The 462,633-nt window shown below is 51.0% G+C and overlaps 1 protein-coding gene and 1 long non-coding RNA gene across 3 annotated transcripts in view; one reads left to right on the top strand and one right to left on the bottom strand.

Moving 5' to 3' along the window:
- Positions 1–109,775: 109,775 nt before the first annotated feature.
- LOC138526594 (uncharacterized) lies at positions 109,776–387,928 on the bottom strand. 2 transcript variants are annotated; one of them, XR_011283645.1, is made up of 4 exons: positions 387,589–387,928; positions 238,736–238,838; positions 222,889–222,990; positions 109,776–110,050 (listed from the first exon to the last, which is right to left on the bottom strand). It is a non-coding gene; the product is annotated as an uncharacterized lncRNA (long non-coding RNA). The 2 variants fall into 2 exon arrangements; XR_011283644.1 differs by lacking the exon at positions 238,736–238,838.
- Positions 387,929–394,011: 6,083 nt separating this feature from the next.
- NYX (nyctalopin) overlaps positions 394,012–462,633 on the top strand; it is a 290,234-nt gene continuing 221,612 nt past the window's right edge. Inside the window, exon 1 of the mRNA XM_069636519.1 lies at positions 394,012–394,433. Within this exon, the coding sequence (XP_069492620.1) occupies positions 394,298–394,433 (136 nt within the window). The 5' untranslated portion in view covers positions 394,012–394,297. The remainder of the gene's footprint in view (positions 394,434–462,633) is intronic.

Raw genomic sequence — 462,633 nt, 5'->3', positions numbered from 1 at the left:
GACTGGGAAGGTTTCGGACCTGAGGAACGTACATGGGAAGACGAGGTGAATGTGCATGCACCACAATTAGTCTCAAAATTTCATAGAAAGTATCCTTCTAAAATTGGCCCTGGGACAGGGCATTAAGGGGGGGGTACTGTCAGGTTTCGTGGGATTTGGTTGAATGTGGTAGAATGAGGATATGATTAACATAAAGTATGGTTTGGGCCTTAACTTTCTGTGCAGAGTGTGGAGAGCTTCCCAAGTCAAAATGGAGACTTCCAAAAGGATCAGTGATTGGTCAGAAGTAACAGAAAGGCATTGTTGGAACATTCTAAACCGCCTTTCATTGTCAGAAGCCCAGCTGGAAGGTCCTATGTTTGAAGCTCTTAAGATTTAGAAAACTTTAGTTAGGCCCTTGTGCCTAAAATTAGTTATTTTGGTTCTGGAAAGTGTTGGAGATTTAAGAAGAAACTTAGAAAACGTTCCGGTGAAAGAAAGAAGCAAGCTAAGTGAATTCATTATCTTTTATGGATCTTTGTGATTTTCAAGCAGGAGTTAAATATTAATTCCATTAATTAACTTGTTCCTGTTTTTATTAGTTTTTGTTAAAATAGTAGTTCATTTCGTTCTTTCATGAATCTATTTTTGAACTTCTAGAACTGTATTTAAATTTACTGAACTGCGTCACATTTTTTGCAATTGGCTAGTTGGAGTGTGGAGGTCTGTTTATCATTTTAGCGTCGTGTGTTTTTTCGGCCGTATAAAATATTGAGTATTGTACCCTTTTTTGGTAACAGTGCTTTTATTAGCGTCGGACTAGCGTTAGAAATCTTACACTGTCTGCGCAAGTGACAGTGTGGTAGCCATGCGACTCTGAAGCGTTATGTTTAATTTACTAACATTCTAACCTGGCGCGTGATCATCACTGGGCTGCCTCTTCAAGGATTAGTGTCCGGAACTGAGGACTTTCTCCTTCCTGTTTGAACACTTCATATTAAGAAGAGTGGTATACTATTCATTTACGCATGCGCCCATGCCAGTTTCATTTTTGAACTCTTTTCCTTGTTTTTGTGCGCTTCCATTTTAGAAGGAGTAAACAATATCTTCACGCATGCGCATATTCTGGTTAAAAGAACGCTTCTTTTATGAGCGATCATCTTTGCCAGCAAAAGATCCAATTAATGAACACTTTTATATATTCAGGAAACAAACCATTTTGACTTGAATAGCCAGAGTGTCATTTTTGGAATTGGTATTGAAGCAGCGAGAAATCATCAATACAAACTACATGTATAATATTTCCAGCGGGTTGTTTGGGTAAATGACATTGGAACTGCTTGAAGATTAACTCATTAAACTGAGAGAGATTAGCAGCTTTTTCACAACCGAATTGAAGAAATTAGTAAGAGCATCTGAGACTCTATTTTTCTGTTTTCTTCATTTGAATTTACACGTCCTCTAAGTTATTCACAGAGGATAATCAGGTATGGTGGCGTGTTTATTTACTTAATATTATAACGAGAAGTCAGAGCCAAGGAATTCAAAGGTTAGTGACTAAAGTGAATTTGTTGTTATTTTCACCAACAGGTTGACAGATAAAGAAGCCGAGCAAAACCTGAAGTTTATTATTTTGTCCCATTTTCCCCCTTTCCCTTGGGGGTGCTCTCAACTGAACTGTTTGATACCAGTTAAGAGGTTAGCATCCAAAGGGGACTGCGGGGGTTCAGCAGCTTCCGGGGACAACATCAGATTTGAGAAAGCCTGACAGCTATGATCGTGAGATGTGGCATCAGCTAGCGCCTCTGTTGGTACATCTGCCGGAGGAACACCATAAAGCCGCCATGCATTTGGTACGCGAAGGGGAGGAGGCGTCCAATCATAGTAACATTCCTGGTGACTTGGTGGAGTCTGGTTTTAAACACATTAACAGCGTTGTGCTGCGTCGGGAAGCCTGGCATAAGTGCAGACGTTTGCCCAGAGGTGCATTATAAGATTCTCGGCATGCCCTGTGAGGGGGAGCAGTTGTTTGAGAAAATTGAGGCCCTCAAGTGTATGAAAGAGGACTGAGACTGCTAAATCGTTGGGAGCTTTGCAGAGTGGGTGCTCCTTTTGTCTGTTCCGTAGGGAGTCAGGAATTTCCCAATAATCCTACGTCCCCTCCCCTTTCCTCCATACTTATGGGGACATTCCTCCGTCCTGTGGGTTGGACGGGAGCACTTTGTAAAAAGCATCATATTTTTCAAAAATGTGTCCTTCCTCTTTTTATGCAGGGTACTGCACGGCGTAATCCCGCCCTTCTTAGCTCAGCCCAGCGCATTGCCCATCAGTCCTTTACTCCGCTTGCTTGGGACTGGACGCACTTGGATCTTCGGAAGATTTATTTTTTTTTCCTTCCAGTTCCTCCTCTCTTGCTCTGGTTTAGCGGTCGTGAGTCGGTCTATGCCGTTTCAGCTAGACTTTCCTAATTGTTGTTGTCGGCTACGCTTCGCTAGGGCGGATCCCCATCCTCTGTGCTTAGTGTTTGGGTCTGGACCACCAGTGGGACTCGTGCTTTTATTGCGACTCCCTTTCGGTCCAGGCGCTTCAACGTAGGTTAAAGCAGTGCGAGGAGGTGTTTCAACATACTCCCCCGGTGCATTTTCAAACTTTCATTGAGGGAAAAAAAACACCCGGTGAGTTCTTTACTTTTTAGGGTACCCCGCCGGGGGACTCCGTCCCGGAGTCTTCCCGGTCCGAGAGGAGAATCAAAAGCGCCATTACTGAGGCTAGCCCTGAGGTGCCTTACAGGCCTGAAAATTCTACCCGAGTTTTCTCCGAGGGCATCTGTAAGGGGCCTATTGATGCCGATTACATTCCGAAGCCCCTCCTGTGGGGGCTGTTTGTGTGCCCAGTTCGACTGAGGCATCGGGTACCAGAGCTTGCTTCGAGGTCTCCTTACTTGGAGCTTCCTGTAAAATCACTGGTGTATGCCCTGAGACTTCAGTTGAGGTTGTTGACACCAAACGAAAGTTCGAGGCCCCTCGTGAGGGGGGTTTTCACTGGACTCTGGTCCGAGGCCTGTCATTTAGAGGCTAAGGTGACCAACAGTTCTGAGAGACCGGTTAAGGTCTTACAGGTGAGGTTCCTCATCGTTCCCACTCTTGCGGAGACCCCAGTTCTGTTGAGGGGGCACAGAGTGAGGTCTTAAACCGTAATCCCTCCGTTACCAGCAGTGTAACGGTCCTTCCTTTGAAGGCTAGTTTGGCTGTTCTGTTAAATGTTAAAGGTATTTGTACGTGCACCGTCACCAACGGAATTGGTCCCCAGGTGCTCTGGCGGATCTGCAAACTATAAGGTGGGATGGGTTAGTAAGGTGAAGAGGGAGTAGCATAGTGAGAGGAGGGGGGTTCTGTTGGCAGCTTCAAATCTGTATACACCGGGTGCTGAGCTTTGGTGCAGGTATTTGATCTGTGTCAGTGCACGTGTGCTGTTGCTCCGGTTTAAGTGTTGCAGTGTTGTGAAGTGCGTACGGCTTGTGGTGCAAGAGATGGTTGTGAGTTTTTGGGTGAGATGGGTATGTCACAAACATTCTCCAGCATGGGGTCTGGCATGGATTCACATGCTCATGAATATTCCCTGTCAGGCCGGGAATCCTCGGTATAGAAAAAATCAGTATCGGTTTTGTTTCTGATCTGTCTTTCTCAGTAGTAACCAATCACTGGTCTCTGGGTCATACTGCCCTCTCTCTAAGCCCCGCCCCTGGCAGCCATCCTCAGATTTTTACCACACGTTCAAGTGTTGGAGTCCTCATGCTGTAGCTCTCGAGCTTTTGCTGCGTTTTCGTGGTTTTTTTCAGGAGATTTTCTCTATTTTTCGGTTAAATAGAGCCTCAAGCTCCGCCGTTTCTACATCCGATCAACAGGGATCCGTTTCGGAGTTTCGACGCCCCTCAAGGGTGAAGATTTCGTCGAGTTACGCTTTTGGAGGATTCCAGAAGTTCCGAGGCCTACCCCGGACATGGCCCAGGAGAAAGGGAGCTCGACGCCCGGGAAGCTGTTCAGGACCTGCCCTGGATGCCAGCTTCAGAACGTTTTCAAGGAGGACGAGCATTCGTTATGCCTCTGTCTCCATGAGGACAAGACTCACAAGGAAAAGGATTGCTCATTTTGTGGGAACATGTCGGAGCGGACCATGAAGGATCGCCACCTCCGTCTCGCCAACTGGCTGGAAGGTAAGAGCCCGCCAGGCGAGAAGAAAAAGTCAGAGCGGTCGTCTAAGTCCTGTGAGGGTGCCCCGGCGACGGAGGCCCAACAAAAGGCTAAGCACCGTGAGTCCGCGGGCACCAGGAGTGCCGAACGGTCGGGTTCCTTGGCTGCCAGGCAGGGCGCATCCTCCCCGGCGCCATCAACCACGAGCCAACGCTCTGGTTCGGGGAAGAGGAAATCTGAGAACCCGGGTAAGCTTCTGGAGAGGCCCCGGTCGATCTCTAAGATTCCGGCAGAGGGGGAGCGAGGCTCGGACCCTCCCCCCAAGGTGAAGGCCCCAGGCGTACAGAAGGTGACGTTGGCCTTAATTCACCCTGCTAAGACCTCGATTGAGGATGTCGCCGCGGCCCTGGCTCAGCCTGTGGAGGCTACACCAGTGGAGCCACCCTCAGGTACCAGTCTCCCTGCCACCGCAGAGGGGGGAGTCTTTCAGGCCCATCGACAAGGCCCCCACGAAGTCCTCGTTGGAAAGGGTGGGGGAGGGGCTGGTGGCCATCGTGGATACGGACACGACCTCTGAAGAGGAGCTCATCCAAGTCGTGGAGGAGGCCCAGCCCATCGGGAAGGATCCCGACGAGGGCGACGACGAGAGCGACTGTCGCAGACAAGGCTCCTCAAGATCCCTCGCTCCCGTCGTTTCCGGCGCCGCAGGACACCTCGGCGGCCATTTTATCAGCCATCCAGTCCTTATGCTCTGAGATGAGGACTAGATTGCCCCTTCCCCCGACGGAGGTACCTGAGCCAGACCCGACGGGGGAACCGGAGCCAGGACCTTCGGAGAGCCCACCACTTAAGCGGACGCATCCTAGGCATCCTCTCCCGCCTCTGCGGCCTTCTCTGCCTTCCCCGGTCCACTACCCACGGGGATGATACAGGCATGGACACGACTATGATGGGTATGGATGACTACGATGGGACGTGTCGCCCCCTGCCCGGGCGTCCCCGCCCGACGAGATTGGATCCTTCCATGCTATGATTTCCAGGGCATCCGAGCTCTTCCAGCTCTGCCCCGAAGAAAAGAAGGAAGGGTTCCTTTACCAACGGCGCGAGGCTAAAAGGAAGACGGTCCTCGCCGTACTGCTTCTTGATGACATCTGGGATGAGGGGCTCGCCCTCAAGAACCCTGCCACGGCTCCTGCGAAGAGGGACCGGTACGAGAAGTACCGGGTCCCCGATGCTGCCCCCTTGTGCCTTAGGGCGCAACCTACCCCGGATTCGGTCGTTACGCGGCGGCCAAGAAGAAAGCGGGGGGGGGCATCGGCCTCGACTTCAACCCCCCCGCCGGACGGCGAGGGTAGGAAGCTGGATGCGATGGGACGGATCATCTCATCTGCAGCGATGACCATCAAGGCGGCCAACGCCCTGGCCATCGTAGCCCGCTACGACGGAGTTGTGGTTCAAGATCGCCCCTCTGTTGGACTTCCTTCCGGACACCAAGAGGGCTGAGGCCCTGGAAATCTTACAGGAAGGTGAGATTGCCTCGGACCATGCCATTACGGTGGCTACGGACATCGCCGACACTGGTTTCTGTCAGTTGGGCAACGGCGTTTGCCTGAGACAACGAGGATGGCTCAAGGCGACGGATTTCCGCCAGGGCTTACAGACCAAGGTTTTGGACATGCCCTTCGATGGGAACAACCTTTTTGGCAAGGCGGTTGATGAGTCCCTTCAGGGGATCAAGATGGACACGGAGACGGCCCGTGCACTGGGTGTGCTCCAACAGCGACGGCAGACAGGGTGCCTCCAAGGGAGCCGGCAGCAACTCCTCTACGTACCGTCAAGCGGCAAGATCTTTGTCGCAGGAGGCCTACAGGGGACGTGGCAAGTCAGATTGTTCCCGCGGTCGTTGCAAAGGTGGTCAGGGAGGCAAAGTGGCCTCCAAGCAAGATTGAACCGACCGTCGGGTCGGGCCCCCGCCGAAGCATCCCGGTGGGAGGCCGGCTGACGAAGTTCATCGGCGTGCGGGAGTCCATCTCCACCGACCGTTGGGTGCTGGACGCCCTGTCCCTGGGGCACGCCCTCAAGTTTCAGAAGAAGTGCCCCCGCATTCCTCCCATGGCCAGGAAGGAAAATCACATCCCTCAACTGCTGTTGGAAGTAAGGGCGATGCTCAGGAAAGGTGCCATTGAGCTTGTTCAAAAGAGACTTCGGGGCTCCGGAGTTTACTCAAGATACTTCTTCGTAAAGAAGACAGGAGGATGGCGTCCCATCCTGGACCTGCGCCGACCGAACAAATACAGCAAGGCACAGAAGGTCCAGATGGTCACCCTCCAGCACGTGCTGGGACAGCTGGAGGAGGGCGATTTCCTGTCGTCGTTGGACTTGGAGGATGCATACTTCCACATCCCTATTCTAAAGAGACACCGAAAGTTCCTCAGGTTCGTGGTCAAAGGGCGCACTACCGTTCGGATTAAAATCGGCGCCCAGGGTGTTCATAAAGTGCCTAGCACCGGCGTGGCTGCGCCTGCAGGGGATCCACGTCTAACCCTACCTGGACGACTGGCTCATACGGGCAAGGACAAGGGAGCTCGCCGTGGAACACTGCGAAGACCGTCCAGCTGCTCACGGACCTGGGGTTCTCCATCAACTTTCCAAAATCCCACCTGATCCTGTCGCAAGTCGCCCTGTTTCTGGGAGCACAGCTCGACACAGTGGCACGGCGGGCCTCACCGTCGGAGGAAAGGATAAGGACCATCTTGGGAAAGGTGTGAAGGGAAGCGCCCCCAATTCAGCACGATCCTCCCCGCAATGAGAGACAATAAGGGACTCTCCCGTAGTGGGAATAAGGCCAAGACAGAGTGCGGGTGAGCGTAAGTGGGAGTTTATCCAAAAATAAGGCATGCAAAGAACTCTGCAACCTACGAGAGCGCTCTGCCTGACAATAGCAAAGACAGGCGTATTTCTAATACAAAAAACGTCATCAACACCTAAACACTATAGGGGGCACAAGTCAATTGGGATTGGGTGGCGTCGACTAACTATAGGTGTTGCTGCAGCGGGGTTGGTCTTGGCGTGACGACGTCACTGGTCAGCCTCGTGGGTTGGGTTGGGCCTGGCAGGCCGGCTTGAGGTCATCCGTGCGGTGTTGATGTGCTGGGGCAGCCTGTGACAATGACGAATACCTTTCCTGTCTCATTTGCCCTAGGCCATGCACACTGCAGTTATTCAGAAAATGACATTGAAGTTCATTAATAAATCGCTTCAGCAGCTTATCTTATAAAATAAACACAACACATGAGGAATGCACCTCGTGAGAGGTCTGGTGGTTGTCGGTTGGGGTGAGATTTACCTGTGTCCTATTGACCGGTATTTTAGGTCGCGGGACGGGGCTCTGGGGCCTGGGCCGAATGATACATGTCTGTCTGCTGCGTTAGAAGTTATTATATAGATGGGTCTCTGTGTCTTGTCCCAATGATGGGGGTCGTCCTTACACGGGGTCAGGATTCTTGGGGGGTTCGTGGGATTTATGAGAGGGTGCTGGTAGATCAGTGGGTTCATCCGTGGGTTTATTACCGTGCTGTAAATAACACAGGTGGCGGGCTGTGGCCTTGGTTGCGGCGCCGGGGCCTCTGACTCTCTGAAGTAACGCCAGCTTGGTTGGGGGAGGTGAGGGAGCGCGGCACAAGTCTTAGCTTTTTTATCTGGCAGGCTTGGTGGGGTGGGAGAGGGAATGGCCTTGCATATATCCACAAAGGTATTTTCCTCGTGCGTTGCTGATCAGTGAATGCAGAAGTTCTATACTGTTCTGCCTTATTTTGACGTTATTTAGACACATATATATATACTTCAATTTCGTTACACATTTCTTTAATACAGTCGGTTCCAGTACCTTTTCATTACCTAACATTATATTCACTACATTGTGTGCGTATTGTATGTACATTAGACGTTATACGAGGGATATCTAGGTTATGGCCTACAGAGATTGATGCTCGCCGCTTTGGGTGATTCAAAAACATATATGAGTTCAAGTTTCTACATACTATTGAAAAACACTTTTACAGATAGAGGTTACACGTTTGGTCAACATCTTTCTCCGTGGTTATAGCAGCATTAGTCCAGACCTGGAGGGATATCATATAACGTTACATTTTTATGGCTTATTCACATTTTAAACAGAGGTAGTTCATTAATACCAATACTTGAATTGTTTTCTACCTTCTTCAGATAGTGATGCTTCAGCTTTTTTCCTCGCTACCCCGGCCTTGCGGTCCGGGTCATACGGGGTGCAATATCACATTGTTACTAATATAATGTTGCCGTGTTGGCATCTCGGGTTTAGCTCATCTCCGACTTTCTCATGGGAACGTACTCGCAGCGGATCTGTCAGGGCTGCTGAGGCGACAGAGATGCATGAAAGGCCCTCCAAAGGTGGGGGCCTCGTTACAGTGTGCTGAACTCACACCATGTTTGCTAGGCAAGATGGCGTCTAGGCCTAACTTAATTTTTGGTAAATGCAAAGACAGGGTGCGTGTGGGCAATGTCGTCGGCGGGTGAATCCTCCTCCACCTGGGCCCGGGTGGCATGAGGGGGCGCCCACCGAGTCATGGTCCTCGCCTGGGGAGGAAGCTGTAGGTGAGGAGGGCCTCGTGGCCATTGCTCCCCTACATTTCCCCCCTTTCGTTACTTAAAGTAACGAATTCTTTAGCTCTTCCAATCTTCTACATTCTTGTTCCTCTATCACTGCGTCATCCCATGCAGGGGTTCCTTTTATAGGCATCCATGCTCTGCACACCCCCCTTAAACTCTCACCTCTCCTAGCATACTCGTCTGGTGTACATGTTAAATATATACAGTCGCCAGTTTCTTCCAGATCTACCCAGACCTCCTCATACCATTCCAGTTCTACGTCTCGTGGTTCTTTGATAGTGGTGTGCCATAGTTTATCTACTATGTACTTATCACGGCACATAGGCACTAACTGGTACCTGGGGGTGTTATCTGCTCCTGTCTGCACATGTACTTCTTGTGTTGCTTTAATTGTACCACCGGAGTTGCCCATTGTCACCATCATCATTGCACCGTTAGGAACTGCGTTAGCACAACATCGGAGGCCCACCTGGCACAGGCAGAACATCACAAGGATGATCACCACTATTGGTATCAGGAACTTCATTGTCACTCCAAGCCATGAGGGAACCCAAGAGAAGATATTGTCGAACCACGAGCTATCCTCAGCTCCACCTTCCATTTTCATCTTCTCGCCCAGGTTATGTACTGCTTCAATAACGTGGGACAGGGACCCATTTTCTGCGTCTTCGGAAGGTACGAACGTGCAGCACGCACTTCCTATTTTTCGGCAAACACCTCCATCGATTGCTGTTAACAGGTCTAGAACATACCTGTTCTGCATGGTCATTAATCGCAGAGCTCGTAGTTCCACCTTTATTATGTTAAACCCTTCTTCAGTGTCATTGGCCAACTGGATCAGTTCCCACCGTGTGATCTGGAGCCATTTTGCATTTGCTCTTGCTTGGACACTTGATACTAGCGAAGCAAAGAATGTTTCCACGGAGCTGAACAGGCGATACCTGTCTGGGATCTGTGCCAATAAATCAGATGATGCTTGTGATATGTAGTTCGAGGCTCGCTTGTTCCTTGAGAGCTCTTCTCCTTTCCCTCCGGAGGACAGGACATAAAGGTGCGCTTGTGTAGTTGGAGAAGCTGCATTCTGGTTCAAGCCTCCTTTCATCATGTTACTTCTGTCAATATGGCTTTCTGGAATCACCATTAGTGTTGAATGCAAAGTGGCCATTGAGCAGCTACCACTCCATGATTGGGGAAGGTGCAGGTACGCCTTGTTTCCGCATACCCAGTAGGTGTCCATTAGTGCTGCTGTTCCTTTTTTCATATCTGGGATGGTGAGAGTTTTGTTACAGTTCTTGTTCGTTCCCATTGCCATTTTTCCTTCTCCCTTGAAACATAGTTCGTTTTGTATTTCACTTTGTAGCTTGAAGGGTTTCTCCATCGCTGTTACCCATGTTAGTTTAGGGATGTGTTCTTTCCATATTGGCAAGCACGTTCTTTCCATCCACCGCAACTTGTCCGGTTGGACACCTTTCAGTGCTTCTGCCTTGCACAGCACTTCTTCGTCTTTCCATTTGTTTTCGGAAAACAGTGTCCCTTGTATTGCAAAGAAAGGTTCTTTAAGACAGATCACTCCAGACGCTTGCGAATAGCACGTTTTGTTGTTCTGTAGCATTCTGAAAGAGACATCGTGTGCTTGGAAAGTGTTCTTTATTCTACACAGCGTGAGATGAAGGAGACATTGGGCATCCACAATGGGCAATTCTCGTGGCAACAATACTTTAGGTGTGCCTGATGCATGGGGGATAAGTGAGCAGACATAACAGCTCTCATTGGTTGTCTGTTTGGCTGTTGTGCTCATATCTGCATACCATTTATTTGCTTGGTGAGGGTGTCGTGGGTCTTCCATTTTGTCTAACCCTAGCCCATAATACTCATCATACCCTTTTCCACCAGTCTCTCTTCTCCGCCTACTTTTCTCCCTTCTTCTGTACCTTCTCGTTATAGTAGGTGAAGAACCAGGCCCCCCTTCCTCCCTCCCACCCCCCTTTTCTAATTCTTCATATAGGGACTTGTGTTCTGTCATCATAATCACTTTTCCATCCTCCTTAATAAACAAGAGATCGTTGTTTGAAATTGGGGCGGGAGGGATCGTGCGGTTGTTGTATGTTCCAGGTTGGGACATTGTGTCATTATTTACATTTTTGGTTCTCGATTGTGACAGGACAGCAGTGGGTGGTGTAGTATAGTATCCCCACACAAAGTGTGATCCATCCCAGATCAAGAAATCACCTTCTTTTATACCTACAGTCGGAATTGTTTTCGTTCCAGGGGCAAGGGTGGTGTTGTTCCCCCCTCCCCCCTCGTTCATCTCGGTAGAGATGAACGCTATAACCCAGTGTAATACTAGACAAAACATTGAGATGAAAAACACAATAGCACACATTGATAAACCACATTCAAATGAATATGTCAATCTAGCCACTAACATTTCTCTAAATCTAACATATCTATTAGTTGCAGGCTGCCCATTCGATGCCATGATAAATCCTGTTTGAGACACAACAGTTCATTAAGTACAAACATGTAAACATTTCCACTTTGTAACGTTTCGTTGATAAAATACATGATTGGGTGAGGGAGGGGGTGTGTTGACAGACAAGGTGGCCTTTCAATCATCAGTATTCGTACCTTACTTAATATATATATAGATAATAAAAACATGACAGTTAGACAACAACAACACCAAAAAAAAACATCTTAAAGAGCACAGGAGAGGAAAAAAAGAACCCCACGCAAAACTTTCAAAAATTGTAATAAAAAGAAAATTTGCATACACATATGTACATGTTTTAGTCCAGGACATTTGTTGCGCGCTAATTGTGTTCACTGTTCATCTTATAATGCACACAAAATTCCAATCATTCATTCTGCACAACTTCATCGTCCGCTGTTGCCTGTGCCTCGTCCTGCACCTCACTCTCCGCAGCGCTGTAAGCTTTACGTACGTCTGTCAAATGCACCCAATATCGCAGGCCCTTCACCTTTACTGCTGTAGGCGTGCAAAACACTACCTCATAGGGGCCATGGAAACGTGGTGCGTTCCACCTCCGCACAAAACTTCTAACATATATAAGGTCACCAGGCATTAGCTGTAGTGGTTTTTCAGGCAACCTGTTTGGTTCAGTCGCGTTCCCCTCCTCTCTTGTCGAGGGGGGGGCTAGTTGCTTTGCAATTACGCGCGCTGCCCGTGTCAGTTTTCGCAGATATTCTGTGAACTCCTCCCCCAATATAGCTGCGCTTCTGTGTGCATCAGAACGCTCACGGAGAGGCGAATGCGCTGTATGCATTCTTCTTCCCGTGACGATCTCGTGCGGGGACAAATGGTGATCCTTACTTGGCTGGTTTCGTAGTTCAAACAAGGCCAAAGGCAGGCAGTACATCCAAGTCTTTTTAAGGGAAAAACAAAGTTTTGATAATCTGCTTTTTAACAGGCCATTTATCTTTTCCACGACGCCATTACTTTGAGGATGATAAATCGAACATAATTTGTGCTTTATTCCCAATAATGTAGTCACTTCTTTAAATAATTCATTAACGAAATGCGTCCCGTTATCTGAGCGAATAACGTCGCAAATTCCCCAGCGCGGAAACACTTCCCGCACTAGGAACTTCGCGGCGCCCCTCGCGTCAGGGCGGGCACATGGACCTGCCTCCACCCACCTCGAAAATGGACATACAACCACAATCATGTATCGAGCCCCGTTACACCTTTCTCCCATGTCTACATAATCAATGTGGAGCTCTCTGAATGGGCCACTTGGTTTTGGTATCGTACCCCTTAGTGTACGCAATGTCATACCTGAGTTGTAAATTTGACATGTCGTGCATTCTAGGGCTAACCTTGTGACGTGTTCCTGGAGGCAAGGTGCAAACCAATCTTCTTGTATCTCTGCCATTATGTGTTTCTTTGTGTTGTGTGCGGGAAAGTGTAGTTGTTGAAATGCTATTTCTAACAGCGTAATTGGCATTACCACTTTTCCTGAACTCTCTTGTCGCCACAATAAATCAGTCGGTGATTTGCTGCATCCTCTCTTAGTCCACAGCAATTTTTCCTCTGCACTAGCTCCCTCTTGCAGCTCTATTATCTCCTGTGTGGACATCATGTTGTATCCTGTGGGGACCTCTTGGCTTGCTGTGTGGTGCAACATGTACTCTCCTATTTCACCTTTTTGTAGATATGAAGCTGCTTTGGCAGCGGCGTCTGCTGCCGCGTTCCCCAAAGATACAAAATCTGTATTGGTGGTATGAGCTTGACATTTTACGATGGCCACTGCCGTGGGGTCTTGCAGGGCCTCAATCAGTTCTTTCAATAATTCTGCATGCTGGACTGGCGTTCCGTCTGCTCGTCGGAACCCTCTCCGCCCCCACCGGGCCAACCCACCGTGAACTGTTGTTGTCATGTATGCTGAGTCTGTATATATGGTCACTGCGCACCCCTTGGCGGCATGCAATGCTTCTATTAGCGCTATTAGTTCTGCTGCTTGCGCTGAATAGTGTGATGGGAGGCGGTGTTGTACTAGTATCTCATATTCATCTTCCTCTAATCGTACCACTGCCATACCCACATGCTTTTCTCCTGTCTCCATGTCGATTGATGCTGACCCGTCCACAAAATACACCTCACCCTCGGTCAGGGCATTTTCAAAAATCACTTGATCCTTACTTTCGTCACCTGTGTACGTGGCGCAGTTGTGGTTTTGCATGTCCTCTACGGTGCATGCCTCTGTGATGAATGTGGCTGGGTTCACTGTTTTACATCTTACTATATGGATGTTAGCGCTGGACAGTATTATCTCATATGCTGTGGCGCGTTGTGTTGTCAATGTGCTCTTTGTTCGCTCTAATATTGCAAAAAGTGAGTGTTCCACAAACAGTGTCACCGGGCAGCCCATCACTATCGTGGCACTTTTTTCAATTGCGAACGCGGCTGCAGCTAGGGATTGCTCGCACGCGAAATGACCTTGCATTACTGCGTCTAGGGTGCCGCTATAGTAAGCGAGTGGTTTGTGCCCTAAAGATGTTTTCTGTGTCAGTACTGCTGTCATCAGTGTTCCTTTGCAGTGTGAAAATAAGAAGAATTCGCGCCCATAATCTGGGTTTGCTAGTACTGGAGCGCTTGATATCAGCTCTTTTAGTGAGTTAAATGCTGTGTTCATCACCTCTGTCCATTCTATGTGTTTGTGTTCTTGTTGTGCTTCTTTCAGTGCCTGTAGCAAGGGCCTTGTGTACGCCGCATAGTCCAATATCCATGCTCGGCAATAGTTACACATACCCAGAAATTTCTGCATCTCTTTTACTGTTTTGGGCTCCCCAATTGTTCTAATCGCCTGTGCCCTGTCTGGTATAATTCGCTTGCCATCCTTTGATATCAACTGACCCAAGTATAGGACCTCTGTCAGACAGTATTGTAACTTCCCCTTGTCCACCTTGTACCCCTTATTGGCCAATAATGTCAAGAGTGTTATCGAGTCCTGTCTGCACTCTTCCTCAGCCTGTGCACAAACCAATAAATCATCAACGTACTGAATCACTGTGCTTTCTACAGACAAATTCCCCAGATCTTCATGTAGTACCCTGTTAAATATGCTTGGGCTCTCGCAATATCCTTGTGGTAGTCTGCAGTGTTCGAACCTCCTTCCTCCCAATGTAAATGCTGTCAAGTACCTGCTCTCTTCTGCTAAGGGAATCGAAAAGAATGCATTTTTTAAGTCAATTACTGTGAAGTGTGATGCTACTTTTGGAATGTTGCACAGTATTGTCGCCGGGTTCGGGACTAAAGGGAACTCCTTCATTACCACATCGTTCAGTGGGCGTAAATCTTGTATCATCCTCCATGAACCCCCCTTCGCTTTTTTGATTGGGTAAATGCATGTGTTGCATGGGGAGTTTGAGGGCACGATTATACCCTGTGCTAGCAGTGCTTCTATTGTCTCTCTGATCCCTTCTTCTGCTTCTCGCGACAGTGGATATTGTTTCACCCGGGGTAGTATTGCTCCCTGTTTTACTTTTATCACCACAGGCTGAACTTCATGCAGCAACCCTACATCGTGGGGGCCATTAGTCCATAAGTTAGTGGGTACTGAACTCATGTCTTCATCAAAAAATGTGTGCGGTGCTCCTACTACCGCCATTAGTTCAACCTTAGTTTGTCTGGCTGTAACTACAATGTCGCAGGGCATTGCCAGTTCCATCACTACTTCACCATCTCCCTCAGTGTCAGAAAATAGCTCCTCGTCCGAGAGCTCTCTCAGCGGGATATTTGCATTTGTACACAATACTGTCCGCCACTCACACCCTTCCATGTCAATACCAATCACACATATTCTGTTTGTTGATACATGTATTGCATGCAAATCCAACGATAGTACTGCCCCAAGAGCAGTGTCAGGGCTTGCTATGGGACGAAAAAGGAATTCTGCTGGGATCCTCCACTCCACCCTTTTTAGTTCTGGTACTATGAGAGCCAATGTTCTCATACCTTCAACAAACATCTCCTCATTTCTTGGTACCCCTCTGATCTCTTTCATGATTGTGTGGCCGTGTATTACTGCTAATATACGGAGGGGGCATATGCCTGGCGTTGAACATACGATGCCGCTCCCTGTGAATGATATTGTCATGTTTAGTTTGCTCGAGATCTCTCCCCAGTAAGTTGATGGGAGAGTTTTCATAGTACAGTAAGGGTGCTTTCACTGTTTTACCCCCCACTGTCACATCCAATACCTCTGTGTAAGGAACTTCAATTACAGCCCCAGAGAACCCCTGCGTCTCTAACGTTCTATTAGATAACGGGAACCGGCCCTCTCTAATGCATGATTTCTCCGCTCCCGAATCCACCATGAAAATGAATTGCTTGTCTCCTATCTGCGCTCCTATCAATGGTTCCTCTGATGCATTGTGGGTCGTAGACAGTACTGGACACGCAAGTGCTCTCTGTGGGCTGTCCTATGCGGGGTGTCTCATTGCCCCCCCTTGATCGAAAATGTTCCCCGAAACTACTGACACTCCACTGTAAGGTGCGGGGGCGGGTGCCCCATTAGCTACTGTGGCGAAAGTGTTACCAGGCGTGTAGTGCACATTGTCATTATTCTGTGGGCTGGTTTGTGTTCGGTACTGATGTCCGTGTAGTTGTGCGTTACTCCTTTGTACTACATTGTCTGGTTGCTGGTATTGTCCCATGGGGAGGCCGTAGGGGCTTCCTGGATGGGGGTGTCCGTACTGTTCTATCTCTTGGAAACCGTTGTTTTGTCTGCTCCTACATTCTCTTGAGTAATGCCCCCATCTCCCACAATTCCAACAGCTCCCCTGTGGACCTCTGGGACCCTGCCACCCATTTCCTCCCATTCCTCCATACCCTTGTCCTCCTCTTCGACCCCTGTACCCACCTCTTCCTCCTCTTGGGGCCCACTCTTGCCACGTTGGACCTCCGTTCTGCTCCTGCTCTGTCCACTGTCGTTGCCCTTGTCCTGCCCAATTCGCTGCTATTCTTCCTTGTATTGCTATTTGCCCCTCCTCTCCTTCCTCTCCCTCCCGTATGAGTGGGAGTCCCGCTACCGCTGCTGCGACCTTCACCAATTTTGATTGCACCAACTTCGCCTCATCCGCCAACCTTTTCTGTGCTACTTCCCTCTCTCTTTCTTTGATCCGTTTACAATGGTGTACTATTATGCTTTGGATCTCCGGCCAGCCTTTTGCCTCAACACCTGCTATTTTATCTAGTGCCTTTTGCACTTCCTTTGGGAGCCCTCTCTTAATGATGAAGTAAAATAGAGACGTGGATTGGTGCCAGGGCGTACCCGTTTCCGCTCTCCACATCTCCTGCACCCGGAGAATGTAATCCATAGCGTCCTCCCCGTCATTCATGGTACATTGCATTACTGACTGCAAATCAGGGGTATCTGGGAAGGTTTCCCGCAGTGCGTCCCACACCCTTGCTCGCACGGTGTTAAAAGAAGCCCCATCATGGCGATCACACTCTAAAGTTACAGCTGGAAAACCCGCTTTAGCCCATACTCTGTCTGCCTGATCCCCTACTGCGGACACTAGTAGGCTTTTCACATCCCCTACTGCCAGCGGTATACCAGCGGTATGTTTCTCAAATGCATATATCCACTTGCTTGCCCCTCCTGACAGCTGTGGTAGTAATTTCATTAAATTAGCCTTGTCCATCTGAGCCCACGGTATATAGTTTGGCCTCCCGCCCCCCCTGTGGAGTAATGGGAGTTGTAATTTCCCTTTTGCCGTTGCAGCTTCCTTTTCCTTAGTCACTGCTGACTCTAATGACGCCATCTTCCCCACCCTATTTCTTAGTCGTCCCATCCATTCATCTTCTATAGTCCCCAGTGAACATGCACCATCTAGCTCCTCGCCTTCTCCTCCTACTGCCATGCTCAATCTATCACTCTCATCCCCCCCCTCCTCTGACATCACATAACAAATCCTCTCTGATCCCTCTCTCTCGCGAGACGTCACCAATGCTTCCTTCTGCTGTCCCTACTTCTATTATCCTGGTCGGTTCTTCCTCAATTCTGAACAGTATTTCCCCCTTTTTCCATCCCTCCTCAATTTGTCTACTTTCGCTCGACGCTCTAGACGTGCGTCCAGATTGTGTGGGGGCGCATGCTGTGCGTTCACATATGTCTTTTATTCTTGAGAGTTCATCTCTTGCCACTGTAAGCCTCGACTCTAAGTCACTCGTTAACTTCTCTATGTCCACCCTCTGTGTGCCTCCCTGGGCGCGCTCTCTGGTGTTTTCGTATGGTGGGGGTGCAGTTGGTCTTTGTGGCGTGCTGGTCGAAGGGGGAGGCACATAAATAGGGTCGCTATATCCTGCTGCAGGGGCTGGTTTAGGTAATATTGGGTACAACATAACCACTTCCGCAGGTTGTTCTGTACTTAACTGTTCCTTTTCCTCTCGCGGGATCATTAGTGGATTGTCTGTGGTGGAAGGTAAATCAATATTTGGAGCTGGAGCTTTGGGTGGGGGTACTTCCTCAAACAATCTCCAAAGATCTAATATCTCCTTCCTATTCTGCCATTGTTTTCCCTTATACTTGAGGCGAATACATGTACATACCATATCAAGAACGCTTTTGTCAAAAGACCCTCCTTCTGGCCAAATCTGGGGCAACCCCTCCCCTTTCAATTCTGTTAACCATTGATCATGATATTTATTTATGCGTTCAGCATATCCCGGCAAGCTCTTACAAATGTGTGACAAGGGAGTTTCAGCCCCCATCCTCTAAATCGCTAGCGCTACCGCGTTCGCCTTCGTTACTTTTGATTAGGTGTAGATATGCGTATGTATACCTTTATGGCACAGACAAGAGCGGACCTCTCAAAATTATCACCTACTGTTATTCACTGCACAAATCTCTTCTCACTCACCATATCTCATCTCCTTCCCATTCCCAGGCACTCTTATGTGATCTCACTTGTAATTGATCAAGTACTGGTTATGGCCACACTCTCTGACACCACCTCGCGGCCACCCGTTCGTCTCTAACACTCGTACGGTGCGCGCACCCTTCACAATGCTTTCCACTCACACTTTTGTCTTTTTCCTCCCTTTCCTCCCTAGCCAGCTGTCCCTGTTTTCCTGCTAAGGTTACTGTGTTCACGTCTGTACGTGCCACTACTGAGTCCCCACTTTTTAAGATGTTCTAACTTCTTTATACCCTTCTCATTTTCGCCCCCTACCCCGTGGAAATGGAAAAAGAAGAAATAGAGAGAGAGAGCACAATCACTAAAAAATATTCCCGGTGTCTCCTTTTGCTAGACACCAATAACTTATTTCTCACTTCTTCATATATTCCCAGTACTAGTCTAGATAGCACTATGCGGCGCCGCCTTCCACCCCCTCTCGGAGCTAGGTTTCCGTCACTTCTACCACGTCACTTATTTCTTACTCCTAATGGCCATATGCAAAAGAAAGAATAAAGAAAGTTTCAAGACCCGTCTGTAGTAGACCCCCGATATTCTTCTCCTCTACCTGTCCCCGTTCTTTTATTCCCAATTCCCCTTCTTTTCCCCTTGACGATCACTCGCACTCGGTACTCACGTGCCCGTCTTGAACCGATACTCTCCGAAACTGGGTCCGTCCAGGCGGCGTCACCGGTAACTCAACGGTCAGCCCCTGGCTCCGGCGAGCGGCACTCAAAGGGGATTTTTTTCCAATCGGGATCCCGTACCCTTTCTCATTGAGTGCGCACTTCTTATTGTGCCGGTCGCCGTTGGCGGGCGGCCTCCCGGAGACGGCTCACCGTGCGTATCCCTTCTCGACCGGAGATTCTCGTGCCACAAGGGGGTCGTTAAGAAGGAGTTAGGAAAAATAGTTTGGAGATATCACGCTATCGGGGTCACCACTGAAGGGAAGCGCCCCCAATTCAGCACGATCCTCCCCGCAATGAGAGACAATAAGGGACTCTCCCGTAGTGGGAATAAGGCCAAGACAGAGTGCGGGTGAGCGTAAGTGGGAGTTTATCCAAAAATAAGGCATGCAAAGAACTCTGCAACCTACGAGAGCGCTCTGCCTGACAATAGCAAAGACAGGCGTATTTCTAATACAAAAAACGTCATCAACACCTAAACACTATAGGGGGCACAAGTCAATTGGGATTGGGTGGCGTCGACTAACTATAGGTGTTGCTGCAGCGGGGTTGGTCTTGGCGTGACGACGTCACTGGTCAGCCTCGTGGGTTGGGTTGGGCCTGGCAGGCCGGCTTGAGGTCATCCGTGCGGTGTTGATGTGCTGGGGCAGCCTGTGACAATGACGAATACCTTTCCTGTCTCATTTGCCCTAGGCCATGCACACTGCAGTTATTCAGAAAATGACATTTAAGTTCATTAATAAATCGCTTCAGCAGCTTATCTTATAAAATAAACACAACACATGAGGAATGCACCTCGTGAGAGGTCTGGTGGTTGTCGGTTGGGGTGAGATTTACCTGTGTCCTATTGACCGGTATTTTAGGTCGCGGGACGGGGCTCTGGGGCCTGGGCCGAATGATACATGTCTGTCTGCTGCGTTAGAAGTTATTATATAGATGGGTCTCTGTGTCTTGTCCCAATGATGGGGGTCGTCCTTACACGGGGTCAGGATTCTTGGGGGGTTCGTGGGATTTATGAGAGGGTGCTGGTAGATCAGTGGGTTCATCCGTGGGTTTATTACCGTGCTGTAAATAACACAGGTGGCGGGCTGTGGCCTTGGTTGCGGCGCCGGGGCCTCTGACTCTCTGAAGTAACGCCAGCTTGGTTGGGGGAGGTGAGGGAGCGCGGCACAAGTCTTAGCTTTTTTATCTGGCAGGCTTGGTGGGGTGGGAGAGGGAATGGCCTTGCATATATCCACAAAGGTATTTTCCTCGTGCGTTGCTGATCAGTGAATGCAGAAGTTCTATACTGTTCTGCCTTATTTTGACGTTATTTAGACACATATATATATACTTCAATTTCGTTACACATTTCTTTAATACAGTCGGTTCCAGTACCTTTTCATTACCTAACATTATATTCACTACATTGTGTGCGTATTGTATGTACATTAGACGTTATACGAGGGATATCTAGGTTATGGCCTACAGAGATTGATGCTCGCCGCTTTGGGTGATTCAAAAACATATATGAGTTCAAGTTTCTACATACTATTGAAAAACACTTTTACAGATAGAGGTTACACGTTTGGTCAACATCTTTCTCCGTGGTTATAGCAGCATTAGTCCAGACCTGGAGGGATATCATATAACGTTACATTTTTATGGCTTATTCACATTTTAAACAGAGGTAGTTCATTAATACCAATACTTGAATTGTTTTCTACCTTCTTCAGATAGTGATGCTTCAGCTTTTTTCCTCGCTACCCCGGCCTTGCGGTCCGGGTCATACGGGGTGCAATATCACATTGTTACTAATATAATGTTGCCGTGTTGGCATCTCGGGTTTAGCTCATCTCCGACTTTCTCATGGGAACGCACTCGCAGCGGATCTGTCAGGGCTGCTGAGGCGACAGAGATGCATGAAAGGCCCTCCAAAGGTGGGGGCCTCGTTACAGTGTGCTGAACTCACACCATGTTTGCTAGGCAAGATGGCGTCTAGGCCTAACTTAATTTTTGGTAAATGCAAAGACAGGGTGCGTGTGGGCAATGTCGTCGGCGGGTGAATCCTCCTCCACCTGGGCCCGGGTGGCATGAGGGGGCGCCCACCGAGTCATGGTCCTCGCCTGGGGAGGAAGCTGTAGGTGAGGAGGGCCTCGTGGCCATTGCTCCCCTACAGGTGCAACGTCTGCTAGCCACGGACGTGGCCAGAGTGAGGTCTATCAAGTCCCTCCTCGGCATGATGTCGTCCTGCATTTATCTGGTGCGCCACTGCAGACTTCGGATGCGGCCCTTGCAAGAATTCCTCTATGCCCACTGGATCCAGACGGGCAGCTTCGAGGACAGGATCCCGCTCGAAGCGTTCCGTCAGGCGATACGATGGTGGTGTCCGCGCTCATCTGACGGCGGGAACAGGTTTCCTAGCCCCGGCCCACCAGGTGACGGTAACGACGGATGCCTCCCTGGAAGGATGGGGAGCGCACACCGGGGGACTCCACGCAAGAGGCCTTTGCACGGAGCTCCAAGATGTTGATGTGGAGAGTCTTCTCCTCCGGGAGCCAGTGTTCTGGGCCCTCAGGTCCTTCCTTCCGTCCCTCAAGGGCAAGGCGGTGAGGATCTTCACCAACACCACCACCACCACGATGTTTTACATTCGGAAGCAGGGCGGAACCAGATCCCCTGCCCTATCCAAGGAAGCCCAGGATCTGTCGCATTGGGCCGTCGCCCAAGGGATGTTTCTGGTACCCTTTCATCTGGCAGGGCAAAAAAACACCATCGCTGACTCACTCAGCAGAGAGCTGCGCTCGTGCCACGAGTGGGAACTGCGCCAGGATCAAGTGGCCCGACTCTTCCGACGATGGGGCGAACCCCAGATCAATCTCTTCACGGCAGCGGCGAACTCCAAGTGCCAGAGGTTCGCCAGCAGGTTTCCCCAACCGAGGAGCATGGGAGATGCTTTCTCGTTCCCCTGGGATGGCCTGTTCCTTTATGCGTTCCCGCCGTTGCTACTCCGGCTCGTCAACCAGCTCAAGAGGTCCCGGTGCAGGATGATCCTCGTCGCACCGGCGTGGCCGAGGCAGATCTGGTTCCCGGACCTTCTGGACTTGTCAGCGTCCACACCAGTCAAGCTGCCGATGGACGCGGATCTTCTCTCCAGAGAAGGAGGCGCCATTCTTCATCACGAACCAGAGTCGCTGAACTTGCAGGCCTGGCTCCTGCAGCACTAGAGTTTGCAGGATACGACATCCCGGCCGACTGCAGAGCGGTTCTTGCGAAGGCCAGGGCATCCTCAACTCTCGTGCTACGGACACAAATGGAAGAGGTTCTCTGGTGCCGTGCACAGAAGATTAACCCTCTGCGGATTACGGCCCCTCAAGTATTGCCGTACCTATTGTCTTTGGCCAAGGCTGGCCTATCTCACGCTTCCATCAAGGTACATCTGGCTGCCGTCTCACGTTACACCAGAACTACAGGACGGGCGTCCTTGTCGTCTCATCGACTGGTGAAGGAATTTATGAAAGGACTGTTCCGATTGTTCCCGCCGGTGAAGGCCCCTGCCCTGGGAGCTCAACGTGGTGCTGACTAGGCTCATGGGGGGCCCCATTCGAGCCTATGCATTCAGTGCCGTTGAAGTTTCTGTCGTGGAAGACAGCATTCCTCGTGGCCATCACCTCTGCACGATGAGTGGGAGAGATCCAGGCCCTGTCTTGCAAGCCTCCATACTTGACTTTTCACGACACGAGGGTGGTGCTGAGGACGCACCCCTCCTTCATGCCCAAGGTGCCGTCGGACTTCCACCTCAACGAGCCCTTGGTGTTGCCGGTTTTCTTCCCGTCGCCTTCGTTGCTGGCTGAGAGGACTCTGCACTCGCTGGATGTAGCTAGAGCGCTGAAGTTCTACGTGGACCGCACAAAGAGTTTTCAGAAGACATCACAGCTGTTTGTGAACTTTGGACCTGTGAATCAAGGGAAGGCTCTCTCGAAGACTTCCATTTCCAGATCGCTCTCCGGCTGCATCATGCACTGTCACCGGTTGGCAAACCGACCGTTGCCAGGTCGTCCGAGGGCCCATTCGACCAGAGCGATCGCTGCTACTACGGCGTTCCTGTCTGGTTTTCCCCATGCTCGACATCTGCAGGGCTGCTACGTGGAGGTCGACGCACACCTTCACGAGATTCTACTGCGTCGACCAGGATTCCAGGGAGGAGTCCAGAGTCGGCCAGGCAGTGCTGCGCAACCTGTTCGCCTAAGGTGAGCCTGGTGAGGAGGTAAGAGTTGCTTAATGTTGAGTTTGATATTGAGCCTTTTGCCACCTCCCGTGGTTGTGCATGTGTCTACTGCTATGTATTCTTATATTCATGAGCATGTGAATCCATGCCAGACCCCATGCTGGAGAAGGCACAAGTTACTTACCTGTAACTGTTGTTCTCCAGGATGGGTCTGGCATGGATTCACATGCGAACCCTACCCCTCTGCGGCTCTTCACTTGATCATACTGCCACTTCACGTGCTACCAAATCTGAGGATAGCTGCCAGGGGTGGGGCTTAGGGAGAGGGCAGTCATTGGCTGGGGGCAGTATGACCCAGAGACCAGTGATTGGTTACTACTGAGAAAGACAGATCAGAAACAAAACTGATACTGATTTTTTTTTTTCTATACCGAGGATTCCCGGCCTGACGGGGAATATTCATGAGCCTGTGAATCCATGCCAGACCCATGCTGGAGAACAGTTACAAGTAAGTAACTTGTTCCTTCTATGCCACACAGTACCGGCTCGGCCGAGGTTGCTTGTGTTAAGGCTAAAATGAAGACTCCTGACCCACATTGGGGACCCTTGCTTCACTTCCACACGTGTCGCAGTTCTCCTCAGATGGCGACCGTTCCCGCCAAGGCCACGGTAGCCATTTTGGATACAACCCTTACAACTACGCCATCGGCCCTTGGTGTAGGGGGTATTTTTTCAGGTGAACATCGGTTTCCTTGTGCACATCCATTTCGTCCAGTTTATGACTGGAACGCTCGGATGCCTCTACTGCACAATGTCTCGCTGCCGGCGGCATCGGCGCCCTTGATTTATGTAAACAAGTGGGGAAGTGCCTTCTTGGCAACCCCCTCACTTACCCCCCTGGAATTACTCCCCTCAGAGGCCTCCTCCCGTCATGCCAAAGTCATCTTTTTTTCGGCAAGTTTCAAAAACTGATGCGTACCGACCCCATGGAGTACTTTCGAGGCTTGTTCAGGGAGATATTCCCGCCTGCGCTGACTATCCTGGCTGCGGTTCCTGTGCCTCCATTGGCTCTGCCTTTACCGGCTGGGCCTCTCCCTACTCTTCCACCCCTGCCTCCGTTGTCCCCAGTGGACAAGGCTGTTGTGGTGCCTGATGTCACTCAACCAGATCCGGACCTGTCAGACGATCTACAGGGAGATCAGGACAGTGTAGACCAGCCCTGCTCTGTTAGAGCTCTTCGTGACTGGGTGCTGGACATGTCTGTCTGTTCCGGTACCTGAGGCACCCGCTCCGTAGGAGGGTGTGCTTTTGTGGCGTTCACCTTCTCTCCTTCGGAGCATACTGGCTTGTTCTTGTAGAGGGACATTTTGGCTGAGGTCCATAAAGTTTGGGAGAAGCCACACTCTGGACTGTTTGTAAACAAAGATTGACGCGCGCTACAGGCTCCATTCTTCAGAAGAGCCCTTGGCGTCGTGTCCGCCCCCCCTCCTCCACGTTAGTGGCGGCAGCCACTTTGCAATCCAGACCTGCATCATCCTCCTTCGATAGCTACACAGGTTCTGGCCAAGGAAGATGAGCTTCTTGATTCCCTTGGGAGGAAGATATTCGCTAACTCGGCTCTGCAGCTGCGTCAAGCCAATGCAGAACTGGTTTTAGCAGGGGCGAATATGAAAATGTGGGAAGGTCTGTCGAGTTTGAGGAGTTTATTCCTGCTGAAAAGTTGGAATATTTCAAAGCGGGGTTGTCAGATGCCAGTCTTGGCGCAGGATCTCCTGGAGGCTGCGGCTCACCATGTCGACCCCTCGGCCTGAGGCCTTATGCTTGGTGTGCATACCTCTCGTCAAGCTTGGTTGCGTGCCACCAAGTTCTCGAAGGAGGTGCAGGATAAGGTTTTGTACCTGCCTTTCGATGGCAAGGAGCTTCTGCACTCAACAGACGTGGAGCTGACCAATACTAAGATCTGCACTCACCGCCAAGTCCTTGTCTGTCCTGGTTAAACCTCCTCCTTTCAGGACAGAGGTTGTCAAACCCTCGGCCTCCCTCTGGTTTTAGAGGTTTTTTAGATCGGGAATCCCACAGGGTTGACACTGCTTTGGGAAACTCCCACCGAAGGCAGCAGCGGTGTCGGTTTTTCTCCCGCTCCTCAGCCTCCTCCTCAGTTGGTGCTGCCACCGACAAACCAGCAAAATGAGGGTTTTCTGCACTCGCACAAGACCCCAGTGGGAGGACGCATTGCATCTCATTGGGAGGCATAGCAGACCATCACTGAGGACCGGTGGGTCTGGTCAGTCGCTTGGCGGGTTTCCGCTTACCCATACCCCACCCTTCAATCTTCCCTTCCAGCAGTCGGGACCGCCCTCCCTCAGCGGTGATTCAGAAGTTGCTGGATCTCAAGGCGGTGGAACCCGTTCCTCTAGGGAAGCGAGGGGAGGGCTTCTATTCCCGACTGTTTACGGTGCCCAAACCCAACCAGGCTGGCCTGTGCACCATCCTAGACCTTTCCCAGTTCAATCTCTCTCTACCCCAAGAGAAGTTCAAGATGATCACGCCTAGTCAGATAAAGTCGTCTTTACAGAAGGACGATTGGCTCAGCGTGGTAGACCTCCAGGATGCGTATATGCATATCCTGATCTGGAATCCGCATCGGAGATACCTACGGTTTTCTTTGGGGGAGCAGCACTTCCAGTTCCGAGTGCTCCCTTTTGGCCTCAGCTCGGCACTGCGTGTCTTTATGAAGATGTCTGTTATCGCAGCTAATATTCGGCTACAGGGTATACATGTGTATCCGTATTTGGACGATTGGCTGCTGCGCAGTCCTTGTCCGCTGAAAGCCTCGGGCAATCTTCAGTCTCTCCTCCAGTTTGTTTCGCCTTGGGCTGTCGGTGAACTGGCGGAAATCTTCCATGATGGTCTCGCAGGACCTGACTTTCCTGGGTTTTCGTTGGAACACGATTGACTGCAGAGTTTACCTGACCGGGGACAGAATGGGGGATCTGTTGGCCACGTGTCCGATGTTTGCGCAGTCGGCGAGCATGTCGGCCTGGTGGTTCCAGAGGCTTTTGGGCCTCATGGCCTCGTGTATTGGCTCTTCCCCTTGCTCGACTCAAGATGAGGCGGACGCAAATGGCGCTTCGGAGTTCTTGGCGTCAGGCTGTGGATCAGGACTCCAAGATAATATCTATTCTGGTTTTCATCAGAGCGGACCTGGTGTGCTGGTCGTCTCTCAGCAACCTATCAGCGGGGGCGGGTTTCCAGGACCCTGCTCCGATGTTGCCGATTACGACAGACTCCTCCCTTTTGGGGTGGGGTGTGACGTTGGATCTTCAGATCTCAGACTTCTGGTCGCCACAAGACAAGTTCCTTCATATAAATCTGGAGCTTCTGGTGATTTTTCTGGCACTCCAGGCCTTCAGGCCAGTCATTGCCAACAAAGTGGTTCGTGTCCGCACGGACAATGTGGTGTCCATGTTTTACATCAACAAGCGGGGGGGCACCAAGTCTCCTCTTGTGGATCTGGCCATTCAAATTTTGGAATGGGCAGTTCAGCATGGTGTCTGGCTGGTGGCAGTGCACATCCCGGGCCAGCTGAACGTCACGGCAGATGCCCTCAGCCGACAAACAATGGTCAGCTATGAGTGGGAATTGAAAGCGGAGGTCCTCTTGCAGATATTCCTGTGTTGGGGCACTCCGCAAGTGGACCTCTTCGCGACATCGGCAAACTTCCTCTGTATGCCTCCAGAAACGGGCTGGGAGCTTCCTCTCTGGGAGATGCTTTCGAGATTCCATGGCACAACATGAGGGCCTATGCTTTCCCGTCTCTGCCTCCTATTCGTCGGACGATTTGCAAGCTGAAGAACACAATGAATTCTCTTCTGCTCATACCTCTGTGGTGGCCGGCCAGGTTCTGGTTTTCAGAGCGTCAACATCTGTCGGTGTGTGCACCAATCAGGCTTCCGCTTGTTCCTGATCTGCTTCACCAGAGATAGACAGCTGTGGCACCCCTCCCACATTCGTTTAGCTTGGCGGCATTGGTGCCAGAGTTCACATCTCTAGGACCTCTCAACCTGTCAGCTGACAACATGCGCATTATCCAGGCAGCCAGGAAGCCTTCGATGTCCCAGTATAAGAGCATGTGGCTTCGGTTCTGTCACTGGTGCTTAGCCAAACAGCTGGACCCCAGAGTGGCTACGATTGACAGCTTTGTCCTTCGTCTCTCCTTGCAGAGTCTGGCATTCATGTTCTGTAATGCAGAACTTCTTTCGGCTGTGGCCGCCTACCTATCCACAGACCAGTGCTCTTTCTCACTGGCAAACCCAGTGATTAAACAGCACTTTGCGGGTCTTGTGCCTCTTTTTCCTCCTGTTCGCAAACCGCATCCGACTGATCTGTATGTGGTTCTTACGGCCTTGTGCCACAAGCCTTTTGAACCAATGGCTACGGTAGATCTTGAGTACCTTTTAATGGAAGGTGGCTCTTTTGGTCGCTGTGACCTTAGCAAGGCGAATGAGAGCTCCAAGCTTTGTCAGAACATCCTTTCTTGGTTTTCCACAAGGATTGTCCTTAGGACAAATCCGTCTTCTGGTTTCTGATTTCCATCTAAATCAGCCAATCTCGCTGCCTTTCTTCTTTCCAAACCCGGCTTCGGATGCTGAGATGGTTTTGCATTGCCTGGATGTTAGAAGAGCTCTTAAGTTCGATCTAGACAGAACCTCTGAACTTGAGAGTTCCTCTCAACTTTTGGTAACCCGCAGGGCAAGCAGGCCTCCAAAGCTTCCAATCTACAGATGGATTGCTGCCTGTATTACGGAGTCTTACACTGTACAAGGTCTACAGCCTCCTAAATGGATTCATGCTCATCTGGTGCGGGGCAAGGCAGCTGCTGTTGCCTTTCAAAAGTATGTCCCCTGGGAGACCATTGCGAAAGCGGCTACTTGGGCCTCCCCATCTACTTTTTATAAACATTACTGCTTGGACTTGAGCTCTAGATCTGTTGCTCAATTTGGGCAGGCTGTGCTGAAAAACCTTTTTTCAGTAAGGGGGTTTCCATCCATCCGTAGTTCCTGTTAGGAGTGCTTGGGAATCTCCAGAAGTATGGAGGAAAGGGGACGGGACATAGGAGTATTACCAGGTTACTCACCGTAGTGACCACCTTACTCCTAGTCCATAGTACCCTTTCCTCCATATGCCTCTCACTGTCCCCTCTAATAAGGTTCCTCTATTATTGCTTAAAGGTCTCTGACCTGGCGATGGAAAAGGACTGATGAGCAATGCGCTGGGCAGAGCTAAGAAGGGTGGGGTTACGGCCGCGTGCGGTACCACACGTAAAAAGAGGAAGGACACGTTTTTGAAAAATGTGATGCTTTTTACAAAGTCCCACAGGAGCAATGTCCCAATAATATGGAGGAAAGGGGACTATGGACTAGGAGTAAGGTGGTCACTACGGTGAGTAACCTGGTAATTTACTTCCTCCAGAGACCGGGGTTACGGTGGGCCTGGTTACTCCTCGCAGGGTTATAGGTGGTCAGCGCAGAATATTCAGGGCTTTCAGGCCTCCACAGAAAGGTGTACAACCTGAACTGCATATTGCTAAGCAGTAAGCCTAAATGCACTCCTAAAGAACCTCTGTTCAAAACCTCTATTTTTGCCACATTGGCAGATTATGTATCTTTACAAGTTTCTATTCATCATTCTCATTTGGAGAGATTTACATACTCAGATTATGTTGGTTCAACAAACAACTTCAATCAATCATTCCATGAAAAGCAATCACTGAAAAGCAACTGTTTCAATAGACCAAACAGAACAGGCAGCATTTACCACAGTGTTCAGGGGTATGGTTCTTTTTAATTAACCTGCCCCATTGATTTTCAAAGTTAAATAACAAAACTAAATTACAATTTCCTGGTAAGGTTATACAAATCAACAATATAAAGAGCATAAAGAAACATTAAAGTACATCCTAGATTACACGACATAAGTTTCCACATGGCATAGATATTCATCAAATCTTACTCATGTTACAGTATTGCATATTAATCAACAGATATCAATTTGTCATGTGAAGATCAGCTCCCTCTAGGGAGACTATTTATTGGAAGTTTATACTAGGTAATAGCTCCATCCAGGGAAGCCCTTTTAATAGATATTGCAAGTGACCAACGCGTTTCGGATCTATTGATCCATCTTCAGGGTGGGGGCTTCGCTGTTCCTGTATGTAAAGGGTAATCCATGATAGTTTCTCAAAGGCTTTTCCTGTAGGAAATTCAAAGGGACAGGTATTATAATCTAGGCTAATTAGTGAGGCTGAATAACTTGGACTAGAACATAAGAGAGGTTATGGGTACTGACCTCTCCCTGTGGATAGCGGTATTCAAATTCTGACCTATCAAGAAGAAATAACAAAGTAACTCTAATAAGTACCTTCCCTTAAGGCGGGCAATCTGTTCAAAATGCGATAGTAAAGTGGTACTAGATCAAACCACTCACCCAGTCTTCAATTAGACACCACTGGAGACTGGGAAGCGTCAGAGTGCGGCTGGCGAAGTCCTATAAAAAATTATTGTAGTAATTGCAATTGGGCAAAGAGCCCCATGTCAGACCGATTAAGGGACGGGCATGTGCTATGCCAGTTATTAGACTGGTTGTACTATTAGTAATTAATACGTAAATAAAGTAAAGATTGTCCCGTATATAAAATCGGAAGTGAGTAAAGGGATTGTAACCAAAATAACTACGTTCACATTCTTCCCAGCAAAATCCATACACCTACCTAATGTACAGAGCTTCTCTGAGTGAGCCGACTGCTGTAAGGACAGCGGCTCGACTGAGAAGCTTCTTGTGTAGTCCCGGCAACCCTGCGCATGAGGCCGCACGGGAGTCAGCCATGTTGGTGTGGGCATTAGGGCAGTGTTACTGTAGCTATGGGAATGCCGCCTGCCAATGGTGTAACTCGAATGGAGTCGATCTCCATTTTGTTGTGCGATTGCCATGGTCCTCATATCGCTGCAGAGGGCTGTGCCTGATCATGTGGCAATGTAAGGTTAGTTCGGATTGTGCATGCCATAGTTGGTGTCCAGGGATCCCTGTAGCCTTCCAGATGGTCTGTTATATGGATACCTGATGCGAGTAGGGGCACAACTGCATCTCCAATGGATCTGCGGGGTGCCCCATCTCGCATCCATTAAGGGAGCGGACTTCATGGGGAGCCATATCTGTTGCTAAGGTCAGTGGTAAAAGATCTAGCATTCCGAGTCAGTTGAACAGGGTCATTTAAATCGAAAAACAGATCAGAACTTGCAGCTAAAATACAGTGTACAAACATTGATTACCTACATCATATGAAGCATATCACAGGTTGCAACCACAGCAAGTTATTCTGTGCAGTAAAATTAAATGGAGTGTAGAGAGCAACCGTGTCATCATATTGGAAGATGGTCAAATCGACAATATAGAGAACCAACAGTTTGGTTATACAATATTTTCAACTTGCTGTTGAACCTGGTTATACAAACGGAAGCAAGTTTCCTATGTGGATTAAAAGTCTCAAAGTAAATGTCTCTGTAGAGGTAAAATTACAGAAAACACATTAAGTCAAACTCAGCATTCATACCATGTCGGTGTAGTGAGTCCAAAAGATCGATCCATAGAATTTACAGTGGTGCTAACTTCCGTTGTACATCACCCCCTCTACTGCCTGGTGTGACATGTTCTAGAATAACACACTTTAGCTGTGCTACTGTGTCGTGCCTCTGCAAAATGTAGTGCCACAGGGGATTTCCCATTCTTGGTGCGTATATTGGACTTGTGCTCAGTCCATCTCGTTTTTGCTTTCCTAGTAGTCATTCCTACGTAGTAAAGCCCACATGGGCATTTCAGTGCGTATACTACATTCTGAGCGTCACAAGTGCAGGAGTCTTAGCTGTGTTTCCCCGAGTGGGAGTGTGCAATGTAGTTGCCCTTTTATAATATTGCCACAATGCTGGCAATTGTAGCATGGTGTTGTTCCTTTGTATTGGGGTAATCTACTCGGAGCAGAAATCTCGGCTTTCACTAGGCTCTTTCGTAGGGATGTGCTGTTCCTGTAGGCAAATGTTGGAAGATCAGGAAATAGATGTTGTAGCTGCAGGTCCAGTTGCAGCATAGGCCAGTTCTTTTTTTATAACTCTTGATTCTTGTACTCTGTACCGAGTAGGTAGGGACATAAACCAATGGTTCTCTGGATTTTGTTGGTTCGGGTACCAACCAGGTGTCTCGATTTATATTTGACATGTCTCGCTACATCAGTGTAGGGTCGTATCCTCTTGCTGTAAATTTATTTTCAAGTACTGTCGCTTGACGTTCATACTGTTTTCTGAGATGTTTCTTCTGTAACGTAAAAATTGGCTGAGTGGTACGCTGTCAATGGTTTGTCTTGGATGGAAACTTGTGGTGAGTAGTAGGCTGTTCCTGTCGGTTTGTTTAGTGTAGACCCTGGTCTCAAGTTTGGCATCAGCTACATAGATTTCTACATCAAGGAAATGAATGGTCGTCCTGCTTATCTCAGTTGTGAACTTGATATGTGGTTTCATCTCATTTATCATTACGAAGAATTGTTCCAATTCATCATGGGGGCCTGTCCATATGCCGAAGATATCGTCAATGTATCTTACGTACAAAGATAGATGTCTCATCCATCTTGGTGGTGATAAAACATTTTCATGTTCGAAATAATACATGAAAGCATTAGCGTAGCATGGTGACATATCTGCACCCATGCTAGTGCCTGATGTTTGGATGAAGAATCAGTCCGGAAACTTGAAGAAATTGTTGCTAAGTAACATCTTCAAAAGGGGGAGAACAATGTCACCTTGGCAATTGTCTGATCTTAATATAAGCCATTCTATTTCTTCAAGTCCAGCTTTGTGGGCAATATTCGTATATAGGAACGTGACGTCCATGGTAAACAGTGTCCTTCATTTACAAATTGTGTTCTTCTATAGTTGCAGAAAATGCATCGTATCCTTAACATATGTAGGCGTCTCCTGGACCAGGGGTTGGAGGATTTTGTCCAAATTTTGTGCGAGAGGTTCAAGAATGCTGTTAGTCGCTGCTATGATTGGGCGTCCTGGAGGAAACATTGTTTTCTTAGAGATTACGTCATTCTCTTCAGCCTCATCAAGGACTCTTTTAATCAGGGCCCGTACTGTTTCTGTAGGGTTCATGGGGACCTCGATAAGTTTCATCATCCCTTAATTGGCGTTCGATCTCCTCAATATACTCCTGTTTGTCCATCAAGACCAGGGCTCCTCCCTTGGTTTAAAGATAATGCTCTGGTTGTCCAGGAGGTTTTTCAATGTATGGCGTTCTATTTTGGTGAAATTGCCTTGAGCAGCAGTTTTGAAACGTATCTTCAAGTCCTCGGACGGTCTTTTCAAAGGTAGATAGTATGTGATTCTGTATTGGAGGGTAAAAAGTACTTTTTGGGCTAAGCTCTAGGAATTTGTGTGGTTCCTTCTCGGTACTGTCATCCTCCAAAGAATTAAAGAAGACTTTAAGCTTTAATTCTCGCACCAATTTAAAGAAGTCGCTTTTTTTTCACGCAATAGGGTGCTTTTAATCTTGGGAACAAAGGATAAACCGTTCATAAGTACTTGTGTCCATCTTTGAGAGGCGATAAGAAGAGATGTTCACAATCAGGGTTTCTTCATCCCCTTCTTTCTCTGTGGATTTTTTCTTTTTTCCTCTTCGAATAGGCTTTTTTCTATGTCGTTTGTTGGATCACTGGCTGAAGGACCTGATGCTGCTTCTGCGGTCTGTCCCGATGTTGCGTCTAATTCCGTGCTTGAAGCGTCGGAGGAGGTGTTTCCACTAGTTGGTTGTCCTGTTTTCCGTGGGTTATTTGAATTCGGTTTATTTGGATAGTGGCCGTAATAGGCCTGCCAGCTATAGACTATATTGAGCTTAGTCTTGCGTGTCTCGTCTAAATTTTCTTAGCTTCCAGCTCTTGTTTGTAGCTTGCTAGTTTTTGATTGGTCTCAAGGATTTGTTTGAGTTGGTCTACCGTGTAGGCTTTACTCAATGAGGATTTCAATCCCTCAATGTCTTCATTCAACGTTGTCAAGGAACGTGCCAATTCTTCAATCGTTAAAATGATCAAGTCAAGCGAGCACTTATTGAGAATTAAATGCCAACATTTAACAAATTCTGGATTTTCCTTGCATAATGTGGGTTCAAGATTTACTCATAGCCCTCTTGGTATCCTTTTTGTAGTGTAATACTGAGCCAAAGTGGATGTATGTAACTTGAGATTAATCTCCCTTCGAGTCTTCCATTCCAATTGTCGAATAAAGGCTTCTGGTTTGTCTGTAGCTGCAAGTTCGGTTCCCGCTGCTTTGATTAGCCCCAGTATTCTCGTGGCTTCTTCACTAAAAGCGAGAGTCTCGGCTCTCATTGGTGGTCTGGTCTATTTTAGAAAAGGACATATTCAATCTCACTAATCGATTGGCTATTAGGGTTCAAATTATCAAAGGGTGCGTGCTACCCCCTTGATAGGTCAGAATTTGAATACCGCTATCCACGGGGAGAGCTCAGTACCCATAACCTCTTATGTTCTAGTCCAAGTTATTCAGCCTCACCAATTAGCCTAGATTATAATACCTGTCCTTTTGAATTTCCTACAGGAAAAGCCTTTGCGAAACTATCATTGATTACCCTTTACATACAGGAACAGAGAAGCCCCCACCCTGAAGATGGATCAATAGATCCGAAATGCGTTGGTCACTTGCAATATCTATTAAAAGGGCTTCCCTGGATGGGCTTACCTAGTATAAACTTCCAATAGATAGTCTCCCTAGAGGTTACTGATCTTCACATGACAAATTGATATCTGTTGATTGATATGCAATACGGTAACATGAGTAAGATTTGATGAATATCTATGCCATGTGGAAACTTATGTTGTGTACTCTAGGATGTACTTTAATGTTTCTTTATGCTCTTTATATTGTTGATTTGTATAACCTTATCAGGAAATTGTAATTTAGTTTTGTTATTTAACTTTGAAAATCAATGGGGACAGGTTAATTAAAAAGAACCATACCCCTGAACACTGTGGTAAATGCTACCTTTTATGTTTGGTCTATTGAAACAGTTGCTTTTCATTGATTGCTTTTCATTGAATGATTAATTGAAGTTGTTGAACCAACATAATCGGAGTATGCAAATCTCTCCAAATGAGAATGATGAATAGAAACTTGTAAAGATACATTTCTCCAGCATGGGGTCTGGTATGGATTCACATGCTCATGAATATTCCCCAACAGGCTGGGAATCCTCGGTAAAGAAAAAAATCAGTATCAGTTTCTGATCTGTCTTTCTTAGTAGTAACAAATCACTGATCTCTGGGTCATACTGCCCCCAGCCAATGACTGCCCTCTCCCTAAGCCCCTCCCCTGGCAGCTATCCTCAGATTTCTACCGCACGTTCAAGTGTTGGGAATCCTTGTGTTTTAGCTCTCGAGCTTTTACTGCGTTTTTGTGCTTTTTCAGGAGATTTTCTAATTTTTTCAGTTTAATCGAGCCTCAAGCTCCACCGTTTCCACTTCCGATAACGGGGACCCGTTTCAGAATTCTTCTACGCCCCTCAAGGGTGAAGTTTTCGTCGAGTTACACTTCTTGGAGGTTCCAGAAGATCTGAGGCCTACCTCAATGGACATGGCCCAGGACAAGGGAAGCTCGACTCCCAGATCCAAGCTGTTCAGGAGTTGCCCGGGATGCGGATTGCAAAATGTTTTCGAGGACGAGCATTCGAGATGTCTCTACTGCCTTCATGAGGACAAGACGCACTTGGAAAAGGACTGTGCGTTCTGCAAGAACCTGTCGGAACGGACCAAGCAAGATCGTCGTTCCCACCTCGCCGCCTGGCTGGAGAAGGGCACAGCAGGTGAGAAGGCGAAGAAAAAGTCTGAGCAGTCTTCGAAGTCGTGTGAGGGCACCGGGCGACGGGGGCCCAACAGAAGGCCAAGTCCGCGGACACTGGGAGCGCCGAAATGTCAGGCTCTTCGGATGCCAAGCAGGGCGCAATTTCCCTTGGCACAAGCAACTGCGAGCCAGCGCTCTGGTTCGGGGGAGGGGAAGTCCAAGAACCCGGGTAAGCTTCTGGAGAGGCCCCGGTCGATCTCGAAGGGAGCCGGGGGGGAGCGAGGCGATGACCCCTCCCCCAAAGCGAAGGCCTGGGACGCACCTAAGGTGGTGAGGGCCTTGATCCACCCGGCAAAGGCCTCTATCGAGGTTGTCGCAGCGGCCCTGGCGAAGCCGGCAGAGGCTACGCCAGTGGAGGCGGCCTCGGGGCCCAGAGTTTCCCTGCCACCGCGGAGGAATCCTCTTTCCAGCCTGTCAAGACCCCTGTGGAAAAAGAGGGTGGGGGAGGTGGTGGTGGCCATTACGGACTCTGATTCAGCCTCCGAGGAGGATCTGGTGGTAACCGTGAAAGGCCTCAACGAGAGGTTGGAGAAGGTTCGATCCCAGGGGAAGGATCCTGCTGATGTGATCGAGGGCCCAGTGGAGCAGCCATCCCGCCCGTCGCAGCCATTGCCTGAGCCCCAGGATAGCTCGGCGGCCATTTTGTTGGCGATCCAATCCTTATGTACTGAGATGGACGAGGTTACCACGGACCCCGATGGAGGATCCAGAACCTGGACCGTCGGGAAGCCCTCCGAACAAGTGGAGGAGAGTCCACCCCGCACTGCCCTTTGTGCCCACAAGGCCTGTGGACCTCTCATCCCCCTCGTCGGACCCTCGGGATGATACGGCGACGGATATGGGGACGGACGACAACGGTGGCGATGATACAACTGACATTCCTTCATCACCCCTCAACCCCCTCGGGCCCCTCCGCCCGATGAAATTGGCTCTTTCCATGCCATGATAGCCAGGGCATCCAAGCTCTTCCAGCTCTGCCCTGAGGAACAGAATGGAAGGCTTTCTTTACCAACGACGGGAGGCCAAGAGAGACTGTCTTCACAGTACCGTTGCTCGACGACATCTGGGACGAAGGGCTGGCTATCCTGAAGAACCCTTCCACGACACCTGCCAAAAGGGACAGGTACGAGAAGTAGTACCGGGTCCCTGATGCCGCCCCCTTGTGCCTCAGGGCCCAGCCTACGCCGGATTTGGTCGTCTCGGCAGCGGCCAAGAAGAAGGCGGCAGGTGCGGCGGCTTCAACTTCCACTTCCCCACCGGACAGCGAGGGCAAGAAGTTGGACTCCATGGGACGACGAGCCTTGTCGACGGTGACGACGATTAAGGCGGCCAATGCCTTGGCGATTGTGGCCCGTTACGACAGGGAGCTCTGGTTCAAGATAGCTCCCCTGCTAGACTTCCTACCGGACGACAAGAGGGCGGAGGCCCTACAGATTCTGCAGGAAGGTGAGGTGGCGTTGGATCACGCCATAACGGTGGCAACTGACATTGCCGATACTGGATTTCACCAGCTGGGCAACGGGGTTTGCCTTCGACTAGGATGGCTTGGGGCTACGGACTTTCACCAGGACGTCCAGACCAGAGTGTCGGATATGCCGTTCGACGACAACAACCTGTTTGGGAAGACGGTGGATGAGTCCCTCCAGGCCATCAAGACCGGCACAGACAGCCCGAGCCCTAGGAGTCCTTCAGCAACGGCGGCCCTTTCGGAGCTCCGGAGGCAGACGGGGAGCCTCCAAGGGATCCAGCGGTGGCTCTTCTACGTACCACCAGGCGGCCTGTTCCTCGTCCCAGGAGGCCTACAGAGGTCGCGGCAAGCAAGGAGGGTCTCGCCGACGTCAAGGAGGCCAAGGTGGCAAGGCCTCTTCCAAGCAGGACTGAACCGGCCGTAGCGTCGGGCCCCCACCGAAGCACCCCAGTGGGAGGCCGGCTGACTAAGTTCGTCAGCATGTGGGAGTCCATCTCCACCGACCGTTGGGTGCTGGACACCCTGGCCCGCAGACGCTCGCTAGAATTTCAAAAGAAGTTTCCTCGCATTCCTCCCGTGGCCACGAAGGAGAATCGCGTCCCTCAACTGCTGTTGGAGGTAAGGGCGATGCTCAAAGGTGCCATCGAGCTCGTCCCCAAGAGGCTCCGGGGCTCCGGAGTATACTCAAGGTACTTCCTCGTCAGAAAGAAGACAGGCGGTTGGCGCCCCATCCTGGACCTGCGTCGGTTAAACAAGTACATCAAGGCACAGAAATTCAGGATGGTCACCCTCCAGCACGTCCTGGGACAGCTGGAGGAGGGTGACTTCCTATTGTTGTTGGACCTGGAGGTTGCTTACTTCCACATCCCCATTCTAAAAGGACAGCGTTCCTCAGATTCGTAGTCCAGGGGCGTCCCTACCAATTCAGAGCCCTGCCGTTTGGATTGAAGTCGGCACCCAGAGTGCTCACCAAGTGCCTCGCACCAGTTGCGGCGCGGCTGCGCCTGCAGGGGATCCACATCTACCCCTACCTGGACGACTGGCTAATCCGTGCAAGGTCAAGAGAACTCGCCGTCGAACATACAGCGAGGACTGTCCACCTGCTCACGGAACTGGGTTTCGCCATCAACTACTCCAAATCCCACATGGTTCTGTCGCAGGTAGCACTGTTTCTGGGAGCGAAGCTCGATACAGTGGAGCGATTGGCATCTCCGTCGGAAGAAAGGACGAAGGCCGTTTTGGGCAAGGTGCAGCGCCTGTTAGCCACGGATGTGGCCAGGGTGAGGTCCATCAAATCCCTCCTCGGGATGATGTCCTCATGCATATACCTTGTGCCCCTTTGCAGACTTCGGATGCGTCCGCTATAAGAGTTCCTCGACGCCCGCTGTATTCAAGCGGTGGGCAGCTTCGAAGACAGGATCCCGCTCGACAAGGAGTCCTGTCGGGCGATTCTATGGTGGGGTACATGTGTGCACCTCACGGCAGGCACGGACTTTCAGACCCTGGCGTATCAAGAGACGGTGACGACTGACGCCTCCCTGGAGGGATTGGGGGGGGTCCCACACCAGAGATCTCCACGCAAGAGACCTCTGGCTCCCGGACGAGGGGTCTCTCCACATCAACATCCTGGAGCTACGAGCTGTGTTCTGGGCGCTCACATCGTTCCTTCCGTCCCTCAAGGACAAAGTGGTGAGGATCTTCACCAACAATACCACCACGATGTTCTACATCCGGAAGCAGGGAGGCACCAGATCCCCAGCCTTATCCAAGGAGGCCCAGGATCTGTGGCACTGGGCCGTCGCCCAGGAGATGTTTCTGGTTCCCTTCCACTTGGCAGGAATATAAAACACCATCTCAGACTCACTCAGCAGGGAGCTGCGCTCGTGCCACGAGTGGGAACTACGCCAGGACCAGGTGGATCGGCTCTTTCAACGATGGGGCAAACCCCAGATCGACCTGTTTGCGGTGGCGACGAACTCAAAGTGCCAGAGGTTCGCCACCAGGTTCACACAGCCGAGGAGCATGGGTGCAGGCTTGGCTCCTGCAGCACTAGTTTGGAGGATACGATATCCCGGCTGACTGCAGAGAGGTTCTTGCAAAAGCCAGGGCGTCCTCAACTCTCGTGCTATGGACATAAGTGGAAGAGGTGCTCTGTCTGGTGCCATGCACAGAAGATGAACCCTCTGCGGATTACGGCCCCTCAAGTATTGCTGTACTTACTGTTGCTGGCCAAAGCTGGACTGGCTCACGCCTCCATCAAAGTACATCTGGCTGCCATCTCCTGATACACCAGAACTACAGGACGGGCGTCCTTGTGATCTCATCGCCTGGTGAAGAAATTTATGAAGGGACTTTTCCGATCGTTCCCGCCGGTGAAGGCCCCTCTCCCGGCGTGGGAGCTCAACGTGGTGCTGACCAGGCGCATGGGGGGGGTGAGGGGGGGGGCAGGCAGGCATTCGAGCCTATGCATTCGGCGCCATTGAAGTTCCTGTCGTGGAAGACAGCTTTTCTCGTGGCCATCACCTCCGCACGACGCATGGGAGAGAGCCAGGCCCTATCTTGCAAGCCCCCATACTTGACTTTTCACGACACGAGGGTGGTGCTAAGGGCGCACCCCTCCTTTATGCCCGAGGTGCCGTCGGACTTCCACCTCAACGAGCCCTTGGTATTACCAGTTTTTTCTTCCTGTCGCCTTCGTCGCAGGCCGAGAGGACACTGCACTCGCTGGGTGTAGCTAGAGCGCTGAAGTTCTACGTGGACCCCACAAAGAGTTTTCAGAAGACTTCACAGCTGTTTGAACTTTGGACCTGTGAATCAAGGGAAGCCTCTCTCTCGAAGGCTTCCATTAACAGATGGCTCTCCGGCTGCATCGTGCACTGTCACCGGTTGGCAAACCGACCGCTGCCCTGCCGTCCGAGCTCATTCGAACAGAGCGATCGCTACTACCACTGCGTTCCTGTCTGGTGTGCCCCTGCTGGACATCTGCAGGGCTGCTATGTGGAGGTCGACGCACACCTTCACAAGATTCTACTGCGTCGATCAGGACTCCAATTAGGAGTCCAGGGTCGGCCAAGCAGTGCTGCGCAACATGTTCGCTTAAGGTGAGCCTGGTGAGGAGATGAGAGATGCTTAATGTTGAGTTGTTGTATTGCTTAATGTTGAGCCTGTTGCCACCTCCCGTGGTTGTGCATGTGTATACTGCTATGTATTCTTATATTCATGAGCATGTGAATCCATGCCAGACCCCATGCTGGAGAAGGAACAAGTTACTTACCTGTAACTGTTGTTCTCAGCATGGGTCTGGCATGGATTCACATGCGAACCCTCCCTCCTTCCCCTCTGTGGCTCTTCACTTGGTCATACTGTCACTTTACGTGCTACCAAATCTGAGGATGGCTGCCAGGGGAGGGGCTTAGGGAGAGGGCAGTCATTGGCTGGTGGCAGTATGACTCAGTGATTGGTTACTACTAAGAAAGACAGATCAGAAACGAAACTGATACTGATTTTTTTCCTTTACCGAGGATTCCCAGCCTAACGGGGAATATTCATGAGCATGTGGTTCCATGCCAGACCCATGCTGGAGAACAGTTACAGGTAAGTAACTTTTGCCAATGTGACAGAAATAGAGGTTTTGAACTGAGGTTCTTTAGGAGTGCATTTGGGCTTACTGCTTAGCAATATGCAGTTCAGGTTGTATACTAATTTTCTGTCCCAAGTGGTCTTGTGACGACAGCCCGCCTGCACCTAAAATTATATGTGAATTCTATTACTACTCTAGCTATTTCATGCTTTTTAGTTTATGTACCTTGCTGTGCACCCCCACAATTCTCCATGTAAAGGTGCCCAGGCCTCCTCCAAGAGGAGACGGGCTAAGCCACAGCAATGACTGTCTTCAGGGAAATCTGCTGGGGGGCAGGGTAGCGCTGCACGTGGACGAGTGGTGCAAGATTACGTCGGACCGTTGGGTATTGGACACAGTGCGTCTGGGCCACTCGCTAGAGTTAGTGTTCCCCGTTTCCCATTCCTCCAGCCAGTGTATTCCGTGCAACCTCACCTTCACATCCTGTGGCAGGAGGTTGTACTTATGCTACATAAAGGGGCTATAGAATTGGTTGCGGTAGCTGAGAAAGGCCAAGTGGTTTATTCCCGTTACTTTGTGGTGATGAATCCCAATGGCAAGTGGCGACCCGTTCTGGATCTTCAGGCGTTGAAAACAAGACTCTCTAACGCCTGAAGTTTAAGATGCTCACGCTTCAGGAAGTCATTTGGTCTGTACAGCCGGACAAGTTTCTGGCCTGGTTGGATTTGCAGGATGCATATTTCCACATTGCCATGCGTAGAAGGCACTGCGTTTCTGCGGTTTGTCGTAGATTACCAGGTCCGGGTGCTCCCATTCGGTTTAGTCTCCCAGGACGTTTACAAAATGTTCTGCGGTGTGGCTCCGACTGGAGGGTCATCACGTCTACCCATACCTGGACGACTGGCTGGTACGCGGTTTGTCTCTGGGGGAGGTGCAGGGAAGTCTCGGCGCTACCATGCAGCTGTTGCAATAGCTGGGCTTCGCCGTGAACTTCGAGAAGTCCTTTCTGTCGTGTTTCTGGGGGGTAGAGTTTCAGACTCATCTGGGACTTGTGAAGCCCTCGGGCGATGGGGTTCTGAAGCTCCGGCAAAGGGTGGCAGAGTGGAAGATCGGTACAAGGGTGTCTGTCCAGACCTGCATGTCACTGCTGGGGGCCATGGCGTCCTGCATCCAGCTGTTGAAAAACTCTCTTCATGAGGCCGGTGCAGGAGTTACTCACCAACGAGTGGGCTCAGTCACGGCTCTTGGTCCGACAAGATGGTAATCAGCGGTCTGGTGGAAGCTCTTCGATGGTGGCAGTGCTTAGGCGATCTGGTTTGGGACATGCCTTTGCTGGAACCGGAGTCCCAATTTACAATTGTAGCAGATGCCTCTCAGACAGGATGGGGGGGGGTGCATCTTGAGGGCTTGCAGGTTCATGGCCTGTGGTCTCTGGTGGAGTCGCGGTGCCACATCAATGTGCTTGAGTTGAGAGCAGTGTTGAGGGTGTTGACGGGCAATACCACCACGCTGTTTTATCTCAGGAAGCAGGGGGGGGCATGCATTACAGGTTGCTGTCAAAAGAAGCACAAGAACTTTGGCATTGGGCTCTGTTGCACAACATTGGCATTGTGGCATGTCATCAGCTGGGAGTGTTAAAAGTGCAAGCAGACGGGCTCAACAGGGATGTAGGCCAGCTCCACGAATGGCAGCTGAAGGAGCAACAGGTGTCCATGATCTTCCAGAAATGGGGCCGTCCTCAGTTGGATCTCTTCGCAACAAGGGAGAACAAACAGTGCAAGGAGTTTGCCAGCAGGTGGGCTCACCCCGAGTCTCTAGGGATGCGTTCCTGTGGACAGGCCGGTTCTCTTATGCATTTCCTGTTTCCGCTCATTCGACGGACCCTCCAGTGGATTCGGAGATAGGCATGCCGTGTGATTCTGGTGGCTCTGTTCTGGGCCAGGCAGCCCTAGTTCTCGGATCTCCATCTATCTGTAGCGGAGCCGATTTGGTTGGAAGTGAGGCCGGACCTTCTGTCTCGGGACGAGGGCGCTGTCTGGCACCACGATCCGGGATCTCTCTGCCTGACGGCTTGGCTCCTAACTTCTCTGAGTTTGGCCTGCTAAAGCTTTCCAGTGACTGCGCATTTTGGAGGCGGAAAGGGCTCTGTCCATGAATGTCTCCTATACATGTAAATGGAAAAGATTTTGTGTGGTGTAAGGGCCCGCCTGGGGTGGACCCTTTGAACATTTCACCGGAGCAAGTTCTTCCCTACTTGTTGCAGTTGGTGGAAAAGGGACTGGCGTTATCCTCCATAAAGGTACACTTGGCAGCAATTTCTAGATTTACTTGGAAGTGGCATGCAGCGCCTCTGTTTAGTGATGGTCTCATCAAGCAGTTCTTGAAGGGGTTGTTTCGTACTCTTCCTCCTGTCAAGAAGTTTCCGCCAGTGTGGAGCCTTAATGTGGTTCTGTGAGGTCTGATGAGACCGCCGTTTGAACCGATGTCGTCTACTCGTTTGCAGTTTTTGTCTTGGAAGGTGGCTTTTCTGGTGGCCATTACTTCGGCCAGAAGGATGTCCGAGTTGCAGGCTTTGGTTGTGGACCCTCCATACTTGAGGTTCTTCAAGGACAAGATGGTGTTGGCTACTAATCGGCACTTTATCACAAAAGTACCAACATTTCATAAACTCTTCTATTGTGTTGCCCTTGTTCTTTGCTTCAGCCTCCACGCCTGCTGGATGTGAAGAGGGTGTTGAAGTTTTATTTGAATCATACTCGGTTCAGACTTTCTAAACAGCTGTTTGTGGCTTATGGACCACCCATCAAGGGACGGGCAATCTCCAAGCAAAGACTTTCTCGTTGGGTGTCATCTGCTATCTCATTCTGCCACACTAAAGCTGGGATTCCTCTGAAGAGGAATCCGAGGGCACACTTGACGAGGTCTACGGCTTTGTTGCCATTATGGTCAGGGATTCCGCTGGTGGACATTTGCCAGGCGGCCTCCTGGGCAGTGCTGCATACCTTTACTCTACATTACTGTCTGGAGCAGCAGCCTCATGAGGATGTGCAGGTGGGACCGGCAGTCCTGCAATGCCTGTTTCAATAAGGTAAGCTCCGCAGCTTCGGGGTATTTGAACTTGATCACTGGATGGGTTTCTTTGTTCATGTATGTGATTCTGGTTCTATGTTGGTTTGCATTTACACTATGATATGCATGATGGCTACTGCTATGTAATGGATTCACAGCATGAGAAGGGAGTAGTTTCTTACCTTTAACTCCATTTCTCCAGCATTGGCATCTTTCATGGATTCACATGCGCCCACCGGCCGCCCCTGCAAGCAAACCTGGTTGAGGTTGTCTCTACTTTGGAGGTTAAAATCTGAAGGGAAGCCGCTGGGGTGGGGCTACTTATACCGTACGCCCTATTGGTGGCTAAAGCACCCAAAAGGGACGTTGATAAGACACTGAAGTGTCGAAGTTTTCCATAGGAAAACGCTAAGTTAAAATGACCGAGGTTCCCAGCCTGACGACTGGTAATATTCACAGCATGTCAATCCATGAAAGATGCCAATGCTGGAGAAATGGAGTTACAGGTAAGCAACTACTCCCTTATGATGCACCCTCTTTGGATTGGGTCCAACTAAGCTAAAAGAATCGCAATGACAGTTATTGTTGGTTGGTTTTGTTTGTTGGTAACTGGTAAATTGGAGTTGTGTAAACCTGGATGCTCTGTAATTCATTGACTTAAAACAAATACATAAATGCCAATAACATTTTAAAATAAAGAGGTTAATGTGAGCTGTAGAAGTGCAACATAAAATTTAACAGTCCGCCGATCCACCAGGGGGCGCTGAGATGTGTTGAAGCATCTCCGCTCGTCTCCCCAACAGGGCGCTGATCGAGGGACCTGAGCCCCCCCGACACCCCCGGAGCGAGACAGCGACTCACCCCCCCCCCCCCCCTCCCCTGTGTGCAGGTGCCGGGCACCCCCGGCCCAAATTTGAAATCCGAGTGTGGAACAGAGCCGGAGCTCGGAGCCAGCGAACTTCGAGGGCGCGAGGCCCCTGCGGCCCTGCGGCTCCACGGAAAGCAGCGTTGAGCCCGGGCCCAGAGAAGACTTCCAAAGGCCCAGGCGACCGAGGCCGAGGGCTCCTGCCTCGACCAGACGGCCGTTTGTGACGGCGAAACGGCCCAGGAGGTGGACCAAGGAGCGGGAGAAGGAGGCACCGCAACAGGTCAAGGAACCCCCCCAGTGGGGAGACGGCAACGGAACAGCACCCCACGAGCGGCGGGGGAGTGGCCCCCCCGAGGTAAGGAGACCCACCCCGGGGCTGGGCACCCACCGGGGGAAACCAAACCCAAAAGGGGGAAGGAGGAGAGAAGCCAGGGAAAGCCCACACAAGCCCCGGAAGCACCCTGAGCCTGAGAGGGGCACGGGGCTCAATCGAGGGCACCTACCCCCCGCAAACGCCGCAAAAGGACAGACTGCAAAAACACAACAGTTCACGGCCCCCAACTACGGGGATAAAAAAGCGGGGAAAATCGGAGAAAGGGAAACCCCCGCCCACGACAGGGGAATTGCCTGGGGCTCCAGCCCCCCCACAACCGTGTCCCCACCCTCGGCCGCATAGCTACCAGGGGCCCCCGCTCCCTCCAGGACGCAAAGGGGACGAGCAGGCCCCGTTGGCCACAATCACTCGGTGGCAGACACCGGGGAGCAAGAGCGCCCAGGGAAGGCCTATGACCTGGAGGGAAACACTGCAGAGGTTTCGGCGCCCGTCCCTTGAGCCCCCTACAGCCCCTGAAATGGCCGCCCAAACGCAACAAGAAGCGACAGATGCAAACTCGGTCTCCAGGGGTATGGCGGCCCTGCTGGATGAAATTAGAGGATTCCGCGCAGATATCACCCTTAGGCTGGACACCCTAGACAAAAAGGTGGACAATATAGAAGACAGGGTGCAGGCACTGGAGAACAATACAACCTTGAGTGACATTTTCGAGACACAATTTGACATGCGCCTGTCGGAGCTTGAGAGAAGAGAAGAGAAATGCTCATTAAAAATGGATGATTTGGAAAACAGGGAAAGGCGCTGCAACCTACGTTTCCTAGGCTTCCCGGAACAAGATGGTGAAACTCAGGCAGACATTGTCAAGGCAGTCAACGCGGTGGTGAGAGTCCTTTTCGACGGAGCTAATACTAACGAACCCACTATTAACAGGGCCCATAGAGCAGGGGCAGCCTCCAGAGGCCCCAGATCCGTCCTAGTCCGCTTCCACTACTTCTCTGAGAAAAGCAGGATCCTCGAACTGGCTCGCAAGAAGGGCCCGGTGGAATGGGAGGGGGCCCGGATTTCGGTATACCAGGATTTGTCGGCCTTCACTCTGGCAAGACGCCGCCTGTGTTCCCCTCTGACGAAAATGCTCCAAGCCAAGGGAGTCCGATACAGGTGGGGGTATCCTTTTTCACTTTCTTTCGAGTTCGAGGGATATAAGTATACCCTGATCACCGAAGATGACATCGAAAGAGTGACGGGCGAACTCCTAGATAGTTCGGGTCTGGAACCGGGAGACCGCGATCGGGAGCGCACCCCGATGGGCCCAAAAAAGAACAACGCTCCAAAGGAGAGGCGCAGAGTACGAGGCCAAAGGAAATTCAGGAGAGTGGCACCAGCGTCGCCGGACCCTCAGAACGGCTGAATCAAACTACTGGAATCCGATGAAAATTTTATCCACTTGACGATGCAAAGGGGGGGATGTTGCTATATTTTACATTCTTGCATTCATCCCGAAGAGGGGGGGGTCTCGATTGGGTGTTTATAATGAGGTAACGAGTCCGGAGGGGGGAGACATGGTTGGCCGGTTGTGTGTCCTTGGGACGATGCCTCAACACAACCAGGCGATCTGGGGGGAGGGGGTGGGGGGGGGAGAAGAGGGGAAGTTGGGTTGTTGGGGGATTTGTTGTGTTACGCCAAAGTTTGGGGATTTGATCACACCCTGGGGGTTGTTACTAGCCCCCTGCGAGGTGCTGAAACATCTAGGGAGTAACGTCACTTGCATCCTTGAAATTGGAGTTATGTGCTTCAAAACGCGTCCTAATGGATGACTCCCTCCAATCCTTGTCAGTGGGGTCTCTAAATGTTCGGGGGCTCAACTCACCCACCAAGAGGTCGCTGATCATGCGGGAATTTACGAGGATGAAACTACAGTTCCTCTTTGTGCAAGAGACCCACTGGGTTCGGGGGAAGGAGCCCAAGCTCAAGGCTAAGAACATAGATCAGGTATTCTCAGCCTCTACCCAGTCCAAGAAGAGGGGAGTAGCTCTGCTGGTGTCCCCCGGGGCTCACTTTGGGTTCAAGGTGGCACAGACTGACCCGGAGGGTCGGTATCTCATGGTAAAAGGGGATGTGCAGGGACGTTTGTTCACCTTGGTCTGCATATACGCCCCAAATGAGTCGCAGGACGTCTTCTGGGAAAGCATGAAGGGGACAATAATGGCATTCGCGGAGGGTACCCTCCTGGTGGGAGGGGACTTTAATATGGTGCTGTGTCCCGAGAAGGATGGAAAATCTGTGAACCCTTGCCCCAACATCCGTCTCCACAAAAAATTGGCATCAACCTTCCAGGAAGTGAATGGGGAATTGGGATTGTGTGACACGAGTATACCCAAGAAAGGTCTGAACCCCGACTACACTTTTTACTCTAAGCCTCATGATTCTCGCGTATAGACTACATTCTGGTAGACTCAACTATGCAAGGAGAGGTCTCCAGCGCGGGGGTGGAAACCGTCCCCTGGACGGACCATGACATGGTTAAGATTAGGATTGGCCTCCCCCCTACTCCTGCAGCCAGCTCCCGCTGGAGTTGTAACAACCTCCTTCTACATGACAAGGAGACGCGCCAAACTCTTCTGACAGCCATAGAAGATTATTTCTCCCTGAACGACAACGGGGAGGTAGGCACTATGGGAGTATGGGAGGCGTTTAAGGCAACTATTAGAGGTACCCTGATTGGCATAGGGGCAGGGAAAAAAAGGGAGAGGGACCGGGAAGAGAAAGATCTGAAATCCAAGATAGGGGCCATACAACCGGGTGGTAAGCTGAAAACACAGATGTTCCCCGGGCAGTGGGAGGAATTGCAGAAGCTGCGCACTAGACTGGCTCACCTTCAAGTAGGGCAAATGGAAAGGAAGCTCTTTTCTGAAACAAAAATATATGGAAAAAGGGGAAAAGGCCGACAAGATACTGGCCTGGAGACTTCGCGAACTTAGGAACAGCAGAAGAGTGAATTCAATCCGCTCTGCGGACGGTAACTCGACTGCAAGGGACTCCAAGATAGCGGAACAATTCAGGCTATATTATGAAAAATTATACCGCTCAGAATACAAGGGGGATGGGATAGACGTTGATAGGTTCCTGGATTCCCTCCCTGTCCCGGGCCTGCTACCAGACAAAGCAGACACTCTGGAAATCCCCATTTCCCCGGAAGAAGTAATCGACACTATCTCCTCCTTAAAAAGTGGTACGGCCCCGGGGGACGACGGCTTCTCAGTCAAATTCTATAAGACCTATAGATCCACACTCGCCCCCTTTCTGGCCAAGCTGTTCAACAGTGCACTTAGCCAAGGGTCCCTCCCACCCACAATGATGTCAGCCCTAATAGTGGTCTTACCTAAAGAGGGTAAGGACCCAACCTTATGCCAGTCATATCGCCCCATATCGCTTCTAAACACCGACGTCAAAATACTGGCGAAACTTCTGGCAAACAGATTGGCAAATTTCCTCCCTACCCTGGTTCATGGAGATCAAGTGGGCTTTATCCCGGGGCGCCAGGGGTCAGATAACATCAGAAAAACCCTCGACCTTATGCATGAGGCAACCAAGCAGGGAGTGGAGGGGTACCTCCTTTCACTCGACTCGGAGAAAGCCTTCGACCGGGTCGAATGGCCTTACATGATCAAGGTTCTTAGGAAAATGGGATTGGGAGTTAACTTTTGCAGGTGGGTCGCAGCACTATACAACTCGCCCTCGGCGAGAGTATTAGTTAATGGGGGTACATCTGAGCCCTTTTCCCTTTCCCGAGGCACCCGGGAAGGTTGTCCCCTTTCACCTCTCCCATATGCCCTTGCCATGGAACCCCTGGCTATAGCGGTTAGGAACGACCCGGAAATTATGGGTATACGATGCGGTGAGTGCGAGTTTAAGCTCTCCCTATTCGCAGATGATATACTAGGCTACCTGACCAGCATTCCAAAATCCCTACCGAGGCTGTTTGATCGCATACACTTTTTTGGCTCCTTTTCGGGGCTGAGAATAAACACATCCAAATCAAGCATCATGCCAATGGGCCCAGGGGAACAAGATATTGAGAATAAAATCGACATTCAGGGGGTTAGAATCGAACGAGAATCCACAAGATATCTGGGCACCATCATCCCCAGAGACCTGTCGCAACTATACCAATGGAATTTCCCTGCAATCCTTGCCCGGGTCAGTAGCGATCTCAAAAGATGGGCCCCCCTCACGCTTTCCTTGCTTGGACGCATGGTTTCGGTTAAGATGAATGTTCTACCTCGCCTTCTCTATCTCTTCTCAGCTCTCCCCGTCGTGATACCTGAGGCCTTTTTCGAGGCGCTCCAGTCCCGAGTCCTCCACTTCATTTGGAATGGCAAAAGGCCCAGGGTTAAAACTTCCACTCTGACCCTCCCTAAATCCCATGTTGGCTTTGGACTCCCCGATTTTCGGCTTTACTATAAAGCAGCTCAGCTCCGGGTGATGTTGGAGCACATGCGGGACGATATGCGTACATTCTGGACGTATGTAGAAGACACCCACGCACATCCGAGGAAGGTCAGGGACTATCTCTGGGCCTCCCCAGGTCAATCCCCCCACAACTCAAGACACATCCTACCTTAGCAGTCCTGTGGACGCTGTGGAAACCCAGCAAAGCCAACAATTTGATATCTACATGGCCTTCTCCTCTGTCATCACTCTGGGGCCCGCCCATCGATCTGGACATGAGGGGCTTTCGGGACACTCAGGCATGGTCTGACATGGGACTGGAAAGAGTCTTCCAGCTTACACAAGAGGAGAGCTTTATTGAATACGACAGTTTGACAGAGGCTCTGGTGGATAGGCCCCCCACGATTTTTGAATTCCTGCGTCTGAAAGGGATACTCACCCAACCAAGGTGGTCCGAGCAGCTTAGTCGCCCCCTCACCCCATTTGAACTTATTCTGGCCAAAAGTAGATCCCGCAAAGGTTCGCTATCTAAGCTCTATAGTGTGCTGATTACAGCGGACCTAGAAGGCAGACAACCCTTTAAGCGCATATGGGAAGAGAGGATGGGAATGTCAATAGATGATCACACCTGGAGGGCGGTTTTCAAGTGCATCTTCACGGGCTCCCTATACACAGCAGCTATGGAACATAGCTTTAAAATCCTTCATTCATGGCACCGCCCCCCCGGCTCAGTTGTCTAGAATGTACCGGGATGTTTCCCCCCTCTGCCCCAGAGGATGTCACCAACGGGGGAACCTGGTTTCATATGTGGTGGAGCTGCCCGTCCATACAGGTATACTGGACGGAGCTTCTTAGCTGGATCAAGGATGTCGAGGGTTATGGTCCATCGCTGCACCCGCTGGAAATCCTACTGGGCTCCCCCATGCCTGAGTCAGAGGTGAATGCCTTCCCCAAGGTCATCTGCGCCATGCTGCGGGCAGGGAGATTGGCGCTTGCGCAAAAATGGAAGAGTGTCCTGGCCCCCTCCAAAGAGGAATGGCTCTGCAAGCTCAGGGTGATTTTCAGCTACGAAAAACTCTCGGCAATAGCAAACGATACCATGTCTGATTTTGTCCAAGAATGGACAGCAGTGCTGCTGCATGATGACTGTATTACTATGCGATTGTAGAGGGGCGATTGAACAAATGTGTAAAATATTGGTTGCAAGGCGCGGGTCCCCACACTCCTCAGAGGGTTGGTCTTGCCCTGGCCCAATCGCCTCATGGTCTTACCCCACTGTCTCAAGGATCACTTTTATCTGTCGAGTGCTATGCAAGTGTTCTTCCCTATGCTTAATGTAGTTGCATCTTCCCCAAAGCTGGCGTGACAATTGTTTGGGGGGAGGGACCGGGAGGGGGGAATAGGGGTCGGTAGTTAATCAGAAAATGTTCCTGACAATGTGATTTCTTTTGCATTTATTGTTGATGGGATGGGCCAGTTGGCCCACCCTGTTGTGTATATTGTCAATAAAAACAAATTTAAAAAAAAAAAAATTAACAGTCCGTTTTAAAATAAGCCTTATTTAGAAAGGGGAATATGCAACAATAAAATACACTTCAAAAATATACTCCTTCAGTTAAGTAGATGCCCTTTTGGGATGTCACACACACACTGCTACACCCCAAGGTGACTTCAATAGCTAGAGCAATCTGGACATTGATAGATCACTAACACTCGATGCAATGCTGGAGGTAATGGCTAAAGTAAAAGGTTAGTGAAGGAAACCAAGATTAACAAGTTCTCTGAACAGGTAAGTACTTTACAATCTCCCAATGAAGTATAGGTTAACACTTTCCCAGCTCTACAAGTAACTTAAGTATGACTTTTTGGGAGGGGCAATAAACGGAGGGTAAAATTAGTTTGCAGGGAGCCAGGACAGCCAATGTCAATTGAGCAAAATCTAGTGGAGCTCAGGCCCTTCATGTTATATAGTTTGTTGAAAAGAATCACTGATGGGCCACAAGCTGAGGCTTGTGAAAAGCAAAGAAGCAAGCATCTCTGCAAAGGGCAGCAAATGCAAGTCTCCAGTGAGAGCAGAAAAAAAGCTACACACACTAGGGTAAGTACCCCTAGTTAGACAGTACCTTAGGTCTGAAGAAAAGGGTCCAGATGGCTTCTGGTCCTGTTGTAGTCCTGCAGATCCTGTGTTCCTGTGCCCCAGTCGTGGGGACAAGAGGAGGATGGCTAGGAACTCCTGCACTACGAAGGTTTCTGGTTTGAAGGTGGGCAGCAGCAATGGGCTCACTCCAGATCAGCGGCACTTCAAGCGCGGTTTCAGCTACCGGTCAATAGCACCACAGCGGTTCTTGGGCACCTTGTGGGCTTCCCTTGCTTCTGGGGTCCAGCACTCTGTTCAGGTGGCTCGGGCTTGGGTTGTCCTGCTTCGATGAAGTCCTTAGGATCGTCCTGGAGCACGGGTCGGGCTTAAAGACGATGCACTTGTTCCTGTCCCCTGGCACTCGGTTCGAGCAGCAGCAAAGAAGTACAGCCAGCAGGGAGAGGGATTCCAGTCAAGTTTGTCTTGGGGTCAGTTGGTCCCATCAACCCAAGTAAAGTAGTCTGTTCTGGGCTTCTCTAGTCAATACGAAAATTGGAGCTTCAGCACTGCAGCAGGGCTTCACTGGGCAAATAGTCCAGGAGGGTCAGCAAGCTTCTCGTCCAGGTTCCTTCTTCAGTTCCTTTGTCCAGTGGTCGACTCTGCCTTCCTTGCAAAAGACCTCCTTTTATGCAGGTTTCTCCCTTTCATTCGCAGCCTAGCTGTCACACAGCAGTGTGGCTGCCCTCCAAGGACAGCCAGCCGGCCAGTCACCTTTGGGTGCATTACTGTAACCAAGGAGACTAAGCACAGAGTTTCGGGAACCACTCTTGCTTCCTGCCCTGCTAGACACGCTTGAGCCAGAGGCGGGCTTCACCAGTGTATCCCGTCAAAGACAAACCAAGCAAATGGACCAAACCTGGTTTGACGCGTAAAACAGACCTCACAATCGATGGCAAAAAAAGATCTGGGCCATTTTGACAAAATGGGCACCCAAGAGTGCAGTACTACAGCTGAGGATGCAGCCTGCGGTAAAAAGGCACAATGGTGGGAAAATTAAACCACTGCCACCAGCCATTAATTGTAGTGAGGGTAACAAAATTGTTACATGAGAAAGTAGACGAAGGGGATACTAAGTAACGCCCCAGCGCTCCACATAAGATGGTGTACTGGGTCTGCAAAGGGAAAAGGTAAGTAAAGTCAATTTCACTTTTACTACTACTCTTGGAAACAGTAGTTTATCCAAGAGAAGGTATTTAAACCTTTAAGAGAAATCCAAAGGACTTGTGACACCGCATGGAGGGTGCTGTCACAATACGAAAGATGCCTATGGAGTTTGTCAGACTCCAAAACCAAAAGAAACTGAGTCCAAGTCAGGTAAATACTTGAAGGAGTGAGACAAAGGTCTCCCTCCAGGATAAAAATTAATTCGGAAAGTCAATGCAAAAAGAGCTGGGGGTCTCTAAGGTAGAAGTGAATTGGCACAGAAATGAGAATACTCCTACGTCCCGCCCCCTTTCCTCCATACTTATGGGACATCTCTCCGTCCTGTGGGACGGGACCGGAGCACTTTGTAAAAAGCATCCAATTTTTTTTCAAAAATGTGTCCCACCGCCCCCTCTTTCCTGCGCGGGGCCCGGCACGCAGCTGTAACCCCACCCACCTTGGCTCCGCATCGCCCATCAGTCCTTTTCTCTGCACGATCGGGGCCAGACGCACTTGCATCCTCGGAAGACTTTCTTCCCTTTTTCCCTCTGGCCCTCGCTAGCGTTAGTTTACTAGTCTGTCTTTTAAACTAGATTTTCCAGACTGTTCATCGTGTCACTGTCGCTTCGCGAGGGCGAATCCGCATCCTCTTTGTTTAGAGTTTGGGTCCGGAACACCGTTGGGACTCCTGTTTTTATTGTGACTCCCTTTCGGTCTGGGCACTTCAATGTCGGTTGGAGCAGTGGGAGGAGGTGTTCCGGCGGACTCCTCCTATGCATTTTCAGGCGTTCATCGACGAGAAGAAAAAACACCTAAGTTCTTTACTTTTCAGAGCACCCCGGCCGGGGGGGGGATACCTTCCCGGGTTCCTCGAGTCGGGAAGGGTGTTGATCACTCTGTTACCGGGGTTCGCCCTGAGGTGCCTGTCGGGCCTAATAATTCTACCAGAGTTTTGTCCGAGGGTCTCCGTAAGGGGCCTGTGTCCACCGGAGTACGCTCCGAGGCCCCTCCTGTGGGGGCTGTTTGTAGACCCAGTTCTACCGAGTCGTGGGGTACCGGAGCCTGCTCTGAGGCCACTCTTTCAGCTTCCCTCAAAAACAAAACCGGGGTGCGCCCCAAGGTCTTGGCTGGGCTTGAGGTTACCGAATGGATGTTCAAGGCCCATGTTGATAAGGCTTCTACCGGGCCTAGGTCAGAGGTCCCTTGTAAAGAGGCTAAGGATACCAACAGTTCTGAGGGGCCGGGCAAGGCCCTGTCGGTGAAAGCGCACCGTTCCCGCTCTTGTGGTGACGCCAGATCTGTTAAGGGGGCAAAGAAGAAAGTTTCTTCTTTTACCGGCAGTGCCGAGGCCCTTCCTTCGAAGGCTCAGTTGGCGGTTGGTATGTCGCAGAAACATTCCAGGCCTCATAGTACCAGCTCTGCCGAGGTTCCTTACGTTAAGGCTAAAATTAAGACCCCTGACCCATCGACGGGGACCGCTGCCTCACTTCCTCACGTGCTGGAGTTATCCTCAGATGAGGACAAAATGGCGGCTGTTACTGCCACGACCACGGTGGCCATTTTAGGTACTACCCCCTACAACTACGTCATCGGCCCCTGGTGTAGGGTTCGGCCCTTCGGGTGAAACGAAGGTCCCTTGTGCGCATCCTTACCAGCCGGTTTATGATTGGAACGGCTGGATGCCTCTTCCGCACAATGGTTCGTTGCCTGCGGGGGCGGCTCACTTGATTTATGTGGATTTGTCGGTGTGGCACCCTTCCCCGTTACGTCCCTGGATTTGTCCACCTCATGAGAGGCCTCCTCAGGTTCCGAAACAATCTCCTGAGGATGCTTTTTTCGGTAAATTTCAAGCGCTTATGCGCACCGACCCCATGAGGAAATATTTCAAAGGGCTTTTCAAGGAGATATGTCCACCCGCGCCTCTGGCTCCACCTGTCCCGACGGTGCCTCCCTTGCCCGTGGTGCCTCCCCCTGCGCTTCCGCCTGTGCCACCATTGTCCCCAGTGGACAAGGCAGTGCCTGACACGGCTCAGCAGGATCCTGACCCTCAAGGCAATCGGGACAACAAGGACCTTCCCCGCTCTATCAGCTTTCCATGACCGGGTGCTGGACATGTTTCTTGGATGTTCCGGTGCCTGAGGCACCTGCTCCGCAGGAGGGCGTGCTTTCTGGGGCGTTCACCTTATCTCCTTTGGAGCGTACCGGCCTGTTCTTGCAGAAGGACGTTCTGGCCAAGGTCCGAAGAGTTGGGAAAAGCCACACTCTGGACTTTTTGTCAATAAAAAGATTGACGCGAGGTACAGGCTGCATTTTTCGGAAGAAGTGGCCTTGTCTTGTCCGCCTCCCTCCTCCACAGTGGTGGCTGCAGCTATGTTGCAATCCAGGCCTGCAGAATCCTCCACTGCGACGGCTACTCAGGTCCTGGGAAAGGAGGACAAGCTCCTGGACTCCTTAGGGCGAAAATCTATGCCAATTCGGCCTTACAGCTCAGGCAGGCCAATGCAGAATTGATTTTGGCGGGAGCTAACATGCGGATGTGGAGAGGTCTGTTGGAATTTGAGGAGCACATTCCGGTCGAGAAGTTGGAGGATTTCAGTGGAGGCCTTTCCGATGCCAGGGTCTTGGCCCAGGATGATCTGGAGGCGGCGGCTCATCACGTAGACACCTCGGCTCGGGGTCTGATGCTTGGGGTTGATACCTCGCGGCAAGCGTGGCTGCATGCCACTAAGTTCTCGAAGGAGGTGCAAGACAAGGTTCTGGACCTTCCTTTTGATAAGGAGCTTTTTCACTCTTCTACTGATGTAGAGCTCACCAAAACCAAAGGTAGCACTCAGACGGCTAAATCATTGTCTTTTCTGGTTAAAGCTCCCTTCAAGTCTCAAAGGCCGTTGTCGCAAGGTCGACCTTCCTCTGGTTTTAGGGGCTTCCTCGACCGCAAATCTCGCAGAGTGGATACTCCTGTGGGGAATAACCGCTGTAGACAACAGCGTACGTGGTATTTCTCCAGCATTGGATCTTTCATGGATTCACATGCTTAGAATATTCCCCCGTCGTCACACTGGGTCCCCTCGGTACACATATAGCCTTTTCCAATAGGAAAACTTCCGACACTTTTGTGTCCTATCTACGTCCTTTTAGGACCCGCCTACGCATGCTCCGTAGGCCGTCCCCGTATAAGAGGCCCGCCCCCGCGGTTCCCCTTCAGATTTCAACCGTCTCCAAAGTAGTGGGATCTCCTCGCGTTGTCTTACTATCTTGTACAAGGTTGCATTACTGGAATTTGAGTACAGAAAATGTCCTCCGTGTCAGGAAAAGCGCTGTTCCGCCCATGCGCGACGTGCGGCTTGAAAAAAGTTTACGAGGGGGACGGACATATGGATTGTATATATTGCCTCCACCCTCATTCAGCGGATAACTGCGAAATATGCAAAGGGTTTTCTCAAAAAACCCTCAAAGACCGCAGTCGACGACTGGTGGCATGGCTGAATGATGGAGCGGGGGCATACCCCCCTTCGGAGGTAGGCTCCACACAATCGGCGAAAACATCACGCCGCGCTACCTCGTCGGAACCACTGGCGAAGAAATCTCGACCGACGGAAAAAGAATCGTCTGGAAGTCACTCAACTAGACTCCTCGTCAAAGAAATCATCTTCATCAAAAAAGCATGAAAAGGAAAAGAAATCCTCCTCGGGCGATCATCGTAGATCGACCACGAGTCGAGTAAAAGCAAGCCAAGTGTGGAAAAGGCGGGACCGCCAAAACCACCTCCTAAGTCACCGTCGTCGACGGCAGCCCAGTCATCGGCCCCCACCCTGCCACTTACGCAGGTGGCATCCACCGTCACAACAACGTCGACGATGGCCTCGTCGACGGGGGTTCTACAGGAGGCCTGGAGGCCTGAAGTTTTTGATCCGATCCCCCCGGATACTTTACTACAGGAACAGGCTGTGTTGCTGTCCTCGGAGGACGAGAATGAGAGAATAGCTGGCCCAGCAGACCTAGGGCTACGAGTGGCTGACAAGTCGTCGACGAGGGGATCCGTTATACCGGTATCTGCCCCTCTCCTCAATCTGTTTTGTCGTTGGAAATTCTGTCCACGCTTCAGTCGTTAGTCGTTGGACCAGAGACTACCTCAGGCAAACCTGCCACAGTCACCCGTCGACGAGCCGGGCCCGTCCCGTCAACCGACGCCCCTACGCACGCCAATCTCAGCACTGGCACAAGAGGAAGGTGAGCTGCCAGATTCGGAGTCTGACAGGGGAGCCATGTCGGATATCTCATCATCCCCCTCCAGGGATCCAACCTGGGAGTCCGAGGTGGAGTTGGAAACCCCTAGAAGCCCAGCTCACCCGTCCCCTCCGGACGACATTGCGTCATTCCATTCTATGATGGAGAAGGCATGCAAAGAATTTGGTTTGTCCCAGGAAGAACAGAAAAAGGACTGTTTTTTGTTCGACCACATGGTTAAGAGAAGGAGGTCTGTGTTCTCGATACCAATACTAGACCATGTATGGAAGGAGGGGTTGCAGACAATGCGTCACCCGTTTTCAGAGCCGGCAGTGAAAGGACGCCTGGAAAAGAAGTTTAAGGCTCCAGAGTCTACCCCCAAGTTTTTATCCTCCCAACCAACGCCAGACTCGGTGTCGGCGGCAGCGGCGAGGAAGGCGAAGGCCCAGCACAAGTGCACGACGCCTCCTGAGAACGAAGCGAGACGCCAAGATGCCTTTGGCAAAAAAGTGCTATCCGTAGGAGCGACCACAGTAAAGGCCGCAAACTCTCTGGCAATTGTTGCCAGATACGATAGGGAGATGTGGCACAGGCTAGCTCTGTTGCTTGATCATCTTCCAGAAGAGCATAGGAAGGCAGCGATGTTACTCGTCCGAGAAGGTGAGGAAGCCTCAAATCACGCAATAAACATCGCGGTGGACCTCGCTGAGTCAGGCTTCAAGCAAGTCAATAATGGGGTCGTATTACGTCGACAGTCATGGCTTAAGTGTACCTACTTCAGGCCAGAAGTACAATACAAAGTTTTAGATATGCCCTTTGAGGGAGACCTTCTTTTCGGTGAGAAGGTGGACGAAGCCCTAAAGGGAATGAAAGAGGACTCGGACACGGCACGTTCATTGGGTGACCTCCAGAGTGGCAGAAACTACAAGTCTTTTCGTCCCTTTAGAGGGGCTTCAGGTAATTCAAGATTCTCTGCATCTGGAGACGGATCCTTTGGCAGATCAGCTTACCCCTCCCAGGGATACAGACGTGCCTCCCAAACGACAAACCGTCGCCGGAACTTCCAGACTTCCAGGAAAAGACCATCATATCCGTCGTCGAGAGACAAGCAAAATAAAGATCAGCAGTGGGGGGGGAAGAGTTTCAGCATATGTCGACGAATGGGAACGAATAACGACGGATCAATGGGTGCTGGATACTATAAGAAACGGACACTCTCTACAATTCAAACACAGCCCTCTGCAAATTCCACGTGCGTTCACCGCTCATTCCCATCTGAAGATACTGCAACAAGAGGTAACCCTCATGTTAGCAAAGGGCGTGATAGAATTAGTTCCAACATCACAGAGAGGTCAAGGAGTCTACTCAAGATATTTCGTTGTAAAAAAGCCGAACGGCAAATGGCGTCCCATTTTAGACTTACGCGATCTCAACAAGTTTTTAAAGAGCCTAAAATTCAAGATGCTCACTCTGCAGGAAGTGATCCGCGCCGTTCAAGAGGGGGATTTTCTAGCGTCCCTGGATTTACAGGACGTGTATTTCCATATTCCAATGTGTCGGAAACACAGGAAATTCCTAAGATTTGTAATCGGGCGGACTCACTACCAATTCACGGTTCTTCCTTTTGGGCTCAAGACCTCCCCCAGAACGTTCACGAAATGCCTGGCTCCAGTAGCGGCCTGGCTAAGGAAGCAAGGCCACCATGTATACCCATACCTCGACGACTGGCTGGTAAGGGGATCCTCCCCAGCGTCGACCAACACAAGTTTACAAGCCGCCATGCAGCGTCTACAACAGCTGGGATTCGCCATAAACTTCGAAAAATCCTCTCTGCAGCCATCGAGATCGCTGGTATTCCTGGGGGCACAGTTCGAGACCCAGTCAGGGCTAGTGAAACCTTCTCTCGACAGAACCTCAAGACTCAATCAACAAGCATGCCGACTACGGCGAAACACCAAGATCTCAGTGAGCAAATACGTTTCGGTCCTAGGGGCCATGGCATCCTGCATCCATCTGGTGGAAAACTGTCGCCTATTCATGAGGCCAGTCCAGGAATTCCTCGCGGACCGATGGACGCAGGCTCAAGGATCGTGGTCAGACAAGATAACCATCGACGACGACAAGCTGCTTCGGACCCAATCTGAACAACGGCGTACCCCTACAGGAGCCGGAGTTTCAGCGAACCATAGTCACGGATGCGTCCCTAACTGGATGGGGAGCTCACATGGGTGCTCTCCAAACGCAAGGTCGCTGGTCTCCAACGGAGTCACTCCTACACATAAACGTGTTAGAGCTCAGAGCAGTACGATGGGCCTTGAAGGCATTCCTACCACACATCAAGGGCTCGCGAGTACGAATACTGACCGACGATACAACGGCCATGTTTTATCTGAGGAAACAAGGAGGGACGCGATCAAGAACTCTTTCCATAGAAGCCCAGAAAACATGGCATTGGGCATTAAAGCACGAAATCTCCGTCGTGGCTCATCACCTTCCAGGAGTGAGGAACTCCCAAGCAGACTCCCTCAGCAGAAGCATGGCCCAGATACACGAGTGGGAAATGGACACAGTTCACCTGATGAAAGTGTTCGAGAAATGGGGTCACCCCCCTCTGGACGCCTTCGCGACCAAAGACGACAAGAAATGTGAGCAATTCGCAAACAGATGGCCTCAAGAGGGCTCCAGGGGGGAGGCATTCTCCTTCCCATGGACGGACATGTTCCTCTATGCTTTTCCCCCCGTTCCCCCTCATACGGAGGACAATACAGTGGATACGCAGATACAATTGCCGGGTAATTCTAGTGACACCATACTGGCCAAGGCAACCGTGGTTCTCCGACCTGCTTCACTTGTCGCTGGAACATCCCATAGGGTTTCCCAAAGCCCTGAACCTACTATCCCGGGAAAAAGGCACGGTGTGGCATCACGACCCGGACAGTCTCAACCTTACAGCCTGGCTCCTGACTTTTCGGAGTTCGGTGCTTTAGACGTTTCGGAGGATTGTCAAAAAATTCTGCAAGCGTCTAGAGCCCCTTCTACAAACAAATCCTACTCCTATAAGTGGCAGAGGTTCTGTGAATGTTGTAGGGGACAACAGGGCCTACAACGGTTGTCGGTGACGCCGGAACAAGTTCTACCTTACCTGCTCCTCTTAGCGGAGAGGGGACTATCCTTCACATCGATAAAGGTGCACCTGGCGGCCATCTCGAGGTTCACAAGGAAAAGGCAGTCGTCTCCTCTATTTAGCGACAGACTTGTAAAACACTTCATGAGGGGTTTATTTCGAGCTTTTGCCCCGGAAAAACGTTTCCCCCACGACTTGGAGTCTCAACACAAGTGTTGGCAGGCTTAATGAAACCGCCTTTTGAGCCTATGGCCAAGTCTGACATAAAATTCATTTCGTGGAAGTTGGCATTCTTGATTGCTATCACATCAGCTAGAAGAATCTCGGAACTGCAAGCGCTGGTCGTAGACCCGCCATACCTAAGATTCTTTAAGGACAAAGTAGTCCTGGCAACTAATCCTATGTTCGTCCCAAAAGTTCCGACAGTGTATCACAAACACTCGTCCATTGTTCTCCCTACTTTCTTCGCCACACCATCATCGGCAGCAGAAAAAGCTCTTCATACCCTGGACGTTAAGAGGGCTCTGAAATTTTACCTACATCGTACACAGGAATTCAGGTCTACTAGACAACTGCTCGTCGCGTATGGTCCGTCGACGAGAGGAAAAGCAATCTCTAAACAAGGATTGGCTCGATGGGTCTCATCGACGATTGCGTTTTGTCACTCTAAGGCCGGAAGGCCACTGCAAGGACATCCTAGAGCCCATTCTACAAGATCGATGTCCTCAACAGCTTTGTGGGCAGGAATTCCGTTGACTGACATATGCCAAGCTGCGGCATGGTCAGTGCCCCACACGTTTACCCGCCACTACTGCCTTGCCAGGCAGCATGCGGACGAGGTGCAGATGGGAAGAGCTGTCCTGCGCCATCTGTTTCAGTAAGGTAAGCTCCACGCTGTGGAGAATCTGTTGTCTACCTTTTTAATGAGTTTATTTTATGTGGGTAAGGTTATATGAGGTAACTTATTCCTACTGTACATATGCATTGTGTAGTATGTTGAGGGTACATTACATTCTCACCACCGTCTCAAGTGTTACTGCTATACAATCTATTCTAAGCATGTGAATCCATGAAAGATCCAATGCTGGAGAAGGGAATAGTTTCTTACCTGTAACTCCATTTCCCCAGCATTGGTATCTTTCATGGATTCACATGCGCCCGCCAACCTCCCCGGAATGTAATGTATTTAATGGATAAATTTAACCCTTCCTACTTTGGAGGGGCCGAAATCTGAAGGGGAACCGCGGGGACGGGCCTCTTATACGGGGACGGCCTACGGAGCATGCGTAGGCGGGTCCTAAAAGGACGTAGATAGGACACAAAAGTGTCGGACGTTTTCCTTTTGGAAAAGGCTATATATGTGTACCGAGGGGTCCCAGTCTGACGACGGGGAATATTCTAAGCATGTGAATCCATGAAAGATGCCAACGCTGGAGAAATGGAGTTACAGGTAAGAAACTATTCCCTTCCCCCGCTCCTCAGCAGGTTCAGGTGGCACCGCCATCGATACGCCTGCCAAATGAGGGTTTTCCGTGCTCGGACAAGACCCCGGTGGGAGGACGCATTGCATCTCATTGGGAGGCGTGGCAGGCCATCACAGAAGACAGATGGTTCTTGTCAGTTGCTCGAGCGGGCTTACGCTTACCTTTACCCCCTACCTCAACCCTCCTTTTCAGCTGTCGGGCTCACCCTTCCTCAAGGCCGAGGTTCAGAAACTTCTGCACCTCCAGAGCTGTGGAACCTGTTCCCCTTGGGGAGCAAGGGGGGAGGGCTTCTACTCCCGGCTGTTTACGGTGCCCAAACCCCAACCAGGCTGGCCTGCACAACATCCTAGACCTTTCCCAGTTCAATCTTTTCCTACCCCAAGAGAAATTCAAGATAATGCACGGCCAGATTCGCTCCTCTTTGCAGATGGGTGATTGGCTCAGCGTGGTGGATCTTCAGGATGTGTACATATATATCCTGATTTGGAATCCACACAGGAGATACCTCTGCTTCTCTTTGGGAGAGGAGCACTTCCAGTTTCGGGTGCTTCCTTTTGGCCTCAGTTTGGCGCCGCGTGTCTTCATGAAGATGTCGGTGATTGCGCCCTATCTTCGTCTCCAGGGTATCCATGTGTATCCCTATTTGGACGACTGGCTCCTATGCAGCCCTTGTCCGTTGGCAGCAGCGGACAACCTCCAGTCTCTCCTTCAGCTCCTGTTCCATCTTGGGCTGGCGGTGAACTGGTGGAAATTCTCTGTGACGGTCTCACAGGACCTGACTTTCCTGGGTTTTCGTTGGAACACGATCAACTGCCGAGTGTATCTGACCGGGGACAAAATGGCAGATCTGTTGGCCACGTGTCAGATGTTTGCGCAGTCGGAGAGCATGTCGGCCTGGTGGTTCCAGAGGCTTCTGGGCCTCATGGCCTAGTGTGTACTGGCTCTTCCTCTTGCTTGTCTCAAAATGAGACGGACCAGATGGCTCTTCGGAGTTCCTGGCTTCAGGCTGTGGACCCGGATTCCAAGCGGATAATGATTCCGGATTCCATGAGTGGACCTGGACATCTCTCAGCAAACTGTCAGCGGGCGCGGGGTTCCAGGACCCAGCCCCCATGGTGACGATCACTACAGACTCCTCCCTTTTGGGGTGGGGTGCGACGTTAGATCTTCTTCAGGTCTCGGACCTCTGGTCGCCTCAGGACAAGCTCCTGCACATAAATCATTTGGAGCTTCTGGCGATTTGTTTGTGTTTTTTTTTTTTTTTTTTTTTTTTTTCCCTGGCGCTCAAGGTGTTCAGACCTCTCATTGTCAACAAGGTGGTCTGCATAAGAACGGACAATGTGGCATCAATGTATTACATAAACAAGCAAGGGGGAACAAAGTCTTCCCCCCCCTCTCGTGGACCTGTCCATCCAGATTTGGTAGTGGGCCCTGCTTCGTGTGGTCTGGCTGCTTGCAGTGCACATCCCAGGCCAGTTGAATGTCACTGCGGATGCCCTCAGCCAGCGGACAGTGGTCAGCTACGAGTGGGAGTTGAAGGCGGAGATCCTCTCATGGATTTTCTCGCGTTGGGGCACATCGGAGGTGGACCTCTTCGCCACGGCGGTAAACAAGAAGCTTCTTCAGTATGCCTCCAGAGGGGGGCTGGTAGCCTCCTCTCTGGGGGACGTACTCGAGATCACATGGCACAACATGAGAGCTTATGCCTTCCCGCCTCTTCCCCTAGTTCATTGAGCAATTGGGAAGTTGAAGAGCTCTGTCAACTGTTCTCTTCTACTGATGGCTCCGTGGTGGCCGGCCAGGTTTTGGTTCTCAGAACTTCAGCACCTGTCGGTGTGTCTGCCGATCAGGTTACCAGTAACTCCCTATCTTCTTCACCAAGGGGAACAGCAGATGTGGCACCCCTCCCCACAATCGCTCAACTTGGCGGCATGGTGCCGGAGTTCACGTCTCTAGAGCATTTGGGTTTGTCTGCGGATAACATGCGCATTATCCAGGCAGCCAGGAAACCCTCGACCAGATCCCAAAACGAGAGTAAATGGCTCAGGTACTGTCATTAGTGTTTGGAGAAAGAATTGGACCCGAGGGTGGCAACGATTGACATGGTGCTGTCCTTCGTTTCCTCCCTAGCAGAGTCAGGGGTTCATATTCTGTCTTGCAGGACTTATCTCTCAGCGATTTCCGCTTGCCTCTCTACAGACCGGTGTTCTTATTCTTTAACTAACCTGGTGGTGAAGAGACATTTTGCTGGCTTGACACGTATCTACCCTTCGGTTCGTAGTCTGCACCCGCCTTGGGACCTAAATGTAGTCCTGACTTCGCTGTGCCATAAACCCTTTGAACCAATGGCTACGGTTGACCTCAAGTACGTCTCCTGGAAAGTGTCCTTTCTGGTAGCTGTTACGTCAGTGAGGAGTGAGTGAGCTCCAGGCATTGTCAGTGGAGCGTCCTTTCTTGTTCTTTCACAAGGACAAGGTAGTCCTTCGGACAAACCCAGCTTTCCTACCAAAGGTAGTGACTGAATTCCATCTGAATCAGTCGATTTCGCTTCCAGGCTTTTTTCCGAACCCTACCTCGGAGGCGGAAAGGGTTCTACACTGCCTGGATGTCCGAAGAGCTCTTAAGTTCTACCTGGACAGGACTTCGGAGCGCTTCCCAACTGTTTGTGACCTTCGGTAAGCCTTAGGGCAGGCCGGCGTCTAAGGCATCCATTTCCAGATGGATTACCGCCTGTATCATGGAATCTTTCACCGTCCAAAAGCTGAAACCTCCTAAAGGTATCCATGCACACCAGGTACGAGGCAAGGCAGACGCTTTTCAGAGCGATGTTCCCTGGGAGTCCATCGCTAAAGCGGCTACTTGGGCCTCCCCATCCGCTTTCTGTAAGCATTACTGCCTCGATATGAGCTCTAGAGCTGACGCTCCGTTCGGCCAGGCTGTGCTGAAGAACCTGTTTCAGTAAGGGGTATTTCCATCCACCCATCGTTCCTGTAAGGAGTGCTTGGAAATCTCCCATAAGTATGGAGCATGGGGACGGGACGTAGGAGTATTACCAGGTTACTCACCGTAGTGACCACCTTACTCCTAGTCCATAGTCCCCTTTCCTCCATACGCCCGCCCGCCGTCCCCTCTAATAAGGTTCCTCTGTTATTGCTAATGGGTCTTTGACCCTGCGATAGAAAAGGACTGATGGGCGATGCATGGGGTGGAGCCAAGGTGGGCAGGGTTACGACCACATGCTGGGCCCCACGCAGGAAAGAGGAGGGACACATTTTCAAAAAAAATTTGGATGCTTTTTACAAAGTGCTCCGGTCCCGTCCCACTGGACGGAGAGATGTCCCATAAGTATGGAGGAAAGGGGACTATGGACTAGGAGTAAGGTGGTCACTATGGTGAGTAACCTGGTAATTCTCCCCAACAATCCCTTGCGAGGCTATTATACTCATGTGCGCGCATTCACCCAAACTCAGTCATGGGGTTCCAACACTGGCTTGCACTGCTCCTTGGGGCCGCACCCTGTTCCAAAGAGCAAACATGATTCTGCAAAGACTGCTCCTGTACGGCCACTCAAGGATACGTATTTTTGGGCCTGGTCGCTGTAGGTAGGCGCAGCCCTTCCAGAGATGCTACCTGGATACCTCTGCTGGTATGTGAGGGCACGGGATCGCCAAATGAAGGTATGCCACTTGAACGCTCACGCCAGGAAAAAAAACCTGCTAGGGAAACGAGACCAAGAGATTTCTTGCAAGGATAACCAGTTTTAATATCACAAAGGATGCAAGCAAAGTTCTGCTGAAAATTAGTACAAGCAGAAGGCGATAGGGCAGCACATAGTCATCACATACAGTAAAAACCCACATGGCTGGTTGGCAAGACCCTATAAATGGGCCTGCTCCATTGGGGATGCCATGTTGGGATTGGTCACAAATTCCAATGAAAATCACACATTTAATATAGGGCAGCAATCACCAGTGTGGTGGTAATTACAATGTGAAATGATAGAACACACTTGGTTTGACCTTTTAACATCAGATTTATTTGCATTTGTCAAGCGCACTTGCAGCCCATAAGGCATTGAGGTGCTGTTACAGAAGATGAACGGACTTATGATTTACAGGCAGGTGCCCAAGGGTTTCATGGTTACACAGTAACAAGCACAGGTGCAGGAAATTACTATTACAGATTCATAATGAAGGAAGAGGCGATTCAGACAAAGAGCCTGATTTTGATAGCCTTGCGAAAGGCTAGGTGTGACTCAATAAGTCGATGCACAATTGAATAAAGGCAAGATTACTTTTTGGGAGGTTTTTCTGATAGCACCAGTTGGTATTTCCCCCTGCAACTTTCCCTCAAACCCCGGTTAACTGAATTTTGTGTGGGTAGAAAGGAATAGCAAGGAGTCTGGTACACTAGGCACCAAACAGAATGGAAATCTGACCTTCCCCCTCTGAATGGGCGGCAAAATCGGATTGAAAAACCCTTGAAATTGATCAAAATAGCCCTCTGAATTGCTAAATACTTGTTTTACATGTGTGGTTGAATGACTGACTGAGGTAGAAATGAGTATAGCAGTATCAAAAATGTAAGCCCACTAACCAACTACAAGGTAATGTACTAACAGGCATGCAGTTCAGAAAATTGACTTTGGAAGGAAAAACAGTGCAACCAAATCACACGTGGAAAAATTGCATTTGCTTAGAGGTTCAAAAATAGAAAAAAGGCTTGGAAAATAGGTTAAACAGACAAAATCAGAATGCGGTTTTGATGCTAAGGGACAAAGGCACATCACAGGTATAATATGAAAGTGTACTCTGGATGACAGGATGAGACTCTTAACGGGATAGGAAACTTTTAAACATGAATAATTTCATGGTTTAATTGTTTTGTTAAAGTGATTTCTTTTACTGAAACTTTATTTTAGGGACTAGGTTGTCACAAAGAGACTCTGCCTGTGAAAAGGGTTAAGCTGTAGTTTTCACCCCCTCACACTGTCTCTGTGAATGAATTTAACTTAAAAGTACTAATGACTTGCAGAACAGACTAAAAGGATTGGAAAGAACTGCACTAACACATGGAGATCAATACAGGATTTACCTAAGAACAAGGTACACAGAGGATTCTGACACTTAAGGATTTTGCTAGGGCAGTTATAGGATATCTACGGGATTGGACCTAATACAAGGTAACAAAGCAAGGGATGCAGTTTGTGGTTGCTGGGGAAGGGGAACACAACAAGCACTTGAATGGGGTAGCTTGGACAGCGGACCGGGTTTATGGACAGTGAATCAATATCTGGTCACTGCCAACAGCGGTGGGCTCTCCTAGAAGGGGACCGCGTGCATCAGCTGGGCTCTCATTGAATTATTGGGTTTTTTCTGGGGTTTTTCCTGTATCAGTGGTTCTGCCTGGATAGGGTCAGCTATCTCTTGCCTGGCAATCTTGCAGGGTGAATCTGGAATGTCTGGATCTCTGGATGCACGGGAGCTGGAAAAGTCAGAGTCCAGAGCGCCCTATCCCTCACCTTTTTATCAGGAGCATGACATCACAGGATTTTACTATGGGGCCGACTGAAGTTGGACACCTTAATGACTAGTGCTGCTCCAAATCCCAAAATGGTGAGATGCTGTTTAGTCAATCTAGCAATCTTTCACCATTTCCATGGAAAATATTTCACCTAAAATTCTACAATTCTATATATGTATACATATCACTGGTCATGTTCTCCTTTAATTTTCAAAGTTGTACCATGTATGTTTTCCCCAGAAATGCCATTTTCCTGGTGTCTGTGTCCCCAACATGCTAAGAAAATCTAGGTCTTATTTTAATGGTGCAAACATGACATTTTGAATGGTCGTTTCGCATTAATCTGTCTTTTGATTACTGAAATTAATTACATAAACTTAATAGTCTCTGAAATCAACTGGGCTGGCTTTGTTTTCCAAATATGGGCATTCCTTTCCAACCCACAGCCAAATATCAGGCTCTGGCCAGTTTAGCTGAGTGCTTCCATGGATTTGCCTTTTGAAGTCCTTCAGTTTGAGTTGAGGGAAGGTGTCGCCAGGAATTCACACCTATGTGCCTTGGCAGTCCATTGTCTCATGCTGGGGCAGTGCCGCTCTGTCTGAATAGGGTGCTAGATTCTCCCCCTTGGCCCATTCATAGTTTCCAGTGAGCTGGTCCACTTGAGGGGGCGGGGGTGATTCTGTTCATAGGAAAGGCATGGCCCTTTGAAGCCAGGGCCTGCCAAACCTGTTCTGCTGGCCTCAGTCATTTATTTCTTTATTTTTCTTTCTCTTAACCAAAAAGCAAGTCTTTTGGGAATAAATATGAGATATATTTTAAAGCAAACCCCCATCACATTTCTATGCAAGCACAAAGCCTTAGTTTAACATTTCACTTTTAAAAGGACATTTTCTTGTTTGGCAAAAGCACCATTTTACATGTGGGTTAGTGTTCTTTGGATGTCACTTTACAAAACGTGTTTTTTTTCCTCATCTGTATTATGAGAGTTTCCATTGCCTTATTCAATTTCTACTGCACAGGAATCTGTTCAATGCAAGGGTCCTTTGAAAATAACATAAGCTAAGAGAGAGGGCTTCTTGTGTAGGGTTTGCCTGTTAATTTGTTGCAAAAAGTAAAGTGTTTGCCATACGGCTTGGAGTGAAATTCTCTATTTCGCAGATTTTGCCTGACACAACATGTCATTCAGTGAGGAATGCCCTCATTTGCTGGTGTACACCCTGAATATGGGTGTACATGAATGTCTTACTGGAACCAAACCGGGTAATGTTGAAAAGAAATGATATGGCATTTATGATGCGCCTATACACAAGTGTATCAAGGCGCGACGAGGCAAGGGAGAGGGGGGAAGACTGACAACGATTCTACTAGGCCAGGTGTCATTCAGATCGCGCAAATACAGGAAAAGGGGGAAAGTGCGGGGGGAACAGTGCAGTACATGGGGATAATAGATGAAAAGCGCATCAGTGTGCAGTCATTTTAAATGCAGAACATTTTCTTTTTCAGTGTGAAGGTTTGAGCTGGCAGCATAGCAGCGCTGTCTTTTGAATGCCTTTTTTTTGGTGCACATGAAGAAAACACTGGCAGCCATTCTGTGTTCCATCTAGCCCCATGTACTTAGCGCCGCCATTCTTTTTGTAACTTCAAAACGCAGTTTTAATGCAAGGGAATATCGCTCAGCAGAGCCAGCGCAGCCATTCTGCTTGTAACTGCTGGAATGCAGTTTGGTGTAGGAGTTCTGCTGGGCGGGTAAATGTACCCCACAGATGCCCCCCCCACCGCTTCCCCGAGACTTCTTGTTGAGGGAGAGTAGGGCAAAGTGGGGTTCATCGGGCAGAGTTCTTCCATCAGGGAGCAGTACGCCGCAAACCTCCCTTCGTCTTTTGTTGGAGAGTGTGGAGCCACACTATCTTTCCTTTGTTCCCTTTCCGGGTCCCCATGGAGGTCCTCATGAGGTCTACGATGGAATTGGTACTAATTGGAGATATATAAACAGGTTTTAGAATCTTGCACTGACAAGTTTTCCTGGAAGTTTTGAAGAGTGAAACAAAACATACATTTTACATTCATCAGGGTACTTATTTATTAACATTTTTATAGCGCACAGCAGCCCTGAGGCATCTTAGCGCTGTTACAAGAAAATATGTTACAGGTAACAGAAAAATCATGCAAAAGCTGTTACAGGCAGGAATCGTGATATGCAGGTACAGTAACAGTCTATGCATACTTAGTTACAGTTGTCAATGTCGGGGAATACAGCTTGAAACATGAGAGGTCACTTAAACAGGGTTGCTTTGAGGCCCTTGCGGAATGTGGTGAGGGACGTTTCAGCTCTAAGGACGTTGGGCAGGGCATTCCAAAGTTTGGGACCTAGGTAGGGGAAGCCTATACCTCCTGCTTTGACCCTTTTGATGGGGGCTAGGGGGTATGCGTAGTTGGTTAGTGTGCGGTCCTTCTGGGGCGTGTTAGTTATCTCTGTTAATGGTTTTGGAGAGGTAGGAGAGGGCGGAGAGGGTGAGGCATTTGTGGGTTAAGGTGAGAGTCTTAGGTTATTCTTTCCTTAACCGGGAGCCAGTGGGCATCTCTCCTGGGTGATGTGATCTCTCTTGGGGATGTTGAGGGCTGCTCTGAGTGCATCGTTTTGTACCGTCTGAAGCCAGTTTAGATTTTTAGCAGAGGTGCCTGTTAGAACGTTACAATCTAGCTTGGCACTGATGGTGGCTCTGGCGATGGTGAGGCAGTTTTGGTTGGTCAGGAATGGTTTGACAGCATTTATAAGTTTGGTTGTGTGGGCAGAGGCAATGGCACTGACCTATCTGTTCATGGATAAGGTAGCATCAAGATATACACCTAGGGTCTTTACTGATGGGAAGACGGGGATGGTGGTAATTTCAATGATGAAGTTATCGTATTTGGGGTTAAGTTTGTTCAGTATTTCTTTAGGGCCTATGATGATCTCGGTTTTGTCTCCATTGAGGCATAATTTGTTGGTTGACATCCATGCCTGGATGGTTGAGTAGATTTGGAGAAGGGCTGTCAAGTCCTGGTCGTAAGAGCCTGTGAGGGGGAGGAGGACTCGAGTGTCGTCGGCATAGTTTGTGTAAGCTATGCCGAAGGAGTCAAGTTTGTCAAAAGGGGCTTGGTAAACAGGTTGTAGAGTGTGGGGCAGTGCACGAGCCCTGTGGCACACCGCAACGAAGGGTGGTGGGAGCAGCGTTGGCTAGGTCCGAGAAGATTTTCATTGCTCTGCCTTCTAAGAAGGATGTGATCCAGGATATGGCAGGGTTGGAGAAGTGGGCTGCACTAGTAAGGTGGGAGGTGAGTTTTGTGATCTACAATGTCAAAGGCGGCTGATAAATCCAGTAGTAGTAAGAGGATTTGTTTTCCTGTGTCCATTATTTTACTTATTTGGTTCTTTAAGTCCAGGAGGGCAGTTTCCATGCCATGGCCTTTGCGGAATCCTTATTGTCTTTTGCCTAGGATGGAGTGGGTTTCAAGGAAGTGCTGGATCTAATTATGGGCAGCCTTGTCTAGAATTCTAAGGAGGAATGGGATGGGAGTTGATTGGGGGGGGGGGGAATTGAAGGGTCTAGGGATGGTTTCTTGAGAAGGGGGCTGACCCAGGCTTCTTTGAGGCTGGTCGGGACGATGCCTGAGAAGGATGCATTAATGAAAGCTGTGATAAGTGGGGCCAGGGTGGCAAAGCTGTCATTGATGATGTTAGGTGGGCAGATATCACCTTTACATGTGGATGGTTTGATGTGTTGGATGAGCGCGATAACTTCGGTTTCAGAAACTTCTCTGAATGCGAAGAGAGGAAGGGGAGGCTTCTGTTTGGGGGGGTGGGGTGGGTGGTGAGGCAAGGGTGTCCGGTTTGGGTAAGAGTGTACTTAGTTTGTATTTTACCTTGGAGAGGCGATTTTATTTAGAAGTGCATCTTGAATACTGGTGCACCGGGGTTTATCTTTGGTTATCTCATCGGGTCTAGCGGGGGCTGAGGGGGTGAGATCTTTGAAGATGGAGAATAGTTCCCTGAACTTGGAATTCGTCTTGGAGATAGGAGAGTTGATGTTGGATTTAGCAGGGAATACTTGAACATCAGCAAACAATTTACTTTAACAATACAAAGACAGGACATTTTTACACCACGTTTTCATTACATATTTTTTCCAATAACAGTGAAGAAAAGTACTCCGTTAGATATACCTATGGACCTACCTATTCCCTTCTGCTTTTTCTTGGTTCTTATTCTCCAGGGGTCTCCTCTGACTTTCCTTGAACTCAATAGGCTGCAAAGTGTGCCTGAGGTGACCACTCTTTAACTGATTAATGTGGACCCCTTTCTCTTCTGACAGCTCTCCTTTGGGGATGCGGATTCTGTAGGTGACAGGTGACCTTTTATCTACAATTTCAAAAGGACCGCGCCAGGAAGGGAGAACTTTCCGCTCCTTAGTCTGGTTCCTTTTGAAAATTGTACAAGTAGACCCCGTCTCCTACTTGGTATTCCTTTTTGGTTGTTTTTTAATCATATTGAGTTTTCACCCCACTGCTGATTTTTCCAGATTCCACTGAGCGTACGCCAGCTTCTTTTCCTTTGCAGATGGGGAGCAGGTACAAGTGGATCTAGGTCACCAGGCCTAAGCCCCGCCCACCTGGTACCTTCCTGCCTGCCGTTCTTTTTCACCACTTAGCAAGCCCCGCCCAACTGGTGCCTTCCTGCTTCCCGCTCTTTTTCACCACTTAGCAAGCCACACCCACCTGGTGCCTTCCTGCTTGCCACTGTTTCCCTACTTAAGGAGCCCTCCAGCTTCCTTTCCTTTGCAGATGGGGGGGCAGGTGCAAGTGGATCTAGGTCACCTGGCCTAAGCCCCACCCACCTGGTGCCTTCCTGCCTGCTGCTCTTTTTCACCACTTAGCAAGCCCCGCCCACCTGGTGCCTTCCTGCTTCCTGCTCTTTTTCACCACTTAGCAAGCCCCGCCCACCTGGTGCCTTCCTGCTTCCTGCTCTTTCACCACTTAGCAAGCCCCGCCCACCTGGTGCCTTCCTGCTTCCCGCTCTTTTTCACCACTTGGCAAACCACGCCCACCTGGTGCCTTCCTGCTTGCCGCTCTGTTTCCCTACTTAAGGAGCCCTCCAGCTTCTTTTCCTTTGCAGATTGGGAGCAGGTGCAAGTGGATCTAGGTCACCTGGCCTAAGCCCCGCCCACCTGTTACCTTCCTGCCTGCTGCTCTTTTTCACCACTTAGCAAGCCCTGCCAACCTGGTGCCTTCCTTCACCATCACTGTCTTGTGGCCAATGCTGGATTTGACTTATATGTACTTCATTCACGGTACATCACTCTTTCTCAACTCTCATGCTGGACTTCCTTTGCATCTTGTACTCATGGTGGCCCTGAATCATCCTGTGCCCATCATGTATCCTTGCTTGCAACATTGTGTTACTAATGACTTCTACAATTGTATTCGCTCTCCACTCTTGCATCTCCACTCTTTTTGACTGCTTACTCTTTTCTCTCCTCCTTTCCCTTCTCCCTTTTCCTCCCCTTACTTTCTTCTATGCACTTACTCTATCAGAATTGTCCCTGGACCTAATATGATAGCAACCTCGTCTGTTTCCTCCACCCTCCCATTACTGTTTTTTTTTCCTCCCCACCACGCCTCAGCACTATCTGAAATGTCGTCAGACCTAGTATGATAGTCGCTTGTTTTGTTCCTCCTCTCCCTGTCTGCACCCATCTCCCTCACCTTTTGTTTTTCTCCGGCTCTACCAGAAATGTCGTCAGGCCTATTATGGTAGTCGCTTTCTGTTTCCATTTCCTTCCCACTCTCCCTCTCCCTTCTCTGTCTTAGCTCTTGCACTATCTGAAATGTCGTCAGGCCGAGTACGATAGTTAATTTCAAATCCTTACTGTTCATGGCCTGTAAAAATGTGGTTGTATTTTCCCTTGTTCCCCTCCCTTGCCTTGAAGCGCTTTGAAACACATTGTGTATAGGCGCTATATAAATAAACGATCATATCATATAAAGCATGCTGAAGGTGTTTTCTTAGATTCTCAACATATTCATGAGTCGGGGGCGCTGTTGCACACAACTAAAATGGCCGCCTGATTGGAGTGCTCCGATCCCGAGGACATCCTTATCATAAATTAATCCTGTTTGGGGCCGCGAAGATAGGAAGCGACTACATCTGCTGTTGCCGGCACTCCTACTGCACGTTGTTTGCAAATCCTGTGTGAAACCGCGGAGGCGCGGCTGAGTTCAGAGCTTCGTTTCGCAGGACGGCCCGCCCGCCCGCCCGGCTGACTGCAAGCCGCCCCTGAGATCCGGAAGAGTCACACGCCAGACCGAGGCTCTGCAAACGCCGGAGGGCCGTGTGGAGGAGGGGCGCTGATCCCGGCGGCGCTTCTTTGATACGCGGGCCTACGGGCAGACCATGTGTGTTGGTGCCGAGGTCCCTGCAAGACGAAGATTGACTGCTGCTACTGCCCACCTCCCGAACGACGGTTGGGTCGACGCGAGGTCTCCCACGCAGGGCCCCAGCTAGCTTTGTGGGTCTGCCGCCGATCGGGTTCCGACTGGCGCTACGAAAGCAGGTGACGGGCTTGAAAGTGCACAGACCCAGCTGCATCGAAGCGTATATACAGCGTTAATATCCTTCTTGCAGCGCCCGTCAATCGGAGACGCTGGTTAACGTGGGGGAGCACAATACATCCGTAGAGGGGACTTTGCACTATATTATACCGGCAAAACTTCTGTGCTGTTAACTTGAGGGTGCTGCTCCTTGTTTTGTCGCTGGGAGGAGGCCTGTACATTTCTACTGATCCTTTAGTGGACCTGCACCATTGGGAAAAGTGTGTGATCCGTGGCAATTTGGCTCCCTCACACAGCTGGCCAGACTGCGCCACAAGTGGCTGGACATCAGTTGCCATGGATGAGCACTAATGGCGACCCGACACACTACCAGCAATCCATTGGGTCGTGAAGAGGCTGGCTGCTGGCGTGAGTGGTGGTAGTCCTCCATATATAAGGACCGGTGTGATCAGAGGTGCTGCTGCTGCGCTGCAGCTCAGCCCCAGACCCACTGTGATACTTTGGTTGGCAGCTCCTATAACGGGCATAACCCCTACCTGTAACTTCTTCAATCTGCAATATCACCGCATGCTAGATCAGCCCGGAACCCAGGCAACGACTCCTTTGGGTTTTGAGAGTCGATATACCGGCACTCATCGTGTAATGTAACAGAACCAACTGCACGAACGATACTATACCAGCGTGTGAGTCTGGCCTGACCCACGTCATCTATCCTTGTTCTGTAAAGACGGCTCATGGGCCAAAACGAGAAGAAAAGCGCAGGGGGGGAAAAAAACTGGCCCAATGGACTCCTTTGCCAGCTCCCAACCTCAGGGGACGCTGGCAGCCACAACCATGGAAAATGACATACTTCCTGAGACGGGGCATGACGCCAGAGAAGACCGTTTTATGACCATGGTGCAGAACGGCTTCCTAGCTGTGAATGTCAAGTTAGACAATATTGTTTCGACCATCAGCTCCCTCAAGGCTAGAGTGGACAAGGAAAGCTCTCGCATTACAGAGGCCGAAAGCAGAATCAGTACTAACGAAGATGCGATAACACAGCATGGCCGGGAGATAGCACAGCTTAAAGGTGAACTGCGCAACACTCAAGCAAAATGCGAGTACCTTGAATCTAGATCCAGGAGAAACAATATCCGTGTTGTCGGCATTCCAGAATCCTTTTGCAAGGGCCTGATGGAGAGACAAGTAGAGGCCCTGTTGAAAACCCTTCTGGGAATGGAATCCTTCTCGGACCACTTTCTGGTTGAGAGGGCTCATCGTACACTTGCGCCACCGCCCAAGCCTGGGGCACCACCGCGCACGATCATCGTCTGTCTCCTCAATTACAGAGACCGACACGGTGCTCAGGCTGTCCAGGGAAAAGGGCTCTCTTCAGTACGAAGGCAACAAAGTCCACATATATCCTGATTTTTCGACAAGCTTCCAGATGCAGCGCAGATCCTACGAACAGGCCAAAAAGCTCTTGAGATTACGCCATGTCCCGTACGCCCTCATCTTCCCAGCGAAATTGCGGATCCAACATGAAGGCAGATCGCATTTCTTTGAGAACCCGGCGGATGCCATTTCGTATATTGAGTCGTCCATCCCCATGCCTCTGGAAGATTATCCACGAGATCGAAATAGGCCCCCACGACGGGGGGGATGACATCCCGGACTCAGCAGACTGAATTGAGATTATGGAAACATCCTGTTTAAGTCATGTGGCTGACCCTCTTGGGTATAACTGCCCCAGTTATTGTTTTGGAAAAGTTGGGATTGTGAGCCTCTACTGATGGAGGCCTGGCGACTGCGACTAGCGACCCTCGGGAACGTTCCACAGGTTATGGGGGAAGGGATACCCGACCTGGACCTCTGATACGCGCATGTTATTGGATACCCCCATAACACTCGATGAAATTACGGAGGCAATAAAAGCGTTAACCTCTGGTAAGGCCCCTGGTCCTGAGGGACCGGCCCGAAATTTACAAAGAATATCACGACATACTCGCCCCCCCCTTTTTACTGACAGTGTGGGAAGAAGCAATGCAATGTGGTATACTAGCAGACACCATGCGAGAGGCAGTCATAACTGTTCTGCTTAAACCTTGTAGACACCCTCAGGACATGGGGTCATATAGACCCCTTTTGCTTATTAACACAGATGCAAAGATTTTCGCCAAAATCCTGGCCACCAGACTGCTGCCATATATGCCCATACTTGTGGATCCCGACTAGGTGGGCTTTGTACCAACGAGGTCTACAGCTCTCAATCTGCGCAGACTCTTCAGAGTTATGGCACATATAGATCCGGCGGCAGACGCGGTGGCGGCCTCCCTTGACGCCGAGAAGGCGTTTGATTCCGTCTCCTAGGTCTATCTGTTTCAGGTCCGTGAGAGATTTGGGTTGGGAAGCTACTTTGTCAACTGTGTTAAGCTATTGTACACCTCCCCGGGAGCGAAAATACTAACTAATCAAACCATGTCGTCCCTGTTTCGTCTGGGTAGAGGCACAAGACAGGGCTGCCCCTTTTCCCCAATCCTTTTTGCGCTTACCATAGAACTCATGGCTGAATATGTCCGACAAAACCATGCATGTAGAGGCCTTCGCATGACTGGGAAACCGCACATCATCTCCCTATATGCGGACGATACCCTATTATACATTAGGAACCCGGAAGTAAACCTAGGGCCAATCATGTTGGAGGTTGAGACGGTCTCCGAATACTCGGGATACAAGATCAACGTATTCAAGTCGGAACTGTTCCCGCTCACGCCCAGTACTAGAGAAATGTCAGATACACACGGATTTAAATGGTCACCTATACATATCCGCTATTTGGGGATCATGGTTTCAAAAGACTGGAGCACACTGTACACGGAAAATCACGGTGAACTTTTACAATCCCTTACAGCTAAACTACAATCCTGGAATAGGCTCCCTTTATCCCTATATGGGCGAATATCCTTACTTAAGATGACTGTGTTACCCAAACTCCTATATCTCTTTTGCAATATACCGATCTGGCCGGGCAGAGCCTTCTTTAATAAACTCAACACTCTAATCACCACTTTTGTATGGGGAGGGAAGACGCCTAGGTTGAAATGGTCCAAAATGATAGAACCCTTTGAAAAGGGTGGGATTGCAGCCCCAGACTTTGAACTTTATTACTTAACATCTCAGGCACACTTTGTGAGACACTGGTTTGACCCGGAAGACACTGCTCCACACATTCCCCTGGAAAGATTTGTGGCTTCCCCTATAGAACTACGAGTGGTCATGTTTGATCTTAAACGAAAAGAGCCATGCAAATATGACCCTGTCAACGCCACTGTACGCGCATGGTCTATGATATACAATAGGCTCACCATTACAACCCTGTATGACCCAGAAGTGCCACTATGGAACTTCCCAGGCATAAGCCCCACGTTTGATAGGGCCCTCCAGGGTGCTTGGGACCCACAAAAGCAATTTTGAATGCGAGATATGTTTCCGGAAGGGAAATACTGTGCTCTTGATGATTTTATTGGGCCGGTGGGTGGAGATCACCTTAACCGATTTCAGTTTCATAGAATGAGGGCTTCCTTTGCCGCTAAATGGCCCTCATTCCCAGAGGATCCGGCCACACATGAATGTATTGCAGCCATGACGGAACCGGGTGGACATAGTAAAAGTCTTTCTGCGCTCTATAGCCTTGTTCAAACACACTCCAAGTCAAGCAATGATATTAAAGGGAGCTGGGAACGGGACCTGGGGGTGGAACTGGGTGAAGACACATGGTTGAGATACTGCCAGTTGACCAAACATGTATCCATAAACTCAGGGCTTCGGCTCATTCAGTTTAAGGTTCTTAACCAGCTACACTATACCCCAGATAAGTTAGCTGAATTTGTACATGGTCACACAGGAAAATGCCCTAAATGTGATGCCTCTGATGCAGACTCTTATCATATGTACTGGGCCTGTCCACCGGTCACTGCATTCTGGAGGGAGGTGGCGGAGATCCTGGAAGACATCACGGCGATACCTGCCACACCTTCCCCACTGAAATATCTCTTTGGGGATATCGGTAAAGCCGTTACCACCACTAGACGATTATTTAACTTGGCATGTGTGGTTGCAAAACGTAATATACTGAAATGTTGGAAATCAGTACATCCTCCAAGGCGGCTGGACTTTTTGAAAGACTTGTCAATGATTAACGAACTGGAGGAACAATTTATTATAACATTACCATCGAGATGCTGTCCCAAAGATATATGGGCACTGTTCAGGCTATATTTATGTAATATGATATCTGATGAAGAAGATAATACGACGTCGCTGCTCTAGTACTGTTATGCAATGTGAAAACGTGCAATCTATACGGTTAATGTGTCTATGTTGTTGTGATCGATGTGCTTCACCAACTGCCAACCAGTTTAGTACTGTTGTAACTCTCTGAGCAAAAATAAAAATTTTTAAAAAAAACGCATTCATGAGTTGTGGAGGAGTATCAGTGTCTGCTCTTGTGTTCTATAGATCAGATGCTGAGGTAACGCCATTTGGTCACAGAAGATGGTGTAGATCTGATGGCCATCAGGACAAGCGGTAATCAGATGTCCTAACTTGTCCCTGTTAGGCAGAAACCTGTGCAGTTCCCTTGGGGAACACTGCAAAAGATTTAAGACTACAGGTATAGCAGTAAACCCACTTGGTAGCAGTCTGCACCACCCAGATTTACTTGGTAGCTGTGGCTGAGCAGTCAGACTTCCCTCAAGAAGAGTTAGGCAGTATGTAAAGTATACACCATAGGTACTCAAATACAATAGCACAAGCAAACACTGACCAGAGCTTGGTTTCAAAAGTATATAGTTATTTATTTATTAAACACACAAGTTGAAATCACTCTAGCAAAAATATAGTAAAAACACTTCAAACACAGTTATAATGAAAGCAGTTTCAACCCTTACTCCTATCTAGACAACTCTAGGTTAACACCACATAATTCGAACAGAGGTGAGTGCTTAACGTTAGATGACACTCTAGTAGGTTCAAGAAAGGGATAAAAGAAACAGAAATAGGTTAAACACACCACTCTAAGGTCCAGAACACTTGCAATAGGCTCAAAGAAGTACAAAGTCACAGGTGAGCAAAAGTCACTAGGCAGGGCCCACTCTTAGAGTAGCCGGAGCGAAAATGTGCCCAAGATCACACTGTTAGTAGGGATTCAAAGTCTTGCAGAGAGTTAGAAAAGAGTTTAGAGTGGCTTAGAAAGTTTAGCCAGGGTGTCCCAGGCACTCCCAGGTTCGAAAGCCGGGGGCTAAATCTACCCCGTACAGTCGGTGGCAAGGGAAGCCAGGCGGAACACGGTACCTTAAGCGGAAAGGATCCTCCAGCGGTGGCAGTTGTTCCAGGCAGTGGCAGCAAGGCTCGACGTCGGTCAGGGGAGAAGAAGTTCTCGCTGAAGAGCAGAAGAAGAAGGTCGTTGCACTGCCCGGGAAGAAACCAGCCGCGGAGTCCTCCGGTTAAAGGGTTGTACCGACTTTCGCGGTTAGGGGTAAAAGTGTGGTATTCCGGTTGCCGGGGTGCTTGGCACGGGCAAGGCGGCCACGAGATACCTCGAGAAGCGGAAAGAAGGTGAAAACTGGTTGTCCCCACCAGTCAAGGGAAGGAGCCACTCCGTTAAGAGTTCTCCTCGGTCGTCGGGAAAGGTGGTGAGACGGTTCAGCAGGGCTCCACCGGGTGGTGTCGTCGAAGCAGGTCGGCTCAGCTCTTCCCTCGTCGGATTCTTGGTCCTGTGGCGACTTCTGAAGTTCCAGTCCCCAAAGCCCTGCTTTTATGCAGTAAACCCCCATTCACCCAGCCTAGCTGTCACTCAAACATGCTAAGTGGTGAGCCGGCCGGCTCACCACTTGGGCCAATCAGGACGGAGTGCCTAAATCCCCCTCCACCCCTCCTAAGTACCCCAGACAGAGTGGCACCACTTTGGAGGGCTTCTGTGGAGAAGCCCGCCAAAAGTGGAACAAAGGGCTCCACTTTGGGTCAGAGTTACAGAGGCGAACGCCAACGCCATTTTAGAATCAAGTTTTGGCAAAAAGTCCCAACCGGATTTATAATAATAAATATATACCGGCGGTATGTTTAAGGCTACCGTAAATAAATAATTAAATGTGTTAGCCTAAAACAATGGGAAATCCCATAGGGAAATATTCGCGGTCGAATATAAAAAGTAGTTTCCACTGCCACCAGCCAAAACTCTATCAGGGGGGACGGAGACGTGCCCCCTCGACTAACAGACCCTGGGGCAATCGAATTGCCCCAGCCAGTACGTCCACAATATGATGGTTTGTACTGGTTCTGTTCAGGATTCAAGACTAGCAAAGTCTTTGGTGACTTTACATGCCCTGGGAGACAGTAGTCAGTCCCAGGGTATGGAGTCTATGTTGGGGAGTCCCTAGGACACCCCTGGGTCACGGCACAGAGGGTGCTGTGTAACCCACATCACAAAAATACATGAGGCCCTATGGAGTAAAAGACCCCATAGCCCATTCAACACAAGGTTTAACCAAGAAAACACACTTCAACAGGTCCAAGGGTGAGGGTAAAAGAGTCTCACTCTTGGCAGGAGAAAAAAAGAAACCCCAGAAATCCAGCAAAGCTGCTGGGGGACTCACTAGGTAGGGAAATTCAGCCCAAACAGAGAATTCTCCCTAACAGTCCCAGAATCTGACACAAACCTTTTTAGAATGCTCACAATGGTTTTATTGTACCTCTCAACTGCCCCACTAGAGGGCTGGCGGTATGCAATATGAAGTTTCCTTTTTACCTCAAGTATCTCCCACATCTTTGTCATCACTTTGCTGGTGAAGTGACGACTTCGGTCTGACTCGATCCTTTGGGGGTAGGCCAAAACGCGAGATGTGGTTGATCATCAGGGCAGCTGCTGTTTCTGCCTTGCAATTTGGGGCCGGGAGACATTCCACCGATTTGGTAAATAAGCATTTTACTGTTAGCATGTACTTGTTCCCTCTAGAGGAATGAATCACGGACCCGATGAAATCTACTTGTAAATCTGACCAAGGCAGTGTCATCCCCCTCTTCTGGAGGGGAGCTCGGTCTGAGTGAACGTGGCTGAAATTGTGCACACAAGACACCCCTTCAAATATTGGTCGAGGACCTGCCCCATGTGTGGCCAGTATGCAACCTCCCGCAAGATTTTTAGAGTAGTATGAAACCCCTGATGACAGGCTTTGGCCGCGTCATGGGCGTGACTTTGCATCAGGCTTTGGAATGAGGTAGGTACCACCCACTGGTCCCAACCAGAGATGGATCTCCTTACCAACAAACCGTCTTGGATTCAGAACATTTCGGGGCACTTCATCAACACCCTCAGGTCCTCTTTCTCAATGTAATCGGTTTCCGTCATAGGAAAGTTCTCGGTCCTCAGTGTTAACATTTCCCAATAAATGGATGCCCTTTTTGTGTCGTAATTAAATCAGCTTCTGGGGTCTCCTTACTCCACTGGGCAGTTGAGAGTTCATTGTGATCATTTGTATGGGACCTGCTGACAGCAGTGACCTGGATTTTCCCCAAGAGGGGCTCTATCTCTAGATGGTCCTCCTGGAGGGCTCCGGTTTTGGCCAGCTGATCAGCCAGGTAGTTTCCAGCTTTGTCTGGCCCCTCTATTCTGGACTGACCCTTAATCTTTTTCCAATAAATGGTCATCCCATTAGAGGTGACCAGATCATCAATATTTTGTATTAGCTTGCCATGTTTAAGTGGTTTGTTATTGGCACACGGCATGCCTCTGGTTTTCCAATTGACCAGGTGCTCCACGAACACGTTCGACATAATCTGAATCGGTGATTATGACCAGTTTGTGGAGTTTGTGTTGGATGGCAGTGAGGATGGCCCGATGAACTGCCATCAATTCCACCACCTGATTACTGCGGGGACCAATTTTGTACCAAGCGGAGGGTTCTGGGGCATCATTCACCCAGGCATTCCCAACGCCGGCCACCAGTTCCTTTTCCCAGTTAGTATCACCATTTCATTCAATATTCAATTCATTCACAAATTACTGTTTTAACAATTTACTTTTCATCACACTTTAAGAAATACAAAACATGGTTAGTTTCATGTTTCTGTATTAATCACATACATCTCATAACTTTCACTTTAAGCCAAGGATTTAATTTCAATCTGATTTGAAATTGTAAAGAAATGTAAACAAAATATCAAAGATTTTTAACAACAAAAACAATTGAACAAACCATTTTAAGAAATTCCAAAATACCAAAATATTCTGATTTTAAAAAAAAAGAGCTCAACGCGTTTCGAGATTTAGTCCCTCTTCTTCAGGAGCAATCAATTCATGTGTCCTTCATTGGAAAAGTTTCCTATTCATAGTAATGTCCAAAAAACTCATGCATACATCTGCTTTCCTTAGATGTGGTACTTTAATTCAACCTCCCTCTTTGGTTAACATACGATCACCATGTGGAATGATGGTTACTGTAATCTCTGGTATTGGGCTGTCCCCTGCAAATGTAAATAACATTAACTTAGAATGGGAATTGTCCCCTAATGTCACTAAGTCAGAGTGAATACTAAGTTGTATCCTGTTACCTGCAACGTGTGTTTAAATTCTCTTCAAAGTAAATGAGCTTGCACTTTCAGGTGGTGGTAGCCATTATTTACAGGTGGAGTAACCTTACAGGAACATTCAATCTCCTCTCTCGTAATCTCATGTTGAATTACATATGAAATTGTCAGTCTCTCTTGAACTGTGATCAAGATAGTGGGATCTTCTTTCGGTCATCTAAAGGACAAAACAGTACCTTACTGCTAAACTGAACTCTTTTGCAAACTTGGCTACATAATAGTTTCTGAAAATACTTAGACGAATTCTCTAAGCAGGCGAGCAAGGAGTTCTGTCTACCGTAGCCATTGCAAACAGTGCAATCATTGTTAAGCGACCACAGGGCTTTATACAGCGTGCTCAGTCGGAAGATGATCACGTTCTCTGAGATTATTACTGTAATTTGTAGTGCATGCGCTGAATGACTACAACTATGTTTGTGCAGTGTCTCTCAATAATAATGAGTGTTCATAAATAGTGAATGTCCAAGTCTTGACTCGTTTGTGTTGCCTACCGATGCAATTAGTTCTCTGCACGTGGTAATGCATATTGTCCACGTGTCCTATTGAGTGGAGAACATTCATGACATCACTGTTTGTGCCCCCAGCCCAGGATGATGTATAGATGATGACGTGCTATAATTAGGTTCAATTGTGCCCATAACTCCACATGGGTATACAAGCATTAAAGATAATGTTTTTACAGTTCCAAAAGATTATTACATTTCCACAAAATTTCGGCACAAGACATGGCAATTGAAACTGTATTCCATAAAATCACTTGATATTCTCACTTGGCGTTGGTGATAATGTTATGTGCATTAACTTGATTGTGTACTAGCAAATTAAATAAAGTTATTCAGAAAAAGTGAATGTAGAGAAATTAGTCATAGTTCGTAGCACTTTTCACTATAAGGTCCCACAGTCTCGAAGTCTACATCTTGCTCCTATTTAACTCAGATGTTGAGACCTGCGAAAACCTTAGCATTTACAGAGGAAGAAGCAACCCGAATCTTGGGGCTAATTAAAAGCACAGGCAAATACACGGTTACTCCGGAGAACCCAGAAAGCATAATCAATTTAGAAAAACTGGTTAGAAAAGAAATTTTACCTGAAGGTGCAAGCTCATTTTCTTTGAATTTAAACGCACGTTGCAGGTAACACAATACAACTTGGTATTCACTCTAAGTGACATTCGATGACACAATTCCCGTTCTAACTTAATGTTATTTACATTATTTGCAGGGGACAGCCCATTACCAGAGAATAATGACAGTAACCATCATTCCACATGGTGATCGTATGTTAACCAAAGAGGGAGGTTGAATTAAATTGCCACATCTAAAGAAAGCAAATGTATGCATGAGTTTTTTGGACATTACTTCATTGGAATAGTTTCCTATTCATAGGACACACATGAATTGATTGCTCCTGAAGAATAGGGACTAACTCTCGAAACGCGTTGAGCTCCTTTTTAAAAAAATCTTTTAATTGTTTGGTATTTTGGAATTTCTTAACGATTTGTTCAATTGTTTTTAAATCTTTGATATTTTGTTAATTTCTTTACAATTTCAAATCAGATTGAAATGAAATCCTTGGCTTAAAGTCAAAGTTATGAGATGTATGTGATTAATACAGAAATATATGAAACCAACCATTATGTTTAGTATTTCTTAAAGTGTGATGAAAAGTAAATTGTTAAAACAGTAATTTGTGAATGCATTGAATATTGAATCTATTGAATGAAATGATGATACTAATATTGACTGGATGTTATTGCCAGTAGTTATAGGTGTGCAGGGGATGGGGGCCCCCATATTTAATGGGTTTTCCATCTACCTAACTATTCACTTGACTTTTGGTACCAGTCACTTCTCTCCACCGCACCCTTGATTTGTACCTACTACCAGTGAGCCTTTGTAGCTCCAATTACCATAACACTGTACACTTTAAATTTGTTTAAACATATGGTGTGCTTGTGCTCTCCTCTGTTGAGTAGGGTCATTTTTCAATGCCCACACCGTTGCCAGGAATGCCTTCTCACAATAGTTGAATTTTTCCTTCAGAGGATAGTCTTGCTTGCATAGGAGATTACTTTATTGACCTTGTCATGGTTTTGGTATAACTGCTGTCAAGCATGTATTCGAGAACCCAGTTTCCAAGAAGAACTCCTTGTTTTTGACAGGGTACTCTAGACAGGGCGCTTGTGAAAGGCTTCTTTTGAGTTGTTTTACTGCCTCTGCTTGTTCTGGACCCCACTCCTGCTTCCCCCCCCACCTCCTTTCAACAGATGGACCAGGGGTCTTGTGACCTCTGCGTAATCCTCAATGAACTTCCTATTGTAATTAGTCAGCCCAAGGAGGACAACCCTCAACTGGGTCAGAACATAACTGATTTCCGCTATGTGGTGTTCCTGTTTTTTGATCAGGACATCCTCCACATAGGCCAGGTTACCCTTTTCACCCAAGTAGGGCATGGCCTTGTGTAGGAAGATGTTGAATTTGTTTCTGGAGTTTATGTATCCGAAGGAAGTCCGGGTCCATGTGTACTGCTGCCCCTCTCCCCCCCCCCCCCCTGCCCGGAAGGTAAAGGCCAGCTTGTATTGGGCCTCCCTACTGACAGGCACTGTCCAGTATCCATTTGTCAGGTCAATAGCAGCCATTTGCCTGAAGCCTGGAAAGACTTTGGGGTTTTGCAATCTCAGCGGCCTCCTCCAGCTGGGTGGAGAGGTCTCTGGTTAAAGTGTTGACCTGGAAAGAGGGTTTCAGGTATGCGAGGCAGTCATTGTGGACCTGGAAGGTACCCTCTTCCTCCCCGAAAGGGCAGGAAGACTACACCTGGAAATTCCCCCTTTGCCGGGTGAAGATCCTGTCTGGTGGTATGTCATTGTCAAAGCAGTCATTGGTGATTGGTCCTATTAGTTCATTTCCTAGATCCATGGAAAAATACTAGTCATCAACCGCCATTCCAATAATGGTGCCTGCGCCCAGAGTGATACTTCTGGGGTCGCTGTTATCCATCACTATTGGAATGGTGGTGTGTTCTACATTGACTAATGGTGTTGAGTTTAACCCCTGCTGTTGGAGATGGCATTGAGGTGTACATGGGCGTCAGGATTTTGTAGATTGTCCTCCTTTTATTTTTTAAGTCCAGTGGGAATTGTCTGGTCTGTCCTAGGATGGTGACCTTCTCCAATTTGAACTTCAACTACATACGGCAGCAATTGGGTTGACCAAAATGAAGCCCATGGGATTGCCCCCTAGTCGGGACAAGGCCTTGTAATTTATAAGGTCCAAATTAATTGCAAACTGAGAATTTCACTGCCTAAATGGAATGCAGCAGGGACATCTCGCACGACCCAACAAGTATGCTGTATGCTTTTGTCGCCAAATAGATCTTGAGCATACACCTGCTAGGCAGGAGATGTTTGGAATTGGGAGTTTCCTGGCCCATTTCCCACTTATCAATCACTTTAAATGTGGGAATGGTTGGATCTTTTGGGAGTTTTCTGAACATGACTTCACTTATGAAGCGCTTTCCGCTGTTCAGTAACACTCGGGCGAGATCAGACCCCTTCCCCTCATTTAACTGAATAGCTGAGAATTGTGAATTGTAACGTCCTGCTGCTATGTTGTTTGCTGGACTTCTGTGAGTGCTACTGGGCATCCTTTGAACGCAGCACTGCAAGTTTCCTGCTTTTGCTGCTTGTATGGAGGCGGATCATCGGGTGATCCCGTGACGGGGTCACATGACTTTGAGAGGAAGTTAAAATTGTCACACGGTTGCCCTTAAGCCCTGGAGCTGTAAGGGCTGGAGGCGCTGTTTGGCTGTGACCTGTGCCACTGTCCCCTGGGACAATTCACTAACTTGCCAGCCGGCTGGCTATTGCCCAGAAGTTATTTTGTGAGTACCACAAGACATTGCGCAATCTCAAGACTGTTTTTTGGTCGTCCTTACTATAAATCTACAGGGTGAGGGAGGAGAGTCTGACAGCTCCTCAAGCTGTCGAGTGTTCCTTACCCTGTGACTTTGGACAACATAGCTTTTTTTTTTTAGAATATCTGCTGCTGTCTAGGAAATCTGGTGCCTAAATTTGCTTAATGTCAGCATTTATCTTATATCTAGACATAGCACTCTTATCTCTCATTTTTAGATATATGTGGATGTTTTAGTATTTATGTTGTAGCCATACCTCCTTATTTAGTGACTCAACTTAGCTTTTACTCCTACGTGCATTTTATTGGAAATAACTTTTCTATTTTTAACCTTATTGTTCATGAACCTTGTGATTTGTACATCCTGGTGATATATTACCCCTGTTGGTCTGAGAACTGTTTCTTTATCTCTTGTTTGCATTTTTGGTTCTCCAGTTCTGTGTGGATCTTTATTTGGATGACACGTCTCAGGAGTCAATCAGTGTGGAAGCTACCCGTGACTCTTTGAAATCTGGTGAGCCTCTTTCTCCAGATTCCAAAGAAGGTACTCTCCCTCAATCTTTTGCTACTGTCCTCCCAGGCAAACAGGACACTATCTAGGTTGAACTCCATAGCATTCAAATTCCTGGTCCATTAGGTACTATCGCACTGAAAAGTATTGTACATGCCCAAATCCATCCTCAGGATAGGAATTAGGTTTTTAATAATATGGGCATTGTTCCGCGTATTTTGTGACAATAGCTGTTTTTTTTGTGGAAACCACAACATTTCTATTGATGCTCAGGAAGAGCAACTAGCGGCTACTCTAGCCCTGAATTTGGGTGATGGGCGGGGACAATATTGATGAAGTAAATAATGAAATGGTGAATGCTACCCAAATGATTCCAATTCCTCCGCAGTTAAATACATCCCCATCTGCCCCTCAGTTGGCTGTCCTTGGTCCAAATTGTACAAACATTTCTGCTGTTACTACTGTCCCCATTGTTTTACAATCTTCTCAATTGGAGGGCAATATTAATCATATAACCTCTCCTAAGTTTTCTGGGAGGTGTCCTCTCCAGGTGGGGTGGTATATCACACACATGAATCTTTCTGCCTGCACTGCTGGGAACCCTGACAGCTCTATTTTGAAAGTTCTGGTTTTTAAAACTCCCTTAAGGAAACAATGCTTAAAAACAAAATCTAAGCTAGGCTCGCTGGGGGAACCCATTCCGGGGGAAAAAGAATTCAAACTATTTTGTGAAAAGAACAGTTACTAGCACACTAAACCTCCCCCTTCGGCCCTTTCAGTGGTCACTCTAGATCACCTGCATTTGGCAGAAGTAGTGGAAAGATTGGATACTGAGGAGGCTTCACACAATGATGGTATTGATGACATTAGCATCATCGAATGTACAGACAAAGCAATTGCCGAGAGTGGGCTAGAACTTAGACCGATTGATACTAACAGTAACCTAACAGACTTGCGATGCTTCATTTATGGGTTCGCCATCTGAACTCTCAAACTTTCTTGATGAGTACACTGAAAAGCAAATTTGGTTGAGAGAGAGGGGTCTTCTCCTAGAGCCGATAAAGGAACATCCCAGTGACTCTATGCTGCATCACACTCTCAAGGAGGCTGATTAAAGTAGAAGGCTTACCCAACCCTACAGTCTCTGCCTAAATATGGTGCTGAGCTCTTTTGTTTGTACGATATTTGGGCAGAGTTCAGATCCCATTCTCTCCTACTCTCGGAAATCTGTCAGGCTAGAGGGGCTCGATGGGTTTGAAGAGTTGGTGAAGATTATTAGGGACGATAATCCCACAATAACTAAATGTTCCGCCTCAGTTAAATTCTGAGGGGGGGGACCTATTTCAAGGGCCTTGGGCTCGGCAACAGTTGGTGCCCCTGGGGAAGATCTATATAAGCTACCTCTCCTTACTGCCCTCTCCTCAGGGAGGGTTGGACCTGCTCAAGTTCCATCGATATCTTTGCAGAATGAGGGAGATGTTATCGCTTATGTCTCAGGGGTAAAAGTACTGCAAAACCTTGAAGGTCGTTGCTATTATAGATCTTACTAAATTGGCTATTGTGCCTGAGGAAGCTTTAGACAGGTTGATTCTTCAAACTCCTTGCTTATCTGCACCTGCAGATGCATGTGACTCTAATACATCTGAAGGTCCTAAATGAGATAAGCGAGCTGCTATTATCTCTACTCCAGGTTTAAAAGTTTTGCAAAATCTGGAGAATGCTCCTGCTTTTATAGATTAGACGAAACATCTTTCCTCAAGTCCTTGCCCCAGCAGGTAAAAAACGTATACAACAAATTAAGAAAACAAAAAATCAGAAATATTTAAAAATGAATTTGACAAATTCTTTAAACTTGGTTTTACCTACGCTTTCTTTTCCCCCAGGCTCGACTGTGCCTCCTAAGGGGGTCTTGCCCACTGGGGTAGCAGGGGTTCCTAACTCCATTGCCAGTATTTTGGCTAGTGGGGTCAATCTACTCTTTGAAAACAGCCATAGGTATTCAGACAGATCTTCTCGTAAATATCCCTGCTCCTGATGGCAACTGCCCTATGGTCTCGGGCATTGCTATCTCGGCACAGGGTATCACTGCTTTCCCTATTTATAATTGCAACCCAGCTGTTTTGGACCCCGCAAAGTGTGGCCTGGGTACTTCTAATCCTCAAAAAGAACATCCTACTGACACTTTTTCTCCTGTGAATCTGCCATGTATTTCGATTCCTATGGACTCTTTGATTCCATAGCTATTGATCCCCCCTGACTTTCGTCAACATTGGTGCAGCAAAACGACTTCTTCGAATGGATTGTGTCCTCCAATGTATTCCTCATCTTGGATGTATTCCTTCCAGCTTTAGCTGCTTCGAAAATGCGTCTATGTCGAGTAGATGGTCCCTTGAAGGCCTCCATCGAGGGTGACTTCATCGGGTATATAAGTAGCGAGCGCGGCGCTGTTGGCTTCAGTTCTGTTTTTCCACAGTACGTGTTGCTTTCGGAGACTCGGTGCGCCTCGTAGTTCTGTGACGCAGTAAATACTGAAAAAGATATTCGATATGTCCTCGTCATCGACTCTGACTACGACCCCGCGATCGAGATTCAAAAAGTGTAAATCCTGCAGTTCTAAAATGCCCATCGTGGACCCGCACCGGGAATGTGTCTGGTGTCTCAGGGAAGGCCACGACATACAGGCCTGTACGAAGTGTCAGGCGATGACGGGGAAGGCCTTGTGAGAGAGGAAGGGAAAACTGCAGGTAGTTCGTAAACCCGACCGAAAAGCCTCTAGCATAGAGTCTAGATCCCGTGCAGAGAGAAATCTCGACATGAAAGGCATCTGTTTAGGTCCCGAAGCGATTCTCGCCGCTCTTCATCTTCGACGAAAAAGTCCAAGAAAAGACGCCACCAGTCCTCTTCCACCTCGTACTCGGACGAATCCCCAAAAAGGATGAAATGCCCCACAAAAAATTCTTACAAAGAGTGGGAAGCATTCAGGGTGAAAATGATGTAGGTGTTTGAAAAAGCTAAGCCTCGGTCCGCACCTTCTTTGGAAGCCTGCCGGGAGCTTTATCGTTCCGACACTCGCGCACCCTCGAGCCCGGTTGATCGAAGGAGGAAGGATCGGGAACCTTCCAGAATGCTGAGCGTAAAAGACTGCTTGAGACGACCATTTGAGGTCACCGGTGCCGTCTGAAACCGGACGCACCTCAAAGGGCAAGTCTTCGAAGAGCGCCTTGACACCCTCAAAGCCGGCTCCGTCACCGACCACTATTTCATCGACGCCTTTGTTGACGTCGACCCAGAAGCACTCGGCGTCAAATGTTCCAAAGGCTCCAGTTCAGCCAACTCAGCCAGAAGCTGTAAAAGAGAAGGCTTCAAAGGCTGTAATGCCTTCAGGTTCCACTGATACACCTCTCCCACCTCTCCCAGAAAAGGTTTTTAAACCTCTTCCAAGGAAATAATTTTTCAAATCCTTGACTTCAATATTTAAATAACAGGAGAGATCTGATGAAGATAATGTTCCTTTGGGGTACCATAGTCCAGTCCAAAATGTCCCAGAATGCCTGATTTCTGAGGAAAGCAGGATGAGGGACCTAATGGAAACCTTACATAATGCAAGTGGCATTGATACTTCGCCTGAAACAGATTTTTGCAGGCCAGAACCAGGGGAACAGGTCAGTCCCTCATTCCGTCAACTAATGACAAAGGTGGTCGATTATTTAGGATGGGCTAGACCACCAACTCCATTCATCCAGTATGATCTGACCAATATATTAGATCATGGGCCCACCGAAGATCCAATTCTACCCTTCCATATAGCCTTGCAAAATAGGGTGGCCAAAAATTGGGAGACTCGGGATTCTATTTCTCCGGTGAAGAAATCCCTTACTTCAAAATAACGCCGTTCCAGTAGCGACCCCAGCTATCTGTCTAAACGCTCTGCTCCCGAGCGTCTGGTGGTCCAGGCAGCCACAGCTTCAAATAAGGTGGCGTACCCTTCTATCCCTCTGGAGAGGGACGACAAGCGTGTGGATGGTTGGGCACGCAAGGTATTTTCAGCTGGGAATATGGTGTTAAAATCAGCCAACTGCACATGTGCCTTGGCAACATTTTCGTGCGTTCTGTGGGAGTGCATTGCAATGGCGGTGGAGCACATACCAGAAGGGGATGAAAGGGAAGGATTCCTAGCCATTGTTAAAGATGGAAAGGAGGCCATACAGGAATCCCTTCAATCTGGATTGGACACTGCAGATAGTGTGAGCAGGTCCATGGGCACTAGCACAGTAATGCGCAGATTTGTGTGGTTACCGAAGTCTGCTTTCGCACCAGGCGTGCAAAACCGTCTTCTGAACATGCCTTTTGATGGGTCTCACCTTTTTGGCAACAAGGCTGGCGAGAGCCTTGAGAGGTTGCAGACCTCAAAAGCAGCTGACCAGTCTTTACGAGCTGCTATTAGACAACCTCAGCCTTTTTGTGCGTCAGCACAATCTTAGTGGGGACGATCCTATTGTTACTACTCATATGGAAAGGCTAGAGGAATGGCCAGTCAAAGGGACCAGAGAAGGGCCACTTGCGGTGGACGAGGAAAACGTGCTAAGCCTGCTCCAAAAAGGATGGAGGACTGAGACCCATCTTGGGCTTGAGAGGCTTGAACAAGCTCCTCAGGAAGGACACGTTCAAGATAGTTACTCTTTCTCAGATCCTTCAGGCCCTGCAACTTCAGGATTGGTTGGTGTCATTGGACCTCCAGGATGCTTATTTTCATGTGCCAATTCATCTCAAGCACAGAAAATACCCGAGGTTCGTAATTGGCGACTCACACTATCAGTTTCGAGTCCTGCCATTCAGATGGACCTCTGCCTGAGGATCTTCACCAAGTTAATGGTACTGGTAGCAGCGCACCTCAGGAGAGGGGATTCACGTCTACCCCTACCTGGACGATTGGTTGATCAGGGCACGTTCTGCCAAACAACCACTGGATCATCTGAAAGTCACCTGTTGCTTCCTCCACAGACTGGGCTTCTCCGTCAATTTCAAGAAGTCACAAATGACACCTTATCAACAGCTCCAGTACATAGGGGCTGTATTAGACTCTGCTAGGGAGAATTCTTATTCAATGGCTAATTTCCCTTACTTAGTGAGTCCCTCAGCAGCTTTGCTGGATTTCTGGAGTATTTATTTTCACTTGGTAAGTGTGAGCTTTTTCCCCACTCTTACCAATGTTTTGCCATGTGTATTTCATCTGCTTTTGTGATTGTGGACTCTGGAGTAAACCACTTCAGTAGCCCCCTTCTTTTTGCGTTACATCGCACCTTCAGCTTCAGTGCAGTGACACAGGGTTGTCTTTTAGACTTCCCACTGACTCCATTTCTGGGGCTGACTACTGTCCCCCCGAAAAGGGGTAAAGTTGCCATTAACTTTACTTAGTCATTTAACCAGAGATCCAGTACACCCCATCTTACATGGAATACTGGAAAGGGTTAATCCTTAGCGCTTTTTATCTGTACCTCCTAGAGCATTGTTTCGCTCTTAACATTTACACTTGGCTGGTGGCAATGGTATCTACCCTAACTTTTCTACTGCGATTATACTATATAAATGTGGTATTGTTTTAGGCTATTTTATTAGCCTCGAACTTAAACCTGCTTGACCAAATGCTTTTTCTTTTGGCTCCGGTCCGGTTTATTCGCCATATCTTTGTTAGTCCTTGTGTTTTACTTTGCTCGGCAAACCAGGTTTGCCTTCTTTGTTCACTGTTTTGGCGGGCTTCTGCCAGAAGCCCTCCTAGGCGCCTGGGTGTCTAGGTGGGCTGAATGTGAGGGATGGGTGTAGTCACCCCCCCCCTGCACAGGGTATCCTTGGAAACATAAGTCACACTTTGCCATGATTGGCTGAGGTGGTTGTCCCGGCTGGACAAACCCCCCCTGCTGCGTGATTGACAGCCAGGCTGTGTGAATGGGGGATTTTCGCATAAAAGGCAGGTCTCTTGGGCTAGAAGTCAGAGTCGCCACTGGAACTACATGGAACCGAAGAGAAGCGGAGAAGACAGCTGCTGCAACTACCCCGTCCCGGTGAAGCCCTGATGCAGTCCTGAGCTATCTACCCTTCGACGACCAGAGAAGTTCCAGTCCGGAGTAGTCTTCCCTTGAGCCTGGTGGGGATAACCAGCTCACCTTCTACAGCCAGAGGATCCTCTTCTTGGTTGAAATCGCTGCACATGGCTGTAGTGGTCCGGATGGCCATCTGAAGAGCTTCTCCTGTTTTTAACGAGTGCACCTTTTTTTCACTGTCGCTGCTGCCGGCTTCATCCCTGTGTGGTGCAGACCCCTCCAGACGTCGTCCTTCGTCCCGAAGCGCCAGGAACCATGGGTCTGCAGGAAACTACCAGGAACAACTGCTGTGGCACCAGCCTCTTCATGGAAAAAGGTACTGTGTTCTGCTTGAGGGAATTAGGGTGAATCCTTTTTCTTCATCTCCAAGGCTTGCCCTTGTCTTCCCTCCTAACTTTTGCTTCCTCTGTTGACAATATTCAAATACTCCTGGCTACGTTGAATCGTGAACTGTCCGACTGTGTGATCCTCAACCACAGGAACCCGGTTCCACTTGACACTGGCTCCGGCCTATTGACTCTTGAATTTCTGTCAGTGTTCTCTGATTCTGTCTGCCTTGACAAAAGTATTGCCTATAATTTTTGCCCCCAACACACACTAGTTAACTCAGGTGGTAAGTGTGTTTTTGCCCCAGTAAAATGTCTTGCCGCGGATACGCGTTTCTTTAGTAAGACCGAACTGTCATTACTGTCAAAAAGTGATCACAAGTGTATTCCCGGTAACGTGTTTTGTTTCACACCGGTCCGTTAAAACATAGGGTACTTACCTGAGGTAGTGTACCACAGTGAATTGGTTGTTTGTAGTGTGATTTTGAATTAATAGAAATTTTGTGTTTATAACAAACGGTTTTAAAATAAATGTACTTATATTTTTTTACCTGAAACCTTAAGTCGGTGTTTGCTTGAGTCACAGTAATTGTGGTCCCTTTGTGTAATATCTGCTACTGATCATATAATCTTGAGATAAGCGTGGCTGCTCCTCTACTGCTACCACTTTAACATAGTAGTACAGGCTTGTACCAAAGGTAAAACTTGTATTGCCACCTGTAGTCTTAATTGTGTGTAGTGGTCCCTAAGGGCACTGCACAGGATTCTGCCTAACAGACACATCCTTGGGAAAGAGCTCGCCTCCCAAGTTGAGGGCTCAAGACATTCTTCAGATGGTTTCCAAATTCCAAAATGCCCAAAACCTCATGGCATCCTGCATCTTCATAGTGCCAGAGGCACGCCTGAGGATGAGATCCCTTCAATGGGCTCTAAAGACTCAATGGTCCCAGTTCTCAGGTCAAATGATGGATTTTCTTCAGATTCCAAACAAGGTTCGGCAGGATCTTCTGTGGTGGACTTGCACTGAGAATATCCTAAAAGGAGAACCGTTTGGCAACCATGGCCAGAGATCACAGTAGTGACAGACTCCTCACTCATGGGGTGGAGCGCTCATGCCAACGATGTGACAATCAGTTGTCTGTCTCCATCGGAGTCCAAACTACACATCAACCTTTTAGAGCTGAGAGCAACTAACGCTGAAGGCCTTTCTGACATCTGTCAGAGGAAAAAAATGTCCTGATAATGGACAACACAGTGGCCATGTCTTATCTGAACAAGAGGTTTAGGGTCACTACCTCTGTGCAGAGAGACAATGTGGCTCTGATTGGGCAATTCAAGAAGGAATCTCCTTAACGACAGTTCATCTAGCCGGGGAGGAGAATGACGGCGGACGCTCTGAGCAGGCAGAGGACAGTGTCCCACGAGTGGGAACTGGCTCAGGAAGTCATTCAAGAGATCTTTGCCCTTTGGGGAACCCCTCAAGTAGACCTATTTGCGACCGGAATCAACCGGAAGTGCGAAAGGTATTGCTCAAGGGTATTTCCCCCGAGGGGATGCTTTCGTGGTGGAGTGGAACTTCCCACTATAATATGCGTTCCCTCCGATTCCCGTCATTCCTCAGGTCATCAGGAGATTGAGACGGTTCGGAAACCGCGTCATCCTAATTGCCCCGGATTGGACCAGGAGAACGTGGTACCCCGACCTTCTAGACATGTCCATCTGTCCTCCGTTACGTCTTCCTCAGAGAGAGGACCTTCTCTCACAAATGGAGGGCCAGGTTCTCCATCAAGAGGTCAAGATTCTCAACCTTCATGCTTAGTATCTGAAAGGCTGAGATATAAGGATTGGGACCTTCCAGATGACGTCATGGAGGTGTTGCATTCGGCAAGAAGGCCAGCAACAAAATCTCTATACCGTTGCCGTTGGAAAAAGTTTTGCAACTGGTGCAGAGAAAAGAATGTGTATCCTTTTCTGTGTTCCATTCCGGAAGTGTTGTCCTTCCTCTTGTCCCTAGCACGTAGAGGTCTAAATGTTGGGACCCTTAAAGGTTATCTTGCAGCGCTTTCCATTTTCAAGTACTTGTCGGAAGAATGCTCCTATTTCAAAATTCCTTTAATAGTACAATTCTTAAAAGGACTCGCCAATGTGTTTCCTCACCCTTTCCAAGTACCAATTTGGGATCTTAATATGGTTTTAAAATTCTTAATGTGTGCCCCTTTTGAACCCCTGCACACTTGTCCATTAAGATTACCAACATGGAAAACTGCTTTCCTAGTTGCTTTAACATCTGCAAGAAGAGTGAGCGAATTGCAGGCACTGTCTTCTGGGCTACCCTATACTGTGTTCCATAGGGACAGTGATATTAAGGGTTAAACCCTCATTTTTACGTAAAGTTGTCTGATTTTTCATTTAAATCAGAAAATTGTTCTACCCACATTCTACCCTTCACCTCATCCTAGTAAGGAGGAGGAAAGATTGCACAGGTTGGACCCGAGAAGAGCTCGAAGCTTTTACATTTCTAGGCTTTCCAAGCTCAGAGTGGATAATCAACTTTTCATTGGCTACACCGTAAGGAAATTGGGTCAATCGGTGTCCAAACAAACCATATCACTTTGGATTGTGCTTTGCATTTCAGAATGCTACACATTGGTGGAAAAAGACCCACCAGAAGGCTTAAGGGCCCATTCCACCAGAGTCATTGCCTCTTCGACAGCCCTTCAAAGAGGTGTTCCTATAAAATCCATTTGGGAAGCAGCAACTTGGTCATCGCTGCACACTTTTTCAAAATTCTATAATCTGGATGCTTCCCAGTCTAAGGAGCTGAATTTTGGTAAAGCAGTTTTATACTCCGCCGTATAATGGTATAAAAAATCTACTCCTCCCAGAGAATTTTCTATACTGCTTTGGGAGTCTATCTAAGATGAGGAATACGTTGGAAGACACAATCCATTCGAAGAACAAGTTACTTACCAACTGGTAACGTTCTTTCGATTGGATGTTCCCCCAACGTATTCCTCATCGCCCTCCCATCCTACGCCTCTAGATTTTCCGGGTTATTGCCACTTCAACTCACGCAAGGCTAATACCTGACTACCGGCACAATCTACACAGAGTAAGAGGGGGAAAACAGAACTGAGGCCAACGGGCACCACGCGCGCTACTTGTATACCCGATTACGTCACCCTCGATGGAGGCCTTCGACAGACCATCGACTCGACGACATCGGCGCCCTCTGCCGAGAAATTTCCAAAGCACTAAAGCTGGAAGGAACACATCTAAGATGAGGAATACATTGGCGAAACATCCAATGTAAAGAACATTACCAGTTGGTAAGTAACTGGTTCTTCTGGATCTTTATAGAGTGAAGTTCACCTCTTTGGTGGACGTCAACTCTACCTCGGGTTTAGACCGGGCCAATGTTGACCCTTGCTCTCTCCATATAGCTGGTCAATCAACTCTTCCTCTAGATGTCCATATGAGCCTGCTCCAATTGGTTTTGGGGGACCGTATGGTGGGATTCAGAGTAGTGGGGAATCTCGATGTCCCTAGGATTTCAGATTCCACCCAATTAAAGCCTACTAATTTAAGCTCCTTTGGTAGCCAGGAAAGATTCCCGATGGGTCCCCACTTCGTACAGAAAGGGACAATATTATGGGGTACCGGGGGCCCTGAAACCCAAGATGCTCCATTAAATCAATTTAGTGAGGATATCTTGGATTCCCTGCCTCAACCTCTGGGAAATAAAGAACCCCTAGAGATCCTACAACTTTTGTCTCTGGGGTAGAGACATGCCTATATGTCTTAACCGAGGGAATATCCTGAGAATTTTACATCAAATTCCTACACTGTCCTTGCTCTCTAGCTATGATCTAGAAAGGATCTACTTTAAAAAAAAAAAAAAGAATTATTAATATAGTGTTATAATTACAAAAAAACTTTTCACACTTAGAAATTAAAATTCGAAATCAGTTACATCATTTAGATAGTGTATCTAAACTTCTTGTCAACAAAATATATAAAACAGCTCACACATACACAACAATAATATATAACATGACCACATAAAATACAAACATTAAAAATTGCCTAATTCTTACATTGAATTATCTTAATTTATGGAAAAGAGACTGACACCAAAAATCCTCTGTAATTAGCAGATAAAGGACCTGTTCTAAACCTCTTAATGACAAACAAAGAAATACTTTGACCGCCCTAGATGTTCAACTTGTGTCAATATCAGAGTTGTTCATTTTTCGAAGAAGTTGATCTTCAATTTTAACTAATAATCTGACGAGGGCACACACAAAAGCAATGTGAGGGTTACTCATACATTTTCGCCACAACATCCTCTTAAGGATCGTGCAGACCTTAGCAATATTGTCCTGAAATCAAGAGTGGTGTTGGATCTGATAATAGGAGAGAAAGAGGGTTTTATGGAGCTGAGTATAGGGGAAATCTGTCTATGGTTTACCACCCAGAAAGGTTCTCTCAACCTCAACGGAGGCATTTCTCGGCCAGGAATCATGGAGACACTTGAAATTATGCCCAGGTTGCCTCTGGCCTGTGGAACTGACCTATATAATATAAGCCCAGGCCTTGCAATAAATAAAACGGTTTCTAATAAATTGGATTTTATGTCATGGAATACTAGGGGAAATGTACATCTCCTGACAGCTACTAATACAGTAGCTATGATTAATGGTGCTGACTGTTTCGATCTGCAGGAAACCAGGTTGCTCTCGTCTCCCTATATTGATGGCTATGAAATCTACTCTCAAAATGCCAAACCTAGTTTGGGAGGGAGAGCCTCAGGGGGCCTACTTATTGTGTTATGGTCCTCTCTTGGCTTCCGGAGTATGATTATCTCCAATACGCCATTTGCGATTCTGGCAGTGGAGACTGCATCTAGAGAGGGATCGGTTCATATTCTCTTGATTAACATCTATTGATATCAAGGCCTAGCCGTCCTCGAGTCCTTCTTGGAAAGCGTAATGGAATTGATTCTAGCCTGGAGTTCTGTGAATATTAGGGGGAAAGTGATTTTAGCAGGTGATTTGAATTCTGATTGTTCTACGTCCTCCATCGATTATGGCGACCTGGGACAAGATTTGGAGGAGTCTGATCGGAGGGGCCAGAAATGTTTGGGGTAGACTCAGGAATCTCTTTGGAATCGATGGGTTTGATTTGTCTGAATGGTACCTTTGACTCTACCTACCCTCTCCTCCCTACTTTGCAGAGAGGTCCCTCTATTTCTACTATAGATTATTTCTTTGTAGACCATGCCATGCTACCTCTTTCCACTGAAGTCCAAGTACTCCTTAACCCCTGGAGTGATCATGGGTCGGTTTCCTTCTCTCTTCCCTCCAAAAAGCTGCCCCAGGGGGTCCTCGAAATGTAAAAACTGTGGGACAAGGTAGGGGGTTACGCTGGTCGCCTGGAAATAACAGTCTTTTCAATGTCCAACTCCTTTCTTCTTTGAACCATACTTTTCTTCTGTGGCAACAAGTTGTCTTTAATACTCAACATTTTGATAGATTTTGTAATGTTCTCCATAGTAGTGTTTATGATGCACTGAGAAAGGGACATTTTAAAAGAGACCTGCCCACAGGTTTGATGAGGAGCTTGCTAGAGAAAAGACCTATGTACGTAAACTCCTCAGAGAAACCAGATATCTCGATATTGACCAGCTCGCTAAAAGCGCCAAGATCAAATATATACGTCAAATATAAAAACTATTGTGTAGCAAAAAAATCCAGTTTGCTGAAGAATGATGCATAGCTCATCTCGGGGCTTTTTGGGCTCTTTTCACCCCAAGTCTGTCTCTGCTACTGACCAACTGAATCCCATCTCGGAGGTCTAATGGGTAGATTTCTATACTGAGCTTTTCGGCCAAGGGGAAGAGGGTCTTCAAGAAGTTGCAACTGGGGAGGCTGTACTGAACACCCCGTGGGAGCCTGCAAATGATTATGACACAGTATTTGGGCTAATTGTTAAAGCTCAGAACTCTAGGGCACCAGGCCCTAATGGTTTGACGAATAACACACAAAGCCCTACTGGAAATATGGGCTAACTTACTCTGCATGCTTTTCCAAGACATAGTGAGAACTGGCACTATACCAACTAGTTGGCAGACTGCCCATATTGTTCACATCTTTGAGAGGTCAGCGGACTCTTATTAAGAACTACAGATCGATCTCCCTTATTGATGCGGATTGCAAGCTGTTCGCCTGCTACTTTCTCATGTCAATGTCTGAATTAAAGAGAATCCTATCCTAGAGAAATACCAAACGGGGTTCAGGGCTGGTCATTCAACCAACTTAAATGGTTTTATTTTAACTGCTCTACAAGGCTCAGCATGGAGCAAATTTGGTGGTACTTTATATGTTGCATAGATCGATTTGTCAAATGCTTTTGATTTAGTGATTAGGTCCCGTCTCTGGCCAAACTCTCTAATTGGGGGCTACTGGCAGGCCTACTTAATTTGATTATGGCCATATACGATAATTCGAGGGTCCATATAAGGATCAATTTAGAAAGGACCCTCTCCAGAAGTATAAAGACACGTATAGGGGTGAGACAAGGTTGCTCTCTGGCTCCCTGCCCGTTTATCCTATATCTGGCCGATGTGGGGGAATTCCTTAGGGATGCAGGACTGGTGAGCGCAAAATTGGGGCATCTCTGGTTCTCGTGGTTGGCATATGTTGACGATTTTCTCCTTTTTGATCTGACCAAAGTCGGCTTACAAAGACTAATATGTAAGTTCGAAGAATATGCCGTAATAAATGGGTTAAAAATCAACCCTAGTAAAACCCGTACAATGGTCTTTTCGAAAGGAAAAAGGGTGACCAAGTGTGGAAAATTGGTGTGGAACCAATTGTTGGAGCACAAAAAATTGTTTATTTGGGATTCCTCATTTTGGCTCAACCCTCAGTTGGTGAACTTAGACTATCTATTAGGTATAAAGTGGTTACCCCTTATCTCAGGCTATTAGGTTGGATAAGAAGTATGGTAGGTTTTCCTTTAAGTCAGCGGTAGACTTTTTGTTCTGAAATTAATATGGCATGGAACTCCACTACTTGGATATCAATACTTTTTGGGATTCCCTGGAGGGTATCTTTTGGAGAAAGGTTATGAAACTTCCCAACAGTGGCCATAAGGTTTGAATTGGGTCTGGTGTCTTTACAAGCCAAAACCCTTTGGAGAGTTCTGGTGCTTTTTCGTTCTCTGCTTTGTCCTAAAGAGGATTCGCTTTGTCTATTTGGGCAAAATTCTTTTCTCACAGGGATGCTTGGATCGTAATTTATATCTCTTGAAATTTAGAGACCTCTGTGATATGACTGTATTAGATTTGTCTACGGACAGGGACACTCTGACCAATCCGGACAAAGTGGAAAAAAAACTCCTTTATTCCCATGATTAGAATAGTACAATGGAAAAATTCCATTCATATCCTTCTGTGCGATTTAAAATTTGAATATAAGAGGTACTATGTCCTTTATCTTGACACAATTTCCTAATCGCTATTATCGCTCCCTCCTTATTATACTTGGGTGGAATATTCTTCCTACTAAGGAAGTTCTACACAGAAGGAAAGCAATTAAAGACTCAAATGTCCTCTGTCGTTTCTGCCATGCGACAGGGATTATTGAAACTGTTCACCATCTGTTTCTAGATTGTGCAGCGCTAAAAGGTTTAAGGGCATTTCATCTGGGTAAATTCAATACTTTGGGACTTTTGGGGGCAGAAATGTTCATCTGGTCAAGATGTCTCAATTTCTAATGTTATGGAGGGCCTTGCGGTTGCAGGCTTTATAAAATCTTTAGATCTCTATGTATCCCTGATTTGAGTCTCCTGCTTAATGCGTTTACCTCTACACTCCCTCTATTTCTGATCAATGTCTGTACTATCGGAGCAATATCTGTTAACTATGAGTGTTAAGTCCTGCCTTGTATGTAATAGGAAGCCATATTGAACTTTCACAAATGTTCGATTTTTATATTCTTTTGCGCAGAGTTCGTGGCAGAGTTCAGTCTGCTTACTGCTTGTAGACTATTGTGAAGGAGCTGCAGCGATGCTGTATTCGCGGTGTACCTGCACCTTTAATCCTAAGGACAGCCTACATAAGTGAACTCCCAGCGCGGAGCGTGGCACAGAGTTCATGGCAGAGTTCAGTCTGCTTCAGTCCATGTCAGGAAGCGGCCAGGAAGCGGCCTCACTCCTCACTATGAAGCGTACTGTCAGGAGGCCTGCATTGTTCGCAGGGTCCTCAAACACGCCATAAACTTCTGCAACAACGGCGAAGACTCGAAAACCAAAACGATTTAACGCTGGAGGTAAGCATACATTTGTCTAACAATAATATTGACACTGACAAGGCACAGAGAAACCCTGTCAATAACGACAGTCTGGTTCCCTCGTTAGGCTCCTTAGCGTCATCAATTTTGTAACAGCGTGAAGGAAGGCGTAGTCACTGTTCCAGCAAGCCGCGCTACAAGCGTGTTAAGTGATCAGACAAACTGCGCTGTGAACAGCGTTGTCTTGTCTGTTGACACGCGAACCCCTCAAGGCCCTCCTCAGCCTACGTCAATGCACAGGAAACACCCTTTGATTTCGATATTACGGATATTACTGATAGAGATCTGTTGGAACTGCGCTTGCCGTTTGAGGCGGCATCACCATTCAGCGTACCCTGCGACCCTTGTGTGCGTCTTGTCTCTGAGAAACCAGTCCATGAAATTGCACTGAATGAGAGCAATGCCAAGGAGTTAACTAATAACCATCACATTGCAGAAGTCGGACACTCGACCCCGATGCAATGCAAACCACATCGCTTGAATGCAGTTAATGAGAATTAACACTGGATTAAATGCCTTACCGAACACTGGAGGAGCGCGGGAGAGGGAGAGCGAGTACAGTCGTAGCTCATTTGAGCACCGAAGTCCAAACTTACAAAATGTTCTCCCAAACAATAACGCAAAGGACATAGAGCTCACAGGGTTACACGAAACAACCAATAGTACAACGAAGCGATTTACAAGTGGAAATAATGCAGCTACAGTGCTCTCTACAAAACTTTATCTTCACATTTGAAAAGTAAAGCAGCAATTGACGTAGTTGCACGTGAAGCACGACTGACTGAGCGGCTAGAAGCCGATTTCTTATCCATGCATGAACGTCTAGAAGCCAGCTACACTCTGAAATATGCCAATACTCCACGGACCAAAGAGAAAACAGCTATACTAAATTGTCCACCCTTGAGAGAAATTATGGTCCAATGTCCAGTTGGAGAGCAACCGCAAGGGCAAATCTTGGCAAATACAAACCTCCAGACCACAAGCAACAAAACTACAAGTAGACTCTGAAGTTGAAACAAAGCAAAGCCCTTTAAATACGACATCAGAAGTTCACGTGAATGGAAACACATCAGCAATACATCAAACATTGTCATCGTCAAGCCAAATGGAAAAAGGGGCAAATATAAAGGGAAACTTGTCAACAGCTGCGAGTGTGCAGATTCACAACGTACTTGCAGCAACCTCAATTGCCTTACTACCGTTCATGAAGCTTTATGAGACAATAAATGACTCAATTCAAGATCAAAGCTCACTTCTAGTAACGATCAATAACAAGCTGTTGACTTTAGAAAAGCTCTCTGAAAACATCACACACAGACTGGATTATGAAACCGAAAAATCCAGACAATGGCAATCTCGCATACACGAGTTAACAAAGCGTGAAGCCTGTGAAAAGACAGACTTAATTGAAGCAGTGATCAAATGCACGAAGTGGCTCAGACACCATGTACCCACACGACTAGCATGCAACTCTTACGCATGCAATTGTCAAAGAGGTGGTGAAAACTAACTTGCCACAGAATGATACGCCTTCTTTGGCTAATAGGATGGCAGCAAAATCTTGCTAGACGCTATCGATGATAATACCAACGATGCCGGCAATACCAATTGAAGAAAATGAAGTCCCGCTGAACTCGCATGTCACGGAGGAACACGCAAGTGTGATTGGTGGAATTTTCGCCCCAGCATGCTGCAGCTGGCACCGATTCAATCAAGACGAAGCCAAGCAACGACGTCCAGAAAACAGCCATTTCGGTTGGAAATGAAAACGTCAAACTCGGCACGTTGAACCAAGAAAATCAGATTACCTCAAAGCTTCATTTGGAATCTTTACTGGCACTACTCTATCGATAGCGAAGCCAGCTGGTCCAAAATCTTTTGCAAAAGCAAAATAGTGAGCCACCCCAAAACATTTACCGAAAACCAGCGCCAAAAAAAGAGCGCGAACAAGTAATGCTAAAAAGTTCATAAGGAATCTCACAACTCTGCCGAAGATTGGGCTATTTGATCGCAACGACAATGCAAGAAAAATTACCACTAAGCTGGCTCAATTACAAACGGAGCCACTCGTGTCCCAAGTGATCCCAAACCCCAATAAAAGACCGACTCGAAGTTGAAGATTTGGAAGCCTCAAATTCCGACGCCTTGATTGACTTATGTGAATTTTCAACTTGCCCCATTGAAGAAGATCCAGAAACTGTGGCAGAAAAAGAAAATTCAACAGGCAACAAACAAGCCCCACAGGAAACACGGTCTGATTGTTTGAAATTTCAAAAAACATGACCAAAAACACGCTCAATAGAGGTGGAATCAAACCTGAGAGATTGAATGCCGAAGCAGAAATCTTGGAGAGCAGACATGGCGAAAAGGAAGTTCATCCACCAAGAATAGATGTCGGGCATATGAGCCCCAGATATCCTCTAAACTAAGTCCAAGACAAACAAAAGGACAATTGTTAAAAGAAAGATACACAGCAAAAAAAGTCAGTGACCAGACAAACATCAAATTCCAAAAATGGAATCTGGAAAATATAACTGGAGTATATTTTAGAAGAAAAGAATGAGGTGAACTTAAACGGAAACAATATAATTAAGCTGCTGTACAGTATTCCAGCGCTCTGGACCATAAGATCGGATGATAACGCGATCGTAGAATATAAAACTGAATGTCGCTCAGATTCGATGATCCTGCACATGAGATCCAAGTTTGTTGCAAAATCCATAATTGAAGCCAAGGAAGACTTGATGTTCTTTGGTTTCGATGTTGAACTGTATGCTGACCCTGCTGAAGCACAAGTAGCTAATCAGCGATTGCACCCCATACACACTTTACAAGAACAACGACGACAAGAACTGTGGAACCGATTCAATGAGCCCCAGGTTCGATGGAAAAACAGCCCCACAAACAGTCAAATTCTCAATCCGCTTGACATAAAGAACATCAGTCATAATTAGCATAAAAAGGATTGCCTGCAAGAGACATGACTGCAAACAACTCCAACACGTGACGGCTATTCAATATACCAAAATGCTACAGGAAAAAATCTATTCGGGCGACCATACTCTGGCTTAATTACCATGATCAAGCACAAAAATAACTGGAAAATGATCAGTTCCTCTAATCCAAACTTATTTACACAAGTTACTATATTAGAACAAAGTAATTATCAAATCCAAAACAGTTAATAATTATAAACCTGAACTGGAACCCAGCAATGATTTCACAAAACTAATTTATTTCAACAGTAAATAATCAAATTGATAATGGATTATTGGTCTTTGAGGGTCCATTTATCATAATTTGTGGCGACCTAAACTTCTCATGGTTCAACAAAGTAAATGAATTGATCACTGTAAGAGCTCACCATCAGTCATCAGTCAGAGAATCGGACAAACCGTGGACAATGTTGGTCAGAAGAGATGGCATTATGACAATGCGAAATTCTGAATGGTTGTATCAGAGGAGACATCCCAGCAGCAAAAAATATGGCACAGAGGCACTATTACTAAGACAATTGATTACATCTGGGACTCAAGAAATTTGCTAAGCAATATTGTCAAACTAACAGCAAAAACAATGAAAAGTGATCACGACCCCCTACTGCTATCCTGGTGGTGGCCTAATGAAGACAATCTTGTAAGGTACAACCCTACCCTGGCCATCAACGGAAATAACAGACTTCGAATAAATGCAAACCAAGCAACACATTTGACATCTAAAATGGCTTGCAGTAACGACAACGGTTTTGAAGTGAATTATTAACCTTTATTGCATCAATTCAAAATGAGAACTACTGGCAACAAAATGGAGATGCTGGCACCAAAATACCCCCACAGTACGACTGTAGCAGAAGCAAAAAAAGAACTAGCTAGTGATCTCTGAATTTTAAGAATCAAAAACCATTAGAGAATTGGCAAAAAAACGACGCCAGCGATATCGAAACTGGCTCAAATCGTTCAATATGATTTGGGACCAAGATCAAGCCGAAAAAATGCTACGATTGATTATATCAAAGGACAGTCGACATATATCGGAAATATTAAACACCGGGCATCTAAAGCAAACTTTCTCCATGTCAAACGGAGTAAACGCAGCAAACTGGGTTAAACACTTTTCGACTGTTTTTGTGTCCAAAACACCCTTAGAAATGCCATCTTGCCATCAGACAACTGTTAGGCAGAAACCTGTGCAGTTCCCTTAGGGACCACTGCAAAAGATTTAGGACTACAGGTGGTTGGCAGTAAACCCAATTGGTAGCAGTCTGTACCACCCAGATTTACCTGGTAGCTGTGGCTGAGCAGTCGACTTCTCTCAAGATGAGTTAGGCAGTATATAGAGTATACACAATAGGTACAGAGATACAGTAGCACAAGCAAACGCTGACCAGAGCTTTGGTGTAAAAGTATATAATTATTTATTTAAAGAGACACTTGTTAATTACACTAGCAGAAAGAGGTAAGTAAATTCAACACAGTCACTATTATGTATATACAACCCTAATTACTTATTAGACAAGTCTTAATGAGAAACACCACTTATTTTCAGACAGAGGTGAGCGCTTAACATAAGATGGCACTCTAATAAGTTATTAAAAAGGGAGGGAAAAAGGAGGGAAAAAGGCAGAGTTAAGGAAGCACACAAATGTCAATACTTTTCAAAGAACCACAGTGAGGCAGGTTAGGCAAAGTCTACTGGAGAGCAAGGAAGTTCAAATGCCAGGCCCACCCTTAGAGAGAGCAAGCGAAATCTGTCCAGGATCACACAGTGGGGTTATGCCCAAAGAGTCTTCGTAGAAAGTTCACAAAAGATTGAGATCTAGTCAGGAAAAATAAGTTAACAGGTCCCAGGCTAACCCAGGTTAGAAAGTCGAGGATTTACTGTCACCCCGAACGATCTGTCGCAAGGGAAGCCAGGCGGGACACAGTACCTGAAAGTGGGAAGAACGCTCCAGCGGGTGCAAGTCGGTGTTTCGTCCAGAGGAAGAGGTCTCGATGTGGAGGAAAGCTGAAGGTCGTGCATTGCCAGGGAAGAAACCAGCTGCGGAGTTTCCCGGTTACAAGGTACCACCCTTTTCTTCTCGGTAGTGGTAAACCGTGGTATTACGGTTGCCGGGGTGCTTGGCACGGGCAAGGCGGCCACGAGATGGTCCAGGAAGGCGAAAAGACGGGCAAACTGGTTATCCCCACCAGTCAAAGGAAGAAGACTCTCCGGACTGGAGATCTCCTCTGTCGTCGGGAAAAGTGGTGAGACGGTTCCGCAGGGCTCCACCGGTGTCGTCGTTGCAGGTCAGCTCGGCTTCTCCCTCCTCGAATTCTTTAGGTCCTGTGGCGACTTCTGAAGTTCGAGTCCCCAAAGCCCTGCTTATATGCAGAAACCCCCCCCATTCATTCAGCCTAGCTGTCACTCAAACATGCTAAGTGGTGAGCCGGGCGGCTCACCACTTGGGCCAATCACACAAGAGTGCGACTTGAGTTGCCGAGGCAACTCAGTCCAGGGTGCCTAAACCCCCTCTCACACCTCCTGGGGTACCCAGACAGAGTGGCACCACTTTTGGAGGCTTCTGTGGAGAAGCCTGACAAAAAGTGGAACAAAGGGCTCGACTTGGGTTGGAGTCACAGAAGCGAACACAAACGCCATTTTAGAACCAAGTTTCGGCAAAAAATACCAACCGGTGAATTTATATTAATTTAATAAACCAGTGGTATATTCGGGGCTATTTTAAAAAGTGGTAGCCTCGAACAATGGGAAAATCCCATACGAATATAAAAAGTAGTATCCACTGCCACCAGCCAAAACTCGGTCGGGGGGGACTGGACAGTGCCCCCTCGAACAACAGACCTCGGGGCAATCGAATTGCCGCGACCAGTACGTCCACAATAGGATGGTTTGTACTGGTTCTGTTCACAATTTGAGACTAGTAAAGCCAATGGTGACTTTTGCATCCCTGGGAGACAGTAGTCAGTCCCAGGGTATGGAGTCTATGTTTGGGGTTCGCTACAACACCCCTGGGTTAGGGCACGGAGGGTGCTGTGTAACCCGTATACCAAAAACACATGAAGCCCTATGGGGTAAAGGACCCCATAGCCCATAAAACGCATACAAAGTCAAAGGAACACCTCAAATCATGTCTAAGAGTGGGAGGAAAAGAGTCTCACTCTTAGCAGGAGAAAAAAAAGAAACCCCAAAAATCCAGCAAAGCTGCTGGGGGACTCACTAGGTTTGGGAAATTAGTCTTTACAGAGAATTCTCCCTAACAACATCGAGTTGGGCCGTAATAGAAGCACGAGACACCATAGAAAGGGCCATCCAAAAATTAAACTCAAGAGCTCCAGGCCCTGATGGAATTTCAAACATGAAACTGAAACAAAATAAACTTCAATGGGCTTCTTTCATCAAGGTATTGTTTGATCAGATCGTGAGGTCCAAACCACTCCGAGTCATGGAAAAAAGCGGTTATTGTACCAATATTCAAGAAGGGCGATTGAGACGTCCTGAAAACTACCGTCTGATTGCCCTTCTTAATGCAATGGGGAAAGTGTTTGCAACATTTTTGCAAGACAAACTGGCAAGATGGGCAGAAGTCACAGCTGTGACAGATAACCAGCAAACCGGATTCACCAAAGGAGTAGGAGTTGAGCTAAACTTGACGCTGCTCAACATAACCAAACTTGAAGCCCTGAAAAACAGCAAGCAACTATTTCTTGAGTTTATCGACCTAAAACAGGCCTTTGATTGTATTAATAGGCAGACCTTATGGAAGAAATTGAAGGCCTGGGGATGTCCGGATAACATACTGCAGCCGATAATGGCACTATATTCAAACACCTCGATAAGAGTAAGGCTAAGTAAACAAGGAGACCTTAATGAAGAACTCCTGTTTAAACTCTTCATTTCAGATTTACCTAAGGGCTTAACGCAACCTAGGACCTTTCCTCCAAAAGTCAATGGTGAGCAAATTAGTTGGATGATATGATCTACGCCGACATCGTGCTTCTAGACCTAACACAATTAGGCCTACAAAGATTACTCACTGCCCTACAATGCTACCTGTTGGCAAACTATCTAGAAATAAACATACAAAAATCAAAGATAATATCTTTTGGTCGAAAATCACAACCGCGATCCAAGAATTTAATCTGGAAGGTAAATGACCCCCTGCAACAAACTGACAGAATAGGTTACGGAGGAGTCATCTTTAATACCTCAATACAGGAATGGAGCTGGTAGCAAGACCTGCTGTCAAGAATGCAGATGTTTGCTCTACAAGGAGCCAATCGTCACGCCAAGTTTGGGAAATTCACACTGTCTCCAGTAGTAACATTCTATCTGCAAAAAGTGGTCCCCGCAATAACATTCGGCAGTGAAGCGGGTTTGGAATATCAATGCACAATTCTGGGACCTATTGGAAGAAAACATTTGGGGGAAAGTTTTGAAGCTCCCTCAAAATGTATCAATAATTGCCATCCGTCATTAGTTGATTCATTCATTGATTCATTATACGGCACAGTCCTTTTGGAAATCTATAATGATTCTGCCTAAGATGCAAATTAAGCCCACAGTGAAACCTTGTGAGATTCTAAGAGTGAAACCAATGCACATCTCACATTATCTCTTTAGAATCTGGGAAAGCAAGGTATTAAAGATACTAAAGGAAGCAGAGATACCTTTAGAACAAGTGTTACACATGCCACAAATTGCTAAAAAACGGATTCTTCAATGAAATTGGATTGTGAACGAAGAGAAACGTACACAAATGAAGACTGATGTTATTTTGGCCTTGCACGAAATCAGTGTCCTTCCAAAATATCTGTGTAGATTTCCTTCCCGTTACCATTGAGATCAGTTCATTAGACTGCGATTGAACCTCTATATAACCAAAGAGATATTGATTCTGAAGCGAGACAGCAGTACAACAGATAATCTATGCCGCTTTTGCAATCACGCGGTGGAGTCTGTGAAACATCTGGTGATTAGCTGTACAGCAATCTATCTTACGCACGTTACACATTGGTCAACATGCGCCCGAGAACGACAATATGGAGGAGTGGTGGAGTTGCTTGGTTTCAGGTGTAAATCAGCAACTGACATGCAGAGTCATACATTTTATGGACAGTTATGTTAGACTCCACCGAATCATAGACTTCCAGTCCATAACATCATGCTGTATGTCGGAGTGTTAATTAGAAGTCTAGACAGTAATATGTTAATTGTGTTAACTGCAAGTTGTGACAAAACGTTTGTTTTCTTTCTCAAAACTAAGTTACAAAATAAAAAAATAAAATAATATTCTTTTGCACTGATTTTGTATGCTGTGTATACATATTAAGAGTTTAGGGCTTTGTTGTATTGATTGTCAGATGTATTTTTCTTTTCATCTTTTTTTCTATGAAATGTAATTGTAAAGTTTCTTATGTAAACCATATACAAATATTTTTTTCAAACAGCTTAGGAACAGCTATTCTCTAATTTTCTGACTATCAGTTAAACTTTGAGCTGGTTTTCAAACTAGAGTCTGGATTTTCAGATTGTGAATTGGTATACAATTTTGAAGTATTTCCTTCTAATGTGGAATGCCACTTGAAACAAAGTTGTCCTACAGCAATTACTGTAATGTGAGGTGTTTGATTATTTTGGAAACGAAACTCATATGATCAGATTTTTGTTCAACCATGTGGCATGTGCATTTAAACTTCTCTTTAACCAAAAGAAGGGACACATACATTATCACTAACAAGACATGTTACCCTCAGAACTCAGAAACATTAATACAGCCACTTAACAAATATGGGCTGTATGTGATATGATTAATAACATGTACACATTAATTGCTAAAATGTCATCTTTTTTATTCATTTACCTATTCATTGCACAAGTATCAAAAAAGCATTAAACACATATACACCACATAAAAGTGTACAATGTTAAAAGTAGTGTTTTCACCACACAATCAAGTTTACAGATGCTTGATACACTCCGCAGTAGCAACTTAATTACTCTTGCTTCCTACTATGGAAAAAAAGCCCAACTTATATAAGTTTCTGTCCTTGGTGTTCTCAATAACGACATTCTTCAGGGGCAGAAATTTGTCTTGTGCTTTCTGTAGTCTTCTCTATTCTTTCCTCTATGGTTCCAGTTCCTATAACTGAGGGTACATACAAACATCAACACATTACTAACGGGGCATTGTTGGTTAGTTTATTAAACCTAGCCACCCCTAATCACCAATAGGGTTCTTTTTTTTTTTTGTTTATTTATTTGTTTTGGTAGCAAAATTGAATTTACACCTTTACAAATTATAGATAACATATATAAAACATATAAAATCTCATAAAACAATACACTAACACGAATGATTGCACAACCAAACAATACTAAAGTCATTGGCACGTTAAAAACGTTTCCTGATACGTCAGCGAGGATCCTTAAAGTCACCGACTCACAAAGTGGCAAGATCACATAAACATAGCCTCGCCGATTCACAGAGTCACAAAATCACATTATCACAGTAACATGAATCACAGAATGAATCACAAAAACACAGCTAAGGTCGATGATGCCAAATCTCTAACCCAAGCTAACCTAACCTACCCAATATGATAGTGCTAGTGGGGCTTCGCAAGCCTCCTCCAACATGGGTCTTATCACATACAACCGGCAAAGACCACTAGTCGTTGAATATGCAAAGTCTCAGAGATTTAAGAGTTTACCCTCTCCAGGAGGTCCTATTGAGTGACAACAGATGTTCTTCGATTATTGCAACAAGTCTAACGGTTGCTAGTATGATGGAGTTGGAATTTCCCTGCATACATCGCAACCATACTAGATGGCGTTCAAACAGCGAGAACGACGTAAGGTATGGGGCCAAACAACGTTGTCTCTGCCTGGAAAAGAAGTTACAGTGTATAAAGAGGTGAGTCAGAGTTTCGGGCTCAGTTGTAGTTAAACAAAATCTACATCCCTCCCATTTTGCCAGAGACCTATAACCGTTCCAATTTCTGATGCGGGCACCCGTCTGGATAAGATCCATGCGGAAGCGCATATAATGCCTTCTTGCTCCTCTGTCTGGAAAAGATAGAATATAAGGCAGCCGAGGTGCGACTGCATGTCTAAAGGAGGCATATGAAGAAAAGGAAGAGTAGCGTCCTATCCGATCACAGTTTTGAGCCCATGAATTTTTGAAAAAACACCTTTTGACTTTGGCGGGGTTATTTACCAACTCATCCTGCGTCATATTCAAGGAAGTTAGGACCGCTTGTATTTTAACTTTCACGCTGGTGATCGAGCTGGGACACTTTCCGGCTACCATTTCCTGGAAGTCCTCATAGAGTGAGTTTGGGGGGGGGGAGATCATCTTGGAGAAAGCAGATACCATCCGCCAAGTAAGTCTGTCTTCTAATGGATATAGACCCAGTTCATGGATAATTATGGCGTTCGGTAGGTATCTGGGAAGCCCCAAAGTGGTCTTCCAAAGTTTGCCCTGTAAGATATTTAGGAGGGGCCCCAAATTCAAAAGACAAATGTCTACTGCATAGAGGAGGATGGGCTCTATCTTCATGGTGTAATATTGTATCAAAGGCAGAAGAGAATAACGGCAATATTTGGTAAAGATGATTCTCATTTGAGCCAAGAGGGGATTAAACTTTGCAATCAATACTGAGTGCCACATATTAACTGACATTCCATTCGAGAGATGATAGCCCAAATACCTTATCTCCTCTTTTCTCAAAATCACCTGAGCATTTATTTTAAAGTTGTATCTCGGAAGCTTTTTTTTAGCAGTGAAAACCAATATGTGCGATTTAAGTGAATTAATGGTCATGTTGTTAAGCTTGCAATATTCTCCAAACAGATTTAGTTTGTTTTGGAGTCCAAATGGCACTCTGTCAAATAATATGATGTCATCGGCAAAAGCTAGCCAATGCAACCGCATAGAACCCAGTATAACCGGGAAGGAATTGGATCCTAGCCAGATCTCATCAATATCGGCAAGGTAGAGATTAAACAGGACTGCTGCCAAATTGCAGCCCTGTTTGACACCGATGTACGTGGGTATGTTGTCAGACAGTAGCCCTTCCGCATTAATGCGGACTCGGTAAGAAGTCTTCTGGTGTAGTGCTGCGATTAATGCGACTAGTGGAGAAGGAATACCATATGCCAACATCTTCTGCCAGAGCCGGGTACGGAGTACGTTATCAAAGGCAGCCGAAAGGTCTAGGGCTGCCATGTATATGGTTCCATTTGATTCGGTGTGTGCATTCCGGAGCAGATGGGCTAAGATCGTAGCATTTAGTTGGGTGCCCATTGCTTTGCGGAAACCGACCTGTGCACTGGAAAGAATTGTTAGCTCATGTATGCAGCGTTCCAAGTCCAATAGAAGCAGACGTGCAAAAATCTTCGCAGCGGTGTCTATAAGGGCAATGGGCCTGAAGTTTAAGGGGTTATTTAACACACCCTTTTTATGTATAGGAATGATTATGGCAGTCAACCATGATTCCGGGATCTTACCAGTTAAGTAGATCCGCTGGTAACAGGGAAGCAGGTAACTAGCCCAAAAATGGGGGTCATCTTTTATAACGCAAGGAGGAATCCCATCGGGACCGGCTGCTTTGGAAAACTTCAATTGGGAGATCGCCCATATGATGTCTTTTTTGACCCAAGGACAAACTCGCGGCATGGGCAAACACATATCTAAACTCTCAGTAGAGGCATAAGCAGTAGGCAAAGCATATTTTAGAGAGAAATAGTTCTCCCATTCCAAGCCCGAAATAATCGCCACAGCTCGAGAATCCACCTTACCTGAGGGGTTTCTCAGGATTGCCCATATCTCTCGAGTTTTTTTTTTACAAAGCAAACTGATCATATGTTGATTCGCGAGAGTAGAGGCAGCCTGAGAAAGAGACTTTATGTGGTGCTTAAAGCGCCCAATGATGTGGTTTTTTTCACGATGATAGGAGAGAGGGCTGAGGGTCTTTTTTCTTAAAGTCGCCAGTTCCCGATTTTTTTCCTTTTTTAATGTTGCTATCTGATTCAGGAGCGGGTTGACATCCGATAGGCTGCCTTTAACCAAAGCGTCCTTCGCTAGGGAAAGTAAGTGAAGCTGAATCATGTTGATGTTTCTATCGTTGATTTTTTTAATATGCCCCTGCGACATAAATTCATCCTGGTTTGATATAAGATCTCTATTCACCAGAAACACCAATTTCCTACACACGGCCGGATTCCAGTTGACAGAGATGGTATTTCTGTCAGGAACCGCTAGAGAGACCGAGGGTGAAGCGCTAAAGACCTCGCATTTCATATAGAGTGTGGAACACAGCATGTGGTGGTCGCTCAGACCCAAGTCTAAAATTAAGACTGGGTCAAGCAACCCGGAACACACTTTAGACGCTAGGATGTAGTCAATAAGGGATGAAAGGTTGCCTCGTGACCATGAGATATGAGAGGAATTAGGTGCAAAGCGAATTGGGTAGATACCCCAATTTTCAAAGAATCTTAGTAAGTGGTCCCCTCTATAAGCAGCCTGTTGGGCGTAGGAAGAAAGGGAAGAAAGAGATCCTGGTGAATGAAAGTATTGAAGGTATGAGTTTAAATCGCCTCCAATCACAATTTCGTGGTTGGGGCACGAAACTGAAGCATGACCCAATATCCTGTCAAGGTCATCCACGAGCAGGGAAAAGGAAACGGACTTGGGATTCCAATACAGCGACATTAGGAGCAAAGGGACAACCTCAATGGATTCAAACAACAGCTCCACTAGAATGCAAGATTTCGAAATGTCAAGGATAGAGGCCACTGCTTTTAGACCATTTTTAATAAGGATAGCAGTGCCGCCAGAAGGGCGGCCTATAAGAGTGCGACTGGCTGGAACCGAGAAACTGGAGTATCCATCGAGAAAGAGCTCCGATAGGCTCATCGTCTCCTGCAAAAATAAGATGTCAGGTTTCGAAGCAGGGGCAGCCCGCTTGTGCCATGCGACCAAGTTGGTGAGGCCACAACAATTCCAAGATGCAATAGACAGGCTTGACTGTTATGAGCCTAAAGGGGGCCCTTTGATGGCTGCAGCTGTTTTTATCAAGGGTTCCAGCCAAGCTAGCCCACTCAATGCTTGGGTTAGCGATGCTAGTTGGAGGGCTAATTGCGTAACCTGGGAGTCAGATGAATCTATGGCCTGCCCCAGCGGACATTCTGGCAAAGGGGGAGCTACCCAATCAAGATAGGCCCATGCACTGTCCATGTCCGGAAATAGGCATGGTGTCAGACCAATCGAATGGAAGTCCTCAGCAAAGTCCAACAGCATTTTAGTAATAATCTGCGATTGGACTCTGCACAGGGCTCTATGATTGTTGTGGGTTGCCAGTTTAACCCAGTCTAGATCTTTAGATGAGAGGTTCCTAAGGGCTGGAATTTGGAAGAATGAATTCATCAAAAATGACCTGTTTATGCGAGCGGGACCATTTGTATCTGGGTTACTCGTCCAGCCAAGGATTAATTTCATGTCCTTTGGTGTGTGCGAAAAGGACAAGACGGCTGGTAGAGATGATCCTGCCACTGAAGGCTGGAAATGCATACCCTCCACATTAGGAGACACAGAGACCCCGGGTACTTCTAAAGGAGGCGGAGAACGACCAAGATCTGCTCTTACCGCACCTTGGGGGGCTAAGGGAATGGAAACAACATCCGACCCAGCCAAGATGGGATCCAACTGAGGGGGCACACAACTTGGACTCAGAACCGGTGTAATTGAGGCCTCAGCTGGCATTGTCGTGGTCGCCTTTCTGTGTTGGATGCTGGGAAAAAAGGAATGTAACTGTGATTGGAGCTTGACCGTGGAAGTGCCATGGAGGCCACGAGGGGCGATGTGTGTGTTCCCAGATTTCAAAGCTGGAATCTGAAGATGTGTTCTACTTTCTTCGTCAAGGTCACAGAGAGTTATGCCAAAACCATCGTGGTTGGACCCCGTACCCAAGGTTACTATAGGGTCGGGGATCGTCGTAGCATGAACTGAAGGTGGTATATGAGTGGTAGCTTTCTTTAGGCCTGCCTTGGTGAGATTTAAACGTTTTTGTGCTCGTAGGAAGGACTTTCTCGCTTTACGTGAGACAAAGTGTCTTCCATCATGCACCACGGGTCCTTCCTCCAGGTCCGAGCCCAAGTCTACTGCCAACAGTGCGGGACTGGACGGAGCCTCAATGATGTCAGTCAGGGCGGAGGGACTATCCGAGGAAGTAGCAAGACCTTGCGTAACATTAGAACCCTCTCTCGAGGGGGCCACTGGATCCAAAAGCTGTTTAGTGTCAGCTAGCTTGTAAAGAAGCTGTTCCACCTGTAATAGACGTTCGTGTTGAAGTTTGAGAACCTCCACCAAATCGATGGCCTCCAAGGTAGCATGTGACGTCGTCAATGGATTAGCCCCTGACACTGCCTGAGAGTAGGACATCTGTGGGACAGCTATAGAGCCCATTCCCGGCTCGGTCTGAGAGCCCTGAGTGTAAGTCATAATAGCGGTTGAGGGTGGGGAGGCTCTGAGGGAGACACTCTCCAACAATTTTTCAAAATGGGCCAGATAGAAGGATCTAGAATGCTCTTCAGCTAGAATAAAGCCCTCAAGTCTGGCCATCTTGTCTTTCATAAGAGAGAATGAAGATTGCATCTCCCTCAGAGTACAATGTGTCAGCTCGTGTCCCTTATCCAATAAATTGAGGATGCGTGAAATAACAGGAAAATTGAAGGGTTCATTTAGCTGCGAATGTGAGCAATAATCCTCTGGAGTAGAAGCCGATCTAACCTCACCCTTTGGAGGAGTGACGGCAGCCTCTTCATTCACCAGGGAAAGGGGAACCGCACCTCCTATGAACAAAGACTCTGCTGCCGTCTCAGTGCCAAACGATATATTGTCATAAGGAGTGGCAACACCCCCTTCCAAGGCCTTGTGTTGAGAAGTCAATGGAGCCGTCCCATGGTCACCATTTAGTTCGCTATTAGATAGTGGGGGGATGTAAAAGTGTACTTGTTCACGAAGTGGAAAAGCGGATGACGCAGGAGACGAGGGGCCCAAGGAGAGCCGCACTCTTTTACTTAGTTCACTGACAATCGTGGGTGCCAGGATAGACGTGTCTGTGAGACAAGGAGGGCAACGAAGGCCCTGTGGAGAGGGGCAGTCAACAACAAGCCCATGGTTGAACAGCTCACCCTCATCACCAACGTAGTCATTGGCGTCTTGGACTGAAAAGGTTGCCATCGCCAATGCCAAAGACGGACCATGCAGTGGAGGGGAGTTGGCCAAAGATAGAGCAGCTGGAATGGCAGGGTCCATGTGTCCCACCCGACCCCGTCCCACCCCTCTCTCTGTGGGGAGGCTAGTCGTAGCTGGAAAGGGGGCAGTGGCTGCCGAGCACTGAAGAGAGGGAGGCGATGGCGTGTTGGTAGTGGCCTCTGGGGCGAGGTCCTGCAAGGGAGAGCCGGTTTTACAGCCACTTCTTAAAATCGGACTCATATTCAGGATCGATACACACCCCAAAACCAAGCCGTAAGGCTCGCCCCTTTTTAGCCAAGATAAGGAATGCGGACAGGTAACAGTAAACCAAGCGGTATAGAGGCACAACACCACCCTTCAAGCTGAAGCCACTATGGGTTTACCTAAGAAATTGCAGAGAGGTATGCATGGCCTCTAAGCACATGAAAATAGCATCTTAGAAAATTGACAATAGTGTTTCCCTTTTGTTTAAATTATGGACACAGTGATTGTGGCACCCTATACGGAGCATCACACAATAAGCCCTCCCAGACAGGGGGCGTCCCCGACTCCTGAAGTAGATGGGGCACAGTACCCAAAAATATATCGAAAATATCAAAATGAGTTGAAATGAACTATGAACGATAAGTGACCAACCACTTGTGCCTCTAGATCATTCCGGACGCTGCTAGGAGCCTACAGTCCTCCTCCGCGCTACCGCGAACCGCGAACAGCCAACAGTACTTAGGATGTACTTGGCAGGTGCGCGGGTGCGCGAGGAGGTTGCTATTAACAAGGCTTCCTGGGCGTCACTCGACAAAAGGGGGCGGGGCCTAAGAAAGCAAAACACAAAACAAAATAAACGTTAACCACACCTCCGAAGCAATGCAAGGCGGGAAATACAATTTAAACAATGTGAAGACAGGTGCTAACATAACAGAGAAAGGCCCTTGCCCAGAGAGGAGATCAGTTATAGGCAGTTCAATGGGCAGTTCAGTTCAATGGGCAGGGACAATTTAGGGCGTAGCAAACAGTCACCTCCTTTCCGCAAACGAGGGCCAGGCAAACTGTGTGTGTCCCAAAAGGACGTCCTCCAGGCGTTTGCAAAGCTCCGAGTACACCCGGCGTCCAAAGGCAGGGAGTAGACCTGCGGAAAACAAAGGCGGCGCTGCAGGGGAAGTCCGGAGAGTAGCGCGGTCAGTCCAGCCACAGCCAACAGTACTTAGGATGTACTTGGCAGGTGCGCGGCGCGGGTGCGCGAGGAGGTTGCTATTAACAAGGCTTCCTGGGCGTCACTCGACAAAAGGGGGCGGGGCCTCCTTTCCGCAAACGAGGGCCAGGCAAACTGTGTGTGTCCCAAAAGGACGTCCTCCAGGCGTTTGCAAAGCTCCGAGTACACCCGGCGTCCAAAGGCAGGGAGTAGACCTGCGGAAAACAAAGGCGGCGCTGCAGGGGAAGTCCGGAGAGTAGCGCGGTCAGTCCAGCCACAGCCAACAGTACTTAGGATGTACTTGGCAGGTGCGCGGCCAGTACTTAGGGTTCCACAAGTATACAATTCTTGATATACCTGTACCAAAAAACACTTGTAATCCTACATTTTTACAAGTTCCTTAACAATTACAATTCTTGTTAATCACCTTTTAAGTGGTAGGGAGAGTTTGCCTATATCTGAACACAGCACCTAGGTCATTTCTAAGTATATCATACCCAGACAAACAACCAATCGTAATCACTTCCCTCTAAACCTATTGAGAGAAACCATATCATAGGTATAGGATAATATCCTCACCTCGGTCACAGAGACTGGTATTCTCACTCTTGAGGAGGATTGTAGTTTCTTACTTAAAATCCCACCATGTACCATGGCCAACGCGGGTCATTTGTTCAATAGCTTTAATGGAAAAATGAAACCTCTGAGTTTTTAAATTGCAATTTTAGAACTGCCTAAACTACCAAAAACTTTTCAAAATATACCAAGGCCCTTACCTTCATACAGGCTGTCTGTATATTTCTAGCGGGTCCTTGGTTTAACCCATCACGTTCAATGTCAAGGGGTTACTTTCACCTTAACTGGGTAAATAGGATTCCAACACCTCCCTGTAGTGAAAACAGACCCATAGTGGATAGTATATCAAGTCCCTATCTTCACTGTCAAAACATCACAGCCCACTACGGTCTATAACTTACCTCTAACTCTTGGGGACAGCGTGCCCACCGTGTTCATCCAGTCTGCAGATCTGCACACTGGAAACACCTGGGATTGAGCCGCTAAATACTCGCAGGACGTTCATCTCGTCGCGGTTTCGCACGGGATGACGTCATCGCATACAAACGTACCGCGTTGGCGTCGCGTCACTCGAGGGAGAGAACCAACTAATGGTGTATAATTATAAGGATGTAAATAAGGCTCCTAAGTCCCTTATCCTGTGGAGGGTCTTACAAAACAGCAACCCCAATCCTGTTCTCTTACCCTTCAACGTCAAGTAAATCTCGCTCTTAGTGCCTGGACTCTAAGCCGAATACTCCGGGTAATGACGTCTTCACGTCCTCTGCAACATGGAGACGTATTGTCATGACGTGACTCAGTCTTACTATAGTCATAGCAACATGTGCAGGATCTAAGTGTCTAAAGTCCCCAGACGAGTTCTATTGCCAAAAAACTGCCACACTAGTCTTACTGACATCCTCTGAATGTATGGACTAACCCACAGGTAATTCTATCACCACAAAAGCACCTCTTCTTCATGTTGGTTGATACAGCCTGTATATCTAGGGGGTCCCTCTTTTCTGATTTTTATTCCACTATTGATTGAACAAACTACAATTCCCTTTAGGTTTTCATCAGGGCCCCACAACTACCAGGGATAGACTGAGTAACTCTGTCACATACATCTATTACCAAATAACCAGGTAGGATGAAACATTATTTCTTGCAAACATCACAAATTGATACCCCAATTGCTTTACAATATATTCTTCATTTATATTCTACTGGTTGCAATACAATATACACCCTGGGGCAGCATGGACTATGACAATGTTATTGCACTACATAAATAGTAGGAAGGACCAATTGCAACTTAGCCTCTGATCGTATTTAGGAAATTACAGCAGTATGGACTACCACAATGTTCTTAAAATACATATTTAGTCGCCCCAACTAGTTGTGACATGCCTCCAGGTAATCATTAGGGAATACCAACAGAAATGTAAGACTCTGTACCAACTGGTAGTTTATTGAGTAGTTCCTATTTTATATTATGCCACTCAATATTCTCATTCAGCCCTGCCACATGGCTATTAGTTAGAAAAATTAGTTTCTGTTCCAGATTGATTAATTTTGTATTGATTTCCTCCTGATTTTTCCCTCCTAATCTTCTTCAAAATGCACCACTCAAATTCCATTAAGGAATGACCCTTCTCATAATGTAACTAGTGGGACTTTATTGGTGTGATTCTTGAGGCAGCTCTTATGTTCGATCATACGTGTCTTACACTTCCTGTTGGTTTTTCCTATGTACAGCAATGCACAAGGACACCTAATCATGTAAATTACATTATCTGTTTGACAATTCATATGTTCTTTCATTGTCCACTCTGAATTCAAACCTCGATTGACAGAGATCATCTTATGTGTTAACGGACACATGATGCAGTCACCACAAGGGTGGTGTCCCACTACCCTCGGTAACCCCCAGAGTGTACTGTCTCCCTTCTGGGTTGCCTATTTTCTGAATATCATTTTTCATGACTAGTTTACGAATATTAGTACTTTTTTTGAAGGCCACTAATGGTTGGGGAATGGTCATAATCTTTCTCCAATTCCTGCGAATGATGTTTTTACTTTATAGGACAATTTGCTGAAGGTATTCACAAACACAAGAGGACTCTCTTGTTTACCTTTATCTTTCTTTTCAAAAAGAGCCTCTCGATGGTTATTAAAAGTTCGCTTGGCTGATTGCTTGATTATTTTGGCTGGATACCCTCTGTCTGTCAGTTTGTCAATCAATATATTGGCACCTTCTTCATAGGCCATCTTAGTACTGCTATTGCGTTTCAGGCGCAGAAATTGCCCATATGGTAAATTGTCCCATACATGTTTAGCATGATGACTTCTGTAATGGAGCAAGGCATTTCTGTCGGTCGTTTTCACGAATGGTTTCACCAGAAGTTGATTGTCTTTATGGTAAATTGTCAGGTCCAAGTAGTTTATCTCAATGGAACTCATTGACACTGTGAATTTGAGATATCTATTTTGATTATTCAGCCACACAAGAAAGTTGTTTGCTTCTTCCATCGAACCATGCCATACCACAAAGACGTCGTCGATATATCTTAACCATTGTGTTATGAATGATCTGAAGGGATTGACCCCAGAGTAGATAACCGTTTGTTCCACCATGTCAACGTACAAATTGGCTAAATTCGGCGCCATTGCTGTCCCCATGGCCGTCCCTTCCACCTGTACATAAAATTGCCCCAGAAATTGAAAAAGGTTGTTGGTCTGGGCTGTTTCGGCACACCATACAATGAAAGCATTGCTCACAGGATGATTATCTTCTCGTTGTAGCAGTTTCTTTCACCACTTCCAAAGTGGCTCTTTTTGCGGGATGTTGGTATATAAGGATTGAATATCCAAACAGATCAGAACATCTCTGATTGGATCAAAAGGCAACCCCTCGATTTTTACAATGGCATCCCTGGTGTCTTGTATATAACTTCTCATTTTCTTGACAAAAGGACGTAGATAAGTCTACGTATTCATCTTTGAGGAGGCCACCAGGGGTAGCACAGGCAGTGGCTGCCTGATTGCAGAGCTCCGCCAAAGCCAGGACGGCAAAGGAGATTGAGCCCCCCCCTGATATCCCCCAGGTGGACAGAATCAGCCAATCCGGCTGGTGCCCCCCCAGGGCTACCCCCGCTCGAAAGAGCGACGTTTGGGGACCCCTGTGGGGCTGAGATTGAGCGCCGCGGCCTGCAAGGGGGGAAAGGGCTGGAGAGCTGCACGGCCGTGATGCCACTAGTGGAGCCGCGGCCCGCTGGAGCCCGTGGAGCGTGCGGGGGAAGACGGGCCCCTCTCCCCCCTCAGCCAGCTCACCGCACACGTCGGAGGGGGCCCGGCGAGCAGTCAACAGCACCAGTGAGCCCGGAGCGGGCCCCCCGAACGGGACGCAGGCCCCCTCCTGCCCTCCTCCCCCCACCCGAGCGGGAGAAAGTTTTCCTGGGAGCACGGGCCTCCCTAGGCATTGAAACAGTGGGAGCTGGGTAACATCGCCCCTCGGCTCCCGTGACGGACGCGGGTCGGCGACTTCGCTGGCCCGGAGGCAGAAGCTGGCGGTGATGGGCCTCGGCGAGGCCCAGGGAGGCCGCCGTCCCCGCCCCAGGCAGCCCTGATCCTGCCCCGGTGCTCCCCCCCACAAGAAGATCACGCGGACCATTGGGGGCCCCGCGGAGTGGATGGCTCCCCTCCACGGAGTCTGACTGGGAGGGTGTGCCTCCCCCGAAAGGCCCAGGAGAACACCGGGCCTGCATAAACTATACAGACAGAAGGGCAGTGGCATATTACCCGGAAAAGTAGGTGGTGGCCCCTGGGTTCACTCCCAGGGCGTGTGCCCGCCTATAGTCAACCAGGAGTCAGCGGCAGGTGGGGATTCGCCTAAAACGACAATATTATTGCTATCCCGAACCACCCGTCGCCATTGGCACAGCGGAGGGCGTTGGTTACCGCCGGGTTCACTGCACTGTGAAATAGTGTATTGGGGAGAGTAGCACACATTGCCGGCACACTCTGCACCGCGGGTGGGATGACACCCACTAAGAATCACTGTCAATCTGCGTCATCTGCTTGCATTGACATATAGTAAGTGCACTCAAACAATTGTGCATTGCAGGCAGTATGCAGGTTTAACAGGCAGCTCGAACCGAATGGCATACAGTGATAGCATCACGGCCTAACAATTTATTACAAGGCACTGGCGAGTGATGGTTAAGGTCTGCTGGTGGAGGAAATGCTAACAGTCGCACTGATGTTCTTGGTGCCGAATTCTGAGACTGGAATATTTCGGGAGATTCCATGAATATTTTCACGTGCACAGGGATGGCCTGAAGCTGAGACAGAAGGCCATCATGAGACCCACATCAAGTGGGAGTTGTTCGCTCATCCACGATAATAAGCCTGGTTAACCTCCTGCTGCAAAGACACAGCTAGGGCAACACAAGAAATAAAACTTGCCGAGGCAAGGTACACAACGGCGGAGGGCAAGTTCTGTGTTCTAGATATGTGGGAGGACACAGCCCACAACAGGACCCCGATCGAACACCCGTGAGCAATGGGTCTGAGGATGTGCCCGATGCATGGCAGAGCCCCCTGCCTGGAGAAGTGAGGAGCCCACCCCAGGCGGTGGATTGGGCCCGAGAACTGTGACAGCCTGCGACGGACATACAATAGCCGATTACTCGGGCCAAACCTAAAAGCATTGGCAACGATAGCAACATATACTCCACACTGGGAATAAAGCTTGCCGACAGTGGTCAGAGCAACTCAGATGCCGGGCGCCAGTTCCAAAGCGGGCCCAACCAGAGCAAAAACCCCAGTGAGACCCCAGGAAGGGCAAATTGAGAAGTGCTGGCGGCAAAAGCGACAAACGCACGCAGAATTACCATCCCCTCCACCGGGGCCGACTCCTGCAGCAAAGGATCTCCCAACTAGCATAATGGCAACAGACAAAGCTGAACTCTTAAACTGCTTGAAAGGAATGGAGGCCAGAGCTTTCCAGAGTCAAATGGAACAATTAAGGGAGGACCTGAAATCATCCCTCCAGGAGGTCAATAAAGAAATGGCAGAGATTGGTGAAAGAGTGGACATAGTCGAAAGGGGCCTCTCGAATGTCATGGAAGAAACAAACCAAAATAGCCTGCTACTGGACCAGTTGGCGATCGCAACAAACAATCTAGAACTCCAGGCGGAGGATCTGGAAAATCGCTCAAGGAGATCCAATATCAGGGTCAAGGGCCTGGTGCAATCGGTGCAGGACAAGGATCTAAAAGATACCATGCAACTCTGCTTCAGCAGCCTGCTAGCAGATGTCCAACCAGAGACGATCGGCTTTGACAGGATACACCGCTTGGCCCAATACGCAAAGAACCGGGGTCGAGACCTAGAGATGTCCTGATAGCAATTACATCTTATGGTCTGAAAGAGGAGGTGCTACGCGCGGCAAGAACAAACGGAGACCTTACGATTAATGGGTCCCATATACAGTTGTACCAGGACCTTGCCCTGATTACTCTCCACAAAAGAAGGCTAATGCAACCTGTTATGAAGGCCCTTCAAACACAGCAAATCCGATATAGATGGACGTACCCGTTTGGCCTGTCGTTTACATGGGAAGGAAAACGGAGGAGAATCGGGAACTGCGCAGAGGGCCTGGCTTTGCTGCACCTGGAGGTTGAGCAACCATGCCCAAACATGAATGGCCCGTCTAGCAAACCATGGGAATGGTCAACGGAGAGAAAGCAAAGACGAGGGAGGAAAGGAAGACCCGGAAGCTCACAGCCGGCTCATGACCGGGAACGGAGAGGCCCAACAGATCCGAACTCGGCCCATCACACGGATAACGAGTGAAGTGCTAACCAAATGTGAGGAAACGGCATGGCTGAATGGAACCACCTGGATGGAGGTAGGAGGTCATAAATCTTGGAAGCAGGGTCAGGTAATACAATTCCTGACTATTGTGAACTGGGGAAGGGTTGGAGTCGGTGACCAGCGGGGGGCACCTTGGGGGCCCAGGTCTCATGCACCCCTGGGATTGGGGAAGAGGTGGGGGGTGGATAAGGGAGGGAACTGGAATGAAGGACAGGAAAGCAGGGAACCAAAAGACCAGGAAGAAAGGGGAGCCAGCTCCACGATTGTGTGAAACGGAAGCAAGAACAGGCAGAGTAAGCTATTGCGAACGAGAACATAGGGACCCATAGGCAGACAATCTTCACCTAGGGAGTAATGGAGGAAGTGAACACTGTCTCGATTAATGTCCCGGGACTACACTCCCCCGCCAAAAGGCGTTCGATTTTAGGTAGACTGGAAGCTATGCAATCAAAGATAGTGATCCTACAGCTGACGCATCTGCACCAGAAAGATGAAAAAAGGATGCGGAGCAGAACATACCCTCTTCAGTTTTTCGCCTCAAGCCAAACAAAAACAAAAGGGGTGGCAATCCTATGTAGCAGAGCCTTAGACTTTCGCAAACAACAAACACTGAAGGATCAGGAAGGTAGATACCTGGGGGTAAAGGGTACTGTTTATGGCCAATTGTATACAATACTAGCACCCTACGCCCCCAATGAAAAACAAGACCAGTACATCCCTAAATTACTCCAGAAGGTGGGAGGATGGTGCGAAGGCCGAGTGATAATAGGAGGGAATTTTAATTGTGTAATGGACCCGCAATTAGATAAAACCCTCAGCACCCCTCCACCCCCCCTAACCGCAGCAGATCAGCAAAACAGACAGGCCCTCTGAAAGCTTTTCAGAGATTTGGATGTGATAGAAACGTGGTGATTTTTCCACCCAGACACCCGAGAATATACACACTACTCAGCAGTAGACAGGGGTTACTCTAGAATAGACATGATTCTGGTGTCCTCTACATTGATCCCCTATGTCAAAAAAATAGAAATCGGTGTCCAATACCTCTCTGATCACGCCCCTGTCTTGACCTGCATAGAACTGCAAGGGACAATAAATAGACCCCGACCACAATGAAGGCTAAATGAAATAATCCTGAGGGATATTGCACTTAGGGCACATATGGAAGAAGCCATAGGGAACTATTTCCTTGAAAATGACAATGGGGAGGTGGACTGGAGGGTGGTGTGGGATGCGGGGAAAGCAGTAATTTGAGGAGAATTCATAGCACAAGCAACGCAATACTATAGGGAGAGAGCCCTTATAACGCGCAAATAAGAAGAAGAGGTTAGAAATGCTGAAAAGCTCCATAAGACCCATCAGATGCCCAGAGCCTGGCGAGACCTTAAAAAGGCCAGAGCCAAACTAGAAAACCATACCGCAGATAGAACGGCGCAAACACTGCTAAACACGAAACAATCATATTACATCCAAGGGGGGGAAAGCGAGCAAATTCTTGGCAGCTAAACTACGCAAACAGAAGGCGCGTAATCATATCAACCGACTAAGAAATAGTACAGGGGAACTGCAAACGGGAGATGAGGAAAAACTAGAAACGATGGTCCACTTTCACAAAAACTGCTGATTAGCGAGAACCTGAATGCAGCAGAACAAGTGTCTTATTTGTCAGCCGTAAAACTGCCACAGATATCGGAGCAACAAAAAGAAAAATTGGGGGACCCCATCACAATACAGGAAGTGTGTGATGTGATAGCAGCGCTACCCAGGGGAAAGGCACCAGGCCCAGACGGCCTAGGGAATGGGTTTTACAAAATGTTCCAGATACAATTGGCAACCCCCCTCACTCGCCTTTTCAATCTAATCAGGGATAGGGGAGCAGTTTCAAAGGATACGGGACACTCGACCACGATATTACCCCTAAAACCTGGGAAAGACCCAGTAGAATGCACCAGTTACCGCCTCATAGCTCTCCTCAACACAGATGCAAAATTGTATGCAAAAATACTGGCGAATCGATTGGCAGCAGTACTGCCGAGATAATACACAAAGACCAGGCAGGCTTCGTAAGGGGGAGACACACTCAGGATAATGTCTGGCGCGTAATTGACATAATAGACTGGGGGGGCAGAGGGGGCCCAAAAATTCTCGATCGCCGCATTAGATGCCACACGAGCATTCCACAGCATAGATTGGAGGTACCTAAAATTGATATTGGAGGGTTTTGGCTGTGGACCGATATTCACCAAGATGGTTCTGGCAAATTACCAGCATCCATCTACGCAACTAATGGTGAATGGCTACACCATCAATATCCGGAGGGGTATTCGGCAGGGGTGCCCTCTATCCCCGCTCATATTTGCCAGTGCAATGGAACCATTTGCCTGCAGAATAAGGGAAGACCCGGGAATTAGAGGGGTGCGCATCGGGGAGACCCAAAACAAGATAGCCCTCTACGCAGATATCATGCTCTATATGGCAGACTCAAGACACACATTACCCAGAATAATCCGAGAACTGCAGAAGTTCGAAAAGATATCAGGGTTCCGAATAAACTATTCAAAATCTAAAGCGTTGAATATAACCGAAGGTAGTGGGGACATAGCCTTCCTGAAGGAACATTATCCCCTGAAATGGGAAAAACAGTCCCTTGAATACTTAGGAATCCATATCACTAGAACTGTCAAGAATCTGTTCAAGGCAAACATTACGCCTCTATGGAAGCGCCTGCGGGAAGATTTGCAGAGATGGGATGCCCAGGAATTTCCCTGGTTTGCTACAATAGCGGCGATAAAAATGACCTTGCTACCCAAATTACTGTATGTAGTAAGCTCAACCCCAGTGGACATCCCCCCCAAAACAGATCCAAGAACTCCAAAAGGCTGTTTAAATTTATCTGGGGAAATAAGCCGAGGATCCAAAAAAGGATCCTGATGCGGCCCACACTTCTTGGGGGGGGGGGCTGGGAGTCACTGATATGGGGAGATACATGTTAGCAGCTCAACTGGCACCAGCATTGAAATGGGCGGGTAAAGACCCCCTTCCAGGTTGGGGGAAAATAGAACAGACTGCGACAGATATCCCATTGGGTAAGCTACCATTCCTAAAAACAAAAGCAAGAGATACGGGAGGTATCCTATTAGCGGCCACTAAAACGACCCTACACAACTGGGATAAGGCTGTCCGTAGCAGGGGGGTCAAACTAGGTGTGGGCCCACTATCCCCTATCACGTATAATCCATATTTCTCACCTGGCCTTCACAAAAGTTTCTGGGAAGGCTGGAACGAAGCAGACCCATTGTCCCTACAAGATATGTATCAGGATGATGCCCCACTTACCTTCGAAGAATGCAAACATAGATTCGGTCTCTGTGAAAAGCATAAATTTAAATATATTCAATTGCGTCACTGGATCTCACACCCAGAGGTAAAAAGTGCAGAGTTACGACCTCCCGGTAGGCCTAGAACTAACAATACGGGAGGGGACACATGAAAAAGGGATTACTAGACTATACAAGCTACTGGATAAGGCGCAAACAGACAACTCCCTCCAGTACATGAAGGACTGGGAGCGGGACATAGGAGAGGAGATTACACAGGAAGAATGGAGTCAAATCTGGAGGAGGGCGCACAAATTATCCAAATCCACGGCAATTAAAGAATCGGCATACAAACTGTTATCGCTGTTATCGCCTCCAAGTAGAATACACAGAATGATCCCCACGTACCCCCCAGAATGTTAGCGTCAGTGTGGAGAAAGAGGAGACATATTCCATATGTGGTTGTCGTGCCCAAAGATAAAAATATACTGGAAAGAAATACTGAGCCTGATGAGGGACATAACGGGCGCAGACCTACCATGGTCCCCGAAAGTCATTCTGCTGGGGGCAGTGGCAGAAGGGAAATATGCAGCCTCGGGAAACAGAGCGGCCCTCATAACCCACCTACTGGCTGCAGCAAGGATGACAGTGGTCCAACGATGGAAGACAGTGGAGGGCCCTACAACTCCATGGTGGTGGGTGAAAGTGTGGGGAGTCATGGCAATGGAGAACCTCTGCGCCACAAAATCAGGGACATATCTGAAATTCTTGGCCATATGGGATCCACTCCAGGACTATGTGGAGGAGCGGGAGAATCAATACTTTAAACCCCGGGCTCTTAGAAACATCCATATCAGATAAACGCAGCAGAAGATATGGCGAGGGGTTGCCGCTTGGAACTGTTCTGGTTACAACCATGGTTTTGATTGGTTCGATTAATAAAAGGAAGGGGGGGGTATGAAGACAATACTAGACTCTACAAGAAAGTTCAAGGGTGTGGAATAAGAGGTTCTTGTTGATAACAATGTTCTTAACACTTGTTGTAATGAAAGCTCAACTATTGTCTTAAGTAAAAAAAACAAAATGAAAGTAAAGTTGGTTAAAAAAATAAGTCTACGTATTTAGACAAGGGCTCCAAAATGGAATTCACACCAGATACTATGGGTCTGCCAGGTGGTTTCTCCTTGTTTTTATGTAGTTTCGGTAAGATGTAGAAAATGGGGATTCTCGCTGTTTCCCTAATGAGGCAGTCCCCTTCCTGTTTGCTAATTAATTGTACATCTACTGCTTTAGCCACCTTTTCCCTTATTTTGAGGGTAAGGCCAGGACTCGGATCTTGATCTATTTTCTGATAGCTGTTGTTATCTGCTAATAATCTGTGGCACTCATCGATATAATCTTTTTTGTTTAAAATGACAATGTCACCACCCTTGTCCACCTGCCGAATAACAATCTTGTCATTTTTACCCAAACTACGTAACATCGTAACTTCTGATTGGCTCAAAATGGAATTTTTAGACATACCTTGCCTTTCAAGTTTTTCAACATCTCGTAAGACCTTCTTTTCAAAGACCAATGATTCAGGCGAGTGAGTATGATACGGGGGACAAAAAGTCGATGGATTTCTAAGGCCACTAAAATTGGTATGGATACTGGCTGGTCGGTCTTCAAAAAATTCTTTCAGATGTACTTTCCGCATAAATGCATTGAATTCCAATCTGAATTCGAAAGGATTGTGAAACATTGACACCACGAAATTTAGACCTTTATTCAAGCAGTGTTGTTCTTCCTTGGAGAGAGTCTCACTGGATAGGTTGACTACCAACCCCGGAAGCTGCGTGTCTGCATTTGATCTGTCGTCCATTCTTGCCTGCTGTTGCCTCTGCCTAAAAAAAGGTGGGCGTCTGGACCCATTTCTTGCACCTTGATTTCCTCTTGAATTACGACCCCTTTATACTGGGGCATTCGTATTCCTTCCTCTCTGGCCCCCTGCATTGGTGTCTTCATTCTCATTAGATGTTCCTCCTTCGTCACTCGAACTATAGGACGTATTCCTAAATCTCACTCTGCGATTCGGTCTCTGTCCTCCAGTAAGTGCCCCATAGTTGTAGTCCTTAGTCGCGTATTGGAAAGCTTTATCATATCCCAAACTTGCTAGATCTTTTTTAAGTCTTTTTATTCATTCTGTACTTGAATCAACCTTAAATGCTTGCATTTCTTTCATATGGGCTTCTAATTTAGTTTTGAAGATTTCGATGTCAAAGTTCTTTTCATATCTTCTTCTAATGCACTTAAATCTACCAAGATTTTTTTTGTGGTTTCCTGAGCTGTTTCTATGATTAATACCAGCCAATCTCTCCCACACTTGCTGGCTACATAGCTCCATTTTAATCTAAACTCTGCATTATCTAAAAAGAGCCTGGGTTCATTGTGTATGAAGAGGTGCTTTTGTGGTGCTAGAATTACCTGTGGGTTAGTCCATACATTCAGAGGATGTCAGTAAGACTAGTGGCAGTTTTTTGGCAATAGAACTCGTCTGGGGACTTTAGACACTTAGATCCTGCACAGGTTGCTATGACTATAGTAAGACTGAGTCACGTCATGACGTTACGTCTCCACGTTGCAGAGGACGTGAAGACGTCATTACCCGGAGTATTCGGCTTAGAGTCCAGGCACTAAGAGCGAGATTTACTTGACGTTGAAGGGTAAGAGAACAGGATTGGGGTTGCAGTTTTGTAAGACCCTCCAGAGGATAAGGGACTTAGGAGCCTTATTTACATCCTTATAATTATACACCATTAGTTGGTTCTCTACCGCGAGTGACGCGACGCCTACGCGGTACGTTTCTACGCGATTACGTGATCCCGTGCGAAACCGCGACAAGATGAGCTTCCTGCAAGTATGTAGCGGCTCAATCCCAGGTGTTTCCAGTGTGCAGATCTGCAGACTGGATGAACACGGTGGGCACGCTGTCCCCAAGAGTTAGAGGTAAGTTATAGACCGGAGTGGGCTGTGATGTTTTGACAGTGAAGATAGGGACTTGGTATACTATCCACTATGGGTCTGTTTTCACTACAGGGAGGTGTTGGAATCCTATTTACCCAGTTAAGGTGAAAGTAATCCCTTGACATTGAACATAACCTGTGGGGTACCTAAGGACCCGCTAGAAATATACAGACAGCCTGTATGAAGGAATGGGCCTTGGTATATTTTGCAAAGATTTTGGTAGTTTAGGTAGTTCTAAAATTGCAATTTAAAAACCCAGAGGTTTCATTTTTCCATTAAAGCTATTGAACAAATGACCCGCATTGGCCATGGTACATTGTGGGATTTTAAGTAAGAAACTACAATCCTCCTCAAGAGTGAGAATACCAGTCTCTGTGACCGAGGTGAGGATATTATCCTATACCTATGATATGGTTTCTCTCAATAGGTTTAGAGGGAAGTGACTACGATTGGTTGTTTGTCTGGGTATGATATACTTAGAAATGACCTAGGTGCTGTGCTCAGATATAGGCAAACTCTCCCTACCACTTAAGAGGTGATTAACAAGAATTGTAATTGTTAAGGAACTTGTAAAAATTTAGGATTACAAGTGTTTTTTGGTACAGGTATATTAAGAATTGTATACTTGTGGAACCCTATTGGGGATTATGGATGGCTAGGTTTAATAAAACTAACTGACAATGCCCTGTTAGTAATATGTTGTTTGTATGTACCCTCAGTTATAGGAACTGGAACCATAGAGGAAAGAATAGAGAAGACTACAGAAAGCACAAGACACATTTCTGCCCCTGAAGAATGTCCAGTTATTGAGAACACCAAGGACAGAAACTTATATAAGTTGGGCTTTTTTTCCGTAGTAGGAAGCAAGAGTAATTAAGTTGCTACTGCGGATTGTATCAAGCATCTGTAAACTTGATTCTGTGTGGTGGAAACACTATTTTTAACATTGTATACTTTTATGTGGTGTATGTGTTTTTTAATGCGTTTTTGATACTTGTGCAACGAATAAGTAAATGAATTAAAAAGATGACATTTTTGCAATGAATGTGTACATGTTATTAATCATATAACATACAGCCTATATTTGTTAAGTGGCTGTATTAATGTTTCTGAGTGTAACATGTCTTGTTAGTGATAATGTATGTTTCCCTTCGTTTGGTTAAAGAGATATACTGAATCCTCACTTGGTAGTAGGGATTATCACCATAGTGTGGGGACAACGCCTAAATGAAATAACGATGTGCATTTAAACGAACATGGTTGACACTTTGCAGGAGGTCATTACCTAATAGACATGGGGTCCCCTCTGGAGTCACGGCTATGACTGGGTGCTTCACCTTATGTCACCCAGTTTTAATTTCCAGATCTGCAGGCCCCTTGACAGGAATTTCATTCCCGTTGAAGTTCTGGAGTTGTCCAGGAAGAGGGGTGAGGGGGGGACCTAGTGTCCTACCCCCGCCCATCCACCACTCCGCTTCCTGAATTTAGCTGCTCAAAAACCCTTTTTGACAGAAAGGTGGCTTGGGATCCGGTGTCCACCAGTGCTGAAAATGCACATTGCCCTTGCACTTGGACGGGGGCGTATAATCTACCTTTCTCCTCCTGGGGGCAAAGGTAATGGGCATTTTGGGCAGTAAATTTCTTTATTTTGGACTCCGACATTGGGGGATTTTGGGAAGTTTTCTGTGCCAGTCTGGGAATCTAACAAAAATGTGGCATCCTGAAATATGAGGAATTTCGGAATCCCCTTTTTCCCTTAGCTCTGTGACGCCCCCCTTTACCTGGTGGCAATAACTAGAACCAGTTTGTGGGGAGGATCCCTCCATTAAAATTTTGTTCTCAGGATGTCCATTCTGGGATTCAGGGATGGGTGACTCTGAATCAGTCCCCACACCCACCCAGTCTTCATTCTGGTCACGTGGGACCCATTTTTCTTTGGGAGGAATTCCCGCGTCCCTGAAGGAGATTTTCTTCCCAGAATCCTCTAAGGATTCTTCCCCTTCAAACTGGAGGACACTGACATACTCCACAAAATGGTCCTTTGATTTCTTTGTTTCTCCTACCCACCCTCTGTTCCCTGGGATGCAGGTTTCCTGGGGCAAGAGATTTTAGTTCTGGTTTCGGGGTGTCCAGGGGCTTTTCACAGGTGAGGAAGGAATCTTCTTCTAGGGCTTTGCTCTCCCGTGCCACCTCCTGGAACCGGAACATCCTCTCCCTGTTATTGTTCTGGAGTGCCAGAGCCTTGGTTTGAGTGGTCCTGAGCCGCCATGTTCATCTGAGGGTTTTGTTAAGAGTTCCAGCTGGTACGGGGGTCTTTGCTCAAACCTAGGTTGTTCTCGGGAAGGTTAACTATCCCTTTTCCCGGAGTACCCTGGGTATTGGGGATTCCCTTGCTAACCCTCCACCCTTGGCCTCCCCTCCCCTCCCCTCTCCTGAATTGGGTGGTCTGGACTTGTGAAAGCCCGGGAAAGAAAGGAGGATTCTCCTGCAGGTTGGGGTTTGGAAGTTACTGGGGGGTAGAAACTTAACCCAGGATTTGGGGGGGGGGTTACTGCCCTCCTGAGGGAAGTTAGGAGGGAAGTTTCCTGGGGCAGTACTCACCTGGTTGGATCCCCCCTTGGGCGTGGGGAGTCCATACGTACCCCAAGATAGGTCTGTTGTCCTTATATCTGGGACTGATGTAATCAGGAGAGTTAGGGGTCCCATTGGTGGGGTTACCTACCTGACTACCACCTGCTGCTGATTGACCAGAAGGCCGCCTTTGCCTCTGATTTGGCTGGTTTTGGGAAGGTATGTTAGGCCCCCCATTTCTAGACCCAAAATGGGGGCAACCGTCACCTCCGCCACCTTAGCAGCATCACTGGTATTGGTTGGTTTGGGGGTTTCTGTCTGGTTTTGGTTTTCTGCAGGTTTTTGGACCTCATAGATCTGGGTAGCCTGCTCTATTACCCAGTCCAGGGTCCTGTTGTCATGAAAATCCCTTACCAACTGGGTCATTATATATTTTGGGAGCGCATGAAAATAGGTGGTTATGAATTCTCTACTATTCGTGCGCACCGCCTGGTGGTTTGTGCAAAGGAGCGTTTTAGCTCCTGCACAAATTCTCTTGGGGCCTGATCCTCTCCGCATTGGAGATTGTAGGCCTTTTTGCTTTTTGTGGGCAGAAAAGTGCTTCAAGATGGCCACCTTATAGGTGGACCACATCGAATGGTTCTGGTCTTCCAGGTCCGAAAGGAAGCTGGAGTACTCTGGAGAGAATGTCCATTTGGCATAATCTATGCAGTTCTGGCTATTTTTTTTATGTGAAAGAGTCAATCATTTGTTCATATAGTTCCAGATGCTCCCAGACAGAATATTTTACATTTTTGTGATACAGAGTTATACAATTCCTATAAGTATTAATCTGTCTAATGGGGTCTTTCACCAGAGCTCTTTTGTTGATTGATCTTCTTTTGCCGCGTTACCCGAGTCTACTCACCCTCAGACTTAGAGCTGCTACTGTTTGAGGTCCCCTCTTTATCTTCTAGGTGCTCCCTTATACTCTAACGTCCCGTCCCCTTTCCTCCATACTGTATGGGCGTCCCTTTCAAGGGACGGGAGACGGGACCTTCTTCCCCAGAAACCTTCTTCCCCTTTAAATTTAGAGGCATGCAGGGGTGCAGCCCTGGGAGCATGTGCTGCCCTGGCACCGCCATCCTGCGCCACACATCAGTCCCCTTTTCCGCGTCGACTGGAACGGGCCGAATTCAGCAGCGCTCCTGTGTTTTGGCTTCGGCCATGTAATTCCACGCGAGGATACTTCTTTTGTCTCATCTATCATTCAGGTACTCTGTCCTTGGGCGTCACGCTCCTCCCCAACGCATGCCGACTTCTACAGGGTTCAGCTGGTGTCCATCCTGCAACAGGCTCTTCCCAACTTCAGACCCCCACGCCCTCTGCCTACGTTGCCTTGGCCCAGACCACGGTTGGCAATCATGTTCGGCATGTGACTCGCTGCCCTCTAAGACGCTGAACAACAAACTAGCCAGGTGGAAGGAGCTCTTCCAGTGGTCGCCTCCAGAGGATCTCAAGAACTTTGTGAGGCATCGAACCAGGCCCGAGGTAGGGCCGATATTTTCCAGCACAACCCGCAAGGGAGACTCCTTCCCAGGGACTCTCCTGTGCGGGAGGGACTGGCCAGGTCCTTCTACTGGCACTGGCACCGAGGCTGCTGCAGCTACCGGCCTTCGGGTCGAGGCATCCTCGGATCCACTCGGGTGCGGTGTTGAGGGACCGGAAGGTTCTTGTACCAAGTTTACACCTGAGGGGCTCCACCCTGTTACTGGCACCAGGACGAGGGGCTACTCCCTAATACCGGCAATACGTGTGAGGGGGTGCCTAAATGCTGCTCTACCCACATCTGGGTCGGGGGTGTCGCACCTACCAGGCCGAGGCCTGAGGAGCAGGGTATTCCTCATGATCCACACGCAAGAGTCTTGGATGAAGCCGGGCCCAGCAGGCCGAGCTCCACGTTGCAGGAACGTGGCAGGCAGATCGACAAAACGGCTGCCGCGCCAGTAAGGGACACCCGTCCGACGCCGTTCCAGGAATTCGGCTAAGAACTAGTGTCAAGGTGTGACTGGCCTCAACCAGGTACGTGGCCTACAGTCTACCGTTAATTTGCGCAGGGCAGCTTTCCTTTGCGTCCATATGGACACGGTATGCAGCGGCTTCAGCAGCCTCCCGCTACCCCGTCGGTACCCCCTGCCGCCTCCTTGGTCAGTGAGTTAGGCAGAATCCTGTGCAGAGCCCTTAGGGACCACTACACACAATTAAGACTACAAGTGGTAATACAAGTTCTCCTTTGATACAAGCCTGTACTACAATGTTAAAGTGGTAGCAGTAGCGGAATAGCCAGGCTTATCTCAAGAGTATATGAGCAGTACCAGAGAAAAAGGGACCACAATTACTGTGACTCAAGCAAACACTGACTCAAGGTTTCAGGTAAAAAAATATAAGTACATTTATTTTTAAACCATCTGTTATAAAACACTTCACTTCTATAAATTCGAAATCACACGTAAAATACACTACACACAACCAATTCCACTTGTGCCGGTAAATTCAAGGTAAGTACATTATGAATTTGACAGACTGGTGTTCTGATACTAACGCGTAACTGCGGATAGAAATGCTCACGAAGTTAAAAAACGGACTTTGTACTTAAGAATTTCAAACAAGGGAAAAGTGAATAAAAATCCAAGGCAATACTTTTTCAAGGCAAGGAGACTCGAGGACTTGTTCAAAGATACAGATTGAAGTCAATATGCCTGCGCCAGTGTCAATGGAGCAGATGCTCAGTTGCTGAGGATCGCATGTTGAACAGTTCGAGATTCGAGATGCCAAGAGTTCGTAAGATTGTCAAATGGAAGGAAAAGTTATAAGGAGGGAAGAAAGAACAAATCTTTGTGGAGGAAAAGGGTTCACCCCGATTCCGGCTGGTCAGATGGAGAGAATGACCAAGTGTGCACAGTACCTTATTCCGTTGGGGAAAAGCTGGTGCCACGGCAGTTGTTCCTGTTAGTTCCTGCAGACTTGCGGTTCCTGCGGCTTCAGTCATGGGGACAAGGACGACGTCTGAAGCGATCTGCACTACCCAGGGATGAGGCCAGCAGCAGCGAAAAGAACGATGAATAAAAGGTGCGCTCCTCTAAATCAGGAGAGGGCTCTTCTGATGGCTAGCGGGACCACTACAGCACAGCAGTGATTTCGACCCAGGAGAGGATTCTCTGTCTGAAGAAAACATGAGCTGGTCGATCCCACCAGGCTCAAGGGAAGAAGACTCCGGACTGGATCTTCTCTTGTCGTTGAAGGGTAGATAGCTCAGGACTGCAGCAGGGCTTCACCAGGACTCGGGGTTGCAGCAGCTGTCCTCTTCTCTGCTTCTCTTAGGTTCCTTGCAGTTCCAGTGGCGACTGACTTGTAGCCCAAGAGTCCTGCCTTTTATGCCAAAATCCCCCCATTCACACAGCCTGGCTGTCAATCACTCAGCAGGCGGGTGGTCCAGCCCAGACAACCACCTCAGCTAATCAACACAAAGTGCGACTCGGTCCCCAAGGAGACCCTATGCAGGGGGTGACTACACCCCTCCCTCACATTCAACCCACCTAGACACCCAGACGCCAAAGGAGGGCTTCTGGTCAGAAGCCTGCCGAAGGTCGGCGAACAAAGGAGGCAAACCTGGTTTGCTGCACAAAAAAAGACCCAAGAAGGATGTTAACAAAAAATATGGCGATTAAACCCAAGCGGAGCCAAAATAAAAAGCATTTGGGCTAGCGGATTTAAAGTACGAGGCTACTAAAATAGCCTAAAACAATACCATGTTATGTAATATAATCGCAGTAGGAAAATTAGGGTAGATGCCACTGCCACCAGACAAGTCTTAATGTTAAGGGAGCGAAACAATGCTCCAGAAGGTACAGATAAAAAGGTCTAAGAATTAACCCTTTCCAATACTCCATGTAAGATGGGGTTTACTGGATCTCTGGTTAAATGACTAAGTAAAGTTAATGGCAGTAGTCGGCCCCAGAAATGGAGTCGGTGGGAAGTCTAAAAGACAACCCTGTGTCACTGCACTGAATGCTGTGTGACACAAGAGTGTGACTACTGAAGTGGTGTACTCCAGAGTCCACAATCACAAAAACAGATGACATACACATGACAAAATACCGGTAAGAGTGGGGGACAAGCTCACACTCTTACCAAGTGGAAAAAATAAACTCCAGAAATCCAGCAAAGCTGCTGGGGGACTCACTAGGTAAGGGAAATTGGCCATAGAATGAGAATTCTCCCTAACAGTGAGGAGGTGCTCTTTGCAAAGTTCCTTGGCCTCATGAGGTCTCCTCAGATGGGGTTTATCAGACGTCATCAGGGAAGTCATCCCCGCCATGCTAGTGGCTCCACAGCTGCCTCCTCAGCCTCTGGCTGCGGTGCCTGTACCCCAGCCTCTGCCGCCATCTACTCCTCCACAGGATCCTCCAGATCCGCAGGATACCGATGAGGAGGATCCGGACACTGCATCCTTAGCCAGGGCCTTCCACGAGCGTCTGGCTGGCCTGGCGAAGTACCTGGGCCTCCCCAAACCCAAGGTCGAACAGCCGGTAGAGCTTTCTTTTTTCTTTTTTTCTTTTTTTTACTTTCTTTATTGGTTTTTACATGAAATAACAGACCATGCACCGGCTGCAGTGAAGTTCCTAAACCCCCCCCACCTCCTTTTCCCTGTAGCTGAGTCTAACCCAGGAAGTTCGGGCAACAACCAGGATCACACATTCCCGCTGGTTTCTTCTCGCTGTGTAGGAGAGCGCCGGTTTGAAACCGGGGACGGAGTCTGTGAAGATAATGTATCTGTAGTGGATATCAGATGTCTGGGGGGCAGGCATGCAGAGGTAATGTCTTTATGAAGCACATTTCTACGTCCTGGCAGCAAGTCACATTGTTTAGCCAGCACTGTAGGCTTGGAGGAGGTTCGTGCCCCCAGTTGATCGCGATCCTTCTGCGTGCTAAGACTAACAAGAGGTTTGCCAGTCTCCATTCAGCTTCTGGCAGGTGCTTGGTCAGGCCTCAGAGTGCTAAAATGGGTCTGGGTTCCAGTTGCGTCTCTATAATTGTTGAGATTTTCTCAAGTACCAGGCTCCAAAATTATGAGATGCTTGGGCATGACCACGCTAGGTGTATGAAATCTGCATCTGAGGCCCCGCAGCGGCTGCACGCTGCCAATATTTCTGGCCGTTGTGTGTGGAGTTTCTCTGGTGTATGGTACACTTGGTAGAGGTATTTGAAGTGGATTTGTTTGTATCTTGTATTGATAATTACTTTCTGAGTAAGTCGCAATATGTAGTCCCAGTCGTCGTCTGCTATCATGGTGTCTAGGGTTTTCTCCCATCTCCTTCTGGGGTTTGCGGGTGGTAGTGTCGTTTCGGTCAGGAGTGACCTATAGATTCTGGAGACCACTCGTCCTTCACCTTGGGTTTGTATCGCCCCATGGAGAAGCTGCCATGTGGGTGGTTGTCGTGGGAAGGTGGCAAGGCTAGTCTGGAGGGCATGACGTAGTCTAAAATAGATTAACATGTCTAGGGCGTTGTCACTTCCCTTGTCACGAGCCTGTTGCTGCGATAGAAATGTGCCTTCAGTGAAAAGGTCACTTAGTGTTTTTATTTGCAGTTTATTGGTCCATTGTAGATGGATTCTTTCAGTGGTTATGGGTATTCCCTGTATGAACATTGCTGAGATGAGAGGAGAGAATCTGACTTGCATGTTACTTTTTAGGGTGATCTTTTTCCAAATAGTATACATAGTAAAGACAATGTTCATCGATTGGCGAGGTGCTCTTAGTTGGCCAAAGATGACGGCTCTGAGGAGGTAGCGGGTCGCCAGGGCTCTTTGGATCTGGACATGGGGACTGATAAAGTGTCTGTCGTACCAATGGTTGAGAAATTGGGCTTGTGCGGCCCAATAGTAGCGCTCTAGGTCTGGGAGAGCGAGTCCACCTTGCGTCGCAGGTAGAATCAGCGTAGTGTAGGCCACTCTTGCTGCCTTGCCTGCCCATAGTAGGTCAAGGATCAAGCTTCTGATATGTTGAAGGAACCGCTGTGTTCACACTAGTGGGATATTCGAGAATGGGTATAAGAATTTAGGTAGGATGACCATTTTGACCAGGGAGACTCTTCCCCAAAGCGTAAGCGGGAGAAGTTTCCACCGGTTTACCTTGTTTTGGATTGATTCCACCGTTTTTTCCTAGTTATCTTGCATGATGTCTCGGCTAACTTGGACAGGAAGATGCCCAGATATCTGACTTTCGACTGTTGCCACTGGAAGCCAAAGTCATCCGTGAATTCTTGAGTGTTGGTGGTCAGGGGAAATATTATGGATTTCGAGTGGTTAATTTTCAATCCTGAGAAGTTGCCGAATTTGCACACATCACTGGGTTCAGGTTCTCTGCGGGATCGTGAAGGACGGCAACGTCATCGGCATATAAGGATATGATCAGCTTGTCTGGGCCCGGTGAGAGGCCCCTGTTCAAATAGAGGCGGAGATCAGAGGCTAGGAGTTCCATTACTAGTGCAAATAGTACTGCTGACAGTGGGCAGCCTTGTCTTGTCCCCATTTGTAGGCAAATGTCAGCTGATTGTGAGTTTCCCAAGATATTGGACGTCGGTTGTTCATATAGGAGGGTGATTAGTTTGATAAAGTGTTTGATGGTGAAGAGGAAAGGCCATTCGATGGAGTCGAAGGCTTTTTCAGCATCGAGCAGTACCGCTATCGCTTGGCGTTCCGGGTCGAGAGCCTCCATAACCCCAAACATCCTTCTACCGAATGATGTATTCCTGCCTGCAATAAAGCCTGCCTGGTCAGCTAGTACCATGGCAGGCATCGGGGGGGGGTGGGGGGGAGCAGCCTTGCTGTCAGGATCTTCTCCAGTTTATTGTCTAGGTTTATTAAGGAGCTAGTTCTGTATGAGGCGCATTCTTCTTTTGGTTTACCAGGCTTGTGGAGGAGGATTATATTGGCCATGCGGAGAGTTGGTGGAAGCCTCCAGGTCATCAGGGCCTTGTCGTACAGCTGCAGTAGGAGAGGGGCCCATAGTTGTGCAACGGTTTTGTAGAATTTGCCTATTAGGCCATCTGGGCCAGGAGCCTTTGTGTTGGGTAGTTCTTTAATTGCTTCGAGAATTTCATCTAAGGAAATAGGCTTGTTGAGTGGTTCTTGGAGTGTGGCGCTCGTCCAATAAAGTTCAATGTTATCTAGGTAACGGGCCAGGTCAGTTGAATCGGCAGTGTAGTTAGGTGTTGTACAACTTTTGATAGAACTTGCGAAAGGTTTTGGCTATTTCTTCTTCGCTGAACACAAGATCGCCATTTTGGTCGTAAATCCTTTCAACCAGGGTAGTTTTTCTTTCGGCTGCCGCAAGTCGTGCCAGGAGGGCTCCGGGTTTCTGTCCTTCACCATATTGGCATATTTTGTGGTTTCTAGTCAGGAATTTCACCTCTTTCTGCTGCGGCTCTGAACGTTTCTAGTTCTGTTTTGAGTGCTGCCAAGGATTGAAGATCGGTTGACGCTGAGTATTCATGTTCGAGTTCTTTGAGTCAGGCCTCGCTCAAAGCCAGTTCTCTCCTTATCGGCTTCAAAATCCCGTTCACTTTTGCCAGGCCCATCCCCCTGACGTAGCATTTTAATGCTTCCCAGAATGTGCCTGCCGACGCTACGGAACCTTGGTTTATCTCAATAGATAGTATCTCGGCTCGGAGCTCATCTGCAAAGACTTGGTCTTGGAGGCCTCCTGGTTTCAACCTCCAATGCGGTTTGTTTTTAATGCCACTTGGTGTTACATTCAAGGATTACTGCTAAGTGGTCTGATAGGCAAAGGAGGAGTAGGAGGTGGAATATCTGGCAGCCCAGTCCTGGGCCCAGCTATTTTCAGAGCTAGGGAGAAGGTGTCTCCTTGATCAGGGCCACGTCAATTTTGTGCCTTCGCAGATATTGAGTTTTTTTTACGTGTTTTGGTCGGCTTGTTGCCTCCCCTGATGTTCCATGTGGCTAGGTTGAACTTGTTGGTTGATCGCTATCTCTTTGATGGAGTTCCTGGTACCTTCTGTGCTTGTGACTGTGATGCAGTGTCCTCTTATTGTCTGTCAGTTGATGGCCCTTTGGCGGTCTGATGTGATGTGAAACAGAATTCTGGTGGGGTCGAGTACTGGGTGACAGGACCTCGATCGGTCCATGTTTGGAACTGTGAGCCTTCTTTGTCTGGGCAACCCCCAACTCGCCCTTGTCTTCCCTCCCATTTACACAGGCAACCGCCAACATGCCCGTACTCTTAACCCTCCCTAGTAACAACATAGTGGATTTTGCTGCGCTTGGGGGTGCTATTGGCTTTCCAAGTAGTGAGGCTCCCTTCCAGCTCTTTGTTTGCTCTTTCTGCGTGTGTTGAGTTCTGGATAGTGAAGTGAGTTCGGGTGTAGAGTGACTTCATGGTGGATTTTTCCTCGTACGGTCTCTTCTGGGCGGTCGTGGGTTATTGTCTGCTGGTTTGCAGCCAGCCCGATCAAGGAAGGAGTTTGCATCTTCTGGTATATTAAACTGTGCTCTTCCCTCGTATTGGATGCGTAGTTTGGCTGGAAATAACATGGAATAGAGCAGTTGGTTGTCTTGCAATCTACGTTTCACTCCTGCAAAGGATCTTCTTTGGGCTTGCACCGCCAGTGAGAAGTCTGGAAATAGCTGAATGTTGGCGCCGTCATATTGGAGTTCTCCTTTTTCCTGGGACAGGCATAGGATGGTGTTGCGGTCTTTATAGTTTAGAAGCCGAGCAATAATCTGTCTGGGGGCGTCTCCAGGGATCGGACGGGCAGTGGGGACTCTGGGCTCTTTCGACCACAAAAAGTTATGAAAGAGCCAATGCTCCAAACAGATCTCTGCATAGGTTTTCAACCAGATCCTCCATCTTCTTAGGGCTTTGTTGCTCACGAACCCCGACCCTCCAAGTCCTAATTTTTGGTGATGACTGCTTTCATTTGTCCCAGTGTAGAGAGCCTAGCTGTGAGTGAACTTGAGTTGTCGTCAAGTGCTGAGATGCGGCGTTCTACCGCGTCTAGCCTGTCACCATGCTTGTCTAATCGATGCTGTAGTTGGTCTACCTTTGAGGGCAAGACATCCATTTTATTGTCTAGGCTGCCAATGCCGGCTTTCAGCTAGAGTAGGATTTTCTCTTATGTCTGTGTTCATAGTTGGTGCCTCTTCTATTGCCTCAGTGGGTGATTCCGAGCAGCCTGCAGAGGGGGGTTCTGGCTGAAGTCCTCACTAGACGCCCCTCTGCCAACACAGGGATTCCACTGCAAACCGATATAGTCTCACTGACCACGAAGGGTTGGCTCAAGCCCCACTCGGTCCAGCTGGTCAATCGACGCCTGGACACCAAGTACAGGCAGATGGAGGGGGATACACTCCTGCTCTCGACCCATCTTCGGCCATACTCCTCGGGGATCACTGTGGCATCACTATACTCCAAGCCTCAGTCATCCTCGGCCACCTCCTCTGCAGCACTGCTAGGCAAGGAGAAGATCTTGGAGTTGTACGGCAAGAAAATCTACTGCAATGTATTCTTGCACCTCTGTCAGGCCAACGCAGATGCCATGCTGGCTGCCACCAACCAAAGGTTATGGCGGGAAATTGCAGACTTCCTCCTGGAACTCCCCACCCAGTGCCAATCATGCTTTAAGGCGGCGCTAGCTGAAGCCAAGATGGTGGCGCATGACTTCATGGAATCCAGTGGCTCATATAGATACCTCAGGACATGCCACCTACATTGCCAGACATGAGGGGAACAGCCCTGGCTCCAGGCAATGAAATTCAACCCGGATGTCCAGGAGCGCATTCTAGATCTACTGTTCGGAGGTGGGGGGGAGGGGACCTCTGCCACTCCTCTACATCAAAGTCTCTATCCATTCTTAGAAAGACCATGCCCAAATCGTACACCCAATGTCAGCAGTGCTCGGAAAAGGGTCGTACATATGGAAGGTTCTGCGGCTTCCAGGAACGCAGATCCAGGCAGCCGGACTGCTCGCTGTCGCAGAACCTCCGCATCAGCCTCCGAGGGAAAGGAGGCATGACGCGCCCCTTCGGGTCCATGTGTCTCCGGTGGGGGGGCAGGCTTGCTCTCCATGCCCAATTCGGGCGCCAGAATTTCACGGACCCCTGGATCCTCTCCGTAGTATCCACAGGGTACCGCTTTCCTTTCCCAGCCTCTCCTCCCCTCCACTCCCACAAGTTGGGACAGCAACTCTTCTGGCGGAGATCTGATCGCTTGTAGAGAGCGAGGCAGTGGAGGAAGTTCCAGCCTCCCAGCGAGGCTTTGGCTTTTACTCAAGGATTTTTGCCATTGAGAAGAACCAGACAGGCCTGAGAGTTGTGCTGGACCTCTCCACCCTCAACCTCTCCCTACACCTACAAAAATTCAAGATGGTTACGCCAGCTTTTATAGCGGAGACATTGGACAGGGGAGACTGGATGTGCTCCCTGGACCTGAAGGACGCGTACCTACACGTCCCGATCTGGCAGCCCCATCATTCTTTCCTATGGTTCAAGATCATGGGCTACCATTTTCAATACAAATTCCTTCCATTTGGCCTCAACTTGGCCCCCAGGTTCTTTACCAGACTGATGAACGCTGTGGCGGCCCTCCTCAGAGCGCAGGGCCTCCACATCTAACCATACCTCGACGACTGACTCGTCAGGGCTACACCTCCGGAAGCGGTTCACCACTCCTTTCATGCACTTATGAACACACTGCATGATCTGGGCTTCTCGCTCAACCTCAAGAAGTCACAGCTGCAGCCGACGTGACTGACGTTCCTGGGACTCATTTGGGACACGTGCTCCGAGAGGGTCTTCCCATCGGAGGACAAAATCTCAGCCACCAAAAGGGCCACCACCCACTTCCTCAGCAGAGAGGTGACCTCTGCATGGTGGTACCAACATCTCTTGGGTCTACTGGCAGCGGTCCTGTTAGCTGTGCTGCACACGAGATTAAGGATGAGCAGGATTCAGCTGCATTTCGCGGCCTCATGGAATCAGGAGCAGGGCTGGCAATCTGAGATCAATGTTCCTCCATCTCTCCACCCGGACCTAAGATGGTGGTCCATGGACTGCAACCTATGGATGGGCAAGACCTTTCGGCCGCCCTCCCCGCAGGACTCATCACTACAGACCCCTCGCTCGAGGGCTGGGGACCCACCCTGGACGATCTCTCGGTCCACGGCACCTGGACTCGACGGGAGCAGGAATACCACATCAATTGGTTGGAGCTGAACGCCATCTGGCTAGCGCGCTGAGCATTCCTACCACTTCTCAAGGGCAAGGTTTCCCCATCCAGACACACAACTCGACCAGCATATACTATATCAACAAGCAGGGAGGCACCAGATCCCCTCCTATGAAGAATGGTGATCAGCATGTGGGAATGGGCCTTGGAAAATGACATTTGCCTCTCGGCAGTCCACCTCCCGGGGGAATCCAACCTGGAAGCAGACAGGATCAGCAGGCTGGGAGCGGACAATTACAAGTGGCAGCTAAACGACCTTGTTGTTCAGGAGATCAATAGGTGGGTTCACCCCCAGGTGAATCTCTTTACCACTTGGCACAACAAGAAGTGTCCCCAGTTCGCATCTTGGCAGGGTCAGAGCTCTGGCCCCTACGCCTTTCCGCCCACTCCTCTGATCCACAGGGTAATTTGCAAGATCAAGGAGTCTCACCGACTCCTCATTCTGATGGATGCATGGTGGCCAGCCAGGCCATGGTTTTCGGAGCCCCTCAGCTTCTCGGAGGTGCCCTCTATAAACCTTCCGACAGGCCCAGCACATCTTCTTGTGCAGCAGGGGGCAGTATCATCCACCCTGCACCAGGGAAACTAGCCCTGAACAGGTAACGCTTCGGCACCTTAGCCTCTCACAGGCCAATCTGGAGATCATACAAGGCGCACCAGGAGCAAAGCCACCAGGGCCCAGTACAAAAGCAAATGGACCAGACTCTGCCACTGGGCAGACTCCAAGGTAATTGACCCCCTGGCCTGCACTTTGGACGACGTGCTCTCCTTTTCGGCGCACCTAGCTCATTCGGGCATACAGGTGGACACCTGCCTCTCATACCTTGCAGCCAATGGGGCTTACAAGAACTCGCAGGAAGGCATTTTTTCCTCCTCCAACCCTATCGTTAAACATCTGACAGCTCTCGCTAGGCTCTACCCACCAGTCAAACTGCACCCCGTGTGGGACCTTAATATAGTCTTGGGCGCCCTGGCACACAAACCATTCGACCCAATGGCGTCCGTGGATATCAGGCTGTTCACCAAGACGGCCTTACTAGTCTGTGTTACCTCGGCTCGCAGAGTCAGAGAGCTCCAGGCGCTGGTCGCCTCTGAACCATATACCACCTTTCACACAGACAAGGTAGTCATGCGGACGCACCCGGCATTTCTGCCCAAGGTTCCATATGCGTTTCACTTGAACGAGGAAATAGTCCTTCCTATGTTCTTTCCCGATCCCAAGGACGAAGCACAGAGTGATGCACTGCCTGGATGTCAGGCGTGCCCTAAAATTCTACATTGACCGGACCAAGGACTTCTGCAAGTCGGATGCCCTGTTTGTCACTTTCGGAGGTTTGAGGCCAGGCTATCAGGCCTCTTAGGCTTCCATATCCTGCTGTATGGTCTCTGCCATCAAGGAGGCATAAGAGGGTCAGCACAGGCCACTGCCGGCCAACATGCATGCCCACGCAGTCGGGGCCAAGGCAACGGCCATTGCATTCCAGCTCCTTATTCCATAGTCCCCTTTCCTCCATACGTCCCAGCAACCTCCCCCCTAATAATACTGGTGTCATTAGGCAATGTTAAATATGTCGATGTGTCAATGGGGACTGAGGTGTGGCACCGGAGGGCGGAGTCAGGGCAGCGCATGTTCTCTGGGCTGCACCCCTGCACGCCTCTAAATTTGAAGGGACATACAGTATGGAGGAAAGGGGACTATGGACTAAGAGTACATTAGTCACTACGGTGAGTAACTTATAATTTCTTTGAACTTGTGATTTGCCCTCAGAAGGGTGAGGCCTAGTTTCTTCTTCCCTGTTGTACCTTGGGCTCTCTGGGTCACTCCCCTTGGGCTCCCTCTTTCAAACAGGAGAGTGGTCTTCTGACTCCTCTCTGCTTCCAGGGTTAGTGGAGGGTCCCCCCACTGCCCTGTTTGGATGGAGGTTTTTAGAATGCTCTTTCGGGGCCTCATTTAATGCTGTTTTTCTGCAAAGTGAACCAAATGGTTCCTTTTGTAAGTGATGCTTCTGTAGGTCTAGCTCCCCGAGTTTCTCATAATGGGAATCTTCCTGATCAGATATTTCAGCCATAACATTTCGGAATCTGTGCAGGGATGCCCGTCCATCACTCTCTGATGGGCCGTGGCCTACCAGCTCCATCTTGCTAGGTCTATTTAAGTCTGGCTGCCTCATGACTGCCAGTTCTTGTGAGCTGATGGACATGAAGTCATCAGTGCCTTGTGCATACAAATTGGTAAATGGCTTTGAGGCCCTTAGTACAGAGGGCATCACACAGTGATCAGGGGTTGCCCTGTCCCGCTCTGCTTGTTCGGGTCCCTCAAGTTTGGATTCAGCCTAGCATACAGTTTCTCCCTCTCAGCCCCTATTTCCTGACGGTAGGGAAAGGCCTGAGCCTTTTGCTCTATCAGAGATTGACTTACTTCTACGACCTTTTCTTGAGCTGCTACCTGACTCTGGAGTCCACTGTTCTCCTCACAGAGGGCCTCATTGTCTTTTTGTGCTGCCTGTATGGTCTGGAAATACTGAGACCATTTTTGTTGCAGGAGATTCAGCTCCTGATTTTGCAAATTTTTTGTTTGGGTGTTCTCTTCTAGAGCACCTTCTACTCATCTGGTGTGCCCCAATAACTTTTCATATTCTACTTTTAGTTCATTTAGTTTCTGGAGGTCTAACTCTTTTCTGTAGATCTGTTTTTAGGTTGCTCACTTCCTGACAAAGGGCATCTTTTTCTGGATACGGAGCGCCCCTCTGTTCAGCCAGGTCATCCTGCTGTTTGATTGTACGTACAGTCTGGTGTTCTTGGTTAAATTCTGTCTGGAGTTGGAGTTCTTTACTGATTTATTATTCTCCTCTTTCAATGTGTCCACCGGTTTTAATAAAGTGGTTATCTGCTCTGAACAGGCTGTTATATTTTATTTGTTGATTCAGCTTCTAGAGAGTCAACCTTTTCCTGATACTCCACTTTGAATGCATCTAATTGGGCCTCTTGGTCTAAATTATTTTGTTGTTGTAGAGCCAAGTCCTCTGTTAGCTGTTTAATGTAATTTTCCAATCCTACCTCAGAATCTTGGCCCTTCTGCAATTTCTCTCCTAGTTTTAGTTTGTGGATTTGGGTTAAGAGCTCAGACTCGCTTTGTGCCAGGGCTCTGTTTTCTTCATATTTTGCCTCCATAACTCCCACATGGAGATGTATGTAGGCTGTGATCCTAACCATTTTAATCTGCTCCTTAATTTTCGGAGTCCTATACAACCTTCTTAAGGCTTGATGTAATAGGCCACCATCTTGCCACACATCCAGGTTCATGGCGGTGACCTGTTGCATCATTTCTCCTAGCCAGACCTCATCTTGCTGTGCTCATTCCCCTCTGACAAATAATTTGTACAGAAGGTGCTGCCTAGCCATGTTTATCTCTACTGTGGTCATTATGGAGCGTGTTCTTTCATTATTTATTTATATAAGAGTAAACCTGTATTCTGTTACTTTGTCTAGTTCAGGGTTGATTTTACTTTATTTTTACACTGAGGCCTGATACTTGGAAGGCGCTTTTACAGTGTAACAGATTTCTAACCACAAAAAGTATCACTACCTTTTCTTGGTTAGCCTGCTGTGTTAAGCTGTCACGGGTGGCAACACTTACCTCAAATCCCGGATGAGCCCCCAATCTCATAAGGATTTCAAAGGCACAGTACACTGCAGACAGGACTCTTTTTACTGACTGGGGATACAGCGCACAATTAAAACGCTTATTTTATTTATTACGAATGCAGTTTGAGAAGGCACCCAACCCGTCTCACACCCACCTTTACAAACACCCCGGGTCACAATGGACCATGAACCAGGCCAGTGTGTAATAATACAATATTTATTTATTTTTAAATTCCAATGAGAATCATACATTTAATATAGGTAGGAAGGAGTAGCAAGGAGTCATGTGTACTAGGCAAAAAACCAAATGCAAATCCGACCCCCCCCCTCTGAATGGGAGGCAAAATCGTATTGAAAAACCCTTGAAATTGAGCAAAATAGCACTCAGAATTGCTAAATACTTGTTTTACATGTGCGGTTGAATGAAGGAGGTAGAAATGAGTATACCAGTATCAAAGATGTAAGAACACTAGCAAACTACAAGGTACTGTACTAACAGGCATTCAGACTCTTACGTCCCGTCCCCTTTACTCCATACTGTATGGGCGTCCCTTCTAAGGGACGGGAGGCGGAACCTTTTTCACTAGAAAAACCTTCCCCTTTAAATTTAGTCATGCGGGGGTGCGGCCGTGGGAGCATGCGCTGCCCTTACTCCGCCGCCACACCTCAGTCCCCTTTTCGCATCTATGGGAACGAGCTGAATTCGCCAGCGCTCCTGGGTTTGGCTTCGGCTATGTAATTCCATGCACGGATACTGTCTTTTTTTTAATCATTCAGGTATTCTGTCCTCAGGCGTCGCACTTCTTCCTGGCGCTTGTCTCCACAGGGTTCAGCAGTTGTCCATCCTGCAACGGGCTCTTCCCAACTTCAGACCCCCACGCCCTCGGTCTACGTTGCCTTGGCCCAGACCACGGTTGGCAAGTTTGTACAGCGTGCTATGGCCCGTCATCGAGGTTGCTGAAGAACAGACTAGCCAGGTGGAGTGAGCTCTTCCAGAAGTCTCCTCCAGAGGACCTCAATTCATGCAACATCGAGCCAGGCCCAAGGTAGTGCCGTTATTTTCCATCGCACCCGTTAGGCAGAATCCTATGCAGTTCCCTTAGGGAGCACTACAGAAGATTAAGACTACAGGCATATGCAATAAATCCCCTTTAGTATCAGTCTGTACCACAAAGATTTAGTTGGTAGCTGTGGCTAAGCAGTCAGATTTATCTCAAGAGGGAGATGAGCAGTATTGAGGGTTTACACAATAGGACTACAATACTATGGAACACTGACCAAAGCTTTGTATCAAAAAGAATATATATATTTATTTTACATATTCTTAAATCCACACACGAATCACTATCATTAAAGTAAGTTAAAACAGTCAAGAAAAGTATACACAACTCCCTATTTAAATTTTAGACAACTTTGAGCAAGAGTGAAAACTGAGCTAAACGGCACAGTATAAACCAAGCAGAATTGGCACTCTAACTATTATTTGAGAGAGAGGGAAATGACAAGTCATACAGGGTTAGACTCCTAAACACACCAGCAACACTTCCCAAATAGATTGTGAACAAGTTAGGCAAGGCAATACTTTTAGTATAAGCAATACTTTGATGAAAACGGAGCAAAATGGCACTTCAGCAATATAGAAAGGGGAAGGAAAGGTGGTTATAAGTTTAGGTGCACCAACACATTTCTAGGTGAGAAGCAATCTAGAGAAGGCAGTTGTAACCGATTTAGCCAGAGTCAAGAGGCCTGTGCCAGTCAGTGGAACAAGGCGAGTGCCCAAGATCAAACTGGTCTAGTAGCTGCAGTCAAGTCTGTTTAACGAGTTGAAAAGGTGGTTGCGGATATAAAAGATAGATGAAAGGGGCGGCCAGCCCAGAAGGTAAGTAAAGGATTTAAAACACCTTTAGCAGTACCCAATGAAATGGGAGGCCTGGCGGAACAATGTACCTTGAAAGTGGAAGAGGCTCCTGCGGTGGCAGTAGTTCCTGGCAGTTCCTGCAGTTCGGGAGATCCAGCAGAGGAAGAGAGGCTCTCATCGTGGAGGAAGGTTCGAGTTACTGCACTGCCCAGGGATGAAGCCAGCCGCTGTGATGCCAAAACGAAAATAAAACGTATGCTCCTTTAAATTGTGGTTTTGGTGGACGAGTGCCTGGCTATCAGGTCTCGTAGTGCCGGGCACTGGCGATTCGACCAAGGTGTTAAAACTGATATAATATTGTTTTGTCCTCATTGTACATGTTGGCCAATGCCCAGTCGCTTTGCGAGGAAATCCTTATTGCAAGGTCGTGACCTTAAGTGAATCAAGCCTCCATTTTAGGTTAAAGCTGCCATTTTAGTTTATCGTGCAAAGTCACCCTGTGGCCTAAAATGGCCGTTCTCTTGTTCTTGCTCTAACCTCTTCAACCCCTGTAGGAGAGTTAATGTCCAACCTGCCTGCAGGCTACATGTTAGGGTCATGTAGACCTTGTCCTTTGTTGACCTTGGGATCAGGGGATTACTTGAATCAGCGATGTTAACCTACAAGTATACAAGAACAATAACGCTATCTAAACACGACATGCAAAACATCTGTTTGACCTGTATTAAAGCAATGTATAAAGAGTGTAAAGTTAAACCTACAGAATAATAGTGTTTGTTAGCAAATGTATTAAAGAGTAAACCGCACGCACGAGATATGTAAATTAGGAACGAACCTGGCGTGACCCTAGCCCAATACATGATTAACTTGTAGGAGGCTGGACATCGTTATAAAGAAACTGTATAAATACGCTGATGTCCAGCTAGCAATTCCAGTTCACTGCTCACATTGAACCCTGCTGGTGGTCTCTGTGATGGATTGACGGCCAAATAGCTATTTGTGTACTTTGTTTTATAAACTGTACAGAATTGCAATAAAGATTCTGGGAATCTTTACAAGCCCGTGTCGGCGTATTTCTCTTTGCATGGTGTAAAAGCCTTAATATTGTAATTTCTGATTCCACAGATGGCGCCCGAATGGGGGACCCTCAAGATCGACTTCGTCTCGTTGAAGGTTGGCTCGGCTATCGGACCGGGATTGGACGGTGCCAACAGAAACAGCCCCTCTGGTCGAGAAGTGAATTCCTCGACAGAACAGCACGATCCGATCCCTGATCGGTGAGCTGTAGCCCGAGACGACGTCTTGACGAGGGTCCATATATCGAGGTGGTTAAATTTGCCGAAATCACCAGACACGTGGGTCCTTCGAATTGTCCTTAGTAACTCGATCGGGCCTGCCAGTCCTTTGGTCAGGTGAATCGTGACCCGATTCTTAATTTAACCCTGATAATTTGAATTTGGCGCATTGTACTCGCGAGCACAATTATTTGACCAGGTAACACCAGAACTCTGATATGCCTGGGAAATTGTCTGCCTGCTTTAGGGCATTATTCTGCAGCGACATACAATCTTTGGAAGACAGCCATTCCGCACCACAGGAGGGGTCGCCGGCATGTACTATGTACTGTAAGAAAGGCTTTGGTAGTATAGCATTTAATGACATTTGGCACAGACAGACCAGACATAACTCTTAATCTTCGGTGGCCAACCAATGGTAGCTTTGAAATCCCTCGTATAGAATATCTAGAGTCTGTATTGGTAAAGAAAAAGGCTAGACCTGCAGCATTTGACGCATTGCACAGTTGGAAAACAGAAGCTTTGCAGCAACGAAAGAGTAGGCAGAAACATGTGCGTCGACATATGACAAGTGTCGAAAAGGCACGGTTATATGATCAAAATAACAATTGGAGTCAGTTAGGAACACAGACAGAGCGGTTCAATTAGGCATTCAAAAAATGTACCCTTCAAAAGATTTTCATACGTCAGATGAATTGATTAATAAACTTTTGCATGAACGAAGGCCCATGCCTCCACGCCACCCCCGTACGTCTCTCCTGGTGCTTTGCCCCTTCCCGTTGTTATTCCTCCTCCTATAGTTCTTCCGGTCCTCCCTGTTGTTCTTCCTGTTCTTCCAGCCGTCGCTCCTTTGCCTGCCCCCTTGCCTCCACTTGTTGATATTCAGAATGTGCCTACTCTTCCTCTTCCAAGTGATTCCGCATCGCTTGTAGTAGACCAGGGAGCGGGATCAAGGGTTGTGACTCGTAATACTGTGTCCCCAGATAAAAAGAATGAATCGATTGCTTGGGCTAAATATTGTATGGAGAAGGGTGAACAAGCTGATGTTTTTTCCACACTCGAAAATTTAAAAGGTATTCCTGAGAAAAATGTTTTTATTGAAGGATTAGGGATTCATTTGAGGATAATGTGGAATAGATTAAATGATGTAGATCTCCCACAAAGGTTACGGGATTTGAATGCCTTAGCGTTGTCCAGAGATACTGCGGAGAAAGTATATGAGCATGTCGAGAGTATTTTTGTGTATAGGAAGGAGTTGGAAGAGTTACAGAATGAGGAAGCAGATGGTGATAGTTTAGGTATTATGTTCTTACAGAAACGTTTTTCTCCTCGCCGTGAATTAAAAGGTGAGGAAGCGCGAATTTGTACAAAGGATGCGATAAGATGGATTTCGGATATGTCGATAACTCCAGATGAAGTATATTACACATATGGTCAGTATACGTTAGAAATGCAAAAGAAAGTGATACAGGTTATGGTAGAGTACCTGCAGAATGAGTGTGTAAAAAGAAAGCTTTGTTGTCCCGCAGAATTGTTTAGTATTTATAAGAGAGCCTTTTCGATTGATACTTCTTCGACTGCCTTAGCGCTTGATTTGGCTCTGTTGCTTAGTAAGCGTTCGGAGCTACCTGCTTCTCAGTTGCCTATGAGAGAGGTCCCTCTGACATTTGTCCCAAAAGTTGAGATTGCGGCCGATGCTGCACAGGGCATACTCACGGTGGACATTCCTGCACATTACGTATCACAGTTTAACGTCCCGTTTTCAAGACAGGAAGTGAACACCATAAAGCAATCAATTCCCGATATAAGAAAGAATCTGACGAGGTTCTATAAAGAAATGGAGTCGGTCTTACAATTATTGGTATTCACCTTAAGTGATATTGATTTATTATTTCCCGTACTCCTACCAGTTGATTTGTGGAAACAGATTAGGACTGTAGATGATGTACCTGGGTTAGGAGATACATGAGATAACATGGTTAGGCTCGACAGAGAAAGACCAGCTGGCGAGTGACCGCCTCAAGTGATATTAACTTTTCCTGATAGGATTATTGTAAAATTAAAAACTATAGTTCCTGAAAAAAGAATCATTTGGGACAAGCTTACGGCCTGTGTCCAAGGAAAATCTGAGGGTGCTACCGATTTCATCAACCGGTTTGAACAGGTATTTTCAGATTTCAGTGGACAAGACTTAGGCAGAGAGTCAGGGAAAAGGCTGTTTGTGGACAAATTTGTACACGGATTGCTGCCTGACATCCAGTTACAGATTATGTCTTCCGAAAGCGCTTGGCAGGCGAAGTCTCAATCTGAAGTACTGCACATGGCTCAGTACTATGAAAATCGTGTGAATAATGAAAAGGAAAAGCTTGAGAAAAAAAGGGGTGACCTGAAAACAAAAGTCCTATTACAACAGATTGTTAGAAACCCTAGAGGGGGTAATCAATTTAAAGGTCAGTACGTTCCTCAGGGAAGTACGCCCCTGGCTCCGGTAACCATTAACCAGTGTGCCTATTGTCGACAGGAAGGTCACTGGCGCGCACAATGTCCGACCTTGCAGCAAAGGTAATTTGGGAACATGGGTAGACGATCCAGAGGTCGCCAAGGTGCAGGGGGCCCTGGCAGAGGTCAGTTTGCACCAGTATCACAGTAAGTTTCGAATGTGGATAATAGAAACATTTTTGATCACCCTTCTGCCGCGTACCTCTCTGAAGAGCTTCCTTTTGACGACATTCTGTTTCGCTCGGATTTCCCGAAGCAGGATTTGGAACCGACGCCTATTCCCGTTCATCAGAAAATACCCTACGTTGAGATGGCGGTGGGAAATAGGAAGCATCTATTTTTAATAGATACGGGAGCACAGAAATGTTCCATTGACCATTCACGGGTTCCAAATATTCTCCTGTCAGGGCAGTCCAACGTTTCCGTAGGGTTTTCAGGCACACCTGTAGTTTGTCCGGTCTCTTTGCCGGTACCGATAACACTGGGTCCCTTCACAGAGCAGTGTCCATTTCTACTTACCACAAACTGTGGGGAGAATTTGCTGGGGTTAAATTTGTTGAAGGTATTGCATGCAGTAATACATTGTTCTCCGGACGGAGTTCGGTTAACAATTTCACCTCAGTGTTAGGGAGAATTCTCTGTAAAGGCTAATTTCCCAAACCTGGTGAGTCCCCCAGCAGCTTTGCTGGATTTTTGTGGTTTATTTTTTTCTCCTGCTAAGAGTGAGACTCTTTTCCTCCCACTGTTAGACATGATTTGAGGTGTTCCTTTGACTTTGTATGTGTTTTATGTGCTACGGGGTCCTTTACCCCATAGGGCTTCATGTGTTTTTGGTATATGGGTTCCACAGCACCCTCCGTACCATAACTCAGGGGTGTCGTAGCGGCCCCCAAACATAGACTCCATACTCTGGGACTGACTACTGTCTCCCAGGGCATGTAAAGTCACCATTGGCTTTACGAGTCTCAAATTGTGAACAGAACCAGTACCAACCATCCTATTGTGGACATACTGGTCGGGGCAATTCGATTGCCCCGGGGTCTGTTGTTCGAGGGGGCACTGTCCAGTCCCCCCCGACCGAGTTTTGGCTGGTGGCAGTGGATACTACTTTTTATATTCGACCGCAAATATATTCCTATGGGATTTTCCCATTGTTTGAGGCTACCACTTTTTAAAATAGCCTCGAACATACCGCCGGTTTATTAAACTAATATAAATTCACCGGTTGGTATTTTTTGCTGAAACTTGGTTCCAAAATGGCGTTTGTGTTCGCTTCTGTGACTCCAACCGAAGTCGAGCCCTTTGTTCCACTTTTTGGCGGACTTCTCCACAGAAGCCTCCAAAAGTGGTGCCACTTTGTCTGGGTACCACAGGGGGTTTGGGAGGGGGTTTAGGCACCCTGGACTGAGTTGCCTCAACAAATCAAGTTGCACTCTTGTGTGATTGGCCCCACTTAGCATGTTTGAGTGACAGCTGGGCTGAATGAATGGGGGTTTGCTGCATAAAAGCAGGGCTTTGGGGACTGGAACTTCAGATGTCGCCACACGACCTAAAGAATCCGAGGAGGGAGAAGCCGAGCCGACCTGCAACGACGACACCACCGGTGGAGCCCTGCGGAACCGTCTCACCACTTTTCCCGACGACAGAGGAGATCTCCAGTCCAGAGAGTCTTCTTCCTTTGACTGGTGGGGATAACCAGTTTGCCCGTCTTTTCGCCTTCCTGGACCATCTTGAGGCTGCCTTGCCCGTGCCAAGCACCCCGGCAACCGGAATGCCACGGTTTACCACTACCGCGAAGAAAAGGGTGGTACCTTGTAACCGGGAAACTCTGCGGCTGGTTTCTTCCCTGGCAGTGCAACGACCTTCAGCTTTCCTCCACGTCGAGACCTCCTCCTCTTCTTCTGGACGAAACACCGACTTGCAGCCGCTGGCAGGAACAACTTCCCCCCGCTGGAGCGTTCTTCCCACTTTCAGGTACTGCATCCCGCCTGGCTTCCCTTGCGACAGATCGTTCGGGGTGACAGTAAATCCTCGACTTTCTAACCTGGGTTAGCCTGGGACCTGTTAACTAACTTTTCCTGACTTGATCTCAATCTTTTGTGAACTTTCCACAAAGACTCTTTGGGCATAACCTCACTGTGTGATCCTGGACACCTTTTGCTTGCTCTCTCTAAGAGTGGGCCTGGCATTTGAACTTCCTTGCTCTCCAGTAGACTTTGCCTAACCTGCCTCACTATGGGTCTATGAAAAGTATTGAAATTTGTGTGCTTTCATAACTCTGCCTTTTTCCCTCCCTTTTTAATAACTTATTAGAGTGCCATCTTATGTTAAGCACTCACCTCTGTCTGAAAATAAGTGGTGTTTCTCATTAAGACTTGTCTAATAAGTAATTGGGGTTGTAAATATATTAGTGACTATATGTTGAATTTACTTACCTCTTTGTGCTAGTGTAATTTACAAGTGTGTCTTTAAATAAATACTTATATACTTTTACACCAAAGCGCTGGTCAGTGTTTGCTTGTGCTACTGTATCTCTGTACCTATTGTGTATACTCTATATACTGCCTAACTCATCTTGAGAGAAGTCTGACTGCTCAGCCACAGCTACCAGGTAAATCTGGGTGGTACAGACTGCTACCAATTGCGTTTACTGCCAACCACCTGTAGTCCTAAATCTTTTGCAGTAGTCCCTAAGGGAGCTGCAGAGGTTTCTGCCTAACACTCAGCAATCACTCGCCTCTCAGTTTTTGACTCGACCTTTACCGCCAGAATTCAGTAATATTCCGGAATGCTTATGGGCAATTGATGATAATGATGTGGGCATTCTTCAAATTGAACCTGTTAGAATTATCCTGAAACATGGAGTTAAATTGCCTCGCATCCCACAATATAAGATCTCAGTTGAAGGTGAACAGGCTTTGAAATGTATAGTCTCTGATTTTGTACATCGTGGAGTAATTGAGGAAATTACGGGTAGTTTGTGTAACAGCCCGATTTTGCCAGTATACAAGAAAGGTGATAATGCGATTCCCTTTCAGTTTATAATTGATTTACGTGCTATTAACAAAATTGTGGCTCCTCAATTTCCTATTGTACCTGATGTTACAACGATACTAACCATGATTCCGGCTTCTGCCACTCACTTTAGCGTTGTTGACCTCAAAAACGTGTTTTTCAGTATTCCCGTACTGTCATGATGCCTACCTCCAAGGAGCCAGGTCCGACCCAGCAACCCCAGAGGCAGGCATCATTTCCCCCAGGGGAGTGCCAGCGGGCCCAAGCTGGGGCCCTTTGGACGCAGTCCTGGCGCCCTAGGCGCCAGGCCCATGTTGGACCTCTGTCCTGGCGCCTTAGGCGCCAGGCTCATAAAGCTAGACATGTGTTCAAGTGTTTTAATGTGCACTTACCTGATGCAGACCATGCTGCCACATCCAGGCCCTCTTGAGGCCTGAATAGGAACTACTTTACCTGTGGGACTACTTTCCACCCGGATGTGGTCGGGGAAGGATACACACTTGGAACTTCTTCCAAAGCTATTTAAACCACACCCGATCAGCAACTCACGCTTCACGTTGTTCTGCTCCTCGCAGCTGGACGCTCACCGTGTCAGCTCCTGCATCTGGACTTCAGCCACGCCTGTCAGCATCCTGGGTCACCTGCAAAGGGAGACAAGAGACCTACCAGCTAATCTGCACCACGGAGACATCACCGACGATCCTGAAAGGGAAGACATCATTTTTTAAAAGCATTTCGTTACGATCGCTGCAGCGCTGCATTTCACTCACCTTTCCTGGGTTCCTCCATCTTCAGCAGCGATCATCCGGATACACAGCCACTTCCCAGAGCCTAGAGAAAAAGACAAGAATAAGAGGTGAGAGAAGGAAGGGAATAGGAAAAGCTCAGTTTCCTTCTAAGACTTACCTGTTGGGTCATTCCCATTTCATTTCGGGTCTTGCTGCTTCTAAGCAGGACCCCGGCCCCTATGGGGAAAAAAGACAAAGACAAAGATATTAGATGAGCGAATGCAAAAACATTACCTGAGCGCTCATCTAGGACTTACCAGATCTTTACTGGAACTGCACGTTTCACTTCGGGTCGGCGCCATATCTCCGGCATTCCGAACCCCGGCCCCTATGGGGAAAAGACATCAACATCAGCGCTTTGTTGCAAGAAGTCTCCAAAGGAATCTTCATTCATCACCTGAAAAAAGACAATGAACATTATTATTTAAAGCTTGAACTTTTGAACTTGCAACAGAACTTTTACAGCGCCTTACCAGTATAATCAAGCTTACCTGAACTCCCATCCAACCTCAATCCAGTGAAGTAACTGGGTTCAACGCGCACCTGCGTCAGAAGCAGGAAGGAGAGCTTGTCCTTTCAGACCCTAAGGTGAGACTTCACGGGGAATCGTGGAAGGGTATCGTGGAGGGTTGGAAGAGAGTGGGAGGCTTGAGCATAACTCAGTCAGGTAATACTCCCTTTTCACGCACAGGGGAATATTCCTGCGAGCCGGAGAAGCCAGAGTAGAGGGCCCTTCCTGTCCATCTTCAGAGTAATGCGCTTCGCCATTGAAGAAGCATCAGTACTCGAAGCCAGACCTGCGCCTCCGTGGGAATCAGGTGAGCGTTACAGAACGCGAAGCCTACCCACAATTTCCCACCCGGGCGCTCTGGAGACTTCTGAGACTGACCAGCTGGCCCAGCTTTTGGGGGATTTACGGGCAGAGGTGCACTCAGCCTGCCAGGAGACTAACGCTCTCAAAAGAGAACTGATCTTATCTAAGGAAAGAACTGATGACCTAGCCAAAAGGTTATTACAGGCCCAGGCAGGGCACACTCCTTTACCTAATTCCGGAGACATTTCCACATCAATGGGTTTGAGTAACCCGGTACAAATTAATCTACCTGGACACGTGCCTTTGGCCCCGCCTGAACGTTTTGCGGGGGATCCCAAGAAATATGCCGTCTTTATGAACCAATGTCGTTTACACTTTCTATGCAGACCCGGAGCCTTCCCTAACGACCAGACCAAAGTAGCCTTTATACTATCTTACCTCAATGGCAGTGCTGCCGATTGGTCTATTCCATTGGTAAATCAGGATGATGCCATTCTCCAGAATTTTCAGGGCTTCCAGGCCAGCATGGAAAGATTGTTCGCTCCACACTCTCAAGGACAGTCCCTTGATAACGAACTGCTTTCCTTACGTCAAGGTAATCAGGATCTTCTGTCCTACATAGCCACCTTTAACAGACTGGTTGTGGAAACTGGATGGCCAGAAAGCAAAAGGATCACATTGTTTCATCGAGGCCTGCGCGGAGAGCTTAAGGATGTTCTAGCTCAGATAGTAAACCCACCCCAGGTCTGCGCAGACTACATTGACTTGGTGATTCAACTTGATCAGACTTCAAAATAGAAAGGCAGATCGGTTCAAGTATGAAAACCGAGCACCGATAAAAACCCACGCTACCTCCAAGAGTACCGACGTATCTGAACCTATGCAAATCGGTGGTGTTAAAGGACCATTAACGCAGAAAGAACGAGAGAGAAGGCGGCAAATGCAACTTTGTCTGTATTGCGGGACTTCCGGTCACTTTCTTCGAAATTGTCCAGTTAAACCACTTAAGAAGGTGGTTAGAGCTACTGATAACAAATTAGTGACACCTGATTCGGGAAACGACCTAGCCCGGCAAGCGTAAGGGTCCGCTTGCCGAGCTTGAAAACTAACTCTTTGACCTCGCATTTCGTCATGCCAATGGTGCTCGTGGACCCAAAACAGCCTCAGCAGTTGCATGCTTTAAAAGCATACATCGACAGTGGAGCTAGTGGAAATTACATCGACCGTGAATTGGCTTCCAGGATTAAGCTTCCTCTCCGCCCGAAAGTAACCCAAGATGTCATTACTACAGTAAATGGAACCGAAATAGCCTCAGGGCCTGTAACGCATTCCACTGTTGAAGTGACACTGGTGGGTCAGGATGGACATCGGGAAGCAATCGTGTTTGATGTGATCAAGGCCCCACAATTTCAAGTAATTCTTGGAATTCCTTGGTTAGAAACACATAATCCCAGAATTGACTGGCGAGCAAAGAAGATAAGTTTTCCTGATTGTGAACCAACTTGTTATCCAAGAAATCCAGCTATGGGTCTAGCCACAGCAACTTCCACCCCTGTACAACTACCGTCAGAATACCAAGAATTCCAAGACGTTTTTCAGAAAGAACAGGCTAACACGTTACCTCCCCATCGGTCTTATGATTGCCAGATCGATCTGGTACCCAATGCTCAACTACCTTGTAGTAGGATTTATGCTCTTACGGAACCTGAGAACCTGCATTTGCGTCAGTATTTAGATCAGTACCTAGCCAATGGTTTTATTCGCCCGTCCAAGTCTCCTGTCTCTTCAGCTCTGTTCTTCGTGCCAAAAAAAGAAGGCGACCTGAGAACGTGTATAGACTATCGCGCCCTAAATCAAATAATGATTAAGAATCGTTATCCTCTGCCCTTGATCCCTGAGCTTATCGACCAGGTGAAAGACGCTTGTGTGTACACCAAGTTAGATCTCTGCGGAGCTTATCACCTGGTGCGCATAAAAGAAGGCGACGAATGGAAGACTGCATTCCGCACCAAATTTGGGCTCTTCGAATATCAGGTGATGCCCTTCGGTTTGTGCAATGCACCTGCCGCCTTTCAATACTTTATGAATGATGTTCTTCAGGAACTTATCGATGTCTGCGTCATTGTTTACATTGACGACATCCTGGTGTACTCTTCTTCAGAATCTGATCACAGAAAACATGTTAGGGCAGTTCTTGAGAAACTGCGCCAGCACAGACTATTTGCAAAACTCGAAAAATGCGTTTTTCATACCACAGAAGTTGAGTTTCTCGGATTCATCCTGACAGCTCAAGGAGTCCGAATGGACTCGTGAAAGGTGGACGCCATCCTCAAATGGCCATCTCCAAGCTCGGTGAAGGGAGTTCAGAGCATGCTCGGCTTTGCCAATTTCTATCGAAGATTCATTCCGGAATTTTCCCGAACAGTCCAACCCATCACCACTCTCCTAAAGAAAAACAAACGCTTCGAATGGACTCTTGAGGCCGAACAAGCCTTCCAGGACCTGAAAACCAAATTCACCTCTGCACCTCTATTGAAGCACCCGCACCCAGATCTCCCGTACATAGTGGAAACCGATGCTTCCAGTTCGGCCATGGGAGCTGTCCTGTCGCAAAGAGACCCAAAAACTAACCAACTACACCCAGTGGCCTTTTGGTCCAGAAAATGTTCTCCTCCTGAAATCAACTACGCAATTACCGATAAAGTTACTGGCCATCAAATCTGCTTTCAAGGCTTGGCGTCACTACCTTCTCGGGGCAAGACACACCATCACCGTAATTACGGACCACAGAAACTTACAGTATTTAAAGACGGTCAAAGCTCAATCTTCACGACAACTCCGATGGGCTCTATTCTTTGCGGAATTTGATTTTGTAATTACCTATCGCCCTGGCTGCAAGAATGGAAAAGCAGACGCCTTATCCCGGATTGGCATGGAAGAACCTAATTCGAGCTTAGAACCTGTGCCCGTAGTTACCTGAGCAAAGAATCTTAGGCTTAACTTCATTGCAATCTATTGAGGATATCCAAACGCAAGTAAAACAACTTCTAGACTCTTCAACCTTACTGAATGGAGTCAAAAGGGTCCTCATTACACCGTTAAGGATGACTTACCCTACTTCCAGGAGCGGTTGTTTCTGCCAAGTAAAGAATTGCAAGAACTTGTTATTGCTCATCATCATGAATCTTTAATGGAAGGACACCCTGGTATCGCTAAAACGGAGGAAAAAATCAAACGCCACTTCTGGTGGCCTTCTTGGAGAAAAGACATAGTCTTTTGTACTGTCTTGTGGAATTTGCGCCCAAAACAAGGCTCAAAAGAAAAGGCCAGCCGGCCTACTTCAACCCTTGGATATTCCACCGGCACCATGGCACACCCTGTCAATGGACTTTATAACAGATCTGCCTCCTTGTGCTGGTTACAACACAATCCTTGTAATTGTGGACCTATTCTCCAAAATGGCCCACTTTATCCCTTTAAAGGGTTTGCCGTCAGCTTCCACCTTGGCCAAGGAATTCCTGGAGAGTATAGTTTGCATACATGGTTTCCCTTCCATTTTAGTCTCGGATCGTGGAAGTCAATTTATCTCACATTTTTGGAAGAAGTGTTGCCAACTAGCACAAATAGATGTGCGGTTATCCACCAGCCACCACCCCCAGACCGACGGACAAACCGAGAGAACCAATCAGACTCTCGAGCAATATCTTCGGTGCATGTTACACCAATCCGAGTTAAATTGGAAAGACATCCTTTGGATCGCAGAATATGCATACAACAATTCAGTGCATTTTGGAACCGGACAAACCCCCTTTTATACTTTGTATGGTCACCATCCTCGGACCTCTGATCTAGATCCACCTCTGACCCTGGAAATGCCCGCAGTAAATCATCTGCATTCCACAATAACCTGAGCCTTCAAAGAAGCTGCAACTCATTTACAGCAAGCCAAGAAAAAGTATAAAGAAAACGCTGATTTGCACCGAAGTAAAACTCCCCCTTACCAAGTAGGAGACCAGGTATGGCTAGCAACTAAACATTTACCCCTCAAGGGCCCGCGAACCTTCAATCCCAGATTCATAGGACCTTATCCCATTAAAGCTATAATCAACCCAGTGGCCTTTAAACTGTATCTACCGTCCAACATGCGTATTCATCCAGTTTTTCATGCATCACTTTTGAAGCCAGTACAACCAGGAACCCGATTGTCCAAGCCTCCAGATCCAGTTCAAATTGAAGGGGAATTAGAATTCGAAGTTAAGGACATTTTAGACTCCAAGGTGGTAAAGTCGAAACTCTTCTATCTTGTTGACTGGAAGGGATATGGACCTCAGGAGAGATCGTGGGAGCCTAGTAACCATGTCCACGCACCTCGATTAGTACTAAGGTTTCACCGGAGATTTCCGATCAAGCCCAAACCCCCGGAGGGAACAACCTTGGGAGGGGCCTTGAGGGGGGGGAATACTGTCATGATGCCTACCTCCAAGGAGCCAGGTCCGACCCAGCAACCCCAGAGGCAGGCATCATTTCCCCCAGGGGAGTGCCAGCGGGCCCAAGCTGGGGCCCTTTGGACGCAGTCCTGGCGCCTTAGGCACCAGGCTCATGTTGGACCTCTGTCCTGGCGCCTTAGGCGCCAGGCTCATAAAGCTAGACATGTGTTCAAGTGTTTTAATGTGCACTTACCTGATGCAGACCATGCTGCCACATCCAGGCCCTCTTGAGGCCTGAATAGGAACTACTTTACCTGTGGGACTACTTTCCACCCGGGTGTGGTCGGGGAAGGATACATACCTGATCGGAGGAAGGATACACACTTGGAACTTCTTCCAAAGCTATTTAAACCACACCCGATCAGCAACTCACGCTTCGCGTTGTTCTGCTCCTCGCAGCTGGACGCTCACCGTGTCAGCTCCTGCATCTGGACTTCAGCCACGCCTGTCAGCATCCTGGGTCACCTGCAAAGGGAGACAAGAGACCTACCAGCTAATCTGCACCACGGAGACATCACCGACGATCCTGAAAGGGAAGACATCATTTTTAAAAGCATTTCGTTATGATCGCTGCAGCGCTGCATTTCACTCACCTTTCCTGGGTTCCTCCATCTTCAGCAGCGATCATCCGGATACACAGCCACTTCCCAGAGCCTAGAGAAAAAGACAAGAATAAGAGGTGAGAGAAGGAAGGGAATAGGAAAAGCTCAGTTTCCTTCTAAGACTTACCTGTTGGGTCATTCCCATTTCATTTCGGGTCTTGCTGCTTCCAAGCAGGACCCCGGCCCCTATGGGGAAAAAAGACAAAGACATTAGATGAGCGAATGCAAAAACATTACCTGAGCGCTCATCTAGGACTTACCAGATCTTTACTGGAACTGCACGTTTCACTTCGGGTCGGCGCCATATCTCCGGCATTCCGAACCCCGGCCCCTATGGGGAAAAGACATCAACATCAGCGCTTTGTTGCAAGAAGTCTCCAAAGGAATCTTCATTCATCACCTGAAAAAAGACAATGAACATTATGATTTAAAGCTTGAACTTTTGAACTTGCAACAGAACTTTTACAGCGCCTTACCAGTATAATCAAGCTTACCTGAACTCCCATCCAACCTCAATCCAGTGAAGTAACTGGGTTCAACGCGCCCCTGCGTCAGAAGCAGGATGGAGAGCTCGTCCTTTCAGACCCTAAGGTGAGACTTCACGGGGAATCGTGGAAGGGTATCGTGGAGGGTTGGAAGAGAGTGGGAGGCTTGAGCATAACTCAGTCAGTAGATAATACTCCCTTTTCACGCACAGGGGAATATTCCTGCGAGCCGGAGAAGCCAGAGTAGAGGGCCCTTCCTGTCCATCTTCAGAGTCCTGCGCTTCACCATTGAAGAAGCATCAGCACTCGAAGCCAGACCTGCGCCTCCGTGGGAATCAGGTGAGCGTTACACATACACAAGGATAGTAGGTATTTGTTCGCGTTTACCCTAGGTGGACGCTCGTTCACATTCACTCGTGCACCACATGGGTACACTGAGAGTCCAAGTATTTATAGTAGGGCATTAAAAGAGCAGCTCGATACTCTAGAGTTGCCTACTACTTGCACGTTACTACAGTATGTAGATGATCTCCTCTTGGCTGCTGATTCTGAGAGTGCCTGTAAAGAAGGCACCATGTTGTTGCTTTGTCATCTAGCAAAACATGGCCACAAAGCTTCAGTCATTCCAATATTGTTGTCAGGAGGGAAGACGGTTGACACCTGAACGAATAAAAACTATTTCTGGCATGTTTGTCCCAAATACGCAGAAGGAAGTTAGAGCCCTGATAGGTATGGCTTCCTACTGTAGATTGTGGATCCGTAACTTTTCGTTAACGATTAAACCAATGCTGGCTCTGACAAAGAAGGGCATTTCTTTGCCATTGCCATGGACTTTGGAACACCAGACAGCATTTGACTTGCTCAAAACCGCGCTGTGTTCGGCGCCGGTTTTAGGAACTCCAAGTTATGAAAAGGCCTTTGTGTTGTATGTGCATGAATGTGATGGATGTGCTTTGACTGTGTTAACGCAGGAACATTGAGGGAAGAATAGGCTGTGCGGCTATTTCTCATCCACCCTTGATCCTGTTGCATGCGCTTTGCCGAGATGTTTGAGAGCTGTCGCTGCTGCTGCTGCGTCTGTAAAACAGAGTGAGGGAATGGTCCTGGGTCATGCGTTAACCCTAATGGTATCTCACTCTGTAGATATTTTATTGAATAGAACTCAAACGCAACACCTCACTTCCGCACGATTGACAAGATATGAATTGATCTTGTTTGCTCCCCACATTCAAATTCAGAGGTGTTGTGTATTAAATCTGGCTGAACTTTTACCTGTCCCGCAAGATACTGTTGATGGTGACGAAACGTCACACGGTTGCCTTTATGCGACAGAATAAGAGACTAAAGGTAGAATCGATTTGAAAGACACGCCTTTGAATAGCCCACAAGGATAGCTATTTTGTGATGGCTCTTGTTTTAAACTTCCGAATGGTACATCCACGGCTGCTTATGCCGTCACTACTTTAAGCTCGATTGTGGAAACCAAAAGAATTATGCATAATTCCACGCAGGCCGCTGAAATTATAGCGTTAACTCAAGCTTGTGAAATTTCTGAAGGGCTTACAGTAAATGTATATACCGACAGTCAGTATGCCTTTGGGGTGGTTCACAACTTCGGTAGACTTTGGAAAGAACAAGGTTTCTTGACCTCACATGGCACGAAAATACAGCATGGCACTTTAATAGTGCAATTACTTTCAGCGCTCGCACTCCCTGTTCAGTTAGCTATTATAAAATGTGCAGCGCATCAAAAGGTTACAGATGATATAGGAAAAGGGAATGCTTTCGCTGATCAGATAGCTAAGCAAACTGCCACTGATTTTAGTTCAGAAATGTATGCTGTAAGAGAAACTGTAAATATTTGCACTTTTGGTGAAAGTATCGATTCTGTAAAAGATATTCAAGCAGATGCTACTATAGAGGAAACCAAGAAATGGGTCGAGGGTGCAGGAAGATTGGATGATGATGGGTGTTGGGTGGACAATGTTGAAGGAAAATGGTTACTCCCTGACGCCTACATTACAATGATGGTCATTATGGCTCATGGTCCGACACATGTCTGCGTGCGTAAATTGACTAAAATGCTACACAGTGTATGGGCCAATGATAAAATGTTCAAAATTGCGGAGCGCTTTGTCCAAGTGTGCATGGTCTGCTTGCAGCACAATGTAGGAAAAGGTACCTCGACTCTTAGAAGAAGTTTCGCTCCACCTTCTGTTCCATTTGAGGTTATCCACTTTGATTTTATTGAAATGGAATGTTGCAACAATCTTAAATATGTGTTGGTTGTCATTTGTGCTTTTAGTAAGTGGGTTGAAGCCTTCCCTGTTAGAGATGCAAGGGCCATAACCACGGCAAAAACTCTGTTGAAAGAGTTTTTTCCTAGTTTCGGACTGCCGAGAGTCATCTGGTCGGATAATGGGCCACACTTTATCGCTGCTGTAATCCTACAAATATGCGAAGGATTACAGATTGATAAACGGTTCCATTCGGCCAGACATGCCCAAAGTGCCGGATTAGTGGAGAGGCATAACAGCATTATAAAGAACAAGCTCGCTAAGACGTGTGCTGACACCAAGTTAAAATGGCCTTACCGATCGTGTTGCCGTCGATGAGAACAACCCTTCAAACTAAGACTGGGCTCTCTCCCTTTGAGGTGGTAATGGGGAGGCCTGCTAATATTTGGGGTATGCCAAAAAGTCACTCGTTGCGGGATATAGAGAATGTGCTTCTTTCAGATTACTGTAACCAGTTCACTAAAGATCTGTTTTCAATGTATCACCAGGTGCGAGAGGCAATACCTGTATGTTACGAGGGTCCTGGTCACAGTCTACGACCGGGGGACTGGATCCTCACGAGAGTTTTCGAGAGGTCGTCTTGCCTTGCACCTCGGTGGAGGGGTCCCTACCAGGTCCTGCTAGTCACCCAGACTGCTGTGCGGGTAGCGGGGCAAAAGAACTGGATCCATGCGACACACACCAAACGGATCCCGCAGCCCGTGCCATATGATACAGAAGACACAGAATCCCTTTCCACTGCTGTAATCAACGTGCCTGAAACAGCAACAATCGACAAGAGTATCGGAGACCGTTCCAGAATTCGTAAGGCCAGACAAAACGCCAATCTTGTCTCCGCACTCTCCAACAGTGGTACTTCCGGATCAATAATTTTCTGATCCCATTTCCGTTCACTCGCCACCTCCAGTGGGAAGTGACGACATATTGTCATCCGATCCTTCGGCACCAGAAATTGTGAAATATAATTTACGTCCAAGAAGATAGACGTACAGCACAGTTTGACTGTGCGATTGAGGAAATCATTGGAGGGCTTGCCTTTTGGCCCGACTGTACGAAAGGATTCTGTTGGCTAAGGGTTGTGGGAAAGACATTAAGAAGACGCGCAACTGGAGACACCAGCAAACGAACAATTGGTGTTTTTTTCGATTGAAGACTACGATGCCTGCACCCGCTACCGCTCGTACCAAACTTTTAGATAAATATGTGACTAGCAGAGACAATGATCAAGCATGTAATGGGACCCCGAAAGTGTATTGTTGCCTTTTTTGTAATAATAACTGGGTTTTTAGTAACTATTGGTTTTGGGTTATGGTATCTGGAGGAAGCATATCCGCTAGAGGACTTTTTACTTGTTGAAAATGTATCTGTTTTCCCCACTCCTTCCGTGCAATTGCACACCTTATCGCCTAGAGATTCTTCGCATAGACGGAACTATCAGAATAATACTCTTTTATTAATAATGAATGCCACTCATGCAATTTTAAATAGGACCAACTGCTGGATCTGCTCACATCTACCGCAACATGGGGATAAGGGGCTAGGTTGGTATATTGATCCTTTACCGATGACAACTGCTTGTTATGCTTCTCTTAGAGCACTATTCTTTGGCCGATGGAATGACAGTATCTCAGGGAACTTTGATGGTACAAATTTGAATAGTTTTGAAAAACGTGTTTTGATGCCCCTGGGATGCTCGCTTTTTGCAAATAGGAGTAAGCCAAACGATGCTTTTGTTAGGCCCTCTGATAGATTGACTTGTCCTTTTCAGTCTTTGATCTCTTTCAAAATGGCTCCTATAGGCAATAAGGATGCCACGCCTCCATCTTATTCTGTTAACCATAGCCCCGATTCAGTATCCTTCTGCATACAGAGGAATGGAACACGGTCAATGGGTAATTTTAGAAAATGCGCCAACGTTGCGAATTTTGCTAGTGAGAACAGACCCCTGTACGTAAGTGAACCTGTCTATTTTGTTAGCGGTAATGTGGCATTTCCATGGTTGCCCAGGGATTGGCAAGGAACCTGCTATTTAGGGATTCGATTACCTGGGGTATTTATTGCCAGTACTGCAGAAATTTCGAAGACTCGTCCACAACGAGGTGTGAAAGGGGATACTCCAGCGCAAACTCTAGGAAACATCATGAAATCCTTTGCGCCATTTTTTGGGCAAATTACGAATTCAGAAGATATCAGGGGACTAGCGAGAGTATTGGAGAGAACCATCAACCGGACCACTGACATACTCTATAATATGACCTTAGAACAGAAAGCGATAAGATTAGTAGCTCTTCAGAACCGGATGGCATTAGATGTCGTTCTGGCTCAGTGTGGAGGAGTATGTAAATTATTGGGGTCCGCTTGCTGCGTTTACATACCAGACTCCTCTCCAACGATCTTTAGGGCTATCCAAAATCTACATGTTCTTAGTTCAGAAGTGCATGTTCCTGAGGGAGACTGGGAACTTAGTGCGTGGTTTTGGGACCTCCTACGGTCGTGGGGATGGAAGTTGTTTTCAGCCCTGCTGATTATCTTGGGTAGTTTTCTGTTCCTTTGTTGTTGTATTCAGTGTCTCCCTAGTATATGTTCCGTATTAGGGGGGTGTTGCGCGCAAGCAACAAGTGTATTAGGGCATAAAGTATACGCCCCAGATAAGGTTTCCAAGGATTATGTGTTGAAAGAAACTCTAGTGTCTGATCTAATGGCAATAGATATGTCTGACAATGATTTGGGGTGTATAGACGTTGAAACGTGGTGTTATTCGCAAAGTGATTAAAGGTAGTTTAGTGCTTGGCATAGGCCAAAAGGAGGGTTTGTTAAAACTGATCTAATATTGTTTCGTCCTCATTGTATATGTTGGCCTATGCCCAGTCGCTTTGCAAGGAAATCCATATTGCAAGGTCGTGACCTTAAGTGAATCAAGCCTCCATTTTAGGTTAAAGCCACCATTTTAGTTTATCGTGCAAAGTCACCCTGTGGCCTAAATTGGCCGACCTGTGTTCTCTTGTTCTTTCTCTAACCTCTTCAACCCCTGTAGGAGAGATAATGTCCAACCTGCCTGCAGGCTACATGTTAGGGTCATGTAGACCTTGTCCTTTGTTGACCTCGGGATCAGGGGATTACTTGAATCGGCGATGTTAACCTAAAAGTATACAAGAACAATAACGCTATCTAAACACGACATGCGAAACATCTGTTTGACCTGTATTAAAGCAATGTATAAAGAGTGTAAAGTTAAACCTAGAGAATAATAGTGTTTGTTAGCAAATGTATTAAAAAGTAAACCGCATGCACGAGATATGTAAATTAGGAATGAACCTGGCGCGACCCAAGCCCAGTACATGATTAACTTGTAGGAGGCTGGACATCGTTATAAAGAAACTGTATAAATACGCTGATGTCCAGCTAGCAATTCCTGTTCACTGCTCACATTGAACTCTGCTGGTGGTCTCTGTGATGTATTGACGGCCAAATAGCTATTTTTGTACTTTGTTTTTTAAACTGTACAGAATTGCAATAAAGATTCTGGGAATCTTTACAAGCCTGTGTCGGTGTATTTCTCTTTGCATGGTGTAAAAGCCTTAATATTGTAATTTCTGATTCCACAGAGGCAGTTCCTGGCAGGCGATTGGCGAACTGGTTGGCCCCACCAGTTCAAGGGAAGAAGACTCTTGCAGGTGAAGATCTTCGCGAGTCGGAGAAAAGTGGTGAGGATCTGCAGCAGGGCTTCACTGGTGGTTGTCATTGCAGATGTCTTCAGCTTCTCTCCTCTTCAGGTTTCTTAGTTCCAGTGGCGACGTCTTGTGCTCCAGTCCTCAGAGACCTGCTTTTATGCAGAAAACCCCCCATTCATACAGCCTAGCTGTCACTCACACAGTGGGGCGGCTATCCTGGCGGGATAACCCCCCAGCCTATCAGGGCAGAGTGTGACTTGGGTTGCCTAGGTAACCCTGTCCAGGGTGCCTATTCCCCCTCTCACACATCCTGTCTACCCCAGACTCAGTGGTGCCGAAAGGAGGGCTTCTGTTCAGGAGCCCGCCAAAAGGACGAACAAAGGATCCCCGACCTGGGTTAGGATTTCTGAGAAAGACACGAGAAAGAAATATTATCAAAGATCTGGCAATAAAAACCTAGCGGAGTAAAGTTAATATTAAAATAAACCGGCGGTATGTTAGAGGCTGTTCGTAAAAGTGGTAGCCTCGAACAATGGGAAAATCCCATAGGAAAATATTCATGGTCGAATATTTACGGTAGTAACCACTGCCACCAGCCAGAAACTTTGGAGAGAGGGACTGGACGGTACTTCCTTGAAAATGAACATCAGGGAAAAGCTATTAAAGGATAGTTCCGGAACTTTTTTTTTATTGTTCCTACGGTTCGGCCATGTGTTTTTAAGCATAAATCGGTAGATCGTAGAAAACTTTCCTATGGACCTTACCCGACTTTTCGTCCATTAACGCACTCGAAATCAGCCGCCATTTTGTGATAATCCTATCATTTCCCCCCATCGACCTGGCTCACCTGCGTTTGCGGCACTAAATCATATCCCCCGCCCCTGAAACAGACTTTATCAAAACATTCATATTCCCCGCCTCTATCCGTGACGTGACTGTGCTGCGTAGGCAAACGCGCCCAGGCGTCTTCTACGCGACTCCACACAGAACCCGGAAACCAACACATCAGCTCACAACACAGCGCGCCACAATTCGGAATATGAAACTGTACTTTTAAATCAAACCGCAAGATTGTAAATTTGGTAAAGTACATTTATTTGACATCAAATGTTTAGAGAATATTCAGCGATTTGCATTTTTCTTTGCTCTCGATCCAAAATAGTTTGTCTTGAGGCAAGCGATGTTCGTGTGCAGTACACAGGGTGTTGGTTTACGATAAAATAAGCTCTTCGGTCGCACTGATAATCGCATGGCTGTTCCAACAACGAGGCACTAGGCCACCACAACGGTATGTATGTTGCATCTAGCCATTAGTACCGCGTAAGGGCATACTTGTACTTGGCGATCGTCCCATAAAATGGTCAGGGTGGTAACGTTGTTCACGCGGAGAAGCAACTGGCGGTTGTAAAAGCCATCCGCCGGTGTCTGGTACTCGTGACACAATATACAATTGTATACAATAATGAAGGATGTACCTGTTTTAAAAACATAAAAAATGAAATTAGTCTCACCATCAGATCTTTATTAAAATTATTCATTTTATATATTAGGTCGGGAAATTATTTCATAGCTAGGACAGTGCAACTGGGTATTATACGTCATTTCCAGTAACCCACCCCCTCTCCTCTGCCTTTTTCAGAGCCGCCTGAGCGCCAGTGGACCACTTCGTCACTGATCTGATATAATATGGCATTTGCAACGCGCCTATACACAAGTGTTTCAAGGCGTGGCGAGGCAGGGAGGGGGGGAACAAGGAGAAGACAGACAACGATCATACTAGGCCAGGTGTCATTCAGATCGCGCAAGTGCAGGGGTAGGCGGAAGGTAAAAGTGCAAGGGGAAAGGGGGGGAAGTGGAGTACAAGGTAAGTAGCATAAAATAATAAATACATAGGGCCAGCTGGTGGCGAGTGCAAGGTAAGTGCAGAACAAGTGCTGGGAAGGGGGGGCTGCAGGATACTGAGACAGTCCCCCAGTGCAGTGGTTGACAGGGAGGCAGTGCAGGTGGAGAGTGGAAGGGCCCAGGACCGAGGTCGCAGACAGTGGACCAGTTGTAGCAGGGGAGAGGGAGAGAGAAAGCAGAAGCAAAGAGGAAGGTTTTGTGGTGCTTCCGTAAAAGGAGATGGTTCTCCTGAAGTTAGTGCGCGGTACAAAACAATATGCCACATAGAACGAACAAGTACAACTTAACCCGTCTTTAAAGCTACTGTATAGTAATTAAATTGCGGTATAAACTCATCTAAAGAGTTACTTACATTATATTTGCATTTTCCATTGTGTCTGTGCGTAGGGCAGCCCCGAAATACCACTCCTTCTATGCCGACGTTATTTCTTCTAATGAACGAACATTAAATGGCTTTCGTTTCTGAAATTATATTCATTATCGTTTACGTTATTGCACCACACCCCCAAAAAGAAGTCTTTCGGGATGGTCCCGGCCTGTCAAGGTCAAATAACAATAGAACCTTATACTGAGTCGTGGGCCATTCCGGCATTCGAGCAAAAAATCAAAGCAGCTGACCTTCACTTTGAACGAGCACACATTCCTAGTTAGCTACATTCAGTGTAAGGCCATCTCACAGGACTTGAAATTTACACTCCATCTTTGCATTTTGTCTGCGTGCATTTGCAGCCCCAGAGAACCATAAATACGGAGACATTCTATATTTTTTGAAAAATGATTTATATTACTGTTTGGTTTAATTTAATGCGCAAATGAACAAGGTTGGATAGACACATTGCATGTACACTGAGCAATCACTTTTATTTACACAATACATAGCTACACATATTCAATGGGCCTGCGACATGAGGAGACTCCAGAGCAAAGTCACAGGTGACACCCGTGTGGTTCGCACAACTGCACGGTGAAGGGAGGGGCAACGGTGGAGAGACACATTGCATGTACACTGAGCAATCACTTTTATTTACACATTACATAGATACACATATTCAATGGGCCTGCAACATGAGGAGACTCGAGAGAACAGACAATCAAATTACAATCATTTAAACCGTGATGTGTATTTCTCAATGAGCTCTGCTTTAGGTGGACATGGAACAGAGGCAATTTTGGGTGGCAATGCAGTTGTCCCCTGCACAGGTTCGTTCACAACTCCATGTATGTGCCTATCTAGGACATCAACAATAAGTCTCTCAATAAACTCATATTGCATATCCTGAAACACTGGTTTGATCACCCATTGTTTACTTCTTTTAGTGAAGGCCTTATTGTAGCGAAGCGTCCCTAAAGTTCCGGTCGTCCTACTTTGTTGTCGACCAACATTATGGTTATGTGCCAAGACCGCTAGAAGAGTCCGATTTATCATGCCCTCCATGCCAAAATGCAATCGTTTTGGCTTGTACTTTAGGCACATATTGTGGAACACCTCCAAATCTCCTGTTTGGCAGAATTCCGTGAGTCCCCTCAAATCTCTTGTTATAGTTTTATCAAATACAATCTTTTCAATGGCTTTGTGAGTGGGTGATGAAGGAATCAACCACTTCTTCTTCCGTGCCTCCTCTGTGGACAAATGGCCATGTTCACAATTGTGGAAATGTTGGTTTGTGGTCCAGCGGTGAACGTTGCTACAGTGTAGCATTACTGACCGCCATTTTTCCAGTAGAATTTCCAACGACCCTCCACATGTTTTTGAGCTCCACCAAAGATGGTTGCTGATTGACTTGGACCACTGTGAAATACCTTGCATATCTTTTTTTTTTAACCTGCAGCCGACATTTTTTTATTGATTGTTTTTGCAAGATGCCATACGTCAAATTGGTGATTTATATTTTTGTACTCTTCTCTCATTGTCTTGGCAATTGAAACGTGTCTGTCCGTGGCTATCAGGTCGATCACCATTCCCCGCGATTGTAGTTCTTGCAATGATGCTACAAAGCCAACTTTCTCCATGGCCACTGAGGATGTACTGTGTGACACCTGCACGACCACCGAACGCACAATTTTCTTACTTTCCATGTCCTGAAAGTGGTAGGTGCAGTACTTGGCTGAAAATCCTGGGCTGTCGCACTGTCCATCACCGGCTAGCCTGAACCGTTTGCCCGCGAATGTACTATCAATAGACATTTTTTCCATTCTCCAAGCTTCGCTAATGGCTGGAAATAGATAATCGATTTGGTATTTGTAGAACTGAGTTTTCGCAATGAAATGGATTCCCACAAACTGAAAGAAATACTCTAACTTTTTAAAACTTGAACCACTAAAAAGTGCGGCCGCTGCACAAAGTAGATTGCCTGCTGGCAGTTGCCCCAGCATGGGTTGTGCAGACCATGAGAAAGGATGATATTTTGTACAGGTGGCATGTATTTTAAGGTTAGTGCCTCAAATTGCACGAGTCACATTAATCAATGGCTCCCCACATACTTCCCCACCAACCGAATGCCCACATTTCATCCTAATAATAATATCAATCAAACAACTATCGAATACAATGAATTTGGCCTCTTTCCTTATACTGTCACTCTGCATCCCAGCTGGTTCGGCCTGTAACGTTGAGGACATGTCACTCACATGAAAGGTAGAATCTCTGATATCGTCTTCCGATATGTTCAGTGATATTGATGGTGTTTCATTGTCGTCCACTTCATTCTCTTCCATTGCAACATCTGTTCCTTCTCCGGCGTTGGGTGAATAAAACAATTTCTTCAACTTTCTCGCGGTCTTAGTTTTTGCGGGTGTGGATTCTGTGAATTGATCTCCGACTGCATCCGAACTACCAGGAGGACATTCACTATCAATGGCTGGTGGTGGTATAGCTCCGTTGTCAATCATTTCATATTCTTCCCATTGGCACGATGCATCTCCAGTCTCAAGTCCCTGCCAAAAGGTTTGACAAGCAACATCTCTCGTTCGCTTCACTGTCTGTGTAGATCTAGTTAGTACACCCACTCGCAACTAGAGGACAGATTGGAAAAGGGATGTTCAGTTTAAACACAACTTACAGTATTGAACTATTAACAGTGAAAAACAACATAATATAGTGACCAGGACACTAACCTTCTTTTGCTTTCTTTTCTTTGAAACTTTCTTGCCTCGAACTTCAACATCAGGACGCTGTTGCTCCGACTCGTGTGTGCATGTCTCCACTTCCTCTTGCGCTGCAACGACGATATTTTCATGATAAGCACATCCATCACGCACTGACGCTCCATCGACTCCCTGAAACATAGAACTTTCATTAGTATGTATAATAATATTGAAAACACAAAATGTACTTGGGGACCAATACCCACGTACATCTCAATAGCAAAACACGAATGAACGCATTATGTAGAACATTCAAACGACAATTATTCACGCATTGTTGATCTAGTTAGATGGAACTGTCAAGATCCATACCTCGGGCTCCGCATAGACTTCCGTTGATGATATTATTGAAGATGACGCTTCAGCAACTCCCTGAAACACAGTAATTGCATTAGTATGGTTTTCTATTTTGTTAAAAAGAACATAAACTTTGTGCAGGCGTCAACGGCTCATCTAAATAGACCTGCACAAATGATCAGTTGTCTAAAATAAGTAATGGATATCTAAATATGATTCAATTTGCTCGATCGTTGGAAGTGTCACCACCCAGAGAAATGCATCAACTACTAGGGGTGATGTTCTTGTAGAACATTGCGCCGACCCGTAACTGCATGCTCCCCCTTCTTCTTGGACTAATGCTCCATCGACTCCCTGAAACATAGGACTTTCATTAGTAATGAACACAATATTGAAAAAAGAAGACACATAGGAGGGCGACGACAGAAGGACATATCAATGGCTAAAAACGAAAGAAACATTGTGTGTAACAATCACGCTACAAGAATGCAAGATCTGATGATCTCCATCGATGGAACTGTCCGGAAACGTACCTCGAGCATCTGAATGACATCAACGGTTGTCGTCAATGCGTTGGACTCCTCAGCATCTCCCTGAAAGACAGTACTTGCATTATTTTGGATAACAATAATTATAACTGAAAACAAAGACTAGAGGACGAGTACTAGGGTGTATCATTAGGTAAAATAATTACATGATAAATTAAAACTATTGATTTACATGCCTAAAACAAGTCAGTGGCAGAATAGCTAAGTAAGATTACCCGATAGGCGCTTGAAGTGGCTGATGACTGCAATAACGACACGGATGGAGAATCTTCCGCTTTCATATTGAGTGGATACATAAATGGGGAAATGGTTAGCTAATGCTACACACTACCGCAAGGCCGAGAGCTAAATCCGTAAACTTGACTGACCAGTGGAGGAATGTGGACGAATAGAGTGGGAATAGCGGTTGAGAGCAATTTTCGCTTTGCTCGCGGTGTGTTCTTCTTTATTAGCAATGATGTGGAGTACATGTCTGAGCTAAAGTGCCTGCTGCAGATGCGGTATCGATCACCCCTCTTGTCCGCAAAGACTTCTAGGACTCTACTTTCAAGCTCAGACGGTGGATATCCGCAATATCGGACCCATTCTCTTATCTGATCTATTGTCTTAGGGAAAACATGCATTATAGTACCTTCAGATTTTTTATGGGTCTTCGAAGGGCAACCGCCAATGTAACAGGCAGGCATTGTGGAAAGTTCTGGAAAGTAAAGATCAACAATTCTCTATGAATACCAATGTGTTAAAAAATTAAATGACACATAAAAGGTTCAATGCAAGGTTCGTTTTGGTTCTTGGAACTTATACACGTTATTCACATGCGGATAAGTATTTGAATAACTTTAAAAAAATAGAAAAATAATTTGATTAAACTCAGAACATGTGACTAGTTCCTTGCATGTACTGTCTTGAACGAAAAGAAAACATGGATGCAATTTGATGACTACTAGCAAATAGATATAAATTAAAAAATTGGACGCAAAATGATTATGGTACATGGCCTTACCTTGACGAACAAACAGTTAGATGCAGGGATCAGAGTAGTTTCTTGTCGTAGAACAGGGAGCAGTTCACAGGTTGCAAACTGACGAGTTTGCTCGAAGTGGTCACGGAAGTTCACAGAGACGAAGAGCAGATAACCAGCACCTTCACGGGTTGACTAGCAAAGCGCAAAGAAGTTCTCATTAGAAATATGAAGTGGGTTATAAAGAATTCGAAACAGGGGTGTGTTTGTGAATAAATGACGTGAATATGTCGTGGCATTATGCGGTTTGCAGGGGGGCGTCCAGCGTGAGGGGGATGCTTGGCAGGAGACACGGGGTCTGGAGGTAGACATGGGAACAACCACCCATGCTCTATAGACCACTTTGAAGTGTACATGGTCTTTGGCACCTCTTGGCCTTTATCGCTCCCTGACAGCTCCACTTGCCAGCGCAAGTACCCCGGTGCGAACTGCCTTTGATAGGGCGGGGGGTGGATTGGGGCGGTGGTCGTGCAGACAAGACACAGGAAGACTCGTGAATGGAGACACACTTATGTGGATTGCAGGGGGGCGTCCAGCGTGAGGGGGGATGCTTGGCAGGAGACACGGGGTCTGGAGGTAGACATGGGAACAACAACCCATGCTCTATAGACCACTTTGAAGTGTACATGGTCTTTGGCACCTCTTGGCCTTTATCGCTCCCTGACAGCTCCACTTGCCAGCGCAAGTACCCCGGTGCGAACTGCCTTTGATAGGGCGGGGGGTGGATTGGGGCGGTGGTCGTGCAGACAAGACTCGTTTGCCGCAGGGCCTCACCAAGGAGAGGCCATCTAACTGCATGTAAGAGGCAGGCTGCAGGATCTAGTACATGGAAGGCAGGGGGGCGAGTTTATAAATACCTCACCCTCCCAGGGGAATATATGGGTGCAGTTCACCCTGGAGTCCCTGGATGCCTAGGCAGTTAGTCAGCAGCAGGCTGGCCTGTGGTGGCAAGGCGGCACGGGCCAGAGGGGGTCATCTCTGTACCCGGTGCCCAAAAGGATGATTTATTATGATCAACCATATTGATTATTTACCTATAACCATGTTTTGTATCAATAAAATCCAACAGCCTTTTATTGCCAACGCTTGAACAAAGTGGTGTGGTAAGTATTTTTGGGGGAGGAGGCAAGGCCGGGAGGCTTGATGCCAACCCGCAAAATAACATATGTATGTCTGCTGCATATGGGTTCAACGGTTATGTGGATTGAAGGTGGGCGGCCAGCGTGAGGGAGGATGCTGGCCGGAGACATGTGGTGTGACAAGACAAGGCACAGGAAGACTATTCAATGGAGACACACTAGATTCATTTAAAAAATCAAAACAACCATTGTTAAAATATATGTTGGGTTTTATTTTAGATCTTAATTTCAATTGAACATAAATAATAAACATTACACATTGTAAAGTTCCGGTTGCAGCACATCCAGGGAAAATCCGCGGTATTGTCCACTGTCGCTGGGGAAATGTTGTCTAATGGCAAGTACCGCACAGGCAGGTATTACTCTCCGAACGCGGTGTCCGAGCCTCCCGTGAAGCCACCAAGTGAAGCAACGATAGGCCACCAGCCTGTACCACCGGTGAAAAAGAAAGATGCAAACGGTATTAAAATGACAAAACTTTCTTATCAATGTCGATGAAGGTAAAAAATGTCATTCTGCTTTGAAAAAAATTCTATCTAGAAAATGCACAATATGGAACCAATTTACATGCGTTCGAATGATATGTAGATGTAATTTTATATGTGGGAGACGACCATGAAATAGTAGAGGCATCACTGACATCACAACCAGAGTATACTTACTCGGATTACGCGGACGAACAGTGCCGCGAAGTTCGTGCATAAGCACCATCATCATCCTCAACACGGTCTGTGAGAGGCAGGCTTCCCTGAACTCTGGCAGCTCGGTGATGCATTGCGGACTTGGCTCGCCTTCCGAAATGTAGGCCAAGCACCCGGAATTTTCACGGCAGCAGCAGTTCTCCTCCTCAGTTGGCATTAGCTCGCACCGATTGCACGTGCACCAGGTGGAGACGCCGTCCATGCGACATGGTCCAGGCTCTTCATCCGTTGACTGGTCCTCCCAACTGCCGTCCGAATCCCCATTGTTTTCGCGTGCTTGCCTTTCCAGTAGTTCCTCCTCGGTGTACTCGGGCTCGTACATATACGGCATTATTGTAGCCATTGTGTGGTAAAGAAAGTAAAATAATTTACAGAGATGGTACAGGTGTTCACAAGGCCTAGAAGCGGCGAAGGTAGCTGACCAGAGCACAGAAATGAGTCACAGAATACTCAAAGTAACACAGAGAGTGTAATGGAATCGAAAATCTGCTGCTGTGTGTTGTGAAACGTTGTGTTTATACTTATTGAGGAAAGAGGCGTCCTGCCATTTCCATGGCGACACTTCATTAGCTGGGGCGCAGCGATTGTTGACACGAAACGTGCTTTGGCGTTGGGAAATGGGCGGTACGCGTCTGCTGATGTCAGGCTCAGGGGCGGGGGATTTGATTTAGTGCCGCAAACGCAGGTGAGCCAGGTCGATGGGGGGAAATGATAGGATTATCACAAAATGGCAGCTGATTTCGAGTGCATTAATGGACGAAAAGTCGGGTAAGGTCCATAGGCAAGTTTTCTACGATCTACCGATTTATGCTTAAAAACACATGGCCGAACCGTAGGAACAATAAAAAAAAAGTCCCGGAACTATCCTTTAACCCTTTCCAGTACTTCCATAGTAAGATGGGTTGTACTGGTTTTGTTCATAATTATTGACTAGTAAAGTCAATGGGGACTTTAAAGGCCCTGAGAGACAGTAGTCAGTCCCAGAGTATGGAGTCTGTTTGGGGGTTGCTATGACACCCCTGTGTTGCTGCACTGAGGGTGCTGTGTAACATAGATGTAAAAGGATACCTATGAGGGTGAGAAAAACCCCATAGGCCATAAGCACACAAAATAGCCTAAAACACGCATCAGCAACATGTCTAAGAATGGGGAAAAAGAGTCTCACTCTTAGCAGGAGGAAAAAAATAAACCCTTCAAATCCAGCAAAGCTGCTGGGGGACTCTATAGGTAAGGGAAATTAGCCTTAGAAGGGAATTCTCCCTAACAGCACCCCGCAAGGGAGGCTCCTTCCCAAGGACTCGCGTGGGAGGGACCGCTCAGGTCCTTGTACCAGCATGTGCACCGAGGCTGCCCCAGCTACTGGCAGAGAGATACTCCCGGTGAGAGTGAGTGACTGGAAGATTCTTTGACCAGGTCTCCACCCTTTTACTGGAATTGTCCGAGGGGCCCCTCCCTAGTACCGGTAATGTGGCCGGGGGGCACCTAAACGCAGCTCTACCGGCCCACGGGCCGAAGGTGTCACCTACCGGGTCTAGGCCTGAGGAGCAGGGTAGGCCTCGCGATCCACACTCTGTCTTGGAGGAGGCTGGGCCCAGCGAGCAGAGCAACATGACGCAGGCACGTGACAGGCAGCTTGACAAAATGGCCACTGTGTGAGACATCTGCACCCGTCTGACACCATTCCAGGAGTTCGGCGAAGAATGAGTGTCAAAGTGGGACTGGCCTCAACCAGGTACGTGGCTTACAGCCTATCCTTGATTTGCGCAGGGCAGGTTTCCAATGCGTCCATACGGGCAGGGTATGCAGCGGCTCCAGCAGCCTCCCGCTACCCCGTCTGTATTCCCTACCACTCCTTCTGCCTGTGAAGACCGGTTCTTTGAGAAGTTCCTCTGGCTCATGTAGTCCCCTCGGATGGGGGTTCTCCTCTGGGATGCCATCAGGGAGGTGCTCCCTGTTAGGCAGAAACCAGTGCAGTTTCCTTAGGGAGCACTACACCAGATTAGGACTACAGGTGAGAGCAATAAAAATCCCCTTTGGTATCAGTCTGTACCACAAAGATTTAGTTGGTAGCTGTGGCTGAGCAGTCAGACTTATCTCAAGAGGGAGATGAGCAGTATTCAGGGTTTGCACAATAGGCCCACTACGCTATGGCCAAAGCTTTGTATTTAGAAAGTATAAATATATTCATTTTACACACTTCCAATAAAACACATGTATCAGTCATCAAATGGAATGTTAGCTTGTGCCACTTAGATGGAATTCTTGACTTTAGCCTGCGTCGCAACTAGATAGAAATGTGAATGTTAGCTTGTGCCACACTTAGATGGAATTCTAATGTTAGCTTGCGTCACATCTAGACAGGATTATGAATTTGCATGTACCACACTTAGATGGTATTCTTAACTTTAGCCTGCGTCGCATCTATATAGAAATGTGAATGCTAGCATGTGCCACACTTGGATGAAACTGTGAATGATGGTAAGTGCAACACTTGATTGAGATCGTGATCAATAGCCTGCCTCACATCTAGACAGAATATTGAAAATTAGCAACGATGGAATAGTGAATGATAGCAAACATCAGACATAGACATAACTGCAAGGACAGCAATGCCAACTAACCAATCCACTAACAATTTCATCCCTCTGCATACACTTCTCAAACTCTAACCAAACACAACCTCAAGCCTAAAACGCAGCAATCCACACTAACTTCACTGCACTGCAACAACAAAACAAACCCCACATACACTTGCACAACAGCACACGACGACTACCGACCGTAAAACACCCCAAGCCTGGCCGACGGACCCACCGGACTGAGGTTGCCATCAGCACATCACTGCTCTCTTGCACTTTTCCAGCTTATTCCCATTAACTCACCCCCCCCCCCTTCCTCTTTCAGAGCCGCCAGGGGACCACTCCGGTGGTGATAGTGCGCAGTACAAATATCCTTTAACATTAACATTAAGCAAGTTAAGTCAAAGGAAAAATATACACACTCCCAAATTGAATTGTAGACCAAGTGAACCAGAGTGAAAACTGAGCAAAACGGCACAGTGACAACTACACACAAGGGATTCTCTACCAATTCCTCACAAGGGAGGGAAAACACAAGTTATCTAGAAATAGGTTCTTATACACACTAGCAACACTTCCCATCAGTTTGTGAACCAGTTCAGCAAGAAAGTGCATCAGAATAGGCAATACTTAAAATGAAAGCTGAGCAAAATGGCATTTCAAAAGGTTTGGAAAGGGGAAGAAAATGGTAGTTAGAAGAATTAGGTGCACCAACACAGTTCTCAGTGAGAATCAATCTAAAGAAAGCAGATTTAACAAATGTGACCAGAGTCAGTAGGCCTGTGCCAGAGTCAGTGGTACAGGGCAAAGGCCCAGGAGCAAAATGTTCTTGTACGTGCAGTCAAGTCTTTGGTTAACGAATTTGAAAAGGTGGTTGCAGAAGTTTGAAAAATACAATGTTAAGAGAGAGGGGCGGCCAACCCAACAGGTAGGTAAAGGATTTAAAACACCTTTAATGCTACCACTAAGAAAGGGCGGCCTGGCGGAACAATGTACCTTTAAATGAAGAAGTGGCTCCTGTGGTGGTGGTTGTTCCTGGTAGTTCCTGCAGTTCGGGTGATCCAGCAGAGGAAGAGAGGCTCTTGTCGTGGAGGAAGGTTCGAGTTACTGCACTACCCAGGGAAGAAACCAGCCGCAGTGCTGCCCGCCGAATAAAAGGTACGCTCCTTTAAATCGCGGTCCGGATGGACTGTGTTAGGGAGAATTCTAATATATGGCTAATTTCCCTCACCTAGTGAGTGCCCCAGCAGCTTTGCTGGACTTCAGGAGTTTATTTTTTTCCACTTGGTAAGAGTGAGAGCTTCCCCACCCCTCTTACCTGTGTTTTGCTATGTGTTTCCACCTGTTTTTATGATTGTGGACTCTGAAGTACACCACTTCAGTAACCCTCTTCTTTTTGTGTCACACAGCACCTTCAGTGCCGTGACACAGGGTTGTCTGACACTTCCCTCGACTCCATTTCTGAGGCGACTACCGTCCCCCAGAAAAGGGTAAAGTTACCATTAACTTTAGTCAATCTACCACAGATCCAGTAGACCCCATCTTCCATGGAGTACTGGAAAGGGTTAATTCGTATCCCTTTTTATCTGTACCTCCTAGAGCATTGTTTCGCTCTTTTAACATTTAGACTTGGCTGGTGGCAGTGGTATCTACCCTAACGTTTCTACCGCGATTATATTAGATAAACGTGGTACTGTTCTTGGCTATTATATTAGCCTCGAACATAAACCCGCTTGACCAAATCATCTTTCTTTTAGCTCCGGTTGGGTTTATTCACCATTTCATTTTGTTAAAGTCCTTCTTGTGTTTTACTTTGCACAGCAAACTAGTTTCACCTTCTTTGTTCACTGTCTTTTGGTGGGCTTCTGCTCAGAAGCCCTCCTCAAGGCGCCTGGGTGTCTGTGGGCTGAATGTGAGGGAGGGGTGTAGTCACCCCCTGCGCAGGGTATCCTAGGAAACCCAAGTCGCACTTAGTCATGATTGGCCAGGGTAGTTGTCCGGGCTGGACAACCCCCCTGCTGGGTGATTGACAGTCAGGCTGTGTAAATGGGGGTTTTACACATAAAAGGCAGGTCTCTTGGGCTAGAACTCAGTGTCACCACTGGAACTACAAGGAACTGAAGAGAAGCAGAGAGAACGACGGCTGCTGCAACTACCCTGTCCCGGTGAAGCCCTGCTGCAGTCCTGAGCCATCTTCCCTTCGACGACTCAGAGAAGATCCAGTCCGGGGTCGTCTTCCCTTGAGCTTCGTGGGGATAACCAGCTCATCTTCCTTGGTCGAAATCGCTGCACATTGCTGTAGTGGTCCGGATAGCCACCTGAAGAGCCTCTCCTGTTTTTAAGGAGCGCACCTTTTATTCTCCAGCATTGGATCTTTCATGGATTCACATGCTTAGAATATTCCCTGTCGACAGACTGGGAACCCTCGGTACACTTATAAAGCCGTTTCCCATAGGAAAACTTCCAACACTTTTGTGTCCTATCTACGTCGTTTTGGGGCCGCCCACGCATGCCCCACTGAAACGTAGCGGTATAAATGCCCCGCGGCTCCCTTCAGATTTACACCATCTCCAAAGTAGTGGGAGCACCTCGTGTAGTCTACTATTTTGTCTAGGTTGTGCTGTTGGAGTTTTGTCCTGATGTCAGGAAAAGCGCTGTTCCGCCCGTGTGCTACGTGCGGGTTGAAGAAGGTGTACGAGGGGGACGGACAAATGGATTGCATATATTGTCTACACCCTCATCATTCAGCAGACAAGTGCGATATATGTAAGGGCTTCTCCCAGAAGACTCTTAAAGATCGAAGTCGATGACTTGTGGCATGGTTAAACGATGGAGCGGGGGCATACCCGCCTTCTGAGGTGGGCTCCACGTGCAGCGTGGCCTCAGCGTCAAAATCTTCAGGGGCCCCACGCCGCTCGACATCGTCGGAACCCCCGGTGAAGAAATTACGACCGGCGGAGAAGGAATCATCGAGAAGCCATTCTAAGGAGTCTTCGTCGAAGAAAGCCTCTCCATCCTCATCTTCGACGAAGAAAGACAGAAAAGAAAAGTCGAAATCCTCCTCGGGGCGATCATCACAGATCGACCTCGAGTCGAGAAGCGTAGGTCAAGTTCAGAAAAGGCGGGAACGCCTCAGGGATCTACACAACCACCACCCTAGTCGACGGCAGGGTAGTCGTCAACCACTTCTCTGCCACTGATACAATTGGTCTCAACTGTTCTTGGGCCGCAAACGGTGACAACGACGACGGGGCTAGCTTTAGCCTCGTCGACGGAGATCCCGCAAGAGGCCTGGCGACCAGAAGTATTCAACCCGGTTTTGCCGGAGACCCTACTGAAGCAAGATGCCTTGTCGGTGTCCTACGGAGATGAGGATGTGAGAGTAGCTGGCCCTGCAGACCTCGGGTTACGAGGGATTACCAGGCCTCTCTCCGGGAGCATTCCGGGGTCTACCCCTCTTCTCAATCCGTCACTCTTGTCGCTGGAGGTTTTATCCACGTTACAAACGTTGCTGAAGACACTGGACGAGAGGCTACCTCAAGCAACTCCGGCCAGGTCGGCCATCGACGAACCGGGCCCGTCTCGTCGGCCACCTCCATCAACCCCCACGGCAGTGCCAGCGGGTGGAGACCTCTCAGCTCCACGCCATGAGGAAGGAGAACTGATAGATTCAGACTCGGACAGGAGAACCTTATCGGATGTCTCACTTTTCCCCTCCAGTGATCCAACCTGGGAGTCTGAGGTGGAATTAGAAACCCAGAGAAGCCCGGCTCATCCGTCTCCCCCAGACGACATTGGGTCATTTCACGCCATGATGGCCAAAGCGTGTACAGAATTCGGGTTGGCCCAGGAAGAGGAGAAAAAGGACTGCTTTCTTTTCGACCACATGGGAAAGAGAAGGTCAGTGTTTTCGGTACCCACCCTGGACCATGTGTGGCAGGAGGGGTTACAGACCATGCGTCACCCTTTCTTGGAGCCGGTAATAAAAGGTCACCTGGAGAAAAAATGTAAGGCCCCAGAAGCTACCCCCATGTGTCTGTCCTTCCAACCAACCCTTGACTCGGTGGTGTCGGCGGTGGCGAGAAAGGCGAGGGCCCAGCACAAGTGCACGACCCCCCCGGAAAATGAGGCCAGAAGACAGGATGCCATTGGAAAAAAGTGCTGTCGGTAGGAGCAACCACAGTGAAAGCGGCCAACTCTCTGGCTATAGTAGCCAGATACGACAGAGAGATGTGGCACTGACTGGCACCTATGCTGGAGCATCTGCCGGAAGAACATCATAAGTTGGCGATGTTACTGGTTAGGGAAGGTGAAGAGGCCTCCAATCATGCCATAAACATTGCAGTGGACCTCACATAATTGGGGTTTAAACCAGTGAATAACGGTGTGGTTCTGCGAAGGCAAGCATGGCTAAAATGCACCAACTTTAGACCAGAGGTGCAATACAAGGTGCTGGATATGCCTTTCGAGGGAGACCTTCTGTTCGGCGAGAAGGTGGACGAGGCACTGAAGGGCCTGAAGGAGGACTCGGACACGGCGCGTTCCTTGGGTGCCCTCCAGAGTGGTCAGAGTTTCAGGTCTTTTCGTCCCTTTAGGGGAGCATTGGGAAACTCCAGATTCTCGGCATCGAGAGATGGATCCTCCCAGGGATACAGACAGGCTTCTCAAGCGGCAAAACGACACCGGGACTACCAGACCTCCAGGAAGAGAACAGGTTACTCGTCAACGAGGGATAAGCAGACCAAGGACCAGCAATGACAGGCACCGGAACGTTCTGGGAGGCAGAGTATCGTGCTACATCGACGAATGGGAGCAAATAACAACAGATCAGTGGGTGTTGGACACAGTAAAATACAGACATTCCCTGCAATTCAAAAGCAACCCTCCGCACATTCCACCGGCGTTTGTAGCTCAACCCCATCTGAGCGTGTTGCAGCAGGAAGTAGCAGTAATGCTACAAAAAGGTGCTATAGAATTGGTTTCATCGTCACAGAAGGGTCAAGGGGTTTATTCCCGATACTTTGTGGTGAAAAAACCAAACGGAAAGTGGCATCCCATTTTAGACCTGCGCGATCTCAACTAGACGTTGAAGAGCCTAGAATTCAAGATGCTCACGCTCCAGGAAGTGATCCGGTCAGTTCAGGAAGGGGACTTTCTGGTGTCTCTGGACCTGCAAGACGTGTACTTCCACATTCCAATGTGTCGGCGACACAGAGTTCCTAAGATTTGTGGTAGGACGGACTCACTACCAGTTCACAGTACTTCCTTTTGGGCTAAAATCCTCTCCTAGAACGTTCACGAAATGTTTGGCCCTGGTGGCGGCCTGGCTGAGAAGTCACGGCCATCATGTGTACCCATATCTCGACGCCTGGTTGGCGAGGGGGTCATCCCCTATGTCGACTCACACAAGTTTGCAGGCCACCATGCAACTCTTACAACGGCTGGGGTTTGCGGTAACCTTCGAGAAATCTTCGTTGACGCCGTCGAGAAGCTTGGTATTCCTGGGCGCGCAATTCGAGACTCAGTCAGGGTTAGTGAAGCCATCCCTCGACAGAATCACCAAACTCAATCGATTGGCAGGTCGGCTGAAAATCAATACCAGACTATCAGTGAGAAAATGTGTCGATTCTGGGCACTTTGGCGTCCTGCATTCCTCTGGTGGGCAACTGCCGCCTGTTCATGAGGCTGGTTCAAGAGTTTCTGGTGGACCGGTGGACGCAGGCCCAAGGACTCTGATCGGACAAACTGACCGTCGACGACGAGGAGCTCCTACTAGCTCTTCGGTGGTGGCAGAGCTTTCAGAATCTATCCAGAGGGGTACCTCTACAGGAGCCAGAGTTTCGGCTAACCATAGTGACGGACGCATCCCTGACAGGCTGGGGTGAACACATGGGCACCCTATAAACGCAAGGTTGTTGGTCTCGAAAGGAGTCACTCCTGCACATCAACGTTCTGGAACTGAGAGCAGTGCGCCGGGGCCTTGAAGTCTTTCCTGCCGCACAACAGAGGGTCCATAGTGAGAATATTGACAGACAACACGATGGCAATGTTTTACTTAAGGAAGCAAGGAGGCACGCGGTCCAGAACCCTTTCCACCGAGGCTCAGAAGGTGTGGCATTGGGCTCTGAAACACGATATATACATCGTAGCTCATCTCCCGAGAGTAAGGAATGAGCAAGCGGACTCACTCAGCAGAAAAATGGACCAAATACACAAATGGGAGATAGACAACGTTCAGTTGTTGAAGGTCTTTGAGAAATGGGGACGACCTCCGCTGGATCTCTTCGCAACGAAGAGGAACAAGAAGTGCGAGATGTATGCCAGCAGATGGCCACAGGAAGTTTCTCTGGGGGAAGCGTTCTCCTTCCCGTGGATGGACAAGTTCCTTTACGCCTTCCCTCCGTTCCCTCTTATAAGGAGAACTCTGCAGTGGATTCGCAGGTACAGGTGCCGGGTCATCCTAGTGGCACTGTGTTGGCCGAGGCAGCCGTGGTTTTCCGACCTGCTTCACCTGTCGGTAGACCAACCGATATCGTTCCGGAAGGTTTCCAATCTCCTGTCCTGGGACGAAGGAACAGTGTGGCATCACAATCCAGACAGTCGCAACCTCACAGCTTGGCTCCTGACTTTTCGGAATTTGGTGCCTTGAGTATTTCGTCGGATTGTCGGAGAATCCTGCAAGCAGCACGGGCCCCTTCCACCAACAAGTCGTACGCGTGTAAGTGGAGAAGATTCTGTACGTGGTGTCAAGGACACCTGGGAGTGCAACCTCTAAGGGTAACTCCGGAGCAACTTCTACCATATCTGCTACACCTGGCGAAGAACGGATTATCCTATTCATCAATAAAGGTACACCTGGCGGCCATCTCTAGGTTCACGAGGAATAGGCAGTCGTCTCCCTTGTTTAGTGACAGGCTGGTGAAACACTTCATGAGGGGTCTGTTCCAAACATTCCCGCCGGTTAAACGGTTTCCACCAACGTGGTGTCTGAATGTGGTGCTAGCAGGGTTAATGAAAGCACCCTTTGAACCAATGGCCACCTCATCGAAGTTCTTGTCATGGAAATTGGCCTTTCTAATAGCTATAACATCAGCTAGGCGGCTATCAGAATTGCAAGCGTTGGTCGTGGACCCGCCGTACCTAAGGTTCTTTAAGGACAAAGTTGTTCTGTCAACTAATCCTAGTTCCTACGGCTTATCGTAAACACTCATCTATTGTCCTGCCTACCTTTTTCGCGACTCCCTCATCGGCTGCGGAAAAAGTCCTCCATACCTTGGACGTGAAGAGAGCTCTAAAATGTTACCTTCATCGGACTCAGCAACTTGGATCTACGCAGCAACTCTTCATTGCATATGGTCCGTCGATGAGAGGAAAAGGGATTTCATAGCAGGGACTGGCCCGATGGGTCTCGTCGACGATTGCCTTCTGTCATTCCAAAGTGGGAAAACCGCCACAAGGGCGCCTGAGAGCTCATTCCACGAGGGCAACTTCGTCTTCGACGGCGTTGTGGGGAGGAATCCCGTTGGCAGACATTTGCCAGGCGGCGGCGTGGTCAGTGCCTCACACGTTTAACCGACATTACTGCCTCGAACGGCAGCATGCGGATGAGATACAAATGTGAAGAGCAGTCTTACGCCATCTGTTTCAATAAGGTAAGCCCTTTTCAATAAGGATTTGTACTTGTTTTAACATATGTATATATGGAGTATATGTATGTATTTATATATATATATATATATATATATATATATATGTATTTATATATATATATAAATACATACATATACTCCATATATATATATATATATATATATAGATATTGATATGTGCATGTACTTTTCCGTACTTATAAATTGGCAGTTTACATATGCATAGTTCGGTATACGTATGCTTAGGGGGATGCCGGATTGCATTCACACCTCCTCTTTTCAGGATCACTGCTGTGTATTCTATTCTAAGCATGTGAATCCATGAAAGATCCAATGCTGGAGAAGGGAATAGTTTCTTACCTGTAACTCCATTTCTCCAGCATTGGTATCTTTCATGGATTCACATGCCCCTGCCGGCCTCCCCGGAATGCAATCCAATTGTATTACTAGGTTTCACCCCATTCGGCTTTGGAGGGTTCGAAATCTGAAGGGAGCTGCAGGGGCGGATATTTATACCACTACGTCCTAGTGGGGCGTGCGTGGGCGGCCCCAAAATGATGTAGATAGGACTCAAAAGTGTTGCAAGTTTTCCTATGGGAAACGGCTTTATAAGTGTACCGAGGGTTCCCAGTCTGTCGACGGGGAATATTCTAAGCATGTGAATCCATGAAAGATACCAATGCTGGAGAAATGGAGTTACAGGTAAACTATTCCGTTCCTCGTCGCTGTTGCCGGCTTCATCCCGGTGTGGTGCAGACCCCCTTCAGCTGTCCTCCTTCACAACGAAGCTCCAGGAATCGTGGGTCTGTGGGAAACCAACAGGAACAACTGCCAGGGCACCAGCTGCACCATTGGAACAAGGTACTTGTTCTACTTGAGGAAACTGGGTGAATCCCTTTTCTTCATTTCCAAGGCTTGACCTTGTCTTCCCTCCTTCTTATAACTTTTGCTTCCAAACATTGACAATATCAAAGTACTTTTGGCTACGTTGAATCGTGAACTGTCGGACTGTGTGATCTTCGGCAACGGGCCCCGGTGTCTTTCGACCCTGGCTCCGGCACTTTGACTTTTGAACTCCTGTCTGAGTGTTTCTTGATTCTGCCTGCCTAACCAAAATATTGCCTGTGATTTTTGCCTCCAACTCCCTCTGGGTATCTCGGGTGCTAAGTGGGGTTTTGCCCCGGTAGCATTTCATGTCACGGATACGCATTTATTTAGTAGACCAAACGGTCAAAAAGTGATCGCAATCGTATTCACGGTAACGTGTTTTGTTCGTAACACCGGTTCATTCAGCACAGGGTACCTAAACCCACGGCGCAAAATATAATTTTAGGGGATTTTAACCTTGGTTATAAGGACACTAGCGACCCACACGCCATATCTCTAGCCTCTGCACTACTAGAACAAGGCTATACTCGAATTAGCACCAAACCCACCCACGAAAAAGGAAGGATACTTGACTGGGTTGCGGTTCTCAATTGCACCATCACCCTACTAGATCCGACTCCACTAGTATAGTCAGACCACCGCCTTATCACCTTTGAATTGTATATTAACAACTTGGAAAAGAAAAAGCCCATTATTGCTCCCCCCTGCGCCTCAAGGAATAAATGTAACATCACAGCTGATGCTCTAATTCCTTTGGTAGCCCCCCGACTCAATGCCCTACCGGACACCAATGATCCTAACACTCTAATTAACATCTACAATGAGACCATGACTAAAGCCATCAATGCTATTGCCCCGCTTAAACTACGAAAAAGCAAACCCATAGCCCATCTCAACTCGTGGTTCACTCCAGAGCTAAAAACACTCCGTACTGAAAAAAGAAAATGGGAATCACGCTGGAAATAATCCCCTACACCTGAAAACAAAACAAACCTTGCCATTATCACTGCCACCTACAAAAATAAGATCATCCAAGCCAAAAAAGAAACCTACAATGACAGAATAGCCCAAGCCAGCTCCAGTACTAAAGAATTATTCAACATTCTAAGAGAACTAGAGAACCCCAACCCACCACCAGACACATGCACGAAGGATAAAGCCTGCTGGTGCACCAGCATTCAAAATGCCCTCCCCAATAAAATTAAAGGACTGCAAACCAAAATAGCTGACAAAAGATCCCAACTAACAGTCATTACACCAGCAGCCACCCCTACCCCTCACATTAACTCAGGTTTCACATTCAAAAAGGTCACCATTCCTGAAGTCCACAAAATCATTGCGTCTCTTAAACCATCTAACTGTAAGGGTGACAGCTGCCCAGCTCAGATTATAAAAGATGCAGCCAGAGACCTTGCCCCATTCATTACTAAACGTGTAAACACCTCATTCTCTAAAATCTCTGTCCCAAGTAACCTCAAAGAGTCCTGGATTCTACCACTATTAAAAAAACAGACCCTTGACCCGGCTATACCCACTAACTACAGACCAATTACGACAGTCCCCTTTCTACTGAAAATTTTGGACAGAATAGCCTACTTGCAAATACAAGATTATCTTGAAGCTCACAAATTACTCGGTACCCGTCAATCTGGCTTCAGACCCCAGCATGGAACAGAAACCGTACTTGTCGACCTCAAAAGCCAGATCGATGAATTGAAAGACAAAGGAAAAACAGCCATCCTACTTCTACTCGACCTCTCTGCGGCTTTTGATCTGGTGGATCACTCCATACTTTGTAACCACCTATCCTCAGCATCCCATTTCTCCAGTTGTGCAGTTGCCTGGATCCAATCTTTCCTCGCTAACAGAACTATGCGCGTGTTCTCACCTTTAGCAGCTGCTGACCCCATCCCCATCACCTGCAGAGTCCCTCAAGGATCCTGCGTCTCGCCCACTTTGTACAACATTTTTACAAAGCCACTATTTGACAAACTGGACCGTCTGGGTGTCACCTACACAAATTATGCAGATGACACCCAGATACTCCTACCCCTCTCAGGAACCTATGATACAGACGTCGCGCGGATTAACGAAGTCTACATCATTATTCAGACATGGATGGCCACACATGGCCTCTGCCTGAATGATGATAAGACAGAATTACTCCTAGTCGGATCATCTAACAACCTTCTCAAACTAAGTCTTCACTACACAAATATCCTCATCGATGGGAACAGTATACCCATTGCCAAACATGTAAAAACTTTAGGTTTCTAACTCGATGCCCAGTCTAATTTAACTAAACAGATTAACATGACCTCATCGGCCACAGCCTACACCGGCAAGTTGATCAGAGCCTGTAGACCTTTTCTTTCCCCCACCAGCTGCCTCACTCTGGCGAGAGTGCTCATAAATCTAAATTGGATTATTGCAACAGCCTTTATCTAGGAGCAAACAAAACCATCTTAAATAAACTACAGATCATGCAAAACAACGCGCTAAGAGCAGCGTTGAATATTCACAAAAGAGAGCACATATCAAACTAGAAGGCACCACAGGTGGCTCTCTATACATGACAACATTGTCCTAAAAAACTATCTGCCTCAATCAAAAAGCGCTTAACTAGCAAGCCCCCCCCATCTCATAGACAGGTTCACATGGAAGGTATCCAATAGATTCACTAGATCATCCAGCATACCGTGTCTGGCGGTGCCCAGATACAATCCAAAAAGCGCCGGAGGTTCTAGCTTCCCGGTATTAGCCGCCCAGCTTTGAATATTCTGAGGGAGAGTGTTCCAAACTATTCAAACCTTCAACAAATTCAGAAGCCATGTTATCACATGGATACTTAACAAAACATAAAATTACAGCTCTTGATACCACTAACCGCTAGGTGGTCTGCACAACTAGCATACGTTTCATCCATCCTATACTACTGCTATGACCCATTGTATAATATGTATAATGTTTAATATGTTTATATGTACCATTGTAATTTTACCTTGAATGTTCAAACTGTATTCATGCACACAACTGTCTATACTATGCCATGTAACCATTACTATCCTCTAGCGCCCAATTACCTCCGGGTCAGGTGCGCGATATAAATAAAATAAACAAACTTACCTTGAGACTTACTGTACAAAGTGAATTGGTTAGTTGTAGTATATTTAACTGTGGTTTTTATTTGAGTTTAATAGAAGTGTTGTGTCTATAACGAATGGTTTAAAAATAAATGTACTTATAATTCTTTACCTGAAACCTTGAGTCGGTGTTTGCTTGAGTCACAGTAATTGTGGTCCCTTTGTGTGATCTCTGCTACTGCTCATACAGATAAGCCTGGCTGCTCCGCCACTGCTACCACTCTGACATAGTAGTTCAGGCTTGTACCAAAGGTAAAACTTGTATTGCCACCTGTAGTCTTAATTGTGTGTAGTGGTCCCTAAGGGCACTGCACAGGATTCTGCCTAACAGACTGGTGCCTGGCTATCCTGCCTCCGGGTACAGGGTACGGGAGATTCGATCATGGCAGGTCCGGGAATGCGATTGGCAAACTGGTTGGCCCCACCAGCTCAAGGGAAGAAGGCTCTCACAGGTGAAGATCTTCTCTCGTCGTCTGGAGAAAAGTGGTGAGACGCCGCAGCAGGGCTTCACCGGTGGTTCAGTCGTTGCAGATGTCTTTGGCTTTTCTCCTCTTCGGCTTCTTAGTTCCAGTGGCGACGTCTTTTTTTTTTTCTCCAGTCCTCAGGACCCTGCTTTTATGCAAAAAGATCACCATTCACACAGCCTAGCTGTCACTCACACAGTGGAGTGGTCATCTTGGCGGGAGACCCTCCATCCTATCAGGATAGAGTGCGACATGGGTTGCTGAGGTAACCCTGTCCGGGGGTCCTACTCCCCCTGCCACACAATGGACACACCCCAGACTCAGTGGTGCCGAAAGGAGGGCTTCTTGTAGAAGCCCACCAAAAGGACGAACAAAGGATCCCCGACCTGGGTTAGGAGTTTAGAGAAAGACACGAGAAAGAAGTTAAATTAAAGTTCTGGCAAATAAAACCTACCGGAGTCAAGTTAATATTAAAATGCAGCAGCGGTATGTTACAGGCTGTCAGTAAAAGTGGTAGCCTCAAACAATGGGAAAATCCCATAGGGAAATATTTGCAGTCGAATATTTATGCTAGTAACCACTGCTACCAGTCAAACTTTTGAGAGAGGGACTGTGGGGTACCCTCTCGAAAATGAACGTAGGGGAAAAACTATTAACACCTTCCAGTACTTCCATAGTAAGATGGGTTGTACTGGTTTAGTTCATAGGATTTGACTAGTAAAGTCAATGGGGACTTTACATGCCCTTGGAGACAGTAGTCCGTCCCAGGGTATGGAGTCTGTTAGGGGGTCGCTACGACACCCCTGTGTCACTACACTGAGGGTGCTGTGTAACACATGTGGATAAAGATGGTTCCTATAGGGTTGAGAGAGATCCCATAGGCATTAAACACAAAAATAGCCTAGAACACACATAGCAGAAATGCCTAAGAGTGGGAAAAAGAGTCTCACTCTTAGCAGGTAAAAAGAAACAAACCCTTCAAATCCAGCAAAGCTGCTGGGGGACTCTATAGGTAAGGGAAATTAGCCATAAAATGAGAATTCTCCCTAACACTCCCTCCGATACTACCAGAACCACAGGCTCCTCCGCCGCCGGTCCTGGCACAGCCTCTGCTTCCCCAGCTGATTCCTCAGGCGATTCTGTACCAGCCTTCGCCACAGCGTCCGGTCCCCCTACCCCAGCCTCCGCCTCCCGCTACTCCGCCACGTATGCAGGATCCTCCTGACCCACAGGATACGGATGAGGAGGATCCTGACACACCATCCTCAGCCAGGGCCTTCCACAAACGTCTTGCGGGGTTGGCGGAGTATTTGGGCCTACCACAACCTGAGGTCAAGCAGCCGGCCAAGGGGGTGCTTGCTGAAGTCCTCACGTGACGTCCCTCAGCCAAAACAGGAATTCTACTGCAGACCGATGTAGTCTCCCTGGCCAAGAAGGGTTGGCTCAAGCCCCACTCTGTCCAGCCGGTTAATCAACGCCTGGACGCCAAGTACAGGCAGATGGAGGGGTATACACTCTTGCTATCAGCCCATCCTCAGCCGCACTCCTCTGTGATCGCTGCAGCATTACTATACTCCAAGCCTCAGTAGTCTTCAGCCTCCTCCGTGGTGACGCTGCTAGGCAAGGAGAAGATTATCTTGGAGGCGTACGGGAAGAAGCTGTATTCCAACGCGTCCTTGCATCTTTGTCAGGCCAACACCGCTGCCATGCTGGCTGCCGCTAACCAAAGGTTATGGCAGGAAATTGCAGACTTCCTCCCAGAACTCCCTATGCAGAGCCCATCACGTTTCAAGGCAGGACTGAGGCCAAGCTGGTGGCGCAGGACCTCATGGAATCAACCGTGGCCCACATTGACACCTCTGGCCATGCAATCTGTATCGCCACGGACATGAGAAGGACAGCCTGGTTCTGGGCAACGAAATTCAACCCGGCCATCCAGGAATGCATATTAGACCTGCCGTTCGAGGGGGGCCCTCTTCGACTACACCACAGACGAGGAGCTGGACAAGAAGAAAAACAGCTCACAAACAGCTAAGTCTTTATCCATCCTTACAAAGACCACACCCAAATCGTACAACCAATCTCAGCAGCGCTCGGAGAGGGGTCGCACATATGGAGGGTTCTGCGGCTTCCAGGAACGCAGATGCAGGCAGCCGGACCGCTTGCCGTCTCAGAGTCGGCGCAAGCAACTAAAAAAGGGGGGGCGTTAAGGGCTTTTTCCAGTCCCCCCTCCTCACAACAGCCTCTGAGGGAAAGAAGGCATGACGTGCCCCTTCGGGTCCACATGTCTCCGGTGGCGGCCAGGCTTGCTCTCCATGCACAATTCTGGCACCAGAATTTCGTGGACCCCTGGATCCTATCCGTAGTATCCACGGGGTACTGCCTACCCATAACCATCCTATACCATCCCAGCCTCTCCTCCCTCCTCCCCTCGTTTCCCACAAGTTGGGACAGCAACTCTTTTGGCAGAGATCCCGTCGCTCCTAGAGAGCCAGTCAGTGGAGGAAGTCTCAGCCTCCAAGCTAGGCGTTGGCTTTTACTCCAGGATTTTTGCCATTCAGAAGAACCACCAGGTGGGCCTGAGAGTTGTGCTGGACCTTTCCACCCTCAACCTCTCTACTCTTCCCATGCCCTTATGAAGACACTGCACGATCTGGGCTTCTCGCTCAATCTCAATTCACAGCTGCAGCCTACGCAGACTCTGACATTCCTGGGCCTCATCTGGGACACATGCTCCGAGAAGGTATTTCCGTTGGAGGACAAAATCTCGGCCATCAATAGGGCCACCGCCCACTTCCTCAGCAGAGAAGTGACCTTGGCATGATGGTACCAACAGTGTCTAGTCAAAGGATCGAATCCAAAGGGTCGACAGGCCAAAGATCATGAGTTAAAGAAAGATGGTGCTGGCTATGCTGCCCCAAAAGGAGTGGACATGCCATCATCCACTCCGAAGGATTCTCCCTCCGATATCTTTCCTCATGACCTACACAATGTTCTGGTGATTTCAAGAATTCTCAATCTTCTTGACAAAGACCATGAACTAACCTACTGTTCATTAAGAAAAATGCAGGGCTCTCTAGCATTCATGAAGGAAAAAATCAGCAAACTAGAAGGATACATCTTGTCTGAGGTCCAATTGAAATCTTTCTGTTTCACTCAATTAGAAAAAAAGATGGCATCTTACCACCCAGTTGTTGCTCTATGTTTATCTAGTCCACAGGTAACTTCACAGGGAACACAAACTGTTAATACAGTATACGATACCTATTTACCACAAAGATCATACTCTCAAGCGCTTCAAGGTGCAAATGTTATTGTAACAGAGCATGGTAGTAATGAGCCTATTAATCTTCTAGAGGTGGCCAAACTTCACCATTATCGCTTGCTTCAAGTGGAACAGTTGCTATTTACTGAATTTTCAAAAACCCAAGTCCCAGTGACATCCGAGTCGTCAATTGGCGCAATGGTGGTTGTTAAGGAGCTATCCCCTTCTCCGGATAGAAATTCTGCTTTAACAGATTTAATCGATCTACAGCCTTCCACAGAGTCCCAAGCCCTGCTGTTGGTGTCTGAGACAGGTGCGAGAAATGTGGGCCAAAGAGGGATGCAGTTAATCTCTGGAAAGGCGAGGAAATCGTTCTTGAGAGCGCAAAAACGGTTAAATGCTGCCAAAGTTAAGCAGAAACGATAATCTCAAACAAAAAGCATGGTGGAGATAAATACCAATCCTATCAATGAGACGGTGCCTGTTTCGATCAGCAAGTCCCGTGTGATTGTAAATGATCTATCACTAAATCTGCTGGAATTGAACGAGCAAAGTCAGAAACATCTGCAGATCAAGGCCCTGGGAAGTGGCAATGTGCAGGTACCGGTTCCAAAACCTATGGGGAAAGCCATAGATAAGTCTCAATCTCAACTACATAGCTTTTTCCCGAGTGTTGAAAGTAAAAAAGGCGGCAGTTCCTCTAATTGAGGATGTCTGCCGCCCGAAAACAACAACAAAAAAAAACTGGTTTGTTGCAACCTTTGATAATCAGTGAAGGATGTATAAAGGGTCCTGTTTTACAGGATGATGTTAATCCAGCTGTATCAAAAGACGTGGAGAGTGTTGAGACCGGACTGGATCCGTGTGTACTGTCCAACTGGCTGAGTAAAGACATACCCGTCGTTGAGGGGGTAGCCTCTATGGAGGCCAAACCAGTCCCTCTTTCCACTGGAATGTTGTCGTTTTCAGAGACTCCCAAAGAGATGAATCAAATACTCGGTTGGGTAAGCGATTCTAATATAAATGGAACAGCGCGGATTAACAGGTCATTTCTGATTAATGCATTTTATCAGATTCCTTCACTACGAAATCTAGCCACCAAGGACATTGAATGGGTCAAACTAGCAAACCACAACAACTACAGAGTGCTGTGTAAAGTCCAGTCCCAAATTATAACAAAACAAATTTTGGATTTCAAGGACGACTTTGAGTCCTTGGGACTTTATCCACAACTGTTTGTGGACATGGAGGTTGCATGGTCCTTTTTGGACTTTGCCCTGCCGTGTCTCAGGACAGAGCTATGGGGGGTCCAGATTTGGCAACAAATGGGCTCCATAGTAGAGAACTATCGCAGCAACTGGCTTTGCTTACTCAGGAATTAAGAGGGCTAACGTGGCTGGAGCCGCTTATAAAAGTGGCAGCATCACTGAAGGAAGATACCGCTAACTCATAACCATCGAGCATTGTCCTTGCATCTTGGAATTGTTTTGGCCTAAGAAATCTTGCGGCATGGTATGAAATGGTCGGGACTCAAAATGCCCCGGAAATTTTATTTTCGCAAGAAACAATGTCTTTGTATGAAATCGTTTTAGATGGCTATGTATCTTTTAGTGTACCTGCTCGCCAAAATCAGTTAGGCCGCCCTAGTGCTGGCATTGCCATTCTTATTAAAAATAGCCTGAAATTCAAGGTGCAGTTAGTGGACAAATCGGATTTTTTCTATTGGTGGAATTTTGTATCACCGGTTACACTTTATATTCATTTTTGCTGCTATCAATATATTGGAACCCAAATGTTGAATCTCTGGAAATTACCACAACGGCATTAAATCGGATATTGTTTAACGCCTCGCTGATTTATCCACTGCATGAAATCTTGATTGGTGGAGATCTCAATGCATGCCTGGAATTACATGGAAAAAGAATCGCTCATCAACAACACAACCCCATTCGCAAGGAAGTCCTGAAGTAGAGGGAAGCTTTGGTCTGAGTTTTTTGAAGCTTGGGGCATTTTTCCAATCTCCCTCACTTCCCATAGTCCATCAGTTTTCTGGCAGCGCGGCAACCTTCACTCACTAATTGACTATGTTTTAGCACCAGCGGCAATGTCCAGTTTGCTTGACCCGATTCTAATCTCGAATGTGGGTTTGGGCCACCGCAGCTTGTTGGGCACTAGATTACATATTACAGCCAAAACTTATGAGTCTTTGTCAGCCACGGGACTGGTGGAGAGTGATAGGCATACTCTTGCTGTACGATGGCATCCGGGCACTTGTCTAGTCAATAGGGACCTGTTGGTTTGTACTGACGAACTGGTATCCTTGGTCTTTATGGAGAAGATCAGCAAACTTAATCTGTTGATGATTCGCGATCACTTGGTGACCTTATCCAAGGCCTCTTTGTGTAAAAATGTTCCCAAAGCTTTGCACACATTCTCGTCAGCGATAGCTGCCCTGAAAAATCTTTAAAATCGTGATATTCGCGTTGCGAAACGATCCCATGCAGGTGCTGTATTTGACAGGTCAGCAAAAAAATCTATCTTGGTAAAGTACAAGAAAAAAGTGAAGGAACTACGTTACGCCCGCTACAATCTTGAGAATCAACATATGATTGAACATCTATGTAAGTGTAATGTAAGGGAAATGTGGGCCATCTTAAGAAACCCTGCTGGCAAGTCAGACAATCGTATGGTGGCTACAATATCTGGCTCCACCTGGCAGTCTTTCTTTGGAAAGAAATATGAACTGCCTCTTCGATACGGTAAACGGGAGTCTGACAAACCGCTGCTGCAGATTCCAGTCAATTGTTACTGGGATCTAAAAGATGTCATTTGGGCAATTTCAAAAATGAAGTTTTCTAATGCTGCAGGACCCGATGGGTTGCCACCTTGTGTTTTCAAGGACGACCCACATTTTTGGGCAAAGTATTTGCTCTTTTGATACCAACTAGTAATTAAAATGGGTCGAATACCTCCATCCTGGTTGATGGCGATAATTATACCAATCCATAAAAAGGGCCCCTTGGACAATCCCGTAAACTACAGGCCTAATCGATTCCCCTGGGGTGACTAAGAAACGGTTCTTTATGAACGCACGGGCACACAATTCTGATTTAATTGCAGGTTACATGTCATTTACCTCCTATGCCAAATTCAGACATGCACACACTCCACGCATGCGTTACCCTTTTTGCTTCCCTGACAAGAATGCCATGATATTCTATATGAGATTTCGCCTTGCTTAATCCATACGGGCACTCATATTAAAAAATGGTTACGGTAAACGAGAGTCTGGGATTGGAGAGTCTTGCAGGTTCTGTGTCAATCTGAATGAGCCTGAATCTTTGGAGCATCTATTTATGTATTGTGCGCACTTTGAAACACAAAGACACTTCTGTTTAGGAACCTATTTGGGAGCTAATTCAGGCTGTGAACGCCATATGGTTTGGTTGCGATGTATGTGGGGACGCAGCAACTCTATCATTTTGGCGACGGTGAGACTTGTGAGTATAATCTAGGCAGCCTTGAATGAATTAGATGGTGGATTGCAAATGGAAAGTGAAGAAGTATAACCATTATGTCGGAATGCCTCTATATTTGAGACCACTAGGGCTAGACTGGCGACGACTAGGTATATAAAATTTCTATTTCTGGATCCATCTATCTGGATGTCTACCATTTGGCCCATTCACCAGCCCATAAAGAAAATCAGGGCAGACCAAGATCAGGCCTCATTAGATCAGGGAGCAAACTAAACCTGACTAAAGTACTCAAAGCATCGGAATTTATTCTGGCAACAACCATCGCCTGGGCTACCACTCTGAATCCCATGATAAAAAATCTGCAGGCTGAGATTCTGTTAATCAACATATATTGGAACCCTAAACGGGTGACCAACAACTTCTTCATCAACCAAGTGGAATCTCTAATTGATGACTTTCTAATAACGAGTGAATCTAGCAATGTCATTATCGTGGGAGACCTAAGCCTTGACATAACTCAGGGGCTCCATTCTCCACATGGCAGATCTCGTCGATGGATCAATCTTATAAAATCGAGAGAAATTTCTAATCTTGAGCAATTGATTGGGCCCACAGAGGAACATCTCCCGACATGGGAGAGAAAGAACCAAACAGCCATCTTATCACTTACCTGGTCTTCAAACAGGGCGGAGGCTAGCTATACCATCCCTAACTTGGAAGTTAGCCAAAGCGGCACGAGGTTAAGATTGCCAGAAACGGCAATCATCAAACTCACCAGGATGTATGTGGAGGAAAAGATCAGAGAGCCTACTGAGGCCAAACATTTAAATGATTACACAACAGTATTATCAGTATTTAGACCCAGGAAAGGAATGAAGAGAGTGCAAACAAGTCGTCCTGCTCACACGTACAACGAACAACTGGTAGCCCAAAGAAGGTGGGTGAGAAAACTAAAACAGGACGCTGCAAAATTTAACTGCACACAAAAAAAGAAGGAGGCGGTCTTGGAAATTAACAACTACAAATCCTGGTTGAGGTCATCCAAACTCCAACGCTTGCAGGAAGATGCGGAGGAAATGCTTCGCACAATTTCTGGAAAAAACGCCCGAGATTTCTGGTCTCTTATAAAAGGAGAAGGAAAAGAGATGAACCAAGCTCTCCATAATTCCATTGGGGTACAAACATGGGAATCCCACTTTAAAGATCTTTATGGCTTACCAGAGACTGGGACGGACCCCCAGCCGATAAGATCAAGGAACACCTGGGCCATCCCGAATGACCTGGAAACGATCCAATGAAAAATAAAACAACTCAATGGATCCAGGGCCGCGGGCCCAGACGGCATCACTAACTTCGACCTGCAAAAAACACAGAATCTTGGTCCGCTTTCATAAAGGAGGTCTTCACGAATTGCATCAAGTCATCAGCAATTCCCCCCTCCTGGAAGAAGGCGATCGTGGTGCCGATCTTTAAGAAAGGCTCTAAAGACAATCCTTCACACTACTGCCCAATAGCTTTGTTGGACTCCGTAGGAAAACTATTTGGATCACTCATCCTGGACAGTTTACAAACTTGGCTATCTACGTCTGCCCTGATGGACCCACTACAGGCGGGTTTTGTAAAGAACGTGGGGACGACAACAAACATTCTGGCTTTGGGTGTATTAAAAGCCAAAGTCCTGGAGGGCCGTCCTAACATCTACATGGCCTTTATTGATCTAGTCCAGGCCGTTGATCGAGGAGATAGATCTATCCTGTGGGCCAAATGACACCATCATGCCTGCCCTGCTGAGATCCTGGACCCAATAAATGCCCTGTACACTGAAACCTCGATGTGTGTCCGCCTGAACAACCAAGGCCCACTTTCCTCGTGGATCAAGACAGGGAGAGGGCCTAAACAAGGCTACCCACTGGCTCCATCATTATATAATGCCTATGCGGCCGACTACAAGGATTATGAGGACAGAATTGGTTCTTTCCCCCCTATGTTGGGAGAGAGCAAAATATGAAGGCTGCTGTATGCAGACGATATCATTCTCATGGACCTCACGCCGATAGGCCTACAGAGGCAGATTAACAACCTAGATTCAGTGGAGTAACTTTGCTGAAAATGTTGGGGGGACATGACATCTGAAGAAAAGGTGCCCCAGCCAAATGAATAGGGACAAAATGGTGTGCCGTGAAAGTTGGGGGGGACAAATACCCCTGTCGCCCCCTAAAATTACGCTCATGCCTAGATGCATACCTGAAAGAAAGTCACCTCCTGATGAATCTTGAAAAAACAAATATAACGACACTGGGAAAGAATATCAGGAACACAGAGAAATTCACTTGGTCAGTGGGTAATCAACAACTAGAAATTGTAAATAACTTCAAATATCTCTGCATTATTTTGAATAAAAGCGGTAAGGAAGTGCCAATGCAGGACAACATAATGACAAAAACTCACCTCCTAATTTCTCAGTCCCGAGCAGTGTCAAACAAATTTGAGCACTTCACACTGTCCCCAGTACTTAATTTTTATAAAACGAAAGTTGTACCTAGTTTAACCTCTGGGGCCGAAGCTTTACCTGAACTTCCGCTAATTTCTGGTGGAAAATTGAAGGGCTGTTTTGGAGAAAGGTCCTTAATCTCCCACAGTCCCTTCCTATTGTTCTGATTAGGAGGGAGCTTTCAATCCAGTCCTTGGGATCAATTGTGGCACGGTAGGAAATCATGCTGTATCGTAAAATCCTGCTACCCTGCGCTCCATTGATCCTGGAAGAAATACATCAGGAAATACTTGCAGGATCTTGCAAGATGCTTCAAGACTAGGTGGGAAGGATTCAAACATTTTTGCATTGGGTGGGCAGCTCCAGCGAAGAACTCATTCAGAATCCAGTGAAAGTAAAACTCAAAAAATCAGCAACCTCTTAATTGGCACAAGATTTGCCCCCCTTCTGGACCAAAGTAAATCAACCAAAACCTTATTTGCTGAAATGTCCGAATAAAAAACTCTGAGAATTTCTTGAGAATTCGTCTGAACCTCTTACCCACGAAAGAAGTATTGTCAAGAAGGAAGCAATCCGAAGAAAAAACATGCAGAATTTGCGAACCTTCGAATGCGTTGGAAACCATCAAACATCTATTATTGCACTGTCTGGGAGTATCAGCCGCCCACTCCACACACCTTGGCTACTTGTTTGGAAATGTAAGCTCCTATGACGAAGAGGAATGGTGGTGCTGCCTCATGAGTGGGAAAAAGACGTCCTGGGTCATCGTGGTAGTTGCCTTCTTTCAAGCTATTGGCTTCCTAACCTGATGGATATGGGTCATCAGAAACATTCTTAATTTTCCTTTTAACTACTGACACTGAATAAGCCTGGGACAAAGAGACTTCCAAAAGAAGAAATTACACTGTTTCTTGAGGATAAATGGCTCTTGTAAAAATAGTTTTTCTTTTTTAACAATTGAATTAAGCAATAAAAAAAATAAAAATTAAAATATTTCTATTTTTAACTCTAGAATGCTGGAAAAATATCCTTGCATTTTATGTAAACATTTTAGTTGTTTAGGTCTATGAAATTTGTGATCATTTTAAAACTTGGTGAGGGGTTTTTCTGTTTAAGAGATGAAATAAGGGAATTGTATATATTTTTCTGTTTTGATCTTATATTGGTTTTAAGATATGGAATATTGTGATTTGTATAAATGTAAATTTGTTGTCTTATCTTTTGTGATTTTTTTGTAAAGGTGTAATTAATTTTACTACCAAAAAAAAGAAAATAATAATAATGTAAAAAAAAATGATTGAACTCCATTTCTCTGAGCTTAAGTTCTTGATGTTTGTGTTCAGTTTGAGCATTTAAACATTTGAATTCTAGTTCAAGCCTCATTTTCTCTAGAGCAATGAATTCAGGACTGTGTGTAGGACCTATTGGGTCCCAGTGGACAAGGGTTGAGGTTGCTGAGCAGGCAAGGGGGCAGAGAGGCTTACATTCATAGACCCATCTACCAACTCATCATTGACAGACATATTATCATCCTCAATACTTTCCACATTTACTAGAGAGTCAGACATTTCAGACCCACTCCCCAGACTTTGGTTCTTTAACAACATTTCAACTAATTCAATCTTTTTCTTGTTTCCTTTCTTTACATGTGTTTCTTAAATAATCAGCAGTGTAACTCAGGGGGGTCTCCTGACTGTGGCTTTCCATATCAGACATGATTGATATTGCTTTTTAGTGATGTTAGCCTTGTGGTTAGTTCATCCAAGGTAATAGCAGCACTCTAAGTGTAATTACTATACTTTTATTCCACCGCTGCCGCCAGTGTTAGGCAGAATTATATAGAGTACCCTCTGGGAACACCACACACAATTAAGACTACAAGTGACAGTACAAATTCACCTTTGGTACAAGCTCTACTACACAGGTGAAGTGGCAGTGATGGCTGAGCAGCCACACTTATCTCAAGAGTAAGTGAGCAGTATCAGATAGTTACACAAAGGACAGCAATTACTATGATTCAGGCAAACACTGACTCAAGGATTTCAAGTAAAAGAATATACATATATTTCACTCTTCAGTTGTATAACGTTACACTATTATAAGCAGTCTAAAAATCCCACTCTTAATACACCACACCACTTCCCTTAAATTCCAGACAAGTTAAACTCACAAAATGAAGTGGGAGCAACATGGCACTCCAGCAATTTAAAAGGGAGGGAAAGACAAAGTTAATAGAAATTAAATCAACCCAACAGGAAAGTACTCAGGGCAATTGAACAAGAGGAACTACAGAGATAGAATCAGGCAGAAAAGCCTTAGCGCCAAAGTCAATGGGTCAAAAGTCTTTTGCTCAAGCTCACGCAGTTCAGGGCAGTTCACGGTAAAGTTTGTGGCACGGATTCCTGACGAGGTTGGTTGATAGAAAAGTTAGTTCAAAGAGAAGAGAAGGACAAGCCCTCAAATTGGTGAAAGATTCCAAAACACTTTCACCGCGGTTGAACGAAACAAGCAACTGGATTTGCACAATACCTTAAAACGGAGAGGAAGCGTTGCTGAGGCGGACGTTCCTGGTAGTTCCTGCAGGCTCACGGTTCCTGAAGCGACTGTCAGACTGACAAGAAGTAGGAAGACTGGAGGGTCCTGCACTACCCAGGAAAGAAACCAGCAGCAGAGCAAAGCAAAGAAAAAAGGTGCACTCCTTAAAACCAAAGCAGGGTCGGACCTTCCTGGCTATCCGGCCCACTGTAGCTCTGTACAGCGAATTCGACCACAGGAGGGGTCCTGGCTTGCAGTTTGGGGGAACTGTTTGGTCCCACCTGCTCAAGGGAAGAAGTTTCCTGGAGGATCTTCTCTGTCGTTGGATTCTGAAGATTCGGACCTGCAGCAGGGCCTCACCGGGCGGTTCAGTCATTGTAGGGGTCCTCTTCCATCAGCTCCTTGTTGGTTCTTTCGTTCCGGTGGTGACTCTGCCTTTCCAGTCCCACAGAACTGCTTTTTATGCAGTTTTCTCCCATTCATACAGCCTGGCTGTCAATCACACAGCAGGGCGGCTGTCCTGGCAAGGACAGTCCCCTCAGCCAATCAATCAGGTGTGCGAATTGGGTTACCAAGGGAACCCATGGCAGGAGTCCGAAGATCCCTCCCTCACATCCTTCCTACCTAGACTTTCAGGTACCTTAAGGAGGGCTTCTGTGCAGAAGCCCACGAAAATGCTGCGAACAACAGAATCGTGCCCGGTTTGGCGCACAGAGAAAAACACGAAAAAGACTTTAGCAAAAAGAAATGGCGAATAAACCCAGCCGGAGCCAAAATAAAATGTATTTGGTCAAGTGGGTTTATGTTCGAGGCTAATATAATAGCCTGAAACAATACCATGGTTATATAAGATAACCACGTTAGAAAAGTTAGGGTAGTTACCACTGCCACCAGCCAAGTCTTGATGTAAAGGGAGTGTCATGATGCCCGCTCCCGGGGAGCCGGTTCAAGCCCTGCGTCCCCGAAAGCGGACATCCAGTCCCCAAGGAAGGACCCAGCAACCACATATAGGGGCCCTTTGGACAGTGTCCTGGCGCCTAAGGCGCCAGGCTCATAAAAGACATCAGTCCTGGCGCCATAGGCGCCAGGCTCATTATGGATGTGCTTGGGTGGACTTACCTGATGCAGACCATGCTGCAGGATCCCGGCCTCCTTGAGGCCTGAAAGGAACTACTTTACCTGTGGGACTAATTTACCATCTGGGCGTGGTCGGGGAAGGATACATACCTGATTGGAGGAAGGATACATACCTGGAACTTCTTCCAAGGCTATTTAAACCCCACCCGAACAGCCACACATGCTTCGCGTTGTTCTGCATCTAGCAGCTGGACGCTCACCGTGTCTGCTCCTGCATCCTGACTTCTGCCACGCCTGCCAGCATCCTGGATCACCTGCAAAGGAAGAGAAGAAGAGAACAGAAGAAGGAAAAGTCCTTACCTGCTAAATTTGCATCCCGGAGACATCTTGCCGACAATCCTGAAAAGGAAGACGTTTATTTAAAAGCTCATTGGGTCGATCGCTGCAGCGCCGCAGTCCACTCACCTTTACTGGGCGCCTCCATGTTCAGCAGCGATCATCCGGATTCGCAGTCACGCCCCAGCGCCTAGGGAGAAAAAGACCAGAACAAAGGGTGAGAGAGAGAAGGGAATAAGGAAAGCTAAATCTCCATGTTAAGACTTAGCTGTTGATTCATTCCCTCTTCATTTCGGGTCCGCGCCGCATCCTGGCATTTCCGGACCCCGGCCCCTAAGGGGAAAAAAAGACATCAGCGTTAATGAGCGAATGAAAAGACATTACCAAAAAAACGCTCATTAAAGACTTACCTGATTTCTACAAGGATTTCACCTCTCATCTCGGGTCGGTGCCTGTTCCCTGGCATTCCGTACCCCGGCCCCTATGGGGAAAAAGACACTAGCATTAGTACATTAATGCATGGACACAAGGGGAACCTCTTATCAAAAAACTTACCTGGAAGCCAAGCAAGTTTGGTTGTCACCAATCCGAAAATCCAGTGAAGTAACTGGATACCAACGCGCCCCTGCATCAGAAGCAGGATGGAGAGCTCGTCCTTCCAGACCCTAAGGTGAGACGCTACGAGGAATCACAGAATGGTTTCGAGGAGGCTGAGAGGGGAAAGTAGGAGGCTGATTGCATTACCCCGCAGACAGTTAATCCCCTATTTTCGCCTACAAAAGGATACTTCTGCGAGCCAGACAAGCCAGATTAGGGGGCCCGGTCCAGTCCGTCTTCCGAACCCTGCGCATCCCCTTAGAAGAGGTCACAGCAGCGCAAACCAGGCCAGCGCCTCCGTGGGAGTCAGATGAGCGTTACAGAACGCGAAGCCTTCCTACAAATTCCCACCCAGGCGCTATGGAAAGTTCTGAGACTAATCGGTTGGCCCAATTACTGGGGGAATTACGGGCCAAAGTACATGCCGCTCGTCAAGAGACTAATGCCCTCAGGAGGGAATTAATAATATCAAAGGAAAGAACTGATGACCTGGCCAGACACTTTTTGCAAGGTCAAGCTGGGCAAACTCCTCTACCCGGTTTGGGAGGGAACCCCGCTCCTGTGGTTACCAGTAACCCTGTGCAGATTAATCTACCTGGAAACATGCCGCTGGTCCCACCCGAACGCTTTGCTGGGGACCCCAAATGATTCGCCGTATTCATGAATCAGTGTCGTTTGCACTTCCTATGCAGACCTGGGGCCTTCCCTAATGATCAGACCAAGGTAGCCTTTGTATTGTCATATCTCAGCGGCTGCGCTGCCGATTGGTCAGTTCCACTGGTTACTCAAGATGACCCGATTCTCCGTGATTTTCAAAGGTTTCAAGCAAGCATGGAAAGGTTATTTGCTCGACACTCTCAGGGGGAGGCTCTGGATGACGAACTTCTATCCCTGCGACAGGGCAATCAGGACCTCCTATCCTATATTGCAACCTTTAATAGACTAATTGTGGAAACGGGATGGCCAGAGGATAAAAGAGTCACGTTGTTTTATCGAGGCCTACGCGGAGAACTTAAAGATGTCTTGGCCCAAGTTGTAAATCCGCCCCAAGAATGCACAGAATATATAGACTTAGTGGTCCAATTGGATCACAGACTTCAAAACAGAAAAGCAGATCGGTCCAGGTTTGAGACCCGGGTGTTGGTCAAGACCCATGCTAATCCCAAGGGAGTTGATGTCTCTGAGCCTATGCAAATTGGAGGGGTTAAAGGACCCTTAACTCAAAAGGAACTTGAAAGGAGGCGGCAGTTAAAATTATGTCTTTATTGTGGGAATTCTGGACACTTTCTACGAGATTGCCCGGCAAAACCGCCCCAAAAGGCGGTAGGAGCCGCTGATAAAAACCATGAAGACTCTGTTTCGGGAAACGACTCCGCCCGACAAGTGTAGGGGTCCGCTTGCCGAGCTTGAAAACTAACTCTCAGACCTCGCATTTCATTGTGCCAATGGTTCTCGTAGATCCAGAACAGCCTAAGCGGTTGCATGCAATAAAGGCATACATCGATAGTGGGGCTATTGGAAACTATGTGGATCGTGAATTGGTCTCTAGGATTAACCTCCCTCTCCGTCCTAAAACCAGCAAAGATGTCATCACCACAGTCGATGGAACTGAAATTGCCTCTGGACCGGTAACACATTCCACTACTGAGGTTACTCTTATTGGTCCCGACGGCCATCGGGAGGGTGTTGTGTTTGATGTAATCAAGGCTCCTCAGTTTCAGGTTATTCTTGGAATCCCTTGGTTAGAGACACATAATCCTCAAATTGATTGGCGAGCTAAGAGAATAACCTTCCCGGATTGTACACAAACCTGCAACCCAGAAAACCTGAAGATTAATCTAGCATCTGTAACCTCTGCCTCCATGCAACTACCTCCGGAATACCAAGACTTTCAGGACGTCTTTCAAAAGGAACAGGCCAACACGTTACCTCCTCACAGATCGTACGATTGCCAAATCGATCTGGTGCCCGGTGCACAACCCCCTTGTAGCAGGATTTATGCCCTTACCGAACCTGAGAATCTGCATTTGAGACAATATTTGGATCAATACCTAGCTAATGGTTTTATTCGCCCGTCAAAGTCCCCGGCATCCTCGGCTTTGTTCTTCGTGCCCAAAAAAGAAGGCGACCTTAGAACTTGTATCAATTACCGCGCATTGAACCAGATAACGGTTAAAAACCGTTATCCTCTGCCTCTGATCCCTGAACTCCTTGACCAGGTGAAGGACGCTTGCATATACACCAAGTTAGATCTCCGGGGGGCTTATCATCTGGTACGAGTTAAAGAAGGCAACAAATGGAAAACTGCCTTCCGTACTAAATACGGATTATTCGAGTACCAGGTGATGCCTTTCGGATTGTGTAACGCGCCGGCTGCCTTCCAATACTTCATGAATGATGTCCTTCGGGAACTCATCGATGTTTGTGTTGTCGTATATATCGATGACATTCTGGTGTACTCCTCTTCGGAATCTGATCACAGAAAACATGTCAGGGCAGTACTTGAAAAACTGCGCCAACACAAACTATTTGCTAAATTGGAGAAATGTGTTTTCCATACCACAGAAGTCGAGTTTCTAGGTTTCCTCCTGACACCCAAAGGAGTCCGAATGGACTCAAGAAAAGTGGATGCCATCCTCAAATGGCCATCACCTAGCTCTGTAAAAGGGGTTCAAAGCATGCTCGGCTTTGCCAATTTCTATCGCAGGTTTATCCCGGAATTTTCACGCGTGGTACAACCCATTACTGCACTCTTGAGGAAAAATAAACGTTTTGAATGGTCTGAAGAAGCCGAGCAGGCCTTTCAGGATTTAAAAGCTAAGTTTACCTCTGCACCTATATTGAAACACCCGCGTCCAGATCTCCCTTATGTCGTCTCGACTGACGCATCCAGCCTAGCCATGGGAGCTGTCCTGTTCCAAAGAGATCCCGAAACCAACCAACTGCATCCCGTAGCATTTTGGTCCAGAAAATTCTCCGCACCCGAGGTTAATTATGCAATCACGGACAAAGAACTGTTAGCCATTAAGTCCGCTTTTAAAGCCTGGCGGCATAATCTGCTTGGCGCTCAACATACCATCACAGTGATCACTGATCACCGGAATTTACAGTATTTGAAAACCGCCAAGGCTCAGTCATCACGGCAGCTCCGATGGGCTTTGTTTTTCGCTGAATTTGATTTCGTGATTACCTATCGACCTGGCTGCAAGAATGGCAAAGCAGGCGCCTTATCCCGAATTGGAATGGGAGAATCTGATACAAACTCAGAACCAGTACCAATAATTCCCGAACAGAGGTTTCTAGGCATGACTTTGTTACAGACGCTTGAAGACATTCAAGCCAGAGTGAAACAACTCCTGGACCCTACAACCTTACAGGATTGGATACAAAAGGGATCAGACTTTACCATAGATAATGGTTTATCTTATTTTCAAGGACGCTTATTCCTGCCATATAAGGAATTACACGAACTAGTTATTTCCGGTTATCATGATGCATTAATAGAAAGACACCGCGGTATTGCCAAGACAGAGGAAAAGGTGAAACGACAATTTTGGTGGCCCTCTTGGCGAAAAGATGTTAAATCTTTTGTGATGTCCTGTGGTGTTTGCACCCAAAATAAAAGTCAAAAGAAAAGACCAGCCGGTCTCCTTCAACCTCTAGACATACCGCCAGCACCCTGGCACACCCTATCAATGGATTTTATTACGGACCTGCCTCCTTGTTCGGGGTACAATACTATTCTGGTAATTGTGGATTTGTTTTCCAAAATGGCCCACTTTATTCCTTTGAAAGGTTTACCTTCAGCTTCTGTCCTAGCCAAAGAATTCCTCGACAATATTGTTCGGCTACATAGATTCCCATCTATACTAATCTCTGACCGGGGAAGCCAATTCATTTCCCACTTCTGGCGCAAATGTTGTCAAATGGCGCAGATCGACGTAAGATTATCGACCAGTCACCACCCTCAGACCGATGGTCAGACCGAGAGGACAAATCAGACCCTTGAGCAATACTTACGGTGTATGTTACAGCAATCTGAAAGCAACTGGAAAGACATTCTTTGGATAGCCGAATACGCATATAATAATTCGGTACACTCTGGAACTGGCCACAGTCCTTTTTATACTTTGTTTGGGAATCACCCTCGAACCTCAAACCTTGACTCACCTCAGAACCTCGGAATGCCTGCAGTAGAACATCTGCATTCTACAATTACCCAAGCCTTCAAAGAGGCAACTACGCATTTACAACAAGCCAAGAGAAAATACAAGGAGAATGCTGATCTACATCGGAGTGAAGCACCTCCGTATCAGATTTGGGATCAAGTGTGGTTAGCTACCAGACATTTACCACTCAAAGGGCCTCGAACTTTTAACCCAAAATATCTGGGACCTTATTCTATTACGGCAATAATTAACCCAGTGGCTGTTAAACTTGATTTACCAGCTAGTATGCAAATTCACCCTGTTTTTCATGTGTCACTTCTGAAACCAGTGGTACCCGGAACCCGACTACTCAAACCTCCAGAACCTATTCTAATAGATGGGGAGCCCGAATTCGAAGTGAAGAACATTTTAGACTAAAAAATGTTTAGGTCAAAACTGTTCTACCTAATTGATTGGAAGGGGTACGGACCTCAGGAGAGGTCGTGGGAACCCAGCGACCATGTGCATGCACCTCGATTAGTCAGGAAATTCCACCGACTCTTCCCAGACAAACCAAAACCCCCGGAGGGAACAACCTTGGGAGGGGCCTTGGGGGGAGTGCTGTCATGATGCCCGCTCCCAGGGAGCCGGTTCAAGCCCTGCGTCCCCGAAAGCGGACATCCAGTCCCCAAGGAAGGACCCAGCAACCCCATATAGGGGCCCTTTGGACAGTGTCCTGGCGCCTATGGCCCCAGGCTCATAAAAGACATCAGTCCTGGCGCCATAGGCGCCAGGCTCATTATGGATGTGCTTGGGTACACTTACCTGATGCAGACCATGCTGCAGGATCCCGGCCTCCTTGAGGCCTGAAAGGAACTACTTTACCTGTGGGACTAATTTACCATCCGGGCGTGGTCGGTGAAGGATACATACCTGATTGGAGGAAGGATACATACCTGGAACTTCTTCCAAGGCTATTTAAACCCCACCCGAACAGCCACATGTGCTTCGCGTTGTTCTGCATCTAGCAGCTGGATGCTCACCGTGTCTGCTCCTGCATCCTGACTTCTGCCACGCCTGCCAGCATCCTGGATCACCTGCAAAGGAAGAGAAGAAGAGAACAGAAGAAGGAAAAGTCCTTACCTGCTAAATTTGCTTCCTGGAGACATCTCGCCGACAATCCTGAAAAGGAAGACTTTTATTTAAAAGCTCATCGCGTGGATCGCTGCAGCGCCGCATTCCACTCACCTTTACTGGGCGCCTCCATGTTCAGCAGCGATCATCCGGATTCGCAGTCACGCCCCAGCGCCCAGGGAGAAAAAGACCAGAACAAAAGGTGAGAGAGAGAAGGGAATAAGGAAAGCTAAATCTCCATGTTAAGACTTACCTGTTGATTCATTCCCTCTTCATTTCGGGTCCGCGCCGCATCCTGGCATTTCCGGACCCCGGCCCCTAAGGGGAAAAAGAGACATCAGGGTTAATGAGCGAATGAAAAGACATTACCAAAAAAACGCTCATTAAAGACTTACCTCATTTCTACAAAGATTTCACCTCTCATCTCGGGTCGGTGCCTGTTCCCCGGCATTCCGTACCCCGGCCCCTATGGGGAAAAAGACACTAGTATTAGTACATTAATGCATGGACACAAGGGGAACCGCTTATCAAAAAACTTACCTGGAAGCCAAGCAAGTTTGGTTCTCACCAATCCGAAAATCCAGTGAAGTAACTGGATACCAACGCGCCCCTGCATCAGAAGCAGGATGGAGAGCTCGTCCTTCCAGACCCTAAGGTGAGACGCTACGAGGAATCACAGAAGGGTTTCGAGGAGGGTGAGAGGCGAAAGTGGGAGGCTGATTGCATTACACCACAGACAGTTAATCCCCTATTTTCGCCTACAGAAGGATACTTCTGCGAGCCAGACAAGCCAGATTTGGGGGCCCGGTCCAGTCCGTCTTTCGAACCCTGCGCATCACCTTAGAAGAGGTCACAGCAGCGCGAACCAGGCCAGCACCTCCGTGGGAGTCAGGTGAGTGTTACAGGGAGCAAAACAATGCTCCAAGAGACACAGCCATAAAGGGATAAGAATTAACCCTTTCCAATACTCCATGTAAGATGGGGTGTACTGGGTCTGTGGTTTAAAGTGACTAAAGTAAAGTTAATGGCAACTTTACCTCTTCTGGGGGACAGTAGTCAGCCCCAGAAAATGGAGTCAGTGGGAAGTCTCAAAGACAACCCTGTGTCACTGCACTGAAGGTGCTGTGTAACACATATGAAAAGAGGCCATGGAGTAGGTGAGGCTCCAGTGCTCAAGATCACACAAAAAGTGAAAACACACACAGCAAAACACATGTAAGAGTGGGAAAAGGGCTCACACTCTTACTAGGTGAAGAAATCCAGCAAAGCTGCTGAGGGACTCATTAGGTAACGGAAATCAGCCATTTATGAAAATTCTCCCTAACACTCGCATTCCTCTCCGACCTTATCACAGTCAGCTACAAGGCCGCCTTAATCGCACTCCAGGTCACCTACACCGAAGTCATCGGCCGCAGCTTCCTCGTCAGCGTCAAAGTCTGCGGACTTGTCTTCATCATCGATGAAAACATTGTCTGCGATAAAATCATCTACTTCGTCTATGAAACTGTCGACACCATTGAACAACACAACAAAACAGTCATCAATCTCGACGGCTACAATCATGAGTGCATCATTGACCATACAGTTGACGAGTCAAAAATCTTGCTAGTCCATTGTCACCACAGCTGTTGGCCCTGATACCAGCACCAACACAACACAACAGGCACACAAGCACAATGTCCAAGAACTGTGTTTCCAATCCCGGGGGTGGCTCTATTACCAGGTGGCCTGGTAGTTCCAAAACAGAGTCTTTCACAGTCCGAAGAGGAGGAAGCTGTTGTCCCTAGGGCACTGCCACTGAGAAGTCCACCTTTTGGTGAAGCGATCCTCATTAGACCACCATCTTTGAACCCTTTGCCGTCAGCAGTGGTGGTACAGCCTCTACAACCTTTTCCCCAATGGGATCCTATGCTGTCAACAGCAGTCCAGCATCAGCAACTGTGCCCTCAAAGGAACATATCATTGGACCTTTTGTCAACACTGACAATATTGGTGGTGACCTTGCATGCACTGCCTTTGAGACCACTGGTTGCCGAATCCAACAGGCAGATGCCAGCTAAGGTCCCAGGACCCTCCAGAGAGGGGTACGAGATTCTGTGCCACCCCATGCCGCAAAGACACCGGTCAGTAGTAGATTTACTGACGGATGAGGGAGCCTACACAGAGCCTGAAGAGGTCACGTCCCCCACGCATTCCGATCAAAACGATGAGTTTGACTTCATCAATGTGGATAATGAGCCAGATGAGGTGCCTCTCAGGGATTCTCCCCCTGATGAAGTAGGAACTTTCCATGAGCACATGCCTACGGCATCCACAATGTTCGGCTTAGCACTGGAGGATCAAAGAAAGGAGAAGATTTGATATCAACACAGCGAACAGCGCAGGAAGTCCATCATGGCACTACCTTTACTGTAGGCCATCTGGGAGGATGGCCTGGTTGCCATTCTGCACCCTGCTACTGCACCTCCAAAGAAGGATCGTTTTGACAAAAAGTACAGGGCACCAGACAGCGCTGCTGCCTGTCTCCTCATATAGCCAATCCCAGACTGTTGCCCTCTCAGAAGGGCCAGTAAGGAGAACGCGCACACGGAGTGGATGTAACAACTTCTTTATTCATCTAATCTCTAACAGGAACTGGCGCCTTCGCGCCTTACCCAGAACTCCCCGTTTCTCCTTCCCGCTCCCCAATACAATAACTCCGCCTCCCCAACGGCGGGGGCTGCACTCATTAACTCTCGAGTGCCTGGCAACACCACCCCCGAACAATATGTCCAAACATCAGAGTCAACACTCTTCAACTAGTCTCACCGGCTTCTTGACGACTCTCCGAGGCCTCTCGTCAAGGGCGCTTGGTCCCGGGGTTTCCGGGGCACCTTCTTCCTGACTCGGCTCGTCCGGGTCTCTTCCCGGGGGAATCCACGGGTCATCCCGCGGCTCTCGAGGTTCTGGAGAGACAGACCTTTGGGGCCCTCCTGATCCCTCTCGTCTGTTGTAGTGTTTGAAGTGTTGACAGTTCCTGGTGACAGCTCGATGTTGGTCCTCCGCTGTCACCATAGTGCCGTTGACTGCGGTTACCCTCATGGGGCTTGGGGCAAACCGCGGATCTGTCTTCCTGAGGGTTGGTTGTTGTACGAGCACTTCGTCCCCTACGTGGAAGTCTGGCAACGTCGCATGGCGGCGTGAGTCAGTGTCCCATCTCGCTTTTTCTTTTACCTCTGCATCCTTTTGGAGCACCTCTATGTCAGGCGGTTCTTCCGGTGACAAGTTGTGAGGTTTGCGGGTTCTCACCTTGTATCGAAGCATTAGTTCAGCAGGCGTCTTGTTCGTGGCTTCGTGTGGGGTGTTTCTATAATCCCTTAAGAGTCGGCACAACGCCTGGTGAGGGTCGACTGCCTCCAGCATGGCTCTTTGTCGTGTTTTTTTGATGGACGCCATGAAGCGTTCGGCCATGCCATTCGCTTGTGGGTGGCGAGGGGTCACCTTCATGTGTTTAAACCCTAGGTGTTCTGCTAGTGTCCTGAATTCGTGGCCACAGAATGGCGGTCCATTGTCAGATTTGACCATCTTCGGGATCCCCCACTCGCTGAATGCCTCTTCTATCACCGCCGCTACCTGTGGGAATGCAGTGGTGGTGACGGATTTGACTATCGGGAACCTTGAGTGCTCGTCTATGAGAAGCAGGAGGTAATCGCCAGCTTCCGTCGGCCCGTAAAAATCCATTGCTACGCGCTCCCACGGGCGTTCTGGAATCTGTGTATATTGTAGCGGGGGAGGGTGTTCTGGAGGGGCAGTGCACTGACATGCATGGCAGTTTCTCACCCATTCTTCTACTGCCGTGTCCAGGAAGGGGAACCAGACATGGCACCTCAGCTGTTTCTTTGTGTTGTCCGCGCCCCTGTGGCCCTCATGTGCTATGTGCACGACCTCGTTCCGTAGCGTGGTGGGGATGACGATCTTGCACCCTCTGAGGAGGATGTCGTTGTCCTTCACAGCCAGCTCCCTGTGTATCCTGGCCAGCCGCTCAATTTCCTGTTTGCATACCCCCGGGTGCGCCAGCGTCGCTCTGCGGTGGTCGTGCCACTTGTTGGCGGAGGTGAGGCTGATGGCGAGGGCTATGGTCGGGTCGGCCGCCGATGCGGCTGCAACTCTCTCGAGGGACATCGCGGGTGGCAGTGAGTTGGTGGAGATGAACTGTACGTAGGCGACGTCACCCTCCCGGGTCACTGGCGCCCCGACGGGGTGTCGTGACAAGTAGTCAGCGGGGTTGAGGTCACCCCCGGGGCGGTGTACTATGTCATAGTTGTATTCTTGCAGGCGGATGCCCCACCTCTCGATCCTAGGGGGCATCTTGGTGTGAGGGTTCCCAAACAGGGACAACAGGGCCTGGTGATCAGTGATGAGCGTAAACTTTTTGCCAATGACGAAATTGTGGAAATGTTCGCAGGCCCATACAGCTGCCAAACTCTCCTTTTCCGCCTGGGAGTAGGCAAGTTCCGGGGCGGACAGCGCCCTGCTCGCATATGCGATCACATGTCGTGGGTGAATGTCCTCCCCGCTGGTCTGGGCCAAGATGGCGCCGAGGCCCACCGGGCTAGCATCCACGACAATTTCGGTGTGCCATGACGGGTTGAAGTACGCCAATCGGTGTGCCTCCGCCAGGGCACGCTTGATGTCAGAGAATGCCGCACGACACGCGGGGGTCCACTCGAAGGCTGCTTCCTTTTGCAGGAGTTTACGTAGTGGATCCGTGAGGGACGCGTAGTGGGGTATGTATCTGGCACAATACCCTGCCATGCCGAGGAACGAACGGACTTCGGCCACTTGCCGCGGCTCGCTCAGGTTGGTAATGGTGTCGACCTTGTCAGGGTCCGGGAGCATCCCTTCACGGGAGAAGATGTGACCGAAGAATTTCAGCTTCGATTTACTGAATCTGCATTTGGAGATGTTGAGGGTGAGACCCGCATCTTGGAGTGCCGTGCACGTGGCAAGGAGGGCTCGGTCGTGGGCCTCTTTCGTCGATCCGAACACGAGGATATCGTCGCTGTAATTTAGGGTGCCTTTGATGGGTCTGATTACCTGCCGGATGGCCTCCTGAAAAATTTCTGCGGCGGACGAGATCCCAAAGTTCAGCCGCCGATATCTGTAGAGGCCATCGTGGGTGGCGAATGTGGTGATGGGTCTGGACTCCGGATGCAGCTCCAACTGATGGTAACCTTGATTGAGGTCGAGCTTGGAGAACATCTGGGCGTTGTTCAGTTGGACGATCATGTCCTCGATGCACGGTCCTGGATGTCTCTCCCGTTGGATGGCGGTGTTTGCCACCCTCATGTCAACGCACAGACGTATCTTGCCCCCTTCCTTGGGCACGATCACAAGTGGTGACACCCACAGCGTCGGCCCGGTGGCTGGTTCGATGATACCGTCGGAGAGCAGTTGGTGAAGTGCCTCCGACACTGCCGTCTGTAGGTGAAATCCAACTCTCCGAGGGTGTTGCGGGACGGGGGTCACCGAAGGGTCGATGTGTAGCCGGATGGGGGGGGCCTTGAGCTTGCCCAGGCCTTTGCACAGCTTCGGGAAACCACTCGCAACGTCGGCCTGTGTGATCACATTTTGCGGTTGATGGCACGTGACAGTGCCGACTGAGTCTCTCGAGCTCAGGCTGTCCGAGGTTGCGGCAATGACGTCTCCCGCTCTCACATGGATTTCGATTAGTCCCAGACGAGATGCCGTGTGGTAACTGAGGAGGCATCGGCTTTTGGTGAGCGACCGGATGACGTGGATAGTCGTGTCGATCTGCCGGCCGTTCAGGAGGAAGCGTTGTGTGAAACATCCCACAGCCTGTAGGGGCGTTGCGGCACCCCACTGGAAAATTCTGGAACGGGGGGCCTCCAGTGCTGGTGGGTTCAGAATTTTGGCGTAGTCCTGTTCACCCATGATGTTGACGGTGGCGCCTGAGTCGATCATGAAAAGGAACTGTTGATTGCCCATCTTGACAGGGATTTTGGGGGCCTCTCTGGCTTCTTCGGTGTCCTGTATCAGGTTGACAAATTCGTCCTGGTCATACATGTCATATGGCGGATCGTATGCCGCATCTTGCACGTCATGGTAGGCAGACCCATATCTGAAGTCTATCGGGGGGTGGTCATATTCGTCGGTGAGAGCTTGTGGCTGATCCGGTTGTTCAGGTTGCATCGGGTAACCTTGGGTTTGATACTCATCGATGGCTCTGATGTACCGCCTCTGTCCCCCTCCTGGTTGGCCGAATCTGGGCTGGTGGTATTGTGGGGACGGCGGACGGAAAGGCATCCTGGCCTGTGTGAGGGGTCTCACCGGCGGGAATGGTATGCCCTCCCGGCATACGGACTGGAAGTGGCCCTCTCTCCCGCAATTCGAGCATCGTTGTGATAGCGCTGGACACGCTCCGGCATGGGGGAACGACATCCCACATCGATAACACTGCCGCTGTAGACGAGGAGCTTGCATGGGCTGCGTCCTGTACGGGTATGAGCCTCTATCTCCCGGGCGGGATGGCTGCAGCGCCGCGACGGTTTCAGCAGTGTCCAATTTGGGGTGGGCCGGATTGCACATGGATGTGGCCTGGGCATCCACCCTCTCGTGAATGCGGGCTAGTTCACTCACCTCTTGGATAGTGAGAGGTTTCTTCAGGAGCTGTTTCTTGAGGGCCGGAGACAGGCACCCTTCGATGACCCTCAGTCTAATGGCTTCTTCCAGTGAATACGCGTCAAATTGACAGTTCGCTCCTTTTACCCGAAGGCGGGTGATGAACTCATCTACCGTCTCTTGTGGCATTTGGGTGCACTTGTTGAATAAGTAGCGTTCATAGTCACGGTTGACTTCAATTATGAGGAGCTTGTCTAGCGCCTTAATCAAGTTCTTGAAGGTGTTTTGTTCTGCAGCGGGAATCGTTTTCACCACGGTTTTGATCTCTCCCCCCACCAGGTTGAGGAAAATGTCCCTGATGTTGGGCGATTCGCCATCGCCGGACCCCCGTACGTAGTGTTGAAAATCTTCCATCCAGTCAGTCCATCGCGGCCCTTTTGTGGACTGTGGGGTCATGGTGAAAGGTGGGGGTAGGCGTAGTTGAATCGGTTGCGTCGCACGGGGCAGTTGAGGTGAGCTGGGCCCGGACCCTGAGGTGGAGCCCCTTCTGCTCATGGCGATGTGCGACGGTAGCTCGTCGGGAGGAGATGAGTCAGGCCGTGGCGTACTTCAGTTGCCGGAGTGCACGTGGTAAAAATCCCCGATGTAGCGGAAAGAGGAAGGTGGTGGCACGTGTGCGGCCACCGAAGGAGCAGGAGGAGGTGCATGCGGCGGAGGAGCCGGTAGGCCTGCCGAGCACGAGCGTGGCGGATTGCCAAGGAGGAGGAGGACTCCGCGGTGCGCACTGGAAGACCTCGTCGCCAGTGTTGCCCTCTCAGAAGGGCCAGTAAGGAGGACGCGCACACGGAGTGGATGTAACAACTTCTTTATTCATCTAATCTCTAACAGGAACTGGCGCCTTCGCGCCTTACCCAGAACTCCCCGTTTCTCCTTCCCGCTCCCCAATACAATAACTCCGCCTCCCCAACGGCGGGGGCTGCACTCATTAACTCTCGAGTGCCTGGCAACACAGACTCTGTTGTTTCTGCAGTGGCCAGGAAGAGGTCGGCCAAACCATCTTCATCCTGCTCAGTGACCCAGACAAGGAGGACAAATGCCTTGACGCCTTCGGCAAGAGAATAATCACAACAGCTGCCATGACCCGCTATGATCCAGAGTTATGGAACAAGTTGGGGGCCCTATGGGGGGCGTAGCCTAGGCTCATGGTGTGAGGCTGCGTTTGACCGGAGCGCCTGCCGAGATCCTATAAAGATCCCCCGAACACTTGATAAAAAGCAGAACCAAGCAGACATAAGCACACCGTTGGATGCAGAAACTGATTCCCTGACCTCCGGGAAAATCATTTCCAAAAATTGGAAGATGGAGGCTGAGTGAAACGCTGGCGCAGCGTTCCCGCTGTGGAACCAAGATGGCGGACGCAACCGAATCCCAATGGTGAGGAGGAAGAACGGCCAGGGCAGGCAACAGCGAGACTAGGCGCTGAGCACCCCAACATAACAAACATGCTGGGGCAGAAAGCAAAGCCTCACAAGTGAGACGAAACGAGGCAGCAGAGCGGCCCAGCATAACGGCTACCTGAACGCCTCAAATGCTGCAGTAGATCAGATGTGGGAAGGACAACAACAGAGACAACGGCGCGGGAGCACAGCAGTGGCGGTCTGAGGGCACATACTGGGCCACCAGCGACCTGGAGGGTGGAAACAGCGGCACAAAACAGCGGGCAGCCCCTGTCGGGCTGCAGATCTGCATAAATGGACCATTGCAAACAGCGACACAAGACCAAGGGCAGCAGGCACCCGGGAGAAAGGACTGCCAGGGGAAGCGAGTAGATCAACAGAAGCGAGGAGGACAGTACTCAGGCCTGGACACAGTGGACCAGTGAAGCGGGTCTTGAGGTGGAACCCACGGCCGACAAAAGGTAGGCGTTGACACCCAAGAAGCGGGTGCACAGATCTGTGAGGTGGCATTGAACCACGCCGTGGGTATGAGATTGGGTTATGACACCAGGTAGAAGTTAACTTGGCCATGGGCCCAAGAAAGGCAGCAAGCACAGGGCCAAGCCCAAACAAACCACAGTAGTGGGATACAGTCACAGCAGCAAGCACGCACCTGCAACAGAGTGACCGCCCCGAAGGCATAGCTCGAATAGAGGGCACACAGGGCATGACAAGAACGCTACTCTAGACGGAAACAGGGAAACCACAACCCATTACACTGTTGCAATTACAATGTAATTTACACACGGAAGCGAGGCAGACATGAACAGCATCACCAGTGAAACGCTGGGACACCACACAGCAGAGCAGAACCCCCACAGGCTGCAGGTGACGTACGGAACTATGAACCTATAGTCACAGGACTATGAAGCCGAGCGATAGATAACCAAATTGATCTGAGGGACAACAACATACGGACAGTAGTGCGCACACCAAACAGTCTACGCACACTACATAGCCAGGCACTGCTGAAAACATGCCCTCCACCAAAATTAAAAAGTACTCAACGATCATGGACTCCTTCAACGCTGCTAAACAGAAGGGGCAACCACAAACTTTTTCAGTGGTCCAAGTTGAGCAATCAGATCAGGAATCCACCACTAAGGATGACCAAGTGCTCGAAGCAATTGCAGCCCTAAGATCCTTTATTGACACAAAAATTGAGGAGGTCAAATCGGATGTACAACTGATGAGCCAGGATATGCGCAACCTCACATAGAGGGTCACGACAGCTGAAACAGTGCTAAATAAGACGACAGAAACCACCAAGGATCTGGAGAAGAGGATGACGGAGCTAGAGAGGAGAAACGCGACGCTGGAGGCCCTGGGGCGGAGGATGCTGAAGGACACGCCTAGTGCATAAACATGCACATACTGGGAGTCCCGGAAGGGATGGAAGAGTCCAACCCAACGGATTTTGTTGAAAATATGATATTGCAGGAAATCGGGGCACTGTCACAGGGTTTTGTAATGGAGAGGGCCCACAGATCCTTACAGAAAAAACCACCACCAGGCTCGCACCCTCGCCCCATGATAGCAAAAGTATTGAATTTTCGGGACAGGGAGACGATACTGAAATTTTCCAGAGAAGGCGGGGTGATCCCCCGAGATAATGCCAACATAGCTATATACCCTGACTATACCCCAGCAGTGCAAAGGGCAAGGAACTCATTTGTGCCAATCAAGCAAAGACTCAGGAAACTGAACCTCAAGTACATGCTGATGTACCCGTCTCGGCTTAAAGTACTCTACAAAGGCTATTTTTCTCGAAACGCCGGCGGCGCCCACCACGTTGCTGAAACATAATAACTTGGATGACGGCAAAGAGGAGGTGAAATGAAACGCAGCAGGCTCAAAATATGAAAGGAGGAGGAAAGAACACCTCAGCCGAAGAGCTTGAGGGTGCACGTTAAAAAACAATAGAGTAATTTGTTCTGTTTTACGGCAGGAGCGGGGGTAAGCACCTAGAGCAGAGCAAATAAACACACACCACGAATTGTTCGGCTTTGGCCAGTTGCCAGCGCACCACAGCCCGCACACCATGGCCCGGGTGGGTCAGGCAGATGCGGGGGCGCTCGAGCGCCATGGTCAGAAAGTGGCTGCTCAGCGCAGTTTTCCAGTTTTGGTTTGGTTCGAAGTTTGTAACGTTACGAATCCTACACAAGGTGAGATATGTGCCAGGAAGTGTGTTCATGTGGTATTGTATGGTCGGAAGGGGGCGGGGGCCATCTGGGGCGTGGAACAATTGTGAAGGTTCAAACGAGGCTGGAGTCCAGAGGGGTAGGAGGGCTGAGGGGGGGACCTATATATTGGAATGACCAACGAAATTAAAGCACCGACATGGAATGTTAGGGGCCTTGGAACATATATGCATAGGAATCGGGTGAAATCCTTTATCAACAGGAAAAAGATGGCCATTGCGCTGTTGCAAGAGACACACCTGACCCAGCAAACTATGGCTACGATAACAGAATACTGGGATGGGCAATCCTATGTTGCTCCCTACTCAAAATATGTGTCACAACCACCAGTCCTGTACCAATTGTATCCACTAACCCTGTAATACATTTGCACACATATGCCCCAGGGCGCTCCCATTGGGTTTGTAGATCATCAAGTCTTTTAAAGAATCTCAGCACAGCCAGTGGAATCTGGAAAGAACTCAGCTGGACTTGAGCATGGCGCGCCTGGTGCCAATTACAATACACTCCACTGGGCAGGTCACCCAACATGGAGGGGAATCCGCCCTGAAATCTATTGTGAGCTGCAGTCTTGTCTCTAGCCTCTGTAATTCCAGGCTATGCGCAATACCTACCGAGTCAGCAATTCCAGTTGTGAATTCCTTCAGCCTCGTGATCCCGTGACGCGCCCCCTCCGGTTTTCAGACCCGCGACGCATCTCCTTCAGTCTTCGGCTCCTGCGGAGAAGACAGAGAAGCAAACAAGCATAAGAAGCTTGCAAAGACTGAGCGCATTAAGCTGAATAAACAGAGAAGAAGCTCATAAAGACTGAATAAGCATAAGAAGCGTGCAAAGACTGAACAATAAGAGCAAATAGATGCATGCAAGTGCCAGAAACTTGACAAGAAAGGCACAGAGAGCCAGCAGGTGCTGTAAGCAAGCGTAAGGACAAAGAGGCAGAAAGCAAGGGAAAGCACACAGCCGTAACGCCACAGAGACAGCCTCTACCTACCACCATCACCACCACTTGCCACGCAGCTCAGCGCCCAAGTACCCCTCCAACGCCACAGCAGGCCCGGGCTTGGAACACTAACATCAGTGACATAACTGATGACTACAGAACACTCGCGCCCCTGCTGAAGAGTAAGAGCAGGACGGAGAGCCTACCTTCTACCTATACAAGGAGCAGTCATCCCTGAAGAGGCAGCCGAGAGTCCCCCAGTTGCACAGCACAGAGCTTCCAGGCGCTCCCGCAGAGCTAAGGTGAGCGTATCAATATACTTGGTGGGTGCTCATTTGGATAAGCCCGGCAGTTCCCTTCAAACTATTGAGCTGGGAGGCAGATCCTGAAGGCCGTTACCTGATAGTTAAGGAATGCGTTGAACTGGTGGAAGTTTGTATAATAAATTCGGATTTCCCCAAACATGGGATCCCAAAACACCTAGGTGTGCTGGGAGCCAAACTAGCCCAATGTGGAGAAAGCTTTTTCATATGGGGAGGTGACCTCAATTGTGTTAGAGATTGGAAGTTGGGCAGGTGTAAACCAACAGCGACCAGAAATGAGGCAGCAATGGGGGCACTAAATGCGCTGGTAGAAGCTCTGGACCTGGAAGATGTGTGGAGGGAGCTTCATCCCACAGATAAGGGCTACTCATACTTCTCCTCACCACCCTCTCTGCACACAAGAATTGACTACTTGTCTGTGGCTAAAAGCTGTCAAACACAAATAGAATCAGCACAGTACTTGGGTAGGTCAATATCAGACCACTCACCACTGCTGATGACTTGGAAAACATGGGGGCCTAGACGCCCATAACGCTGTGGCACATGGCATTGGATGCCCTAACGGATCAGGCTTTCACGGAAGAGCTGCGAGACAAATTAGAGGAATATGTAGAGAAAACCGTGGGTAGTGTGGAAATATGGGGCACAGTTTGGGAGGCAAAGAAAGTAGTGGAGAGGCCATTGCAGGAGCGGGGGGACATATGGAAAACACTTAGAGCGGAACTGGAGAAAGAGATAACACAGAGTCTAACACACGGGGGACACGGGAGGAGGAGATAGAGCTGGCACAGTTGCGAGAGAACCGCCAGGAAGCATGGGGAAGGCTCTCCAAGTTTGACTACTCTGTGAAAACCGCCAGAGCACACGCAGAGGGCGACAAGCCAGGCAGACTGCTGGCCTGGGTGTGTAGAAGGGAACACCCACAATGTCAAACCATGGAGCTCCAAGACAGAACAGGCACAACACACAAGTCGCAACAAGAGATTAACGACACATTTCGAGATTTTTACTCCCAACTCTATAGCCACGACCAACAGGTGCCACAAACAGACATACTAGACACACTAGATGAAATAGGCCTTCCCAAAATAAACCCGTTACAATAGGAAAACCTGGAGGCTGAGATAACAGGGGAATATATTGCAGAGGCGATACAGTCACTAGTCTCTAGTAAAACACCAGGAAGCGACAGACTCCCCCCGGAGTTCTACAAAACATATGAGGCAGTCCTGACACTGGTGTTGCTTGAGGTTTTTCGGGAGGAACACACTAAAGGGGAGTTGCCGGAGTCCATGAGGGAAAACCTAGTTATATCAATACACAAACCAGGGAAACCAATGGATGAATGTGACTCTTACCGCCCACTGGCGATGTAAACTACGATGTCAAGATTCTGACCACGATACTAACCAAGCGCCTGAGCAGGACAATGGGGGGCCTAATACATAGTGAGAAAAACGGCTTTATACCAGGGCGCAGCACAGCGTTGAACGTACCCAGATTGCAGCACATTCTTGCGCAAACAGCAGGTACCCAGGAATAATATGCCATACTTTCCCTGGACGCCACAAAGGCGTTCGACTCAATATATTGGGAGTGGCTGGTTGGCGGAATGGGACATTTGCTATCGCTCTATGCGGACGACGTGCTGCTATATGTAAGGGACCCTCACCTAAATGTCCCAGTGATCTTAGATATACTCGATAACTATGCCAAAGTGTTGGGGATCAGTTTTAGCAGAACCAAATCTTGTATATTCCCGATAGCTGGGCTGAGGGGGAGGAGTGTCAATGAACTGCCAGGTGAGACTCAGCTGGGAGGTGGACCCGTTCAAATACCTAGGAGTGAATATTAGACATACACCGGAACAGATGCCTGAACATAACATGGCGAAAGTGGTGCAGAGTTTGAGGAAGTCGATGAAGTTCTGGTCTAAGCTGCCACTATCACTGTTAGGTAGGGTATCTATCACCAAAATTATTATCCTGCCGAGATTCCTGTACTTCTTCAACAACGTGAACTGCTATGTTAAGGCGTCCTTTTTTCGATCACTAGAAGTGCTGCTCTGAGAATTTTTGTGGGGTGCTACCCGCCACAGACTTTCACTAGCAACGCTATATTTACCATACGGCAAAGGACGGGTGAAATTGCCAAACCTAGAGAGGTACTACCTGGCAGCCCAACTCAGTCATGTAATTAAATGGCTGGCAGATGAGTCCACCTCTGAAAACGACCTACTGCAACACATGGTGGCTCCGATCAAACTAAAGGAAATACTGTGGGTAACATAGGGAAACCCAGAACACAACCCACTTATGGTGACATTGGGAAAGAAGGTATGGAGGAGAGCACAGGCCTTGCTGAAACTAGTAAACCTCTACTCACCGGAGGTGCCGATAGCGGCGGACACATGCAGAGATAGCACGGACATGGCGGTGGTGAGAAGGTGGGAGGGAAAGGGAATATACACATGGGGAGATGTATATGAGGACGGGGTCTTTAGGGAGTTTGTCTCAATGCAAGAAAGAGAAGAGGTGCAGAGCGGGCAATTTCTCTGGTACCAAAGAGTCTGTGAGGTGGCCAAGGAAACGTGGGAGGGATGGCCAGAGGAACCACAATTGGACCCGCTTCTGACCCTGATGTATAATCTAAACGATGGCTGGTGGCCGATCTCCTGGCTGTACAGCATGCTAATAGACACACCCAACCCTAGGGGCACAGTACTGAAAGAGCCATGGGAGAAAGATCTGGGTACAGATATAACGGAGAAAGAATGGGAAAGAATACTGGGCTTTCCCAAAGCAGTATCGAGAAACCATTGCTTCAAACTAATACAATTGAATGTGTTATATCGCACATACATGACCCCACTCAGGATAGCCACGTTTAATAAGGACGCAAGTCCACGATACCCATGGTGTAGAGAGGAGGAAGTTGACCTAATACACATGTTTTGGAAGTGTGTGCGTGTGAGAGGTTTCTGGGCACGAATAGAACGAGCCTGCAGGGAGGCTAGGGTAGCAAGGCATGAGTGGTCACCGAAAGAATGCTTGCTTGGTGCCTACCCCAGAATCAGCAAACACAAACACGTGGTTAAGTTTATGGATAATGGCCTGCATGTTGGCCAAGAGAACCATCGCCATGTCCTGGAAAACTGCTGGGGGGCCACAATATGAAAAATGGGGCAGGGAATTTGAAAGGTGGGCAGAGGCGGAGACCAAGGTGTGGATGGAAGGGGCAAACAGATTGGAGCCTGAAGGCAATAATAAGTGGGTAGCATGCAAAGCGCTGGTATGGACATGTTCCATCCATCTGACGCCAAAAACCCCCCTGAGCGTGCCAGTCAAGGAAAGAGACATGCACTACTTGCCCGGAAAACCACCCTATTGCATCCAACTGAGAATGGCCAACCGTAGAACCTGGAGAGTGCAAGGAAGAGTTGAGCCCAGACACTGAGGCATTTGCCCCAACTGATGTTACGAAACAACACATGGCAAGTTGTTTGTTTGTTATTGGTTGTTGCAAAATACTGATTTATATGTAGGGCATGGGAAAAAGAGATATGTTGAAATGTATGACTGTAACTATATAAATGCTAATAAAAACATGTTAAACTAAAGCAAGTTGGGGGCCCTATTGGAATTCTTGTTTGAGGACAAGAAGCAAGAGGCACTGGACATTCTCCATGAAAGCGAGATTGCATCTGACCATGCCATCACTGGCTCCGTCGACATCGCCGACACAGGCTATCACCAGATGGGTAATGGAGTGCTCCTATGCCGACATGGATGGCTTAAAACCTCGGATGTTCGACTAGATTTCCAATTTCGGGTAACAGACATGCCTTTCGATGGCGCAGCCTTGTTTGGGGAAAAAGGAAGATGAGGTCCCTCCTCCATCAGGGGCACTCGCTGGAGTTCATAAAGTACCCTCCAGACATTCCTCCTATACGAAGACCAGAAAAATTGCAGCTCCTCCTGATCCAGGAAGTGGAGTCTCTGCTACGAAAGGTTGCTATGGAAAAGGTCCCCAGGAACAAGATGCAGAAAGGGGTGTATTCCAGCTACTTCCTGGTAAGAAAAAAGGGCTTGCTGAACAAACCATGGGGTTGGAGACCCATTCTAGACATAAGGGTGCTCAACATGTTTCTGAAAGCACAAACCTTTCGCATGGTAACATTGCAGCAAGTTCTCTCTCAACTGCAGCAGGGGGACTTCCTAGTGTCCCTCGATCTCAAAGATGCATACTTCCAGATAACTATTCGCCCTTCATAACAGCGATACCTTCGTTTTGTGGTGGCAGGATAGCACTATCAGTTCCTTGTGGACTCAGACCGGCCCCTCAGGTGTTCACCAAATGCCTTGCACCGGTTGTGACTCACATGCGGCGGAGAGGAGTCCACATCTACCCATACTTAGACTGGTTAATAAGAGCCCCCTCCTACTCTCTTGCGAAGTCCAACACTGCCGTCACGATCCAATGTTTTCAACAACTGGGATTCTCCATCAACTTCCCTAAGTCGCAGCTTGCCCCCTCTCAAAAGGCACTGTACCTCTGGGCACTGCTAGACACCAGCACTTGCAAAGCCAGGCCCTCGGACGAGAGAGTGACGGCCCTTCTGCAGAAGGTGCACTGCCTCAGCAAAACTCGGTCGAGCACAGTCCACATCTAAAAGTCTTTAATGGGATGCATAAAGACAACATCCCCAGCAGTCACCAACTGCAGACTACGCATGAGACCAGTGCAAGAATTCTTGGATGCCAGATGGGTACAAGCTTCAGACTCTTCAGAGGAGCGCTTTTCACTGACTCCAGCCTTCAAGAAGGCCCTGCTCTGGTGGTCCGTGAGAGAACACATCCTGCAAGGTGCCACCTTCAGGCTCCCAGACCATCAGATCACTGCAACCACGGATGCTTCCCTGCAGGGCTGAGGAGCCCACTGCCAAGACCAGCACACCAGGGGTTTGTGGTCAGAGATGGAGAAGACCCAGCACATCAACCTGCTGGAACTTCAGGTGATATTCTGGGCACTGAAGTCTTTCCTCCCCCTGTTCGGGGGGAAAGTGGTTCGGATTTACACAGGCAACACAACGTCCATGTTTTACATCCGCAAGCAAGGGGGGAACCAGGTCCCCACAGCTTTCCAGGGAGGTCCAAGCGCTCTGGCATTTGGCCCTACAACAGAACATGTTCCTGATTCTCCTCTACCGGGGATCCAAAACACTCTAGCGCACTTGTGCTCTTGTCACGAAAGGGAGTTGCACGAAGACCAGCTACACCTTTTTCAGGAGTGGGGCACCCTGAAGATCGACCATATGCGACAACAGCCGCTGCAAGACCTTTGCCAGCTGGTTTCCTCACCCAGACAGTTTGGGGGGATGCCTTTGTGTCCCCATGTGAGGGGATGTTTCTGTATGCTTTTCCCACAATTTCTCTGGTGCTGAGAGTCCTGCATACTTTCAAACCGTATCGGTGCAGACTGATATTAGTGGCCCCTGCATGGCTGAGACAGTATTGATATTCAGCTCTTTCGGCAACAGCTCAAATCATCGCTCTTGTCCATGAACCAGGGAACGGTCCTGCACCACGACCTGGCCTCTCTCAATCTGACGGCCTGGCTCTTGTGTTCCTAGAATTTGGTACCCTTTCCCTCCCGCAGGCGTGCCAGCAGGTGTTGGCTAAAGCAAGGGCCCCGGCCACTCTAAAATGCTACCAGAGCAAATGGAAACGTTTCCAGATGTGGTGCAGAAGACATCACATGTGTCCCCAAACCATCAGGCCGGAGGAACTGCTGCTGTATCTCTTGTCGCTGGCGGAGTCAAATTTGATGCACGCCTCCATTAGAGTGCACCTGGCCGCAATCTCCAGATACTGCTGGTACTCTGGAAAGCCTTCCCTCTAGTCTCATTGGCTAGTGAAAAAATTCCTACGAGGACTGTTTCGTTCATTCCCTCCAGTCCGCCACCCGTACCAACCTGGAAACTCAACGTATTGCTCACAAGGCTTATGAGACCCTCTTTTGGGACCATGCACCAGGCATCCATCAAGCATCTGTGGTGGAAGACGACTTTTTTTGGTGGCAATTACTTTGGCGAGACGAGTGGGAGAGATACAGGCATTTTCTTCAAAACCGCCTTATTTGACATTCCACAAGGACAAAGCTGTATTGTGAACTAATCCAAAGTTCATACCTAAGGTACCTTCATCCTTACATCTTAACCAGCAGGTGGTGTTGCCTGTGTTCTTTGGCTTTCCTGCATCTCCGGCTTAGTGCACAGCAGCACACACTGGATGTGGTGCATTCCCTCAAGTACTATGTGGCCCGCACAAAGTAATTCCGTTTATCGGATCAACTGTTTGTCACATTTGAACCTACAGTGCCCAGCAAGGCTGTCTTCAAATCTTCGATTGCTAGATGGATTGCGGCCTGCATCTCATTCTGCCACCAGCTGGTGGGAAGATCGCTCCCGGACAGAGACCGCATTCTACTAGAGCAATGGCTGCGACCACTGAATTTCTCTCCCGGAACCCGCTGCCAGACATCTGCCGTGCATCCACCTGGAGATCGGTGCACACATTCACCAGATTCTACTGCGTCGACAGGGATTCCACAGAGGAGTCTAGAGTCAGGCAGGCAGTTTTACAAAACCTGCTTGCATAAGGTTGGGAAGTCCTTTGGTAAGTGATACGGGGAGCTCCTCCACCCTTGTGTATTGGTTATTTTTACTGCTTTGTAATTATTCATAGCATGTGAATCTATGAAAGATCCAATGCTGCAGAAGGAACAAATTACTTGCCTGTAACTCCTGTTCTCCAGCATTGGTATCTTTCATAGATTCACATTCGACCCCCCCTCCGTCCCCTCATGGCTCATCATTTGGCTCTTACTGCCACTCAAGTGCGCTTGCCAAATCTGAAGATGGGCGACAGGGGAGGAGCTAAGGGAGTATTTCCTATTGGCTGCAGTCAGTGTGACCCAAAACGATGACGATCGAGCACTGAAGTGACGGAAGTTTCAGTTTAATTTAAACTGCTCTATTTTACAGAGCATTCCCAGCCTGACAACTGGGAATATTCACAGCATGTGAATCTATGAAGGATACCAATGCTGGAGAGCAGGGGTTACGGGTAAGTAACTTGTTCCTTACCCTTGCAAGAGTATCTTGAGCCTTTTTCCCTAGTGGGTTGTATTTCTTCTTGTGCAAACGTGCAGGTGCGTGCCTTCAGCGGTGGGCCTCGCTCTCAGGGATTTCTTGCCTGTCATCAAGGTCAAGGTGGTTCTGGTCAGGACTGACAATTCGACATCAATGTTCTACTTGAACAAGCGGGGGGGACCGGGTCTCCCCTCTGCATGGAAGCAGTGTCCATCTGGGAGTGTGCGTTATCAGAGGAGATCTGGATCCCTGTGGTTCATCTCCCGGGGGACAGCAATGGAGGCGGACAAGCTGAGCCGCTTGGGCTACAACACTGAGTGGGAATTACACACACAATCCTTGTTACCTCTTCCAGAAGTGGGGGTTTCCGAATCGGGACTTTTTTGCATCACCTCAGAACTCCAAATGCACCCTTTTTGCATCATGGGCTGGTCGGGGCCAGAGTTCACTGGGGTAGGCGTTACAGCTTTGCTGGCACAGCTGCAGGTGCTGTTTCCTCCTCAGTTGCTCCAGCTGACCCTGTGCAAATTTCGGGCCTCAGTGGGCTGCAGCCTTATCCTGATGGCCTCCCCCACCCCATTGGTTTTCAAGGGCGTAGTTCTCTGACCTCCTCCAGCTCCGTCCCAAGGGCTGGTCCATCTTCCTGTCCCCAGCAGGGACTTCCTTAATCAGCAGCACGGGGCGTTGGAACACCCGGACCCAGCCAACTGGTGCACTTGACCTGGCTCCTGATTAGCTAAAACGTCCTTCTCTGAAAGTAATTAGGAGATCATACAGGAGGCTACTGGGCATGAGCAGATGGCGTTTCTCCCCTCACTTGCTCCCTTGTTCTTTTGCTGCGTATCTGGCCCGCTCAGTGTTCCAGGTGGATAGTTGCTGCACTTACTTGGTGGTGACCGGAGCGTACAAAAACTCACTGCATCAGACCTTCTCAGTGGCCAACCTGGTGGTTAAGGCCCACCTCAAGGGTTTGACTGACTGTTCCCGCCCGTGCATAGACCCCATCCCATCTGGGACCTGAATGTGGTTCTCACCGTTTTACAGCGGAAACTTTTTTTTACCCATGGCATCTGTTGACATCAAGAGGGGGTGGGGTCACACTCAAGGTGATTCTGCTGGCGCTCACCTCCACGTGTAGTCTGTGTACTGAAGGTGCTGTCTTGTGATCCTTTCACTACTTTCCACAGCAACAAAGTATTCTCCAGCATGTAGTCTAGAATGGATTCATATGCTCATGAATATTCCCCGTCGTCATGCTGGGAATCCTCAGTGAACTACTTTCCACAGCAACAAAGTATTCTCCAGCATGTAGTCTAGAATGGATTCATATGCTCATGAATATTCCCCGTCGTCATGCAGGGAATCCTCAGTGAAAGAAAAAAACAGTTTCACTTTCATTTTAAAACTTTATTTCTCCTCTAAACCAATCACTGTCCTCTGGATCATACTGCCACCATCCAATGACAGTCCTCTCCCTAAGCCCCACCTCTGGCAGCCATCTTCAGATTTTTACTGCACTCTTCAGTGTTGGGAATCCTCGAATAGATTGCAGAGCTAATTTGTACTTGTTTTCCAAATTGTTCGCAGAAATGTTAAATTATTGTTCCATCAGAGCCTGTGTACTTTTATCTTCATTGGCTGGCAACGGGGATCCGATGTCGGTGAAGCTGCACGCCCCTCAAGGGCGGTTGTTTATCAAAGTTTCTGGAAGGCCATCTTGGACCTACTTCACGCCTACCAACCATGACGGAAGAGAAAAAGGAGGGAAGGACACTTTTTAGGCCCTGTACCCAATGCGGGCTAAGGAACGTCTTTGTGGAGGACAAACATCAGAAGTGTCTGTACTACCTGCACCCGGAACAAAACGAGGATGGGTGCGAGATATGCCCGGGTTCTCAAAGAAAACCAAGAAAGACAGATACAGCAGGCTGGCGGCATGGCTCAAATCAAGCCAGGCCTCTGACCCGTGCTCCGAGCAGGGTCATGCCTCACCTAGGACCGGTCGGTCGAGGAGCAGTCTCCCTTTGGGAGGAGGTCGAAGTTTTTTGAGGACGCCACATCCATGGGGATCCAAGAGAAGGCCAAGCACCTTAAGACCGATTCTGCTGGGTTCGCCACTGATGCGGAACCCATGTTGGATAGACCTTCATCGCCGTCCACCTCATTAGCCAGCCTGCCTAGAGTTCCTCCTCAAAGAGGAAGTCCTCTACCCCGGGCAGGTTATGGGACAAGTGAGAGAAACCGAGGCCAGAGGAAGAGAAGGCGGCCTCACAGCAGGCTCATCAGGCGCAGCCAAAGGCTCTGTCAACTACTTCATCGACATCCTCCGGGGTGACCACTATGGCTACCCGATGAGGGCGGTCCCCACAGCGCAGAGTTTTCCTGCTTCCCAGGCATGACACGCCCGCTCAGGCAGCAGCGAAGGCTGCGGGCACCCCTGAGGGAGGGGTGAGCACCGGCTCAGGCCCTGGTACTCTGCCTTCTGGAGCGAAAGGGGGACGACAAAGAGGCCCCAAAGCAGCCCTCCAAGGCTTACGTTCAGCCAATACTCATCTCATCCACGGACGACGACCAATCGGCATACAGTCCACGAGGAAGACGGTGGTGCAGGGCCTAGCACTCCATCATTCCGTCCTCAGCCAAGGGACATATCCATGGACATCCTGTCGACTCTCCACACCGTAGTGACGGATATCCAGCAGAAGTTACCCCCAGCACTGGCACCTGTTCTACCGCAGGCCCCTGACCAGCCTCTGCATAATAGGTGTTAGGGAGAATTCTCATAAATGGTTGATTTCCCTTACATACTGAGTCCCTCAGCAGCTTTGCTGGATTTCTAGGATTTTATTTTTTCACCTGGTAAGAGTGTGAACCTTTTTTCCCACTCTTACATGTGTTTTGCTATGTGTATTTCTACTTTTTGTGTGATCTTGGGCACTGGAGCCCCACCTACTCCAGGGCACCATATTCTCATGTGTGTTACACAGCACCTTCAGTGCAGTGACACAGGGTTGTCTTTGAGACTTCCCACCGACTCCACTTTCTGGTGCTGACTACTGTCCCCTAGAAAAGGGTAAAGTTGCCATTAACTTTACTTTAGTCACTTTAAACCACAGACCCAGTACACCCCATCTTACATGGAGTATTGGAAAGGGTTAACTCTTATCCCTTTCTTGTCCGTGCCTCTTGGAGCATTGTTTCACTCCCTTTACATTAAGACTTGGCTGGTGGCAGTGGTATCTACCCTAACTTTTCTACCGCGATTATCTTTTATAAACGTGGTATTGTTTTAGGCTATTATAATAGCCTCGAACATAAACCCGCTTGACCAAATACATTTTATTTTGGCTCCGGCTGGGTTTATTCACCATTTCTTTTTGTTAAAGTCTTTCTCGTGTTTTTCTCTGCACGCCAAACCGGGGATGACTCCTTTGTTCGCTGTCTTTTCGCGGGCTTCTGCACAGAAGCCCTCCTTAAGGCGCCTGAAAGTCTAGGTAGGCAGGATGTGAGGGGGGGGTTCTTCGGACCCCTGCCATGGTTCCCTTGGTAACCCAAGTCGCACTCCTGTCTGATTGGCTGAGGGGACTGTCCTTGCCAGGACAGCCACCCTGCTGTGTAATTTGACAGCCAGGCTTTATGAATGGGGGAAAACTGCATAAAAAGCAGGTCTCTGGGGCTGGAAGAGCAGAGTCGCCACTGGAACGAAAGAACCAACGAGGAACTGGCAGAAGAGGACCCCTACAACGACTGAACCGCCCGGTGAAGCCCTGCTGCAGGTCCAAATCTCCAGAATCCGACGACAGAGAAGATCCTCCAGGAAACTTCTTCCCTTGAGCTGGTGGGACCAACCAGTTCACCCAAACTGCAAGCCAGGACCCCTCCTCTGGTCGAATTTGCTGTACAGAGCTACAGTGGGCCGGATAGGCAGGAAGGTCGGACCCTGCTTGGGTTTTAAGGAGCGCACCTTTTATTTGTTGCTTTGCTCTGCTGCTGGTTTCTTCCCTGGGTAGTGCAGGACCCTCCAGTCTTCCTACTTCTGATCAGTCCGACAGTCGCTTCAGGAACCGTGAGCATGCAGGAACCACCAGGAACGTCTGCCTCAGCTACAGCTCCCTCTCCGTTGTGAGGTACTGTGCAAATACGGTTGTTCGTTTCGTTCAGCCGCTGTGAAAGTGTTTGAAATCTTTCTCCAATCTGAGGGCTTGTCCTTCTCTTCTCTTTGAACTAACTTTTCTACCAACCAACCTCGTCTGAAAACCGTGCCACGAACTTTACCGCAAACTACCCTGAACTGTATTATCTTGAGCGAAAGACGTTTGAACCATTGACTTTGACCCTAAGCCTTTTCTATCTGATTTTATCATTGTAGTCTCTCTTGTTCGCTTGCCCTGAGTAACTTACCTGTTGGTGTGGATTCATTTCTGTTAACTTCTGTCTTTCCCTCCCTTTTAAATTGCTGGAGTGCCATTTTGCTCCCACTTAATTTTGTGAGCTTAACTTGTCTGGAATTTAAGGGAAGTGGTGTGGTGTATTAAGAGAGTGATATTTAGACTGCTTATAATAGTGTAATGTTATACAACTGAAGAGTGAAATAAATGTATATTCTTTTACTTGAAGACCTCCAGTCAGTGTTTGCCTGAATAATAGTAACTGCTGTCCTTTGTGTAACTATTTGATACTGCTCACTTACTCTTGAGATAAGTCTGACTTCTCTGCTACTGCTTCCACTTTAACTGTGTAGTACAGGCTTGTACCAAAGGTGAAATTGTACTGTCACTTGTAGTCTTAATTGTGTGTGGTGTTCCCAAAGGTACTGCATATAATTCTGCCTAACACTGGTGTACAGCGGTGAGGATCAAAGTATAGTTATTACACTTAGAGTGCTGTTATTACCTTGGATCAACTAACCACAAGGCTAACATCACTAAAAAGCAATATTAATCATGTCTGATATGGAAAGCCACAGTCAGGAGACCCTCCTGAGTTACACTGCTGATTATTTAAGAAACATGTGTAAAGAAAGGAAACTATCTGCCAAATGCAAAAAGTCTGAATTGATTGAAACATTGGTAAATAGTCCAGGTCTAGGGAGTGGGTCTGAAATGCCTGACAAATGTGGAAAGTATTGAGGATGATAATATATCTGTCACTGATGAATTGGAAGAAGTAGATGTATCTCCTAATGTAGGTCTCTGCTCCCTTACCTGCTCAGCAACCTCAACCCTTGTCCACTGGGACCCCCACAGGTCCTACACTCAGTCCTGAATTCATTGCTCTAGAGAAAATGAGGCTTGAACTGGAATTCAAATGTTTAAATGCTCAAACTGAACATAAACATCAAGAACTGAAACTCAGAGAAATGGAGTTGAATCATGAACTAGAAATGAAAAGATTGTCTCTTGAAAATATTTCTCTCCCAGAGTCCTCTAGGTCTTCCAGTCCTAAGAGACCCTGTATGCCTAAAGACATTGTGGGTATGTATGAGGTTAAGCTTGATATTTTGGAATGGTTGGCAATGTTTGAGTATAACCATGGTATTCAAGGTCTCACATGGAATCAATTGCTTCCCTGGCTCTTCTCTAGGCTACCCACTGTTGCATCTGATGTTGTGATGGAGTTGGGGGAGGTGGATAGGATGGATTATGAGTGTGTGAAGCTAGCTTTAATTGCTAGATTTGGGAAAACCCCTTCCCAGTTACGTAAGAGGTTTAGGACCCTCAAATAGCATGATGGTACCCCTTGTAATGTTGGAGTCTATTTGTGATGTCTGCTCTCCTGAGCTCAGACAGCACTTGGCTGATTCTAAGGAGATAGATCCAAAGAAGCTAGCTAAGGCTGCTGACTTGTGGGTTGCCAACAGGGCTACTCACAAGGATTCTGGGGCTACTCAGAAAAAGGATGAGGGAAAACAACCAAAGAAAGACAACAAAGAGAATTCTAATACCTCCAATCCAATAGAGGGCCACAAACAACAACATAAGGGTAAACCACAAGGGAAACCAAATCAGGATAGTGCACCATCTGGACCCAAATCAGATGGAGGTCAGAACAAACCCCCAGTTATCAAAAAATTTGGGAAATGTTATGTTTGTGGGTCAACTGACCATGTGAAAGGGGATCCCAGATGTAAGGGTAAACCTTCAGGGGTCCACACTGTCTCCTTAGCCTTTTCACCAGAGGAAGAAGTCCCTATGGCAAGTGGAAACTTTCACCTACTGGCTGAAGAACCCATGGGAGTCTCAGCTAGTGTTTCTTTAGTGTCCCTGGGCTTGTGGGAACAACAGAATTTAGATTTATATAATTCCATCCCAGATAATACTAAAGAGTATTATAAAGATAGTGTTCTTGTAAATGGTCAGGAGACTCCTGCCATCAGAGACACTGGAGCCAGCATAACTGTGGTGGATGAATTGTTTTTCAAGGTGGAGGATGTTGATAAGGCACCCAAACACCTCACAAAGTTAGCTGGAGGCCCTGTGGAAATGCTTCCCCAGTTACCAGCTCTCATCCAGTGTAATGATATGATTGTCAAGATACCTGTTAGTGTGCAGAGTGAAGTACCTGGGAGACTCCTGTTGGGTAATGACCTGAAAACTCTTGGAGTTGTGTCAAGCACCCTCAGGCCTCCCAGTAAGAGGAGACAGGAGCTCACTAGGTCTGCAAGGAAGAGAACCTTGAGAGGCTCTCCAGAGGAGATGATAGAGGAAACTATCACTCCCAGTCCACAGGAGTTGCCCACTGCTATTTCTAGAAAGAAAGAGGCAAAGGGGAAACCCAAGACCTCCAGGAAAAAGACAGACAGCACCCCTGTGCTACCAACAAGGACATCACCGAGACCTCAGAGACCCCGAACACATATTACCTTACATATTGGAGACCTTAGAGGGATTCCATAGATATACAGGGATCCAGATCAACCACAGTAAATCTTGCCTGTACCCCCTGGCGGCCTTGAGCAAGTCCAGCTCCGAACTACTCCCATCTCTAGCCCTTAAATGGGAACCCACCTCCTTTAAATACCTGGGCATTATGGTCCACCATGATCCAAAAACTGAGCACACACTGAACACAGTAAGAGCAAAGGTCCGCTTGGAAAAATCAATGGAGTTTTGGAGCAAGCTACCGCTCTCGATCGCAGGCAGAGCAGGACTACTCAAAATGGTGGCACTACCTAGACTCCTATATTTTTTCACCAATGTACCATACAATATACCACACCAATTCTTTAAAGATCTAAACAAGCTCTTCAGGAAATTTCTGTGGCAAGATGGAAGATACAGAGTCACCTTGGAGACAATGCAGAGACCTTATGACAAAGGGGTCCTAAAGGTCCCCAATTTCGAACTGTACTACTTAGCAGGTCAATTGAAACACGTGATCCAATAGATGGCTGATGACGCCTCAACAGACACTCGCCTCCTGCAGCCAGCAATCCCCCATTTTCTTCCAAGAGACCTGCTTTGGATCGCGCCAGGAACAAAACAACAATACACACATCTAATACTGCTTGGAATCCAGATATGGAAACGAACCTGCAAACAGGCTAAACTAATTGATCGCTACTCCCCTCAGATTCCGATTGTTGCAATCATGTCAACCAGACCAGGAGGCCAAAAGGTAATAAGAGACATTTGGGAACTATGTGGTGTTGCTGCCCTAGGAGATCTGGTGGACAATCAGGGTATCCTAACGTTCACTGAGCTGCAAGAGGCCTCTGGGATACCAACTGGTCAGTTCCTTCTGCACAACGCTGTAGTAAAAAGACTAGCAGGCCGCTGGCCCATGACAGAGAACCTGGACACTGGTCACGAGAGCATTGAGAGCCTGCTGGGAGCGCTGAGGGGGGCCACGAAACCTCTAGAATCTATGAAACACTAGTTGACTGTACCACCCAGCACGACCTGAAATGCAAAGAGAAGTGGGAACTAGAACTTGGCCTACAGCTCGAAGATACGGAGTGGGAAGCCATAACACGCTACCACAAAAAAGTATCCAGAAATACCCAGCTTTAGCTTATACAATTCTACATTACTAATAGAGCTTACCTCACCCCAGATATCATCTCCAGATTCAGCGGAGCCGGACCCACAGGATGCCCCAAATGTAAAGAATCCCACGCAGGTATGACCCATATGTTCTGTGGATGCCCTGCAATACAGAACTTTTGGTCACTAATCAAAGCCAAAGTGGCAGAGGCGGACATCACATTGGAGGTGCAGACATCAAAAGCATGCATCCTGGGCAGCTACCCTGGGAACAAAAAGAACAAGCCTTTGAACAGACTCAAGGACCTAATGTACATTCTAGCGAAAAGACGCATTGCCATGGGCTGGAAATGCCCCAAAGCCCCAAGCGTATCTATGCGGTGGGAAGACCTCCGGAGATGGTCAACGCCGAAACAGGAGCTTGGGAGACTGCCCAACGTCAACAAAAACTAGACACTTCTAACAATCTACTACAATGGGTGGCGCTCACAGTGACTCTGTTCTCCCCAAGGTCGGACAGCTCCTCCTTCGAGGACACAAACAGCCCATGATAGCTTCCGGTGCACAAGATTTATGCTGAAAGAACTGTTTGGCCTTGGAAAGTTGGGAGGGAGGGAGGGGAGGGAGTTATTGGGATACTGTAAGAATCCAGGTAACGATTTACTCAGATGTATTGTTAAGAAAATTAATAAAATAAATAAATAAAAAAAGGACATCACTGAGATTGTCCAAGATCACACCTGTGATCCCTCCACCTGCTGAGGCAGAGTGTGAGGTGCAACCTTGTGTGGTTGAGCCAGTATCTGAAGAGCCAGATCTGGAAGAAGACACTGTCTTAGTTGGGGATCTTGACCCTGTTGACCATCCTGAGCTGCAGTCTTTACTGGCAGAAGGTGGACCCAACAGGGAAGACTTTAGCAAAGGACAGAGAGAGTGTCCTACTCTTGAAGGTCTTCGACAACAGGCTGCTAACCAACTTGATGGGCAAGAAGTTGGGAAGCACAGGTTACGCTGGGAAGATGGCCTCTTCTACAGTGAACCAACTGAGTCTACCGCTGGGGACTGCAAAAGACTTGTAGTGCCCCTTGCCAACAGACTCCAGTTCCTACAGTTAGCCCACGAGATACCTTTGGCTGGTCACTTGAGTTTCAAGAAGACCAAGGAAAGGCTCTCTCTCTACTTCTACTGGCCTAAGATGGGTTCAGAAGTTGACAAATTCTGTAGGAGCTGCCACACTTGCCAAACCTCTGGCAAGAGTGGAGCCAAGAATATGGCAGCCCTGGTGCCCCTCCCAGTGTTGGGAGTTCCTTTTGAGAGTGTGGGCATTGACATTGTCGGTCCCCTTGACCCTCCCACATCTTCAGGCGACAGGTTTATCCTGGTTGTAGTAGACCATGCTACAAGATACCCAGAAGCCATACCTATGAGAACTGTTACAGCTCAGGCTGTGGCTAAGGCTCTACTTGGTATTTTTACCAGAGTAGGGTTTCCTAAGGAAGTGATATCCAACAGGGGATCCAATTTTATGTCCCACTACATGCAAGCCATGTGGGAAAACTGTGGTGTCACTTACAAGTTCTCTACAGCCTACCATCCACAGACAAATGGACTGATAGAGAGATTTAATCATACTATGAAGAGCATGATAAGTGCTTTAGAGGAACCCCTCAAGAAAAAGTGGGACCGTCTACTGCCATGCCTTCTCTTTGCATATAGAGAAGTCCCTCAGGAGGGAGTTGGTTACAGTCCCTTTGAACTTCTCTATGGCTATCCAATCAGAGGTCAATTGGCCATGATCAAGGAGGGGTTGGAGAGTGCTCCTTCCCTTCCCCGGAGCCAGTCAGAGTGACTGACTATGTGATAGGTCTCCGGAGGAGAATGTGAACAGCAGGTATTGTTAGAATGCATGGGGAATATATGGTTATTGTGCCTTAGTTTCCATATGCAGTCTTTATGGCCTATCAATAGGTCTCCGGAGGAGAATGTCACACATGATGGCAGAAGCAAGTGATAACTTAAAAGCAGGTCAGGCTCTGGTTAAACATTGGCATGACCAGAAGGCCAGCTTGGTTGAGTTTACTCAAGACCAACTTGTATTAGTTATGGTGCCAACAAGGCAGAGGGCCTTGCAGGACAAATAGATAGGACCCTTCAAGGTTGTGGGCAAACTTGGAGAGGTGAACTATCTGGTGGACTTAGGCAGACCTAAGGAGGCTCCCAGAGTCTTTCACACCAACTGTTTAAAGGCTTATGTCTCGAGACCAGAAGTAGGAGCTTTGCTTCTAGCTTCAGCTCAAGAGGAAGAGGAGAGTGAACCTCTACCTGACCTCCTCAGATGCCAACCTTTAGATGAACAGATAGAATGAGTTAATCTCTCTTCTCAGCTGACTTCTGAACAACAGGAGGAGTACAAAGTTCTGTTGACTCTGTTTGCCTCCCTGTTTTCACTATCACCAGGCTTAACCCTTTGGGGCCAGCATGATATTCTCACTGGTAACTTGTTACCTGTGAAAAGCAGTGGTTACAGAATGTCAGAACATGTGAGATCCCACATCAAAAGAGAGGTCAACAAGATGCTTTATCTCGGGGTAATAGAACCCTCTACTAGTCCTTGGTCTAGTCCAGTTGTTCTAGTACCAAAGGCAGGTTCCAAGGACTTGAGATTCTGTGTGGACTATAGAGCTCTAAATGCAGTCACTAAGACTGATGCCCATCCTTTGACAAGGACAGATGAACTGGTGGATAGACTTGGTTCAGCCAAGTACCTCAGTACATTTGACCTAACCTCAGGCTATTGGCAAATAACACTGACAGGCCATGCCAAGGAGAAAACTTCATTTTCTACCCCAGCAGGCCTCTACCAGTTTAAGGTTATGCCTTTTGGACTAAAGAATGCACCTGCTACATTTCAAAGGATGGTTAATCAAGTTCTGAATGGGATGGAGGACTTCAGCATGGCATGCTTGGATGACATTGCAGTGTTCAGCCCTACATGGAAAGAACAAATTGACCACCTAGGACATGTTTTGCACACTCTTGAGCAGGCCCATCTGACCATAAAGGCAAGCAAATGTCAAATTGGTCAGAGTAAAGTGGTCTACCTTTTTCATGAGGTAGGAGGAGATTAGATAAGGCCATTGCCCAGCAAAGTACAAGCTTTACAAAACTGGGCCACCCCTACTACTCAAACCCAAGTGAGAGCTTTTCTAGGTCTCACTGGGTACTACAGGAATTTCATAGAGAACTATGGGACCAAATCTTCTCCCTTGAATGTAGTCTCCTCTCCAAAATTCCCTAAAAAGGTTAGATGGAATGAGGAGTGCACTCAAGCCTTTGAAACCCCGAAGAAAGGTCTCTCTAGGATGTTTTTAACCGACGAGAGGTAGAGATTCATCCAGGAGTGGATTATATCTTCCTGTCCCTTAGTCTGGGGGGGGGGGAGGCGAGTGTTAGGTAGAATCCTCATAAATGGCTGATTTCTCTTACCTACTGAGTCCCTCAGCAGCTTTGCTGGATTTCTAGGATTTATTTTTTTCACCTGGTAAGAGTGGGAACCTTTTTTCCCACTCTTACATGTGTTTTGCTATGTATATTTCTATTTTTTGTGTGATCTTGGGCATTGGAGCCTCACCTACTCCAGGGCACCATATTATCATGTGTGTTACAAAGCACCTTCAGGGCAGTGACACAGGGTTGTCTTTGAGACTTCCCACTGACTCCATTTTCTGGGACTGACTACTGTCCCCCACAAAAGGGTAAAGTTGCCATTAACTTTACTTTAGTCACTTTAAACCACAGACCCAGTGCACCCCATCTTACATGGAGTATTGGAAAGGGTTAACTCTTATCCCTTTCTTGTCTGTGCCTCTTGGAGCATTGTTTCGCTCCCTTTACATTAAGACTTGGCTGGTGGCAGTGGTATCTACCCTAACTTTTCTACCGCAATTATATTATATAAACGTGGTATTGTTTTTAGGCTATTATATTAGCCTCGAACATAAACCTGCTTGACCAAATACATTTTATTTTGGCTCCGGCTGGGTTTATTCGCCATTTCTTTTAGTTAAAGTCTTTCTCGTGTTTTTCTCTGCGCGCCAAACTGGGGATGACTCCTTTGTTCGCTGTCTTTTCGCGGGCTTCTGCACAGAAGCCCTCCTTAAGGCACCTGAAAGTCTAGGTAGGCAGGATGTGAGGGGGGGATCTTCAGACCCCTGCCATGGGTTCCCTTGGTAACCCAAGTTGCACTCCTGTTTGATTGGCTGAGGGAACTTTCCTTGCCAGGACAGCCAACCTGAACCTGCTGTGTGATTGACAGCCAGGCTTTATGAATTGGGGAAAACTGCATAAAAAGCAGGTCTCTGGGACTGGAAGAGCAGAGTCGCCACTGTAATGAAACAACCAACAAGGAACTGGCAGAAGAGGACCTCTACAATGACTGAAGTGCCCGGTGAAGCCCTGCTGCAGGTCTGAATCTCCAGAATCCGACAACAGAGAAGATCCTCCAGGAAATATCTTCCTTTGAGCTGGTGGGACAAACTGGTTCACCCAAACTGCAAGCCAGGACCCCTTCTCTGGTCAAATTCGCTGTACAGAGCTACAGTGGGCCGGATAGCCAGGAAGGTTGGACCCTGCTTGGGTTTTAAGGAGCACACCTTTTATCCTTTGCTTTGCTCTGCTGCGGGTTTCTTCCCTGGGTAGTGCAGGACCCTCCAGTCTTCCTACTTCTGATCAGTCCGACAGTTGCTTCAGGAACCGTGAGCCTGCAGGAACTACCAGGAACGTCTGCCTCAGCTACAGCTCCCTCTCCATTTTAAGGTACTGTGCAAATCCGGTTGTTCGTTTCGCTCAGCCGCGGTGAAAGTGTTTGAAATCTTTCTCCAATCCGAGGGCTTGTCCTTCTCTTCTCTTTGAACTAACTTTTCTACCAACCAACCTCGTCCGGAAACTGTGCCACGAACTTTACCGCAAACTACCCTGAACTATATTATCTTGAGCAAAAGACTTTTGAACCATTGACTTTGGCCCTAAGCCTTTTCTATCTGATTTTATAATTGTCTCTCTTGTTCGCTTGCCCCGAGCACTTACCTGTTGGTGTGGATTAATTTCTGTTAACTTCTGTCTTTCCCTCCCTTTTAAATTGCTGGAGTGCCATTTTGCTCCCACTTCATTTTGTGAGCTTAACTTGTCTGGAATGTTAGGGAAGTGGTGTGGTGTATTAAGAGAGTGATTTTTAGACGGCTTATAATAGTGTAATGTTATACAACTGAAGAGTGAAATAAATGTATATTCTTTTACTTAAAAACCTTGAGTCAGTGTTTGCCTGAATCATAGTAATTGCTGTCCTTTATCTAACTATTTGATACTGCTCACTTACTCTTGAGATAAGTCTGGCTGTTCTGGTGCTGCTACCACTTTAACTGTGTAATACATGCTTGTACCAGAGGTTAAAATGTACTGTCACTTGTAGTCTTAATTGTGTGTGGTGTTCCCAAATGGTACTGCATATAATTCTGCCTAACAAGAGGAAGCGTCATGCGACACCGCTATATCCGCCTCCTCCACCACGTCAGGACCCGACTCCACCGACGGACACTGGTAGGGAGACGAAAACCGACAAAGATGAGGACTCTGTCCCGGCAGACGAATCGCCACAACTGGACGCCCCTCAGCTGGTCCCTGAGGAAACCAAGAAGGAGGGCTTCCTATATCAGCGACTGGAATCCAAGAGGAAGACTATCATGGCGGTACCCTTTCTGGATGACCGTTGGGAGGAAGGCCTAGCCCTCATTAAAAACCCATGCATGGCTCAAATGGGACAGGTTGGAGAAGAAATACAGGGTGCCCGACTTGGCACCCAAGTGCTTGAGGTCACAACCGTTGCCAGATTCAGTAGTGTCAGCTGCCGTAAGGAAATGTTCGGCCAAACCTGCCTCTGCATCATCAGTCCCCCCAGACAACAAGGAGAAGAAGATGGACACCATGGGGAAGAGAGTCATTTACACAGTGCCATCCACGATCAAGGCGGCCAATGCTCTGGTGATCTTGTCCTGATACAACTGTGAGCTTTGGAACAAGCTGGGCCCTATCCTGGAATTCCTCTCCGACAACAAGAACACTGAGGCTCTCCCCCTCTTTCAGGACGGGGAGGTGGCATCGGACCATGCCATCACGGTGGCAGTGGACATCGCTGACCAAGGCTTCCGCTGGATGGGAAACTGTTTGCCTTCGTCGGCAGGGATGATTGAAGGCCACACACTTTCGCTCGGACGTTCATGCGAAGGTACTGGAAATGCCTTTCGACAGCGAGAATATGTTCTGGAAGGCGCTCGATGACTCTCTGCACAACATAAAGACAGACACGGCACATTCCCTTGGAACTCTGCAGCAGCATCACTCGTCTTTTCACTCCTCCAGGGGCAAATCGAGCAGATCATCCAAGGGATACTCCATGTCATACAGGAAACCTCCTTGATGCTCCACGTAGGAAGCCTACAGGGGTTGCTCCCAAGCCTACGGTAGCAGAGGTCAGCGTTGCTGTCGCCCGAAGCAAGCCTCAACCGGCCAAGACGTCAGGCCCCCACTCATGCACCCCGGTGGGAGGCCGGCTGACGAGGTTAGTCAGCAAGTGGAAGAAGATCACCACCGACAGATGGGTGCTGGACGCTCTCGCCCAGGGACACACCTTGGAGTTCCAATGCAGGTGCCCTCGCATTCCACTGGTTCCCTCTCAGGAGCAGCACATCCCTCAGCTCCTGGAAGAAGTGCAAGCCATGTTACGGAAATGGGGTGATAGAGTTTGTTCCCGACTGGTTCTGGGGCTCTGGAGACTATTCCAGATACTTTCTAGTGAGGAAGAACACATGGGGCTGTGGGGGGTTGGAGACACATCCTGGACCTGCACCGTCTAAACAAGTACTTGAAATACCAAAAATTCAGGATGTTCACATTGCAACACGTGCTCGGCCAACGGGAGGAGGGGGATTTCTTGACACAGTTGGACCTAGAAGATGCGTACTTCCATGTCCCCATCCACAGGAAACATTGGAATTTCCTACGGTTCGTGGTACCAGGCCAACAATACCAGTTCAAGGCCCTACATTTTGGCTTAAAGTCGGCCCTGAGGGTTTACACAAAAGGCCTGGCCCTGGTTTCGGCTCACCTGTGGCTGCAGGGAGTGCACTAAGAACCGTACCTGGACGATTGGCTGATACAAGCCCGCTCCCAAGAACTGGCCTACGAGCACACGAAGGAGACTGTCCGGCTACTGACTGAGCAGACGTTCTCTGTGAATTAGCAGAAGTCCTGCTTAACGCCATTGCAGAACGCACTGTTCCTCGGCGTCAGGCTCAACACAGTGGTTGCATGGCATCCCCATGGAAGGAGAGGCAAGCGGCCATTCAAGGGAAGGTACAGCGGCTGTCATCTGCAAAGACTGCCACGGTTCTGGCCATCAAGTCTTTGCTAGGCATGTTGTCCCTGCACCTATCTCGTCCACCTCTGCAGGTTGCAGATGCGACCTCTACAGGAATTCTGGGATGCACGTTGGATACAAGTGTCCTGGAATTTTGCGGTCAAGATCCCCCGTAACAAGGAGTTCCAGCAGGTGATAGAGTTGTGGTGGGTATGCCGCCACATCACCTAGGGGATGCAATTTCAAACCCTGCCATAGCAGGAGACGGTTACCACGGATGCTTCTCTGGAAGGTTGGGGAGCTCACACCAGATGTCTACACGCCAGAGGTCCCTGGCTTCCGGAGGAGAAGGATCTGCACATCAACACCCTGGAGTTGTGGGCAGTGTTCTGGGTCCTCAAGTCTTTCCCACCATTTCTGAGACAAGGTGGTAAAGATCTTCACGAACAACATCACCACCATGTTCTATATCAGGAATCCGGGGGCACTCATTCCCAGCGCTCTCAAAGGAAGCTCAGGACTTGTGGATTTTTCTCGTTCCGTTCCACCTGGCAGGTGTCAAGAACAGCATTACCGACTACCTCAGCCTGCACTCCTGCCACGAGTGGGAACTTCGTCAGGATCAGGTGGACCATCTGTTCGTCAATTGGGCAGACCTCTGATCAATCTTTTTGCCACAGTGATGAACTCAAAATGCCAGACGTTTGCCAGCAGTTTCCACCAACCGAGGAGCATGGGGGACACATTCTCCTTCCCATGGGAAGGTCTGTTTCTGTATGCCTTTCCCCGTTTCCTCTCCTGCTATGTGTGATCAACACACTCAGACAATGTTGGTGCAAAATGATACTAATCGCCCTGGCGTGGCCAAGGAAGATTTGGTATCCAGACCTACTCAGTCTGTCATTGTCGCCTCCACTTAAGTTGCCGGTACTTCCGGATCTGCTCACTAGGAGGAGGGGCAATCCTTCATCATGACCCAGGATCTCTGAACCTGAAGGCATGGCTCCTGCAGCCTTAGAGTTTGGAGGTTATGTGCTGCCAGCGGACTGCAGGGAGGTCCTCACCAGAGCCAGGGCGTCGTCGACTCTAAAGTGCTACGGCCATAAGTGGAAGCATTTTGCTATGGGGTGCCAGTCGCAGAAGATTTATCACCCTCCCCCGAGGGTCACAGCCCCACAGATTCTACCCTACTTGCTTTCTTTGGCAAAAGCTGGGATGGCTCACGCATACTTCAAGGATCCATCAACCCCCTTTGATACAAACCTTCAACTCTTTCTCTCCCATTTCACACCAGGAGTTTCTCTCGCTCCTAGCACAAAGCCGCCCATCAGGCTCCTCTGACTACCCCTACCTGCCCACCCTCCTAAAAAACACCCTAGGCTCAACCTGTAAAGGCAGCTTTGCATGCTCAGTCCTCAACCACTCCCATCAGGATCCTTCCCGGAAGCCCTAATAACCTCCTACATCAAACCCCGCCTTGGAAAACCTACACTGGACCCACACAACCCCCAGAACTACCGGGCAATCTCCAACACACGCTTCATGGCCAAACTCATGGACCGCACAGCATACCAGCAGCTTGGCCTAGGGGGCGTGGCCAGCGAGCATGCCGTGAAGACGTGTGCTCGAGAAGCTCCTGCCCGTGATCCTGTTACGGGCGAAATCGCGCTGAATAAATAACTCCACATACGCCTGAAAATAACGATTCCAGAAGGAGGAACCTCTTCCCCATACCTGGAAGCCGTTTTAAGGAAAACCGAGCTGGGCAAGTCCAGAAACGGGGCCGCTCGGCCCTGCAAGATGGCGTTGCCCACGACACCAGTGGGGGAGGGGGACTGGAGCTCCCAGACAACGAGGTTCTGAGACCCCGGCGGACCAACGCGGAACTCCCCATGTTTGTCCCTCCCTCGTGCAGTCTGCGGAGGGGTGACGACCTGCCCCTGGTCCGCTGGAGATCTGGTGGGGCAGCCCTCGGCCCTGTGTGCAGCTAAAGCCACGGGGCGCATCGGGAGGAAGAGGCGGACACCTGGGCGAGCGGGAGCCGTGGACCCGGGCTCCCCCCTTCCTCAATCGACATCCTTGAGAGGTCCTGGCCAGAGCAGGAGGCGGCTAAGCAACGGTGCTGCCTCCATGGGTCGGGAGACACATTAGCCTGAGGCCTATGGGTTGGTGGCGCAATACAAAAATATAGATAGATAGATTAGCGTGACCCCCGTCGTGCTGAAACAGAAGAGGAGCGGGAGAGACGCCTGGAGCTGGGGAACAGAACGCAGACTGTGGCGTTCACGGAGGCCCGCTGCGTAGAGGGGTGAGTCCCGGGCTCGTGTCCCGCCTCCCTGCCCACGGACACACTTACAAACAGACCCCGGGGAGAGACAAGCTACAGCCCCCGCCTCCCCCACCCCAGTGAGGCCACATATTATCCTTTGATTATCACGGGCCGGGTGGGAGGCTCGTGGCACCTGCGGCACAGCTTATCCTCGCTGCAATTGGGAGGTTGGACACACGCAACGAAGATCACACCCCACAGGCACAACCCGGGGCGACGCATGAACTTAGAAGTGGAACTGACCCACGGCACAACGCAAACAAGAACTTGCTGCTAGGGCTGACCCAGGGACTACGACCAACTGGCCATAAAGGAACTTAAGGCTTATAAAGTATCCTGCCTAACACTGGACCTAAAGGCAGAGATGGCCCTGTCTAAAGCAAAGGCAAAACTATCAACGACAATAGACTCCTACAAGAGGGTCAGGCCCAAGCAGCCGTTGCAGCAGGACCCTGACCCGAATGCAGCGCCACCACAGCTGGAAACAGAACCTAAAGACACACTAGTCCTTCAAGCTATTGCAGCACTACGCACCTCTATCGAAACAAAAATAGGGGAAATGAGGGCGGATATGCAACTCATGCGTCAAGATGCCCGCAACCTAACGGAGAGAGTAAATACGAATGAAGCTACCCTGTGAGACAACGTCGCTAACCCCTCAGACCTGAAGGCAAAGGTAACGGAATTGGAACTGAAAGTAGCGAGGCTAGAGGCGAGATCTGAGGATGCGGAGGGGCGCGCTCGGCGCAATAATGTTAGGATCCTGGGGGTCCCGGAGGACATGGAGGGCTCGGACCCTAAAGACTTTATAGAGACATTGCTCCTACAAGAAATAGGAGTGGGGAAACTTTCCCAGGGGTTCTCAGTGGAGTGCGCCCACAGATCTCTCCAAAAGCGTCCCCCGCTGGGGTCGCACCCGCGCCCGATAATAGCAAAAATCCTCAATTTCCGCAATAGGGAAACAATACTGCGTAACTCCAGAGAAGGCGAAGAGATTAGAAGACAGGACTCCAGAATAGTCATATACCCTGATTATACCCCCACGGTACAGCGAGCCAGAAATTCCTTCATACCAGTGAAAGCCAGGCTACGAACACTTAACATAAAATACATGTTGCTCTACCCATCTCGCCTTAAAGTTTTATATAAAGGGAAGGCAATCTTCTTAAAGACCCCAGCAGCGGCAACCATGTGGATGGAGCACAATAATTTGGCGGAGAACGGAGAGGATCCTCAGGAAAACAGATAGAAGCAAAGTGAACAGCAACAAAATGAACACCTGTGGAAGGTCCCACGCTGGAGATGAGACGCTCAACCAGACATTGCAAGGGACCACACTGAGAATATAGCTATGTCGGGCAGGACCACGAAGAACCACGAGCAAATACACCGCTGACACGCCCCCTCACGGAATGTGCAGGTCAAATGCCTACACACCACCCGCACCGAAAGGCCTGGAGAGGCCCAGAAGGCTCGGGAGCCCCTGAGCGCTGCAAGTTAGAAGCAACTGCTGGGGGCAGTTTGCAGTTAAACGTTTTTGGTTATTCATCTGTTCAGATGAAAGTTACAACAGTTGGTAAGTCTCCAGAATATATCAACTTGGATGAGGGGGAGAGGGTCGGAGGGGGAGACACTTTGAGGGTAACCTCCCTACAGGACACCGTGATCAGCAACTTCCAGCCTAAAGTAACATGGCAGGGAATGTGAAAATAATGACATGGAACGTGAGGGGTCTTGGTACCTACCTCCGAAGGAACAGAATTAAGTCATACTTACACAGGAAAAAGGTTGGGATAGCGCTCTTACAAGAAACGCACTGCACAACGAAATCTATGGGCAAACTTCAGGAACACTGGGGGGGGACAGGGATTTGGTACTGCTTACTCGAAATATGCTAGAGGGGTATACACATGGATTCACCGCCAGCTCCCTTTCCGACTATCCAAATTTGTTAGCGATCCAGAGGGCAGGTATGTGATTGTATGGGGACATATCGAACAGCAAGAGTTATGCATAGTGAACACTTACCTACCTAACAACAGCATCCCGGCCTACTTGGCCTCGATGTACGACATAACCACTCTACACAGAGACAGCCTTTTCATTTGGGGTGGCGATTTCAATTGCGTGTGAGATCCCATGCTAGATAGGTTGCTACCGCTGCCTACCACCACTATGGCAGCAACGACAGCACTAAACACGCTGACCCCCACACACGAAATTACTCCTACTTCTCAACCCCACATGGCCTCCATACAAGGCTAGACTACATTTTTGTCGGCAGAGAACACCTATCTCAGATGGAGGGAGCAGAATACTTAGGAAGGACGATCTCGGACCACTCCCCCTTAATAGTAAATTGGAATCGTGCTGGCCCCATTCCCCCCATCCCTATGTGGCGCATGCCAATAATGGCCCTGAAGGACCAAGCATTCAGAGATGAACTGCAGGATACGATAGACGACTACATAGAACTAAACAAGGGAAGCGTGGACTATGTAAGCACGGTATGGGAGGCCTTAAAGGTGGTGACCAGGGGAGAGGTACTGGCAAAAGCAGGTGGCATCAGAAGATCGCTGCACGAAGAATTAGAGCAGGGTGAGGCAGAGATTCAGAGGCTTAGTACGGACCCCATAGACCCACAACGACACGAAGACAGATTTCGTGCACTCCGCGAGGAATGCTCGAATGCTTGGAGCAGGCTCGCTAAGTTTGATTTCGCCACCAGAACGAACAGGGCGCACACAGAAGCAGATAGACCTAGTAGGCTCCTGGCTTGGCTCTGCAGGAAGGAACATCCCAGACACACCATTACCCTGATCCAAGACGAACAGGGCAATACACACCAGACCCAACAGGAAATAAATGACACCTTTAAGAATTATTACAAACACCTATACTCCCACGAAATAGAAATATCTGAGGACCACATAGCGGATACCTTAGAAGAGATAGGGCTACCTAGGCTCTCCCCAGCACAGGCCGAAGAACTAGAGGCAGATATTACAACAGAAGACATTGCCGAAGCGATTAAAGCACAAGCTGCGGCCAAGGCTCCGGGGAGCGATGGGTTGCCCTCGGAATTCTACAAAACTTATAGTTCCTCTCTGATACCACTCTTACATGAGGTCTTCCAGGAAATATACGAGCGAGGTATCTTACCTGACAGCATGAGGGAAACCCTAGTGATCCCAGTTCTTAAGCCAAACAAGCCGGCGGAGCACTGCGATTCATATCGCCCGCTAGCTATGCTCAACCATGTTAAACTACTAACCACAATCCTAGCTCAGAGACTGTCCAGGCAGATAGGGGATATCCTACACTCAGATCAGTGTGGGTTTGTTCCAGGTCGGAACACGACCATGAACTTAACGCAGACTTCAACACGTCATTGCACAAACAGATGCAAGCACTGAATCCTACGCCCTGTTATCGCTAGACGCCATCAAGGCGTTCGATTCCATATTCTGGGAGTGGCTATTAGCGGTCCTGAAGGAATTCGGGTTTGGCCCACGTTTTATCAGGTGGATCCGAATACTATACACCGAACCAAGAGCACGGGTAAAAACTGGGAGACACGTGTTGGAAGTTTGGGGGATATGCAGAGGTACCCGCCAAGGCTGCCCGCTATCCCCCATGCTTTATATATTGGGATTAGAACCCATAGCTATCTACTTTCGGAAACAATTTTTTGATGCCGGAATAAGGCTAGGGGCGATAGATCACATAATCTCACTCTACGCGGACGATGTGCTTTTGTATGTCAGAGACCCGCATCTCAATGTCCCAACTATGCTGGATGTTCTTGACAATTTCTCCAAAGTCACAGGCATACAATTCAACAAGGCAAAGTCCTGCCTATTCCCACTAGCAGGCCTTAGGGACAGATGCTCTGAGGAGCTCCCAACACTAGGGATACAGTGACAGACCACCAAGTTCCGTTACTTGGGTATCCAGATCATGCACACTCCCCAACTGATACACGAACATAACACAAATGCAGCAATACCTGCGCTGCGCAGATCAATGTCCTTCTGGGCAAAGCTCCCACTGTCGGCAATGGGGAGAATTTCGATAACCAAAATGATAGTCCTCCCTAGGTTCCTGTATAGGTTCCAAAATGTGCAGTATTACATCAAGAACTCGTTTTTCCGCCTATTAGGGTCAATAACTTGAGATTTTATCTGGGGGCGGGGCAGGCATAGAATAGCACACTCCACACTAGTCTTACAGTACGCTCAGGGCGGAAACCAACTCCTGCACTTCGAAAAATATTACTTAGCAGCCCAACTCAGTTTTGTGTCCAAATGGCTAGCTGACGAGATCACATCCGAGACTCCCCTGCTACAGTCCCTGATCTCTCCACTGCACCTTAAATAACTTATTTGGGCACCACAACACCTGCTGAGTGACACACCCTTCATAGCTACCCTGGGGAAACAAATTTGGCAAAGAACGAAATCACTAAGAAACCTAACACACCTGTACTCCCCAGAAATACCAATGATTTGGGACCTGTGTAGATCAGACTCGGACTTGTTGCATCTCAGGGCCTGGGAAAAGAAGGGGATTTACATGTGGGGAGATCTATACGAAGAAGGCTCCTTTAAAGAGTTCAGCACACTACAGAACATAGACAGGATACCCACTAGTCAATACTTGTGGTATCGAAAGATACGCAAAATAGTAAGACACAAATGGGACACCTGGCCAGAAGAACCTGAATCTGATCCTCTCACAACTCTATTATATAACCTAGGCGAGGGACAGAAACTGGTCTCCCAAATATACGGCCACCTCAATGATAACCCCAGCCCAAAGGGAGAGACCCTGAAAAGCAAATGGGAAACGGATATTGGCCGAGAACTCTCGGAGGCAGAATGGACCAGGGCGCTAACATTTCCTAAGGCTGTGTCGAGAAACCACAGATTCCGCTTTATACAACTAAACGTCTTGCATCGGACATATCTCACTCCACACAGACTTGCGACATTTAACAAAAATGCGAGCTCTGACTGCCCATGGTGTAAGGCGGACGGGGCTCACCTCATACATATGTTTTGGGAGTGCAACAGAGTACAATCCCTGTGGTCAAAAGTCAAGCTAACATTCGAGACGGCAGGAACCTCCAGCTACAGATGGACTCCCGAAGAATGCATCCTAGAAACGTACCCCAGACCGGCCAAACTTAAGCATCTGGTGAAATGAATGGACCTATTGTGCCTTTTGGCCAAAAGACTTATCGCCATGTCCTGGAGAAAGCCAGCAGGGCCCAGATATGGCGCCTGGCGCAGCGAACTTCTTAGATGGATTGATGCAGAAACTAGGGCGTGGGAAGATAGCGTTGCCAGATCTACTGATGAGTCCAGCTCCACCCTAGAAGCATAGAGGTAGATAGTTAGAACTATAACATACCCCTCAGACGATAAACCCCCATGAGCAAACACTAACTGGACAAACAAAACCGCGAGTTTCCACACGGTAACCCCATATGCACTCCTCACGGGATAATATCCCTTAGGTAATTAGAGCAATTCACTATGTCATAAGTAATTAATATGCATAGCTCTCAAGTAGAGAGCAGGTGCTCAATCATAGTAAACTTGAAGTACTGGCAATGGAGCCAATATGGTAACTCTAAAATGTTCCAACAAAGCTATAAACATAGGTGTTTTTGTTTTAATACAACACGAATAGCGATTTTCCAAAACACGACAAAATTCACCAAATGTTTTCAAATAAATATACAAATAACTAGTGTTTACATCATTCACACTAGCGTTTTTATGAACTCATTAAAGTCTCTGAAACACATTCCAAATAGCACCATTAGATTCAATCATTTGCCAACGCGTTTCAGATTATCACAGAATCCATCCTCAGGGCTAAGGTAACTATTTGTTCCCATTCTTCATAATGTTTCACAGTTCACATCTCTAGAAAGTAACAAAAAGATATAATCACTAATAATTAACATACTGGACCTTAATTCAATCACTAGCAATAAAGGCTAGAACACCAACCTTATAATCCATCAACAATAGGTGTTGTCAATTCCTAGAACCAAACTTTACGGGACCTCAGTGCACGACTGGGACCAGTAGCAGGTAAGCGTGGGACTCTGAGTATTCCAGTATCCTACGGGGAGGAAGAAAGTATGCATATATTAAATAGGGAGAACCTAACTTCATGCGTAGTGAATACCTCACTACAAACTCAAAGCGACTCCTAGCACAACATAAAGACACCTTAAAATAGGGTACAGGATTTAATTAAAATAAACCTACAGTGGGGCATCTAACCAACTACGTCTCATCCCCAGAGTGAACAGTCAAGGCTGTGCAACACAGAGGGGCATATAAACTTTTGCATGGAGCGGCCAGGTTCCACCTAACCTGGGTCCGGAGACGTGCAGCCGAGTAGCGTAATGGGATTTAGCTCGATTTCAAACCGGTATCCACCGGCGTTCCAAAAAAGTAACGGGCGTTCCGAGACGCTTGGATCTGGGCGTGAAAATAGACCCATCCGACAATGACAACACTCTGGACAAAAAAACGTCCGTGTGTGCACTCACCTCGTAGCGAGTGTGATGTATACTGAAAAGACCAGCCGTCCAGCGCATTCGCAGGGGGCTGTCTGTGACTTTTGTTTGTAGGTTTCCACGGCGACGCCACGCATGCGCAGCGCCATCTTGACTGGCCGCCATCTTAGAGTGGGCATATCCCCAGCCGTATACAACCGAGTGTGTGCACCATCAGAATTCTAAAGCATAAATATTCGGGGCGATGCGATTGATCAAAACGGTATCAGATAACATTGATACCGGGTTAGTGCCACTTCTTAAGGGATAATTATTGGGGCGGAAGGAACCCTTAACCAGCCCATAGTGTATGTAATCGGACGGCACTTAGGAGTGGGCAACAAGGAAGGACGCAGAAAAAAATCTGCTCGGGTCCTCGTAGCCACAAAGTTAAGCCGGGCATAGGCCTGGAGTCTATGTTGGGCAGAAGTGCCTATCAGGGTAATAAGGTAGGCATTGGGAAATGCAGAACAAGATCTGCCAAAGACCTCATGTCCGCCGGGTTCTAGGGAAAAACCCCTGGTAACGAAGTTAATCTAGACAAACGGCACTTAAGGGTGGGCAACAAGGAAGAGTGCAGAGTAAAGTCCGCTCGTGTCCTTGTGGCCATCAAATAGAGCTGTGCTTAGGCCGGGAGCATATATTGGGCAAAATGCCCGATAAGATGGTAAGGTGGGCAGGTGGGCATAGTGAGATGCTAAGCAATCTGAATGCCAAGGCTTTTAGAGGTAAAGTCCAAGTGAGTAATAACCAAGAAAAGAAAATAGAGGAGATCAAGAAATCACATTTAACCCCACAACCCGAATTATGACCCTGATAAAGGAGACACTGGATGCAGCAGAGAGGAGGGAGGTTATTTCCGAGAAGACAGAGGTTTTTGGAAAACAAACATCCTATTACACCAGTATTATATATGCTTCCTAAAATTCAAAAAAGTCTTCTGAAACCACCAGGACGCCCGATAATTGCTGCAACTGAGAGCCTCTTGGAGCCACTGGCCCAGTACCTGGACAAAGTCCTACAACCATTGATACAAAACACACCGACATATCTGCGTGATACCATGGCCTTTCTGAAAAAACTACAAGAAGTGGAATTCGTTGAAGGACGTGATACTTTGTTTACAATGGATGTGACATTCTTGTACACGAATATAGTACATGAATCAGGATTGGAGGCAGTGGAGTGGTTGCTACTGAATGCAGAGAATTGTCAGGGTGACCGCCTTTTTGTGTTGACCTTACTGAAGCTCGTTCTGATGAACAATTTCTTTAAGTTTGATGAGAGGTTTTTTCTGCAGATCTCAGGGACTAGTATGGGAGCAGCAATGGCTCCATGTTATACAAACATATATATGTATTTCCTTGAGTATGAGCACGTGATCTCCTCGCCAAGATGGTCAAGACACTTGCTAATGTACACCCGTTACATTGATGATATCTTTGGTATTTGGAGTGGTCCAGAAGATGAATTAAGAAATGTTTTTGTAATGATGAACCAGATTCATCCAAGGATTCAATTCACTACTCTAACAAGTAAGTGTAATATTCACTTCTTGGACGTTGAAGTGTATGTAAAAGCACAGAAATTAGAGTCCCGTATATATACACCAAAACTACTGACAGGAACAGCCTATTGCTTGCAACTAGCTTTCACCCACAAAGGACACTGGACAGTGTCCCCTTGAGTCAATTTCTGCGGTACAGGCGCAATATTTCAGAACCTGTGGAATATATACGGCAATCAGCTATGTTGGAGAGAAAATTTGAAAAAAGAGGATATGAACATACACTCATTGAAAAAGTGAAAGAAAAAGTGAGCAATATCCAAAGAGATACTTTACTTACCCCTAAACCCCGGAAGACCAATGAGACTCTCGTATATGTCACTACACACTCTACGCAGAGTAAGAGGATTAAGAAGATCATACAGAAACATTGGGCAATGCTACAAATGGACCCGAAATTGCAAACACTCTTTCCTCAAACCCCCACGTTTGCATATAAGAATAATAAGGCGCTACGCAATAGCCTTATTAAAGCAGAAATACAGAATCGGGGATCAGACACAAGCACATTTAGGGGCACGACACCCTGTCTGAACTGTCAACATTGTGCTAATGTTATTAAGGGAAACAGTGTAAGGCATCCACACTCAGGGAAACCCATTTGGCTAAAGCATTCCTGCACTTGCGATGCTATGAATGTAGTCTATGGCCTTAAATGTCCCTGCGGTCTTTACTATGTAGGGATGACCACGAGGAAGGCTAAGAGACGTTGGATGGAGCATAAACCCAATATCCGCACCAAGAGTCCAAAATCACTGGTAGCAAAACACTTTACAGAAGCTAGACACACAGTGGCCCAATTGAAATGTGTCATATTGGAGCAGGTTAAATTGGGGCCAAGGGGTGGTGACATCACAAGGAAACTTCAACAAAGAGAGATCTTATGGATTGAGCTGCTTGACTGTCTTAGTCCAAGGGGCATGAACCTTGAATTCGATGTAATGTGTTTTGTTTAACTACCTGAAGCTTCAGATTAGGAGCTTCTTCAAAATTATGGTTGGTTGAAACTGAACTATGCAAACATTTATCGACATTGGGGAATTGCACTCAACAATTATTTCCGGTTTAATCATGAGATATGCTGTGCTCTGTAATACAATGTAAGGCAGTTGATTGGATTGATTAGATTTTGAACCTCTTGGACATCTGTCGTGGGGGACACAAGTGGGGCAGACTACGGACAGAATTGTCTTTTGCCTATATAATACCTTATCTGATTGTCTACGAAAATGTCAGAACATTGAGATAATTGTGGAACACAAGTGGGTTAGACTACGGACAGAATTGTCTTTTGCCTATGTAATACCTTATCTGATTGTCTATGTTAATGTCAGAACATTGAGATAATTGTGGGAATTTGATCAACTTTGAGTAAGTGGTATGCGGATCCTCAACTTCTAGAGTGTGAACGGCGGGGTTGCGCCATTTCTGGTGCTCCCGAACCGGCAGTGTATCTGGACTCTACCCCCTAATAGGGATCTCCTCTATTTTCTTTTCTTGGGTCGTTATTACTCACTTGGACTTTACCTCTACAAGCCTTGGCATTCAAATTGCTTAGCATCTCACTATGCCCACCTGCCCACCTTACCATCTTATCGGGCATTTTGCCCAACATATGCTCCCAGCCTAAGCACAGCTCTATTTGATGGCCACAAGGACACGAGCGGACTTTACTCTGCACTCTTCCTTGTTGTCCACCCTTAAGTGCCGTTTGTCTAGATTAACTTCGTTACCAGGGGTTTTTCCCTAGAACCCAGCGGACATGAGGTCTTTGGCAGATCTTGTTCTGCATTTCCCCATGCCCACCTTATTACCCTGATAGGCACTTTTGCCTAACATAGCCTCCAGGCTTATGCCCGGCTTAACTTTGTGGCTACGAGGACCAGAGCAGATTTTTTTCTGCGTCCTTCCTTGTTGCCCACTCCTACGTGCCGTCCGATTACATACACTATGGGCTGGTTAAGGGTTCCTTCCGCCCCAATAATTATCCCTTAAGAAGTGGCACTAACCCGGTATCAACGTTATCTGATGCCGTTTTGATCAATTGCATCGCCCCGAATATTTATGCTTTAGAATTCTGATGGTGCACACACTCGGTTGTATACGGCTGGGGATATGCCCACTCTAAGATGGAGGCCAGTCACACTGCTGCGCATGCGTGGCGTCACCGTGGAAACCTACAAACAACAGTCACAGACAGCCCCCTGCGAATGCGCTGGACGGCTGGTCTTTTCGGGATACATCGCACTCGCTACGAGGTGAGTGCACACACGGACGTTTTTGTCCATAGTGTTGTACTTGTCGGATGGGTCTATATTCACGCCCAGATCCGAGCATCTCGGAACGCCCGTTACTTTTTTGGAACGCCGGTGGATACCAGTTTGAAATCAAGCTAAATCCCATTACGCTACTCGGCTGCACGTCACCGGACCCAGGTTAGGTGGAACCTGGCCGCTCCATGCAAAAGTTTATATGCCCCTCTGTGTTGCACAGCCTTGACTGTTCACTCTGGGGATGAGACGTAGTTGGTTAGATGCCCCTCTGTAGGTTTGATTTAATTAAATCCTGTACCCTATTTTAAGGTGTCTTTATGTTGTGCTAGGAGTCGCTTTGAGTTTGTAGTGAGGTATTCACTACGCATGAAGTTAGGTTCTCCCTATTTAATATATGCATACTTTCTTCCTCCCCGTAGGATACTGGAATACTCAGAGTCCCACGCTTACCTGCTACTGGTCTCAGTCGTGCACTGAGGTCCTGTAAAGTTTGGTTCTACGAATTGACAACACCTATTGTTGATGGATTATAAGGTTGGTGTTCTAGCCTGTATTGCTAGTGATTGAATTAAGGTCCAGTATGTTAATTATTAGTGATTATATCTTTTTGTTACTTTCTAGAGATCTGAACTGTGAAACATTATGAAGAATGGGAACAAATAGTTACCTTAGCCCTGAGGATGGATTCTGTGATAATCCGAAACGCGTTGGCAAATGATTGAATCTAATGGTGCTATTTGGAATGTGTTTCAGAGACTTTAATGAGTTCCTAAAAACGCTAGTGTGAATGATGTAAACACTAGTTACTTGTATATTTATTTGAAAACATTTGGTGAATTTTGTCGTGTTTTGGAAAATCGCTATTCTTGTTGTATTAAAACAATAAAACATATGTTTATAGCTTTGTTGGAACATTTTTGGAGTTACCATATTGGCTCCATTGCCAGTACTTTAAGTTAACTATGATTGAGCACCTGCTCTCTACTTGAGAGCTATGCATATTAATTACTTATGACATAGTGAATTGCTCTAATTACCTAAGGGATATTATCCTGTGAGGAGTGCATATGGGGTTACCGTGTGGAAACTCATGGTTTTGTTTGTCTAGTGTCTAAATTTGCCCCAAGTGGCCTTGTGGCTTTTACCCCTCTGCACCTGAAGTTAATTCAGAACTCTAAGTTGTTTTTGAATACCCCTTGTCTTTAAAAAGAAATATTAGCAAGTTAAATATTTACGCGCTAGTGCCTCCCACCCCCCATTGTTTTGTCAAACACTAACTGGACCATGCTGAACCGCAACAACTTAGAAACCCACGAGGGAGGCCCCCCAAATACCTAAGGAAATTGCTGCATTCAAGAATCCCCCCCTTCCCTACAACACCCCCTACAGAAGTCTTGGTAAATGTACGATGAAGAATGGATATGGAGACAGTTTATGTTAATGTTATCAGTTTACTGTTTATTGTTTGGAACGTTCTCTCATTTTATATCTCTTGCTTCCCCTCGTTCCCCCTCTTCCCCCCCTCTTTCTTTCTTTCTCCTCTTTCCCTTCCTTCCTCACCTTTCGCCCTTCCCCTTTCTTTTCACTCCCCCCTCACCTCTGATCACTATCATATTGTTCCAAAGAGTTTGCATTATATGGCACGATTGACCTGCCATGTGTCACTGTTTTATGATAAATGCCAATAAACAAACTTGAAAATAAATACCAGCAGTTTGGCCTATTCACTGAAGCCAACAACCTCCTAGACCCTGCGCAATTGAGCTTCAGACCGGTCAAAGGAACATAATACTCCCTGGTGTCTGTCTGGGACGACTTAAAAAGAATAGCTGATGCAGAAGGCTGCGCTGTACTCATCCTTCTTGACCTCTCTGCAGCCTTTAATACCATTGATCACACTATCCTACTAGACAGGCAGCAAAAACTAGGAATCAAAGACATAGCGCTCTCATGAATCTCCTCTTTCATCTCTAATCGCTCACAAATTATATACTTCACTTGTTCACCTCTACCTCGCGACCAGTAACAAAAGGGATCCCACAAGGAGCATCCCTATCCCCCTAATCTACAACCTCTACCTAAACCCTTGACCCGCAATCATCCGCTCCTACAATATTACTTGCTACAACTACGCAGAGGACACCAACATCATCCTTAAAATCGCAAAATCACCTGGCTCTGATGACAGTCCAGACCTGTCATCATGCCTCTCGGATATTGACCACTGGATGACGACCAACCCACCTCATCCTCAACCCTGGAAAAACTGAAATCCTAGTCTGCTGGAAAATAGCGCTCTTTCCCCAACCAATTCCGTGGCCACAGTCCATTGGAACCGCACCAGCAACTTACAACCTGGTGAAAAAGCTCAGATGCACATTGGACATTGACTTATCCCTCTCCCAACACACCACCTCTGTATATAAAACCTGTTTCTTCCATCTATGGATTCTAAGGTGTATTTTCCCTGACCTCACCTATCCTCACCTCTTCTCGCCCATCAACTCCATCATCCTCTCCTGCTTAGACTACGCCAACTGCCTTTACCTAGGCACACCAGCATTTCAACTATGGAAACTACAAAGAATCCAAAAAGCAGAACACATAAACCCTACACTAAAAGTCCTCCATTGGCTCCCGATTGGTCGACGCACTACCTTCAAAGCCATGTGCATCACTCAACGGGGTGTCCACAACACCAGCCTGGAATTCCTTCAAGACAAAATCCAGCACTACCACCCCTCAAGGAGTATCATATCTTGCACAGCATATTACCTGGTGGCCCCACTTTATAACTCCTCCAGACTAGACGGATCCTCGTTCTCTGTCTAAGCGCCGATCATCTGGAACTCCCTACCCCTACACATTTGCAATATTGAAAATCACCTGAAATTCAGAAAGGCCCTCAAAACCTGGCTTTTCCCCTCCTCCTCTTGAAACCCTCCCCCTTTCCAAACTATATCGGTGAACCCAAACACAACATTCCTATCCACTAATTACAGCATGGATGCTGGCAGCGTTCGCAACGGCTCACCGTGACTATAGCCTTCCCCATGCACAACAACACTCCTCCCCATCAATACCCCAGGGATGCCGGCAGCGTTTGCTGAGGCACACTGCAATAAAACGTGTTCCACCTGAGAAAAACAACACTTCAACCCACCAATATTTCACGAATTGCGGCAGCTTCTGCAGAGGCACTCCTTAAACTTTTGCCATCCCTGTTGTTCTCCCTCACCCCCTACCATCCTCCCTCATCCCCCGCAACCTCCCCCTCCGGGAACCTCCCCCGCTACACAGACTTTAATTCAATCACTAGCAATAAAGGCTAGAACACCAACCTTATAATCCATCAACAATAGGTGTTGTCAATTCCTAGAACCAAACTTTACGGGACCTCAGTGCACGACTGGGACCAGTAGCAGGTAAGCGTGGGACTCTGAGTATTCCAGTATCCTACGGGGAGGAAGAAAGTATGCATATATTAAATAGGGAGAACCTAACTTCATGCGTAGTGAATACCTCACTACAAACTCAAAGCGACTCCTAGCACAACATAAAGACACCTTAAAATAGGGTACAGGATTTAATTACATCAAACCTACAGTGGGGCATCTAACCAACTACGTCTCATCCCCAGAGTGAACAGTCAAGGCTGTGCAACACAGAGGGGCATATAAACTTTTGCATGGAGCGGCCAGGTTCCACCTAACCTGGGTCCGGAGACGTGCAGTCGAGTAGCGTAATGGGATTTAGCTCGATTTCAAACCGGTATCCACCGGCGTTCCAAAAAAGTAACGGGCGTTCCGAGACGCTTGGATCTGGGTGTGAAAATAGACCCATCTGACAATGACAACACTCTGGACAAAAAAACGTCCGTGTGTGCACTCACCTCGTAGCGAGTGTGATGTATACTGAAAAGACCAGCCGTCCAGCGCATTCGCAGGGGGCTGTCTGTGACTGTTGTTTGTAGGTTTCCATGGCGACGCCACGCATGCGCAGCGCCATCTTGACTGGCCGCCATCTTAGAGTGGGCATATCCCCAGCCTTATACAACCGAGTGTGTGCACCATCAGAATTCTAAAGCATAAATATTCGGGGCGATGCGATTGATCAAAACGGCATCAGATAACATTGATACCGGGTTAGTGCCACTTCTTAAGGGATAATTATTGGGGCGGAAGGAACCCTTAAACAGCCCATAGTGTATGTAATCGGACGGCACTTAGGAGTGGGCAACAAGGAAGGACGCAGAAAAAAATCTGCTCGGGTCCTCGTAGCCACAAAGTTAAGCCGGGCATAGGCCTGGAGTCTATGTTGGGCAAAAGTGCCTATCAGGGTAATAAGGTAGGCATGGGGAAATGCAGAACAAGATCTGCCAAAGACCTCATGTCCACCGGGTTCTAGGGAAAAACCCCTGGTAACGAAGTTAATCTAGACAAACGGCACTTAAGGGTGGGCAACAAGGAAGAGTGCAGAGTAAAGTCCGCTCGTGTCCTTGTGGCCATCAAATAGAGCTGTGCTTAGGCCGGGAGCATATGTTGGGCAAAATGCCCGATAAGATGGTAAGGTGGGCAGGTGGGCATAGTGAGATGCTAAGCAATCTGAATGCCAAGGCTTTTAGAGGTAAAGTCCAAGTGAGTAATAACCAAGAAAAGAAAATAGAGGAGATCAAGAAATCACATTTAACCCCACAACCCGAATTATGACCCTGATAGAGGAGACACTGGATGCAGCAGAGAGGAGGGAGGTTATTTCCGAGAAGACACAGAGGTTTTTGGAAAACAAACATCCTATTACACCAGTATTATATATGCTTCCTAAAATTCAAAAAAGTCTTCTGAAACCACCAGGACGCCCGATAATTGCTGCAACTGAGAGCCTCTTGGAGCCACTGTCCCAGTACCTGGACAAAGTCCTACAACCATTGATACAAAACACACCGACATATCTGCGTGATACCATGGCCTTTCTGAAAAAACTACAAGAAGTGGAATTCGTTGAAGGACGTGATACTTTGTTTACAATGGATGTGACATTCTTGTACACGAATATAGTACATGAATCAGGATTGGAGGCAGTGGAGTGGTTGCTACTGAATGCAGAGAATTGTCAGGGTGACCGCCTTTTTGTGTTGACCTTACTGAAGCTCGTTCTGATGAACAATTTCTTTAAGTTTGATGAGAGGTTTTTTCTGCAGATCCCAGAGACTCGTATGGGAGCAGCAATGGCTCCATGTTATACAAACATATATATGTATTTAATTGAGTATGAGCACGTGATCTCCTCGCCAAGATGGTCAAGACACTTGCTAATGTACACCCGTTACATTGATGATATCTTCGGTATTTGGAGTGGTCCAGAAGATGAATTAAGAAATGTTTTTGTAATGATGAACCAGATTCATCCAAGGATTCAATTCACTACTCTAACAAGTAAGTGTAATATTCACTTCTTGGACGTTGAAGTGTATGTAAAAGCGCAGAAATTAGAGACCCGTATATATACACCAAAACTACTGACAGGAACAGCCTATTGCTTGCAACTAGCTTTCACCCACAAAGGACACTGGACAGTGTCCCCTTGAGTCAATTTCTGCGGTACAGGCGCAATATTTCAGAACCTGTGGAATATATACGGCAATCAGCTATGTTGGAGAGAAAATTTGAAAAAAGAGGATATGAACATACACTCATTGAAAAAGTGAAAGAAAAAGTGAGCAATATCCAAAGAGATACTTTACTTACCCCTAAACCCCGGAAGACCAATGAGACTCTCGTATATGTCACTACACACTCTACGCAGAGTAAGAGGATTAAGAAGATCATACAGAAACATTGGGCAATGCTACAAATGGACCCGAAATTGCAAACACTCTTTCCTCAAACCCCCACGTTTGCATATAAGAATAATAAGGCGCTACGCAATAGCCTTATTAAAGCAGAAATACAGAATCGGGGATCAGACACAAGCACATTTAGGGGCACGACACCCTGTCTGAACTGTCAACATTGTGCTAATGTTATTAAGGGAAACAGTGTAAGGCATCCACACTCAGGGAAACCCATTTGGCTAAAGCATTCCTGCACTTGCGATGCTATGAATGTAGTCTATGGCCTTAAATGTCCCTGCGGTCTTTACTATGTAGGGATGACCACGAGGAAGGCTAAGAGACGTTGGATGGAGCATAAATCCAATATCCGCACCAAGAGTCCAAAATCACTGGTAGCAAAACACTTTACAGAAGCTAGACACACAGTGGCCCAATTGAAATGTGTCATATTGGAGCAGGTTAAATTGGGGCCAAGGGGTGGTGACATCACAAGGAAACTTCAACAAAGAGAGATCTTATGGATTGAGCTGCTTGACTGTCTTAGTCCAAGGGGCATGAACCTTGAATTCGATGTAATGTGTTTTGTTTAACTACCTGAAGCTTCAGATTAGGAGCTTCTTCAAAATTATGGTTGGTTGAAACTGAACTATGCAAACATTTATCGACATTGGGGAATTGCACTCAACAATTATTTCCGGTTTAATCATGAGATATGCTTTGCTCTGTAATACAATGTAAGGCAGTTGATTGGATTGATTAGATTTTGAACCTCTTGGACATCTGTCGTGGGGGACACAAGTGGGGCAGACTACGGACAGAATTGTCTTTTGCCTATATAATACCTTATCTGATTGTCTACGAAAATGTCAGAACATTGAGATAATTGTGGAACACAAGTGGGTTAGACTACGGACAGAATTGTCTTTTGCCTATGTAATACCTTATCTGATTGTCTATGTTAATGTCAGAACATTGAGATAATTGTGGGAATTTGATCAACTTTGAGTAAGTGGTATGCGGATCCTCAACTTCTAGAGTGTGAACGGCGGGGTTGCGCCATTTCTGGTGCTCCCGAACCGGCAGTGTATCTGGACTCTACCCCCTAATAGGGATCTCCTCTATTTTCTTTTCTTGGGTCGTTATTACTCACTTGGACTTTACCTCTACAAGCCTTGGCATTCAGATTGCTTAGCATCTCACTATGCCCACCTGCCCACCTTACCATCTTATCGGGCATTTTGCCCAACATATGCTCCCAGCCTAAGCACAGCTCTATTTGATGGCCACAAGGACACGAGCGGACTTTACTCTGCACTCTTCCTTGTTGTCCACCCTTAAGTGCCGTTTGTCTAGATTAACTTCGTTACCAGGGGTTTTTCCCTAGAACCCGGCGGACATGAGGTCTTTGGCAGATCTTGTTCTGCATTTCCCCATGCCCACCTTATTACCCTGATAGGCACTTTTGCCTAACATAGCCTCCAGGCTTATGCCCGGCTTAACTTTGTGGCTACGAGGACCAGAGCAGATTTTTTTCTGCGTCCTTCCTTGTTGCCCACTCCTACGTGCCGTCCGATTACATACACTATGGGCTGGTTAAGGGTTCCTTCCGCCCCAATAATTATCCCTTAAGAAGTGGCACTAACCCGGTATCAACGTTATCTGATGCCGTTTTGATCAATTGCATCGCCCCGAATATTTATGCTTTAGAATTCTGATGGTGCACACACTCGGTTGTATACGGCTGGGGATATGCCCACTCTAAGATGGAGGCCAGTCACACTGCTGCGCATGCGTGGCGTCACCGTGGAAACCTACAAACAACAGTCACAGACAGCCCCCTGCGAATGCGCTGGACGGCTGGTCTTTTCGGGATACATCGCACTCGCTACGAGGTGAGTGCACACACGGACGTTTTTGTCCATAGTGTTGTACTTGTCGGATGGGTCTATATTCACGCCCAGATCCGAGCATCTCGGAACGCCCGTTACTTTTTTGGAACGCCGGTGGATACCAGTTTGAAATCAAGCTAAATCCCATTACGCTACTCGGCTGCACGTCACCGGACCCAGGTTAGGTGGAACCTGGCCGCTCCATGCAAAAGTTTATATGCCCCTCTGTGTTGCACAGCCTTGACTGTTCACTCTGGGGATGAGACGTAGTTGGTTAGATGCCCCTCTGTAGGTTTGATTTAATTAAATCCTGTACCCTATTTTAAGGTGTCTTTATGTTGTGCTAGGAGTCGCTTTGAGTTTGTAGTGAGGTATTCACTACGCATGAAGTTAGGTTCTCCCTATTTAATATATGCATACTTTCTTCCTCCCCGTAGGATACTGGAATACTCAGAGTCCCACGCTTACCTGCTACTGGTCTCAGTCGTGCACTGAGGTCCTGTAAAGTTTGGTTCTACGAATTGACAACACCTATTGTTGATGGATTATAAGGTTGGTGTTCTAGCCTGTATTGCTAGTGATTGAATTAAGGTCCAGTATGTTAATTATTAGTGATTATATCTTTTTGTTACTTTCTAGAGATCTGAACTGTGAAACATTATGAAGAATGGGAACAAATAGTTACCTTAGCCCTGAGGATGGATTCTGTGATAATCCGAAACGCGTTGGCAAATGATTGAATCTAATGGTGCTATTTGGAATGTGTTTCAGAGACTTTAATGAGTTCCTAAAAACGCTAGTGTGAATGATGTAAACACTAGTTACTTGTATATTTATTTGAAAACATTTGGTGAATTTTGTCGTGTTTTGGAAAATCGCTATTCTTGTTGTATTAAAACAATAAAACATATGTTTATAGCTTTGTTGGAACATTTTTGGAGTAACCATATTGGCTCCATTGCCAGTACTTTAAGTTAACTATGATTGAGCACCTGCTCTCTACTTGAGAGCTATGCATATTAATTACTTATGACATAGTGAATTGCTCTAATTACCTAAGGGATATTATCCTGTGAGGAGTGCATATGGGGTTACCGTGTGGAAACTCATGGTTTTGTTTGTCTAGTGTCTAAATTTGCCCCAAGTGGCCTTGTGGCTTTTACCCCTCTGCACCTGAAGTTAATTCAGAACTCTAAGTTGTTTTTGAATACCCCTTGTCTTTAAAAAGAAATATTAGCAAGTTAAATATTTACGCGCTAGTGCCTCCCACCCCCCATTGTTTTGTCAAACACTAACTGGACCATGCTGAACCGCAACAACTTAGAAACCCACAAGGGAGGCCCCCCAAATACCTAAGGAAATTGCTGCATTCAAGAATCCCCCCCTTCCCTACAACACCCCCTACAGAAGTCTTGGTAAATGTACGATGAAGACTGGATATGGAGACAGTTTATGTTAATGTTATCAGTTTACTGTTTATTGTTTGGAACGTTCTCTCATTTTATATCTCTTGCTTCCCCTCGTTCCCCCTCTTCCCACCTCTTTCTTTCTTTCTCCTCTTTCCCTTCTTTCTCCTCTTTCCCTTCCTTCCTCACCTTTCGCCCTTCCCCTTTCTTTTCACTCCCCCCTCACCTCTGATCACTATCATATTGTTCCAAAGAGTTTGCATTATATGGCACGATTGACCTGCCATGTGTCACTGTTTTATGATAAATGCCAATAAACAAACTTGAAAATAAATACCAGCAGTTTGGCCTATTCACTGAAGCCAACAACCTCCTAGACCCTGCGCAATTGAGCTTCAGACCGGTCAAAGGAACATAATACTCCCTGGTGTCTGTCTGGGACGACTTAAAAAGAATAGCTGATGCAGAAGGCTGCGCTGTACTCATCCTTCTTGACCTCTCTGCAGCCTTTAATACCATTGATCACACTATCCTACTAGACAGGCAGCAAAAACTAGGAATCAAAGACATAGCGCTCTCATGAATCTCCTCTTTCATCTCTAATCGCTCACAAATTATATACTTCACTTGTTCACCTCTACCTCGCGACCAGTAACAAAAGGGATCCCACAAGGAGCATCCCTATCCCCCTAATCTACAACCTCTACCTAAACCCTTGACCCGCAATCATCCGCTCCTACAATCTTACTTGCTACAACTACACAGAGGACACCAACATCATCCTTAAAATCGCAAAATCACCTGGCTCTGATGACAGTCCAGACCTGTCATCATGCCTCTCGGATATTGACCACTGGATGACGACCAACCCACCTCATCCTCAACCCTGGAAAAACTGAAATCCTAGTCTGCTGGAAAATAGCGCTCTTTCCCCAACCAATTCCGTGGCCACAGTCCATTGGAACCGCACCAGCAACTTACAACCTGGTGAAAAAGCTCAGATGCACATTGGACATTGACTTATCCCTCTCCCAACACACCACCTCTGTATATAAAACCTGTTTCTTCCATCTATGGATTCTAAGGTGTATTTTCCCTGACCTCACCTATCCTCACCTCTTCTCGCCCATCAACTCCATCATCCTCTCCTGCTTAGACTACGCCAACTGCCTTTACCTAGGCACACCAGCATTTCAACTATGGAAACTACAAAGAATCCAAAAAGCAGAACACATAAACCCTACACTAAAAGTCCTCCATTGGCTCCCGATTGGTCGACGCACTACCTTCAAAGCCATGTGCATCACTCAACGGGGTGTCCACAACACCAGCCTGGAATTCCTTCAAGACAAAATCCAGCACTACCACCCCTCAAGGAGTATCATATCTTGCACAGCATATTACCTGGTGGCCCCACTTTATAACTCCTCCAGACTAGACGGATCCTCGTTCTCTGTCTAAGCGCCGATCATCTGGAACTCCCTACCCCTACACATTTGCAATATTGAAAATCACCTGAAATTCAGAAAGGCCCTCAAAACCTGGCTTTTCCCCTCCTCCTCTTGAAACCCTCCTCCTTTCCAAACTATATCGGTGAACCCAAACACAACATTCCTATCCACTAATTACAGCATGGATGCTGGCAGCGTTCGCAACGGCTCACCGTGACTATAGCCTTCCCCATGGCCAACAACACTCCTCCCCATCAATACCCCAGGGATGCCGGCAGCGTTTGCTGAGGCACACTGCAATAAAACGTGTTCCACCTGAGAAAAACAACACTTCAACCCACCAATATTTCACGAATTGCGGCAGCTTCTGCAGAGGCACTCCTTAAACTTTTGCCATCCCTGTTGTTCTCCCTCACCCCCTACCATCCTCCCTCATCCCCCGCAACCTCCCCCTCCGGGAACCTCCCCCGCTACACAGACTTTAATTCAATCACTAGCAATAAAGGCTAGAACACCAACCTTATAATCCATCAACAATAGGTGTTGTCAATTCCTAGAACCAAACTTTACGGGACCTCAGTGCACGACTGGGACCAGTAGCAGGTAAGCGTGGGACTCTGAGTATTCCAGTATCCTACGGGGAGGAAGAAAGTATGCATATATTAAATAGGGAGAACCTAACTTCATGCGTAGTGAATACCTCACTACAAACTCAAAGCGACTCCTAGCACAACATAAAGACACCTTAAAATAGGGTACAGGATTTAATTACATCAAACCTACAGTGGGGCATCTAACCAACTACGTCTCATCCCCAGAGTGAACAGTCAAGGCTGTGCAACACAGAGGGGCATATAAACTTTTGCATGGAGCGGCCAGGTTCCACCTAACCTGGGTCTGGAGACGTGCAGCCGAGTAGCGTAATGGGATTTAGCTCGATTTCAAACCGGTATCCACCGGCGTTCCAAAAAAGTAACGGGCGTTCCGAGACGCTTGGATCTGGGCGTGAAAATAGACCCATCTGACAATGACAACTCTCTGGACAAAAAAACGTCCGTGTGTGCACTCACCTCGTAGCGAGTGTGATGTATACTGAAAAGACCAGCTATCCAGCGCATTCGCAGGGGGCTGTCTGTGACTGTTGTTTGTAGGTTTCCATGGCGACGCCACGCATGCGCAGCGCCATCTTGACTGGCCGCCATCTTAGAGTGGGCATATCCCCAGCCTTATACAACCGAGTGTGTGCACCATCAGAATTCTAAAGCATAAATATTCGGGGCGATGCGATTGATCAAAACGGCATCAGATAACATTGATACCGGGTTAGTGCCACTTCTTAAGGGATAATTATTGGGGCGGAAGGAACCCTTAAACAGCCCATAGTGTATGTAATCGGACGGCACTTAGGAGTGGGCAACAAGGAAGGACGCAGAAAAAAATCTGCTTGGGTCCTCGTAGCCACAAAGTTAAGCCGGGCATAGGCCTGGAGTCTATGTTGGGCAAAAGTGCCTATCAGGGTAATAAGGTAGGCATGGGGAAATGCAGAACAAGATCTGCCAAAGACCTCATGTCCACCGGGTTCTAGGGAAAAACCCCTGGTAACGAAGTTAATCTAGACAAACGGCACTTAAGGGTGGGCAACAAGGAAGAGTGCAGAGTAAAGTCCGCTCGTGTCCTTGTGGCCATCAAATAGAGCTGTGCTTAGGCCGGGAGCATATGTTGGGCAAAATGCCCGATAAGATGGTAAGGTGGGCAGGTGGGCATAGTGAGATGCTAAGCAATCTGAATGCCAAGGCTTTTAGAGGTAAAGTCCAAGTGAGTAATAACCAAGAAAAGAAAATAGAGGAGATCAAGAAATCACATTTAACCCCACAACCCGAATTATGACCCTGATAGAGGAGACACTGGATGCAGCAGAGAGGAGGGAGGTTATTTCCGAGAAGACACAGAGGTTTTTGGAAAACAAACATCCTATTACACCAGTATTATATATGCTTCCTAAAATTCAAAAAAGTCTTCTGAAACCACCAGGACGCCCGATAATTGCTGCAACTGAGAGCCTCTTGGAGCCACTGGCCCAGTACCTGGACAAAGTCCTACAACCATTGATACAAAACACACCGACATATCTGCGTGATACCATGGCCTTTCTGAAAAAACTACAAGAAGTGGAATTCGTTGAAGGACGTGATACTTTGTTTACAATGGATGTGACATTCTTGTACACGAATATAGTACATGAATCAGGATTGGAGGCAGTGGAGTGGTTGCTACTGAATGCAGAGAATTGTCAGGGTGACCGCCTTTTTGTGTTGACCTTACTGAAGCTCGTTCTGATGAACAATTTCTTTAAGTTTGATGAGAGGTTTTTTCTGCAGATCCCAGGGACTCGTATGGGAGCAGCAATGGCTCCATGTTATACAAACATATATATGTATTTCCTTGAGTATGAGCACGTGATCTCCTCGCCAAGATGGTCAAGACACTTGCTAATGTACACCCGTTACATTGATGATATCTTCGGTATTTGGAGTGGTCCAGAAGATGAATTAAGAAATGTTTTTGTAATGATGAACCAGATTCATCCAAGGATTCAATTCACTACTCTAACAAGTAAGTGTAATATTCACTTCTTGGACGTTGAAGTGTATGTAAAAGCACAGAAATTAGAGACCCGTATATATACACCAAAACTACTGACAGGAACAGCCTATTGCTTGCAACTAGCTTTCACCCACAAAGGACACTGGACAGTGTCTCCTTGAGTCAATTTCTGCGGTACAGGCGCAATATTTCAGAACCTGTGGAATATATACGGCAATCAGCTATGTTGGAGAGAAAATTTGAAAAAAGAGGATATGAACATACACTCATTGAAAAAGTGAAAGAAAAAGTGAGCAATATCCAAAGAGATACTTTACTTACCCCTAAACCCCGGAAGACCAATGAGACTCTCGTATATGTCACTACACACTCTACGCAGAGTAAGAGGATTAAGAAGATCATACAGAAACATTGGGCAATGCTACAAATGGACCCGAAATTGCAAACACTCTTTCCTCAAACCCCCACGTTTGCATATAAGAATAATAAGGCGCTACGCAATAGCCTTATTAAAGCAGAAATACAGAATCGGGGATCAGACACAAGCACATTTAGGGGCACAACACCCTGTCTGAACTGTCAACATTGTGCTAATGTTATTAAGGGAAACAGTGTAAGGCATCCACACTCAGGGAAACCCATTTGGCTAAAGCATTCCTGCACTTGCGATGCTATGAATGTAGTCTATGGCCTTAAATGTCCCTGCGGTCTTTACTATGTAGGGATGACCACGAGGAAGGCTAAGAGACGTTGGATGGAGCATAAATCCAATATCCGCACCAAGAGTCCAAAATCACTGGTAGCAAAACACTTTACAGAAGCTAGACACACAGTGGCCCAATTGAAATGTGTCATATTGGAGCAGGTTAAATTGGGGCCAAGGGGTGGTGACATCACAAGGAAACTTCAACAAAGAGAGATCTTATGGATTGAGCTGCTTGACTGTCTTAGTCCAAGGGGCATGAACCTTGAATTCGATGTAATGTGTTTTGTTTAACTACCTGAAGCTTCAGATTAGGAGCTTCTTCAAAATTATGGTTGGTTGAAACTGAACTATGCAAACATTTATCGACATTGGGGAATTGCACTCAACAATTATTTCCGGTTTAATCATGAGATATGCTTTGCTCTGTAATACAATGTAAGGCAGTTGATTGGATTGATTAGATTTTGAACCTCTTGGACATCTGTCGTGGGGGACACAAGTGGGGCAGACTACGGACAGAATTGTCTTTTGCCTATATAATACCTTATCTGATTGTCTACGAAAATGTCAGAACATTGAGATAATTGTGGAACACAAGTGGGTTAGACTACGGACAGAATTGTCTTTTGCCTATGTAATACCTTATCTGATTGTCTATGTTAATGTCAGAACATTGAGATAATTGTGGGAATTTGATCAACTTTGAGTAAGTGGTATGCGGATCCTCAACTTCTAGAGTGTGAACGGCGGGGTTGCGCCATTTCTGGTGCTCCCGAACCGGCAGTGTATCTGGACTCTACCCCCTAATAGGGATCTCCTCTATTTTCTTTTCTTGGGTCGTTATTACTCACTTGGACTTTACCTCTACAAGCCTTGGCATTCAGATTGCTTAGCATCTCACTATGCCCACCTGCCCACCTTACCATCTTATCGGGCATTTTGCCCAACATATCCTCCCAGCCTAAGCACAGCTCTATTTGATGGCCACAAGGACACGAGCGGACTTTACTCTGCACTCTTCCTTGTTGTCCACCCTTAAGTGCCGTTTGTCTAGATTAACTTCGTTACCAGGGGTTTTTCCCTAGAACCCGGCGGACATGAGGTCTTTGGCAGATCTTGTTCTGCATTTCCCCATGCCCACCTTATTACCCTGATAGGCACTTTTGCCTAACATAGCCTCCAGGCTTATGCCCGGCTTAACTTTGTGGCTACGAGGACCAGAGCAGATTTTTTTCTGCGTCCTTCCTTGTTGCCCACTCCTACATGCCGTCCGATTACATACACTATGGGCTGGTTAAGGGTTCCTTCCGCCCCAATAATTATCCCTTAAGAAGTGGCACTAACCCGGTATCAACGTTATCTGATGCCGTTTTGATCAATTGCATCGCCCCGAATATTTATGCTTTAGAATTCTGATGGTGCACACACTCGGTTGTATACGGCTGGGGATATGCCCACTCTAAGATGGAGGCCAGTCACACTGCTGCGCATGCGTGGCATCGCCGTGGAAACCTACAAACAACAGTCACAGACAGCCCCCTGCGAATGTGCTGGACGGCTGGTCTTTTCGGTATACATCGCACTCGCTACGAGGTGAGTGCACACACGGACATTTTTGTCCATAGTGTTGTCATTGTCGGATGGGTCTATATTCACGCCCAGATCCGAGCATCTCGGAACGCCCGTTACTTTTTTCGAACGCCGGTGGATACCAGTTTGAAATCGAGCTAAATCCCATTACGCTACTCGGCTGCACGTCACCGGACCCAGGTTAGGTGGAACCTGGCCGCTCCATGCAAAAGTTTATATGCCCCTCTGTGTTGCACAGCCTTGACTGTTCACTCTGGGGATGAGACGTAGTTGGTTAGATGCCCCTCTGTAGGTTTGATTTAATTAAATCCTGTACCATATTTTAAGGTGTCTTTATGTTGTGCTAGGAGTCGCTTTGAGTTTGTAGTGAGGTATTCACTACGCATGAAGTTAGGTTCTCCCTATTTAATATATGCATACTTTCTTCCTCCCCGTAGGATACTGGAATACTCAGAGTCCCACGCTTACCTGCTACTGGTCTCAGTCGTGCACTGAGGTCCCGTAAAGTTTGGTTCTACGAATTGACAACACCTATTGTTGATGGATTATAAGGTTGGTGTTCTAGCCTGTATTGCTAGTGATTGAATTAAGGTCCAGTATGTTAATTATTAGTGATTATATCTTTTTGTTACTTTCTAGAGATCTGAACTGTGAAACATTATGAAGAATGGGAACAAATAGTTACCTCAGCCCTGAGGATGGATTCTGTGATAATCCAAAACGCGTTGGCAAATTATTGAATCTAATGGTGCTATTTGGAATGTGTTTCAGAGACTTTAATGAGTTCATAAAAACGCTAGTGTGAATGATGTAAACACTAGTTACTTGTATATTTATTTGAAAACATTTGGTGAATTTTGTCGTGTTTTGGAAAATCGCTATTCTTGTTGTATTAAAACAATAAAACATATGTTTATAGCTTTGTTGGAACATTTTTGGAGTTACCATATTGGCTCCATTGCCAGTCCTTTAAGTTAACTATGATTGAGCACCTGCTCTCTACTTGAGAGCTATGCATATTAATTACTTATGACATAGTGAATTGCTCTAATTACCTAAGGGATATTATCCCGTGAGGAGTGCATATGGGGTTACCGTGTGGAAACTCATGGTTTTGTTTGTCTAGTGTCTAAATTTGCCCCACGTGGCCTTGTGGCTTTTACCCCTCTGCACCTGAAGTTAATTCAGAACTCTAAGTTGTTTTTGAATACCCCTTGTCTTTAAAAAGAAATATTAGCAAGTTAATGATTTACGCGCTAGTGCCTCCCATTGTTTTGTCAAACACTAACTGGACCATGCTGAACCGCAACAACTTAGAAACCCACGAGAGAGGCCCCCCAAATACCTAAGGAAATTGCTGCATTCAAGAATCCCCCCCTTCCCTACAACACCCCCTACAGAAGTCTTGGTAAATGTACGATGAAGACTGGATATGGAGACAGTTTATGTTAATGTTATCAGTTTACTGTTTATTGTTTGGAGCATTCTCTCATTTTATATCTCTTGCTTCCCCTCGTTCCCCCTCCCCCCCTCTTTCTTTCTTTCTCCTCTTTCCCTTTCTTCCTCACCTTTCGCCCTTCCCCTTTCTTTTCACTCCCCCCTCACCTCTGATCACTATCATATTGTTCCAAAGAGTTTGCATTATATGGCACGATTGACCTGCCATGTGTCACTGTTTTATGATAAATGCCAATAAACAAACTTGAAAATAAATACCAGCAGTTTGGCCTATTCACTGAAGCCAACAACCTCCTAGACCCTGCGCAATTGAGCTTCAGACCGGTCAAAGGAACATAATACTCCCTGGTGTCTGTCTGGGACGACTTAAAAAGAATAGCTGATGCAGAAGGCTGCGCTGTACTCATCCTTCTTGACCTCTCTGCAGCCTTTAATACCATTGATCACACTATCCTACTAGACAGGCAGCAAAAACTAGGAATCAAAGACATAGCGCTCTCATGAATCTCCTCTTTCATCTCTAATCGCTCACAAATTATATACTTCACTTGTTCACCTCTACCTCGCGACCAGTAACAAAAGGGATCCCACAAGGAGCATCCCTATCCCCCTAATATACAACCTCTACCTAAACCCTTGACCCGCAATCATCCGCTCCTACAATCTTACTTGCTACAACTACGCAGAGGACACCAACATCATCCTTAAAATCGCAAAATCACCTGACTCTGATGACAGTCCAGACCTGTCATCATGCCTCTCGGATATTGACCACTGGATGACGACCAACCCACCTCATCCTCAACCCTGGAAAAACTGAAATCCTAGTCTGCTGGAAAATAGCGCTCTTTCCCCAACCAATTCCGTGGCCACAGTCCATTGGAACCGCACCAGCAACTTACAACCTGGTGAAAAAGCTCAGATGCACATTGGACATTGACTTATCCCTCTCCCAACACACCACCTCTGTATATAAAACCTGTTTCTTCCATCTATGGATTCTAAGGTGTATTTTCCCTGACCTCACCTATCCTCACCTCTTCTCGCCCATCAACTCCATCATCCTCTCCTGCTTAGACTACGCCAACTGCCTTTACCTAGGCACACCAGCATTTCAACTATGGAAACTACAAAGAATCCAAAAAGCAGAACACATAAGCCCTACACTAAAAGTCCTCCATTGGCTCCCGATTGGTCGACGCACTACCTTCAAAGCCATGTGCATCACTCAACGGGGTGTCCACAACACCAGCCTGGAATTCCTTCAAGACAAAATCCAGCACTACCACCCCTCAAGGAGTATCATATCTTGCACAGCATATTACCTGGTGGCCCCACTTTATAACTCCTCCAGACTAGACGGATCCTCGTTCTCTGTCTAAGCGCCGATCATCTGGAACTCCCTACCCCTACACATTTGCAATATTGAAAATCACCTGAAATTCAGAAAGGCCCTCAAAACCTGGCTTTTCCCCTCCTCCTCTTGAAACCCTCCCCCTTTCCAAACTATATCGGTGAACCCAAACACAACATTCCTATCCACTAATTACAGCATGGATGCTGGCAGCGTTCGCAACAGCTCACCGTGACTATAGCCTTCCCCATGGCCAACAACACTCCTCCCCATCAATACCCCAGGGATGCCGGCAGCGTTTGCTGAGGCACACTGCAATAAAACGTGTTCCACCTGAGAAAAACAACACTTCAACCCACCAATATTTCACGAATTGCGGCAGCTTCTGCAGAGGCACTCCTTAAACTTTTGCCATCCCTGTTGTTCTCCCTCACCCCCTACCATCCTCCCTCATCCCCCGCAACCTCCCCCTCCGGGAACCTCCCCCGCTACACAGACTTTAATTCAATCACTAGCAATAAAGGCTAGAACACCAACCTTATAATCCATCAACAATAGGTGTTGTCAATTCCTAGAACCAAACTTTACGGGACCTCAGTGCACGACTGGGACCAGTAGCAGGTAAGCGTGGGACTCTGAGTATTCCAGTATCCTACGGGGAGGAAGAAAGTATGCATATATTAAATAGGGAGAACCTAACTTCATGCGTAGTGAATACCTCACTACAAACTCAAAGCGACTCCTAGCACAACATAAAGACACCTTAAAATAGGGTACAGGATTTAATTAAATCAAACCTACAGTGGGGCATCTAACCAACTACGTCTCATCCCCAGAGTGAACAGTCAAGGCTGTGCAACACAGAGGGGCACATAAACTTTTGCATGGAGCGGCCAGGTTCCACCTAACCTGGGTCCGGAGACGTGCAGCCGAGTAGCGTAATGGGATTTAGCTCGATTTCAAACCGGTATCCACCGGCGTTCCAAAAAAGTAACGGGCGTTCCGAGACGCTTGGATCTGGGCGTGAAAATAGACCCATCCGACAATGACAACACTCTGGACAAAAAAACGTCCGTGTGTGCACTCACCTCATAGCGAGTGTGATGTATACTGAAAAGACCAGCCGTCCAGCGCATTCGCAGGGGGCTGTCTGTGACTGTTGTTTGTAGGTTTCCATGGCGACACCACGCATGCGCAGCGCCATCTTGACTGGCCGCCATCTTAGAGTGGGCATATCCCCAGCCTTATACAACCGAGTGTGTGCACCATCAGAATTCTAAAGCATAAATATTCGGGGCGATGCGATTGATCAAAACGGCATCAGATAACATTGATACCGGGTTAGTGCCACTTCTTAAGGGATAATTATTGGGGCGGAAGGAACCCTTAACCAGCCCATAGTGTATGTAATCGGACGGCACTTAGGAGTGGGCAACAAGGAAGGACGCAGAAAAAAATCTGCTCGGGTCGTCGTAGCCACAAAGTTAAGCCGGGCATAGGCCTGGAGTCTATGTTGGGCAAAAGTGCCTATCAGGGTAATAAGGTAGGCATGGGGAAATGCAGAACAAGATCTGCCAAAGACCTCATGTCCGCCAGGTTCTAGGGAAAAACCCCTGGTAACGAAGTTAATCTAGACAAACGGCACTTAAGGGTGGGCAACAAGGAAGAGTGCAGAGTAAAGTCCGCTCGTGTCCTTGTGGCCATCAAATAGAGCTGTGCTTAGGCCGGGAGCATATGTTGGGAAATAATGCCCGATAAGATGGTAAGGTGGGCAGGTGGGCATAGTGAGATGCTCAGCAATCTGAATGCCAAGGCTTTTAGAGGTAAAGTCCAAGTGAGTAATAACCAAGAAAAGAAAATAGAGGAGATCAAGAAATCACATTTAACCCCACAACCCGAATTATGACCCTGATAGAGGAGACACTGGATGCAGCAGAGAGGAGGGAGGTTATTTCCGAGAAGACACAGAGGTTTTTGGAAAACAAACATCCTATTACACCAGTATTATATATGCTTCCTAAAATTCAAAAAAGTCTTCTGAAACCACCAGGACGCCCGATAATTGCTGCAACTGAGAGCCTCTTGGAGCCACTGGCCCAGTACCTGGACAAAGTCCTACAACCATTGATACAAAACACACCGACATATCTGCGTGATACCATGGCCTTTCTGAAAAAACTACAAGAAGTGGAATTCGTTGAAGGACGTGATACTTTGTTTACAATGGATGTGACATTCTTGTACACGAATATAGTACATGAATCAGGATTGGAGGCAGTGGAGTGGTTGCTACTGAATGCAGAGAATTGTCAGGGTGACCGCCTTTTTGTGTTGACCTTACTGAAGCTCGTTCTGATGAACAATTTCTTTAAGTTTGATGAGAGGTTTTTTCTGCAGATCCCAGGGACTCGTATGGGAGCAGCAATGGCTCCATGTTATACAAACATATATATGTATTTCCTTGAGTATGAGCACGTGATCTCCTCGCCAAGATGGTCAAGACACTTTCTAATGTACACCCGTTACATTGATGATATCTTCGGTATTTGGAGTGGTCCAGAAGATGAATTAAGAAATGTTTTTGTAATGATGAACCAGATTCATCCAAGGATTCAATTCACTACTCTAACAAGTAAGTGTAATATTCACTTCTTGGACGTTGAAGTGTATGTAAAAGCACAGAAATTAGAGACCCGTATATATACACCAAAACTACTGACAGGAACAGCCAATTGCTTGCAACTAGCTTTCACCCACAAAGGACACTGGACAGTGTCCCCTTGAGTCAATTTCTGCGGTACAGGCGCAATATTTCAGAACCTGTGGAATATATACGGCAATCAGCTATGTTGGAGAGAAAATTTGAAAAAAGAGGATATGAACATACACTCATTGAAAAAGTGAAAGAAAAAGTGAGCAATATCCAAAGAGATACTTTACTTACCCCTAAACCCCGGAAGACCAATGAGACTCTCGTATATGTCACTACACACTCTACGCAGAGTAAGAGGATTAAGAAGATCATACAGAAACATTGGGCAATGCTACAAATGGACCCGAAATTGCAAACACTCTTTCCTCAAACCCCCACGTTTGCATATAAGAATAATAAGGCGCTACGCAATAGCCTTATTAAAGCAGAAATACAGAATCGGGGATCAGACACAAGCACATTTAGGGGCACGACACCCTGTCTGAACTGTCAACATTGTGCTAATGTTATTAAGGGAAACAGTGTAAGGCATCCACACTCAGGGAAACCCATTTGGCTAAAGCATTCCTGCACTTGCGATGCTATGAATGTAGTCTATGGCCTTAAATGTCCCTGCGGTCTTTACTATGTAGGGATGACCACGAGGAAGGCTAAGAGACGTTGGATGGAGCATAAATCCAATATCCGCACCAAGAGTCCAAAATCACTGGTAGCAAAACACTTTACAGAAGCTAGACACACAGTGGCCCAATTGAAATGTGTCATATTGGAGCAGGTTAAATTGGGGCCAAGGGGTGGTGACATCACAATGAAACTTCAACAAAGAGAGATCTTATGGATTGAGCTGCTTGACTGTCTTAGTCCAAGGGGCATGAACCTTGAATTCGATGTAATGTGTTTTGTTTAACTACCTGAAGCTTCAGATTAGGAGCTTCTTCAAAATTATGGTTGGTTGAAACTGAACTATGCAAACATTTATCGACATTGGGGAATTGCACTCAACAATTATTTCCGGTTTAATCATGAGATATGCTTTGCTCTGTAATACAATGTAAGGCAGTTGATTGGATTGATTAGATTTTGAACCTCTTGGACATCTGTCGTGGGGGACACAAGTGGGGCAGACTACGGACAGAATTGTCTTTTGCCTATATAATACCTTATCTGATTGTCTACGAAAATGTCAGAACATTGAGATAATTGTGGAACACAAGTGGGTTAGACTACGGACAGAATTGTCTTTTGCCTATGTAATACCTTATCTGATTGTCTATGTTAATGTCAGAACATTGAGATAATTGTGGGAATTTGATCAACTTTGAGTAAGTGGTATGCGGATCCTCAACTTCTAGAGTGTGAACGGCGGGGTTGCGCCATTTCTGGTGCTCCCGAACCGGCAGTGTATCTGGACTCTACCCCCTAATAGGGATCTCCTCTATTTTCTTTTCTTGGGTCGTTATTACTCACTTGGACTTTACCTCTACAAGCCTTGGCATTCAGATTGCTTAGCATCTCACTACGCCCACCTGCCCACCTTACCATCTTATCGGGCATTTTGCCCAACATATCCTCCCAGCCTAAGCACAGCTCTATTGGATGGCCACAAGGACACGAGCGGACTTTACTCTGCACTCTTCCTTGTTGTCCACCCTTAAGTGCCGTTTGTCTAGATTAACTTCGTTACCAGGGGTTTTTCCCTAGAACCCGGCGGACATGAGGTCTTTGGCAGATCTTGTTCTGCATTTCCCCATGCCCACCTTATTACCCTGATAGGCACTTTTGCCTAACATAGCCTCCAGGCTTATGCCCGGCTTAACTTTGTGGCTACGAGGACCAGAGCAGATTTTTTTCTGCGTCCTTCCTTGTTGCCCACTCCTACATGCCGTCCGATTACATACACTATGGGCTGGTTAAGGGTTCCTTCCGCCCCAATAATTATCCCTTAAGAAGTGGCACTAACCCGGTATCAACGTTATCTGATGCCGTTTTGATCAATTGCATCGCCCCGAATATTTATGCTTTAGAATTCTGATGGTGCACACACTCGGTTGTATACGGCTGGGGATATGCCCACTCTAAGATGGAGGCCAGTCACACTGCTGCGCATGCGTGGCATCGCCGTGGAAACCTACAAACAACAGTCACAGACAGCCCCCTGCGAATGCGCTGGACGGCTGGTCTTTTCGGTATACATCGCACTCGCTACGAGGTGAGTGCACACACGGACATTTTTGTCCATAGTGTTGTCATTGTCGGGTGGGTCTATATTCACGCCCAGATCCGAGCATCTCGGAACGCCCGTTACTTTTTTCGAACGCCGGTGGATAATATATACATACTTTCTTCCTCCCCGTAGGATACTGGAATACTCAGAGTCCCACGCTTACCTGCTACTGGTCTCAGTCGTGCACTGAGGTCCCGTAAAGTTTGGTTCTACGAATTGACAACACCTATTGTTGATGGATTATAAGGTTGGTGTTCTAGCCTGTATTGCTAGTGATTGAATTAAGGTCCAGTATGTTAATTATTAGTGATTATATCTTTTTGTTACTTTCTAGAGATCTGAACTGTGAAACATTATGAAGAATGGGAACAAATAGTTACCTCAGCCCTGAGGATGGATTCTGTGATAATCCGAAACGCGTTGGCAAATGATTGAATCTAATGGTGCTATTTGGAATGTGTTTCAGAGACTTTAATGAGTTCATAAAAACGCTAGTGTGAATGATGTAAACACTAGTTACTTGTATATTGATTTGAAAACATTTGGTGAATTTTGTCGTGTTTTGGAAAATCGCTATTCTTGTTGTATTAAAACAATAAAACATATGTTTATAGCTTTGTTGGAACATTTTTGGAGTTACCATATTGGCTCCATTGCCAGTCCTTTAAGTTAACTATGATTGAGCACCTGCTCTCTACTTGAGAGCTATGCATATTAATTACTTATGACATAGTGAATTGCTCTAATTACCTAAGGGATATTATCCCGTGAGGAGTGCATATGGGGTTACTGTGTGGAAACTCATGGTTTTGTTTGTCTAGTGTCTAAATTTGCCCCAAGTGGCCTTGTGGCTTTTACCCCTCTGCACCTGAAGTTAATTCAGAACTCTAAGTTGTTTTTGAATACCCCTTGTCTTTAAAAAGAAATATTAGCAAGTTAAATATTTACGCGCTAGTGCCTCCCACCTCCCATTGTTTTGTCAAACACTAACTGGACCATGCTGAACCGCAACAACTTAGAAACCCACGAGGGAGGCCCCCCAAATACCTAAGGAAATTGCTGCATTCAAGAATCCCCCCCTTCCCTACAACACCCCCTACAGAAGTCTTGGTAAATGTACGATGAAGACTGGATATGGAGACAGTTTATGTTAATGTTATCAGTTTACTGTTTATTGTTTGGAGCATTCTCTCATTTTATATCTCTTGCTTCCCCTCGTTCCCCCTCCCCCCCCTCTTTCTTTCTTTCTCCTCTTTCCCTTCCTTCCTCACCTTTCGCCCTTCCCCTTTCTTTTCACTCCCCCCTCACCTCTGATCACTATCATATTGTTCCAAAGAGTTTGCATTATATGGCACGATTGACCTGCCATGTGTCACTGTTTTATGATAAATGCCAATAAACAAACTTGAAAATAAATACCAGCAGTTTGGCCTATTCACTGAAGCCAACAACCTCCTAGACCCTGCGCAATTGAGCTTCAGACCGGTCAAAGGAACATAATACTCCCTGGTGTCTGTCTGGGACGACTTAAAAAGAATAGCTGATGCAGAAGGCTGCGCTGTACTCATCCTTCTTGACCTCTCTGCAGCCTTTAATACCATTGATCACACTATCCTACTAGACAGGCAGCAAAAACTAGGAATCAAAGACATAGCGCTCTCATGAATCTCCTCTTTCATCTCTAATCGCTCACAAATTATATACTTCACTTGTTCACCTCTACCTCGCGACCAGTAACAAAAGGGATCCCACAAGGAGCATCCCTATCCCCCTAATCTACAACCTCTACCTAAACCCTTGACCCGCAATCATCCGCTCCTACAATCTTACTTGCTACAACTACGCAGAGGACACCAACATCATCCTTAAAATCGCAAAATCACCTGGCTCTGATGACAGTCCAGACCTGTCATCATGCCTCTCGGATATTGACCACTGGATGACGACCAACCCACCTCATCCTCAACCCTGGAAAAACTGAAATCCTAGTCTGCTGGAAAATAGCGCTCTTTCCCCAACCAATTCCGTGGCCACAGTCCATTGGAACCGCACCAGCAACTTACAACCTGGTGAAAAAGCTCAGATGCACATTGGACATTGACTTATCCCTCTCCCAACACACTACCTCTGTATATAAAACCTGTTTCTTCCATCTATGGATTCTAAGGTGTATTTTCCCTGACCTCACCTATCCTCACCTCTTCTCGCCCATCAACTCCATCATCCTCTCCTGCTTAGACTACGCCAACTGCCTTTACCCTAGGCACACCAGCATTTCAACTATGGAAACTACAAAGAATCCAAAAAGCAGAACACATAAGCCCTACACTAAAAGTCCTCCATTGGCTCCCGATTGGTCGACGCACTACCTTCAAAGCCATGTGCATCACTCAACGGGGTGTCCACAACACCAGCCTGGAATTCCTTCAAGACAAAATCCAGCACTACCACCCCTCAAGGAGTATCATATCTTGCACAGCATATTACCTGGTGGCCCCACTTTATAACTCCTCCAGACTAGACGGATCCTCGTTCTCTGTCTAAGCGCCGATCATCTGGAACTCCCTACCCCTACACATTTGCAATATTGAAAATCACCTGAAATTCAGAAAGGCCCTCAAAACCTGGCTTTTCCCCTCTTCCTCTTGAAACCCTCCCCCTTTCCAAACTATATCGGTGAACCCAAACACAACATTCCTATCCACTAATTACAGCATGGATGCTGGCAGCGTTCGCAACGGCTCACCGTGACTATAGCCTTCCCCATGCACAACAACACTCCTCCCCATCAATACCCCAGGGATGCCGGCAGCGTTTGCTGAGGCACACTGCAATAAAACGTGTTCCACCTGAGAAAAACAACACTTCAACCCACCAATATTTCACGAATTGCGGCAGCTTCTGCAGAGGCACTCCTTAAACTTTTGCCATCCCTGTTGTTCTCCCTCACCCCCTACCATCCTCCCTCATCCCCCGCAACCTCCCCCTCCGGGAACCTCCCCCGCTACACAGACTTTAGTTCCAGGTAGACCATGACTAGCGAGACCAGCGATCCGCATTGGACAAAGAAAAGGAACACTGCAGCCGAACACCATCCAAACATATGGTGCATATGCCTTACACCACGTCTATGGACACAGGCCGCAGGCATGGCCACCCATCCATGCACCACAGAATGCAGCTATGGCTATGCCATTCCGGTCTAGCAGCACATATAGCCATCCACGCTGAAACCCCTGACATGCCTCAACACCTCTGCCACTAGTATACAGCGACAACCAACAAAAATAAAATTTGGCCTAGCTGGGCACACATTGAATCTTCAGCAATAGAACTCTATTCTAAACCACCAACAGCGTCCACTCACGTGCCTGACCTCTACGCTGCTTACTGGAGTCTAGCCAGCCATCTAAGTCCTATACCTGCGAAAATGCACACAGGCATCTCTTAACCTAAACTCTTAGAATCACCTACACCTGGACTTCGGTCACCAGGAGCGTTCCAACCACAAAGGGCATTGAGGCCATACAAATGGGGAAAGAGTGCTATATAAATAACAAATACAATACAAGGTACACCTGGCAGCCATCGCGCATTACACCAGGTCCCCGGAAAGATCCTTGCTGTGGTCCCACAGACTCGTCAAGGAGTTTCTCAAGGGGCTTTTTCGATCTTTCCTCTGGTAAAGGTGCCTGCCCCGGCATGGGAACTCAACGTGGTCCTGACGAGACTAATGGGGGCCACATTTAAACCTATGCATAAAGCCCCTCTCAAGTTTCTCTCGCGGAAGACTGCATTCCTTGTGGCCATTACCTCAGCCAGATGAGTGGGTGAGATCCAGGCCCTATCCTGCAAGCAGCCGTGTCCGACTTTCCACAAATCAAGGGTGGTATTGCCTACCCACCCCACTTTCATGCCAAAGGTTCGATCAGAATTCCACCTCAACGAGCCTTTGGTGTTGCTTGTTTTCTTCCCGAATCTTTTGTTGCTGGCGCAGAGAGAGGGCCTTGCATTCACTGGACGTTGCTCGTGCCTTGAAGTTCTACGTGGCACACACAAAGAGTGTTCAGAAGACTTCTCAATTGTTTGTGAACTTTGGACCTGTGAATCATGGGAAGGCCTTGTCCAAGGCTTCCATCTCAAGATGGCTCTCGGGCTGCATCATGCACTGTCATCAGCTGGCGAACGGGCCTCTGCCAGGCCGTATGAGAGCCCACTCCACCAGAGCGATCGCTGAGATGACAGCATTCATTTCTGGTGTGCCCCTGCTTGACATCTGCAGGGCTGCAAGGTGGAGATCCATGCATACTTTCACAAAGTTCTACTGTGTCATCAGGGATTCCAGGGGGGAGTCCAGAGTCGGCCAGGCAGTGCTAGGCAACCTGTTCCTTTGAGGTGAGCCTGTTCCAGGGGTAAGTGTTAATTGCTTGTGTTGAGCCTTGCTACACCCCTCGTGGTTGTGTAATGTTGTACTGCTGTGTATTCGTTATTCATGAGCATGTTAATCCATGCCAGACCCCATGCTGGTGAAGGTTTAAGTTACTTACCTGTAACTCGTGTTCTCCAGCATGGGTCTGGCATGGATTCACATGCAAATCCTTCCTCTGGCACCTCTGCTGCATACTGCCACTTCACGTGCTTACCAAATCTGAAGATGGCTGCCAGAGACGGGGCTTAGGGAGAGGGCTGTCATTGGACGGGGGCAGTATGACCCAGAGGACGTTGATTGGTTTAGGGGAGAAATTCAGTTTTAGCGTGAAACTGTTTTCCTCTTTTACCGATGATTCCCTGCCTGACGGGGAATATTCATGAGCATGTGAATCCATGCCACATGCGGTGTGCGGCAGCAGTGTGTGTTGGGTGCACATACTGACAGAGAAACCTACCTATACTCTGTGAAGCGGACCATCGGCGACCAGCAGCCCTTTCTTTATTTCTGACCACTGAGGAGGAAGAACTGTTCCATAAATACATGGCGCAGAGCGTGATGTGCGGCAGCATTGGGTGTTGGATGTGCGCTAACCACCCGATGGAAACACTTTGGGTGAAGCCCCTTCTCCTGTGCAATTGCACCAACTGTACTGTCCTTTATGCAGAGATCTCATGGCAGCCAATGACTTCTAAGTTATTGACTCTTTTGGAGTGGTCGGGAATGTGTGTCATATCGTGGCACATAGCCCTTCTACCCTTTTTTATTCCTTCCACGGGGCAGAGCCTGTGAAATCCTCTGGCTCACTGCATTTGTTTTTTGAGAACTGTCGGAAGTGTGTCTCATCTCGTGGCACATAGCCCCTCAGTTTGTTACCTCTCACCTTTGGGGGCAGAGCTGGGTGGAACTCCTTGCTATACTGTGCTAAGGGGAGTGTGTGTCCCAGTTGTCACATAGCCCCTTACAGAGTCCCACCCCTCTATTGCCTGAAACGAGTATCCCCCCTTTTTATATTCTGGACCTCATTACGAGTCAGGCGTTAAGGGGTTTACGGCGCCGTAAACGGCACCGACCCTTAACGCCTGATTACAAGGTCCCTTAGCGCCATGGTGAGTTTAACGCCTGCCTTTTGCAGGCGTTAAAATCCATGGCGCTAAGGGACCTTGGAGATAATTACGGCACCGTAATTTACGGTGGCGTAACTATCTCCTTCCCCACTCCCATTATGCCCTATGGGGCAAAAACTGGAATGGGGAACGGTAAATGGGAAATGGGGATTTACCGCCCCACTCACCTTGGAATGGGGCGGTAAATCCGCCAACCACCATGGCGTACACATAGTTTACGCCATGGCGGTAAAGGTACGACCCAGGCGGTAATTTACCGCCTGGGTTGTAATGAGGCACTCTGTCTTTGGATTTACCTTGGGCCTAAGCTCCCTTTGGGCCTACACCCCCTCGTTCCACTCTACGTTACACTGCAGCGCAATGTGCGACAAACTATCCTTGTCGCTTTTTTAAAATAGTTTCAGAAAATGAAACCCACAAGGCAGCGCAAATACATGTTGCGGAGTGCTGCTCTCCAGAAAGGCAAGAGAACTTGCAGCCCAACACTCACGAGGAATCCACTGCTCCCTCGCCCCTTCCTAAGAAGGTAAAACAGGACTTGGAAACAGGCAGGCAGTCAAAGATTCCTGGCTTCTTAACTGTAGCAGTGACAGACTCGGCATTAGCAGCAGACATGCCCGCAACAGTACCGTTGCCATTCCCGGAAGCCTCTCATGTCTCACTGTCATCTAATAAACTCATTTGCCGACCAGCCACCGATAGATAATGACCATTCTCTATTAAAAATGTGCATTGGCCTACAAAGACACTCACTGGGTGGCACCCAACAACAAACTTTCACAGCATTGGGTCTGGATAACATGAATGGAACACCATTATCTGCTACTCCCGATCTTGAAAGATGTCTATCCTCATCACCCTCCTTTGATTTGTCAGACTTTGACTCCTCCAGCGAAGCTTGGAACATTACTCCATAAGCTTCCTCGCATGACAACAGTATTGAATATCCTGCGCCTAATGCTATATTGAAAACTATACCATCTAAGATTGAATCTTTGATGTCATTGTGTGCCACCATGTCAGGTGAACAGCGGGAGCTCTAGCGCATTGTGGCCAAAATTGTAGATGTCATTCTGATGACCAATATCACACCAGATAGGAATGAATCTATGGCCTCCTCCAACCCCATTGACGTTACCCCATTAATCCCTCTCCCTACTATGACACTAATAGCTCCCTTTCACAAAACATGAGTTCCCCCTTTATTGACATTGCCTTGCCCCCATTCCTCTTCTCCTTCCCTGGACTCTCCTTCGGCTCTGGTGAAGGTCCTGTCTGGAATAGCTAGGAGGGAAACTTCACTGGAGGCACTCTCTTCTCCCCCCTTTTTATCTATTAGGTGAAAGCAAGCCAAGCAACCAACGAAAAATCTCTCCAAGCCCTTGGGTCCTCCCCTCGGCTGTGAATACAACCAAGGGTGGGAATACTTTAGAAGCGTTAGCTATGGCTCGCCCAGTTTGTTTGTTTGTTTATTATTTATAATATGCATCATACCCTAGAGTAACAGGGCGCAGTAGTTACAAGTATATGCGAAGCTTAGTTGCACACAGGAATATACAGATTACATACAAGTAGAGATTACACAGGTGTATATACATTATACCCTGGGGGTAACAGGGCGCAATATTTACAGGTATATGCAAAGCTTGGTTGCACACAGCTATATCTAGATTACATACAAGTAGGGGTAGGGATTGCACAGGTGTATATACAGATAAGGTGTTTTCAGGCATGGTATGCATAATGGGAAAAGCGCTGGCAGTTCCCAAAGGGTGTATACATAATAACGTCAGTCTAGTGCAGGGATAATTGCAGAGATACTGTCATAGCAGTGAGCGTGTTAGGTAATATGGTAATTACCAAGGCGGAGGCCAATCACTTGCAGGATGCTAGTTATGAGTGCTGGATGTTAGATTTCAACCATGTGATAGTATTGGATCTGAATTTGTGATAAAAAAGTTTGGTCTGTTCTTAAACTGGGGGGCAGCATGTTCCAGAGTTTGGCCGCTTTTACCGGGAAGCTGTTACCTCCAATAGTGGATCGTTTATATTTTGGTATGGCGAGTCGATCTCTGTTGGCAGATCTTACAGGTCTTGTGGACGTCTGCTTATGAAATTGTTCGGCCAGGTAAATAGGTGCAGCATTGTTGAGAGATTTGTGAGTTAGCAATAGCGTTTTTAGGAGGATTTTATCGAAGGTTGGGAGCCAATTATTCTGACGACAGGTTTCTGAAATGTGGTCTTTTCTGGATATGCCTAAGGCCGCTCTAAGAGCATTATTTTGAAGAGTTTGGATTCTTTTGATGGTGGCTTTGGATGATCCTAGGTAAAGGGCATTACAGTAGTCCAGGCGTGAAAGGATGGGGAGTCTAGCCAAGGTGATGCAACTGCTGTCCGAGAAGAATGGCTTGCCAGTGCGTATCAATTTACACGTGTAGCCAGTAGATGATGCTAGGGAATTGACCTGTTTAGTGAATGACAGGTTCGAGTCAAGGTAAAAGCCAAGTGTTTTCACCTCGTGTTCCACTTTTATGATGTTGCCATCGATTATGAATGATGATTAATTGGAGCCCAATTTTTTTAGATTGGATGGGGTGCCCATGATGATGAGTTCTGTTTTATCATCATTCAAGCATAGACCATGTGTGGCTATCCATGCCTGGATGATGATATACACACAGTTCACCAAGGCCAAATCCTTTTCATAATCCCCTGAAAGCAGGAGGAGGATCTGGGTATCATCTGCATAGTTAGTGTAGGTAATACCGAGATGATCCAGATCATCGAAAAGGGGCTTGGTGAAGATATTGTAGAGTGTAAGCGAGACGCATGAACCCTGGGGCACACCGCAGGTGATAGGTATAGGGTCTGCAGCTGCTAGCGGCGAGAAGACCCTCATTGCTCTACCATTTAGGAATGATCTTATCCAAATGATAGATTCATCAGAGTAGTGAGCAGCTGTATTTAGGTGGTTACAAAGGATATTGTGGTCATCTAGATCGAATGCAGCTGAGAGATCTAGGAGGAGGAGTAGTGCTGATTTACCACTGTCTTTGAGCTTGTCGATTTGGGTCTTTAGATCGATAAGGGCGATTTCTGTGCCATGCTGGGGATGGAAGCCTGATTGTCTGGCTCCTAGCAAGTGATGTTGTTCCAGGTGTTTTTGAATTTGAATGTACGCTACCTTATCCAAGATTTTTAGAAGGAAGGGCACAGTATTGATAGGTCTATAATTAGTTGTTGTCGCTGGGTCGAGAGTCGTTTTTTTAAAAAGTGGGAGCACCCATGATTTTTTGAGGTTAGTGGGAATGATGCCAGTAGCGAAGGACGCATTGATTAGTTTGGTGATGAATGGGGATAAGTCACGGGCAGCATCCTTGATGAGCTGCGCAGGGCATAGGTCTCCCTGACAGTTCGAGGGTTTAAGGGACAGAATAATACGTTCCACTTCAAGAGTAGAGACCTTGGTAAAGTTGAATCGCGTAGAATCATCTATGATGGTCTTATGGGTAATGTTAGAGGCAGGGGGATCATTTAAGGCAGTTCTTTTGCGTGACATTATTTTCTGTAAGGTGGCTATTTTATTGGTTAAGGCGTTTTGGATATTTTCGCACCATTTTTTATCTTTCGTGCAGGTGTCGGGTAGTGCTATTGGAGTCTCTATTTCTTTGAGAATGGTGAAGAGTTACTTTGTGTTGGAGTTGGCATTAGATATACGTGTATCAAAGGATTTTCGTTTTGCTAAGCATATTTCTTTTTTGTAAAGGGAGGACAGTTTAGTAAGTTTAAGCTTATTGGCTTCAGATGGGTGTTTATTCCAAGAGGCCTCACAGTTTCTTTTTTGTTGTTTTAAGTTTTTTAAGAAGGGTGTAAACCATTTATTTAGATGAGTTTTCTGTTTACTTGGTCTTAGTTTCGCAGGAGCGATCTGGTCCAGGGAGGCAGTCATGATTTTATTATATTCTTCGACCAAGCTCTCCGGATCCATGTTGTTAGGGGGTGAGTTAAGAGTAGGAAGTAGTATCGGGAAAGCCTATACGCATTAATACTCTTTTTATTTCTGGTTAGAGTAGGTGGGGCCCTAGGGGCCAAGGTCGGTGGAGGTCTATTGGTAGATAGCATAAAGGACACAAGATGGTGATCCGTCCAGGCTAGTGGAGAGACGGAAAGGATGTTGGCTTGCCAATTGTAGTCTGCCACCCAGTCAAGTATTCTGCCTTTATTATGGGTGGTGGTGTACTTCTTTGGGTGAATTCGAGTTTGGAGAAGGTGTTGGCTGTGGTTGTGGCAAGTTGGTCTGATTGGTCATTGAAGCCCATATTCATGTCTCCAAGTAGAAGTACTTGTGAGGAGCTTTTGAGGTTGTTGGTAAGGATAGAGTTAATGTCATCCACGAAGGTACCAGGTGGGCCTGGAGGACGGTATACCAGATGGATGTTCAGGGTTTGGGTGTTAGTTAAAGGGACTTTGACTGAGAGTAATTTGCACGACTGGATATCTATCTGAGTGGCTAGTCTCATGGCGTTGTAGATAATAGCGATGCCTCCTCCTCTGGAATTGGGTCTGTCATGTCTCAGGATGGAGAAGCCATCAGGGACTGCTGGCATGATCATAGGGCCTGCAGTGGGGTGTAACCACGTCTCGGTGATAGCGAGGAAGTCTAAGTCATCTTTCAGAATCAAGTCAGCTATTTCTGTGGCGTGTGCTATCAGAGATCTGGAGTTTAATAAAGCTCTTTTTAACTGGGGACTCGTAATTGTAGGTATAGTAAGTGGGAGGGTTAGAGAAAGGGGCTGAGCGCAGGCTAGGAGTTCTAGGTATAGGGAACATATTTAGCGATCTAGTGAGTGGCTCATATATTTTGGCTAATCTCGCTCTAAGGCGTAGGTTTCTATCCTTGGTTGGGCAAGGCTTGCATGGGAGGTAATATATGGCAACTTCCATGTCCGTAGGTGAAGTGGTAGTCAGATTAGGCGAGGTCCAGGAAAACAGTGACCTGTTAGCATGAGTGGTGGGTATCATGATGTGGTGGAGCGTAGTGCTTAAGGCAAGGATTATCAAGTAGAGGCTCAGGTTAGTTACTGAGGGGGGCATGCTGATGCTTAATACAGTGAGGAACTAGATGTTAGCATAAGGGCTGGGTACCGCAGTGGTGTGTTGGGCAGCAGTAGAGTAATAGGCAATGGTAATGCTTGGAGGTGCTAACTCAGAAGACTATAAGTTCAGTATCAAAGACACTCCTAGTGATACTATTACTCCTGGGATGGTAATCAGAAAACAAGGGGATGGTACCACACGGATGGTCCAGCATTAGGGACCTCTAGACACCTGGGTGCACCTGGGGAATCAGCCCATTGTGAGTAGGATAACTCACCACGCAGGTACACAGGTGCTGGAATTGACTGGCATTGGTACTATGGGGGGACAGACCAAACCATATACAGAGGAAAATATTGGAGATGCAATTCATACTGCCTCCCAGATACCCTACCGCTCAACAATGCCCCTTCCTCCTTTCCACCAGTTGGGTGTATCGTGGCCTCACTATTTCAGTGAGACTGATGCACAAACCAATAGCTATCCTCACTACTGCACAGCAAAATATGCCTGGTGACCATTATACTACGGGACTGATACCCAGACACATATTTTTCCACCACACTTAAACCTTAAACACTAATATCCCCGATCATGATGGAACAATAGGCATTCATCGGCATATGCCTATACCGGTTCCCCGAGTGGAACCTTTTCCCCTTCTCGACCCTACTAATGTCACCCAGAGGGTAGCTGGCCCCAGCATGAATGCTATAGCATACAGGATAGCGCACAAAAGGATCATACAGCCCCTACTAGGGGACACAATCCATTCCATATCATGGCTGTAGGTAGGGGTGATCGTGTTTGTACAGCTGTACCCAACACTACTCATTTTCATACATTTAACCCCTTACCCAGCATGAGCACGTAGAGCGACTTCACTTTGGGAAATGGGTAAAAATAGAGGAACTATATCCTACCAGAGAGCCCATTTATGAATCACACCTTCCTTCTTGAGCTGTGGTCCAAAATATCATCATTGATGAGACACCTGACTGCAGCTGAAGGAAATGTGTTGGAAGAAAAGGTGGATATAACATCGAAGGCATCATTTCCATTTATAGAACTAGTGTGATACCGGGGATACTATACAGCACTATTCCCAATAACCAAACCTAAAATGAAATGGTAGGAGACCTTGGAGGCAAACATTCTCTGCTGTATTCTGGGGGTCCCCAATTCAGTCCATATTGAAGCGCTGCAATTGGAACTTGGCCTCACTTCGTTAAGAGCGCAATAGTATCTATTGCGCTGTACATTTTTTATATCTCTTTTGTCCAGTAATCTTAATACAGATTAGGTGAAGGGTCTCATCACGGGCCCTAGTAACCAAAACAATACCAATCCTTACCTATGGGACTTGGCAGCTTCTAACCATTTCTTGAGAGAAATTAACAGACATCACAGACTTGATTGACTCTCCTGCAGGTATTGTAAAACTAAAAAGGCATACTGCAGTCTGAGCTACCTACCAACCTCAATTTATGCTGGCTACACACCAAGACCACCCTCTCTGAATGTTCTAGACATGGATTTAAATACAAAACACCACACACATACCTAGTTAAGCCCTGCCTCTATCCACTTAGGAGATTTATCACTTATATGTGCTTCAATAGCCTCCCTACTAGAGAGGCTATGGGTCGCTTGAATAGGATTACGTATGAGGAAAGGCTCTGTCATTTCTGCTCCAGTGAAGTTGAAACCATACGGCACCTAATCACTATCTGTCCTAAGCTATTGAATCTATACATCAATGACTACTCTAGAATTCCCTGAATACGGACCAGTGCTGGAGCAATTTATATAGAGCGGAATCCCTTATATGTACTGCATCCGCATTCCATATCTGGAAGGAAATTCTAGTCAGTATTACATGACTTCCTATTAGAATAATTACTCTGTATTTATGGAGAATTTGTATACGGAAATACTTGTAAGGGTCTTCTGTCTGATTGCTACTCTTTTTATTAAAGAGTAAGGCTATAATTGGAATGGTTGTTAACTTGTTGGATCTCTGTGACCTAATTTTAACCTAATTTTAATGTAGTGCTACTCAGGATTTTATGTATGTGCTTAAGGTTTATTTTTGTTTAACCAAATGCACAATAAATAAAAAAAAATTACAAATAAAAGAATCCATGCCAGACCCATGCTGGAGAACGATAGTTAGAGGTAAGTAACTTAAACCATCTTGCACACTCATCCAAACTTATTGCCCAAGGTGGTCCCACCATTCCACTCAAATTCGGAAATATGCCTGCCCGTGTTCTTCCCAAATCCACAGTCTGAGGCAGAGAGGGCATTGCACTCTCTGGATCTGCGGAGAGTGCTCAAGTTCTCGCTCTCCCGGACAAGATCTTTCTGAAGTGATGTTTGTCAGGTTCGGGTGTGGGGCACCCAGGCCTCCATCGCCCGTTGGATGGTCCAGGTAATTTCAGGAGCATATGTGACTGTTAGGGAGAATTCCCATTTTATGGCTAATTTCCCTCCATCGCCCGTTGGATGGTCCAGGTAATTTCAGGAGCATATGTGACTGTTAGGGAGAATTCCCATTTTATGGCTAATTTCCCTTACCTATAGAGTCCCCCAGAAGCTTTGTTGGATTTGAAGGATTTGTTTCTTTTTACCTGCTAAGAGTGAGTCTCTTTTTCCCACTCTTAGGCATTTTTGCTATGTGTGTTCTAGGCTATTTTTGTGTTTAATGCCTATGGGATCTTTCTCAACCCCATAGGAACAATCTTTATTCACATGTGTTACACAGCACCCTCAGTGCAGTGACACAGGGTTGTCGTAGCGACCCCCAAACATAGACTCCATACCTTGGGACTGACTACTGTCTCCCAGGACATGTAAAGTCCCCATTGACTTTACTAGTCAAATCATATGAACTAAACCAGTACAACCCATCTTACTATGGAGGTACTGGAAGGGGTTAATAGTTTTTCCGCTATGTTCATTTTCAAGAGGGTACCTACAGTCCCTCTCTCAAATGTTTTTGGCTGATGGCAGTGGTTACTACCATAAATATTCGACCGCAAATATTTTCCTTTGGGATTTTCCCATTGTTCAAAGTTACCACTTTTTCTGAAAGCCTCTAACATAACGCCAGCGCACTTTAATATTAACTTTGCTCCGGTCGGTTTTATTTGCCAGAACTTTAATACAACTTCTTTCTCGTGTCTTTCTCTAAATTCCTACCCCAGGTCGGGGATCCTTTGTTCGTCCGTTTGGCGGGCTTCCACCAAGAAGCCCTCCTTTCGGCGCCACTGAGTCTGGGGTAGGTCCATTGTGTGGGAGGGGGAGTAGGACCACTGGACAGGTTACCTCAGTAACCCATGTCGCACTCTATCCTAATAGGCTGGAGGGTCTGCCGCCAAGATGACCACTCCACTGTGTGAGTGACAGCTAGTCTGTATGACTGGGGATCTTTTTGCATAAAAGCAGGGTCCTGAGGACTGGAAGAGCAAGACATTGCCACTGGAACTAAGAAGCCGAAGAGGAGAGAAGCCAAAGACATCTGCAATGACTGAACCACCGGTGAAGCCCTGCTGCAGCGTCTCACCACTTTTCTCCATACGACGAGAGAAGATCTTCACCTGCAAGAGCCTTCCTCCTTTGAGCTGGTGGGGCCAACCAATTTGCCAATCGCCTTCCCGGACCTGCCTTGGTCGAATCTCCCGTACCCCGTACTCGGAGGCCGGATAACCAGGCACCAGTCCACCCGGACCGCGATTTAAAGGAGCATACCTTTTATTCGTCGGGCAGCAACGTGGCTGGTTTCATCCCTGGGTAGTGTAGTAACTCGAACCTTCGTCCACGACAAGAGCCTCTCTTCCTCTGCTGGATCACCCAAACTGTAGGAACTACCAGGAACAACCGCCACCGCAGGAGCCACTTCTTCATTTAAAGGTACATTGTTCCGCCAGGCCGCCCATTCTTCGCAGTAGCACTAAAGGTGTTTTAAATCCTTTACCTACCTGTTGGGTTGGCCGCCCCTATCTCTTAACATTGTCTTTTCAACTTCTGCAACCACCTTTTCAAATTCGTTAACCAAAGACTTGACTGCAGCTACAAGAACATTTTCCTCCTGGGCCCTTGCCGTGTACCACTGGCTCTGGCACAGGCCTACGGACTCTGGTCACATTTGTTAGATCTGCTTCCCTGATGGGAAGTGTTGCTAGGGTGTATAAGAAACTATTTCTAGATAATTGTGTTTTCCCTCCCTTGTGAGAAATTGGTAGAGTACTCCTTGTGTGTAGTTGTCACTGTGCCGTTTTGCTCAGTTTTCGCTCTGGTTCACTTGGTCTACAATTCAATTTAGGAGTGTGTATATTTTTCCTTTGACTTATTTTAACTTGCTTGATAACTGTGATACATGTGTTTTATTAGAAGTGTATAAAATAAATATATAACTACTTTTAAATACACATTTCTGGTCATTGTTTCCTTGTTCCATAGTCTAGTGGGCCTATTGTGTAAACCCTGAATACTGCTCATCTCCCTCTTGAGATAAGTCTGACTGTTCAGCCACAGCTTCCAACTACATCTTTGTGGTACAGACTGATACCAAAGGGGATTTATTGCTCTCACCTGTAGTCCTAATCTGGTGTAGTGCTCCCTAAGGGAACTGCCCTGGATTCTGCCTAACAGTGACCTTGGGTAAGACTGTGGGCCTCATTACGAGGTATGACGGTAGCCATGCCGCTATTGGCGGCATGGCTGCCGGCAAAACCGCATCCGTGTCCGTGTCCTTGGAATGTGGACTTACCGGACCATTCCTAGTTCGGATGGCCGGTAATTCCTCACTCGAGGACACGGACACAGTTCATCCCCATACCCATTTCAGCCCCCATAGGGCTGAATGGGAATGGGAGAGGGAGTAAACAACGGGCCATTACGAGATGGCCCGTTGTTTGCTCCCTCTTCCCCTCGCAGGACCCGGTATGCACGCCTGGTTTTCCCAGGCGTGCTTAACGTGTCCCGCGAGGGGACCTCGTAATGTGGCGGAACGGGTTGAACTGCACCGTAGCCTTTTACGGCGCCGTTTAACCCGTTCCGCCAGGGCCGTAATGAGGCCCTGTGTGTGCAGGGATCCACCCTCACACATTCAGGGCCAAAGTCACTGCGGTTGCCTTTCAGAGGCACACTTCATGGGAAGTCATTGTTAAGGCGCCTACGTGGGCCACTCAGTCTGCTTTCTGTAAATACTATCCCCTGGATACCAGCTCCTTAGGCCGTTCTGAGGAACCTTTTAACTTTTCCCAAAGTATGAGGCATGTGGTCAAAGCTCCACCCAGTTGTCTTGTTTTGGTGGAATCACCCAGAAGGATGGAGGAAAGGGGACGGGACGTATGCGTAATTAGTTACTCACCATAGTAACTAGAGTGCTCATAGTCCTTAGTCCCTTTCCTCTGGAGACCATACCAGTGGCATTGGTGCGCAGTATAAAAACCTTTTACATAACATACATCCCACCCACCTTCCCCCGCTATTATGCCAGTGGCTTCAATTGTTAGTACAGCAGGTTTACAAGCGTTTGGTATGTCAAAAATGGTCTGAGGTAAGATGCTGGAGGGTGGGGCCTCAGGGGAGTTCTCACGCCTGGGCCTGCGCCCCTGGGCTATACTAAATTTAAAGGGGTAGCTCACATTTTTCAAAGCCAAATGTTTCGGTACCGTCTTCATGTTCAGGGACGCCCACAAGGATGGATTAAAGGGGACTAAGGTCTAGGAGTACTCTAGTCACTATGGTGAGTAACTTTAATATTCCCATGACATTTACTCACTCACAAGTACCAGCCTCACTCCCATCAAAATATCAACGTCATGCTGCAGCGGATGCCGGTGTTACATTCACCTGGTCTCTGCGGAGGTGTTGGGACACGGTTGCGGCCCTCGCAGGAGTTAGATCTCCCCCTTTAGGTCTCTCCACCTTCAGATAAGCTGTGGGCGACGACAATTGGTGGCACTTGTCCTGCGTGGATATGAGAAAACGTGAGTGTGCTGATTCGTGGCTGTTGTACCTCTCCAACCCTTCTACCCAAGGTGCGATTTCAGTGGGCATGAACCGGCCCATAAGGCTCACCTGGTATGTATGGATGATGAGCTCTCCGTCCTGCTACTTCTGGCAGGGGCGCTTGTTGGTGGGATCTAGTTCCTTCACTGATCCGGGTAAGAAATAGTCCAGTCCAGCTGCGACTATGCTCTCCTGGTTGGTGATAAGTGTCTATTAATGTCTCTTGCCTTTTCCCTTTTCTGTTTTCTCTCAATGTCTCTTGCCTTTTACCCTTTCTGTTTTTCTGTCTTGATATTATTGCTCTCGATGTCGTAGTTAATTCCTAAATAAATGTTCTCTGTTTTCTTCCCATTAACTGGAAATGCGGCCCAAAGCAACTGTGGAGGTGCAGTTTGTCGGTAGAAAGATGACTGAAACCGCAATGCCCGACAACAGATGAGTGATGGTTTAAGGGAAAGCGCAAGTTTCGGTGGTAGCGCAACCTTAAATGTAATGTCTGTTTAGTGTCTAACCTTGCCTTTCGTTTTTATTTGCAGGTGCTGGGGTCGCGGGTTAAGCGCATTGTGCTGCGGTGTCCAGATGAAGATTTCAGCGTCCCGGATGATGTGGAAGTGAACCGCGGTACCCAGATGAAGATGTCTGCACTCCAGAAGATTTGGAAGTGAGCCATGGTGCTAAGATGAAGACGCGCACAGGTGAGAGCAGGATCCCCCAGATGGTAAGTATGGAGGCAGGAGACAAGGTTTCCAAAGGTAAGATGAATCCCAGGCGGCGGTGAGCGTTACGCTGCATGGAAGTGCAGAATAACGCAAAGCGTCTGCCTCAGGGATCTGAGCAGCTTTTATAGCTGTGATCATGGGAACGCCCACTAGGCTTGGCTTGCCTGCCACACCCTACCCCTCCTAGTGAGTCAGCACGTGCCAGGCAATCCAATAACATTAGCCCCACCCAAGAATACACCCGGGGCTGCTTCAAAGATGAGTTCCATGTAAAATACACTATTCACCCAAAGTAAAAATGCCATGTCCATAATAAAAGCATTTCTTCCCCAAATTAATATCTTGTTAATTGTTCTTTATGAGCCTGGCGCCAAAGGTGCAGGACTGTGTCCATCCGGACCCCCTGTGTGTGTGACCCTGTAAGGTCTGCGTCCTTGGTCCTATGATCATGACAGCACTCCCCCTCAAGGCCCCTCTCAAGGGTGGTCTTCCTCCTGGTCCAGGCTTGGTGGGATTGTTGCGATGGAATTGTTTGATTAAACGTGGAGCATGGACGTGTTCACTGGATTCCCATATTCGATCTTGAGGTCAGTAACCTTTCCAGTCTATAAGGTAATACAATTTGGACCAAACTACCTTAGAGTCCAAAATGGATTTAACTTCATACTCTGGTTCCCCATCAAGTAATTCGGGCTCTGGCGGAGGACTAATCCGTGTATCTGGTTTCATTGGTTTGAGGAGAGAGACATTAAATACTGGGTGAATCTTCATGTGAGATGGTAACTCCAAGGTTGATTATTACCTTGATAGTATAGGGGCCCAAATATCTGGGGCGGAAGGCCTATGGACCTTTCAATGGTATATGTCTGGATGCTAACCAGACTTTGGGCCTCATCACGACTTTGGCGGCAACCCTTAAATCCGGCGGTCACGCTATTACCGCCAGATTTCAGGGTCCGCCAAATCAGGACTTCGGCGGATTTCGCCCCAGCTCTGAGCTGGGGGGAAATCTGCCGAAAATTTGCACTATTACCGCCGGCGGGAAATCCGCCGCCGGTAAGAGCGTGAAAATTCCCCATTGAGCCCAATGGGGAATGGGACATTCCCGAATGGGCTCAATGGGGGATGGGGATTAACATTACCGCCGAACTCGTGATCCGGCGCTATTAGCGCCGGGGAGTTCGGCATTAGGGCTAATACCGCCGGCGGTAATACCACTGGCGTTACCGCCAAAGTCGTGATCAGGCCCTTTATCTCCAATCTGCTGATCAGGAGCTGTTAGGGGGAATTCTCATAAATGGCTGATTTCCCTTACCTAATGAGTCCCTCAGCAGCTTTGCTGGATTTCTAGGATTTATTTTTTTCACCTGGTGAACCTTTTTCCCACTCTTACATGTGTTTTGGTGTGTGTGTTTTCACTTTTTGTGTGATCTTCAGCACTGGATCCTCACCTACTCCATGGCCTCATATTTTTCATGTGTGTTACCTTCAGTGCAGTGACACAGGGTTGTCTTTGAGACTTCCCACCGACTCCATTTTCTGGGGTTGACTACTGTCCCCCAGAAAAGGTAAAGTTGCCATTAACTTTACTTTAGTCACTTTAAACCACAGACCCAGTACACCCCATCTTACATGGAGTATTGGAAAGGGTTAATTCTTATCCCTTTTTGTCTGTGTCTCTTGGAGCATTGTTTCACTCCCTTTACATTAAGACTTGGCTGGTGGCAGTGGTAACTACCCTAACTTTTCTACCGCGGTTATCTTATATAACCATGGTATTGTTTCAGGCTATTATATTAGCCTCGAACATAAGCCCACTTGACCAAATACATTTTATTTTGGCTCTGGCTGGGTTTAATCGCCATTTCTTTTTGCTAAAGTCTTTCTCGTGTTTTTCTCTGCGCATCAAACCGGGGATGATTTCTTTGTTCGCTGTCTTTTCGCGGGCTTCTGCACAGAAGCCCTCCTTACGGCGCCTGAAAGTCTAGGTAGGCAGGATGTGAGGGAGGGATCTTCAGACTCCTGCCATGGGTTCCCTTGGTAACCCAAGTCGCACTCCTGTTTGGTTGGCTGAGGAGACTGTCCTTGCTAGGACTGCCACCCTGCTGTGTGATTGACAGCCAGGCTGTATGAATGGGGGAAAACTGCATAAAAAGCAGGTCTCTGTGACTGGAAAGGCAGAGTCGTCACTGGAACGAAAGAACCTACGAGGAGTTGATGGAAGAGGACCCCTACAACGACTGAACCACCCGTGAAGCCCTGCTTCAGGTCCGAATCTTCAGAATCCGACGACAGAGACGATCCTCCAGGAAACTTCTTCCCTTGAGCTGGTGGGACCAACCAGTTCGCCCAAACTGCAAGCCAGGACCCCTCCTCTGGTTGAATTCGCTGTACAGAGCTACAGTGGGCCGGATAGCCAGGAAGGTCGGACCCAGCTTGGGTTTTAAGGAGGCACCTTTTATTTGTTGTTTTGTTCTGCTGCTGGTTTCTTCCCTGGGTAGTGCAGGACCCTTCATTCTTCCTACTTCTTGTTAGTCCAACAGTCTCTTAAGGAACCGTGGGCCTGCAGGAACTACCAGGAATGTCCGCCTCAGCTGCAGCTTCCTCTCCGTTTTAAGGTACTGTGCAAAACCGGTTGCTCGTTTCGTTCAACCGCGGTGAAAGTGTTTGAAATCTTTCTCCAATCCAAGGGCTTGTCCTTCTCTTCGAACTAACTTTTGTATCAACCAACCTCGTCCGGAACCGTGCCACGAACTTTACCGCAAATTACCCTGAAGTGTGTGAGCTTGAGCAAAAGACTTTTGACCCATTGACTTTGGCCCTAAGCCTTTTCTACCTGATTCTATCTCTGTAGTTCCTCTTGTTCAATTGCCCTGAGTACTTACCTGTTGGTTTGATTTAATTTCTAATAACTTTGTCTTTCCCTCCCTTTTAAATTGCTGGAGCGCCATTTTTGCCCCCACTTCATTTTGTGAGCTTAACTTGTCTGGAATTTAAGGGAAGTGGTGTGGTGTATTAAGAGTGTGATTTTTAACTTGCTTATAATAGTGAAATGTTATACAACTGAAGAGTGAAATAAATGTATATTCTTTTACTTGAAAACCTTGGGTCAGTGTTTGCCCGAATCATAGTAATTGCTGTCCTTTGTGTAACTATCTGATACTGCTCACTTACTCTTGAGATAAGTCTGGCTGCTCTGCCATCGCTACCACTTTAACTGTGTATTACAGGCTTGTACCAAAGGTGAATTTGTACTGTCACTTGTAGTCCTAATTGTGTGTGGTGTTACTGCATATGATTCTGCCTAAACGGAGCTTCTTTTTGGTGCCGGTTTTTGTCTTTCATTGGCTTTAGTCAAGTGTTCTGTCGCTTCCTCAAGGACCTGAGTGATGGTTTTATGCAAGGTTTTTAGTGCTGGCATTTCCAAAGTTTTGGGTGAATCAAACACTGATGTCCGTGGATGTCTTCCGTGTACAGTATAGAATGGGGTTGGCCCAGTACTCGTGTGAACTGAGATGTTGTATGCATACTGGGCTACCCAGAGTATGTTTTCCAGGAGTCTTCGGAGTGCTGTAGCATACACCTTAAATATTGCTCTAACGTCTAATTAGTTCCTTCGGTTTGCCCATTGGTTTTGGGGTGATGGCTTGTGGACAACCGGAGGTCAATTTTGGCAATTGCACAACACCTCCTCCAAAAGGCGGAAACAAATTGAGTTCCACGGTCCAAGATTAATATTGATGGAAATCCATGCAACCAGACACAATAGCGAGAGTCGATGCAGTTGGAAGTTCCTTTAGAGGGATGAAATGGGCCATTTTGGAGAATAAATCCACAATGACTAAGATGGTGTTGTATCCATCGCAGGGAGGAAGATCCGTGATAAAGTCCATTGATGGTGTGTGCCAAGGTGCTGGTGGTAGCATCAAGGGACGTAGTAAACCAGCAGGATTTTGCTTCTGAGATTTATGTTGTGCGCAGACTCCACAGGTTGCAGTAAACTGGGTCATATATTTTCTCCAAGTGGGCCACAAGTAATTTTGTTTTATCTTAGCCTGCGTCTTTGCTATTCCAGGATGCCCTGCCACTAATCAGCCATGGTAGTTCATGATGATTTGAGTTTGCAGTTTCTTGTCTTGGATATATAGACGTCCTTGAAAATATGGTAGATTTTTCTCAATGGTGTACCGGTCTCCCTTTAAAAGCCATTCCTGTTGTGTTGCTTGATTCATCTGGGACTGCAAACAGGTTTTTAAGTCATCTATACACGTGGTAGCAGCGACCGTGTTTTGGATTCTTTGTTCCGGAATGATGGGCACGGGATCCAATGATGTAAAAAAAAACATTTCTTCACTCAAGCGTGAAAGTGCATCTGCTTTCCCATTCCGGACTCCAGGTCTATAGGTGATAATAAAGTCGTATTCTGCGAAAAAGAGCGCCCAACGGAGTTGGCGCAAGGATTGCGCTTTGGCAGTTTTGAAATATTGAAAATTACGGTGGTCCGTGATGAGGGTGTTGGTGTGTCTTGCCCCAAGAAGATAGGGGCCGATTCATGGAACAAATGTGCGCCGAAAATCATGGCGCAAGCTGGCGCAAGCGTGAAAAAGCATGCGCACACGTGCGATTCATGGAAGGGCCTGCGCGTGTTTACTCCGGGATGTGTGCCAAATCCGAGCGTGGCGCGCACGGGCGCACACGTCACAGCAACATCCCGAATGCCGTGCGCGGTGTGCACAGTGAAAGCGCACAACGTCAGCGCACACACCAAAAAGGGGGCGGAACACGGGGCGGAACACGCAGAATGGGGAACAACGCGTGAAAAAGAAGGCATAACTGGGGAAGTACTGCAGGGAAATACATGGAACGCCCACACGCACGCAAACAACACGTATTCATGGAATCGAATACGGGAAACCCGCGCACGCCAAAAGACGCGCACCGGCGTCAACACGTCTGCCACTCGAAGGCAGGTGGAAGCGTCCCCACGCGCAGTATAAAAGGGCACACAAACAACAAACACGTATATACAGCTACGATGAATGCCCCATTTGTCGCAGCACTGATCGTGGGACACCGCAGGAGGAGGAGAATAGCCAGGCCCCACATTTTTTTGCCCCGGACCAGCCTTTTCGGGATGCCTGACGACCGGCTCTACGGCAGGCATAGGTTTCCACCTCGTATCATCCTAGACCTGGTCAGGGAGTGGGAAGATGACCTTACATCACCCACCCTGTGCTCCCAAGCATTGAGCCCCTTGGAGAAGGTGCTAAATGTCCTGCATTTTTTGGCCACTGTGTCATTTCAGTGGACAACTGCCATAGTCGGGGGTGACTCACAGGCCATGCAGTCACGCTGCCTACACCAGGTGTTGGCAATCATGACTACGCGGCCCTTAGTCCGCAGGCACATATACATGCCCAGAACACCCGCAGAAAGGCAGGCCGTGGTGCAGGACTTTTGCACGGTGGCACACTTCCCCAAAGTGCTTGGTGCTATAGATTGCACCCATGTGGCCCTACGTCCACCCAGGGCCACTGAGCACATCTATCGAAACCGCAAGCACTGGCATTCCATCAACGTGCAGGTTGTATGCGATGCCAAGGGAATCATCACCTCTGTTTATGCAAACTACCCTGGGTCTACCCATGACAGTTTCATATACAGAATGTCTGACCTGAGCCGGGCCCTGGAAGCTGGGAAGCATGGCAACACATGGCTCCTAGGTGAGTACAAATGTCTGTGCACATGCATGCATGTCACACACAGACAAATACACAAACCCAACTAATCACAACCATTATCACCTCCCCAAGGGACAGTGGCTACCCTCTGAGCAACCACATGATGACGCCAATCCGGAACCCCACCACACCACCCCAGGTAAGATACAACGCTGCCCATATTGCAACCAGGGGCATAGTGGAGCGCACATTCGGAGTGCTCAAGTCACGCTTCCGCTCCCTTGACCGCTCTGGCGGGCAGCTACTATATGCACCCCCAGTAGTGTGCAGGATCATTGTGGCAGCATGTGTCCTGCACAATGTTGCAACACGGCGGGACGTACCGGTGGACATGGTGGTGCCCCCACATCCCCAACCACATGCTCAGGCGCTGCCCATGGGAGGGGAAAGGGCACTTGGCGAGGCAGCCCGGACCCAGCTTGTGGCTACATTTTTCATCTAAACTCCCACCCCTGCGGAGTGCACACAGGCCTGGCACATACCAGGTGACAATCGATGATGACAAAGAGACAGTCAACTGTCAGAACCTAACACCCTGAAAATGTTACCACGGAAGTACTACATTGTGTGCATCCCTAACTACTTAAACATAACCAATCCTGTGTGACCAAAAGGAACACATGCAAGGTGCATATCACACCACCCCCCTGCAAAACAGGCCATGAAAATGACTGGTATGTCACCCAAACCCTCCCAACCCCCATTACCCTCGTCTGCCACACCATGACATGGCATGCAACAGCAAAAGCCCAACACATGACCAATTAGATACGATGTGACATGTCATAAATGGAAAGAGGCCCGAGACAATCACACCTGACATGGAATTAGATTAAATGAGTGACCAACAACCTCCCACACATACAAGGTCATACACAAATGCATGCCACCAGTGGTATCATCAACAAAACACTGAATGTCTCTTGTCATGCACATTGGCCAAGCCAAATCCACTAATCCCTAACCTGTGTGCTGTGTGTGTGTCTCCTGCAACACACTGCTCAGCACACAGCACAGTGAGCAGCCATTGTGTTGGAGATACACCTTGAGAATAATATAAAAAGGACAAGTAACAAAAATAACCTACTGACGCATGTACACGATCCCCAAATGGTGAGTGATCATGCGCTGGAGGGAAACAGCATGCCAGAGAAGGCAATCTGTGTGCACGTGTGGGCGTGGAAGGGTGGTTGTATGTGTGGTGGAGCATTGTGTAAGTGTGTGTGTCAGTAGGGACATGCACTCAATACATGCATGTGAAATCAAGTGACCCTCATTGTCCTGTACACATCCCTTGTGAACATTGCCCATGTGTACACCCCAGCATGTCAAACCACAACAATCCCCTCACACCTGAAAAATAAACACAACACAGGAACAGCCATTGACCAGCAGAACACATCATGTACATAGTACCCCACAATTTGAATGTCAGAGAGGGCCCGACCACTGTAGCCCAAGTGTACTGTCCCACAACAAAAGGCCCTCCCTCATTGACACATCACCATGACCTTCTGAAGTACTGTTTCTGGGGTCCGTTGCCTTCTTCCTTCTAGTCTACCTGGCTTCAGGATCCCCCTACCCCTTGCTTTCCATGTTCCACCTAGCGTGTAAATAGGGTCCAGCCCCCTCAGAGGCCACCTTGACTGGTAAAAATACCAAATCGCAGAGAACTCCAAGGAGCCAAACGCCCAAACCAGGGAAGAAGCCTGTAGCCTCAAAAAGACCCCGGAAGAGTCTCCAGTAGATGAATAGAAGTTCCTGAAAATTGCCAAGTACAAGTACAAGCAGAATGATAGACGTACAAACCAGGTAGCACAGTTCAACAATGGTTCAACAGGATGGGTAGCATTTTCAGTACACAATAATCAATGAGGATGCAACAACTGATGGGTAGTGTCACAGCTCCGGTCTCCAGGAGCAGGAGTGGCACGAACCAACCACCCCCACTGCGGTCCGGGTGCCTGCAAGGTAAAACTTACACAGGCCTCTGAGACCCCGGCAGGGAAAGAGGGTTAGGGATCCGTTATTTGGATAGGCATCGGTATTCAGGATAACCGGAAAGAGGGTCAGGAGAGGGGAGGTAGATGGGCAAGGGAAAGTAGACCAAAGACAAAATACAACTATTGACAATAACACATAATCAATCAGCGAAACCATGTTCTTCATGCACATTGTACAAAATGGGTCAAATGCAAGCCAAAGAGAGACTTATCTCTGGGGTGAGTGCTGCCTCCTTTCTGCGCACTCTCAGGTCCAGTAACAGGAGCAGTTCAATGCTACAAAGAGAGTGTGAGTTACTATTATGTGTGTGTTTTCACCACACACACAACACCATTCATGCCTCAATCTTAGTGACTCGTCCCCAAAGAAACACTCTTGTCTCCTGCTTTGTTCGAATACTTTAGCTTGCCCCCATGATGGGTCATACACTGTCAATGTGGTAAGGCAACCACATGTGGCCCCACGCTAAATGGAAGAGCAATGTATCAAGGATCACACATGATACAATGGTCCTTGGGTGAGCTGCTAGTACAAGTCGTGTTCTGGCAGCCGCGAATTTCCATAGGTAGCGTATGTGGCAATTTGCATGCGCGAATGATATGCACTGCACTTGAGTCTGTGCGTCGCTGGGTGCCCCCGTGCGCTGTATTCGTTTCTGGCTAAGAACGCTACTGTGATAACAACTCTGCCTCTATGGAGCCGGGGGGATTCGAGGATATGGGTGACCCCCCCTGCGTTTGCCCCTGACAACTTGTAAAGACACTTGGCATTTGTTCCTCAACACGGCTTAGCTGTACTGTGCGCTTCTTCCCCAATGCCTGCCCAGGCTCCCTAGCACTGGCGCAACTTAGCATGCATGTGCGAGGGGGCTGGAGGAAGGTCAGCTGGGGTGTGGCCCCTCGTGCTGCTCACCTTGCTTGGAGCTCCTGCAAACACATCTGCTTCTGTCGGACGTCTGAGCACAAGCCCTGTGCGTCTGCTTGCGCATGCATGCACACGTGTGTACCACCCAAGGTGGCCAGGTTTCTGTAGTTCTTGGCCCCGTGTCTGCTGGGAAAGGTAGTCTGGAGGCACATTTTCCTGCAGAAAGGGCAGAAAAGCTTTTAATAAGGCTGGCAAGTTTCCTGTGTGTGTGTGTCTTCACGCTGGTTGTCACTGGGCCATGTCTGAGACCTACATCCAACCTCCTCCCACCATCAGTATGACTTTGACCACCAAATGGTGCAGGCTACTGTCTACAGCATGAAGTGCATCAAGCACATATACAGGCAAGAAAAGAACATACATCACAATCAACATCAATAAATGGACATATCAATGATGTACTCACCAAAATTGATTGCAGACATGCCGTGGAAAAAACATACATTTTCCCCACTAGGGGTGTTAACACAAGTAGTACAGCAGCAGACAGCCCACAGATATGATGAAAGTCCAATGCCCTTGTGTAAATGGTTGTAACATCGAACCATCCTTGCGAGCCCACGGATAAGGGAAGCAGGAGTGGCATATGTGAGCCAGGACCCCAAGCTGCAAACACATACATGGGACAAGCTTGAAGGGCCCAGTTGGAGCAGACAGTGGATGCTTTCAAAAGCCACAAAGCACCACACCGTCACATAAATGCACAATAGACAAGCAAAATATATTAACTAATTAAACTAACTATAAAAATAAAAAATGTCCAGATACGACCCCGGGGGGGGAGGCACACAGGAGGGGGGAGGTACAGGGTACACCTCAACACCCACATGCGATGATGTCGAGATAAGTTGTCGTCCTCCTCACCCTCTGGCTCAAAAGGTGGACGTGACACAGTACCTTGATCACGCCTATGCGCAGCTTGCCCCTCGTCAGCAGCAAGTCTGCGGGACTGGTGAGCCTGGTTCTGTGCAGCGATGACACGTAGGTCAGCATGCAGAACCTCGCGTGATACGAGTGCTTCCTCTTGCAAGGTAGCAGGTGTAACACAGAGTTCTTCCTGCATGGCCTGGCATGACATCTGGAACACCTCCCGGCAAGCACGTAGCTCAGCCTAGATGGCATTCTCAAGCTGTTCCAACCTCTCCTCTGTCCGCTGCCTCTAAGACATCAAGAGCACACCCAGAGTAGATCGGAGGGATTTATGGTCATCCCTCAGGGCCTCCCTGTGTGCCTCTGCATGAGCAGCAATTGCTTGACGCAGAGACACCATTTCAGCCCGGCGTGCCCTGTCTGAAGCCGCCATGCCCAGCCTGAGCGAGCGGGCTGTTGACTGTGCCGCCTGCTGCTGGAGATCCACCTGCCTGGCAGGGGGGAGCACGGATTGGGCCACACGTTCCATCCTCTGAGCGATATTATCAATAGCTGCCTCCTGGTGTTCCGAATTGGCAACCATGGCTTGCTCCCACTCAGTATATCTCGGTGGCGCACTGCCACCGCGTTGCTGGGCTTGACACCCATGGGGCCCAAGGAGCCGCAGTCCTTGTTGGGTTGGCACCGCCCACAGCTGCAGGACTAAATTCCTCCGTTGAAGTGATGCCCCAGGCACATCAGCAACTGGTGTGGAGTGTGACCATGCATCCCGATCCACCATAGACGGATGTCCCACCACCGTCTGGCCCCTCAGGGCAGGTGTCGCGGACAGAGGATCGTCCACATCAGAATCACTTACCGTTGACAAATGGACATGATGCGCATCCAACTCAACATTGTCGTCAGAGTGATCATCCGGGCTAGACTCATTGCCAGCTCTAGACACGTTGGTCTGGAGCACAAGTGGGTTCTCGTGGCCTACCACCCCACGACCCCCACTTGTGCCGGATTGCTAGTGTGATAGCAACCCTGTGTCTGGTATGACATCACCATCCTCTGCCTCCATTGCGTCATCATCTGAAAAGTGGAAAAAACAAACATGAGTTCACATGTCAGAAGCACATAACCCACACACACATATACATCACATCGACAGCCAGCACATTAAGCCGACATGTCACACACATGGGAACCTGGCATGCATCCAGTGGCATTGATATGCAAACACATCCCAAAAACAGTAATGGATGTGTCTAAATAACAAAACCTACACACGTACAAAATGTAGTATTTCACCTCCATCAGACACCATCTGGGTCTGACACATGTCACAGGCAGAAATGACAGATGGCAACAAAGAGATGCCACATACCATAAGCTTGTCTGAACTGCAAATTGACCACAGCTGCAAGTGGATCCAAACACACAATGACACACGTAATATGCATGCACACATGCATCACTAAACCATCATCACCAATATAGCTTCATCCATCTGCAGCTTGGCCCGTACCGGATGTCACGGGCCATGTAGATATAGAGAATGTCCCGTGCAAAGCAAGGGCCTGCAACTAGGCATGAGGGACCATAATGGCCAGTACGATCTGAGCTGCAGGCCATGAAGCCTCCTGAACACCCCTCAGGGCCTGATTGAGCACATTGTGCTATAAATGTGCCCTATTCCATTATTCCGTGTGTAAATTCTGCACGGCCAGGTCCCACCATATCAGCTAAGTGGGCCTGGGCATACACATACTGCACAACAGTGCACCTTAAGGATTATGCCAGTTGAACATAACGTGCGCAATGCTGAAATCTCACCAGCATTAACGTCAATCAACTACATATAAGTCAGTCACCAAAAAAGCTGCGGAAGACACATGTGTAAATTAACACTTTTACACACACATAAGTGAGTAGCTGCAATGTTGCACTACACAACATTGAAGCTGCTTGCATATGTACAAGTGAAAGCGTTACAAAACACACCTTTCCCTGTACATCTGTATTGTGAACATGAACAGCATCCAATACAGCAAAGCAAGTAGCTACAACACTGCTTGCTTTGATGTCTGTGAAAGTGTACACATACACACGTGAAGGCAGCTCCACAGTCATCACAAACCAATTTGCAGGCTACATTCAATCTGCGCCCCATACCAGTTGTTATAGGCCACACATTGTCCTATTAACTTAGCTAAACACCCACTAGGGAGTTCCAATACTGAGTACATGTATCACAGGATGCACCTGTGCCCGTGGCATACATGACAGAGAAGGGATGAAAATCTGACCATACATGCCAGGTCACTTTGACATTGCAGCAGTGAGTAGGCATGTAGAATGGTGTAACAGGGCTCAGAAGTGGGTTGGTGCAGTGCAGAACATGTGTACCTTACCCACTATCTACATGAACAAGTACATTATGATGTCAATAAATAAACATGAAGGCAGTGTAAGGGCAAGTTCAGGCATCATGTGCAATGTGCATGCAATGGGTTGCATGGCTACAGGCAAACCCCCCCTCCCCCAAGTAAAAATGCAGGGAGGCATTGCAATGGCAGCGAAATTGTGACCAGAGAACTGTGTATTGGCAGACAGTGTTGACTAGCGTCAATTGCATCATCTGAGTCAACTGACAAAACAGCAGATGAGAATGGGACAGTAAGCAGGACACATGATGAACCCTCAGTAGTACACCCATGTGTGCAAAAGCCACTACACCAGTTGAACAGAGTCAGGGGGACTGAAACAGGGGGAGGCCTGTGCCCCACACAGACAGGGACACCCTAAACATATGCGTGATGCAGGACTGAGCCAGAGTGGCCATGGAATGGATGATCAAATGCCATTCAATGTAGGTCATCCTGGACACGTACTACAATGATCATCCTGGCAAGGACACATAGGGGCATGCATGGAATGCACATGGAGCATGAATGGGCACTCATGTCCCTGCGGAGCATCTGCCATCTGCACAGTCCCAGTGAGACACCCTGCATCAAGGACAGAGTATATAGGCCACTGTATGCGTCTGGCAGCTTGGCATGGAGAAGTGTGCATGTACACAGGAGCGTTGAACGGACCATTGCAGTAGTCCAAAATGACACCCAGCAGTGCCATGGTGAAATTGGGGTACAGTGGGGTGGAGAGGCAAGGGAGCATGCCTACGTGGAGTACCCACATGCAGGCAGAACACACATGCACATCAGTCATGCAATGACATAGTCCCAGTGCTGAGTGGAAAGACACCCCAGGCTACATGCAGAAGTGCCAGTGAGCTGTAACATGGACTGGAGGGGCAGCCGGGTGACTAGCATGTGAACAGGGTGCAGGTGTGGTGATGAGGACAGTCCTCGTCTACTCTACATGGCCACCATCCTGCACAGCAGGCACGCATCAGTGAAGCATTGCATGACTCGCACATGACAACCATGTACACATAGCATGTAGTGGCAGTCAAGCACAACACATCACACAAGCAAACCACACATGGTCTTGGACAAACACGCGACAAAACTCGCTGGACGGGGCATCAAAGTCCAGCATCTCTCCCACGCCTTTGTACAATTCTGCCGGTATGAACTCCGCAGCGACTGACTCGTGCGAAGTGAAGTCTTCCTCCTGAGCTGGTGACCCACCGCCAGTCAACCCAGTCATGGCATAATTGGAGGCACGCTTCGCCTTAGCACAGCGTCGGAGGTCATCCCAACGCTTTTTGCACTCTTGAGCTGTGCGCACCTCATGTCCGAATGCACTCACACAATCCGCAACCTGCTTCCAGTTGGACATACGCTGGGCAGCCGCAGTGTGACAATTCGGGCACACTAGCATATCACGGTTGTGTTCCTGCACATAGTCCACAAGGAAGTCCAGTTCCTGCTTGCAGAAAGGCTTCTTCCTCGATGTGGCGGAGGCCGGAGCTGTGTCTGGGGTCCCAGCCTCTGCTGCAGATGCAACCTTCCTCCTCTTGAGCAGTGGTCCGGACGCTGGCTGGCAAATGCCGCCCTGATCAGTATGGGCAGTGGCACTGGTGGATTGAACAGAATGAGTGTCAGGTGGAACAATGACGGAAGCTCTGACTTGCGTCAGGGGCTGCTGGGTGCCCTGTAATGGACCCTGCGCAGCAACATCCGCTGTGCCAGGGTCATTGACTGGGACTGTCCTGGATGGTAGACTCACAGCGGGGTTGGTGTTGGCTGCATCTGCCCATGCACTTGCCAACACCCGGCTGCTCGGGGCAGCAGATGACAATACTGCCCCAGGGACACGTGCCTCGGTCAGGGCAGTCCTGCATGCACTTCCCATGTGCCTCCTGACCTCCTGAAAATCATCCTGGGACTCTTCAGGTGCCAACGCAGCATGCGCTGGCTGACCCTGAGCCTGGGTGGTGGTGTCCACAGCTGCACTTGCAGCTACCACTACCCTTGGGCCCGTGGCAGTCGATGAAACAGACTGCCGGGTCACATGGGTGCCAGTGCCAGATGCAAGAGCTGCATCTCCTGGAGCCACAGGGGGTGGTGGCATGACTGCACCAACACGTGGCACAATATCGTGCCGAAGTGGCGCACCTCTGCCTCTTCCCCCTCTGCAGCCACCCTGGACACCCTGGAGTCCCCCTACTCCCTGGCCACCCCTGCCACTTCCCTGACCATGCCCGCCACGTGGAGTACACCCAGCTGAGGCGCCCCTCACCTTTTGTGCCCTCCCAACCATGGCACAGATGTACTAGTGCCGGCACAGATGTAGTATTGCCAATGGGAGGTGTACACAACATTTGTCCTGGGCAATTGGGGTGAAGGGGGTGGGATACAAGATGTTAACAGCACCCCTGCACATGCAGGGCTGTATGTGACCCCGGTGATAAAGTGACTGGTCACGCAACGCTCAGGCACCCCAAAACTGCTGTAAAACCGTGCACTCAACCCCCGGTAGCCCACGTGTGTGGAATTAACCTCACGCAGTATGCGGTGGCACCCAGGGACACGAAAAACACATACGCGTGGGACACGCAGGCTACTATGACCTCGAAAATGGGTACGCGATACACAAGGGCACCCGCAGTGGGAAAAATAGCGTGCGCGACTCACCGTCTGACTAGCGTGATAATGAAAAACACGCGTAGCCAATACCCCCGCCAAAAGAAGAGATACGTCCTTGAACCGCTGTGAAGTTGTGATGGCGCGCGAAACAACCAGAAGTAGCAACACATGTTGGTCTCCACGAAAGACACGTACAGCGAACTGCTGGTGCCGCTCACCTTTAACCCGTGCTGAGGGAAACACCTGTGTGCGTCACTTCACTTACGCGCTTAGGCCCTTTCCTCGAATTACACGCATTAACACGCTGACGTGCTGTTTTTTCACGTGCTGATTCACTATGCACCCGTCACGAGGGAAACGCCCGGGCGTGTTACGTCACAGACGCACTTACGCGCTAAGGGCCTTTCCTCGAATTACACGCTGGCGTGCTATTTTTACACGTGCCAAATCACTCCGTATCAAGCTGGCCACACAACAACACACGGAAGACCACGCTCCTGCCCACAAGGCCAAATTACTGCCCCCCAGAGCTCCGAGCTGACTCCCACCAGCCATCTGCTGCTGCCTGCCTGCCTGCTGGCCACATGCCCTGCTATTTGGTGCCTGCACGTCAGCCATCTGCAGGGGTCCAGTTGCTGTGACCACCCCTGCTGGAACAGAAGACTCCCGACTGAAGTTCCATCGCTCCACAGCCCAGCACCAGGACCCAGTTGCCCACCCACACCTGCCTCGGGGTTGCCATGTCGGGGGAAACACCACCAGAGACCACTGGCAACCCCCAGCTAGAAAGGCAGAGGGCTACCAGCTTCAGTGCTGCAGAAGTTGGTATCCTGGTGGAGCAAGTCCTGGTGCATTATGATGCCCTCTTCGGAAGACCACGCGCCAACAATGAAGGACAGAAGAGGATCTGGAACAACATTGTGGCTGCCATCAATGTGAAGGGGGTGGCAGCCCGCGACATACCAAACGTCTGGAAGCACTGGGAGGACTTCAGGTCCAGGACCCTCAGCAAGGCCCGGCGCCTCTTGGAGACAGCGCATGCAGAGGGGTGCCGGGTCCGCCTTACCAACAACCAGATGAGGGTCCTGGAAGGTATATGCCCAGCGCTCCACCCCCAGGTCCTTCAGAGGCAGACCCGTCTGGAGTTGAGCGGAAAGTGTCCATGCGTACTGATTGGGCACAGTGCATGTTGAGGTGTGCCAGGAGTGTGCAGCTTGGACATATGTCTTGAAAGGCCCATGTATGGATGTGTATGTACAGGGACATGAGCCTGCCGCATGTGAGTTCAGTCATGTCTGAGGCACATCAATGGTGTATGTGTTCAAATGCATGATGCCCAAATGCATGTGGGGATGCACACATGTTTGCATTTCTGTGTATGTACTATGGCATGGTTGGGGTGTGGCACATGGATGCTGGTTCCACCTTCATGTACGTGCACGGTGTGTGTATTTGACATGGTTGCGACTGTGATACACCATGGATGCATGTGACACCGACATGTAAGAGGCTGATTGGCAGATGTGACATAGTTGCCAATGATTTCACTGTGACAGGTGGTGGAGATGTACAGATGCATGTATGTCTGGTGGCGTGTGTGCATGTGTTCGGCACTCCCCGTGTTGCATGTGACGTCAGGCTAACCTTCAGATGCTCATGCTGTTGTATGTGTATGGGTGGTGATGCCTGCTGCAACATTCCTGTTAATTTGCGCATGTGTGTGGGTTCAAATGATGTGTGTTGGGGAGTGTGTTGGCATCTGTGAAGTTTGACACTGCCACTCATGTGCAACTGTCATTTGTGTATCAGACCATTGTACAGTGCCCTGATGCCTGTGTTATGTCTCTCCCTGTCTGCAGCGTCAACTGATGAAGAGGGCGGAGACGGTGCTGTGGAGCGCAGCAGCAGGGATCCCACCGCCAGCAAGGAGACGCAAGGCCCATCTCCCCTTCCGGGTTGTCATCTCTTCGGGGAGTGAGGAGTCTGGTGCCGCGTCCGAGGCCGCAGCTGCCAAGGGTAGGTCCAAGAGGCAGAGGTCGGAGGTGGACTCCTCGGCAGCAGAAGGGGCACCTGTGACCCCGCAGGGGCCTATGGAGGAAGATGGCACGGAGTCATCCAGGTTGCTGGGGGGTTCGGTTGAGGAGGAGGCCGTGGAAGGCCCATGCACGGGGCCTGGAGGGGGGATTCCACTGGTGCTAGTGGTGCAGTCCAGGGCAGGGACAGGAGGCAGCACAGGCTGCCGCGGAGGTGCCTGTGTGTAATTGTGTCCCCGATCCTGTGACTGCATCATCCGGCACCAGCAGGGATGCCTTCGTCCAGACCCGTTTTCAGGGAGGGGATGCCCACACAACAACTGGCCTTCCTCTCCCTGCGGACGTGGCAATCCGGGACCTTGTTGAGCCTGTCCTGGCTGGGGTGGCGTTGCGTCAAATTGGCATTCGGGATGACGTGCAGGGTTCTCGTGTGGACAATGCACATCACTTTGAATGCCTCATTGACCGCGTCGACCTACTAGGATGGGTCAGCAAGGCTGGGTTCCTCTGTGTGCTGGACATTCTAGTGACTCCTCCTCAAATGAACCCCCATGCGCCAGTCGTCCTCGTGCCATCTTCCTGCCCATGTATCACCTGGGCACCCTGTTGAGCTGCCCCTGACCCAGCGGCCAGGCTGGTGGAGGACACATCCCTGCCTCAGTCGGGAGTCGGAGGTCCAGCAGGGGTGGCCACCCCAACAACTGGACCCCAGCAGGAGGAGGACGTGCAGGCATCGACAGGCAGGGCACATGCACGGCAGCAGCAGGCTCAAGGTGGGAGCGATGATGGCTCGGGGCCATCAACATCACTGGGGCAGGCATCTGCCAGAGGGCAGGAGGAACCTGGATTGGGAGTGTCTTCCATGTGGCAGCGGTTGGGCCAGAAAATAGATGCGGAGCGGCGGGCGGAAGAGGCATGGCTCACTATGGTCAGGGCGGAGAACTCCATGCGCAGGGCGTTGAGGCGGGTTAAGTGCCTCTAGGCAACTCGCAAGGAGTTGGAGGAGGCCATGGCTGCATCCCTGCAAGACCTCAGGGCCAGGGAAGAGGCCCACCTCCAAGTCATTGAAGAGGAGTTTGATGATGCCCTGGCCCGGGACATCAACAAGTGAGCCCTTGGACATAGTTCTTTAGGGTTAGGTTTCCTTTTTTTTCTTTATTTTGGAGTTCATGGACTTTGCTCCACTTTATGTACATAGCTATTTTTATAGGATTTCTGGTAGGTTTCCTTTTGTTTGGGCATCATGGACCCTTCGGACTTGCAGTGTATATAGTTCCAGACTTGTACATACTTTAGCTATTTTAACATCCCATGGATCAATGTATTTTTTTTTATTTTTTTCATGTACTTTATTTGGACATTGGAAATGGACCACTTGCCTTTTTCCTCTTGTGGATTTTTGTTTAACATTGGACTTTTCTTTTTTTAAATTTCATTGGCCCTCATTACGACCCTTGCGGAAATTGACTGACCGGACCGCAACAGCGTAAATAGCGTTTCCGCCATTGCACGAAGGAGCAAAGTGCGGCTAATTACGACCCATCGGGCACGAGCATTACGCCATGGCGGAATCCGAAAGGCTGCGATGGCGGAAATGACCCCAAAACGGCCCTTACCGCCGCCGTACGCTGCACCAGGTGCAATACCGCCACCCATCTTAGCGGTCACCGTAATGAGCGGGCACCGTAATGAGCGGCCACCGCAAATTACGGGCACCGTAAATATACGGAAACGGAAGTAAAAGCATGTGGCCGGAACGGGAAACAGCACGCCGCACAACTATAAAATCCGAATCCCAACACAACCATTAAAAATCCGACCCTGACACACATCCCAACCCGTTCGCAACCCCAGTTAAAAAAATAAATATGGGAAAGGTAGCCAAGAAAGCGTGTGATCGCAAGCGGCAGGTCCACTTCTCCCGAGAGGAACTGACCGTGCTGACCGAGACCCTGCAGGAAAATGCCGCCGTCGTCTTCTCCAGTCAAATGACCAGGACGGCCCTTGCCAACAAGAAGGCCATATGGGCCCTTGTGGCACAGCGCGTAAGTGCGGTGGGGACAACACCCCGCACGCCACAGCAATGTCGCAAGCGGTGGGACGACCTGCGGATCCGCGTACGCAGCATACTTTCTGCGAACAGGAACATCGCCACAGCTACCGGGGGGGGATCAGAGTCGCCCATCAAGTTGACCCCCTGGGAGGAGATCTGCGCCTCCACCATAGGAATGGAGAGCATAGAGGGAGTCGGAGGGATGGAGAAAGGAGTGCCGACATCCGGAGAATCAGGTAGGTTGGCCAAGAGAAACAATGCGAAATCCACAAACCACGAACATGTGCAGTACCATGTGACCCCATAGTGCAATACATACTTTGCCCTGACAGCGCCCTCTAAAAGTCAGAATGAATAAACAAATTTATCAAGATGCCATAAACAACCCCTACATGTGCAGCATGCACCCCCTAACTGCAGGCAGCCAAATGAATGCATCCTCAACCCACACGAAAATGAGACCACCTCCAAGGCCCAGTCCCAAATCACCCTCATGTACCACCCCAATGCATTTGATACGTTGCCATTCCAAATCCCACAGACCCATAACTAACGCTCGCCCCTCTTTACTCCACCACAGGGTCCGATACCAACGACGAGCTGCAGGACACCCCTACCAGCACGCCTGCAAAGAGGGCCAGGACCAACGTCCCAAGAGCCTCCACCTCAGGTGCAAGGATCAAGACACGGCAGCAGCAGGAATCAAGTGCCAGCACACTGGAGGGGACTGCAACAGGCACCCCAGCAGCCAGCAAGTCCACAACCCCAGCACCACAGGTCCCCCCAAAGAACGTATCTGATGGCACTGCCTCTGGTGGTAGCAGCACCATAGGTGACACAGCTGTCATGCCAGCATGCTCCGACACGGAAAACAGTGCTGGCGACGTAGGTACCATCCATGACCTTTCCCAATCCCCCTGCATGTCCCATCCCCTACACCATGACGAAACCACGCAGGGGCACCCAGAAGACGACGACTGGCCAACCCCCACAAGTCCTGTGCCAAGGCAACATGTGTTGAGCAGCCCCCCTGTCACACCACCGCAAATGTCCATGGCCCAGCAGAGGCAACAGTCCCTCGACCTGCTGATCGAGCAACAGCAGGAAGTGTCCACGCTACTCAAGGACCATGCGAATGAATGCGGGGGTTCCAGGGCAGCCATGGAAACATCCACCGAGACACTCAGGGCACAAATAGAGAAAAGTAGTGAGAGCCTCAGGGGAGAAATGGAGAGAAGCACCGAGAGCCTGAGAGCACAAATGGAGAGAAGCACCGAGAGCCTGAGAGCACAAATGGAGAAAAGCACCGAGAGCCTGAGGGGGGAACTGAATGCGACGTCCAAAGACGTTTGTGCTGAACTTGCTGCTGTGCGCCGTGTGCTCTCGGAGCTCTCACAAACCCTCAGAGACATGCATGGACGCGAGCAGGCAGAGACGTCATCCGTGGCAAGTTCCGTCCAGGGCAGCCCCCAACGCAGATCTGGCAGGAACCTGCGCTCCACGGGCAGGGGTGCCCCTGATACCCGTAGAGGGGGCTTGCAATAGCGTCTACCCACGGGCAGCATGCATATTTGGACACTGGTGTTGGGGGGGGAGGAAGTAGGGTGGAGGGGGTGTGTTGGGCTTCACTGGGTGGCGGGTCCATAGGGTGTATGAATCAAATCACATTAACAATACAGCACTTCATTATCATCCAATGACATGTGTGGACATTGATATTTGCGTACGAGGCCTTCATAGGCGTACAGTCCACTATGTGCCTGTACTACACACACACAGTGCCACAGGTCCCCTTTCCGTGTAATAGGCACCATGCGTGGTTGCTAGAAGCATGCATCTATGATGCTCTGTCGGATTGCACGTGCATCCTGTGCCTCATGGACTCCTTGGGGTGCCTCCACATCCCCACCCTCATCATCATCATCTTCAGGTGCATGCAGTACAGCGTCAGGGGGCATGGGCACATTCCTACGTATGCACATGTTGTGCAGCATGACACATGCCATGACCATCTTAGAAACCCTCTCATGGCTGTACATGAGTGCCCCGCCAGACCTGCTGAGGCTGCGGAAACGAGCCTTCAGTAGGCCGAATGCCTGTTCAATGACCACACGGCTACGTGAGTGGGCATGGTTGTAGTCCTCCTCATGCTGGTTCTGTGGGTTCCGGATTGGTGTAAGGAGCCATCTCTTCAGTGGATACCCGGCATCACCTGTATGGGACGAATAAAGGGTGTCAGTGGAATGATAGTGCTAAGTAGCCCCCCCCCCTCCTGCAAGGTCATTGACGCATCAAATGGGCCACGATGTCATGCATGGAATGAGACTCACCGAGTAGCCAGGATCTGTGCCCTGCGTGTCGCTCCATGTAGCGTGGTATTCTTGAGTTCCTCAGGACCATAGAATCATGGGTAGATCCTGGAAATCTGGCACAACAATGCGTAAAGATCTTGTTGGAGTCACACACCATTTGCACATTGATTGAATGAAATTGTTTCCGGTTGCGGTACTGGACCTCCATGGCATGTGGGACAACCAATTCAACATGGGTGCAGTCGATGGCACCAATGCAACCCGGGATGCCGCCAAGTGCATGGAATCCCACCTTTGCGTTGGTAATTTCCTGGTACGTGCGTGGTAGTGTGATGTGGTCGTCGGCGTGCTTCAGGAGGGCATCGTGCACTTGGGAGAGTGTCCGTGAGAACAGTGGCTGTGAAATGCCATGCAACTGTCCCACTGTGTGCTGGTAGGTGCCTGTGGCCAGGAAGTGGAGTACAGACACCACCTTCAGTAGGGGTGGGATGGCGGTTGGGCTATCTATCATGCTCACGAGGTCAGCATGTGTCATGTCCACAATGGCGATTATGGTGTCCCGGTCCAAACGGTAGAGGGTGTGGATCTGCTCAGCAGTGAGGTTGAACGGATCAGCTCGGAGGCGTGGGATTGCGGGCCGCCTGCGTGGTGGTAGTGGCAGTGCTTGTGGGCCTTGCTGACCCTGCCTTGCCCTCCTCCTCCTCCTTCTCCTCCGTCTCCCCTGTGCGCCCGGTTGTTGTACCTGTTGTTGTTCGTCGTCTTCTTGTAGTTGTAGCACTTGCAGTGCTATCTGGTGCCCCAGGCCCAACATCGCTAGTCCTGCCGGTAGCATTTTGGAGTGGGAGTGGTTGTGGGCGGGGTTTGGGTCTGCTATATATGTGCTGTCGGCCTGTATGGCCTCCACCTGTGCTGATTGAATGAATCTGTGGCAGATGCAATCCCTTCTGGCCGAGCACGTCCCGCACGTAAGGCTGCATTTGGCCGCATGGCATCTTGGGATTGGAATCATGTATCAAATCCCGATGGCAGTGTGATGTACTTTGACTGATTTTCATGCTATGCTCCCATTGTTACACATGCTATGATTGCAGCCGCTTACATACCTGTGAAGAGTCAGTGGTATGTAAGGCTCGATCGATGGCCGACCCTCATGCAGCACAGTATCGTACTTCACCGACGGGCGTGGCGTCCCATTTGTGATTGCAGCCAGTTAGCATTATGACACACAGCCGCACTACATTGATGTAATTGTGAATGCAAGCGTTCACAGAAGCCTTTTCGACGTAATGTTGCAAGTGAGGAATTCGAAGGCCAGCATTTTTGGTTGCGAAGTAGCGGTGAGGAGACGCCCACAGGTCTGCCTGGAAATGTAACGTTCTATTGTTGAATGTCCTTGGGACAGGGCCCATAACGAGCAAGCAATGAATGACATGAATTGAATGGGATGCGCAATAGCGTAGTGGACGATAAGGCAGGACGTTCCCAAGTCCATCTAGCTTCACGACACTACAGATCCGGCCAGGAGCACAGTGGTTTTTGCAGACTGCATTACGCACAGACGCGATGGAAGTTTCACATATTATGTGAGTGAATGTTCATGCGTTTTCATTGCGGGATGAGGGAATGATGAATGGATGCATGGACAGATGATTCCATTTAGGGTCTGCCATGTACATGTGTTTTTTGATTCAATCCCCTTCCCCTGCGCTATGTGATGCAAGGCTGCCATAGTGGGACTTACGTCTATCTGCCCTTGTCGGATCCTCCCTGTCTCGACGCGCCTTCATACACTTGTGTCTAGGCACGTTACTAATCCCATGTCATGGGTTCTATCTTGACGGACGCATGCACAGTAACCGACGTTGCCAATGGTGTATTAACCTCGATTGGTTTCGTTATGTATCGATACTGATTTAGGGGTGTGTATATTCCTTTGGAGTGGGCTAGCATGCATATGGGTGTGGATTTGGTGTGTTGAATGAAGATAGTGATGCATCATGTGTCCTGTAGTGCAATCGGTTAATTTGTGTTTCATTTTGGTGACAGGTATCTCCTGCCCTATTGCAGATGCCATCTGTACGCCACTCCTCCAGATGGATTTTACTCTCGACACCTGCAGCTTCGGGTGAATCAGTGGAGCACCATTACGATCTTATGGGACGATCGCCAATGGGCCACATGCCCTTACGCTGTTCTGGTGGCTAGGTGCAACATTTCGGCCTTTCAGCTGGACTAGTGCCTGCCTCATGGGACGGACCTGCGGTTCTTGCCGCTTCCATGTTGCCTTTTGGAACGTTGATGTTGGCCCTGTGTGCCATGATGGTACAGGGCGTCACACAAGTGGAAGCTGGTCAATTATTGCAGATGCAGCCCTCGGTGATGATGGATGTTTTGGTGTTATTTTACAAATTGCTGTGAGGCCTTTGTCATTTGGATGTGCATTTAAATTGTATTCCGATATTTGGCGTGTTGCGTTATTCTTTGCAGGTGATGTGGCGATTTTCGATTTGTGGCGGTATGTATTGCGAGATGATCTGCATTGTGTTCCGCCTTCTGAGTTGAGTTGTGTGGTACAGTACTGGCCGCTTTTGCCTACGTAGCACAGTGTGGTCACGGATAGGGGCTGCCATTGTGACTGTTTACATGATGTGCTGTTCAGGGGCGGGGGATTGGCTTTTGGCCGACTGGTGCCTGTCAGCCAGGTCGATTGATGGTATGATGGGATGTTCAGAATGTGGCTGGTCACAGGTGCCTGTGTTTGCGTGCGTTTGTTGGAGGGGGACTGGGGTCATGTCCATTGGAATAGCTTCTGTATTCATGCCATCTGTGCCCTGCAGCTCCCATCGGCCCCTCTTGGGATGTGCCTGGCTGCTCAGTCACTCTGCCAACTTGTGTGGTACATGCTTCTGCTGATGGTTGGTTTGTTTACTGGCAAGAGTACAGGGCTGGTGCAATCCCCCTCAGGATGCTGTTTTGGATGTTGCCTTGCGCTGGTGGCAAGCGATGGGGGACTACTGTTGTTTTGTGTCATGTGTTCTTGATTTCCATTTTGATGTCTTGTACCTTCACATGCCTGTGCTGCATCAGTACGGCTATGGTGACATGCCGTACATGGATGCCCACTCACGGGGCGCTTTGAACACCTGCATGCATTTCTACGTTGGCATGCATGGGTGAATTGTAGATTTCACTGGTTGCATGGTGTGAGTACATTGCGCCTGCCAGGAGTTGTGCAATGTGGCCAGGGAGTGGAGTACAGGCACTCAGTGGGCCATTTACGGTTGGTTCACGATGCCGTATTTCTCGCCATGGCGGAATGGTCCATTCCGCCATGCCTGATGGCGTTAGGTACATGTCCGCTAGGGTCGGAATTGGCGTACCGTTGCACCATGGTGGTGTTTGCGGTTTGGCATGGTGCGCGCGCGCGTGCTTAGTGCAGTTAGCGTTGGCGTTCACTACGGTGTCGCTAATGGCTTCGTACTTTGCGGTGACGGGTCATAGTCGCACCGAGCGCTTTTCGATGGCGGTATTGCATTTCCGCCATCGTTTTCCCCTTTCCGCCAGGGTCGTAATGAGGGCCATTATCTCTTAATTTACAAGTTTGATTTTTCAATATGTTTTTTCATTTTGTTTTTTACTACATTTCATATATCTTCATTATTGGTGTGGTCTACTCTCATTCGTTTTGTGCATGTCTCTGTGAGCATTGCCTCAGTCATGTGTTGCCACTGTGTGGCTCTGTTGTACATTTATGCATGGCCATGGTGGTTCTTTTGAGACTCTCATGGCATGGGTGATTTGGGAGTGGGTGCAGTGGATGGTTGCGTGCTTGTACTGGGGGGCAAGGGGGAATAGGGTTGCCATTAGGGACATGGGTCTGTTTTGTTAGGACATGTTGTTTGGTGGGCCATGTGTTGGGGGCCTTCTGGCAGGTGCCCGTCACTGCTGGGTGGGTGGGTGTGGCTGCAGGGGGACATGAGTCGGGGCCTGCTGGCAGATGCCCGTCAATGGTGGGTGGGTGGATGGCTGGCTGGGGGACATGAGTCTGTGCTCCTGAGTGCATGCTGCCATGTGTGCTGGCCGCGGGGCATGGTCAGGGGTGTAGGGTAGTTCCCTGTGGTGTGGGATGCCTGCGGGGCATGGTCAGGGGTGTAGGGTAGTTCCCTGTGGTGTGGGATGCCTGCGGGGCATGGTCAGGGGTGTAGGGTAGTTCCCTGTGGTGTGGGCTGCCTGCAGGGCATGGGGATGGGGGAAAGGGCACACCCGAGGGCCCACACTGCCAATTTGCGTGTAAAAGTCCATGCGCACCCCTCGGAATACACGTACCCCACCCACGCTAGCAAAAACGTGTGTAAAAACCCCCACGCACCCCTCGGAATATGCATACCCCACCCGCGCTAGCAAAAACGTGTGTAAAACTCCCTGCGCAACCCTCGGAATACACATACCCTGCCCGGCTAGCGAAAATGCATGTAAAACTCCCTGCGCACCCCTCGGAATACACGTACCCCGCCCGGCTAACAAAAACGCATTTAAAACTCCCTGCGAGCCCCTCGGAATACACGTACACCGCCCGGCTAGCGAAAACACGTGTAAAACTTCCCACGTACCCTGCTAGCAAAAGGTAAAATGTGTAGAAAAAGTCCCCCCTGTGGTTTGGTCTGTATGTGGGGAATGGGGAGGGAGGATGGGCTGCCTGTGTGTATTCCGAGGGGTGCGCGGGGAGTTTTACACACGTTTTTTCTAGCACGGGCGGGGTACGCGTATTCCGAGGGGTGCGCATGGACTTTTACACGCAAATTCGTGAATTGGCAGTGCGGGCCCTCGGGTGTGCCCTTTCCCCCTCCCCATGCCCTGCAGGCAGCCCACACCACAGGGGACTACCCTACACCCCTGACCATGCCCCGCAGGCATCCCACACCACAGGGGACTACCCTACATCCCTGACCATGCCCTGCAGGCATCCCACACCACAGGGGACTACACTACACCCCTGACCATGCACCGCAGGCAGCCCACACCACAGGGGACTACCCTACACCCCTGGCCATGCCGTGCAGGCATCCTACACCCCTGACCATGCCACGCAGGCATCCCACACCACAGGGGACTACCCTACACCCCTGACTATGCCCTGCAGGCAGCCCACATGGCACCATGCACTTGTGAGCCCCATAACATGTACCCCAGCCACCCAGCAGTGACGGGCACCTGCCAGCAGGCCCCGACTCATGTCCCCCTGCACCCCCACCCACCCAGCAGTGACGGGCACCTGCCAGCAGGCCCCAACTCATGTCCCCGTGCACCCCCACCCACCCGCCCACCCAGCAGTGACGGGGACCTGCCAGCAGGCCCCGACTTATGTCCCGCTGATACCCCAACCCACCCACCTACCCAGCAGTGATGGGCACCTGCCAGCAGGCCCCGACTCATGTCCCCCTGCACCTAGCAGTGACGCGCACCTGCCAGCAGGCCCCAACTCATGTCCCCCTGCACCCCCAAAGCAGTGACGGGCACCTGCCAGCAAGCCCCCACTCATGTCCCCCTGCACCCCCACCCACCCAGCAGTGATGGGCACCTGCCAGCAGGCCCCAACTCATGTCCCCCTGCACCCCCAAAGCAGTGACGGGCACCTGCCAGCAGGCCCCGACTCATGTCCCCCTGCACCAAGACCCACCCACCCAGCAGTGACGGGCACCTGCCAGCAGGCCCTGACTCATGTCCCCCTACACCAAGCAGTGACGGGCACCTGCCAGCAGGCTCCGACACATGGCCCACCACACAACATGTCCTGACAAAACAGACCCATGTCCCTAATGCCAACCCTATTCCCCCTTGCCCCCAGTACAAGCATACAACCATCCACAGAACCCACTCCCAAATTACCCATGCCATGACAGTCTTAAATGGATCACCATGCCCATGCGGGAATGCACAACGGAGCCACACAGTGGCAACACATGACTGAGGCAATGTTCATTGAGACATGCACAAAACCAATGATGGAACACAACACCAATCTTGAAGTTAGCAAAGATGTATTAAACAAATTATGAACTGACATCGACGAAATCAAACTTGAAAATCAATGTACAATGAGAGAAATGTTTTAAAAAAGGTGATCCAATGAAGAAAAAAAGAAATACGTCATGTTGAATAAAAAAGTGGTCCACTGCCAATGTCTATAAGGAAAACATAATCCAAATTAAAGAAAACCATTGATCCATGGGAACATTGAAAAAGAAAGTATGTACAAGTCTGCAACTATATACAATGGAAGTCCAAATGGTCCATGATCCACAAACAAAAGGAAACCTACAAAAAAGTCCTATGAAGAAAAAACTATATACACGAAGTGGAGCAATGTCCATGAACTCCAAAATAAAATAAAAACACAAAGGAAACCTAACACTAATGAACTATGTGCAATGGCGGCGGGCAAGTCCAACGGCTCACTCGTTGATGTTCGGGGCCAGGGCATCATCGAACTCCACGTCGATGTCCGGAGGCGGGCCTCTTCCCTGGTCTCGAGGTCTCTCATGGATGCAGTCATGGCCTGTTCCAACTCCCTGCAAGTTGCCTCGAGACGCTCAGCCCACCTCAATGCCCTGTGCATGGATTTCAATTGGATACGAATTGACTACCTCGATCTGAGATCAAGACCGATGGAAAGCCATGTAGCCATACGATTTCCTCCAAGAATACTTTTGCTAAACTGGATGCATTTGGAAGACCCTTAAAAGGAATAAAGTGTGCCATTTTAGAGAACAAGTTACAATTACTAAGATGGTGTTGAATCCTTGACTGGGAAGTAGATCTGTAATGAAACCAAGGGACAGTGTGTGTGCCATGGTGCGGGAGGAATTTCCAATGGTTGGAGAAGACCAGCTGGTTTCTGCTTTTGGGACTTGTTTTGTGCACACACACCGCAAGATTGGATAAATTGTATGATGACTTTACGCCATGTGGGCCACCAATAGTTTCGTTTTACTTTAGCTAGAGGTTTGGCAATTCCAGGATGACCTTCAATCAGGGAGTCGTGCTTACAATATCTGCAAGGACAGCCATGCAGTTGTGCCTGTATATGCGGGTGGCCTGCCACTGCAACTAGAGGTAAGCACTTGCAGGTTAACACATGTTGTTCACTTAGAGCATTGCTCCTACAAGGTTCAGCCTGCCCATGACACTGGAAGATATGTTATTAACTCCCATTGCACTTGTAGGTGCTTAGGTTATTTGTATTTTGTTTATTTGTAGAGCGCACCAAGCCCTCGGGCATCTGGGCGCATTTCTTACATATATATTATTACATAATTACATACAGCTTAGTGAAATACAACTGGATACAATACAGGGAAAGTGCAACAGTGACGTAGAGGTAGCAGGTGGCGAAGGAGGATTTCTAGGTCTTTTGCGCAAGAAGCTATATTTTTACATTTTTCCTGAATCTCTGGTAGGTAGGTTCTATTCTCAGTGTTGTAGGTAGAGTGTTGAACAGTTTAGCTGCTAGAACAGGAAACCTACTACCTCCTGCCTTTTGCAGTTTGAATCTGGGGATCTTGAGGTGATGAGCATGTGCTGATCTGGTGGGGCAGTCTGAGATGTTGCGAGAGAAGTTGTTGGACAAGTAGCTGGGCACTAAATTCGCGAGGCACTTACGTGTGAGTGACAGGGATTTGAATGCAATCCATTGATTGATAGAAACCAATTCAGGTTGCATCTAGTTGTGGAGATGTGTTGGGATCTCGGGATGTTCAGCGCTGAAATGATGGCGTTATTCTGTAATACCTGCAATTTTATTAAGTTTTGTTGGTTAGTAGAGGAGTGCATTTCAATAGTCAGGTTTTGAAAGAACTAATGCTCTAACTATGGTTATGCATTTAGAAGTGGTCAGGAACGGTCTGCTGGCAGTAATTCATTTGCAGGTGTATGCTGTAGACGAAGCTGTTGCGTTACTTTGTCTTGTTAGTGATAGTGTGGAATCAATGTAAATGCATAATGTTTTCATGTGCTTTGAAACCTTGATGGTATTACCGTCAATGTTAAAGGTCTTAAACTTTCCGTCTAGTCTACTGAGTTTTGTTTGGGAGCCTAGGAGGAGTAACTCTGTCTTATCATCATTTAGACAGAGTCTGTGCTTAGCCATCCAGGCTTGTATGGTGAGATAGATACCATTAAATACTTTAGAGCCAGTTGCATAGTCTCCGGTGATAGAGTATTTGGGTGTCATCAGCGTAGTTTGTGTATGTGATACCCAAATAGTCAAGGTCATCGAACAAAGGTTTCGTGAACACTTTATATAAGGTTGGAGACCGCAGGATCCTTAGGGGACTCTGCACCATCAGCCTCTGCCGAACCAGCATCTGTCACTTGCGAAGACCTTCATGGATCTGTTATCAAGGAATTATTTGATCCATGCATTGGCTTTATCGGAGAAATGTGCAGCTGCGGTGAGGTGATTTCATAGGACTTTGTGATTTACTAAGTCGAATGCAGCCGTGGGGTCTAATAAAATGAGGAGGGCAAGTTTGCCTTTGTCCTTAAGGTCTTCAATTTGTGTCTTGGGGTCAATCAGAGCCGTTTCCGTACCGTGCTTGGGTCTAAAGCCTGACTGCCTGAGACCAAGAAAGTTATTAGATTCTAGATGTTGTTGAATCTGCAGGTGCTGCGCGGTCCAGAATTTTCAGTAGAAAACGTACCATGATGATTGGTCTGTAATTCATGGGGACGCTTGAGTCTAGGGTGGGCTTTTTTAATAGTGGCAGGACCCAGGCGTCTTTTAAGTTGTTGCTTGTTTCAAAGGAGGCGTTGATAAGGGAGGTGATAAATGGGGCCAGTTCCTTGGCTGCTTCTTTAATGATAGGAGCAGGGCAAATGTCTCCCTGACATTTTGAAGGTTTAAGTTTAGTGATTATGTCCTCAACCTCTTTAATAGAGAGAGAAGTTAAATAGTTTGCGAGCAGACAAGTGTAGCGTAAATTAGGTCGGTTGGGATGAGGCAGAGAGGACACTAGATTTTTTGGATTCTATTTTACTTTGTAGCATTGTTATTTTATCCAATAGAGCTTTCTGAATATTGGTGCACAAGGTAGTATCTTTAAATCAGGTAATTGGTGGTGGGGCAGGGGATTCTAACTCTCGGAGTATATTGAAGAGTTCTTTGGTGCAGGATTTGGCTAGAGTGATATGGTCATTGTATGTGTCTTTTCTGGCATGGAGGATAGCCTCTTTGTAGTTGAGGTATGCTATTATGAATTTATCTTTGTTGGAGGCTGACGGAAGACTCTTCCAGAGAGTTTCTGAATTTCTTTTGAGTTTGCGTAGCGATCTGAGGTGTGGGGTGAACCACGAGTTAAGATGCGCACAGGGTTTGGCTTTGCAAAGTTTAAGCATTGCTATTGAGTGAATGGCATTGAGTAAGGTATGGTTGTATAAGTCAACTAAGACAGTGGGGTCAGTATGAATAATGGTGGGGTTGGTGATCGGCTGAAGTAGGGGCATTAGTTTCTCCATAGTTATGTTACGATTATTCCTGGTACATACTGGTGGAGATGGGTCCTGATGGGTGAGCTGATTGCCTTCCTTGATGGTAAATAAGATGAGGTGATGGTCCGACCAGACACAAGGTGAGTTGGACAGGATATTTATGTTACAGTTGAGATCGGCCAGCCAATCTAGAGTTCTATCTTTATTATGTTTGGGTTCAGTGATGCGATGGAGGAAGCCTATTTCTGAAATCGTGTTAGCGAAGGCTAGTGCCTTGAGGTCCTTCGGGTCCTGGAAGCCTAAGTTCAGGTCACCCATTAGGATGATTTGTGATCCTGGTTTGGTGTTAGCAGTGAGGAGGAGAGAAATGTCTTCTTCAAAGGTGGACAGATGCCCAGGGGGTCCATATATGAGGTGGATGGTGATAGTTTGGGATGCTGATAGTGAAAGCTTAATGGACAGTAGTTCTGCTGAAGAAAAGGATGGGCTAGGTATATGCCTCAGGCCTAGAGAGGTTTTCGCAATAAAGGCGACACCCCCGCCTTTGGTTTGATTGGGTTCTCTGTCTAGACGGATGATGGAATAGTCATCAGGGATGGCAAGAGAGAGTGATGGCCCTGCCGCAGCATGAACTAAGTTCTCTGTGATTGCTAAGAAGTTAAGGTCATGTGATGTTATGACATCGGCAATATCTAATATGGGTGCAGGCAAAGATCTGGCATTAATGAGTGCGCATTTAATCTAAGTGGTAGTATTGTTCGGCTTGCTTTTTGTTTGTGGGATGTTTTTCCTGGGTGTGGTAACATTGTTTGTAGTGTTGTTTGAGGTGTGGCCTGCTTTGGCAGTTTTTTTGGAGTTGGGTGATGGGTAAGATGGCATGAATCGAAATCTGAAACCTAGTCTTGTGTTCCTATTTTTGAGCAAGGTTGGTTGGGTGTAGGTCTTGAGGCGAATTGTTGAATCCATTGGGCTGGAGAAATGGAATTGGGATTGTTTAGCGTAGCTGGTGAGGTGAGCAAGGGTGTGGATGCTGTTTGATGGCAGGGAGGCAAGAATGCTCTGGGTGGAAAGCAGTCAGATGCGGGTAGTCTCGCAGACATTGATAGAGAGATGCTGTGGGTCCCAGACAAGGTGTTGGGGTTGTAGTTGGTGGTTAGAAGGTAGTTCCTATCAACATTTGTGGTCATGATGGACAGGCTCATGGTCCTGAGCAGGGGTAGGAGAAATGATAGCGTTAGGAGGTGCATGAGCATGATGTGGTGGTGCCTTCAGTGTTATATTGAGGGGTCGGGTGAGAGGCTTGGCTGGTTATAGATTGGGTAGGGTATAGCTGGTCAGGGCACAGTAATCAATGATTTTAGGCAACTAGGATGCGACAATCAATATTTGCATTAATATGCAGGGCACAGTAATCAATGATTCTAGGCAGCTAGGATGCGACAATCAATATTTTGCATGAATATGCAGGGCACAGTAATCAATGATTTTGGGCAGCTAGGATGCGACAATCAATATTTTGCATGAATATGCATGGTACAGTAGTGAATGATTCTATGCAGCTAAGATGCGACAATCAATATTTGCATGAATATGCAGGGTACAGTAGTCAATGATTCTAGGCAGCTAGGATGCAACAATCAATATTTGCATACAATGTGCATAGTGCAGTAGACACTATTATAGAAGCCGGTCAAGGTGAGGCAGTCCATATTTAAGGCTGAGGGGTACATTGGCATGCAAGCGTATTGGTCAGGCAGTGGCTTGTGACAGGTGGTGGGGCCTGAATGCTGGGACGGCAAAGTATCTAGCGATAAGGCGCTAAATTGGGTGAGTGCAGTCTGCGAGCATGCACGCGGTGTAAACAGTAGTGTCCTAGACACTGGACCTCATCCCCAAATTGAATGAGGAGCTCAATGGGTGGTCCATGTGGCAGGTGCATACTCCTGTTGAGTGTTTGTTTGACTCTGGTACCGCATAATTGCAATGGCGGTAGATTAGGGAGCGTGGTTTTGTGGTGGCGAAAATAATGTGTCAAGGTACAGCGACAGCACAGGACAGATTTTAACTTAAAAAGGAACATTACAGAGACTGGAGACGGCACAGCCTCATGTCCCGTCACAGACAGCCGAAGACAGTATAGGGCCTTGAGTGTGGGCCTTTGGTGGGGTCCATTTTCTTTAGATGGGGACCAATGGCATCGCTATCCCAGGTGGAGGCAGGAAGTTAGCGTGGCAATACGGAGCGCTGTGGCCAGGCGGCCATTTTCGAATGGGCTTGTATCAAAAGGACAATTAGTCATTACAAAAGGTTAGTCATTGTAACACATAGTGGTTACATGCAGTTATTCTTGATATTGCGCTCATTAGACTACATTTGGTATAGTGCACAGGGGGCGGGGCCTCTGGCAAGGAAGGTCCTGCCCTCTGGCGCCTCACCTCAGTCCCTTTTTCTGCACAGACGGTGTAGGACGTGGCAGCCAGCGCAGAGACTTGTTTAGCTTTCCGATTGCTCCCCGTTTCAGTTTTTTCGATGTTATTTAACTTCCCTTCTGTGCCTTGCCTCCCCCTGTGCATGTGGGCTCTCGGAGGATTCACAAGATGTGCCTCATGTGACCGCTCGGTCTCGGCCTTGGACCCCCACGCACTCTGTCTTGAGTGTTTGGGGCCCAACCACCACTGGGACTCGTCTTCGGCTTGCAGCGCTCTCGGTCACAGGGCATTGAAGAATCTGTTGTAGCAGTGGAGAGAGATCTTCCACACTTCTCCTCTGCCCCACCTTAAGGACTAGGACCTTCCATCAAGACAAGGTTAGGCCCTGTGTTCAGCACGGCTCCACAGCGCAGCGACTCCTTCCCGGGGTTCCCACGGTGAAGGGTTCCTCAGATTCAGGTTCTGGCAGGCCCGAGGCCTCCAAGGCTACCAGCTCCCAAGCCAAGGGGCTCTTCTGGGTGCTCCGCGGGCAGACCTGAGGCCATTAAGGCTACCGGCTCCCAACTGATGGGCTCAGGGGCCCTACCGAGCTGTGTTCGCAGGAGCAATCAAGTTTGTCCTCTTCTTTGACCACAAGGGGTAAGCGATCATCGAGTGCCACCTCCAAGAGTCTGTCCTTGGCATGATCCAGCACGGCTACCGGCACAGGTGCCAAGGGCGTCCAGCTTACCAAAGCTCGCTCAGAGGTCATTAGGCAGGGGGTTATGACTACCGGTCACCCAGACAAGGGCTCAGCGCCTTCCAGAGCGATCTGAGGTCAACACTTACCGCTAAGGGTTCAAGACCCAAGGTGTGTATCCTCTTGTGTGTGAGGCCTCTCGTGGCTCAGGGCCTTTGTGCCCTTCAAAATGGCAGAGGTACGTAGCGGAGCCTGCCAGGCCGGTAGCCATGTTGTATCCAACATTTGGACCTGCCCGTGCTCTCGCCAATTGAATGGGCTCTACAGGAAGATCCCAGTCCCCTTCCCTCTAGAAATGGTAGAGGATTGTATGGTACAGGCATCTGGTCTCCTCGGGGGTACATCTACCTGTTGCAGCTTTACGGCTACACGCCTCAGCGCTTTGACCAGGAGCAGAGACCCAGTGCCTCGGAGGGCCATGCCCCTGGGGACCCGGTCACTTGCAAGGACTCCTTCTTCAAGTGGTTCCTCTTCCTCATGCATTCCCCCTCAGATGAAGGGGCTGCTGAAGGATATAGGGAAGGTTATCCTGCAGGTGGTGCCTCCCTGGCCCCCTCCTCGGGGTACCCCTCCCATTTCTCCAGCGCTGCCAGTTCCAGTGTCGGTCTCTCACCCAGTCCAGGCCCTACCGGTTGTTCAGACCCCTCCACCGCTGCCTGTACCACCAACGCTGCCCCCCCTCGACAGCCGTTGGCCTTGTCACCAGCTCCAAACTAGGGTGGAGGAACCCCGTTGGCACCTGTGTCCCAGGGCCCGGACTCCCCTAGGTCTGTGAAAAAGTGGGCCATGATGACTAGGATGCCCAAGACGATGAGCCCTCTGTATCCATTAAGGACATTCAGGGCCTGACAGAATTCTTGCGGGTCCCTCTGTCTGAGTAAGCCCCCAGATGTCGCAAGTGCTAGCAGAGGTTTTGGGGAAGCGCACCACAAACCGGTCTGGAATCCCTCTCGCGAGGGATGTCCTGCAGGTGACACGAAAGGTCTGGGAGAAGCCCAGGGCCAACGCCCAGATGAACAAGGAGATGGACAGCAGGTTCAGGCTGATGAACGGGGAGCCAATCCTCCTAGTCTCATACCCGCAGCTGTATTCCAAAGCTGTGGATGTGTCCTCATATTCTAAACCATCGTCTTCATCCATGGGAGCCACCTCAAGTGGTCTTTCCAATGAGTCTTTGGGGGTAGCCTGTCCATAGTGCCTAGATAAATGTACGAAGGTAGCTGGCTTTTTCTTCCCACAGGATCTGATGACCCAGCAACATTAGAGCGAGGCTCCTTCTGAGCTTAAGGTATGTATAAATGCACCACTTCGGTGGACATCAGCCGCAGGCACGGCTTTCCACTGACGAACTCTAGAATGCAGTTACCACTATGACAAATTCAGTCTAGCTGGTCACAACCATTTTGCACAAACACCAGACTTGCCTCGACAACTCTGCCATTAGAATACAGCGTCACCCTATGACAACTTCCGTCTAGCTGGGTACATATCTAGTCTCCTGCGCTAGCGCTCTGTTGTGACCACCCTCAGCACTTACCTGACCTGTTGGGCTGCTTACTGGAGCCTAGCCAGCCCTCCTAAATCCTAATCTTGGCCAAATGCACACTCATCTTAAGCCTCCTCTTAGAACTTTCCCATACCTGTACTTCAGCCCCTGAGGGTGTTCCAACCACAAAGAATTTTGAGGTCATACACATGAGAAAAGGTGCTATATAAATGACTACTACAATACAAATATGACACCCAGGACCTTTTGTTGAATTGTGCTTAATCTTTCCACCTATAAACCCCTGGATCAGTGAAGAAAGGGATGACCAGAGGGAGCCTGGCAGAGGATCCCAGTAGAACCTTTTGTTATAATAGGCCCACTGCAAAGAACACTCCCTTCATCAGAACATCAAACCACCAAATGCACACCAAACAAAAAAAAATATTTCAAGAAATGGAATAGAGCACAACACACGTTATACCCCTTTCGTAACAAGAGACTGGGGAAGCCAAACCATAAACCTCACAGACTAAGCTACTGGACAGACTGATCCCAGGTGCAACCTATCCAAACTTCATTATGGGAACTGATGAAACCTGTACACATGCTGGAATATAAACACTCGAACTGAGTCGACAACTTAAACTCTATTCCAAAACCATACCACTCCAAAGACCAATGCCAATGTGCCATCCAAAAGGCATACAATGCCCTGCAGCCTAATTAAGGTATGTTCAATGTAAAAGCACAAACTGCAATGTGCATCTTACTAAGTGATGGTGGCACAGATATCCTTTTTCTGAAACACAGCGATTGATGCCAGATAATTTCGAAAATAAACTTTATACTTGCATGAAAAACTCCGTAGACAGATTGAACCCACTGAAACCTTTCAACACAAAGGAGCAACACAATGGTTCACACCAGAACTGTGAACACTCAAAAAAACAACAGGTTGCGAAAGCATGGAAAAACACTACAATCATCCTGACAGTCAAGGCACCCTAGACCTACACTCAAAGAATGTTTGGTTACTTTTCAATGTGCCTAAAGACAAGCTGGTGGAAGCAGTTACATTTTTAGTTGGCTCTCTCGCATTTGGCTACTAACTGTATCTAGTGTCCTAACATGGCTGTGCCACAAGGTTTTTTGCTTGTTCTTTGGCTATTTTGTTGGCCTCCTGCCTTGCCAGTTCAGGAAATTCCTTTATGGTCATGCACTTGCCTGGGAAAGCCTTGCTTTTTGTGTTTGGTCCCAATCCACTAACCTGTTTCAAACGGTCCCAATACACTTCCTGGCTACCATGTGTCTAGAGTGTAAGCTTGAGTTTGCCAACAGTGTTCCCTGATGGACCACTGTTGGGGTGTGTGTGGGGCAGATCTTGCATTGGTTGGACTGAGTCTGTACTCACCTGGACTTTAGGATAGGAGGAGTCCTGTAGCCATTCCCCAGAGCTAGGAAGAGGAGCCAAGTATCCTGTGTAGCTGTGAAGACGAAGGAAGACCTGTGGAACCTTCCGGAGAGGCCTACCGACCAACACTTGGTGCTGTCCCGGTGGAACCTTGTCTGTCTACTGATCTTGGAAGAACCTTGTCTTGGCGCCCTGCTGTTTGGAGTCTTCAAAAGTGTTCCTGGGCCATCCAGTGGACTGATCGACTCCAATTTGGGCAACAGCTGTAGAAGCGTCTCCATTCTGTGGTTTGGCTCAAACTTCAGGGGTCTTCAGCTTGTCCTGCAAGTAGCCTTCCTGCGAGATTTTGGCGTCCCAGCATCAACTGGTCATGAGATTGAAGGCTTTCTTCAACTGTAACAGCTGCTGTCGCTGTGTATCGGTCGCAATCGCTGAAACTGCATTTCCTGCATCTAGTGTAGAACCCTGAAGAGTCCTACATCGGTGCCTGCTTCATTGTTCCGTGAGAAGATGTTGCACACATCTTCTATACCTGACCGGAACTTGTACCCACAGCTTCTGAGCTACATTGACCAGAACCAACAGCAGTAATACATACCTCTAGTGACTCTCCTTTGACATGCCAAGTCTGGGGTAAAATCGGCGTCGGGTGGTGAGTAGTAACAATACATAGCAGTGTGCCCCATCTCTACCTGTCAAAATCTTGTGAAGAACTTTGATTTCTTTTACCATTCTTTAGCTTTGCCAACACTTGTTTCAAAAGCCCTTCAAACTAGAAAAGCATTTTACTCACCAGTAAACTCCTTGGACAACCTTTTGGAACAATCTTCACATCCACGGGGCCCTCTCTCTATCTTTCCCCAACTCCCAAAACTATTGGAAACTTTGAACTTTTGGGCACAAGGCCCGAGTCAATTTAGGGTCGATTTTACAAGTTAGATTACAATTCCTGTGGACTGTTGGTGTGATAACTAATTAGTTACCTTCCCTTTCAGGTATTGCGTGGGTGAACTGATTATTTTACACTGACCAACAGTGAGTGTATACATATTAACCGTTTCAAGTAATTTTTATAGTGTTATTTGGCCAATAATAATTATAAGTAATTTTGTACTTACCTGTGTGTGTAATCCCGGATTGTTCATTCTGAAACCCTGACCCCCACTCACCTCTCCTGAGACTAAGCCTTGACCACACTCCATTCTACCTTGATTGGTTTGGCTAAGCTCCCAGAGTTTCCCTTGTTCACTATAACTAGGGTGGCCTCCTAAACTCTGTCACCAGGCCAGAACTTAGAAATCCCAGAATTTAGAAATCCATTTTAACAAAAATGTACCATAACCCTTCCTTTCGAAAAGCTGTGACATCATGGACCATCTCGAAAGCATAATAAACCAAATCCAACAAGTCATAGACACAACAACCTCAAATACTACCAACCACCTACCAGACACAGGAAACCTGATACCCCCAATAGAACTCAACCACCTCAGACCAATCTCAGAAGAAACCTTCAACAATCTAGTAAAGGAGTGGAATATGACTGGATTACCCAAATGAACCATACATACCAGACTTCTACAAAAGCCTACATTAAACTACTTTTAAAGAATTAGACCAGAAAAACAGACGATCAAACTACTTTCAAGCCCCCATATTCAACATATTATTCTGCCAAAATCCTGGAGTGCTGTGTATTCAAAGACATTATTTATCATGTGGAATCAAATGGACAAATAGACCCATTCCAGATATGTTTCAGACCAATGAGAGGAACAGATTCAGTACTCTTTTCCATATAGGATGACCTTAAGATTAATGCGGACAACATCCCATCAGCTCTTCTACTCGATATAGCAGCTATCAACAGTCGCACAACCTTAATCCAGAGACTACAGGAATATGGAATTCCCAACTCTGAACTGCAATGTTTAAAATCCTTCCACATACAGAACTGAGACAATATACCAACCTCATTTCACCTCACCTACCACAGTCACCACCTGAGCCACCCTATAAGGATCATGTCTCACCACTTAATGAATTCATGAACCCTCTCATGGAACTCATTTTTTTACAATGACTGTTACAACTACTTGGACGACACCTAATAGATGACTCACTGACTCCAACAACTACCTCAATAAGTGCCTCAACCAGATAAGCTTCTCTTTGGCCCACAACTTAAAATGAAACCCAAACAAAACAAATGCGGATCATCCTGTGCAAAATTCACCCCCTTGGCCCTCAGGAAATGAGACTAAAACCAGAAACCTCAACACTAATAACGAATCTGGAAATGCTTATGGATAGCTGGCTTGCACTAGAACCACAGGCCAACTTAATTGTGCAAATATGCTTCTACCATCAAGCTCATTTCAGTGCATCCTTCCATACATAAGCTTCCCACACGGAACCTCACCATCTCACTCCTGTCAAGAGAAATTACACAAACTGCCTTTCTGGGGAATGTGAATCTGCTTAAATTCACATGCTTTGCATAGGCACTGCCATCTAGTGGATGCTGTGGAGCATTGCATGTGGTTTTTTCCTGGATTTGAAAAAAGTGGGCGTTGATGGTCGTACCTGTAACAGTTCTATCCCTATACTACTTGTACAAGTAACCCTGATCCTGCACATGTTGACATTCTCATTTTTTTATACCATTAAGGTTGGATGCAATGGCGAGAGTGGCAGTGGTTGCCAGTGCATCATGCTGAAAAGGCAATGCAGTAGGGAGAGTATGGGAGGGCATGTTGCACCTTTTCGAAATACATATTTAGAGAATGCATGTAACTTCCATTGTAGTTTCACCTACATTTATTACTTAGCTTGTCCTTTTCCTGGCCACCCAATGGAGAAAACGGCACTTAAATGTTGCCCAACTGTGCAATAACTGTCTTCCAAGGCATCACGACTGTGCAACGTTTGCAAGCTTTTTTTTTTTCAAATCCAGTTTCTCCAGCATGTGGTCTGGCATGGATTCACATGCTCATGAATAGTCCCTGTCATCATGCTGGGAATCCTCAGTAAAAGAAAAAACAGTTTTACTTTCACTTAAAAACTGCATTTAGCTTCTAAACCAATCACTGTCCTCTGGGTCATACTGCTGTTAAGAAAGGTTCTCTTTACTGCACCTTTCCTTCCATCTTATGGAATCCCTAAACTTTTTGCTTTTATTTTTGAATCTGACCTGTACTTTTTGCAGCACAGTGAAGCCTTAAGCTTCACTGCACTGGCCTTTGCTCATATGTTAGGTGGAAACTGATATGTCCTTCACGCTGTCAGTATTGGGAAACATTGCTTCCCTTAGCCGTGTTACTACTTTTGGTTAATTTTGTATCACTTGTGGTAACTTTTTATCATTGTGCACAGCTTCTTACACTGCAGTACAATGAGGTGCGGTTTTGTTTTGCCCTAGACTAACACTCAGAGGATTTTTGGCTACATTAGGATAGGCTGGTGGCAGCAGTGATTTTTCCCCACTTTTTGGGGAATTTGTTTTGAGCTTTACTGCGTTTACCGCGTTTGGTTAAGTGTGGCTACTGGTCAAACATGACCGTGCCACAAGATGTTTCACCTGTTCTTTTTCCATCTTGTTCTTTAGCCTTCTTCATGGCCTTATAAGGACTTCCAGTGCCCGGGAAAGCAGGAGCTTTTGGTGGGCTACTGGAGGGCTGTGTGTGTTTGCAGGCAGGATGTGGGCTGGGTCAGTCTGACTCCAATCCACACACTGGTTTCAGTGTGTCTGAGTGTTATGCATGAATGTTCCTGCCAGTGTTCCTGATTGGACCACTGCTGTGGTGTGTGTGTGGGCTAGTCCTTCTATTGGCTAGTGGGAGTTTCAGCTCTTACTTGGCATTTGGGATAAGAAGAGGACCCCTGCACCCATTCTTCAGAGATCCTGGAGAAACCTGAAGGAGCCAAGTATCCTAACCAGCTGTGAGACCCGTGAAGAGGCCAGAGACCCGATTGAAGGTGGCCTGGCAACCAACTTCTGCTGCTGTCCTGGAGGAGCCCTGTTTTGCTCTGTTTTTAGTAGTCCTGCGAAGGAGCTACAACCCTTGGAGTGGAGGGACCATCCATTCCTGATGTCTGCTCAGCGCCCTGCCAAAGGAAGCCTTTGGAAGTGCCCTGGAACCGTCCTGTGGCTGACCAACTTTGATTTTGGGCTACTGTGCTGCCGGAGTCACCATACTGAGTTTCGGCCTGAAACTTGGTGGATCCTCAGCTGGCCCTGCATGACTACCTCCTGCGGAATGTCAGTGTCCTAGCACAAAGGGGACCCGAGATAGAATGGAAAGTCTGACCGCGGCTACTGAAACTGCACCGCAGTGCGCGGTGTGGTCTGAAAACTGCTTACCTGACCCGAGTCCAATCCTGAGAGGGGTGCTGCATAGAGTTTCTTTGCATTCTTCAACCAAGAGTCCTTGCACCAGCAAAAGACACCACTCAGAATTCAGCGTAAACCTGCAACCCCTGGGAATCCAGGACCATGGATTCTGACGAGAAAAGCAACATTGCACGACTTTCCTTTGTTCTGCCAAGTCTGGGGATGATTCGGAGTAAGGGTGGTAAGTTACAGAGTTTCTAACCTAGCCCTATATTCCCATTATAAGTCAATGGGCTTATAATAAACCTTAATTCTAACACATTTGGCTTTGCCATAACTTGCCTATGCAAGACTTCTGACTGTTAGGGCTAATTTTGGGCATTAGTCTAACTTGAACCTTAAGAACCCTTCACTGAACCTCCAAGACCCCTACATGCATTTTTTCCTGCTTCTGAAGTTCTGTGGAACTATATCCTGAACTGTTGGGCATAAGACCCCAGGCAACTTAGGGCTGGACAATTTTAGCTAGGGATTTGCAGGAGTATCTGATTTGTATTATGCCTTATAGCCAAGTGAATGTATATATGTATTTAGGTTGATAGTGTTGTGTGATATGTCTACCTGCTTGTAGTCATTTTTCTATGGTGTGTTTTGGCCTTGACCTAATAACTGTATTTTATACATTCTGTCTAAGTGTAATCTGTGATTCCCATTGTGTGACCTCACTGTGGACCCTTTACAAGCTCACCCCTCTGAGGAACTTAGCCTAAACCGCCTGTCACTGCTACCTAAAGTGGTTTGGCTACAGCTTCCCAGAGTTGTTCCCGTCACAATATAGGTTGGTCATGTATACATCTGTCCACCAGGCCAGAGTATAGAAAATCAGTCCTAACAACTGCACCCATCCAATGACAGTCCTCTCGCTAAGCCCCACCCCTGGAAGCCATCTTCAGATTCATAATGCAGGCTTCAGTGTTGGGAGTCCTCAAGTTTGCTCTCTGAGCTATTTATATGTTTTTTCGTGTTTTTGACAGAAAAAAAGTTCTATTTTTGTTTGAAAGGAGCCTGGGTGCTCTTTTCTTCGTTTGCCGACAGCAGAGCTCTGAGGACAATGATTGCGCCTACGTTGCGCCATGTGACCATGACAGAGGAGAAGGAGGGAAGGTCCCTCTTTAGGCCCTGCACCAAATGCGGGCTACGTAATGTGTTTGTGATGGACAGGCACCTGCAATGCCTCTACTGTCTGCATCCAGATCACAAGGAGGTAGAGTGCGAGATATGCCTCAGTTTCTCCAAGAAGACAACGAAGGACAGGTGTAGCAGGCTAGCGGCATGGCTCAACGCCAAGGCCTCTGACCCATGCTCTGAGCAGGTTCAGTCCTCACTGAGGACCTGCGTGTCCAAGGAGCAGTCTTCTAAGTCCTTTGAGGGTGCCTCATCCATGGGGGCACAGAATAAGGCATAGAGCCGCAAGTCTGAGTCCACCGGGTTCGCCGTGGAAGCAGGTTGCAGGGTGGATAGGGCACGATCAGCATCACCTTCCGCTTCTGTTGCCAGCTGACAATCAAGCTCCTCTTTGAAGAGGAAGTCATCTACCCTGGCTAAACTATGGGAGAAATCAGAGAAGCCGAAGATGGAGGAGAAGAAGGCCGAACAGCCCAAACAGGCTCAACCAGCACAGGCTAAGACCCTGTTCGTGACTCCGTCGACGACTGCTATTGCCATGACAGGTAAGGGAGCCGATCCTGAGAGGGTATTCCCCATGGCTCGGGTGTCCCTGCCCCCCAGGCGTGACACTGCCACAGTGACTTTGGCAAAGTCTGCAGGCATGCCAGAAATTGTGAAACCAGCTCAGGACCCGGTTCAAGACCCTCAGGGGGAAAAAAGGAGAGAGGAGGCCCCAAAACAGCCCTCCAGGCTTTCGCCCAAACCATGGAGTTCTCGTCCATGGACTACGAGGATCAGGAGTCCTTACATACGGTCCACGAGGAATTTGAAGAGGACGGCGATGGCGGCGCAGGGCTAAGTTTTCCTGTTCTGCCTTTTCAGCCGAGGGACATTTCCTTGGATATTCTGGCGACTCTACACACTTTGGTGTCAGAGATCCAGATGAGGATGCCTCTGGCACAGATACCTGTGGTTCCCCAGGTCCCCGATCAGCCTCGAGCAAAGACGAGGAAGCATTATTCGACGCCCCCATTTAAACCTTTGCCGCCACACCAGGTCCCTTCTCCCTCAGCAGACCCAGACACAGGTACGGGGACGAATACAGCCATAACGACAGATGATGACAAGGAAATCGTTGCAGCAGATGGTGAATCTCCACATTTGGATGCTCTGCATAGGGTGTCCCCACCGGATGATGTGGCATTGTTCCACTCCATGATCTCCAGAGCCTCTGAGCTATTCCAGCTAGTGCCCAAGGAAACCAAGAAGGAGGGCTTCTTGTACCAGAGGCACAAAGCCAAGACGAAGACCATCATGGCGGTGCCCCTTCTGGACGATGTTTGGGAAGAGGGCATGGCCCTCATGAAGAACCCGTGCATGGCTCCTGCCAAATGGGATAGGCTGGAGAAGAAATATAGGGTGCCAGACTCCGCACCCAGGTGCCTGAGGATGCACCCATCCCCGGATTCGGTGGTATCGGCAGCTGCAAGGAAACGGTCGACCAACCTGTCCTCGTCGTCTTCAGTCTCCCTGGTCAGCAAGGGGAAAAGGATGGATGCCATGGGGAAGAAGGTGATTTACACTGCAACGTCCAATATCAAGGTGGCCAACGCACAGGCGATCCTGGACTGGTATGATAGGGCATTGTGGTACAAGCTGGGGCCGATTCTGGAGTTCCTCCCTGACGATAAGAAGATGGAGACAATCGCTCTCTTCCAGGAAGGGGAAGTTGCGTCTGATCACACCATCAAAGTGCCATTGGACGTCGCCGACACAGGATTCTGGCTATCAAGTCGATACTGGGCATGATGTCATCCTGCATCTACGTGGTCCGGCTCTGCAGATTGAAAATGCGACCCCTACAGGAATTCCTGGACGCCCGCTGGATACAGGTGTCTGGAAGCTTCACGGACACGATCTCGCTCAACGGCGAGTTCCATCTGGCGATAGGATTGTGGGACGTCCGCTCCAACATCACCCAAGGCATGGGATTTCAAAACCCCCAATACCAGGGGATGGTCATCACGGATGCCTCCCTGGAGGGCTGGCGAACGCACACTGGGCGTCTGCACACCAGAGGCTGTGGCTGCCGGATGAGAAGGATCTTCATAACATCCTGGAGCTGCGGGCCGTGTTCTGGGCCCTCAAGTCGTTCCTACCATCTCTGATGGGCAAGGTGGTCAGGATCTTCACGGACAACAACACCATGTTGTATGTCAGGAAGTGGGGGGGGCACTCAATCTCCGGCGCTCTTCAAGGAAGTGCAGGACTTGTGGTGCTTCGCCGTTGGACAGGGCATGTTTCTCATCCCTCTCCACCTGGCGGGAGTCAAGAACACCATTGCAGACTCCCTCAGTAGGGAACTGTGCTCCTGCCACAAGTGGGAGCTTCATCAGCATCATGTGGACCACCTGTTCATCAAATGGGTGTAGGCCCCAGATCAATCTTTTTGCGACGGCAGCAAACTCCAAGTGCCAGAGGTTTGCCAGCAGATTCCATCAACCAAGGAGCCTGGGGGTTGCATTCTCCTTGCCATGGTAAGGACTGTTCCTGTACATGTTCCCTCTCCTGCTATGAGTCATCAACACACTCCGACAGTGCCCATGCAAGATGATATTCATCGCCCCAGCGTGGCCGAGGCAGATTTGGTATCCGGATCTTCTCAGCCTGTCAGCGCCACCTCCAGTCAAGCTGCCAGTGGTTACGGATCTTCTCACCAGAGAAGGAGGCGCAATCCTTCATCACGACCCAGGATCGCTGAATCTGAGGGCTTGGCTCCTGCAGCCCTAGAGTTTGGAGGATACGAGTTGCCTGCGTACTGCAAGGAGGTCCTCGACAAGGCTACAGCGTTGTCGACTTTGAAGTGCTATGGTTACAAGTGGAAGCATTTTGCTACGTGGTGCCGGTCTCAGAAGATTACCCCTTTTGGAGGGTCATGGCCCCACAGATTCTTCCATACAACGCCAGACTGGGGCACACCTCTATCAAGGTACATCTGGCGGCTATATCCTGCTACACCAGGTCTCCTGAAGAGCTTTGCTTTAGTCCCACCGACTCGTCAAAGAATGTCTCAAAGGATTTTTTCAATCTTTCCCACCGGTGAATACTCCTGCCCCGGCATGGGAACTCAATGTGGTTCTGACAAGGCTCATGGGGCCCCCCTTCACCCTACAAGCCTATCCATTAGGCCCCTCAAGTTCCTCTTGTGGAAAAAAACTTTCCTTGTGGCCATCACCTCTGCCAGAAGGGTAGGTGAGATCCAGGCCCTATCCTGCAAGCAACCATACCTGACTTTCCACAAATCAAGGGTGGTGCTGCGTACGCACCCCTCTTTCATGCCGAAGGTTCTGCTGGAATTCCACCTCAACAAGCCCTTGTTGTTACCTCTTTTTTCCCCAAAACCCTTGTCACCGGCTGAAAGGGCCTTGCACTCGCTGGACGTTGCTCCTGCCCTGAAGTTCTACGTGACACACACAAAGTTTTCGGAAGACTTCACAACTGTTCTTGAACTTTGGTCCTGTGAACCATGGGATGGACTTGGCCAAGGCTTCCATTTCAAGGTAGCTCTCCGGCTGCATCACGCACTGTCATCGGTTGGTGAACCGACCGCTGCCTGGCCATCCGAGAGCCCACTCCACCAGAACGATCGCTGTGACGACTGCATTCTTGTCTGGTGTGCCTCTGCTGGATATCTACAGGGCTGCTACATAGAGGTCCATGGACACCTTTGCAAAGTTCTACTGCGTTGGCAGGGATTCCAGAGAGAAGTCCAGAGTCGGCCAAGCAGTGCTAAGCAACCTGTTCGCTTGAGGTGAGTCTGTTCCAGAGTTAATTGCTTCTGTTGAGCCTTGCCACCTCTCGTGGTTGTGTAATGTTGTACTGCTATTTATTCTTTATTCATGAGCCTGTGAATCCATTCCAGACCCCATGCTGGAGAAGGTTTAAGTTACCTACCTGTAACTATTGTTCGCCAGCATGGGTCTGTTATACAGGCAAGGAGCTGACCTCATCCCGGTAAAAATATTCTTCTTATTATAACACACACTATTTATTCCCGTGAGGTACTCTGCGAGCAAAAGGCTTAAGACTAATTCACCTATAAACCAATGAATGTTGAACCCAAATTCTCTGGATATCTGACTAATTTGATATCCCAGGCTACCCCGAAGCATCCAGTGTTGCTGCCTTGGAGCGAAAGACAATGCATAAAGGAAAATACTGTAATAGCTCAGTGGCTATTTATTAGTTTTACAGTTGTCGTCTAAAAAATGAACATGATCTCCCAAAGGAGCATTTACAAAGATGATACTTTGAAAAAGAAAAGAAGCAGTGGTCATTACAATGCACAATAAATTGCATCAGATAGTATAGAACATATACTCTGGTGTTGGCAAGAAATAAACATTTTCAAACACAAACCATCCACAAGGTGTATAGCTGAACGAACAGTCTATCTAATGAAAAATAAAGTAAAACAAAAGAAAGGAAAAACAAAGCAAAACCCCAACACATCCCGGTTGCGTATGATAGGGCAAAGCAACCAAATGCGACCCCCACCAGAGTCTGGTTTGTTTGTGGCCACGGCCAAAGAACCAAATGTCAAGTCCTAAGGTTTGGAGCCCATGGCATATGTGGTTCCAAACCAGTGCCAGCGGTCAGGTCCTCCTGGTGACTTGGAGGATCAGCTGATGGGAGTTTACAAAGAGATCAATCCTAGGTCAACGTCGGTGGTTGTATTTCTGCTGATTTTGAAAAGGGGGCCGTATAGCAATTACGTGTCCAATAAGACGTTTCGGCGGGCAGTGAAGGCTACCTTCATCTGGACCTGCGGATGTCGCTCTACGTGGGGAAACAGAGCAAAGAAGAGAAATCAGAAGAGGGTGAGGAAGAGGGTAGGAGCAATTCACCCCCAGCATCCCACCAATCTGTGCAAGCCTAACCTATGGTAGAACACGTGAAGCAATAACAGTGAAAGGGGAGGGTTCATAAAGGACAAGACATAAAGCTGATGAAAAGGTTACCAAAAGGGGAAATGTTGTCACCTGCTGGCTGGCACCACCCACCTGAGCAGAAAGGAAGGGGGGTGTAGAAAAGAAACTCCGATGATCAATGTGACCAAGGAGAGGACCCATGCAGGATGTGCACGGGTAATGTGTGTAACTGTGGTTGCGAAGGACAGGTTCCTCCGTAAGGGCCCGAGACCAGTAGAGCAGAGGGTGAATTGACACCCGATGTATCAAAACTGGAAGGCATGTCAAGGGGATACAAAGAACAAGAGAGAGAGGATAGGCATGAGAGATCCGAAAAATGCAGGAGCATCTCTATGCTGCAACAGTGCAGGCCAAATGGCAGGCAGCGCAGAAAGGTAACACTTACTTCGGACAAGCTGAGAGTCATGTCAGAAGTCGGCGTGCACGTCAATCAGTCCAACCAAGGGGCGGGTATGAAAATGATGTAAAACCTATGGACAAGTGAATAATTCCAGGCCAGTAACAGATCGTGGCTGGAGATCCTGCAACAAGAGCGGAGAAAAGTATTGATATGAATGTGGGACTAATCATAGTTAATCTGAGAACGCCCATGTAAATGGGCTGAAAACTCGAGCAAAAGTAACTTGCTCAAGAAAAAAGAAAAAAGAACGGTGCGAGGACCGAAGGGTGCAGGGGGCAGATTGGGGTGCCCATCACAAGAAATGGAAGTGAATGCACTGCCAGTGTAGGCGAAGGAGAAGTGACGTCCCTAGGGGGGTGAGGATTACAGACGAACATGCATGGCAACTCCAAAGTGTGGTCTCCCCAAAGCGCATAAACAAAATCAATGGAAGGTTCAGGGCCCAACCCGGTGAAACACACAAAGTATGTCCATGCAAATGCCCGATCACATAATAGATATGGCTGGGGACATGCAGTGTGGAGAAATAGAGTAGCGAGCCGATCTGCATGCCCCAGGGGAGAAGGGAGAAAGGCTCGGGTGTACGGAGGCTCATGCTGAGTCAAGTGAATCAAGACAAAGCAACCCTTCACATGCAAACCCTCCCTCCGATCCCTCTGCGGCTCTTGATGGTCATACTGCCACTTTATGTGCTTAGCAAATCTGAAAATGGCTGCCAGAGGAGGGGCTTAGGGAGAGGAGTGTCATTGGATAGAGGCAGTATGGCCAAGAGGACAGTGATTGGTTTAGAGGAGAAATACAGTTTTTAAGTGAAAGTGAAACAGTTTTTTCTTTTACTGAGGATTCCCAGCCTGACGACAGGGAATATTCATGAACATGTGAATACATGCCAGACACATGCTGGAGAACAATAGTTACAGGTAAGTAACTTAAACCTTGTCATTTTCATAACATTCCATTTTGCAATGAAACCTTGTGTAATCTGACATATGGCTTTTTAAGCCGAAGACCCTGAAAGAGCGTGGTACAAAAAGGTGAGCAGCGTACACAATGCAGGCCGAAAAGAAGTTGGGCAAATATGCCGTTACGGCAGATGACTTTGAGGAAGAGGAAGCAGACATCTGCTGAAGAACGGCAATATAGAGGAAACATTTAATGTTTTCTTGCAGCTGGCCCCCAGCTCTATAGGGCCGATGTTGGGTCGTGCTGTGGAGACCGTGCCAGGCATCCATAAGGTTGCAAGAATCCAAGCCCAAAACCGGACGAACACTGACTCTGCAGGGAACACTCTGGATGTTCTAATCTCCTCAGACCTCCCCCTCTCTATCCCCCTCACCACTCCTCTCTCCTGGAGTGATCACTTTCTCCTTTCCTCCCATCTCTCCCTCTCTACCCCTCAGGCCAAGCCAACTCCAGCACTGCCACCTACCTTCTCGGTCATCCGACCCATGAAGCGTGTGTCAGTTGAGGCTTTTGCCACCACTTTCTCCCCCTCCTCCTCTGGCTGACTCACATCCTGACACAGCCCTTTCCATGCTCCACTCTTCTTTCTCTAATACTCTTGATGTTCTTGCCCCTGTCATGAGGATCCGCTTGAAGCCCAAAGTCAACTGCAATTCCTGGTATGACTCTGACCTCATCACCCTTAAACACAAGTGCAGGGTGGCTGAGAGGAAATGGCTAGCTTCCTGCGCATCCTCTGACAAACTGGCCTGCCGCCTGCTCCAAAGGCAATACCAGCTCTCTGTTCGCACAAAGAAGAGGGTCCACATCCAAGCCCGCATCTCTGTGGCATCTAACAACTCTGTCGAACTCTTTTAAATATGTAAGGAGCTGGCAAATCCTGCTGCAGTCTCTACCTCTCCTGTCCCCTCCCAGGCCCTCTGCACGGCCCAGGCTTCTCATTTCATCTCTAAAACCCAGGACATCCTGTCCACTCTCTCATCCTCTCCGCCTCCTCCCTCTACTCTCTCCTCTTCCTCTGGCCCCCCTGTGGCCACCTCTCCTCCCTCTTTCTCTTCCTTTCCTCTGTTCTCCCTGACAAGGTTTCTAGACAAGTCTGATTTATGAAAGTCTCGTCAAAACAGGTTCTTCCCTGTTCTTTCAAAACCATCAAGGACCACATTGACACCCTCGCTCCTGCCCTGGCTGACTTCTGCAACCACTCCTTCACCACTGGAGCCTTCCCTTACCCCCTGAAGCACTCTCTTGTGCACCCTCTTCTCAAGAAACCCTAAGCCGACCCCTCCTGCCCGGCTAACCATCGCCCAATCTCCATCACTCCTTTCCTGGGCAAACTCCTGGAAAAGCTGGCCATCTCCCATCCTCATCTTCACACTGGATCTGTTGGTTGTCTCCATGACCATCAGTCTGGCTTCAGAGCAGGCAGAAGCAAGGAAACTGCTCTCCTGAACATCCGTGAAGACCTGCTCTCTAACCTTGATTCTAATCTTTCCTCTGTCCTCATCTTACTTGATCTCTCTTCTGCCTTTGACACGGTCAACCATGCCATCCTGATCAATCGTCTCTGTGATGACCTGGGTATGACCGACCAGGCCCTGGCCTGGCTGACCTCATTCCTCTCTGATCGACCCTCCCAGGTCCAACTTAGGTCCTTCCTTTCCTCTATCTCACTCTCTACCTGTGGTGTTCCCCAGGGGTCTAACCTCTCTCCCTGGCTGTTCTACCAATACCTGGCATCTCTCGTCCACCGCAATGCCGCTCTCTGCTCCAACGTTCAGTGCTGTGCGGATGACACGTAGCTTGTTTTCAGGCTCCCCTCTGCCACCTCGTCTCCTTCTCTCATCTCAGACTTTCTGACTGCTATCCAGGAGTGGTGTGCCGCCAACAATCTCTGCCTTAATGCCAGTAAGACAGAGATTCTGCTCATCGGCACACCTGCACCCTCCTTTCCTGTCACTCTCTGGCTGGCCTCCCTTGGCCCTCTTCCTGCTCCCATCAGTGAGGCTAAGAACCTCAGGGTCATCTTCGACTCCACACTCTCCTTTTCTCCTCACATCTCTGACGTCTCTAAGAAGTCAAACTACCAACTGCAACTCCTCTGAGGTATTCTTCCTTTCCTCTCCTTCCCCCAGAAGCTCAGCGACTCTAGAGCTCCGGTTCTCTCTAGGCTGGACTACTGCAACAGCCTCTTTCTAAATCTTCCTGCTTCTACTCTCCGCCCTCTGCAACTCATCCAGAATAGGACTGCAAGACTTGTCCTTGGCCTGAAGCCCAGGGATCGCATTTCTCCAGCACTGAAATTTCTGCATTGGCTCCGAGTGGCTGCAAGGATTGAGTTCAGGACCCTCTGGATTGTCCACAAGGCATTCTGGGGCCTGGGTCCTCAATACCTCCAACTCTCTCTTCCGAAATACCTTCCTACTTGAGCTCTTCGCTCCTCCTCCTCCAACTCCCTCAGGGCCAGTCGCTTCTCCAAGCAACAAGTTGGTGGTAGATCTCTTTCTTCACAGCCTCCCTGACTCTCTGAAACTCAAGAAGAACCATCACCGGTTCGGGAAGCACCTCAAGACCTTCCTCTTTGCTTCTGCTTTCTCTCTTTATCTCCCCTGCTGATTTCCTGTCTGAAACTGCACTGGTCACCTGGCTACCCTCTGATTTCGGGCCAGGTCCCTACCCGCCCAGTTGCACAAACGCACTGCCTCCCGGCAACCCTTGCACTTGGGTCTGTATCTGTAACCCTACAGTGCCCTACCTGCACTTTTGGACACATGCTGTCTGCACTTACCCTTGCAACTGCCACCTGCTGGCCGCACTTCTTGTTATTGTTTTGATCCCATGTACAGAACTGCCTCCTCTCCTCTCCCCTGGCACTTTTCCCCTCCCCTGCACTTGCGCGATCCCAATGTCACTTGGTCTAGTAAGATCGTTGTCTCTGTCCTCCCTCTGTTCCCCCTTCCTTGCCTTGTCGCACCTTGAAACTCTTGTTTATAGGAGCGTTACAAATGCCATATCATATCATATCATTCAACCATTCATCCAACACTTCAGTCTCTACACTAACTGTAAAAATACACAAACTCAAATTTGGCACTTAGACCGCTGATGTACAACAGGGCAGGGGAGGCACAAAGACCCCCACAAGCATGTCGGAACACTAGATCGTGTTGAAATGAAGAAAACACCAGAGCAAACATGGTGATAAACCTACCTTGAAAGGTCGTCCCAGCTTCTAAAACCTAAACAAGCTCATTACACACATGAAGAAAGGTAACCTGTATTTCCAGATCCATAGAAGGGAAAGGTACTCCTCTGCTTTGCAAAAAAAGGATAACATCTGCACTTCAGGGCGAGAGATGGAGTAGGAAGAGGATTTCCATTCGGATCCACGTTGGTCAACCCCTACAGGCAAAATGCAGTTTCGAATGGATTGTGTCCTCCCACGTATTCTTCATCTTTGATATCTCCAATATCAAGCTTCAGCTGCTTCTGAAAAAGAATTTGGCAGAGGGTGCTGTGCGTCAATGCGGTCGACTCGATATCCCCCGAGGTTCTCAGTCTCAAGGATGATGTCATTGAAGGTGTATATATAGAATGAGCAGCGCCCGTTGGGTTCAGCTCCAATTTTCCAAGAAAGCTTTTGCTTCCTGAACTATGGCGCGCTTCATATATTTCTGCGAAAATAGTCAAAAATGTCTTTGTCTTCGGCTCAGACAACCCTGGAGACCGGGTTTAAAAAATACCAAGACTGCAAAGCTAAAATGTCACTGACAGACCCACATCAGGTGTGCTTGTGGTGTCTCGGTGTGGAGCCCATGACCTCGACCTGTTAGAAGTGTCAGTCGATGACCGGAAAAGCTCTGAAGGAGCATAAAGGGAAATTGGCGTTATGTAGACTCCACAAAAAATCCCCTTTGACTACCTTGTCGGAAATTATTTTTTCGACAAAGTGAGAGATGACTCTTCTCGACCGAACAAGACTAAAAGGTCCTGGTCACGGAGTGGTTCCCACCAGTCGTCGTCGAGGAAATTGCATCATAAATCGCCTACTTCGTCTTCCTCATATGGCTCCTCCCCAGAGAGAACTATATCTTGCCCTACTGAGGCCTCTACTCCAGCTGAATGGTAATCATTCAGGCAGGAAATGCTAAAGATTTTCTTGAGTCAAAAACCCTCGAGGCAAGTAGACCATGCTCCGACCATCCTCCTACTGTGCCTTCTGGAGCCAGTAAGGAAAGGGCTCAAGCCAAATCCTATGCGCCCTCGAGCCCGGGATGAAGGCCAGATTCTCATCGAGAGCCATCAAGGCCTTAACACACTGAAAAGTCATTGAAGAATCCTTCAAGTCATCGGAGTCCGTCACGGACAAGTCGAAGTCATCGAAGCCATTGATGCCCAATGCGTCTTCATCGAAGACATCGACACATAAAACAAGTTTAATGACAACTCCATCGGCATCTGGCTCAAAGCCATCAACGCCTTTACCAGTCATTTAAAAATCCTTCACACCATTGCCTAGAAAGGATTTTTTTTAAATCACTCACATCCATTTATGAAGACAATGAGCCTTCAGATGACAATGAATCGCCTTTTGGATTGCAATATAGCACTCTTAATGTCCCTGATAACTTTATATCTGAGAATATAGGTTGCAGGACCTGTGTGAACATTTGCAAACAGCCAGTGAGGTGGACACCTCACCAGAGTTGAATTTTGGCAAACCAGATGATCACGCAGATGCATCTTACAGACAATGACCAGGGTCACTGATTTTATGGGATGGAGCAGGCTTGCCCTCCCATTCGAACAGTATGACCTCACTGATATCCTGGACAAAGGTCCTCAAAGGGATCCAATCCTACCTTTTCATGTCGCACTACAAAAGAGACTAAGTGCAAACTGGGAAGCACCGGAATCAAGTCCGGCAGTCAATAGAGATTTGACAAAATATAAGTCAAGCAGCGACCCAAGCTACTTGTCTAAATATCCTACCCCAGAAAGCCTGGTGGTACAAGCAGCAACCACTACCTCCAAGCAAGCTGACTATTTGAACATTCCACCAGATCGGGATGATAAGCATATAGACGCCTGGTCAAGCAAAGTCTTTTCTGCCGGGAGTATGGCTCTCAAATCAGCCAACTCTTCATGTGCACTGGCAAAATCCACCTACACCCTGTGGGACTGTGCATCCTTGGCGGCTGAACATATTCCTGAAGGGGAAGAAAGACTGCTTCTTGGCCATTGTAAAAGATGGCAAAGAGACCATGTGCGAGTCTCTACGGTCGGGTCTGGATTCTGCTGACAGTATCAGCAGATCCATAGTGGCAAGCACTGTGATACGCAGCCTTTTCACCACAGTGGACCTTCTTGGAGGGGTAGATTCTTTCGCTACTACTCCTCGGTTGGAAGAGCGAGAGGAATGGCTGGTCAAAGGGGCCAAAGAAGATTACCTGATGGTGGACGAGGGAGAGGTGCAAAGCAAGTCCAAGCAGCGGCATCTTTACCATCAGCCACTGCTTCAGCTGCCTCAAAACCTCTGAGGTCTTGACTCATGACACACGGGTGGGAGGCAGACTATCCCAGCATCTGAAAGAATGGCACAGAATTACTTCAGATGCTTGGGACATTAAAAACCATAGCCCAAAGTTACTGCCTCCCATTTATTCAGAGACTTCAGAATCATGCACCGGGAAGCCATTTGTTAAAGGTTCCAGATCCGTTCCTTTTGCAGGAAATTTTGAGACTGCTAGAGAAAGATGCTATAGACCCAGCACCTGTAATGGAGACGAACAAAGCATGGGGTCTGGCATGGATTCATATGCTCACGAATAATCCCCGTCGTCACACTGGGAATCCTTCGTAAAAGAAAAACAGTTTCACTTACACTTACTGTATTTCTCCTCTAAACCAATCCCTGAACTCTGGGTCATACTGTCCCCAGCCAATGACTGCCCTCTCCCTAAGCCCCTCCTTTGGCAGCCATCTTCAGATTTTTATTGCATGTTCAAGTTTTGGGAGTCCTCGTGTTTTGCTCCATGAGCTATCCTACATTTTCATGCATTTTTTGATAAAAAGTTCTATTTTTGACAAACAGAGCCTGTGTGCTCTTTCGCTCCTTCGGCCGACAAGCGAGGATCCGTTTGTCAATGAATTTCAATACCCCTCAAGGGCAAGAATAGTCAAAGTTTCATTGAAGATTCCAGAAGGCCATCATTCCTACTCCGTACTCCGGACCATGTCGGAAGAGAAGCATTGATCTAGACCCAGCATTATGCAACAGCAACACAAAATACTGCCAGTGTCTACAAGTACCATATTCTTCCTTGGGAGTTTACTCACATGTCAATGACAAATGGCAGGGCACCACAGTGACGTGCCTGGCAGATGGACTGATCGAGTACAGCAAAGAAACAATAGCCCAAATAGAGACTATCTGTTCACAAATATGGTCCCAATGCATCACAAGGCTGACGTGGATTGCAACAATGGAGAAGCCAGTGCGAATACATAGAGACATAGACTATGAACTTTGTTTTAGCAATGAAGGAACAGTTCCTGTTGGTGCAAACACACAGTGCAACCACACTCTTGTGATCCCTGATATGAGGAAAGGTACGGCAGCAGTGATGGATTACTAGTGGGTTTGTGGCCGACAAGCCTACTTGCACCTCCTACCCTGCTGGAGGGGCAAGAGCACCCCAGCCAAGAGTCTCGAATTGGTGAAACGTGGCGAGCAATCAAGGCTTAGCTCTCAGGAGATGATGCAGGCTGGTTCTTAAGTACAGTGTAGTGCCCAAGCACCCACAAAGGAATGTCCACACACTATGTTAGTGAAAACACAGTCTTTATATAAATATGGTTCAAGTTATATACACAATCACAATAACACACTTTGTACTCTGGCAATACTACAATGGCAAATATATACAGGTCAACGTACGCACCCAACTCATTTTCAGGTTTCCTTCAGCCAGCTCCTCTCCTACACTCATCTCTGACTGCCTAATCGCCATTCAAAATTGGTGTGCCGCCAACGACATTTGTCTAAATGCCAACAAGACTGAGATCTTCCTCATTGGTAGACCTGCACCATCCTTTCCCCTCACTCTCTGGCCGGCCTCCCATGGCCCTCCTCCTACCCCTTCTTGCGAGGCCAAGAACCTTGGTGTCATCTTTGATTCCACACTCTCCTTCTCTGCACACATCTCTGACATCTCTAAAAAATCTAACTTCTTACTACACCTCCTCAGAGGTACTCTGCCTTTCCTCTCCTTCCCTCAGAAGCTTATTGTCTCCCAAGCTCTGGTTCTCTCTAGGTTGGACTACTGTAACAGCCTCTTTCTAAATCTTCCTGCCTCCACTCTCCACCCTCTTCAACTAATCCAGAACAGGACCGCAAGACTTGTCCCTGGCCTCAAGCCCTCGGATTGTATCTCTCCAGCTCTGAATTCCCTTCATTGGCTCCCAGTGGATGCAAGGATTACATATTAAACCCTCTGTATTGTCCACAAGGCTTTCTGGGGCCTGGGGCCAAAATACCTTCAACTATCCCTCCATAAATACCTCCCCTCTCGAGCCCTTCACTCTGCTACCTCTAACTCACTCGGGGTCATTCGTTTCTCAAAGAAACGCGCTTGTGGTAGATCTCCGTCTTCGGCTGGGGCCTCCCTTTGGAACAGCCTCCCTGCCACCTTGAAAATTGAGGAGAACCACCTCCGGTTCCGGAAGCACCTCAAGACCTTCCTCTTTGCTTCTGCCTTTTCCACTCCTCTCCCCTGCTGATCTGTTTTCTCTCTCAGCACCGTTCACCTGGCCACCCTCTGCACCGTTCACCTGGACCCCCTCTGTCCTCTGGGCACAGGTACCTGTTCACCCTGCCACTTCCTGCACTGCGGTCTGTATCTGTACCCATACAGTCCCCCACCCACTTCTCTTCTGCACGATCAGATATACCCTATGTGCTTAACCTAGCACTTGCCACTTGTTGGCTGCACTTCCACCTTTAATTATTTATTTATTTATTTATTTATGTTTGTTTATTTTCTTCTGTTCTCTCCTCTGTTCCGCACTTTCCACTTTCCCTTCCATGCACTTATGGGTTCTCAATGTCACTGGCCCTAGGAAGACAGTTGTTTTTTTCTCCCCTGCTCCCCTCCCTTTTGCCTGATCGCACTCTGAAACACTTGTGTACGAGCGCGATATAAATAAAATATCAATATCAATATCAATACGTGGTACCACTCTTAACTATCGATTCCTTCGAAATGCATCAACTACTAACAGTTCAAATGGCATACGAATCAGAATATAAAATGAATCAACGATAGACACAGAAAGAAAGCAAGTTAAATCAAGCAATGGCAGAACAGTCCCCCGTCTACCTAGAGACAGTTCTGTGTGAGGATCCCCACACCTGGGCAAACTGTAAATAAAGCGTATTTGACAAGCCCAGTCCAATTATGCTCAATATAGTCTTGATTGCTTTCTAAAAGGTTCCACGACCCCAAAGTACCTGGTTTCGTAGAGTTCTTTGATGAGTCATCAATGGGCTCTTCTTGAGTGCACACCCTTAAGGCAGGAGCCACGGGTTGTCGAGAATTTGGTGAAAAAAAAGGGTGAACACAGTCGTTGCGGCAGCAGCTTCGGTTCTTGCGGTGCTCGTTGACGATCGGTTGAAAACTTCCTGCAAGCTGACGCGTGCGGGGCACCTTGACGACGAGTGTTCGTTGCCGCAAAGAGTCAATGAAGAACTTTGGCCCAGCAAGGGCGTCGGGGTCGTCGGCGTCCGGTGCCGGTGAACGGGACATAACCACAGAAGGTTTTAGCACATTCGTCTGCTTCTTTGAGGTCTTGGGGTGGCAGTAAACCCACCGGCGGATTCTCCTCAGTCGTCGGCGGTCCTGACTTTCTCTGGCAGGACAAAAGCGGTCGACAATGATGAACAAGGGAGTCATTGTTTCAATGTTCTTAGGCAAAGTAGCACTGCGGCTCGGTGATGGACTTCAATGTCCGGGCGCTTCACTTCGTGATTCTACAGCGGTCCCCGTCTCCGGTCGGCAGCCTTTCGAGGGTCTGACATCCAGGTAGCTTTGGCAAAGATCAGCTGTTGCATGATGGTCCCTCGTAGCTCAGGAAGAGGTCTCCTAGCCAGGTCCTCTCTTGGATCAGTTCCTTGACAGTCACGCAGCTTTCAGATTAGCGAAGGACAGCAGCAGCAATTCTTCTTCTTCCAGCGAGCTTCAAGGTTAAGCATCAAGTATCAACTTCAGCTTCTGAACGATTTCCATCAGTGAGAGGCCCCCCAGATATACTGTTGATCTCCCGTTCACACTGCTGGGTCACACTCAGGCAACCAATCATTCAGAAGGGCATTCAGGCAGTCAGGCAGCCAATCAGGCTCACAGTGCATTCAGGCCATTCCTCTCCAACCAGACACTCACAACACGAAATGTGGATTCGGACAAGAACTCTGCCATTCAGCACTCCACACTGCATTCATACCAGTTTCGGGGCAGGGCTGTCTCAGTCATTGTGTCAACCACTAGATACTAGATACCCATAACATGAAATGCGTACTCGTCACACACTCCATTCACCCAGGTCCCACCCCACGGGCATACCCACAACATACAGTCATTGGGAAGGCTCCATGTAACGCTCACCTGATTCCCGCAGAGGCGCCGGTCTTGACTGGGCGAATACCGTATCTTCAAAGGAGATGTGTAACACACGGTTGGCTCTTTGGGCTGGACCTCTGTGCACTCTACGGTCTGTCAATGAAGACCGTAATGCTAACCTGTTCTTTCTTGTCTTTGCTGAAGACTGGATTCAAGATGGTAAGCCTTTTTCCCTTAGGCCCAGGATCAGATGCAGAAGACACGATGAGCGTTCTGCTGCAGAGGATGCAGAAAAACACAAAGCAAGATTCATCCATCGGGTGTGGTTTAAATAGCCTCCTGTAGTGCTTAGGTGTCTCCTTCCACAGCCTCGCCTAGGTAAGAAAAGAGTTCCTGCTTTCCAGAAGAGTTCCAGTGTTCTGAATCTAGGGAGTGGCTCCTGCCCCACCCAACAGGAAAAGTAGTCCCAAACACAAGAGGATTAGAGGCTCAACTGGCAGGTAAGTAAGCAGCATGGTCTGCTGCAGGTAAGTCCACCCAAGCATTATGAGCCCGGTGCTTCCAGCGCTGGGACTGGGCATATTTATGAGCCTGGTGCCACTGGCGCCAGGACAGGGTCCAAAAGGTCCCAATTGGGACTGGTTGGCACTCGGATCCTGGGTTATGGGTCGTCTTCCAAGGGAGTTGAGTAAGTCCTGACCTTTTGGAAGCAGAGATCATGACAGCACCCCCCCTCAAGGCCCCTCCCAAACTGGGCTTCTCCGGGGGTTTGGGTTTGTCAGGAAATGTTCGATGGAATCTTTTGATTAGACGAGGAGCGTGGACATATTCTGCAGGTTCCCAGGATCTTTCTTGGGGGCTGTAGCCCTTCCAGTCAATTAGGTAAAATAGTTTAGATTTGGAGATCTTGGAGTCCAGGATGCTTTTGACTTCAAACTCGAGTTCTCCATCAACTAGGATAGGTTTTGGAGATTTAGTTAGTCGGGTTTGAGGTTGCACGGGTTTTAATAGAGAGACGTGGAAGACCGGATGTATCTTCATGTGAGGGGGCAAGTCCAACTTGACCGCTACTGGGTTTACTATGGTAGTGATGGAATAGGGACCAAGGTATCTTGGGTTGAATCTGCGTGGTCCTTTTAGAGATAGATATTTGGTGGATAACCAGACTTGATCTCCTACTTGATATTGGGGGGCTTCCTTCCGATGTTGATCTGCTCCTTTCTTGTATTGTTCCTTAGCCCTTTGAAGGTGAGAAACGGCTTCCTTAAAGGCTTGGGTGATTGTAGAATGCAGGTAGTCTACTGCTGGTGTTCCAAGATCTTGGAGTGGATCCAACTCCGAGGTTCGAGGGTGACTGCCGTAGAGAAGAAAAAACGGGGTTTTCCCAGTTCCCGAGTGGACAGAGTTATTGTAGGCATATTCGGCTATCCAAAGGATATCTTTCCAAGTTTTTTCAGTTTGTTGCAGCATGCAGCGTAAATACTGTTCCAGAGTTTGATTGGTCCTCTCGGTTTGTCCGTCGGTTTGAGGGTGGTGACTGGTCGATAGTCTCACATCAATTTGAGCCGACCGACAGCAACTTCGCCAAAAATGAGAAATGAATTGACTACCTCGATCCGAAATTAGAACTGAAGGAAAACCGTGCAGTCGGACGATGTTTTCGAGAAATTCTCGGGCCAGAGTTGTTGCTGTTGGCAAGCCTTTGAGTGGAATGAAATGCGCCATCTTGGAGATCCACGATTACTAGGATCGTATTGTATCCGGAGCATGGAGGTAGATCGGTGATGAAGTCCATAGAAAGCGTATGCCAAGGGCGAGGTGGGATGTCAATAGGGCGTAAGAGGCCGGCTGGTTTTTCCTTTTGACTCTTGTTTTGGGCGCATACTCCACAGGACATTATAAAGTCTCTGATATCTTTTTTCCAAGACGGCCACCAGAAGTAGCGCTTGATCTTTTCTGAGGTTTTGGCCATACCGGGATGTCCTTCCATTAAGGAATCGTGATAACAAGAGATTACCTTTTTCTGTAAATCTGTGCTGGGCAGGTATAATCGTTCTTGGAAATACAATAAGTTGTCCTTCACTGCAAAGTCCTTTCCCTGCAGATGCCAATTCTGTATGTCTGCTGGAGTTACAAGTTGCCTGGCTTTATCCTTAACTTCCTCTATGGATTGTGTGGTGATTACACCCAGAATTCTTTGTTCGGGAATGATAGGTACAGGTTTAGGGTTGATCAAGTGTTCTTCCACTCCCATCCGAGAAAGGGCATCAGCTTTACCGTTTTTTTGTACCAGGTCGATAGGTAATTATGAAGTCAAACTCGGCAAAGAATAGTGCCCAACGGAGTTGTCTAGAGGATTGGGCTTTTGCGGTTTTCAAATATTGCAGGTTTCGGTGATCCGTAATCACAGTAACGGTGTGTCGGGCCCCCAGAAGATAATGCCGCCAAGCCTTAAAGGCAGACTTGATAGCCAGAAGTTCCTTATCAGTAATAGTGTAATTGATTTCAGGAGGCGAGAATTTGCGGGACCAAAATGCCACGGGATGCAACTGATTGGTTACTGGGTCCTTTTGTGATAGAACTGCCCCCATGGCAAGGCTCGAAGCATCAGTTTCAACGATGTAGGGGAGTTCGGGGCGAGGATGTTTTAAAATTGGTGCAGAGATAAATTTAGTCTTCAAATTCTGGAAAGCTTGCTCCGCCTCGGTAGACCATTCAAAACGTTTGTTTTTCTTTAACAAGGCGGTGATGGGCTGGACTATTCGAGAGAATTCGGGGATAAACCTGCGGTAAAAGTTAGCGAAGCCTAACATGCTTTGAACACCTTTTACGGAGGATGGTGATGGCCATTTGAGAATTGCATCGACCTTCTTTGAATCCATACGCACTCCGCTAGGTGATAATATGAATTATCAACTTCAGTCACGTTGAAAACACATTTTTCCAACTTGGCGAAAAGTTTGTGTTGACGCAATCTCTCGAGGACCATTTTCACGTGTTTCCGATGTTCAGATTCCGATGAAGAATAAACGAGGATGTCGTCAATGTAAACAACAACACACACATCTATGAGCTCTCTGAGGACATCGTTCATAAAATATTGAAAGGCGGCCGGGGCATTGCAAAGTCCGAAGGGCATGATCTGATATTCAAATAGCCCATACTTGGTGCGGAAGGCCGTCTTCCATTCATCGCCCTCTTTTACTCGTACCAAGTGGTAGGCTCCTCTAAGATCCAGCTTTGTATATATGCATGCTTTTCTGACTTGGTCCAGGAGTTCAGGGATCAAAGGCAACGGATATCTATTCTTAACGGTGATCTGGTTCAGGGCACGATAATCTATACAAGTTCTAAGGTCCCCTTCTTTTTTTGGAACGAAGAACAAAGCTGAAGAAGCAGGGGACTTGGAAGGACGAATAAACCCATTCGCTAGGTATTGATCCAGGTATTGTCGGAGGTGAAGGTTCTCAGGCTCGGTGAGGGCATAAATTCTACTACAAGGAGGAGTAGATCCAGGTATCAGGTCTATCTGGCAGTCATAAGACCTATGAGGAGGTAGAGAGTTAGCCTGATCCTTCCGGAAAACATCTTGGAATTCTAGGTATTCGGGAGGTAACTGGGGAGTCTCCGAAGAAATTGCTGCCAGTGCAACACCAGGTGGAGGGTGACAAGTAGAGACACATTCTGGAAACTGAACCGTTCATGCTTGCCAATCGATCTGAGGATTGTGTTTCTCTAACCAAGGTATTCCTAGAATAATCTGGAACTGAGGGGCCTTGATCACATCGAACACGATCTTCTCATGGTGTCCATCTTGACTTACTAGCGTCACTTCTTGAGTGGTATGCGTTACTGGTCCGGAGGCTATCTCCGTACCATCCACCGTAGTAATGACGTCCTTTACAGCCTTGGGACAAAGAGTTAGATTCATCCTCAAAACCATTTCATGATCCACATAATTGCCGATGGCACCGCTGTCGACGTAAGCTTCAATCGCATGTAATCGATCCGGATGATCAGAGTTAATGAGGACCATAGGTATCACGAAATGCGAGGTCACGGAACTGGTTTTAACGCTCGGCAAGAGGACCTCTATTCTTGTCGGGCGAGGTCGTTTCCCTGCTCAGAGTTTGTGCCCTTGGTAACTGCAGCTCCTACTGCCTTCTTGGCTGGTTTCACCGGACAGTCTCGGAGAAAGTGCCCTGAGTTTCCGCAATAGAGGCATAATTGCAACTGTTTTCTCCTTTCCCGCTCCTTTTGTGTTAGTGGTCCTTTCAGGCCCCCTATTTGCATGGGTTCCCCGGGGTCTACTCCTTTGGAAGGAGTTGGTGGTTTGGAAAATACTCGAGCATCAAACTTGAAACGATCGGCCTTCCTGTTCTGCAGTCTGTGATCTATTTGAACGACTAAGTCTATATAGTCCGAACAGTCTTGCGGGGGATTCACTACTTGGGCTAACACATCTTTGAGCTCTCCACGTAGACCTCTATAAAACAGCGTAATCCTTTTGTCCTCAGGCCATTGAGTTTCCACTATCAGTCTGTTGAAAGACGCAATATAAGCCAAAAGGTCTTGATTACCCTGTCGCAACGAAAGAAGCTCATTGTCCAAGGCCTGCCCCTGTGAATGTCTTGCGAACAGTTTTTCCATACTGAGCTGAAAAGCTTGAAAATCATGGAGAACCGGATCATCTTGATTAACTAGAGGGATCGACCAGTCTGCCGCATTGCCACTAAGGTACGAAAGCACGAAAGATACTTTAGCTTGATCAGTTGGAAAGGCTGCTGGCCGGCATAAGAAATGCAACCGGCACTGATTAATAAATACTGCAAACCTCTTTGGGTCACCAGAAAATCGTTCGGGCGGAGCCAGAGGTACATTCCCAGGTAGGTTGATTTGCACTGGATTCATAGAGGATGTTGAAGGAAGATTTGCCCCTGATGCGGGTAATGGGGTCTGTCCGGCTTGTGACTGTAGCAATTGTCTAGCGAGATCGTCTGTTCGCTCCTTGGAAATAATCAGTTCCCTTCTTAGAGCGTTCGTTTCCTGACGGGCTGCATGCACTTCTGCTCTTAGTTCCCCAAGTAACTGGGCTAGCTGGTCGGTATCCAAGGTTTCCATAGCGCCTGGGCGGGAGTTTTGCGGTAGGCTTTGCGTTCTGTAACGCTCACCTGATTCCCGCAGAGGCGCCGGTCTTGACTGGGCGAATACCGTATCTTCAAAGGTGATGTGTAACACACGGTTGGCTCTTTGGGCTGGACCTCTGTGCACTGTATGTCTGACTCGAAGAGTAAGATGTCTGCAGATAGAAAATATGGGATTAATGAACTGGGGTTATTGGGTGTCTCTCTCTTCTTCCCCTTCTCTTCTCCTGTAGAACCCCAAAGGTTAACGCTCTCACCTTAGGTAAGTGAACGCCGAGCTCTCCATCTGCCTCGGGGCAGGGTGCCGTAACCAGTTTCTTCACTGGATAAGGGTGCAGGCCTCTTGACCTCAGAGGACTGCTGTCCGTCGTTTACTGCACGAACGGTAAGTTCCGAGTATTATAATGTCTTTAAAAGTCTTTTGTAATGATGTCTCTTGTTTTGCAGGGTTCCGGCGATGGCGGATGACGGGCTGAAGTGAGTTGAGGATGGAACCCGTGTGAGGAATAGAAGCGCCTGGAAGCACGTAAGTAAGCGCTTGTTGCCTGCTTCACGATGCGCACTAACTGTCCTTTTATCTTGCAGGTACAAGTTCGGAGCTGCTGAAGGGTGCCGGAATACCCACTGGGTTCGGCGTGGAGGGAGTACTGGCACGTGAGTAATAAAGTTACCCAATGTCTTTAAACGCACCTTCTTTTGTCTTTCAGATGCGGGATGCAGCGCCGAAGGCCTCCGGAGCGTGCAAAGAGTTGGTAAGCTTTTGTCTTTCAGATGTCGGAATGCAGTGCGAAGACCTCCGGAGCACGCCGAGAGTAGGTAAGCCTTTGTCTTTCAGATGCCGGAATGCAGCGCGAGGCGTTGGTGACAGCCGATGTACCAGGTAAGAGAAGCGCTGTCACTGAAGACCGTAATGCTAACCTGTTCTTTCTTGTCTTTATAGGTGTTGCTGAAGACTGGATTCAGGATGGTAAGCCTTTTTCCCTTAGGCCCAGGATCAGATGCAGAAGACACGATGAGCGTTCTGCTGCAGAGGATGCAGAATAACGCAAAGCAAGATTCATTCATCGGGTGTGGTTTAAATAGCCTCCTGTAGTGCTTAGGTGTCTCCTTCCACAGCCTCGCCTAGGTAAGAAAAGAGTTCCTGCTTTCCAGAAGAGTTCCAGTGTTCTGAATCTAGGGAGTGGCTCCTGCCCCACCCAACAGGAAAAGTAGTCCCAAACACAAGAGGATTAGAGGCTCAACTGGCAGGTAAGTAAGCACCATGGTCTGCTGCAGGTAGGTCCACCCAAGCATTATGAGCCCGGCGCTTCCAGCGCTGGGACTGGCCATATTTATGAGCCTGGTGCCACTGGCGCCAGGACAGGGTCCAAAAGGTCCCAATTGGGACTGGTTGGCACTCGGAACCTGGGTTATGGGTCTGCTTCTAAGGGAGTTGGGTAAGTCCTGACCTTTTGGAAGCAGAGATCATGACACTCCAGCCGGTCTGGCCTGGACTTCCCCACAGTACCATACATGGAACTTCCACCCAACAGCCAGTCAGGGAGAAGGGACATAGTCAGGGCTTCCCGGGACTTCAGGAAAATAAGGTAACAGGTGATAGAAAGCAAGAGGCCACAGGGGGCATCTTGTTTCCTATCAGGAATCAACTGATTCCAATGGCAAGGCCTGGGTATCCCAAAATGGGGGTTACTCAGAGCACCTGTCAGTTCAGCATGGAGCTGCCACCAGCCCATACCCTGCTCTGTGGGCCACCAATGGGTCCCCAAAAACATACACTAGGAGTACAGGGTCGTACTCCCACCCATGGGTGCCATAAGGGTATCCCAAGGGTTTGTTCACCAAACCAAAAAGAGGAAGAGCCGCACTGCCAGAGGTCCCACATGAACTCCTGCGCGGAAAACAAGACAGAACATACATGATGAAGCAATAAAGGACAAGGATATGGAGGCCCTGTCCCTCCAATGCATTACCAGCATCATAAGAGTCATGATCAATTTTAACAAACCCTTTGACAGTCCACACTTGTGAAGCTTCTCCCACAGGCAATGATGTTTAACATTGCCCACAGATATGATGTAATCAATAAAGCTGCAAAAGGGGGTCCCTCTTGACAAGTGACAGCCTTATCTTGCAGGGTGACGACTAACAAGCACTTCATCAGAGTAGAGCAGTTTTCAAAATATCCTATTTGTGGAAAGGAAATCAACTGACTACTATTAGTTTATTCCAAGAGATGCCTCTACAAACAATCTCCTGCTACGCATCCAATAGGAGGAGTAAACTAAAATTCGATGGAAGGAATAAGTACCCTTTTCTTTTTTTTTTTATTATTACTTGATTTAATTGACATGCAATTTTTACAAGGTTACATCCTTCCATTCCAGTTTCTAAAAACAATACATATAGTTCCTCGTGTCCCTGCGATCATATATATATATTTTTTTAACTTTAATTTTTATTAGCATTTTTAGAAATAACAAACACCTTCAAGAACCCAAGAGAAAACCCCCACCACCCCAACCCCCTGCCCTCCCCCTTATCCTGTGTCCAAAAACCTATATTTGCCTTGGGAGAAAGTCAATGGTCAGTCCATCGTCTATACCGTGGAGATGATGCGAGTTGTGGCCTTTCATTTGACGGTCAGATGTCGCTTTTCCCTGGGTCGTAGGCTCCCTGGCACGTAGTCTCACCTTTCGGGATCCGTCTTGGCTCGTTCAGGCCAGAGGCCTGGCGTCAATATCAATGAACGTCCCAGCCCCAAGACTGCTGAACACCATACCAGTTTGTGAGGAACGTGCTGCTTTCTTTGTTCACCATCGCAGTTAGTTTGTTCATCAAGAACATGTTTTTCACTTTTAGCTGCCAGTCCTCTTTGGAGCAGGGCTCGGGGCTTTTCCACTTCTGGGCAAGGGCCACTCTGCCCGCCCTCAGCATGGTTTCCCACATCCTAGGGTATCGATGTAGCTATGTTTCCTCTGGGGGGAGACCCAACAACATTGTTAAGGGATTCAGTGGCAAACGCTCTTCTATTACCTCTGCCATCCAATCCCGCGCTGAGCCCCAGTAGTCCTGAATTTTCGGGCAGAACCACCACATGTGTCCTCTGGTGCCCGGCTGTCCACAACCTCTCGAACACCTAGGCGAGACCCCCGTGAACATCCTCGACAACATCGCGGGGTCCCTGTGCCACCCCTGTAGCACCTTAAAGTTGTGCTCCATGTCCGAGGTGAACAAATTTCCATGAAATGCTATTTTGAAGATTCTGGCCCAGGCGTCCTCGGAGATCTCCTCACCTGCTAGGTTGTTCCAAAATGTACGAAAGTTTCTTCTGCCTTGAAGGTCAAAGGTGTTTAAGATCTTGTACATGTTGGACACCGCCCCTTTCCTTGAGGTCGCCAGATCGAGGAGTTTTTCGAAGGGGGTCAGCTGTCTCCTCAAGTTCGGGCCCCATGACGGGTTGCAGAGGATGCCCTTCAGGCGGAGGTATTCGAAGATGGACAGCAAGTCTCTTCCGAGAGCCTCCCTGAGGTCCTCATATGTTAGGAATTCCCCTTCTCTGAACAGCTGCCCCGCCCATTCCATTCCCTTGTCCGACCATTCCTGAGAGTGCCGGAACCCCCTGCTTCCCAATCTAAGGGGGTGGCCCCAGAGAGAGGTCATCGGAGACGTCCAGGTGGTGAGGTGAGCGGTCCGGGGGCCCTCTCTCCAGATGTCCCAGAGGACTCCCAGGGTCGGGCGGGACCTTAAGTGTTGAGGGATCGACCCGCGAGGGGCCCACAAGAGGTCTCGTACCTTCAGGGGATGGGCGTCCATGTCTTCCAGGTATGTCCAATAAGTTCCCATTCCCTCTTTCATATGCTCCAGAAGGACACATAGTTGGGCGGCACAAAAGTAGAGGTAAAAATCTGGGAGCCCTAATCCCCCCTCCTCCCTAGGCAGAGAGAGAGTGGTCCTCCTTATTCTCGGGGTTTTCCCCTGCCACACAAAGTCTTGGACCCCCTTTTGTAGCTCTCTAAAAGTCTGAGCGGAGATGTTGGTTGGGAGAGCCGTGAAAAGGTAGAGAAGCCGTGGTAAAATATTAATTTTTACTGAAGTCATTCGTCCATACCACAATAGGGTCATCTTGTCCCATCTCCTCAAATCTGACTTGATCTCTGCCATCATGGGGTCATAGTTTGCGGTGCTCAATTTCGAAATGTCTCTAGTGAGGAGAACACCCAGATACCGTACAGCGGCCTTCTCCACTTTGATCCCATGAAACCAGTCTAGAGGGTCGAGCCCCGGGTTTATTGTCCTCATAGGGAGCAGGACAGATTTAGCAGCATTTATCTTCAAGCCTGAGAAGCGACCAAACGCGGCTACCAGCGCCAGGAAGGGGGGGAAGTGATGTACCCGGGTCCACCAGGTATGCCAGGATGTCATCTGCAAACAGGGGCAGTTTGAACTCAACGTCCCCCCCTTCTTATCCCCTTGATGTCCGGATGAGCTCTAATTGCTATTGCCAAAGCCTCTATCGTGAGGACGTATATCAGGGGGGAGAGAGGGCAGCCCTGCCTTGTCCCTCGGGAGAGGGGAAATGGTTCGGACAGGCTCCCATTCACCTGTACCCTTGCCGTGGGTGCCCTGTAGAGGGCGGATATCCAGCTCATAATGTGGGGCCCGAAGCCCATCCTCTGGAGGAGGAGCCCCATGTATCGCCACTCGACCCTGTCAAAGGCCTTCTCCAAGTCCAGGGAGAGGACACTCGCGTTTAGCCCCGACCTCTGGGCAAATATTGTCTTGCGAATATTATCCGACCCTTGCCTTCCCGCAATAAAGCCCACTTGGTCACCATGGATTAGCTTTGGCATAATTCCCTCCATCCGCCTCCCCACCACCTTGGCCAGAATCTTAACATCAATATTTAACAGAGATATGGGGCGGTACGAGGAGCATTCCGCGGGGTCCCTCCCCTCCTTGGGCAGGACTGCTATTATGGCCCCCATCATGGACTAGGGGAGGATGCCGTCTACCAGGACAGCATTGAAGACTCTCGCCAAGAACGGGGCCAGGGTGGAGCGAAATCTTTTATAGAAATAGACAGTGAAGCCGTCATCCCCAGGGGAGGTTCCCACCTTCATCCCGCCTATTACCTTATCAATCTCATCCTCTGTCACCGGGCCCTCTAACCCCTCTGCCATCTCCCGCGAGAGGGATGGGATTTGTATGGAGTTTAGGGAATCCTCTATCAGGGAGTCGTCCCCCTCGTACTCCGAGGAGTAGAGGGTTCTGTAGTATTGGTGAAAGGCCTCTCCTATGTGGGAGGAGTCGCGGCCGAGATGTCGCTGGGTATCCCTCACCTCTTTCACCCTTCTACTTCTCTGGACTTCCCTTAGCTTCCAGGCTAGGATTTTATCAGCTTTGTCCCCTTTCTCGTAGTATTTTTGTTTCACCATTAAGAGGCTCCTCTCGGTTATGTGTAGGAGCAGATCATTCAGTTGAAGCCTGTAGTCCTCCAGTGCAGCCACCCGGTCCTGCTCTACAGCTTGGTCCGGGGAGCCACCCCGCTGGAGACAGGCTATTTTACCCCACAGGGTTTTCTCCTGAGCTTCCCTCTCCTTCTTCTTCATGGAGCCTATTTTTATGAGGATTCCCCGTAGGGTTGCCCTAAAGGCGTCCCAAAGTGTGTGCATGGCCACCTCCCCATTGTCGTTAAACTCAAAAAACTCTGTTATGGAGTCGAGGATTTCCTGGGCCAGTACCTCGTCTCTTAACAGGGCATCATTGCATCTCCAGTGCCCCCTACGTTCTTCACCCCAACCCAACGCTAAGGTGATTCAGACTATGTCGTGGTCTGACCAGGGGACTGGGTCTATCCAGTAGCCCGCTACATATGGGGTGAGGACCTAGTCTACCAAGATGTGGTCTATTCTCGAGAACGAGTTATGGATAGTTGAGTGGTAGGAGAAGGAGGGGGTCCCCATCCTGGGAGATGGGATCGTATCCGACAGTCCCAGGTCTCTGTTAACCCTTTGGAAGTGTTGCGCCATGACCTCATCTGTGTGTCTGAGGTGCTGGGGGCCAACCCGTCTTCTATCAATAGTCGGGTCTAGGACCATGTTGAAGTCTCCCCCCACCACCAGTGGGCCCTGAACGAACAGTCCCATTGCCTGTGCGCCCCCTGGTGGCCTCGCGATCATATATTTTTATAGGCTCTTTGTTTTGGAGCTCCAGTTTCTGAAAAAACTGTGCAACTGCTATTATGTAAGATGGTTTTTCCCCTGCCATAAGACGACTCCACTAGTCCTCTTCACTCCAAATTCTGAGGTCTTTGAACAGGTGGCTCATATGAATGTTCCTTAGTGCAGTTAGTCCCACACAGGATAGCAGCAGATGCCTGATTGCTTCCTGATGCTCAGCGTTCTTAAAGAATCTGCACTTGTTGTTAGTAGACATGCCTCTTATGGCTCTGATCTCATTAGTCATAAGGCTATTCAACCGCATCCGTAGGAAGGTATTTCTTAGTAGCTTACTAGGAAATGTTTCCATGCAAGATCGGAGTTCATTGATTTTTCTTGGGTCTGGTGGCAAATGGGCTGTCAATTTATTTCTAGAGGCCAGAGTGAGTGTCTGGATCCAATCCCACTCTTCCAGTTTTCTTTTTATCTTGTTGGGGTTTTGGATTAGGTCTCCTTCTGTACAGTTTAACCCCTCAAGGCTCCTCTGGTTTTCCTGAACCCAATTTGTTAGTATAGTGCTCTCCTTTCCTTCAATTTCTGGTTTTATGATTCTGAGAACGTTTCTACAGGTACTTAATAGTATTTTCCTATATAGCATCAATGAGTTTCTCCTTACAATTTATTATAACGATTGCAGAGATAGTTAATGATGCCATTGAGGTTGAGCGAGGCAGGTTCAAAACTCCCCGCCAGAAAAGGCCTCCTAATCGTAGCCAAAGGTCCTCCAGGATCATCATTAGTGCATCTGATACGTAGGTTAGTGATGGAACGACTTTTCCTTTGTAAAATCACTGGGATCATCGAGAAACACTCATATTTTCTATCAATCGCTATGGCTTGCGAGGTTAATTTATTAGTCTTTTCAGTTAAGTTGACTTGCATTGGAACTTCTTGTTTACTGTTGCTCAGGATCACTCCCAGGTATTTAAACTCTTTAACTTGTTCTATCTTCTGCCCTTCCAGTTTCCATTGAAATGTCTCCTTTTTCTGCATTGGTTTCTCCACAATCATGATCTTGGGTTTTTTTCTGTTTATTTCCAAATTGTTCTTGTTGATGTAATTTGCCAAGTTGGTTAGCTGTCGTTGCAGCCCAATCGGTGTGTGGTCATTCTCATAGAGTAAGCGGGACACTCCCCCCCCCCCCCTTATTGTCGGGGAAGAGGATCTGACCTTAGATTCTTAATCCTTGAAGTCCCATAAGTATGAGTTGAAAAAGGTGGGTGCTAGGGGGACCCCTGTTTAGCCCATCTTGCAGTTTGAATTTCTTTTGATAAAATGTCCTCCTTTATGTGCCCTTTTAATGTATTCACAGAACAATGCTACCATCGAATTAGACTAGAACGCTGGAAGATAGGGGAGCCTTCTGAAATACTATACACAAAATGGAAGTACTTCATTCTGGACGGCAGCCAAATGCTAGATTGGAGGGATTGACTAATCCAATGGTATGTTAAGGAAGCTGACAGTTTCAGGATAATGTCTGTTTCTGGTTTTGTACAAGGCCACTGCTTGTATATTGCAAAATCACACTTAGTTTTGGTAGACTGAGTGATAGTTGTGTTACAAAGGTTATCAGTTGAAGCCTCCTAATGGTCATCCGAAATCTATCCACGTTGTAATTGACCACATTGCAACAACGTGCATTTATCAATCAATTTACCAATTTGTATATAACTTTTTTGTTCTAGAACTCTTTGCATGATGTTCCACATCATTTAGGCAAACCTTACATTTTTCAATTTTATACTGTTTAAAGAACCCAAAACAGACTTGTGCTGCTGCAAAAATGTGCCTTGGCAGTTGCCACCTGGCTGTATTTATTTGTGCAGTCTTCAGGACCGCTTTCTGGTAATTTCGCATATTGTTGTGCTCGTGTGGCCTGTAGAGTTCTGTTTGATGTCAGTTCCCCATAAGCCATTGGAACAGTAGACATACCGTCGCCTCCCCAGGCACTCAGCATCTCTGACCTAAATTGCAGAGCAATTTCCCTGTTTTAGGAAATTAACTCCTTCAGTCCCCTTAGAAGGTATTTACACCCCTTAAAGAAAACAGTCTACTTTTGTTTTTTGCCACGAGGTGTACACATATTCGTCCTAATTTGGGAGGGGGCAGCAGGTCATGTGCACCCTCAAGTACTGGAACAACTGTGCATGTTTATATTTTTGTCACCGGAACTTTGAGCCCATGGTAGTAGGTGGGGAGGAACTCAAAAGTGAACTTTACAAAACGGGTGCATGTTATTGGAGCAGTGCTTGGGCAAGCTGTGATTAGGGTAATTACTCACTATAATGTGGGTCAGGCCTGTGACGCTAGTGTTAGGCCGAATCCTGTGCAGTGCCCTTAGGGACCACTACACACAATTAAGACTACAGGTGGCAATACAACTTTTACCTTTCGTACAAGCCTGTACTACTATGTCAGAGTGGTAGCAGTGGTGGAGCAGCCAGGCTTATCTCAAGAGTATATGAGCAGTAGCAGAGATTACACAAAGGGACCACAATTATTGTGACTCAAGCAAACACTGACTCAAGGTTTCAGGTAGAAAAATATAAGTACATTTATTTTTAAACCATTCGTTATAAACACAAAACTTCTATTAAACTTAAACACAAACCACACGTCAAATAAACTACAACTAACCAATTCACTTTGTACAGTATGTCTCAAGGTAAGTACCCTGTGTTTGAATGAACCGGTGTTATGAACAAAACACGTTACCGTGAATACGATTGCAATCACTTTTTGACAGTTCGAATTAACCCTTTCCAGTACTCCATGGAAGATGGGGTGTACTGGATCTGTGGTAGATTGACTAAGTAAAGTTAATGGCAACTTTACCCTTTTCTGGGGGACTGTAGTCAGCCTCAGAAATGGTGTCGGGGGAAGTCTCAAAGACAACCCTGTGCCACGGCACTGAAGGTGCTGGTGACACACAGAAAGAAGGGGGCTACTGAAGTGGTGTACTTCAGAGTCCACAATCATAAAAACAGAGAAATACACATGGCAAAACATAGGTAAGAGTGGGGGAAAAGCTCACACTCTTACCAAGTGGAAAAAATAAACTCCAGAAGTCCAGCAAAGCTTCTGGGGGAAATTAGCCATAAATGAGAATTCTCCCTAACACTCGCCCCCCCCCACCCCCAGACTAAGGGACAGGAGGATTTAATCCACTCCTGGATGGACCTCATACCGCTAGTCGGTTACAAACATCCTAGAGAGATCATCTGCATTTTGGTGGTGACTTCCTGCTCTGTGCTCAATGGAAAAATCCAATCCTTGCAGGCAGATTGACCATCTGAGTAACTTTGGGTTTTTCCTTTTCATTTGCATCAGCCATCTCAAGGGTTGGTGGTCAGTCTGAATGATGAAGGTAGATCCATACAAGTATGGTCTAAACCTCTTCAGTGACCACACAATAGCAAAGCATTCTCTTTCTATTGTTGCCCACCTTGTTTCAGGATCCTTTAACTTCCTGCTGATTAAACAAATGGGGTGTTCCCTACCTTTCTCATCCAGTTGACTAAGGACTGCACCTATACCTAGATTAGAAGCATCAGTTTGTACAATGAAGGGTTGGTGATAGTCAGGAGCTCTTAGGACTGGAGCTTGACAAAGGGCTTTCTTTAGACCTTCAAAGGCTTGAATGCACTCCTCATTCCACCTGACCTTTTTAGGAAATTTGGGAGAGGAGATGACATTCAAGGGAGAAGCTATGGTCCCATAGTTCTCTATGAAGTTTCTATAGTGCCCAGTAAGACATAGGAAGGCTCTCACTTGGGTTTGAGTAGTAGGGGTGGCACAGTTTTGTACAGCTTGTACATTGCTAGGCAATGGCCTTATTTCACCTCCTCCTACCTCATGTCCAAGGTAGACCACTGAACTCTGACCAATTCGACATTTGCTTGCCTTTATGGTCAGATGGGCCTGGTCCAGAACCTGCAATACATAACCTAGGTATTCAACATGTTCTTTCCATGTAGGGCTGAACACTGCAATGTCATCTAAGTATGTCATGCAGCACTCCTCCATCCCATTCAGAACTTGATTGACCATCCTCTGAAATGTAGCAGGTGCATTCTTTAATCCAAAAGGCATTACCTTGAATTGGTAGAGGCCAGCTGGGGTGGAGAATGCAGTTTTCTCCTTGGCATGGTCTGTCAGGGCTATTTGCCAATAGCCTGACGTTAGGTCAAATTTGCGGAGGTACTTGGCTGCACCAAGTTTGTCCACCAGCTCATCTGTCCTAGGCAAAGGATGGGCATCAGTCGTGGTGACTGCATTTAGAGCTCTATAGTCCACGCAGAATCTCAACTCCTTGGATCCTGCCTTTGGTACAAGCACAACTGGGCTAGACCATGGGCTAGTAGAGGGCTCTATAACCCCGAGTTCAAGCATCTTGTTAACTTCATTCCTTATGCAGGATCTGATATTGTCTGACATTCTGTACCCCCTGCTTTTGACAGGAAAACAGTCACCAGTGTGTATGTCATGCTGGCCCCAAGGGGTCAAGCCTGGTGAAAGTGAGAACAGGGAGGCAAACGGATTTAACTGTAACTTGCACTCATCCTGCTGGTCAGATGTGAGACTGGAAGAGAGATTAACTCCTTCCACTTGCTCATCTAAAGGTAAGCCTCTCAGGAGGTCAGGCAGAGGTTCATTCTCCTCCTCCTGAGCTGAAGCTAGAAACAGAGCTCCTATGTCAGGTCTAGAGACATAAGCCTTTAAACAGTTGGTGTGAAAGACTCTGGGAGCCTTCTTAGGATTGCCTAAGTCCACCAGATAGTTCACCTCTCCAAGTTTACCCACAACCTTGAAGGGTCCTATCCATTTGTCCTGCAAGGCCCTCTGCCTTGTTGGGACCATAACAAGAACTAGCTGGTCTTGAGTAAACTCAACCATGTTAGCCTTCTGGTCATGCCAATGTTTGACCAGAGCTTGACCAGCCCTCAAGTTATCACTTGCCTCTGCCATCATGTGTGACATTCTCCTTTCGGAGACCTATCACATAGTCAGTCACTCTGACTGGCTTGGGGGAAGGAGCACTCTCCAACCCCTCCTTAATCAGGGCCAATGGACCTCTGACTGGATGGCCATAGAGAAGTTCAAATGGACTGAATCCTGCTCCCTCCTGAGGGACTTCTCTATAAGCAAAGAGACGGCATGGCAGTAGAAGGTCCCACTTTGTTCTAAGGGGTTCTTCTAAAGCACCTATCATGCCCTTCATAGTTCTGTTAAACCTTTCTACCATCCCATTGGTTTGGGGGTGGTAGGCAATTGAGAACTTGTAGGTGACTCCACAGGTTTTCCATATGGTTTGCATGTAGTGGGACATAAAATTTGATCCCCTGTCAGATATCACCTCCTTAGTAAAACCTACTCTGGTAAAAATACCAAGTAGGGCCTTAGCCACAGCCAGAGCCGTAACAGTCCTCATAGGTATGGCTTCAAGAAATCTAGTGGCATGGTCCACTACAACCAGGATGAACCTGTTGCCTGAAGATGTGGAAGGGTCAAGAGGACCAACAATGTCAATCCCAACCCTCTCAAAAAGAATTCCCACCACGGGAAGAGGCACTAAGGGTGCCACATTCTTGGGACCACTCTTGCCAGAGGTTTGGCAAGTATGGCAGCTTCTGCAGAATTTGTCTACTTCTGTACCCATCTTAGGCCAGTAGAAGTGCAGAGATAACCTTTCTTTGGTCTTCTTAAAACTTAAGTGACCAGCCAAAGGTACCTCATGGGCTAACTGCAGAAACTGGAGTCGGTTCACTAGAGGTACTACAAGTCTTTCGTAGTCTCCAGGGGTTGACTCAGTTGGTTCACTGTAGAAGAGGCCATCCTCCCAGTGTAACCTATACTTCCCAGGCTCAGTTCCATTGAGCTGAGAAGTGGCCTTTTGGCAAAGACCTTCCAAGGTAGGACACTCTCTTTGTCCCTTACTGGAATCTTCCCTGTTGGGTCCACCTTCTGCCAGTAAAGACTGCAGCTCAGGATGGTCAACGGGGTCAAGATCTCCTACCAAGGTAGGATCCTCTTCTAGATCTGATTCCTCAGTATCTGGTTTGACCATACAGGGTTGAACCTCACACTCAGCCGCAGCTGGTGTGGGAGTCACAGGTGTGACTTTGGACAGTCTCGGAGATGTCCTTCTGGGCACAGGAGTGCTTTCTGGTTTCTTGCTGGCAGACTTAGGTTTCCCCTTTGTCTTTTCTTGTCCTGCAACGGCAGTAAGTAAGTCCTGTGGACTTGGGGTGATAGTTTCCTCTATCATGTCCCCAGGAGAGCCTCTTAGGTTGCTCTCCCGTGCAGACCTTGTGAGCCCCTGTTTCCTTCTGCTGGGGGGCCTGGGGGTACTAGACACAACTCCAAGAGTTTTAAGGTCATTACCCAGCAGGACCCTCCCAGGTAGGTACGTTATTTTGCACACTTACAGGTATCCTGACAGTCATGTCATTACACTGAATGAGAGCTGGTAACTGGGGAACCATTTGCACAGGGCCTCCAGCTAACTTGGTTAAGTGTTTGGGTACCTTAGAAGCATCCTCCACTTTGAAAAAACATTCATCAACCACAGTTATGCTGGCTGCAGTGTCTCTGATGGCTGGGGTCTCCTGACCATTCACAAGAACACTATCTTTGTAATACTCTTTAGTATTATCTGGGATTGAGTTATATACATCTAAGTTCTGTTGTTCACAAAGACCCAAGGACACACTAGCTGAGACTCTGATGGGCTCATCAGCTAGTAGCTGAAAGTTTCCACTGGTCATAGGTACTTCATCCACCTGGGAGAAGGCTAAGGAGACAGTGTTGATCCCTGAAGGTTTACCCTCACACTTGGGATCTCCTTTCAGATGGCCAGGCAACCCACAAACAAAGCATTTCCCAAATGCTCTCTGCAATGGGGGTTTGCCCTGACCTCCATCTGGTGTGGAACCAGGTGGTACACTAGCCTGATTTGGTTTACCTTGTGGCCTACCATGGTTATGTTTGTGGCCCTCTTTTGGATTGGAGTTATTGGAATTTTCTTTGTTGTCTTTCTTTGGCTGCTTCCCCTCATCCTTCTTCTGAGTAGCCCCAGAATCCTTGTGAGTAGCCCTATTGGCAACCCACAAGTCAGCAGCCTTAGCTAGCTTCTTAGGATCTATCTCCTTTGAATCAGCCAAGTGCTGTCTAAGCTCAGGTGAGCAGACATCAAAAATAGACTCCAACATTACAAGATTCCTCAAACCTTCATAAGTGTTCACTTTGTAACCCTTAACCCAACCATCTACGTTTTTCAAACATTCACACAACCAGGTAGCACAAGGGGTACCATCATGCTTTTTGAGGGTTTTAAACCTCTTAAGATACTGGGAAGGGGTCTTCCCAAATCTAGCTATTAATGCTAGTTTCTCACACTCATAATCCTGTTTATCCACCTCCCCCAATTCCATTACAGCATCACTTGCAACAGGGGGGAGCCTAGAGAAAAGCCAAGGAATCAACTGATTCCCTGAGATACCTTGAATCCCATGATTGTACTCAAACATTGCTAACCAATCCAAAACATCAAGTTTAGTCTCATACATACCAATCATCTCCTTTGGTATACAGGGTCTCTTAGGGCTGGAAGACCTAGAGGACTCTGGGAGAGAAGCATTTTCTAGAGACAGTTTCTTCATTTCTAGTTCATGGTTCAGCTCCATTTCTCTGAGCCTTAACTCTTGATGTTTCATGGCAGTTTGTGCATCAATACGTTTCACTTCCAGTTCAAGTCTCATTTTCTCAAGTGAAATAAACTCAGGAGTAAGTGTAGGACCCGTGGGGGTCCCTGTGGACAGAGGTTGTGCTTTCTGAGCAGGCAAAGGAGTTGTAGGGTTTCCTAACAAGGACTCATCTACTTCTTCTAAAGTAACACTCTCAGAATCAGAAACATCAAAATCCACATTTGCTGGAGTGGTAGGTCCTCCTGACCCACTCTCCAGACTTTTTCCCATTAACTTTGCAACCAGCTCAGATTTCTTTCCTTTACTAGAGAGATTCTTATCCCTACACATGGTTCTCAGAACCTCAGCAGTATAGAGTAAAAGACTCCCTTCAGTGTAGCTTTCCATATTTGACATGATTTTTTAGTTAAATAGAATTAGTGGTGTTAGCCTTGTGGTTAGTTGAACCCAAGCAACAGCAACACTCTAAGTGTAATCACCCTACTTCCAAATCCTCACCGCTGTCTAGCAGTGTTAGGCAGAATCCTGTGCAGTGCCGTTAGGGACCACTACACACAATTAAGACTACAGGTGGCAATACAAGTTTTACCTTTGGTACAAGTCTGTACTACTATGTCAGAGTGATAGCAGTGGCGGAGCAGCCAGGCTTATCTCAAGATTATATGAGCAGTAGCAGAGATTACACAAAGGGACCACAATTACTGTGACTCAAGCAAACACTGACTCAAGGTTTCAGGTAGAAAAATATAAGTACATTTATTTTTAAACCATTTGTGTCACAGGTTTCCCCGCTTCTCACCTGTCTGTATTGTTTGCTCATGATCTTCGAAGATGTCTTCTTTCATACTGTTCGTTATTTATATAACCCCGTGCGTGTGTCCTCGGGTTCCAGCGTGCGGTTCGTGACCCGGCTCCAGGAAGCGTTCAGATGTCCGGGAAGAAGTCCAGAAAATGATGAGGTTCGCACTCAGAGATACGAATGCGATGGAAATCCAGGATATGCAAGGTGAGGAAAAGGGGAAGGATGAAAGAAGAGGAATTCAGGGGACTGGGAACCAGGAATCAGAAGTAATCGCTGAACGAGCTCTGGCAACACACATCTGACTACTGCAAGCGGTAGCGTTGAGACGCGCAGGGCCGCGGGCGTGTCTGCTTTGTAGAACGTACAGCGTATAACGCAGAGACTGGCAAACAGCGTTCCGCGTTCAGCGGCCATGTTGGGAGTACTGCTGGGTTCAGTCCCCTATGGGTCAGGGACCACGAAGTCCAGAAGGGACGCGTACAGTGGTTCATGACAGCATGCCTCCTCCGAAACCCAGTTCCTCCGGGTTTGCCCGGGTGTATAAGGTGGTACCTTCGGAGCAGTCTGGGGGCATTTATGTTTGAGACTGGTTCCCAGGTGCGTTCACTGGGGGGGTACCCTTTCCACTCGACCAGATACTGTAGCTGACCACGTCTGTACCTCGAGTCACATATTCTGGAAACCTCATATTCTAGCTGATCATGGACAATCACGGGGGTAGATCTTGGAGCAGTTTGAGAGGACTGGACGTATGGTTTCAACAGAGAAGTGTGAAAGACCGGGTGGATCCTCTTCCAAGATTCTGGTAGTCTGAGTCGAAAGGCCACCGGGTTAATGACTTCCTTCATGGAGAAAGGGCCGTAGTACCGGGGAGCCAATTTATTTGGTCATAGGTGTTGGGGCAAAAGTTTCGAAGACAGCCAGACCTTATCACCTATTGAGTATGAAGGCCCTGGTCTTCTTTTGGAGTCAGCATGGTGTTTGATGTTTCTTTGGGTCTTTTCTAGGTGTTCTTTTGCTTCTTTGTATACGTTGATGAGGGTTTCAATCCAGGAGTCAACTGTAGGAACTGGGGTAGGATGTGGGAGAATGGGTGGTAGAATCGAAGGGCGGAATCCTTGGTTACAGAAGAAGGGGCTGGTTTTGACAGCCGAGTGATCCGAATTATTGTAAGCGAATTCAGCCACAGGTATTAAGAGTGACCAATCGTCCTGGACCTTGGTGGCGAAACAGCGAAGATATTGTTCCAGAGTTTGGTTCACGCGTTCAGTAGCTCCATTGGTCTGTGGGTGCTAACCTGAGGATAAGGCACGTTGGATTCCCAGTATACGACATAATTGTTTCCAGAACTGAGATATGTACTGGGGTCCTCTGTCAGATATGATCTTGGAGGGTAGTCCGTGAAGTCGGAAAATGTGTTCCAGGAAGATTCCGGCAAGTTCAAAGGAAGATGGTAGTTTATATAAAGGTGTAAAATGAGCCATGTGAGTGAATAAGTCAATGGTAACCAAGATAGTTGTGTATCCCCTGGAAGGTGGTAGTTCCACAATAAAGTCTGTGGCGATGAATTCCCAAGGTCTTGTTGGCAGCGCGGGTTGGAGCAGGAGACCTGCCGGTTTCTTGTTGTCATGCTTGTTTTGAGTGCAGACTGCACATGTTTGGACATAATGCTGGACATCATCCTTCATCTTCGGCCACCAAAACTGTCTTTGTATTAGACGGAGGGTATTGGTGATGCCACGGTGTCCTGAATGAAGGGTATTATAACATAGGCTTGTGATCTTTTGTCGTAGTCTCTGAGTGGGAATGACCAGGCAATTATCCTTGAATAAATATCCATCCTTCGTCTTGAGGTTCCATCGATTTTTTCCATTAAACTCCTTCCAGGTTTCAGAGCACTGAGTTTGAATCTGAATATCCTCCAGGAGGTTGATTGCTTGGGCAACAAATATTTTGTGGGGAAACATCTTAGGGAAGGATCGATCTTCAAGGATTTCATAGTCAGGACTTCGGGATAAGGCGTTGGCTATTATGTTGTGTGTTCCAGGAACATGATGGATTTGAAACTGGTATTGGGCAAATAAGAAGGCCCAACGGGCTTGACGACTGTTCCTACATTCCAGGGATTGCAGGACTTGAAGATTCCGATGGTCCGTGCGGACCTGAACAGGATGCTTCGCTCCCAGGAGTAGATGACGCCAGTCTGTGAAGGCTTGACGGATGGCTAGTAGTTCTTTTTCCAAAACAGAATAGTGGGTTTCGCTAGGAGTCAAGGTGCGAGAAAGATAGGCGATGGGGTGTTCTAGCTTGTCATCGAATTCCTGTTTTCAGGACTGCCCCGATGGCATAGTTAGAGGCATCAGTTTCCACTAGAAAGGGTCGATCAATGTCAGGTTGGGCCAAGATGAGGGCTTGTGTAAACTCCGACTTTAACCGTTGAAACGCCTCATCTTAGGCTGCTGTCCAGTGAAAGGGGGTATCCTTCTTTAACAATGTAATGATCGGATGTACAATCTCCGAAAAAGAGGGTATGAATTTCCGGTAGAAATTAACAAGCCCCAGGAAGGATTGAATTTGTTTCACAGTAGTTGGAACAGGCCAGGATAGAATGGAGTCTACTTTCGAGCGGTCCATTCCAATTCCTTTTGGCCTAAGGACGAATCCAAGATAGTGAACAGTAGACACATGGAAAAGGCATTTCTCGGGTTTAGCCAGGAGCTTATGTTCACGTAGACGTTGTAAAACTGCATTAACATGTTCTTCATGCTTCAGATGGTCCTTAGAGTATATCAGTATGTCGTCCAGATATACAAAGACGAAAAAGAACAGCATATCGGAGAACACCCGGTCCATAAAAGGTTGGAAGACCGCTGGGGCATTGGCAAGTCCGAAAGGCATAACCAAGTATTCAAAATTACCAAAGGGTGATCTAAAGGCTGTTTTCCATTTGTCACCTTCCTTTATACGGATCAGGTGGTAGGCACCTCTGAGATCTAATTTTGTGAACACTGCAGCTCCTCTTGCGCTTCCAAGATATCCGAGATTTGGGGCAACGGGTAGCGGTCCTTGAGGGTGCATTGATTAAGGCCACGATAATCTAGACAAGGCATAAGCTCCTTGGTATCTTTCTTGGGAACAAAAAACAATGAAGCTCCCACCGGGGATTTGGATGGTCGTATAGTACCATTTTCCAAGTTGGTATCCAGGTATTCTCGGAGGGCTCTTTTCTCAGGTTCTGATAGAATGGACATCCTTCCAAAAGGAATCACTGCTGAGGGTTCAGTATCAATGGCGCAGTCCTCAGGTCTGTGAGGGGGAAGGGCTTGAACTATGGCGGTCGAAAACACATCTGTGTAAGCCTGATAGGCCCTGGGAACCTGGATGATATTCGAGACAGTGAATGGACCTTGCTGGTTCGCTTGCGAATCTTCAGAGGATCCTGACGAGGAATCTAGGGATAAACAGTGGGACATACAATGTTCTGAACCAAGAAACAAGGATCCTGCTGCCCAGTTGATGTAGGGGTTATGCTTTTGTAACCAGGGCATACCCAGAACCACTGGGTAATGGACAGATCTTATGATATCGAATTTGATCCTCTCTTGATGGTGGTTTATAGAAAGCAGGATCTCTTTGGTTTGAAGGGTTATGGGTCCTGAAGAGCGAGGTCTTCCATCGATAGCCTCTACAGGTTGAATGATGTCTCGAGTTTCATATGGAATGTTATGGGTAGTGACCCAATCATGATCTATGAATATCCCCATGGCCCCACAATCCACTAATGCCAGAATGGGATAAGATTCTTTCTTGGAAGGCGATAGAAAGGCCTGCAGAATCACAAGGTTGTTCTGTCCAGGAGAGTTAAAGGATGGAATAGATGTGGAGCAAACATCTCTCTCCCAAAGCTGTGCTCCATCTAGGATCGGGAGCTGGTATTTCCCGAATGCCGTGGAGGGGCAATAGGGCACTCTCTCACAAGGTGTTTATCAGAGTCCCAATACATGCACAGACCACTGTGAATCCGTTGCATCCTTTCTTGCGGGGTTATGGGTCCGCGGGAGGCCCCAAGTTGCATGAGGTCTGGGTCCGTGGTCGGGGAAGATGCAAGCTCAGGTCTAGAGGAATGTTCTGTAGAGGCCTTTTGGTAGGGTATTTTAATCTTCTTCTTTTCTGCCTTTCTTTCCTGGATACGAAAATCGATCTGTAAGGAAAGATCCATGAGAGCCTGGAAGGAACTTGGGCGAGCTACCCTGGCTAGCTCGTCTTTTATCTCTTCATTCAATCCTCTTCGAAAGAGGGTGAAACAGGCCTCAGGGGACCAGTCTGCTTCCTTGGCAAGTTGTTTAAAGCGGGTCACATAGGTAAGCATATCCTGGGATCCTTGTTGAAAGTCCAATAAACGTTCTTGGGCACTGTAAACCTGCTCTGGGTGATCAAACATGGTCTTTAGCGCCTCCACGAAACCATCATAGTCATACAGGAGGGCATCGCCCAAATTAACTAAGGAAGTTGCCCAAGTCAAGGCATTCCCAGAGAGATGTGAAATCATAAATCCCACCTTTGCCCTGGGGGTGGAGAAGTAGTAGGGCTTAAAGGTGAAGTGCACTAAACATGAATCGAGGAAGGTGCGAAGGGTCTTTTAAGAGCCATCATATTTATCCACTACTCTGCCCAACAACACGCTTTCCTTGGTTGCAGAGTCACGTGACAGGACCAGTTTTTTCAATGCCGCATTTTAGGCTTTAAGATTTTGGACTTCTGTTGTTAACTGCTGCATGCCACGCATGAGGTCTTGAACTGCAGCCTCCATTTCCGTAACTGTATCAATTTGTTGGCGTCTCAATCTGTCACAGGTTCCCCCCTTCTCACCTGTCTGTATTGTTTGCTCGTGATCTTCGAAAATGTCTTCTTTCACACTGTTCGGGATTTATATAACCCCGTGCGTGGGTCTTCGCGTTCCAGCATGCGGTTCGTGATCCGCCTCCAGGAAGCGTTCAGATGTCCGGGAAGAAGTCCAGAAAATGGTGAGGCTCGCACTCAGAGATACGAATGCGATGGAAATCCAGGATATGCAAGGTGAGGAAAAGGGGAAGGATGAAAGAAGAGGAATTCAGGGGACCGGGAACCAGGAATCAGAAGTAATCGCTGAACGAGCTCCGGCAACACACGTCTGACTACTGCAAGCGGTAGCATTGAGACGCGCAGGACCGTGGGGGCGTGTCTGCTGTGTAGAACGTAGAGCGTACAATGCGGGGACTGGCAAACAGCGTTCCGCGTTCAGAGGCCATGTTGGGAGTACTGCTGATTTCAGTCCCCTATGGGTCAGGGACCACAAAGTCCAGAAGGGACGCGTACGGTCGTTCATGACAATTTGTTATAAACACAACACTTCTATTAAACTTAAACACAAACCACACGTCAAATATACTACAACTAACCAATTCACTTTGTACAGTATGTCTCAAGGTAAGTACCCTGTGTTTGAATGAACCGGTGTTATGAACAAAACACGTTACCATGAATATGATTGCGATCACCTTTTGACAGTTCGGTCTACTAAATAAACGCGTATCCGTGACATGAAATGCTACCGGGGCAAAAACACACTTAGCACCTGAGATACCCAGAGGGAGTTGGAGGCAAAAATCACAGGCAATATTTTGGTTAGGCAGACAGAATCGAGAAACACTCAGAGACAAGAGTTCAAAAGTCAAAGGGCCGGAGCCAGGGTCAAGTGACATCGGGGGCCTGTTGCCGAAGATCACACAGTCAGATAGTTCATGATTCAACGTAGCCAAGAGTACTTCGATATTGTCAATGTTCGGTAGCAAAAGTTATAAGAAGAAGGGAAGACAAGGGCAAGCCCTGGAAATGAAGAAAAGGGGTTCACCCAATTTCCTCAAGCAGAACACAGTACCTTATTCCAGTGGTGCAGCTGGTGCCCTGGCAGTTGTTCCTGTTGGTTTCCCGTAGAGCCACGATTCCTGGAGCTTCATTGTGAAGGAGGACGTCTGAAGGGGGTCTGCACCACACAGGGATGAAGCCGGCAGCAGCGACAACGAATAAAAGGTGCGCTCCTTAAAAACAGGAGAGGCTCTTCAAATGGCTATCTGGACCACTACAGCTGTGTGCAGCGATTTCGACCAAGGAAGAGGATCCTCTGGCTGTGGAAGAAGAGCTGGTTATCCCGACCAGGCTCAAGGGAAGAAGACTCCAGGCTGGATCTCCTCTTAGTCGTTGTAGGGTAGATAGCTCAGGACTGCAGCAGGGCTTCACCGGGGCGGGATAGTTGCAGCAGCCGTCATTCTCGCCGCTTCTCTTCGGTTCCTTGTAGTTCCAGTGGCGACTCTCTGACTTCTAGCCCAAGAGACCTGCCTTTTATGCGCAAAACCCCCATTCACACAGCCTGGCTGTAAATCACCCAGCAGGGGGGTTGCCCAGCCCGGACAACCACCTCAGCCAATCATGGCAAAGTGCGACTTGGGCTTCCTAGGATACCCTGTGCAGGGGGTGACTACACCCCTCCCTCACATTCAGCCCACCTAGACACCCAGGCGCCTGGTGTAGTGCTTCTGAGCAGAAGCCCGCCAAAAGACATTGAACAAAGAAGGCGAACCTAGTTTGCCGCACAAAGTAAAACACAAGAAGGACTTTAACAAAAAGAAATAGCCAATAAACCCAACCGGAGCCAAAAGAAAGACGAATTGGTCCAACGGGTTTATGTTCGAGGCTAATATAATAGCCAAGAACAATACCACGTTTATTTAATATAATCGCGGTAGGAAAGTTAGGGTAGATACCACTGCCACGAGCCAAGTCTAATTGTTAAAAGAGCGAAACAATGCTCTAGGAGGTACAGATGAAAAGGGATACGAATTAACCCTTTCCAGTACTCCATGGAAGATGGGGTGTACTGGATCTGTGGTAGATTGACTAAGTAAAGTTAATGGCAACTTTACCCTTTTCTGGGGGACTGTAGTAAGCCTCAGAAATGGAGTCGGGGGAAGTCTCAAAGACAACCCTTTGCCACGGCACTGAAGGTGCTGGTGACACACAGAAAGAAGGGGGCTAGTGAAGTGGTTTACTTCAGAGTCCACAATCATAAAAACAGAGAAATACAAATATCAAAACATAGGTAAGAGTGAGGGAAAAGCTCACACTCTTACCAAGTGGAAAAAAATAAACTCCAGAAGTCCAGCAAAGCTGCGAGGGGGACTCACTAGGTGAGGGAAATTAGCCATAAATGAGAATTCTCCCTAACAGCTAGTGTGAAGAAAATAACGATGCAATCCACCAGTCAAAGGTATGTCGACATCTATGAACATTTCAACTAAAATGCCATGAACTTTTTAACTAAGAATGGCAAAAAACAGTCCTGTGTGCATGCCGCTGTCAGGCTCGGATTGGCTTAGGGCAATGGGCAGTGCCCGAATCAAAAGCGCTAGCGTGGGCCCTTTTTTGGCCAATGTGGGGCAGTTTGATGAGTGACGTCGCTATGCGGCTATTAGTTTTGACCAGTGTTGCTGAATATATATTCTTTAAAATGCACGATGTGCATCACATTTGATCATAAAACTCCCATTTGGGTAAAATTCAAACCGCCTGTCATAAAAAGAATGAATTGCCATTTGCAACGGTGGAGGCAATTGTATGCCCATTTCGACCCTGGCAGCTGTCAGTGATCGAAGTGAGCAGGAACAGTCGGGAGCGGTATTCTGCTACTTTTATTTATTTATGTTTACCATTCCTCTACTTGTATGACCATATTCACCATTCTATACAGAGGATTTGTCCATTCATGTCCCTGTGAAAGTGTAAAGTTGCAATATGAGCCTTAGGGCAGATTCATGGAATTTTTTGCACGGTTCAAAGTGACTTTGCACTGCTGAAAAGTGGCTTGCACTGACTTGGCACTGCAAAAATACACTTTGCACAGTTCCATGAATCAGGGTTTGTGTCTGCAGTACAAAGTCACTTTTCAGCAGTGCAAAGTCACTTTGAACAGTGCAAAGAATTACATGAATTGGGTCCTTAGTTCCAAGTCACTTGGGCCTCATCACGAGGTTGGCGGTATCCCGGTGGTAATTGCGTCGTGATGCCGCCAACACAAATAGCGTTACTGCTACTCAGTCCAGCGCAATTTGAGCTGGATCACAAGTAGTGGTAAGGTGCATTGGAACCAATGGGAATGGGTGGCGGTATTACTGCTGGCGCAAATACCACTGGGGTTATAGCGCTGAAATAATCCATACCGCCGGCACATTCACCTCCAGCTCAGAGCAGGAGGTGCTTGTGGCCATACTCGGGTTTGGGCCAACCCTTAAATGCAGCGTTTATTTTTATGACTTCTAAGACGTTTTAGACTCTAAAATGTAAACATTTAAAAGTTGCTTTCATTTGTGTAATTTGATGTATTGAAACGATGAAATGTCTGATGTAATATTTATAACATGTTTTTTTCTGTTTGTTGATGATTATGTGTGATATTGAAAGGTTGATTTATCAACCAAACAATTAATAAACATTTTTTTTTTAAATGCAGCGTTAATAACGTTACCTCCACATTTAAGGGCTACCGCCCAACTGGCGATGATGCAGACTATTGAATGCCCCGGCTGCAACACTTGTTACATGTTGCACTATGCGTCTCCTGCTGAGACCACGGTTTCACTGCACTTCAACCACTGGGACAGATCTGAGATTGGAACAATGTGCATTACATCGTTGGCCAGGGCCTTATTTATTTTACTTTGGGGGGCAACAAGTGCATCAGAGCGCTGTGCAAGCAGTACTAGATTCATCATTCAAGGCAATGAATAGTGGAGCGGTATAGGGAATGATGTGTTGTGTTATTTGAGTATGCTTTTGTCCTGCCCTCAACCACCACCAAAGTAGCTCCAAAGTGCCAAATCCCTGTCCTAGGCGTATTGCGCCCCCGCCTGACGTAACCAGACCTGAGGAAGGGTGAAGTAAGAGGGAGGGAAAGCAGTTTGCAGACGATGGAAGGGAGTTAGGCAGGGTGAATTGCTTCTATAAGTACGGTGGCGTGGTCGGTCATATAAGCACTAGGATTTTGAGGCGGTTTTGGAGTATTATAAAACACAGATTGAGTAGTGTTGAGTGTGCCATGAGTATTATAAGAGGAGTATTATAAAACAGAGATTGAGTAGTGTTGGGTGCGCAAGGGGCATTATAAAACAGAGATTGAGTAGTGTTGGGTGCGCAAGGAGTATTATGAAACAGAGAATGAGTAGTGTTGGGTGCGCAAGGGGCATTATAAAATAGAGATGGAGTACTGTTGGGTGCGCAAGGGGCATTATAAAACAGAGATTGAGTAGTGTTAGGTGCGCAAGGGGTATTATAAAACAGAGATTGAGTAGTGTTGGGTGCGCAAGGAGTATTATGAAACAGAGATTGAGTAGTGTTGGGTGCGCAAGGGGTATTATAAAACAGAGATTGAGTAGTGTTGGGTGTGCCATGAGTATTATAAGAGGAGTATTATAAAACAGAGATTGAGTAGGGTTGGGTGCGCAAGGGGCATTATAAAACAGAGATTGAATACTGTTGGGTGATTGAGTAGTGTTGGGTGCGCAAGGAGTATTATAAAACAGAGATTGAGTAGTGTTGGGTGCGCAAGGCGTATTATAAAACAGAGATTGAGTAGTGTTGGGTGCGCAAGGAGTATTATGAAACAGAGATTGAGTAGTGTTGGGTGCACAAGGGGCATTATAAAACAGAGATTGAGTAGTGTTGGGTGCACGAGGAGTATTATAAAACAGATTGGGTAGTGTTGGGTGCGCGAGTATTATAAAACAGAGATTGAGTAGTGTTGGGTGCGCGAGGAGTTTTATAAAACATAGATTGAGTAGTGTTGGGTACGCAAGACATATTATAAAACAGAGATGGGGGTCCCGGGGGGAACGCGAAGCGTTTCCCCCCGGGGAGTTTTTGGCGCTGCACACGGCCAGCGAGTGGCCGTGGGGGCAGAGCGCCTTCCGGGGGGTATTTAAGGGCTCAGGGAAGGTTCGGGAGGCAGGCGACGGTTAGGACTTGATGATTGTGTAGTCCTGTCGCCTGCTCCCGAGCCTTCCCTGATTTGGCACGTGTAGGGGCTTTTTTGTGGTGGTGAGGAGGAGTAGGTAGTTTAAAAGAGGGGTTAGGCAGTCAGCGTTTAATTTTTAAAAAAATTAAAAAAAAGAAATTATATAAAAAATTATTTTTCCAGAGGTACCGTACATAAGGTACTTCCAGTTCTTACCTTAGTTATGTAGGTGGCCCTTTTTGTGGTCCTTTAGGTTAGTGCATTGTTGGCGGGGGCTCCGGGTTTTAATATTTGAAGTGTTGTTTTCTTCCTGGGCTCGCTTTGTTATCAGGCCCTTTAGTTATTGCCAAGGGAGTGGGGGCTGCCGGCGAGATCTCCAGCCCGTGCCTGGCAGCGCTGTGGAATTCCCAGCAGTATTGCTCCAGGGTGTCTGTTCTGTCACGGAGCCCTGGGGTTTAGCGGCTTTCTTGTTCTCCACCGGTGGCACGCCTCATTAGTTAGGTGTGGGCCGGGGTTCCTCATTAGCAGAGCTCCCTCTCTTGTTTGCACAAGGGCCATTAGCATTCTTTTGAGCTACGCAGTGCACAGCACAGTAGCTTCTGTCAGACAGGGTGAGGCAGCGTGGTCCTCTTAAAGGGAACGCTCTGTTTTTCTTTTTCACTCTGCTGTGTGGCTTTTAAAGGGCCCGTGTATGAGAGACAGAGTTACAGTGCGGTTCCCCATAGGAGCAGATCCACGGCTTTCCTGCTACCAATTTTGAGCCTGTGAGCTCAGTTTTCGGGTTCTTGTGGGTCCGGGGGGCTATTTCTGGTTTAGGGAAGGGGCCCAGCAAGTTTAGGGTAATTTTAGGGGGTAAAACATTTTTTTTAAAAAAAAAATCTTTTTTCCACGGGTAGGTACCGGCTCGGGGGCGTATTTAGCTAGTGAGCGTCAGGGCAAAGTTTAGTGCGCTCTCAGATTAGTAGTGCACGATGGTGGGCCAAGGGGTTAGCAAGAAGGGGCTGGTTGATGCTAGGGCTCTGAGGGAGGCCCTGGAAATCATCAGCAGGGCATCGAAGGCCCAGTTGGAGGGGGCGGTGGGGGAGGTCACGGGTGAGGGGCGGATAAGGGGGGGCAGACCGCAGCATAGAGCTGCAGCTGATGGGGCGCTCGCGGCAGTGGTGGCTTGCACCCCTACGGCGGGGAGGGGGGAGGTTTGGGAATCCAGGGGCAGGAAAATGAGGAGGGAGATAGACAGGAGGGCGGACGGGGGAGAAATGATGTCGGGTGGGCAGCCAGGGAGGGAGGAAGGGAATGATAGCCCTAGGGAAGATGGGAATGCTCAAGAGGGTGGGGCTCGAGGGAACAACAGTAGGGGCAGGGATGGGGCACAGAAGGGGGTGTCAGGGCAGAGGGGAAGAGGGGGTAAATACCTGCAGAAGAGTGCAGGTGGGAGAAGGAGGGAGAGGTCCCCTTCAATTGAGGAGGGTAGAGTGGGGCGCGGAACGCCCCCCCGGGTAGGAGGAGTGAGGGCGGAGGGCGCTGTGCAGCCCCCGCTGGTCAGGTGGAGGTTGAGGGTTTCAGTACGGCCCCTCCTCGGTCAACGCAAGGAGAGCCTAGAGGGCACAGCACAGCCCCTAGCAATGAGGATTCCAGGGTGGAGGTCGGAACGCCTCGCCCGAGAGAAGAGGACCAGGCAGGGGTTCCCACAACCCCGCCGAGAAGACGTCAAAGGAGTGGCGGGGTGGACGCCCCGGGCTCGCAAGAAGATCATCAACTCATCTTGGGCATGAGCTCGCATCCACAATGGTATTTAAGGGGTGATGAAGTTGGTTGGGAGGAATATGTGGGGCAATGGGAATTGGAAGATTACAGGGCGGAAAGGGAAAGGGGGGAGGAGAGAAGAAGTTCAAGGTGGTATAGGGAAAGGGAAGTGCAGGGTGGTCAGGGTGAAAGGGGTCAAGGGAACTTTTGGCTGGGTGAGTGTGCTGACATGTTTTGTCCCCGCAGTAGGAGCCCTCTAAGAATGGAGAGGAGGAGCACCGGTGTGGACGCCAGGCCGCAGGTGGCAGGTGTGGAAAGAGGTGAGCGGGAAAGGGAATGGTCATCTGCATGGCAGAGAGGGGTTACAAATAGGTGGACAGGGGAGGAACGGGCTGGTTTTCAAGGTGTAAGGAAGGAAGTTGGTGTGCAGGCCATTGGAGCCGAGGGGGTTGAAAAGAGCATTTGCTCGGTGGAGGTCCAAACGGACAAGGTGGTGGAGCCATTGGTGCTCGAAGTGCAAGCCGGAAAAGATAAGGAGTGTGAAGTGAAAAGAAAGGAGAAAAAATGGCCATACATGGGGATAACAAAACAATTGGGGGCGCACTTGATGGCAGCGACCAGGGAGAAGATTCAGGCAGGGGAATTTGTGGATGTCTTTAAATTGCTCCATAGGGAAGTGAGAGCAAAGGAGGGGTCTAAGGAGGAAGAGAGGGAACTGGCTTCACGCCCAAGGGTCCCGGTGACTATTGAGAATTGGACGTCGGCGTTTATCATTTATGCCAGTGTGTACTGTGAAAAATTCCCGGAGCGTTGCGTGGCCCTGCTTAAATATATGGACGTGATTAGGAAGGCTTTCACGAGTTTTGGGGGTTTTGCCTGGGTACGCTATGATGAGGAATTCAGAGCGAGAATGGCGGAGGACAGTCAGGCGGTCTGGGGGGAGATAGACATGGATCTTTGGCTGCAATGGATGGCTCCAACGAGGCCTGCCCCGACATTGCACACAGCAAGTGGGCTGCCTGTGCCTTACCGGCCCTTTCTTGGTCGCCCCGCCCATGAGGGGGCGGGGGGAGGAGGCGGAGGACAGCCCTCGACAGCATGTTGGACGTTCAATAAAGAAGGCTGCACGAGGTGGATGTGCAAATTTAAACACGAGTGCAGCAGGTGTGCGGGTCGGCATCCAGTTACAGATTGTTTTCAGGCAGGGGACAGTGGGTCAGGGCAAGGAGCGGGGCAAGGAAGTGGGGGGGAAGGACCGCATGCCAGGTAAATTGGGGTGTGCTGGTAGGTCGGGCTCAGTTTAACGTAAAAGGAGGGGGGGCACAAGGTTTGATGAAAGGTTTTTGGGGGCGACTTAAAGGGGGTAGGAGAAGGGTGAGGAGGAAGAAGCGTAGGTAGGGGAGGGCCGCAGGGGGATGTAACTGTGGAAATTGTTAAGGGGTGGTGGCCGTCGTTTGGGGGGCATGGACGACGGTGGCAAAGCCCTCACTCTTGCCGCACGACAAGGTGAGTAAGCTTCAGGCTGAATGGACGGAGGTGCACGAGGTGCGGGAGTACCTCTGGTGCAGCAAAGGGAAGTGATGAGCTGGGTCTACATGGACGGGGGTGCACTAGGGCCCCTGGTGCAGCTGGGGGCAAGAAGTGGAGCAACGAAGCAAGGTGCTGGAAGAGGAATTTATGTGGAATGGACTGCATGGACGGGGGCACAGGTTTGGCCCCTGGTGCAGCGGTGGAGAGGAGTAAGGCAGAAAAGGGGCCTGCATGGACGGGGGTGCACTAGGGCCCCTGGTGCAGGTGGGAAACAGGTGGTAATGGACGCAAGGATCTTGAAAATTAGTTATAAGGAAGGGACTGCATGGACGGGGGTGCAGGTTGGCCCCTGGTGCAGTGGTGAGACAAGCAATAAAGTAAAGGGCCGGCATGGACGGGGGTGCACGTGGGCCCCCGGTGCAGGAGGGGGCAACGCAGGGCCAATATTAATAAGGTGATGGAAGGTGGGGGGGCAAGGGGGAGCAGGGGGTAATAGTTTAGAGGAAAAAGGGGGTCTAAGTGGGTTTAGGTGTATTGTTTAAAGGTTAGGTGAAAGGGGCGAAATATAGGGGGACGGTAGGAGAAGACCTGAGGTGTTTCCGGAGAGGGTTAAGGAGATGGCCAGAAAGGATAGGGTACTGAGGAGGTGTTACTAGGGGTGTGGGAAAGGTTAGGAGGTTTGGAACTCATTCATTTAGGAGGGGTGCAGCATCTGAAAGTAGCAGGCTGGGCTATTAAGAGGAGTAGGTGAAAAGGTTGGGACGCTGGGAGTAAGGGAGATACAAAGGATATGTCAGGGACCGGGGCAAACGGAATGTCTTTATAGAAATTTTTCACTAGGTAGCAGGGGTGTTGCATTAATTAGGATGTTGGTGATTTGTAAGTGATTTTGTAATTTCTTTTTCAGATGCTGCTAGGAGGTCCGGTCAGATGTCAAAAATCTGGTTTTTGGGACATTCTAGGGTTAAGTGGGCGGGGAAAGAAGTTGGGAAAGGGGTTGTTGGCCGGCAACTGGGGTGCAACTATAAAGATGTTGTGGTAAGATGTCTGGGTTTGGGGGGCTGGGATGTGATTAGTGGTTTCCTGTGTTGGCTGGGGTGAGGGAAAGCTATGGGCCTCCAGATGGAGGGGGATTAGTCTTGCTGGGGAAAATGATCTGGTAAGGGATACGGGTGTGGCTCTTCGTAGGTTCGGGGCTGGGAGACTGGGTAAATAGTTTGAGGTAGAAAAGTTTGGGGGGGGTGGGGCAGAAAGAACTCCTCGGGGGAGGGTTTTTCTGGTGCCGGAGGCATGGCCCCTTTTGATGTGGGGGGAGGGAAGCACAATGGGGGAATGACACAGGAAAGGATGGGGTGGCGCTGTTTGCACAAGCAGGTCACCCCGGGGGAACAGGTATTGAGCCTGGAGGGGCATGGCCCCTGGGAGAAAGCGGGACGCCTGGAAAAGGGGCAAGGAGACGGTAGGATCCAAGGGATCATTAGGGAGGAATTGGGTTATTTAATTATTTAATTGTTGGGGGAAAATGAAAATGAAAATGTTTAATTTATTTAATTGGTTGTTAAAATATTTCTTTAGTTTGTTAGGCCATGGAGCCAGTTAAGCGTTTGATTGTAAGCTTTGGCCTGTCACATTAAAGCGACCTTTTCCACTTTTAAATGAGTCTGGGTTTTTGTGCAGTAAGCCAAAAGGGGGGCCCCGGGGGGAACGCGAAGCTTTTCCCCCCGGGGAGTTTTTGGTGCTGCACACGGCCAGCGAGTGGCCGTGGGGGCAGAGCGCCTTCCGGGGGGTATTTAAGGGCTCAGGGAAGGTTCGGGAGGCAGGCGACGGTTAGGACTTGATGATTGTCCCGCCCTCCCACCCCCTTTCATTTTCGTTTTAGGCTAGTGTCTGGTTATGTAATATGGGGGGTCCATTGTTCATGGGATTATGCGGGGGGGTTTTAGATGACATGGCGAGTTTTTTATGAGTTTGGGGGTCTGTTAGGAGGGTAGGGGTTGGTAGTTTTGTGTGACAGGTCAGGGCATTGTGAAAGTGTGTGTAATATATGTTGCTGATGTGGCAGGTCAGGCTGGCTGCAGGTCATAGGAAGGGGGAGTTTGGTGTAGAGGGGAGTTTGAAGGGTGTTGAAGTGGGTTGGAGAGCCGGGGGCATGGCCCCTTTTGATGTGGGGGGAGGGAAGCACAATGGGGGAATGACACGGGAAAGGATGGGGTGGCGCTGTTTGCACAAGCAGGTCACCCCGGTGGAACAGGTATTGAGCCTGGAGGGGCATGGCCCCTGGGAGAAAGCGAGACGCCTGGAAAAGGGGCAAGGAGACGGTAGGATCCAAGGGATCATTAGGGAGGAATTGGGTTATTTAATTATTTAATTGTTGGGGGAAAATGAAAATGAAAATGTTTAATTTATTTAATTGGTTGTTAAAATATTTCTTTAGTTCGTTAGGCCATGGAGCCAGTTAAGCGTTTGATTGTAAGCTTTGGCCTGTCACATTAAAGCGACCTTTTCCACTTTTAAATGAGTCTGGGTTTTTGTGCAGTAAGCCAAAATGGGTAGTTTAAGGTGTGCAAAGGGCTCGACAGCGTCCTTGGGCGATCCTGGTAGAGGTCACCCGTGACTATAGCCGTGCTTTTCTTAAATCAAGGCTACGTAGTCTAGTCTAGACTAAAAATCCCTGCAGTGTCTACATAAACTACCAAAGGTAACCAAGCAACTTCAGAAGGCGGCCTAATCCAAGAATAGGACGTGTGATAGGTGAATGTAATTCGTAACAAAAGTCAAGGGAGTGGCTGGACAGAATTCATAATGTAAATTAGTAATGTCCGGCGCCAGAGGCAAAGTAAAATATGTTAACATTCTCTATAGTCCATAGCAATCATCCTATCATGCTTTCACATAGCTCTTCCTGCCAGATGCCTCTCACTTTTAAACGCTATAATAATTGCTACTAATATTACCTGATTGAATGCCATTGGTTATGCATCGACCTTCCAAGGATATAGAGATGGGTCAGCCCTGCCAGGATATGGGTCAGTGATTTCATGTTACACACAGATGGTGGGGCGAGGGCTTAAGCCGTTCAGCTCTGTTCCCAGCAGAGAACGTTGTGGTCCTAGCAAATGCTTCGTGTATGTACATATTGATGTATTTAATATTCAAATGATAAACCTGCATTTTCCCAAAACTTGTATTTAATTTCGCGTGGCTAGGCACATTCCACTAGAATCATCGTTTCATATTAAGTTCATAATATTGCTATGATGTGGTTAGGAGACACCTTCTGGCGTGTTTAGGGTAAAACATAAAAAAAAGATTGGTTTGGACGCAATCTGTCTTGTTTGCTTGAGAGCTTTAAACGGGCAATCGCATTCTGCCAGGCCCTTTAATCCCTCGTCTGATACAGAGGATTTTCCTGCCATTAAGCGATAGCTTTTCTGCCATGAAAGATGCCAGCTCCGGGATGGGACAGTGGGTGGGACCTCGCTCTTCCCAGCACTGGGGGGCACAGACAGCCGTCCTCTGCGTTTGATATACATTTGCGAAGCCCCCGAGGGCTGCTTTTCTGCGGCCTTTTACGCGGCTCGGATTTATACCTGGCGCAAAAAATGTCAACAAAGGGCCGTCAAACAGCAGAAAGGGCGCATTTCCCTGGTTGATGGTCATTGAAATGTTTCCGGAAGTACAACCGGTACCGCGTTCTTCGCCTGCGTTGGACGCCGCGGAAGATCAGCGTTTCCCAGGCCTGAAATGCCACCCGACAGGCAACGTGATGCTGTTCATCGTTTTAAATCGTAAGTGAATTTTTGTATTACAAATTCCGGGTAGTGGGGGGAGGGGGTCTGATGAGATTGATTGCAGTGGTATTTTGATTTTAATGTTTTAACAAGAAAGGAGTTCTTTATTTACGCGGTAGCCACAAAAGTAATGCAAAGAGATCTCCCAGATTCCACTTCACCTTAAAACACGGATTAGGGAATACATAAATGCCAACACTATATGTAATGTTATGCTAAAGGCTATTTATACCGTGCACTATCACTACCATAGTGGTCCCCTGGCGCTTTGGTGGATCTGAAAAGCAGGAGGGTCGGGTAAATTAGTAAGACTTAGCAAAAGGCTCAGGAGAGCTGTAATGTGCTGTTGGCAGCTTCAGTTTGCTTGATACCGTTCGCTGAGCGACATGGGTGTGATTTTTTCAGTCGGTAGCTGTTTTCTGTTGTGCGAGTCTATGTGTGGTTTGTTTAGGTGTGGTGTAGTAAAGTGTGTGCGGTTTGTTGTGCAGTATGGGTGTGTTGTGTTTTAGAATTTGAGAGGTGTGAGCAGAGGGATGAGCTTGTTAGTGGGGTTTGGTTAGTGGTGGACCAGCGTACCTCCTACGCTATGGCCGCCTGTGGTACGCCTTCCTGCTGGGGTCACGTAGTGTGGTGCTCTGCGGGGACGGCAGGGTCTTCCTCCTTTATTCTGTGTATGGTTGAGGGCTGTCTGTAGGGCTATCAAAAGGCAGTGGCTCCGCCCTCACCCTCGTAACAGAGTCCTTTGTAGTATATTTCTGCACCTGTTTTGCCCTTTGGCCTATGTTGTTGCGTACCTGCCACCTTTTTCCTCGGCCCATTCGGGGTGCGTCGGGGTCGGTGGAACCTTTATCCTGTGCTCTCAATCTACCTAGTCCCAGTGTCTGTGGTTCAACCTGGGGCGCTGCCATCTTCCTGTTTGGTCCTCCATGGGGACCCAGGTCTCCAGCCCACTCAGAAAGTCTCTCCAGCTCCTTGCACTTGTCATGGTACACTTTAATCCTCCATCTTGTGAGGTGTGTGTTCATTCCAAGCGGTGTGGGTGTTGTTCATTAGTTTTTGTCCGGTTCTGAGTTGAACAGCCAGGTTTTTAGGAGTTTGAATTTTCGATGGTCCTTCGTGTTTCGAATTTCTCTCGGAAGGGAGTTCCACGTTTTTGCTGCTAGGCAAGAGAATGCTGATCTAACAAGTTTTAACCTTGTGTACTGTTTTGGTTTCAGGCGTATGTTGTTGCTGGATCTAATTGTTTTTGCTGGCTGGTAAATGGTGATTCTTTTGTAGGAATTCCGCTCCTTGGCCATGGATTGCTCTGTATGTTATGCACATTGCTTTGAATGGGATTCATTTTTTGACTGGCAGCCAGTGTAGCATCTGTAGCGCAGGTGTGATATGGTCCCTTAGTGATAGTTTAAGGAGGACTCTGGCTGCTGCGTGCTGTATACGTTGCAGTTTCTTCAGTAGACAGTCCGGCATTCAGAGCTATAAGCTGTTGACGTAGTCTATCCTGGACATGGGGAAATGATGGTTAGTGTTTTGTGCATAAAGGAGAGAAATGGTAGGATTTTTTTGATGGTTTGTAGATGGAAGAAGCATTTCTTAATGTTTGCGTTTACTTGCAGGTCAAGTGTTAGCTCGTTGTCCATTAGGATTCCAAGGTTTTTTTTACTATTTTTGATGGCTTGGGGGCTGTTCCTAGTTCTGCTGGCCATGGGATGTATTGGTTGTTTTCCTGGTTTTTGGATATGATCATGATTTCTGTCTTGTCCGGATTGAGTTTGAGGCTGTTTGTGTTCATCCAATTGTAGAGTTCTTTCAGACAGTCTACTAGCATAGTGTTCTCCTCTTGTACATATTCGATTTTGTAGATGATTTGGGTGTCATCTGTGTAGTTGTAGCAGGTGAGGCAGTGCCTTTTGATGAAGTTGATTAGTGGGGTCAATTAGATGTTGAAGAGTGGGGACAGGGAGGATCCTTGTAGTACTCCACAAGTGGTGTTTTGCGGCGCAGATTTTAATGGTTTTATCCAGACTGTTTCTGTTCTTTAAAATGGGAATGACTTAATCCAGGTCAGTGCCATGCCTGTGATCCATGTTTCTTCCATTCTTCCGATTAGGATGTCGTGGTTGACTGTGTCGAACGCTGCAGAGAGGTAAAGTAGTATCAGTGCAGCATTTGTGCTGGAAGCTGTGTTGGTCTTTAGGTCATCCCAGGTCGAGAGAAGTGCCGTCTCTGTCCCTCCCATGGGTCTGAAGCCGACTTGTACCTGGTCTAGCAGTTGGTGTGTCTCAATGTGCTCCAGTGTTAGTTTGTAGACATAGCTGGGTAGCAGTTTTGCTGGATAGGGAATGTTTGATATCGGTCTGCAGTTGGAGAGTCCAGTCCTGATTTTAACTTGTATTCTGGGATTTGCAGTCCTCCATTTCCCCTATTATAAACCAGGTAACACAAGTTCTCGAATGCAAAGTTAAAATTAGGACTGCACTACTCCAGAATGGAATGGGTGATGTTGGCATCAGGCCAGCTGAAGATGTGTCATGGCTAGTGCTCATTTCAACATGCAAAACAGGGGGGGGGATCTGGGAAACTCTCTACCAGCACGAACACAGCTCATTGACCTGTTCTTGGGTGGATGGCCCCTGGGAGAGTCTCAACCAAGTCTTTAGCTCACTGTTCTTTTCACAGAAAAGAAATATCCCCACATATCAGTCTTTGTCCTGCCCAGGGGTAGTCCAGCACCGAAATGCTAGGCAATTCTCCTCTGAACAAGAGTACCACAGCAACCCCATACAAGTGTTTCATCCTAGTTGGGCATCATCAGTGAGGTGAAGCTGTGTCTCTCTAAGAACAGTGAGAAGGGGTCCACGTCTGGGGTCCCCTGGTAACTTAGGGTGAGACCCAAAGTTACTTGGTATGCAAAACAGGGGGGGTCTGGGAAACTCTCTACCAGCACAAACACAACCCATTGACTTGTTCTTGGGTGGATGGCCCCTGGGAGAGTCTCAACCAAGTCTTTAGCTCACTGTTCTTTTCACAGAGAAGAAATATCCCCACATATCAGTCTTTGTCCTGCCCCGGGGCAGTCCAGCACCAAAATGCTAGGCAATTCTCCTCTGAACAAGAGTACCACAGCAACCCCATACATGTGTTTCAGCCTAGTTGGGCATCATCAGTGAGGTGAAGCTGTGTCTCTCGAAGATATTTCTCTGGGATATTTCTTCTCTGTGAAAGATAGTGAGCTAAAGACTCTGGGTAAGTTTTTCGTAACCAGGACTAATGTCTGGCAGAGGGACTCCCAGGACACCCCTTGTTAATTTGCATATTTAAGTAATTTTGGGTCTCACCCTAAGTTACTAGGGGAATCCAGACGTGGACCCCTTGCTCACTATTCTTAGAGAGGCACAGCTCCTCCCTACTGATGAGCTCCAACCAGACCGAAACACGTGTCTGGGGATGCTGTTGGTACTCTTGTTCAGAGGAGAATTGCCTAGCATTTCGGTGCTGGACTGCCCCAGGACAGGACAAAGACTGATATGTTTGGGATATTTCTTCTCTGTGAAAGATAGTGAGCTAAAGACTCTGGGTAAGTCTATTGTAACCAGGACTAATGTCTGGCAGAGGGACTCCCAGGACCCCCCTTGTTAATTCTCATTTCAACACGGTTGTGTGTGCGGTGGGGATGCGTGGCTGGTATTTGACGTAAAGCTGTGAAAAACAGCGGTGCCCTTGGGGGGGGTATTTAAATTATAATCAAGTCAAAATAATGCTGGTGGAGAGGTGAATAGCTGCAGATTACCACAGGGTTGTGTGTGCGGTGGGGTGGCGTGGCTGGTATTTGACGTAAAGCTGTGAAAAACAGCGGTGCCCTTGGGGGGGTATTTAAATTATAATCAAGTCAAAATAATGCTGGTGGAGAGGTGAATAGCTGCAGATTATCACAGGTACAATACAGCTACTACTAACCAGCTCTTTGAAAGCAGGGTGCTGAATAAATAGTCAAGGAGGTGCTAAGAACGTGGTGTATAACTCAAGAAGGAGGTGGCGGTCTGAAAGCGCCAGCAAAGGCAGCCTGAAACATGTCATAAGACTGCTAACACGGGGTAGCTGCTCGGGGCCCCGGTGCCCTGTGCCCGTTTCAACTGAAAAGTAGAAAGGCCCTGACGCAGTCCATGCTTGGCATGTGTAAAGGAACACCCCCGCCAAAAATCGACACTTCTTTCACACATGTGACAATACCGACAAGTCATTTCCATAATGTGCAATACTCTCACATTGAACGATAATGAATGGTGCCTCTGTTCACCAGGTGGACAGCAAAATAATAAAGGCACAACTCGTCAGGACAAAACAATGAAATGGTCATCTATGACCCCCCCCCTCTCCTTCTTCCCTCGCACTATTCCACCCTCATTTAGTACCCTCCCTCTTTTTTGTATGTTCGATTTTTCCACAGTGCAACTACCCCCTCCTCCACCCTGCGCTCCCCCCACCCCCACGCCGCTCACCCCCTCTTTTTTCCAGGTGTAACCGTTCAGGGGCCTGATTGTCTTGGGTCCAGATAGAAACATGACGGGAACGTGGCTAATGCTCATTTTCAGGAAGTTCGTCAAGTATTCAAAATAAAAACAATGAGACAGGAGCGATTATCTTATGTTTGTCCTAGTGGAACGAATTGAACACATAGGGGTCGATTCATGGAATTAATGTGCGCCGAAAATTCCCGCGCAGAGGTGCCAAAACGTGCGATTCGCAGTGCAAGTGCGAAAATCGCAGTGCAAGTGCAAAAATCGCATTGAAACCAGCGCACATCGATTCATGGAAGTCTGTGCGCGAGAAAAACATTGGATGTGCGCTGAAAAAGTGTGCCGCTCACGCCGGCGCACAGGTCATCCAACAGCGTGCGCCACGGCCACTGCGAAATCGCACATAGCGCGGCGCACATCACAAAAGTAGGCGGAACACGGGGCGTAACACTCGGAATGGGGAACAACGCGTGAAAATATGGGCGTCACGGGGGAAGTACAGGAGGCAAGTGCGCGGAACGCCCACACGCTCGCCTACAACCCGTATTCATGGTATCGAATAGGGCAAACCAGCGCACGGTCAAAGACGCGCACAGGGCCAAACAAGTACGCCACAAGAAAGCAGGCGGTAGCGTCCCTGGGCCTGAAATAAATGTGCGCCAACAAAAAGCACCCATATACAGCCATGATGAATGGTCCATACAGTGGCCCTCTGGGACAAATGAGGTGCCAAGGGGTACCGACAAACACAGACACCCGCTGTGTGAAAAATAGCGTGTGCGTGTGTTTCGGGATGCGCGGGAAGTTCCACGCGCGATTGCCCTGGGTACGTGTACTTCGGGGTGCGCGGGAAGTTCCACACGCGATTGGCCTGGGTACGCTTGTTTCGGGATGCGCGGGAAGTTCCACACGCGATTGGCCTGGGTACGTGTACTTCGGGGTGCATGGGAAGTTCCACACGCGATTGGCCTGGGTACGTGTACTTCGGGGTGCGCGGGAAGTTCCACACGCGATTGGCCTGGGTACGTGTGTTTCGGGATGCGCGGGAGGTTCCACACGCGATTGGCCTGGGTACGTGTACTTAGGGGTGCGTGGGAAGTTCCACACGTGATTGGCCTGGGTATGTGTACTTCGGGCTGCTCGGGAAGTCCCACACGCGATTTCAGCAGGGTACGTGTATTCCGAGGTGTGCGGGAAGTTTCACACGAGATTTCAGCAGGGTACGTGTATTTCGGTGGTGCCGGGGAGTGCTACACGTGATTTGGCCGTGTGGGTCCTCCCAGGTGTTCCCTCTACACCCTCCACGGCCCCTGCAGGCAGCCCACACCACAGGGGACTACCCTGCACCTCTGCTCATGTCCCACAGGCAACCCATCCACCATGGCCATGCCCCCCAGCCAACCCACATGTCACCTTGCACTACTGATCACCAACACATGTCTCCCAGCACCCCCACCCCCCAGCACTGTGGGCACCCCCCACCAGGCCCCCACTCATGTCCAACTCATGTCTCCCAGCACCCCCAACCCCCAGCACTGTGGGGCACCCTCCACCAGGCCCCCACTCATGTCTCCCAGCACCCCCACCCCCTAGCAGTGCAGGGGCACCCTCCACCAGGCCCCCACTCATGTCCAACTCATGTCCCCCATCACCCCCACCCCCCAGCATCCAGGGGCACCCTCCACCAGGCTCCCACTCATGTCTCCCAGCACCTCCACCCCCCAGCAGTGCAGGGGCACCCTCCACCAGGCCCCCACTCATGTCCAACTCATGTCTCCCATCACCCCCACCCCCCAGTGGAGGGTGCCCCAGCATCCGGGGCACCCTCCACCAGGCCCCCACTCATGTCTCCCCCCACCCCCCAGCAGTTCAGGGCATCCTCCACCAGGCCCCCACTCATGTCCCCCTGCACCCCCACCCCCCAGCATCCAGGGGCACCCTCCACCAGGCCCCCACTCATGTCCCCCTGCACCCCCACCCCCCCCCAGCATCCAGGGGCAGCCTCCACCAGGCCCCCACTCATGTCTCCCACCACCCCCACCCCCCAGCATCCAGGGGCAGCCTCCACCAGGCCCCCACTCATGTCCCCCTGCACCCCCACCCCCAGCATCCAGGGGCAGCCTCCACCAGGCCCCCACTCATGTCTCCCACCACCCCCACCCCCCAGCATCCAGGGGCACCCTCCACCAGGCCCCCACTCATGTCCAACTCATGTCTCCCTGCACCGCCAGCAGTGCAGGGGCAGCCTCCACCAGGCCCCCACTCATGTCTCCCACCACCCCCAGCAGTGCAGGGCACCCTCCACCAGGCCCCCACTCATGTCCCCCATCACCCCCACCCCCCAGCATCCAGGGGCACCCTCCACCAGGCCCCCACTCATGTCCAACTCATGTCTCCCATCACCCCCACCCCCCAGCATCCGGGGCATCCTCCACCAGGCCCCCACTCATGTCTCCCACCACCCCCACCCCCCAGCAGTGCAGGGCACCCTCCACCAGGCCGCCACTCATGTCCCCCTGCACCCCCACCCCCCAGCATCCAGGGGTAGCCTCCACCAGGCCCCCACTCATGTCTCCCACCACCCCCACCCCTCAGCATCCAGGGGCAGCCTCCACCAGGCCCCCACTCATGTCCCCCTGCACCCCCACCCCCCAGCATCCAGGGGCAGCCTCCACCAGGCCCCCACTCATGTCTCCCACCACCCCCACCCCCCAGCATCCAGGGGCACCCTCCACCAGGACCCCACTCATGTCTCCCATCACCCCCACCCCCCAGCAGTCCAGGGGCAGCCTCCACCAGGCCCCCACTCATGTCTCCCATCACCCCCACCCCCCAGCAGTGCAGGGGCAGCCTCCACCAGGCCCCCACTCGTGTCTCCCACCACCCCCACTCCCCAGCATCCAGGGGCACCCTCCACCAGGCCCCCACTCATGTCCCCCTGCACCCCCACCCCCCAGCATCCAGGGGCAGCCTTCACCAGGCCCCCACTCGTGTCTCCCACCACCCTCACCCCCCAGCATCCAGCGGCACCCTCCACCAGGCCCCCACTCATGTCTCCCAGCACCCCCACCCCCCAGCAGTGCAGGGGCACCCTCCACCAGGCCCCCACTCATGTCCAACTCATGTCTCCCATCACCCCCACCCCCCAGCATCCGGGGCACCCTCCGCCAGGCCCCCACTCATGTCTCCCACCACCCCCACCCCCCAGCAGTGCAGGGGACCCTCCACCAGGCCCCCGCTCATGTCCCCCATCACCCCCACCCCCCAGCATCCAGGGGCACCCTCCACCAGGCCCCCACTCATGTCCCCCTGCACCCCCACCCCCCAGCATCCAGGGGCAGCCTCCACCAGGCCCCCACTCATGTCTCCCACCACCCCCACCGCCCAGCATCCAGGGGCAGCCTCCACCAGGCCCCCACTCATGTCCCCCTGCACCCCCACACCACAGCATCCAGGGGCAGCCTCCACCAGGCCCCCACTCATGTCTCCCACCACCCCCACCCCCCAGCATCCAGGGGCACCCTCCACCAGGCCCCCATTCATGTCTCCCACCACCCCCACCCCCCAGCAATGCAGGGGCAGCCTCCACCAGGCCCCCACTCATATCCCCCTGCACCCCCACCCCCAGCATCCAGGGGCACCCTCCACCAGGCCCCCACACATGTCTCCCTGCACCCCCACCCCACAGCATCCAGGGGCAGCCTCCACCAGGCCCCCACACATGTCTCCCACCACCCCCACCCCCCAGCAGTGCAGGGGCAGCCTCCACCAGGCCCCCACCCATGTCTCCCACCACCCCCACCCCCCAGCAGTGCAGGGGCAGCCTCCACCAGGTCCCCACTCATGTCTACCACCACCCCCACCCCCCAGCAGTGCAGGGGCAGCCTCCACCAGGCCCCCACTCATGTCTCCCATCACCCCCACCCCCCAGCAGTGCAGGGGCAGCCTCCACCAGGCCCCCACTCATGTCTCCCACCACCCCCACCCCCCAGCATCCAGGGGCAGCCTCCATCAGGCCCCCACTCATGTCTCCCATCACCCCCACCCCCCCAGCAGTGCAGGGGCAGCCTCCACCAGGCCCCCACTCATGTCTCCCACCACCCCGACCCCCCAGCAGTGCAGGGGCAGCCTCCACCAGGCCCCACACTCATGTCTCCCACCACCCCCACCCCCCAGCATCCAGGGACAGCCTCCACCAGGCCCCCACTCATGTCTCTCACCACCCCCACCCCCCAGCAGTGCAGGGGCAGCCTCCACCAGGCCCCCACTCATGTCTACCATCACCCCCACCCCCCAGCAGGGCAGGGGCAGCCTCCACCAGGCCCCCACTCATGTCCCCCTGCACCCCCACCCCCAGCATCCAGGGGCACCCTCCACCAGGCCCCCACCCATGTCTCCCATCACCCCCACCCCCCCAGCAGTGCATGGGCAGCCTCCACCAGGCCCCCACTCATGTCTACCACCACCCCCACCCCCCAGCATCCAGGGGCAGCCTCCACCAGGCCCCAACTCATGTCTCCCACCATCCCCACCCCCCAGCAGTGCAGGGGCAGCCTCCACCAGGCCCCCACTCATGTCTCCCTGCACCCCCACCCCCCCAGCAGTGCAGGGGCAGCCTCCACCAGGCCCCCATTCATGTCGCCCTGCACCCCCACCCCCCAGCAGTGCAGGGGCAGCCTCCACCAGGCCCCCATTCATGTCTCCCACCACCCCCACCCCCCAGCAGTGCAGGGGCAGCCTCCACCAGGCCTCGACTCATGTCCCCCTGCACCCCCACCCCCAGCATCCACGGGCACCCTCCACCAGGCCCCCACACATGTCCCCCTGCACCCCCACCTCACAGCATCCAGGGGCAGCCTCCACCAGGCCCCCACTCATGTCTCCCACCACCCCCACCCCCCAGCAGTGCAGGGGCAGCCTCCACCAGGCCCCCACTCATGTCTCCCACCACCCCCAGCCCCCAGCAGTGCAGGGGCAGCCTCCACCAGGCCCCCACTCATGTCTACCACCGCCCCCACCCCCCAGCAGTGCAGGGGCAGCCTCCACCAGGCCCCCACTCATGTCTCCCACCACCCCCACCCCCCAGCATCCAGGGGCAGCCTCCATCAGGCCCCCACTCATGTCTCCCACCACCCCCACCCCCCAGCATCCAGGGGCAGCCTCCACCAGGCCCCCACTCATGTCTCCCACCACCCCGACCCCCCAGCAGTGCAGGGGCAGCCTCCACCAGGCTCCACACTCATGTCTCCCACCACCCCCACCCCCCAGCATCCAGGGGCAGCCTCCACCAGGCCCCCACTCATGTCTCTCACCACCCCCACCCCCCAGCAGTGCAGGGGCAGCCTCCACCAGGCCCCCATTCATGTCTCCCATCACCCCCACCCCCCAGCAGGGCAGGGGCAGCCTCCACCAGGCCCCACTCATGTCCCCCTGCACCCCCACCCCCCAGCATCCAGGGGCACCCTCCACCAGGCCCCCACTCATGTCTCCCATCACCCCCACCCCCCAGCAGTGCATGGGCAGCCTCCACCATGCCCCCACTCATGTCTACCACCACCCCCACCCCCCAGCATCCAGGGGCAGCCTCCACCAGGCCCCAACTCATGTCTCCCACCCCCCAGCATCCAGGGGCACCCTCCACCAGGCCCCAACTCATGTCCAACTCATGTCTCCCTGCACCCCCACCCCCCAGCAGTGCAGGGGCAGCCTCCACCAGGATCCCACTCATGTCTCCCACCACCCCCACCCCCCAGCAGTGCAGGGGCAGCCTCCACCAGGCCCCCACTCATGTCTCCCATCACCCCCACCCCCCAGCATCCAGGGGCAGCCTCCACCAGGCCCCCACACATGTCTCCCATAACCCCCACCCCCCAGCAGTGCAGGGGCAGCCTCCACCAGGCCCCCACTCATGTCCCCCGGCACCCCCACCCCCAGCATCCAGGGGCAGCCCCCACCAGGCCCCCACTCATGTCTCCCTGCACCCCCACCCCCCAGCAGTGCAGGGGCAGCCTCCACCAGGCCCCCACTCATGTCTCCCACCACCCCCACCCTCCAGCATCCAGGGGCAGCCTCCACCAGGCCCCCACTCATGTCCCCCTGCAGCCCCACCCCCCAGCATCCAGGGGCACCCTCCACCAGGCCCCCACACATGTCCCCCTGCACCCCCACCCCCCAGCAGTGCAGGGGCAGCCTCCGCCAGGCCCCCACAGATGTCTCCCACCACCCCCACCCCCCAGCAGTGCAGGGGCACCCTCCACCAGGCCCCCACTCATGTCTCCCGCCACCCCCACCCCCCAGCATCCAGGGGCACCCTCCACCAGGCCCCCACTCATGTCCAACTCATGTCTCCCTGCACCCCCACCCCCCAGCAGTGCAGGGGCAGCCTCCACCAGGCCCCCACTCATGTCTCCCACCACCCCCACCCCTCAGCAGTGCAGGGGCAGCCTCCACCAGGCCCCCACTCATGTCTCCCATTACCCCCACCCCCAGCAGTGCAGGGGCAGCCTCCACCAGGCCCCCACTCATGTCTCCCACCACCCCCACCCCCCAGCAGTGCAGGGGCACCCTCCACCAGGCCCCCACTCATGTCTCCCACCCCCCAGCATCCAGGGGCAGCCTCCACCAGGCCCCCACTCATGTCCAACTCATGTCTCCCTGCACCCCCACCCCCCAGCAGTGCAGGGGCAGCCTCCACCAGGCCCCCACTCATGTCACCCACCACCCCCACCCCCCAGCAGTGCAGGGGCAGCCTCCACCAGGCCCCCACTCATGTCTCCCATCACCCCCACCCCCCAGCAGTGCAGGGGCAGCCTCCACCAGGCCCCCACCCATGTCTCCCATCACCCCCACCCCCCAGCAGTGCAGGGGCAGCCTCCACCAGGCCCCCACTCATGTCCCCCTGCACCCCGACCCCCCAGCATCCAGGGGCACCCTCCACCAGGCCCCCACACATGTCCCCCTGAACCCCCACCCCACAGCATCCAGGGGCAGCCTCCACCAGGCCCCCACTCATGTCCAACTCATGTCTCCCTGCACCCCCACCCCCCAGCAGTGCTGGGGCACCCTCCACCAGGCCCCCACTCATGTCTCCCACCACCCCCACCCCCCAGCATCCAGGGGCACCCTCCACCAGGCCCCCACTCATGTCCAACTCATGTCTCCCTGCACCCCCACCCCCAGCAGTGCAGGGGCAGCCTCCACCAGGCCCCCACTCATGTCTCCCACCACCCCCACCCCCCAGCAGTGCAGGGGCAGCCTCCGCCAGGCCCCCACTCATGTCTCCCATCACCCCCACCACCCAGCATCCAGGGGCAGTCTCCACCAGGCCCCCACTCATGTCTCCCTGCACCCCCACCCCCCAGCAGTGCAGGGGCAGCCTCCACCAGGCCCCCATTCATGTCTCCCACCACCCCCACCCCCCAGCAGTGCAGGGACAGCCTCCACCAGGCCCCCACTCATGTCCCCCTGCACCCCCACCCCCCAGCATCCAGGGGCAGCCTCCACCAGGCCCCCACTCATGTCTCCCTGCACCCCCAACCCCCAGCAGTGCAGGGGCAGCCTCCACCAGGCCCCCATTCATGTCTCCCACCACCCCCACCCCCCAGCAGTGCAGGGGCAGCCTCCACCAGGCCCCCACTCATGTCCCCCTGCACCCCCACCCCCAGCATCCAGAGGCCCCCTCCACCAGGCCCCCACACATGTCCCCCTGCACCCCCACCCCACAGCATCCAGGGGCAGCCTCCACCAGGCCCCCACTCATGTCTCCCACCACCCCCACCCCCCAGCAGTGCAGGGGCAGCCTCCACCAGGCCCCCACTCATGTCTCCCACCACCCCCACCCCCCAGCAGTGCAGGGGCAGCCTCCACCAGGCCCCCACTCATGTCTACCACCGCCCCCACCCCCCAGCAGTGCAGGGGCAGCCTCCACCAGGCCCCCACCCATGTCTCCCATCACCCCCACCCCCCAGCAGTGCAGGGGCAGCCTCCACCAGGCCCCCACTCATGTCTCCCACCACCCCCACCCCCCAGCATCCAGGGGCAGCCTCCATCAGGCCCCCACTCATGTCTCCCACCACCCCCACCCCCCAGCATCCAGGGGCAGCCCTAACCAGGCCCCTACTCATGTCTCCCACCACCCCCACCCCCCAGCAGTGCAGGGGCAGCCTCCACCAGGCCCCACACTCATGTCTCCCACCACCCCCACCCCCCAGCATCCAGGGGCAGCCTCCACCAGGCCCCCACTCATGTCTCCCACCACCCACACCCCCCAGCAGTGCAGGGGCAGCCTCCACCAGGCCCCCACTCATGTCTGCCATCACCCCCACCCCCCAGCAGGGCAGGGGCAGCCTCCACCAGGCCCCCACTCATGTCTCCCACCACCCCCACCCCCCAGCAGTGCAGGGGCAGCCTCCACCAGGCCCCACACTCATGTCTCCCACCACCCCCACCCCCCAGCATCCAGGGGCACCCTCCACCAGGCCCCCACTCATGTCTCCCATCACCCCACCACCCCAGCAGTGCATGGGCAGCCTCCACCAGGCCCCCACTCATGTCTACCATCACCCCCAGCATCCAGGGGCAGCCTCCACCAGGCCCCAACTCATGTCTCCCACCATCCCCACCCCCCAGCAGTGCAGGGGCAGCCTCCACCAGGCCCCCACTCATGTCTCCCATCACCCCACCCCCCAGCAGTGCAGGGGCAGCCTCCACCAGACCCCCACTCATGTCTCCCACCACCCCCATCCCCCAGCATCCAGGGCAACCTCCACCAGGCCCCCACACATGTACCCCTGCACCCCCACCCCCCAGCAGTGCAGGGGCAGCCTCTACCAGGCCCACACTCATGTCTCCCACCACCCCCACCCCCCAGCATCCAGGGGCACCCTCCACCAGGCCCCCACTCATGTCCAACTGATGTCTCCCTGCACCTCCACCCCCCAGCAGTGCAGGGGCAGCCTCCACCAGGCCCCCACACATGTCTCCCCCCACCCCCACCCCCCAGCAGTGCAGGGGCACCCTCCACCAGGCCCCCACTCATGTCACCCACCACCCCCACCCCCCAGCATCCAGGGGCACCCTCCACCAGGCCCCCACTCATGTCCAACTCATGTCTCCCTGCACCCCCACCCCCCAGCAGTGCAGGGGCAGCCTCCACCAGGCCTCCACTCATGTCTCCCACCACCCCCACCCCCCAGCAGTGCAGGGGCAGCCTCCACCAGGCCCCCACTCATGTCTCCCATCACCCCCACCCCACAGCATCCAGGGGCAGCCGCCACCAGGCCCCCACTCATGTCTCCCATCACCCCCACTCCCCAGCAGTGCAGGGGAAGCCTCCACCAGGCCCCCACTCATGTCTCCCACCACCCCACCCCCCAGCATCCAGGGGCACCCTCCACATGGCCCCCACTCATGTCCAACTCATGTCTCCCTGCACCCCCACCCCCCAGCAGTGCAGGGGCAGCCTCCACCAGGCCCCACACTCATGTCTCCCACCACCCCCACCCCCCAGCATCCAGGGGCAGCCTCCACCAGGCCCCCACTCATGTCTCCCACCACCCACACCCCCCAGCAGTGCAGGGGCAGCCTCCACCAGGCCCCCACTCATGTCTGCCATCACCCCCACCCCCCAGCAGGGCAGGGGCAGCCTCCACCAGGCCCCCACTCATGTCTCCCACCACCCCCACCCCCAGCAGTGCAGGGGCAGCCTCCACCAGGCCCCACACTCATGTCTCCCACCACCCCCACCCCCCAGCATCCAGGGGCAGCCTCCACCAGGCCCCCACTCATGTCTCCCACCACCCCCACCACCCCAGCAGTGCATGGGCAGCCTCCACCAGGCCCCCACTCATGTCTACCACCACCCCCACCCCCCAGCATCCAGGGGCAGCCTCCACCAGGCCCCAACTCATGTCTCCCACCATCCCCACCCCCCAGCAGTGCAGGGGCAGCCTCCACCAGGCCCCCACTCATGTCTCCCATCACCCCACCCCCCAGCAGTGCAGGGGCAGCCTCCACCAGACCCCCACTCATGTCTCCCACCACCCCCATCCCCCAGCATCCAGGGCACCCTCCACCAGGCCCCCACACATGTCCCCCTGCACCCCCACCCCACAGCATCCAGGGGCAGCCGCCACCAGGCCCCCACTCATGTCTCCCATCACCCCCACTCCCCAGCAGTGCAGGGGAAGCCTCCACCAGGCCCCCACTCATGTCTCCCACCACCCCACCCCCCAGCATCCAGGGGCACCCTCCACATGGCCCCCACTCATGTCCAACTCATGTCCCCCTGCACCCCCACCCCACAGCATCCAGGGGCAGCCGCCACCAGGCCCCCACTCATGTCTCCCATCACCCCCACTCCCCAGCAGTGCAGGGGAAGCCTCCACCAGGCCCCCACTCATGTCTCCCACCACCCCACCCCCCAGCATCCAGGGGCACCCTCCACATGGCCCCCACTCATGTCCAACTCATGTCTCCCTGCACCCCCACCCCCCAGCAGTGCAGGGGCAGTCTCCACCAGGCCCCCACTCATGTCTCCCACCACCCCCACCCCCCAGAAGTGCAGGGGCAGCCTCCACCAGGCCCCCACTCATGTCTCCCATCACCCCTACCCCCCACCCCCCAGCAGTGCAGGGGCAGCCTCCACCAGGCCCCCACTCATGTCTCCCATCACCCCCACCCCCCAGCAGTGCAGGGGCAGCCTCCACCAGGCCCCCACTCATGTCCCCCTGCACCCCCACCCCCAGCATCCAGGCGCAGCCCCCACCAGGCCCCCACTCATGTCTCCCTGCACCCCCACCCCCCAGCAGTGCAGGGGCAGCCTCCACCAGGCCCCCACTCATGTCTCCCACCACCCCCACCCCCCAGCAGTGCAGGGGCAGCCTCCACCAGGCCCCCACTCATGTCCCCCTGCACCCCCACCCCCCAGCATCCAGGGGCACCCTCCACCAGGCCCCCACACATGTCCCCCTGCACCCCCACCCCCCAGCATCCAGGGGCAGCCACCACCAGGCCCCCACTCATGTCCAACTGATGTCTCCCTGCACCTCCACCCCCCAGCAGTGCAGGGGCAGCCTCCACCAGGCCCCCACTCATGTCTCCCACCACCCCCACCCCCCAGCAGTGCAGGGGCAGCCTCCACCAGGCCCCCACTCATGTCTCCCGCCACCCCCACCCCCCAGCATCCAGGGGCACCCTCCACCAGGCCCCCACTCATGTCCAACTCATGTCTCCCTGCACCCCCACCCCCCAGCAGTGCAGGGGCAGCCTCCACCAGGCCCCCACTCATGTCTCCCACCACCCCCACCCCCCAGCAGTGCAGGGGCAGCCTCCACCAGGCCCCCACTCATGTCTCCCATCACCCCCACCCCACAGCATCCAGGGGCAGCCGCCACCAGGCCCCCACTCATGTCTCCCATCACCCCCACTCCCCAGCAGTGCAGGGGAAGCCTCCACCAGGTCCCCACTCATGTCTCCCACCACCCCACCCCCCAGCATCCAGGGGCACCCTCCACATGGCCCCCACTCATGTCCAACTCATGTCTCCCTGCACCCCCACCCCCCAGCAGTGCAGGGGCAGTCTCCACCAGGCCCCCACTCATGTCTCCCACCACCCCCACCCCCCAGAAGTGCAGGGGCAGCCTCCACCAGGCCCCCACTCATGTCTCCCATCACCCCTACCCCCCACCCCCCAGCAGTGCAGGGGCAGCCTCCACCAGGCCCCCACTCATGTCTCCCATCACCCCCACCCCCCAGCAGTGCAGGGGCAGCCTCCACCAGGCCCCTACTCATGTCCCCCTGCACCCCCACCCCCAGCATCCAGGCGCAGCCCCCACCAGGCCCCCACTCATGTCTCCCTGCACCCCCACCCCCCAGCAGTGCAGGGGCAGCCTCCACCAGGCCCCCACTCATGTCCCCCTGCACCCCCACCCCCCAGCATCCAGGGGCACCCTCCACCAGGCCCCCACACATGTCCCCCTGCACCCCCACCCCACAGCATCCAGGGGCAGCCTCCACCAGGCCCACACTCATGTCTCCCACCACCCCCACCCCCCAGCATCCAGGGGCACCCTCCACCAGGCCCCCACTCATGTCCAACTGATGTCTCCCTGCACCTCCACCCCCCAGCAGTGCAGGGGCAGCCTCCACCAGGCCCCCACACATGTCTCCCCCCACCCCCACCCCCCAGCAGTGCAGGGGCACCCTCCACCAGGCCCCCACTCATGTCTCCCGCCGCCCCCACCCCCCAGCATCCAGGGGCACCCTCCACCAGGCCCCCACTCATGCCCAACTCATGTCTCCCTGCACCCCCACCCCCCAGCAGTGCAGGGGCAGCCTCCACCAGGCCCCCACTCATGTCTCCCACCACCCCCACCCCCCAGCAGTGCAGGGGCAGCCTCCACCAGGCCCCCACTCATGTCTCCCATCACCCCCACCCCCAGCAGTGCAGGGGCAGCCTCCACCAGGCCCCCACTCATGTCTCCCACCACCCCCACCCCCCAGCAGTGCAGGGGCACCCTCCACCAGGCCCCCACTCATGTCTCCCGCCACCCCCACCCCCCAGCATCCAGGGGCAGCCTCCACCAGGCTCCCACTCATGTCCAACTCATGTCTCCCTGCACCCCCACCCCCAGCAGTGCAGGGGCAGCCTCCACCAGGCCCCCACTCATGTCTCCCACCACCCCCACCCCCCAGCAGTGCAGGGACAGCCTCCACTAGGCCCCCACTCATGTCTCCCATCACCCCCAGCCCCCAGCAGTGCAGGGGCAGCCTCCACCAGGCCCCCACTCCTGTCCCCCTGCACCCCCACCCCCCAGTATCCAGGGGCAGCCTCCACCAGGCCCCCACTCATGTCTCTCTGCACCCCCACCCCCCAGCAGTGCAGGGGCAGCCTCCACCAGGCCTCCACTCATTTCTCCCAGCACCCCCACACCCCAGCAGTGCAGGGGCACCCTCCACCAGGCCCCCACTCATGTCTCCCACCACCCCCACCCCCCAGCAGTGCAGGGGCAGCCTCCACCAGGCCCCCACTCATGTCTCCCATCACCCCCACCCCCAGCAGTGCAGGGGCAGCCTCCACCAGGCCCCCACTCATGTCTCCCACGACCCCCACCCGCCAGCAGTGCAGGGGCACCCTCCACCAGGCCCCCACTCATGTCTCCCACCACCCCCACCCCCCAGCATCCAGGGGCAGCCTCCACCAGGCCCCCACTCATGTCCAACTCATGTCTCCCTGCACCCCCACCCCCAGCAGTGCAGGGGCAGCCTCCACCAGGCCCCCACTCATGTCTCCCACCACCCCCACCCCCCAGCAGTGCAGGGGCAGCCTCCACTAGGCCCCCACTCATGTCTCCCATCACCCCCACCCCCCAGCAGTGCAGGGGCAGCCTCCACCAGGCCCCCACTCCTGTCCCCCTGCACCCCCACCCCCCAGCATCCAGGGGCAGCCTCCACCAGGCCCCCACTCATGTCTCTCTGCAGCCCCACCCCCCAGCAGTGCAGGGGCAGCCTCCACCAGGCCTCCACTCATGTCTCCCAGCACCCCCACCCCCCAGCAGTGCAGGGGCACCCTCCACCAGGCCCCCACTCATGTCTCCCACCACCCCCACCCCCAGCATCCAGGGGCACCCTCCACCAGGCCCCCACTCATGTCCAACTCATGTCTCCCTGCACCCCCACCCCCCAGCAGTGCAGGGGCAGCCTCCACCAGGCCCCCACTCATGTCTCCCATCACCCCACCCCCCAGCAGTGCAGGGGCAGCCTCCACCAGGCCCCCACTCATGTCTCCCACCACCCCCACCTCCCAGCAGTGCAGGGGCACCCTCCACCAGGCCCCCACTCATGTCTCCCACCACCCCCACCCCCACCCCCCAGCATCCAGGGGCAGCCTCCACCAGGCCCCCACTCATGTCCAACTCATGTCTCCCTGCACCCCCACCCCCCAACAGTGCAGGGGCAGCCTCCACCAGGCCTCCACTCATGTCTCCCATGACCCACACCCCCCAGCAGTGCAGGGGCAGCCTCCACCAGGCCCCCACTCATGTATCCCATCACCCCCACCCCCCAGCAGTGCAGGGGCAGCGTCCACCAGGCCCCCACTCATGTGTCCCACCACCCTCACCCCCCAGCATCCAGGGGCACCCTCCACCAGGCCCCCACACATGTCCCCCTGCACCCCCACCCCACAGCATCCAGGGGCAGCCTCCACCAGGCCCCCACTCATGTCTCCCTGCACCCCCACCCCCCAGCAGTGCAGGGGCAGCCTCCACCAGGCCCCCACTCATGTCTCCCACCACCCCCACCCCCCAGCAGTGCAGGGGCACCCTCCACCAGGCCCCCACTCATGTCTCCCACCACCCCCACCCCCCAGCATCCAGGGACAGCCTCCACCAGGCCCCCACTCATGTCCAACTCATGTCTCCCATCACCCCACCCCCAGCAGTGCAGGGGCAGCATCCACCAGGCCCCCACTCATGTCTCCCACCACCCCCACCCCCCAGCAGTGCAGGGGCACCCTCCACCAGGCCCCCACTCATGTTTCCCACCACCCCCACCCCCCAGCATCCAGGGGCAGCCTCCACCAGGCCCCCACTCATGTCCAACTCATGTCTCCCTGCACCCCCACCCCACAGCAGTGCAGGGGCAGCCTCCACCAGGCCCCCACTCATGTCTCCCACCACCCCCACCCCCCAGCAGTGCAGGGGCAGCCTCCACCAGGCCCCCACCCATGTCTCCCATCACCCCCACCCCCCAGCAGTGCAGGGGCAGCCTCCACCAGGCCCCCACTCATGTCCCCCTGCACCCCCACCCCCCAGCATCCAGGGGCAGCCTCCACCAGGCCCCCACTCATGTCTCTCTGCACCCCCACCCCCCAGAAGTGCAGGGGCAGCCTCCACCAGGCCCCCACTCATGTCTCCCACCACCCCCACCCCCCAGCAGTGCAGGGGCAGCCTCCACCAGGCCCCCACTCATGTCTCCCATCACCCCCACCCCCAGCAGTGCAGGGGCAGCCTCCACCAGGCCCCCACTCATGTCTCCCACCACCCCCACCCCCCAGCAGTGCAGGGGCACCCTCCACCAGGCCCCCACTCATGTCTCCCGCCACCCCCACCCCCCAGCATCCAGGGGCAGCCTCCACCAGGCTCCCACTCATGTCTAACTCATGTCTCCCTGCACCCCCACCCCCAGCAGTGCAGGGGCAGCCTCCACCAGGCCCCCACTCATGTCTCCCACCCCCCCCCCCACCCCCCAGCAGTGCAGGGACAGCCTCCACTAGGCCCCCACTCATGTCTCCCATCACCCCAGCCCCCAGCAGTGCAGGGGCAGCCTCCACCAGGCCCCCACTCCTGTCCCCCTGCACCCCCACCCCCCAGTATCCAGGGGCAGCCTCCACCAGGCCCCCACTCATGTCTCTCTGCACCCCCATCCCCCAGCAGTGCAGGGGCAGCCTCCACTCATTTCTCCCAGCACCCCCACACCCCAGCAGTGCAGGGGCACCCTCCACCAGGCCCCCACTCATGTCTCCCACCACCCCCACCCCCCAGCAGTGCAGGGGCAGCCTCCACCAGGCCCCCACTCATGTCTCCCATCACCCCCACCCCCAGCAGTGCAGGGGCAGCCTCCACCAGGCCCCCACTCATGTCTCCCACGACCCCCACCCGCCAGCAGTGCAGGGGCACCCTCCACCAGGCCCCCACTCATGTCTCCCACCACCCCCACCCCCCAGCATCCAGGGGCAGCCTCCACCAGGCCCCCACTCATGTCCAACTCATGTCTCCCTGCACCCCCACCCCCAGCAGTGCAGGGGCAGCCTCCACCAGGCCCCCACTCATGTCTCCCACCACCCCCACCCCCCAGCAGTGCAGGGGCAGCCTCCACTAGGCCCCCACTCATGTCTCCCATCACCCCCACCCCCCAGCAGTGCAGGGGCAGCCTCCACCAGGCCCCCACTCCTGTCCCCCTGCACCCCCACCCCCCAGCATCCAGGGGCAGCCTCCACCAGGCCCCCACTCATGTCTCTCTGCAGCCCCACCCCCCAGCAGTGCAGGGGCAGCCTCCACCAGGCCTCCACTCATGTCTCCCAGCACCCCCACCCCCCAGCAGTGCAGGGGCACCCTCCACCAGGCCCCCACTCATGTCTCCCACCACCCCCACCCCCAGCATCCAGGGGCACCCTCCACCAGGCCCCCACTCATGTCCAACTCATGTCTCCCTGCACCCCCACCCCCCAGCAGTGCAGGGGCAGCCTCCACCAGGCCCCCACTCATGTCTCCCATCACCCCCACCCCCCAGCAGTGCAGGGGCAGCCTCCACCAGGCCCCCACTCATGTCTCCCACCACCCCCACCTCCCAGCAGTGCAGGGGCACCCTCCACCAGGCCCCCACTCATGTCTCCCACCACCCCCACCCCCACCCCCCAGCATCCAGGGGCAGCCTCCACCAGGCCCCCACTCATGTCCAACTCATGTCTCCCTGCACCCCCACCCCCCAACAGTGCAGGGGCAGCCTCCACCAGGCCTCCACTCATGTCTCCCACGACCCACACCCCCCAGCAGTGCAGGGGCAGCCTCCACCAGGCCCCCACTCATGTATCCCATCACCCCAACCCCCAGCAGTGCAGGGGCAGCGTCCACCAGGCCCCCACTCATGTGTCCCACCACCCTCACCCCCCAGCATCCAGGGGCACCCTCCACCAGGCCCCCACACATGTCCCCCTGAACCCCCACCCCACAGCATCCAGGGGCAGCCTCCACCAGGCCCCCACTCATGTCTCCCTGCACCCCCACCCCCACCCCCCAGCAGTGCAGGGGCAGCCTCCACCAGGCCCCCACTCATGTCTCCCACCACCCCCACCCCCAGCAGTGCAGGGGCACCCTCCACCAGGCCCCCACTCATGTCTCCCACCACCCCCACCCCCCAGCATCCAGGGACAGCCTCCACCAGGCCCCCACTCATGTCCAACTCATGTCTCCCATCACCCCACCCCCAGCAGTGCAGGGGCAGCATCCACCAGGCCCCCACTCATGTCTCCCACCACCCCCACCCCCCAGCAGTGCAGGGGCACCCTCCACCAGGCCCCCACTCATGTTTCCCACCACCCCCACCCCCAGCATCCAGGGGCAGCCTCCACCAGGCCCCACTCATGTCCAACTCATGTCTCCCTGCACCCCCACCCCACAGCAGTGCAGGGGCAGCCTCCACCAGGCCCCCACCCATGTCTCCCACCACCCCACCCCCCAGCAGTGCAGGGGCAGCCTCCACCAGGCCCCCACCCATGTCTCCCATCACCCCCACCCCCCAGCAGTGCAGGGGCAGCCTCCACCAGGCCCCCACTCATGTCCCCCTGCACCCCCACCCCCCAGCATCCAGGGGCAGCCTCCACCAGGCCCCCACTCATGTCTCTCTGCACCCCCACCCCCCAGAAGTGCAGGGGCAGCCTCCACCAGGCCCCCACTCATGTCTCCCAGCACCCCCACCCCCTAGCAGTGCAGGGGCACCCTCCACCAGGCCCCCACTCATGTCTCCCACCACCCCCACACCCCAGCATCCAGGGGCACCCTCCACCAGGCCCCCATTCATGTCCAACTCATGTCTCCCTGCACCCCCACCCCCCAGCAGTGCAGGGGCAGCCTCCACCAGGCCCCCACTCATGTCTCCCACCACCCCCACCCCCCAGCAGTGCAGGGGCAGCCTCCACCAGGCCCCCACTCATGTCTCCCATCACCCCCACCCCCCAGCAGTGCAGGGGCAGCCTCCACCAGGCCCCCACTCATGTCTCCCACCACCCCCACCCCCCAGCAGTGCAGGGGCACCCTCCACCAGGCCCCCACTCATGTCTCCCACCACCCCCACCCCCACCCCCACCCTCCAGCATCCAGGGGCAGCCTCCACCAGGCCCCCACTCATGTCCAACTCATGTCTCCCTGAACCCCCACCGCCCAACAGTGCAGGGGCAGCCTCCACCAGGCCCCCACTCATGTCTCCCACCACCCACACCCCCCAGCAGTGCAGGGGCAGCCTCCACCAGGCCCCCACTCATGTATCCCATCACCCCCACCCCCCAGCAGTGCAGGGGCAGCCTCCACCAGGCCCCCACTCATGTCTCCCACCACCCCCACCCCCCAGCATCCAGGGGCACCCTCCACCAGGCCCCCACACATGTCCCCCTGCACTCCCACCCCACAGCATCCAGGGGCAGCCTCCACCAGGCCCCCACTCATGTCTCCCTGCACCCCCACCCCCACCCCCCAGCAGTGCAGGGGCAGCCTCCACCAGGCCCCCACTCATGTCTCCCACCACCCCCACCCCCCAGCAGTGCAGGGGCAGCCTCCACCAGGCCCCCACTTGTGTCTCCCACCACCCCCACCCCCCAGCATCTAGGGGCACCCTCCACCAGGCCCCCACACATGTCTCCCTGCACCCCCACCCCCAGCATCCAGGGGCACCCTCCACCAGGCCCCCACTCATGTCCAACTCATGTCTCCCTGCACCCCCAGCAGTGCAATGGCAGCCTCCATCAGGCCCCCACTCATGTGTCCCACCACTCCCCAGCAGTGCAGGGGCAGCCTCCACCAGGCCCCCACTCATATCCCCCTGCACCCCCACCCCCCAGCATCCAGGGGCACCCTCCACCAGGCCCCCACTCATGTCTCCCATCACCCCCACCCACCAGCAGTGCATGGGCAGCCTCCACCAGGCCCCCACTCATGTCTACCACCACCCCCACCCCCCAGCATCCAGGGGCAGCCTCCACCAGGCCCCCACTCATGTCTCCCACCACCCCCACCCCCCAGCATCCAGGGGCACCCTCCACCAGGCCCCCATCCATGTCTCCCACCACCACCACCCCCCAGCAGTGCAGGGGCAGCCTCCACCAGGCCCCCACTCATGTCCCCCTGCACCCCCACCCCCAGCATCCAGGGGCACCCTCCACCAGGCCCCCACACATGTCTCCCTGCACCCCCACCCCACAGCATCCAGGGGCAGCCTCCACCAGGCCCCCACACATGTCTCCCACCACCCCCACCACCCAGCAGTGCAGGGGCAGCCTCCACCAGGCCCCCACTCATGTCTCCCACCGCCCCCACCCCCCAGCAGTGCAGGGGCAGCCTCCACCAGGCCCCCACTCATGTCTACCACCGCCCCCACCCCCCAGCAGTGCAGGGGCAGCCTCCACCAGGCCCCCACTCATGTCTCCCATCACCCCCACCCCCCAGCAGTGCAGGGGCAGCCTCCACCAGGCCCCCACTCATGTCTCCCACCACCCCCACCCCCCAGCATCCAGGGGCAGCCTCCATCAGGCCCCCACTCATGTCTCCCACCACCCCCACCCCCCAGCATCCAGGGGCAGCCTCCACCAGGCCCCCACTCATGTCTCCCACCACACCCACCCCCCAGCAGTGCAGGGGCAGCCTCCACCAGGGCCCACACTCATGTCTCCCACCACCCCCACCCCCCAGCATCCAGGGGCAGCCTCCACCAGGCCCCCACTCATGTCTCCCACCACCCCCACCCATCAGCAGTGCAGGGGCAGCCTCCACCAGGCCCCCACTAATGTCTCCCATCACCCCCAACCCCCAGCAGTGCAGGGGCAGCCTCCATCAGGCCCCCACTCATGTCCCCCTGCACGCTCACCCCCCAGCATCCAGGGGTACCCTCCACCAGGCCCCCACACATGTCCCCCTGCACCCCCACCCCACAGCATCCAGGGGCAGCCTCCACCAGGCCCCCACTCATGTCTCCCACCACCCCCACCCCCCAGCATCCAGGGGCACCCTCCACCAGGCCCCCACTCATGTCCAACTCATGTCTCCCTGCACCCCCACCCTCCAGCAGTGCAGGGGCACCCTCCACCAGGCCCCCACTCATGTCTCCCACCACCCCCACCCCCCAGCATCCAGGGGCAGCCTCCACCAGGCCCCCACTCATGTCTCCCACCACCCCCACCCCCCAGCAGTGCAGGGGCAGCCTCCGCCAGGCCCCCACTCATGTCTCCCACCGCCCCCACCCCCCAGCAGTGCAGGGGGAGCCTCCACCAGGCCCCCACTCATGTCTCCCACCGCCCCCACCCCCCAGCAGTGCAGGGGGAGCCTCCACCAGGCCCCCACTCATGTCTCCCACCGCCCCCACCCCCCAGCAGTGCAGGGGGAGCCTCCACCAGGCCCCCACTCATGTCTCCCATCACCCCCACCCCCCAGCAGGGCAGGGGCAGCCTCCACCAGGCCCCCACTCATGTCCCCCTGCACCCCCACCCCCCAGCATCCAGGGGCACCCTCCACCAGGCCCCCACTCATGTCTCCCATCACCCCCACCCCCCCAGCATCCAGGGGCAGCCTCCACCAGGCCCCAACTCATGTCTCCCACCATCTCCACCCCCAAGCAGTGCAGGGGCAGCCTCCACCAGGCCACCACTCATGTCTCCCATCACCCCCACCCCCCAGCAGTGCAGGGGCAGCCTCCACCAGACCCCCACTCATGTCTCCCACCACCCCATCCCCCAGCATCCAGGGGCACCCTCCACCAGGCCCCCACACATGTCCCCCTGCACCCCCACCCCACAGCATCCAGGGGCAGCCTCCACCAGGCCCCCACTCATGTCTCCCATCACCCCACCCCCCAGCAGTGCAGGGGCAGCCTCCCCCAGGCCCCCACTCATGTCTCCCACCACCCCCACCCCCCAGCATCCAGGGGCACCCTCCACCAGGCCCCCACTCATGTCCAACTCATGTCTCCCTGCACCCCCACCCCCCAGCAGTGCAGGGGCAGCCTCCACCAGGACCCCACTCATGTCTCCCACCACCCCCACCCCCAGCAGTGCAGGGGCAGCCTCCACCAGGCCCCCACTCATGTCTCCCATCACCCCCACCCCCCAGCATCCAGGGGCAGCCTCCACCAGGCCCCCACACATGTCTCCCATCACCCCCACCCCCCAGCAGTGCAGGGGCAGCCTCCACCAGGCCCCCACTCATGTCCCCCTGCACCCCCACCCCCAGCATCCTGCGGCAGCCCCCACCAGGCGCCCACTCATGTCTTCCTGCACCCCCACCCCACAGCAGTGCAGGGACAGCCTCCACCAGGCCCCCACTCATGTCTCCCACCAACCCCACCCCCCAGCAGTGCAGGGGCAGCCTCCACCAGGCCCCCACTCATGTCCCCCTGCAGCCCCACCCCCCAGCATCCAGGGGCACCCTCCACCAGGCCCCCACACATGTCCCCCTGCACCCCCGCCCCACAGCATCCAGGGGCAGCCTCCACCAGGCCCCCACTCATGTCTCCCACCCCCCAGCATCCAGGGGCACCCTCCACCAGGTCCCCACTCATGTCCAACTGATGTCTCCCTGCACCCCCACCCCCCAGCAGTGCAGGGGCAGCCTCCGCCAGTCCCCCACACATGTCTCCCACCACCCCCCAGCATCCAGGGGCACCCTCCACATGGCCCCCACTCATGTCCAACTCATGTCTACCTGCAGCCCCACCCCCCAGCAGTGCATGGGCAGCCTCCACCAGGCCCTCACTCATGTCTCCCACCACCCCCACCCCCCAGCAGTGCAGGGGCAGCCTCCACCAGGCCCCCACTCATGTCTCCCACCACCCCCACACCCCAGCATCCAGGGGCACCCTCCACCAGGCCCCCATTCATGTCCAACTCATGTCTCCCTGCACCCCCACCCCCCAGCAGTGCAGGGGCAGCCTCCACCAGGCCCCCACTCATGTCTCCCACCACCCCCACCCCCCAGCAGTGCAGGGGCAGCCTCCACCAGGCCCCCACTCATGTCTCCCATCACCCCCACCCCCCAGCAGTGCAGGGGCAGCCTCCACCAGGCCCCCACTCATGTCTCCCACCACCCCCACCCCCCAGCAGTGCAGGGGCACCCTCCACCAGGCCCCCACTCATGTCTCCCACCACCCCCACCCCCACCCCCACCCTCCAGCATCCAGGGGCAGCCTCCACCAGGCCCCCACTCATGTCCAACTCATGTCTCCCTGAACCCCCACCGCCCAACAGTGCAGGGGCAGCCTCCACCAGGCCCCCACTCATGTCTCCCACCACCCACACCCCCCAGCAGTGCAGGGGCAGCCTCCACCAGGCCCCCACTCATGTATCCCATCACCCCCACCCCCCAGCAGTGCAGGGGCAGCCTCCACCAGGCCCCCACTCATGTCTCCCACCACCCCCACCCCCCAGCATCCAGGGGCACCCTCCACCAGGCCCCCACACATGTCCCCCTGCACTCCCACCCCACAGCATCCAGGGGCAGCCTCCACCAGGCCCCCACTCATGTCTCCCTGCACCCCCACCCCCACCCCCCAGCAGTGCAGGGGCAGCCTCCACCAGGCCCCCACTCATGTCTCCCACCACCCCCACCCCCCAGCAGTGCAGGGGCAGCCTCCACCAGGCCCCCACTTGTGTCTCCCACCACCCCCACCCCCCAGCATCTAGGGGCACCCTCCACCAGGCCCCCACACATGTCTCCCTGCACCCCCACCCCCAGCATCCAGGGGCACCCTCCACCAGGCCCCCACTCATGTCCAACTCATGTCTCCCTGCACCCCCAGCAGTGCAATGGTAGCCTCCATCAGGCCCCCACTCATGTGTCCCACCACTCCCCAGCAGTGCAGGGGCAGCCTCCACCAGGCCCCCACTCATATCCCCCTGCACCCCCACCCCCCAGCATCCAGGGGCACCCTCCACCAGGCCCCCACTCATGTCTCCCATCACCCCCACCCACCAGCAGTGCATGGGCAGCCTCCACCAGGCCCCCACTCATGTCTACCACCACCCCCACCCCCCAGCATCCAGGGGCAGCCTCCACCAGGCCCCCACTCATGTCTCCCACCACCCCCACCCCCCAGCATCCAGGGGCACCCTCCACCAGGCCCCCATCCATGTCTCCCACCACCACCACCCCCCAGCAGTGCAGGGGCAGCCTCCACCAGGCCCCCACTCATGTCCCCCTGCACCCCCACCCCCAGCATCCAGGGGCACCCTCCACCAGGCCCCCACACATGTCTCCCTGCACCCCCCACCCCACAGCATCCAGGGGCAGCCTCCACCAGGCCCCCACACATGTCTCCCACCACCCCCACCCCCCAGCAGTGCAGGGGCAGCCTCCACCAGGCCCCCACTCATGTCTCCCACCGCCCCCACCCCCCAGCAGTGCAGGGGCAGCCTCCACCAGGCCCCCACTCATGTCTACCACCGCCCCCACCCCCCAGCAGTGCAGGGGCAGCCTCCACCAGGCCCCCACTCATGTCTCCCATCACCCCCACCCCCCAGCAGTGCAGGGGCAGCCTCCACCAGGCCCCCACTCATGTCTACCACCGCCCCCACCCCCCAGCAGTGCAGGGGCAGCCTCCACCAGGCCCCCACTCATGTCTCCCATCACCCCCACCCCCCAGCAGTGCAGGGGCAGCCTCCACCAGGCCCCCACTCATGTCTCCCACCACCCCCACCCCCCAGCATCCAGGGGCAGCCTCCATCAGGCCCCCACTCATGTCTCCCACCACCCCCACCCCCCAGCATCCAGGGGCAGCCTCCACCAGGCCCCCACTCATGTCTCCCACCACACCCACCCCCCAGCAGTGCAGGGGCAGCCTCCACCAGGGCCCACACTCATGTCTCCCACCACCCCCACCCCCCAGCATCCAGGGGCAGCCTCCACCAGGCCCCCACTCATGTCTCCCACCACCCCCACCCATCAGCAGTGCAGGGGCAGCCTCCACCAGGCCCCCACTAATGTCTCCCATCACCCCCAACCCCCAGCAGTGCAGGGGCAGCCTCCATCAGGCCCCCACTCATGTCCCCCTGCACGCTCACCCCCCAGCATCCAGGGGTACCCTCCACCAGGCCCCCACACATGTCCCCCTGCACCCCCACCCCACAGCATCCAGGGGCAGCCTCCACCAGGCCCCCACTCATGTCTCCCACCACCCCCACCCCCCAGCATCCAGGGGCACCCTCCACCAGGCCCCCACTCATGTCCAACTCATGTCTCCCTGCACCCCCACCCTCCAGCAGTGCAGGGGCACCCTCCACCAGGCCCCCACTCATGTCTCCCACCACCCCCACCCCCCAGCATCCAGGGGCAGCCTCCACCAGGCCCCCACTCATGTCTCCCACCACCCCCACCCCCCAGCAGTGCAGGGGCAGCCTCCGCCAGGCCCCCACTCATGTCTCCCACCGCCCCACCCCCCAGCAGTGCAGGGGGAGCCTCCACCAGGCCCCCACTCATGTCTCCCACCGCCCCCACCCCCCAGCAGTGCAGGGGGAGCCTCCACCAGGCCCCCACTCATGTCTCCCACCGCCCCCACCCCCCAGCAGTGCAGGGGGAGCCTCCACCAGGCCCCCACTCATGTCTCCCATCACCCCCACCCCCCAGCAGGGCAGGGGCAGCCTCCACCAGGCCCCCACTCATGTCCCCCTGCACCCCCACCCCCCAGCATCCAGGGGCACCCTCCACCAGGCCCCCACTCATGTCTCCCATCACCCCCACCCCCCCCAGCATCCAGGGGCAGCCTCCACCAGGCCCCAACTCATGTCTCCCACCATCTCCACCCCCAAGCAGTGCAGGGGCAGCCTCCACCAGGCCACCACTCATGTCTCCCATCACCCCCACCCCCCAGCAGTGCAGGGGCAGCCTCCACCAGACCCCCACTCATGTCTCCCACCACCCCATCCCCCAGCATCCAGGGGCACCCTCCACCAGGCCCCCACACATGTCCCCCTGCACCCCCACCCCACAGCATCCAGGGGCAGCCTCCACCAGGCCCCCACTCATGTCTCCCATCACCCCACCCCCCAGCAGTGCAGGGGCAGCCTCCCCCAGGCCCCCACTCATGTCTCCCACCACCCCCACCCCCCAGCATCCAGGGGCACCCTCCACCAGGCCCCCACTCATGTCCAACTCATGTCTCCCTGCACCCCCACCCCCCAGCAGTGCAGGGGCAGCCTCCACCAGGACCCCACTCATGTCTCCCACCACCCCCACCCCCCAGCAGTGCAGGGGCAGCCTCCACCAGGCCCCCACTCATGTCTCCCATCACCCCCACCCCCCAGCATCCAGGGGCAGCCTCCACCAGGCCCCCACACATGTCTCCCATCACCCCCACCCCCCAGCAGTGCAGGGGCAGCCTCCACCAGGCCCCCACTCATGTCCCCCTGCACCCCCACCCCCAGCATCCTGCGGCAGCCCCCACCAGGCGCCCACTCATGTCTTCCTGCACCCCCACCCCACAGCAGTGCAGGGACAGCCTCCACCAGGCCCCCACTCATGTCTCCCACCAACCCCACCCCCCAGCAGTGCAGGGGCAGCCTCCACCAGGCCCCCACTCATGTCCCCTGCAGCCCCACCCCCCAGCATCCAGGGGCACCCTCCACCAGGCCCCCACACATGTCCCCCTGCACCCCCGCCCCACAGCATCCAGGGGCAGCCTCCACCAGGCCCCCACTCATGTCTCCCACCCCCCAGCATCCAGGGGCACCCTCCACCAGGTCCCCACTCATGTCCAACTGATGTCTCCCTGCACCCCCACCCCCCAGCAGTGCAGGGGCAGCCTCCGCCAGTCCCCCACACATGTCTCCCACCACCCCCACCCCCCAGCAGTGCAGGGGCACCCTCCACCAGGCCCCCACTCATGTCTCCCACCACCCCCCAGCATCCAGGGGCACCCTCCACATGGCCCCCACTCATGTCCAACTCATGTCTACCTGCAGCCCCACCCCCCAGCAGTGCATGGGCAGCCTCCACCAGGCCCTCACTCATGTCTCCCACCACCCCCACCCCCCAGCAGTGCAGGGGCAGCCTCCACCAGGCCCCCACTCATGTCTCCCACCACCCCCACACCCCAGCATCCAGGGGCACCCTCCACCAGGCCCCCATTCATGTCCAACTCATGTCTCCCTGCACCCCCACCCCCCAGCAGTGCAGGGGCAGCCTCCACCAGGCCCCCACTCATGTCTCCCACCACCCCCACCCCCCAGCAGTGCAGGGGCAGCCTCCACCAGGCCCCCACTCATGTCTCCCATCACCCCCACCCCCCAGCAGTGCAGGGGCAGCCTCCACCAGGCCCCCACTCATGTCTCCCACCACCCCCACCCCCCAGCAGTGCAGGGGCACCCTCCACCAGGCCCCCACTCATGTCTCCCACCACCCCCACCCCCACCCCCACCCTCCAGCATCCAGGGGCAGCCTCCACCAGGCCCCCACTCATGTCCAACTCATGTCTCCCTGAACCCCCACCGCCCAACAGTGCAGGGGCAGCCTCCACCAGGCCCCCACTCATGTCTCCCACCACCCACACCCCCCAGCAGTGCAGGGGCAGCCTCCACCAGGCCCCCACTCATGTATCCCATCACCCCCACCCCCCAGCAGTGCAGGGGCAGCCTCCACCAGGCCCCCACTCATGTCTCCCACCACCCCCACCCCCCAGCATCCAGGGGCACCCTCCACCAGGCCCCCACACATGTCCCCCTGCACTCCCACCCCACAGCATCCAGGGGCAGCCTCCACCAGGCCCCCACTCATGTCTCCCTGCACCCCCACCCCCACCCCCCAGCAGTGCAGGGGCAGCCTCCACCAGGCCCCCACTCATGTCTCCCACCACCCCCACCCCCCAGCAGTGCAGGGGCAGCCTCCACCAGGCCCCCACTTGTGTCTCCCACCACCCCCACCCCCCAGCATCTAGGGGCACCCTCCACCAGGCCCCCACACATGTCTCCCTGCACCCCCACCCCCAGCATCCAGGGGCACCCTCCACCAGGCCCCCACTCATGTCCAACTCATGTCTCCCTGCACCCCCAGCAGTGCAATGGTAGCCTCCATCAGGCCCCCACTCATGTGTCCCACCACTCCCCAGCAGTGCAGGGGCAGCCTCCACCAGGCCCCCACTCATATCCCCCTGCACCCCCACCCCCCAGCATCCAGGGGCACCCTCCACCAGGCCCCCACTCATGTCTCCCATCACCCCCACCCACCAGCAGTGCATGGGCAGCCTCCACCAGGCCCCCACTCATGTCTACCACCACCCCCACCCCCCAGCATCCAGGGGCAGCCTCCACCAGGCCCCCACTCATGTCTCCCACCACCCCCACCCCCCAGCATCCAGGGGCACCCTCCACCAGGCCCCCATCCATGTCTCCCACCACCACCACCCCCCAGCAGTGCAGGGGCAGCCTCCACCAGGCCCCCACTCATGTCCCCCTGCACCCCCACCCCCAGCATCCAGGGGCACCCTCCACCAGGCCCCCACACATGTCTCCCTGCACCCCCACCCCACAGCATCCAGGGGCAGCCTCCACCAGGCCCCCACACATGTCTCCCACCACCCCCACCCCCCAGCAGTGCAGGGGCAGCCTCCACCAGGCCCCCACTCATGTCTCCCACCGCCCCCACCCCCCAGCAGTGCAGGGGCAGCCTCCACCAGGCCCCCACTCATGTCTACCACCGCCCCCACCCCCCAGCAGTGCAGGGGCAGCCTCCACCAGGCCCCCACTCATGTCTCCCATCACCCCCACCCCCCAGCAGTGCAGGGGCAGCCTCCACCAGGCCCCCACTCATGTCTCCCACCACCCCCACCCCCCAGCATCCAGGGGCAGCCTCCATCAGGCCCCCACTCATGTCTCCCACCACCCCCACCCCCCAGCATCCAGGGGCAGCCTCCACCAGGCCCCCACTCATGTCTCCCACCACACCCACCCCCCAGCAGTGCAGGGGCAGCCTCCACCAGGGCCCACACTCATGTCTCCCACCACCCCCACCCCCCAGCATCCAGGGGCAGCCTCCACCAGGCCCCCACTCATGTCTCCCACCACCCCCACCCATCAGCAGTGCAGGGGCAGCCTCCACCAGGCCCCCACTAATGTCTCCCATCACCCCCAACCCCCAGCAGTGCAGGGGCAGCCTCCATCAGGCCCCCACTCATGTCCCCCTGCACGCTCACCCCCCAGCATCCAGGGGTACCCTCCACCAGGCCCCCACACATGTCCCCCTGCACCCCCACCCCACAGCATCCAGGGGCAGCCTCCACCAGGCCCCCACTCATGTCTCCCACCACCCCCACCCCCCAGCATCCAGGGGCACCCTCCACCAGGCCCCCACTCATGTCCAACTCATGTCTCCCTGCACCCCCACCCTCCAGCAGTGCAGGGGCACCCTCCACCAGGCCCCCACTCATGTCTCCCACCACCCCCACCCCCCAGCATCCAGGGGCAGCCTCCACCAGGCCCCCACTCATGTCTCCCACCACCCCCACCCCCCAGCAGTGCAGGGGCAGCCTCCGCCAGGCCCCCACTCATGTCTCCCACCGCCCCCACCCCCCAGCAGTGCAGGGGGAGCCTCCACCAGGCCCCCACTCATGTCTCCCACAGCCCCCACCCCCCAGCAGTGCAGGGGGAGCCTCCACCAGGCCCCCACTCATGTCTCCCATCACCCCCACCCCCCAGCAGGGCAGGGGCAGCCTCCACCAGGCCCCCACTCATGTCCCCCTGCACCCCCACCCCCCAGCATCCAGGGGCACCCTCCACCAGGCCCCCACTCATGTCTCCCATCACCCCCACCCCCCCCAGCATCCAGGGGCAGCCTCCACCAGGCCCCAACTCATGTCTCCCACCATCTCCACCCCCAAGCAGTGCAGGGGCAGCCTCCACCAGGCCACCACTCATGTCTCCCATCACCCCCACCCCCCAGCAGTGCAGGGGCAGCCTCCACCAGACCCCCACTCATGTCTCCCACCACCCCATCCCCCAGCATCCAGGGGCACCCTCCACCAGGCCCCCACACATGTCCCCCTGCACCCCCACCCCACAGCATCCAGGGGCAGCCTCCACCAGGCCCCCACTCATGTCTCCCATCACCCCACCCCCAGCAGTGCAGGGGCAGCCTCCCCCAGGCCCCCACTCATGTCTCCCACCACCCCCACCCCCCAGCATCCAGGGGCACCCTCCACCAGGCCCCCACTCATGTCCAACTCATGTCTCCCTGCACCCCCACCCCCCAGCAGTGCAGGGGCAGCCTCCACCAGGACCCCACTCATGTCTCCCACCACCCCCACCCCCCAGCAGTGCAGGGGCAGCCTCCACCAGGCCCCCACTCATGTCTCCCATCACCCCCACCCCCCAGCATCCAGGGGCAGCCTCCACCAGGCCCCCACACATGTCTCCCATCACCCCCACCCCCCAGCAGTGCAGGGGCAGCCTCCACCAGGCCCCCACTCATGTCCCCCTGCACCCCCACCCCCAGCATCCTGCGGCAGCCCCCACCAGGCGCCCACTCATGTCTTCCTGCACCCCCACCCCACAGCAGTGCAGGGACAGCCTCCACCAGGCCCCCACTCATGTCTCCCACCAACCCCACCCCCCAGCAGTGCAGGGGCAGCCTCCACCAGGCCCCCACTCATGTCCCCCTGCAGCCCCACCCCCCAGCATCCAGGGGCACCCTCCACCAGGCCCCCACACATGTCCCCCTGCACCCCCGCCCCACAGCATCCAGGGGCAGCCTCCACCAGGCCCCCACTCATGTCTCCCACCCCCCAGCATCCAGGGGCACCCTCCACCAGGTCCCCACTCATGTCCAACTGATGTCTCCCTGCAGCCCCACCCCCCAGCAGTGCAGGGGCAGCCTCCGCCAGTCCCCCACACATGTCTCCCACCACCCCCACCCCCCAGCAGTGCAGGGGCACCCTCCACCAGGCCCCCACTCATGTCTCCCACCACCCCCCAGCATCCAGGGGCACCCTCCACATGGCCCCCACTCATGTCCAACTCATGTCTACCTGCAGCCCCACCCCCCAGCAGTGCATGGGCAGCCTCCACCAGGCCCCCACTCATGTCTCCCACCACCCCCACCCCCCAGCAGTGCAGGGGCAGCCTCCACCAGGCCCCCACTCATGTCTCCCATCACCCCCACCCCCAGCAGTGCAGGGGCAGCCTCCACCAGGCCCCCACTCATGTCTCCCACAACCCCCACCCCCCAGCAGTGCAGGGGCACCCTCCACCAGGCCCCCGCTCATGTCTCCCACCACCCCCACCCCCCAGCATCCAGGGGCAGCCTCCACCAGGCCCCCACTCATGTCCAACTCATGTCTCCCTGCACCCCCACCCCCCAGCAGTGCAGGGGCAGCCTCCACCAGGCCCCCACTCATGTCTCCCACCGCCCCCACCCCCCAGCAGTGCAGGGGCAGCCTCCACCAGGCCCCCACTCATGTCTACCACCGCCCCCACCCCCCAGCAGTGCAGGGGCAGCCTCCACCAGGCCCCCACTCATGTCTCCCATCACCCCCACCCCCCAGCAGTGCATGGGCAGCCTCCACCAGGCCCCCACTCATGTCTACCTCCACCCCCACCCCCCAGCATCCAGGGGAACCCTCCACCAGGCCCCCACTCATGTCTCCCACCACCCCCACCCCCCAGCATCCAGGGGCACCCTCCACCAGGCCCCCATCCATGTCTCCCACCACCACCACCCCCCAGCAGTGCAGGGGCAGCCTCCACCAGGCCCCCACTCATGTCCCCCTGCAATCCCACGCCCAGCATCCAGGGGCACCCTCCACCAGGCCCCCACACATGTCTCCCTGCACCCCCACCCCACAGCATCCAGGGGCAGCCTCCACCAGGCCCCCACACATGTCTCCCACCACCCCCACCCCCCAGCAGTGCAGGGGCAGCCTCCACCAGGCCCCCACTCATGTCTCCCACCGCCCCCACCCCCCAGCAGTGCAGGGGCAGCCTCCACCAGGCCCCCACTCATGTCTACCACCGCCCCCACCCCCCAGCAGTGCAGGGGCAGCCTCCACCAGGCCCCCACTCATGTCTCCCATCACCCCCACCCCCCAGCAGTGCAGGGGCAGCCTCCACGAGGCCCCCACTCATGTCTCCCACCACCCCCACCCCCCAGCATCCAGGGGCAGCCTCCATCAGGCCCCCACTCATGTCTCCCACCACCCCCACCCCCCAGCATCCAGGGGCAGCCTCCACCAGGCCCCCACTCATGTCTCCCACCACACCCACCCCTCAGCAGTGCAGGGGCAGCCTCCACCAGGCCCCACACTCATGTCTCCCACCACCCCCACCCCCCAGCATCCAGGGGCAGCCTCCACCAGGCCCCCACTCATGTCTCCCACCACCCCCACCCCTCAGCAGTGCAGGGGCAGCCTCCACCAGGCCCCCACTAATGTCTCCCATCACCCCCAACCCCCAGCAGTGCAGGGGCAGCCTCCACCAGGCCCCCACTCATGTCCCCCTGCACCCCCACACCCCAGCATCCAGGGGCACCCTCCACCAGGCCCCCACACATGTCCCCCTGCACCCCCACCCCACAGCATCCAGGGGCAGCCTCCACCAGGCCCCCACTCATGTCTCCCACCACCCCCACCCCCCAGCATCCAGGGGCACCCTCCACCAGGCCCCCACTCATGTCCAACTCATGTCTCCCTGCACCCTCACCCTCCAGCAGTGCAGGGGCACCCTCCACCAGGCCCCCACTCATGTCTGCCACCACCCCCACCATCCAGGGGCACCCTCCACCAGGCCCCTACTCATGTCCAACTCATGTCTCCCTGTACCCCACCCCCCAGCAGTGCAGGGGCAGCCTCCACCAGGCCCCCACTCATGTCTCCGACCACCCCCACCCCCCAGCAGTGCAGGGGCAGCCTCCGCCAGGCCCCCACTCATGTCTCCCACCACCCCCACCCCCCAGCAGTGCAGGGGCAGCCTCCGCCAGGCCCCCACTCATGTCTCCCACCACCCCCAGCCCCCAGCAGTGCAGGGGCAGCCTCCACTAGGCCCCCACTCATGTCTACCATCGCCCCCACCCCCCAGCAGTGCAGGGGCAGCCTCCACCAGGCCCCCACTCATGTCTCCCATCACCCCCACCCCCCAGCAGTGCAGGGGCAGCCTCCACCAGGCCCCCACTCATGTCTCCCACTACCCCCACCCCCCAGCATCCAGGGGCAGCCTCCATCAGGCCCCCACTCATGTCTCCCACCACCCCCACCCCCCACCATCCAGGGGCAGCCTCCACCAGGCCCCCACTCATGTCTCCCACCACCCCGACCCCCCAGCAGTGCAGGGGTAGCCTCCACCAGGCCCCACACTCATGTCTCCCACCACCCCCACCCCCCAGCATCCAGGGGCAGCCTCCACCAGGCCCCCACTCATGTCTCTCACCACCCCCACCCCCCAGCAGTGCAGGGGCAGCCTCCACCAGGCCCCCACTCATGTCTCCCATCACCCCCACCCCCCAGCAGGGCAGGGGCAGCCTCCACCAGGCCCCCACTCATGTCCCCCTGCACCCGCACCCCCCAGCATCCAGGGGCACCCTCCACCAGGCCCCCAACCATGTCTCCCATCAATCACCCCCACCCCCCCCCAGCAGTGCATGGGCAGCCTCCACCAGGCCCCCACTCATGTCTACCACCACCCCCACCCCCCAGCATCCAGGGGCAGCCTCCACCAGGCCCCAACTCATGTCTCCCACCATCCCCACCCCCCAGCAGTGCAGGGGCAGCCTCCACCAGGCCACCACTCATGTCTCCCATCACCCCCACTCCCCAGCAGTGCAGGGGCAGCCTCCACCAGACCCCCACTCATGTCTCCCACCACCCCCATCCCCCAGCATCCAGGGGCACCCTCCACCAGGCCCCCACACATGTCCCCCTGCACCCCACCCCACAGCATCCAGGGGCAGCCTCCACCAGGCCCCCACTCATGTCTCCCATCACCCCACCCCCAGCAGTGCAGGGGCAGCCTCCCCCAGGCCCCCACTCATGTCTCCCACCACCCCCACCCCCCAGCATCCAGGGGCACCATCCACCAGGCCCCCACTCATGTCCAACTCATGTCCCCCTGCACCCCCACCCCACAGCATCCAGGGGCAGCCTCCACCAGGCCCCCACTCATGTCTCCCATCACCCCACCCCCCAGCAGTGCAGGGGCAGCCTCCCCCAGGCCCCCACTCATGTCTCCCACCACCCCCACCCCCCAGCATCCAGGGGCAGCCTCCACCAGGACCCCACTCATGTCTCCCACCACCCCCACCCCCCAGCAGTGCAGGGGCAGCCTCCACCAGGCCCCCACTCATGTCTCCCATCACCCCCACCCCCCAGCATCCAGGGGCAGCCTCCACCAGGCCCCCACACATGTCTCCCATCACCCCCACCCGCCAGCAGTGCAGGGGCAGCCTCCACCAGGCCCCCACTCATGTCCCCCTGCACCCCCACCCCCAGCATCCAGCGGCAGCCCCCACCAGGCCCCCTCTCATTTCTCCCTGCACCCCCACCCCACAGCAGTGCAGGGGCAGCCTCCACCAGGCCCCCTCTCATGTCTCCCACCACCCCCACCCCTCAGCAGTGCAGGGGCAGCCTCCACCAGGCCCCCACTCATGTCCCCCTGCAGCCCCACCCCCCAGCATCCAGGGGCACCCTCCACCAGGCCCCCACACATGTCCCCCTGCACCCCCACCCCACAGCATCCAGGGGCAGCCTCCACCAGGCCCCCACTCATGTCTCCCACCCCCCAGCATCCAGGGGCACCCTCCGCCAGGTCCCCACTCATGTCCAACTGATGTCTCCCTGCACCCCCACCCCCCAGCAGTGCAGGGGCAGCCTCCGCCAGTCCCCCACACATGTCTCCCACCACCCCCACCCCCCAGCAGTGCAGGGGCACCCTCCACCAGGCCCCCACTCATGTCTCCCGCCACCCCCACCCCCGAGCATCCAGGGGCACCCTCCACATGGCCCCCACTCATGTCCAACTCATGTCTCCCTGCACCCCCACCCCCCAGCAGTGCAGGGGCAGCCTCCACCAGGCCCCCACTCATGTCTCCCACCACCCCCACCCCCCAGCAGTGCAGGGGCAGCCTCCACCAGGCCCCCACTCATGTCTCCCATCACCCCCACCCCCAGCAGTGCAGGGGCAGCCTACACCAGGCCCCCACTCATGTCTCCCACCACCCCCACCCCCCAGCAGTGCAGAGGCACCCTCCACCAGGCCCCCACTCATGTCTCCCACCACCCCCACCCCCCAGCATCCAGGGGCAGCCTCCACCAGGCCCTGACTCATGTCCAACTCATGTCTCCATGCACCCCCACCCCCAAGCAGTGCTGGGGCAGCCTCCACCAGGCCCCCACTCATGTCTCCCACCGCCCCCACCCCCCAGCAGTGCAGGGGCAGCCTCCACCAGGCCCCCACTCATGTCTACCACCGCCCCCACCCCCCAGCAGTGCAGGGGCAGCCTCCACCAGGCCCCCACTCATGTCTCCCATCACCCCCACCCCCCAGCAGTGCAGGGGCAGCCTCCACCAGGCCCCCACACATGTCTCCCACCACCCCCACCCCCCAGCATCCAGGGGCAGCCTCCATCAGGCCCCCACTCATGTCTCCCACCACCCCCCCCCCCAGCATCCAGGGGCAGCCTCCACCAGGCCCCCACTCATGTCTCCCACCACACCCACCCCCCAGCAGTGCAGGGGCAGCCTCCACCAGGCCCCACACTCATGTCTCCCACCACCCCCACCCCCCAGCATCCAGGGGCAGCCTCCACCAGGCCCCAACTCATGTCTCCCACCACCCCCACCCCTCAGCAGTGCAGGGGCAGCCTCCACCAGGCCCCCACTAATGTCCCCCATCACCCCCAACCCCCAGCAGTGCAGGGGCAGCCTCCACCAGGCCCCCACTCATGCCCCCCTGCACCCCCACCCCCCAGCATCCAGGGGCACCCTCCACCAGGCCCCCACACATGTCCCCCTCCACCCCCACCCCACAGCATCCAGGGGCAGCCTCCATCAGGCCCCCACTCATGTCTCCCACGACCCCCACCCCCCAGCATCCAGGGGCACCCTCCACCAGGCCCCCACTCATGTCCAACTCATGTCTCCCTGCACCCCCACCCTCCAGCAGTGCAGGGGCACCCTCCACCAGGCCCCCACTCATGTCTCCCACCACCCCCCAGCATCCAGTGGCACCCTCCACCAGGCCCCCACTCATGTCCAACTCATGTCTCCCTGCACCCCCACCCCCCAGCAGTGCAGGGGCAGCCTCCGCCAGGCCCCCACTCATGTCTCCCACCACCCCCACCCCCCAGCAGTGCAGGGGCAGCCTCCGCCAGGCCCCCACTCATGTCTCCCACCACCCCCACCCCCCAGCAGTGCAGGGGCAGCCTCCGCCAGGCCCCCACTCATGTCTCCCACCACCCCCAGCCCCCAGCAGTGCAGGGGCAGCCTCCACTAGGCCCCCACTCATGTCTACCACCGCCCCCACCCCCCAGCAGTGCAGGGGCAGCCTCCACCAGGCCCCCACTCATGTCTCCCATCACCCCCACCCCCCAGCAGTGCAGGGGCAGCCTCCACCAGGCCCCCACTCATGTCTCCCACCACCCCCACCCCCCAGCATCCAGGGGCAGCCTCCACCAGGCCCCCACTCATGTCTCCCATCACCCCCACCCCCCAGCAGTGAAGGGGCAGCCTCCACCAGGCCCCCACTCATGTCTCCCACCACCCCCACCCCCCAGCATCCAGGGGCAGCTTCCATCAGGCCCCCACTCATGTCTCCCACCACCCCCACCCCCCAGCATCCAGGGGCAGCCTCCACCAGGCCCCCACTCATGTCTCCCACCACCCCGGCCCCCCAGCAGTGCAGGGGCAGCCTCCACCAGGCCCCACACTCATGTCTCCCACCACCCCCACCCCCCAGCATCCAGGGGCAGCCTCCACCAGGCCCCCACTCATGTCTCTCACCACCCCCACCCCCCAGCAGTGCAGGGGCAGCCTCCACCAGGCCCCCACTCATGTCTCCCATCACCCCCACCCCCCAGCAGGGCAGGGACAGCCTCCACCAGGCCCCCACTCATGTCCCCCTGCACCCCCACCCCCCAGCATCCAGGGGCACCCTCCAGCAGGCCCCCACTCATGTCTCCCATCACCCCCCCCCAGCAGTGCATGGGCAGCCTCCACCAGGCCCCCACTCATGTCTACCACCACCCCCACCCCCCAGCATCCAGGGGCAGCCTCCACCAGGCCCCAACTCATGTCTCCCACCATCCCCACCCCCCAGCAGTGCAGGGGCAGCCTCCACCAGGCCACCACACATGTCTCCCATCACCCCCACCCCCCAGCAGTGCAGGGGCAGCCTCCACCAGACCCCCACTCATGTCTCCCACCACCCCCATCCCCCAGCATCCAGGGGCACCCTCCACCAGGCCCCCACACATGTCCCCCTGCACCCCCACCCCACAGCATCCAGGGGCAGCCTCCACCAGGCCCCCACTCATGTCTCCCATCACCCCACCCCCCAGCATCCAGGGGCAGCCTCCACCAGGCCCCCACACATGTCTCCCATCACCCCCACCCCCCAGCAGTGCAGGGGCAGCCTCCACCAGGCCCCCACTCATGTCCCCCTGCACCCCCACCCCCAGCATCCAGCGGCAGCCCCCACCAGGCCCCCACTCATGTCTCCCTGCACCCCCACCCCACAGCAGTGCAGGGGCAGCCTCCACCAGGCCCCCACTCATGTCTCCCACCACCCCCACCCCCCAGCAGTGCAGGGGCAGCCTCCACCAGGCCCCCACTCATGTCCCCCTGCAGCCCCACCCCCCAGCATCCAGGGGCACCCTCCACCAGGCCCCCACACATGTCCCCCTGCACCCCCACCCCACAGCATCCAGGGGCAGCCTCCACCAGGCCCCCACTCATGTCTCCCACCCCCCAGCATCCAGGGGCACCCTCCACCAGGCCCCCACTCATGTCCAACTGATGTCTCCCTGCACCCCCACCCCCCAGCAGTGCAGGGGCAGCCTCCGCCAGTCCCCCACACATGTCTCACACCACCCCCACCCCCCAGTAGTGCAGGGGCACCCTCCACCAGGCCCCCACTCATGTCTTCCGCCACCCCCACCCCCCAGCATCCAGGGGCACCCTCCACCAGGCCCCCACTCATGTCCAACTCATGTCTCCCTGCACCCCCAACCCCCAGCAGTGCAGGTGCAGCCTCCACCAGGCCCCCACTCATGTCTCCCATCACCCCCACCCCCAGCAGTGCAGGCGCAGCCTCCACCAGGCCCCCACTCATGTCTCCCACCACCCCCACCCCCCAGCAGTGCAGGGGCTCCCTCCACCAGGCCCCCACTCATGTCTCCCACCACCCCCACCCCCCACCATCCAGGGGCAGCCTCCACCAGGCCCCCACTCATGTCCAACTCATGTCTCCTTGCACCCCCACCCCCCAGCAGTGCAGGGGCAGCCTCCACCAGGCCCCCACTCATGTCTCCCACCACCCCCACCCCCCAGCAGTGCAGGGGCAGCCTCCACCAGGCCCCCACTCATGTCTCCCATCACCCCCACCCCCCAGCAGTGCAGGGGCAGCCTCCACCAGGCCCCCACTCATGTCCCCCTGCACCCCCACCCCCCAGCATCCAGGGGTAGCCTCCACCAGGCCCGCACTCATGTCCCCCTGCACCCGACCCCCCAGCATCCAGGGGCACCCTCCACCAGGCCCCCACACATGTCCCCCTGCACCCCCACCCCACAGCATCCAGGGGCAGCCTCCACCAGGCCCCCACTCATGTCTCCCACCACCCCCACCCCCCAGCATCCAGGGGCACCCTCCCCCAGGCCCCCACTCATGTCCAACTCATGTCTCCCTGCACCCCACCCCCCAGCAGTGCAGGGGCACCCTCCACCAGGCCCCCACTCATGTCTCCCACCACCCCCACCCCCAGCATCCAGGGGCACCCTCCACCAGGCCCCCACTCATGTCCAACTCATGTCTCCCTGCACCCCCACCCCCCAGCAGTGCAGGGGCAGCCTCCACCAGGCCCCCACTCATGTCTCCCACCACCCCCACCCCCAGCAGTGCAGGGGCAGCCTCCGCCAGGCCCCCACTCATGTCTCCCATCACCCCCACCACCCAGCATCCAGGGGCAACCTCCACCAGGCCCCCACACATGTCTCCCATCACCCCCACCCCTGAGCATCCAGGGGCATCCTCCACCAGGCCCCCACTCATGTCTCCCTGCACCCCCACCCCCCAGCAGTGCAGGGGCAGCCTCCACCAGGCCCCCATTCATGTCTCCCACCACCCCCACCCCCCAGCAGTGCAGGGGCAGCCTCCACCAGGCCCCCACTTATGTCCCCCTGCACCCCCACCCCCCAGCATCCAGGGGCAGCCTCCACCAGGCCCCCACTCATGTCTCCCTGCACCCCCACCCCCAGCAGTGCAGGGGCACCCTCCACCAGGCCCCCACTCATGTCTCCCACCACCCCCACCCCCCAGCAGTGCAGGGGCTCCCTCCACCAGGCCCCCACTCATGTCTCCCACCACCCCCACCCCCCAGCATCCAGGGGCAGCCTCCACCAGGCCCCCACTCATGTCCAACTCATGTCTTCCTGCACCCCCACCCCCCAGCAGTGCAGGGGCAGCCTCCACCAGGCCCCCACTCATGTCTCCCACCACCCCCACCCCCCAGCAGTGCAGGGGCAGCCTCCACCAGGCCCCCACTCATGTCTCCCATCACCCCCACCCCCCAGCAGTGCAGGGGCAGCCTCCACCAGGCCCCCACTCATGTCCCCCTGCACCCCCACCCCCCAGCATCCAGGGGTAGCCTCCACCAGGCCCGCACTCATGTCCCCCTGCACCCCGACCCCCCAGCATCCAGGGGCACCCTCCACCAGGCCCCCACACATGTCCCCATGCACCCCCACCCCACAGCATCCAGGGGCAGCCTCCACCAGGCCCCCACTCATGTCTCCCACCACCCCCACCCCCCAGCATCCAGGGGCACCCTCCACCAGGCCCCCACTCATGTCCAACTCATGTCTCCCTGCACCCCACCCCCCAGCAGTGCAGGGGCACCCTCCACCAGGCCCCCACTCATGTCTCCCACCACCCCCACCCCCAGCATCCAGGGGCACCCTCCACCAGGCCCCCACTCATGTCCAACTCATGTCTCCCTGCACCCCCACCCCCCAGCAGTGCAGGGGCAGCCTCCACCAGGCCCCCACTCATGTCTCCCACCACCCCCACCCCCCAGCAGTGCAGGGGCAGCCTCCGCCAGGCCCCCACTCATGTCTCCCATCACCCCCACCACCCAGCATCCAGGGGCAACCTCCACCAGGCCCCCACACATGTCTCCCATCACCCCCACCCCCCAGCAGTGCAGGGGCAGCCTCCACCAGGCCCCCACTCATGTCCCCCTGCACCCCACCCCCGAGCATCCAGGGGCATCCTCCACCAGGCCCCCACTCATGTCTCCCTGCACCCCCACCCCCCAGCAGTGCAGGGGCAGCCTCCACCAGGCCCCCATTCATGTCTCCCACCACCCCCACCCCCCAGCAGTGCAGGGGCAGCCTCCACCAGGCCCCCACTTATGTCCCCCTGCACCCCCACCCCCAGCATCCAGGGGCAGCCTCCACCAGGCCCCCACTCATGTCTCCCTGCACCCCCACCCCCCAGCAGTGCAGGGGCAGCCTCCACCGGGCCCCCATTCATGTCTCCCACCACCCCCACCCCCCAGCAGTGCAGGGGCAGCCTCCACCAGGCCCCCATTCATGTCTCCCATCACCCCCACCCCCCAGCAGTGCAGGGGCAGCCTCCACCAGGCCCCCACTCATGTCTCCCACCACCCCCACCCCCCAGCATCCAGGGGCAGCCTCCATCAGGCCCCCACTCATGTCTCCCACCACCCCCACCCTCCAGCATCCAGGGGCAGCCTCCACCAGGCCCCCACTCATGTCTCCCACCACCCCCACCCCCCAGCAGTGCAGGGGCAGCCTCCACCAGGCCCCACACTCATGTCTCCCACCACCCCCACCCCCCAGCATCCAGGGGCAGCCTCCACCAGGCCCCCACTCATGTCTCCCAACACCCCCACCCCCCAGCAGTGTAGGGGCAGCCTCCACCAGGCCCCCACTCATGTCTGCCATCACCCCCACCCCCCAGCAGGGCAGGGGCAGCCTCCACCAGGCCCCCACTCATGTCCCCCTGCACCCCCACCCCCCAGCATCCAGGGGCACCCTCCACCAGGCCCCCACTCATGTCTCCCATCACCCACCCCCCCAGCAGTGTATGGGCAGCCTCCACCAGGCCCCCACTCATGTCTCCCATCACCCCACCCCCCAGCAGTGCAGGGGCAGCCTCCACCAGACCCCCACTCATGTCTCCCACCACCCCCATCCCCCAGCATCCAGGGCACCCTCCACCAGGCCCCCACACATGTCCCCCTGCACCCCCACCCCACAGCATCCAGGGGCAGCCTCCACCAGGCCCTCACTCATGTCTCCCATCACCCCCACCCCCAGCAGTGCAGGGGAAGCCTCCACCAGGCCCCCACTCATGTCTCCCACCACCCCACCCCCCAGCATCCAGGGGCACCCTCCACAAGGCCCCCACTCATGTCCAACTCATGTCTCCCACCACCCCACCCCCCAGCAGTGCAAGGGCAGTCTACACCAGGCCCACACTCATGTCTCCCACCACCCCCACCCCCCAGCAGTGCAGGGGCAGCCTCCACCAGGCCACCACTCATGTCTCCCATCACCCCTACCCCCCACCCCCCAGCATCCAGGGGCAGCCTCCACCAGGCCCCCACACATGTCTCTCATCACCCCCACCCCTCCAGCAGTGCAGGGGCAGCCTCCACCAGGCCCCCACTCATGTCCCCCTGCACCCCCACCCCCAGCCTCCAGGGGCAGCCCCCACCAGGCCCCCACTCATGTCTCCCTGCACCCCCAACCCTCAGCAGTGCAGGGGCAGCCTCCACCAGGCCCCCACTCATGTCTCCCACCACCCCCACCCCCCAGCAGTGCAGGGGCAGCCTCCACCAGGCCCCCACTCATATCCCCCTGCACCTCCACCCCCCCAGCATCCAGGGGCACCCCCCACCAGGCCCCCACACATGTCCCCCTGCACCCCCACCCCACAGCATCCAGGGGCAGCCTCCACCAGGCCCACACTCATGTCTCCCACCACCCCACCCCCCAGCATCCAGGGGCACCCTCCACCAGGCCCCCACTCATGTCCAACTGATGTCTCCCTGCACCTCCACCCCCCAGCAGTGCAGGGGCAGCCTCCACCAGGCCCCCACACATGTCTCCCACCACCCTCACCCCCGAGCAGTGCAGGGGCACCCTCCACCAGGCCCCCACTCATGTCTCCCGCCACCCCCACCCCCCAGCAGTGCAGGGGCAGCCTCCACCAGGCCCCCACTCATGTCTCCCATCACCCCCACCCCCCAGCAGTGCAGGGGCAGCCTCCACCAGGCCCCCACTCATGTCTCCCACCACCCCCACCCCCCAGCAGTGCAGGGGCACCCTCCACCAGGCCCCCACTCATGTCTCCCACCACCCCCACCCCCCAGCATCCAGGGGCAGCCTCCACCAGGACCCCACTCATGTCCAACTCATGTCTCCCTGCACCCCCACCCCCCAACAGTGCAGGGGCAGCCTCCACCAGGCCCCCACTCATGTCTCCCATCACCCCCACCCCCCACCCCCCAGCATCCAGGGGCAGCCTCCACCAGGCCCCCACACATGTCTCTCATCACCCCCACCCCTCCAGCAGTGCAGGGGCAGCCTCCACCAGGCCCCCAATCATGTCCCCCTGCACCCCCACCCCCAGCCTCCAGGGGCAGCCCCCACCAGGCCCCCACTCATGTCTCCCTGCACCCCCAACCCTCAGCAGTGCAGGGGCAGCCTCCACCAGGCCCCCACTCATGTCTCCCACCACCCCCACCCCCCAGCAGTGCAGGGGCAGCCTCCACCAGGCCCCCACTCATATCCCCCTGCACCTCCACCCCCCAGCATCCAGGGGCACCCCCCACCAGGCCCCCACACATGTCCCCGTGCACCCCCACCCCACAGCATCCAGGGGCAGCCTCCACCAGGCCCACACTCATGTCTCCCACCACCCCACCCCCCAGCATCCAGGGGCACCCTCCACCAGGCCCCCACTCATGTCCAACTGATGTCTCCCTGCACCTCCACCCCCCAGCAGTGCAGGGGCAGCCTCCACCAGGCCCCCACACATGTCTCCCACCACCCTCACCCCCGAGCAGTGCAGGGGCACCCTCCACCAGGCCCCCACTCATGTCTCCCGCCACCCCCACCCCCCAGCAGTGCAGGGGCAGCCTCCACCAGGCCCCCACTCATGTCTCCCATCACCCCCACCCCCCAGCAGTGCAGGGGCAGCCTCCACCAGGCCCCCACTCATGTCTCCCACCACCCCCACCCCCCAGCAGTGCAGGGGCACCCTCCACCAGGCCCCCACTCATGTCTCCCACCACCCCCACCCCCCAGCATCCAGGGTCAGCCTCCACCAGGCCCCCACTCATGTCCAACTCATGTCTCCCTGCACCCCCACCCCCCAACAGTGCAGGGGCAGCCTCCACCAGGCCCCCACTCATGTCTCCCATCACCCCCACCCCCCAGCAGTGCAGGGGCAGCCTCCACCAGGCCCCCACTCATGTCTCCCACCACCCCCACCCCCCAGCAGTGCAGGGGCACCCTCCACCGGGCGCCCACTCATGTCTCCCACCACCCATACCCCCCAGCAGTGCAGGGGCAGCCTCCACCAGGCCCCCACTCATGTATCCCATCACCCCCACCCCCCAGCAGTGCAGGGGCAGCCTCCACCAGGCCCCCACTCATTTCTCCCACCACCCCCACCCCCCAGCATCCAGGGGCACCCTCCACCAGGCCCCCACACATGTCCCCCTGCACCCCCACCCCACAGCATCCAGGGCCAGCCTCCACCAGGCCCCCACTCATGTCTCCCTGCACCCCCACCTCCACCCCCCAGCAGTGCAGGGGCAGCCTCCACCAGGCCCCCACTCATGTCTCCCACCACCCCCACCCCCCAGCAGTGCAGGGGCAGCCTCCACCAGGCCCCCACTTGTGTGTCCCCCCACCCCCACCCCCCAGCATGCAGGGGCACCCTCCACCAGGCCCCCACACATGTCTCCCTGCACCCCCACCCCCAGCATCCAGGGGAACCCTCCACCAGGCCCCCACTCATGTCCAACTCATGTCTCCCTGCACCCCCAGCAGTGCAGGGGCAGCCTCCATCAGGCCCCCACTCATGTCTCCCACAACTCCCCAGCAGTGCAGGGGCAGCCTCCACCAGGCCCCCACTCATGTCCCCCTGCACCCCCACCCCCCACCATCCAGGGGCACCCTCCACCAGGCCCCCACTCATGTCTCCCATCACCCCCACCCACCAGCAGTGCATGGGCAGCCTCCACCAGGCCCCCACTCATGTCTACCACCACCCCCACCCCCCAGCATCCAGGGGCACCCTCCACCAGGCCCCCACTCATGTCTCCCATCACCACACCCCCCAGCAGTGCAGGGGCAGCCTCCACCAGGCCCCCACTCATGTCTCCCATCACCCCCCAGCAGTGCAGGGGCAACCTCCACCAGGCCCCCACTCATGTCTCCCACCACCCCCACCCCCCAGCATCCAGGGGCACCCTCCACCAGGCCCCCACTCATGTCCCCCTGCACCCCCACGCCCCAGCATCCAGGGGCAGCCTCCACCAGGCCCCCACACATGTCCCCCTGCACCCCCACCCCACAGCATCCAGGAGCAGCCTCCACCAGGCCCCCACTCATGTCTCCCACCACCCCCACCCCCCAGCAGTGCAGGGGCAGCCTCCACCAGGCCCCCACTCATGTCTCCCACCACCCCCACCCCCCAGCAGTGCAGGGGCAGCCTCCACCAGGCCCCCACTCATGTCTACCACCGCCCCACCCCCCAGCAGTGCAGGGGAGCCTCCACCAGGCCCCCACTCATGTCTCCCATCACCCCCACCCCCCAGCAGTGCAGGGGCAGCCTCCACCAGGCCTCCACTCATGTCTCCCACCACCCCCACCCCCCAGCATCCAGGGGCAGCCTCCATCAGGCCCCCACTCATGTCTCCCACCACCCCCACCCCCACCCCCCAGCATCCAGGGGCAGCCTCCACCAGGCCCCCACTCATGTCTCCCACCACCCCCACCCCCCAGCAGTGCAGGGGCAGCCTCCACCAGGCCCCACACTCATGTCTCCCACCACCCCCACCCCCCAGCATCCAGGGGCAGCCTCCACCAGGCCCCCACTCATGTCTCCCACCACCCCCACCCCCCAGCAGTGCAGGGGCAGCCTCCACCAGGCCCCCACTCATGTCTCCCACCACCCCCACCCCCCAGCAGTGCAGGGGCACCCTCCACCAGGCCCCCACTCATGTCTCCCACCACCCCCACCCCCACCACCCCAGCATCCAGGGGCAGCCTCCACCAGGCCCCCACTCATGTCCAACTCATGTCTCCCTGCACCCCCACCACCCAACAGTGCAGGGGCAGCCTCCACCAGGCCCCCACTCATGTCTCCCACCACCCACACCCCCCAGCAGTGCAGGGGCAGCCTCCACCAGGCCCCCACTCATGTATCCCATCACCCCTACCCCCCAGCAGTGCAGGGGCAGCCTCCACCAGGCCCCCACTCATGGCTCCCACCACCCCCACCCCCCAGCATCCAGGGGCACCCTCCACCAGGCCCCCACACATGTCCCCCTGCACCCCCACCCCACAGCATCCAGGGGCAGCCTCCACCAGGCCGCCACTCATGTCTCCCTGCACCCCCACCTCCACCCCCCAGCAGTGCAGGGGCAGCCTCCACCAGGCCCCCACTCATGTCTCCCACCACCCCCACCCCCCAGCAGTGCAGGGGCAGCCTCCACCAGGCCCCCACTTGTGTCTCCCACCACCCCCACCCCCCAGCATCCAGGGGCACCCTCCAGCAGGCCCCCACACATGTCTCCCTGCACCCCCACCCCCAGCATCCAGGGGAACCCTCCACCAGGCCCCCACTCATGTCCAACTCATGTCTCCCTGCACCCCCAGCAGTGCAGGGGCAGCCTCCATCAGGCCCCCACTCATGTGTCCCACCACTCCCCAGCAGTGCAGGGGCAGCCTCCACCAGGCCCCCACTCATGTCCCCCTGCACCCCCACCCCCCAGCATCCAGGGGCACCCTCCACCAGGCCCCCACTCATGTCTCCCATCACCCCCACCCACCAGCAGTGCATGGGCAGCCTCCACCAGGCCCCCACTCATGTCTACCACCACCCCCACCCCCCAGCATCCAGGGGCACCCTCCACCAGGCCCCCACTCATGTCTCCCACCACCGCCACCCCCCAGCATCCAGGGGCACCCTCCACCAGGCCCCCATCCATGTCTCCCACCACCACCACCCCCCAGCAGTGCAGGGGCAGCCTCCACCAGGCCCCCACTCATGTCCCCCTGCACCCCCACCCCCAGCATCCAGGGGCACCCTCCACCAGGCCCCCACACATGTCTCCCTGCACCCCCACCCCACAGCATCCAGGGGCAGCCTCCACCAGGCCCCCACACATGTCTCCCACCGCCCCCACCCCCCAGCAGTGCAGGGGCAGCCTCCACCAGGCCCCCACTCATGTCTCCCACCGCCCCCACCCCCCAGCAGTGCAGGGGCAGCCTCCACCAGGCCCCCACTCATGTCTACCACCGCCCCCACCCCCCAGCAGTGCAGGGGCAGCCTCCACCAGGCCCCCACTCATGTCTCCCATCACCCCCACCCCCCAGCAGTGCAGGGGCAGCCTCCACCAGGCCCCCACTCATGTCTCCCACCACCCCCACCCCCCAGCATCCAGGGGCAGCCTCCATCAGGCCCCCACTCATGTCTCCCACCACCCCCACCCCCCAGCATCCAGGGGCAGCCTCCACCAGGCCCCCACTCATGTCTCCCACCACACCCACCCCCCAGCAGTGCAGGGGCAGCCTCCACCAGGGCCCACACTCATGTCTCCCACCACCCCCACCCCCCAGCATCCAGGGGCAGCCTCCACCAGGCCCCCACTCATGTCTCCCACCACCCCCACCCCTCAGCAGTGCAGGGGCAGCCTCCACCAGGCCCCCACTAATGTCTCCCATCACCCCCAACCCCCAGCAGTGCAGGGGCAGCCTCCATCAGGCCCCCACTCATGTCCCCCTGCACGCTCACCCCCCAGCATCCAGGGGTACCCTCCACCAGGCCCCCACACATGTCCCCCTGCACCCCCACCCCACAGCATCCAGGGGCAGCCTCCACCAGGCCCCCACTCATGTCTCCCACCACCCCCACCCCCCAGCAGTGCAGGGGCAGCCTCCACCAGGCCCCCACTTGTGTCTCCCACCACCCCCACCCCCCAGCATCCAGGGGCACCCTCCAGCAGGCCCCCACACATGTCTCCCTGCACCCCCACCCCCAGCATCCAGGGGAACCCTCCACCAGGCCCCCACTCATGTCCAACTCATGTCTCCCTGCACCCCCAGCAGTGCAGGGGCAGCCTCCATCAGGCCCCCACTCATGTGTCCCACCACTCCCCAGCAGTGCAGGGGCAGCCTCCACCAGGCCCCCACTCATGTCCCCCTGCACCCCCACCCCCCAGCATCCAGGGGCACCCTCCACCAGGCCCCCACTCATGTCTCCCATCACCCCCACCCACCAGCAGTGCATGGGCAGCCTCCACCAGGCCCCCACTCATGTCTACCACCACCCCCACCCCCCAGCATCCAGGGGCACCCTCGACCAGGCCCCCACTCATGTCTCCCACCACCGCCACCCCCCAGCATCCAGGGGCACCCTCCACCAGGCCCCCATCCATGTCTCCCACCACCACCACCCCCCAGCAGTGCAGGGGCAGCCTCCACCAGGCCCCCACTCATGTCCCCCTGCACCCCCACCCCCAGCATCCAGGGGCACCCTCCACCAGGCCCCCACACATGTCTCCCTGCACCCCCACCCCACAGCATCCAGGGGCAGCCTCCACCAGGCCCCCACACATGTCTCCCACCGCCCCCACCCCCCAGCAGTGCAGGGGCAGCCTCCACCAGGCCTCCACTCATGTCTCCCACCGCCCCCACCCCCCAGCAGTGCAGGGGCAGCCTCCACCAGGCCCCCACTCATGTCTACCACCGCCCCCACCCCCCAGCAGTGCAGGGGCAGCCTCCACCAGGCCCCCACTCATGTCTCCCATCACCCCCACCCCCCAGCAGTGCAGGGGCAGCCTCCACCAGGCCCCCACTCATGTCTCCCACCACCCCCACCCCCCAGCATCCAGGGGCAGCCTCCATCAGGCCCCCACTCATGTCTCCCACCACCCCCACCCCCCAGCATCCAGGGGCAGCCTCCACCAGGCCCCCACTCATGTCTCCCACCACACCCACCCCCCAGCAGTGCAGGGGCAGCCTCCACCAGGGCCCACACTCATGTCTCCCACCACCCCCACCCCCCAGCATCCAGGGGCAGCCTCCACCAGGCCCCCACTCATGTCTCCCACCACCCCCACCCCTCAGCAGTGCAGGGGCAGCCTCCACCAGGCCCCCACTAATGTCTCCCATCACCCCCAACCCCCAGCAGTGCAGGGGCAGCCTCCATCAGGCCCCCACTCATGTCCCCCTGCACGCTCACCCCCCAGCATCCAGGGGTACCCTCCACCAGGCCCCCACACATGTCCCCCTGCACCCCCACCCCACAGCATCCAGGGGCAGCCTCCACCAGGCCCCCACTCATGTCTCCCACCACCCCACCCCCCAGCATCCAGGGGCACCCTCCACCAGGCCCCCACTCATGTCCAACTCATGTCTCCCTGCACCCCCACCCTCCAGCAGTGCAGGGGCACCCTCCACCAGGCCCCCACTCATGTCTCCCACCACCCCCACCCCCCAGCATCCTGGGGCACCCTCCACCAGGCCCCCACTCATGTCCAACTCATGTCTCCCTGCACCCCCACCCCCCAGCAGTGCAGGGGCAGCCTCCACCAGGCCCCCACTCATGTCTCCCACCACCCCCACCCCCCAGCAGTGCAGGGGCAGCCTCCGCCAGGCCCCCACTCATGTCTCCCACCACCCCCACCCCCCAGCAGTGCAGGGGCAGCCTCCGCCAGGCCCCCACTCATGTCTCCCACCGCCCCCAGCCCCCAGCAGTGCAGGGGCAGCCTCCACTAGGCCCCCACTCATGTCTACCACCGCCCCCACCCCCCAGCAGTGCAGGGGCAGCCTCCACCAGGCCCCCACTCATGCCTCCCATCACCCCCACCCCCCAGCAGTGCAGGGGCAGCCTCCACCAGGCCCCCACTCATGTCTCCCACCACCCCCACCCCCCAGCATCCAGGGGCAGCCTCCATCAGGCCCCCACTCATGTCTCCCACCACCTCCACCCCCCAGCATCCAGGGGCAGCCTCCACCAGGCCCCCACTCATGTCTCCCACCACCCCGACCCCCCAGCAGTGCAGGGGCAGCCTCCACCAGGCCCCACACTCATGTCTCCCACCACCCCCACCCCCCAGCATCCAGGGGCAGCCTCCACCAGGCCCCCACTCATGTCCCCCTGCACCCCCACCCCCCAGCATCCAGGGGCACCCTCCACCAGGCCCCCACTCATGTCTCCCATCACCCCCACCCCCCCAGCATCCAGGGGCAGCCTCCACCAGGCCCCAACTCATGTCTCCCACCATCCCCACCCCCAAGCAGTGCAGGGGCAGCCTCCACCAGGCCACCACTCATGTCTCCCATCACCCCCACCCCCCAGCAGTGCAGGGGCAGCCTCCACCAGACCCCCACTCATGTCTCCCACCACCCCATCCCCCAGCATCCAGGGGCACCCTCCACCAGGCCCCCACACATGTCCCCCTGCACCCCCACCCCACAGCATCCAGGGGCAGCCTCCACCAGGCCCCCACTCATGTCTCCCATCACCCCACCCCCCAGCAGTGCAGGGGCAGCCTCCCCCAGGCCCCCACTCATGTCTCCCACCACCCCCACCCCCCAGCATCCAGGGGCACCCTCCACCAGGCCCCCACTCATGTCCAACTCATGTCTCCCTGCACCCCCACCCCCCAGCAGTGCAGGGGCAGCCTCCACCAGGACCCCACTCATGTCTCCCACCACCCCCACCCCCCAGCAGTGCAGGGGCAGCCTCCACCAGGCCCCCACTCATGTCTCCCATCACCCCCACCCCCCAGCATCCAGGGGCAGCCTCCACCAGGCCCCCACACATGTCTCCCATCACCCCACCCCCAGCAGTGCAGGGGCAGCCTCCACCAGGCCCCCACTCATGTCCCCCTGCACCCCCACCCCCAGCATCCTGCGGCAGCCCCCACCAGGCCCCCACTCATGTCTCCCTGCACCCCCACCCCACAGCAGTGCAGGGACAGCCTCCACCAGGCCCCCACTCATGTCCCCCTGCAGCCCCACCCCCCAGCATCCAGGGGCACCCTCCACCAGGCCCCCACACATGTCCCCCTGCACCCCCACCCCACAGCATCCAGGGGCAGCCTCCACCAGGCCCCCACTCATGTCTCCCACCCCCCAGCATCCAGGGGCACCCTCCACCAGGTCCCCACTCATGTCCAACTGATGTCTCCCTGCACCCCCACCCCCCAGCAGTGCAGGGGCAGCCTCCGCCAGTCCCCCACACATGTCTCCCACCACCCCCACCCCCCAGCAGTGCAGGGGCACCCTCCACCAGGCCCCCACTCATGTCTCCCACCACCCCCCAGCATCCAGGGGCACCCTCCACATGGCCCCCACTCATGTCCAACTCATGTCTCCCACCACCCCCACCCCCCAGCAGTGCAGGGGCAGCCTCCACCAGGCCCCCACTCATGTCTCCCATCACCCCCACCCCCAGCAGTGCAGGGGCAGCCTCCACCAGGCCCCCACTCATGTCTCCCACCACCCCCACCCCCCAGCAGTGCAGGGGCACCCTCCACCAGGCCCCCACTCATGTCTCCCACCACCCCCACCCCCCAGCATCCAGGGGCAGCCTCCACCAAGCCCCCACTCATGTCCAACTCATGTCTCCCTGCACCCCCACCCCCCAGCAGTGCAGGGGCAGCCTCCACCAGGCCCCCACTCATGTCTCCCACCGCCCCCACCCCCCAGCAGTGCAGGGGCAGCCTCCACCAGGCCCCCACTCATGTCTACCACCGCCCCCACCCCCCAGCAGTGCAGGGGCAGCCTCCACCAGGCCCCCACTCATGTCTCCCATCACCCCCACCCACCAGCAGTGCATGGGCAGCCTCCACCAGGCCCCCACTCATGTCTACCATCACCCCCACCCCCCAGCATCCAGGGGAACCCTCCACCAGGCCCCCACTCATGTCTCCCACCACCCCCACCCCCCAGCATCCAGGGGCACCCTCCACCAGGCCCCCATCCATGTCTCCCACCACCACCACCCCCAGCAGTGCAGGGGCAGACTCCACCAGGCCCCCACTCATGTCCCCCTGCAATCCCACCCCCAGCATCCAGGGGCACCCTCCACCAGGCCCCCACACATGTCTCCCTGCACCCCCACCCCACAGCATCCAGGGGCAGCCTCCACCAGGCCCCCACACATGTCTCCCACCACCCCCACCCCCCAGCAGTGCAGGGGCAGCCTCCACCAGGCCCCCACTCATGTCTCCCACCGCCCCCACCCCCCAGCAGTGCAGGGGCAGCCTCCACCAGGCCCCCACTCATGTCTACCACCGCCCCCACCCCCCAGCAGTGCAGGGGCAGCCTCCACCAGGCCCCCACTCATGTCTCCCATCACCCCCACCCCCCAGCAGTGCAGGGGCAGCCTCCACCAGGCCCCCACTCATGTCTCCCACCACCCCCACCCCCCAGCATCCAGGGGCAGCCTCCATCAGGCCCCCACTCATGTCCCCCACCACCCCCACCCCCCAGCATCCAGGGGCAGCCTCCACCAGGCCCCCACTCATGTCTCCCACCACACCCACCCCCCAACAGTGCAGGGGCAGCCTCCACCAGGCCCCACACTCATGTCTCCCACCACCCCCACCCCCAGCATCCAGGGGCAGCCTCCACCAGGCCCCCACTCATGTCTCCCACCACCCCCACCCCTCAGCAGTGCAGGGGCAGCCTCCACCAGGCCCCCACTAATGTCTCCCATCACCCCCAACCCCCAGCAGTGCAGGGGCAGCCTCCACCAGGCCCCCACTCATGTCCCCCTGCACCCCCACCCCCCAGCATCCAGGGGCACCCTCCACCAGGCCCCCACACATGTCCCCCTGCACCCCACCCCACAGCATCCGGGGGCAGCCTCCACCAGGCCCCCACTCATGTCTCCCACCACCCCCACCCCCCAGCATCCAGGGGCACCCTCCACCAGGCCCCCACTCATGTCCAACTCATGTCTCCCTGCACCCCCACCCTCCAGCAGTGCAGGGGCACCCTCCACCAGGCCTCCACTCATGTCTGCCACCACCCCCACCCCTCAGCATCCAGGGGCACCCTCCACCAGGCCCCCACTCATGTCCAACTCATGTCTCCCTGCACCCCCACCCCCCAGCAGTGCAGGGGCAGCCTCCACCAGGCCCCCACTCATGTCTCCCACCACCCCCACCCCCCAGCAGTGCAGGGGCAGCCTCCACCAGGCCCCCACTCATGTCCCCCTGCACCCCGACCCCCCAGCATCCAGGGGCACCCTCCACCAGGCCCCCACACATGTCCCCCTGAACCCCCACCCCACAGCATCCAGGGGCAGCCTCCACCAGGCCCCCACTCATGTCCAACTCATGTCTCCCTGCACCCCCAACCCCCAGCAGTGCAGGGGCGCCCTCCACCAGGCCCCCACTCATGTCTCCCACCACCCCCACCCCCCAGCATCCAGGGGCACCCTCCACCAGGCCCCCACTCATGTCCAACTCATGTCTCCCTGCACCCCCACCCCCAGCAGTGCAGGGGCAGCCTCCACCAGGCCCCCACTCATGTCTCCCACCACCCCCACCCCCCAGCAGTGCAGGGGCAGCCTCCGCCAGGCCCCCACTCATGTCTCCCATCACCCCCACCACCCAGCATCCAGGGGCAGTCTCCACCAGGCCCCCACTCATGTCTCCCTGCACCCCCACCCCCCAGCAGTGCAGGGGCAGCCTCCACCAGGCCCCCATTCATGTCTCCCACCACCCCCACCCCCAGCAGTGCAGGGGCAGCCTCCACCAGGCCCCCACTCATGTCCCCCTGCACCCCCACCCCCCAGCATCCAGGGGCAGCCTCCACCAGGCCCCCACTCATGTCTCCCTGCACCCCCAACCCCCAGCAGTGCAGGGGCAGCCTCCACCAGGCCCCCATTCATGTCTCCCACCACCCCCACCCCCCAGCAGTGCAGGGGCAGCCTCCACCAGGCCCCCACTCATGTCCCCCTGCACCCCCACCCCCAGCATCCAGAGGCACCCTCCACCAGGCCCCCACACATGTCCCCCTGCACCCCCACCCCACAGCATCTAGGGGCAGCCTCCACCAGGCCCCCACTCATGTCTCCCAGCACCCCCACCCCCCAGCAGTGCAGGGGCAGCCTCCACCAGGCCCCCACTCATGTCTCCCACCACCCCCACCCCCCAGCAGTGCAGGGGCAGCCTCCACCAGGCCCCCACTCATGTCTACCACCGCCCCCACCCCCCAGCAGTGCAGGGGCAGCCTCCACCAGGCCCCCATCCATGTCTCCCATCACCCCCACCCCCCAGCAGTGCAGGGGCAGCCTCCACCAGGCCCCCACTCATGTCTCCCACCACCCCCACCCCCCAGCATCCAGGGGCAGCCTCCATCAGGCCCCCACTCATGTCTCCCACCACCCCCACCCCCACCCCCCAGCATCCAGGGGCAGCCCTAACCAGGCCCCCACTCATGTCTCCCACCACCCCCACCCCCCAGCAGTGCAGGGGCAGCCTCCACCAGGCCCCACACTCATGTCTCCCACCACCCCCACCCCCCAGCATCCAGGGGCAGCCTCCACCAGGCCCCCACTCATGTCTCCCACCACCCACACCCCCCAGCAGTGCAGGGGCAGCCTCCACCAGGCCCTCACTCATGTCTGCCATCACCCCCACCCCCCAGCAGGGCAGGGGCAGCCTCCACCAGGCCCCCACTCATGTCTCCCACCACCCCCACCCCCCAGCAGTGCAGGGGCAGCCTCCACCAGGCCCCACACTCATGTCTCCCACCACCCCCACCCCCCAGCATCCAGGGGCACCCTCCACCAGGCCCCCACTCATGTCTCCCATCACCCCACCACCCCAGCAGTGCATGGGCAGCCTCCACCAGGCCCCCACTCATGTCTACCACCACCCCCACCCCCAGCATCCAGGGGCAGCCTCCACCAGGCCCCAACTCATGTCTCCCACCATCCCCACCCCCCAGCAGTGCAGGGGCAGCCTCCACCAGCCCCCCACTCATGTCTCCCATCACCCCACCCCCCAGCAGTGCAGGGGCAGCCTCCACCAGACCCCCACTCATGTCTCCCACCACCCCCATCCCCCAGCATCCAGGGCACCCTCCCACCAGGCCCCCACACATGTCCCCCTGCACCCCCACCCCACAGCATCCAGGGGCAGCCGCCACCAGGCCCCCACTCATGTCTCCCATCACCCCCACTCCCCAGCAGTGCAGGGGAAGCCTCCACCAGGCCCCCACTCATGTCTCCCACCACCCCACCCCCCAGCATCCAGGGGCACCCTCCACATGGCCCCCACTCATGTCCAACTCATGTCCCCCTGCACCCCCACCCCACAGCATCCAGGGGCAGCCGCCACCAGGCCCCCACTCATGTCTCCCATCACCCCCACTCCCCAGCAGTGCAGGGGAAGCCTCCACCAGGCCCCCACTCATGTCTCCCACCACCCCACCCCCCAGCATCCAGGGGCACCCTCCACATGGCCCCCACTCATGTCCAACTCATGTCTCCCTGCACCCCCACCCCCCAGCAGTGCAGGGGCAGTCTCCACCAGGCCCCCACTCATGTCTCCCACCACCCCCACCCCCCAGAAGTGCAGGGGCAGCCTCCACCAGGCCCCCACTCATGTCTCCCATCACCCCTACCCCCCACCCCCAGCAGTGCAGGGGCAGCCTCCACCAGGCCCCCACTCATGTCTCCCATCACCCCCACCCCCCAGCAGTGCAGGGGCAGCCTCCACCAGGCCCCCACTCATGTCCCCCTGCACCCCCACCCCCAGCATCCAGGCGCAGCCCCCACCAGGCCCCCACTCATGTCTCCCTGCACCCCCACCCCCCAGCAGTGCAGGGGCAGCCTCCACCAGGCCCCCACTCATGTCTCCCACCACCCCCACCCCCCAGCAGTGCAGGGGCAGCCTCCACCAGGCCCCCACTCATGTCCCCCTGCACCCCCACCCCCCAGCATCCAGGGGCACCCTCCACCAGGCCCCCACACATGTCCCCCTGCACCCCCACCCCACAGCATCCAGGGGCAGCCACCACCAGGCCCACACTCATGTCTCCCACCACCCCCACCCCCCAGCATCCAGGGGCACCCTCCACCAGGCCCCCACTCATGTCCAACTGATGTCTCCCTGCACCTCCACCCCCCAGCAGTGCAGGGGCAGCCTCCACCAGGCCCCCACACATGTCTCCCCCCACCCCCACCCCCCAGCAGTGCAGGGGCACCCTCCACCAGGCCCCCACTCATGTCTCCCACCACCCCCACCCCCCAGCATCCAGGGGCACCCTCCACTAGGCCCCCACTCATGTCCAACTCATGTCTCCCTGCACCCCCACCCCCCAGCGGTGCAGGGGCAGCCTCCACCAGGCCCCCACTCATGTCTCCCACCACCCCCACCCCCCAGCAGTGCAGGGGCAGCCTCCACCAGGCCCCCACTCATGTCTCCCATCACCCCCACCCCACAGCATCCAGGGGCAGCCGCCACCAGGCCCCCACTCATGTCTCCCATCACCTCCACTCCCCAGCAGTGCAGGGGAAGCCTCCACCAGGCCCCCACTCATGTCTCCCACCACCCCACCCCCCAGCATCCAGGGGCACCCTCCACATGGCCCCCACTCATGTCCAACTCATGTCTCCCTGCACCCCCACCCCCCAGCAGTGCAGGGGCAGTCTCCACCAGGCCCCCACTCATGTCTCCCACCACCCCCACCCCCCAGAAGTGCAGGGGCAGCCTCCACCAGGCCCCCACTCATGTCTCCCATCACCCCTACCCCCCACCCCCCAGCAGTGCAGGGGCAGCCTCCACCAGGCCCCCACTCATGTCTCCCATCACCCCCACCCCCCAGCAGTGCAGGGGCAGCCTCCACCAGGCCCCCACATATGTCTCCCCCCACCCCCACCCCCCAGCAGTGCAGGGGCACCCTCCACCAGGCCCCCACTCATGTCTCCCGCCACCCCCACCCCCCAGCATCCAGGGGCACCCTCCACCAGGCCCCCACTCATGTCCAACTCATGTCTCCCTGCACCCCCACCCCCCAGCAGTGCAGGGGCAGCCTCCACCAGGCCCCCACTCATGTCTCCCACCACCCCCACCCCCCAGCATCCAGGGGCAGCCTCCACCAGGCCCCCACTCATGTCTCCCACCACCCCCACCCCCCAGCAGTGCAGGGGCAGCCTCCACCAGGCCCCCACTCATGTCTCCCACCACCCCCACCCCCCAGCAGTGCAGGGGCACCCTCCACCAGGCCCCCACTCATGTCTCCCACCACCCCCACCCCCACCACCCCAGCATCCAGGGGCAGCCTCCACCAGGCCCCCACTCATGTCCAACTCATGTCTCCCTGCACCCCCACCACCCAACAGTGCAGGGGCAGCCTCCACCAGGCCCCCACTCATGTCTCCCACCACCCACACCCCCCAGCAGTGCAGGGGCAGCCTCCACCAGGCCCCCACTCATGTATCCCATCACCCCTACCCCCCAGCAGTGCAGGGGCAGCCTCCACCAGGCCCCCACTCATGGCTCCCACCACCCCCACCCCCCAGCATCCAGGGGCACCCTCCACCAGGCCCCCACACATGTCCCCCTGCACCCCCACCCCACAGCATCCAGGGGCAGCCTCCACCAGGCCGCCACTCATGTCTCCCTGCACCCCCACCTCCACCCCCCAGCAGTGCAGGGGCAGCCTCCACCAGGCCCCCACTCATGTCTCCCACCACCCCCACCCCCAGCAGTGCAGGGGCAGCCTCCACCAGGCCCCCACTTGTGTCTCCCACCACCCCCACCCCCCAGCATCCAGGGGCACCCTCCACCAGGCCCCCACACATGTCTCCCTGCACCCCCACCCCCAGCATCCAGGGGAACCCTCCACCAGGCCCCCACTCATGTCCAACTCATGTCTCCCTGCACCCCCAGCAGTGCAGGGGCAGCCTCCATCAGGCCCCCACTCATGTGTCCCACCACTCCCCAGCAGTGCAGGGGCAGCCTCCACCAGGCCCCCACTCATGTCCCCCTGCACCCCCACCCCCCAGCATCCAGGGGCACCCTCCACCAGGCCCCCACTCATGTCTCCCATCACCCCCACCCACCAGCAGTGCATGGGCAGCCTCCACCAGGCCCCCACTCATGTCTACCACCACCCCCACCCCCCAGCATCCAGGGGCACCCTCCACCAGGCCCCCACTCATGTCTCCCACCACCGCCACCCCCCAGCATCCAGGGGCACCCTCCACCAGGCCCCCATCCATGTCTCCCACCACCACCACCCCCCAGCAGTGCAGGGGCAGCCTCCACCAGGCCCCCACTCATGTCCCCCTGCACCCCCACCCCCAGCATCCAGGGGCACCCTCCACCAGGCCCCCACACATGTCTCCCTGCACCCCCACCCCACAGCATCCAGGGGCAGCCTCCACCAGGCCCCCACACATGTCTCCCACCGCCCCCACCCCCCAGCAGTGCAGGGGCAGCCTCCACCAGGCCCCCACTCATGTCTCCCACCGCCCCCACCCCCCAGCAGTGCAGGGGCAGCCTCCACCAGGCCCCCACTCATGTCTACCACCGCCCCCACCCCCCAGCAGTGCAGGGGCAGCCTCCACCAGGCCCCCACTCATGTCTCCCATCACCCCCACCCCCCAGCAGTGCAGGGGCAGCCTCCACCAGGCCCCCACTCATGTCTCCCACCACCCCCACCCCCCAGCATCCAGGGGCAGCCTCCATCAGGCCCCCACTCATGTCTCCCACCACCCCCACCCCCCAGCATCCAGGGGCAGCCTCCACCAGGCCCCCACTCATGTCTCCCACCACACCCACCCCCCAGCAGTGCAGGGGCAGCCTCCACCAGGGCCCACACTCATGTCTCCCACCACCCCCACCCCCCAGCATCCAGGGGCAGCCTCCACCAGGCCCCCACTCATGTCTCCCACCACCCCCACCCCTCAGCAGTGCAGGGGCAGCCTCCACCAGGCCCCCACTAATGTCTCCCATCACCCCCAACCCCCAGCAGTGCAGGGGCAGCCTCCATCAGGCCCCCACTCATGTCCCCCTGCACGCTCACCCCCCAGCATCCAGGGGTACCCTCCACCAGGCCCCCACACATGTCCCCCTGCACCCCCACCCCACAGCATCCAGGGGCAGCCTCCACCAGGCCCCCACTCATGTCTCCCACCACCCCACCCCCCAGCATCCAGGGGCACCCTCCACCAGGCCCCCACTCATGTCCAACTCATGTCTCCCTGCACCCCCACCCTCCAGCAGTGCAGGGGCACCCTCCACCAGGCCCCCACTCATGTCTCCCACCACCCCCACCCCCCAGCATCCTGGGGCACCCTCCACCAGGCCCCCACTCATGTCCAACTCATGTCTCCCTGCACCCCCACCCCCCAGCAGTGCAGGGGCAGCCTCCACCAGGCCCCCACTCATGTCTCCCACCACCCCCACCCCCCAGCAGTGCAGGGGCAGCCTCCGCCAGGCCCCCACTCATGTCTCCCACCACCCCCACCCCCCAGCAGTGCAGGGGCAGCCTCCGCCAGGCCCCCACTCATGTCTCCCACCGCCCCCAGCCCCCAGCAGTGCAGGGGCAGCCTCCACTAGGCCCCCACTCATGTCTACCACCGCCCCCACCCCCCAGCAGTGCAGGGGCAGCCTCCACCAGGCCCCCACTCATGCCTCCCATCACCCCCACCCCCCAGCAGTGCAGGGGCAGCCTCCACCAGGCCCCCACTCATGTCTCCCACCACCCCCACCCCCCAGCATCCAGGGGCAGCCTCCATCAGGCCCCCACTCATGTCTCCCACCACCTCCACCCCCCAGCATCCAGGGGCAGCCTCCACCAGGCCCCCACTCATGTCTCCCACCACCCCGACCCCCCAGCAGTGCAGGGGCAGCCTCCACCAGGCCCCACACTCATGTCTCCCACCACCCCCACCCCCCAGCATCCAGGGGCAGCCTCCACCAGGCCCCCACTCATGTCCCCCTGCACCCCCACCCCCCAGCATCCAGGGGCACCCTCCACCAGGCCCCCACTCATGTCTCCCATCACCCCCACCCCCCCAGCATCCAGGGGCAGCCTCCACCAGGCCCCAACTCATGTCTCCCACCATCCCCACCCCCAAGCAGTGCAGGGGCAGCCTCCACCAGGCCACCACTCATGTCTCCCATCACCCCCACCCCCCAGCAGTGCAGGGGCAGCCTCCACCAGACCCCCACTCATGTCTCCCACCACCCCATCCCCCAGCATCCAGGGGCACCCTCCACCAGGCCCCCACACATGTCCCCCTGCACCCCCACCCCACAGCATCCAGGGGCAGCCTCCACCAGGCCCCCACTCATGTCTCCCATCACCCCACCCCCCAGCAGTGCAGGGGCAGCCTCCCCCAGGCCCCCACTCATGTCTCCCACCACCCCCACCCCCCAGCATCCAGGGGCACCCTCCACCAGGCCCCCACTCATGTCCAACTCATGTCTCCCTGCACCCCCACCCCCCAGCAGTGCAGGGGCAGCCTCCACCAGGACCCCACTCATGTCTCCCACCACCCCCACCCCCCAGCAGTGCAGGGGCAGCCTCCACCAGGCCCCCACTCATGTCTCCCATCACCCCCACCCCCCAGCATCCAGGGGCAGCCTCCACCAGGCCCCCACACATGTCTCCCATCACCCCACCCCCAGCAGTGCAGGGGCAGCCTCCACCAGGCCCCCACTCATGTCCCCCTGCACCCCCACCCCCAGCATCCTGCGGCAGCCCCCACCAGGCCCCCACTCATGTCTCCCTGCACCCCCACCCCACAGCAGTGCAGGGACAGCCTCCACCAGGCCCCCACTCATGTCCCCCTGCAGCCCCACCCCCCAGCATCCAGGGGCACCCTCCACCAGGCCCCCACACATGTCCCCCTGCACCCCCACCCCACAGCATCCAGGGGCAGCCTCCACCAGGCCCCCACTCATGTCTCCCACCCCCCAGCATCCAGGGGCACCCTCCACCAGGTCCCCACTCATGTCCAACTGATGTCTCCCTGCACCCCCACCCCCCAGCAGTGCAGGGGCAGCCTCCGCCCAGTGCCCCCACACATGTCTCCCACCACCCCCACCCCCCAGCAGTGCAGGGGCACCCTCCACCAGGCCCCCACTCATGTCTCCCACCACCCCCCAGCATCCAGGGGCACCCTCCACATGGCCCCCACTCATGTCCAACTCATGTCTCCCACCACCCCCACCCCCCAGCAGTGCAGGGGCAGCCTCCACCAGGCCCCCACTCATGTCTCCCATCACCCCCACCCCCAGCAGTGCAGGGGCAGCCTCCACCAGGCCCCCACTCATGTCTCCCACCACCCCACCCCCCAGCAGTGCAGGGCACCCTCCACCAGGCCCCCACTCATGTCTCCACCACCCCCACCCCCCAGCATCCAGGGGCAGCCTCCACCAAGCCCCACTCATGTCCAACTCATGTCTCCCTGCACCCCCACCCCCCAGCAGTGCAGGGGCAGCCTCCACCAGGCCCCCACTCATGTCTCCCACCGCCCCCACCCCCCAGCAGTGCAGGGGCAGCCTCCACCAGGCCCCCACTCATGTCTACCACCGCCCCCACCCCCCAGCAGTGCAGGGGCAGCCTCCACCAGGCCCCCACTCATGTCTCCCATCACCCCCACCCACCAGCAGTGCATGGGCAGCCTCCACCAGGCCCCCACTCAAGTCTACCATCACCCCACCCCCCAGCATCCAGGGGAACCCTCCACCAGGCCCCCACTCATGTCTCCCACCACCCCCACCCCCCAGCATCCAGGGGCACCCTCCACCAGGCCCCCATCCATGTCTCCCACCACCACCACCCCCAGCAGTGCAGGGGCAGACTCCACCAGGCCCCCACTCATGTCCCCCTGCAATCCCACCCCCAGCATCCAGGGGCACCCTCCACCAGGCCCCCACACATGTCTCCCTGCACCCCCACCCCACAGCATCCAGGGGCAGCCTCCACCAGGCCCCCACACATGTCTCCCACCACCCCCACCCCCCAGCAGTGCAGGGGCAGCCTCCACCAGGCCCCCACTCATGTCTCCCACCGCCCCCACCCCCCAGCAGTGCAGGGGCAGCCTCCACCAGGCCCCCACTCATGTCTACCACCGCCCCCACCCCCCAGCAGTGCAGGGGCAGCCTCCACCAGGCCCCCACTCATGTCTCCCATCACCCCCACCCCCCAGCAGTGCAGGGGCAGCCTCCACCAGGCCCCCACTCATGTCTCCCACCACCCCCACCCCCCAGCATCCAGGGGCAGCCTCCATCAGGCCCCCACTCATGTCCCCCACCACCCCCACCCCCAGCATCCAGGGGCCAGCCTCCACCAGGCCCCCACTCATGTCTCCCACCACACCCACCCCCCAACAGTGCAGGGGCAGCCTCCACCAGGCCCCACACTCATGTCTCCCACCACCCCCACCCCTCCAGCATCCAGGGGCAGCCTCCACCAGGCCCCCACTCATGTCTCCCACCACCCCCACCCCTCAGCAGTGCAGGGGCAGCCTCCACCAGGCCCCCACTAATGTCTCCCATCACCCCCAACCCCCAGCAGTGCAGGGGCAGCCTCCACCAGGCCCCCACTCATGTCCCCCTTCACCCCCACCCCCCAGCATCCAGGGGCACCCTCCACCAGGCCCCACACATGTCCCCCTGCACCCCACCCCACAGCATCCGGGGGCAGCCTCCACCAGGCCCCCACTCATGTCTCCCACCACCCCCACCCCCCAGCATCCAGGGGCACCCTCCACCAGGCCCCCACTCATGTCCAACTCATGTCTCCCTGCACCCCCACCCTCCAGCAGTGCAGGGGCACCCTCCACCAGGCCTCCACTCATGTCTGCCACCACCCCACCCCTCAGCATCCAGGGGCACCCTCCACCAGGCCCCCACTCATGTCCAACTCATGTCTCCCTGCACCCCCACCCCCCAGCAGTGCAGGGGCAGCCTCCACCAGGCCCCCACTCATGTCTCCCACCACCCCCACCCCCCAGCAGTGCAGGGGCAGCCTCCACCAGGCCCCCACTCATGTCCCCTGCACCCCGACCCCCCAGCATCCAGGGGCACCCTCCACCAGGCCCCCACACATGTCCCCCTGAACCCCCACCCCACAGCATCCAGGGGCAGCCTCCACCAGGCCCCCACTCATGTTCAACTCATGTCTCCCTGCACCCCCAACCCCCAGCAGTGCAGGGGCGCCCTCCACCAGGCCCCCACTCATGTCTCCCACCACCCCCACCCCCCAGCATCCAGGGGCACCCTCCACCAGGCCCCCACTCATGTCCAACTCATGTCTCCCTGCACCCCCACCCCCCAGCAGTGCAGGGGCAGCCTCCACCAGGCCCCCACTCATGTCTCCCACCACCCCCACCCCCCAGCAGTGCAGGGGCAGCCTCCGCCAGGCCCCCACTCATGTCTCCCATCACCCCACCACCCAGCATCCAGGGGCAGTCTCCACCAGGCCCCCACTCATGTCTCCCTGCACCCCCACCCCCCAGCAGTGCAGGGGCAGCCTCCACCAGCCCCCATTCATGTCTCCCACCACCCCCACCCCCAGCAGTGCAGGGGCAGCCTCCACCAGGCCCCCACTCATGTCCCCCTGCACCCCCACCCCCCAGCATCCAGGGGCAGCCTCCACCAGGCCCCACTCATGTCTCCCTGCACCCCCAACCCCCAGCAGTGCAGGGGCAGCCTCCACCAGGCCCCCATTCATGTCTCCCACCACCCCCACCCCCAGCAGTGCAGGGGCAGCCTCCACCAGGCCCCCACTCATGTCCCCTGCACCCCCACCCCAGCATCCAGAGGCACCCTCCACCAGGCCCCCACACATGTCCCCCTGCACCCCCACCCCACAGCATCTAGGGCAGCCTCCACCAGGCCCCCACTCATGTCTCCCACCACCCCCACCCCCCAGCAGTGCAGGGCAGCCTCCACCAGGCCCCCACTCATGTCTCCCACCACCCCACCCCCCAGCAGTGCAGGGGCAGCCTCCACCAGGCCCCCACTCATGTCTACCACCGCCCCCACCCCCCAGCAGTGCAGGGGCAGCCTCCACCAGGCCCCCATCCATGTCTCCCATCACCCCCACCCCCCAGCAGTGCAGGGGCAGCCTCCACCAGGCCCCCACTCATGTCTCCCACCACCCCCACCCCCCAGCATCCAGGGGCAGCCTCCATCAGGCCCCCACTCATGTCTCCCACCACCCCCACCCCCCAGCATCCAGGGGCAGCCCTAACCAGGCCCCCACTCATGTCTCCCACCCACCCCCACCCCCCAGCAGTGCAGGGGCAGCCTCCACCAGGCCCCACACTCATGTCTCCCACCACCCCACCCCCCAGCATCCAGGGGCAGCCTCCACCAGGCCCCCACTCATGTCTCCCACCACCCACACCCCCCAGCAGTGCAGGGGCAGCCTCCACCAGGCCCTCACTCATGTCTGCCATCACCCCACCCCCCCCCCAGCAGGGCAGGGCAGCCTCCACCAGGCCCCCACTCATGTCTCCCACCACCCCCACCCCCCAGCAGTGCAGGGCAGCCTCCACCAGGCCCCACACTCATGTCTCCCACCACCCCCACCCCCCAGCATCCAGGGGCACCCTCCACCAGGCCCCCACTCATGTCTCCCATCACCCCACCACCCCAGCAGTGCATGGGCAGCCTCCACCAGGCCCCCACTCATGTCTACCACCACCCCCACCCCCCAGCATCCAGGGGCAGCCTCCACCAGGCCCCAACTCATGTCTCCCACCATCCCCACCCCCAGCAGTGCAGGGGCAGCCTCCACCAGCCCCCCACTCATGTCTCCATCACCCCACCCCCCAGCAGTGCAGGGGCAGCCTCCACCAGACCCCCACTCATGTCTCCCACCACCCCCATCCCCCAGCATCCAGGGCACCCTCCACCAGGCCCCCACACATGTCCCCCGCTGCACCCCCACCCCACAGCATCCAGGGGCAGCCGCCACCAGGCCCCCACTCATGTCTCCCATCACCCCCACTCCCCAGCAGTGCAGGGGAAGCCTCCACCAGGCCCCCACTCATGTCTCCCACCACCCCACCCCCCAGCATCCAGGGGCACCCTCCACATGGCCCCCACTCATGTCCAACTCATGTCCCCCTGCACCCCCACCCCACAGCATCCAGGGGCAGCCGCCACCAGGCCCCCACTCATGTCTCCCATCACCCCCACTCCCCAGCAGTGCAGGGGAAGCCTCCACCAGGCCCCCACTCATGTCTCCCACCACCCCACCCCCCAGCATCCAGGGGCACCCTCCACATGGCCCCCACTCATGTCCAACTCATGTCTCCCCTGCACCCCAACCCCCAGCAGTGCAGGGGCAGTCTCCACCAGGCCCCCACTCATGTCTCCCACCACCCCCACCCCCCAGAAGTGCAGGGGCAGCCTCCACCAGGCCCCCACTCATGTCTCCCATCACCCCTACCCCCCACCCCCCAGCAGTGCAGGGGCAGC

This window comes from Ambystoma mexicanum, chromosome 7p, assembly GCF_040938575.1.
Source record: "Ambystoma mexicanum isolate Mex_15411 chromosome 7p, UKY_AmexF1_1, whole genome shotgun sequence".
NCBI lineage: Eukaryota > Metazoa > Chordata > Amphibia > Caudata > Ambystomatidae > Ambystoma > Ambystoma mexicanum.
The sequence above is the reverse complement of the archived record's forward strand: the minus strand, read 5'-3'. Positions and strand labels throughout refer to the sequence as shown.